The sequence below is a fragment of the Bactrocera oleae genome, chromosome 6, assembly GCF_042242935.1.
Source record: "Bactrocera oleae isolate idBacOlea1 chromosome 6, idBacOlea1, whole genome shotgun sequence".
Taxonomy (NCBI): Eukaryota; Metazoa; Arthropoda; class Insecta; order Diptera; family Tephritidae; genus Bactrocera; species Bactrocera oleae.
In genome coordinates this window covers 17,035,566-17,612,281 of record NC_091540.1, presented here as the reverse complement: position 1 = coordinate 17,612,281, position 576,716 = coordinate 17,035,566, and the positions used below count along the sequence as shown (strand labels likewise).

General features: G+C 34.6%; 20 protein-coding genes, 3 long non-coding RNA genes, 10 other non-coding genes and 1 pseudogene across 49 annotated transcripts in view; 17 read left to right on the top strand and 17 right to left on the bottom strand.

The window, feature by feature from the left end:
- Positions 1–1,010, top strand: part of LOC106616389 (putative odorant receptor 69a) — a 4,374-nt gene extending 3,364 nt beyond the window's left edge. The window contains exons 4-5 of the mRNA XM_014233038.3: positions 699–854; positions 909–1,010. Of these exons, the coding sequence (XP_014088513.2) occupies positions 699–854; positions 909–959 (207 nt within the window). The 3' untranslated portion in view covers positions 960–1,010. The remainder of the gene's footprint in view (positions 1–698; positions 855–908) is intronic.
- Positions 1,011–2,332: 1,322 nt separating this feature from the next.
- LOC106616404 (putative odorant receptor 69a) lies at positions 2,333–6,134 on the top strand. The gene is made up of 5 exons (XM_014233053.3): positions 2,333–2,786; positions 2,892–3,321; positions 3,383–3,581; positions 4,827–4,982; positions 5,062–6,134. Exons 1-5 carry the CDS (start codon positions 2,381–2,383, stop codon positions 5,113–5,115), a joined length of 1,245 nt encoding a protein of 414 aa, XP_014088528.2. The 5' UTR covers positions 2,333–2,380; the 3' UTR covers positions 5,116–6,134.
- Positions 6,135–81,525: 75,391 nt separating this feature from the next.
- LOC106616400 (probable pseudouridine-5'-phosphatase) lies at positions 81,526–82,447 on the top strand. The gene has a single exon (XM_014233050.3). It carries the CDS (start codon positions 81,657–81,659, stop codon positions 82,365–82,367), a length of 711 nt encoding a protein of 236 aa, XP_014088525.1. The 5' UTR covers positions 81,526–81,656; the 3' UTR covers positions 82,368–82,447.
- Positions 82,448–98,205: 15,758 nt separating this feature from the next.
- Positions 98,206–98,634, bottom strand: LOC106616407 (histone H3-like). Its single transcript, XM_070111152.1, is given in 2 exon segments — positions 98,206–98,598; positions 98,601–98,634. Coding segments are annotated over 2 exon segments (408 nt in total). The 3' UTR covers positions 98,206–98,224.
- Positions 98,635–118,262: 19,628 nt separating this feature from the next.
- Ir87a (Ionotropic receptor 87a) lies at positions 118,263–121,559 on the top strand. Of its 3 annotated transcripts, XM_036360490.2 has the most exons (4): positions 118,269–119,731; positions 119,837–120,252; positions 120,314–120,836; positions 120,897–121,559. In XM_036360490.2, the coding sequence occupies exons 1-4, from the start codon at positions 118,310–118,312 to the stop codon at positions 121,407–121,409; spliced, it is 2,874 nt and encodes a 957-aa protein (XP_036216383.2). In that variant the 5' UTR covers positions 118,269–118,309; the 3' UTR covers positions 121,410–121,559. The 3 variants fall into 3 exon arrangements, with proteins under 3 accessions (XP_036216384.2, XP_036216383.2, XP_036216382.2); XM_036360491.2 differs by having other exon boundaries at positions 118,263–120,252; positions 120,314–120,831; positions 120,897–121,061; XM_036360489.2 differs by having other exon boundaries at positions 118,270–120,252.
- Positions 121,560–129,364: 7,805 nt separating this feature from the next.
- LOC106616393 (protein Exd1 homolog) lies at positions 129,365–132,926 on the top strand. The gene is made up of 2 exons (XM_014233042.3): positions 129,365–130,404; positions 130,467–132,926. The coding sequence occupies exons 1-2, from the start codon at positions 129,577–129,579 to the stop codon at positions 130,740–130,742; spliced, it is 1,104 nt and encodes a 367-aa protein (XP_014088517.1). The 5' UTR covers positions 129,365–129,576; the 3' UTR covers positions 130,743–132,926.
- On the bottom strand, positions 132,060–133,698 carry LOC118680530 (uncharacterized). Its single transcript, XR_004976106.2, has 2 exons — positions 133,377–133,698; positions 132,060–133,305 (listed from the first exon to the last, which is right to left on the bottom strand). It is a non-coding gene; the product is annotated as an uncharacterized lncRNA (long non-coding RNA).
- Positions 133,699–134,521: 823 nt separating this feature from the next.
- On the top strand, positions 134,522–135,467 carry LOC106616402 (matrix-remodeling-associated protein 7). Of its 2 annotated transcripts, XM_014233051.3 has the most exons (4): positions 134,522–134,656; positions 134,718–134,856; positions 134,910–135,112; positions 135,170–135,467. In XM_014233051.3, exons 2-4 carry the CDS (start codon positions 134,728–134,730, stop codon positions 135,285–135,287), a joined length of 450 nt encoding a protein of 149 aa, XP_014088526.1. In that variant the 5' UTR covers positions 134,522–134,656; positions 134,718–134,727; the 3' UTR covers positions 135,288–135,467. The 2 variants fall into 2 exon arrangements, with proteins under 2 accessions (XP_014088526.1, XP_036216439.1); XM_036360546.2 differs by having other exon boundaries at positions 134,586–134,856.
- l(3)76BDm (trafficking protein particle complex subunit 8 homolog l(3)76BDm) lies at positions 135,455–141,710 on the bottom strand. The gene is made up of 17 exons (XM_014233061.3): positions 141,395–141,710; positions 141,157–141,318; positions 140,765–141,056; positions 140,560–140,701; positions 140,318–140,491; positions 140,046–140,255; positions 139,885–139,985; positions 139,741–139,825; positions 139,505–139,668; positions 138,981–139,443; positions 137,875–138,018; positions 137,660–137,810; positions 137,439–137,585; positions 136,913–137,377; positions 136,413–136,847; positions 136,306–136,344; positions 135,455–136,213 (listed from the first exon to the last, which is right to left on the bottom strand). Exons 1-17 carry the CDS (start codon positions 141,558–141,560, stop codon positions 135,558–135,560), a joined length of 3,996 nt encoding a protein of 1,331 aa, XP_014088536.2. The 5' UTR covers positions 141,561–141,710; the 3' UTR covers positions 135,455–135,557.
- A 539-nt stretch (positions 141,711–142,249) lies between these two features.
- Positions 142,250–143,457, top strand: asf1 (histone chaperone asf1). Its single transcript, XM_014233044.3, has one exon. The coding sequence runs from the start codon at positions 142,447–142,449 to the stop codon at positions 143,167–143,169; it is 723 nt and encodes a 240-aa protein (XP_014088519.1). The 5' UTR covers positions 142,250–142,446; the 3' UTR covers positions 143,170–143,457.
- A 2,098-nt stretch (positions 143,458–145,555) lies between these two features.
- Positions 145,556–149,009, top strand: ms(3)76Cc (male sterile (3) 76Cc). Its single transcript, XM_014233065.3, has 3 exons — positions 145,556–145,774; positions 145,839–145,957; positions 146,021–149,009. Exons 1-3 carry the CDS (start codon positions 145,683–145,685, stop codon positions 148,864–148,866), a joined length of 3,057 nt encoding a protein of 1,018 aa, XP_014088540.2. The 5' UTR covers positions 145,556–145,682; the 3' UTR covers positions 148,867–149,009.
- A 1,508-nt stretch (positions 149,010–150,517) lies between these two features.
- Positions 150,518–183,235, bottom strand: wnd (Mitogen-activated protein kinase kinase kinase 13 wallenda). 2 transcript variants are annotated; one of them, XM_014233059.3, is made up of 8 exons: positions 181,858–183,235; positions 180,432–180,644; positions 160,817–161,266; positions 160,546–160,746; positions 159,827–160,480; positions 159,598–159,760; positions 158,368–159,347; positions 150,518–157,455 (listed from the first exon to the last, which is right to left on the bottom strand). In XM_014233059.3, the coding sequence occupies exons 2-8, from the start codon at positions 180,584–180,586 to the stop codon at positions 156,915–156,917; spliced, it is 3,144 nt and encodes a 1,047-aa protein (XP_014088534.2). In that variant the 5' UTR covers positions 180,587–180,644; positions 181,858–183,235; the 3' UTR covers positions 150,518–156,914. The 2 variants fall into 2 exon arrangements, with proteins under 2 accessions (XP_014088534.2, XP_014088535.2); XM_014233060.3 differs by lacking the exons at positions 180,432–180,644; positions 181,858–183,235 and adding an exon at positions 172,452–174,168.
- A 5,613-nt stretch (positions 183,236–188,848) lies between these two features.
- Positions 188,849–193,152, top strand: LOC106616399 (protein I'm not dead yet). 2 transcript variants are annotated; one of them, XM_014233048.3, is made up of 13 exons: positions 188,856–189,276; positions 189,332–189,449; positions 189,512–189,628; positions 189,707–189,855; positions 189,924–190,038; positions 190,099–190,145; positions 190,208–190,333; positions 190,557–190,892; positions 191,623–191,717; positions 191,790–191,876; positions 192,021–192,214; positions 192,674–192,811; positions 192,887–193,152. In XM_014233048.3, the coding sequence occupies exons 1-13, from the start codon at positions 189,266–189,268 to the stop codon at positions 193,013–193,015; spliced, it is 1,662 nt and encodes a 553-aa protein (XP_014088523.1). In that variant the 5' UTR covers positions 188,856–189,265; the 3' UTR covers positions 193,016–193,152. The 2 variants fall into 2 exon arrangements, with proteins under 2 accessions (XP_014088524.1, XP_014088523.1); XM_014233049.3 differs by lacking the exon at positions 192,674–192,811 and having other exon boundaries at positions 188,849–189,276.
- Positions 193,153–196,999: 3,847 nt separating this feature from the next.
- Rnf146 (Ring finger protein 146) lies at positions 197,000–205,912 on the bottom strand. 3 transcript variants are annotated; one of them, XR_004976101.2, is made up of 5 exons: positions 205,120–205,900; positions 202,890–203,043; positions 201,891–202,457; positions 198,134–198,317; positions 197,000–197,156 (listed from the first exon to the last, which is right to left on the bottom strand). XR_004976101.2 is itself a non-coding variant. In XM_036360524.2 (4 exons), exons 1-4 carry the CDS (start codon positions 205,564–205,566, stop codon positions 198,199–198,201), a joined length of 1,287 nt encoding a protein of 428 aa, XP_036216417.1. In that variant the 5' UTR covers positions 205,567–205,900; the 3' UTR covers positions 197,647–198,198. The 3 variants fall into 3 exon arrangements, 2 of the variants coding, with proteins under 2 accessions (XP_036216417.1, XP_014088539.1); XM_036360524.2 differs by lacking the exon at positions 197,000–197,156 and having other exon boundaries at positions 197,647–198,317; XM_014233064.3 differs by lacking the exon at positions 197,000–197,156 and having other exon boundaries at positions 197,647–202,457; positions 205,120–205,912.
- Positions 205,913–206,138: 226 nt separating this feature from the next.
- Positions 206,139–211,928, bottom strand: LOC138857733 (uncharacterized; annotated as a pseudogene).
- ftz-f1 (ftz transcription factor 1) lies at positions 207,098–303,720 on the top strand. 4 transcript variants are annotated; one of them, XM_070112202.1, is made up of 10 exons: positions 207,119–208,504; positions 214,949–216,694; positions 281,995–282,477; positions 297,101–297,321; positions 297,425–297,714; positions 299,503–299,559; positions 299,640–299,838; positions 302,893–303,151; positions 303,256–303,356; positions 303,438–303,720. In XM_070112202.1, exons 2-10 carry the CDS (start codon positions 215,044–215,046, stop codon positions 303,585–303,587), a joined length of 3,411 nt encoding a protein of 1,136 aa, XP_069968303.1. In that variant the 5' UTR covers positions 207,119–208,504; positions 214,949–215,043; the 3' UTR covers positions 303,588–303,720. The 4 variants fall into 4 exon arrangements, with proteins under 4 accessions (XP_069968304.1, XP_069968303.1, XP_036216375.1 ...); XM_036360482.2 differs by having other exon boundaries at positions 207,122–208,504; positions 297,425–297,717; XM_070112204.1 differs by lacking the exons at positions 207,119–208,504; positions 214,949–216,694 and having other exon boundaries at positions 277,507–282,477; positions 297,425–297,717.
- Positions 303,721–311,165: 7,445 nt separating this feature from the next.
- Positions 311,166–320,866, bottom strand: Cyp305a1 (Cytochrome P450 305a1). Its single transcript, XM_014233043.3, has 2 exons — positions 320,342–320,866; positions 311,166–312,785 (listed from the first exon to the last, which is right to left on the bottom strand). Exons 1-2 carry the CDS (start codon positions 320,433–320,435, stop codon positions 311,380–311,382), a joined length of 1,500 nt encoding a protein of 499 aa, XP_014088518.1. The 5' UTR covers positions 320,436–320,866; the 3' UTR covers positions 311,166–311,379.
- A 51-nt stretch (positions 320,867–320,917) lies between these two features.
- Positions 320,918–322,596, top strand: LOC138857645 (uncharacterized). Its single transcript, XR_011396825.1, has 2 exons — positions 320,918–321,164; positions 321,225–322,596. It is a non-coding gene; the product is annotated as an uncharacterized lncRNA (long non-coding RNA).
- LOC106616398 (uncharacterized) lies at positions 322,312–324,494 on the bottom strand. Of its 2 annotated transcripts, none has more exons than XM_070110929.1 (4): positions 324,262–324,494; positions 323,367–323,521; positions 323,147–323,303; positions 322,312–323,080 (listed from the first exon to the last, which is right to left on the bottom strand). In XM_070110929.1, the coding sequence occupies exons 2-4, from the start codon at positions 323,494–323,496 to the stop codon at positions 322,585–322,587; spliced, it is 783 nt and encodes a 260-aa protein (XP_069967030.1). In that variant the 5' UTR covers positions 323,497–323,521; positions 324,262–324,494; the 3' UTR covers positions 322,312–322,584. The 2 variants fall into 2 exon arrangements, with proteins under 2 accessions (XP_069967030.1, XP_014088521.2); XM_014233046.3 differs by lacking the exon at positions 324,262–324,494 and adding an exon at positions 323,819–323,932.
- Positions 324,495–324,640: 146 nt separating this feature from the next.
- On the bottom strand, positions 324,641–327,191 carry cyc (basic helix-loop-helix ARNT-like protein cyc). 2 transcript variants are annotated; one of them, XM_036360527.2, is made up of 6 exons: positions 326,775–327,191; positions 326,371–326,670; positions 326,152–326,285; positions 325,780–326,094; positions 325,276–325,702; positions 324,641–325,208 (listed from the first exon to the last, which is right to left on the bottom strand). In XM_036360527.2, exons 2-6 carry the CDS (start codon positions 326,436–326,438, stop codon positions 324,947–324,949), a joined length of 1,206 nt encoding a protein of 401 aa, XP_036216420.2. In that variant the 5' UTR covers positions 326,439–326,670; positions 326,775–327,191; the 3' UTR covers positions 324,641–324,946. The 2 variants fall into 2 exon arrangements, with proteins under 2 accessions (XP_036216420.2, XP_036216421.2); XM_036360528.2 differs by having other exon boundaries at positions 326,809–327,191.
- A 1,301-nt stretch (positions 327,192–328,492) lies between these two features.
- On the bottom strand, positions 328,493–330,379 carry Fibp (acidic fibroblast growth factor intracellular-binding protein). The gene is made up of 8 exons (XM_014233045.3): positions 330,204–330,379; positions 329,944–330,142; positions 329,771–329,890; positions 329,603–329,710; positions 329,282–329,515; positions 329,153–329,221; positions 328,902–329,087; positions 328,493–328,827 (listed from the first exon to the last, which is right to left on the bottom strand). Exons 1-8 carry the CDS (start codon positions 330,286–330,288, stop codon positions 328,749–328,751), a joined length of 1,080 nt encoding a protein of 359 aa, XP_014088520.1. The 5' UTR covers positions 330,289–330,379; the 3' UTR covers positions 328,493–328,748.
- A 6,021-nt stretch (positions 330,380–336,400) lies between these two features.
- Positions 336,401–447,316, top strand: LOC106616408 (speract receptor). 2 transcript variants are annotated; one of them, XM_036360479.2, is made up of 20 exons: positions 336,401–336,511; positions 363,903–364,003; positions 375,988–376,060; positions 411,937–413,098; positions 413,947–414,185; positions 414,248–414,370; positions 414,447–414,633; positions 429,858–430,108; positions 432,962–433,033; positions 433,230–433,375; positions 434,012–434,159; positions 436,584–436,677; positions 436,778–436,965; positions 439,173–439,352; positions 442,263–442,367; positions 443,943–444,014; positions 444,165–444,339; positions 444,410–445,110; positions 445,857–446,491; positions 446,556–447,316. In XM_036360479.2, exons 4-20 carry the CDS (start codon positions 412,861–412,863, stop codon positions 446,755–446,757), a joined length of 3,756 nt encoding a protein of 1,251 aa, XP_036216372.2. In that variant the 5' UTR covers positions 336,401–336,511; positions 363,903–364,003; positions 375,988–376,060; positions 411,937–412,860; the 3' UTR covers positions 446,758–447,316. The 2 variants fall into 2 exon arrangements, with proteins under 2 accessions (XP_036216372.2, XP_036216373.2); XM_036360480.2 differs by lacking the exon at positions 375,988–376,060.
- LOC118680595 (U2 spliceosomal RNA) lies at positions 406,502–406,699 on the top strand. The gene has a single exon (XR_004976177.2). It is a non-coding gene; the product is annotated as a U2 spliceosomal RNA (small nuclear RNA).
- Positions 416,207–416,440, top strand: LOC118680596 (U2 spliceosomal RNA). The gene has a single exon (XR_011397219.1). It is a non-coding gene; the product is annotated as a U2 spliceosomal RNA (small nuclear RNA).
- On the top strand, positions 422,870–423,797 carry LOC138857925 (uncharacterized). The gene is made up of 2 exons (XR_011397139.1): positions 422,870–423,101; positions 423,156–423,797. It is a non-coding gene; the product is annotated as an uncharacterized lncRNA (long non-coding RNA).
- On the bottom strand, positions 423,911–424,141 carry LOC118680597 (U2 spliceosomal RNA). The gene has a single exon (XR_004976178.2). It is a non-coding gene; the product is annotated as a U2 spliceosomal RNA (small nuclear RNA).
- Positions 426,323–426,442, top strand: LOC118680601 (U5 spliceosomal RNA). Its single transcript, XR_004976182.2, has one exon. It is a non-coding gene; the product is annotated as a U5 spliceosomal RNA (small nuclear RNA).
- A 9,052-nt stretch (positions 447,317–456,368) lies between the features above and the next one.
- On the bottom strand, positions 456,369–541,601 carry LOC106616411 (tyrosine-protein phosphatase vhp-1). Of its 4 annotated transcripts, XM_036360514.2 has the most exons (8): positions 541,075–541,601; positions 540,864–540,998; positions 503,738–503,835; positions 459,940–460,060; positions 459,247–459,363; positions 458,736–459,186; positions 457,127–458,081; positions 456,376–457,069 (listed from the first exon to the last, which is right to left on the bottom strand). In XM_036360514.2, exons 4-8 carry the CDS (start codon positions 459,958–459,960, stop codon positions 457,033–457,035), a joined length of 1,581 nt encoding a protein of 526 aa, XP_036216407.2. In that variant the 5' UTR covers positions 459,961–460,060; positions 503,738–503,835; positions 540,864–540,998; positions 541,075–541,601; the 3' UTR covers positions 456,376–457,032. The 4 variants fall into 4 exon arrangements, with proteins under 4 accessions (XP_069967372.1, XP_036216407.2, XP_069967371.1 ...); XM_070111270.1 differs by lacking the exons at positions 503,738–503,835; positions 540,864–540,998; positions 541,075–541,601 and adding an exon at positions 460,123–460,196; XM_070111271.1 differs by lacking the exons at positions 459,940–460,060; positions 503,738–503,835; positions 540,864–540,998; positions 541,075–541,601 and adding an exon at positions 459,567–459,678 and having other exon boundaries at positions 456,369–457,069.
- Positions 474,233–474,438, bottom strand: LOC118680609 (U2 spliceosomal RNA). Its single transcript, XR_004976189.2, has one exon. It is a non-coding gene; the product is annotated as a U2 spliceosomal RNA (small nuclear RNA).
- On the top strand, positions 496,324–496,405 carry TRNAS-AGA (transfer RNA serine (anticodon AGA)). Its single transcript has one exon. It is a non-coding gene; the product is annotated as a tRNA-Ser (tRNA).
- TRNAS-AGA (transfer RNA serine (anticodon AGA)) lies at positions 507,850–507,931 on the bottom strand. The gene has a single exon. It is a non-coding gene; the product is annotated as a tRNA-Ser (tRNA).
- Positions 509,421–509,502, bottom strand: TRNAS-AGA (transfer RNA serine (anticodon AGA)). The gene has a single exon. It is a non-coding gene; the product is annotated as a tRNA-Ser (tRNA).
- A 5,159-nt stretch (positions 541,602–546,760) lies between the features above and the next one.
- LOC118680608 (U2 spliceosomal RNA) lies at positions 546,761–546,957 on the bottom strand. Its single transcript, XR_004976188.2, has one exon. It is a non-coding gene; the product is annotated as a U2 spliceosomal RNA (small nuclear RNA).
- A 9,305-nt stretch (positions 546,958–556,262) lies between these two features.
- LOC118680607 (U2 spliceosomal RNA) lies at positions 556,263–556,459 on the bottom strand. Its single transcript, XR_004976187.2, has one exon. It is a non-coding gene; the product is annotated as a U2 spliceosomal RNA (small nuclear RNA).
- Between the last annotated feature and the right edge of the window lie 20,257 nt (positions 556,460–576,716).

The following is a 576,716-nucleotide window of genomic DNA, read 5'->3' as shown; positions in this document are numbered from 1 at the left end:
AATAAGGTTAGTATAATTTTCGCTGTCGCGAAGTAAAATATAATAATAATAATAAGTGAGTGAAGGTCATATCGTAATAAATGGCTTGAAAATAATTTCTCAAGTATACCTGAGCAAAGTCAAAAATTAATGCAATCAGCCCTTCCATTTCTCTGTCCCCAATAATGTTAGTATAATTTTCGCTGTCGCGAAGTAAAATATAATAATAATAATAAGTGAGTGAAGGTCATATCGTAATAAATGGCTTGAAAATAATTTCTCAAGTATACCTGAGCAAAGTCAAAAATTAATGCAATCAGCCCTTCCATTTCTCTGTCCCCAATAATGTTAGTATAATTTTCGCTGTCGCGAAGTAAAATATAATAATAATACTAAGTGAGTGAAGGTCATATCGTAATAAGTTGATATTATTCCAAATTTGATGATGTAATCCATTCACCACTTCGTCGAACAATGAAGTTGAACCTTTTCGCTACATTTTTTTATATAAACCGTTTCGAACATCTGAAGGTATTTAGCCGGCTTTAATCCTTGCAAGTCGGAAGAGTATGAAATGTTCGGTTACACCCGAACTTAGCTCTTCCCTATTTGTTTTCTTAAGTCTTTGTTACCAGGTGTTGACTACTTTCGAACTCCTCTCTCTTTACATTACGTAACACTTGATTTTCAACGCTAAATCTCATCTATCTTGACCGAAGACCAGGAAGATAAGTCCAGCAATTTTCTATAGCAATTGGTATGAGGGTTCCTACGAATATCGTCGACTGATTATCTTCTTCATAATGCGCACCAAAACACCTTGCGAATACCAAGCCTACGGTTATGCGCCACTTTCAATGGAAACTTATATGAAGGTAAGACGTATGCTGAAAAAATATTTTAACACAAAATAAGTAAGTTATTTATAGATTTTGAAGCTATCTTATCAGCTCTTCACATCTTTTCGAGCCATTGAGTAGTGGAATATTGGAAAGAAATTATTTGCTTTGAAAGGAGAGGTACAATTTATATATTAGATATACTCACATCGTGTCAGCAAATAAATACATTTATTATTGTTATTTGAAAAACATTGTTCTGATCATTGTTTTTTTGTTTTTTATACCCTGAGCAGGGTATATTAAGTTTGCCACGAAGTTTGGAACACTCAGAAAAAAGCGATATAATCTCCGTAGAAATTTTTGAAATCGCATTACTATAGTATATAGCTTCTATAGAAATTTAACTATCAAAATCAAGCTCGTGTATGGATATTGGTGAAGGGTATTATTGCTTCGGCAGCTGAAGTAAACGACTTTTCTTGTTTTTAATAAAGGTAGTAAAGGTAGAAATATTAAAGAATAGACGGCAGAATAAAACCCAACCTAGTTATAAATGATGATGAAACTTCTATTAAAGAATTTAGTAGGCTCAAAAGTTTTTAACCAGCTTTATGTGAACTTAATCGCTTTCACGTTTTGAAGGAAGGTAATATGGACCAACCTGGAGATCTAAAAATTCAGATCAGAAAGTCTCCAAAAACTTTTATGACTATTCGAGTTAATACTTCTATATTATATTGTATTTTTTTTTCTAGAATGATCAAGAGTATATGCAACCTTTTGAATTCTCAAGATATATATATACATGATACTAGGTAGCAATGATGCTATAGATTTCAAACCGAAAATGGGTGGTAAAAACAAATTAAAGATAAAGAAGCGAAACAAACTCCGACAAATAGTTGAACTACAGAATAAGCGATTGATTATGTGATCAACATGTAAGAAAAGATTTTGACGAAGGTTATCACCGATTATACCCTCGTATGTAAGCGCTTCCAGGCAGCCTAGTTGAGCCTTATTATTAAGCAGTGGGATCACAGTTTGGAATTCAGAGTATAATCAAATTATAGAAATATCTTTTGCGATCATCCAGCTTATTTCTCTCAATAAACGATTCATAAAGAGATAAGTCATTAAGAGAAGGCTTAATATTTGTAGAATCCTCCAAATTTCAGGAAAGATCAAAACATAGTGTAGGTAAGAAACTAGCAAAGGTATAAGTATTTCGCGCTCGAATATAACCTTACCTTAGTTATTATCATATGTATGTATATGTAATCAGCAGTAAAAAACATATTAAGGAAAATTGAACAGAATAATTTCCTCATTAGTTAGGCTAATGCGATGTAACAAAGAGAATACTTAACAAAGACTTGCTACGCAATTGAATTTCTCTATCAGAAAATTACTCAATTAATTCACTAAAAGTAAAGATAGCAACAAGCGAAACCAAAATGTGGTATATAAAGAATATTCTACTGACATGTTGTCATGTGTTCTGAAAGCATTTCTAGCGCCTTTCTTTCCGGAAAATAAAACGTGTAATATAAAACGAAATGTCGGAAATCTTCACGATAAAGCACTGTTTGAAATATCCTTATTTCACTTTGGATCTGGCTTCAACGGAACCCTTCACTTGGAGTGGAGCACGCACGTATAGCTATCGTAGGCTCTGGTTCAGGCGCATGCTCTTCACTCTCGGTGCTATAAATTTGGTTTATCAAAATATTGGTATGCTCATTTATCTCTTCATGCCACACGAGAGTAGCGCCCAGTCTACGATCGTACAGGTAACCGAAACCGGTGGCATTATGGGGCTGACCTTGGTCGGAACATCGAATATGCTCGTCATGTTTTGGTATGGAGACCGCATAGCGATGCTCTTGGAGAATTTTCAGCAATTATTCCCGACGGAGCGCGTCCAAATAAAAGCGAAATCTACAAAACGACGACTAAGAGGTGGTAAGTATGTGGCTACAAGTATAATAAGTAGATGTGTTTGATGAATGGCAAAGAAATAAAATTTTTTGTATAATTTTCTACTATGCTTTAAATTCAAATCTACAGTGGAATTTCCACATCGCATTGAGCATTTTGCATTGAAGTCCAATAAGCTGATGAGGCTCGCTACCATACTTTACTTGTTCGCATTTGCTTATTACAATTTCTTGCCGATAGTCGAGTTTTTGTATGAGTGGTGGACACCGGGCGTCGTATGGAAATATCGTTACCAATCAAATACATGGTATCCTTGGCAAAATGAGCGTAATGCCAAATCGTTTGTGTCATTTGTGGTCGCTTATCTTTGTCAAGTGCAGTCATCGCTGACCGGTGTCGCCTTCATTATGGCCGCAGAGTTTATGCTCTGCTTCTTTACGACCCAATTGCAAATACATTTCGATTACTTGGCCAATGCCCTGGAGACAATCGATGCCGCTGGCGCAAATGCTAACGAAGAGTTGAAATATTTACTAAACTACCACAGTCAGTTGCTGAGGTGAGCTTGTGTGTGGTGAAAGTGTTTCTACAATTATTCTTAATTTATTCATTATACGCAGTTACTCAAAGGAGACTAATGCTATTTTCAACGTATCGTTTATGGTGAATCTCTGCACCTCTGCCATAGCGATCTGCTTGATGGGCTTCTCTATGGTGATGATCAGTTTGGCTCATGCCTGCAAGTATTCGATCGGTTTGACTTCATTCATAGTATTTACGTTTTTCATATGTTACACAGGCAAGGAACTAACTGAAACTGTGAGTACAATGCGGTGATCGGGAAAAATTATAGTATGAAACGTAGAAATCCTCCCTCGTAGTTCTTTATTGATTATCAGTTAACCACAAAAAATAAAGTAAAGTAGAATAGAAAACTGCTTACATTTTAGAGTTAGATTTTTGTCGGTAATGCCAATCAGCTAACTACAACAAAGAACTAGAAATCACTTTAGAAGGATGATCAATAGAAATACCTTAGTATAAAGAGATTATGAAAAATAGTAAATAGGTTAAATAGCAGAAGAGGAAAAAATAGAAAATGAGCAGATCAAGGCAAAGTGTGGCAACAAAAAGAAATCCTTATTATCGAAACCGAGTTCAAAACTTATGGCCTACTAGTATAATGTATCTGTTTTAAATAAAGTCGAGTAAACATAGCAATATTCGAAGGGGACTATCACCAAGTTAGTTAAATTTAGTCACAAAGAGAGATCTTCTGAGCCGTTCGTTCTATATTGCCATTTCGTTAGTTTAGACTGCGCTTTTACTGACCTTGATAAAGCAATACTTATCTTAACCAAGCTAACTGTACGTTGAAGGTTAGTTAGGTTGGCCTTAGCCCCATTATTAATAACTACGAGCTACTTCTTAAAAAGCCTTGTATCGGTAAATGCTCTTACAATACATGATACTCTCAGCTTAATATCAAGTTTGAAGTGAGTCGGTGTTCTACCGTAATCACTAGGTTGTCCGGATTCGAATGAGCTCGAGGAGCCCTGGTCGACCTTTCATCTTACGCTGTTGAGGAAAGGTTGTTGGTCCGGAGTAAATCGCAAACAGTCCGTTAAACTATTTTCTCTCAGCAAGAAGCTCTTACGCGAGTTGTAAAAATTCAAATAGATCATTGCCCAATGGACGTGTATACCAAGAGGTAACAGTTCTACTTGTATAGGACGCCAATTTTCCAAGTGGTTTAGAAAGAAGCGTGGTAGGCTCATACTTGACCGGCTTTAGAAAAATTAAGGTTTAAACATCATGGATCTCTTGGTTTTAGCAATATGGCTGAAATAGCTAGAATTGAAATTATTTCAAAAAAAGTCTCTAGACGCTTTGTCGATACGCAATAACATTGTTCTTTTTTTAGATTTCATTGAACTATTCTTTAATATTTGGGCAAACAGAGACCTACATCGTTTCTAATCAAACTTGAAAAGTTTTCTGAATTAACTCTCTTTCAATTATTGCTTCTAAAGTGATAATGTTTTATTTTCTTACTCTCACTAGAGCGACAAACTTTTGAACGCCGCTTTTTATGGCAACTGGTATGATGGAAATTTGGCTTACCGAAAAATGATACTCTTCTTTATTATGCGCTGCCGCATACCAACTGAATTGAGAGCATACAAATTCGCCACAGTTTCAATGCCCACCTTTACCGCAGTGAGTTTATAGAAAATACTATTTAACAAACTTGTGTTTTTACCCTATTTTGATTTAAGTAAATTGTGTAAATTTTCAGATTTTAAGATCGTCATATAGCTTGTTCACATTTTTCCAAGCTATGGGCCAATAATAAGGTTAGATTCGATATGTTATGGAGAGCGAATATAAAATTTGGATATAACCATTTCTCATTATTCAACAACAGAAAAACGTTTTAATACCGGTATGCAAAAACTTATAAAATATTTCTAGCTGCAATAAAATGTGCTTCACCATGTTTCCCTGATCGACACGGTAATTCCCAAAGTAGAGGTTATTGTTTTTCTTCTATTTCTCTTTTCGTATTTATGATATGTTTTACTGGATACTCAGTCAAAATGTTGCCTACAATTAGCATTAAAAGTCATTTAATTGTCTAATCAGCGAAGTCGCACATGATTTAGCTTAAATCGTTAGTCTTTAAGATTTACAGAAATTAAAAATAAGCAAATATGTAAGAATTATAAAAATAATTCCAGTCAGGACAGATATGTTATTTTGTTTGGCAACATAATTTCCGAATATATTTTAATTTAAGTTCATTTATACAACATACGTTGGGGATGATACCATTTCACCAGCATTTACCGACTCATTATTTTTTCAAATATTAATATTTGTTCCGTTATAAATTTTGTTTAATTTGATCACTGAATTTTCCACAATGCCACATATTTCCAAATTACATGCTTTCATATAAATTATCTGTTTATTCAGATTCATCTCATTAATTAAGTTTGTAATTTCCTTATCTGAAATAAATAAATAAATGTGTATTTATCGGTGAGAGAAAGGAAAATTTATTTGCGGTAAAATTAGCGTAGCATTCATCATAGTTTTTGCGCGACTCTATTATAATTTATAACTGTATATAAGTATTTATGAAATCACAGTGCATAAAATCAATTTTTTTGTTGCATAATTTGAATGTTAATTGGAAAAAATGACTGGACTAAATGCAAAGCTTTCCAAAACTTTTCATACATACTAATACATACAATCAACAATATGACAATGCTTAAGTTCAATTGAGCTTGATTAATATCACGATGACTCTGGTTAATTAGCTGAAGCAAATAAGATGTAAATTTATAGTATTAAACTAACTTAATATAGCTACAACAATTACTAATCGAAATTTGTTTAAAAAATGTTAGGAGCTTATTATAAAATTTCTGAAGAAATTAAAAAAAGTTTTGAACATTTTTATTCAACATAATTGAGACTCATTATGAAGGTGAAAAGAATGACAGATTGTTAAATATTCTAAACTTAAAAGGAGCTAAAGCCTTAATCCTTCTCTCATTACAACAGTATTCTGACAGTAGATATGTTTTTTCATTGTCGCTATTTTGATTAATTCTTAGTTGCAAACTGGACAGATCTTTAACTACTATTATTTTCTAACAAAGAGCTCTGAATTCTAAAACATTATTTAAGTTATAGGTATATATGTATAAGGGATATAAAGCAGGCATTAAATGCCGTGCGGCGTGCACGGCCTTTTATACTACTACGGATTGACCATTGGCTTGACACGGACATGGCTTGGACTCTTAGGATTGGTTAGAGCCCTGGGCTGGTGGTCGTAGTATTCTCGAACCTGAGTATTCAGAGGTCACACCCTGCAGAAATGACTGGCGGGTTAATGCCTGCGTCCCGTTAAACCCTGGCAAGCCCCGGAGTACGTTCCCCTCCACTCACCATTACATTAATATGGTAGGTGTAAGTTGATATGACTCCTTCTTTGCGCTGGTCGGCTCTGAACGTATTGCTACATAACGACGTGCGTCCACCCTCGTCTTGGCCTCGTAACTGAGATAACCTTGAGACCATATAAGGCGACTACCTTTCCGGGAGGTGGATAGCGGCTCTGAGTAGGGACCCAAAAAACGAATGACCTAAATAATAACAAAAGCAATAATTTAAATGAATACAAGGGAGAAAGTAGGTGGAACCGACCGTGATAAAATTGGACGGTCTATCAAAAGAGACCATCACCTAGAGAGAAAAAAGCCGTTCACCGAAAAGAGTGTAGAGTGCTTCCCCGGGCATGGCTTACCGTCGCTGAGGCGGTGAGTTTAGGGGAGTCGGTAGGAAACTGCTAACAGAAACCAAAGTAAGGGCGGAAGTATGAGACGGAATCGCAAGAACTAGTACAGGAACTAGCGCTAAGGTGGCAAGCATGCTGATCAAACGAGAAGAAAGCGGGGCTAAACGAGCCAGCTTAGTAGAGCTTGGTGTGTACGAAGCTATGTACTTCATCATCAAATTCGTTTCATTGCCTGGTCACAGCGGAGTCGCTGACAACTGTAAGGACGATGAGCTAGCCAGAGGGTGCCCCTTGCCCGCTTCATATCGGAATGGGACCGAGTTGGATGCAACGCATAACATAGCCTCAATTCAAGAAACTCGATGAGGTATCAAAATTCCAGACGTTCGGTTATTCTCATATTTGTTGTCGGGATATAAGATGCATCTGTAGAAACAGTATACCATAATTGTGAGTGTAATAGATCAAGAAGTATATGTAAAAGCCAAATCTCAGTAATTGCCGTTGTAAATAAATACAAGTTTTCTACCTACTTCGTAAGTCGCGCATCGTTGACTAAAAGTTAAACGATTTGTGTTGGACAACCATAAAAATGCTGCAGGTGTTTATTCAAATGCAAATTTTTAAAGTTCTCTTTTTCAAAGTTTTAACTTTTCTCATTTTAGAAACTCTTCAAGGTCGGCGCACTCAACATTAATTATTTGGCTGCCCACTTCCGGCTTCGCCGACGAATTTCGCTTTGGCTTTTTTTAATATGCTTAATCACCATTTTCTGTGTTTTTTTTCCCAAGTGTCAACTTCGACTGACTGTTGTTCACAGCGATTATCACCGTTAAAACTTTCGACGTAAATAAACTTGACATTTTATATAGCTCACCTTAATTGCTTACCTGCTAACCTACCTACAATACCAGTATGGTTGTTGTTTTGGGTGCTTTTGTTTTCTAACATCTGAAAACTTCGTTATATTCAAAATTTAACTAAATATTTACGAAATTCCGGAACACTTTGGTATTTCAATATTTTGGTCCTTTCGATTTTTGGCTTTTCAGCAACAACAACACAATGACTGCATTCATCTCAACCGTCTAGTTTGATGGTTTCATCATGGCACGTGACGTCGGTGAAGTGGAAAGCAGTGCGTAGGGCAATGGCTTGTGGTGTTAAGATTGTGATTTTAGTTGTCACGTTCGCTGGCGACAAAATAGTCAGGTAAGTGGATACAAAAGGACTATTGTGGAAGCAAAATCCGTGAAGTGTTTTGAGCAAAAATCCCATTACCTCACCTCTGGAGCTGTTCGCCATATAAAGAAGGTGGAATTAACTGGCAGAAAATTAAGAAATTTAATTTGAAACTGTAACGGAAATTCAATTTACTGGGTGATAGTTGTGTAAAAATAGGGACAGCTGCAGGAAATGCTTAGAAATATTTGGAGTATAGTGTTATATACTTTACGTTTATTTAGAATTTTTCAGAGATTATTTATACTTTTAGATTAAAAATCAATTTTCATAAAATTTATCTCGAATCTATTTAAAAAAGACAAATATTTTGAGATCTACTGAGCTATACCTGATACTGTGGGTTTCATTCCAGCTTCATTTCGTAAAAATGGTCTAAGCATGGTCATCTACCTATATACCAAACTCAATTAAATAGTATAGAAGAAATACGTTGTAAATATTTTGACACAATCCAATACCTTACGGCTACTCAAATATAAAGATTTTAGTCTATCTTGAGAGACATTTAAATATATTTTTTAGGTTATATTTGCTCCATTTAGGATACGAATGTTTTCATATCTGGGATATACAGTTTCAACAAAACTGGACAATGGCTCGACGAGAACACAAGACGTAAATATACTTATATATGGTCGCAATTTAAGAACTTAATATTGGATTCTTCGTATCGAATCTAATTCGAAATGGCGTTCACCAGTGGCTTTTTCAGGTTTAGAAATAAAGAGAAATAAAACATTGCGGTGCAAAGGGAAAGTCGTTATTTGACAAATTTTGTCTTAGTTCGGCTTAATAACTTAATAACGACATAGTAGAGCCCTGCGACCATTTTGCGCTTCTGCAGGTAGGCAATATAGATTACACTTTGTAAATCCCAGAAAACGGGAGCACACCATTCCGACCGGTAGAACAGACTTCGATATTTATACCCTAAACAGGGTATATTGAGTTTGCCAAGATGTTTGTAACACCCAAAAGGAAACGTCAGGGACAATATAATATATATGCATAAATGATCAGCGTGACGAGTTGAGTCGATTGAGTCGATTTAGCCGTCTGTCTGCATATATGCGAACTAGTCCCTCAGTTTATAAGATATCGAATTCAAATTTTGCACCAATCGTTTTATCACCAAGAAGTTGCTCATTTGTCGGAATGGTCGATATCGGAGCACTGTATCGTATAGCTACCATACAAACTGAACGGTCCGAATTAAGTGCTTGCAATCTCCAAAGAAACTGTTCAGATCGGATAGATGCCATGCAAACTGACCGATCAAAGTTCTGGTATGAAATATTTTGTATTATTATAGTTTCGGTGCAACCGAAGTTAACGTTGTTTCTTGTTTCGAGTACATTTGCCGGTTGTTGAGCACTTTTTGTATCCAATATTTCAAGCAAGATGTAAGCCATGTAGTCTTAAGGTATGCCTTAAATCAAAGCTGTCTCAAGTACCTTCAATTGGTGGTTGAACCGCAGTTGTAATTGCCGCCATAGAAGAGGAAATGTCACCTTAAAATCTTCGGCGAAGTTGTGGAACATATCCGTCATTGCTGTAATTGTAGCTCTTTTCCTTTCTTTGTTATACTGGATCCAATGGCATAGATGAAAAGGCTAGTATTAGTCCATTGCCAAGGATTTAATTCCGCAGCTAAAACTTTACCAGTGTTAGACAAAAAAATTTTCTTCACCCACTCTAGTCATATAACCGACTAGGGCTAATTTTTTACTCAACCTCTAACCCATTAGAGAAGAGTTTTTGAAATCAACGATAACGAGCACAACCTTTCACATTCCGCCTGACACAATGTGTTTCAATCGAAAATAAAAATCTGCAAGATTCTATTTGCATGCAATTGTAATACTATAATAACCTCAATAAATTTTTTCGATCATTTCGAAATTACCTGAAAAAGCTGATACAACTTTACACTTCAATTCGACAGATTAAATTCTAGCGCTTTCGTTTTTGTCAGCTGAAAATAGCATTTAATTATTTGCCGAAAGTGAATATTCATTTCCCTAAAGCCTGCCTAGTCTCGATAATAATTTTCCCATGCTAAACAAAAATGGCAACCGCAAGCTAAATCCACCCTCTCAACTTGATGGATGAAAGAAATGTCACTGAACCGCAAAACAATGTCAATGGAAAAGTGAAAAGTGAAAAAAACAATAACAATAACAACAGGAGAGGGTGAGTGAAAAACATGGAGGGAAGTGAAAATTATTTTTTTTAGGGATAAAAAACTGGAACAGGCTTATGACAAGAAAAGGTACGCCAGATGTCCCCATAAATCCCCCATAATTACAGTTAATTATTTTAGTGAGAAATAAAGGTAGAAAGAGTTTTGTGGAGCAGAAAATTTTCTAACTTTGCATAAAAAATATTCATTGTCTGTAAGAGAAAATTCCTGATCACTTTAGTAAAAAAAAGACACGTGAATATTTAAAGCGTTTATTAACCTTTCTTCTCTACGGACTTTGTAAGTGCCTTGCGTGCTTGTCGCCGCATTGCCCCACTTTTTGCACCCTTCAGCACCTGCCGCCTTTCGTTCACTCATTAGCATTAGGCGACGCAGTCACTGTGAAGGTGACAACCTAATTAATTGACAAACAATGAGATGGGCTATTTCAATTGCCGGCGGGGGAAGGGAGAGAAAGAAAGGGGGACAGAGAAAGGTGGAGAAGAGTATGTAAATTACATTGATAGCGTGAGTAAAGTGGATTTTTTACTCGGTCGCATTTAAATTGATGTCTATCGCATGAAAAAGTTTTACAAAATGCAGTAGAAAAAACTAATAAAATAAACAGTTTTTTGTTGAAAGAATGTGGAAATGAGAGAGCAAATCAAAGTGGAGCAAAAAATGTTAAGAATCAATAACAAGCAATAAAGCACATGCGCATATACCATAAATTAAAAGACTCTTAACAGACTTTCTACACATCAAGTGTCAATAGAATTCTGTAGACAATTTATTGAACAAAAAAAATCGCAAAATATGCCTTCGGTGGCGTCTACTTTATTATTTAGGGTAGAGATGAATAGTTAAAATGCCCATATTTTTACTGCTACAGATGTTTTCTACTCTAAAAATATTTGGCACTACCACCTCTGTAGGCAGGAAGCCCCTTCTTTCTACATCACTTAAGATTCATGAGATTAACTAAGAATTTTACGTGAAGCATTTTAACATAATGCCAGAGACCCACGCGGAGATTCGGTATGATTTATCTAAATATAATACATAATTTTGATTTTTTTTTTAAATCCGGAAATTAAAGCAGTTTGATTTTTACTTTATGTTCCCAACTCAGTTTTACGAATACCGCAAAGAGTCGCTATGGTTGTAAGAACCAAGAGATAGACTGGCGAAGCACTAACATACGACTAAAGCTTTTTTGGGTAGGTCTAACATTAAAGCAGCTATTAATAAAGGATATTAATACATAATATTAGAAGACACATTACGAAGTTAAAGAGTTACAGGCATTAAGAATGAAAGTGAAATGAATATGTTACATATATATAGAAACTTGTAACCCTTAAGAACAATATCATGATATGAACTTAAAACCGTCAGAAAGTCTAAATATTCACGATCTTATCTAAGAGTAAGCTAAACTTGGAATTAATTAGCAGCAAACATGTGTACAGCTAATATTCAAAACTTAATCTACAACTAAATTTTTTATTCGTATCTAATCAGAACGTCGTCATTATAAAGAATTGGTAGGTTTTAGAAGTGAAACTTTTTTAATTTTTAAATTTAATGTCTTTGACGTATTTATTTATTGAGTTATCGCGCTTTTAGTAGTTGTTAACGGAACCGTTATATAAGAAGTGGGCGGGGTGATCACCAGATTTCATCCATTTTTACAGTGTCGGAGGGGCGTTTAAGGGATTTGCCCTGAGAAATTTTGGTTCTTTTACCTTGAGGGATTTAGAAGATATGTACATTAAACTTCTTAAGGTGCTGGTCCACGCCCATGATTTCAAAATTTTTACTGCACGCTTGTTACTTCGATTCCCTTGCCAATTAAAGTCTTATATCATAATGTCGTGCTTAGTTATAGCACTTTATATGTTTTCGATTAATGGGGTTTTGAGGACGTGTCAGTAGCCCGATTACTCATACCTACGAACTCGCCATCAATTTTGTTCAATGAAATGTAGTAATGAAACTTAGTGTGTCTACGACTTACAATATACCATACATAAGCTAATAACACACCGAATTTGATTGTAATCCAATCCGCCTTTAATCTTATCAGATTGCTTTTTACAATGAAGAGTAGTAATATTTTCATATTTTTCTTAAAACTAAATACAATGGTTCAAAATAAATGGCGTTTTCAATATATTTAGTTTTAACTCTGGAGTCTAAAACAGTCGTAAAAGATATAAGAACAAACTTAAACAAAAATTCTAAATTGTCAATTTCTTTCAAAAATTAATGTGTTACATCAAAAACACATTGAAACCTCTCATCCAGCAACTGAAACTGCCATCTAAAAATAGCAACAACAGTGGCAGCAAATACAAGCATTTGCTAATTAAAAAATTGTAGCACTACGCGCCTCGTCTGACACGAAAATGTCGCAACAACGAAGAATTTATTTCGCGCGCTAACTTGTAGACGGTCTAGTGTTGTCACTCTTTTGCGCAAACCAACAAAAAACACGAAAAACGGAAATCGAAAAAATAAAATAACGGCGCATAGGAGCAAAAACTAATTGGACAACGACGTACGACCTCAAATGGAAACAGCAATTATTGCGGCGCGTAACACTCGAGTAACATTTGCTTATGGCACTACAGCAACGGACGACAACAAGGACACCAACGAGTGAACACTAACGAAGAAGTAATAACGGTATTCGTCAAAATGCGCCAGTTAAAGCAAAAGGCAGGAAGAATGAAATTAGAAACGCCGACGACAACACGCAAATTTCCAAACGAACGCAGTCAAACAAAGCGACGGTCGGCAGACGATTCGTTCGCGAACTGGTACTGGAAGAGCTGGTGGACAAGCAGCCAAGTGGAGAGAGCAGCGTGGCAACGCTAAATACAATTTAAGGTGACTATGGCAGACTAGTGCGTAGTACGAAGGAAGAGAGGAGTGAAAAGGAGAGTCAAGTAGTGACTAGCGGTAAGAAAAACGAAAAAACGACAGGGGTCGGAAGTACGCAAACTGAAGTTGTAAAAACAGCTCAGCTCGTTTTTTCCCTCGCCTAATTTTTTCGGCATTTCACTGCAGTTGTGATTGTTTTACTTCGCCGCCAAAGTCAGTGTGCCATTGTGCCAGTGTGTCATTAGTGGCAACACCTCTTCCCCCCGACATCACTCTACAGCACACGCTACTTGTGTGCTGTTGACTGCCGCAGCTGGTGGTCTCGTATTCGCCGTTTTACCGCGTTCACTTTCGCATTTCGCAATTTATGATTTGATTGATGGCTTTGTGCTCATTTGAATTTTCAATGAGTGCGAGCACTCCTTCTACTTCGCGGCACCACTTTTTAGACTAGGATGAAAGTATTCTTTAGTACTCTCAAATTTATGTGAATTTCGCTTTTTATTAGTATTTAATGAAGGGGAAAATTTTTGGTGAAATCTTAAATCTTTTAACAAATTTGCAGGTAAACCGTGATTACCGCCATTTTCATTGAATATTATTGATCACTAGATAATTTATGGAGATTGCTTAATATTAATTGAAGGAAAAGCAATCCAAGACGGAGTATTTGTAATCACAATTTTAATTACCATTAAACACTAAAATAGTGATAATTGGTTAAAGATTTTAAACCACAAATTCTTTTTTAAAATTAATTTGAAATAATAATAACTTGTACAAGAATATGACGCTGAACAGTCGTTATAATACAAAAATTAAAATCTTGAAATGGCAACCAAGAATAAATAAGATGGGGTATGTAATTATAATATATTAAATTCCAATTATGGATAACTACCTATATGCACATATTTCGTGAAAAAATAAGAACAAAAAAGTTTGTTCAAAAAATAATATTAAGTTATATTTAGATTTCGTGATTTTAGCAAACAGAGACTCAAATTAATACAAAATTTTTACAGGAAAAATCTAAGTCATGGACGCTGCTTGTTCAGTGCTGTCACTTTATTGGAACAACTGGCATAATGTACTCGATTCGCAACTATCTATCCATTGGCGAATCAAAAGCCACTGTAATACCGATTCCCAAGCCATTTTCTTGAAAGGGCCCGTATTTTCTAAAAAATTAGGTGAATAGTTAATAATTATAATGCTTTTGATAAGTGATTATTCGAACATTTATTTAAACGTTGTGATTACCGATAAAGGAAAGTTTACTTGCTTCTGTAGATTGTAACGAAAAAACCGACAAAGCTAGTGTTGCTTTAATTTGCAAAACATTGGAAAACTACAACATTCTTTTGGAAGATTGCCGTGGACAAGGCTACGATAATGGTAGTAATATGAAGGATTCCAAAACGTAAAAATAAGAATGCAGTTCTTTCGCGCTATAATACTCACGCTCTGAATTTGGTGAATTTCAAAAATACGCCATTTGTGAAAAATCTTCCCGCATTGATAAACGCCTCGAAAGAAGTTAAAAATTCAACCTAACGCCAAACTCGTCGGAACGTTGATAGAATGTTGAAATATATGAGCAAAATTCATATCGTTTTGATGGCCTCCATATGGTTTAAAATCCTTCAGTCAATCAATGAAGAAACTTGGTTCTTCAAGAGATCAATGCCACCATCAACGCTGAAGTTATAAATATAGAAAGCCTTCTTGTGGATTTGCAATTTCTGCGTGACCAGTGGAAAGCAACTGATAATGAATGCAAAATTGTTGCAGAGTGGTTGAAAATTGCAATAAAGAAAAAATTTAATTCAAGAGAAATCGTACCCATTTCTATGGCTGTTCCATGATATGAAAGAAGAAAAACTCAACGCAACTGCAAAAAATTTTGCAAAAAAGTATTGTGTTGATGTACTTGTATCTGATAAGTTGTCCAATGAAACTACTCAACTCTGAATTTCGAAACCCGTCTTGCCATCAATTCACAAAAATTAGTAAGACTTTTCCCAAATATTTGCATCGCTCTGAGAATTCTTTGCACTTTACCCCTTTTATATTATAAGTAACCGTTCGTTTAGTGCTTTAGCAAAGATCAAAAATTTTAATCGATCATGCTCGTCACAAGGCAGGATTTTCAGGACTTGCTACACTGTACCGAGAGACAGAATTAGCCAAAAAGTCCAGACCATTATCGACGCATTCGCTATCGCGAAAGCTCGAAAAGCTCACTTGTAAGTACAAAAATTTTAAATTGTACGATTTTAAACTGCATGTTCAAAAACTTAATCATGATAGTCAACAGATTTCAAAAGAACCGTTTTTTCATTAAGCAATCCAAAAAATTTAACTTCATTGGAATATTCTGGACTGCTGCTTCTGTGGGATGGTTGACTACCTCATCCTGCCTTGTAGCTGTGTCAACCGATTTGTACGTAAACAACTCTCCTGGAAGAATATTCTGAATTGTCGCATTTAGATCATCGACAATTTGTTTTTCGCGACAATATTTTACGATCACTCAGCCAAATATGGTTATCACATTGTTGAATAAGCTTTCTTCTCCACTTTGTGAAGTGACAGAAATCTGAGGAAAATGTAATTAATCTGGTCGAGGTGCAAACTGGGACCATACCATTTCCAATATCTAGCAACTACTTCGAACACTCATTATTTGGAGTTTGTTTACGTACCGCCACAAATTACATGATTTTTGAAATGCGTTTAGTTCATCAGCAACTGTTGATCGAGGAATAACTAAAAAAGTCTGGCGAAAATCACCTGACAACAGAATCTCGGCTGCACAAAAAATGTTTTGGTTGTCTCGTAAATATTCTAAAGTCCCGTCTAATGCCTCCAGCAACCTCTTGTGTTCCATTGTCCATTCATCTCAAATTATCATATTGTATATCTGGAGAAGTTTTGCCACTGCGCCGTTTTTGGTAATGTTGCAAATTGGCTTATCAGAATTCGCATTTCGTTAAGAAAGTTTTCAAGCTCCCCATCAAGGAAGTAAATTCCACCAGATCCTTTGTTCACAGCTTGTATCAAATTATCGTACGCTATCCATTTTTGTGCATCCACTTGCGAAACATTTAAACGAACTGTTTTGCTCAATATTTCAATATCGTACTGTTGTTCTCTTTGTGACAGCGATTAGGTGTTGTCAATCACGACAATATCACTACTTTATTTTCTCCTAATAAACATATACATAGGTATGTACGAGTATCGTCTATCATGATCGAAGTATCAATGTAAATTTCTGCAGTAGTGTAGGAAAGTTTGACAACACATACGATGTAACACCAGAGAACGTAAATAACGTTCTTCTAAGTTATCTGGTAACACAACCTCAGACATGTCACCCCTATATTTCATCCACAAATCTTCCGGATCAGAGCGGAAAAATATCGATATTACATTTAAAACATTGTTTAAATTTAATGCGGCGATGAAGACAGAATGAATTCCGGATGTATTGATGGCGTCGGCTTTTGTCGGCTCGCTAATTCGATCACCTCCACCCATGTTTGACAATAAAAGCTAATTTGCATAGCAGAGATAAAGAGCGCAATTGCTAAACGTCAAAACCTCCTGAGCTCAGGCGACTGTCAAAGTTTAGTAGGTCTGACGTTTAGCAATTGGAAAAAGAGGGAGAGCCATATTGAAATCCTAAAGAAAAATATGTGAACAGAGAGATTTGTTCCTACTGTTGACGATCATTAACAAAAATTGGAAAACAATGAAAATGAAAGAAACCCAAAAATTGAAAGGTATGTGATCAAATATTTTGTGATGCTATGCTTGGTAGTATTAATTTTCAATAGAAAATTATAAAAGGCATTTATTAATTAAGCGCTAATACATTTATTCTTTTGATTACATATTGAAAGTTAAAAAATCAATTTTTTTAATGTATTACAAAATTACAAAAAAGGTTTGAATAGTATCTGCATATGTTTAACGAATACATGTATAATAATATTTAATCTTAATAAATGTTGGCAATTTAATTTAAATTCCCAAAAATTTTAATTTTGTTCCGGTCAGGCTACAATGGAAAATGTCATGAAACACGCTAATTTTGAGGCGCTTCCACGCTGGAATAAGTTGGGCATCCCTTTATCCCTGTTGCATAGTGACAATTGAAAGATGAAATAAAAATATTCTTAATGTAATTAAACGACGAGAATACCAAATCAGTTTGTATGGGAAGATAAAATTGTTCGTTTTTAGTATTTTCTTCGCAATTTTTCCGTTTTTACTCACTGTTTTAACCTTCCCTGGGCTTTAACGAACAGTAATTCATTTTTATATAAAGATATATGTAGATTAGAAAAATTCATTTAGGGAGTGGTCTCCACCATTTTACCTCCAGGCCCGGTTTTTCTTTCGGCCCTGTTTATAACCCACTAAATCTAATCTAACGCAAGACTATAATTCGGAATACCTATATTAAAATAAAATAAAAATATTACAGAAAACATGTAAGGAAGTTCTTATTTCATATTTATTTGATAAACTGGATATTCGTATATATTTTATTTAAAATTACGAAGTAGTGCATCAATTATATATAATCATAGATAAGAAGTTACACTATTATTACAAAAAGATTCTTTCGGAATTTCATGAAGATTTCTAACATCTTGACCGACAGATGCGGTATAAATTCAACCGGAAGTTCGAAAATATGGTATTTATATTAAGTATATGGGTTAAGGGAAGTATTGGCCCGATTTTACCCATTTTTGTCCTAAGGGCATGCTGTTATCACAAAAATATTCTCCTTGAATTTCAATACTAGAATTCATAAACTAACCCATATATTCGATAAAACACCAACCACATGCACTGGTGTCTACAAATTTGCTGTCTGGGTCCTTGAAAATTTATAATCCGATTTCGACAATTTTTGGGCGTTATATAAAATCCTTTGAGGACACTATTTGTGCAAAGTTTTAGTCTAATACTTGAATTGATGTTTGATTTGTACACCGTTAAGTGAATGAATCAGATAGAATTTATATGGGAAGTAGGTGTGGTTATCAACCGATTTCGCCCATTTTCGCAGTGTATGATAGAAATGATTGGGTTACACATACTAAATTTGGTTGGAAATGGTTTAGTAGTTAATAGTATAAGATTTCACCTAAAAGTGCGCGGTGCCACGCCCATTATACAATTTTTACACCGGCTGCCATAAAGCCTTTCCTTGTCATCCTGTCTGGGCAATTTAATGTTTGCGGCTCTTTTATTCAGTGAGTTATCACTCTTTTAGTAATTTTCAACATAACCGTTATATGGGGAGTGCACGTGGTTATTATCTGATTATCCGCATTACAGTGTAGAAGAACTGCTAAAAGAACTACTTCTCAATAAGTTTGGTTGAGATAGCTTTAGTGGTTTGGAAGATATGTACATTTAACCATTTAAAGTGCGGGGCCACGCCCATTTTTTTTAATGTTTAGTCCACAAGTGCCTCTTACCACTGCAATCCTTGCAAATTACAGTTTTGTATCTTAATTTAATGCATAGTTATGACACCTTATAGGATTTCTTTTGGGCGTAGCAGTAGTCCAATTAGGCTCATCAGCAATACCAACCCTTCTTGACTTCCGAGGAATACGTGTACCAATCATTTCATCAAGATATCTCAGTTTTTACTCAAGTTACCGCTTGCAAGCACAGATAGTCACTCGGATTTCAAATCTTTTTGTCACCCTGATCATTTATATATATATATAACTTCATATCTATCTCGATTAGTTTTAGTTAATAAAACTATTATACTCTGTGCAACATGTTGCGCGAGTATAAATATATTATTTTCGCTTCAAAATGTTGACGAAGTTGAATTTTAAAAAGGTATATATACATAAATTTGCCTAACCGCAAGAGCCAAAAATATACGCTTTTACAAAAACATGTTTTCTATGCACCACACTTTGGTGTCGCCGGGAAGCTGTCAACAAAAATGATTGTGCTCTTGCGGGCATCGAACCGCGTCTAACCACGACCGCCCACACACCGGGCGCGCAAGTGTACGCTTGCCATTGATCGCCATTATATCTGCTGCAATTGACAATTTCCATTATAACATAACAAAAGCAAGGCTGTAACCCCAAACCATGGTGTACGGTTTCGTGCCCAAATTCTGTTAAAATATTCCGCGTTCAAGTGGTCATCAGCGCGGCACAACAAAAGCGGCGGGAAGCCACCGCAAAAATTGGCCACCAAAATCGTTTAACTGCAACACGACCATATGGCAGCGCTGACATGTGGCGCGAAACAACAAAAACACTGAAAACTTTACACTTTACTATACAAAAGCAAAAGAGTGTGCATGCCCGCTTAGACACCACGGCCTATGAGTGACAACAATTAACAGCACGCTGGTGCATATTTGAAATTTCTGCTTAATTATAGGCGCAACAATGTCATACATTCATTTCTTGGTGAGCATGGGCGTGCTTGTTAGGTTTTTATACCCTGAACAGAGTATATTAAGTTTGCCACGCTGTTTCTAACGCCCTGAAGGTAACATCCGAGACCTATAAAATATATACAGGTACATACATAAATGATCAGCATGAGAAGCGGAGTTGATTTAGCCATGTCCGTCCGTCTGTATATATGCAAACTAGTTACTCAGTTTTTAAGCTAGCGACCTGAAATTTTGCACCTGTCCTTTCCTCACTAAGAAGCTGCTCATTTCATCGGAATCAAGTTCTTGTAACGAAACTTTGTATGTATTGGTGAAGGGTATTATAGCTTCGGTGCAAGCGAAGTTAAGGTTTTTCTTGCTTATTTTGTTTTTGTTGTTTTCAGTTTTTAACTTCAATTTGTATGGAGAGCCTTTTCGGTGGTCAACCCACAACAAGTTCGTACAGTCGGTTTTAATTAAATCATGTAAATCGAATATTTTACAAACATATCACTAGTGACACAAAATTGACTCACACACACACGCACATCGCTCAATAACCAATGACATTAAGCTACAATTTGTTGCGCATTCGATTGAGTTGTTGCTGGCTGTCCGTGTTTTTCGCTATGCAAATAATGTATTTTTCACAGTTTTCATCAAACGCAATTATGTATTGTCATGCTGTTTACAGTATGCGTACATATTTACTTTATACGTTTATTAAAATACAGTAATAAAGCGGTGATGATGAAAGTATTGCTTATCGAAAATATTGCAGGTTAAATAGTGGGTTTTTCACTACAAAATTCTTAAAAAAAATGGTAATATAATTGACATCAACTTACTTGGAAATTTGTGTACAACACATTATGTATCAAAAAAGTTCTTAAGGTCATATTGTTTGAATAAAAGCGGATTTTTTCGAAAATTCAATCTTCAAGCTTTCCAAAACAACTTTTATAGTATAGTACTATTTGTATTTATATTGCTTCAAAAAATGACGATTAGTCGGTTATTTTCTACTTAGAGAGCATTCTCTCGAAAAAAAGAGAGAAATGAAGCCACTCTTTAGAATCAGCAGCATTTTTTTACCATCAAAATTAATTAAGGCTCAAAACTACTTGTTTCTCGCTTTTCAGAAACTTCAAAACTTTCGTGGCTGAAAATGCAGTATCTGATAATGCCATTTGTCTGAGAGTTGTGAAAGTTATACACGTGCATTTAAAAGTCAGGTCTAACCAAAAAACGTATAATATATATATGGAAACATTTTTTACCCTGCCTGACATCTGCGAACTAGAACTTACATATTCTTTTTCCCATCTACGGCAATGACGTCTGTTGTTCTGTTGTTATCCTCTTCTACTAATTTATTGCTTACAGTTCTATATAAAGATCCATTTAATTTGATATAAAACTTTCTTTTAATTCATTCAAAAATTATTTAATCTTAGTCACGCCTCTCATTACCAGATAAATTGCTATTTCTGGGGTTCTCTGAAACATGGAATTCACATTGTCCATAGTCTTGAGTGATCGGTTTAAAGAGATTCTTACCCGTTTACAAAAAAATAAATAGATCTCGTACAATAATGAAACACTTCGTTGTAAAATTTTGGAACCATTTTTACCCTTTGCTGCAGGGTAGCGGGAAATTCGCAAAAAATACATTGCGTTGGTAAAAATTTAACTCCTCGCTCCTCCTTTCACTTCTCTATCAAGTCTTCAAATCTAAGAGAAATATTCTATACAAAACCATATAACCATAAATTTAAAAGTATAAGCTTCGGCACAACTTAAAATTATTTTGGTAATGTTTTATGCGGCTACAACAACAAAGTAAGCAAGAATGCTGATTTCTATAATTTAGTTTGTGAAAACATAAAATCAATCTCAATTTCCTGACCGCAGCCTTTGTTAACCCACCAAACCGTAGTAATAAATATATTTCACTGTTTGTTTAAGCGATTTTATACGCACTTGATAGACGATTTAATTGACAAATCGAACTCAACAACAACTTGCGCAATGACACGCTGCACCTCGTCGCCACCCGCACACTCAAGCCTCTATCACTTGCCAGCTCATTACGCGCTCGGCTCATACGTTTAAATTGCTTCATTTGCATTACAATTATTTTGCACGGACACGCCCACTTCACAGTACATGCAACGAGTAGGAAAATATGTCGAACCAGTGCTGACATGTTGCACGTACCATGTGGCATGTTGTCATTGTTGCCACTCAGCGCTTGTACGAGTGTGTTGTAAATATTTTAATTTTTGCTGAAATTCCGTTGATTTTTTTTTCGTTTTCATTTGTGTTTTTGCTTTTTGATATTACTTTATTATATTGAGCGTGTTAAAGCTGCGTTTTTGTTTTTACTCCTTTTTTACAATTCAATTTACTTAATTTTTAATTTCAATGGAACACTGTGGTCAGAATGATTATTACGTTGCATATACATACTTATATATATAATATAAATATATATATTTGGTTCAATCACTTTGTCGTTTATTCATTACGCTCTTCTACTTCGCATTCCATCTTATTAACTTTAATTAATGCGCGAATTAATTTTCTGCCGTAGTGATTAAAATTTTATTTCGTATTACAAGCGTCACATTTTCAATTACTTTATATATTATTCATATGTTTGTCGCACTACTTAATTTACACTTCGGTTTTCGATAAGAGTCCCGATGCCAATAATCACCATTTACCATTTAAAATTCACGACAAAAATTCAAACAAAACCAACAACAACTGGTTCATGAAAAATTAATTTCGTAAAACAGATATTTGCGGCGTATGTAACACGCTGCAAATGTACTTGAAAATGCGGCTTAAGCTTTAAGACTTTATTGATTGCTATCAGTGATAGACATGTATGTATGAGCATAAATATATTTGAGTTAAAACTGTACATTAGGCCAGTGGAGAAGCTTTTGAAAATGGTAAAAAGTGAGAAAAATTATAGTAGTAGTAGGATTATAGTTGAAACCCATTGGAAAATATAGATAAAATAACAACAAGTAACGAAGGGCTAGATTCGGGTGTAACAGAACATTTCATATTTATTATATTTATAGTTTTATAACTGTATTTTACTTTCTGTCAGCGAAAATTATATTAAAAACGTCATCCAATGAGATATATAGTTCATCGTTCAGTTTGTATGGCAGCTATATGCTATAGTGATCTGATCTGAAATATTTCTTCGAAGATTACATTTTTGCTTTGAATATTAATATATGTCTAATTTCGGGAAGATATCTCGTTAAATGAAAAAGTTTCCCATCCAAGAACTTGATTCCGATCGTTCAGTTTGTATGGCAGCTATATATAGAAGTCTTTTATCAGCGGTTCCGACAAATGAGCAGCTTCTTAGGGAGAAAAGGACGTGAACAAAACTTCAAATCGATATCTCAAAAACTGAGAGACTAGTTCACCTAAACAAGAGGCTACCAACAGGAACGACGCGATGTTAAAATGAAACACTCAAATTTGGTCTAAATATGTTCTATTTTTTTTTTTTTTTTGTTGTGCAGATAACTTAATGCCATTTATGGTTTAAACAAAATTTCGGTCAAAAATTATCGGCAAAGCTTATATAAATGCAGAGCCAAATCAAACCCGCCATGTTTTCATCGATGAAAGACCGAACTGGGCAGAACGACGGTGAACCTGAGAACTGTCCTGAACGGCAGCGATATTTCCTTCACTAATTTCGAATTTTGTGTGGAATAGCGTACTCAGAAGGAGCATTATAACGATCGTGTTTTGTGCGAAGAGGTCTTACAGTTGGCACCAGAGAATGTGAATTTATGTAATAATCTTGGACTATTTTCTAGCGTTGTACCAAAGTGAAAAGTGAACTGATGAAATGTAAAATCTTACTGAGCACACTGACAAAATTTGACACAAACCCGTAAACATATACGGCCGCCACGCGTTGTCAAAATCACGTCATCACTATTGGTAGACACTATATAAACAGACAGGCGGATAGACGGACATCTCTAAATCGGTTCAGCTCGTCATGCTGATAATTTATATATATGTATATATTTAATAAAGCCTTCGACTTTTTTGCTGGGTGTTGAAAACTTCGTGGCAAGCTTTGTATACCCTATGCAGCGTATAATAATTTACAGGCGATCTCAAGTCGCGGTGATGTAGAGAAATTCAAAATAAAGATGAAACTGTTGAATTAGGTAATAAGCAGTGCCAAATTTCGTGAAAATATCTGTCAAATAAAAGAATGTTCCATACAAGAATTTGATTCCGATCGTTTAGTTTGTATTGCAGCTATATGCTATAGTGTGCTTTAGTGGTCCGATATAGGCGAAGTGTGAACAAAATTTCAGAGTTACAAGTATATCACAAAAACTGAAGGGCGAATTCGCGTATATACAGACAGATCGACAGACGGACATGTCTAAATAAACTCACATTGTCATGTTGATAATTTATATATATGTGTATTTTATAGAGCCCCGGCATTTCCTTTTGGGCAAACTTAATATACCATGTTTAGGGTATATAAATTACCGTGCGTTTGGGTAATAAAAGGGTAAATTCATACCACATTTTGTAAAAGAAAACAACTTTTTGGAAAGGATAACTATAAAAAACCCAAAAACTTGGGTATTTAAATATAAATTTTGAGGTGTTTCTTCTCATTAACTTACAAAGTACTGTTTATTAGCACAGGTGATTCTTAACAAAATTTTAATATCGACATATATTTTGGTCCTTGTATGCTACCTTAGATGAGGTCATCCAGCTTGTACTACTTATTTATAGTAAAAACGATATTTCATACTATACTGATCGTGTATACCTCGTTTTTTCATTTAGTTTAAATAAAAATAATAGTATTCTTTAAAATTTGTGATGTGAGTTTAGCAGTAGTAAAAAGCCGAAAACCTTAACAACTAATATCTATATTAACTCATATAGAAAATGTCACCGAACCTTCAAACATTCTCAATTTTAACCGCATCGGACATTTAAATATTGAATAGTGCTCTGCTGAACGGTTAACGGATCCCCTAAGAGACAAAAACTCAAAACCTATAAATGCTGCACTAACCAACTGAGAGTGCGGAAAGATCCATTTTTGAACTTTTGTATACTAATGGAACTATGTGATCATGGTTTAAAGATCGTCATATAACAGCTGCTTGTTTTACATCGGCTCCTTTCCCACAGCGCAAAGCTTCACCGTTAAATTTTTCCCCAATGCGGCAACAGCGAGTTACAGAAGTTACTAAAGCCAGCTATTGTAAATAATGGATTACTATACCATATGGCTATATAAATATATTGATGAGGTTAGAACTTCAGATTCAAATAAATATTTACCCCAAATATTCCTTGCAATCAGTTGAAGAGTCAGTTGAAAAGTTTTCTTGCTGCCATGATACTTGATTTAATTGAACTTATTTTGGTTTTTGTTGTTGTATAACAATATATCCAACTTTAATTGAATCAACACGAGATATAATTTTTTACAGCCAACAGAATTGCTTAACAAAATAATAACACAAGTATTTAATTTCATGCAAAAAATTATTCAATTTAATCCTTCATTTACATTTTGTTTGCACTCATCTTTATCATTTGTTAAACGTGTGTCTTTTTGCATAGTTTCTGTTGTTGTTGTTTGTTTTTGCACTGTGCAACTATTTAAAAATGCGTTATCCAATTGTTACCATATTTTTAATTTACGCTTTATAACACGTCAATCCACTCCCTCACCCACGCACCTGGTGGCCTTGCCACCCTTTTGCAGTTTTTACGTTTTCCATTTATTTACGCACTGCAGTTAACATTAAATTGGCAATTTAACTCGCGGTTGCACAATGTCGTACGCTTAGCAATTCACTCATGCACTCATTTATTTGCACAATATTCTATTTTATTGTTTTCGGTTTTTTTTTCGTAATTGGTGTGAATTGCGCAATCATCAAAAAAAAGTCGCCTGTACAAATTCCAATTTTGCGTAAATCATTGCACCGTAAATTACTCTCCTATCCCTTGTTATTAATCTGATGGGTGTGCAAACCAGTGTTCGCACATTTTTTGACAGTCCCGCAGTTCATCCGCTAAAAAGTCGAACTTTTTCACAAAGTATCCGATGTTGAAATTGTTATGTCATGTGCCATTTTAACCATGTATTTTAAGCTTGTAAAAGGCGTCGAATTGCTGATTGGGCTTTCTGATAAAAAATTTACACGATTTTTTTTATTACCCAGTATTTCAGACGTTTTAGATCTTTCCCAAAAGTCTCTCGCTGTTGCCCAATACGCGTCATAAATGTTTCGTTATAATTAAATAATTAAATCGCTGAAATAAGTTTTCAATTCAAAAACATATCTAAGTATATATAATATATATAATATTATACAGCGGCAACTCTTTCGCCCCATTGTCTTAAGTAGAGAAAAGCTTCGATTGGTATTTTGGTTTGTATTAAATAATAATCTGATACATCTTGATTTCATAATTCGTAGCTACCAATTTCAGTGTACAACCTAAAATATATAACAAGCTTTATCTAGCTTAAGCTGATCAAAATTAACCAAATAGTTGTCATATCCTTATTCAACTTAAACTGATTTAATACATACTAAAAAGTTCACCTGACCATGCTAGAAAATTAACGGACAGTTGAAGAGGGGGTTTACATATATCAGCTGTCTCATTTTTACGAAACCTAGCAAATTCTTATCATTTATTATTCGTTCGATAGTATTTAACTAAATGGATAATATAAGGACTTGACCAAACTTTACTTATATGTTATTTAGCCTTTCATCTGCTTAGCTAATTTTAAACTCATACATTAGAAAGAAGAAAGAAACATTAAAAAACCGTTAATTTCGGTTGCACCGAAGCCTTAATACGCTGCACAAACACAAATGATTCCTTACGAGAACTTTGTTTTTAACCGGTTAGTGTGTATGACAACTGTATGGTATAGTGATCCGATCTGAACAATTTCTTTGGAGATTGTACCATTGCCTTAGGCAATAATCCTTCGGGCCGAATATAATCGAAACCAGAGATTTGATTACCGATTACTTTTTTTATCGGATTTCTTTTTCTTTATCAGATGTAAGTCCTGCTATAAATTGGTTCAACGCTTTCAGAAACTTAGTCAGAACTTGTTACGAAGCATTCATTTGCTTCCAATTGGTCTGATTTGAACTCAAAAGAATTCGAATGATATAATTTGAAGCTAAAGCACTTCCTTGTAGCAATTTTTCGAAAGTCCTTTTGTGTGGTAGTTCTATCTAGAATTTATCAATATATGGTCTCATAATTAGCCTCAACATCAGGCTCCAGCGTTTAGAGAGGGACTATCTTTAGCAACAGAAGGCAATCGTTCCATTATCTCATGGACAAAATAAGTCCGTGCGCGCTGTGATGTCCAATCACATTAAGGTCACATTTATTTTTCCGTACAACTATGGATGCACCATCAGCATGATGATTACTTAGTACACTCCGACCTTTAGTCCCAACAAAAAATAATTATCTAGGACTAATCCCTGCCACAAGCAGTTCTTTTTATACTTTATTTTAATTTTTCTTTAGTCACTCAGCCTCGAAACTTTTACGAACAAGTGTTTCTGTCGATATGATCTGTATGAGTAGATTCTCATTTTTCTTTTACATATTTCATACTTTAGAAGCAGATCAGTAAGGAATTCCAGGAATATTCAAATTGCTGAAAGGTGAATGGAATGTCGAAATGAGATTTGGGGAATATATTACCGTTATTATTGTCGTGGTATGTGCTCATTCGACTATTAGCTCAGAAGTTAATTAATGAAAGCTTCGAAGCTTTAGTATGAAGATTCTAAAAGAAATCAAACAATGCAATAAATGAAAATTTTTTCCTTTTATTACCAATTTTAATACAAATATTTTTAATTTTTGTTATATAATATATATATACATTTTATATAAGGAAGATACAATTTGATGCACTCTAACATAAATTCTACTAACTTAATTATTTTCATTTGACCTAAAGCTACACAAACGCTTCATTACAGTTATTTGATATTTATTACATTCATTTATTTATATTTTTCATTCGCATAAAAATTATTCAAAATATAAATGAAAGCCTCGCAAAAGCTGCCAAAAGCTATAAATGTAACAAAAAATCCAAATATAAAAGCTTACAGGAAAATAATGAATTAATTCGCATGCAAACTATTTGCTAATTCCAATAGTAAAGTAAAATACAATTTGCGATATAAAAAACAATATACTGAAACAAAAATCCACACAATGGACGATAAAATTGGTAATTCATATGCACATTTGTTGTATTTTTTCGCCTTTTTTGCATTTGAAAACTCACAGAACGCAAATAGTGAGTTGTTAGTAGAAAATGCTGCAATCGAAATTACATAAGCAACATTGTAAAAAAAAGCTAAGCAGCCGCGAAGCTTTCGAGTTGTTAAAATAACAACTGAACGTTGACATTGGCGGAGCACTTTTATCCGATTAGCCATTGCGCACTTCCATTTATAAATACTAAATTTGTGTAGCATTGTCAAAAAACACAACAAAATCGACACTAAAGTAAAAATAACGAAAGTGTAAGTTAAAACGAGTAAGGAAGGGCTAAGTTCGGGTGTAACCGAATATTTTATATTCTTGCAACTTGCAAGAATATTATATGTCATACACACACCTAGTTTTATTACTATATTTTAATTCGCTTAAGCCAAATTATATTAAAATCCTCTTCAAATGAGATAAAGGAATTATATAAACTTAACCGAAGAGGCTATATTTAAAATATTGAGTTGATGTGGAAAACGTCAACCAGAGAATCGAAATTCTTTATATTAGGGATATGAGGTTTATACCAAGGTTTCGAATAATTTCATTCATATTCAGTGGTACACCACATAATTTTTAAAAAAACTTGTTCATTTAATTTCATTAAAATACCATACAGTTTGACCAAGCTGCATGGTTTCAAGTCAGGTGGAAAGTCGGAAATCATGATATATTGGGGCAGAGCGAGAGAAAGAGAGATTGCATCAATTTGGTCATTGCTCAGGTATGCATATACCTAACATATTTTCAAGCAATTTTGTAAATACAAGTATATATAACTCACACACTGAACGACATAATATTAGTTATATGGGGGCTAGGACAAGTAAACCGGAAGTTCTAAAGTATTTGTATTAGGTATATGGCGGCAAAGAGAAGCTTTAATCCGATTCAACTTGTTTTTGACATACAGTCATAATGCTAACCGAAGTTCACATATTCGGTAGGCTTAAACAGTTGTAGTGCGATTTTCAAAATTGTTGGTCATTAAATGGCCAACTTTAAGAACACTATTGGGGCAAAATTTTATCCCGATACATTCATCGGTGCTTGATTCGCATATTAGTGTGTCGTAAATCAAATGAAATTTAAAGTTGTGTTATATGGGAAGTAGAAGTGCTTGTAGGCTGACGATATCTCAATTTGTACTCAAGTTTCAGCTTGCACAGATAGACAGACGAATTTTAACTCGTCTCGTCATCCTCATCATTTATATATGTATATGTATACAACCCTATATCTATCTCGACTGGGTGATACAAACAACCGCTAGGTGAACAAAACTATTATACTATGTAGCAACATGTTGCAAGGGTATAAAAACAAAATACAAAATTAAATTAAATGAAATAAAACTTAGAGAGTATTGACATAAACACCGGAACCGAAGCAATGGGTTTAATATACTAGTAACCACTGCATAAATATCGATTTATAGAGTAAATTAAAAGATAGCAAACAGGAAGAGCAAAATTCGGTAGCAACCAAAACGTTCAAGATTTGTTTGTTGTGATTGGCGGCGAATCATCTACTATGAGCTGCTACCCTGTATCTTCTGCCAACACCAGGCCACACACATCGATAGTGATTCGCCCGAAGCGCCGGGAGCTTAATTGAGAAGTTTTTCTGCATCCAATTTATAGTCGGAAAATGCCACTAATTACTAAATGTGCCTGTCTTGGAAAGCAGGAAAGCCCAGGAAAAGCCTTCGAAAATCGGCTGTCCCAGTGTTTTGTCAATAGCGACGAGGATTTCTATGATTGTGGCATTATGAAATTATGGCAACCAGTTATATTTTTGAAATATAGAATTGTATCAAAAACTATGTCAACCAGTTTATAGAATAGTATAGAAGGAAGTTTCTTAGCAAATGAATTTTACGAATCTTCCCGTTCTATCCCATTCTTTGGTGATACTATGGATACGGGCATTAAAGTGACCCCTAATCAGTGAATGTAAAGTTTTTTTTTGCAGTTCCTATAGTGGCTCGATCTGAACAATTTTTTCAGTGATTGCACCTTTGCCTTAGAAAATAACCCATGCTAAATTTCTTGAAGATATTTTGAAAAGAATTTGATTCCAATCGTTGAGTTTGTATATTATATGCTATAATATCCGATATCTGCGATTCCGATAAACGTCCAGTTTCTGGCAGAGAAAAGAACGTGGGCAAAATTCCAGATCGATATTTCAAACACTAAGGGGCTGCCAGACAGACAGACATGTCTGAATCGACTCAGCTCGTCATGATGATCAATATTATATGTACAATATATCTTATAGGGTCCCGACATTTCCTTCTAGGTATTACAACCTTCGTGGCAAACTTAACATACCCTGTTAAGGGCATAGTTATTTTCCCAATTCTTGGACCGCCCTAATATACATCCATTTTTTAGTTTCCTATGAATATTTTTGGTGCAGTATAAATTCCAACTGAAGTGCATGTGGAGCAATTTGCTAAGCATTTTGTGTACTCAGCTGAGGTTGTGGTTATTTAGTTTGAATATTTTGGCTAATCAAAATCTATATACGTATGTGTGTGTATTTATATAAAAGAGATACCCTAATTTCATAAATCAAAAGCTAATTAAGTGGTTAGTTGAACTATATGAATGTTATTAAAATAAAACAAATATCCTGCTCTTAAATGTACTAGTTTCAAATTAGTTTTATAAAGATTGATCACATAGTTTTAAAGCTAATTCAGTATTAAAGAAAGAGTATATCCGACTAAATATAGAAAATACTCGAATAATTGGTAGATTTTACAAACTTGTTGACCCGATTCTACGGCAAAAATCAAAACAGTTTAAATTGCTAAGTCGAAAATTTGCGTTTACGTCAGTAAAAAAAATCACTGTTGGGAAATTTGCCGCAGTCGAGCGTTTAGATAGTGGTATATGAGCGCTTTCATTTTCACCGCAGAATTGTGTGTTCTCCCTCGCTCTTCTGGAAGGGCAACCAGCTGAAAATTTTTTTGAGATAAAACGAAAACAAATCAATAGCAACACTGATACTAAATGAGCCGGAATTAGTCAACATAAAGTAATATCCGACTTAGTGCAGAGTAATCATTACTTGAAAGCGACTACTTTTACCCGAGTTTCAGAGCTAAACATTGTCCTCCGGAGATCAGATTTTTCTTTAATCATTAACTTTACCCAATGTGTTACATTTATGTATATTCTCAAATCAAATTAAGATGGACACAGAGAATAATAACTTCTTCTATAAATAAAGATTAAGTTACAAAAGCTATATCATCTGCTTTTTTAGATATAGCGTCTTATTTGTTTATTGAAAAATAAAATTGTCAAGCTAGCTACCTAGGTTGAATTATAATAAAATTTTGCGGCTCCTTAAACTTATAACTACTACTTCTCTTTTAATTAAAAAACTTTTTATGCAATTAATATTTTATTAAAATACCATTATTATAACTGTTAGGGTTACCGCATGTCACAATTCCATCTCTTAGCGGCTGCGATGCTCTATTTGCTAACTAATTCGATGATATTTTGAGTACTTACTCGTAAAAACTAAGCACCCATTCCATTCTACTCTTGTAACCAGTGTTTAAGAAATTTCAAAACTCATATTCTGCAGTGCACATTGTCAAGCAACAACAAGAAAATACAACAAACATATTTATGACTGCGTGTTTGTCATTTAGCGCTTTCCGATAACATCCAACCAAGTATTTCATTTGTGGTTAATTATGGGCGCGGCGAAGCGCATATAGTATGCCTACTAATGTCTCTGTGGTTTCCTTCAAATACCTTGGAGTAAAGTTTTTTCGACAATTTGTGTGTTCAGCAATTGATTAAGTTTCACTAATTGATTTCACGAATGAGTTATTCCGTCGGACCTAAAACATGTTTGAGTTGCGTATGTTGAGGGCAATTAATCTATGTATGTGGCAAGGTCTTCTTTCGTGGAGGCGTGTATGAGTGGAATACGAAATTCGAAACCACAAATATGCTCTCCAACCACATTGTCGCAAATTATCAGTTAAATGTATTTGTGGATGACTTTGTTTATTAATTTGCATTAAATCACTATAGAAGTGTATTTTACATAAAAAGTGCTTAATAAATTGAAGTATATGGAGGATAATGAAAAATTCAACGATATTCTTGTAATTCGTATTCTAGTATATCAAACGAGTTGTAACAAAAAAGTGTAAAGAAACTGGTAAATAAATCCATGATACCAATTTAGCTCATTTTAAATGCAGCTACAATTTTACGACTTGTTCAAAAGCATATTAAAGGAGTTAGGCTCGTTAACAATTCACTTATTGTTCGTTCGTCAATGCAAGCTTACACTATTTTAGGAAGAGCCATAATAAGTTATAAAATTATTTAATTAATTCATGATTTATGTTAAGTAATAATGAGGATCATAACAGCTTTAAATTAAATAAATATATTTGAGGAAAGCTAATATAACTACTTTTTAAGCTTTTGCTTAGCTTTTATCGCGAGTTTTGAGCGCGGTGACCGAATCAAAAAATTCCGTAACGAAAATAAACCTAACATGATCACAAAGTATGCGCAAATGTTTGTATACGTTTAGGCGTATTTTCGCATATTTCAAGCGGAACAAATCAATTGAAGAGCAGGGTGATTCAAAAATAATATTTTGTTTTTCAATCGGATTATCAATGTTAATAAAATTCCACTTATCTAGGCTGGCGATTTCAACCTCAACTTTGCTGCTTAAATATTAGAGCGGTAGCAACTTTTCTTATGGAAAATTTGAATTTGATAATGAATAATAATCCACAAGAATCCACAACAATGGGACCACTATTGACGCGAAATTTTCCAGATATTTAGAGGATATCAAGTCTCAAACTTATGCTTCTTGTTTCAGTTACCATAAACATATAGTCCCAATGATAAAAATTCCTGAATAACATACATGTATTGTAAGATAATAAAAATATTTCAAACAATATTAACTTCTCATTTATTCAATAAAAGAAAACAATTTGCTTTCTTATCGGTCACCACGTTCAAAAAGTGTAACTTGAATTAATATCAAAGAAAAAAAAATACTGCATAAAAAATTAATAAATAATTATAAATACATAAGTTGATATAAAATGCTATGCGATAGCTTTACCGCGGCAGTCCCCGAGTGCCACACGTATTTTTTTTTTGTTTTGTTTTGTGGATCGCATGAGCTATAGGGTTATGTTATTTAGTAATGTAGTATTTATTAGTGTGATATTAGTAGTGAACGAAGCAAAACAAAAAATTCGTTTCAAATAGAATACACATAGCAACAAGGAGAGTCCCTAGTTATTCCTTCTCTACTCTATATTATTCTTCGCTTGACCCAAAAGGCTTTTGATAGAGTTTTAGGGACTCTAATACCCTAAAACCTTTACCTTTACTACGCTTGAGACGAATTACATTTCTGTTCTTCGTATCGCTACAGTGTCTTGTACGTTACCCTCTCAGATAGAAATGGTTTCTTATAAAGATCGACTGACAGACCTTTGCGCCGAAACTTAGATAGGGTTTTTTAAAAAGGTCCAATTGACCAATTGTTTCCATTCATTTTCATATGTTCAGGTCCTCAGAAAGATCAGATGACAGAATTTGCCAAAAATCTATCTGTTGACACTGAAAGTCTGCAAATGAGTACGCATTCTCATTCGCTTCACTTTTTCAAGTTTGGAAAAAAAAAGAAATCGAACGGGTCAAATCTATAAAATTGGTAAATGGGGCAGCAGTGCGTAATATAATTAGACCCATTTCACGATGGAGATAGCAGAAGTGTGAACCGGTGCGTTATTATGGTAGAAGAACACTGTTTCATCCAATAAAGAGCAGGTTTTTTCTGCAATTCCGTGTAGAACTGGATTTCCAAGTAATACGTAAAACGTTGACGGTGAAGAAATAACACAGAAACTCCAATATTCGCTTGTTCTAGGATAATCATTAATTATAGGCAAAAAAAAAAACAGGGGATTCTCTGCTTCCTTACAAAGTAATTGTTTCACAGATGAGCTAAAACACCTCTGTCTTTTCATTCTCACGTATTCAGAAATTATTTTTAAATTAAAAATTGGTTATTAACTCTGGATTAGCGAAACTGCTATTAGTATGAGAGACCGCAGACGAAAAGTCAAAGCTCTCAGAGACAGCGCATACACATGCACTTTAAAATTTTTCATGACTGCCAATACAGATGACTTCATATTGAGCTCACTCTATTAAGGACGAAAATAGTGCTATAATTACAACGAATCGTGACCAATTGGCTACATGGTTCAGACATTTTTCTGGAGTTCTTATCCCTCCGGATACAGAGTTAACCACCACAAGTATTAAACTTTCAACATCTGTCAGCTATTGTTAATCAATATCATTTTCTCCACCCAACGTGAAAAAAATAGATGCTGATACTAAACAACTCAAACCAGGAAAAGCATCAGGTGATGACATGCTTCCTTGCGAAGTCGCGAATCGGGACAGGACTAATGGTGAAGGTCTCCAAAAAAGACGAGCTATCCGTATGGCAGGCCCATATTGAACTCACAATAAACAAATTTTCTCCATTAAACACCATCTGCCTGTAAATCTTGCCTTGAAAGACATAGTACTGGAATAGTCTTTCGTAACTCGCAAAAACTCGGAAGGACTTTAAGGCCTTTATTTTGGCCCTACGCTCAAGCCGGAGTCAAAGGAAATACTATATATACTTACATATGTATATGTATAATTATCTCCACAATACACAACTTTTAGTTGCAATATGTGGCAACACTGTTTCAAAACAATTTATTTTCATGATGAAATTTAATTATGCTGTCAGTGTGGACTATGCGATAAAATCAACTCTGTTGACCTCTAAAAATAACTGCAGCTCTTTGCAAACTTTTTATTTACCCCGTTTCAATGTTTGCTTTTTAAATTTATTATACACGTCATTTTGCTGCATATTGCTTTCACGCACAATTCATCATTTAAACGCTTCATAAATTTTAATTGAATTATTGCCACAAAATTAACTATTATTATTATTATTATTGTAAAGGTTGTAAAGTAAACCGATAAGTAAAATTTAATCAAGCATATGAAAATAAATATGCTCTACTCACGCATATTTATATACTGTTATATAAATTCACAAATAAATATATATGATTAAGTGACTATGGGATTAAGGGAATATTGAAATGTCAGCTAACGAAGTAAATATTAAAAATGAAATAAATTGCAAAATATTGTTATGCGGATCAGAAGCGTGAATAACTAACGAATAAAGTTGTGTAAATTTAAGTATAGGCTTTGAAATCGAATGCTCTTCTACAAGGACTACTTCGCCACACTACATGAGGTGTTTTCTCTTTTACACCCTACTACCTCAGTCCGAATTTCAAAACATTGATGTACTGCTCAAAAAAACATTCTAAGGGCGGACAAAACTTTTAAATCTGCATAGACTCATAAACAGCCCAACTGAAAATATCTGTTTAATTTTATTTAAAAGAAATATATATAGCTTTATACTTTTAAAGAAAGGTCTGGGATCAATAGACTGTGACAACTCTGATGCCAGGCTAAGATATATATAATTATTACCAATTTCGATACCTAATTCAAAGTTGGCATTTCTGATTAATAACATATATTAAAGCATACACCGTTTTTAAATGATATTTTTATCTTTTTTATATTTGCTAGTGTACGGTTGAATGTTGTAATTGAGGATTCTTTCTAATAATGAGCGATTTGATACAATCTCAAATTGTAGCTATCTCAACATAAGCAAAAATTAAAGAAAGCGCAAAAAAATTACTTCTCATTGATTGCACAAATATCTCCTCTTGCAATCTATTAAAAACGAAATCCGTTTCCAGAACTCAGTGGATCTCTTTTATAACACTTTTTTTAACCAGTATGATTAGTATCCGCGTCTGCGAGCCCTTCTCGCCCAGAGTGAAACATAAGAGGTTCTCTAAAGGAAGACAAGATGGACTCATCTAGGAACTTTTTCTTCTACTATACAGTGAGACTGAGATTGAAATATCTTAGTAGACACATCTTCGACAAACCTAGCGATGTGGCTGCGATTATTATCAACCGCCTTAATAAGCTCAAAACGCTTCGTCGATCTTTGATGACCTGGTGAACCATTTTTAAGAGTTTTGAGTTTCCCAAAGGATAAGCGATCACAGCTGACCAACACCAAAAGAAGAAAAGGGAAGGCGGAAACCTTATTAGAAAAGAGAGAGAAATAGAAAGAGTTAATTGGAAATTGTACGATAGCTAAGAAAATGAAGGGAGATGGAAGAGCGAGTTGAGAAATAGAGAGAAAAATAAAAAAAAGAGTTAATAGGAGAGGAAAGTAGAAGAATAGGAAGAGAAAACTGAATGAAAGAAACAATATAGCTATAAAAAGAGAAAATAAGATAATGGGAATTATGGAATAATAATGGGTAAAAAAGAAAGAGGTAAAAAAAAATGAGGCAGAGGAAATAATAAAGAGGAAAACAAAGAAATAAGAGAAGTAAAAGGAAGAAAATAAAGAAGGAGAAAAATAACATTGTAGGGAGATCTAGAAAAAGAGAAGCAAAAAAAGTAGAAGAGCACACTTAGGAGATATTTTTAAGGTAGGGGGAAGCATCGAAAGCCGAAGTGCGGACTTTAATCCGCTAAACCTAACCTACTTCCATCTCATATCTCTCCCACGGAACCACCGGATTAAGTATTACTTCATGTGAGAGAAAAGGACTCTCCTAATCTGTTGTAAGTATCTCAGTTTTGTCATAATTAAAGCTGACGCTTCGCTGACAGCTTTCCATTTATCAGAGGACTGACACATATGTGCTGTCAAGGTTTCCACCGTTAGACTACCGAGTGTAGATTATAACTTTTCCCTAATATTCAAAAAACGGGGGCACTGAAAAAATACGTGTTCAGAGCACTATGCACTCTGTACACGTCGGACAAAACGGACTAACATCATGATGAAATTGGAATAGATACTTTCTAAAGCACCCATGTTCACTTAGTATTTGGGTTAGGTGGAAATTTAGATCCCCGTGTCGTCTGTCTATCCACGAATGAATGTCCGGAGTTAGTCTGTGGGTCCATCGTCCTTTAGATGAGGTTTGCCACCGTTGCTGCATATAATATCTCCGAACTCATTGCTTTTGCTATTAAAAACCGCCGGCTGGAGCGCACGCAGCCTCTATTGGCCATCATTCTCGATAGAGCATTATAGATTTTATTCGCTTTACCGGAAGCATTTGATCCTGAGATCATCTAAATGTTTAGCCACTGCTACCACTATGGGATCATCCGCATACGCTATTGTTTTCACGTTTTTTGGTTGATGTATTCTTAGTACCCCTTCGTACATCAAGTTCCATTCTTAACGTCCAGAGTAATTGGCGCGCAATAATTTTTTGTGCCACTTTTCCATCTTTTGCCACTTACTGCACATTTCGCAGTATCAACGACTTCTCTTAGTGCGTCAATAGTGGACCTCTTTTTTGTAAAGCCGTATTGTCTTTCTGATAATCCGCCGGCTTTTTGGATTACTAGCTCTGATCGGTTTCTTACAATGCTTTCGTACACTTTACCAATCGTGTCGATCATGCACAATGGTCGATAAGATGAAGGTTCTTCCGGTAACTTTTTTGGCTTTGGGAGCAGTACCAAACGTTGTATCTTCCAGGGGTCGGAAAACATCTCTTCTATTATACACGCATTGTACATTTTTACAAACAAACTGGGATTTATGGTCATGGTTTCCCTTAGGGCTCTGTTGGGTATGCCATCTATTCCAGGCGCTTTGTTGGTTTTTATTCTTTTAGCTATGGTCAATATTTCATCTTCAGTGACCAACAGTGGTGGCTCCTAGAGAACAGAACTTTAGCAATTATAGCCGAGTGATCGCTATTTGTGTAGATATCTGACACTTCCCACTTAATGCGTCTGCTCAATGTGTCATTTGTAAACATTAGGTCTATTATGGAACCTTTATTTCCTTTTTGGTAAGTATTTTTCGTACCGTTATTCATTAACGTGAGGTTAGTTGGGCTCAGGAATTCTAAAATAAGACGCCCACGATGGTTTGTTCTTTTGCTACCCCAAGCAGTTGACCATGCATTAAAGTCGCCCGCTATTATTATTGGCGATTTGCCTCTGGTTTCCAGGGACAGTTCCAGGAGAAGAAATCTTTAATGGATGCGCTGGGGTGGGCATAGCAGCTTACAAAATATATGTCTTTTATTTTTGCCCAAGTGAAACCACTGTGAGCTTGCCTGGAATGCGACATAAAAGGTTTCCCTTTACAAGACCATATTGCTGCCTTGCCAGTACTGTATGTGATTCAAGTGCTTTCCGAACGCTGGCAGTATTGTTCGCTTAATAATGCGATATTAATATTTTTGTCTATAATCGTTTGTTTGAGCAGGTCTTGTGCTGCAACACAGTGATTTAAATTTAGTGACGTCATCATCTCCAGATATTTCGGGCACTTCGTACTCAAGATTGAGTGATCCCCTTTACATAGCATGCACTTTGGAGCGTTTGTGCATATCTTTGCAACGTGTCCTCCAGTTCCACAACGCGTGCAAAGAGACGACCTGTCAGTCGGGTTGCAACATTTTCGTGTCAAGTGTCCCAGGTTGAAACACCCAAAACAGCGCGGAATAGACGAATATACCCGGATGCGACAGATCGACCACCCTATCCTAATTTTGCCCAGTTTTAGTGCAGCCTTGGCCTCCTGAGCACGCAGGCATACAAGAGCAATTTGGAGTGCAAGGGAAAAGATATGCTAATTTACGTCTATTGCAAAACCTAGACAAATGCGACAACCAAAACAAGGTATGATTTGATCAGTGGAATATAAGAATTTCAAGGACTTTAATATACCAAATTTACTTTCACTGCTAGTAACACTAAAACAAGAACTTGAAAATTGTTAAATCAACAAAAACAAAGACAATTTTAATTTCAACACCTTAAGCTCAATGACTTAATAACTTATGGGAATAAACTTGCACGACGAAGTATATATTTACTTGCAAGAGCGTCACTGAAATCTATATTTGTATGCGCGCAGAACAAGTTGGGGCGCCACTGCACTTTAAAACACAAAAAGTCATTAGCAACTGAGAGGGATCTACCGTAAATGAGGCAACAAAACGCAGGCAAATTGCAGCAACAGGTGAAACTAAATCGCGATGAGCATATGTATGTATGTAAGGAAGTTGCACGCTGCAGACGCTTGGGTATTCCGCTGGCAAGAACTTCCAGCAAACGGAGCGCAAAATTTAATGAAAATTATCATAATATGCAGCGAAATGTTGGCGCTAAATGAAAACGGTGTTTATGCCTTTTATGGTCGATGTGGTGCGCATGATAAGCGCTGCAAGTGTGCCGTTATGCAGACACCCACGCGCATACATACGCACATGGTGGATGGTGTATGCTGAAGTGAGGAGAGCAAAAAAAACAAACAAGTAAACAACAAATGCATATTCAAGTGAGTTACACATGACATGTTACACACACATGAGCGCAGATTTGTGGGCGCTTAAGAGAGAGTTTGAAGTGCAGGCGACTATAAAACCGTTAGAGAATTGCTAAGCTTAATGCCGCAAATGTAATTTATGCACATGTAAAATCTGCATATATGCATTTAAATGCAAATAAACCGAAATGAATATGTGAAACGCAACATATAAACATACATGACTTTATTTGTCATGTGTGTGCGTGTATGTATTAGTGCATATTTTATAAGCATAAAATATTTCATACATTTGCTATGATTCATTGCGCTGGCAAAGCAAGTGAATGGCAAAGCAATGAATACCAGCGGCGCATATTAGGCAAAATAAACAACAACAAAAACAATCACAGCAAAAACATTAATAGCACAAACAACACCCACTCACTTAATAAAGCTGCAAGGACGTGGGTGTATTTTCAGTTGCGCTTGTTGTTTGTTTTCAGCTCGTTAATACTTATGCACATGTGCATTTGAAGGCACACACAAACACAACACATGCACACACACATACAAATACTTGCACAAAAAGGCAACATTTGCTGTGCAGCTCTTTCGGCTGCTTGTTTGCTCATCGCTTGTTGCTGGTTGACTGTCATGTTGTTGACAATATTTCAACTGCTTCTAAATAATTCAGCCATATAGTTGTCATTTTTGTTGTTGCTTTTATTATTTTCATCAATTCCAACGGCAGTTGTCACCAACTCATATTTTGTTGCTTTCAAATGAATATGTTGTTTATTTCGGTTACAGCCCGCCTTCGTGTTGCCGCTCTTTGTTGTGTGCATATGCTGATCACATTATGCATAATGATTCTTTGCATGGCGTATGAGTAACATGCATTTTATTAATATGTTTATATTGTGCCTACTGTATGTGTATGCAACTGAATTTGTGTGTTTTACGCACATGTATTGGTAAATTGCGTACGTGGCAGGCAGCAATATAAATCAATGCTTACTGTAATAACTTATAGTAGTGCTTGTGCAACGCAATGTGAGGTTGTGTTACAGGCCGCTAGAGTGGAAACTGCAATATAATGCAATTTTACATGGTAAATGAATAACACAATTTTTTTTTTTTTAATTCAAGTTGTTTTTTATTGTATTGTATATTATGAGACAAGATATTATTAGCTAAGATTAAGGTGTCAAAACTCGATAGCTAAGCTTGAAATAACGAAAACACCCTAATCTGAGAAAGTACCAAACTTTTACAACCTCAATTTCAAGTTGAGATGAGAATGGGAGAAAATGATCTTCTTTTTTATTGCCGTTCATATGAAATGTTCTTCTTCTCAGTAACTTACAAAGTACTGTTTATTAGCAAGAGTGGTTCTACACAAAATTTTAATATCGACATATTTTTTGGTCCTTGTATACAACCAGATGAGGTCATCTAAAACGTTGAAATTACGACTCACAGCAAAGCCAGAAGGCCAGGACTACTTATTTATGATAAAAACGTTATTTCATACTTGATTGATCGTGTGTACCTCGTTTTTCGATTTAGTTTAAATAAAAATATTAATGTTCTTTAAAATTTGTTATGTGAGTTTAGCAGTAGAAAAAGCCGAAAACCTTAACAACTAATATCTATACAAACTCATATAGAAAATTTCACCGAACCTTCAAACTTTCTCAATTTTAAGGACCATGTGATCGTGGTTTTAAGATACGCATGGGCTTTATTTTTTAAGAAGCAAATCGATGAAACTGGTCGTCATATAACAGCTGCTTGTTGCAAATCGGCTCCTATCCCACAGCACGAAGCTTCATCGTTAAATTTTTCCCCAATGCGGCAACAGCTGACTGTTCAATGCATTTGAAAACAAGTCTTTGAAGGCAATTAGACGAAGTGGTATAGACTGTAGCTTAATATTTTAGTTGATGGTATATAAATTCTGACTTCGAACGACCCCACTATATTGGAAGTCACCTGCGATAGTCTGAATTTACTCGAACCACGTATGGTCACATGGAACTGGTTGGACTCAACCGAAGAAGCTTCACAATTGCCAGAATACCGCACTTTTGGCAACGACAGAATATTTCATGACGCGTCTGTCATTACCCCTACATAGTGAGGACTGCGGTCTTCCAATTAGAATTTATAGCGATCTCCTCTATTTTCAGATGGTTTCGTCAAACCTATCCCAGCAACCAGCTGGTAGAAGTGGAACCTCATTCCAAGAACATCGAGCAGATTTTCTTTCCTACAATACGTCGACACGGTTGCATTCCTCCAAATATAAGGTCAACTAAAAATATAACCCGCATAAGCTTAGCTATCGGCTCTCGTTTGTAGCGTCCCTCGTCATCTGTTGCCCGGTCTCATGGGTAGGTGTTCCCTCGAGGCAGCCCCTTTGGGGTTGTGAATGCTTATTTCGAGGCGGCATCTACTCGTCAGCGGAAATTCATAGGATGTTTTAGGTCTTTTAAGCCGAGCCCCCCTCTGCTGCCGCTCTTGGTCAGGGTATATTCGCAACTAACCTAAGAACTTAGGCCGTCAACAGTTCGCCAAACTGCAGCCCTTGTTGACGTGACCTCAGATCAGCTGGGGTTTTTTTCCTTGTGTGTTTTCTTTTTATCGAAGAAAAACTGTAAAATATGGCGTATTATATCTTTGCTGATGACCCTGTTTGCCTGTCAAGTAATGAACTTATACAGCAAGAGATACAGATTACTAAACCTAGCTAGTGGACATAATGGATTTCTGTTTGCTAGACGATTTTTATATATAAATATATAGATTAGGCTAGAACTAGCAGGGCTTGAGTAAAGATTTAATCAAATATTTTTAAATTCAAATACAAAATTACCTCAAATATTCCTTGCAACCAGCAGAAGGGATATTTTAAAAGTTTTCTTGCTGCCATAATATTTGATTTAATTGAACTTATGTTGGTTTTTGTCGTTGCATAACAATACATCCTTCTTTAATGGAATTAACACGAACTATAATTTTCACAGCTAACAGAATTGCTTAACAAAATAATAACACAAGTATTTAATTTCATGCAAAAAATTATTCAATTTAATCCTTCATTTACATTTTGTTTGCACTCAACTGTATCATTTGTTAAGCGTGTGTTTTAATACTCTTGCACTATGTTGCTACAGAGTATAATAGTTTTATTCACCTAACGGCTGTATGTATCACCCAAAACTAATCGAGATAGATATAGGGTTATATATACATACATATATAAATGACCAGGATGAAGAGACGAGTTGAATTTTGACTGACTGCCTGTCTGTCTGTCCGTCCGTAAAACAAAAATAATCGAAATCTTATAAATTGTCATATTTACGTTGCCCCTAATAGATCAATGACCCAAGTTTGCACTGGGCAAATCTACGACAGTGTGAAAATGGTTGAAATCGGATGATAACCCCGCCCACTCCCCATATAACGGTTTGGTTGAAAACTACTAAAAATGCGATAAATCTTCGCCAGAGAATTACATATTTACGAAACTGCTCGAACAATTCCAACCAAATTTGGTAAAAAACACTATTGTAATGTTTCAATGGTACAGTATAAAAATATGCGAAATCAGATCAGAACCACTCCTACTTCTCATAAAGCACAATTTTAAACTTCATTTGATTCTTTAACTTTCCAGTATACAAGTTAAGAATCAAGGAATATATCGGGACAAAATATGTCAGAATCGGATCAAAACTGCTCAAGCCCCCTGTTACCGAATATAGAGACCCCACCTATGGTACTAACTTTTCACCGGAAATAACGGTCAATCTGTGAGATATATTATTGCAATTCAAAGATAACCACTTTCTGGTAACAGTATGCCTATATGTCAAAAATGGATTGAATCGTTTTCATATCAACTCACCATAATAAATCTATCTTCGAGAGTTGAGTTTTTATCACATATATCTCATTTAAGGAAGATTTTAATATAATTTTCGCTGACGGAAAGTAAAATAGGGTGATAAACCTAAGTGAGTCTATGATCTTCAAAATGAGTTAATATGATACCAAATTTGATTGTAATACAATCACCATTTCGTCGAACAGCCCTTTCGCTACATTTTTTAATATCCCCGGCTTTGATCCTTGCAAGCTGCAGGAATATAAAATGTACGGTTGCACCCAAACTTAGCTCTTACTTACGTGTTTTGCTTGGTTTTTGTTTTTGTTGTTTGCAACTATTTAAAAATGCGTTATCCAATTGTTACCATATTTTTAATTTACGCTTTATAACACGCCAACCCACTTCCTCACTCACACACTTGGCGGCCTTGCCACCCATTTGCAGTTTTTACGTTTTCCATTTATTTACGCACGGCAGCTAACATTAAATTGGCAATTTAACTCACGGTTGCACAATTTTAATGTCGTACGCTTGGCAATTCACTCATTTGTTTTATTGTTTTCGGACTTTTATAATATTAAATATTATTATATAATTAGAGTGGATTGAGCAGTCATCAAAAAAGTCGCCTGTGCAAATTCCAATTTTACATAAATCATTGCGTCGTAAGTTACTCTCCTATCCCTTGTTATTAATCTGATGGCTGTGCAAACCTGTGCTTCCACATTTTTTGACAGTCCCGCAGTTCATCCGCTAAAAAGTCGAACTTTTTCACAAAGTATCCGATGTTGAAATTATTATGTCATGTGCTATTTTAACCATGTATTTTAAGCTTGTAAAAGGCGCCAAATTGCTGATTGCGTTTTCTGAGAAAATTTTTTTTCCTCTTGGCCGTTTTAGATATCTCCCAAAAGTCCTACGCTGTTGCCCAATACGCGTCACAAATGTTCCGTTATAATTAATTAATTGAATCGCTGAAAAAAGTTTTCAATTCAAAAAAATAAGACGAGGAAAACTTCGATTGGCATGTAGTAATAATCTGATAAATCTTAATTTGTTTATAATTCGTAGTCTTTTCTAGCTTCAGCTGATCAAAATTACCCAGATAGTTGTCATATCCTTATTCAACTTAAACTGTATTTATGCATATCAAAAAGTTTACCTGACTACATTAGAAAATTAGCTGACAGCTGACGAGGAGGAACTATATCAGCCATCTCATTTTTACGAAACCTAGTAGTTAGGTAGGTAGGCTGACGACGACTGTAGCTGTCTGACGACGCACATAAGCCACAAGCCCTAGGCTTGTTGTGAAACCACAGGGACTAAAATCACCTCACTCTATTGTCTTCTCTCTGAACCACCCCGTGCTTCTGCTGAAGTTCATCAGTTCAAAATTGTATTGTCTGTGCAAGCTCTGAAATAGCGTCAACCGATGGTTCCGATCATTTTCAAATACAGAGCTTTACATAAGCATAGATGATGGATTATAGTCTCCTCTTCTTCCACCTCCTGACAGCTTCTAATATAGTCGTTATATGGCATTCTTAATCTGCTGGCATGTCTTCGAATGAGACAGTGACCTGTTAAAACTCCTAATAGAGTTCTTATGTCGTTCCTTTGGAATTTTAACAGTCGGCATGTGCGGCTCATATTCCATTCATGCCACGATTGCGCTTGTTTAACAAGTTAAAAATTGCTTCTAGCGAGACTACAGTATATTTACAACATGTTTGTCATTAAATATCTACAAGTAGCCAGAGGCATATAAATTCCTTTTTTTCCGGAGTCTAATTGTAGGGTAATGCCTGTTTTGGCTAATTCATCATGATCGGCCTTACAACTGCTGTGAGTTACCCGAAGTGTTAATCACCATTTGGGCCCCACCGTCCGTTTATAGGTGTAAAGTACTGTAGCTATTTCTTTACCCTGCGCCTAAAGTTTTCAAGAAAGCTTCCTTTCTAAAATTAGTGCCAAGTAGCTTGCCCTAAGTCCTATTATAAGCCTGGTACCATTTAATAATGGTAGCATAACTTCTGGAGTTCTGTATTTCCTAGTGAACAATATCAGCTCTGTCTTGCTAGCGTTTAAGTTTAGACCGCTGGATACGGCCCATCGATTTATGTCATTCAATATTGTTTGCATAAGATTTGCAAGAATATTTGAGTACTCATGTACCTTCAACTAAAACCGGCACATCATCAGATATGCACATTAAACTCCCAGCGTTGAAATGATTGAATTGCCCTTGAGCATCTGTTCAACCAATTTCCCAAGAAGTTCAAAAATGGTCAAATTTTTGAACAAACAACTGACAATGGTCAAATTTTTGACCCTAAACTGGATGTTACTGAAGGCGCCTTCTATGTCTAGGAAGGCTACGATGATGTATTCTTTTATCTTCATAGATTTTTTCATCTTTTGGTATATACCATACATATACTACTTTGACTCTCCTCCATAACGAGGGAATATACTTGTAGTTCAATTGCAGCGCTCCCTGAATAACGGTAGCATTTTATGTAGTTCTGGGACTGCTATAATTGAGCCGGGAATAAATAATCAGGTCTTGTCGATTTAAAGTGCTTAAAACTGCTTATCGCCCAATATACATTGCCTTCTGACACTACTCGTATGTCTACAGGAATGGAATATATCACTACTCCACTGTCTGGTGTACACTTATCAGTATGGTTTTCAGAGATGCTTGTGAAGAGTGTATCCATTAGTAGGCCTAAAAACTCTTCACTAGATACCTTCCAGCTGTGGTCTGGCTTAACCCTACCTTCGCAATTAGCTATGTACCTATAACTTGTATTTCGGTGTCCTCGGTCCAAAAATGCGTCCCCCATTAATCCTTGACTCCAGATTGAGGACAAAATCAGGCTGTTTTATTGCCACGCGGTTAATTAGCTACTGAAGCTAATTTGCGGTAATGCAGATTAATTTGTAGAAGATGCATTAACAATTGTTTTATCTGCCTCTTCCTGAGAGTCACACAAGAGCTCTCTCTCAGTGTAAAGTTTTGAGAGTTTGTCTGCAAGCTCCCCGGGGAACACTCACCTTGCTCTTTGCTTTCCTCATCACTCGAGAACTCCATAGGATCTTCCTCGACTTCACCCTAGGTGGTCTGCAGCGTCGGGGTCCGATTTGTATCCATAGTTGATCTCTCCGTCACTTTTCGCCAGCAGTTCGTTGGATTTCTTTATTAGCAACAGCAGGATCTTTCCCAGTTTAGCTCTGGAATATACCTCCCCTACCTTGTGGCTATGGCGACTTCATGCAATCATTTTCTTACCAAAACTTGATTTTGATCCGTCAGTTGGTAAGACAGCTATATGCTATAGTGATCCGATATCGACGGATTCAACAAATGAGCAGATATTTGGAAAGAAAAGGAAACTAGTTCCCGTATAAAAAGACTAACGGACATGGTTAAATCGACTCAACTTGTCCTGCTGATTATTTAAATATATTTTATATTGTCTCTGACATTTCTTCTATGTCTTGCAAACTTAATATACCCTCTTCAGTGTAGAGTTTAAAGATGAACTGAGCTGCTACTTTTAAAAGGCTGTAAGTCAAAATCGATTTGAAATATTGATTTAAAATTTGTATCCTATCCAATTAAAAAACACTAACACACTAAAAATGTTCAATTATAATAAGCCTAAGGGTAAATATTACTCAAACATTGAAATTTATTAAGAATTTCAATTCATTTTACACATATAAAGATGACGTTAGCATTAACTAAAAATTATTATATAATATAAATATATATAAATTATTATACTATATAATAATTTTGGCTTTCACCAACTCATTTCCCCATATATTAAACAACAATAAATGCAGCAACAACAACATTGATATTCGCTTAGAAATTATATATATTAATATATTGTATATTGCTAAAACATAGTCTCACGTTTCACGTACACTACCAGTTTCATCGAATTTCAGCATCGAATCAGCTAAGGGATCATATTCTAATTAAAATGTTACTCATACGCTGTGGCAACGCAGTTATATACTGAAGCTAAAATGCTTTTTCGTATAAAGTATCAAATTTCTGTTACTGAAATAAATGAGGAACAGCAGATAACAAATTTCTAAAATTTGCTGCTTAGATTTACAGATATATATTTATACATACGATATACATACTAACATAACTGTAAAATAACTTACATAAGTACTAATATATATTTTGAAAACGTATGTTTTTATTCAGAAACACCAAAGACTCCTCCAATTTACTTTAGGTTCTAGAAATTTTGCTACGGATTACTATTCTGTAAACGTTTTTATGATTTTCATACTACATATGGTCATTACCATACTCATAAAAATGTAAAGTTTCAAGGTTTTTATTAAGTAAAACTTTCAATTCATGAGAGTACAAAAAGTCCGAGTTTTGTACAAAAGTATAAGCCGATGTGAAACCTTAACCCTTTTGGCCCAGTATTCTTTTTTTGTTTGTGAATGCTTTGGTTATAGTTTCAAGAGTCTATATTACGCTGCGGATATATAAAAGTATTAAAATTAGGTTTTGCAATTTTTTTATTATTTTGTGTTGTTAGTAGTTTAGGCTGAATATTTATTTTAGCTTCTTGGGTGTTAAAATATCAGATCGTTATCTCAAAAGCTGAGTGCATACAGACCTACATGGCTTAATAAATTCAGCTCATCCCGTTGATCATTTATATATACTCTTTATAGGATCTCCCACGTTTTCTGCTGGGTGTAACAAACTTTGTGACAAACTTATATTTCCTGCTCGGGGTATAAAAGTTGAAATAAATATAGCAAGTTATGCATTATTATAATTGGAAACGGATGGTTCGACTGAAATTCATTATAGGATCCAGCAAACTTCTGGCACCAGGTAATAAATATAAATTCTTCCTAAAATATTCCTTCCATCGAAGCCACTCCAAGTTTGTACTAGCGCATTCTGAAGTTTTTCTCTTGATTGTATTTCGTTCATCAATAGTTCATATATATGGTCGCGGAGAGCAATTGGTAATTCTCTTCAGTAAAAAAGTCATTTATCAATCTTAGTATGAGTATGAGATTGTCACTGCCGCCACTTTAGGGTATCGGAACTTTCAAAATTTCACCTTCTCAAATTTTAATAGCGATGATGTAAAATAATGTTACTCATACGCCACGCAACGCTGCAATTATAATCCATTATATGAAAAATTTAATTTAATGTGGCAGTTGCTATTGACGCCGCATAGCGACGAAGAAAAATATCATGTTTAGTATTTTTCTTTATATTTTGTATTTTCTACAACTACTAAGTTTCACCACATACGCGTATTTAGATGCTACTCAAATAAATGTTAATCATACGCCATGCCCCCATTATATTTAATCATATATTTTAACTTAATAATGCTTGACTAAAACATTATTTAATAGCAAATTTAAATTCATGTGCGTTGGTACGTGACTACCACATCATGATTTCCATTCCCAACAGAAGATGTTCGTTTCCAAATACAAACTATTTACACCACTGTAAACTTATAAATGTATTTGAATATTAATAACTTAGACATCTACCAACATCTGTCTACCAACCAGAAGAATCTGCTCATTTTCGTGGGAATCCAAGTAAATTTTGAATGATGTAAAAAAGTATTATATGAAATAGCTTCCAAACCCATGCACATTGTCAAAAATATACTAAAATTGCATAAGCACCATGAAGAGATTATTGAAACTGACAACTTGTTTTCACCAGAGTAAGTGAAGTCATCAAATTTCACTAACGAAAACGTATAAGAATTGAAAAGCGCTAGTTATTGAGACCTTACTGTCAAGCCTGTCATATGCTGTCGTGCTTATTGCCACTCCAGCGACGAGTTTTGGAACGATTTTTCAACAAAACTCTACTGCATATCGCTAAAACATAACGGCAATAATACACACACTCCCACTGGATTGTTGAAGTTGTATGTACAAAAAATCCGGCAACAACGAAAAATTGGCATCACTTGCATTTCAAATGTCACCAGTACCCATAGAATTAAAACAACAAAAGCATATACGTTATGCAACAAATGATGACAGCGGGCGCAAGTGAATGCGTTACCCAAGAGTACACGTACACCGATAGTTATACATGAATATATATTGCATTCGTTTGAAAAACAAGAGCAATTGTCATAAAATTCGAGAATTGTGCCACTGCATATAAATAGAAATGGAAATTTATTCCGAAAGGCAACGCCGAAAACAAAGCATTGTGTCAAAATAGTGTGAAGGTAGTGTGCACTCGGATATTACTTATTTTTATTGAAGCGGAGAAAGGTCGATTGCTGTCAAAATCGATATTTTTGAATATGAAACACAAGGATTTTATTATTGTTTTCTAAGATCCTTGAGCTCTTCACAGGTAACTCAATGCTATAGATACTCATATGCTGATTTTGTCTTTGTTGACCAATTTTTTGAATACTTTTCTTTACGTTTGATCTGAATGCCTCGCTCTCTGCACCAATAGCGCACTCAGAACAACTTAGAGAGTTGAATAAGACGATATTAGGTTCATTTTTTGAACATATATATTAGTTTACCATCAATGTGCCTTCAAAAATAGGTATTTCTGGTGGGATGTACAACTACTTGCCCAATTTCAACTAAATTTAGTGTGTGAGACAGACTGAGAAATTTCTATTATACAGTGTGAAAATGGGAGAAATTCCATCTGATTTTTTCACTCTATGTACAAATCAAATATCAATGAAGTTATAAGCAATAAATTTTTCACAAATAAAGCCCTCAAGGTATTACATTTCACGCGCGAATATTATTGAAATCGGACTATAAATTTTTAAAGACCTAGACCCTAAATAGGAGGACCTCAATGCATACGGATGATTTTTTACAGAACATATCGGTCAATCTGTCAAGTATAGTAAAAAAATACGGTAAGAATATTTGGCGTAATATGAGTAAAACCATGTCAATACTTAACTTAGCCCCCATACACCTAATATAAATATTTTTGAATTTTCGGTTCATTATATACCACATCTTAATGAAATTCAGAAACAATCCATTTCTACTAACAGTGTCTTGCCTAAAATGGATGAAGGGCAGTGCTTCCTCTTGTCCCTGTATACATATACGTCTAGAGTAATACGGACTTTCAAACATAATTTTCACTTCATACCTTATACAATATATTAGTCACTATGTGAGGTTTCTTTATCAAATTCAGAAAGCCTCTATTTCTGGTAATATATGTCGTTCTACCAAAATTAGATAAATGCGAGTTAACATATTCCCTAACCATATATAAGATGGTTGATAAGAAATATATAAGTATAAGAATTTTAAACTTCCGTTTATCTTTATACAGTAAATATTATTAAATATGTCACAAAATACCACGGCTTCCATTCACTACATATAATAATTAGTCCAGAATGAAATACGGATTTCCCAACCTTTGGTTGATATTTTCTCATTTACCCCACATGATTATAATACTTTCGTGGAACAATGACATGCTGGGCTTTTCATACCCTGCTTTGGTAAAACAATATGAAATTTATGATTGCTACCGATAGCAATGAGACAAATATCGTATTTTGTAAAAAGATTGATCATCTTATGTTTCTGATGCTAGGTCCTCAGTCCATCACTGATAAAATAAACAGTTTTTCTGTGAGCACTTTTGGAAAGTGAATTCAAAAATTTTACCCACATATAATGTGGGCTACGATGGCTGCTGGTTCGTATCTAAATGACTCTGATAACGTAGCAAAGACTTGAGAATGACCAGAAGTATAAAACATTCTTGAATGAAGTGTACACTGAGCTCTGCTTGCACCAAAATGCAGTGAATCAACTTCGATTCTATATTTGCACGTATAATTTTCGTTGAACTTGACGAGTACAATTCATTCTTCACATGAAACATTCCTAATCAGCTTTTCCAGGTAAAACTTTTGGTGTACACGTCAATATTCGGAACCCATGAAATTTTCGTTTCTTCATTCAGATTTAAATTGCTTTTTCTGTACTACAAGTAATCTTCTTTTAGGTTGTTAACTTTACAGAAGTAGGATTTGGCCACTTTTCACAGCGAATTGTTTGCTTAACTGAACTGAACTTCGTTTTCATTGTATGTACAACAGGTTATGCCAAGATAAGATTTCTCTACGAAAAATTATTGAATTTTGCTTATCATAAACAAGCGAGAGGAATTTCGTCTTCTACAATATGCCAAATATTTTTTAGAATACTAAATAGGTGCAATATGGTTTTTGATAAATATGATTTGGCGATATTTTTTAGGAGTTTCCCGCAAAGAATTTTGCATAATATTTGTTAATTTTTGCAACCGTTTTAATTACGATAAGATTCTTCCAATGGCTAGATGAGTATATATGATATTAATCTTTGTTTCACATCAGGTCGTAAACGTACGTGTCGGCCATTCAGAAATTTTCTGACTGCTGATTGGAGAACTGTCATGTTATTTCATCGTCTAGATCAAGATCAATTCTTTTTGACAGATTTCACAAATTTTTTATTTCTCAGTGAGTTTAGCGGTGATTTTTTGCATAATGTTTTCTTTTTCTCGGCTGTTGTTGCATATGGCTATCGCGAGATTTTCTTTCATCATTCCTTGATCATGTATCTGTATTTCTTTAAATCGCGATTTCAATAGTTAATTGGTATTGATAAGTGTCAATAAAAAATGAGCGATCCCAAGCAATAAATATTTATTCAATAAGTATCCCGCAGAAATTCCACAAATAATTATTTTTTTTCAAAATATGAAATAAATTTGGTTTTTTTTTATTAGTAAGCACATCTCTCAAAACATTGAACAAGTGAATCTAGTGAGCACTCATAATATAGAAAATGTATGGAGTGGAGTATGTTTTTCACCACAAGCCGACAAGCCACTTGTCGAATTTGTTCGAAAGGTAGTCAATTAGACGAACCGAAATGCCGCCGTAAGCCAATTAAATTGTATATATACATGTATGGAAAATTACTTTCGATACTCGAAAACGTGAAATATTGCCAAGCGAATACATAAATAAACGTAGATACATAAATAGGTGTGGAAATATATTTGTTGATACAGTGTGCGACATATTATTCTTTGAATTTAAAATACTTGTAAATTTTTGAATCTTAAATAGTTTGGACAATGTACTAGATCGAAAAAATGCAACGAAATTGTACAACGTAACAATATGTAGTCGTGGCATCCACCTTAATGAAGGCTGAACTGGCTTGAGTATTGTTTTTTGGATTATTCACCATTATACCCGGTTGTTTGGTACAACAAATATAGGGTTGCCACTTGTAAAAAATTATTGGTATAAAGAAACCATACACGTACAAACTGAAGATTTTATTCAAGCGTGCAGTTCAAAAAGTTATTTGGAGGGTTGCCACATTTTGTGAAATTTAATCTTATTAAATTATTAAGATAAACAAAGTTTTACAATTTTAGCAATAAACTAAAGAGCTTTAAAAAGGTTTACGTGTAAAAATACTTTGCGACGGGTTACCAACTGCTTAAAATTGTTCATTTAAAATTTTAACTTAGCCAAGTTAGTAGATATAATTAATTTAAATTTTTAATGCAATATTAATAATAGAAGAAACTTTTAAAGACATCATTGACGAAATATTTAAAAAAAAAGTTGTTGTAATGGCTCTAAACAATTCCGGGAAAGAGCAAGATCGGGTAAGTAGCATCTTAAAAAAAAGATACGTGCAGATATAGGAATTGTAGGATCTTTCAAATAACTTTAGGTCAGAATGTATGGTCGTTTGTTTTCCCAAAGCAATTTTTAGCAATTTATTGTCTAACATGATTAATATTTTAACCCTTCGGAGATGTTTTAGCCAGCCCTTGTTCTTTGTTGCTGCTGGTTTCATTTCTTTAGCTGACTGAAATATTTCATTGTAGTTCAAAAGCTGGGATTCTATTTATGAAGTATAAATTGTTTTGATAGTATAATTTGTGCTTCTTTACAACTACCGCATCGGACTTGTATTAAATGTTTTGTTTGGAAAGCAAACAGTGTTGGCTGAATTAGATAATTTTCGACAAATATGTAAACCACTATTTCTAATGACCTAAGAAGGAGTGACAAATTTAAGAAAAACCAAAATACAATCAAAATAGCCCCCCCTGTATGTTGCACGTTTGAGAATATATATATATAAATATATATGCTACAAGTATATATTATATAATATATGCTTCTATTACTTCCGCTATTAGAGGTCTCTTCTCTGAAATTGTTAAATTTCTACTTGCGGCGTTCGAAAGGAAGTGTTCAAGGTGAGTTTTGTAAGCAATAAGAGCTGTGTTGTTGTGTTGACATATTTATGAGTAAAAGCATATTTTATAATAAATTCGCACTGTTTTGTGACTATGTGAGCAAATTGTTATCAATAAACAAATACAAATACACAAACACATGCAGGGGCTAATAAATTTTGCACATGTTTTAATAATAGAAATGAAAATAAATTATAAATGGCAATATGTATGGAAACACAAGTGAAAGAGGAGAAATAAACAAAGGAATAGTAAATGTACTTCAAAGTCAGCACACAGGTGTGCATATGGGTATATGTGTCATACGAGCTTTACTATTATACATACAATACATATAAGCATATATTATATATATGCCATAAATATGTATACATACATATATGAGGCCATGTAAACCCTGTGTGAAATTTTAGAGGAAATTCATGAAACTTTCCTTTTTTTACTCACCTTGAGCGTTACAGAAAATATCGAACTGAACGCTCTTGGTTCAGTTATGATCTTTACGCTCTCTTTCGTAATTCATTCGCTCATAATTGTGTTTTGAGCTTTTATTATCCTAATGAGTTATTTTGCCAGTTAAAGCCCACTTACATCCAATTTCATTATTGACTTCTAGATTTCAGGATTAAAACATAAGCATAGCCTTACTGAAATCCTAACGAACGTTGCAATCAGAGAGTTAAAATGAAGAGTTTAGAGCTTGGCACTACGGATATCCATATTTAGCATCCTTGAGACTACAAGTATACTTTGAGCCTTCAAAAACCCCTCACATCGATATTGACGTAGAATAAGATGCAGCAAAATTTATTTATACCCTGAACAGGATGTATTAAGTTTGCCACGAAGTTTGTAAGAGAAAAAAACGTTGGAGACTGTATAAAATATTTATATAAATGATCAGCCTGTCGAGCCTCTACTTGCCTACCCAAGAAGCTGCTCATTTATCGGATCCGCCGATATGGCAAGGTTGTAATAGATAATTGTCCAAGATCTCAGTACATATTGTTCAGATCAAATATTTTAATTTCTGAGCAGTCGAAGTTAACATTTTTTCTTGTCTTGTTTCTCTTTGCATTCATTTAAAATTTTATATTTTTTAGAAATTCCTGCAGGGTGCACTTTCACGTTACTCATGTCACCCCTGTATCATGCGCTGTAAAATTATTATTATTGTTTCCGCTTTACTTGTGCCGTATACTAACTAGGTCGTTAAGTGTTTACATCGATGTCTATCGATATCGTTCCAAGAAAATTGATTTAAGCAATTTAAAATGGCTCAGTGGTGAGTGAAATGCTTGGTTGATGAGCGCTCTCACGCAGTTAAATTATTTTAAACACGCGAAAATTAAGAAAAAATACTCTAGCGTTTACTCAGAAAAACATTGGATAGAGCGCAGTAATCATATGTACATAGATATGAAAACACGTCTCCAAGGATGAGTTCATGGGACGGTGTAGGCTTTAAACTTAATGAGAAAGTTAATGGATTAGGATATTGGAACTCTATTAATTAACAAATAAAAATGTGTGTACATGACGACTCAGCCGTGAATAGTTTGTCAGCATAGACCATTGACTTAACATTAGCCCATAAAGAGTCGTATCGGTAAAAGATCTAAGCCCAAGGCACAGGTGTACAGCTAAGAAGCCCGTTACTTGATATAACTCAGTCCCCACAAATTCGTGCCAATAAAGTTAGGATATCATGTGTCATATGGCTTCTTGGACCGTCCTGATAAATTGCCATATTTATTAATATAATTTGATGACTAGCACGTATGTAGGTAGTGCTTATTAATACTTTTATTTTTAATAAGATAACTTGAACAGGACGAAGAAGACTGTGGCCTACGAGTATAATATTTCTTATATCACTGTGACGAAAGAGTTTCCACTTTAAAGACCAATATGTTACCTACTATCTTAGAAACCGTTATAAGCAGCTTGATGGACAGTTTTTAATACCCGAAATAATAAAGACTATCTATGTAGAACCAATGCTGGGTCGAAATGGAAGATGACATCTACCTTACATCTTGATGGAAAAAATAAGTTAATAAATAGTAGATCATAAACAGGTATGGCCAAATAGATATCTTATAAGACACCTTATATATTTTCTTTTAAAAGGACATATTTCGCCTATAGCTAATGAATACAAGTGTTTTCAGTCTGCTGGTTTCCACCAACCAAGTCATGGAGTCATCTGAGTTCATAAAAATGTCTACCCTTCAAAGATGGAGAAGGTGTAATTTACCTTAGTAATAGATTAGATTAAACGGTGTTTTAGTTGATAGCTTAGTGCCACTCACTTGCTTTATACATTGTATATGTGACCTGAACATTATTAAAGCATGACTTGCAACTTAAAGTTACACGGAAGAAGCTGCAAGGGATCGCTTATTGCCTGCGATGAACACAATGTACCTACTGCAATTTCCTTTGTCGAGATTGGGGTTGAGACAAATTGAAATAGTTCAAGACTTATCTTGAAAAACTGTGGCTAAATTGTCTCATGCTACAAAAAGTTCTTCTCACTAATTCATATTTTCCGTACCATTATCTAAGGTCGAAAAACTAGTTTTAAGAAACAGACGTTTAATGAAAATTTGATGGCGCTGATTGAACTGATCGGCTACACCGTAACTCAAAAGTTATTCGAGATATTGATATAAAATTTTTAAATATTATTTTAATAGGAAGTTTTTAATACCCAAAAGGAAATTTCGGGGAGTTTAATATATATTTCTGTTTATATATACGCAAACTAGTCCCTCAGTTTATGAGACAGCGATTTGAAAATATTAATATTTGTGGCAACCGCAACCTGCCATACGAACTGACCGATCACAATCAAGTTCTTATATGGAATTTTTTCTATATGTGAAGGGTATTGTTTTTTTATTTCACACTGTGTGCGTCATGATCACAAAATGTTGCACAACTTACCTAATGTCACATAACGATTGTTTATAATACAAAAACTCAAAACTAATCGAGATAGATATAGCGTGACATATATAAATTATAAGGATGACGAGGAGAATTGATTGACGATTAAATATAGATCATCACAGGCAAAGGCTGATGTGGTTAAATTTTGTTTTGAAAACGATCTAATAGGTTTTATGCACAGGAGATAGCTACCAAAGTTATATCTACCACAGAGTATTTCATTTTAAATTGTTCGATGTATCACACCATGTGAACACGGTCGAGATCAGATAACAATATCGCCTACTTCCCTCTTAACGCTGTTTTAGTTCACTTTACAATAGAAAAATTAGGCATCAAAGTTGTGTAGTCATAACATTTATGACACAATAACGTAAATTGTAATTTGATGCTGAAAATGGGTGAAATCGCTCCATGAATTACCCCGAACGCTACATACTATGAGTGTAGAATTGTTGCTACAGCGAGTCATACAATTCACATACCACTGTTCATTATTTAAATAATGGCTTTCCGAAAGGTTTTAGTAGTAATCAATGCTTTTTTTTTTTTTTTTTTAAATTATTCAGCTAACTCCTATAACATTACATAATTGACAATATTTATACACAAGTGTTTAAATCTCACTAGTGACCGATTGTCGTTACTAATCACAAGCGCGGATTTAATTAAATTCCAAATACCAGGCGCTTTTTAAACTTATTTTTACACTCAGTGATAGCACCAAGCTTCACTGTCTGCATAGTCTTTTTCATTATTTCGCTCTACACACATATATTTATGCCTTTCTCATTGCTTTTTACAACTACAAGCATACTTTTATTATGCGAGTCTGCTTTTGAATATAGTCGAACTTTTCCCATTTTCGGTGCATTTGCAACGAACTCTTTTATTGCACATCTTTGTAATGAAATTTTGACGCAATGCCAATAATTTGCAGCGCACATTTGCTCTGCACTCGAGCGTTATGCCTGCCTGCCAGCCGCCAACCGCTATTTGCCACTTTCCTCTGCCACACTGTACGGCTGTACGAGTCGCACTAAAACTTTATATTAGCAATTATTATAATGTAGATGTGTGTGCGGATGTGCGAACAATTCTTTGTTAAGTATGTTATGGGTACTCTTGCATATAAATATATGTATATTGTTCCAATCCCTTGTATTTGTATATGCTATATGTATACTAAGGTGAATAAAAAACACGGTTTTTTTTTGCGCTTGTGTGAATAGATTCTTAAACACTTCTACGAAAATCTGTGCAAGTATGAACTCTTAATTGTAACGGGATGGTCCTCCTCCTAACAGTTTTTTAGATTTTTCTTATCACCAGATATCTCGTTTCCAACTACTAAAATATATTTAACCCACCCTAATGTATATAGTATATATATGTAACATATGGTACGTACACGTAGTTGTTCATTTCTACAACAAACTTTTTCGGCATTTGTATTTGTAATTAAACTCTGACCAACTATTTTATTATGAAACGGCTGTTGTTCATCGGTCTGGCAACCTCCTCGACATACTTCCCCAGTTATTTGTGGTGTCTGCTCATTATCTTTATGAATTTTGCGGCAAAAGGCGATAAACATACAGGCTGCCAGCAGTACGACACAATCGTAAATGTCACTTAGGTCATTAAATTTTTTATTCGCTGTTAAAATTTATCTCAATTACCATTTTAATGAGATGCTAAATTTTCGGATCAGTTAATGTTCTTGATCTAATGAGCCGTATTTTTGCAATAAAGCGCGAATTTTGATATTTAATTTTTTAAAAGTAGTGTTATTTATAATCTTCCGATTAAATAGAAAGCTGTTCATAGACTTAACACTGAATCCAATAAAGCAATAAAATTAAATGCAATTGAGAGGTAAATTAAATTGATTTCAACAACATCTCTAAATAACATTTTAAATAGGAGCAACCTTTCTCAAAAACATATCTCACAGAATTTGTTTTGACACAGTTATTACAAAATGTAAGCAAATAAAAATTGTGAACTGTTAAACTGTAAATATTCTAAAACTTATCAATATAATATCCGATAATTTCGATATAGTTTCTTTTTTATAATTTTTCAAATTCAACAGATTGCAAGAAGAGAAGAGAAAGAGAAGAGAAGAGAAGAGAAGAGAAGAGAAGAGAAGAGAAGAGAAGAGAAGAGAAGAGAAGAGAAGAGAAGAGAAGAGAAGAGAAGAGAAGAGAAGAGAAGAGAAGAGAAGAGAAGAGAAGAGAAGAGAAGAGAAGAGAAGAGAAGAGAAGAGAAGAGAAGAGAAGAGAAGAGAAGAGAAGAGAAGAGAAGAGAAGAGAAGAGAAGAGAAGAGAAGAGAAGAGAAGAGAAGAGAAGAGAAGAGAAGAGAAGAGAAGAGAAGAGAAGAGAAGAGAAGAGAAGAGAAGAGAAGAGAAGAGAAGAGAAGAGAAGAGAAGAGAAGAGAAGAGAGAAGAGAAGAGAAGAGAAGAGAAGAGAAGAGAAGAGAAGAGAAGAGAAGAGAAGAGAAGAGAAGAGAAGAAAAGAGAAAAAAAGAGAAGAGAAGAGAAAAGAGAAGATCTTCCAGAAGCCCATATGGTTTTAGATATTATAATTTTGGCAAATTTAATTAAACTGTACGTGAGTATGTGTAACTCTGTATTAATGCAAACATACACCATTCAATTTAGACAATATAAGTAGGGAAGGGCTAAGTTCGGGTATATTCGAACTCTTGTAAGAATCAAAGTCATAAAAATCTTCAAGTATTGACAAAATTTTATAACAAAAAATGTTGTAAACGAATTAATCATTACTTTTTCGGCGAAATCTTGAAAAGATTACAATCAAATTTGGCGTTTTATTAATTTATATAATAGATCATGACTCACTCAGTTTAATTGCTATATTTTACTTCGAGTCAGCTAAAGTTATATTAAAGTCATCATATTTCATTGATGGGCCAAACGTCAAACATAAGATCGGAATTGATTAAATTAGCGATATGCGGTTTGGACGAAGGAATTCCATTCATATTTAGCGCTGAACCACATAATTTTTAAGACAGCTTGTTCACTGGTCGAGGCTGATTGCATTAACTTTTGACATGTTTTCAAGCATTTTATAAGTATATAATTCACACACTGACGACATATTCGACATAAGGTTTGTTAGAATAACGAACATCATTATACTTACAGCTGTGTTCACAAAAATAGCAGTGCGAGAAATGCAACCAAGTAATGTTATTTTTTTTCAAGTTCCGTTACGATTATTCCAACGTCTACGCATTGTTGTTGTAGAATGGAATGTGTATAAGGAAGAAACGAAAAAATCCCGTTAGATTTTCGAGAATTAAACAAATGAACAACGCTTTTTGCTAGAAGCACCAGTCTTTGTCTGTTCATTAAAATAGCACTGCGTATCTTGATAAGCCAAAAAAATGTTGTTAAGACATTTAATTGATAAAAAGTAAGTGGTTTTGTGTTAGTGACTATTATTAACATTAGAAAACAGTAAAATAAATTTATAGTTTTTAACTTAGTGGGCAGGGGCAAACATTATACTCCTGAAAAAAGAAATATTATAGTGCAACTAAGAAACCTGGGAAAAACATATAAAGACATCCAAGAAATATGTGGTTGTTCTGCTAAAATGATTCATAATGCTTTAAACTTTAAAGAAATGCCCGAAAATCGTGGTATCCAACGTGAAACCACACCTCATGAGGACCGATCTATTGTGCGATATAGCAGGGCGCAGCCTTTTGCATCGGCCAGCAAGATAAAAAATGACTTAAGCTTGAATGTTAGTGGCGTTACTATTCGGCGACGTCTTAAAGAACAAAATCTCAAAGCGTGCCATCCACGAAAAATTCCACTGTTAGCCACCAGACATGTCAAAGCACGTTTGGAGTTCGCCAAAAGTCACCTTAATTGGCCCATTACAAAGTGGCGAAATATTTTATGGAGTGACGAAAGTAAAATTGTGTTATTTGGTTAAAAGGGCTCCAGACAATATGTCAGACGTCAACATAACACAGAGTACGATCCTAGGTACACTTTGCAGACAGTTAAACACGGCGGATTGAGTATTATGGTATGGGCATGTTTTTCTTACAGTGGAGTGGGCCCTATATTCATGATTGATGGGATCATGGATCGATCTGTATATGTTAACATATTAGAAAATGTTATGTTTCCTTATGCCAATTGGGAAATGCCACTAAATAGACGTTTTAACAAGATAACGACCCCAAACATACAAGCAAACTGGTCAAAAGCTGGATGGCATCAAAGCGGATCGATCTTATGTCATGGCCTGCGCAGTCTCCGGATTTAAATCCAATTGAAAACCTATGGGGAGATGTTAAACGATATGTTGCAAATGCAAATCCAACATCTCGATCACAGCATTGGGAAGTTGTTCAAAAATCATGGGAGCGGATCCCTGTCAAGCGCTGCCAGGACTTGGTGGATGCTATGCCTCGCAGTTGCCAGGCCGTAATAGAAAATAATGGGTACACGACTAAGTACTAACCCAAGCAAACAAATTAAAATAGTTTTTTGGAGTTCAACGATGTTTTTTTCTACTAATTCCACTATTTTCATTACTCACTGCTATTTTTATGAACAGCTGTAAACAGCACTTTTTTGTTTAAATTAATAATGTGAAAAAAATTAACAACATTTTGAATAATAAATTGATTTGTTTTTGTTTAAAATAATCACAAAGTTAAAACAAAATTAAATTTGTGAACATTCATTTACTTTTTGATATATAAAATTAAGTTTAAAGTTGCAGCTCATGAGCACTGCTATTTTTATGAACACAGCTGTATGTAGGACTATTACATACATTAGGGAAATAGGGGTAGTATTGATCTGATTTTATTTTGGCCATTACAACATACTATTAATAGAATAGAGAATAGAAAAGATGCTCTTTGGGTTTCATTAAGGTACATCAGATGCCATCTCCAATATACGAGTATAAGGAGTAAGGTCAGCCGGATGCTTGGAAATCTTGATCTAACTTATAACATATGGGGGCAAAAGCATGGTTTACCTCGATTTTATTCAAGTTATGCACAAAGACGCACCATTACTAGAGAAATACGCTCACTCGATTTTATTAAGATAACTCACTTATGTATATAGAAGAGAATATGCAGACAACCACTCGGAATTCAGCTCGTCTCTTCATCCTTATTAGTGATATACATATATACCATTTTACTTCGTATGTATCAAGATTAGTTTTAGATGATACAAACAACCGTTAGGTGAACAAAACTACTATACTCTGTAGCAACATGTTCCAAGAGTAAAAAAATACAGTTGGTCAACAATATTTTCAAAACTAACAACAACAAAACCTAAAATATGCGGATAAATATTTGCGCTTGTATGTATGTGCGTACAAGCATGCAAAATATTGCCTCGTATTTAAATGCAAAAGCAAATTTGTGTTTCATTACTGTTATTTTTGGCAATTCATATGAAGATTCACTTATATTTTAACAAATGTCACGCATGTTTATATTGCCCAAGCATACATGTCATGCAATTGCCTATTAATACGCATATGCATACAAACATTTATTTATGCACACATATACACACAATTATAATATATGCATGTGTGATCACATTTGGGATTTGGTATTGTCTGCACATATTTTCGAAAATTAATTGTATCGATTTAAATTTTAATCTAAAATCTTGTACAAATTTTCCACACTAAACAACAACCAAAAACAAAAACAAGACTAATGACAAATCTGCGCCTAGTAATCGCACAAAAGCAAACAATCTAACAACGATAATAACAACAATCACGTAATCACATTGCAAACAAATCCATACATGGTGTTTATATGTATATACTATATAATACATGCTTCATTGTATATATATACGAGTATATATACATATGTATATGTAGTTGTGCGTAAAAAGCCATTACATCAAAAATCAATGCTAAATTCGAAAAACATACAGAATTTGATAAAAAAAATAACCAGCCAAGTGATTTTGCCTTCCACAGGGCTTGAAGCACGCAATCAAATCGAAACGCCCTGTAAGAAAATTGCAGCGCGTGTGAAATTGTGCTTTTCAAAATATTTAAAAATATTTTTGGACAAGGTTAGCATATATATTTTTTTGCAATATAATTTTGCTTTAAAAAGTAAAATATATATTTTTAAATAAAAACGTTAGCAAGTGGCCATAAGTTTGAAAATTTTAAATGAAATAAATATAGTCCTAATCTCTTATAATTGTTGCATGCATTTTGAAGAAAAATGCAAAAAAAACTTATTTTGAGCAGGGTTGCCGCCTTTCTGAAAAAAATTAAATTAATATTAAAAAATTTAATTGCAATCCAACTAAATTTAAGGAAGGTGAAAAGCTTTTTACAAGAGTTGCCACTTGTTTGAACTTTTATTAAATTGAATTACTAATTGTGTTTATAAATGGCTGATATACTACATGAACCATCGCCAGTTCCTAACTACAAATATTGACTGCCTAGAAAACTGCACTGACAATTATACTAATTTGCAAATACTTTTCGTTATTAAAAATTTTGATTTTGGTACACAATATGAACCTTCTAACTTCATACTAACTAATACATACCAAGAAAGGTCTGGAGTTGAATTAATACAAGAAAGAGATCGTCGCATTTTCAACACTTTCGATTTGAAATTTCTCTAACTAAGTGGTTTTCTCAGAACTCTGAAAAGAGAACTTAATTCACTATGCCAAGAGACCACACAAAACAATTGTAATATTCAAAGCATCTATACAGCAACTTAGTAGATCTGCACACATATGGCAAAACGAAAAGTAGAGAGTTCCACAGAGGTCGAAGAGCAAATATATACGAGTATGCTGCAATAAACTGACAGGGGTGTAGAACATTAGTTGTTTAGAGAACAAGCTGTGCATATTTTGTAATCCAATCACAGGAAATGAAGCTCAAGTATTTATAGCATTATATTTTTCCAAAATTGCTCTCAACCTTCATGGACAAATTTTTACCACCCATTAAATATTTGTCAGGAATTCGTAAACCCTAATAAAACACTCCTGAAAGTAGAAAATTGAGGTTACAATATTGTTTTTTATGCTTAATCCCACATAAGCTAACTTTTTTCAGTATCTTATGCACTAATGAGGGGTTCTCGAGCCCCCTATAACTTCCCCAAACACGCTGTATTTTATTTATTTCTATAGATGGACACATAAACATATTTATATTTAATCGGTTGTGTGGCAATGTAAGCCGTTCTTCGCTTAAATGTGACAAATTCGTCATGTCTGCCAGAACGTGTGTTTTTCGCATTTCGAATTTTTCGTCTGCGTTTGCATTTCTATTATTTGTTATCTATTTGTAAACAAACAAAGCATCGGGGAATACGCAAGTCATCAGACGGGTAGGCTCGATATAACAGATATATACATATATGATATACTATACTATACAACAAATGAAATGAAATGGAGCTGCCAGTGATCCATGTGAATCGCGGGTGAAAAAAAAATGCACGAAACGTAGAGGCTTAATTCGAATGATTTGTCCTGAATGAATTTCACAATTCACTGTCATGCGAGAAATAAAAATTTAATGTTACTTTTCAAACGTCTCAAGAAGGTGGAGCCTTGGCGTATAAATGAGCTGCCGGCATGTAGCAAATAAGTGAGGAACGTTACATTCTTTAAATTTGTTTGCGAGCAAATTAATTTGAAAGGCTTATTTAATCGTACGTGCACCTAAGTCAGCATGGCAATAAAATAAATGATGCGATGAAATTTAAAATGATTGAAAATTTTTAGGGTAGGCAGTATTGTTTAATTGTGCGTTTTATAGCGTTTGGATAGGCAATTTTATTCATTTGAAATTATTGCTTTTTTCGCAGCGAAATCTGTATTAAAGGTAGCTTTAAGGATGTTGCATAGAAACGTTTTAGGAAAGCTTTTTGAACCTGTGCTTGAAAAATAAAGTACAGAATTGATGTGGAGAGGGTGATGCCAAAGACAGGGTACTCAGGCTTGATTTCCTAATCACGTGACACATATTTATATCTTTTTCACGACACCGTTTATCCGACCGGGATTTCCAAATTAGGTATTGGTCGATTGAGAACCATTAACCGCTGCCCACTTCTATATGCATAATATTATAATAGCTAAATGGCACACTATGATCTACTTGATTCCGGTTTTTCAGAGCATCAGAGCAAAAATGAAGATAAAGAGAATGCATACAATTATTGATAAGCGCTAATAGAATGTAATATGGGAATTACATACCTATATGGCTACATAATCTAACCATCCTATAGATTGCACAACAGTTTTCAGTAGAATGTACGAATAAAAAAAAATAACTAAAAGTGCCATAAATCAATAATTAAATGCGTCAAAGACAATATATTTTATGATGATATGTGAAAATATCGGCCAATGTGTGAGATATGTTACCGAAATCCGGTGAGAATCATTTCCTTATAATAGTACGTCTGAATGTCAAAAATGGGTTGAATCGGGCCAATACTTCCCTTAGCCCCTTATACCTCATATGCATATTTTCAAACATCCGGCAGACTTTATACTGCATACATATATCGGTCAATATGAAAGAAACTTTAATGAAATTTAGAAAGAATCTCTTACTGATAACAGTGCGTCCTATTGCCTAAAATGGATGAATTCAGGGCAATCCTTCCCTTAATCCTCATATACCTAATACACGGAGTTTCAAACATCCGCTTAAGTTTATACCTTATATATTGGTCAATTTGTGAGGTTCCTTAATGAAATTCAGAGAGCTTCTATTACTAACAATGGCATATCGTATTACCAAAACTAGGTAAAATCGTGTCAAAATATTATCTAGCTTAAAAATATGGAAAAGAATTATATGATAAGGGTATTTAGACCAACTTTGTTTACTTGCATTTTGTTTTTGTAAAATTAACGGACTATCGTTCTACTGAGTAACGAAGTACCAACCTGGCAAACTTGATCATTTTTTCGTTACTTGGTAACTTCAAATCAGCTGTTTATTTTTGTCATTGCCTAAAAAGTTCATTTGATTCATTGCGAAAAAATACATTTTCTGCTCGCTACGAAATAAGTTTAGACAAATTTTCCCAACATAAGTATTAAATAAAATTGAATCAGCTGTTTTAGAGCTGCTGAGGTAAAGCAAAAAGTTAATAGTGAACATTAAGTGTTTTAATGAAAGATCAACTAAAGAATAACCAAATTACTATGCTCAGTCTAAAATACCGCACATAATTTCAAACCTCGGGTTGACTTTATATCGTATATTGGTCAATATATACGATATCTTAACGAAATTAAGAGAAAGTATTATATTGGATATACAATGGTTTAATGCCAAAAATGTGCAATATCGATCCACGAATTGCCCCAGCTTCCATATATTACGTATAATAATTTTCATTGGTCCAGTCCAAAATTGGGATTTCCGATCCCTTGGTTGATGTTTTCCTTATATAGCCCATTAAAATGAACCCCTTTGATTAAGTTTATATCTCACTTTAGCTAATTAGATTTACCTTAAAATTCCGGACTTGCAAAATGTAGTAATGAAACTAACTAATCCTTTCACGATTTCGTCAAACTATGAATATGGAATTCTTTCGTGTCTATGAATGTGGAATTTTCCAAATTCAAGCGCCTAAATACCGAATATGTGGGCCACAGTTCTCATAGCGAATTTATTATCAAAAATATCAGTTAATCTGTGAGTCTTATTAAAAAAAATCGGCAGCGAAGCCTTTTCAAAATGAGTTGAATCGGGTCACTAATTCGCTTAGCCCTCAAATACATATTAGCAAGATTTTCGAACTTCCGCCTGACTTTATATCGCATATATCGGCAAATATGTGAGTTCTCTAAATAAAATTGAGTGAGCGTGTTTTTCTGATGATGGTGCATCTTTGTACCTAAAATTAATAAAATTGGTTGAAAACTGGTTCTAAACCCCATATAACTAATGTCAGCGTTTTCAAGCATCTAGTTGACTTTACTCCTTATATTATATATTGTTGATGGTATGTGAGGTACCCTAATGAAGCTCAGAGAGCATTTTTTTCTGTTGATAATATATATATAGTAATGCCAAAATTAGCTAAAATCGAGTCAATAACACCACTATATCCCATATACCTAATACTATAAGATTTTCAAACATCCTGTTGGTCTAATACCATATATATCAGTCAATATGCAAGATATCTTAACAAAATTAACTGAAGGTATAATATTTGATGTACTATAGTTTAATACCGAAAATAGTTTATACATTTATAAAATTGATTTTGAAAATATGTTCTCTCTCTGTGTAGTGATTTCCGACTTCCCACCTATCTTTAAAGCATTTAGGTTGGTCAACATGTGTGATATTTTATTGAAGTGCACAAGTTGTCTTTAAAACCATGTGGTTTAGCGTTTAATATGAATAAAATTGGTTTAGATCTTGATCCAAACCATGAGGTTGTTAATGAATTCCGATCCTCTGGTTGACATTTTGCACATCAACTCAATATTTAACATCTTCGGTTGAGTTTATATCACACTGACAGGAAGTGAAATATAGTTATACAACTAATTTAGTCTATGATATAATAGTATAAGTTAATAAGATACAAATTTGATTGCAATTCATTCACAATTTTGTCGAACAATTAATGTTGAATTCTTTCGCAACATTTTTAAAGGTTTGCCAACACCTTAAGGTATTTCCTCGGCTTTGAACGCTTACAAGGTACAAGAGTATACAATTTTCGGTTACGCCCGAATTTTACCCTTCCTTACTTGTTAATATAAGGTCTTGCAGCACCTGAAAGTATATCCCTGCCTTTGTTTTCTTATCAAATTGCGAGAGTAAAATTCGGATTCACCCGAACCTAGCGCTTCCTTACTTGTTTATAATTTTATGTTTTATTAAAGTCATAATCCAAGCCCAAAACAGACATTGTGGAGCCACTGCACATTTTCACTTCTTCTAGTGTCAACAATAAAGATCGAGTACAATGCCAACAAAAGCGGTATTGTGCCCATTTGAAAAATCAATATCTAATCGTATGAATTATGTATATTTCACACATATCTGTTGGTGGTTTAAGTTTCGATCTCACAGGAAATTTGTCTCTGATTTCATTTATTTATTTCTGTTAGAACACCCTGCAAATCAATTTCACCGAACACACACACACAACGTTTTCCGTTTTTCCCATGTGTTGCTCCTGCAATTGATTTATTTTTTATTTTTGGAAAATTTTCTTTGATTTCACGCATTGCAATCATCTGATTGTAAGCAAATTGAAAGCAAAGAGATACAAGAAAGCATTTGTTAGCAGCACAAAAGCAAGGACATATGCCACATATGCATATTTACGTTATATATACAGGTTGGTTGAAACGTTTCTGCTCTCACCAAGAAATAACACTACTAACTCCAAGTTCTTATTTCTCAAGTTGGTACATCTGTCGTAAGAACGTGCGAAGTTACAAGTCATTCTGTCAATTAATTCTATGTTTACAAACCATTTGAAGTTGACGTGTGAGAGTAATTTTTTTAATATGAAAAAAAGAAAATATTGCGCACTGATTAGATTCTTTGTTTTAAAAGATTTAAAAGCAAAGGAATTTATAAACAATTGTTAGAAGTGTATAAGGAGTCCTTACCTTCAAAACACACCGTTAAATTTTGGGCTGGTGAATTTAAACGTGGTCGTACTAGGCTTGAAGACGATCCACGCGAAGGACGACCAAAAACCGCATCCACACCAGGAATCATTGAGCAAGTTCATAATACTGTGAGTGAAGATCCAAGTTTGCCCAAGCGTGAAATTATTAATGCCATAGGCATCTCAGACGAACGAGTACTTCATATTTCACATTGAGAATTACAAATGGAAAAGCTGTTTGGAAAGTTAGTACCGCACACGTTAACGATTCAACAAAAACTGAATTGAAAACAAATTTATGTAGTTACGGCATCAGTTTTTTGGAATGCAAAAGGAATTTTGTTGATTGATGAAAAAGTTCGTAAAAAAAGACATGTTTTGCAGCACAAAAAAATCATTTTTCATCAAGACAATGCACCTGCCCACAAAGGTGTTTTAACAATGACATAATTCAACGAATTAAAGTACGAATTGCTGAGCATACACCGTATTCACCAGATTTGGCTCCCAGCGACTAGTACCGTTTCAGGAACCTGTAGCCTCGGGTATTTTGCAGAGCTTCCGGAAAGTCATTATAGGGACGGCATAAAGTTATTGAACAATCATTGGAATAAGTGTATTGAAATTAAGGGAGACTATATTAAAAAAACATATATTTCGTACAAAAAAAGGTATTTTTTCATTTCGAGCGCAGAAATTTTTCAACCAGCCTGTATGTGCTTTTGTATGAATGTCCATATTATTTGATGCTGCGAATAAATAAAATTTGAAAGATTGGTGTGGCAAGCAGTGTAAAGTGGGAAGTGAAAGAGGAGGAGTGCGTTTAATACGCTTATAAAAAGCAGCTGATTGCAGACATAAACACATATCCTAGTATCATTTATATATTAATATTTTTCACTATAAGCCGTTGTGTAGCTGAAAGCATGCTCATATGTTACAACCTCGTGCCTCTTGCCCAGAAGTACACGAGTCTATTTATATACTTATTTTTTAAATATTTTGTTTAGTCACAATATTTGCGTACTCTGTCTGCCTCTTACTCTCTTAACACTTTGCACTCATATGGTTGCAACTTCATAATGTTTTGTGCTCATACCAGAGTTACCACTAATTAATAATTATTTACATAATACCGGAATAGACATCAAAATGTTTTGATAGTAAACAATTCCCTTCTACTAAAGTGAGAGATAAGTTGAAAGAGGGATAGAGATAAAAAGGTAATGTGGGAAAGAGAATGAAAGACTGAGAGAGAAAAAAAGAAATATTATTTCACATTAAATAGCAGATCTACATTAAACCGACAATTATTTCTCTCTCCAGCGAAATAGAGTTGTAGAAAGGTATAGCGTACCCTATTTAATGGGGAGCACACACCACTGTTTCCAGGTTAACACCTCCTTCATTTTAAAATAAAAGTCCGCATCTCAACCATCCACGACTCTCACAAAATAACATTGCGTTGGTGCATTTACAGTGTGACAAAACGAATCAGCTGGTCTATGCCGGACTGAATATGTGCACGTGCCAATGAATACATCAAAATTAATATTATTATATTTCAGGTTGAGTGGCAATTAGATTATACTTAGTGGGATAGTTTGGCATTTAAAAATGGGGATATATAAAATGGTATTGAGTAATAATCAGTTTAATTGCATACCTAAAATATGGACCTCCGCACCAACCCGTTCAGTCAACTGCTGCTTGCAGACCGACTCTATCGTCGCTTTGTCCGTTTTACGCTCTTCGTTTGTACATTTTAGTGACAATACGTGTGTGTACGTAAAAGATCACTTACGCTCTTTTAGCCGGCTTAAGCTGAATAACAGGAAACTCTCTTTCAGATTTAATACATGCACCATTCCTAAAAAAACTGGCTGACTGTACATACCCATTAGAAAATATCGCATAGAAATGTGGCAGCTCTGGTGTCGGTGCATTGAAGAAATGTTGTACTTCTGCACTTGACTTTGTTGTAGTCAAAGAAGATTAAAGGAAATACGAGCTGACAATTTGCTGACTGGCAGGAAAAGTCACAAAAGTGTGCATACCCCGACCGCAATAAAGCTCCGCTGGAAAAATACCAGCAAACACACATCAAAGGCAAGGCAACAAGAAGCTAAAGAGGCAGCAGCAACAGCGCCAAGAGTTGTGGTTCAATGTTTGCCAACAACACGTGTTATGGTGGAACCAGTAACCGCCACCAGCTGCCAATTTCTCGTGCACCAACAGCAACAACAACCCTAAAGCAAAGGCAATGAAACCACATGAATCAGCGCGATAAATGTCGATGTATTAGTGCTTTCACATATCCCACTTCCCCTCTTCGTTTAATGCCCCCTGCTTTGGTGGTGTATTTTCCTTTTGCACGCGTTAGGCACATTTAACGCATTGAAGGCGGGAATATTGAGATAGGAAGTAAATTAATTGAAAGTAGCATAAGAGGAGCAATGTTACAGTTAACGAGAATGGAAAGAAATTTATTCGTACAATTTGTTTTTTGAATTGCAAGGGTGGATCTTAAATTATCAAATAATATTGATATTTTGCTGGAGAAATCTTTCTATTTTTGTTATAGTTTATGTTACCTTCTGGAAAATTATGCCTTTTATCTTTATATAATAGCGTGAGGGTTCGAAACTTTACGAATGTAGAAGTTAAAAGAATAACCACGATATGGTAAAGAGATACATAGAAAAAGAGAAAGTAGAAGAACAACAAAATTTCATATAACATTTATAAACAATGTTAAATGAGAGATAAAGACGAAGAAAGCGGGAGAAAGAGAGATAAGACAAGAAAAAAACATAATCTTAACATTTAGAGTCAAAAATCTTGTACTAAAGAAACTTTTTTCATTCCGATATGATTTTTCATGATTAAATTGAAATTTCTAAAAAAAACTTTGCATCCATTGTCAGCTTCATGAGTTTTTCTCTCTGAATCAATGCTCTTTAAAATATCAGCTCGCAGTAACAATTTCAAAGACTCTTCAAATTTTTTACTAATGATGCTACCGTAGACTACCTTTTATAATTGTTTGAAGTAACGCTAGTAAAGATTTGGTGTAAAATGATATGACCGTGAAATTAATTGTTCCAAAATAATTTGTAATTATTTGATAAAATCAAAGTTTTTCCACCATATATTTTCACTTTTTGAAATTTATTATATATTTTCTTAAGGTATCTTGAAACAGTTACTAGATATTACACTGCCCATTAAGGGGCATAACTAGTATGAAATTTCACAAAATCGATTTCATAATTCGTTAATTTGTACCTTTAAAAATAACATACAAAAATTTCAAATAGATATCTCAAAGAGTTGTTGAGTTACAGCCATTTAATCAGTAAACCCTTAGTTCAATCAGCTTAATTCGATCGAATCACTATAGCACATAGCTGCCATACAAACTGAACGATCAGAATTAGGTGATGGTATGAAATATTTTTTTTAATATTGTTGAAACGTATTATAGCTTCTGTGCAACAAAAATTAACGTATTTTTCTGTGCTTCACACTGAAGCAGACCAAGATCAATACTTACACATCTCTTAAGAATTTGCATAGTGGAAAGTGAAAGAATCAGATGGAATTTAAAATAGTGCTATATGGGAAATAGGCGTGGTTGTAATCCGATTTCTTCGCCCATTTTCGCACTTTAACATAGAAATATGAGAATAATGTTATGTACCGAATTTAGTTGAAATCGGTTAAGCATATCTCAAGATATGGGTTTTCACCTGAAAGTGGGTAGGATCACGCCCAGTTTTTACAAAAATTTTTAACTGCAGATGCCCCTCAATAATGTGATAAATAATTAATAAAATGAAATATTTAATTAGCTATATGGGAGATAGGTGTACTATTGACTCGATTTTATTGATTTTTGGCATTACTATATATAACAGATAACTTACATGTTGGGCGATATATGGGGTATAAAATCAGTCGGAAATTGGAAAGTCTTTCTATTGGGTATATGGTGACTAAGGGATTTATTCATTCGATTCAATCCATTTATGACATACAGGCATACTATTATCAGGAAAAGAGTATCTAGGAATTTGATTGACCGAAACATGTGTACCAAGTTTCATCAAGACATCCCAATTTTTACTCAAGTTACAGCTTGCACAGATGGACGAATGGACGGACGGTCACCCGAATTTTAATTTAGATTAGAAAAGATGAGGCTTTTTAACGGTGAGGGATGTATACCTATAATGGAATGTGATGGGACTATGCAAACTGCTCGGAATAGAAATTTGATCTGCGGGCATTTTGATATTAATTTCTGTTACCACTTCGACTCTATAGCTCTTAAAGCGGAGATTCTCTGAATAAAGAAGGAAAATGTATCAACCTTCCAACAACATAACTGCAGTATGAATTTAATTTTAATCTCATATTTCACAATAAAATTTTTCTTCATAAAAAGTCGAAGTAATTTCTAAAACGCTTTATTACAAACATAATCAGAAACAAATAATTTTGACAACAATACTGATAGGATGACTCATTGTTTTACTTTCCGACAAAAGCAATTAATTGAATCGAAAATAATTCCAAGAAAGCTCTTAATTTTTTCCATTCAATGAATTGCTTGAAATCCCTCAGTTCCACGAACTGCATAATATAATTGCTAGTGATTATATCCAACAATATTTTTAGACTACGTGGCGTATGATTGACATTCATTGTAACAAGCACCTGCGGCTGCTTGTGAGTCAATCAATTTAATCCACACTGGTTTAGGGCGTTTTCACTCATTTCTCTCAACTGCCAGCCACAGTCGAAAATTACATAAAACTGGTTTGAGCATTTCACATTCACTCCCTCGCCCATTGCAATATTTGCTTTTTTTATTTATTTCTTTTTTTTTTTTTGTTCCTTTAGCTTCAGCTTTTCATTTCATTTGTTTGCTGTGGCTTCAAAACCAGCCATTATAAGTATGGGGTCGTTGTAATCCAAACCCAATTCATATCTCTACATGGCTGCTGTGCTTTTTATTATTTGTCATTTTTGTTGTGGATTTGCAAATGTTCATTTCGTGTAAAATTTTATTTTATTCGATTTCATTACTTTTTATGGTTTTTTTTATTCATTTTCTATTTATTTAACTTTCTATGCATATTATATTTTGCCATGACTTGTCCATATTTTGTGTGCCCACAATGGCAATTTGTTCAAAATGCTCTGATTGCTATGTTTACAGGTGTACATAAGTACCAGAGTAAATATTATATTTGACACAGATAGTATAGGTCAGATGAATGGACAGATTTTGATGAGTTAATATTTGCTTGGATATGTATTTGAAGTGCAAAATATAATTTTATTTGTAATATTATGTTTGTTGGTCTGTTAATATGTTCAATACGTAGGGAAGGGCTAAATTTAAAAACACCTTTTAGTCTTGTTCTTCTAACGCGATCTTTTCGAAGCTCTGCAAAGCCCTAATAGATTTTGGTTGCCTAATAGATTTTGGTTCAAATCACCAAGTGAAGCGTGAGAGAAATTGATATTTCCAAAGACTATGACTTTTCCCGTGACCTCGCCTCATAAGACTTAGGACAGTCACGAGAAGGGAAGCTTTTTGCGCACCAGCATTTGTGCATTACTTGTTCAACACTGCGTACCATACGTAACTAATAGAATTTGACATTTAAAACATATAGCAGTATGATAAATTTGATCAATCTAAAAGACCTCATCAACTCTAATTAAGTTCCACTCATTCCGACTTATATGTGATTAGGTCGATAAAGGTGAAAGCAGGAAGTATCCCATAAGCGCTATATACTACGAATGTGATCAGAAAATCAAATTGGTTTAGAATATTTCAATGTCTAAAGGTTTCAAAACGTCCGTTGATTCTAACTTTGTCGTCTTTCTGAACTCTTTCTTACTTTGTAGTGCAACATGTGCAACAACAAAAGGTCGACCGTGCTTTTAAAACCAAAAAATTATCGTCGAAATAAGATAGCATGTTGATAACACTAGGCTTGATATTCCTTTGTGATCAGTCTTAGATAGCAAATAACTCAAATAGATGCTTTTCAATCCCAGCATTTAAGATTTAGAACCTTCGGTCTTGTGATCATTTCGTTTCTGCTCTATGAAATGAAACTAATTTTGTTCATTACCAAAAGAATATTTACTAAAGGCAGAATTTTCTAACCACGAAATTGCGAAATGTGTAGTTTCAGCTTTGGATCAAAGCGAACAGTTCGTCTACCCACGAAGTAGTACTTGGCAACTAGGTCTTTCTTCTTCTAAAACCCACACCATCGACAAAAAATGTGTGTTCTTTTCGATTTTCAATTAGTAGACGCTATTAACTATATCTTAGAGCTTTCGCCTTACATAGCTCAAACAGTCACCGACATTCCACCACCGCATCTGCCGTCCGCTTCTACAGACCGTACGGTAGGATATCCGCGAAAATTAGATATTTCCCGTAGAAACGAGTAAGCTGAGAGTGAGAGAGCAATCTTATTATAATTATAAAATAAATTTGAATATATTTGAAATATTCTTAAAATAACTCAAAATCACAGTCGAATACATTTATATATAAAAGGGTAAACTATTTAATAGTTGGATTTTAGTTTTGAGCTCTTACATTATGAAAATTTATAACTGAAAAACTAAATGTGTAAAAAATTGTGTATACAAGTAGAACAATTACAACATTGGTGAAATGAAAACAAAACAGAAAGATTTCTGCGTTGCAACTACGGGCAAAACTTTTGACAAAATTTGGTTTGATACGGGCGGTAAGTACGGAAAGGAGAAATGTCGGTGACTGTTCGAGCAATAACTATGTGAACAAATTCCCATGCATACCTTTTAAAACTTAAAGCAGTGATTGTAATTAAACCGAGAAAAAAAGTTAACTTCGTCTGCAACGATACCCTTCACAGGTGCTTTTTTTATAGCCTATAAGTGTATACAAAATTGTATCTTAATTTTGAACGGTCAGTTTAAATGGCAGCCATAATATACCATAGTTGCCCGAATATGTTTGGATATTAAAGCGATGCCCTTAATAAAAATCAATGTAAAATATCGTGAAGATATCTTGTCACATAAAAAAGCTTTCAATGCCGATATATGTAACGATATCAAAACTGAGGGAGTAGTTAACGTATGCGCAGACGGACGGACAGATAGACGAACATGGTTAAATCAACTCAGCTCGTCAAGCTGATCTTTTACATACTTATATATGTTCGAAAGGGTTTTTCAAAATATCCAATGGTGAAGGGGTAAAGGTATGCATGGGAATTAAAGATGAATGAACAAGAAGCTTCAAAACTCTTTCTAAGGTGTCAAGGTGAATTGATTAAACGGTTAAATAGGTTGAGTTATAGGTCCTGAAAGACGTAATTCTGGCTCTTCAAAATATGAAGTATGTTTGTATATATGTAATTTTCAGAGACACTGTCTCGACAAACACGAGTAAATATACATTTTCCCAGCTAGAAGCTCAGTACTTTTGAGCTCCCGCAATCACTTCCATTAAAAGCACATACATACATATATAGATATATAAACAACTCAAGGTTAGGGCGTCTTCAACAATCAGCTAAAAGTGTTCTTTAAAGTGAGAGCAGCGCCTATAAAGTTCTACAAAATAGTATACACGCACACACACATATCAAAGTATGCGCGAATGTATGTTTTGCCTGCAGCCACATTCGTATGTTTTGTTGCCTGTATCCATATTTGCAGCAGAAATCATTGTTGTTCGCAAACAAATAAATTTGAGACGTGCCTAAAATGTTTATACCTCGCACCAGTGTATGTCTGCATACTTTAAGACGTACAAGCCATTACGAAGGCATTGAAAGACCGTTTGTAGTCGGCTTCGCCACCACATGCTGTCGCACGTACGCGACTATATGCACGTACATGCATTTATAAAACTCGTCAAATTTATAAACAAAGACCCGCAACAGGCTTGCTACGTAACGTCACTCAATGTGCACCAACGACAAGCATCTTATGTAATTGGTTTATTTGTCGAATACAGAAAGTCGAAAAAGAAATTCAAATAAATGAGCGAGGAGAGGACGCTTTGAATTTAAAACATTAAGCCGCAAAGGCCACTAAACATATTGACTTGAAAACATACATACATACATGCACATAAATTAGCGACCTCCTATTAACTAGGGGGAAAAATATTTTAACATACTTTTAAGCGCCCTCGCAATTTCAGCTTGTTCTACATGCTCTTGTATACACTTGAACCAAATATTTGCCCTGCCAACATACATATTATATATTTCCCGAATAAAAAAATCGTGTTTACTTATTGTAATCAAAATTGTGCAAATATTTTTTGTGGTAAGTTCGCAAAAATATTCGCAAATATTATGCAATACACAAAGCAGTTATACGCTAGAGATCGGCAAAAACAATATTAATGCGACCACAGGCGTAGTTAAATAATGTCGCAATTTGCCAAATTAAAAACCGAGTTTTTATATTTATTTTTCACGTAATTTATTATTGAGGAATTGATATCGAAAAATGTTGCTTTGTAAATTTGGTAGTGAATGGCATTAAAGGTCGTTAAAATGCCTCATTTCCATAAAAATCACAACTTGACATTTAAAGCTTTTCTTATTCAAGGAATCAATAGTATGTTTACAGGGTGTGGTACAATATCGGCATGAGAAATAACACACCCCGTATATGAAATATACCACCACACGATGGCTTAAGTTAGGATAGCTTGCTGCAATATTTATGAAGAAATTTTTCAGATCGAGTCTGATCTAACAAGCTACTCGATCAAAATCAACTCCTTGTAAGGAATTCTTTGTATTTGTGAAGATATCGAAGTTAAATTTTTTTCTTGTTTTAATGGCTATCGTCTTTCCTAGAGAAATGACATAACAACCAGGTGAAAACACTTATCATTTACATAGCTTGGCTTTAGTGTTTATCAATCTGCGTAGTTCAAATCAAACAGAAATACCTTGTAAAGGCTCGAAAGCGTTTTAGGGGTCTAATTTATCAACAACGCAAGTGTTTGAGTGAGTTTAAGGTAAATCAAACCAAAAACTTTTTTTTATTTTTTTCGAAAGCTTTTATAAGGCGGATCCAATCAAGTCACAAGAACATAATAATTAAAAAGAGTGTACCAAATGGGACGATATTTAAAGGAGTTCATTTATGGCTTTAGCACATAAATTCGTTATAAATGAAAATTTTGAACTTTACCTAAAAACAAAACGCTAACCATGATGCCAATTTCAATATTTTCGAATGGGAAAATATTTTTCACCTTAAATATTTCCATTTAGTACTTTCGAGTCTCTTTGTAATTGTTTGTTTACAAGTAATATGTTCATCTCTACAAAAATCTAGATCTGACCTGTCAGATATAAAATGTCGAATTTTTAATAAGAAAAAGTCAGCTAACTAACAACCGCATACCAATATTCATGTTTGTTTTGGCATTCGGCGCCTTATTCAGCCATACATACTTTTAAGGGGTTACATGGGTTTCACGGCTTCAAAAAGCAAAAAAAAAAACATTTTATTGTCTTATTTAATTCTATACATTTTTTATAATATTGTCCTAATTTCTCAAGCTGATCCCAGTAATAGTTTTGGAGGTACAGCTTACGTGCTCGAGGTTAGGTATACGGTCACTTAAAACTTTAAACGCGTTTTTCTTGAAACTGTGTTGTCAAAGCCGGTTGTCAAGATTTCGTCTTAGTTCAAATACCTTTTTTTTACTTTTGATGATCCTGCTGTCAACGTGGAAGCATCGGTTTTCCGGAAATATCCTTGTAATAACCGAGTTTTGGATATTTTCCTTTGAAATTTTCACAAAATCTTTATCAAATATGTATCTTTAGAATAATAAAAATCTTGAATAAAATATTTTATTTTTATATGGAAAAAAAATTATTGAAAATAGGGCAATTAGGGAATAAGTTTACATTTCTTCAAATGACGGTTCTTTTAATCTCTCGAGAGACTTTTACTTATAGAACACGATTTCTCATGCTTGAATTTTTATTTAAAGTATCTAATTTTAGAATTTGAATACCTTTCCCTGCTATTATTTTGAACGTTAAATAAATATAAAACAAACAACCCTATATTAACAATCATATGGCAACTCCACAAGTGAATGCAAAGTGCCGTTTCAGACAGGGATTCAAAAGAGTCTGAGTTTTTTCAAATTTTCTTTTGGTGTCGCTCTGGGCATTCACACGGTCAAAAAGAGTCCAGCAACTCGAGTCTAGTTTTTCTGCATTCCTTTTTACAAAATTTTCGTAAATATTTGTGCCTTTCGACTGCGCAACACCGCGCAACACTGCGTGCTGCGTATTTCATTTGTATGTTGAGATGATGGTCACACATTTTGCTTGCAATGAATTACCATGAATATGGTAGAACAATATGCATAATACAAGTACCTACCCGCTAAATAGTTTCAAAGAAATACCAAAGACGGGAATTCCCTAATCCACAATAATGTATTGAATATCCGCTACTAATATTTTCAAGGCCAAATTTATAATAGGAATTTCCTAATCTTTAAGTATTAGAAACTCATAATTTCTTTACTCCGTATTAAAAATTCATAATTTTTTTACTCCATAATCTATATCTTAATTTTCTCCTTATTTACAATTTGTCATAAAATTTCTATTATTCTATGCATACGTATTTGCATATTACATACAAAAATAAATAACAGAACTCAAATTTGCAATCGAATTCATTTGAAACCGAGCGCTCTTGCAACCATTCAAAGGATTGGAAAGTGAAAAGGAATGCTGAAAAGGGTAGCAGCGAGCTGTTACGAACAAGAACACAAAGCGTGCCACCCGAGCACGAGTGGCACGGTCCCTTCGTCTTTCCTCGTCGTCCCCTCGCCCACAATAAACTGGTATGAGACTCTTTTGAATCCCTGTGTGAAACGGCACAAACAAAGCGTTCATTGACATTGCTTAATAAAGATTTAATATGTGACAACTCTGAACCATTTGCAAATATTGTTTTTGTTTTTGTAACGAACGTTAGGAGGCAATAAAAAATGTGTCAAAGCAAAGAACAGGCGAGCAATTTTGATAACAAAAACTACATTGTTTGATTAGAGTGGATTGCGAGTGATCTTTCAATATTAAAATGTACCCTGTGAACTTCATCAAGGGCCTTATATGGAAGTCAAATAACTAAAAAAAAGTAGAAGTTTCAGCTTATGTATAAATGTGTGTTGGTTCAATGTGACGACAAAGAAACAGATAATAGAGAAATTTTTAAACTGCTGTATGTGAAAACCCACAGTCGGAAGCCCGAGACGTTTGACACCTTCGAAGAGAATATTCAGCGCATTATTGCTAACAAACGGCTCCAATTGCTACAAAAAGTGATCGATAATTGGACCCCTCGGCTGGAATTTATACGAGCCGTCACTTACCCGAAATCATTTTTAAAAGATAATGACAAAATATTTCTAAATCTTTTTAATAAAGCTTAATTCTTGCTTTATTTTTTCATTTGACGAGATATGTTCACGAAATTTAGCATGGTCTATTGTGCAATGATGCAATCTCCGAAAAATCGTTCAGATCGAGTCGCTATTGCATATATGTGTTATAGAAACTGACCGATCGGAATTTTTGTAAGAAATCGTTTGTAATTTCGGTCCAACTGAAGTTAAAGCTTTTTCTTGTTTTCAAACGTTTTTACTACTTGTCAGATTTTTCCAATTCAATAAACAACTACAATACAATCAAATTTAAACTGCTTGCCCAAACAAATCGATACACTTTTTTTCTCCTAGATTGGTACAACCTTTTTTATGTTCGTAGTTTTTTCGCATTAGTAATCAATTGCTGTGGTGTTTGGCAGCTTTTTGTTTACGACGTGTTTACGAGTCAATGGAATCATGACGCGTTCCCCGGCGCGGATATTTCAGTTTTGAAAAGAAAAAAAGTCACAGGGTGTCAAATCTGACAACTATGGTGGCTGTTCAGATTTCCGAACAATTGTAGCCATTAGCAATTTAAGATATGTCAACGTTAGATGGCAATACGGCAGATGACGAACGGTGTATCAAGGCAGACAAGGAGTAGTCAGTTGAAACCCTTATACCAAACGAGGCAACGAGTGAAGACAGGCAACGCAAGCGCGAGTTGCAATTATTATACAATTTTTATTACAAAACTTTTATAAACAAAATCAAACAAGGCTATCTGTATTCAATTCATTTACAGATAGTATTACTCGTATTTTAACTATACTTAAACAGCTATCAAATGCAAATATTTATGTGTCTTATTGCGAACAACTACAAATGTCTTCTTAAGTATGGAAATGTACCATATTTATTGAATACCCACTCCTATCAACACTTGAAACTAATATTCATTTTGTATAGATTGAATAGAGCTTACTTATTGCATGCATATATTGTAAATGATCACACATGATCCTAAACTAACAAAACGAAAAAAGCCATTGAGATCCGTTATGTTTAAGGTATGTGTAAATATTGCTGTTATGTAAAGTATATTCGTATTAAGATATACATATATATTAATAACACAACTATGTATGTATTATGTATATGAATTTGGGGATAAGGGATTAATTTATGTAAACAAATGTGCTCTGGGCAAGCAGAGCTGAGTTCGATTCCTAATTTAATTTAATATTTCTTCATTTAGCTCCATACTCATGCCTCTAAAATTAAGTTTTTGCTCTTTTTCGGCAAATTTTAGTTGCTTGTGCATTTCTTATAAAAAAAATATGTTAAGTAAAATAATAAACAATTTTCGTACCTGTATACCAATTTAACTGGGTTTGTTTGAAACTTTAATTTTCACTTTTTGTGTTTTTTTTTTTGAGATGTCAATAGTATTTCAATCGTTATATAATTTTATTTCAATCAAAAAGGCAGTAAAATTTTTGATACAAAATTGAGGTTTTTGCTAATATTTAACAAAATTTAGCACATACTATAGATATTGATAGTTTAGTAAAGACTGGTGCAATATGTGTAGTAAATTTAAGAATGTTACGCATTGCATATTTGATTTGGATGGTTTATTACTAGATACTGAAGTGGTTTATGAAGAAATTGTAAGGCAAATAGCTGGTTCTTTTAACAAGTCTTACCCACGTGATGTGCGGATAAAATTGCTTGGCACAACCGAGCAAAAATCGGCTGAAATTGCTGTCAATGAACTAGAATTGCCCATAACTGTCGAGGAATACCTGAAAATATTTTCAAATAAGTGTAAAGAAATGTTGGGGAATTCACCGTTGATGCAAGGTGCAGAGCGATTACTGAGGCATCTCGATGCTAATAAGATTCCCTTAGCATTGGCTACTAGTTCTGGCGAGCATATGGTTGAAATAAAAATTAATCATCATCGCGACGTGTTCAAACTTTTTCATCATCGTGTTTGCGGGTCTACTGACCCAGAAGTTAAGGCAGGCAAACCTTCTCCTGACATATTTCTTTTAGCTGCTTCGCGTTTCTCGGACAAACCTTGCCCCTCAAACTGTCTTGTTTTTGAAGACGCCCCAAATGGCGTTCAGGCAGCCTTAAGTGCAGGCATGCAAGTTGTGATGGTACCAGATGAACTAGTAACGAAGGAGCTGCGCAAGGGAGCAACTCAAGTATTAAAGTCTTTAGAAGATTTTCGTCCCGAAGATTTTGGCTTACCGCCTTTACCAAAAATGTGCCAAGTTACAATTTAAGACTGTAAAATTATATTGTTTATCTAAAACAAGAGCTTAAAAATAAATAAAATTCAAATTATATGTGTGAAATCAAAAAAGGTAGGAGTGCAATCATTTGTTAAAATAAACCATTGATGTTGTAAGTTGAAATCGGACTCAGCTCTGGTGACCTAAAGCCTATTTATATATATTAATTCCTTATTCTAATTCATGTATATAACACATACATAGTTGTGTTATACATATACATATCTTACTCCGAATCTAACGGCATTATGAACACATACATTAATCATAAATGTTCTTACCGACTGCTTGTCGTTTTATTCCTTTATGATGACGTGTGATCCTTTACAACAGATTTTTTAAGCACTGTTTCCTTAACTTTTTCGATGTCGTCATTGACAAAGATGGATAGAACACTCGCATAAGGCACGTTTTCGCTGATTTACGATCTTCATCTTGATCTGTGCCGCTGAAATACTTTTGCCCGTGATAAAGTACAGAATTTCTTTAAAGGTAGCTCTCATTAATACGAGAAGAGAGAATCTCAGGTATCCTACTTAACTAATATCCTCTCTCTAACAAAGAATGTGGTGCTATACAACTTTTTATCTTTGACACTATAGATGGCACAATGGTTATTCAGGGAACACAGCTGCTGCTGCGGTTTGTACTGTAATGTTAACTGCACGAACTATTTTCCGGCAATAATAATGGCAGAAGCAATAAGCCTGAAGTAATTGAAGTTGAGCTTTCATCCTCCGACAATCAAAGTGTACTAGCCGCCATTCTCCGTTTCCAAACCTTCTCGTCTCCGTATTACTCTTTCAATAGCCGAATTGTTCCTCAGCGTTTATGTTACAAGCCGCAAATCAGACAACAGCCGAAATTCGGTTAGAACCCAATCAATCATTTCGTCGAATAACAGTCGGAATTGCTTAAATTAGGCGCTTGCAAACACACACACCTACACTGACCTATATTTACCCAAAATATAACCAATTCAACCGAAATAGATGCTTGCACATACACACAAATCACCTCGGTGGCTCCGTTGATGATCTCCACCAACAGAGTCGATGAGTCAAACAAACACATGCGAACCCGCTGGTACCCGAGATCTACATAAATACTCGCATGCAGACAACCAGCATAAGTGAGTGAACTGAAGCATCCGCAGTGCCAAGCAATTGAACCATGCACTAATGCATTGTGGCCGCTGTGGTTTGATTAACAACAGACGCAAACGCCGAGGTCTCGACAGTGCCGGCTCCACACAAACAGACCTTTACTATATCTCTCTGTGTAGGTACATTCAGAGGCAGCAAGCATGTGACAATGGCATATGTAATTCGGTAGAAGTTGCTAATTTACTGTGCCAGCGGGCAGATTTTCCGCCTCAACCCACACAAATTGGAACACGACTAAGCATAGATGCATACGAGACGTGTGGGATAATTACTTTATCTACAGAAGAAAACGAACAATTCGATACAATTCACCCAACGATATTTCATTTGCAAAATAGACGTAGAAACTTCGTTCGCTTAAACCTTGTCAAAAGTGGTCTCACGGTTGCTCTTGTTTTCTAGAGTAAGAAATCGCGGCACTCATTGATGCGATAGCTTTCTCATGCAATATATTTCGTATAGAATAAGAACCCTGCAGTTTTTTGAGATGCCTAGTGTCATAGCCATCTCGCACACCTTCAATCAGTCGACTGACGGTACGAGATCGTGAACTTGGTAGCTGTTTTCAAGGCACCTGGTCGTTGCCCATCAAAAACCGACATGTGAACACGTTTAAACTCGTTCAACCAAATTTTTACGGCCCATCGTACCGCCCTCGTATATAACTGTCTAAGATTGCACGCGCGTATGTGTAGGTACTACTCAAGGTGGCGCAAACTGTCAAACCGAAAATTATGTGGGACCCTCTATTGGAAATTTTGCGTACTTAAACGTTCAGGCACTAGCTGTTTTTCACCGCTTGCCCCTACCATCTTGCTAACCATACCAGTTACGTATGCAAACGCTCGATTCGTAGTACTAGCTCTACCACCAACTACCAATCATCACCGCAATATCCAAAGCTTTGTGTTTGTTGAATTATGCGCAATCTAAAAGTGGCAAAATGTTCGGCAAATACAATCGTCCAGCAACAATAGTGCCGGTTAATATGACGTAGATTGTGCAGTTTGTTGAGCCTACACGGGCGGCACTTGACCACAACTGCGCATAAATCAACTGAGGGCGTTGCTAACAAACTTATTCTGGTGAAGGAGGTGATCACGCATATGCATAAAGTAGCGTGAATCCATGTTGGTAATCAGATTTTCCATAAAACAGCAGGCTAGAAATTTGTTTTTGCAGTGTATTTCTTCAACCCATCGTTTCACGCTAACATGTTTTAAGCGTTGAAGTTCGTAGATACGATAAAAATTTAAAATGTTGTGAAAGAACTTGAGAAAATGAATGTAGACACGTAAATCATTTATGCGAGTACTATGGATCAGTTTAATTTAGTTTTGGTTGTAAATATATGATTTTGTAAATACGTGATCTAACTTAACTTCTTGGAATACAATCTCCGCACAAATTGTTCAGATGGGAACACTACAGCATATAGCTATATTTATATCATAGTTGCTATAAGAAACGCCCAAGTTAACACTTTTCCGATAGGTTTCAGTTTGGTTGTCGTCAAGGGCATCTAACGGGAGACCCAGAAAACAAGCTGTTTCGACGGGGTCGGACCATAGGGAGAAGGGTGTTAGATGAGTGGGGTTCGTTGGGCATGCAAACGGGTGGTTAGTGTCATGCGAAGACTCATTGCATGCTGGACATATATTCGGTATGTCGGAGTCGTTTCTGGATAGGTAGGAGTTTAAAATGCTACAGTATCCAGAACGAGGGTCACTCTAGATTCTCGTGGCAATTCGAGCTCTTCGTCTGCGATGGGTGGTGGTTTGACAGTAAGTGGAAAAACAAATCGAGATAGACATTGATTTATATATATATACATAAATGATTAGGATGGTAAGACGAGTTGAATTCCGAGTGACTGTCTGTCCATCTGTCCATGCAAGCGGTAACTTGAGTAAAAAATTTAGATATCCTGATGATTTCCTAGCACCCGAGGGTTTTGGTATTCCAGACGGCCAATTGCCATGCCGTTATGCAAAAACATGTTAAGGTATATAACAGTTATTTGGTACAACGCATGGCATTAGGTAGGTCCCGCCCTTTAATAAGTTTAATATGAATATCTTTCAAACTTTTAAAGCTAAATCAGCCAACTACGCTCTGGATAAAAATTTATGATATACAGTATACTCCGACAGTGTTAAATGGGGTGAAAGCGGATACCTCGTCACCCACATACATATATGGGAACGGTTATGCTGAAAACTACTAAAAGTGCGGAACGGCAGCCGATATCAAATTTGGACAATGGGTGTGGCACCGATCACCTTTAGGAAAAATCTCATACCTTAGGACCTACGCGACTGATTTCAACCAAAGTTGGTACTTAAAATTATTCTTCTATTCCAGTGAGATCCGACTACAACCACGCCTACTTGCCATATAACACAATTCCAAATTCCTCAAAACTCTTCAACTTCAAACAACAAACAATATATTTTGATAAGACTTTGCACAAATAGTGACTTTTTGATATGGTATCTGAAGTCTAAAATTGGGCAGATACAGAATTAGTAGATCTCAGTGCCTATGGCTGACTTTTTACAGAAAATATCGGTCAATCTGTGATATATATTAATGAAATTCAAAATATTAAATTTTGCTTTGCTTGAGTTTATATCAAATATATGTCATTTGATATTGGGTTTATCTTAATATTTCGGACATGCAAAATGTGGTAATGAAACTAAGAGAGTCTACAACTATACATAAGTTAATAAGATAGTCAATTTTATTGTAATCGCTATTTCTTTGAACAATGAATGTTTAATTCTTTCGCAACAGTTTTTTACAAAAAGTTTTAGGAACACCTGAAGGTATTTCCACGGCTATGATCCAGCATGTTGAGAGAGTGTAATATGTGTGGTCACACCCGAACTTAGTCCTTCCCTACTTATTTTCAACTAAATTTATATCTAATGCTATGGGAGACTAATTTACCATTTTTTATAAAAAATATATGTTTTAATATATCACGGCCTTGATTAGGGAAAGCCATTTAATATATAAAAATTGCTGGAAGAACTCGAGTCTGAGCATTGTTATATTTTATAAAAGAGAGTTACTTTAAAGAAGTTTTGGTGGTCTGAATCGCCACTAGAAAAACGGCCTAGAAAATTGATTTAATAGAGGAAGGCGAATTGGCTACAATTATTTTTTGATAGTCACAGAAACCGAAACTGAGAAAATACCTTATATTGACACTCTTAAGTAAAATTCTCCGTATTGTTTCAATACCTCTGTGAGAGTCGCATGCTCAAATCTTGATCGAGATACTTGAATACGGCGTAATACCTGAGACGACAAAGACTGAATAAATATTATTGTTCGTGAAATTAAAGTTCGTGATGCGAGACTGAGAAAACTGACATAAATTTATAATGCTTCGGTACTCAGAATTTAACTACATTTATGTATACATATCTCAAATATACTTATACCATTTATGTACAATAGGTATATACGTGATCTAACTTAACTTCTTGGAATACAATCTCCGCACAAATTGTTCAGATGGGAACACTACAGCATATAGCTATATTTATATCATAGTTGCTATAAGAAACGCCCAAGTTAACACTTTTCCGATAGGTTTCAGTTTGGTTGTCGTCAAGGGCATCTAACGGGAGACCCAGAAAACAAGCTGTTTCGACGGGGTCGGACCATAGGGAGAAGGGTGTTAGATGAGTGGGGTTCGTTGGGCATGCAAACGGGTGGTTAGTGTCATGCGAAGACTCATTGCATGCTGGACATATATTCGGTATGTCGGAGTCGTTTCTGGATAGGTAGGAGTTTAAAATGCTACAGTATCCAGAACGAGGGTCACTCTAGATTCTCGTGGCAATTCGAGCTCTTCGTCTGCGATGGGTGGTGGTTTGACAGTAAGTGGAAAAACAAATCGAGATAGACATTGATTTATATATATATACATAAATGATTAGGATGGTAAGACGAGTTGAATTCCGAGTGACTGTCTGTCCATCTGTCCATGCAAGCGGTAACTTGAGTAAAAAATTTAGATATCCTGATGATTTCCTAGCACCCGAGGGTTTTGGTATTCCAGACGGCCAATTGCCATGCCGTTATGCAAAAACATGTTAAGGTATATAACAGTTATTTGGTACAACGCATGGCATTAGGTAGGTCCCGCCCTTTAATAAGTTTAATATGAATATCTTTCAAACTTTTAAAGCTAAATCAGCCAACTACGCTCTGGATAAAAATTTATGATATACAGTATACTCCGACAGTGTTAAATGGGGTGAAAGCGGATACCTCGTCACCCACATACATATATGGGAACGGTTATGCTGAAAACTACTAAAAGTGCGGAACGGCAGCCGATATCAAATTTGGACAATGGGTGTGGCACCGATCACCTTTAGGAAAAATCTCATACCTTAGGACCTACGCGACTGATTTCAACCAAAGTTGGTACTTAAAATTATTCTTCTATTCCAGTGAGATCCGACTACAACCACGCCTACTTGCCATATAACACAATTCCAAATTCCTCAAAACTCTTCAACTTCAAACAACAAACAATATATTTTGATAAGACTTTGCACAAATAGTGACTTTTTGATATGGTATCTGAAGTCTAAAATTGGGCAGATACAGAATTAGTAGATCTCAGTGCCTATGGCTGACTTTTTACAGAAAATATCGGTCAATCTGTGATATATATTAATGAAATTCAAAATATTAAATTTTGCTTTGCTTGAGTTTATATCAAATATATGTCATTTGATATTGGGTTTATCTTAATATTTCGGACATGCAAAATGTGGTAATGAAACTAAGAGAGTCTACAACTATACATAAGTTAATAAGATAGTCAATTTTATTGTAATCGCTATTTCTTTGAACAATGAATGTTTAATTCTTTCGCAACAGTTTTTTACAAAAAGTTTTAGGAACACCTGAAGGTATTTCCACGGCTATGATCCAGCATGTTGAGAGAGTGTAATATGTGTGGTCACACCCGAACTTAGTCCTTCCCTACTTATTTTCAACTAAATTTATATCTAATGCTATGGGAGACTAATTTACCATTTTTTATAAAAAATATATGTTTTAATATATCACGGCCTTGATTAGGGAAAGCCATTTAATATATAAAAATTGCTGGAAGAACTCGAGTCTGAGCATTGTTATATTTTATAAAAGAGAGTTACTTTAAAGAAGTTTTGGTGGTCAGAATCGCCACTAGAAAAACGGCCTAGAAAATTGATTTAATAGAGGAAGGCGAATTGGCTACAATTATTTTTTGATAGTCACAGAAACCGAAACTGAGAAAATACCTTATATTGACACTCTTAAGTAAAATTCTCCGTATTGTTTCAATACCTCTGTGAGAGTCGCATGCTCAAATCTTGATCGAGATACTTGAATACGGCGTAATACCTGAGACGACAAAGACTGAATAAATATTATTGTTCGTGAAATTAAAGTTCGTGATGCGAGACTGAGAAAACTGACATAAATTTATAATGCTTCGGTACTCAGAATTTAACTACATTTATGTATACATATCTCAAATATACTTATACCATTTATGTACAATAGGTATATCATGTATAACTCAAATCTTCATTTTTTGCTCAACCTCTAGGCACATTCTTCGTCTTGTCTTTGTTATTTTAAGCCTCACATGTTTTTATACCAGAACTTTTCTCTTTTACAGCAGACTTTGGTTATTGTAACGCAGTTTATTGTCAGAACGTGACTGGAAAAATAACAGTAATCGCACAAAGCCAAAAGGAAACAACGGTTTAGCAGTGTGGAAAACTTTTAAGCCACAACAACAAATGCGACAGCTGTCTTCTCCTTAAATTTTTTGTCGTCACTAGTATAAAACGGAACGGAAATACTTAAAAAATGCACAAAAGCCTAATACACGTTTTAAACTAGACCCTGCTATTATGTGCATGTGTAGGACATATTTATATACTAACAATACAAAAACGGTACATGTTGCGCTGTTGCAACGAGGCGAGCAAAGCTCATGTTGTAGACGTGCGAGTTCCTTAGGAAGCACAGTGGTTTAGCTCAAAACATATTGTAAATACAAGAAAAAACGTTAACTGCGGCTGAACCGTAGCTAAAAACCCCTTCTCAGGACCATTTTGCATAGCTTTAAAGGGTATAAAAATATCTTTATTCTGATTTTGATCGGTCAGTTTGAATGGCAGCTAAAGCTAGGGGTCTGATCTGAACAACATGTTCGGTGATGTAGCGCTGTTTTGGATAATAAGCTATGTCAAATTTCGTAAATATACCTTATAAAAAAAAGTTTTCCCTACAAGGACTTGAGTTTTATCGGTCAATTGTATGGCAGCTATATATGCTGCAGTGTCCGATATCGGCAATTCGGACAAATGAGCAGCTTCTTGGTGAGAAAAGGACTTGTGCAAAATTTCAGATCGTCGGATAAACAGACGAACAGACCGCACATGGCCAAATAGACTCAGCTCGTCACGCTGATCGTTTAAATAAATACTTTACATATTAGCAAACTTAGACGTAGTAAAATTAAAAAAAAAGATATATATCTAAGCAAGCGTTTAAAATAGGTATAATCTCATTTTAGCAAGAGAAACATATGCAGAGTCAACCTCAAAAAAACTTTGAGAACGCCATATCAATTACACCGTTGTCAACAATGTGTGAACGTTTAAGAATTTTTGAAAAACGATTTAAAATCGAAGCACAGCCACGACCACCTTTTATGAAACTAATTTTTCTATATAACAAGATTTTTAATTTGAAAATGAATTTCAATGGATTTGCTCTTTTTAACTTATTATGGTCAATTTCGAGGTTCAAGAGAAGTTAGGTAAGTCAACTTCTGACTAGAGACCTCGCAAATTTACACATTCGGTACGTTAAAGTGCTCTCAATCAGAGGACGCAATTTCTTATAAATTTTGTCTACCAAATTGAACACGTCATTATTTCTCAGCAACCATTCAAACTATATTGTATCAAATAAAGAGAGATCCGCCACAAAGTTCAACTCCAAAGTAACTATTTATGTTTCAAAAAATTCCTCTTTTGACATTCCCGTCCCTTTTCAAAGCATCTGTGAAGAAGTTGAATGTTTTCAAGTAATTTTGAGAAATCTGAGTTGATAGTCCATTGACAGATCCGTGTGCGTCCCGGTTAGATTTTGTATGAGGTTTGCATCGTTACCACGACCCCACTGCCGACGAAGCAGTCGGAAAGATCCATTTTTATAAGTTATTCCTGAAGCCTGGATAAAGTAACAAAAGTATCTTATAACATCTATTATAAAACTTATATACAATAAAATAAAATGTCGAAAAGTTTTTAAACGTTATATCCAAATGCTCAATTTAAAATGTTGTGATCCTTTGAACCCAGTTGGTGTCAGTAAAGACAATTTGTTGCACAAATTACAACCGATTAGGTTATTTTGTTCAGAAAGATATATCATGCAATTAACTCGTATAAAAAAAATACCCGTCCAAAAAGGGATTGGGTTAGCTTAGATTTTTGTAGAAAATTATCGAAAAAAAATCACTTTGAAACAAATTCGGTCATGTCTTCGCTGATAGCATAAATCATGTCACTTGCATCAACCTAAGCTGAGTTCCGGTTACTTGAGCAAGTATGACACTAGACACCTTGTATTTCTATGCGACCAAAATTATCCTGCCTGCATTACTTGATGAACAACATCTAGGTTAGATCTTTATAAGAGTTGGCACTGACTTTGTAATCATTTTCTGTCACCTAATATCCAGGCGGTTTATTCTACTACCAACAGATAAGTTCTACTCTCAGTAGTAGCAAGAAATATTCCCTTGTCAAGTGATCCCATTTATATGTATTTCCACAGAATATTCAGAGTCCGAATTTAAATATTATGATATTTTGTTACTTATATTTATTAACCCTTAGTTTGGCATACAGGATGAAGGACACATCTGGTTAAAGATAAATGTATTTACCCCTCTTTCTAGCGGTTAAAAAAAAACGGTCAGCTTAACAAACTTCACTCTCGATTTTTGACCCCTTTTTGTCTATTAAGGGTTAAACAGTTTAGTCATTTGCGCTAGCTTTCTCGACATACAATAAATTATTAAATATTTCATTGAATTTCTTTGCCTTATAAAGCTGAACCATTGAAATAAAGTAATTGAAAACATCGCCCAAACTCCCACAGTGCATTGGATACCCACACGTACTAGAAAGTATTAGTTCATCTATGTATGTGTGACATAGTTTGTTTTGTTTATGATTTGTGTCATTGTCTGGTCATTCGTTGACATTGGCTCAACGCCAGCAAATTTGCAGGGCACATATGCACTCAGCCTGCAAATGCGCTCATAATGTTCGTACACATTATACACTTCTACATGCCTATGTACATACCTGCATATATGCTTACACACTTATATGAATTTATGTAAAGACAGGTGCAAGTGTACAGGTGCTCCATTTACGCTCAATACCAAAGACTTCAAACACTGGACTTTCACTTTCCACCTCTTTTGTGTGCTCGCACACGCACATATTCGCTGTGGACATTTTATGACACTGTGACATATTTCATATTTTTTTGTCTCTTTTGCTATTTGTTTGAGGCCACCACATCAACTTGACAGCAAAATGTTCAGATATGGGACAATTTAATATACGTAAGAACTTTTGGTGCAATTTGTGTGGGTGTGTGTGTGTATGTGTGCAAATGACTGGCAGTGTCCCAGATGTTAACCATTTTTTCATGTTTTTATCCCTCGCCTCTTCTCTTTCTACAAATTCGCTTCATTCTTATCACTCACAACGTCTATAGAGTTTCCTGTTGTGCCATATCTGTGTACTTTTCTCACTTTTTTTATTGCTGTTACTTTTCCCTTGCTTTAAAGACAGCCGGCACTTCAATCACTGCCTGCCGTGTCTCATACGCCCTGCACCATCATCACACGGCTCATCTCAGCTTTTTTTGTACTGTACTTTTACCATTTTATGGCATTTTTATGAGTGAAACGAAATGTTGTTGTATTTGTTGTTGCTTTTTGTGGCTGCTGTGACAAGCCAAAAGGTGTTGTGATGTGTTTGTCTTTGCGCTTTTTATACTCTTGCAACATGTTGCTACAGAGTATTAAAGTTTTGTTCACCTAACGGTTGTTTGTATCACCTAAAACTAATCGAGCAAGATATAGAGTTATATATATAGGTATATAAATGATCAGGTTGACGAGACGTGTTGAAACTTTGGTAACTGTCTGTCCGTCCGTCCGTCTGTCTGTCTGACGCAGCTGTAACTTGAGAAAAAGTTGAGATATTGTAATGCAACTTGGTACACGTGTGCCTTGACAAAACAAGGAGGACAAGTTTGTAGTTGGGCCAAGCCCACAAAACACCATTAATCGAAAACCTATAAAATGCCATAACTAAGAACTAACATAAATGAAGATATATAAATGAAATTTGGTACAGTGGGTTGCATTAACAAGGGGAACCTGTGGCTCCATTCTCTTAGAGGTTTTATGCACACATCTTCTAAGCCACTAGAGCTACAATAATTAAATTCACTTAGAACAGATTCTTTTAGAGCTCCTACCGACAGTGTGAAAATAAATTAATTCGGATTATAACCCCTCCCACTCAACACAGAGCGGTTTTGTTAAAAACTACACAACACGCGATAAATCAATAACTAAATGCTTCAGAGACATAATACTTTACATCCGAGATGTTACAAGTGAACTTTTTTGGAATCGGTGTAAAATTTCGACAGTGGGTGTTGCACAGCCCACATTTTGGAAAAAATCGATATCTTACACCTACTCGACCGATTTCAACTGGATTCGCTATGTAATATTATCTTAACATTCCTTCATTACAATGTTAAACTGGGCGAAATCAGACAAAACCCACCATATATCCAGAACCAATCCATGTATCCTGATAACACTCTACAAAAATATTGCAATCAAGGTATTTCATTTGACACTCAAAAATTGTCGAAATCGCACAATAACTTTTAAAAAACTCAGACTCCAAATATGTGGACCCCAGTGCGTATGGCTGACTTATCGGTCAATCTGTGAAATATATTGTATTATAGAAATGCGGATCAATATTTCATTTAGCCCCTATGTACCTAATACAAAGATTTTCGAACTTCCAATTGACTTTATACTACATAAGTATATTAGCCAATGGTCTAGTTATTTTAATTAAATTGAGAAAGCGTGTTTTTTCAATAATTGTGCATCTTTGTGCTTAAATTGAGAAAATCGGCCGAAAACTTTCAATATAATTGATATAAACGTTTCTGGAACGTCCGGCTGACTTAACTCTTTATAAATGTAAATATTTATATGTCTATAAAATTGCTTGAAAATAAGTACTCAAGTATACCTGAGCAAAGTCAAAAATAAATGCAATTAGCCCTATAATTTCTATGATCCCAATGATTTTAGTATAATTTTCGCTAATTTTCGTCATTAAACTAAGTGAGTATATGACCTTCAAAATAAGTAAATATGAAATCAAAAATGATTGAATGAAGAATGATCCATTCCCCACTTCGTCGAACAATGAAGTTGAACCTTGTCGCTACAGTTTTGAATGCATTTGCAAGTTGAAAGAGTACAAAATGTTCGGTTACATCCGAACTTAAGCTTTCCTTACTTTTTTTACTTCATTTGTTTTTTTTTTTTGTGTTTGTTGTTGATGTTATTTTTTTGTTTTTTTGACAACACTTTGTTGTTGTCCCTCGCCTTTGCTTAAGCTAACCCAGCCCCTTCAATTTTCAAATGTTTTAAAAATATTTAATGTCTTTATTCTATGCTGTAGTGATTATATTTTGCCGCAAGCGAAACGAGGCAGAAGGGAAGCACTGGGAGAGCTGGAGCAGCTGGCAACTTTTGTGTGGTCGATATGTTGATAGAGTCATAAAACTCAGTGCACACACAAATGCATTTGGCGTTGTGGTGGAGCGGAGGTGAAAGTTTGGGCCACCCACGTAGGCAATCATTGAGCGGAGTTGACTGCTACCGGCTTGTATTTAATGTTTTATTTAATTTTTCTTTATATCTTCATGGCTTCCTTCCTAAGAAATTGATGATAAAATTTAAAATGTTTTCGATATCAGAAAAATTCAATGGAATGGAGTTAAAGAAATTAATTTACATGACTTTGAGGTTTGTTAACTTTTGAAGAAACAAATCAAACTTAAATATGTATATAGTATAACAAGTAAGCTGAGAATTTTATCCACATGATTTGTAACCCTCAAAAGACACGTCTATAAATCATTGACTTAAAGCAATTTGTTCATTCGATGTTAGTTTTTGAAAATATGTATGTATATTTGAAAATATGTTCCGAAAATTTTACGTTTTAATTTAATTTTTATAATGTAGTATAAGCTGCTCCCAAATCACGACTTTCTCCGAAAACTATTTTCATATGATCGACTTGAGAATTTCACGCGACCTTCTTATAAATATTTGCCAGGTAATGATCAAAGAAATAAGAATTTTGATAATAAATTCCATTTTCAAACCACTCGGAAGTGTAAATTTTTTCACAAAACGACTTTCATTTGACTTATTTATGACAATTTGTCTAAAATTCAAATTTGGCTAGTCCTTCAACCACTACCTGTATTCATCTATAGTTTTCTTGGCTTTTGGATTTACGATAATTTTAAGCATAAAAATTGTATTCACCATCAGAGACCTTTTTTTGAAGGTCCTCCTGTAGGCCGGCTCGGAATAAAGGAATTTAAAATGTTTCCGATTATTAAAGTAAATTAAATTCTGTAAATGTACATTTTTTATTCAAACAAATGCGTTGAAAGTTGAAAGTGGATATAACCCCTTAAAAGAAGTGAACTGATATGCGAGGCAAAGCAACAATTTGATAGTGGTTTGTTTAATTACCTGCGTGGCATGAAAGTTATTTGACACTCTAGACATCTCGTCAATATTTGCATTGTACAAAGTTAGTGTGAAAATACGCTACAGTCAGAAGGCATTGAAATCAAATAATTTAATAACCCGTTAACAGCTGCTATTATATATGACGGACAAACAGCCCAAAAAAAGAGTAAACTTGTACTGTTTCATCAAGAACATACACCACGTTTTAAAAACCTTGTCAATGAAACTACGTAGCCAATAGAACTTTCGACACTTAATTACTTGGTTAATACAAAGTTACTAATTAGAGCAGTAATAGCAGTAGAAAAAAAAGTTATGTAGAGTGCCACCCTGCATTTACTCCGTCTTGAGCGCCAAAACAAATTTGCTTAGGTGTTTAATTTGTGTTTCAGCCTAGATCTCGCCAACACGGGACAATTAAGTAGGAAGGGTAGAGATGCGCATACAGCTTTTACAGCTGGCATCCGGTAAGATACTCAAAATAACACCGATAGGTCAATGTCCTGTTAGTACGCCAACTACACTACTACTACACAACTAGGGAGACGCTAGACTTACTGACGCAAGATGGTAGCCAGGGCTGACCAAGATCTCGCGAAGCCCAGAGAGCGGAGCAACGATCCGTTTCTATTCTACTGATAGCTAGAATGCCTTTCCTTACCAGCTTGTTAGTTTTGCAGTTACCTGCGATTCCGTTGTGGCACCCGTACTAGTCTTAACACAAAGTGATTCGATGCCATTGATAACAAGGTCAGGCATTCCTTAGCCACTCTGATATCAAAATGGATAGTCACTTCTCTAAAGGAGGGTGCACTTCGGAGTAATAAATCTAGCACTACCTTAATGGCAGTAATCTCGGGTAATGCTACAGTATTCAGGAAGTCTGAAGTTGAAGTTGAAACAGAGTGCATGACAATATATTTGATAGTAAGTCGGAACGTGTGATTTTTGGTATATTATGACACACAGTTTGCCTGCACACATCTGCTGCCTGTGGCTCACTAATCTACATTTAAGCGCAATGCACGCATTAGCCATTTGTATGCAAGCTTCATCAATCTGCAATTTCGTTTAACCCATTTCACGCCCGGCTTTTTGTACGACCACTCAATATTTTACTATTTGCCACCAATTAGAGTGAGTATTTAAATATTACGCCGTGCAACAATGTGGGTTGGTAGGGTTACCGGCTTCCGTTTCCCCATAAATTAAAAGCTGCGCCCCGAACGAAGTACATTTGGTAGAACAAAACACATACTAAAATAGGTTTTGGTGCTTTTTTTTCTCCCGCTTTCATGCCTTTTGTTTTTTGCTGAAGGGGTACATAATTGGGTTTCATTAGCGTGCGACGCTCAATGCTAATTAGAAATGGTCGAATAACTGCGATTAACTTCATTGCACAAGCTGCGCGAATATTGCTTGATACGTAATACATCCTTTCGCCCCGCGCAGCAATTGGTCTTCCCGAAACATCAAATGAATGTAGCCGCGCCATTTCAACAAAATGAGGATGTGAGGTAGCTTTTAATTCATGCGCCCGTGTGTGTGACCCGTTAACCCACACGCTCACACCCAAGCATATGCGCCGCCGGTTTTGACATACTTTATAGGCCCACGCAGAAACTATTTGCTGGGTAATCAAGAGTGAGCCACGAAAATGAACAATTAGTGCCACACCTCGTCCACACACGCACACACACAAACATATGCTTCTACACAACATGTGAATCGCAAACGCCAGTAAAAGCAGAAATTTGCTATAATTAACTACAATGGAAGGAGCGTAAATGAATTTTTGCAAACGCTTTCATTTAAATATTATGACTACTCATACGCCATGGCGTCAAATTATTTCACATAACATTTACGTCGACATTTGTGAAAAGAGGAAATTTAAGGCAACAGCCGTAACAAATATTCTACTTTTAGTGAAGGTACAACCCTTACTGTCCACATTTCTATTTTTCACAACTTGCTAATACAAAAGTGTCGGTTCCTAACAATTTTTCAGAACTACTTCATGTATTCATAATTATGAACAACAAAAAATGTAAACTTCGGTTGCACCGAAGCTATAATACCCTTCACAAAGACCATTGATTCCGATCGTTCAGTTTATATGGCCGCTATATGCTATAGTTGCCTGATGTGAGCAGTTCCGACAAATGAGCAGCTTCTTGGAGAGAAAAGAATATGTGCAATATCTCAAAAACTGGGGGACTAGTTCGCGTATATACAGACGTACAGACAAGCGGATATAGCTAATTCAAAGGAGTTTTGATATATTAAACACGCTTTGTCGTTATATAAATGTTTTGATCCATCTTTCAAATTTTTAATTTAACTCAAAGGCCCGGACTAAAATAGCCCAAATTATTTGGGCTCCTGAGCATAGCAAGATCTCAAGTAGAATCTAACAAGCAAGGGAATTCAACCATCTCGTAAGCTAACAGCGACCCATTTCATCCCTGATCTAAAAGCAAAATTGAAGAATTTCCATTTTCCAGCTCTTTGCGCTTTTGGGCTGCCTTCAGATTCAACGAAGTTAACTAACATTTTTATTGCGAAAATATACATTTTATACCCGATGGGTGAGTGGCTTGAAGCTGGTCAAGAATATATAAAGTTGTAAAGAAACCACTTACGGAGTGCCTATTAAAAAATATTATCAACATCACATGAGAGACCATGTTATATAGATTTGGAGAAAAATAAAATTTGGATATTTATCTTCTTCAATTCTTTTAAGCACGTTCTCCGCGAATACGTCTGGCTAATTGAATATCTTTAGGCATAATTGTGACACGCTTTGCGTGAATGGCGCACAAATTTGTATCCTCAAACAAACCGACCAAATATGCCTCACTTGCTTCTTGGAGAGCCATAACAGCAGAATTTTGGAAACGTAAATCTGTTTTGAAATCTTGAGCGATTTCTCGTACTAAACGTTGAAATAGTAATTTGCGGATTAATAGTTCAGTACTTTTTTGGTAACAACAAATTTCACGTAATGCCACTGTACCAGGACGATATCGATGCGGTTTCTTAACGCTACCAGTTGCCGGAGCACTTTTACGAGCTACTTTGGTTGCCAATTGTTTACGTGGGGCTTTACCACGGTCGATTTACGGGCTGTTTGTTTTGTACGAGCCATTTTTTTTTTATTACACTTTTTTTAATCTTCACTTTAATCAAACACTCACTGCACTAATATATTTATAAGAGAGAGGCGTCTAGTGCGTTGTTAGGTTCAAGCGGAGCTAAACAGAGCTTCTAAATAATGAACTAGAAGTTTTAATGAAATGTGACGAAAATTGAGAGTGAGGTTAAGTTTCTGAATCAGTAGACTCATAAAAAAGTTTCTATTTTTAAATAGGTTATCGTGTTTCTTCCTTTCATTTTCCTACGGATATATCTGTCGAACGTTTTTATACTCTCGCATCTCGCTCGATGTTGCAACGAGTATAATAGTTTTTTCACTTAACGGTTGTTTGTATCACCTAAAACTAACCAAGATAGATATGGATCATTATATTGTAAATGATCAGGGTGACGAGACAAGTTGAAGTCCGGGTGACTGTGGCAAGCGATAATTTAAGTAAAAACTAAAATGCTTTGATGAAACTTCGTACATAAAGGAACACGTGGCACCCAAAGAGGGTTGATATTGGAGTTGGGCATAATCGTACCATTGCCACACCCACAAAACGCCAAAAACGAAAACCTATAAATTACCACAACTGAGCCCTTAAATAAAATTCTAAGCTGTAATTTGGTTCCGAGGATTCCAGTAGCGAGAGACCTCATTGGGCTAAAGTTTTCTTTTCAAATTGGGTGTGACCCCGCCCCCTATATAGTTGAATGTACATATCTTCCAAACCGTAAACGCTAAATAAACTTGCTAAAAAGAAGCTCTTCTACCAGTTCTTTATACGCCGTGAAAAAAAACTGTCATCAAGTGATAACCACGCCCCCTCCCCATATAACTAATGTGTGAAAACTGCTAAAACTGCGATAAATCACTGAATAAATGCGCCAAAACCATTAAATTTCACAACCAAGACGGTAGAGAAGGGTTTTATAGGAGCCCGTGTAAAAATTATACTGTTGGCGTAGCTCCGCCCAACTTTAAGTGAAATCCTATATCTCATGAAGTACTGAACCAATTGCAATCAAATTTAGTATGTGAAGTTATACTAACATTCCTATCATAGACTGATTAAATGGCCGAAATCTGGTGACAACCACGCCTACTACCCACCTAACAAACTTTTAAATTCCATCTGATTATTTGACTTTATAGCATACAAATCGAACATCAATGAAGTTATCAAATAGTGCTTTCAAAATATTTCACCATACATCTAAAAATTGTCAAAATCGGAATATATCTGTTCAAAGACCCAAACATCAAACATGTGAATACTAAGGCATATAGCTAATTTTTTGCGAACATATCGAACAATCTGTTGGGTCTAGTATTAAAATTCAGAGAGAATATTTTTGCGATGACAGCATGCTCTTGTATCATGAATGGTTAAAATCGGTTCAATATTTCTTTTATTCCCGGTTGACTTTATATCATATTTACAGGCAAATATTTAGGAAAGCTTGATTTCATAGAGAATCTTTCTCTAATAACAGTGTATCCTCTTGCCAAAAAGTAAGTTAAGCACTTATAATATACATATTAACGCTAATGAGATACCAAATTTCATTGTAATCCTTTCTCGGTTTCGTCGCACAATTAATTATGAATTCTTTCGCAACAGTTTTGAGTATAAAGTTTTGGAAACACTTAAACGTATTTCTCCGCCTTTAATCCTTGACAGTTGCAAAAGTATAAAATGTTACGTTAAACCCCAGCTTAGCCCTCTTTACTTGCTTTTTTTATTGTGGTCAATCATAGTAGGGGTCTTTATACAATATAAATGTACAATAATAACCATAATTCTAAAGTTCCATCCAATTGGAAAAATCTATTTGCTACAACAATTTCTCTAATATGAACCTTTACACGCCACCATTTGTAAACCATTGTTCAAATAAAATGAAGTTAAATACAATTTCGCGAACATATTGTTAAATGTATAATTCAAATTACATATCTGTAGGTTAAATGAAAATAGGGTCATTTAGTGCATTTTATATGTGCGCTTTCTCATTTACCGTACAGGTACCGCTCCCCTTCCGCTACATATGTACTATGTACTATGGTATATTTATATTTGGCAATTTAATTTCACACGCGAATAAGCCACAGCTTTGCACGGCATAGTGACGACTCGGCGATGAGTGTTTGCACATAGCGGTTAATTGTAAATGGATCAATTAAAATGGCGGTGTTGTGCAATAAGTGGCGAATTAATTAGCAAACGCATACGAATGTGTGAAGTACAGTGGTCCCTGTATGTAATATATATATATATATATACACACAACCATATATATGACCTGGTAAAAATTGTACACATAATATATACACTACAATAGGTGACTATTTGACCATTTGCACTCTCCAGCATTCATTCCATATGAGTACGCACCTCCAAATATATATATGTATATATGTGGGTGTGTATTTCATTGCACTTGCCCTGGCTTATTTAATTACATTCATTAGATTTAATTGGATTTTCTTGTTGGCCACAATGGTAGTTTTAAACACGCAATATTACTCCATTTAGTTGGAAAATTTGTAAATTATATACATGTTTGAGTTCATTAATTGGTAAGTTTTGATTTGTTAAATACGTACTGAAAACTTTGGCTTCTAGTAATTACTAATATTTTTTTATGTCTGGGTTAGTTAAAATATAAATTCGCAGAACATGGAAATTTTCTGCGCTTCATTTGTTTCAGCGAGATTTTCTTTCAATAAACTACATAGCGCTTGATTGCTTATAGTAGACACTTATTGATGAATTCTTGTAGTCACTCAGTGATGAAGTTCGTGACCAGCCATGAGCAGTTTCATCATGGTCTTTGGTTTGCGAGGCTTATCTCAAGTCTGAAAGTATGTGCCAGCTTGCCTAAGCTGTTGACCTCCTCTTGCATGTCGAATAGTTTGTACGCCTTTAGACAAATGTCATCTGCAAATTTCCAAACCTCAAGTTACCATCTTTACTTAGTCAACACAGCTTCGATGTGGGCGAAATCCCGCATGTTCAAAGAAATTTCTAAGATTCAGCTGTATCCTCTAAATATTCCATTTGTTTTTAGTTGGACAGTCATATCTTATCGGAAGCCTGATTCTGCTTATTTTCCATTTAACACCAGAAAGTTTTTAATACCATTTACTTCACAGCATACAATAACAAACCTCCAAGTTTATTACTGCTGTAGAAAAGTTTTGCATGAAATCAATTAGCCTCACAATAATAATAAAAACTTTTCTGAATCAGCTTTTGATTTCTTTTACTGTACTTTTATATACTCGGATGTCGAGTGGCTGCTAGTAGATGCTACTAGTTGTAGTGGCAAAATTATTCCATTACTAATTTTGAAGAATGCTACCGATTTGACAATCCCCCACACAAATTTGGGTCCATTCCAACTACTTAGACCCAACAGGCATACCCGCTTTTAAAGATGTATATTTTTATGATTATATATTTTTAGTCATATTCGGAGAAAATTATAGGCGATAATTATCGCGTGGCAGTATTTTTTTCTAGTCACGTTTAAGGTGGTTTTAGATCTAGCGACGTTATTGCTTTTATCAGAATTTGGATTCATAATGAATGTAGAATTCGACGCAATCTTTTTTTACATCTTCGTTTATCTTACATCTCAAATTTTTCTACTCATTTATGTTGCGCGACTTAATCGTAGCCAACAATAAAAGAATGGTAGAAATTAACCACAATTTCTTTCCGTTACTATTTGTTGGACTTCATGAACACAAGACCCCTCCTTGCTTTGTGGTTCTACCTACAAGGTCAAAAGTTCCAGGACTTTTTAAACAACGCGGCTTCTAGTGGCGCCATCTGTCTGAAATTGTTATCCCTCAATTGTGTATTCTTCAGTGTTGTCGTATAAAATTTATATAACAGCTGACTTGTATAACAGCTGAGATATCGCGCTACATGTGACATTACATTTGTAGTGTCGGTCGGAAAATGAGCATCGGACAAAGAGCCAACATTAAGTTTTGTTTTAAACTTGGTAATACTTTTACCAAAACTCATCAAATGATGAAACAAGTTTATGGCGATGATTGTCTATCCCGTAGCCGTATTCACGAGTGGTTTAAACGTTTTCAAGAGGGACGGGAGGACTTGGAAGACGATGAACGTTCGGGCCGGCCAAAAGATGTTGTGAACGAAAAAAACAAGGAAATTGTGCGTGAATTCATTAAATTCATTAAAAAAGAGCCGAAATCATCGCTTAAATATATGGAATCGGAATTATCAATATCCGCAGGGTCGATTTTTCGTATTTTGACAGAAAATTTGGGCACAAGAAAGGTTTGTGCTCGATTTGTCCCGCACACTTTGAAACAACACGAAAAAGACCTCAGAATGAGACAGATTTTTTGACCAAAAATCGCATTCCTATCATCAACCATTCACCCTATTCGCCTGATATGGCACCCTGCGATTTTTATTTGTTCGGAAAACTACATTTGGCCATGAAAGGAAACCGCTATGCTGACGTTGATGCCATCCTCAACGCTATACCGACAAATGACCTAAAAAAGTCATTCGATAACCTTCTTGAACGTGCAAAACGTTGTATTCAGGATGAAGGAGACTATTTTCAAGGCGACCAACAAATTTTTCAAAAAAAAAATAATAATATTCGTTTTTTAATAAAAGTCCTGAAACTTTTGAATTGCACCTTGTATGAACATACAAGTCGACAGTTATATGCTGATTTGGTTTTTATTTAAAAAGTTACTTATTAAAGACTTTTTGGTACAGTAGTTCTCTACCCAGTAAGACACAGCCTGAATGGTTTGTAGAAATTTTTCTGTGTCTGTTATTACATTGATACAAAATTGGTATTAAATGCGAAGATATGTTTTCAACTGTTTTATGAGGAGATAGAGTAGACGACCGAAACCAATTTATATATTATAGATTTTAAATTTTTTTATGCTTAGCGAAGCTTTTTATTTAGCGTTAAATGCAGCATTTTTACTTATATTCATGAAGGACTCACAGACACTGTCAGATAAACCTAAGGTGGCTAATATAAATTTTTATACTCGATCTCTCACCATCAGAAATTCATTTTTAATTTATCTGCTGTATCCAGGTGCTAAGTTTAATTTCAATGTTGTTGTTGTAGCGGCGGAGTTCTGCCGAGTTGACAGTCCTTGGCCGGATAAAAAAATAAAATAATTATGGTTGATATTCATCAAGTTGTTCATCAAATATGATATAATTTCGTATTTTAAAAGCTTCTTACTTCTTTGTAGAGCTTTTTTTCAAAGAGTCCTATTCCACCTCTCGAATGTTCTTAAATTTCTTAACCATCCTCTAAATTTATCCTTAATAAAAATTTTGTATAAAACTTTACGGCTTTGCCATCATTCTTCAAGAAAAAATCGTTTAATACAAAATTCGATACAGTCTTTATTGGTTCTGCACATTATTTCGTTCTTCAGCATAGAAATGATATATGTATGTATTCTTCAGCAAATCCTAAACTTATTTAGCGAAGATTTTGCTTGTGGCTCACTTCTTATTGCTGCTTTACGCTGGCATGCATACATACATTAAGTCTTGCTTCCTCAAATAAGCTTTTCAATGTCGAGACTTGCAAGAAGCGATTTGAGTTTCAAAACATCGAATTAAATAATATTCACATGGTCTATCGAAATCGCGCTGCTCATACAATAGTTGAACCATAGTTTAGTTATTTATATAAAGTCTCATTTACAAGCTAAAAGCTTTTTGATAAAAAAATTTCGCTCGCTTAACACTCACCTTCAAGCACGCTCGTTCCTTCACACAATTCAAAAGCCACAATAAAAAGTAAGAAATTGCAAGCAGCTACCTTGATCTATGGTATTCACCAGATAAAATTGGAGCATAAAATGCAGCCGTGAGAACAACAGCAAGAACCAATAACGTCAACAAACTAACAATGCCTGCATGCAATTACATACATCTAAAATGAAGTAGATAAACAAAGGAAATTACGAAAGCCACATAAACTGTAAGTTCAGAATGAGCAACGAATAAAATATGCAAAGCATAAGTACAAAAGAAATGTTTTGCGAATTTAAAAATTGTCAACATTGTTGTAATTTATTGTCAACAAGCGTACACATCTCATGTGGTGAACACAGGTGTTTCAGCCCAGTAGGAATCATAGAACCCTGGTTGTCAGGAGGTGTGACTAACCTTCGTTGAAAGGTATCTTCAAATGCTGAGAGAATTTAATCGGCAATTAGTGTTCTAGACTTTTTATGAGTTCTCTGACATGACCTTTAAAGCATTAGAAATCATACTAGTTCTTTTCTAATATTTTGTCTAAGCTTAGATTATATACGGACAGCTATTTGAATGAACCACCTTCCAGTCACATCCGGTATTTACTCGCTTATAGTGACCGAAATTAAAAAAAAGAAGAACTGAGGAGGTTTCAAATTATTTCCGTTTCAGCTACTCTCAAAGAGACAGACCGAAATGTGTGAGGGCTCGATAAAATGTACAATGGTTTATTAAATACTTAAATTGGTGATCTCAGTAAATACATTCCTAAGGGTATAATCCTTACCTTGCACTTACGAATACAAAATATTAAGTGGGTCCTTGTGTCACTATTTCTCCCCTCCGTCGTTAGGTTTTACATTGCTTTTAATAAAATTTGCATTTTATGCACTTTCACTGCACATTTGTGGTTGTTGTTATTATTATTATTTGTGTACGCTTGTATATATTGTAGGTATAACCTCCGAATTATTATGATGCTCTTGTGTTCTTTGCTGGGGCATAAAGACACTCGCTTGCTGTCTGGCGAAAGTCAAGTCACAGAAAGCGAAGGAAATGCCAGCGTTGCCACTGTATTGGAGCGTCGTGTGCAAGGAAATAAAACAATACCTGCTTACAGCTGTGAAATAATAAATTAAGAGCCAACAACAATAAAAAAATGTGCACCACAAAAGAATAATGGCTAGCTTAGCGACCAGGCCACTCATATGCCTGTACATAATTGTGTTGCCACATGTACATGTATGTGTGCAAAAGGATGTGCGTTTTTAAATGTTTGCACAAAAAGTGGCGCAAATGCGCGAAAATACCAATAACCTCACTTGCACGTATTTAACCTCACTTTTTGCGGTGGTGCTTTGCCCTTTTCGCGCTTGCTCTTTTCAGTTTTTGAATTCAAATTTTTTGCCTGTTTTTACTTTCGACCTTTTTTTTCGCCGTAGAAGCTTTAGATTCTGTATATAAACGCGTTTTACGTTCCACATAAAATACCTCTGCGTCGCACTGCTGAACTGTCGACCAACTTGTTGGAAATAAAATAGCTGCGCTGTGACAAAGGACATAAGCTTCTTACTGTCATAAACTATTTGCTTTTATACGTATATAGGTATATAGGTATATTACACTACATAAATGTTTGAGGTTTCAATGTTCTTCGGACGTAAAAACAAAAATATTTGGATTTTCATAGCAAAAATTATATTTCTGCAACATTCCGACCTTAAAGTAAAAACCCGGCCGAAGTCGTTTATTTTCTTATCCGTTCAAGATAAACCGAAGGTATAGTTCCAGTTTGCCAAATTCTACTTACAATGTCAAATACTTAAATTACAATGCTCTACTCAAATTTCCTGCACAAACTTGACAAAAAACTATGCAAAATTGCAAGATATCTCTTGTTGAACCGGAACAACAACATTTGACTCTAAAGATTTAAAGCTCTTACGTCACTTACAGCAGGTAAGATTAATACTAGAATCCAAAAGCGTGTAATAGTTCTCATAATCACATTAGGTGCTTTTATCCAAGTGAAATTCCATATGATTCGCACAAAAGATCAACTAATATAATATTATGGGTTAATGGCAAATTCAGTAAATTGGAGTCCAATAGTTTCTTTCTTAATTTTTTAGCTGTATAGAAGCGTTAAATACACCGTATAAGCTAATTTTTTATTATCACTCTTCTCCACTCATCTAATCAAATTAGAAATAATTTAATTTAAGTCGCTGTGCTTGAGATGTTGGGTTGGAAATATAATATAATAGGCTTGAAAATCGGCGTCGGAAAGTCATCTCAGAATGATCGCTGCATGGCCACCAAATGACGGTGGATATACAAGTACCAAATTGGCATACAAAAAAATTAGCGGTCGCCGCTATTAAAGAATACGACGGTCCGCGTAGTTGGTGTTCATATAGTAATCGGACAAAGGTTTAATCAAAGGGCCGACCAAAATGAGCGGATAGAGAGCTTTCGACATGTTTCGTTTCGTGAATCTCGTAAAATTTCAAGCCATTCAGCATTGGTTCTAAACTTCTTTCCTTTATTTAGAAATTTGGCACCTAGCTGTAAGCGCTGTGTGCAAAATTTAAGTGATATTGATCGTACCATTACTTACTTGGTAAACGATCGGACCAAGAAAGTGTAACCAAGATATTTATGTTATTGGATATGTTATTACACCGGATCCAAGTGATAACAAAAGCAACAATAGTATACGCCTTACAACACTAGATATAGGATTAATTATAGACTTTACAGAAGAACCACGAGAATATTTTTCCTTTTAGAGATCATCATTATCTTGCTCATTTAATGATGCGGATTTATCAGGTTTTATTTTACCGTGAACAGGGTAAATTAAGTTTGCCACGAAGCTTGTAATACGCATAAGGAAACGTCGAAGACCTTATAAAATACACATAAATGATCAGTATGATGATACAAACTAGTCCCTCAGTTTTCAGGCTATCGATCTATCGAAATTATGCACCTGTCCTTCTCTCACTAAGAAGCTGCTCAATGCTGCACTATACCATATAGCTGCCATACAAACTGAACAATCGGAAGCAAGTGCTTGTATTGAAAACTTTTTCATTTGACGAGGTATCTACACGAAATTATGCATGAGTTATTGTTTAAAGCAACAACGTAATCTTCAAAAAAATTGTATAGATCGGATGACTATAGTATATAGCTGCCATATAAGCTGAACAATCGGAATTAAGTTCTTGTAAGGAGCCTTTGTATTTGTATGGCATTATAGCTTCGGTGCAACCGAAATTAACGTTTTTTCTTGTTTTTTAATATGTAATATGTATGTTGTAATGTTTCGTAGTTGCTACACATTTATAGCATCTCATCAGGGTTGATTCATATAAAACACTATACTCGGAGCTTAGACATTGCTTAACTTGGCGCCGACGTAGTTTCTCCATGGATTTGAGTTATATGAGTTATATAATATTGAACTCAGCCCATACGCAGTTTCAGATAACCTAACTTAATATTGACCCAAATTCAATATTTAATTATAGTTACTTGTATTAAAATGTTAAACTCTTTATATTTAATAAAAATTGAAAAATGTAATTTTATCACCTCCATCCATCAATTTCCCATCATTTAATAAATATAACGGAAGTGTGAATGAAAATTAAATTGATTTCGCACGCGGAAGCAGAGGAAATGAAAGAACACTGCCGGAAGTTGACAGATCGGTGATGTTGCATTAACGTCTGCAAAATCTGATACAATTAATCATATGTACAGGCCAATATACCAAATTTGCGCACGCAAAATGACATGTGATCAAAAAAGTGCGGAAAATTGGTTAAAAATATTTTCAACCAACAGCAACACACATAAATCCACACATTCACACGACGAAATCAATTAACCTGACGAACACGTGTGTGAAATCGCAATAAATCATATTCCAACACAAATGTCACAAAGTCAGCGTGTAAATGGCGTGAAAATACAAACATAAAAAAATATTATAAAATATAATTTAAAATTTTTATTAGGTCAGTACGGCGGGAAAAAATTAATAGGAGTCGAATTAAACTGCCATCGACAGCTGTCAGTTACATGATTTGCAGAAAAACTGTTTGCAGGGGAGAGTTTAATTGTAATGAATGTAAAAATTCAAAACTATAAAAATTATCATAAATTCACACGATGCTGTAAATTATAAATTTAAGTAAACAGTTTATAAGATGAGGTTTTTAACTTTCCGCCATTTAAAATTTTATTTTACACCTTTAACCGTGAATGAAGTTCGATATAAATCCATCAAAATCTCTTCTATTTATGTTCCAACAGTTGTCCCTCACGTGGAGTTTCTAGATTGGTATTAATACAACGGATAGTGATCAAACAAAGACGTAATGCATCAACCCAGTAATATTTTGAAACCTCCTTGGTAGGACGATTCAACAATCTTAATGATTACTAGCACCGATTTTAGGAAATCACCCCTTCAGATAATTAACTATTCTTGCAGACGTGTTTTATAAGGAACTCACCTTTATCTACTTATTATTTCGTTTATCAAACTCGGCCCACATCTTTCCAGGGCCTGTACGACATTAATGAATAACATTGAAAAGAAACAGGAAAGATAATTTAGTCGAACGGCCAGATTACGTTATTAGACTTGACAACAATAATTACACCGGTTAGCACGATTTTTGGGTCTAACTTCTGCATGTTGAATATCAGTTTCACCTACACAAAAATAAGGGAAACAAAATTTTTTTTAATTTAAGTTGCTTTTTGTAAAAACAAGAGTAATTTTTCAATATTTTGGCCAAAGTATATGTTTTTCATATTTTTTTTTATAATTTTTTACAATCTTTTTATACTTTTGCAACATGTTGCTACAGAGTATTAAAGTTTTGTTCACCTAACGGCTGTTTGTATCGCCTAAAACTAATCGAGATATATAATATATGGAGTTATGTATATATAAATGATTAAGATGATGAGACGAGTTGAAATCCGGATGTCTGTCTGTCCATCCATCCGTCCCGCAGTCTGTGCAAGCTGCAAGTTGATTAAATATAATATTAAGATATCGTAACGAAACGTGTACACGTGCTTCTTGGCAGAAAAGGGAGGACGAGTTCGTAAATGGGCGTAACCCATATTGCCATGGTTAAGCTGCAAATTACAAAACTGTAACTTGCTTCAACGAACGGTAACTTGCTTTAACGAATCGCAATAATAATAGGTTTAATGTATATATCTCCTTAATCATTCAAGCTATATCACCCAGATTTGCACAGGACAAATAATTTCGACACATCTTCCGACAGCGTGAAAATATGTGAAATCGGATGATAATCACGTTCACTCCCCATATAACGGTTTTATTAAAAATACTAAAAATGCCATAAATATATGCTCCAGAGACATAAAATTTTACGCCCGAGATGATAAGAGAGAGCCCACATTTAGGTGAAATTGCATACCTTGTCATCCAATTTCAAGCAAATTTTGTACATAAAATTATTTTAACATTTCCATGCTACAGTGCGAAAATCGGACTTCAACCTTGCCCACTTCCCATATAACACCACTTTAAATTTCATCGAATTTTATCACTTCCCAGTATACAAATCCAGCACCAATTAATAATATATGACATCTCAGGTCTAAAAATTGTCAAAATCGGACCATAACTATTCAAGTCCCCAGATACCGGAATTATGGACCCCAGATGCTATGGTTCTTTATCGAAAATATCGGTCAATGTGTGAGATATATTATTGAATTCCTTTCCTCATATTAATATTTTCGTATGTCAAAAATTGAGTGAGATCCTAACGTTGCATCTCTGTACCTAAAATGGATAAAATCGGGTGAAAACTTGCACTAGTTTATAACTAATATTAGGATTTTAAAATATCCGGTCGACTTTACTCCTTATATATTGTTGATCGTATATGATGTACATTAATGAAACTCAGAGGGCATCTGTTTCTGTTAATAATATGCAGTAAAGCCAAAAATATATCAGATCGGGTCAATACCACACCCATCCCCCAATTGGCCTTATACCGTATATAGCGGTCAATATGTAAGATATCTTAGTAAAAATTAACTGAACGTATAAAATTGAATACACATTAGTTTAATGTGAAATAATAAATGTAATAATTTTCTTTATTCTAACAAACCTTATTATATTAATAGTTCATAGCTTTGTTGAATTCTTTCGCAACATTTCTTAATATGATGTTTTGCCAACACCTGATAGTATTTCTACGACTTTGATCCTTGCAAGTTGCAAGAGTTTGGTTACAGCCGAACTTAGCCCTTCCTACTTCTTTATTTAATATTTGTTATAACTAATAGCATATAAATTTAAAATACCAGGAAATTAATGTTTAAAAGTGAATATTTTTCGTATTTCTTTAATGTTCATAGAGGCAAATCAGGCACATTCGTATCACGTAAAAGAGCTAAAAATACAATATACAAATGTTTTTCTATGTCTAGAATCAGAATTTGGGCTTAAGCACAGAAACCCAAAAAAAAGTATTTTGTTGACCGCTGTTATAAATTCCAATGTTAATATTAAAACAAGAAAAAACGTTTACTTCGGTTGCACCGAAGCTATATTACCAGTTCAGTTTGTATGGCAGCTATATGATATAGTGATCCGATCTATACAATTTATTCGGAGATTGCATTATTGCCTTAGAAAATAACTCGTGTCTAATTTTGTGAACATATTACGTCAATTAAAAAAGTTTCCCGTACAAGTACTTGATTCCGATTGTTCAGTTTGTGCTATACGCAATAGTGGTCCGATATCGGCCGTTCCGACAAATGAGGAGCTTCTTAGTGAGAAAAGGACAGGTGCAAGATTCAGATCAAAAGCTTAAAAACTGAGAGACTAGTTTATAAATATACAGAGAGACGGACAGACAGACGGACATGGCTAAATCAACTCAGCTCATCATGCTGATCATTTATGTGTATTTTATAGGGTCTCCGACGTTTCCTTCTAGGCGTTACAAACTTCGTGACAAACTTAATATACCCTGTTCAGGATATAATGAAGGTGATACTAAGCTCTCTATTCGAACAAGTTAATACCTCCATTATGGTAATTCCTGTCATAGGTACACTAATAGTAATGGATGGCGACTTGGGCGGACTAGAAATTCTGAAGCAGAGACTATACAATGTCCATTAGGAGCAGTCTTCAACTTTTCTGGCAATTAGAATATGCTATCACAATTTCTCTTAAAGCGAGAATTATGTCGGAATATCACCACTTACAAGGTCGCGGCAATAATAAAACGCACATATTAATAAATTGGACATCAATTAAACGTGCTTCTACGAGTATGAGAAGCACAGTTTCAAGAGAATTGAATGAAAATTTTTACAAGACATACCAAGGGGATTTCACTGTTTTCGTAACAGATAATCAAAGTCCTTAATTACCCTACAGAACAATAAACTAGTTTGAAACAATCTTATAACTAGTTGATAGAAAATAACCACTCATACTTTTTATATTCACATATTCTATGGGATGTGTTTCCTAAGCATCGCACAGAAATACATCAGCTTCTAAATAGTTTAAATAAATATTAATTATCTGTAAGGTACGATAGAACTCAGAACCGAAACCTTGGTAACAATTTAAATTTTAAGCAGCTTTTCGTTTTGTTCTATCAATGTACAATTAAGTATTTTGTGAACTACTTCATTTTCTATTCAAACATCTTTAGTTGTTCACTAGTAGTATTTGGACTAGTGAGATTTCAGGCAGGAGCTTTTAGTCTTAAATTAGTATTGTTCGTTTCCTGTTTCTAGTTCGATGTTTCACTGAATGGTTCCTACACACACATACTCATTAGCATATATTTCTATCAGTTGAATGATGAAGTGTGTGTTTGGCTGTTCTTTCAGCGAGTAGTGCACATTACTTGAAATGACACCCTGTCAACTGACAGTTGTGTTAATATTTAATTACCCACTTTTCGCTCTAATGCATGTATGCAAGTGGCAGCTTGAAAATTATATGCAGGCAATTACACACACGCATATGTGATTGTCCGTAGAGAGAAAGGAAGTGGGAGAACCTTAAAATATATATGTTAATTTTTAGGAAATTTCACTATTAAAATGTATGCACTAAATAATATACATATGAGAGTGGGTCAAAAAAAAAACGAATGTTATTTTTAGCTTGGTACTCTGAAAAACTAGTTGATAGACACCTCTAAAAAAGTCTCTCCGAGTATGAGCTCTTAATTGTAACGAGAAAGTCTTCCGCTTTGCAGTTTTTTATTTTTTTCTTATTATGAGATAGAAAATTCATATCTCTCTTCTAACTACTTGAAGATTTTGTAGGAATTGAATGGTCTTTAAAAAAGGTTTACTAAGATTTTTTCGTAAACCTGACCGTTTAAAAGATATTAACGGTTGAAGTTTGACTATTTTAGAGCAAATTTGTTTTTATAACTTATTATTATATTTTTATAAATTGCAAATTTCATTTTCATTTTAAATTCTATAATATTGTATAAAATTTACTGCTGTACAAAAATGGTCTGTAGAAATTTTCGATTAACTGAAGCGTTTACGAGTTGTTCATCGTCAAACAGCAATGCATATCAAGAAAAAGAAAGAGACCACAATGAAGTCCAAATGTCATCAAAATTTCCCGAAAACTTGTGCTTTTGATATGTTTTTACGCTTTTAGTATATGGAATCTTTGTAATATCGATTTTTTTGCTTTTTTATGACGGTCACCAAACCACTTTGATTGGTATAATGAGATTCGTCGGCCCGTTGATATCTGGTAGATATTGGTTTGCTTCACTAGAAAATGGTCAGATTTGTGCGCATTAAGAAGAGGTTAAGATTCGGGATTATAAACAGCTAGTACTACAAATAAATGTCCTAGTTTCCTAACTATATTATCATAGTTCCTAATTAGAAAATAGTAGCAAAGTTGGCTTACTGAGGCTTTCTATATGAAGCGACGATTCTGGAAGTTTAGAATGCATTCACGCTTGGTATATTTTATCTTTATTAGTTCTTAAGCTTTATGTTATTGACAATTTGAAAAAAATTCGGCACACGCATGTCCTCTTATGGAGAACATCATGTCGGTCTAAAAAGTAAACAAATGGGAGTACAATTAAAGTCACATGACATCGCTGAACTATTGGGAGACTTTTTTCATGATATGATTCGGTCTCCAAATGTTCTTATTAAAATGATGATTTCAGGCGGTCATTGAATGTGACTTTGATTTTATGAAAAGTGTGGAAAAATAATGCTTTGATCATCCAAGTAGCAACTCATTGCTGAAAATGATTTGATGAAATGAAAATTTACCGAACTGTAGTGCAGTAACCTCCAGGCAGAAGTTTTTGCAGTCAGGAAAGCTACTGAGATAGCTAACAGTGCAGGAACCGACATAAAGAATAACAATATATACGCCGAAAGCCAAGCGGCAATTATAGCAAAAATCTTACATCGCATTGTGTCAGAGAATGTCCTTAGAAGCAGGGAGGCAGTAGATGTAGCGAAAAGCGGATGCATATATAATAGTGAAGTTCCAGGCCACAAGAGCGTTCCGAAAAACGAAACAGCTGGTGAGATTGCCAAAAGTGCCATCCGTTGGACTACCAAACCTATTCAGAAAATACGCAAGTCACTGAAAACGATAAACAACGAAATTTCCAAAAGGGCTTATAAACGGATCAGGGTGAGAAGGACTGCCTTAAGAGCCTGCAGTATCGCTAAGATCATGTGAAAGGGAGCGGAAGAAAAACACACAAGCTTTCTACTCACACGGTCTCGAAAAGACTGCAGGAGGGAAGTAGGCATGAGAGAGACGCTGGAACACCTCCACTGCTTATGTCCGGCCTTATCTAAAACTCCGCTTAGATATCTAAGAGCTTCGCAATTCAAGAGGTTGGATGAAGTTTCAGAAGTAGATATCAAGTCTCTATTAAACTTGATAAAAATTAAAGTTCAGGTCGTATTAATAATGAACCTCCGTCTGGCATTACAAAGAACCCGTAGGTCTATGGCGTGACGGCCAGCCAATGTGACCTAACCTATTCTAACCTACCGTACAGAACTTATGAAGTATATAGATTTTCATGACTTTTAATTGCTTATAAGTCGTGAAAGTTCCGGTATAAATCTTTGAATGGTAATTTGGTAAAGTTACGGAACCTTAATGTCCAACTTATATATCAACTTTAACAATTTTATACCGCAACAAAAAACACCCAATATATCTTGGTAGCTGTTTGTGCTGATTACAAATTATTAGACACAAAAATCTGCGACAACTTTTGACAACGCCAAGTTCATCACTCCCATGCAGATTTCGATATACAAAAGAATTTGGGTTAGGCCATTCTAATATCAATGCTTATCACCTCTACGTACTCATTTTCTTCCATAAAACCAAAAAGTAAGCAATCAGATATCACAGAGAAATACCGCTGGGCAGAATTAAAAGCAGGAAGCGAAAAGCTAGTTATCTCTGCGCCATTTTATTTTTAGTAAATACTAACTTCATCTCTTTCATGCTAATGACATTCGCTAATACTTGTCATTTATGTCCTTTATAATGAGATATAAACATGTCTCCGGTAACATGTATATTTGCTTATTCCGTGCGACCCACAACCATACTTCCTAGTTCTTTCAGTATAATATGTAAATATAGATACATAATATATACTCATTTATAACTATATGTATATGTGGGTTGTGCATTACAGTAAATGACATGTGGTGCATAATAATGCAATTAACAGAAACACGTAACTGTCCCACAACCTTCATCACTGATACATATGTACATAGTATGTTACCCTACAAGAACAGTAACAGTCATCTAACCGGTCATAGCTGAAAAATTTCTTAAGAGCCTTGTGCAAAAACTGATGCAAACAAACGTATATATGTAACTTAATAATAACTTACTTATATTATATTGGAAAACCCCTCCGATATTTATTTATTTTTTTAACACAAAAAGAGTAATTGTACAGGAGTACGCAACACTTTTGGCTTATCGCACAGAATATTTCCCAAATTCTCGAAACTTCTATGGTAATGTATGCATCTCTTTTCGACGTATACAAAATTTGCTTTAGAAAAATCGTAAACATTGACAGTAATTTTACTGTTGATTTGCATGTCAGTGGTGACAGTGCTTTATAATGCAGCTATTTCATTCTTACACATGTATGCAGTATAAATCGAAGATGTCTCTGTTTAACAATAACACGTCAGTTGACAAGTAATCTGTCCGTCACGACTGACATAAAAAACGTCAGAGTATTGCTGAGCCATCAGCAGTTTCTTGTAGGGTACGTACTAGTATATACAAGTGTCAATGCAGTCGCCGCCTCCCCATTAATAGCAGCATTGTTGGCATAATTGTAATTTAATATTTTAATTACATAATTTGTTAACATACGCGCATGTATTCATAAACTAGCAAAAGCAAACACTAATATGTGTGTGTGTTTTTGAGATAATAGCAACATTTGTTTACTTAATTTAATATACCGCGATGGACAAATGGAACAGACATTAAATACTTGGCTTTCAATAATGCAAATTATTTTTTGGAAATTTCTGAGTTTTATGAGCACGATTATAACATTCATAGAAGCACATTTTTTCACCAAATTCCGTATGCTTCTTCCAGTATTTCTTTAATTAACCCCTTTCAACGCGTGACATTTCTCCCAATTACTCAGCAACCTTCAGCAGAAGACGTGAAAAATAGACTTATGAGCACTTAAATTTGATAGAAGCTCAAAATTGTATGACCAACGGCATAGTCTTCTGAAGGCATTAGTCTACATATCAATCTAATATTCATCCACAGAATAATACCTTGCAAGCAATCCCCGGAATATTGATAAGACCCTTCAAATCTTTATCGGCCACTTTCGACTTAGGTAATTAAAATGTATACACATATACTATTAAGGTTGTTGAGAATTAACCAGTGTTTACAAAAAACTCACAGAACTCAATAGATGTCTAAAATCGACGCGCTGTATACTCAAAGCATAAACTGACTCTATCTACCTATTAGAGATATCGAGAGCCTCTTTTAATATATTAATGCCAATAATAACATTGCCCTAATATTTCCGAAGTTATCGCCTTTAACCAAAGTGAATAAACGAGTGTTAACAAAATGCATTATTTGCATTATTTGACTCAAATACTTGCATTCCCAACAAAGTGGACTCTCCAAAACAGCCTTGTAAATATCTTTTTTAAAAATATCATTGCAGGAATCTACGAAAAGAACAAAATTTTATTCATTCGTAAGATCTCACTCAGCTTGCATACAACTATCAATGGGCTTTTTCCATTGAGAGAGAACAGTAAAATCAACTTAACAACATATTTTCCATATACAAGTATATAAAACCAGAAAAAGCGTTTACTTCGGTTGCACCAAAACTGTAATACCCTTCACCAATAAAATAGTTTTCGATACAAAAACTTGATTTTGATAGGACAGTTTGTATGAAAGCTATATGATATATTGGTCGGATTTGAAAAATTTCTTCGAAAATCAAAATATTGTCTTATACAATAATCCATACCAGATTTCTTGATGATATCACGTCAAATGAAAAAGATGTGTTCTTGGTGAGAACAGGACATATGCAAAATTTCAGATCGATATCTTAAAAAATTAGAGATTAGTTGGCATATATACATGTATGTATGTATTTTATTAAGATGAGGTTTGTGTAAGTCGCAGTCGTACCAGTACCGTAGTTTCCTAAGGGTTAATATTTTTATCATATAGTCGATTAGAATCATATTTTTTGTCGCGTTTATCGATCTTAAACTTATTAGTCAAACGTATACTAACAACATGGTCCAATGTCGACAAACTTGAGGAATACAACTAATTTTAATTATTTTCTAAAAAAATTCGGAAAATAACGTCACAAAGCTTAATTTTGTTTAAAAAATTCTCCATCAAATAATTTTTGCTCTCGATTTAACATTTATAAAAATAACTTTGTCCATGATCAAAAAATACATTTTAGTCATTTTTCTCTCTACACAATTTAACTGTTTTCATTCGATGTGCACCGTGAACGAAACAATTTATATTGAATTCGGATAATATTGGAAGACCGATAACTCGTTCTTGGTTACGGTTAAGTTTGATTGCTTGCTTCGTCATTTAGTATAAAGTGCGCACTGTTGCATTTTTCTAAAATCTCTAATTCTTGAAAATTCTATTTATGTCCTATCGCCACATTTTTCTACAAAACTACCTTAGTTGTTAGGCTTTATTTAATTAAATTCGCGAAATTTAGATGGGAACCAAACTATATCAAAGAACCAAATCGGAAAAAGATCTGCGCTTTCCCAGATTTTTCGGTTACGGTTTAAAATCGCGCTTTTTTGATGATACTGTTTCCAAATTAGTGATATCCGGTTCGATTACACTATAGTATTAAATTTGGTAAAAGCTTTAATATACGTCGGCTATGTGTCAAGTAACAATCCAAACGATTACTGGTTAAAGAATTCACATATAAAGTATGTCGTCATTCGTAGATTTAAAAGTCAATAGAACGCAATTATATGATGATAATCTCCTAATTTTGTGTACTCGCCATTAGTTTTGCGGTAATTTTGTTTCAATTTGGCGATATCAAATGTGGTTTTTCGTATCATATTTTATGGTATTTTTCCCAAAGGAATATAACGTAAACAAAGCAAAACCCCACTAAAGTCATTGGATACTCTCTGGTTTTATCAACAGCTTTCATTTGGTAACTGCCTTACTCGCGTGCTGTCTGAAACACTATCTTAGCTCCGAAAACAATGTTACTAAAACTGGTTTTCTGCTTGATACCGTTATTGTTAAGTTTTCCGCTTGTTGTACATGGTTTCGGCATACACCTCATGGAGATTTCTGCCACGGATCATTCAAAAATCGTCTGTACACTCGCACTGCTGCAAAAATATTTTCAATATGGTGAACCACTCACTGGTTCGGTAATTTCTATCAGTTTTACATCAGCCTCGATTCAAATACAGCAAGATTTACTGAACGCTATGCACACCCAGGTTGCCATACCATGGACAGTTGTGGTAAGGAATCTACGTCAAGCACCGAATAACCTGAGATCTCCTATGATTTTGCATGAGAAGCCGCAGTGCTACTTCATTGCTATTGAGAATTTAGAAGATGGCGATTTGGAGGATGTTTTCGATGATTGGAAAACGAGTATAAATTGGAATCCACTGGCACAATTCGTTGTGTATTTGGCTTCACTCGAGGAAACCGATGATGTGATGACTGAGTTAATGATTGAAATACTACTCAGTTTCATGAATAAGAAAATTTACAATGTCAATGTAATTGGCAAAAACGAAGAGAATGACTTTTACTACGGAAAGACAGTGTTTCCATATCATCCAGACAATAATTGTGGAAATCGGGTAATTGCTATAGAAACCTTGGATATGTGTGGTTATCAAGATTCAAATAAACCAAAGGACGAGTATAATTTTGATGAGGAAGACAATGGAGAGAAAATCGATTACGATGGCGAAGATGATGACGGCGGTGAACAAGATGACGATGACAATAAAAGTAATAAAGATGGAGAATTTGATAAAGGAGATAGAGATCAGCATAAAAGGGGAAATGGTGACGAGAGTGGAGATTCGGACAGAAAAGAAAAGGATGTTAGAATTACAAATGGAGAGGAAAATGATTATGGGAATAGAAATTGTGGCAGGGAAAGAGATGGAAATACTGATCAAGATACAGACGGTAGAGTTGCTGCTGGCGCTGAAATGGATACAATTAATGATAAAGAAAGCGATGTGGTTGAAAACGAAAGCAGCAATGTGGACGGAAGTGAAAGCTTAGAAGAAGAAAGCTATAAGAAACGAAATAAAGAAAGAAATATAAAAATTAATAGGTGCCAGATTGAAAACGAGTTTATTAATGAAAAAGGAAGTGAAGGTAAATATGACAATAAAAATGAAAGAGAACAAAGAGTTGTTAGTAAAAACAGTGAAGAAATGGAGGTAAACGTAGTAAAAGATGACAATATAATGGATCATGATAATGTGGGTGAGGTAAACGGTGCATTCATAAAAAAGAAGGAACTGAGCTGGAATTATGGACATGTTGGACATGGAAGCAAATCGAATTTTAAAACTGCTACACAAACCCGAGCAAACAGCACTTCGCATACTAGGGAGAGGATGCAACAGAAACAAAATTTAAAGGTTACAAAGAAAAATGAAAATCTATTTTTACCAAAACATCAAAGACTCACCGACTACAGTCAAGAGAACACAAATGATTTGCACACGCAGACAATCTACTTACAGGAACTATATCGAGTATCGTTTCTTGATAAGTTCCCAAAGGATCTTAGCGGTTGTCCTGTTGTGGCCGCTTTTCGTCCCTGGGAACCATATATATTTAAAGAAACCGGCGAGTACGAGAAAAAAATAAACAGCAACCCTGGAGCTGATGAAAGCAATGAAAATTTAGCCACCGATGCGGCAGTGTATGACTTAGAAAATAAGGAAGATGTTGTTAACAATACTTATGACTATGCTGATGCTGACGCAGAGACAGAGAATTCCTACGATGATACAGATCTGAGCGATGAACCAGCGTTGCAGTTAGATGGCATCGAGTACCAGTTGGTGCAGACAGTCGGCGAGCGTCTACATATAACTATAGACTTACAGTTGGAGAATAGCAATCTATATCATCTCTTTCAGCAACTTATTGATGGGTAGGTGTTAAATTGTTGAATAAAATGTTAGATTACTTGCTTATAACTCATTTATTTACAGAGATATCGAAATGATTTTAGGTGGCATCGATGAAGACCCCGGCATCAGTCAGTTCGTCTCCAGCAGCATTGCCTATCATCAGGACGACCTTACATGGTGCGTGGCGAGAGCTAAACGCAAATATGATCTCTTAAATTTCCTGCAGAGCTTTCACATTAGCACTTGGCTCTTTACATTGGCTTTCATTCTCATATCTTCATTGAATATATACATTGTACAAAAACTGCTGAATATACGGTTGACCTATTTCGGTGGTTTCTTTGCCACTGTTGTACGCATGCTCGGCATTATACTCAGCCAGTCTACACAACTCACACGTTTACCCAATTCGCTGTATATAACCTTCGGCAGCACTTTCTTCTTGGCTATAATGTTTGTGAATGTCTATCAAAGTTTTCTGGTTAGCACCTTAACAACGCCGAAATCATCCTATCAAATCAGTCATTTGGAGGAAATTTACCGCAATCGCATGACAGTGACGGGGAGTGTGGAGAATGTGCGTCATCTTAATAAGGATGGTGAGGTCAGTGCAAGTCAAAATTCCAGCATACTTATTTATTCCCAATATATTCACTATCAATAGATTTTCAAGTATATCCGCGAGAAGTTTCAGATGTGCTACAACATCGAGGAGTGCCTCAATCGTGCAGCGACTGATGAAAGTCTCGCAGTCGCCGTTTCCCGTCAACATTCCTTTTACAATCCACAAATTAAACGCGACCAGCTTTACTGCTTCGATCGCAATGAGAATATCTATGTGTACTTGGTTACCTTGCTATTACCGAAAAAGTATCATTTACTACCCAAAATCAACCCTGTCATACAGCATATCATTGAATCGGGTCATATGCAGAAATGGGCGCGCGAACTCGATTTGAAACGTAGAATTCGCGAGGAAATACAGCGTGCGCAAAAAGTGCTCGTCAAGAGTTTAACAATCAAACAGATAGGTGGCAGTTTTGCTCTTCATGGTATGCTGTCCGCAGTGGCACTGCTAATATTTATCCTTGAATGTTGGATCTATTGGATGGTGGTAAAACGGCGCACTCGTTTAAGATTGGTTAAATTTTTAAACCGTAAATTTTGTTCGAGGTGAAACCAAAACCTTTTTGCAAGTTTTCTCTTAGAACTACTGGATGTTATATTACCCACAAACAGATTAACAACCATTTAATTTTAGGGCACGCCTAAGGTGACAGCCTAGAAAAAGTGATTTTCGGAATTAAACAAAAAATTACTATTTCAATTGTTTTAAAGTTTTAAGCGTATATTTTATAATTATTTTAAGAATACATAGAAAATTTTGTTTAGCTAAAATACTAGGTTCTCCACAGCTCCAGTGATTCCGGCCTTCTGTCTTAAATAATGATCCATGCCAAATTTCGTGAAGATACCTCGTCAACTGAACGAGTTTTCCATACAGGCACTTGATTCCGATCGTTCAGTTTGTATGGCAGCTATATGCTATAGTCATCCAATCTATACAATTTCTTCGGAAATTACATTGTTGCCTTAGAAAATAACTCACCAATTTTCGTGAAGATATTACATAAAATAAAAAAGTTTCTCATACAAATACTTGCTTCCGATTGTTCCAACAAATAAGCAGCTTCTTAGTGAGAAAAGGACAGGTGCAAATTTTCAGATCGTTAGCTTAAAAACTGAGGGACTAGTTTATATATATGAGTATAGACAGACGGACATGGCTAAATCAACTCAGCTCATCATGCTGATCATTTATGTATATATTTTATAGGATCTACGACGTTTCTTGCTGGGTGTTACAAACTTCGTGGCAAACTTAATATAGCCTGTTCAGGGTATAAAAAATCTATTAGAAGATATTGTCCATACAATATCAATACTTTATAGGCTTCAAACATCTATAAAGGCCTAATAGATTTCATAACTATTTGAGGTTATATAAAACTTTATTCATGGGCAGCCTCTTGTTTCCAATTGAAGAAAGGGGACGTCAATTGGTGATTTTGATCACACCGTTTTAAGTGACACAAAGAATGATCATTAATAAGGGTATTCAGACTCAACATGTTGATCTGGTAATTCGTTAGTTGATACTTCGTTAAAACACGTTACTGTGAAAATTCTTCTTGCTCTATCTCATTCGTGTGGTAAATTGTGTTTAAAACCGTTGATTATTAAATACTTACTTTTGAAAAATGTGTCTAAAATTATTTATTAGCGAGCAGCATATGTATTTATTCGTTGGTAATGAATCAAATGAACTTTTTAGACTAACATGACATATGACGCAAAACGAACAGCTAATTTGATGTTACCAAGTAACGAAAAAGTTATCAAGTTTGTCACACGGATACTTTGTTACTCGGTAGAACGCTAATCTGTGAATTTTACAAATCAAAATACACGTAAAAAACTACCGAATAAGGACTTACGAATTAACAAAGCTGGTGCGAATACCCCAAATAATTGTACACGCGAACGGAATGCAATACTGAATGCAGATCCATGTTTTACTCAAAAAGACTGTGCTCCATATAAAACGTTACCAAACTATCCACTTAATTTTTAGTGAAATTAATTAGTATTACATTTAAAGCCAAGAGGTCTATGAGTACTACGGCAGTTAAAACTTCTATAAAAGAAAATTTTGAAAAGTTCATACCGTTTTAAACACAGTTCTTGGCGAAATTCGATTTTAGCATTCAACAAATGTAACATGCGAAAGAAATTCAAAGCCCAATTCTTACACACTTAGCATCAATTGATTGATCTAACATAGTGAATCGGTCGAATTTGTGCTTATTCCACTTTGCAGAAAGGGTATGCGAAACCCAAATTAACTGATATATTTATTGTATCTGCTATCAACTTAATTTTGTTGTCAATCAAACATTGTGTGAGTTTTTGGAAGTTTTCACCCGTAGCAGCTGCTTTTGAACACACATATGGTTTCTTCTATAAGTCATATAGCACTTATCAAGCCTTTTTCTGACGTCGGCAACTTTTTCTCATAAAAAATAGTGTTTCATTCACACACGAAATTTCATTTTATTCGGTCTTTTTTTTTTTAAATTAGACATCACGTCACACAAGGTGCTATATCTCTCGAACCAATTATTGAACAGCTGTGAAATTTATTCAAGTATCTTTGCAAGGTTAGGCCTAGCTATAAAATACATGCATTAAATTACACTGGGTCTTTCTTATAGAAACGATACGATTTTTTCAGGCTGCTTGGTAATAAAGGTGTAAGCTCTATCTTATGAATGTATGAAATATACTAAGTACAAAACGTATGTATGGCTGACTTTGAGAACACACCCATTATTTCTTTATTGACATTGCTTTATTTATTTATTTCAATTTCGCTCGAAATTCTATTAGCAAACATTTTTTCACACAATACTAGCATATTAATATCAATAAATTTTCAAAGCTTTAGAATGTTTTAGCATAACTGGAGCGAATATTTGTTACTGTTTTTTTTTTCAAATTGCCTTCAAAACACCTCACTTTAGTTTCCCCGGCGCTGCCCCGTACTGCATCCTCATTCATTCATCATTGTACGCACATGCCGATAACATTCACAACCACGTTATGGCATTTGCATTCGAGTATCTACTCGCACCGATCCCCACCTACCCCACCAGCAATTCCGGTATACGAAACAACTGTCAGAATGCTTGGACAGCTCCATGCGTTGTCCTTACATGCTTCCTTAGCATCCTTTGCTATCGCTCACAACTCGTAAATCTTCCAAGCAAAATGGGTAACGATGACAAAAATTTACAACAACAAGCGCAGCAATAAAGCATTTATAGTCATATACAAGTACATAGTTATGTATGGAAGTATGTCCTCAGTAATGCTGTAAGGAGGACAATGACGACATTACGCGAACGAGAACGAGAACGACACAAGGAGCAATGGAGCCATAAATACATGTGTACTCTTATATGTAAGTATATACTCGTACAAATATGCGAATGTTGTTGTGAGCCATTTTGCCGCTAGTTCCATTAATACTCGCAAAACACATAACGGCGCAATTTTCCTGCGCATACCCGCACTATATCTTCCATTCCGGTAGCGTAAAATGCGTGAAAAGGTAGATTTCAACTCCATTGTACATTTTTTAAGTCGATCAAGAGCAGAGAGCCTTTGGTATATGTGTGCATTTATGGACGCTATTTCCCTATCGCCGGAAGCTATAAGCTTGCTTTTTTCTTTTCTCTCCTTTTATCACTTTCTCTTATCACAAGTTTCGTCACAGTTTCGACAAATCTTGTAATTCACGCATTATTTTTAATGGTGGACGTAGTATTTGTAGTGCTGACAGGTGTTAGTCTGGTCTTATATTAAGAGGCACAACTATTGTGAAATTTTTGAAAAAATCAATTTTTTCATATTTTGATGTTTATACCTTTAAAAATAACCTACTAAAATTTCAAATCTATATCTTAAATATTTTTTGAGCTACAGTTATTTGAAGGATAGTCGCCCAGTTCAAAAAACTCCATCAGTTTATCTTTAAACGCGTTTTTATACCCTGAAAATTTCAAAACAATCGATACAGTAGTTTTTTTTTAATTCCCAAAAATCGACGTTTTTTAATGAAATAAATCATATTTATAATGCTGACAGCTTGCCCGGCTTCATCTCAAATTCATAAGCTTTCTTTTTAGTTTTGCTCCCCTATTCGTTTTTCATAACATAAGCTACTCCAATGGTAAACTTAAACCAGCTTGTCTATCTCCCACACCGCAACTACATACAACATAACATTCTCCAGCACTGCAGTATTTCTTGTTCACTTCGAACTCATGACTCAACCAGAAAAGCTGTCAGAAGAGGATTTCGGTAAAAAAGATGAGGCCTTTCGATAAGTTCTTAGCCCACAAATAGCATATCAGAAGTTGTGATTTATTGCTCAACACAGCCTTCTTTTATCTCGAGACCATTAACCTATTTTAATCGAAAATACATTTTCTGGACGACTCCAATATAGGCATCTCTGGTGGTGATAATCGTTAAATTTGGAAACAAAATTAAAGAGCACGGGACTAAATCTAGTAAATTTGATGGATGGGACTGCAGTTCGTAACCTAATTCGAGCAATATTGATGTAATGATGGCAGAGGAACAAGCCGATGCGTTGGATGATAGAACATTTTTTTTCTTCAAAAAATGCTCCAAGTGAAACCATGTTGAAACTCATTTAAGCTATTTTTGACGGTCGCCATCGAAGGAAAAGAGTCACCGTATACAGCATCCTAGTGATTTTTTATTTACTGCAAGATTACTTCCCCAAAAACAAAAATCGAATCATTGACTGATATTGCTCTTTGTTCATTTACTAAAATCCGCATGTACGCCCCGCATCCACATGCGGTTAAAACAAAACTTTGATTATAATTTTACAGGCCAGGAAATTCCTGTTGAGATAGTGACGTCATTATCCGAGATCTTGTAATAATATTTTTGCTTGACATGCTCGGCAGATCTTTCGAAGAAAGATATCTGTTAAATAAAATGGGCAAGGGGCTTACCGCTGTCGACATATTTAACACAAAGTAAGTAATTAAGATTTCTAATTTGTGGCGTTTAACTTTAATTCGCCTATTCTGCTACCACCCCCCTTACGGAAAGTGAAATGCACGTAAAGTGACAAACCTCACACGCAGTTGTTCAAATGCAGCAACGACTGCTAAATAGACCAGCGAATTGTTGATGAATGAGAATGTAATAAAGCATAAAAGCGGAGTGGTACCGGAAGTGTTAGCTACGGGTGGCAGCACCGGCGATACATACCCGCTTATGCAGGTGTTCACTGTCGTATGCGTGGGTGTATGTATGGGTGTAGCTACGAGTGTCTCGCATAAGCAATGACAGTGCACTTCGGATTAACGTCGTAGTCCACCCCGACGGAAACGTCAGCGGAAACAGACACGCTTGTGGACACTAAAGTGCGATACTCGTTTTAAGTGGCAGAAAAAAGTAAACCGCAACAGCTACCGGCTGTTGGTTGTCAGCAGTGAAATGCAATGAAATTTTATTTTGCTAATGGATGGCGTGATTTCGCCTTTCAACGTTAAGTGGGTATATTTCACTCTTTCTTTTTTCGATTAGAGAGGAACTTTCTACTCTTTCGTTGTTTGAGATACCTAAAGCATCAAGATCCTTCTTTTAGTTTAAATACAACTGTGACACCTACTTTTTAAAATATTTATTATGATACATATTACAAGAACAAACATGCTTACCTTTCAACTGAATACTTTCAAAGCTGAAGCTTTTAGTTCTATTCTCATAATGATCTCCAATGACATGTATGATAAATATGAGAATTTTTAAGAATATTTAAGTCTTGAAAACCCTCCAGGTCACGAACTTTAAAGAACTTCTTTTATCCGAGTGTCGTAGGAGCGAGACTTGACCTCGTTAATATGAACAAACCCCTTAAGCCTTCGCATATTTGCTATCAGCAGAATTGTTTTTAAAACAAAAAAAAGACTGTCAAAAAAGTTCAATTTATTTAAAGCAGTTGCTAAAGAGGGACTGCCTAGGAGCATATCGACCAACCAAAGATTATAAAACTTTCAAATACAGGGTAACTAACGAATAGTGCTACAAAACAAACCGTATTAACTTTTTTTCTGTGTGAGTAAGCAACCTACCTACAATTCAGGCAAGTTCAAGAGTTTTGAATCGCAACTGGAAGTTAGCAGACGGTCATTACAACGGATAATTCATGATGACTTAAACCTGTTTCCGTACAAAGTTCAAATAACAAGCCGGTTAAACCCTCTAGATTTGACTATACGCCTGGAATTTTGTCTGATGATATGTCACGCAGTTTCATCCTGGTGTATTGTCGAGCCATATTTTATATAATATATATGTATACTAATAATACGGGGTAACAGTAACTATCAATCGGCACTAAAGATGTTAATTGAGTTTTTCTACCCAGAACTGCGCCGAAGACAAATCCCTTTCAATAGTGTTTGGCTCTAGCAAGATGGAGCAAGTGCACACATAGCCAGACCATTTATTGCGAAGCTCTAACGAAAATTTGAGAAAAAATTAATTCAAATAATTTCAAGAAACTCCACTTTCCGCTGACCCCAAAGGTCACCTGACCCGACTGCACCAGACTTTTTTTATGGGTTTATGTCAATCAAGAAAATTCAGAAATCCGACTGAACTGAAGTAGTCCATTAATTCGATAATTGAGGCAATCCCGAGTTCAGGCCGTGGCTGAACATGGAGGTCATTTACGGATCATAATTTTAAAAAGTAATTAATAATATAAAATAAAATACAATTTTCTATACAATAAAAAAAATTCAATGTAATGAATTGATTAAAAAAAAACTTATTGCGATTTGTTTTTGTTGCACGATTCGTGAGCCACCCTATAATTATATAGTACAAGTATAGTATAGTTTTCAATAATTACCGGAATGATTGCAACTAATCTCAGCTCTAATAGTGGGTCGTCTTAGACTGACTATCTTCCTTGTGTAAAAAGTAAATAAATCCATACAACAAATACACATAAAATGTATATTTTCAGAACTTAAGGACTCCTTACTTATTCTCTACACGTGCCACGATTTTTGCGTTTAAGCTATACTTCAATTTCATTATATTTCATAAAATATCAATTAATTAGGCTCCTGCTAGGTATGTATGTCTGAAGTTTCCAATAACGGAATTTAATTATGTATACATACATATGTATATTCTTTTGTTAAGTTGCGCTCGCTGTTATGATTGGCGCAAAGATTTCACCAGCTGAGTCTGCAAAAACCACCGCCTGTTGCCTCACCACAAACGATAACAGAAAATCCGATGCTTATTTCTCCACTCCTCACGCCATTCGCGAGCATTTACGCATTCTCACTTGCATTTCACATATTGTTTGATATCTCAACTGCGGATTTTCACTGATTTAAGCATTTATGTATACGAAAGCAGAGGCCATTTAAAATTTTCCATTTCCCGCTGAACATCCTTCGCGGTATTTATGGGCGGCTTATTTGTGTTGTGCTTCAGTAATTGTACCTGATTCACTTTATTTGCTTGCTATTTATTGGAGACTTTATAATGGTGTAAATTTTAAATATTTCGTGATGTCTGCAGAGAAAATTATATGGGCTCTTTTCGGTAAAAAATATTTAAGACCTTGAATTCAAAGCAACAACGCCGTTCATTAAAAATATACAAGTACATATGTATGTATGAATACCTTCCGAGCTCTTATCACGTCGTAAGGTTAGCATAGGTTGTCAGGTTGTGATATTTATGAGACAAACACTAGCGATGGCAATACCAGGCAAGATATTACATGTGCACTTAATTCTGGTGGGGGATTTACAATTCATTGTGTAAAATCTCGTATCGTATACCTGCTCAGACAGCTCCATCCCCCAGTGATCATTTCACAGGCTAGAATGTCAGATATCGGTTTTCGACACAAAAAAGCGAACCTTGTGTGGTATATTTCTAGCTAGACATTGCCTGACCGGACAGCTATGTCTGGCATTCCAGGCTAGTATCCCTGCGGATACCATGATTTTGCACAGTGTTGTACAGAATGAAAACTAGATCTAAACCCATCCATCTCACACGCCTTTTTGTAACACGTTGAAACCTGCGCAACTCAGAAAATCTAAACGGTCTTTTACCTAGACTAGAATCATGATGCCTAGTGAAGCCCCTGAGGACCGCTGAAGTTTTTTGTTGGTCACTCATTGCGAGCGGATTGTGGATGAGGGGCCGTCGTAGATCTCCAAAATGACAGCTATCGTAGAACCAGTTGTGATGAGAATTATCCTAATTAAAGTTCGGCAATAGCCATTGAACAAATTGGCCTCAATAAGGCAAACTTTGTTTTAGATTTTATTATAATTTCTACTTCAACATTGAAAATATTAAACTCAATTTAGAAAACTATGAAAAGTAGTACATTTTTCATAAAAACTTTTTGAATATAGTAACATTGAAACGCAACCCTGATTTTGACATTTGCAGTTTAGTTCCTTATTTTAGTTTTGCTTATTTTACTCGTCAAATTTGTTTTCATCATATTTTTTTGCCTTACAACGTTTCAATGAACAATTATTAACTTGCTGTCATTTTCAGAAAAAGTTATAATAAATAAATGTATTTTACATATACATAAATGTTTTAAGTCAAATATAAGGTTCACATCGTTCTTTTCATCCCAGCCAGCGCTAACAAATTTGTTAACTGTAATTATTACAAAAAAAATGGAGACTTTGGACATCACGTTACAATTGGGACAGATGCTGTTGGTGCAAACAGCCAGTGAATTATTAACTGGCACATTAAATTTTGTTGATCCAAAGCGCAGGATAATTGAATTGGAGAATCCTTATGACCAGCGCTCGAATTGTCAATATAACTCGCCACAAATTTTGTCGTTTCCTCAAATTAAAAAGTTGCAGATCGTAAGAGAAGATGAACCTTCGAGTAACTCAAATAGCTGCAGTGATACGGGTACGTCACCAACGACATCAGAAAGTCACACAAGCTACAATACTGCGGCAGCGAGGACACCATCTTCATCACCAGAAAGTAAACTTGTTGCGTCCGAAGAAAGTGATATTACGCTTAGTACAACCGAGCTAGAGTTGATACATGAGCAACTAAATTCGGTGGTATGCATCACGCAGACAGATCAAAAATACCACAAAGCACTAGCTGACATTCGTGTACAACCAGTTGTTGCACTTATTATAGAGCCGGTGGACTATGGTCGCACACATCGTACATCCGTGATGGTATTAGCCACGTATCAAACCGTCTACATATTCGATATTATCGCTATGGGTAGTATCTTTCGGGAAATGAAGCAGCTACTTGAGGCGGAACGACCACGCAAAGTGGTACATTATAGTCATAAATTAGTTGATCACCTGAAAAATCGACATGGCGTTAAATTAGGTGGAATATTCGATACATTTGTAGCAGTATCTATCGTGAGAGGGATCAAAGAACCAATGACTTTAATAGAAGCTGTTGAGAAGATATTGAATATTAATCAAATATTCTTTCATTCTGAGGCAGAAGACCCGGTAATATGAAATTTGAAAATTTCTCTCTTTAATAGTAAATTTATTTAGTATAATTTTTTCAGCTACACAGTGACATATACAAACGACCGCTGATCTTAGTAATGCGTCTACTACTGGCAAAGAAAGCAATATTACAACTAAAATTACATGAACATTTACTCCATAAGCACATGCTGAAGAATTTCTACAGTCAATGTGAGATATTTTCCCAAACATTTTGTGAAAGTGAAGATGCCACCACGCCTTTGGAAATGCAACGTAAGGGTCGTGCTGGCTTTCAGCATATAAAACGTAGTGCAAAAGAATTTGAATTCAAATTCAATCAATTGGCGGAATGAAAGCGAAAACCTTTACTTGGTGTTCACTCTTTTGTATATTCGGTGTAAATACAAATTTAAGTTTGGGCGATGAACACGGTATATAACTAATTCACCATAACTAAAATTATTACATTAAAGTCGTTCACAATTTATGATTATTGGCTGTGCAAAGAAGCTTTGAAGCATTTTAATCTCAAATCTGCAATGATGCAAAATGCAAACAAAGTGCAACTAATTTATTTTATTTATAGTTGTTTACAATTAACATCTAGAACCTTATAATAACAGTCATTAAATGAAGAAATGTCAACATATAAACAAATGAACTTAATTAAAACACCATAATTAGTATAATAATATAAATTCTTAAGGTACTTATATATTAACACCACCGCAGCAAAAATTTAACGGTTAACAGGGCTACCAACATCCCGGTTTTGGACCGTCCTGAGTGTTTTTTTTTTTTTTTTTTAACACGGCCGAAAGCCTCCAATGAAGAAAGCTGTGCTAAGCGAAAAAAACTGAGGACATCCCACTTAATTTTTGCTGCAGTCACGTTAATACTAAGTACCATTATTATTTATAAAATATTACTTCATTACCGATAGATTTCATATTGAAATCATAACTTATTTACCTTAGTACAAACTTATATTATTTAGCATGTGCATTCCTTTCTTTTTTTCTGTTAATTTTAAGTTTAAAAATTGCAAGTATAATATGACTATGTTTTGATATAAATTGTAATTTGATGCTCCAAAGGTTAAACTTTGAATTTATTTTATTACATAATTAATTCTTTTCTGTTCTTTTAAACCTTCATAAATCATATTTGCTCTATATAAAAGGATACATTTATAAGAAAAGTCATCATTTTGAATTCAGTGGATTTTCCAAGTTAAGGGCAATATACTAACAGCAACCATTTTCTGATGATAATATATTTGCAAACCATTACAAATTAATAATTTTTTCAATAATAGCTGATAGATTGGAATACATCACTTCTAAAAAAAATTCAAATAGCATCCCGCGACAGTCGCATCTACGTAACTGGAAAGGACGCAGATTTTTATCCGGTCAAGAATTGTCAACTCGGCAGCATTCCTCCAAATTACTTCAGGGATGTTTCTTGATGCTATAACAACAATATAAATATAATAAATATATATATACTTATGTTACCTAAAAAATTCCTATTGGATTTTCAAAACTCTAAAAAACAGTTTGTATTATTTTTTCTCAAGACCCGAAATAAGTTTTCCAAAATACCGGCCAAGGCGATTTTGAGCTTTGCCAACAGAAAAACTCTTTTTATCCGCGAGAACTCAACTGTTTTTTTTTTTTAATCTTTGACATTTACTGGTCTATTTTAAAACTCGCTTGAGTTTATCCGAGCCCTGTCTGTATAATTAATGTCTTGGGACAACAACCATTCCCTAAATACTAAAATTAATGACCTCCAGTCAACATCAGATATAACCGGCATGCGGGGCTGCAAATAATACATTAAAAAACTAAAATCGAGTTAAGATTTAATTAATTTTGTATTTTTTGTTTTGTTTTGTAATCTCGAAAATATTAAAGATAATTTTCAAATTTCTTATCTCAAACACCGAATTCAAAAATATAAAAAAATTAAATCCTAAGTATTTAATTAAAAATTGGCAAAACAAAATTTCGTGTTCTACGATTTTCAACCGAGTAGAGTCATCATCTTCAATAGTCTAGAACAGTGATTGGCAAACACAAAAATACACATTTAAACGATTTATGTTTTATCAATTTTTAATTCTGATCTTGGGATAAAAAATTCAAAATTGTATTTTTAATTGCAAAGTCGGATTGAATTGAAATTAAGAACTAAGTTTTTAATTTAAATTGAAAATTAAATTTTTAATTTCAATCCCTGATCTTTAAATTGAATGTTAGAATATCTACTAATTTGTTAAAAAGGAGTTTAGTTAACCACAAAGTACAAATAAATTAAATTTAAGTACAAATTTGTTTATATGAAATCATTAATGTATTTGATTTTTAAAATATGGAATATATTATATTCATGTCATTCGAATGAAGAATATTTGAGTTGAAGTTACATTATAATTACGCATATAACTGAAAATATGTAAATAAAAATTATACATTTTTCCACAATTGAACCCTGTTTGAATTAAATAAATTTTGTAACGTAATCGCAAATGTTTGAGTTTTTTTTTTTGGTCTTTTTGCCGGAGGATACCATCAGCATTTCAGCTTACTTCCTTCTCTCAATGCAGCGTCTTAATAAATCAAAAGTTTTTGATACATTTTATAACTTCAAGAAATAATTGGGAATATATGCATATATATGTATATACATATATCTATACGAGTATATGTATACACATATATGTATTGTATTTCCTTTAACTACGGTTGAAGCGTAGGGCCAATTGGGAATATACACATTTAAAACACAATTTAATCCAAGATCCAACTGTCTTTGGGGAATTGATTACTTAATTCAGTATTTTTATAATACATTGGTGTTGGCCGGATATAGACACATCAGTTTATAAAACCGGATCTAGATTTATACCTATGTGTATGTAACATATATAAGTTTCGGAAACAATTTTAGTGCTAAGCAAACAGCATGAGATATCTTACCTATAACTAATTACTTATGAATGTTCAATAGAGAAAATAATTCCTTGCTGATTACTCTAACTGCAACTAATGGAATAATTGATCAATTATTGATGATTATTGCAGGTTTAAATAATGGAGATCGATTAAACTAATCATTTTTGATTTTTCGTAAAGCAGTAAACATATTATATATTAATAAACGTTGTACTTCGGCAATCTACATTCTTAATACAAATATGTTTCTAAAAATTACATTTTGACTTTCTTATAACATTTAAATCAATTCAAACTATGAAACTTTTAATAGGTATACAATAGCCACTGAAGGTGGCATGTCAGATATTTGAGCCAAAAACAGTACTGAGTAGCTTATTTATGACATGCTATGCAACCCTTTTTAATTTTTATACTTTCGCAACATTTCGCTACAGAGTATAATAGTTTTGTTAGCCTAACTGTTGTTTGTATTACCTAAAACTAGACGAAATAGGTATGGAGATATATATAGTATATAAATTATAAGGATGACGAGACGAGTTGAATTCCGTGTTACAGTCTTACTTTCCATATATAAAAAACTTACTTTCCATATGAATAAAAGAACAAGATCATGAACATCTTCTGAGGTATGCCATTCACGTACAAAAAGAGTCGGAATTGAATTATAGCACATGTCAGTGTCTAAAGCTGATTTGATACCGAAAATATCGGTAAAACTCTTGGATATATTATTGAAATTCAGAGAAAATCTTTTCTGACATAGTGTGCCCTTGAGTCTAATAAGGGTAAACTATGGTCAATACTTACATAAGCCCCCATGTACCTAATATTAAAATGTTTCTATATTGTTAATATACGCACTCAAATTATATCCACCCATTTTCCCTTTCCATTTGACTTTCAATCGTTTAAGTTGGTCAAAATGTAATATTTTTATGAAATTAAGTGGATTTCTTTAATATAAATATTTCGAACAAACAAAATGTAGTTATGAAATTAATAAGTCTACGACCTATAATATACAGAAGTTAATAAGATACCAAATTTGATTGTAATTCATTCGGATTTTTCGGATAAAGCATATTCAACTCTAACGCAACATTTTAAATACGAAGTCACGCAACAACTGAAAATATTTCTTCCCTTTGCACTTGGTAAATTGCGAAAGTATAAGATGTTCGGTTACACCCGAGCTTAACGCCTCATTACTTCTTGGCAAATGTTTTTATGCAATTCCTCTATTGATAGGATTTCGTGTTTGTTTATTTACCTTTATCGCCGGAATTATTTTTCCAAAGGTGATTGAATTAAAGCATAGTTGTGTTTGTTTAAACATATAATATTTTTTGTGCATTCAAGAGCCAAGAATATGAATGGACTACTTGGCATTACAGAAATTTTCGATTCATTGGATAATGTTTATCTGCTGAGCACTGTGACGATGCTAGCTGCCGTTATACTAGCATTTTACTTTTCCAATTTGGTGAAGGACATTGGGGTGATTATTATTACGCATACTTTTATTGGAAATTAACTTATTCAATGAAATAGTTGTATGGCGCACGGTCGGATCGTGAAGTGGAAGAGCAACCGAATTTGCTGGCAGCTGATAGCGACTTATATGAGTGTAGTGACGAAGAAGAAGTGGACACCGATAATCCGTTGGGTGATGGTTTGGTGGGTAAAATCAAATCAGCGCGCCTCAAAGAGTTGGAAGCACAATTGACACATGACCAGTTGGAGGAAGAACGCAAGTGAGTGTTTTAATAAGTAAACCGATAATTGATGGTTATAAGAACATAATATTGTAGAATCGAACGAGAACAACTTACGGCGATTTTTGAACTATTAAAAAAGCAGGAGGCCGATCTAAATACGAAAGAAATCGATGAGCGAGAATTAGTTGCTCAACTCAATTTGTATCGCTGATGCAAAAACGAAATTTCGCCGTTTTTAGACAGCACCTTGTACCTACTGTCAAGGGTGAGCAGCAATAAATAAATAAAAGCAGTGTTTATCTAGTCTAATGTTCGTTAAATGACATTGTGTTTAGTATAATTGTATGGTAAAATTGGCAACTTTGAATAAAAATAAGATTTAATTACTTTATATATATTTTTTAAATTTATTTTATTGCACCGTGGCATTTATAGAAACTATGCTTTAGTAATTACAGGGTAAATAACTAAGCTAAACATTTTATATTGAAGCTTTCACAGCAAGCGTAAAACTTTCATCCAGCAGTAAGCAACGCTTTCCCACATAATCTGTGTTCACCTCCCAAAATGACGCGTTGTCATCAGCCACCTCAATGTCATCTTCGTCGTCCACCCAACGCTGCTCATCGGCGAACACAGCAAACGGCTGCGCATCTGTTTCAATCAACGCGAACTCGGCAATGCTGCGGACCTGTTGTGGCTTCGCTATAATGTCGACAAAAGCGTGTTGTGCTGCCTGCACTCCCAGACATGTGGAACTTTCATAAAGATTTCGTAATTGTATGAAGTGTTGGCCGGCCACCAAACGTTGCGTCTCGTCTTGGCCGAAGAGTTTGACTTGTGCGGCCCAATTCAATACGACTGTGGTGTGTGGATCTGTATTCATTATAGTGCTGTTGAATTCATCTGTATTGATGTTGGTGTTGAAGTATAAAGTCTCATGTTTTGCCAAAAAGCCGTACATTTCGTGAACAGAGGGAATGTGTGTGTGTGCTTTATCAGCATGAATAGAGGGTATAACATTGACAAATGAAACGCGTTCATAAAGCAATTTAGCGGGTGAAGACGTGAATTTGTTTTTGTTGCGTTCAAGGCGGCATTGGAAATTCATTGACTTGCCCATCGGTAGAAAGCGTGCTGAAATGACAAAATAACAATAACTGTAAATCAAGAAGTTTTCCATAGAAGATCGTTTAGTTTGTATGATAGCTCTGGGCTAACCAACTTACCGCCATCGCTGCCAGTAGAAATGCCCATTTGATTGGTAACTATAATTAAAATTTTACACATCTATTAACATCGTACTTTCGAAACAAATGATAACTGTGCAACTTACTAAAGAGCTTATTGCTGTTCATATTATGGTCCGCGCTATAGACTCCAATCGAGCTAATATACATATCGCTTGCAGCAAAGCTCTTTGCGCTACTCTCATTCTTGACCGCAACATCAAGACCCAGCTCGCCCGACAACGTGTTGCTTATCACACATGTCACTGCAGCGTGTAGACAGTCATGCACGTGAAACTGCCAATTGTGACGCACCAGACGATATTTAATGGACCCGCTAGTGCCGTCAGGCAAACTATAGAAGAAGAGTAGACGCAATGTGAAATCGCCCTTCTGGTAAGGCGCCTGTATGTGCATCGGCACAGTTGTGCACTCTTGTGGTTTCAAACTAACGGAATTTTCATTTTTCAGCAAGCGGAATACACGTTGACGTCGCAGCTCACGATCTTTCGATAACTTTTCGTTCGAGAGGTCTTTAACAGCTGTAAGGTATTAATTATAGTAATTAAAATTATTACTAAAATTAAATCAAGTGTAGAAGCGTTACATTTCAATATAGATAACGGTACTTCCGTATCCACATCTGTCAAAGTCAGCCAGCGCGGTTGATCACAACAAAGGAAAACATCTTCGATCGGCACAATGCCGGAGTTTCGCAGGCTCACCACTACAGGCAGTATCTCACCGGCTATTAGATTTGTTGGCAGCTGCGTGAAGCTAACCGATATGGCAGGCACAGCCGGTGTCACTTTAATGCTCATTTTATTATCCATTAGCATTTGTGTGGTTTGTTTGCCTTTCACCTTGACTTGTGGCGTTTCGAATTTTAGCATGCCTTGCAAACAGGCAGTGGGCTCCGCTGTGAGCACCACCTCGCCCACTACGCCAATTATATTCAAAAGTCCCGTTAATTTCGGTGTAATTTTAAAGTAAATCGTATGTTCGCAACGCTCATCCAACACCACGGAGGGTACGCAATTGGTTTTGATTGCGGCGCTCACAGCAGCTTTACCTAAGGTGAAAGAAAATACAGTTATCAAGAGCTATTCACAAATATTTAAAAGCTTAATTACTCGAACTCTCCTCATTGTGTGTGTATAGCGATTCATTCGAAAGCATTTCACCATTATCTAGCTGCAGTTGCCAGAGCAAGTCGATGCCATTTAAGGTGATGTTGCATTTCACAGTGTTAAATACCGTTACAGATAACTCAATCGGTTCTGGAATACAAAAAGAAAAAAGAAAATTTAAAATACAACTAATTTAAAACACATCACAGCTCTATATTGCTCACCGCCTTGCACCGCCAGTGGATTTTCCAAAGCTGGACACTCTTTAGAGAAAAGAAATCGTGTTGGTTTGAAGACCAAAGCTTTTTTAGGATCCACTGTGGTCACAAGCATCTCTTCCATTTTATGCCAAATCGGTTCATCGGCAAAATTTGACTGCAACATACAAATATGTAACTTTAAAATTATATATTCTAGCAATAGTGTCTGCGGATCAAACCTTTATGTCGATACCGCTGGCGGCTACATATTGCCCGCTAACCATAGTGCTGGGTGAGGAAAGTAATACGCGTACGGAGCTTTGAGCCACCTGAGGGAGCGCCAGCGCAAGTAGACCCAATTCCGAATTCCGCTTGATGAGTTCCTAGGAAGTAGGTAAATCTTAAAATAAGTGAGAAAGAGCTAAACAGGTGGAACTTTTTTAAATGCTTATTTGTAAGAGATTGCGCATATATTGACAGATAGCTGCAAGGGCACGAATCTTCGTTAGCCATTTAAAATACTAGCATTTTATAACATATATACAACTCTGATGGTAGGTAGAAGACGATCGGAGTATTTGGTATATGAGTGCTGGGAGAAGCCAAACTTTTACTCAAAAATTACAGACCGCTTAAAATTATCACCTAATTTCAAACTCAGTTATTGAATGACATATCTGGCAATAATAATAACAATGTAACGGATATTATACCATTTTTTTAAGAGCCTAGGATTTGTTGTCATTCACAATCCGTTAGGAGTGACATTTTCACTTAATTTCTTTAAGATAACTTAGATATCAACCGCTTTATGTGGTTTGAAGTCAACGAGGGGACAGGAGTTGATCCATTGGGTATATGGGACCTAGAAAGGTATAGATGGATTTCATCCAAGTTAGTTATCACACGTCTTCACGCTAAATGGAAGCTTTTGATTCAGTTACATATATTCAATAAACTGGTTTTGCCCAAAGGGAAAGTGAAGTTAAATTATTTGGTTTCATGGAGTACAGAAAGAGGTGATTAGTGTCATGCGGGGACTCATTGCATGCAGGGCATACGTTTTTTATGACAGGGCCTATTCTGGATAAGCAGAAATTTAACCTGTAAAAATACCCATGTTAATAGCTCTACTGTGAATGGCGACACGTTGGCGGCTTATGAGGCGCCTCCATTTATAATAGATTCGAACAATGCCGTTATTTGTAGATGCAACGAACCAAACAATTTTCTTCCGACATTTACGCTATTTTGCTGCACGTCACCTTAGCTCTCGTTTATTTTTCAGTTTTATTTTGCAAGGCCACAGAAATGTAAAAAATAAAATAATAAAAGGTCAGCCTACCGTGTGCATTTGTATGTACTCCTTGAGGAAAATAATTTGCTGTTGTGCGCTCTGCTGACTGGCTGGATGCAGCAAAAGCGAGTATGAGCTACTCGCCTCTTCAAGTCTCTTCAGTGCGCAAGCTTGTTTAGCCATTGTATATTGTATGTGATCTTCAGCCAAACTCCAGCCGCGACTCTCGAACACTTGGTACGCCTGCTGATAGCAGCGATGTGCATGCTTTCTTTGACCAGCACGTGAGTAGCGATTGCCCGAGAGCACAATGTTGAAAGCATACTTCCGATACATGGAGGGATGCGATGCCAAATAACAGTATGAAGCTTGCTCCAAAAGCAAAGCTGAACGTAAGTCGGCGTCTTCACTAGTCATGCGTATAAGCTGATTGGCCGCTTCACCGTACATGCGCGATGTGCGTAGACATTCCATGCTCAGCAATGTGGCGCGCGTAGCAAATTGCTGCAATCTTTTGGGTGTAAATATTACACATTAATTTCATTTATATAAAGAAATGTTTGAGTGTTTACTTGCAAACATTTAGATAGGTTTTAATGGCTTCCTCCATGTAGTCAAAAGTTTTGCGATACGCTGTGCCCAGCATAAACGCGGAAACGGCAGCCATTTCCAGCGCACCTGCATAATATTGCCAAGCGGAATCAGCGTCGAAATCACGTTTAGCCTGGTGGTAAGCCTATGAAGAAAATTTAATTACGCAGTGTGTAGTTACAAAACTGATTACTAAGTTATTGCAAGAAGTACTCACCTGAAACGCGAGGTTATAGTGCCCGAACATGAAGTAGAGATCGCCAAGTTTACGCGTTTGCAATTCCGACGATTCGTGAGTATAGCTGTGGAAAATTATAAAATAAAAAATAACTACACTGACACACACACGGTTCATACTCACATGACAGCGTTTTGATTAGTAGCATTCGTTGCCGGTTTGCTGCTAAATAAACGTTTGGTAGCACTTAGTAAGGACTTGCTAACACCTTTTTTGTTTGTAATCTAAAAAGTTACATTAAAAATTAAAAAATATATACACAATATTTATCTAAACAATGTTACCGCTTCTGCGAGTACAGCCACCATTTGCTCGGCGTAAGGTATTAAGGCGCGTACCGTATAATCCTGTACGAAATGACGTAAATTCTCAACATCCATAGCATTCAAACAGCCACCATGTCCTGTTTCGTCGCCGTCTGGTTCAGTCGTCCAAACATTAGCGTTTATGTTCTGCGAAGCTATGCTTTCGCTACTGACGGAAAACTTCGAGCTCTGACGGCAAATAGAAATATAGAAAAAATTAATATAAAAACAAAAAAAAACTACAAACTCACAATAGCTTCAGTGGCATTTTCTTGCACCGGACTCAAGGGATGTATAATGGCTATATCACTGCTGCTGTCAGTGGTGGACATTGCATCGCTGAGCATTTGAATGTTTGGCATTGAGATCATGGACATAGTATCTTGTGGCGTTTTAGAACCACTTATTTGATCGACTTGTAACTCCTACACAATTTTAGAGGTGAGAAATAATGTTAAGGCATTTATTAGTTAATTGTTGTGTGATGGCTTACATTTCTTGGTTGCCGTTTAATATAAGTTGACCAATAGTCGGGCACCTCGCCAGGAACGGTGGCATCTAATGAGTTAATCTGTACCAGAAAACATTTATTATCGCCGAATGTGGACTTTAGCAGTTCATAGCCTTGTTGAGCTCTGCAAATAAGTTGAACAAAATGTAATGATAATACTAAATTGATCTAAATATTTTCAACGCACTTAGATATATCTCCTTGTGAACCCTCGTGCAGCACTACGTAACTATTAAGCACGTTAGTGGGGTTAAACCACTTGGGTAACTTTTGTGGAGTGACACTTTGCATTTGATGAACGCGTTGCGTAAGTTTTTGTGCACTCTCCACAATGTTGGGATCACTACTGCTCAGTACGATAAGGCAAGTTAGAAAATGACGCGTAAACTCGTGGTCAGCGGGAAATTGTACAGTTAAAAAGGTTTCACGCCATTGCTCGAACCAAGGCTCTGAAGTTGGTAGCTTTAATTTCAGGTCTCCTAAATTAAAAAAAATATATATATGAATAAATATTCGGCTACAATTATCTTATTAATATGAATATATAAATATCTACAATTATTTAATAATATGATTTACCTATAATTACTGATTTCGTTTCGTCATTATGCGCATTTGTTACTGCTTCATTGAGCATTTTACGCGCCAGCACGGTTTGCGGTGGACGCCAATCGACATCGCAGAAATTCAAACGTAAGCCTTTAATGGAAACACTTGTATCCGACACGTCACGAAACTGGGCTGTGAAAAAAAATATATATCCCTCAAATTTTGTTTATTTGCAGCTTAGGTTTTCAGTAAAGCAAACATTTTTTACCATCGTTTAACAATTTGGAAAATGGTTGCAACATTTCCACAAAGGACAAGTTGTTGCGGGCACAAACTTCGTTGGCTAGTGGACTACAAATCACACCCACTAGTGGAGAGAACATGTTTTGTATAATCTCTCGGGCATTATACTTGTGCCCTGTTAAGTGAATCATTGTCACTTTACAAACAATAAACAATAGTTTTCAATGTATTTATCTGCGATTTGCTCAAAAATACACAAAAATTAACAGAAACTATTTTTGATGAATACAATTGGCAATTGGTCAGCTGTTTTATCTCAGCAATACCTATATCATATAATTAATACGTTCTCTGCTTAAAGTAGCAACATCATTATTGAAAACACTTCAAGCCACAAGGTACCACGCATAAAATGAAACCCGTTTAATTTAACACATTTGGCGATCTTGAAAAAACGATGACCACGTAAATGACAGAGAACGTATATTATCGAAAAATACGTACCGTAAAGAGTTGAATTTTTCAAAACAAAAATATCTCGAAAACTATAAGTTATTTATACATTTCCCTAATATGGAGAACATCCTTGATCCGCCCATACTCATTTAATCCATGAAACAAATGATATTTCAAACCGACCTCTTTGTTGATACACAATTGGTACGATGGATTTTTAAATTGTTTTGATATCCAAGTATTGTAATTGTTATCTTTTTAAACGTTTTCATTCAATTAAATTATACAATGTATTTCCCTGAATGCTTTAACGTACAAACCTTTTGCCAAATATCAGCTGTTAAGGAATTCAGTTTTCTTAAGAAAAACTAAATAGTGGCAACGCGTGAGATGCCAAAACATTCCATTGGAATTTGTTTGGCGGGAAAGTCAGAGGCAATTGGAATTGTCATCGGTTATTGTGCTTGTTGAAAAATTTCGGCAGAGACAATTGCAAATTGAAGACAAGATAAAGAGCGTATAAAGCAAAAATAAGCATAAAAACATAATTTATAATCAAAAACTTATATTAAATAAGTGACATTTAGACGAGTTTGTTGTCACTGCGTCGCCTGCGATAACATGGCAAAAGTGCATATCACAAACGTGGTCGTTTTGGACAATCCAAGCAGCTTCTTTAATCCTTTTCAATTTGAGCTAACTTTCGAGTGTATTGAAGAACTGAAAGAAGATCTAGAATGGAAGATGATTTATGTTGGGTCAGCCGAGTCAGAAGAGTATGATCAAGTGCTGGACACGATATATGTAGGACCCGTTCCAGAAGGTCGTCACATATTTGTCTTTCAAGCAGATCCTCCCGATGTGACGAAAATTCCAGAACAAGATGCTGTTGGTGTAACAATTGTACTGCTTACTTGCTCATATCGCGGACAGGAATTTGTACGAGTTGGTTATTTCATTAATAATGATTACGCTGATCCAGAAATGCGTGAAAATCCGCCACCAAAGCCTTTGTTCGACAAACTAACGCGAAATATATTAGCAACAAAACCGCGTATTACCCGCTTCAAAATAAATTGGGATGACACACCGTCGAATGGTTTGTTAAACGGTAATGGTCAGTTACATACGCATGCTATGGGAAATATGGATGACTGTGCTTCAACTTCGACATCAGCAGGCTTGTTGGGAGCTAGTTCAAATGGAAATGGTTTCAATGGTACTGTTTGCGAGTCAATGGATACACCAGAAGCGGCATGCGATGATAACAGTCTGAATATGCCTATTGAAAATGGTGTTAATGCGCTAAATGAAAATTCAAATTCGCTTGCCATGGAATGCTAGGGTATTGTTTTTTTCAGTTAGCCCACACCAGCATCTACTTATCGCCCTCTGTATACAAGTATTTTTGTACCTACCACCTTAAACCGTGCATTCTACAAACAGAGCATATGCATCGGTCTGAAAATATCTCATTGTTCGTCTTTATTTCAGTTTTCTGCAATTTATAAGTTATGCTAATCATTTCGTATTTTTTTCTAGTACATTAATATTTTATTGAAGATGTTTAGTAATCTAATAAGATACTTTAATGAAAATTATTTATAAATATAGAAAAAAAATTATATATAAGAGTGTTTGTAATGATTTAAAAATTCCCGTTAATATGAGAAATTAGTGTTCTAACGAAAAATCAATGAGCATGTTTAAAAATGATATCAGTTTGTGCCGTTGACGTATGCCATTATATTTCCACAATTGTACCCGTCCAGTTCTGAAATTTTCATTTGACAAGGTAAAACACTGGGGATTGTTTTTGCCCTACAGGAACATTATTAAGCATTTTTTTATACATAAATTGGATAAGTTTGCCTCGAAATTTGTAACACCCATTTGTAATTGTAAACGTCGGAGACCGTTATGACGAGCTGAGTCGGTTTAGCCATGTCTGCTTGTCCGTCGGTCTATATAACCATGACCTAATGACTACATTTTTGATATATCTATTCAAGCAGCTGCTTATTTGTCGGAATCGCCGACAGGGGAGCAAGCAATATAGTATTATATATTATATATAGCTGCCATACAATCGAATCGGTACAAACGAAGTGAACGTTTTTTTCTTATTTTAGACTTCTATTTGAGAAATTAATTATTAGGGGTGGTTTCTGCGAAAACATCCCAGCAGAAACTGCTTGGAGAGGAGCTCGTTATGTTCCTTAACCGGAAGCATACGGGCCTCGCTATGTAGGTGTTCGATTGGGGACATCAAGAGGCACCCCGTGATAGTCCGGAGTGCAGTGTTCTGACAAGTCTGAAGCTTCTTATTCTGCGTGTCACTGCATCCAGGTGACCATATTGCGGCTGCATAATTGAGGACCGGCCGGCCGATTGCCTTGTATGTTGCCAACAACGTTTCTTTGTCTTTTCCGCAAGAGCTGCCGACAAGCGACTTGAGGATTTTGTTGTGGCTCTGTACTTTGGCAGTTATCGCGGTCGTGTGAGGAGTGAAAGAGCACAGACTGTCCAAAGTGACGCCTAAAATTTTAGGATTATTTACTGTCGGAATTTTTGTGCCATCGACTGAAATGTTCAGGTCCAGTCTGTACTCCTTCGTCCAATTGGTGAAGATGGTCGCTGTGGATTTAGTGGGGGAGAGTGTTAGGTTCCTTGCAGAAAAGAAGCGAGAAAGATCGGAGAGGTAGCCGTTTACTTTTGAACACATGCCATCGATTCCATTGCCCGACGTCAATATCGTACAGTCATCTGCGTACGAGGTCATTGAAATTCCTGCTGGTGGCTGGGGGAGTTTTGAAATGTAGAAATTAAACAGTAGCGGGGAGAGGACACCGCCCTGCGGAACCCCCTGTTTAATTTTCCTGAGTTTGGAGTTTTGACCTCGAAATAGTACGGATGAGTGTCGACCGCTCAGGTAGTTCATGGTCCACCGCTTCAGCCCTGGAGGGAGCGTTGATTGCTCCAGGTCCTCAAGTAGCGTTGCGTGATTGACTGTGTCAAAAGCTTTTGACAAGTCCAACGCTACGAGGATCGTCCTCTCGCAGGGTGGCTTCTGGTTCAGGCCATGAACTATCTGGGCGTTTATGACGCTAAGTGCTGTGGTGGTACTGTGCACTTTACGGAAGCCATGCTGATGGTCTGCTAGGCTCAGGTGGTGGGTGAATGACGGGAGTAACAAGGCCTCAAGTGTCTTCACTACTGGGGAAAGGAGAGTTATCGGGCGATAAGACTCCCCTTTGTTGTCGGGTTTCCCAGGTTTCAGCAGTGGGACCACTCTTCCGACTTTCCATACATCGGGTATTTGAAGAGTGGATATCGACAGGTTGAGGACCTTGGTGAGGTAGTTTACTCCCGTTGGGCCTAGATGTTTTAACATCAGCATGCTTATTCCGTCAGGGCCGATGGATTTAGACGATTTCGCCTTTTTGATGACACTCTGAACCTCCCCATCGGTGAAAGTAAGTGGTGCGCAGTCTTTTTGTTGTTGTTATTCAAATGCGGTATAGAAAGAGTTCCTTTGCAGGAACTGAATAAAAAATTAAAAAAAAGGTAAAGAAATATTTTAGATTATCCCTGTTGTTACTCGTGTGAGACCGATAACAATTCAACTTGAAATAATTAACGATACTGGCATTCATACATATACATATGTATGCATATGTATTTGTTAAAAAAAAAAAAGGCATTTAATATTTCAATTTTAACAACCCATTTCTAAGCTGTCAATCACTTAGACGAAAAATAAAAATTCTATAAAATTTCATATTATTATAAATAAATTATAATAAAAAAATCGCAAAATATTAAAAGCACAAAATTCTAAAACACTTGTAAATGAAATGAATCAGGATAACAAACTCGGAGGAAATGAGGGTGGTATTTGCTGTACACCGGTGTGCCCACCACTCGAACGCCAACCGATACCATCAATGTAAGCCAAATGTTGCATTCGTCTCTTGAATCTTATATTTAAATATTTATGTAACTGTCCTTAGTGCTAAGCCCTTTGAAGCACCTTGTACGTCGACCTGTCTTTGCATGCCGAAAACGTGTAGTATTTTCGGTGGACACGACTATAATGCACCCGGACCAGACCCCAAGGCTTGTAACCCTCGTAAGTTACTTCTACAGTCCTTGCTTTTGTCGAATTAATACACCTTTCGCTTTTATACACCAGGCAAGTCAAAAAATACAAATGTGAATACCTTGGGTGCACCAATCGGCGTCTTGCAAGCTACAATAGCAACGAAATCCAGCACACCCGATGTGCATCCTCATCGTTATGCTACGACGTTGGTGGCATTTATGAAAGTCTATACAACACCGGAAAGCCAGTGGACAGAAGAAACCCTGGATGGACTACTAAAAGAAGGTCAAGCTTTGCTGGTTAAGCCAGCTGATCCCGAGTATAATGTCGACTCACCATCGCATATCTATTCACCATTGGAGGCCAAAGTAAAGCGTTGGCATAAGGTGGATAATATTGCCTTCCAAGTGGAGTTGGGTGGGAAGTTCTATTCTAGCCCACCAGTTGGCCCTGAGGAAGGACCACCACCCGATATGACAATGGATAAATTTAGAGTAGCTATGAAAAAATTCTTCTCGAAATATCGTTTTTGCCTTATCAAGGTAGCCGGTACTTATAAAATGGTCTGGCGCTCACGTGGTGTTTATTTCGTGCTGGACTTATATGGACGTAAGCCCGAAGATTTAGAGACAGACAAAGAAAATGGCAGAGCTATGTTGATTTGTCTTAAAGCGTTGGATAATGTTATATATTTGGTAAATAATTTGTCCGGCATACAACCTACGGATCCTTTCAATTTGCGCGAAATGAAGGTGGTAAAGATGACCGGTACCGACGGTAAGACTATGAGTCGTGATTTCGGAAAGCGTGAGCATCAATATCAGGTGATTAGTGACGACTATGCCGTGTTGAAGGGGGAAACACATCTTTTACGCAACAGTCCCGACCCAATACGCACACGCAGTGCGCTACCGGTAGGCGTGGCCGCTTTGTTGGCTGCCAAGATTGATCATCCAGCTACATGGAACGAGAGAATGATCGAAAAGATCATTTGCTATGGCGTTAACGTGTGTGTCTGCTGTTGGGAGCAATGTGTGAAAGCAAAAGAACCGATCGATATTGAACGCTTTCCAAATCGTCTTAAGATTGCGCAGTTCAAAGCAAGATACACGCTCACACCGCGCAAGTTCATTGGCACCTGGAAGTGTGTGCCGAACTTCAAGCAAACTGAACTAGAAACCGCGCTGATTAGTAGTTTCGACTCTGGAGATAATAATTTGCTAGTGCAAATCGATCAAAATATTTATGCTATATTCAAAAAGAATAACTTCTTTTATCTGTTCGATCCCTACCGTCATCGCATTGAGGGCCTTCCCGTGGAGGAAGATAAAAAGGAAGTGGAAGTGAAAAGGAATGCAACTTTGAGAATGTTTCGCTCTTTAGAGATGCTTTTGAAGGTGTTTACGCAGATGCTTTTGGAGACGAATCGCACCACACAGTTTGCAGTGCACACACTCAAAATCAATAATATAGAATTTGCGGCGAATGAAGCGATTGGAGCGCCTGACGAACCAATATTGAATGAAGACATCGACGTGAAGTCGTTGAATGAGACACTTTGCTTCGAAGAAGACGAAACTAAGTGTAAACTCGATTTGGGTGGTGACGATGAGGATGAAGAAGATATCACATCTGGAATTGTGCAAATGGAAATGCCCGAGAGAAGTGAAACTGAGGAGTCTGAAGAAGAGTTGGAGGAAGAAGAGGGTGGATTGGAAGATCTGGGCGAATATGAATCATCTTCGAGCGGTGATGGTCATCGACATGGCAAGGGTAGAAGAAAGAAAAGCAAAGGTCGTAAGCATAAGGGTGGAGATGGCAGCGGCGGGAAGGGAAAGAAGAAAGGCGGCAAGGGCAAGGGGAAGAAAGGTAAAGGTAAGGCAAAAGGCGAAAAGACAGATAAACTTAAGAAGGATAAAAAAAAGCGTAAGGAGAAGGGTGATAAATCTGAAAAAGGCAAGAAAGGCAAGAAGGACAAGAAGGACAAAGATAAAGAAAACAAAGACAAGAAGAAAAAGGATATGAAAGAAAAGAATGATTCAGATAAGAGAAAGTCCGAAAAGGATAAAGACAAAGATAAACATAAAACTGATAAAGAAAAGTCGGACAAGGAAAAGGCTGAACAAGACCGAAAAGATAAGGAGAAGGCGGATAAAGATAAAGCGGATAAAGATAAAGCCGATAAGGATAAAGATAAGGACAAGGATAAAGACAAAGACAAAGATAAGGACAAAGATAAGGACAAGGATAAGGACAAAGACAAACGCACTGAGAGTGAAGTGAAGCGTGGTGACTCAACAAGAAAGGGTGATGAAGATGCGCGTAAGCAAGGTGATGGCAGTCGTGTCGGTGGAGATCAGGATAGTCGTTATGCTCGGGATGCACGAGACGGACGAGATGGACAAGATGGACAGGACGACCGTAGTAGTCGCGAGGCTCGTGATGTTCGTAGAAAACATGGTGACGATGATCGTTCGACTTATGGTCGCACCGATTCAAGTTGTGGGGACGATCGCAGATATGGAGATGATTACCCAGCACTCACGTGTAAACCCAACAGTTATCCAGGCTATTCATGCGTGGCTTACGATATGGCAGTTGTCGGCTCTGAGAGCGGAACTTATGAGAGTATCTGTAAACTTTTGCGCGCCGGCTTTAAATGCGCCGATCGTATACTCACAATGACACCATGGGGTAATTATGTAGTATTTCGTGGACGCGCTTGTTATGACAAAATCTATTTCCTGTTCGATGGTTGTACATGTAATGTGAATCGTTTCCGCCATTTAGATCTAAACTGTGGTACAGCTGGTTTGATATGCTTTGAGAATATGCACGATATTATTTGCTACATACTCGACTCTCAGAAGATACGCAGTAATCTGAAGAAGAGTCGAAAGAAATTGGTTGACGAAATTTGCCGGCAGTATTGCTGATTAAAAAATTCTAAAATATAGTAATTTACGAGAACCTGAACAAAAACATAACAAAAAATAACGGAAAATAAAAAAAACTATTAACTCTACAAGTTTTACGATAAAATATGTGTATATTTGTTTACTTTTCTATAAATGAAAATGTTTTGTATTAAAGAAAAAAAAGAAAATAGCTGACTGAAAATCAGTAAGAAAAAATGGTGTTTGTTTTGAGAGTCTGTATTTAATACTTGGGTCAGATATATAGAAAGACACTTGAGCATTCTATAAAGGTTCCGACTGTATATTTCTCTTCACCGCGCATTCTATTCTTAAATCTTATTAAAGATTGTCCAGAAGGATATGAAGTCTAATGGTTTGAAGTTTATCATCAAAGTATTGCATCTTAGACTAAGAACAGCAGATAAATAATACAGTCGCTAAGAGATGAGGTTAAAAGTTCCTAAAACTCAACAACTTTTTGAGAAATTGTAAGATGTACGTCTTTCGATACTTTTCACTTCTTTGTTTCTCATTGTACAGCAAGCGTGCAGACTCGATATATATATATTGACTAACCCGATAATAGAAATAAGCCCAGAAAGGTTTTTAAGTTTGCACTATGGTTGGTAAACCGTTGACAAATTCCTTTATGATCGATATATGCCTCCAATGGAGTATTCCGATTTTCTACACCCTTCATAAAGATCTTTGCCGATGTAACATTTAGTTCTTTCAACGGTTTTCTTTTGAAGGGAATTCGAGAAAGTTCAATAGCAACAAAATTATCATGTGGCGAGACGATAGATAGCCAAAATATTAGCTAAAGAACATTTTGTGGGACTACAAGAGATCTTGAAAGTATTTATTACCCTTCTAATGCTAAGACGAAGGGTTTCGAGTATAATTTTCTTCATATTTGTAGAGATTTGTAGAAAATACCATGTGATTAGCATAATTAGTCCATATTTGTATATTTTTCTTGATTATTAGGCCGTTTGTCCCAATCACCAGCAGGATTCGGCTCTTTTTATAACTCGTCGGCTCTTGATATGTAGAATTAGCTCCATCAGAAAGATTGACACCGTCTTGCAAGGTCAAATTCTATACTTCTGTTGCCGCCAATATAGATTCAGACAATGTCGTCCGCATCCCCAGTACTTTCTTCTCGTCGTCTAGCGAGAAACCTTCTTCAAGAGCGTCTATAAAGACCGATCATGGGAGCATATTAGCTGATTTACTGACTAAGGGAGAGACGGAGCTTCGGATACAATTTTAATCAGATTACTTCTGGTTCAAATAATGTGTTTGCTGAGCTTGCTGTACCTAAAATTGAGAATGATATTTTTTTGAGTAACTCCATAGTACACGATTGAAGTGTACCAGATTACCGCCTGTTTTCCAATTAAAAATCGGATTTTCCTACTGCAAAGTACTATCACTTTCGGATTTCGAAAGAGGCAAATTTGAAACCACCTACCAACGGCAAATAGCTTTTCAGAGAAAGATTTATTTTTAACTCAAAATACTCGTTGGATTATAAATGTCTGCCTAAGAGAGGCCACTTTTAGAAAAACTTTTAGATGCGATTTCGAAAACCGAAATCGAAATCGGGTACTACTGGCCTAGAGATACACCTATAACACAAATTATGGATAAAACTACTCCAAAATTATATTTTCGATGAACTCTTAGAGGTTTAATTTTTATTTCATAATATTTGTTTAAATACAAGTAAGTATTTATGCTCATACATATAAGTATATAGTACAATATATGTATAGTTTTGTATATATTTATGTGTGTATGTATATACGTGTTATATGTATGTGTGTGTTTGTATGTATGTATGTATACATAATTACCGTAAGTGAATACTTATATATGTACTTATGTATATGTAATAGGCTTTTATTTATTTTACATATGCACATAAATATGAATGTATGTATATGAGTATCTACTGTATGTATATATCTATGTTTTGTTTGTATGTATGAATTTATGCTCGTTGTAAACTACTAAAAAATATGTTCTTAAAAATAGCTAAACAGGCTTTTTTCAGTTTTTGCACAAATTCAATAGAAAATTACACATTTCATAGCACTTTCTGTGTGAGTTTTGTATTTGTTTTCAATTTTTTAATTTTTGTTCTCATCTTTTCAAGTTCCGTTTGTGTACTTTTGATTTTGCAACATAAATTTACATTTTTGTGTTTAAGGCACTGAAGCAAAAATTCGTGCAAAATTTCATTGCAACTTCAAAAGTGATGTACAACTTACTAAAAATATATATACACACATATTTATTTATATGTGTAAGTGTTTTTTTCGTTTTTTATTTTTATTACTAAAGATAATTTAGCAAATAATTTTCCCCTTGGCATTTTCATATATAATAGATAGACATACATAACTATTTCCAATAAAAAATCATTCATTTACTCATAGCAAAATTTTTCTTGTTTAATCAACTTCGCGTTTCATTCTAAACTAGCTTACACACTCTAGTTCTGGTTAGATATCTACTCACGGTTGTCTTTAAACGCTTGGAGACTTTTCTCAAATTGCGGTAAGTTGTACAATACATTTGTAACTGTTTTAGTTATTAGTATTTTCGCAAATGCAAAGTATATGTTTTTTTAAGCCAAATTTGCAGCAAAACTTTGAAAATGGCACGATATTAAATAATAAAGAAATATTAAAAGTTTAATTCCAAAAACTGTCAATATACACAATTTTTTTAATAAGGCTCTCAAAACACTTGTTTAGGGAAATATGAACTTATTATAGTTGTTCAGATCCGTTTTCTTGAAGCCACAGATGTACTAAATGTTGAATCTAATGGCGTGATACGAAGATCTATGTGGTAAGTTATTCTCTCTATCAACAGAAACAGTCTATGTCAGTACCATCATTTCTGCCGACTCCTTTCTGTGCTCTAACAAGGTTTAAAGACCGAGACAAATTAGATATAGAAAGAGGCCAACACCTATTTGTTAGATAATTGATCGCGTTTTTCCTGTGAGTCTAGATGTTGCTCAAGATATAGTTTTTAACCGCTTTTAAACGCTGTCAACCCAGTTCAAAAGAGAAACGAGACATAATTTTCGTATTTTTCTTTTTTTTTTTGGATTTGGGAGAGGTTTTTTAAGCAGTTTTTAAACTTTTTAGCATTTTTATCGTAAGTTTCGAATAATCATAGAGAGCCGTGAACTAACGAAAGATGTTCGCTAGACTACTGGGTTTGATGAGTTTTAAAAATATAACACTGTCGACAAAGAGCAGATTTTCCATCGAAGTCCTCTGAACTATTGTTTCCTTTTGAGTTACCCTCTTTTCCTTTTGGGAGCAGTTATTTTATTTGAAAACAATAATTCTCAATCGTTTGAAAATCTTGTTTTGAATAAAGCATATTAATCCTGCTTTTAAAACGCCACACTATACAATTTATATACGAGTATATATTCACTTCCTAAGCCCTGAGTACTTACAACTATTACATAAATGCTTAAAATACGCCTAAAATAAAGAAAATATTAACAAAATTGTTGTTGACTTTAAAGCAACGGCACAAATTACAATACGACGCAGTTATAATTCTAGAAAACAATACAAGTATGTCAAATAAGGAAGAATGAGTGTGAAAACAATAATTTCTCTACTTAAAACACTTAAGTAATTATGTGTGCACTTAACTTTATACAAACATATATACTTATAAGTATACATTTCTAAGTACAACATTTATATTCATTTTGAAGTTTTTTCATTATATTATATACCAAAATTGCAGAATAGTTAAGAAATAAAGGCTTGTCTTATATATTTATGAATATCTATATAAACATATATACATATGTACATATTTATAGACCACATTAGTGCCGTTAGATAAGTCAGACAGTTTTTGAGCTAATAATTGTGGACCAAATGTATTTCACCTTTAAACTCGTTTCATTGCTATTAATGTATATAGAGTTCTAAAAGCTTTAATCCTCCTCCGAACGGCGACCGTGTATATTAGTAGTATTGGTCGAAACCCGTACCAGAACCCAGCAGCCGCACAATACATTTACTGTAGCGATTTTTCAACATTTTTCTCTTTCAAGTACGAAAATAAAAATCTAAAAAATACTGCAATTCGCGCTTGTCTTACTGACAATATCTGCAAAGGACTGATTTTTAAATCTAGAAATGACTGCACTGAAGAAAATAATTTCTGAATCTGAAGCTTATGTGGAGTGCTCCAAATACTATGGGCTACAAACAGTTTGTCACCTCAACAATATTTCACAGAAGTAATTTTAATTATTTCACAACAACAATAATAAATATTAAAAAAAAAAAAATTAAGAGAAGAGGGATGTCCATCATAAGTTCACTAAGTCTCTTCTTCACCTTTGAAAGCAAGAAAGACACCCGGGGAATGCAATTTAAGAATCTGAGGAACGTTAAGTCGTGTCTATATATGTAAAGTTCTTCATTTATGTATGATGAATGATTGTCAGCTGACCAGGTTTGTCTTTTAATGCACAACAACAATTATTTTAGGCTAAAATATTACAGCGATACTATTTTATTCTGAAATGACATTGAAATAATTGTTTTAATGTAAGTTGCCTACCTTTTGGCTCAATCATATAAATTTATCAACCGTTATAGCATTACTAGTAAAAATGTTTGTACAGCCAGTTTTAACCTAAGTATTTTTTACTTAAAAAAAATGTTGCCCGCATTTAGAATTATCCTCTAAGTTCCCCCAAAAAGTGAAAAAGAAATAATATAAAATTCTCCAAGATTCACCAAATTATATGTTAAGTATACAAGTATTGCCCTGCTGGATGGATTGTGATTATAATTCGTGGATTTTGAAAGATAAATATAAATTTCAGATTTTGTGCAGATATTTCTTAGTTAGAAGGTCGAACATATTTGGCAAACAGTTGGGTGTGCCAAATTTACTTGGTTTTTCTCTCATATAACAGTATTTTTTAAATACGTGCAAAGTGTAATAATAGGTTCCGTCAATGAAATTACATAGCTAATATAGATCTTATATGAGAGAAAGAGAAACGGATTTCATTGGATTGGATTAAACTTATGATGAATCTAACAACTGACATAGAAATGGAGGTCAGTAACTTTTTTATATTTGATATGTACATATGTATACAAATGTATAAATATATTGAATGAATAAAACTAAATTATTTATGTGTATTTATTATTTTCTGAACTAAATTCAACAATATATTACTTACTACAAACAATAGCCAAACAAAAACTATTCTATTACTATATTTAAAATAAATTTATGAAATGTGTATGTATGTAGTTATGTATTTAAATTACATGAACACATAAAACAACTTAACTTAAATAAAATAATGGGTCGCACACATACATAAAATAATATGTATTTATATTAACACATCTGTACATATATATGATATATCTGTATACATATGTATCTATAAGTATGTATTCGTGGAATAGCAGGCACGGGCAAGCAATATCATCGCTTCCATTACAAAACTAAGTACATTTGTCATCAAATACAATTTAATGATTGAACTTTATACACAAAAAGCTTAAAGTAATTATACGAGTATATGGATAGTTTACATAAATTTATATTGATGTTTTTCTTTTAAACTATTCATTTCTTTTTTCAATTTTATATCTTTATAATTTAAATTAAATATTTATTTTTTAAGGTATGTAAATACATATCGAGCGCTCAACAAGTAATTTGGGGTCTTTATAAATGGCGAAACTCGAGATAAGTTTATAAGAATTTAAGAACATACATATGTATGTATATTTGGAATTGGAATAATTGTTGCATGAATGGTTGCACAAATCTCGTAATATATAAAGTTTATTTAACAAATAGAAAGTTTTAAAGTTTAATACAAGTTTGTACTGAATGAAAACTTAAAGAATTACATTTTTACGCATACTTTCACATATGTATAGTATATATATAAGTTATAGATGCATATTTGTAATCGACGTTAAAATTATTAGTTTTAAAATTATTCATTCACCTTATAATTCTTGTAGACTACGCTTTACGAGTATAGCCTAAATGTAAGCAATCTTGCAATGCAATTTTTTTATTTCTTTACGACCAAAGTATTTTAATCTTCACTGAAATTACAATATATTGGAACGGATATTTAATAAATAATAAGAAATATTTACTATATTTAGGCGCATAACTAGATCATAAAAAATTTACCAAATTTTATTCGTGTAAAAATCGTGATCAGATAGTTTTATCCTGAGTAATTTTTAAATAACGCGAATTCTTTGCCTACATTTAGGATTAAAATCAAAGAGATCCATAAATATAGAACAAATATTAAATTATTTATCTAGACATAGTACTATGAATTCTCATTAATGTTGGAGGATTTTTTTATCAAATGCATTTCAAAGAAAACCAACTTTTAGAGTGGTTTGCATATTCGTAGCACACATAAATTGCAAAATTTTATATATATTTTGTAGTTTGCAGCTTGAATATTCTTACTTAAAAGACAACTCATATGGAAGAGGAAAATATGAAATCGTTTTGAATAAAGATCGCCATTAGTAACCGTTTGGCAATCTCCTTATAGAGATTTACTGGATATGCTACAATTGCATGAAGCTATCTTGGAGAAATGCAGAATATAAATATCAAAAATACCACAACATTCTTTAAAAACATTTTTTTTTAGCTTTCATCTCTGCGTTCGGCGTTACGCCAAATATTTCTTATTCCAAGTAAGCTATCTAAAGCTTGAAAGTAATGTTATTTCTATTAATGATATTCATGAGAAGAATGATCGAAAAATCGATTGTCATTATTTCTCTGTTTTTTGTTATGCTTTTCTAGCTGAAAATGGGTTAAATATGATTTTGTACCTTTTTATAGATTTTTTCAAAAATCCAAAAAATAAACACACGTCCAGCGGATGATCATTTGTTTGCATCACTTTTTTCATATTATATTTAAAACAACTTTTTATAATCACAAAAAAAAAAAAATGCTCATCAGCTAACCATTTAATTTTTCACTTCCCGGAAATTTGCTGATGTGATTTGTTGATTACTCGGAAAGTATGTTAAAATATGGCAGACACAATATTTGAGATTATTTTATGATTGTACTGCTCTATTAAACAATACTTGTAGATTACAATTTGAATTTCCAGTTATTTAAAGTTTGATTTTCTTGATCCTGGTTTAATAAGTACGTAGAAGTATGACAAATTAATACAAATGATGTAAATTACACATTAATATCTTGAATGTTTTTGTTTTAGTGGAATGAAGTTTTAACGGAGCTTTATAACAATTTATTATTGAATATGATAGCATTGTTTAAATTTAAAAATTCTAAAATAATAGTAGGCATCTATTACTTTGAAGAAAGGTCGAAAATGTTTCGTCTAAACAAATCGTAAACAGTCGATCGAATGAGATTGGCAACCATGCCTTTCCGGCAAATTCAACATGCGATTACTTTAGAATATTAATGAAATACAAGTAGGTATTTGAAACATGTACATGTATATAGCATATATATATATATATATATGTATTTAAATAATGCGCACATACAATTTACTTGCTTATCGTGCAAACTAAATATTTTATAATAAACACTTAGTTACAATGTAATGAGTACTTAATTTAATGTAATCCTTTGTAAATATATGTAATTATGTAAGTAATTATACATATTATGACTAATTACTAAGTATGACAAGATGTCTGACTTGTTTGTTGTACACTTATCGTAACGGTTACTTAATAAACTGGTAGTTGTAATATTAAAGACAGGACATTAAAGTTTTTTTTCTGAGATACATGTGTATGTATTTGAACTAAAGCGAAATTGTTTTGCGTTCATAATTTGCTTTCCATTTCCTATAATATTTTTTTTTATTGTTTTTTATATTTTACTTTTTATGCGTTTAATGGAACTATAGGCTCATATAACATATAAGTAAATACATTTGTTATGTTCCTGAGCCTTTTTAGTACTTGTTTTATTGGTAGGCGTTCACAAGCTTAGACCATATCCACTGCGCCGTCCGCTTCGTAAGTGGGTATGGAGATGACATCGCTGCGTCTGGGCAAATTGGACAGGCCGACATTGCTTGACTCGGCAACAGGTATATTTATTGCTCTTGTTGTTGTTGCATATGTTTGTTGCATATGTTGTGCTTGCTGTTGTCGTTGTTCGCGTCTTTGTCGTTGTGTTGCTGTTGTTGCCGCTGATGTTGTTGTTGTAGTTGGTCTACGCTCATGCTGCGTTTCGAGATCGTCAGCATCTTCACTACTGCTACTCGACGAGACATCCTCCTCGGTGTCTGTAGTGGCGGTCGCAGCGTTCACCGCCTTCTTGTTCGCCTTCATTTGTTTGAGTACTTCATCAGGATTACTTTCGAGCGTCGAATGTTGACTGGACGGTGAGTGACTATACTCGGAGGTGTTCTCTTCATCCGACACGACGGTAACATTGCGTTTGTGTATGGGAATTTTCGGTATTATTGGTATTTTGTAACCACGGCGCGCACGCATGCCGCGTCCAATCGGTAGACGTCCAATACTGAGTAAGTAGATAGAAATTAATTTAAGTAAACTAGTTGATTATTGAATCACGAAATGAAACCGAACAAGAATAATAGTATTTGCGGTTTTTGGTGAAAGAGCCTCTCTGCCGAGGCCAAGTAGGCAACATAGTGAAGGGTCTTTCTTATGTATGAAACTTCCACCACAAATCTTCCATTGTAGTAGACGTCGATTTGATAACCTCGACTAAACGTATTCTCGAATTTCGAGAATCCTTTTACTTTTTTCAGACCGTAAAGCTTTGAACCAAATTGATCCCCTTATGATTAAGAATATTATTCTAATATTTTCTTAAAATGGCTAAAATCATTTTGTTGAATAGCATTTCCTGTCTCTGTACGAATCTTAAAAATCTGAAAACCCCTTGGTAGGACTAAAAATTATTGAGAGAACGAGTGACCAAAGCTCGTATGTATGTTAGACCAGAAGAGACCGGTCCGGAGCGTACTCATATTATGATATGATCAATCTCCCAACGAACGAAAGAGAGCTGTGAAAAATCGTGCAGAAGATGAAGATTCAGTACTCGACAGAGATGAAAGTATTTTCAAATAGTAATTTGGTAAGTCTCTGGGTTGACCGCCCCATTTACTATAATATCGATCTCACAACTACCCTGAAATCGGTCTTCGTAATATTACACAAAATATCGTTTCGATCTAATTAAATAGATGTTTGAAGAACATCGTAAATCATGAATTTATAGCGTTGAAAAGAAAGCTATAAAATGAAAGTTATGGTAATAGGCTTGGTCGTTCTTAGTCTACTATTAACTAGAATATATCGAACCAGATTCCTCATTGTATACTGGTCGAAAGTTTTAGCTTAACCCTCCGTTTAAGATGTATGCGATAAACAACAGTTTTATTTTACTTTTTGGTTCACTTACCTTCGTCGTCTAAGTCCATAATGGTAGTCGGTATCCTCACCCTCCTCATCCGACCAACTGTCATCGAATATGTCTTCATTGGATTCACCATTGGCATTATTGCACGCCGGCTCCTCCACAGCCGAGGGCTTGTCTAATGTGTGCTGGTATTTTCGTCGCACACTACTCGCTCTTGGCGTCATTCGTTCCAATGCAGCATCACGATTTAAATCGTGTCTGCTTTTGCTATTGCCATCGTTCGCATTCTCATTACCATTATCAGACGCTTGCAGACGAGCTGTCGCCAACTCACCTTGATTACTGATTGATGTTGTAGTCTGTATGCTCAGCCGATTTTCGTTGATAAACTTGATCACTTTTTCACCAAGACGATCGAGGTGCTCATTAGAACTACAGTAATCCGGTAAGTCAAGTCTTTCGTTGCTATTGATCACATCGTCGAGCAATTGGTCGGGACTAGAGCATGCATCTTGAAATGTCACATCCAACGGTGTTACGGAATTGCCATTCAGACTGGTTGGTGTAAGCGCTGCTGCCGTTGCATCTGTCTGCTGTTGTTGGTCATTTAGCTGATGTAATGGTTGTTGGGTACATTGCATAGCGGTCTGTGGTTGAGCCGATTGACGCTGCTTTATGCGATCTGTTGCATATAAAACTTCATAGGATGGCAAACCTGACTCAATGGCAAGTGTCATAGAGATATCGCGCATTGCACAGCAGGCGTTTGGACTTATATCCATTTCACTAATATCCATGGCATCGGTTTGAGTTTCAGTATCAACCAATTTGACATTCTTGCGATTTTCCGGTTCGCTTTGATATCGTCGGTCTCGACTTGGACTATATTTGGGTGCTGCGGCAAAACTACCCGAACCAACCCGCCGATGTCTGCTCTTCTTCGGCTTCTGCGTGGCCACACAGTAGGACTTTGTCTTATTCAAACTTATAACCTGTGCGTAGAGTGTTGCCTTCAGTGGACTCTGTAAATGAGTTTACACGCAAATGAATATATATATAAAGGGATATCGAAATGGTGAAAATGTTGATGCAGTGGAAATAAGTTAGTTTGAACACATGAAATGTTGCGACCATGAACGCACGTTAAAGGTTAGTAAATAATAATTAGCGCTTAACCTATCCTAAAAGAGAACGTTTCTCAGTCTTAGCTAAATAACTACAATTATGATTTCATACAAGTTAACTGTATTAAGTGAAAGCTACGTAATTTACCTCAGGCGTTGTTTCCGGATCAGGGGACGACGACTGTTGTTGTTTTTGAGCATTTCCTGGTATATTAATAGGTGGATTAAGTCGTCTACGATAATTTTGTATTTTTCGTAGCGTGCTGCCCAAGCGTCTCGAGGGCTTGTAGCCTGGCAGTTGCTTTTCGCGCCTAAAAGAGAAAAACATATAAGAGTTCCAGTTAATATTTCTCATAAAGTAAAGCTGTAAAACTTACATAGCAATCTCCTTTTCTTTTTCTTGTAATTGTGTCATGCATTCACTTAATTCTAAATACAGTCGATTTGTCTTCTCCAACTTATCCTCATAGACCAGCCGAATGTCCTGCGCATGCTGCCACTCGGCCGTGCGCCGTCTGATTAAATCCTGTTCATATTTATGTATGCTGGTGCCATTTTGTGAGATTTCTTTGAAATGCATACGCACTTCCTCATTCCAGGATTGCTGTGCTTCGAAGTACCCGTTGTCGGTTTTGCGTAAAAGCTCCGGACCGGCTATCTCCAAATGCGTTAATATTTGTCCGAACGAGGGACGATTTCGCGGTTTAGTATGCCAACATAAATTCACTAATAATTTGAAACCCTCTGGGCAACTGGACGGTATCGGTAGTTTCAATGAGTTATTGCCCACACCCCAAATTATGGCTGACGAGTCGACATCTTTGTAGGGTATTTCGCATGTTAACATCTCCCACAGCACAACGCCATACGACCAGATGTCGACCTTCTCCGAGCACGGCTCGTTACGTATCACCTCTGGTGCCATCCAAGCTACGGTGCCGGCAAAGCTCATTTTCGTGCTTTTCTCATTCCATTCTTTGCTTGTACCAAAATCACTGATCTTCACTATCTCCTGATGGCCAATCAGTATACTGCAGATAGAAATGAAGAAACTTAGTAAAGTCTAACAGATATTTTTAGAAACATTTATACGCACTTGGGACTCTTCAAATCACGATGTATGATTTTATGTGAGTGCAGATATTGCATGCCATGTGCAATTTGTTTCGACCACGAGACTAAACGTGATGGCAACATCACTTTCTTATTCCGCTGATCCTTCAGTATATTTTGTAGTGGACCATAGGGACAAAACTCCATGATTATACAAAATACAGGCGGTTGTGTGCAAACACCTCTGTAAAAAGATGACATCATATTATTAAAGAAACTAGCAAATAGAAATGAAAATAATTCCAATTACTCACTTGAACTTAATAATATTTTGGTGATCCAACTTTCTTAAATGCTTAATATCTGTTTCTTTCAGTTCTTTCACCTTCTTCACCGCAACAATTTCGTTGTTCAACTTTCCACTGAAGACCGCCCCTTGCGCGCCGCTGCCAAGCCACTCCAATCCTGTTATGCATTCAAAAGGTATTTCCCAAGCATAATCTTTCGGATCCTTAATCTCGATAACGCCAGTCTTGGTCATAAAGGAGAGTATCGGTTTCATACAACCAAGCAGGCTTGTCATCACACCGATTCCCTTATCATGGTATCCATTTGTGGGGGTCCATCGATGTTGACAGGTGTTGTCCGAACTGTCTGTGCCGTTATTTTGCGGCTGTGGTCGATGAAAGTCGATGTCTGTTGTGTAAGAAAGATTCGCGCCACCTATTCTCATATGTTCCAGTCCATCTTGAATGCAGGCCATGCTGAAAATATAAATATTTAAGAGTAAGAGTTTAGTATTTGGATTAACGGTAATATTAAAAATTTGTGAATAACATTATTTACTACTATGATGATGGTTACAACTGTTTGACGAAAGGGTGCTTAACAATGCATCGTTCATCACTTGATCGTCCTTAGACCCTAGAAAATAAAAAGTAATAAAGAATGTACGGGTACGAAACAGAAACTTTACGGGTTTTTCATAAAGTAAAGCCATTTCGATAAGGGTTGGCCAAACAATTTAACTCCGGAGCCTAACGACACAACATCAATAAAAATTACAACAGCATGGTTCTCAGAAAGAAAACAATACTTCGACTCAAAACTAATAACTATTGACTTAATAACAAAGTTGTTGCCAGACAAATGGAGCCAACTGATGTTTTTGGGTGCCAAACAGAGTAAAGTGATTTGTGTGTTGTATAAAGCGTTAACCGATCTCTTACAATCAAATTCGTTAATAGAGCTCATATTTTGATATTATCACCATACATAATAGGTAAATAAAAGAACCACTCTAATTGTGCTTACTGAATAGGAAGTAATTAAAAAGTATTCACGCCTCATTGGGAAAACCAAGCAACATAGATTTGTCTAAATACTGTATTTCCGGGAAAATCAGGATTTAGTAAACTTGATTTATGGAAACAGATAACAACAAAATGTGATATTATCTCTAATGTACTCTTACATTAGGATAAACAAAAATTCAGTCAACTAATTTAATTGGAACTCCGATGGCTTAATATTTAAGGTGTCACAATAGTGATGACTTTTTCATTATAAAGCCGCTTATCTATACTCGTATATATCGGTTAAATTAAAGAAATCTTATGAATTCCTACCTACCTACTCCCTAAAATATATTTTGTTTAATAACCAGAACTTCAAAAGTCAAGCGAACTAATAAAATTGAGAGAATTTGTATGAGGGGGCTAATGGAGGATGTTTTCTTTCAGTTTTCGGTAGCATGCACTACGACAATTAAATTTCCTTAAAATGTTCTCAACAGACGCGATTTTGGAAAAATGTTAAGCCGATTTTGCAACACGATGCCGAGAATTGTCATGATGGAAAAATCGGCAATCGCTTGCTTTAATTGGCAGAGTTGTCGTCGGTACCGTTCTCCATTAATGCTTTCACCCGCTTTTAGAAGCTAATAATACAGCACGCTCTTCTCTCCCACCATATACAGAGCATTATATTGGCGTCATCGCTGGTTGGCCAGGTATCACATATGATTTTTTGTGTTTAGGGTTGTTATAATTGATCAATCTGCTATATTTTCATCATCAGTCAGAAATCAATACAAACACAACGATGCATTTGTGACATGCAAAAACGTCTTTCAAATGCTCTTGGTTTTAATTCATACGGACCCAATTCTATTTCTGTTGAATGTATCCGACTGCTTTTAAAAAAATTTAAATAGTTGCTTCCGTGACTCTTAAAAATTTTACAAGCTCTTCTTGTATTTTACAACAATTTTCATTGAGGAACTTCTCATCTCCTAACTTTTTTGGCTGTTCAGAACGTTTTTCGTCTTCCAAACCAAATCACCAAATTTAAATCGTGCAAACGTTAAAGTTAGAGCGTGTTCACCATAAACATCCGCCAAAATAAAATTTTTCATGTTAATGTAATGAAGAAGAACTCCTTGCAAAAACACTTTTTCAGGCACAAAATTCGACTTATTTGAGTGAAAAAAAGTATTGTTATTTACACTTGAAATTAATGACATATACTAAAAAAGACACACAAGGACAGTAGCTTTCCAACGCATGTTCGGAATATTGGAAAAAATTGAGTAATAATAAAGTTACGCCATCTCATGGCAAACCGTACAAATATTATATAAGAATACAGATTATTTGTATGATTTATATCGGCACAACAATAACAACACGGGTAGTCTTGGTATACCACATGTTTGAGATCTAAATACTCACTTATTGCATGCCTTTTACAAGTCATCTAACAACCCTTTTTATGTAGTTTAACGAAAACAAGATTCTCCGAGTAACTATTAGATGACCTTGGGATCAAAACAAAAACAAAAACTCACTGCTATATAAGGCTAGTGGTTAAAACCCCATTCTCCCATCTACCGCGAGTTGATATCTTTAAAAACTACAAATCAAGTTATACGAGTATTTCAATGAAATATATGTAACCTCTAAAAATCTACACCCCAACTACTTGAAATGAACAGGGATATTGTAATATTAAATGTCATATTTACGTAAGTTATAACGTGCTGAAAAACTTCCTTATTAGTTTGACGCTAACTTTATATATATATATATTTTTTTTTTAAATCACGTTTTGCTTTGCTTGACTTATTGAACCTACGTGGAAAAAAATAATATCGAACGGAAGATCGAATAAATACTTGACACCGACTTTTTGTTTGCAGGTATTTCATTTTTTTTAGTTAATAAATTGGCACGTTTCTAATTAACAATAAGGTAGTACGGCTTCACAATACCTGAATATTGAAATATACAGCAATAGCGTATTATACTTGCAGACCCACGTTCAAATAAAAATACATTAGCTTGCCAGGCAATAAAATAAAAAATACTCATTTTAACAAAGCTTAGGATCTGGAGAGCCTCCTATTAGTCGTGTGAAATAACAACAACATCGCACTGGAACATTTCGAGAAGCTGGGCCCAGCCTAGTCATAGTGATATAAAAGTAAATTTTAATAGGATAACGTTATATATTAACCTTTCACACTTACAGTATGTACATATGTTTTTAAGTCATAAATGGTATCACACCTTATCTCAAGAGAAGAGATTCTTGCAAATTAATGGGGTGAGCAACTAGTTTGGAATTTTATCATCAAAACAAATAATAGTTGATAAATGCCGCCTTGCCATCGGAGTGGATTGTCACAGTCCTAAATGAAGCTTCGCTTCGAAGCAATAGATCTACTGCTATCTTAATGGCAACCACCTATGCATGAAAAATCTACAAGCCTGAAACTATAGCTGATGGTCAGTTCACCGTAACAGATTCCTGCACCAACTTTACCACTCGTCTCCTCTCCCCCTGCGGCTCCTTCCCACCCTCGAAGCTACGGGCGCAGAGAAAACACCGTCAGAGTTAAGCTTGGTGACGTTGTGATCTAAGTTATCCGAAATGAAGTCAAAGGGTGCGAGGATTTCGTTGATGAGTATTCTGCTGCTTCTCGCTTTAAAGTTTCTTACGCATCTATTAAATGATGATTATATTTACATACTTATATATTATAAGGTGTTTTTAGAAGTATAAAACATTTCAAATAAACCATAGAAAGTTTAATAAAATTATCCATTGCTTTATTATTTCGAAAATCCATTGAGTACTTTATTACGATTAGGTGCATATTGGTACCACGACTGAGTCTTAAGAAAATCACTCAATTCCAATTGATCAATTTTGCATGACTTTCCGGCATAACCAACTTCATCTCATTAATAAAGCGGCAAATTTGTTAGCTGAGCAGTTTTAGATGAATTATAAGCATAGAACAGTTACCCCCACAAAAAATAGTCGTACAGAGTCAAAGTACACTCCCTATGTGGTCAATTGTTTAATCGATTTCTTGATATGAAATGATCCCCTTAAGTTCGTCCTAATAGTTTTTTGTTGGAACCATTTACCACTAATATAAATATAATATTTCAGTATAAAAGTTCACAAAAACAAGAAGGAACTTTAACTTCGTTTGCACCGAAGCTATAATACCCTACACAAACGATTCCCTATAAGAACTTTGATCGGCCAGTTTGTATGGCAGCTATATGCTATAGTGACTCGATCTGAACAATTTCTTCGGAGATTGCACCGTTGCCTTGGATAATAACCTAGGCCTAGGTCCTTTTGTGTGTTACCAACATCATAGTAAACTTAATACACCCTGTTCAGGATATAAAAACATAATACCATAGCGCAATATCTGAATAAGCTCATGTACAAATATACTTATTTATAGAATACATTACTTACATACAAGTATGCGTTTAAAGTAACAGTACCAGTATTGTAAAAATCGCATATTTTTGCGATATAAAATATCTGAGCAACATAACAAGCATTTATACGGCCAAATTTATACATAACGTACTTACTTACATATGCGTATGAAGCACAATAATAAAGCCCAAATAATACTTTTCATTTTATTTTACTGATAAGAAATGAATGCGCAATTTCTAAAAAAAAACTATTCAAATGGGGAAGTACCTGAACAATAATACCTAAGTGTATGTATGTGTGCAGGAATGCAAATGTGTGATATAAATAAATATAATATCATGAATTTAAAAAAATCCCTTCCTTTCAGTGTATGTCTGTGTTGAAGCTTATCTATTTATCTCTATACTTACGTATGTACCATATATATAATATATACATAAATATTTAAGTTTTAAAGGGTGTCGTTTTAGAGGAGTCAAAGTTATAAATAATTAAAGAACGATCACAAGTTTTATGCATTTACAAGTATATTTAAGCAATAATATGAATATAGTGATAATGAGTACAGAATATAAAACTTCGAATATTTTTGCAGTTTGTAGTTTAAACGAGAAAGAACGTTAACTTCGGCTGCACCGAAGCTATAATACCCTTCTCAAATACAAACAGTTACTTACAAGAACTTGATTCCGATCATTCAGTTTGTATGGGAGCCAAGTGCTATAGTGATCCGATCTGCACACTTTTTCGGAGGTTGCATTTGATTACCGTAGACAATAACCCATGTCAAATGATTCGCGAAGATATCTCGTCAAATGAGAATCCAATCTTTCAGTTTGTATGGCAGCTATTTGCTGCTGTGGTCCGATATCGACGGTTCCGACAAATATGCAAGTTCATGGGGACTGAATGACGTGTCCAAAATGAGTATTTCAAAAATTAATGGACAGACAGACGGACATGGCTAAATCAATATTTTATAGGGTCTAAAACGTTTCCTTCTGGGTGTTACAAACTTCGTGGCAAACTTAATATACCCTGTTTAGGGTATAAAAGCATATGTATTTATAACTTACAACTGAATACGACGATTATATGTATATTTTGAGTGAAATTTAACGGAATTTTTATTTTAAGTAACAGTTATCGATTATTGATCGTAGTTAAAGTGTGGGGCACAGATTACGAAGGAAACAGTGCTAAATATTTATATTTATACTTTTTATTCAAAAAACTATTCCAATTTTTTTATCTTCAAAGTAATAGTCTTATTAAACATTTTGCGTTCTTAAAAAAACATTTCGATACGTTTATCAATTTTAATCAATAGACGGAGCAGTACCCATAGTATACCATGTCGTATGAGCAACACAGAATTTCTAAGGCTTTTGTATGAGTTTTGTATAAGAAATCATTTTTTAAAGTTGAAGATTTTCTTAAAAAATCTATTATAAACATGGGAAAAGAAACATGATTTGGGCACGGATTTTTGAGAGACGTCGTTTTAGATTTTCTATCGATCAAAATCGTGTAAAATACTGCTGCTGGGAGGGTTATCTTATGAGACTTGGGACAGACAATTCAATTTTTCTGGCATCTTTAGATAGAAGAAGATGTCGTCGACTGAATGGACTTCTTACCAGAATGTGTTAAGAGCATGTTTTATCTCAGAATTGGATTTAAGAGCTTTTCAAGAAGGCTTCACCTCAAGGGCAGCGTATTCTGAACTGTGTTCTACAATCCATTGCTCAGAAGGGAAGAGCTTCCGAACTGTCGACCATATACAAATTTAAGAATATTGTTTGGCGCTCTTCAAAACATTCGATTGCAAGTTGGAGAATCTCAATAATCAGCTCCGAAAACATTAAACACTACTAGACTTTGGAAAAAGAGGACTTGTATTAGTTCGGTCAGTGAGCATCCTTAGTAAACTTAAATATATTTTTTTACTCGAAAAAAGAGTGAGAGTGCGCCAAGAAGTCAAGGTCGCGATAAGATGTTTTGTGGTTGGTTTTGCGGCGGCATCATTGTGCCGTTATGTCGCGTTCATGCTCCATCATGTCACATACTCGCCAGACTAAAAATTCCGCCTACTATGGAATCAATGGATAAAAACTGTATTTCAACAATAATAAATAACAATTTTATTTGAAGTAATATACATACCTACACATATAACGGACGTTATCGCTCTCATAGTTAAAATATATACGAAGTTATGCGATTTCCATCGCATTTGAAAATAATAAATAAGTATTCAACAAATATAAAAATTACTCCGAAAAGCTACGCCAAATAAATAAACAAAACACACAAATTAAGTTTTTTTCATGGCGTGAACTAAATATTGTTTTTGCTATTTTTGCTCTTTGCATTGTTTTGAATGTGTGACAGAGTTGTGTCGCGATTTTGATTGTGAACACATGGTAACAAAAAGCAACAACAAAAATTTTTTGCGATAAGATAAGGTTGAGTGAATATTTATGTATGATAGTGTGTACATACATATATATGGCGGAATTTTACAATATTTGCACATCACACCACTCAGTAAGCGCGGTGAATAAAATAAAAAGAAACCACCTGAATTCTATATATGCATTATATGTAATTGGTTTATAGTATTTTATTGGTCCGATTTTTTATTCTTGTTATTTTGTTAGCGTGTTGTTAAGCTTACAGGTGCACATGTGTTACCTAAGCTAGATAGGAGCTTAAGCCCTTTAACGAGTTATTGCAGTCAACCGATGTAATTTTTAATAGTAAATATATGTATGAACTTTGGTATGGATATACAAGTATATATGTTATGTGGTATACATGTATATAACTATATTGCACATACACTGCGCGTCACCAGGTTAGCACACCTGCATCAGCCTTATACAATTACTTCTGATTTTTATACTCACGCAACATGTTGTATAATAATATTTAGCTAGCTTTATCCGGATAGTCGTAAGTTGTCGACTATTCGATTAACCGCTCATTTTCGATTATTCGAACAGTAAGCGTTCATTCAAAAAAACAAAAAGGGAAAAATCAAAGGCTGCTTGGATTTCAAACAATTTTCATTTATTCAAAAAATTTTAAGTGCCCTAATATGTATACAACCACTTTACAATTAACTCCTGAAAAAGAGGGAATTTTATGCCTCTGGCAACTTGCAAACAGTTAATCAGCGAACACGCTATAAATCTAGCTGAGTCTCGGTGGAGACAATCAATAACTTGCTCAACTAGCAGACTAACGTGGCAGGAATGGAGCGTGAGTCGCACAAATCGACTATTAAAATACTACGCAACTATCGGTCGAGGGTTCCTTGACAACGTATCAGAAGTTGCGAATATAAAACTATTTGTACTGATAAGCTCCATCAGAAGCACAGGTTGGTTCAGAGAGGAGACGATAGAGTGAGGGAACATTAGTCCCGTTGGTATCACGATGGGCCTCCTATAGGCCTAGGTGCGTCGTTAGACAGCCACTCTACCTACCTATAATATGTATACATGATCAGGATGACAAGATGAGTTGAAATCCGAAAGTCGGTCTGTCCGTCCGTTTATCTGTTCATGCAAGCTGCACCTTGAGTAAAAATTGAGGTAAGGACGAATTTGTAGATGAACGTAATCGGACCAATGCCACGCCCACAAAACGCCATTAATCGAAACCCCATAAAATGCCATAACTAAGCACTAAATTAAGATATCAAACTGTAATTTGGTGCAGGGGATTACAGTAGCAAAGGGCACCTGAGGGTAACGAATTTTGTAAAAGTGGATTTTAATAGGATTATTGTAAATACACCAAATTCTGTTTTTACACGGTAGATTGGTTCCAGAAAAAACTGTGTGAAAAAAGCGTGTAAAGAAAGACATTGTTTATTCCCCTGAATTTTTGCTATTTACAATTGCTCTGACCAGTAAAATTGCTTGTATCCACAAAAAGGGAAGTGAGTTACAAAAACCGAATTCGCTAAGAATAAATTCTATAAGAACCCCTATCGAGAACGTGAAAAAAGATGAAATCGGATTAGAACCGAGTGCTGTCCCCATATAACGGTTTTGTTTAAAGCTACTAAAAACGCCATATCAATAACTAAATGCGCCAAAGAAATTGAATTTTACATCATAAAAGGTACGAGAGGGCTCTATAGGAGCCGGGGTCAAAATAAGACGATATGAGTGGCACCATCCACATTTAGATGAAAGGTCATATCTCAGAACCTATTTGACCGATAACGGCCAAATTCATCACAGAAATAGAAATATACTATAATGCAACTTCTCACAACTTAATAAAATTAATATTATAATTCATACGACTTCCGGCAATGCTTGTCGCGTTGAATATAAGAACAGTTAGATAGTTTGCTGACTAAAAACCTTTAAGTGAAAAATGTAATGTAACTTCATACGTTTTTATTATACATACATACATATTCTCAAGTGTAAGATTTATTTGAACTATTTTAAATATAACTTCAATATATAACCCATTATTCCCTTCACCCCAAACGATTTTGTAGCTCACTTTAATTATCGCTCGTAAGTCAACTCTTAAATACTATTATTAACTTTTACAGGTTAATTATAAAAGCCATTAGACACAAGCTTTCTAAATATAGATATTGACATATTATTAATATAAATATTGAAAATAAAATCCAATGTTCATTTTGACCTTCGATTAATTCAATTAGAACAAAACAAAGTGCAAATTGATAATAATGAAGGGCTGATTAGATTTAAAAGTGTATAGAAAAAAATTAATAAATAAAATTAACGAAATAAATATAGCAAATATTCAGGAGATTTAACAACAGAGTTGGGGAAGGCCGGTCGATATTGAGGGTGCCCACAAATAATTCATATATAGTATACAGATGTATTATTGTATAAGATTGAAAACAGTCAGGTATATACATATGTATGTATAATTATAATCTCGCTATAGATTTAGTCACCAGATTGACGAGACGAATATAAGCGATAACTTCAGTAAAGATTGAGATACACTTATTAATTAAGCTTTCATTCATGCTATATCGTGATTAAGGAACGATCGTGTGATAACCACGCCAAATAACACACCAAATAAATAACAGTTATGTCAATTGAGAATTTCATAAAGAATAAGAATATTTAAATTATGACTTGAGTAATGTCAAATTCCTATATAAGGTTAGTACAGAGCCTAGTGTGTGAGATTCTGTTTAAAACTTAGACAACGTGCGTAGTTCCACCAACTGTTCGAAGAAATTTCTTATCTCAGCAATTACTTGATCGATTTAAATCAAATTTTATTTAAGCATTGATATAATTTCATTGTTTTGTTGTAAAATTCGATATTGGCAGAAATCGGGCCACATTATCGCCTAAACTCCATATACGCTACGTGATTACGTTTTTGGAAACTGGAAATGTGTAAAGGGCCTCTAACAAGCAAACAAGTAACTTTCTCTCACCTTTCAGTTAGATATTTTAAATTTGTTTGCAGCCATCAATAATTGCATTGAGTATTACTTAATAATTACAGTGGCATAGCGAAGCTTAGAAACAAACCAGAACCTATGTTCTGTCCTGATTCTAAATAAGGACCCAATTTTTATTAATGAAAGAAAGGTCTACAGTTAAATATTGTCGTAGAAGAACTTCGAAATCAATGTAATTATCAAAACAATACAATACAAATACTCGGTATTTTGATCACTCTTTATCTTTTGAAAAAAATTATTAGTATGCAAAATTAGGCGAATAACACGTATTGAAGTTAAAGAAGGTCGTATACAGCTTCGAGTTCAATAATTACAGAAAATGAAGCTGCTCCCGTCCATTCCATTTTATTCATTGAAACCTCCCACTACTTTTGCTAAATATAGGAAGTGCTTCTCTCTCTTGCTTAATTTCTCCACACTTTTTACTAACCAATTTCATCGTCTTATCGTATATAATTCCGTAGTTATGTAATAATATTCCGATTATGAACCAGATATGGTAAATAATACATTTTCTTTGACCAAACAAGTATACTAAACTTGATGATAAGATATTGTCATACTAAAGACTTTCTTAATTCAAACTCTAATGTTGGTGTTATTAACAGAATAACGCTGATTTGAGCCTTTGCCTTACGGACGAACGGAAATGGAGTAGGGAAATGCGAGTGAAATCGTCTTCAAAGGTCAAAGGTCAAGAATGTTGGAATGTGTTTATTGTCGAGGCAATTTTCACGAACGTGACGCGTGAAGTCAGTGAGACTTCATCAACCGCTGTATGTAGAGTTGAGGTTTATTTCTGTCATCATAAACATTTACAAGATAGTTATAAACATTCTGCTTGTTCGTACCGAAATAAACATATAAAAGACCTGTGTACAAGTATGTTATGCATATTCGTGGTAAATCCTTGGTACCGAGTCGTGACCTATGGCTTTTTAATGTCTATGAGTCGAAGAATAAAACCCGAGGGGATGAAATTCGCTTTCAACTATTTAACCTGAACTGTCAGGCTTGTGGCATTCAGGTCATTTACTGATAACAGCCATAATGTAGGTCAAAGGTTGTGGGATTTATATTTCTTTGGAGATGCCTCAACTTACTGTAACTCTACAAATGTAGGTCTAACACCGGAATCAGCTATCCACTAAAATCATAGAGAATTTTATCCTACCCAGAAATACACTTGCAGCAATTACCAAAATCACATGTACCACCCTAATGCGAAAAATACGCACGCGTTTATAATATCTACTATAAAAATCAAAACAAGTAAAAATAAATAATTCCGAGTTTAATTTAATGTTGTGGCGGACTTTGACCCTACAATAAATAAATATGTCGCAGACAAAAGTCGCAATACTTCTGCGGTCGTATGCTATTATTATTGTTGCTGTACTCAATTGAAGGTTGGGAAGTCTGGTTTTCGGGAATCTCTTTTAAGTGGCGAACAATTTATTTTTAACTGACATTACGTACTAATTTGCGACGCGGAGCTACATTACATACGTATGTATATACATTGACATACGAAGATTTATTTGCGAGTGTACGAATGAAAAATGTGTAATTATGTACACACATACCTATGTATATGTGCATGTTTGTACAATATTGTTTTTTCAATTTGCACTTCATTGAGGGTATTGACACAGGACTTTTGCTCTTACATGCTCCCACATTTAGGCGCTCCCACTCACCTCTTTTCATTGACCGTCGGCTTGTCGGGTGGCTCGGCCTTTTTGCCAAAAACCGATATGTAGAATACCATTTTCAGCACACGTTCACGTTGTTTGGGTCTCTTCCGTTATTAGAGTTGGTGATTTGAAGCTGCTTGTTGTTGCTGTATTTCAGCTATTGTTGTTGTTGTTGTTATTGTTTGTTTTACTATTGTTTTTATTTTTTGTTTTTAACATTTACTTTTCTGCTGAATTTGTTGTTTTTGCTGTTATTATTTGTATTTTACTTTATTGTTGTTGTTATTTTTTCTTTGTGGTTGTTGATTTTTAAATTTCGTTTTTGCAAATGTGTGTGAGAGATTATTTCAATTTTATTGTTTTATTTATTTATTTTTTTTTTCTTTTGTTTTTGCTCAGTCGTGGGTTTTAGCGCAGCTTTGTCTGGTCTAAGCTTTGCCTGTACATATGTTCATATGTATGTATTTATTAAATAAGCACACTATCGTGCATTGATTGTGTGCAAAAAAAAAATGTTGAATTTATGATAATGAGGTATTTTTGTGGCGTCAATCATTTTTTGTGGAGACGTTTTTGCGTTCTACAATTGATTTGTTTTATTTTTCCGAAATTTTATGCACAGATTTATAGCCTTTGGGGTTCACTGCAGCGATAAACGCGAGCAAACCGAAATTGATTTATTTTGACTGGTACAGCCGGGCTGATCGCGACTTACATGTGTGCTTGCGCTACTTATGTATGTACATACATATGTTTGTATGCAAGTTAGATGGATATATCTGCTTAAAATTATTTGTACTTTTTTGCTTGTGCACACTTTCGGAATTTTGTTGTTGTTGTTTGCGTACGCAAAATTTTAATTATTTATTTTTTAAACTTTTTATCAGCGTATTGCTGTTGTTGTCAATATTTTTATTTTAACCAAATTGATATATTTTTTCGCGAGCATTCTTTTTTCTTACATACACAAACACACATACATGTAGATATGAAAAATTTATTTGTTTGTATTTGCCTTTGTTTGGCGCACACACACGCTTGTTTTGCACAATTCCGCGCTGTAGCTGTGAATCGTTTGTTGTTTTTTTATTTTTTTTTTTAGCTTTTTGCCAACCACTTTGTTAACCGTGTCTCTGTGTTATGTTGTTGGTATCAGCGCCGTGTACCTTCTCCGCCACGCGTTGGGAGCCCGGGTTGTTGAGTTACTATCTAGACGTATCTAAGATATGTTTAGCGCTTCGGTTGAGCGGGAGAACGGCCAACACACAATCGTTACGTTGGCGACTGCTGGCTGGTTATAAAAAGAGCCGTGACGTCAAGGCAAAAAAATATACAAATGTATGCACATGTATTGGTATGCCGTTCACACAGGTGTGCTTATATACTGCACATCTATACATACATACATGTATATAGTGATATACATATATTCACTTATAAATTGGAATTAACTTCGGCACACACACGCGCACAGCTGGTTTTACTCCTGGCGTGCCAATTTTCGGTTTGATATTTTCGAATATTTGCAATTTTATGGGTAGCTCATGTTATCACTTAAAAAATATATACTATACATCAATTGGATTTCGATTTATTTCCTTTTCATTCGCGCTCACAGATAAGCCGCACGCGCAACTATTCCAACGACGGCGTTGGACGACATTCGCAGCAATTCAACTCCCCGTTACGATTGAAGTTCGTCAACTGATTTTCGTTGTGGAGATTCGGTGTTCGCAGCACCGTATGTGCGCACAGTACGAAATTTTTTTCTCACCGTTTTGCTGATTGTAGATGAATATGCGATAATGTTGTTATTGCTTTGTTGCTTGTTGTTTTGTTTTTGCGCTGGTGTTATTTTCATTTCTGTCGGCTTTGGTGTTGGTGTTGGCGTATATGAATTTCGCATTGAAGTTAACTCGTTGTCTGGTTGTGGTCTGATTTGAAGTAATGCGTATACAGGGTAGCTCTTTAGGTAGTTTAGTTTCCCCAATATGGATCCAGGCGTTAAACATTAAAGCATATGCCAAACAAATAAACACAGTGCACCGGCTGTCGGCACTAAGAGTAATCAGTGTTTTCTGAACGATATCCAGCGAGGCTGCTGAAGTAATAGCCAGTATGATGGCCATTGACATCCAGGATACTGAATTCGCGCGAGTATACAAGTTTTCAGAGTCGTCTATAGGAGCCAACAGAGCAGAGAGAGTCAAAAGCTTATCAATATGGCAGCAGCGGTGACAAACCTCAAAGGACGGTGGACCCACAGACATATATCGGGCATCCATCCGTGAATAGACAGACAACATGGGGACCTGGATTTCCACCTAACCCAAATACTAAGTGAACATGGGTGCTTTAGAAGCTAATTGTACAGATTCCATCATAACAATAGTCCGAACTGTCCGATGTATACAGAGTGCATAGAAGACTCTGAGCATTTTTTGCTGCCCTCACTTTTCAAGTACAAGGGAAAAATTTAAAACTTTATTCGGTGGTAGTTTTATGGTGGAAAACTTGACGACAAATCTGTGTCAGTCCACTGAGAATTCGAAAGCTGCCAGCGAAGCGGTAGCCTTAATCATGACAAAACTAAGACATATGGAACAGATTAGGCGTCTGTCAGTCCGTACCATGGAGGAGACTTAAATATCTTATCACTCCACGAAGTAATACTTAATCAGGTGGTTCCGTGGGAGAGACTTGAGTTGGGAATGGGTTAGGTGTAGGATTAAAGTCCCGCACTTCGGCTTTCGATGCTTCCCCCTATATACGCATGAAATATTTTCAGAAAAGAGTCTACATCCGTTGGACAAGAGACAGCCAGCTCTACTGCTGTGTTTAATTTTCTGTACCACAATTTTATCGTTATATAAGACGTACAGACTTTATCACTGCATCCTACATGATATTCAGTAATTCATAAATATTTTACTACAAGATATCTTCATCTTTTCTCGAATATGTTGCTATCGGAGCAAACTCGGTTTAGTGTTAAGTAATTAATAGCTATCATCGCTATCATATAACGGAAAGATCATGAACCGTTCTGCTCCATAATATTACAGAGAGCGGTTGATAGACTCACAAATTCTTAGTAATGTTCTTCGAGTAATTAATTCAATTATCCACTATCCCTACTCAGCGAAGTGTAGTCGTCAGGTCTTTGGTCCTTAACATGTATTAAATTAATAAGTAAAGTTTATCAGCTTTGTATACAGTGCCTTAGGTAATTTATTTTTTCAGTATTTATCATCTTACATAATATCAGGCCATGATTTTGTTAAGTACAAAGGATTTCTAAAGCAAGTTTCGACTTAAGTTAAATATTTTACCACAAACTACCCCGAATAGATGATGAGATTTTGAATTAATATTTATAAAACTAGAATTGTCAATCAGAATTTTGCATTTCCAAGAACGGAGTACTATCTCGTACCATTTCCTAGATGACGATGGGTTGGAAAGCCTACAAATATAAGTCTACTTTGTACAACTAAAGCAAAGCTTTTTTAGTAGAAACGCAATCGGAGGTTTGCCAGCCAAGTGGTTATATTTTTTTAAGTTATTCAAAAGCTGAGATCAAACGCTAATGGTAGTGCGCACCCCTAACCATACTACGAGAAAGTTTTATCAAAATATCATTAAAAATGTTAATGAAACACCCTGTATAAGAGTGCTTAAATACAATACATATAACTACTATGTCCATAAATACTGGTGTGTTGGGTAGAGAAACTGGCAGGTATTTTACCATTCTCCTGCACACTGCGCTCACCTAGCGTTGTGGTTATTTAGCTAACAGACGATCGATGCTCATTAAGATCGTGAAACCAGTTTTTGAAGCTGCTTGGCTTGAGAAGCAATTTACTATGTACTACAAGCATACACAGGCATTATTATGAATATGCATAAGTATGTGTGTATACTTGTATACAAGTAATATGCATTTTTGAGTGAATGGTGACTGTCACCGCATAGAACCATTTTTTCCACAACGAAGAAAATTCCAAACTGGTTCGGAATCGTTATCAATTAAGCACGTTAAAATTTCAAAAATTTTAGCTTAGTTGCTGTGATTTATTTTTCAAAATATTGAATGTATTTTTAGTAAAACTAGTTATTAACGATTTTACTGGTTTATTACCGTGATGTCGTCTTAGGTGTTAAATGTGTAGATCAACAATCACTCGTCAACAATCGCGATCGATAGTGTAATAACAAACGCAATCGACAGCAATAATAATAACCGTAAAGTTCCATTTGTCAGTCACATGGTGAACTCTATTATGCTCGTGACGAAAAATGCGCGCAAAATATATGCAATCAAACTGTAATCGTTCTATTCGTTGATTTGTATGGAGAAACTATTTGAATAGTATAAGTAGTTAACCCGAAAACATGAATTGTTATAAATTCATACTCCTAAGTCTCCTTTGTCATATCGGATTTTAAGGCACATGCTTTCTTTAATGGCTCTGTAACTAATGATATGTGATCGTGTTTTAATCTGCCGTAATTTTCATTGCACAACGCGAACAAGTCAACGTAAGCCGATAAAATATTGACCAGATGACCAGATGGGGCAGCAGTCAAAACTTCTTTATGTTAGATAGAAAGCCAAACAGGTTAGAGCTAAATATATATAAATGATCAGGATGACGAGGCGAGTGGAAATCCAATTGAATGTCTGTTCGACCGTACGTCTGTCTGTGCAAACTGTAACTTGAGTAAAAATTGAGATATGTACACGTGTTCCTTGGTCAAATTAGGAAGAGAAGTTCGTAGATGGATGTAATCGGACAACTGTCACGCCCACAAAACGCCATTAATCGAAAACATATAAAGTGTCATAACTAAACCGAAAATAAAGATACGAAACTGTAATTTGGTATAACGCATTTCATTAAGAAAGGATCACCTGTGGTTTGGAAATGTTTAGAAAGTGGGCGTGGACCTACCCCCTATAAGGTCTAATGTGCATATCTCCCAAACTATTCAAGATATAACACCCAAATTTGCGCATGACACATCATTTTAACGCCTCTTGCGACGACGGGAAAATAAGTGAATTCAGATTCTAACCACGCTGACTTTTCATATAACGGTTTTGTTAAAAACTACTAAAAGTATGATAAATCAATTTCTAAACGCACATTTAGGTGGAAACTCATATCTCAGGACCTACTCAACTGATATCGAAATTTGGTTTATAATATTATCTTCGAATTATTATATTCATATATAAGTATATATAAAATGAGCAAAATCAGACTGCAACCACGCCTACTTCACATATAGCACAACGTTAAATTGCATCTGTTTCTTCACTTTTCAGTGTACAAATCAAGCGTCAATTAATATTATATATCGGGATAAAATTTTGCACAAATAATTGGACCATAACTATGCAAGCCAACAGATACCGGAAATGTGGACTCCAGAGCTTATGGCTGACTTCTTACCGAAAATATCGATCAATGTGTGAGATATATAGTTGAAATAAGCAGAGAATAGCATCGGTTGAATCCGATCAATATTTCACACAGCTCTATATTCCTTATAGAAACATTTTCGAACTTTCGGCTGACTCTTTACCCCATATATTGGCCAATATGTAAGTTATATTAATTAAATTTAGTGAACGTGTTTTGCTCCTAACGTCGAACCTCTGTTCTTAAAATGAATAAAATCGGGTGAAAACTTGCTCTAGCCTCGATATAACTAATATTAGAATTTTCAAACATCCGGTTGACTTTACTCCTTATATATAGTATATGTACCTACATATTGTCGATGATATGTGAGGTACCTTAATGAAACTCAGAGAGCATCTGTGTCTGTTAATAATATGTAGTTATCCTAAAAGAGATAAAATCGGGTCAAAACTACACCTATCTCTCATATATGTACCTAGAAAAAGATTTTCTAACTTCCGGTTGGTCTTATCCCGTATGGGTCAATATATTTATAATATCAAAATTAACTGAAAGTATAATGTTAGATGTATTATGTATAGTTTAATGCCGAAAATATGAGACTTAAGTCTTCGAAATATCCCAACTCCCAAATACTATATATAACACAGCTTTACAAAAACAAAAATTTTTTTGTTGCCCTGGATATCTTACCAAATTTTATTGCTTTTAAGTGCCCGGATTACGACCTTATTCAGGAAAATATTGAATGTGCTATTGTTTTTATAGTAAAATAATTGCATGTCTAATATTTCGGTAATCATCGGCTTGTTATTAATAAAAATTTAGTCGTCCAGTCCTGATTAGGGTTCTGCGCACAGGGTTCTTACCGAAAATATGCGAAAAATTATGAGGAAAGCTTAAAGCTTCTAACAACACAAAGCTTTGAAATATCTAGAATTACAGTCTACCAAATGTCTTGTTTAACTCAATGAAAAATTCGCTTTCGCTTAAAAAGTAATTCGCATGGACTACCCAGAAGCAATGATGTCGCCAAATCAGTACAGTGTACCATTGGCTGTGAAGAAGGTGAAACATTTAACCAAAATAAATTTTTCAAAATGAACTCGGTGATTTATTACGTGATCGAGTAAGGAATGATAAAGCAGTTTGAGTATCAACTTAGACTATAACCGTAATGATCTGGATAAATTTTCGGATAATTTTGGAAATTATAGTAAGGAGCAGAGAGGGGTTCAACCAGGATCTAAAAGTGGTGGAAGGATGGTATCAAGGTTGTTGTTGGAAATAGAGATTTAAAAATAAACTAGAGTAAATCTTAAAATACATCGATAGTTTCATGAACTGTAGACACAAATATATCCAAAATCGATGTTATATCTAGGGCAACAAAACCATTGTAGACTAGTGTAATGAGCTTCGTTATTCTAACAAAAGTTATGCCGACCATTTCGTTCAGTGTGTGAGTTATATATTTATAAAATTGCTTGAAAATAAGTTCTAAAGTATACCTCAGCAATGTCAAAACTAATTCAATCAGCACATCCTGAATATGAATAAATTTGATCTAGACCTTAGTCTAAACCATATATGATTAATGTAATAAATTCCTATCCTCTTGTTGACGTTTTGCACATCACCTCAATATATAAAATTTAGCATCTTCTATTAAGTTTGTGTTAGATATATCTTATTTGATTTACTTTTCGCTGACGTGAAGTAAAATATAGAAATAAAACTAAATGAGTCTTGACCTAGAATATAACTTAATAAAATAGCAAATTTGATTGTAGTTCATTTACGATTTCATCGAACAATCAATACTAAATTCTTTGGCAACAATTTGAATATAAAGTTTTGCCAACCCCTAAAGGTATTTCTTCGGCTTTGATTCATGCAAGTTACAAGAGTGTAAAATGTTCGGTTACACCTGAACTTAGCCTTTTCTTACTTGTTCAATTGAAAGTTATTCCATGGAATTGACACCAACCCTATGTTATTATAAAGCGACCGAACCAACAAAACGGTGAAGCCATTTGAAAAGACCTTTTGTTATTTTAATGGACCTCACAACTCACGAGATTTTTCATCGTCGACTAATATCTGTCCTTAGATAAACTGTAGGTATCCCAATCAACATCCTTATGTTAAATTAAACAAGAGGGTGGCCAAGTCGATTTGTTTATCTAGAACAGCAGTCTCAAAGATGATAGTCACTAATGAAGAGTTCAAATTACAAAGTATGCGAATTTGAAAGTATCCCTAAATTGTTGCATAGTATTTGAGTTTTGTACTCGGAAGCTCCATCTATAATCGATCGCAAAGTTTCAGTAATTTAAAATAGACCACAACATAACTTACCAAATTTTGTACTAACTATACTATATACTCAAGTATATTTTTCTGACATAACTAAATTCGATGTTAGTGGAAGGAAAATTCATAGTTTCCCAATATAAATAATTAAAAATGCAAATTAAAAAAAAATATGTTTATACCTATATTAATAATATTTATACTTTATTAACCTAAATACTTTTCTAATTACCTTCTTCGAAAATCATCCGTTTGATCTTGATATATATTGGCAGCGCTGCCATGATGCGATCGTACTTGTGGTAAGACATTATGCGAAAGTGATAATTCTGTTGATTTTTTCAGATCCTGTCGGCTTCTACTTATTTGTTCACTAGACGGATGCATCGTATGAGAAGTTGGCGTTTATATAAATACATCTATACCACTCCTCAATAAATTATTGCTGGAATGAAAATAACAATACCGTTTTGAACAAAATGCTTCACTAGTAGTGAAAAATATCATTGTTATAGAAAATTAGGTTTATTATTAGTAAACATTTATGTTTAGTACTTGGTTTAGTATATAGTCGCCAATTTGAATCTAGTTTCTTTGTTAGTTATATGAAATTTGGTTCTCATCTCAAATTCTTTACAACAACATACAACAATTCGGCCAAAGATTTTCAACATAGCAGCATTCCTCTATATTATTTCGCTATAACAACAACAAGTTTGGATACATCGCTAAAGAACTAAATAAAAAACATTATCCTTAATGTCTAGTGTTCAGAGATAGAATTGTACTAGAGCCAGTAAAGAGGCAGACAAGAACGATAGAAATGAACCACTTTAACAATTAGTTTAAGTTAGCAAGCAAAGTGGAGATAATCTGATAGTTCTAACTACCTATAATGTCACTAGTTTGCAATCCTGTTGCGACTATTCTGTTAGAGGCTCTTGCTAATTTTGGGTTGATAAAACCGAAAATGATAGTAAAACGGGGTGTAGGGTTCAAACCACCACCATTTACCTAATTGACAAAAATAGCTATACGTGCTGGAAAATATTTGAACTGAAATTCGAAATCAGGACACCTCATACCCCCACATACCTCTTTGCACATCAGACGCAAATTTTTTCTTCAGATTTGTTGAGTAGTGTAATCAAAATTTAGTGTAGTTTACCACAATTATTTGAATGGCATAAAGCATTTAGTGAAGGTTGTGAAATCATCGAAAACTTGCCTCATTAGATTATTATAAAATTATTGTAATAAAAAAATTGGAAGTTTTTTCAAGAACGCTTACAAAATAAGGCGTTAGATTAAATTGAATTGGAAGTTGTATCCAACACTTTGAAAGTCCTTAACCTTCACCAATTTTCTGCAAATGAATAAAAATAGAAACATACACCTATATATACTACATACATATGTACATATGTATATGAGTATACAGGATTGAGTACATAAAATATTGAACTTGAATCCAATGCTCAAAAAATAATATTTTCCTTCTGAAAATTTTGTTATCTCAGTGTTTTTTGTTTTTTAGCTGTAACGCACACTAACATACATACGCACGTATGTATCTATGCGCCACATCTATGCCGCTGTGCATAAAAATAGAACGATTTCCGCGAATTCGAAATGAATAAGGAAGGATAACTACTCACCGTTGGCAAATTGACACTGATAGGAAACACTTTCAACACCAACACCACACTACAGCTGAGCGAAAAACACAAGCGCACAAACGCAAGCGCACCAACCACTGCGTTGAGTATGTTTGTGTGTACACTACTAGTATAACAATTTAGAATATTTTAAAATGCGGTTATGCGCTGTGGGTCCGGCATTAACACGGATTTCTATTTATTTAATTGCTTTTCGCAATAATTATGACTTTTATTTCACTTTTCTACAATTTTCATGCATTAAAAACACGCTTTCGATTTGCCACAGAATATTGATTATATAAATACACAAACAGGACTTTGCGCTGCGGCTCTCCACACAAGCAAAACGGCATCCAACAAAAAAATATAGGCAACACTGCGGGCCCAGAGCACGTTCTCCGGCTAAAATAAAGCACTTAACAACCTTCACTTCCAGGCTTTGCGCAACTTTTTTCAAAAATTTATGCTTTTTTGGAAAATTAATGTTTTGTTTTTTATTTAAAATTATCACTTTTTCGTATAGATATTGCAGAGATATATAATTTTTTTTGTTATAGCTGCTTGCAACTATGTTATGGATTTTACGATTTCTGGAATTTTAGCCAACAAACACAGCGAGTCGCCACTTTTTGTGTAGATATTGCCTTTACGTATGCCGTCGTATTCACCATGGCTTCCTTTACTCATTGCCGTTGGCTCTTTCTTTTGCTCCTGCTTATTCTGCTTCTTCTTTTGCTTCGTCGCTTGATTCTTTTACTGCCACTCTTACTGCCACTACCACTTTTAATTCGCTTTGCTGCTGCGGCTGCTTTACGCCAACATAAAATCAATATTGACCGCACAGCACATTTTTCAACTCACTTTTCCTGCACACCAAGCAAATTACACCAATTATTTTTTAAATGAATTATTTTCAAAAATATTATTTCGAAAAAAATATTCACAAAATTTCCATTCAAATGTTTTAGCGCTCCGAACCCGTTTATATACGTATATATGTTATATATGTATGTGTGTATATGTTTAACCGTTTAATCAGTAAGCGTTTATGTCGTGTATCCGCGTGCTCTCCGGCGCCAATCCAACTACTGAACCAAACGGCCAAAGTAACAAGCCATGTTGCTGCCTTCTCAGCCTGGCATCTCAAACAATGTTGTTGTTCACGTTGTTGTAGTTGTTCTTATTGTCATAAATGTTGGCTGTGCAGTGGTTAGCGCTTGGCCAAATCGATAGATTGCGCAGCGAGTGGTAAGATTGTGGAAACGAAACAAAACAAAGAAGTGGAAAGCAAAAAACCTCCGTGGAAAATTGTTTGCTTCTTGGTGGTGGCTTTTGCTTCCTGAGAGCGCCAGCAACCAGTTTTGTGCTGTACTAAGAGGCTGTTGCTCAAATCCAGTTTTGAGCGACACCTCACATGCAACATACATACACACACACACACCCATACACCTGCATACAATGGGAAACCAACAACAAAAGTTAGAATCATGCGCACTAACGTCATAACCCACGTTCAATAGCCAGCCAGTGGAGGAACCAAAAAAACTAAACAACAACAATGAATTGTAGATAGATAGGTAATTCTCTACACCCTCCGTTGCCATAGCGCGATGTGGTGGAAATATTTTTGGAAAATATGTTGTTGCTGTCAAAGCCACTGAGCTTCGGAGCGCCGAATTGGCGCTGAGCCGAGTTTGTACGCATACTATCGAAGATTCATATACACACATATTTACCAATACATTCACCAATAGACTCACCAAAACAACGGTAAGCAAATGCAGGTATCAGATCTACACCATTGAACTCCAATTAAATACCTCAAGCAGCAACAACAAACGAGAAATGCAAATGCAGCATGATTGTACAGGGGGCTTTTTTGGAAAAGTATTATATAGAATTTTTAAATGAAAATGTGTTGAAATTCGTCAACGATTGTTGGAAAAGGGAACATATTAATTTTTTTAACAGGACAAGTTTTATGTTAAATAGATTAAAATAGCTTTAGTCGATTTAAGCTTAGGTAGGTATTTTGACTTCTAGTGAAATTTCACCTACCTATTTTATGTAAATTTTATCCGAATTCGAAGCCACCAATTCAAATTTATTGTATTACTACTACAACTTTTGTTAAAAACCTAAGGTGGGACACTTAATATTTCATAACCTCTCTATTTCCTAACCTCTATTTGATGCAATTGATTAATATTCATAATATGTAAAAGCTTTACAATCCAATGCAATGCTAAGTCTCAAATAATTCACTTAGGATAACTTAAATTGTCCCTATTAACTTATGACATCTTGTATTAGTTCTACAAATGCCATCGGAGTCTTCAATAAGAAACAATCTATGTAATTTAACGCTTAATTCTAATCCCTAGTTACAAAATGTTAAAACATCAAAGCTGGGAATGTTAGCGGTGTTAGAAAGAGTACGTGCTTTCTGTTTGTTCAGCGAAGATCTTCAGTCTAAAGCTCCTTTTTCCGATTTTTGTAAGGTAGAACTAACGAATATGAGTTTGAGGTTATTAACATCAATAGATTGGGAAGCACCGACAATTGTATATTCTTGAAAAATAGTACAAGTAAGCTAAGAAAGATTTTCAAAGTCAAAATCGTATAAATCGTATACAGGTGCAAGTTATATCAACTTTATGTATAACAAAATTAATCGATCAACGGTTTGTATCCAACGGAAAACGTTTTACTACTTGTATGTAGTCTTTCCAGCCACGTTGTTCGATATAATCAACTTACTAGTCGAATTTAGGTTATTTAATAAGGCAAAACGAATTTTTCTGAAGATCTTTATCATGATTTTGATCGGTCAGCTTGTATGACATATTTATGCCTTAGTAGTCCGATCTATACAATATTTTTGGATACTGTAGCGCATAGGATAATAATTTATATAATAAAAAATATATATAATGATTCGATATCGGCGGTTTTGACAAATGAGCAGTTTTTTGAGGAGAAAAAGATTTCAGATCAATGTATCAAAAATTGAAAAACTAATAATTTATATTTATATTTATACTTTATAAAACCTCCGATGTTCCCTTCTAGGTGTTACAAACTTCGTGGCCAACTTAATATATCCATTTTAGAGTATACAAAATTTATTGGAAACTTGGTATTTTTCGAATAATTGCACAAAATTATTTATGTTATGGAATAATCCTATTTAATCCTACTTGAAAACTCAACTATACTCACTTAAATTATGATCGACAAGATAGATCACGCTATTTGAACTTGTATTAATTTTTTTTAGCTCGAGAGCAAATGCAATTATAGAACCTGCGGAAGCGTTTTGTTATATGAAGCACAAGTTTCAATCGAATTATTCGAAACCGTAGTTATGTCATTCGATTGTTCGTGGTTTTGAATTTCGACCTAGACAAAGCCTAAACTTATAAAAAAAACCTTTTACAACGCCCCTCGGATCATACAGCCGGCATTATAACAGGCTCCTCATGAGAATAAATTTGGGAATGGTTTTTACACCTCCAATAAGAATACATGTAAGAAAGACTATACTGAGACAGCTAAATACTTTCAGGACCTAATATTTACACTTTATAGAAAAAGGAAGTTCGACTAAAGCATCGAAATGTCGTAACAGTCTTGTTATTTCAATTTATTGCTTGGATATGCAGTACTTCAATTTAATTTAAGAATTCTTATCCCTAAAACGTATTCAACCACTGTAACCCCTTTTTCAAAAGAATGCACTTGATTTTTTGTACATACGTTTAGACATAAATATTGACATACTTATAAACATATAATTTCCATCATATTACCTGCAAATATGCTGACAGCGGTGCTCATGCATAAAAAGGTGTCCTCTCATATCTGCTTGTAAAAATACCATATGTATGTAGGCATGTCTACAAGTGTGTGTGCGCTCACACATGTTCTCTTTGTAGAATATACAATGTAGAGACATTCATCTGCATTTTACCAACATTTCAGTCTACTCACCACGATTTTTGCGCGTAACTCTAATTGTTTGGTAGTACCTGGCAGGTATGTATTAAGATAAGTGCATGAACCCAGCCACAAGTGGAACTCAAATATTTATTTGTATTTTTGGCCGCAAAGCCTAAGTTCGAAATTCATCTAAGTTATTTCATATGCATATAAGAATAATTCATTGATTTTCACATGATTTCCAAATAATGGCTTTTCTAAAAAACCTTAAAATCTGCGTTTTTTCAGCGAAGGCCAGAACTTAAAAAACATTTCATTCCAACGGTATCGGAAAGTATGAAACTATGCTTACATTGATGTTGTTTATAGTTACGCTTGAATGTGTTTAACTCAAGCTCCACCCAGAAAAGTAGTGGTTTTAATAGGTGATTGATCTCCAGTAAATTTTAATTGGCGTTTCTTTGGAGTGAGTGTATTGAGGATCCATGTATTGTTCAAAACTACAAATTCGTGCAAAAAGTCTTGGCGATTCCTTTCGACGCAGTTAATAGCCCATTGAAATATGTATATTCAAATTACAAAATAGTTCCCGATTTCCTTGCCGTAGCCAATGAAATATGTACATTTGTGCATCCGAAAAAATCTGTTAGAACTCTCGTTGAATTATCAAATTATAGTAGTCAGTAGTAGTTAAATTATTTTCCACCGATGTCTTTTAACATAATTTGGTGGCGTATCTACACTCACCGGGTTGAAAGGTGGAATATTTCAAGGTCCTCAAATACGGCAATTAATGAACGATACAAGTCAAGATTAAAACTGTTCCGGAAATTGAAGCTTGGAAAAGGTGTGTGTTGATAGTAGAAAATTTTCTAGGCAACCACTGAGTACCGAATTATGAAGAAATTGTGCAATATGCTTACAAACTGTCAGACTCTAGGAGCAAATTTGAGCATCAAGTTAGACCATCTCCGTAAAAATATGGATACATTTTCGGATAATTTTGGAAATAATAGTGAAGGTATCAATGTTGATGGGATCGTCACATGATGGCAGATTACTGATAGTTTTTAAAAAAGATTGTGGACTGGAAAATTATAAGAGAAAAGCCCATAAAAGACGTTTTATTAAAATATGACATACAGGTTGGCTAACATATAGCACTACTAGCTCCAAATTTTTTTTTCTCAAGTTGGTACATCTGTCGTGAGAACGTACAAAGTTGCAAGTCATTCTGTCAATTAATTCTTTACTTACAAGCCATTTGAAGTTGACGTGACAGAGTATTTTTTTAATATGAAAAAAAGAAAATATTGCGCAGTGATTAGATTCTTTGTTTTAAAAGGTTTAAAAGCAAAGGAAATTTATAAACAATTGTTAGAAGTGTATAAGGAGTGCTGACCTTCAAAACGCTCCGTTGAATTTTGGGCTGATGAATTTAAACGTGATCGTACTAGGCCTGAAGACGATCCACGCGAAGGACGACCAAAAACCGCAACCACACCAGAAATCATTGAGCAAGTTCATAATATTGTTAGTGAATATCCAAGTTTGACTAAGTGTGAAATTGCTAATGCCATAGGCATCTTAGACGAATGAGTACATCATATTTTATATGGAGAATTACATATGAAAGAGATGTTTGGAAAGTTTGTGCCTCACATGTTAACAATTCAACAAAAACTGGATTGAAAACAAATTTCTCAGCATAATTTGGAGCGTTTTAAGCAGAACAAAACCGATTTCTTGCGTCTTTTATAACTATAGAGGAGACTTGGAACTACCACCATGATCCTAAATTGAAACAAGAACGTTTACAGTGGACTGAAGTTGGTTGTTCAGCTCCAACGATCAGCAAAGAAGGTTATGGCATCAGTTTTTTGGGATGCAAAAAGAAATTTGTTGATGATTATCTGCAGATAGGTAAAATAAGCAACTCTGAAGATTATTGCAGCCTTTTGGGTCAGCTTTATGAAAAAATTTGTGACAAAAGATCTAGTTTGCAGCACAAAAAAATCATTTTTCATGAAGACAATGCACCTGCTCACAAACGTGTTTTAACAATGACACAATTCAACGAATTGAAGTACGAATTGCGTCAGCATTCGCCGTATTCACCAGGTTTGGCTCCCAGCGACTACTACCTTTTCAGAAACCTGATAAAATTCCTTCGCGTTTTTCGTCGAATGAAGTAGCTATTAGAGCCGTAGACAGGTATTAGGGATGGCGTAAAATTAGTGGAAGATAATTGGAATAAGTGTATTGAAGTTAAGGGAGACTATATTGAATAAAGAAATACAATTCGTACCAAAAACAATATTTTTTCATTTCGAGCGCAGAAATTTTTCAACCAACCTGTATGTTTTCGACATTTATCTCTCTGTTTACGATACCTCTTTATTTTTCACAAACTGATATTACAAAAATTTCAGTTATTTGTTTCATGTTTTCTGATTTTTGTAACGTAAAATGAAAAAAAGAGATATAAAAAATAGTTTCATGAACTTCAAAATTGAACTTATGTATATCTAGGGCAACAAAACCACTGTAGACCAGTGAAATTAATAATATCTTACAAACAACAATATTACATATTTTATAAAAGAATATACAAGCTTGTTAGGTGTTACCCACCGTTAATAATATTTTAATTCGTTATAATCAGTGGGACTTTAAACAAGGAGAATATATCAATGCCTGTTACTTGTGCTTCATCTTTTCAATATCCAAGGAAAGCACCTGCATTGATTGACAGAAAATCTTAATTGTCTGAACATTTATTCAAAGACCTAATGACATTAACTTACCATTAAAAAACCGAAGTGAATCATTGAATGACATTCATGAGAGCATGGTTGAAAATCACTAAATATTCCCAAATTTGACAATTAGATGTTTTTCGATGCGATGTAAGATGGTGTCAATTAATTTTTCGTTCTTAGTATAACAATTAAGAAGTGTCTTTGGATACCTGAAAGGACATGAATTTACATCAGATACAGCCGGCTCAAAAAAGTCAGCGACTGCGCTGTGTCGATTAAATACAATTGTCTATGTTATAAGAATTCTCCAAGCGATATTTTTTCACTTACTAAAAGTGTATGTATGTATGTAGAACAATTATATGAAAAAGATAAGGCAACGATCTCACGATTTTGTTGAACTTGTGAATCAAAACACGATGTACTTGTAGTTTAACAATCTTAAGCCACGAAAGGATCTACGAGATTGATACAAAAGTTAAGGAAGTACAGAGGTTTTCTAAAAACATAATGTTGGAAAATGTAGAATTAAAAAATATAAGTTTTGAAGCACTGTTTTCTACTTTACCAAAATGAAAAAAAACACAATGATTCTTTATCTTAGACTTTTATTAAATCAAAAAACTGAATCAAAAATAAAGAAAACGCTTATAATTCGTTAAATATTTCACGCAACTTCGTAATACGTCGGATTTTTAACCATGGAAGACGAGTAAGTGTTAAATCAGATTTTAAGCAGCATATGCGTAATCCTATGGTTCTTACAGAAAAGAAAACACTTGTCCACGAATGTATGGCCACCTGTGCAAATTCCATTGGCGCGGAATCGTACTACTTGTAACACCGTTTCTATTACTGCCACTTATAATACCAAGCTATGAAAGGGTATGCAATGCATTCATCACCGTGGTCCCATAATTTATATGTTTGAATTTTTATTTTTGTAGCACTTGCGTTGCCTATACATATTCTCTCTCATGTCCATCTATTGGCTAACAACTGCTGTACCGTTACAAGTGACCGGTTTATTGCCATTTGTATTGCTGCCATTTCTGGGCCTTATGGTAAGAACTCTCACAGTTATAGCCGCCCTTAGCTAACATATGGTACATAGATAAATATTTCGTTTTTAATATTTGAAGGATTCGACTCCGGCGTGTAAACAGTACTTTACGGTACCGTTAGTTATTTTCATAGGAGGCGTTATGGTGGGTCTAAGCATCGAATCCAGTAATTTGGGTAAACGTGTGGCGCTCGGTTTATTAACAATGCTGGGTGTTAGTCCAAAGCGGTAACTATATAAATATAGTTATATAAATTTATTACCTCCCGAAATTATATTTCCAATTTAATTCAAAGTGTCATCCTTGCTCTCATATTAACCACTGGTTTCATCTCCATGTGGATGCAGAACACAATGACTACGGCATTGATGTTACCCCTAGTGAAGGCAATACTCGACGAATTTGAGTCGGTAAGTTGGTCAAAAAAAACTTTGAGCTCTGCACGGTTTATGATTTAATACCGTTTCTAGGGCGGTCTAAGAATCAAAGAGGACAAAAAGCCTGAACAAGCCGAGGAGTGCGTAAAATGTTTTTATAAATTGGTTGATTATTTCTTGAAATTCAAAATTTTGTTTACAGAAATAGAGAGTCCTCACATATTGCCACCGGTTATTACTTGGCTGTATGTTATTCGGCAACGATTGGTGGCTGTGCAACTTTAATTGGTACTTCCACAAATATAGCAACAAAAGGTATATATGAAAAGTGAGTATTGCTTGAAGCCTTTGAATTAAAAAAAAGTAATATTCGTAAATTTTCGTAAGGAACCTCTGTGATCATTAGAGGGGTACAAAGAATTTTGATTACCGTGAGCGTATTCACCACTTATCTTGTTATCATTTTTTGTTGATTTTCTCCAACTTTTTTGCTTTGCATTGTTGATTGTAAATAAGATTTGTCTGGTTTAAATATTTACTTTTACTTTCAGTTTATTTGTGAATACCACGGACATCATAGACTTCCCCAAAGCGTTGGCATACAATGTTCCTTGGGTGCTAGTAGCCTTGGTGCTCTTGTACTTCACACTTTTAATGACACATTTCGGTCTTTTTCGTCCAAAAAGTGAAACCGGTGCAGCACTTTCTAGTTTCACAAAAAGTTCTAACGATATTGCGACTGCGGTTAAACAGAAATTCGAGGACATGGGTCCGATGAGCATTCATGAAATCCAAGTTGCTATAGTAACTGCACTCATGATATTTTTACTTACATTTCAATCACCTGGAATTATAACGGGATGGGCTGACCATATGAGTAAGGAAGGGTGAGTGAAGTTATTTTTAAATACAATTGTTTTTTAATATTTCGGATTTATTGTAGTTATGATAGATGTATTAGTATTATTATTACGTGTTGAAACACTTGTTCCATCTGTGTATCTTTGCCACATTTCCGATATTTTAGACAAGTCAGTAAGATTGGCAGCAAATGGTTGGGATAGATCATTACGACTTATCCGCGATCGAGATATAGCACTTGGATGATTTGGAGCCGCTCATATATTGTGAAAGCGTACAGAGCTCAACACAAATCTACCAGACTAAGCGACTAACTTTAATACCAAACAAGTCGCATGTTATCCAGGCAACTGTGACCGTTAAGACTGGACAATTTTTCCCTTTTCCTCATTTAAACTAAGGGCACACAATCTCTAACTAGTTTGAGCTCTGTGGCAATAACGCTTCGCTGCTATCGAAGTGAGCGCCTTCCTGAATAAGGCGACATTTGAAAGAAGTTCATTCACAGCATCCACATCTGCAATACTATAAAATACGGCAGGCTGGAACTACAATTGAAATATAGTTTCCGTTATGAGACACTCCAACTACATTCTCCATTGGTTTAGTAAAAACATTTATATATCTATATCTTCTATGAAGATGGGTATTGGATATATAAAAGTTCAAACTATTATCACGCCCAATCTAGGAAACTCTTCATTTTGAAATTTCTGCATTTGTTTCTTTTTATCCAGTTATTACATTTCGTTTCAGTTTTATTAAAGGAGCTACCCCAATGATTGCCGTGGTCGTGCTGCTCTTTTATTTTCCAGCAGGATATACATTCTTCAAATTCTGTTGTGGCAAAGGTAAATTAACGCCTATATTATACAAAATATTAAAAACTTTCTAATAGAACCTTTGTACATACTTTTTTTTAGGCCCTTTCCCACATAGCGCTGAGAAGCCTTTACTCTCATGGAAATACGTTAATAACAACTTTCCTTGGGGCATCGTTTTTGTCTTAGGTATATTCATAACCAAATATTATATATATGTATATACCTATATATATATGTATATGCATATAGATATGCTTGAAATTATATCTGATATATAATATGTGTAAGTATCGCAGGAACTTGGATACTCATGTCGTTTTACATTTCCAGGTGGCGGTTTCGCGTTGTCAAAAACATTTATTCAGTCAGGGTTATCTCTGTGGCTTGCTGATAAAGTGTCTGTATTTAACGGATTGCCACTTCCGATTTTACAGTTATTTTCTCTATTGGTTTCGGCATTTTTAACGACATTCACTTTGAACACGGGCGTGTGTAATATAGTGGTACCAATTATAGCCGAAATTGTAAGTAAAGCACAACATTGATGAGAATTACTATGATTATATGCTTATCATTGGCTCTAAATCTAAAACTATACTTTTGGACGTACACAGCTGTAATTAGATCTATCAAATTTCGGTTCACACTTTGTGCAAGCTTTTTGTGCTCACATATTTGATTCAAAGAGGCTTTCAGATCGAAGATGAGAATAGCAAAACCAACAATATGGTTATAGTGAGAGCTCTCACAAATGAATAGACAGCCAAACTCTATTCCCCCCGACATAGACTTCAATAAATACTTTCAAATAACGTTTTTATATAGAAAGCCATAGGGAAAAGCTAATGTAACAAGTAAGACTCAATCTAGACAGACGACTACAAAATGAGATGTACACATCCTCTGAGTAAATGAATATCTCTCACTCTCCTTTAAAGAGCTTACTGCTAGTATCCTAGTTTTAATATTTAGCTTAATTTCAGGCACGTAATGCTAAAACGCATCCACTAAATTTGGTATATCCAGCTGGCCTGGGTTGCTGTGTCGCTTTCCTTTTACCCATCAGTACGCCACCTAATGCTCTTGTAGCTGAACAAGCTAACATAAGTTGGAAGAAAATGGCACGTCCAAAACTTATCTATATAATTATTTTTCTTAGTTCTTCTGACCAATAATATCTCACTTTCTTTTTACAGTTTCTTGCCGGTCTAATCCCAACATTTACATCCATAATTCTCATCTATCTGAATTCTATATCTTGGCACTACATTGTATTTCCAGAAACTAAAGACTATCCTGCTTGGGCTGATCTTCAAAAGAAGTAAGGACAAACTTTCAACGGTTCTCATTTCAACGCATTTGAATAATTTATTTTTACGTCATCGCTCGTTTTCATGCTGTTATGTTAAATCACTTGTTAACTCTTATAAAACGAATAAATATACGACATTTCCTTCAGTATCCAAAATGTTTAGACCTTGTTATTTATTTTCCGATCCTGTCTAGAGGTATGTGATCTGTGTATTGTTGTTTCCAAGAAGCAAATTGTTAAGAAAGTCGAATGTAATGGGGAGCTAGAAGCCGTAGAACTAAGTTCAGATAAGTGAAAGGTTAGACTGTTGCTAATTCTGTTACGACAGACGAATTTGCTATCCGTTGAAGAACTATCAGCTTGACTATATTTCCCAATAGTTCTTTACCATAACAACAAAAACAACTGCTATTCATTAGTAATTTCAGAGGATTTGACTCTCAGGGATTCCGATGAAAATAAATAGTTGTGGCCTCTGTCCATATACCATTGTTGTAAATGGTCTCATACTTCTTCATCTGCAATCTGACATTTTGCTTCAAGTATAATGGTATCGCCTTGTTTATAACCGATCAATCTTTTGAGTTTTACGTTATCTAATATCTTTCTTTGTCTTTCGAAATCAAGATAAAAACCTACATTAAAGATCTTTTTATATTTAATATGTTAAGTAACCTTAAATCGTTTTAAAGACGTTTTATATCACACGACGTGGGTAAAAAAATAGCAAAACTATTTCCGTTGGATGCAAACCGTTGACCGGTTACAAGAAAGGTATTAAAGGCCGAAGTTAACGTTTTTTCTTGTCACGTAAATGTCTCATGGGATGCTAACAATGTATGTTCTTTGTAAAAAAAATAGTACCTTTCAATTCTTTGATAATTACTCCTTTTCTCATCAAAACTCAAAAAAGAGGTAAACTTAAAAAAATTCTCTTATTCTCAGTAGGGATCAAGCATCTCCACACATTTACCCATAAAACGCACAAATAAGAGTTTCTAGGCCATCATACCTTTGGAGGAAATTTATGTGAAAAAATAGATATAGGTACATACATACTGGTATATAAAAAAAATATTAAAATAATATCTCCCTTCGTCAATCACAATTATTTTAATTACTACTCTACAGGAAATTTGCTTAAATTAAATTATTTATGGAATATTACTAACCTGCAGGAAATTAGTAAAAAGAAATATTTTTCAAAGTATAGATAATTACTCTTTTCTCAGTATAAATAAAATATCAATTCAAAATAAGTATAACAAACTACTTATTAAGCTCTTAGCTATCCTGCAGGAAATTGGCAAAATAATATATTTTTTAAGCATAAAATAATGATTACTTTGCTCAACAAATCAAGCATCTACTCAAAATACGAATAAGGAATACAAACACAATGCAGGAAATTTGTATGAAACAAAAAATCTATTTTTAGAAATGTTGAAGAATCAGTATGAATAAAATATTAATTAAAATTTCCATAAATATATTCTGCAATCATTACCCTGCAGGAAATTTGTAAAATAATTATTTTTAGAAAAGTTAAATATTTACTTTTTACTTCAAAGACTTTTTACTTCAAAACCATTAGTAACCTGTAGGAAATTTGCAGAAAAAATTGTTTCTAGGCTAATTAGTAATACCTAGTGGGTCATTAACACTAGAACTACCAACCGGTCAATATGGCCGATTTCAAAAATTCTTCATAAGACTTTTATGTAAAACCTTACTAATTTTTTTTTGATGAGTTTTGTGTACATATTCATTAGCACCATATATTTTTTTATCCTCTTCCCCATATTCTTCAAACGCGTATGTAACATACCTAAATACACCAACCGGTCATATTGACCGGTAAAGAAATTTTCATATGAAACGTCAAATTTCAATATGATAGGATTACACAAAATGCTCACCAAAATTAGCATATTCTGCGTATATTTTGGGTTTGACTTTATGATAACATAATTTACTATTATTGTAAAGAGTTTAAATTACTTTTTATTACATTGTTATTGTGCTATGCTTTGAAGTAATGTACCTATACAGTGAAATACTTATTCCTTGTTGCTGATCTTTGTAGGTTGGAATAAATATTTTGATTACTTTGTATCGAAAAATATAAATATAAAAATATTAAGTATGTTCCTTTTTAGTTATAAGACTAGCCCTGAACAAAGCAACAAATTCAAAAAAAAAACCTAAAATATTGAAAGCCAATAAAATATTATAGAAGCGATTACCTATCCGATACAGAAGAAGATGGTTATAAGTTAGAGGATTGAAGAGGTAAACAAGTAAGCAGTAGTGATTCAGAACATCACAGTTTAGGAATATCATCATATTCTTATGGTATCATGATCACGAGCACTTTGCCGATGGCACAAATTGGATTGATATAAAAGTCCTGAAAGAATGTCCCTGAATACTAATTTAGTAAAGCTCGTGGACATATGTACATATATCGTATGCAAAAATATTATACAATATTTATTAGCATAACGTAAGTAGTAGAAGACTAAATGCACTAAACTTGAAGCTACCTGAGTCTTAGCTAGAAAAATAGGATCTATCCCAAGAAAATTTCTACATTTTTATTGCAATTTTATATGTACGTGGAGCATACTAAGCAATGAACCAAAAATTAACATCTCTATTGTCCGGAAAATGGGGCCAAATTTTAAGAAAGCTTTGAATTGAACTAATTTTACGAACATTTTACAATTGATTCGCTTCGATAAAAGAAAAGAAAGAAGTTAACGGTTGCAAACAAATAAATTTGTCTTGTTTTCTATCAACAACTCTCCTCTACTAAAGCGCGATGTAGATTCATACAGAAATATACATATTCATGCTAAATAAGACGAATAAATTTGGTATACAATTTTGTTTAGTTTGTGATAAAGCTAATTAATATGTTATAAATGGATATCCTTATTTGGGCAAGGACGAAATAAGACAGTTGAAAACGTCTTTGAGTGATGAAAGAAACGTAGCGATGAATAATTTTTTTACTAGCAAGTCATTATCTTTAAAATTATTAGAACAACGTACTTCTTTGGTTGGAACTATTGGGTAAAATAAAGAGTTGCACAGTGGCGGATTTTCATAGATTCTTCAAAAAGAAGCCTTAAAACCGTTCTGCTTCACAATGGCGGTTTCCATACTATCATACTTTTTGTACACTTTAAAGAAACCTACAAAAATTTGGAATTGAGTCTAAAATTACATTTTCTATATTTCCACCTCAACTGCTTTCCACAAAATTTGTGAGATATAAGTAAAGAACAATGTGAACGATTTCACCAAAATATTAAGGAGATGGAAAAGAGATACCAGGGAAGATGGAGAATTTCAATGATGGCGGACTACTGTTGGACGCGTCAGAGACCTTCCACATGCTTCCTACAAGCGAAAATGTATCAAAAGAAGTCTCACTATTTAATGTATGTATTTTAGAAAAAATAAAAAGTTTTGTTACGTCCATTTAAACTTTTTTAGTATTTTATGTTTTATTTTAAGTTAATAACTTGTTTAACATAGGTACCTACATTGTCATAAAACGTGACGTACTATGAATAAATGAAAATCATTTTCGGATTTAGCACACCCAAAAACATAGGAATTATGTAATAAATTCAAAACAGCTCTCAATTTTTTCTTTTGCAAACTTGTTATATTTTTTACAATGCTACAAAAAATTTATTGAAATATATTTAATATTGTGCGGTCACAAGTTATCCGGTTGACCGGCGGCCGGTAGTTATGGTGTTAATATCTAAATGGAAATTTTCATAATTTTTTTAGTGAAAAATTTTCAAAATATGAATAAAATATAGCTAGTGGGACAGGAAGTCACAATGCAAAAAATGCTCCTTTCCTCAACAAAAATCAATTATCTTCTCAACATACTCATAAAAAGTCTTTAGTAGACTATTACCACACTTTAAGAAATTTGCTTTGACAACTTACATATAAAATACTACTCATCAAATAAATTATCACACTATAATTTAGTATTTATTAAAGTTTTATAAACGAAATGTTTAATTGTTTCGAGGAGTACACCTTATATATGTATGTATATATATGTATTTGGCCGTCGGTTTCAAGCCTTTCGAACAAACCTTTGCTGTGTACTTGCTTTGACTCTGGAAAACAAGCAAATAAATGAATGGAAATATTGTCAAATCTATTTAAAGATAAATGAGCGTAAATACTTCACTGCAGAAGAGCAAAGTGTGTAAAATCTGTGCACTTTTCGAATTTTTGTTAAGAATGAAAGTTGACATGATGCTGACCACTGCACTACGCGGTGCTAAATGAGAGTTGCGCAATAGCATAGATATGAAGGAGCAGAATTTATCCAGTGTGCTTGATTAATAAGAGTTTTCCAAATAAGTTTTAGAAGCTTATCAGATATAGAACGCGCGCAGATGAACCCATGGAATGCGATAAGTTTGTAATAAATATAGAAAGTGGAGAGCTTGAAGAAAAGAAAATGCATTTTTTGTGTTTGTTGTGAAGTGTTTGAGACCACAAGCCGATAGATAGAATTTATTTTTGTTTTTGCTTTAGAAATATTGTAGTATATGGAAGTATGTTTGTGTATGTCTACAGTGGCTAATAAAAGTTCGTAAATTACATTTTTCGCGTTCGGCAATAACACAGAACATGTCATGAAGTAAACAAGTTAGCGGAAAACCTATGTAACATGCCAGTTAGGGTTTTTATTGCTACTTTTTTATTGCTTTAATATTTTTATAAAAATAATTTTCGCTTACATACTTATAATATTCAAAAAAATATAACATTAAATGAAATGTTATGCTTGCATTAATATGCTTTTTGAATAAACCGCAGAGTGTGTGTGTGTGTTGTTTTTTTAAATAGTAAATAATGTAAATGAAAATTTAGTAAATAAAATTATTTTCATGAATTGAGTACAATGAATTATTATAGGTTATAATTATGACTTTTTTCCATTAGAAAATTAGGCATCCTATATAAGTGAGCAAAATATTAACTTTTTTAATGATATGAATTGAATGACAATGCGCTTTTAGTTTGCCGTGCTCCTAACAATAAGGTTAAGAAATTTTTCAATAGAAAACCCAAAAAAACTTACGACTACAATATTTTATGTTTAACGCGTTTGCTTGTGCTGGCAAACAATTGGCTGACAATTTTGCTTTAATTATCTACACAGTAGTTGGGTATCAGTAGGGATTTGTAAAATTCCAATATACTGACGAGACAATCTTTGAGTATACATTGCACGGAAAGGAAAAGGTGGGAGGAGCGATTCACGCCTATGATCAGGAAATAAAAAAATAATAATATTAATGAATATAATTATTAGTACATTATTAAAATATAAGAATACATATAAATGAACAAACATTTTGCGAGAATACGCGGAATACATACATATAAGTAATGTTCTTTAGTCATATGTAGTAGAAGGTGTAAGTACAGCGCTTTAGGCCTAATTAAGTATACATCCTTGTTTCACTTAACACTTAGCATAATTATTACTGGTAGGCTCTAATATTATTTCTACTTGCTAAGCAATTGGCTATTACTACCATCACGTATTTATAGCTAACTAATATATGTACTGGTGTTCATTATATATATTATAACTGTATTTATAACTAATATTATAGTGTATATATTTGTAGTATGTTTGTATATATGTATGTATGTAGTTATATTTCTCAATAACGAGCGTAAGAGCGCTTACAGTTTTGAAGGAAGATCAAAAGATATTCATTAAATGAAATTTTGAAAATTTAATAAGAATTAAAACGCAACTTAAATCTAACGTTAACTTAAGAAATAACAAAAAAAATTGCAAAGTTTAATTATGCACTTTGGTTCATTTTATGATTTTTTTCTTTTAATGTTCCGCACAATTTTTGAATGTTAAAAAGCTACAATAATCGAACTTATATCGCTTTTTACTTGAAAAAATCGATATTATAAAAATAATAACAAAGCTATTTGCCGCCTTGAAAAGTCTTTTACTTTGCATCAGGGTTGCGAATTTTTTAATTCAAAATTTTTAGTCTCAATTTTGAAATTTAATTTTTTTACTCAAACAACTTGCATTACAAATTGGGAAAATATTTTCGAATTTAAAAATTGTAGTAACAGAATAAAAAAAATGTTTCAAATTAAAAGCTGATATGAAAAGGGATAAAAAAAAAGAAAAAATATTCACATATTTCTTGATGAAACGCTATAGTTAAAAGCAATTAAATATAAATAAGCCAAAAAGAGCAAAACTGTGTTGATATTTTATTAAAAATAGGCTTTTATTTTCAAAAGATAACCAAAATGGCGTAACACGAAGTATGTAAGCGCGAAAGTATGTAACTTCAAAAAATATGTTCTTTTTAATTTTTAATTATTAGAAAAGAGCAAAATTAAATTTTTTTATCGGTGTTTGAGACTAAGCATTTACAAATGATAAAATAAAAAAAATATTCCAATGTAATTTAAATTATTTTTTAATTCGTTGTTTGCAACCCCTCTGCATATAAGCAAAGAAGTCCTAAAATGCTTTAAGAGGCACACCTATTGTGAAATTTTGAACAAAATTGTTTATATCGATAGTTTATACCTTTAAAAATTACATACTAAAATTTCAAATCGATATCTCAAATAGTTTTTGAATTACAGCCTACTAAATTGGTACCGCTCGGTTCAATCAGCTCCATCAGTTTATCCAATAACGCATTTTTCTCATTATGTATTGTATTCTTGAAAATTGTAAATATGAATATAATATAACCTGAAAATTTCAAAACAATCGATAAATAGTTTTTTTTGTAATTTCCAAAAACGACGTTTTAATAAGCTGTCACGCTAGGTGTGCCCTTAATGAACTTTTCAACGCCTAAGTGCTCTATGACAGTCATTTCTAAGACACTGAAAGTCTAGTTACGTCCACAAAATTAGTCGTAAAATAACTTTTTACGCCATTATATAACAGAGTTAGGTCTATAAATTAAATTCTTTGATTATAAATTAAAGCAAATTTGGCTTTAAAATGTTCCAAATAATTGATTTTGACAATTTAGTCCTTAGAAAACTACAATATTGTTTATAAAATGTATGTTTGTATATATTGAATTATCATTTATGTTATATAATTGTCATTTATCGAATCATCGATGAAAAATAAGATTATTCACTGCTAATAGTCATTACACAATAAAATATCTTTTCAACCTTTTTGTAAAAAAAAAAATACTTCATTCATAGAAATTAAATTACTAACTTTGAGGTTATGACGCAAGTTTTAATTTTCAAAAACAAATAAATAACCAAAAGAAAGTTTAGCAACCAATTTGCTGTTTCCTTAATACGAAATAATTTATAAAATTTAAGGTTATGACGCAAGTTTCAATTTAAAAATAAAATAATAATAATGAAGTCAACAAATAAATTTGTTGTTTTCATTACTACAAATTCATTTATAAATTTTTAGATTAAGACGGAACTTTTAATTTAAACAAATAAATGAACAAAAGGAAACGAATTAATTTGCCGATTTTTCCAATTAGAATTAATTTCTAAAATTTGAGGTTATGGCGCAAGTTTTAAGTAAATAATATTAATAATAAAGTTTTTTACTACGAACTCATTTTTAAAATTTGAGGTTATGATGCAAATGGCTATTTAAAACAATATATTAAATAGCTGACTACGACTGCTACTAATACGAGCTTTTATTGTTAATTTTAGATATCACTTTATATGTAAGTTTTAAAAAATATATATCGGAAGCATTAATTCATAACAACTTAATTGGCGTTTTTTCTTATTCCCTTAACTAAACTATTTTCTACGTGTTTTAATATATGGTATATAGGATTATATTTAGTTCTTAGCTATATATTTAGAATATTTTTTATGAGCGTCTGAAGAGTTTTCCACACTTTTCTATTTGGCAAGTCACTTTTGAATATTTTGTAGTGCTTTTCATACCGATTTTGCATACCATTCATCTGTGAATTTCCCCAAAAATGAATAAGCCGACTTAAAAACTGTAGGCTTATATAGAATTTATAGATTTTCGTTTACCAGGTACATATCTTACAGTTTTTAATGTCGTCTCATTGCTGAACTCCATATCTATCTAATTCTTATGTTGCTACACTAACAATTATTTGCGCTTATTTATAATGAATGTATTATATTTTTGCTTTACATACTTTTCCAAACCTTAACTATTTAATTTAAGTTATTTTAAGCGATCTTCAAATTCTCGGTTTTCAAGTGATTGTAAGTATTAAATATACAGGCACATACATACATACAAACGTTGGTGTAACTATTATGCTTATATGTTGATTGCACACACTTCCGATATACTAGACGTGAGTACAACGCACGCTGCCGAATACTTTTAATGTAAATGCACACTTCCCTAAACAACAATGACAAACATATGAACATAAATTTGGTAATTATTTTGTTTGTGTGTGTATGTGTATTTGAGGGCGCTCAATTGCGTCCAACTCATTTCCCTGCGCACTTCTAGAAACGTATATGACGCTGCGCATAGCGGCCGTCCACGTCACCACCATTTTCCTCGTCACTGTCCGAGTCGATGATATTGCGTAATGTCAACGCATGGAAATCGTTCAATGTTTGCTCAAACAGATCGATTGTCTGCTGATCAGCTTCGGAGATGACATTCTGTGTCGCATCCAACAGATCTTCAGCTGCATCAAGCAACTCGCGACTACCATGCGCTACAAGCGCCGCAGCGGCAACACTGCCGCCGCTCGTCAAACTTGATGACGTGGATGTGCCAGCCGTGCCGTTACCCGTTGTTGCATAGCCGCCACTGTAATTCCCTGTATTCTCACCACTCATGCGTTGCACGATATTGGCATCGTCTGTATGCTGTTGGTTTTGTTGTTGTTGTGCGGAGGCTGCATTTGCTGCGGCTGTGTTGCGCGACAGTTCATCAGCATGCGCCAACGTTGAGCCAATTATATCGCTGGCTATGCGTATTGCGGCATCGGTGGCGGCAATAGTCGAGATGAAATCACTTGCATTGGCTGGGTGTCGCATGCTATAATAATTGAGTGGTAAACTGAGATCGGAAGAGGAATCGGTTGGCGTATTGGAAGCACCCAGACCAACAGTTATACTTTGTTGCTGTTGTTGCTGATAGATTTGTGAAGCGAAATTCGAATCGGTTATGACGGTGTTGCCCTCGATACGTAGGCCAGCTACACCTTTTTTGGGTATTGTAGCCAGATCACGCTTAACGCGTCGGCAACGACTCGGCTCATTTTGACGTTGTTGCACCATTGTTTCCAGATCGACTACGTAGACATAACCAGCTACTAATATGATGCAGGATTTTTCACCTTTCTTAAAAGCCTCTTCAATATCCTGACTGGTACGATCATCGTACTGCCACCAACCTGAACAATTTCACATAAAAAAGTTTGGTTAAATTTATTTTCAGCAAAATGGGTATGAGTATTTATACAAAAGATTAAATATATATATATAAGTATGTTATGTAAAGTAGTGTATTTGTTTTTGTGTTAGTATTTCAATATTCCAGCTACACCCTTGGTTGGCATATGCTTCGAGCGACAAATGTTGCGTTTACGCGTGGGATTTTGTACTGGATGTTGCACCATATCGCCAAAATCGATGGTGTATATTGCGCCGCAAATGAGTACTTCATGCCGACAATCCTCTTCCAGATCAATCAGACCAGTACCGAGCATGCGTGTCTGGTACGCATCTTCGATATCTTTGGAAGAGCGCGGATCATATGCCCACCAACCGCCTGCGGGAGTTTGTCTTAAGTTTGTGAGTGCAGGTGGTGTTTCAATGTCACTTACCATTACGTCCCTCATAGAACCACTGATAACCGTCTTCGGTGGATTTTGTTGCGCAAATATCATCGATGCCATTCACCAAATCGGGATGGTCTAAAAATTCAGGCGGTATTTCTCGTCTGCACATAGCACAACGTCGATTTTTGTAGGCCACGCCCTAGAAGAAAAAAAAAGGTTTAAAATTGTCTTTTGCTGCGATGACCTATTTAAATAAACGCAAATATCGCTATAACATAAATTAGTTAGAGTATAATATATATTGAATGAATTTTGCTGTAAGAAATATATATACAATTTCTGAACAATAACAAGATTATATAGGTGAAATATTTTTGTATTAGGGAGGATCTTTAGTCATGCCCAATTCCGGTACGACTTCACTGTCTTCAAATTATACTTTTATAATAAATCAGAAGATACAAAATAAGAGGTCCTTCCGCATAGTCTGCGCTTACAACTGGGCTTTTGCTTCAAGCTAAGTTGCATAAAATAATTAAATCATTGCAAAATTAGGTTTGTTAAGTTTGAGACGGAGTTCGTAACACCCAAACGGAAACGCCGGAGGCCATATGAACTATTTATGTAAATGATCAGCGTGATGAGCTAAACCGACTTAGCCATGTCCGTTTGCACATACGTGAACTAGTCCCTTAGTTCTTTAGATATCGATCTGAAATTTTGAAACGCCGAAATCGGACCACTATAACATAAAGCTGTCATACAAACTGAATGATCAAAATTAAGTTTTTGTACTTTTTATTTCTTCTTAAAGTTCTTTATTTTAACAAAATGCCTTCACGAAATTCAGGATGGGTTATTGTCCAAGGCAGCATTACAATTTCTCCAACAAATTTTGCGGGATCGGGCCACTATACTTATAGCTGCCATTCAAACTGAACGAACAAAATCAAGTTATTGTATCGAAACTTTTTTATTTGTGTAGGGTTTTATAACTTCGGTGCAACTTTATTTACACATAAATATGCAAGTATTTAATTAAATTCTTTTAAAGTAAAAGGTCAAAACAGGTAAATAAATTAACTAAAGTGCCTTTCATAATAAGACCTTAGTTTATAGTTAAATCGTATGTTCGGCTGCATATCTTCAATGTCAGCAACTTTATCAGCCTTAAAATGATGATCATTTATAAAGCAACACTAACGAAAATGATGAAGAAAGAGCAGAGATTAAAAAACCATTGATCCGACAAAAATTTTGTGTCTCTAATTTTCTTTAGTTAATCAGGAAATAGGAGCGGCAAAGGTAAAACTTGTATACCAAACCTTTCAACCTTCAAAACCGTTGTCTTCACATTTGACCTTCCATAATAAGCTAAAACGCCACTAACAAACATAGTAAAGTCTGTAAAATTAACAGCATAACCCGTCAAAGACATGACGGTCGCATTAATGAGTAATATGTGGACTATGACGTTGTGTGGACGTGCCCGTCAAAAGTTGAACTTCAAATAATGTTTAATGTGAACTGTGCATAATTAAAATTTCAAATTATTATTCCGAACGAAGCGTTAGGTTTACTTCCCTACACGTGCCAGCAATAGAAACGGCCCTCTTTTTACTAACTTTTGTGCATATTTTATGTTAATATTTATAAATCAAATAAAATCAAGAATAAAAGGTTAACTTCGGCTGACCCGAAACTATAATACCCTTAACAGGTGCATTTAGGGGAAGGGTATAAAAAGATCTTTACTTCGATTTTAATCGGTCAGTTTGTATGGCAGCTATATGTTATATTGGTCATCTCTGAACAACGAGGAGATTGTAGGAATGTAGCTTATCAAAATTGCGAGTCAGCCAAAAACTTTCGGTTGCCGATTTTTATCGAACAAGGAAGTACTAATTTGTATCAAAAATATTCGAAGATATTTTCGCTAAATTTATTGTAGTTAAATATTTTCAATATAGTTAACTTTTAATTGAACGCTTACAGAATTGTGCTGAACTTATAAATTCTTTTGAAGCTTCCGCATGGGTAGAGGAATAATGAAATTAAACACTTGCTGCTATCAAAGTTAAATTTACAATCAAAGCTATTCGCGTAAGCCGATCACGTATCACTCGAAGTTTTCTACAAGTCGTTCAATTAATTATGCATTCGTGCACTTACTATACCCCACTTGCCATACTATTGACGTAGCTACTAGTACGTTAGCAACAATGACAATGACATTTGTATATTTTCGAAAAAAAATAGCGATTTGTTTACTCACTTTCACGCATAGGAAACAAAAGATATGCCCACATGGCAGGCGCGCTGGATGTATACATGTTTGAAGGCAAATTGGGCACTCGATTACCGCTGAAGGTCCTGCAACATCTTCATCATTAGGCGATTGCTCCTCCGGACTGCTATCCACATTTATGACTGATGCAGCAGCAGCAGCAGCTGTCTTGGATGTAGAAGGGGTTGGGCTGGTATTGCATAGATCGATTACGGCATCAGCTGCAGTAGCGTTTTCAACCATTGTTGTTGTAGTTGCTGCTACACTTGATGTTACACACACTGACGTAGCAGGCAATTGCGAATTCGATTCAACCTCGAATGGTACAATTATTCCTGCATTTGCATCGTCGCGCATTGTCATCATTCTGGGTACAGACGCTATGACGTTGTTGCCGTGCTCCAAACTGTCGTTTAGTTCTTCACTTTGCTCCATTCATAAAATTTACACTCTCTTAAATAATATACAACTTTTCACTTTTTATTGCTAAACAATTGCGAAAACTTTTTAAACAATGTTGTTTTATTATGTGCACGTTTACTTATTATTGTTGCTATTCTTGGCTTCACTTCAATTCACTGCGTGTTCCATACAACACAACGTATTAAGTTTCCGACAAAAGGCAGACAGCAGAATTAATTTATCAGCAAATGTGAGGAAACAAAAATTATTTTGATGTTTTCATTTTTTACATATTCGCTTAGGTCTGTGCGATATTCGCCGTAAAATATTGCAAACAGGTGGAGTAGTGACGGATAAACCGACAGATGACGCTGGTGTTTGTTACTAACAATGTTGCCATATCGTTGTATGCTTCGTAATACAACATACATACAGAAAAAAAAGGCACTATAATTTCAAAAGGAATAATTGTTATATGAAAGAAAAAATATTACCATTTTACTTTATATGTATATTCGAGTATACGGAATTTGAAAACAAGTAATTTTTATATAGTTTAAGCCATTTATTATTTTTTTTCTTAAATATCGCAAACTTCCGGTTACTCAATCTGGAAACAGAAAACTATACATAAAATGTGGTGACACCAAGAGCCACCAAGGAGCGTCTGCTCTTAGTCGTAAATGATTTACCACCACTTTATAGGTCATATATTACTCATATAAAAGTTTTCAGTTAACTGACTGTATATACCCTGTCCGCCATAACAATTCACTTGAAGTCGGAAACGGAAGGAACCACTCACCACTTCCAGGCATTCAGCTTCTGACGTTTTGCTTATATATTCACTAACATACATACACACAAATAAACGAAGAGCACAGCGAAGAGGAAAGCTTATGAGCCTCTAATTGAATGTCAATAACAAAAACTTGAAATGACGCGCTTTTACTGCGTCTAGCTATTTTAAAAAAAGCTTTCGCTAAAGCTTGTGCCAAAGCTTTTCACGTTTAATGTTGCTGCTGATGCTTGATTAACGCGCACACGGCTGCTGCCGTCCTTGTTCTTCAAATGATTTTTTAAGGCCAAGTGCAAGTGACGAACCAAACTGCGCCTCGTCCGCAACGCGTTCACAACTGCAGCTGTTCGAAAAAATCAAAGTGGTTGTGCCTTAATGGCTATGAGTGCATGTGTGTATGCCATACATGGAAATGAGCACAAAAGAACGTGCAAAACTTTACTTAGTTTTTACACATTCCGCTTTGCGTTGATTTTCGTGAATCCAGAACATTTACGCTGCGCGCACTCCGCGACTCCAGCAGTTACACAGCGCGATAGCTTACCAGCATAACAGCCAAACAGCGCTCCATCACAGCAACAGAGACACCACAAGTATATCCTCATTGACAGTGCGACTGACTTAGTGCTCGTTTTTTATTCTTTTCCTTCTTGTTCTTCCCATATGTGTGTATGTATTTTTTGTCTTTATTTTTAGTATAACGTGAATGTGTGTGTGCCGTATATTCTTGTTTTGTCACTGTGTTTCTGTGTCGCTGCCATTGTTCGTCTGGTTGGTGTTGTTGGTGTATATTTCGTGCCCTGTCTTCTATCGCCTATCGCACATTGTGCGCTGTGTTCCTCTACATTCTCTGGCCTGTGTTCCCGTTCCGTTCGCATTCGTGTCAGTCGAGATTGAGAGTGCGAATTTGGCCTACAGACCTAATTTTCTGTCTGCAGCCAAAACAAACCCAATTAAATACCGAAAAATCGCGTTGAAATTTAAGTGAACTATTTAAATAAACTAATAAACAAGTGCTACGCAATGTGAGGCGACAATTCGATGAGCGCATACAATAAAAAATACGCAATTAAAAAGTAAGCAAGCGTTTTCTTCACCACTTCATTGGTGTGAATTGTGCGAATTGCACAATTGTAGCAAACTTTTTTTTACTGCCGCTTCCACTCTACACCAAAAAAAATAAAATAAAATAAAAGTACACAAATTAAAGTAGTGAAGTTGAGCAATGCCTGGTGTTTAGGTGGCGGAGTGCGGCGAAGTGTGTTAGTAAGGAATTATCGCGTACGCGTTCGGGAGCAACCGCGAGGTGCGCGCTACATACGTTTGGGAGCGTGTGTGTGTGTGTAGGTGCATGTAAAGTAGTTGGTGTTGCGAATAATGTGCATTGTTGTTATTGTGTCATAGGTCTCATATATGTACATATAGATATATAGCTGTATGTATGTATGTATGCACCCCTCCCACAGCCACTAGCGCATTCAGTGCTTCCAAGCTGCTGACATATGTATGTGCACAGCGCTGTGTGCGCGCTTGCAGCTGTGTGTATACGAGTCTCAGGCGGGCGGCGAAGTCAGACGACGAGTCGATAACTAGTTGTGACCGCTGCTGCTACAGCTGCAAGATATCTTTTGAATTGGACTGCAATTTGCAATGCCATTCTGGAGCTTTCGCAGCACTGCGAGATTAGTGTTCCTAGTAATTGTGCGCTAATAAATCGAAAAAGAAAAGCAATAATTAACGAAAATAAACGCATAACGCACATAGCAAAGCGGCCAGTGTACAGTGCGCTCATGATATTCATCCGCCGCGGTGTACCGCATGTGAAAAAAATGTACATAATTCAAATAAGAAAACGGTGTAAAGTGTATAAACTAATATAAGCTGTGCAAGAAAGCTTCAAGCAAGGCAAGAGTGCGTGAAAAACAGTGCAAGTTCATGTGCGAAACATACATACTACATACACATGATATATGAAGGAAGTGTATACAGCTAGAAGAACAGATGTGAATGCGCTGTAAGAGTATTCCTGCAGGCAGACAGTCGGTAAGGTGAACCCAAGTAACCAGCACGTTTGGTAGTGTTTTATATCGTGACGCAGAGGCAATGGTGGGGCCAACACAGCTAGCAACAACAACGGGATCCAAGTGAAAGGAAGAAACACCAATTTGATTGGTAGGTTAGCTGCTTGGTATGCTGGTACTAGCAACTGCTAGATGCTGTAGCACAGTGCATGAATATAGCCATAGTAGTGCGAAAATATTATAAGGAAGAGGAAGAGGCATACGCATTGCCAGCACATCCGTGTCCGTGTATATCGCTAAGTTGCTATGCATAGAGAACATTACGCAGGCGAAGAAGAAGCAGTCAGTAAATTCATACACACATGCATATAAATCAACGTGTGTTGGAAAATAGAGGGGTCAGTGCGGAAATACATGCACATACATACATACTAACACACAGACATACCACAAACCTACTGTGGTGATATATACATACTGACAAACGCGGTGTACTCGCACGGCGAGCTTTTGCAGCCAGCCAGCTCACAGGCGGAAACTGTTGCTTGAATAGAACGAAGCGTAAAGCAAAGCAAATAAATATTGTGGTTGGCAATAAGAAAATACGAACGGGGGTAACGGTGGTGTGCAGCGGACGTACAATACTAAAATCCACTAAGCACATGCATATATGCGCATACCGTAAGCATTGCAAAAGCTAGCAGCCAGTTAGTTAGCCAGTCAGCGTGTGCGAGCGAGACAGCGCGTTTGACGTGAGCGCCCAATGTAAGTGTGTGCGCGTGTGTGTGCGAAGCTGAAAGTGGAAGTAGAATTAGCCGTAGCGCAACTTGTAGTAGAGAACCAATTATTCATATATGTATGTATGTGTGTGTATTTGTCTGTTTCGCCTTTGTTGTTGCTACTGCCGGTAGTCGCGAATTCTATGTGAAATAGCGTCTGGCCCTCGCCACCGTGCGCTCCATTTGACGGCGGCACCTTACGTATTTGCTAAGCGGCAGCACGGCAGTCGTCATCATTCACTACCCTCACTATAACAGCGCTTTACATACATACATACGTATATATATATTTAATAGACCTCACATCGCATGCTTTAATTTCGATCTTGCTCACTGCTGTTTATTCAACAATTATTTTTCTACTCGTTTAGCACGATAATTATTATTATTTATTTGGCTTTTTGTAGCTAAACCTATGTATGTATGTGTATCTGTTTTGTGTGCATGTGTGAGTGAGCACGTCTACTTTTACTTTGCGCAAGTTTATCGTAGATTTTGCGTTCTTGCTGTGTTCGTGCAGCCTTCCATCGTTGTGCCAATTATAAACACTAACAACAACAACTACAACAACAAACCAACAATAATAACAACAACACCGAACAAGAAAAACTATAATAACAACAAGTCCAACAATCAGCAATTATTCCCATAACACAGATACTATTCTTGTTATTGTTGTTTTCGCTATTGCCCCTGTGTGTGTGCACGCATTCCTGTTTCCTCCTCAACATAATTCTTATTGACTTCATATACAAATTCGCATTGTGGTATTCTTGCGAAATATTCTGCTCATCCGCTTCCCACCTTATTCGCGTCGTTTGCACTCGTATTTATTCACAAACACACACCTAAGTCTATACATTGCCTCTGTGTTCCGCTGTCGCTTTGTGTGTAGAAACGTGTGAAAACAAAAAGTAGAAAACAACAACTTACCGAGCACTTTTGCTTTCGGTCTCAACTGGATTTCAGTAGCTTCTGCTTCTGCTTCTGCTGCTGCTTCTTCTTGTTCTGCTTCCTCTTCGTCTTCTTCCACCGCAACATCTTTGTTGTTATTGCATTCTATTTGAAGTTGCTATTCGTTTGTTGTTTTTGCTTATTGTGTACAATAGCTTTTGCTGTGCTAAAATCGCCATAAACGGCGCAAACAGTAATGTGTAGAACGCATGTGCAGCCGATATTGAATGCGAAGACAGTGCCGACTACAACAACAAAAACCGTCAGCTAGTGCTTTTTTAGTGAAACTCACATTATTAGGTAAGCGCCTTGTTTGCTTGACTCGTTAGCGAAGTTTCAACAAAGCGGGTTTTAACCCTTGTACGCCATTCGCTTTTAAAACGGTTAAAATGTTCTTTAAGAGGTTTCGTAAAATGAGATTACGAATTCGAAAGTGGATTTTGTAATTTTGAGACAGAAAAGGCGTAGTAATCGTATATATTCAAGAGTAAGGTGGGTCAAAAGTTTAAAAATGTTAACAATCCTTCAGATAATCGCTTAAGTTTTCATGACGAAAATCACAACTTATGTAAATATGATTATGAATTTTTGGCAAGTAATTGTAAAGGCTAAAGAAAATCCATTCCGTTCGGCTATGTTCCTTATAATGAGTGTCCTTTACAATAGATTCTATAAAATTTCTAGTGTCAGATGGGTTAGGTGCACAGGACACGTACTTCCGCAGGCTAATCATGTTTTGAGAATTGCAGAGACAAGCTGCTAAACCAATCATATAAGAGGTGGGATAGGGTGAACCGTGTGGCGCATATATTTATTGTTAGGACCAATGCTCGATGCAGGACGTTGCAATTAGTAACGGAGATGTTTTGATATAACACAAGTTATATCTTCCGATGATCTCACTCAATCAAAGTTTCTCTACTAGAGTGTAGAAAATATAACTTATGGCTATCTTTCGGTCTAACACCATGTTCCCACCAAAAACTTTAAGTGTTTATATTACATTTAATTTATCCTCTAATCTAGACCGTCCGTTGAAGATTTAGAAAACAGCTATTTTTGACTAGCCACAACTCTTGATGAAACTTGGTACACATGTTTTTCGGCACCATAAGAAGGTTGGTATTGTAGATGCGTGTAATCGGACCACTGTCACGCCCCCAAACCGCCATTAATCGAAAACCAATAAATTGGCATAACTAAGCTCCACAATACGATAGACTGTTTAGACTGTTCTTTGGTGATAATAATACTATGTCTGTATGTCAAAAATGGATTGAATAGGTCAGTACTTCTCTTAGCCCCCCTATAAAGGGTTTTCCAATAAGAAGGATATGATTAAAAAAAAATTGTTAATTAAATTCAAATGTTTTTTATTTAATGTGAAGTACAATCGTTACAATTAAGTTGTGAATATAACATCATTGAAATGGCATCCACGATCCACGCAGGAACGAAATCGATAAACCCAATTTTCGAGTACTTTTTCCAAAAAATCAAGGTATATGTCATGATTAGCACGTTCCATTTTGACTTTTAAAGCTTGAAGAGAGTCTGGTTTATTACTAAAGACTAATCACTTCAAATAACTTCACAAGAAGTAGTCTAATGGTGTTAAATCACAACTTGGAGGCCATTCAATGTCAGAATTTCTACAAATTATCGAATCTTCAAACTTATTTCGCAATATATCGGTTGTTGCACGTGCTGTGTGGTACGTAGCCCTGTCTTGTTGGAACTAGATGTTGTCAAGATCAACTTCTTCCAATTGCGGTCATAAAAAGTTGGTTATCATCGACCTATACCGCTTTCCATTGACAATAGCGGTGTCACCAGCTTCATTTCGAAAGAAGTACGGACCATCGTATCGAATCGACAGTTTTGTTTATTTAATCGATGAATAGCGAGCACAGATGGGCGATTATTATGACCATTAAATGGCAAAGGCGCACGAAAAGTTGCCATTGTTCTTGCGTACATCAATACAATGAAATAAAATTACAGATCATGACATATTAAAAATGGCCGAAAGGACACTTCGGTGTAATCATATCATCCATATTGGAAAACCCGATACCTAATAGATAGATTTCCGAATTTCCGGCTGGTTTTATAGCGCATATATCGGCCAATATGTGAGTTATCTTAATAACGGTGCATTTGTGTAAAATGCATAAAATCGGGTGAAAAATTGCCCTAGCCCCCATATAACTAATAGCAGGATTTTCAAACATTCGGTTGACTTTAGTCCTTATATATTGGGCATGGTATGTGAGGTACCCGAATTAAACTCAGAGTGCATTTTTTCATTAGCAATGCGTAGTAATGCCAAAAATAGTTCAATTCGGGTCCATACTACCCCTATCTCCATATGAAATGACTTTTGTTAACACTTTTTGTAACACTTTACCGAATATGTCATCAGTGTGTGAGTATTTATTTATAAAATTGCTTAAAAATATATTCTCTAGGATACCTTAACAATGTCAAAGATTAACGCAACAAGCTCCAGCTTACTATAAAACGCTTAGGTTGGTCAAAATGTGTGATATTTTAATGAAATTAAATGAACAAGTTTTCAAAAAACTATTAAATTATACTAGTGATTTAGCGCTGAATATGTAAGGATTTGGTGTAAACGTCATATCCCTAATATAATGAATTTCCATTCTCTGGTTGACGCTTTCCACATCATCTATATATATTCAATTGAGCCTCTTCGGTTGAGTTTATATATGGTATATGTGATAATCACATTTGAAGATGTTTTTAATATGATTTTAGCTGACGCAAAGTAAACTATAATTATAAAACTAAGTGGGTATATGATCTATAATATAACTAAATAAATTATAAAATTTGATTGTAATACATTCAGGATTTCGTTGAATAATTCTTTCACAATATTTTTTTTATTCTCACAAGTTACAAGAGTATAAATGTTTGTTATACCCGAACTTAGCTCTTACTTACTTGTTTAATACTATTTATCTTTTACTTATTTACTAGATATTACTTTAATTTTTATCCTTTTATTTTATTTGTTTGTTTAATTTTTTTTCACCTTGACAGTTTGTATTGTCTAAATCAGTTGCGATAATGTGATAAATTTCCCTGCTGACAAACAGATGGCGCTAAATCAGAGTCGCACAGGGTAATCTACTCGGTGACAACATCAACAACTGTCATTTTTGTATGTCGAAATCTTGCTAAATCTAGTAGATTAGTGAGATAATCTACTCAACAGCCTCAATCTCGTGATTAAGTGACGGTCAGGACATGTTTTAAACCTCTTTAATCAATCTATTCGAAGGGTTAAGAGAACTATTGTTTAAATTTTATAAAGATGTTTCGGATCGCTTCCACTATTTGGAAACCATGTTTGAATATATTTTCGAAATGGTGGATCTATATACTATATACGAGTACATACATTTTGTTACAAGTTCAGGCCATTATAACAAACTTAGTTTTACTTAATAATGCATATATTATATTAAACGAGCAATGTACAAAATTTTATGCGAAATGCTCATTTTTTGGTTTTACACGAGCGCTCTAATAATTAGGCCATTGATCAATAGCAGTACGCACAATTTTTACTGGTATTGTCGATGTTACTCGAACCAAAGATTTTTTGAGGCTCTCCAAATGGAAGATCCAATACTTTCTGCTTTACCACGCCTTCTAAAATATCGTTGTGCTACACTTTTGCCCATTTCTTCAGAAACGAAGAGGTGTAATGCCTTTACAGGAGACTCACCAATAGCAACTCCCCTTGGAATAACAATAATTTTCGCCTTTAAAAGTGTTTGAGTAGATTTCGTCGATTTTCTTATTAAAAACTTCTTCATGAGTGAACATTTTCTCAACTGTAAAAAATTGCTTTCATGGTCGTTGATCGCGTGCCACTGAAAAAGCCGCTTACATCTGTTGAGATTAATTTGCTTTAAGCGCGTTGTCAGAAGTTGACTCGTTGACCGGAGGTAGGCGTACATGTTTCATACCGTATGTAATAATTTTGTTATTCTAGCATACTTTGCATTGTGCATTGTGTCATTGTGTTGTCAAAAATTTATTCAATCGATAAATCTCTTGCCAGTCCCCAATAAAATGGTTATCGTATCTCTCAGACTACGTAATATCTTAATAAAATGGTGTGACATTTTGTCACCCAGCATTATGTGATTCCATATTATTTCCTACTCGTAATATGGTGAATATACCGATTTTTGTTAATCCGGTTGACTTTACGGTATATATGTGTATGGAAGATTTTGTAAGAAATTATAGTCTGAAGTTTAGTCCTTACATACTGTTGTTGTAATACTTGAAGTTAGCTGCAGCCCTGTGTGCCGGGAATGTAATATAATTGGCATCAAAGTCAGCTATCGGTAGGAGAAGGAAACGAGCTACCTCGTTGCAATTGGACCATAAGGAAAACGGTGTTAAATGAGTGGGTTTCACTCAATATGGAAAAGGGGGTTTATATTATGGGGGGACTATTATGTGCAAGACATTGCTCGGTAAGTCAGCGTCTAGTCTGGATAAGTAAGAGTTTAATCTGCAACAATATCGTTCCTTAATGGTTTTATGTTGTATCCCGCAAATTTCTGTGATTTCAGCAGACCTTGAATAGACATATGAATTAAGAGATCCAATATGTTTACTTAATTATTTTCTAAATACTTGGTACTTGCACTACATACATAGAGTAGTCATTGAGATAATATCAGTTCGTTAACGACCGTTCGACATACCTAACCTCAAATCATTTGAAATTTAAAATTTTGACCACAATTTCCTAAATAATAGTGTCAAATTAGTGCTAACAACCGATTTTTTTACCTTTCTTATTCCAGAACTTTTATGTACCTGCGACCCAACAAATTTACATGTAAAAACAAAGCTAAATTTTATAAACTCCATATAAGTGTTTTCAACGCTTCGTCCTGCAATGGACGGTTACAACGTTCCAATGTTGTCCGATAGTGGCTATAGTAGTAATAATAACAACAACATACAAACACATACCCATCATCACAAAGATCAAATGCTTAGCGCTGGCAGTGCCCCAGCCACACCCTTCCTATATGAAATGCCCGGCAGCCATAAGACCATCAGCCATCAACTAACGGGCAATCTGAAGACGACCAGCGACTATGCCGCCTTCACCAATTGCATACAACAATCAGCGCTGCTCGATCAGCGCACAGTGGATGCGTCCAATATCGATGCTGTGTCGCTGAGTAGCCTTTGTGACCTGAAATTCCCCAACTCACCGACGGCGGAAAGTAGTTTTAAGAATATCTCACTCATCAATATCGAGGCTAATCATGTATTGGTGCCAGCGAAAAGCATCGCTACGAACGATTTGATTAACGATGGCAATGGCGTTGAGGCGACCTTTTCGAATATTTTATATGCCAAGGACGATATAGTTATAGAGACGAAGGATATGCCGCGCAGCGACGCCGCGCAGGTGACCCACGTGACGCACTACTTACCCCTGAAACTCAACAACAACAATAACAACAGCGCTGTTGAGCAGAAATTTCCAAAGGCCACAGTCACGGTCACGGCTGTGGCTGCAACTGTGCCGACTGCTGGCACTACGACTGTTGCGCCAGCGATAGCGGTGAGTGTGCCCAATTCCAGTGCGATGACTGCAATGCCGTACAGTACGACGGTTGCTGGCGGTGCTGCTGGTGGGGGTAGTAGAAGTAGGAGCACTAGAGGCGGTCGGGGGACGAGAGGACATGCCAATAATAGAAATGGTCGTACAACTACAAATCGCCTGCATCAGCAACAACCACAACAACAACAGCAGTTGCAGTCCCAGCCAGCAGAAGCTCTTGGCAGCCCCGGTGTTGCGTCAGCGAGCACCGACTATTTGACTACGAATGCTGGAAATAATTTCAATGTTACGGTAGTTAATAATCAGGTCAACAGTAATCATCACAACCACTCAACAGATAATCAAATCACAACAACAACAACAACGTCCACAAATGTAGACACTGCCAACAGTAAAGTCATCACACACGGCATAAATAATTTCATCAGCAACAACAATCACAGCCAGAATTCTAGCGCCAGTGGTAGTAATGGTACTGGTATTGGTAATGTTATCGGTACTGCTATTGGTAATCCAAGTAATAGCAGCAACAGCAATAATAACAGCAACAGTAACAACCATAACAACAATAGTTGTAGCAACAATGTACAAAATATTAACAGTATTGCAACAATGAGCCAAAACCGGGCCACGGTTTTGCAAAGTGTTGAAGGGGTGACGCTGGCCAATTCACCCACTCAACGGCCTGGTGCAGTAATTGTATCCACATGTGTTCCCGAAGGCAGCTGCAATAGCAATAGTAGTAGTGTCAATATAAATCTAAATAATACCAACAACAACAATAAGACTGTTGGCAGTAGTACAATGTCACCAAGTTCCATGGAGTTATTAAAAGAGCCTGAGCTTCAGCAATCACAACTACAACAACAGGAGCAACAACCACTATTGCACTCGTCAAGCGTTGATTGTGATTCATTATCCTCCATGGATGATCTGTTAGATGATCAGGAGATAAGTGAAGCCAGTTTCGGTGAGTAGTGCACTGTCAATATTAATTATTACTTAATTTTCTACTCAATTTGTTGGAAAGATCTATGTTGGCAATATTCTGTTGGTTTTCAGTGATTTTTCAGCTAAAATAAAATGATATAAAAAGACAGAGTACTAAAGGTGAAATACATATATATAGTTCAAAAAAACGAGACCTATTGCAATTTTATTCATTAAAAAATAGGTAAAATGTGGTAAAAAAACAAAAAATAATAATATTTAAAAAAAAATTTTTTTTAATTAAAAATACGTATTAAAAGGTTATAATGACGAATGAAAATAAAAAATAATTATACAAATAAAAAGAGGTAAAATAAACATAAATAAACCAAAAAATTATGCCACAAAGCACAAAAAAAAAGATAAAATAAATATATCACTAAAAACTGTTAACTCTATATGTAAGTGGAACAAAAGTGTTAAAAAAAATTTTTTTTTTAAATATGACGATTAAAAATTTAATATTTCCGGGTAACAAAAATGATAAATTTAAAACATAATCTGCTGGACGTGCTAAAAAAATTAAACGATTAAAAAATTGTATTTCATTTGCAAATTAATTGATGAACTAAACTAATAGTATAAATTTTACAATATTTCGAAAATAAAGAATCTTCGAAAAATAAATAAATTTTATTTGGAAATATTAAAAACGAAATAATAAAAATTCTAAAACCTAAATGTAAAGTAACAAAATATATTACAAATAAAAAATCAGTAAGTTAAAATCAAAATACAATATAATAATATATGAAAAATAAAAAATATTAAAATCAAAAAAACTTTAAATAAAAACTATAAGCAAGCATATGAAGTAACAAAAATTTACATTAACATTAAAATAGACTTAAATATTCATCAAAACACAACAGCAATTATTAATAACAATTCCGAATTATTAGGCGAAAGATGTTATGATTGTTAATATTATTATGAATTATTATTGTTTATGTTAAATCTAAAATGCTTAAGCGCTTAATTTGAAAATTGTATCCGAAACGAGATTAAATACCTGCATAACCCAACATTGACGTGTAGTTCTCAGGTGCAGAGTTGCATTTGTTACTTAGAAACCCAAAAAAATACTGAGGTTTATCCAATTCTTAAGCTCCAACAGCTTTGTTTCAACATAGGCTTCGACTACATACAACGCTTATAAAATCGTAAAAAACATGGGAAATTCTAAAGCTGTCAAGCTGTCTCTGGTACTTAAAGAGATCAACAATGAAGCGCAAATCATGATTTTTGCGAGGGTTCTACTCTTTCTTAATTTGCTGGCCTTGCTCGGAAAATAATGGGCCCTCAACTTTGAATTTGTAAACGTCGAAAGAGATTTCATAATAAGTTATTTTTGTTTACCATAATTAAATAGGACTGCGGGTCTTCTGCTACACCATACCAGAGGAAAATGTAAAAATAATCTTTGCAAAAGCTTTATAGCTATTCAGGAGTAACAAAAATTAAGAATTCTAAAAACTTAAGAATTTTCAATGTTAACCATTTTAACCATACATATTCAATATAACAGTTGATAATTGCATTTTCTTGCGGTATTTTCTCTTTAACAGCACCTTCAAGCGTGCACTTTAATTTCTTTGACCCAATTCAAAAAAAGAATTTAAAGCCTTTTCTCCTTGGAATGCTTGCAAAGCTGACCTTTCCTTTTGCTAACGTAAATAAATAACAACAATGAATTCTGCCTGCTAGACAAGGTCATCTACGAGTGCATAACTGCCGCTACCGCTGCCGCTGCGTATTATGTTTTGGTTTCAAATTCTATGCATTTATCCAATAATAATAGTCGCGCGTGGACCTTGCAACGAATACACTTGTAAACATTTTGTTGTCTTGTTGTATGAGCGCTCGAGCGCTGTGGCGTGTTGGCCCAATTCTACTTAGTGACGGCCTCGTAGCGTGTCTATGCGATTTGTTAGCGTTGACTTTGACCCATTTCCAGGTGTCGCTAACGACAGCGACGGCGGTCGCAGCATAGATGCGGACGAAAGCATGTTTGCTTTTTTGGCGCTACAAGCAGGTGTGGGCACTTGTGTGTGTGCATGTAATTGCGCTTGTAAGCGCTTATTTTGCGGCGACGCGTTGAAAGTGTGTCAATGTCAGGCGGCGGAGGCAATAAATGCAACTACTTCATAGTTGCAATGCGCTGCATTAGCAGCGTCGCCGCCACCGAGAAAGCGATAACGCCAGCGCTGACGACGACGACAGCAGAATAGCCGTAGTTGTGCATACGAAAGCGAAAGTTAGCTAAGCCAACCGACCGCATGCCTCCGCGCCCCAAAGTGCAACCACGTAGCGGACGAACCCCACTAGGCGCGTCGAGTTGCGGCACAGCGCGTTCTTCTGCTTGAATTTGATATTTTTAAATGCTCATTTGTTTTATGCGCTGCCATGTCTGTAAGTTTAGTATGATGAATGTGCAATAATATGCGTATGTTGGTGCATGTATATGTGTGTGCATACAAAATACTGAATGGCCTCCGTTGCAATGCATCCTTGTGTTCAATCTCCAATATTAGAAGCGCCGCATTGCACTTGACCTAAATTGAATGCGTCATGTTCCAATTACGATTCTGAGTGAGCGAGCGCGCCAGCCAGTGAGCGCATGAATGAGGGTGAGCGCGCGTGCTAGAGCAAGTGCATGAATGCAGTGACGTTGAGGCGCGCAACAATGTGATTGCACTAAAAACGAACGAAAAACTCTCATAGCCACAAACAAACTTGTTATGCGGCTAATAAAATAACAACAGAAACAACAAATATTATCGTAATAACAACAACAATAAGAAATAGTAAAGCAGTCAACGCGCGGCGGGTTGTGTGACGGAAGGTGCAAGCAGTTTCTGGCTAACCTTGTGCCATTTACGTATAGGCAACAACAACAAATGCGTGCTAAGGATAAATGTGCAGCGTGAGCACTCAGCAGTGACCGCGGCAGTGACAGTGGCAATGATAGTTGCAGCATTAGAGCATAAAAATAAAGCAATGAAAATGTTATGAAATACAAATTTATTGCAATTGCAGTCGTCCGCCATACAGTTGCTGCGTGACAGTCGCACAACAGCCTACGTACATAAATCCAAGTGTATATACTAAACTCATGCATATAAAAAGCAGCTGCGCCTCCTCAGCGCGCAGCCCAACTCCGACTTGGTACACCTCAAAGGGGCCTTTGCGGCTTGCGTTGACCCTGAATATAAACGCCAACTGTCTTTTTTCAGCAGCGCGCGCTGCCGTCGCCGCTAGTTCTTATCACATTTGATGTTTGCCGAAGGTCGCAACAATAACAACAAACACGCATTGAAGAAATTTTTTGTTTACTTTTGGTTTGAATTTTTTGTAATACGAGCTTGCTATCGTAACTCTAGTTGCTGCTGGATTTTTATGATTGCGCCGCGTGGCTGCTGCAAACGCAGGCGGTGTATGCAACTGGTGGGGGATAGATATGTATGTATGTGCCATGCATTACTAATTGACATTTGCAACATTGGCGGTCGCGCGCTCTCGCACACACACGCCCATAGCCATGCATGGACTGACGCGCGCACGCACTTAACTACAGCACACAGCAGCCACAATGCCACTGCGCGGCAGACATACTATAGACACAATTGATGGCACTGATGAATGTCACAGTGGCTGCACAGCCTATGTAATGGTGCAATCGCGGACGCAGTGTTTACAGTGTGTGGGCATATCAAAAATATTGGTAGGTGTGTATGTGTGTGTGCGAGGAAAATTCATTCAGTAGTTTGGCGTTGTAATTTAAATGGCAAATGGAAGTATTTAAATATTAAATTTAAATTCACCTAGAAGTTAATTAGTTTTAGTTACTAATATGAAATAAAATACTATTTTGAGACATAGAAAGGGAAGTTGTTCAAGGATTTCTTCCTCCACGCTGAATATTATTGAGTTTATTTAGTTGCAGCTTAATTTGGAATAGGTACCCGACAATCAGTACTGACTAGCTTTTTTCGATACGCGAAGAGTTGGAGAGTAGCTAATCGAACAAACTTTACGATTTGTTCAAACATACAGGCAGCACTTGTGGAGCAATCTTGCGCTAGCATGTCCTCTTACGCATCCGCAATTGTGCTACGTTTCTTTCTTGGTGTTTCCGTGTCAAAAATGGTTTTATTAACCCTTTCGTTTCGTTTTCTATAAACTATTAAAAATAATTTTTCATTAAAAATTAATTTTTTAAATCAATCATAAAAAGAAATTTGTATTTTCAATTGTCATTTGAGTGTCATTCACAATAGTAAAATGTATCTAAAATATGCAAAATAAAATTTAATAGCACTGAAGATAACGGCTATACCACTTTAATGAGGTATTCGCATACTCTCTTGTACGAATTCGATAACTTTGTTGTTACTTTTACATGAAATTTTTTTGGCAAGAGAACAGCGCGCAAAGATAACGAGCAGTGAAATGGTAAATCGAAGACAGCTATTGTTATCACAAACTTAAGAAAAAAGCATTAGAAAAATATGCGCTCTTAAACTTTTTACGTAAACTTAAGATATTATGCTAGTGTAGCACCCTAAAGGACCTAACTTTGACAATTAACTCAGGGAGTGAGGAAAAAGGAAACCAGGTTCATTCTTTTATACTGTAGTAAAAATATATTTCAGTTTATATTGATATTGATATGTTGCTGGGCCAATTTTCGGAATTATCTTTTTCAAGAAGACTTTTGGGTGTAGACGATTCTACGAACTCGTGCTATCTGAAATAAAATAAAAAACGAGATCTTAATCTACGTGAGACTTGCTAGTAAAGTACCAATGTTTTTAGCTTTGTATCAATTCTTCACAAAATTACCCTATTTTCGATGATAAGTGCGATCAAAATTGATAATTATTGTAGTATAATTCGCATGAGTCATTATTTTGGTGTAAAAAAGAGAAATACGTATGATTATGAAAATCGTACTATAACCACGCCTCAAATAAATAACTCAAGGGAAAATTCGCAATAGATCGATATCTCGAAAACTGAGTGACTAGTTCGCGTATATACGAACAGACGGGCGGACGTACAGACCGACATGGCTAAATCGACTCAGCTCGTCACGCTGATTGTTAGTAAACATATTTTACATGGTCTCCAACCTTTCCTTATGGATGTCGCAAACTTAGTGGCAAACTTCAGGGTATACTACAAATAAAAAAATTAAAAGCTCTTACCCAGAGTACAAGTATATCATGATATTAAACACTAAAAATAGGCCATAAATAATTTATCGCAAACATTCATTTAGATCCCGATCTCTTTTCCTACAAATACAGTTATCGTAGTACCATAACCAAAAATTATAGAGGTAAAGCTGGACAACTGTATAAAACAGGATCTTTTAATCTTTATAACAGTTAATGTGTGTATGGTAAATCATATTTATAAATTTTTAGGCTTGGGTACCACTTAAATATAAATAAACGTAAAATGGTAATAAATTTATCCAACAGTCTTTATGACACCTTGCTTTAATACTTTATTGCGAAAAATGAATAATATTAGTTTTTATTCATTACGGGTTTTCATTGCCTTAGAAACTTAAAGCATTTACTTGCATACATACATACATACATGCAAAATTACATACTTATATGGTACATACATACAATATAAACAGGCTTGAAGCCCTCTTTTTATTGCACACTTGGCTTCTCCGACTTCACCTTCGGTCGGCTTGTGTAATATTAATTGCTTTTTTAGCTAAACAAATTTAAGAAACATACATAAATAATATAAATTTGTAGCATAATTAAAGGTATGACATTGTAAGCGTCAGCAACTCTTGGTCAGCTGTCATGTCGCAACCGACAACCAAATGTTTGTTCTTTTTTTGGCGATTTGGTACAGATTTTTAGGTTTTTAGTACTACGCTGCATAAAAAATAGGTTTCTAAAAAATATGAATTTTTTAACTACTGCTTAAACTGTGATCACTTGTTGTATTATTTGGCCTTTACGTTTAAAATTCCTTTCTCTGCAAATTTGTAATGTGTGTTTGGCTATTAGGCGAAAAATGAATGGTCATGCAGAGATCGCACGGTTTACGAAGGACTAATAAATTCTTAAGACGAATGTTCATATCAGAAATAAATTATGAGTTTTTAGTTGTAGAAATGGCTTTAAATTCGTGACATATCGACTATTATTTAGGTTGAAAATTAATTGCAGACAAAACTACGGCTGTACTACATTCTAGCCATAGTTGAGACTAATTTAAACTCCTTACAATTTTAGCGTTGATAAAATTAAATTTACCATACAATCCTTCACACGACTGTAGACGGCGATTGAAAAATTCATCTAAAACTAGTAAACGAACGATGTGATCCACATATGTAAGTCAAAAGCAAATGAGATTCCGGAGTATTTGAAGTCAGCTCACCAATAATAATACTACTGAAAGGTGAGTGTCCGAATAGGCTCGCAGGATATTCCAGCCATCATAACAGGAATGTTGAATTTTTCGAAAATATCTTCCAACTGCTTAGCAGACTGTAATTATATACAGCTGCAAAATCATAGAAGCGGGTCGCAGCCTTGGGCCACCAGCGCCTGCTAATCTTAAATATAATTAACGCGCATTTTCAAAGGTAATGCAATGGGTCGGCATGTCAGTGGGGTGAAGTACATTAGTCGCAACATAACCACCGGCGTACATATTTATGTGTACAGCTAAACAGAGAAAATGAGAAAAAAATTAAAACAAACAAATGAATAAACAGAAATAATTGTGCACACAAGAAAAAATTATGAAAAATGCTTAAAAATCTAGAAAACTACAAAAGAAACAAGAGAAAACTAGTGAAGAATGCATTTCTGAAAATTTTTGCTGTCACATGTCTTCGTTGTTGTTGTTGTTGCAGTATTTCGTCGATTGCGACAGCTGTGTGTCTGCAACTGTGTCGCTTGATATTTTCTACTATTTACATAAATATATATATTTGTGCTTGTTGTTGTTGTTGTTAACCTTAGCTCAATGAAATTTGCCATTATGAAAAGTGTGCCATTGGGTCGCCACGTGACCCTGTGCTACTTTTGCGCGCTGCACATGCACCGCACTTCCACAACGCCACCCGAACGCAGCCGAGAGGGAGGAGGTCGGCTGCAGCAGTGTTGCGTTGCGTTGCGCTGGCAAGTAAAGCATTACGCGACTAGACAAATTTACAAAAACCGAAAAGTGCACACATACATACATATACGGCAGTTAAATGCGTGTGGGAGAGGTGGTGGGTGGTCGTTTCGCTGTCTTACGCGTTTGCATTCGCCGCCCGCTCGTCTTCAGCATGTCTAGTGCTGTCGCTTGATTTGCTTATTTACACACTCGGCGTCGTCTCTCACCTGCCACCCTCACCCACAAATTGCACTCAGAACCTCCGCTTCCTCTCACCGTCCATTTTCTCCACATTCTATATTTTTGCCGTTTTCATGTTTCCTTTGGCAGCTCTGCTACGACGCATTATCGTCAGCCATCAATGACGGCTGCCAACAGCAAAAACAAAAACAATTCGAGCAATTGCAATCGATTGCAATGTTTTGTAGATTTAGTTTTCACCGCTTTGCTGCATAGCTTCGTATTCGTATTTTGCCGACCGGCAATTACTTGTCCGATGGTCAAAGCGTGAGCTGCTTTTGTGTGTGTGCATGTACAGTGGCTGTCTAAATTCATGATCAATGGAAAAAATTATTTTAATGAATTTCTTAAACAAATTATTAATTTCAAAATCAATTATAATACTACCGCTGAACCATATGTATTAGCCCCGATTTCCATAACTCAGCTCCGTAGACTACAGAAACTAGAATTCCGGTAAATTCACAAGTAAGAAATCACTGTTTTTGTTGTAGCAGCGTACGACCTTGCTGAAATAGCGCGGTGCATACGATTGTCCTTATCTGAGAATGAGTCAGGCTCTTTATCGGCTCAGCAGGGTCGGCTGTATTAAAAAGAAGGCAGATTTCATCATCTTTTGGTTTCTTCGTCTACTTTTCTTAAGGATTTGTTCCGTTACATTGTAGATTTTGAAGGTTTACACAAAATTTAATCATACTAATCCGAGGCTTTATAAAGCCTTAAAATATTAGTTTATGTCCTTCAGTGAGCATGACTTTTTTGCTAACACAGACTTAGCGGATAATTTCGTAGACCATGTCTTGTCAAAGGGTTCAACGCTTAATAAGTATAGACATGTATTGTCTTCATTGAATAAGTAATGGAAGTTTTGATCTTTAACCTAAAGTTTTCTAAGAACAGAAATCGTATATACGAGATGCACTTCGTCTTATAAAAAATAAATTGCAAGAGTTTTGACGTTGTCTGAGACCTGTTCGTTTTCATTTTAATATGTCTTGAAAGTTCAATTGCTAGCAATTAGGGTAACTGCTTCCAAAATGAATAATGGCTTGAGCACTTCTAGAGAACTAAAAAAAGTCGCAGCAAGTGTTTTCTTAAAGCCTAGGTAATAAGAATGCTAATTCAAAGACTTCTGCACTAATAACACCTGAACTTTACAATTAAAGCTTAAAAAAGCTCGATTTGGGCAAAGATGTGTGCAAAATTCCAGAGCGATATCTCAGAAACTTAGGGACTAACTTAGTTCACGTATATACGGGCAAATAGATATGGCTCAGTTTACTATGCTAATCAATTATAGATACGAATTAAACAGAAATCGCGTTCATCGTTTCTACTTCAATACCCCACAGCTGTATACGTGCTTTATTTTGGTTGCTCACTTGCTACACTTATGCATCTGCTGCACACAGATACACACATGCTTGCGTTCGCCCGTTGAAACGCTGCACTAAAACGCGTCTGTTGTTGGTGGCAAAACGCCCACCGCGCCATTAGCACCCCCCAGTGCACCGGTTGCATTGCGGCTTTGTAGTGCAACGGAAATTTGTCGGCTCGCATAATCGTGCACCTCGTCACCAGTACCGCCACACTTCGTGCCCAACGGTTCGCGGCTGCACCCTGACCTGATTTCGTTCGTCGGCTTGTTCTTGTGCGCGTATTTGTGTTTACACACATTTATTATGGATTTATTATATTGAAATATTTATTATTTGCTCATTTTTGTTTTGAAATACTTGGCTTTTTTTTTTTTTGTTTTTTTTTTTTTTTGTTTTTGGCTTAAAAGCCAAATGCACCATATTCCAACGCATGTTTTTAAATAATTTTTGTTTTTTTGTTGTGAATTTCTTGCAAACAAACGGCTGATTGATTGGCTGTTAATTTGTTTGTTTTTATTTTTACGAACTAATTTATTTAATTAGCTAGTCATATGCGTTGCATAAAATTATTGAAATTAATTTGCAGCAAATTTTATGCGAAAATCCTTACCATATGTTCAAGTTTGCTATACCGTTCTGGCCAATTAAATGGCAAAATTATAGGTTACGATGAAATGTTAATTTAATCATTTGTGGTAAATATTATTCATGCACATATCTATATGTACATATGCATGTTTCCACATAAGTGCTTATATATGTTATATGTGCGTGTGGCAGGATAATGTGGTTATTAATTGGCACAAGGATATATCCGAGGGTTTTTTCAAATGCATTCAAGGTTATCGCCACACATATGTACATGGATTACCTTCGATTCAAGAACGCATATGAAATGTGTAAGAAATTATGCAACTTTTAATATTTCCAATAAAAATCTAATTCTCTACGTAAGCGGTTTGTAAGTTGGGACTAGACAATAGCCATAGAGGAAAAATATGTTAATAGTACTCAATTCTCAGATAATTTAATTTACCATTAAAAACAAATAAATAAATACTTTCACCGAACTTTGAACGGACTTATGTATGTATTACGGTAATACAATATATATCTAACAACGGTAACGCGGGTGGTTTTTTCACTACTCAACCAGTTTAAGAATATTTTTAAGGCCCAAAAGTGAAGTTTAAGCCAAAACACATCGGTTTTTTTAAACCTCGACTGGCCGACCCCCTTATATAACATCCGCATTTAGAGTGCATGATAGCAGCCTAGTCTCTTTTAGATCGAAACATTAAGCGCAATGTCAATGTCTGTTTACTGAAAGCTGCGTGAACGAAAAAGTAATTCTTCAAAGTTTCGTCATCCTACGCGCATGCTATGCATTCTAACGATTCTACCTCACTTATTATCTTTAGATGAGATCTTATGTGTTAAATGTCTTGTGATGACCCCAACTATGGTAGTGAGTTACCTTTTATTAAGTGTTTTGTATGTTCACCATCTTCACTGTCTTAAAGTAATTTTGTCTTCTTTTATAAAAATTATTAATTGACTGGTGTGATAATTTGCCGGATTTCAATGTTATTTATTACACTCTTGAGCATAGTGCTGAAAGATTCGCTGGGTCCCTCCGCTTGGTGTATGGACTGTAGTAATTCTTACCGTTTCTTGGTCTTCTCTCAGAATCTACGATAACTTTCCAAGTTCACTCATAATATACTAAAACTAACAAAGCCATAAAATTTGGTCGTAAGCTTCTCGTAAATACTGAAAAATACTTCAATAGGTTTTTTTCTCAATAGTTAGCCTGCTCTTAGAATTAATTCATATCGCCAAATTTTTTTTTTTACTTTAGTTGATTTTAATTTACTTATTTTGATCAAATGTATTTGGTTTTTTTTTTCGTTAATTTATTTAGTCTGAAATTATTTTATTTTATTAAATATATTTCATTCTTCTTATTTAGTTTATTTTAATTTAGTTATATTATATCTTATTTTTCTCTATTTTATTTTATGTTATATTTTCATTTTATTTTACTTTGTTTTATTTTATTTTACTTTACTTTTTTTTATTTTATTTCATTTATTGTACGTTTTTAATTTTATTCCATTTAACTTTTCGTTATTTTATTTTATTTTATTTTACTATAATTTTTTAATTTATTTTACTTTTTTTGATTTTACTTTTTTATTTTATTTTCTTTTATTTTAATTAATTAATTTTTTTATTTTATTTTACTTCATTTTATTTTATTTAAATTATATATAATTTTTAATTGGAATCCATTTTATTATATATTTTTTTGGAATATTTTATTTTACCTAATTTTATTTATTCTTATTAGACCATATTAAATCTGTTTTTTTTAACCGCTTTTATTTCTATATCTTAGTTTTTATTATTCTTTTCTTTTTGTAATTATTTTGACTACTAAATATGTATTTCAATTTAATAAGGGTTTTAATTTAATTTCATTATTTTAAGCATTAAACTTCAGTTTGGGGTTTCCTAATCTCAAAAGATTTCAAAAAGGTGGCAATGTTTTCTGACAGTAGTCCTTTCCAAACCTCATTCTAGTCTTATTAAAGTTGTATAAGAATTTAAAGCGCTGGCAATTTTTCTCAAATTTATTTTTAAGTGTTCTTTTCGTTATCTTTTAAATATATTTCTGGAAATTTTAAGATATTTATAATATTTCAAAGATAACAAAAACATATGCTTTGGAAGGAGGAGAGCTTTAAGCTCACATAAACGCAACTGTTCGAATAAGTTTGTAATCTGTGTACAGTCGTTTGGCAAACACAAACATATTCGCATGTTCATACATATATACATATATATTGTCCCTGCTAAAGTAGTTGTATATTAAAATCATATCAGCACTACTACTAATCCGTAGCAGTCAAACCTTCAGATATACAAACATATATGAAGAAAATCTGTAATATTACTGTAAGTTTGTGTCTTGCATTTAATGGGCGTTTACTGTACGCGCTTCTGTATGTATATGTGATTGTGTGTGTTTGAGGATTAGCGTTTCTCTTTTTTTGTTTGTACACTCCGACCTAAAAAACTATACAAGTATAACAAACAAAGCAAACAATTTGTGCCTACATTTACTATTGTTTATCTTCTTATTGTTGCTTCAATTACACACGCATATAACTTAGCATAAAAATATAAATGCTTATTTAATTATCGAGTTGTTTTCATTATTTTATTGAGCTTTTTTTATTCGCTCAGAGGCAGTAGATGGCATAGGAAGGGGGTTAATGGTGGAAGGGTTGGGCTATTTTTTTTTTATTACATATAATTGCTTGCCTCTCTTAATTCGTAAAAAAAAAAATATGTTGCACACGGCGTATACGTACCTTGTAAATATTTTGAAAAGAATAACCAAATATGTCCTTGAGCCACTTCGCAAAACTTACTGAAAGTTTGATAGTGATTTTAAGAAGAACTGAACTAGCAATTTAAATAGATACCGATATCTAAGAAAGTAAGTGATCAGGGCAAAAAATATAAATTGTTCTACTAGGAGAGTTCAAAAGCTGTTCGGAGCTTTGCCGATGCAACCCTTCACCATATATATTCCTACAAGCTACTGTAATGATATTATTAGTAATCGTATTTAATTTTTGTGGCGTTCTTCCATACATGAATTGAAATTAAAACTTGCACTAGTACGAAGTATCCGAAAATGTCATGGGTCTGAATTGAGGAATTTGTTAAAACAGTTTGTAGGATTGCTATACCCGTAATATTAACGAAAAGGTTGGGAGACACTGAGGAAACGGTAAGCATTTGAACAATTAAAGAATCTTTACTTAAGTTACTTAGCGGAAGTCAAGATGAAAATTCTACCCGCCCTAACTAACATATTGTTTAAGTCTTCGAATTCTCTATTATTGGTTATTGCTTCGGCTAGTTTTGAGACTATCCAACATATAGTTAATTTTAATAGCCACGTCTGAACGATGTATTGTTTATTTTGGTTAGTTTTTTCATCTCAAATAAATTTTCAATAAAATTTTTATGAAAAGATCATGTTAAAAGTAGAACACATTTTTCTTAAATTAACGATTTGTCGATAGTACAAATCCAAGTAATAGCCTAGTAACATTTCTAAATGTTCTTCCATGTAGAATACGTAAATCAGTGAGGTCTTTTCTGGATTAAAATCTCCTTGAGATGAGTGGAAAAATAGACATTGTTCGAATTAAATACTCGGTTGATTTGAAGCAGAATAGAGGTTAGAAGGTTGCCACCTATTTACGAATATTGAACTAAAAAATTTTAATATAACGAAATATTATAAATGGAGGAATTTTTAGAAAGACATACTAAATTATTTTGAGGGTTGCCACATCTTAAAACTATTTAACTGAATGAATTACAAATTTTTACCGATCTATTTTAAATATATTTCATCTGTTAAAAGGGCTAAAGGATATTGGGAAGCGTTGTCATCAGTTAAAAATATTTAATTGAGTAAAACATCTAATGCATATAAGTACATATGTATGCATGTATGGCTTAATGGGGAAAATATTTTGGAGAGTTTTGCCACTAGTTTTATTTTGTCTAACTTTAATTTATGAAAAAATTTAATATAATATCAGGTACATTAAACTAAGCTGGTTAAAAAAAAAATGCTGTCGGAATTATTTGAAATAGGTACCACCTGTTCTCGAAACATAGTATTAAATTTGGTTTATATTAGCTTTTATAGTGAATATCTCTCTTTTTTGTAAATTCAATTTTTGCCTTTTCAAAGATTTTTAGCACGTTCTGGTTACTTATTTTATCCACAGCAATAACGTTATGGCGCTCCGCAATTTTTTTATATTTTTAAGTTTTTTTTTTTATATTTTACTACTTTAATTATTTTCTGTGTACCGCCTTGCTATTGTTGCTTGTAATAAAAAGCTTGTGCTCTTGGCGTGTTTCGCAATGAGCGCGCGATTCTCTCGATTAATAACATGGCCAACAACAACAATGAATGCGCTGAATATAAAAAAATAGAAATTAACGATAAAAAACCATTAAGAGAGAAGGGTTGAGGGGCAAACAACGGAGTTAACTGCAATTGCTTATTCGTAGGCAGTCAAGAAACAATAGCAACAATAACAATACCAGCAGAAGCGTCGAAAAGCAATGCGTACAAAAGCGCGATAGCGTTTATAACAATGAACACAATATCAGTACAACAAAAACAGCAACGTAAAATTACAAAATATCAAAAGAGACATAAATAGAAGCAAAATTACTTACAATACTCGCCAAAAATAAAACCACAAACACAAAACAAAATAAATAAGTAAGACATTACAATAACAATGAAAGCTGCAGTCAAAAGTGGTCGCTCGCTATGATGTAACAATTTATGAGTGTCACCGCTGCTCTCCGCCGCCGTTGGCGCTTCACAGTGGCTCCGGCGGCGCGCAATCGACCGCATGGTTGCTTAGCGCTGCGCTCGCCGGTTGCTTACTCACGCGTCGTTTGCGCTTTGTTGGCGACGGGGAGTGGGGGTGGTTGGGGATCTTGATGTTTTTTTAATGAGTTCCCTCGGCCCACAATTGTTGTCAAAATTTTAATTATTTATTTTGTGCATAGTTAATTTTATTTTTTATTTCTATCATCTACATATTCAACGCATACAAATTTATGCATATTTACACATGTATATATGTTTGTATGCATTAAATAAATATATGTACATATATTACTTTGCTTGCTATTTGTGGCTAACAATATTCATTTTGTTTACATTGCTCGACTTTTCGTATAATTTAATTGTTTCAATTTTGTGCTTTTATTCTTGTTTATCACTTTTCATTTCATTAAATTACTAGTTGCTGCTTTGCTTGTGTTGCGAATAGCGAAAATGAAATTGCAACAACAATCACTCTGACATTAAAAAGCTCTAAAAACTGTGAGCGCCCAACGTCAGTGCCATACAGCTATGGTCATTGAAATAGCTACACATAGTTTATATGTAATGCAATTCACTTTATTACATACATACAAGTATGTATATGTTTTTGGATCTTAAGTAAAAGGCTAAAAGAGTGTACATTTTAGAACTTTTCATCACTGAAACACCATTAAACCCGTAAATATATGTAGGTCCAACAAGATTGTAAACTTTTAAATTATTTTATATATATTATTTCCAAAAAAATATTTTAAATCAAATTAAATATTTGTTTATAATTATTTCCAATGGGATTTCTGATTTAGCTAGAAGTGACTTAGGCCAAGACATACATATGTACTCGTATACGTATGTACCCCGAATAGAAATACCGAATTTCAATTTATTATTCATTGACAACAATTTCCGGAGTATACTTATTAGATCTCTCATAACAGTGCTCTACAGAGGTTTTGTTACCCAAGGTATAAACTCGATTTTGGATATATTTGTACTAACAATTAATGAGAATAATCAATGATTTTGTAAAATTTATTCTCGTTTATTTTAAAATTCTTATTTTCATTTTACATTACAAAAATCAGAAAACATTAAACAAAATATCAGATATATTAGTTTTGTTCTGAAAAATAAGGATGCATTCTTGTATCACTTTTAGATTTTAGTGGAACTGCCCTCTCCCTGTTTCTCACTATAATTTCTTAAATTATTCGAAAGTTTATCCAGATAGTTTAACTCGATACTCATATTTAATCTTAGAATCATAAACATTTTCACAATATTTTGTACAATTTCGTCTACCAACATTACCACACAATTTCGACTACCAACACAAAACAAATTGCAACAAGTATATCATTCCTAAATTGAACACGAATAAAATCCTTAGGTTCATTTTGAGAAAATAACTTTGGTGTAGATGTTTGATTTTTATTAAATCTTCCGCATAAATTTTTGCATTTTATCGGTAAAGGACCTAAGAGTTGGGATCACGTGATGTAAAAAGGGGTGCAGAACCCTAATCATGGCAGGAAAAATAAGTTTTATTACTAAATAGCCGCTTTATGATCAAAATATAAGAAATGCAAATATCATAAAAACAAGAACACATTCTAAACTGTTATGAATAAATTCGTAATCTGGACACTTGATACCATCAAAATTTGCTAAGTGGTCCCTGGCAACAAAAAAATAAATATTTTTTATAGAGCTGTGTAATCAAAGCCCATTATTTTCTTAGAGGTGGGTAAGGATTCTATGAAGAATTATACGAAGCCTCTCATTTCTGCGATAAAGTACCTTAGCTTGCTTTCCAATAATATCTACAAAGCTTCCACAATATTTTTTTTTACCTTTTGAGAATCGTTCGGTAGCAAATTATACATTTGGAAACTACGATTATGATTATAACCTAAAAAAACTCGATAGTTGTAACCATCTTTTTGAAGTAAAAGGCTGATATGCCGTCAATAGATAGTTCTCAGTTTTATAAATACAGTAGAACACCCCGCATTCGCGAGTTTGTATAGCAATGATCCAAATTAACCACGAAATATTGGATTAAAGAAATGTAAAGTTCTTACCAGCTTGTATACACAACGCCGAAGATTATTTGATCGTGAGAGGATCGTCGTTGATTTTTTGGTTTCAAAGAACTTTAGCAATAATTTATCAACATTTTTTATCAAATTAAAGATATATATTTGTGTATTAATCGTTACCTCGAATCCAATATAAAATTGAGTTTGGTGATATATTTTTATGCTTAAACTGGCCAAATCGACTCAGAATACACTTAATATAAAATTTATTCTTCATAGCGATTAGTTCACAAATTGTTGCATACCGATAAAATATGTACCGAAATATAAGTTTTTAGGTATCAAAAACGGTAAGGATATTTGTGATGATACTGAGTTCTAACTCCAACGGACTTAACGAAAGTAAAAATGTATGCTTAATTTAGTCTAGAAGTTACGGTGGCCTCTTCCTTGTGGCTTATAAACTTTATCAAGAAGTAATGTTAGGCTTCAATTACCACAGAAGTTAGAAGAAGGAAATTTTCTTTTGTCTTCAGTTGGGGTCTTGAAATGAAATTTTGATAAAATCTGTGCACCACAATAATATTTCAAGATAGAGGGGGTCTTTTATTGCTTTTCGTTGGGTTCAAAAAAATGAATCATTACTAGGCAAGGAATTATTTGAAACTAATATTTGGTGAAATAGGAGTACATAAAAAAACGATACTAACTTTTATGAAAAAAAAAGAAACCCATATGGTATTTTAAAGTTCACCTATACACTTTTACCTGTTTCAATGCCCATAAGCTTATAAAATATTATCAAATAAAACTAAAAATATAAAATTGAGCGCGCGCTCACAACCCGAAAGCAAAGCGAACGAGTAATCGTGCTCGTTATACTCATAGTGCCACAGCTGCTTCGTGTAATTACTAAATAGCTTTTGGACTTAATGTATGTATAGTATAAGTTAACACTACTCCATTGCTGCCATGCTCGATATTTCATACTCGCGTCGCTGCCGTCGCCGTCACTATCGTTCGGTCGTTCGTCATACATATTTTTGGAGCTCGCACTCGACACTAAGCTGCGCGGGACAGTGCGGCACGACGTGCTGGTAGTGACCTACTTTGCTATTTGCATGGCCTACTGCACTTGGCCAATTTTCTTGTTCGTTCATCGCTGAGACAGCACGATACAAGCTTTACTGATTGCTGGAAATACTACGAAAAAAAAAAATGAAAAAAATAAATAAAATTTCCGAATACGAGTGTCATAATCAAAAAATATGAATAATGCTAATTGTTGACAGAATTATTATTGTTGCTGTTTTAGTCGATTGTAGTGGCAGTAGTTGGTTCCGATTGTATACGTTTCCGATGTTGGCTTTTTAATTGTTTTAAAAATTTCGTTTTCGTTCAAAAGCAATTTTTTTATAATGGTTTATTTTTGCTGACTATTGATATTGTTGTTGCATTTTGGATTAAAATAGCTCTTTTTTTACCTGACAGCTACGTCGCTTTCTGTCCCCAACAAATATGAATACGACTCATTTGTAATACAACCGTACATATAGATATAAGTATATACATATATTTATATGAGGTGTTTCGTATTTTTGGCTTAAGGTATAGTTGGGCAATTACATTTACAGTTAAATAGGGAAAATCAAAAGAGTATGGGTGAATAACGAAGGAGTAAAACGGGGGAAATTTTAATTTGAATTAGCAGGAAAACTGTGGGGTATTAGTTAATATGGAAGCTTCTGGATATTGTGCTTCAGTTCGTGCTAACTTGTTACATACATACCGTATTGGACATAACTACAGCACCATCTACTTAGGGTTTTTATGCCTAAATCTTAGAAAACTATAACATAATGATATTAGTAGGACAATTAATATGGGTTAAATGCTTTTAACACGCGTATTAAACTTTTAAAGAACCGATTGAACTCATTCTTATTTCAAATCTATTTCATAATAAACTGAAATCTAAGCCTCCTCGAATTTCTATCGATTTGCCTAAAGACTACGATTGACAAACATTTTGTTAAGTTTTATCCCGTTTTACTTTTCCGATAACCCGATGGGAAAATTTTCTTAAATATTTTGATTCCCACACAAAAAACAATTAAATTTGCGCCTTCCTACATATTTTGCGGAAGGCTTTTTCAACTAATATTTGCTGAATTCAATATATATTCAATATATATGTATATTGATAAGTAGGTCAATATAGCCTAGATTATAGATCTGTAGATACATACATAAACACTAAGTTTCCAAGTTGCTCAGAAATTTTTATTTAATCTGTAAACACTTCGCTACTACTGAAGATGGGTCTTTAAGAGTCTAAGAATCAAATACACAACGATTATATAAAATTTATTTTGCCAGAAGAAATAGTTATTAATTAGAACAAGTAAAGAGGTAAGATCTCCGATATCATAAATATCTTATTTTATATGTAGCTATTAGATTCAGTCGTGAATTTTTTCAAAAAAAGGTCAACTATTAATGGAAGCTTATTCATAAGGATCATTACTACAGAAATGTGATATAAGTATTCAGAGAATTTTAATTATTTTGAAATTTAAAAAAACAAAAAAAAAAAACAGTTCTCTAACGCAGAATGAAATCAAACCGGAAATATTAGTTAAGGTCGACTGGAAAATTTTTTTCTTTATAGGAAATAAAAATACAAGTCGAACCGGACCTGTATTAGTGAAATATTCTGTTTAAACGATTATAAACTCCCCCTCCAACTACAACGCTTCATCGGAATAAATAATGACACACCCTAATACAACACACCACACCTTGGACTCGCACACACAACATACACGACCACACTGCACACGATCTAATATTAATAACAGAAGTTACCACCACACACGATGACACCCCACACAATCAACAATAAAAGAGGGATTGGATCTTCAATTCACCTCATTCGAAGTAATAGCGATCCTGCGCCCAACTCAACTTTCGATTCGACACTGCATTACGTGTAACATAAACTTGTTTAAAAAAAAAATGTTCGCATATTTAATATTTATTATAAATATTATGTATTTTCAATTGTAACATTAACCGCGAGTGTAAGTGATTCACAAAACCTTAAATATGTGCTTCCCATTAAAGTGGGCACCCAATTATTCATATTCTTAGAAATTTTTGTGATGTTTTACGGTGTCACGTAAATTGAAATTGTCAGCCTCTGTTAACGAGAATATGAAGTTAAAGTTAAGGCAAACATGCTTAAAATTGGTTGTGTTAAATTTGATTTCCTGTAACTTTTTCCTTTCATAGTAACTCAATTAGTCGAAATAAACTCAGTTAATGTCAGTTGAGGCTTGAGGTCATAAAATGAAAATATTTTAAGAAAATATTATTCACTGATATTCTCAATATTAATATTATCCAATTCGAAACCAAACTATAAGCAATTGTAGTTGAAAAAAATCGAGTTGCTTAGAGAGTAAACTATATTCCACCCTACGCACCATTTATACAAAATACGATCAGTCCTTAAAGTCGAGGCTTGATTTTAACAATCTGTTCATTTTTTTCTTCAAAACATCTAAAAACTCCTTCCTTTAATTGCTTCTTCTTCGCTCCAAACCAAGTATTCTGCAATAATACTACCAAGAACTATTTCTACGAAACAAGCAATAAAATATAAACAATTAATGAAAAAGGCCTTCCTTTAATATAAATAGAAACAACTGGATTCTTAGTCTACTTAGCTGGTGTGGTTTTCGTTACGTCACACTCAATACATATCATCCATTTAGGATTCATTTTTACAAAAGGCAGTTTAAAAAAGACTCGAAATATTTGAAAATGAACAGTTTTACTTTTCCTGTCATATACCGTAGAAGTTCCCTTTATTAACTCCCAAATACAGTTTCGCATTATGCTTTTAGTAACGTCTCTCAAATTCCATTATATCTTGATGGAAGCGTTCTCCTAGTTCCTCCGCATAAGCTCCATATTATCTCTAAATTTATCAAATGAGAATGTAACATGTGCATCTTTAGAGACATTGTCTTGTCAGTGTTTAGCTCGTCATAATTGTCAGCCAAACCAAAAACCAAACCAAAGTCAAGGAAACCATGCACTACTTTTTTTTCGCTGTGTGATATTGGAGCAGATGTCGATGACACATCAGGATAAAAAGTTTTCTATGGCCCCCTCTCTCCCCTCCCTCCAAATTATCGGCACTATAAACTTCATTTATCTCTTTTCACCGCGGTACCAGTTTACAATAAATCGTAACATATTATACTCTAAGTAATGTTATCGAAATAGTTAATAATTATTATAAAAAAGAGGAAATAAACTAACCACCCAGAATATATCTGCAAGAGTTACATGACACAGAACAGTTTTGTCCTGATTGTTAACAGGTATTTGAATAAATTCGCCACAAATATAGCAAAACAAGTCAACGTCTCGTTCACAACTTCTTGAAAACATTTTGTACTTGTTGTTACAGAGAACAAAATTATATTGTAAAACAAATTATTCTTCTGCAATGTACAAGCACATACGTAACACATGCAAGCAACACTATCTACCATGATCTTTTCTCTCTCTTTCGACGGCAACAGTGCGCAACAGACCGACATTATGAGGGCGCGAAAATCAAAAATGGTCAAATTGCTATAAGTGCTTAAAACGCAAATATTTTCAATTTGTAATCGTTCTTTCTCATACAAGGTGCGTTCCAAAGTAAACAGTATAAAAGTAACAAAGTAAACTCTAGTGGCGCCATCTATATGTCGACTAGTGCGTTAGAGTCTGCTATCCTTTATCGACTTCCAGTAAAAATTTCATGACATTTCATCTATTGGAAGTGAAGTTATTGCGTTTTAAGTGTCAGTATGTTTTTGTCATCGGTGCGAAAATGAGCTTCAAACAAAGAGCCAACATTAAATTTTGTTTTAAAATTGGTAAAACTTTTACCGAAACGTTTCAATTGCTGAAACAAGTTTGTGGCGATGATTGCCTATCCCGTAGCAGATGACGATGAACATGTGAGCCAACAAAAATCCGTGATTACCGAAAATTCCATCGAAACTGTGCGTGAATTCATAAAAAATCAGCCAAAATCATCATTGCAACTCAGGAAATAGAATTGAACATCTCCAAAACATCGATTTTTGATCGAACATTTGGGCTTAGAAAAGGTGTGTGCACGGTTTGTTCCGCACAAATTGACTGACGTCCAAAAGTCGCTCAGAATTCAACATTCGAAGGACATCTCATGCAGACGTGGAGGCCATTCAAAAGGCTTGCATGGGCATACTGGCGGCCATACCTGGCAACGAGCTAAAACACTCGTTCAACATGCTTTTGGACCGTGCAAAAAGCTGTATTAAAGCAGAAGGAGACTATTTTGAATAAAATTAATTGATTTTACCGATAAAACCATTTGTTCTGTCTGTTTTTTAAAAGTCCTGTTTACTCTGGAACACACCTTGTATATATTTGCATATGAGTAAAACGCATGCGTAAAAACAAAAAAAATTCTTCACCTGTGTTATAGAAATTTAATATTGAAGAAATTAGTTTTTCTTCACTTTCTGTAGCACCTATTTATGAATTGAACATTTTATTATTCATATGATATTCAAATAAGAATTAAAACCGACAGAACGGGAATTTGAGAGAGCGAGACTCAGTTCTAGATTAGATTTGATCTGTATATTTAGACTCAAGGGATAAACATGTGATCCATTCCAATAACATTTTGACTACAGCGCCATCTATCGACATTTTTTATTGCGTGGGAAAAATATATGACCAAACCAATTCGAACAAATCATGCTGTGAACAGTTGAAAAATTTAGTGTATTAACTGTATTGGCTTCTATAGAAAGCTAAGCTTGCTAGTCAAGTGTTTGATCATAACTCAGTGCTCTCTCTGAGCACTTTCTGAGGTTTGCTTGGTTGAGTAGTTCCGTTGTAAGCGCTCTTCCTTTGGTAAAGATTGTATTTACCAGCAAGTAATTACGCACAAATTTAAATGTGGACTCAACTTAAGACATCCTCGATTTTATACACCACGGCGTCACGCTATTTTTCTTAGTCTAGCTTATGCCCCCATTCAAATGAATGCCATGAGTGCTTGATAATTACGATGTAATATCTACTCTACATTTTTCATCATCATTTACAACAACAACAACCTGGCTTAATACAACGCACAATCCAGCGCAAATGCTTTTATGAAGACTCGCTGTAAACAAAAGTGTAAATATGTAAACATGCATGTGGATGTGTGTATGGATTTGTTTTGATGTGTGTATGTGTGAGAAAGTAATGGGTAGGTAGGTATAAGCACTTAGCGCACTTCCGCCTCTGGCGCGCATTTCTAGTGAAGTATACGTTTCCGTTTCCGCTGCCTGCTATTCACACATACACGCGAACGCGCCCATACATGCATAACGGTATACATTTCATTTGATATTTAAAGGACATTTATTGCATTTTCTTTTGCACCGCATGCGGACCACACTAGCTCTCAGGCGCTCGCTGCGTGAGTGTACTGCCATGGGATATTACTGATGGGATGTGTAGCACTCGAAGGGTGGAACGGGTTGTGTGCTACGCGGATAATATTCGTAATAACACGCATTGGAAAAGTAGGTCAACGCATGAAAAGTAGGTCACCTAGATGGCAAGATTGCAATGGCGGCGTTGACGACAACAACAATAACATTAAGAGCCTACAACAACAACAACAACATCAAGCAGATTGGTAGCAGCAGCAACAGTAAAAACATTGGCGAGGTGAAAATTATATAGCAGCAGCACTTATGAGTGCATATCACAGCGTACTTACGATTGGCTTCGCTGCCACTTGGTGCTTGCTGTTGCTGTTGCTGTTGCTGCTGCTGCCACTTCCATTACCGTTGTTGATGGCTGTCGTCACCAGTTGCTCAGCGAAATGCTTAAATATGAAATGCTCGTATCTATTGCACCTCGGAGAGATTGTGTTTTGCATGCACTTACTCACTTATTTATTGATTGAAGTGCATTCTAAATAATATAGGTGTGTGGACTTTGCATGCCTTTGTGCTAACATGCATTTATGCATGAGTTTCTGTGGGGGAATTTTATATTAATTGGTAGTGTATGTAAATTGGAACAAGAAATGCTGTTATGTGGAATTTTTCGTAAATAAACGGATGCTTATGACGAGAGGAGCAGTTAGACAAATATTTCGGTAGAAGTGAAGGCTGAGATAACTAAGTAGTGTAGGAGAAGAGTTAAAATAATGAGTACATTTCTAAAATAGATATATTCCTTTCTTTGTTCTCCTAGGGCTACTGATAATTTAAGGTTAATAGGTATTGGTTGTTTATAATACCTAGAATTAATCGAGATAGATTTAGAGTTATATATAGAAATATAATATATATAAACATATATCACACTGTCAAATCACTCCATTTGTCATCCCACTTGGGTGAAGAGGGCCTCATATAGACGAAGAGATATCAACAAAATTTTAATATAATTTATATTCAGTCACGCACATGACCGCTTCGTAGGAAGTCAACTGGGCGAGCGCGCCGCTTGCACTTTTTTACCTGACATTGACTCTCCTCCCATGACCCAATGACAACTACATCGCATATTATGTTGCAGCCTAGCGGTGCGGGTCGCCGCTCACCACGTGACTTTTTTCTAATACTTACATTCTTAAATTCGTGATATCTTTTGAATGGATGTGCGAAGAGAATAATTCAAAAAGTTATATAAAGGTACTAAATCAGTCTCGAATATGAAATAATTAATGTTCATAAGATAATTTATAATTTTTGAAATAAAATAACACTTATTGTGACGTAACATTTTTGTAGATAATTATATGCTCTTATAAGTCGTGGTACATTATTTTGTTCTGTAATCAATAGTTTTTGCAGTACACACTATTTTTTAGGCAATTTTTTACACATTTGATTACATTATTGGCGTTTTAATAAGGTTCCCTAACTCTTTTGAAAATATAATATACAAAAACAAACAAAATATAAAATTATTCTTCTTTATATTATTAAGTATAAATGATCAGTATAACGAGACGAGCTGAATTGCGAGACATCCGTCCTCCGTGTAGGCGACAACTTAGTAATAATTGAGATATGTATCTTGATAGAGCTTGACACACATATTCTTTGGTACTCTGAGGAAGTTAGTGCAGCAGATGACCCACAAAATGATATTAGTCAAAAACCTATTAAATGCTAAAACTAAGCCGCAAATTCAAATACAAAACTGTAATTTAGTATAGCGTTTAAAAGTTTTAAAAAAGTAGATATGCCCCAGTCCCTAACAGGCTTAATGTACACACATACACCACAAACCACTAAAACTATAACAACCAATATTGCTCAAAGCAAATCTTCTCAGTACATCTTCAGACAGTGTGAACATGGGTGAAGTCGGATGATAACCCCACCCACTTGAAAAGAGACGTTATCTATAACCACGCCTGCTTGCAGGGATCATAATTTTGAATTCCGTCTAAAAACTGTTGAAATCGGACCACAACTATCCAAGCCCCCAAATACCGAATAAATGGACCACAGTGCCCACGGTCACTTTTTGCCGAAAATTGAGTTCAATCTATGAGATATATTATTTAAATTCAAAGAGAATCTTTTCTCGATATTAATGCGGCAATGCGTTAAAAATGGGTAAACCGGGCCAATACTTCCCCTAGGGCCCATATGCCTAATATCAGAATTTCAAAATTTCCGAATACCGAATACGTCGATCAATATCTAAGATATCTTAGCAAAATTTAGTGAACTTATAATACTGTATATACTATAGTATTGTATATACTAGAGTATAAGCATAAGATGGTGAGGTAGTTCGCAAGTTTTACAGCACCAAGACCATGAAGAAAGTTGTATAAGGTACAAAACTTCGTAGGGTGCTTATTATGTATAGTCATTGTAATTGCGGTAACGCCTTATAATACGGACCAAATAGTTTTTAGAACCCTAAAGAGTTAATAGTCTTTGCTTAGACAAAAATCCTAAAATGAAGTGTTTTTATAACAAGCCGTATGTGTGCTCATACTAGAGCCTGGCAAATCTGCTTCAGATAGACCCAATATGTACTTAATGTTTATTTAAATTTTTGGTGAATATGTCCTTTAAATGTAGAAGTTTTTCCTAAAGTCGCTATCAAAGATATCAGTAATCAAAGGCAAGTGCTTATTCCTTACGGATAAAGATATCGAAAAAAATTTAGATATATGTAGATTAAAACCCCTAGATTTACAAGCAAAGCCTTCCGGTCTAAAATTATAAAAACTGAGATCAAGTTTTTCCACATTCTTATGTAATTGTATGACATTGGTATAGATCATGCACCAGTCACAATCAGATGAAGATCTCTGTAATAAAGAGCGGAGAGAGACGGGATCTACAACTGCTTCAATAATTGAAAATATTTAATAACATCAATTTATAAGAGAAGGCAGAAAGTTCATTTAATTAATTATTAATTTATTTATTACTGAAATCAGTAGCCAACTACCTCTAGGTGGAGCGTTTTGGAACTTGGTTGTAGCGCTTTAATACATAGAACCATTTATACCTAGTTGAATATTGTGGTGATATACATACATAATAAATATTTGTTATGGATGAATGTAAATTAAAGTTACTTCAATTGTGTAGAGTGATATGTGAACTCAAAACATGTAAGGACTCTATCAAGGGATCTCAGCACCATTGAGTGAAGATTTTGAATAAGTTTACATACCCGTAGTTAGTTTGTTGTACGAAGATCATACTTTAACATTCATTACACTATATGATAAAACGGCCTTTTTCTGGGTATTGGACCAAACCAAATTTTTTCGAGAGTTCAATTTCGTACTTCGTAGGCGTATTTTTTTTAAGTTTACCGATAATTTCACTTAACCTTAATAACGTTTTAGCTCAGACTTTAGAGCTTACCTAGTAAGTGTTGATTCAGCGTTGATGAGTTCTGTGACATGGGTCTTTTATTTTCTTCGTTACAGTGTTTGGCATGACAAGGTCATATTTGGGATTCATTGAGGTGTTTTGTTTTTCTGAAGCGCTTTTGATATGTTGGTAAAGTAAAGTATATACAAATCTACGCGAACACCCCTAGGCATAATAAAGTAAATATTTTTTATGCTACGTCAAACCCGGCTTAGCACCCACGCAATCCATCATTCCCACTACCCAATGTCAAATGTCTTAAATTTAAATTCAAAATTTAGTTTTTTTCAAGCCACAAATAAATCAATCGCATTTACTTACAGATATATGCACATACATAAATGCAGGTATATAATTGTACCAATGTATAGGTATAATACTCATCCATGTATCTCCGTCTTTACGTATGTAGGTATGTGCATCGCACTTTAATAAATTCATTGTAAATCGTCGGAAACTTTTCGATTTGATTATTGTGAAATTTACCAAAAGTAAAAAAGACCACAAACGAGTCTGAGAAATCCATGTACGCAACTCAGTTCCACACCAATTCGACTCACACTCGAAGGAAACACGTGTTGCGCCTCAATTGTTCATGGTTAGTTGTTAACCGTTTGATGCTTGCTGCCTGTGTCAAAGTGCGTCAGTCGTGACTTACGGTTGTGACTGACAGTCGTGTATACCCATTATTGGGCAACAAAGCCATTAAATTTTTGTTGCCCAAAGACCAGAAAGGGCCGTGTTGCTAAGAGGCCAAATGCAGTGCTCCAGCCACAACTTAGCGCCACGCAACGCCGCAACACAACAATTAACTGCAACAAAAAATTGCTCAGCAACGCTAACGAGCGTTATTGTGCTTGTTTGATGCGTAAATATGCGAAAGCGCTTATACGCGCACGCACAGCAACAACAATAGCGTATATTCTTTTTTGTTTCCATGTTTTTTCCTTTTTTATATTTCTGCTTTCGCACTCAAACGCCTCATAGGTACAAATTTCATGTTGGGCTAGGTTATAAACGTATTGCCGAAAATTGACGGCGGTGGCGCTCACCATGTGAACCTCACCAGAGCGCTGTAAGGAAAAGAGTAAGTAAGTGGTTCGTGCGCTCACGCACAATGTACTGCTGGTACAAGGGGCAACGCGTTGCGGGAGAAAGGCGCGCAGCGCGCCACGTTCATGCGTAGCGCGGTGCGTGCGCTTGTGTTTCGCAAACGTAGTGAGCTGTTCGCGCACATACAAATGTATTGGTAGATTTGTTTGTATCTCAGCGTTCCGGCGCGCTCATTATAGCACACAGCAGCGCGTTGCGCCTATCAGCAGCGGCGCGGCGCGCTATCTACCCGTTTGCTATTTTAAAACTCTTCAATCGTTTTTGAGTTTTTGAGCGCCTGCTGCGATTATGAAGTAGCACTGATAGACACGGCAGTTTTGAGATGCGGTGTTTGCGGGGAAACTCTTGCTTGTAGAGCGCCGTGCTCGCTACTCGACAATGTTCGCCGATTGCGTCGATTATTTCCACTTTGTTTATATAATAATAATAATCAAAAAAAAAAAACAAAAAAACAGCTCAACAGCACTTTTTCGTTGTTCAGCTTTTTTGAGCTTCGTACTTTTGTTTGTCTTCGTTGTTTTGTCTCGTGTTTTTTGTTACTCGTTTCGTATGGCAAAAGTAGGTTAGTGGGTCACCATATCTAACAGCAGCTACAGCAACAGCAACAGAACTAAAACTTGACGATTCACGCGCAATATGGCAACAAGCATGACAACAACAAAAGCGCTTATTTGCTTATACTTATATGTATGCAAAAAATAAATAAAAATTACAAAATTATTTATAACAAAAAATCGTATAACAATAATCATCACAACTGACTTAGCCTCATCGGTCGGTCTCAGCTTCAGTTTCAGCTTTAGCTTTAGCTTTAGCTTTGGCGTTGGCGTTCGTTTAAATTTCCAGCGCGTCAGCAAAACGGGTGCATAAATACAGACATACAGATGTATTAGCCGAAATTAGTTGGCACTTGTTTTAGTTATATATATTTACTTACATAAATATGTATTAGTTTTTGGTTAATGAAACCCACTAGAAATATAAAGATTTCCAATATCAGATATAAACATATATATACATATAAAATATATATTTATGTATATATTGGATGTCCATATGTACATACATACCATGTTTCCACATACATATCTAAACAGATTTCGTGATAAATTTAGTCACCTTAAATTCAAAATATCTGACATCAAAAGAACTGCAGCTATTGAGGTTATGAGGTGATGCGCGGTTGATTGTGCAGAGTTCGGCAAAGTGTGAAGCGTTAATGATGTTTGCATTTATTTTGCTTGTCCTACATTTATTTTACTTGTATCTTTATTGTATTAATTTCTACTAAGCAAAAACGGAAGTAGTATTATAATTAAAATTTTAGTTTCTCGAAAATGTTGAATGAACTACAGCGTTGCATATGGGAAGAGTACAAAAAATAACGGTAAACACAGCTTTTATTCGATAGCAAAAAAAAAATTTGTATGTTTTTATATAATTTTTTTAGTATTATTTTTCTTAAGTGTTTTAATAATAAAAGTAGGGGCATATTAGGGTGGATCGTAAATGTAGGAAAAATTATTAAAAGCAAATTTCAGTACAAAAATGACTAAAAAATTAGTTGCAAAAACCAATATTTCAAAAAAAAACAAAAAAAATACCAACAAAAAAATTTTATTTATAAAATTTAAAATTATTAAAAATAAAATAATTAAAAAAACTAATATTTAAAAACTTAAAAAAAATAAATTGAAAAAAATACAAAAAAAAATATTCATAAATAATAGTTTTAATTTAAAAATAACAATTAATTAAATGTGTATAACAGATAATTAAATACGTATATTATTTAATTATTGTGAGTCTTCAAAGCAAATTCTAAGCTTATATTATCTTGAAAGACATTATTTAAATGAAGGATAAAGTAAACTAACTAATACATTTTAGGCTTGACAAAAATATTTGTAACTTCTGTAAACCCTCGGAAGTTCTACCATATATTACCAGTTGAGGGGAGACCACCATGAAAAACTAAGGTGGCGATTGGGACTAGAAACTCTAACTTCGTATATCTCACTATCAATATTTGACATTTAAGAAATCGCCTCATCGATTTCATTGCGAAAGTCCCAGGATTTATCATTGCCATAATTATATTCGTAAATAACATTTTGATTGTAATTCTTATAATATTCCATTTAATTTATGAGATGTATCCGTTGTTTATCGAATGAATTACTGTTAAACGGCACATATATAATATTATTTTTGACTGCTCTGACCACTGTATTTTTTAATACTTGGAATAATGAATCCATTTACTTTGAAGCATATGCATCAATGAAATAGATAAAGTAAATACCATGAGTTAGCTAAAGCACCGAAGCTATAATACGCTTTATAGGTGCATTTGTGCAAAAGTGTATAAAAAATATCTTTGTCTATTCAGATCTGAAAAACCATCTTTTCAAATAAAAAATACTATAGTGGTTCGATATCGGCGATTCTGACAAATGATCCGCTTCTTAGGAGGAAAAGGACGGGTGCGAAATTTCAGAGCGATATCTCAAAAATTAAGTGACTAGTTCGCGTATATATAATATGTACAGACAAAGGACAGACGAACATGGCTAAATCGACGCAGCTGAAATCGTCCTGCTGACCATTTTTATATGTATATATTTTATAACTTAAATTCCACTATTCATGTTTGTTTGTCTGCCCAACGTGTGCAAAATAGACAAAAATTCATAATTCTATAAATTTCTTTTGCAATAGTTGGCGATGAGCTAATGAAATTATATTAAAAGCACTAAAGATATTCTGACTTTCACTTTTCATACGTAATTCAAACGTTTATTATATAATTATACTAAATATACACATGTGCGTAAATATCAAGCATTATATACAATACCTTAGCATTAGCAGATCTTACCGCCAGCAATTAGTTAGTTATTGCCGCTGCCTTAGCCACCAATCATTGCCAAGTGTGTAGACTTCAATGTCTTGTGCTGATTTGTTACAAAAAAAAAAAAATAATAATAAAAATATGTAAAAAAAAATGTGAAGAAAAAACAATGCAATTTGTAGAAGCGACCGCAAATGCAACGCAGCAGCGCACAGACAACTGCACAAATATATACATTTACATATATTATAATGGCATGTGTGTGTGCAATTGTATTGCTCATAAAAATAGCAACACATAGTATAGCGAATACTGCGCGTGCAGTTAGTTCTATGCCTAAAAATAAATCAAACAAAGTGTATAAGAAAATGAAATAGCAACAAAAACAAGAAAGAAAACAAAAAACCAACAACAATCCACATGCAAATTCTCAAGTATAAGGATGTATGCATGAGCGATGCAACCACGGTCGAGAGCGACCACTTTTCAGTGCCACCACCCAACATATATGCAACAACAATAATCTCATAGAAAATAGAAACAAAAATACGATAATAAACAAAACAATGCCGACAACTAGCCACGAGTAAGTGCAACTCACTTAAAACTTAATAATTTACTTACTTATATCAAGTGTATATATACCTACATACATATAAATATAATGTCAGCATATCTGTACATAAGTGCATATCACTTTCAAGCGCGTAAGCTAGATGAAGAATTATGGGTGATAAAAGTGATTTATTTCATGACCACAATGCTATCCCATGGTCGGTACTTGAATACACACACAAACATACATTAAATTTAAAGACTCACATTCTAAGACCGCTATGTAGCTTTTTTGTATTACAAAGTCGGGGAAAATCTTCTTGCTTCTCTTTGAAGAGTTTAAAGTCGTTGATTTGTGCTTCCAATTAATTTATGAAGCATTGATCAATATGTTGTTGTTGTAGCGCCGTAAGATATTTATACTCATGCAACATGTTGCTACAGCGTATAATAGTTTTGCCCATCTAACGGTTGTTTGTATCACCTAACTAATCGATATAAATATAGAGTTATGCATACATATATAAATGGTCTGAGTGACACGACGAGTTGAAATCCAATTGACTGTCTGTCCGTCCGTAAAAAATTAGGATATCTTTATGAAATTGAGTCACATATATGTTGGCACCATAAGAAGTTCTGCATTGTAGATGGACGTAATCGGCGGACATGGAGAGACACATGTGGTTTGAAAATCTTCAAAAAGTGGTCCGTCCACTCATAATTTTAGTGTACATACATGGGTCTTCCAAAATGTACCAATGTGATATAAAAAAGTTTTTTAGGATCCAGTATAGAAATTGCGGGTTAGGTGCTTCCCATATTTAGTTGAGAACACATACATGTATCGGGGCCTGCTCGACCCAGTTCCAACCAATTCGGTACATAACATTATATTGACATTCCCATGTTACTGTGCGCAACCGGACCTCCCATGTAACACTACTTTAAACTCCATCTGATTCTTTCAATTTACAAAATACAAATCAAGCACCACTGAATATATCGGTATAAAACTTTGCACAAATAATGACTTTAAGCGATGCCATCTCAATTTTAAAAATTGTCAAAATCGGATAATAACTTTTTAAGCTCTCAGATATTAGAAATGTGCAGCCCAGTGCCTATGACCGACTTTTTTCAAAAATATCGGTCAATGTGTGAGAAATATAATTTAAATATAACAATATTGGTTATTTAAATAAACCGGTCACTGTGTAACTTATATATTTATAAATTGCTTGAAAATATATTTTCGAGTATACCAGAGCACTGTCAAAATGCTCATACCTTTCTCTGCCCTCAATATACCCTATATAGTGATTTCCGATTTTCCAGCTGACTTTAAGCCGTTTAGATTGGTCAAAATGTGATATAATTAAATTAAATTAGGTGAATATGTTTCCTTAAAAATTATCAAAGTGTTTTAATGGTTTAGCGCTGAATATGTAAGGAGTTGGTGTAGACCTTGGTCAAAACCTCATATCTTTAATATTGTCAACTCAATATATTAAATTTAACCCCTTCGGTTGAGTTTATGTCACATACATTTATCTCATTTGAAGTTGATTTTAATGTATATTTAGCTGCCGCGAAGTAAAATAAATCAATAAAACTTAGTGAGTCTATGGCATTCAATATAACTTATTAAAATGCCAAATTTGATTGTAATCCATTCACGATTTCATCGAATAATGAATGTTGAATTCTTTCGCAACATATAGAAAATTTCCTCGATTCTCCTTCCACGCTACAACCAGCAATTACTGGAGTTCATAGGCAAGAATGGGCATGTCACATTTCTATTAGACCAAAATTTAATTAATTTCAATCTAGAAAGCTTAATTTCTTAGAGACGCTTTCAAGTTCATTGAGTTTCGGCAACAGTTACATTAGGAATAAGTGTTTGAAGAGGCAACAAATATTTGACACATATGTTTCTTTGCTAATGTCAAAAAAGCGTGCTGGTTTTTTCTCTTGAATCTAGCGCTACATATGGGTGCACGAAAAGTCGAATGTACATTTTTCAAAAAACAAAAAAATAATGAATAAAAATTGTTCCAAATTGAAACAAAAATATATTTTATATTATTACATTTATAAATAAAAATCTACCTTTTGTTTATAATAAAAATAGTCGAAAAAATTCAAGGTATACCATATCTCATTGGAAAGCTGAGAAAAAATTGTAAACAAAAGGCCGGCTAGTTATTTTTTTAATGAAATACTTTTCTTCGCATACGCAAATGTTTAAAAAAACTTTTTTGAATTTTGAAAATTCATAACTACAAAATTTTTCAAATTGTATTGAAATAAAAAAGTACGTGCCCAATTTTTTTGGATTGGATTTTGGATGAAATGACCCATAGACATATATAATATGTAAATCTAAGAAGGTCTTAAATTTTTTTCCATAAAACACTGCGAGAGACACTTTATGATAGTTATCACAGATATGGGATCATATATTTAAGGGATCCATAGAAACATTTTACATATTGGTAGACAGGTTTTAAGGATCTAATTGTATATAGGACTGCTCCTTTATTTATACCCTGAACTTAATATAAAGTTTGCCACAAAATTTGTAACACCCAGAAGGAAACGTCGGAGACTCCATAAAATATATACAAATGTATGTAAATGATCAGCATGATGAGCTGAGTTGATTTAGCCATGTCCGTCTGTATATACGCTAACTAGTTCCTCAGTGTTTTAGCTATCGGAACGGCCGATATCGGCATTTAGTTGTCATACAAACTGAATAATGGGAATAAAGTGCTTGTATGGAAAATTCTTTCATTTGACAAGGTATCTTCAAAAAAATTGGCATGGACTATTATTCCATCTCCGAAAAAATTGTATAGATCGATTGACTATAGCATATAGCTGTCATATTAACTCAACGATCGGTGTAAAGTGCTTGTATGGAAAACTTTTTTATTTTTTTTTTTTTACGAAATTAGATCGGAATCAAGTTATTGTAAAGAACATTTGTATCTGTGAAAGGTATTATAGCATCGGTGCAACCGAAGTTAACGGTTTTCTTGTTTTCCTATTCTTCCACCACACTGCTGAAATGTAAAAAGTTATGGGAATTGTTGAAATCCTAATTGTAAACTTTTAACCCTCGAGGGTTATTTTAGATTACGCAGCTGATTTACTAAAATAAAGTAAATTTAATATATTTTTTAATATAAAATACCTTTCCTTATCCTTCTTAATTAGGGTACTTCTTATTCATTCCCATACACTTGAAAGTTTTGAAACAGTGAGGAAATTTAAATAAAATTTGATTAAACTCAAATACAATGCTTACAAAAATTCAGGGCATTTTTATATAAAAAAAATAAAATTTCTGTTATCTACCTAAGAGCGTGACGAATTAAATTCAATTTTCTTTTATAAAAGAAAATTTTTTGAGTTTGATTCACAAATATGCATTTGCTTTTTTTAAAAGAGGATTTCGAGATTAAAGTAGAAAATTTATAGATATTATATAGTCAGGGAAGTTTTTATACCCTAAGCAAAATGTTTAACCCATAGAAAATTTTACTATCAGAGAGAACGGTAAATTTTCAATAACTCATACCCAAACAGTATATTGTATATATGAAACATTTTGCACATAGCCTTATAAGAAACATATTAATATACAATAGTTGAGGGAAATTTTGAAACCGAAACATGTTCAATAAGCAATGTTTACTACATTAAGGTATTTTACTATATACGCTTTTTTGTATGTACGTACACAGGAGTACACTGAATAAAAAATTTATTAATTTATTATTGAACTTTTAATAGGGGAAATTTTAAATAACCTACATCAACGTAGCGTGTTGTATAAAATGAACAGTTTAGGTGCAAAATTATGAGAAAATTAGAAAATTGAGTTGAAAAAAATTTTGATATCATAATGGATTTTTTTTAACAATCATAAAAAGCTTAAATATGTATTTTTGTTGAAAGTTGCGAAACATGTTTAATAAGCGAGCAGTTGTCCGGGGAAATTTTTACTAAATTAGGGTATTTTATTATATACGCTTAGTTATATGTGCATACAGATATAAGTATAGAGGTACATATATTCATATGTAGTTGTACAATGATCCACATAACTAAATATATACATATATGCACACGTGTGGCGACATAAAATACACACCGCAGTTGATTACAATTATTTTCATGCAATGACATTGAAAATATGTAAGCACTTAAAAATTATTTCGTAAAAGCTTAACTATGAAACCTAAATAATTTCGTCATTATTACATATTTTTTATTTATGTTTACATATCTCACCGTACTAGAAGCGCAATTAAATTAAATTAGTGATTGTGAAATTTCCACCGAGCTTATTTGTAACTTTTTATGCATATTGTTTCTTTTAAGTATTTTTGTTATTGCTTTATTTATGAAATGTCATGCAATAAAATATGTCACAATATGCTTTTGGTTAATATAAAACATAAATATATACAAACATATGCACATACAAATATGGTAAATGTAAGATTGTATGCAGATCGCATACAAATTTAACCCTTAGCTGCGCACTCGTGCCAAAAAGTGCCATTTTGCAATAAACGCTGACTGATAGTTTAGGCTGACTGACAGACTGTCTATTCGGATGAGTTTTAGCTGGGTAACTATTAGTATTTTGGTTAGTTGCTAGTACACAGTTGGTAGATCACAGCCGTGAGCGCCTGTGGTGCGTGTGGTGGGAAGTGTTGGCGAGTGGGGAGTCGTGGTGAGGTGTGGTGGGGAGTGTTGGGTTGGCGTAACGCTAAATGGGCGCACAGCTGTTCAATTACACACGTATAATGCCGACGAAATGAGGGTAGGGGGCTATAAAAATTACAAATTCATTCTCGAAACTAAACGGAACACTTGCTTATATACATACATACTTGTCTATATATATAAATATACATATTTATATCTATTTATAGTTGTTTGTATGTTTGTTTCGATACTGGCAGCACCGCAGTCAATCAGTCAGCAACTCGTTCAGAAATTCACCAAGCGATCGAACCTCTGTTCGCTTAATAGGCAGTCAGACAGATAGACAGCACGTCAATACATGCGTAAATATTTGTTTGCATTTATGTGTGTGTTTTTTTAAGCACATGCCATATATTATGCATACAGATAGTGACGGCGGGCGACGCGCGCGTTATTTCCGAAAAAACTCGAGCGCATTGTAATTGTATTTTTTTTTAGTTCAGCGTGCTGGTTTTTTTGTTGTGGCCTCGTGACCTACTTCTCGAATTGTATATACTAGTATTTTGCATTTAAAAAATTAAATATAAAAAAATATTAATTATATGTATGTATACAAAACAATAAAAAATTTTAAACTAAATTGAAAATTTAGCATAATTTGTATAAAAGAAAAATTATTTATTAATAGCAAAATCAAAAGCAGACGTCACAGATGCTATTTCGTAGCAAGCATCGCCGATATATTAAATTTAAATATTTTTATTAATATTTTAAATCAGTGGCCACATCAGCAAAGTGAAAATTATTAAGTTATACATACATTTGTATGTGCATTTATACGTGTATAATGTATTTATAGATTTATTTTGCATTTCGGTTTATAAATATGTGCTCGATTATTGATATACTTTTGCTTTAAATAGTGGCAAATGCAGCCCGCAAATCGTTTGGCGATCATATATTATACACGCATACATACAATTTTATACATACATATGTATATATGTACATTTAAATACCTACTTCGACACATATATTTATAAACAGCAACTAGTTATAGTCGTAAAAATTATCGAAACTTGTGTTGTTTACAAAGCTTTTGTTGTTTTGCCAGTTAACGCTGAATGCTAATTGATAAGCACTAACGTTGTGCCAATACTATTTGTTTTTATTTTATTTTTTTTTGTATATTTTTTAGCTTTACATGATTTACATTGCGAAATCGCCTAGGCCTCAGGCAAGGCTAGGCTAAAAGTATGCCTATGAAAATCAGATTATTTAAAGAGTGTTAAAATTGTTAAACACTTTGCGCTATAAAACCACATGTGGATTTCATATAAGATATAGTATAAATAGTAAAATACATGTTTATGTATATATGTCTTTGCCCACTAATTTATATACATAAGTTGCCTTTTATGTATCTTGATTTGGCAACTCTAGTGTTGCAATCTGACAACTCAAATGTAAAGTTTAACATTTTTGATGTTACACATACTCACAACGTTTTGACATACGAGCGCTATTTGCGTTGTTTACAGTAACTTCAAATATTCAACTCGGCCAAAAAATGGAATTAAATTCGCGAACATTTTCGCGCGATCATATTTTTACAACTCAGCAACAATGAATCGATGAACTTAATTCAATTTTTAGCGGTGGAGCTTCATGAAGGACCGGTGTTTTTCGATGGTATTGTGAATTCAATCCAGGTCGTAAATAACTGCAAGAAGGTCCTGAAGGTTCCTGAAGGTCGCCCAAAATCAGTTGTTGTTCTGGAAACTATTGATGCTGTGCGCAAACTGATATTGCACGATCGTCATGTGACCTTTTGTGAGATTGAGACAACTATAGGTATTAGTGGGACATACATTCAATATTGCCTGAATATTTGACTATAACAAAAATTTGTTGGATCCCACACAATTTTTCAATCGATCAAAAAAAGGATCGTGTCGATTGGTCGAGAGAAATGTTAAAAAAATACGATAGCGGTGCTTTGACATCATGACAGGTGATAAATCGTGGATTTACGCGTATAAGCCTGCAAGTAAATAGCAGTATGGGTGTTTCCAGTTCAGACGAATCCAACAAAAGTTGTTCGCGCACGAAGCACTTCCATGCAAATGGTTGCCTGTTTATTTAGGAAAAACTGCACATATCACATACAACGAAGAACCGCAGAACAATTTATTCGGAGTGGTACACAACCATTTGTTTGCCAGTTGTCATTCAAGAAATCAGTAAAACCAACCGACGAAGACGAACCACTCTTCACCACGACAATGAGAGCTCTCGCAGATCGGCCTAAACCACTGCATTTTTGGGCACTCAAAATCTCGATTTGATGAGTCATCCACCGTATAGTTCTGTCACCGAATGACTTTGTTTTATTCCCGTACGTAAAAAATAAACTAACGTTCAGAACGCGTTTTGGAGATACCTCAATCAGAGTGCAAAAGTGTATAGATTTTAATAGAGAATATTTTGAAAAAAAATAAATTGATTTTCGATGATTAATATTTGGTTTTGTCCTCTAATCCCGAAATATAACGAGTTGTAGCGAGTTTCCCTCTGACGCTATGATAACCTATTTAACGCATAGAATGGCTGGAAACTGCGGTTTTATGGATCAAATTGGGCAAGTAATAGATTTTAGTTGCATATAGATTTACAAATTCATCCAAACTTTGCATTTCTGAACACGCGTACTATTTATCATTAACACAGGGTTGCCGACTCCAAATTTAATTTGGGAAACTTTATAAATTTGTCACGATTCTTTTGAATTTTTTATGTACTCCATAATATGGCCAATAATGCAATATTGAAAATCAAAAATTGAAAGTATAAACATCTTTTGCCCAACCTAAGCTAGAATATTACTCCTGAGTGCCCCTAAAACCCACTGATCACCGTTCAACATCGTCTCTGAATATCTTGCAGATAACGGAGCTTATTTACATCCATCTTCATTTGCCAAACGGGTTGGCTTCCTGAGAGCATGACACTGTAAAAATACTTCATCGTTGTTGTTGTTTTTGCCGTCTTTGCTGTAGTGTCAGTCCTTGCTCTAGCTTAAAAGAGGAAACTATACTTATTGCCGCGAAAAAATTAACGGAAAATTAAAACTACTAATTGTCTGTAAATATTTTGGGATTAGCCTTACTATTGAACTTTAACAAGAAATTTTCTTAGAGCGCACTTTGTATAGCTCTTTAAACTGAGTATATTATCTAAATTTACCAAATACTTCGATATTCGGCAACCGCTTCTACATCAGAGTTGCCTGAAGATGATAATTCGAAATGAAGGTTCCTCCTGGTTAGTATCAATCCCTCATGGGGTAATTCAGAATCAAACGTAAATATATTCGTTTCTTTCGGTATTAGTTTTTATACCATTTACTTTTAATTCTATACATAGCATGAGTCTTAACTAAAAAACAAGCAGTAATCTGAAGTATTTTTATCATCAACCACCCAAAAATTTGACTTTGAATCAATATATTCTCAGTTCTTCTATGTGTTAAACATTCTTTGTATAATATAGTTGAATTAAGACACTTTCTTTCTCATACATCTTAAATTTGAGTTGTAAGGAGTATGTTTATTCCATTTCAAAGGATCTTTGGTTATCAGTTAATGACATCTCCAACCTCACAACGGTCAAATCTTCTGAAGTTAGTGTGACGTAATCAAGTTTCAATTACATCTGTGCGATTAGGCGTTACAGATGTTGAAGCTTATATGGCGCTGTGATCCCGTTAAGTTGCAATAGTCAATGACTTACGTCTCTTTGAGATCTGACTATGTTATTAGTTGTTTGTGAGCCACTTGCGGTGATTCTGAATTTTGTTTTCTTCTAGGATCAACACAACAAAAATTATTTTCTCGGAGCTGATAGCTCGTGTCCAAACAACAATGCACCTTTACAGTTAGTTTTCCTAAGCGGAAAATTATGGGTGGAAAACCCGCCTCGAATTGTCTGCAGTCCTGCTTTTCTTTATGCTCCTCATAAAGGTGTCAATTTTTCCAGCATAACCCATAAATGAGCTTTACGCTTAAGCGCAATATCTCTACTGTTTTCATTATTTTCTTTTTTATCACACCATTAAAAAATGCTAAAGAATGCAACTTTTATTGCTCATCTATAAAAAACGCATTCGTCGATGTGATCATGCGATAGGATGGCTAGTTGGCTGGCTGGCTGGCATAGCCACAGCCTACCTCCCTCGCTTCGGCTGTGCGCCTTAACTCCCCAAGGTGGGGGACACACTTATAGTCGCAAGGGGTGGCCCGAGATGCAGGCGGGCGGTAGCTTAAACGCAAACATTGAAACACAAAGCGACAAACAAGCGTTGCAATGCGCACGCTACGACGAGCAGCCAACAAGCGAGCGAGTACGACGAGCAACGACAACGACGACGAGTAAGCAAGCAAGCAAGCAACTAACCTCACATGAATTGCGGTCGGAACCGTCCCTGGGCTTGTTGTAGCGCGCAAAGTGTGTCAAGGTTTTCGTATAAGTATAATGTGCATAAGCAGCAATGACAGCAACAACGACGACGAGCAGCTATCGCGACGACTTCAACAAAAGCAACAACGACAAGCCCCAAACGTGGCACCCCACTGCGCCGCCCGCAATGCGCTGCCCCGAATGAGCGCGAGCTGGCGAACGAGTATGCGCGCGTCTTCATTGCTGCTGCTGTTGCAATTATTGTGCTTACTTGCATATACACTTTGCACGCGCCTATCTGTGTGTGTGTGTGCGTGCGGTGCGCTTTGTTGTTGCTTGTGCTGCTGTTCATGTGAGTGCGTTTTTATTGTGTTTCGCAGCAAATGAAAATGAAAACTACTGAATGCGCGTATAAAAGCATTTCTGTGCTTCTCCGCGGTCGGCGTCGCCGTAGCTGTAGCCGCTGATTGCTTACATTTTCTTTATTTGCTTGTGCCATTGTTATTGTTGCTGTTAGTGTTTTGTTTTGGTTATTTGTTGTTGCTGTTTTAATTTTTTGTTTTGGTTGTTGTTGTAATTATTGCATTGACGATAATTGTATTGCTGTCACTGCGCATTTCGTTGCCGCTGCCATAAGTGTCTGCTCGTTCTTAATTGTTATTGTTGTTCTTCTTTTCCAAGTGTGACTTTTTTTAATATTAAATAAAATGTGTACAATATACATATGTATATTCATTAAAACGGGGCTTAAAAAAATTGTACTGGTCTTTCGATTGGAATTCTGAAGGAAATTCAAAGTTTCATCACTCGCTGGTGAATAATGATCACCTGAGGCTTGTTTTCTTATATCAGTCGTCAGATCTACAGATCCTTAACTAACGCAATTATGGCCACCGGATCCCCGATTTTTATTTATCCAACTAGCCAAAACATGTGGTTTTGAAGTTTAGAACTGTTTGCTCTGAGTTTTTAAAGAATTAGTTTAAAAATCTCAGATTAATCAAACACGCTTTTATTATTCCGTTTATGCTTTTATATCCGATTGGTTAAAAACAAAATAATGTTAGAAGGTCTCATTAAAATTTTGAGTTAAAAAAAATATAAAACGTAGAGAAGCACTTCAAAGTAAAAAGATTGAGAGAATTTAAAATTTAGGTTGCCACATTTTCATAAAATTAATTCGATAATTTTAGTTCAAAAAAATGTATAACTTTAATAATAATTTTTAATACTTTAATACTTTAAATTGAACAGATTGAACAAATTTAAAAATATTTTTATACAATTACGGGGAATATTTTAGTTAAAAAATGTGTAGTGTAACTTAAAAAATACTTCAAACTGCAAAAATTGGAAGAATTTAAAAATATTTTTATAACTTTAAGATATACTTCAAACTTAAAAGAAGAAAATAAATGAATACCAGGGTTGCCACGTTTAAAGAAATAGTTCAATAAATTATGGAACTATGGGAGTCAAAGTAAACAGATTGCAGTAAAATTAGACTAAATCATAAAAATGTTTTTTGAATTTTTCGAAGTAATACTATGTTTAAAATAAAAAAATTTAGAAGATTTCCACCAGTTTAACTGAATAAAAAGTGGTGTACTAAATGAAATATAAAAATCAGGGTATCAAAGTAATTAGTTTTAAAAAAACTTAGATTTTAAAATGTTTTAAGAAAATATATATTCCAAATTTACAGATACAGTTACATACCTATATTTCTATTGTATTGGTCATGTAAAGAGAAAGAAATTATCAATAACATTCGTATTAGTCCCATCAACATTGATGCGTTTCTATCATCACTTTTATAATAATTTCTTAAATTATCAGAAAATCTTTCCGGATGATTGCGGAGATAACATATATTCATAGTTGCTCCTAGAGTCTGACAATTTGTCAGCAAATTTTTTGCAATATTTTCGTAAATAAGTTCGTAATCTGGACACTTGAAAGTCGCAACCAAGTGCACCTTAGATACCGAGGGGAACAAAAAAATTTTTTTTTTGTAGAGCTGTGTTAATGTACAATATTACAAATTGGGACCTAAAAATAAGACTTTTAACAAAGGTTTCCGAAAATTTCGCGGCACCTGAATTTGGTAACATTAAAAAAATATTTGAGATTCTTAAATAAAATTTTTTATTATTATGGGTTGATTAAATTATTCCAATTGATAATTTTTATAGTGAAGCAAGAGTATTTTTTTTTTAATAGAATAGATGTCCTTATACAAAAATGCGATGGAGACATTTTAGAGAAAAATATTGGAAAAGTTTCCGTAGATTGTAAACTATTAACTAATCTCTTATAGATGAGTAATACTTATCCACCCTACTTAATACGACCTATAGCATTATAATTCATCAGTCAGCAAAACTGGTGACCTTACTAGATTTATTTAAAAAAAAGTGTCACACTTGAAAGCTCGAGGGAAGTATTTTAAATTCAATTCCTAACCCGTGTTAGATGCGAACTGATTACTAAAGATTTTAAAAATGATACAGAATATTTGTAGGAAACGAGAGTTTGTTATTAAACTAGATATAGAATCATTCGTCGTGTTTCATGTCAGATACGAGTGATTTAACCACAGAAATATAAAAATAATAATAATTTGTATATTTTTTTTCGCCGTAATAATTGCCAATATCTCACTTCAACAAGCAAAATGTGGACATTGTAACTTTAGGAAAATGTACTAAATATGCGTATTCAATACGATGTTTGATGTGTGAACCTTACGGCGAAGATAAACATAAAAGAAATAAAACCGGATTATTTGATTCAGCTGATCAAATAAAAAGATAAGCAAAGTAAAATAGATCTCGCTATAAAATGTCGAACAAACATTTTTAAAGTTGTACTTTACTCTTTGGAAGCTATAAGGCTATAAGTGAACTTTCCGTAATCAAAATTTTGTTGAAAATTATTTTTTCACAAAACTCAGATGACCCTAAACCTAGCTTGAACAAAAAATATTCATAAAATTTAAGTTTTAGTTTACTCAGTGAGAATGCCGACAAAAGTGCCACTTATGTATGAACCACATTTAGGGTAGCTAAACTAAGATTACAAAAATAGGAATTTCATAAACAAATGATGACTTGCTATTTTGGACATGATTTTAGATTCCACTGCTGATCGTTGCATTTGAGTAAAGACGACATCAGTTTTTATCTGTACCTTAACTCTAGATTTTGGTCTCCGAATCCTTGTAGTGTATTTCAAGCTGAACTTACAACCAGATAAAACGTTAACTGCGGTTGCACCGAAGCTATGAAATCCTTCACAAAGGAAAATAGTTTTCCATACAAGAACTTGATTTTAATTGGTCAGTTTATATGGCAGCTTTATTCTATAATGGTCCGATCTGAAGAATTTCTCCGAAGATTGTACCGTTGGCTTGAAAAATTATTGATGTCAAATTTCTTGAAGGTCTCTTGTCAAATAAAAAAAGTTGTCGATACAAGGACTTGATTTTGATTGATCAGTTTACCAGGCGGTTCTAGTAAACGAGCTGCTTCTTGGGCATATTAAACATGCCAGTCAGATCGTTATTTCAAAAACTAAGAGACTAGTTCGCGTATATAATGACTAAAGGACGGACAGACAGACCGACAGGCGGACGTGGCTGAATGGACTCAGCTCGTCACGCCAATCCTTTCTATACATTTATATCTATATATATATATACATATATGTATATGTTACAAACTTAATATAGCTTATACAGGATATAATAAAAAAAGCCACTCAGAGTGATCCGTAGTTGCTTCGTGTAGACTTTGAGAGGTTTAGACTTTATCAGCTATCGAAGTCGGGTTGATGAAATTCGAGATCATATTATTCGTAGATTTGTTTAATTTAATATGTGAGGACAATTAGCTCACTTAATATACCTGGTAAAAATAGTTAATTAAACTCAGCACTAAACATGCACATATATACATACATATGTTTCAAAGAGTTTCAAATTTCCCAGCATTATCGCCTTAAAATCTCTGCTTACATTACACTTTCTATGAATGGAAACAGGAAGTATTTTCTCACCCCCGAACTCCTCACTCTGCTAAGCTGTTAATGATGGCATCTTAAACCACACACATACACACATACTTAAGGTGTATCTTAACCACCAACCAAATATCTATTGTACATGGGGTCCCTTACGTACTCTTCGGTGCTGAAAGATGTGTATGGTGGTGTTATGGTTTAGGTGATGACTACAACTGTAAACACCCACTAACCTACATTCCAAGCTAAAAACACAGCTGTAAATTTCCGTTAGCACGTGTACTAGCGGAGCTTCGTATGTATGTATATACATACGTATGTTTGGTTGCATTTATATCGCCCCCTTTATATACATACCTACATACTTATGAGTACAGTGCTTTACGACCACTGGACTTCCCGTTATGCGTGTACACCAACAACACCCGACACTCATATTTCATATATCCTACTCCCCCCTCGACACACTCCTTTGCGCGTTTTTCTTTTATTTTCCGGTTTTGCGTTGATTTTGTTGTTGTTGCAGCTACGCGGCTATGTTGTTAATCGCCAACTGCATTATAATCATACCCTACGCCCCATTTGAGAAAGCTTCCCATCATCTTAAAAGCCTTGCTTCTTCTTGCACTTCGGGTACCATGGCCTAAACCAACACAAACACACACATACATATGTGAGGACATACATACAAATATATATACAAATTCATATACTTATAAACAAACAAACTGTCCATATTGACGAACGTGAATCGCGTGTATTGGGCCAGCGGGGGTGTAGGCCACGTGAGGTGCGACACGCGCACGAATTGCCGAACGGCGAACTGAAACGAAAACGAAATTAATCTATCTAACATAGACCTGAATCTGTAGCGAAAAGTAGGTCAACACTACACTTTCACTTATTACATTATTCAATGATGATGTATTTGTTGTTGCCATATTCGTACGTCGTTTCGCGGTTGTGCTCTTAAGCATACGCGTGAACACACATACACACATGTATATGAGTAGCAGCGTTTCATTTAACTTCGCCCCAAATCCTCGCCTTACCTATAATTTATGCAACAAACTCAGCGCTTACGCTCAGCGTGAGAGCGTTAAGCAAGCGAGAGCGCCAACCGAGAGCCAATGATGCCGTAATAGTTTGCTTGTGTGCGTGTAAGTGGGGTAGGCCAGATTAATGTGGGGCAATGCGAGTGTAAGTGAAGTAGGACTAATGCGGGTTGCGTCGGGTGTGTTATATGGCGCTGCTCACTTTACAAAGCGTACTATTTGCATGCAACTGAGCGCAAATATAAATAGTGCCGCAAAGTAACCGAGAGAATCCACTATAAACAGTTGGCGCTCGGGTGGGTGTAAGATCGGCAAGTCAAACTACAAAAAGTATACTCAGTTATAGTTGTAAACGCAGGCAGCGCAGTCTCTGCCGCTGTTGATGCATGCCTGTGATTGTTGTTAGGTTCTCATTGCTAATTTCTTCACGTTCAGCGCGTTCATAGTCGGTGCCGACGTAAGCGATTGCTGCTACAACAAGCGCATCAACTGCGACGACAACTATTAGCAGCGAGCACAATTAACAACAACTACAAACATCAACTGCATTTCAAGCGAAGTGAGCGCGCGGCGTGAGACGACAAGTCGCGCAATGCTCAGCTATTATTTCATACCGAAAGCAAAAGTGAATTCTTTGGCTTTGGGTTTTTGGGTCGCCTCGTTTGCTATACACATATGTTTGTGTGTGCGTGTGTATGTGTGCCGATGCATGCACTTTGTGTGCGAGTATGTGTGAATGTGCTTGTTTTGACGCTTGCTGACGATGTGGTGTTGCTACAATAGAAGAGCTTTCGTTTTCAATAAAAATGTGCTCTCTATCGCCGTTGTGCATAGAGTTGCCAAGATTTTTAAAGCACTGAGTATTAGTATATTAAGTAGAAGGTATGTAGAAATTTAAACTTTTTAGTCAATTTGTGATATATATTTTTTTAATTTTCTCTTGAAAGTTGATTGGAGCAAACTCGATAGAGTGACGAGTTTACATAAATTCAAAACTACTGAACCAATCCTTTTGAAATTTTTAACACTATTTCTGTACATAATTTACGGGGTAACGGAGAGTTGTTTACAAATTTGGTAACAATTTTTTCGGGTTCCAAATAAACAAATAAACAAAAAATTTACATTTCGAAACATTATTTCAGCGTTACCTAGGGAAAACCGTTGTCTAACTAATGAACTTGTTGATTTCGGAAGTTACAAAGGACATCGCAACATCACGTTTTTCCGAGTTACTTTTGAATAGTTGCTCTCATTGGCATATTTTTTAATAATTCTTTGTGAAAATATTATTCAACATTCTTCAGATGTCATACTTTAATCTACAATTGGATTTAACAAAGAGATTTCAATTGTATCGTCACAAAAAAATAAGGCAAAATAAAGCGTTAGAGTGAATTTGTGACTTGAAAATTCTTTCATTAAATCCATTCCATTTACTCTATTACCTTTCGAATCTTACAAAGCTGCAAGCGGTAAATTCATACTTATGCTACTTAAAATTTCATTTATGTGAATCGGAGTTAGTTATTATTATTTACCTATATTATTTTAATATCAACTGGCCAGAACCTCAAACTAATAACCAATTACCATACTTTTGACTAAATTTCCTATTTACCTTCAAAGATGTAGTAAAGTTTAGAATATTCAAACAAAGCCTAACTTTGATACTTTATCATGGGGTTAAGGTAAAAGGAATCTGATCTCTCTCTTTAAGACTTCATTATCGTCCTTTTTATATTGCATTTTCATTCAAAATGGCTACTACTGGTTCAAGCTTCGGAATTACTATTTTCAAGTGCTCCTCCACAGGCGATGGTAATTTTAGGCAATTAGGACGTTATCTAAAACAAGATTAAAAATGGTTAATACATTTTTAATCAAACATACATTTTTCGCGAAATGCTTAACTTGTCGCAAATAAATTTAAATTTTTTACAGTATATTGGCAGTAAATTGCTTAAAAAATTACAATAATTACAAAAGAGTCTACATACATATATGAAACTAATGACAAGCAGTTTTCGAAAATGCAGTTTGGAGAAAAACGTGTTTAAAGTTTATGTGCTGAAGCTGACCGATCCAAACACTGCAATACTGGAAAGGATTCAACAAGCATTTTTTCACTATTCTACCAATGGAATATTGTTTTTAGAATCCTCAAGCGTATGCCAAAAAAACCGATTTTTTGAAAATGATAAACTGGTCTAAGCTATTAAAGCTGTTCATTTCAAATCGTTGAGTTTACTTTAAAATCCTTTATAGACACATTAAATATTTCCATTTTTGAAAAATTGCAAGTTTATAAATACTACAATATGTCAATATCATTACACACTAAAACTTTGAAAATGTATCCTATTTAACATAGGATATTGAGCTTAATGCAGTGTTTAGACTGCCCTACAACCAAATCTGATTTAGCACTTGCAATTGATAAATTAATCGAAATAATCATCATATTTTCTGTGTATATAATTCTCCATGTCATACCATTACCAAAATCACGGCAACCCTGCTTTACTCTTTCTCTTACCTCTGTCTCTACCTCTCTCTTTAGTCGACTGCAATATTTGTTTTGTGCATTTCATTTGCTCATTGACAACTTGAAGAGTCATCTCCACTGCCAACTTCGATTTGAAGATGCCATTTCAATGTAGTGGTGTTGTTGTAGGTTGTGTTCCGTCGCTTGCATTATAACTCGTTTGCTGGAGTTTTGTCTCTGCCATTGTTTTTAGCCTTCTTAGTATGTATGAGCTTGTTACTTTGTTGTTTTGGTTATGTTGCTGTAATGTGGATTGTTTTTGTTACCTTACGTTATTACGTATATGCTGTAATGTACATACGTATGACGGTTCGTATGTAAATTGTACTCGTTTTCTTGCCACACATTCTGCTTTGTAAGCACACACGTTCACACATACATACATACACACGCTTAATGACCAAACGACATCCATAAGGGGTTGGTAAGCAAATGAGCCTAAGGAGGCATACGTACATAGTATATGTAATATTATTGAGTGACGTTACTTACAACACACATACTTAAAACATGTACTTATATATATATACATATGTATATGCATATAGTTAGTGGCTAACATTGTCTGGCTGTGATACTGCGTCCGATGTTGAAAACCGGCATGACCAAGCCACCAGCTAAACAACAACAACAAAATATATACATATGTATGTGCTTGTTGGCGATGACAACGGCAGCAGCAGCAGCAACAACTACGGCGAAAACAAAAAACTAACAATAAAAACAAAAACAACGACAATTAAGTTAAGGCGAAACGGAAAAATGTTACAAGGTTTCGTTTCAGGTTGAGACGCTGTTTTCTTGTTGTTGGTTTTCTACAATTTTTTTATGTTTACTACAGCGTTTTTTTGTTGAATGTATGTATTTGTTGTCTTTTGGCTTGGCTTGGTTTTAATTTTGATTTTTTAAGTCATTCTTTTTAGTTCCTTCCTTCATCTTTTTGAGCTAGTTTTTTCCTTCTTGTTGCTTGATTGATGTTGCTTCTGCTGTTGCAATTTTATTTATCAACTTTTTTTATTTAAATTTGTATTGTTTCTTTTTTTTTTTGTTTTTTGGAAATTTCCACAGCATTGTTGTTTTTGTAAGCTGTAGATCTGCAATCTGTGGATGATTTGTTGTTTTCATTTTGCTTTTATTAAAATATACTGGATGCAATCGATTGCTTCGACTGCCGCACCAACAGTTGCCTATGATTTTAGCGGACTTCAGCGACTTGCGGCCGGAATGGTCAGTCAAGCTGTGGTTATGTAATCGCAATTAGCTAAATGGAGAAACGAAAAGCAGAAAAAATAATGAAAATATTAAGAAATATGTTAGAATATTGGTATATATGTCTCTTCTTCTCCTTTTTTGTATTCCTCTTCTACTACTTCTTCTTCAGATGACTATTTGCTGTTTTAAGCTATTCGTAACACATCAGCAACTTTTAGGAGTACAGCTTTGGGATTCAACCGGATGGTTAGTTTTAGTCTATATCAGGGCTGCCCAACCTCATTTACTTATAGAGCCAGTTAATGAGTTAAAAATATTGTATTAAAAGTGCTTGAATATTGTTCTTTAGAAAATAGTTAGATAAAGAAGATCTCTGGTTAAGAAGAGCTTATAGACAAGCTGTCTAGCTCGTCCTAATTTGGTATCCCTAATGCCCCCACAACCAAATCCATAATTAGCGACTTATAAAGTAAAAGAGAACCTTTTACTATAACCTGATCAATTGTCTTCCAAGTACATCCGATAATCTAACTAAAGTCTGAAGTCTTATTTGTTATGGGGCAAGTCGTGGAAGATTCTACCTAATTCTGATGAATATGCTTATAACGCATTCCAAAATGTTACAGAGGTATCAAAACTCCATAAAGAAACACATCAGTTCTTCTAGGGATTTCTAAAATTTGGTGTTAAAACCGGGAAAAACTCATATACTCTTTCAAACTCGGCTTTGACTGTCGTCTGTGATAGAGTCCATTTATTTTAATATCTATAATAAATAGTATTTCTACAGCATACTAGATTCCTTCTTCGAGATTTAATAGTTACAGCAGTTATGAAACACTAGGTCTCGATTTCAGCAACCGTTTTTTTTTCCTTGACCTATGATTTTTATACCCTGAACAGTGTATATCAAGTTTGCTAGAGACTAGTTCGCATAGAAGTTGTAAGTTGTATAAATAACTACATCTTCCAGAAATTTGGCATGGGTTATTGTTTAAGGAAATAGTGTAATCTCCGAAAAAATTGTTCAGATCGCATCACTATACCATATAGCTGCCATACAAACAAACTGAAAGATCGGAAGAAATTGTTCAGATCGAGTCACTATAGCATATAGCTGTCATCTCGAATCAAGCTGTCTCTCCATTGTCAATTAAAGAACTCATTGCCAAATAGCTTTAATGTCAGCCTGACCTCTAAGCCCCTGAATTACGTAATAAAAAAATGTACGTCACTAGCTGACCCTCTTAACACACTGCAAACAGTCACCTAACTTCACTTTTTTTTTAAGAGACTACTTTAAACATTAGAGTTCCCAGAATGGCGCAACTTCCTCACCATTGCACGTATACGGTATATAGCTGTACATACATATGAATGCAATTATATTTTAGTATTCATTACATTGCAGCTTTTATTGTTCGATGATATCGAGCAATTGCTGAGAATAATAAACCATTAAATACGAATACGTTTTAACGAAAGATTTTGCGATTCGTTACGCACTCAAGTATTACAAGTAGTTTTATAACCAATGGCAAAATCGTACACTTAAGTATGTTAGTCATCTAACGGTTGTTTGTAAGAACTTACAGGAGTGCAGTTGAATACATCTATGTTTATTGATTAGTTCTATATGAGGATTTAATGAAGTCTAAATAGAAATTCGACTCTCGGTTTTTGTCGCAGAAAACTTTGGATGTTTTCTCTCAGAGAGAAGTAGTTGTTATCCCCATGGATTTTTGGTTCTTGACAAGTACTAGCCGACAGCTGACTCTTTAGTGTCGGATGACATTCTGCATCATTAATTAGCCGTTTCGGTTTAAGATATCAGATATTTCGATTGTCTTTACCATATAGGTGCAACTGTAAGGGATACTACATATTATGGTATGTAGGAGTAGCAGTGCGTCAGTATCGTTGTAGCGACAACGCAAAAATATAAATTTCTATGGTTCAATTTGTTTTCCAATATCGGTTTCAAATGAAGAGAAAGTATAGAAGAAGTCTGTTGAATGTCACGTAGAATTCCTATGCTTATCATATAGTTCCACTTCTCTGAAACTCGAATACCTTCAAGGTCTCATATGACAGCGTAGCTCCACCAAAGCTGTGCCTTTAAACTGCGGCTCAACCAGAATTGCGAATTTTTTTAATTTAAAAATTTAAAATATTACTTTTTGATTTGAATGAACTCGAAAAAATGTTAATTCTAAAACAAATTTTTTTTTTAATTATTAACTATATGCTTAAGATTGAAATTTTTTTTAATCCGGTAGTTGGGATTAAATTTTTTAAATTTTTTTTTGTGGTCCCGTATTTGGGATTAAAAAATAAAAATAAACTTTAGTTCAAATGTTAATTAATTATTGTTTTAATTTATTATTTGCAACCCTGGGCTTAACGGCTCTCGCTTGGAGTTACTCGCTCATGAGTTCATGCCACAACTACGGTTACCCTCGCACTTAAGCCACCTTACAAGTTAATCGATGAATTTATTTTCGGTCACAAAGGCAAAAAACGGCAAGCGGTTGGTATTATCGGACAAACACGCTCGTCAGCGGGCCGAGAAAAAAGTTCAGATACAAAATTTTGCATTCTGGCCATGTCCGCGTTCAAAGTTACGAGCCACAAACTCAATGTTATGAAATTACAAAATCAGCAGCAGCAACAACTGTGTCTCTGTGTGCGTGGTGAGCACCGCCCCCACTACAGGGTCTACGCCTATGCGGCGGCTGCGTACCGCTCATTCATATACACTGTTTGTTGTGACTTAGCAAACAAAACAACAACAATATTAAAGGTTTTGTTGTTTAATAATGATTGCGCATGCGCAACACACACAACGGTGAAACAGTACACAAACGCACATGCGCTCGCTACATGACTGTAAATGTGTTGGTAAAACTGCAAAAAAGCGTTAGGGTCAGGGTGGCAGCGGCGCGCTGACTACATTCGTCGCTTGCTGTCTTTTGCTGCGCGCAAGGCTGCCTTACTGCCTTCTAGCAGTAAATGGAGTAGAAGAGTCGCAACTTTTGGTCTCAAAACCAACTATGTAGGTCTCAAAACTTGTTTCGCCAAACTTTTTCACACAGCAAGAGCGCCAGAAAGAGAGAGGGCGAAAGAGAGAGAGAGTGCGCGCGCGCACTATTAAAGTTTGCCGCTTTGGCGAACGAAAGATGCCGAAGCCGATGACGCCACTATTGCGCTGATGAAGATTTCGCAATCGTTCACTTTGCTATGACGTATTCGGTCCCAATATACATATGTGTGCATATGTGTGCAGAAGACAGCGCCAATATTACCAGTAACAGCATCATCCGGCCTGGTAACCGCATTGCTCGGCAGGGGCAAAGTCAATTGGCTGTGTGTGATCGAGTTTTCGTTTTCGTTTCGAAATTATTTTCTTTTTAATTGTATTTTTAGTTTCGATTTTGACTTCGATTTCTTCTGCCCACTTACTCTTACGTTGACCGTAAATTTATTTCATTAATTTTGTTTCACATTTTTCATCGCTCAAGTTGCTAAGTTATTTTTGGTTACTCGCTGTTTCTTTAATTTTGTATTTTTTGTTTTTGCTTTATGTATGGTATACCGTTTTTGATTTTTGCAGTACTGGCCCAATTTAAGCGTCTACGGATATTTAATAATTTTTGTTTTATGTTTACTTATTCGCTGGCTTACTAGCCGGCTTTCACTAAACACGCCCCACCGTCGTTGTTGGTGGCGCCGCATCATTTCAGCGCAACTCCATACTTCCATTTCCACTTCCACGCGCACTCTCACTTTCGTTGTTTCGTTGTTGGGATACGGTAAGACGCTTCCATTGTTGTTTTCTTGGGCAGGCAACAGCTTCGAATTGGCGATGTTTGATCGGGTGTTGAAAGAATCCGTTGAAAAAACCCAAAAAATGCCTGTTATTGTCTGGCTGCGTGTTGGATCCGAGCGCATGTACGCACACACAAACAAACATAACTGTTTGTATATATGTATGTGTGTGTATGTGCCTATCGAAAAATTGTTGAATAATCGCAAATAGCGGCGGCATACAAACAAACATCCAAAAGTTACATTTTCACGCCTTTTGCGGTCTCGCTGAGATTTCGTAACTTTACGCTTTTTCGCTTGTGTATATATGTATGTGTGTATACATCCATATTGATTTTGAAACTTGCGCTACATTATCGAAAGTGACGCATCAAGTATTGTACATTTTGTATAACACCGCTGCCAATACGCCATGGAAATGTTAATAAAACATTTAGGATTTTTTATTCGCATTCAGACTTTTTAACACTTTGGCAATTTCAACTGGAGAAGTGGGTAATATAATGCAGTGATTCAAAGAGAAATCGCTCGCATTGATCGTCGAGATAAAATTTTGCTTGTGAAAAAGCAAGGGAATAAAGTAACGGTTGTTGCGATCTCTATGTGGATTTTCCAAACGCTGGCAATGAGATCGTGCATGGATGACACACCACTCTGTTATAATTTTCCACATAACGGTACATAAAATGGTCATTTAATATACCTCAAAGGATTGTTCTTAAAGCAGCTAAGAAGTTCCTTTTTAGTTATAAAACAAAAAACCGAATTGGAATCTTTTTAGACATTCAGAGAAAACCGATCGAATGCAACGTAATTGTGTGGTGCAACAAATTTTCGTAACAATTGCTGTATAGCAACTTATTTTTTTGTAATTCTTGGATGGCTTAAAATTTAATAAAAAAGTATTGCTAAACACAAAAAGATTTTCACCTAGTTGGAATACGTGTATTCAAAAAGAATAAGCTATAGAAACACTACAAACTAAATTTATGAAAAAAATGAAATTTTACAAAATAAAAATTTTTTTAAGTGTTGCCACCTAATTGGATTTTTTTATTTGGACTTAATGATTTAATAAAGAATTCTGGATTACATATCATAAAAAAATGGTTGCCATCTATTTGAAAAAAAAATTAATTACTATAATTGCATTAATGATATCTTATCGCATACTAATCCAAATTAAATAAATATTAGCGCGGTTGCCAGCCGATTCGAATTGTCTGAATACGAATGTTTTTCATATATTATCAATCTTTTGAATATCTACAATAAATTATGCCATGAATTCTGCCTTTTATACCCCAAATTCAATCTTTGCGAAAATAGTTCTTTCACTCTATCTTTTCAATTTGCATGTTATTATAACTATTTTCAAAAATAGCGTGATGATCACTATATCATTCGTACGAACGTTTATGGAAGATTTGTTTGTCCTTTCACAAGAAATATGTCTTATATATAGGACCTAAGCAAAAAATACGAAGATCTTCGTTTATAAATCCTGCACTTAAGTCAGCTAAATTATTATTTATAGTATTTCTCGGGCAATTCGTTATAAGTTTAAAAGTTTCTCCGTAAAAAACGAAGGCATTCAAGATGCACTCAGTGCCTTCCACTTCAGTTAACAGTAAAGACGCTCAATCGGATTGTAGTTACTCCTAGTATGATAACAATTCACTATTTTGTATTCTGTATCATGAAACCGAGGTGTATTGCAGTGCTATTGGAAACATAATTTCCAAAACGTAGAGCGTAAAATTTAGTCTAATGCAGCTGTGAATATATTCCTCATAAGGGGTCAAATTTCACCAGTTTAAAACATTACTCCAGCATTAAGCTATTGCCATAAGACTCTAGATCACGGTGAAGAAACTATACACTACAAATAAAAATGATCGACGAGACGATTTAAGTCGATTTATCAATGTCCGTCTGTCTGCATATACGCGAACTAGTCCCGCAGTTTTTAAGATATCGATATGAAATTTTTTTAACTCCAAGCAGTTGCCGGAAATTTTGCGAAAAAATATACTAATCGATCAAAACCAAATCTTTTATCTTTGACAAGATATCTTCACAAAATTTGGCATATATTATTGTCCAAAGCAACACTACAATCTCCAAACAATTGGTTCAGATCGGACCATTTTAGTATTAGCCACCTTTCAACCGACCAAAATCAAGATGAAGATCTTCGTAGAAGATTATTTAACTTATTAAGTAAATTTAATTCGACTTGAAAGGGTTTTATATCAACCAACATCGCTAGAAAGAGCTAGCAAACGTCGTTACATCCTCAAAAGTCACTGTTTGGTAAGCCTTTTGTTTTCATATAGTTAAAGAAACAATCAATTGACGCCTTGGAAAAGAATATTGGGCGCGTTATTAATGACATACGGCCCCAATTGCTGCAAAAAGTGGTTGAAAAAGCACGTGGGCCACTTGCCTGAAATCATTTTTAAAACATAATGGCAACTCTTATTTTATTAATGGAACTAAATTCTTGGCCATAACTTTAAATTATATGCATTTTATTTCTTTTTAAAAACCACATGTCTAAAGCAAACACCCTTTACAAATAGTTGCTATAAGAAATGCTCCTGTATGAAGACTATTATAGCTTCGGTGCAGCCGAAATTAATGTTTTTTCTAGTTTAGTGTTCGTTTAAAGAAGAACTTTCTTTCCAAAATTCAATGAAGTGACCATGCATGTCGTTACACCAATTACGGTGATTTTTAACTTTTCGGCATTCATTTTGCCTTTGACTTTGCTTTGTTTATTTATTTTTAAAAACCATTCTTTTGAGACCTGAGAACTAGAAAAAGCTAGAATCAGATCTGGAGAATGAAGCGGGTTTAAAAGCAACTCCTAATCGATTTCTGTGCTTTGAGACACTGTGAACATACATATGTATGTTCCACATTTACTTTTGAACTGCCCTTCCAATACAGCTTTCGATATATAGCGATCAATATGTGGCCTAGGAGTTGTAATCAGATCAGTATTTGAAATATCTTTATAAATATCAAAATGCAATTTTCCGATACCATTTTTATAAGAATTTTTCTAGATATTGAGATATTTTTTTTTTGTTTCCCAAATTGTTTATTGTTAAAATTTTCAACTTCCATTTATAGTAATTTCCAACTTAACGGGTCAAAAACTCTATAATCGACGAAAACGTCTTCTCAAAATTTGTATAACCGTTTGTTGACGAGTGTTACCTTTTCGCCTAATGTCGCTGAGTTATTTCGGAAACAATTTAAAACAAACTCTTGATGGCTTTGTGTTTGTGCTGCGATATTTGCGTGTTTCGGTGCATTTCGCTACATAAAAAGGCCAAACAAAACGCCCCAAATGAAAGGCTTACTCTTCCTAGAAGTTCAAGAAAAACCAAAATGGGTTATTTATGTACACAAACACTTCCAAAGATATACATATATGGGTATGCACATTATTGTCAAATGAATTTCTCTAGGTACCGAACAACAAAAGAAATCTACAACAGCAAACTAAAAAGGTAAAAAGGTAGCGCTAACTCTTGCCTACCTACTCGTGATATTTAAAAGCCACTACTTTTGGTCGCATATTTAATTTGCTATCAAAGCCCGCCGTAAGAAGCGAACAAACAAGTCAACTCACAAATCCACTACTTCACTACTTAGTCAATCAGTCAGTTGATACATCAGTCCTAGAGGGTTTCCTCCGCTGATCAATGGTGCCTAGATTTGTGTGTGTATGTAGTGCAGGTAGTAGGGTGTGAGTTGAATAAAGAACGGTATCTAGCTATTGATTTAGGAGGATATCGATATGCAGCTTACAAAATTTGGGGCCAAACGATCGTTCGACACAAAGGACTAATATTAATACCTACATACACTCATACTCACATATATTATGTGCTCTTGGGTGTTTCTATAATTCAATATCAAAGCTACTTTTTTTATAAGGCACACCGCTCTGCTGATACATTGCACCTCGTTAGTTGCTGGCACTCCGATTCCAAAAGGTAAACAAAAAATACATTTTTAAATCCACTTTAACAACAGCTCGCTGTGTGTTGAGCGTACAACCAAGCAGCAAAGTCAAGTTAATCCGACTCAAGCTGGCTTCTAGACAACGATTACATATTTCACTTTCGCTTTCAATGAACTTTTTCGCAGAGAGCGCGAGAGCGTATTTCTATTTTCTTTATTCATTGTTGTGTTTTCATTATACCCTACAAATGGATTGCATAATTTTTTGAGAGCGAAGCACTTCATCAGATACGTCATTAAATATAAAATGGATTTAGTTTAAAAGTTTCAGATTATATCAAAAGTCTAAATATTTTTTTATTTATAAACTTAAAGAAAGATTGAATATTCATATACATATTTCCATTAGCTACAATATGATTTAAAAAAAAATACCACTTTAATTTGCAAAGTTTTAAATTAGATAAAAAATAAAAAAAATTTGAATTCATAAAAATTAAGAAATTATAGTTGAATCGCTTTATATTTCCCTTAACTATATTATAATTAAAACAAAGAGCGATGCGAATTTTTTATTACGCTTATATTGAAAATTGTAAAATGGAGTGCTTTAAATGTTTCGATTTATTTATTAGCGGCTGATAGATTTAATAAATAGACTTTATTTATTCCAAAATACAACCTTGCCATCATTTGGAATAAAAATAGATTACAAATTTTGTTTCCTCGTACCCGAAAACCTATCTAAAATCAGAGTACTCCCATTTATATAAATGTAAGCAATTTAAGTACTCCCTTCGATCACAAATTTCAACTTACAAAACAAAAAACACATAAAATATATTACTGAAAATCATTCATCAAAATGAATTATTATGAAAAAGCCTACTTGAATGGAACTATAAAATTAAATCGAATGATTAACAAAACCTCAATTTACTTTTCTTTATTCTATCCATGCACTCAAAAAAAATTAGATTCCCTATTTACCCAGGCGGCAACCGAGTAGAATTAGGTATCTTTGATATATTCAAAATCAAAATTAAATATGATAGTTTACAATTGACATTTCTGCTGTATTTTTTTGATTTAAAGATTGTAGTACTGTATTACTTTCTAATACTCCCCAGCATTATAAAAAAAATAGTTTTATAATAAAAAAACGTTCTATTTAAAAAAAAAAACATTTTCTCATGTTTAAGTTAATGTTAAGTAAGGATTTATACGGTAAAATGTTAAAAGTCAAGCATATATTGTATTTTAGACTAAATTATAAATAATACTTTTTTTGTAGGAAGCTTATAAAATTTTTATCTACGACATCCGATACAAATTTAATGACAGTTAATTGCAAACTATTAAAATCAGTACATAATTCAGATTACAAACATGAATTTTAGATTTTAAATTACTATATAGTAAATCAATTTATATTCTCCACCTAAGTAATTCAAAATCCATAATTCTTCAATTTTTCATATCTCCTAAGCGTATAGGGTATAGTGCTTGTAAGTTCCTCTCTTGTTTACCTTTGCTGTTAACTGGTTTCACTTCAGTGCGAAAGCGCACTCTTTGCTTTTTTGCTCAATTTTGTTGTTACGTTATACTTTAATTTTTTAGCAAATTTTTGTTCGTTTACTCATGCACTGACTCCGCATAGCCCTTAAATTGAGAGTGAATGTGTTTCAGATTCTATAGACTCCGGAAATTACACTGTGTTTCACAACAGTGGTTACAATTTTGGAGGAGTGTAAAAAATTAACAGCACAGTTCTTTCTGTAAATATTCTGTCATTTGTGATATACGAGTATGTGTGTGAGTATATAGGGATCACTATGTATGTCAGTAAGTAAGTAAATTTTTTTTTCCAAAAATTATATTGTTATTTGTTTGACTTTGAAATTTCTGAGATATTTATATAGTATGAATAGTTTTGGCAATCCTTTGACGTTTGATGTCCCAAGTTAGGAATACCTTAACATTTTTCAATGAAAATTTCTATTTCAGTGTTTTTTTTTGAATAAACTTTTTACTTTTATTTAATTTAGATGATTTCATTATCAATCTCAATTTATTTTCAAACCGAAACTTTGATGCATTAAATAAGCGCTTGTCTTTCGATTGTTTATGATGTCAAAATTTTCGGTATTGAATGTAGCTAAATTTAATAATCTCTATAATAAAGCAAAAAAGTTACGGGCATAGTATTATTATCTTCCTTCTCCTTTGTAGCTCTATGGTATAATCAGTAAGTCAGCGGTCAAAGCCCTGCCTGTAACAATTTTAATGCTTCTACATAGGTAGATTTTAGCGAAAAAAATACATTTTTGCCATCAGGCTTGACTTCTTTGCTTTACAAATTTTATTTTTGCTATAATGCCGCTTTTTAGAGTCAAACATTTTAAAATATATATTTTACCTAATAGAAAACCGAGTCCGCAGGACGGTTCAATCATATTGTTCAATTTTTGTAAAAGTTAATTTTTTGGATGTTAGTGTTTTTCCTACAAAAGTGTCGAAACTGTTTCTACCCACATAAACGCTCATCTCTCATATACTACAATATATATGGTAGATACTTGTACATGTATTCATGTGTGTATTAGGAATCGCTCATTGAAAATTCGTTAATGTTTGCTCGGCGCAGTTCCCTCAAAAGCTTTTCGCTCATATGACCAGCATGTGCGGTTGTGTGCGAGTGCCAATGGGGGCACGCTAGCACTTGCTGACATATATATATAGTATATGTGTATGTATGTAAACTTCCATAAATATCAATATGTGCATTTTATTATGGCACATTTTTGTACATTCGTGTAATTGCACGATTTATTTGGAGCACTGAGAGAGTAAGACTGCTCTCGCGAGCGCACATAACAGACAACAGTTTAGTTTGTTGGTGGGCAGGCGCGTTTCGAGCGCGAGGAATTGGACTTAAAAATCAAACTAGAGTTTTACAACAATTGCAATATGAACGCTGCCAAAAATTGCAATGCAAGCGCAGTGACAGCGCAGTTAGCCGTGATGCCTACACCCCGACAGCGCAGTCAGCGTATTGCATTCGAAATAACTATTGCAAGTAGTATGCGCGTGTGTACTTCAGCGAGTTGGCTAGTAGAAGCTTGGCGAGAGCAAAGTAATATGCTTGCTTTAGTTTAGCGCTTAGTGCAGTTGCTGGCAGCGGCGGCGACGACGCCACCGACGTTGTTAACGATGACGAAGACGCCGTTGATTGCGACAGCGCGCCAATGACGACTAGCGACGGCGCCGTCGAAGACTGTGGTGCTATGCGGTAGCGCTACGTACGGAGTACTGCGTGAATCCTAGCGTTTGCTTGGGTTTAGTCAATCGAGATTCGCGGTTGATGTTGGTCGTGTTTTCGGCAAAAATTTTCTGCTAAACTAAATACATACATAGTAAAGATAAATCATTTCAAGAGCCAACAATAGAAAATATTAATACAAAACAATAATAACAGTAACAATGAAACAGTGTCAGCGCTTCTTACCTGCCTCAACAAAAATATCCACAATTCTATATAAAACATAAAAGTATTTGAAACAAAAGTAAAAAAGGGAAAAAGCATTCAAAAAGTGTATGTAAAATATCGAAAAATATAGAATTGTATCAAATTAAAAGAGTATTCATGCGATAGTTATTGAATTAAATAACAAATAAATGCGTATACATTCAGTCGGTTAACTGTAACGGTAACAAATTAGTGAAGTTATTAGTGAAGAAAATCGAATTTTGAAGATTTAGAAGAGTGTTGCGTTTTTAGAAAGATTGAAATTTATGCGTGAAAAAATTAAATACAAAGTACCAGAAATTAAAGCAAAAATAACAAAATATATATTATTGAAAATTATAAAAAAAAAAATATTTTGAATATTAATATACATAAAGTATTTTGAAAACAATTTTTTTTAATTACAAAAAAAAAAATGTTAAAAAAATATACCAGAATGTGAATGTACCAGAAATTAAAGCAAAAATAACAAAATATATATTATTGAAAATTATAAAAAAAAAAATATTTTGAATATTAATATACATAAAGTATTTTGAAAACAATTTTTTTTAATTACAAAAAAAAAATGTTAAAAAAATATATTTAATATAATAATTTAAAAAATAAATTTTTCAAATTTTTTTGTTTACAACTAAATATTTGAAATATAAAACAAAGTTATATTTATGAGTTAAAAATAAATAAATTTTGTATATAAAATATATATGTTTGTTTACTGAAAAAAAAATTTAAAAAATGCAAATTATTATACCAATCTTAATAGCACATATATTAAAAAAAAAAGTAAAAAAAAATTCTATACGACTTCAATAACTTGATTGCCAAAAGTGTCGCCTCTGCTTGTACAAGAACAGCACCGTGGATTATGTTCCTTGTATAAGTGGTTGTGTGCACTTTCCTTAAACCAAGCTCAATAATAACAATAACAAAACAAAAATAAATACAAATTTAAAATTTACACAGTCAAAGGCCTGAAACAGTCAGAACTTGCATAGCAAATATTAGAAAATAACAACAAAAACTAATAGTGGTACTCCCTCCCCAAAAAACTAGCACTTGCAAAATTCTCAAAATAAATAAAAACAAAATCATAAACCACAGCGGAAGCAGTTAAGACCGTGGCACGGCCACCAGCAACCAAAGCAACAACAAGCGTATTATTCAAAAAATAAAAATTAAAAACAAGCAACTAATGCAACCAGCAACTAAACAAGCTTGCCAGCCAAACACGGACCAAGTAGCCAACTAAAACACACAGTGGTAACAGCAGTTAAACAGTTGGACGCGCGAGCGACCGACTGAGTCGTGGCATGTGCAATATTATTTGCAACGGTAACGGCTAAGCAACTCCAACTAGCTACAACGAACCGCGCGCCAGCATTGCGACAGCCATAGTTGGCGTTTAAAATTTAAAGAATAATAAAAATAAATTAACGAAAAAGATACAAGCAAAACAATAATACACACAAAACTTCTCAAAATTAATTTTTTCTGTATTTTTTTTTTTTTTTTTGTCAACGCTAGCAAATTGTGCAACAACAACACTTGGTGCAACGCGCAGCGCTGTGTCAAATACGAATGACGCGCATTTGTGTACTTTTATTGTTATTTGAACATATTTACGTTTTTAAGCTTGTTCATAAGCCAACGTGTGGACGTAAGCTACGTTTATATGTGCATATGTTGTGTTAAATTGCTTTCAGCAACAACAAAATGGCACAGAGTACTTTACTTAACAGAAACAGTGTCAATAAGTCAGCATTAGTTGTGCCACAAATAAACTATAAAATTTTAATAAAGCTATAAATTGTAACAAACCACAAAAACCAACAACAAAAACAAGTAAAATTACGTTAAATGTGTGTTTGTGAACTAAAAAATATTTAAAAACAAATTGTGCTAAGAAATTCAAATTGAATTGCCAAAAAGACAACAACTACAAGCAGTAGTGAAAAGGCGTACAAAATTTAAACAAACCTGCCTCCCTATCAACAATCCTCATGAAAACACTTTTACTCCAAATTAACTAAATAGCAAGTTAAAACAACTGAGTCATAACTTAACAAGTGCAACTTCAAAGTAAACCATTATAACCCTCATTACCAACAAAAGCAAGAAAAATAAAAAAAATAAATTACAAAAAGTGCAACTCTGCCTGTGCCTCTGCTGCAATTCAAGTGCAATCTCAACGCAAAACAAACACAAAAAGGCTAGCGAAGAAGGCGAAAAAGTGTAGCAAGCGCAACAACAGCAACCAAAACGGCAATAAAAAGTTTACATACAACAATTGCAAACAGTAGCGCAAAGAAGTGTGTAAAAAGTCATAAAAGCAACAACAATAAAAGGACGCGCTACGCTGTGTTTAGCAATAACAACAACGTACATGTATGTATGTGTGTGAAAAACTGCAGAAAGTGCGTAAAGAAAAGCCAAGTTCTGCTATAAGCCAACAACAACTCCCACCTGCAAATGTGCTAGCTAACAGCTTAGAGTTTATTGAAAAAACTCCAAGAAATTGCAACCAAAAAGCAAAAACACAAAAACAAGTAAAACAAGCAGTGAGAATTAGTGATGAAGAAATCGAAATACTAAAGTACCTGGATATAAATATATAGAGCATATATATGTATATAAGTATATTACTGTTGTTGTTTTAAGTGTTTATAAGCCAATAAGTGTATGTCTGTGTGCAAAACGCTAGCATAAATTAATAATATTAGCAGCAACTAAAAGTAATAAAAAATTACCCAATCCAATTTTGAAAAACAAAAATTAAAAAAATAATTATTGAGAAATAAAAAGTTTAAAAACACAAAATTTTGAAAAGCCACAATTTTGAGAAATAAAAAAATACAACTTTTGAAACGGTTTGCGCGAAAAAATAATATACAGCAAACCATATGCTTGCAAGATTTTGTGGCATACAACAGCATATTTCGTGCAAATAAAAGTCAAAAAGTTACAGCGCTCGCGTTTGAAGCTTAAAAAACGCGAAATATAAAATAACTATTATTTCGAAACCACAACACTTTAATAAATGAAGTGTTAAACGCAATTCATTACAACAAACATCAGCAATCAATCAACCAATACACCTCAGACGCACCACCAAAAGTTAAATAATAAAACATCTATATTTAGTTGATTCAAAATATTAAAAATTAATATACAAAACGAATTTAAAAATACAAGATTTACTATTTAATAAAAAATCTTCAAAATACTATTTAATAAAAAATCTTAAAAACACACAAGAAGCTAAAAATTTTACACGCAAACTGCAACGCGCTACATACCTTCATATAATCGTGTGACAAAGCAAATTTTGGTAAAAACGCCAAAACTCAGTTTTACAACGAAAAATATAGTAATATTTCTATTGTTGGTATTTAAATAGATAAATTGTAATATTCTTTTTTTTCCATACATTTTTTTTGTCGCTGTAAAGTGTGAAATCGCCACCTACAACAAGCACATAGTGTTACAACAACAATACAAAAAACGAAAAAGATCAACCATTTTTACACACAAAACATCAGAAAATAGTGACAACAAGAACAAACAATTGTGCGAGTCAAATCGTCTCAGCGCAAGCCAGCAAGCTAAGCGCAATTTAGGCGCAAATAAATAAATAAGGCATAAAGCAAGAAATCATATTGTATGCAAAACAAAAGCGCAGCGAAGGCATCCGCCATTTACAACCAAAGGCAACATTTACAACTACAGAAAAACGCAATAAAAACAAAACATCACACACGAAAATTCCCAGCGAAGTGTTTGTGTTTGTGCCGCGCCGCGTACGTAAATGTGTGTGTCAAAGAAGTGTTAATTTGTGCAGCGTAAATCATTTCGGTAACGTAGAACATCAAAATATTGTCACCAACAACAACAGCTGTGACACATAACAGCGCATAGCAGTTAGTCACACAGTCAGTCAGTTAGTCGCTGCAACGTGCGCGCACCTAAACACTCACTGTGTACCTTTTACGAGCCGACAACAACAGCAATAACAATAATAACGGCAGGAACACCTCGAGGCGTGTCGTTTTGTAACATCTACACTTATTATCCACGCCCTGCCTAAACAAAACAAATCCAGCAACATATATAGCATATAGCATAAGCGCACCTAAATTAGCTACCAATTACCTAAACGCTGTAAAAGTAGACCTCAACGTAAACTTAAACTACCTACGAACCTTTCTACCATAACTACCAAGCTACCTGTTAGTCCTAGCGCGCGCGCTTACTAAACTGCCTACGGATTTATAACGCGTGGAATTGTTGTCCGTCCAAACGCTTACAGCATAACACACGCACACATATATATATACATACATACCAAACAAACAGGAAGCGTTGTAAACGAATTAGTGCGAATTATTATTAATTGGTACTGAGTGCGCGGACACTGGACGCGCACCGCTTGCTTATACGTGAAGCGCTAACACTTAAATATAAGCGCGACATAGCTGACGATCAGCAGCAGGAGCGACAGCAGCTTCACGCATTTTGTCTTGTCACTACCTTTTTGTGTGTTGCCTACGTACCAATTCGCTACACATTCGTTTAGTATTTATATAAATGTTGTGTGCGCTGGACGCGTTCGACAGTGCAATTGTAGTAGTAGCAGTAGTAGACCGTGAAAAATGTTATTAGAAATGGAACAGCAGCAAGCAACGGCGTCGTTCATATCGTCGCTCAATATGTCACCGTTCACCATGCAACTGGATCCCCAACAGCCGTCCAGTCCCGCCTTGGGTGGCGCTGGCGGTCCCAATAATGGGCAGACGAACGCCAGTTCGGGCGCTGCCGCCAATCGCGGCAATACGGATGCGAATGCCTTGAGTGGCGGCGACGCGGATTATAGCAGCTATGCGCTGCACTTGAGCGCTGGCGGTGGCAGCAATGCGGGCGGTGGTAATAGTGATGGCAGTGGCGCCACAAATCCAGGCAGCGCACATCACCATCACCATCATCAACAGCAGCCACAACAACAACATCATCAGCAACAGCAGCAGCAACACTATCAAACACAACAGCAGCCGCAACAGCTGCAGCAGCAGCAACAACAACAGAATATTGCCAACAATCCCAACTTTTCATATTCGTACATTTATAATTTTGACTCACAATACGTATTCCCGACAGGTTATCAAGACAATACGTCTTCGCATTCGCAGCAGAGCGTTAGCGGTGGCGGTGGTGGCGCTGGTGGTGGCGGCGGCGGTGGTAGTAGTACCAGCAGCAATGCCACCAATGTTGTGCTGCTTAATGGCAGCAATCCGAATGCTACCGGCGGTTATATGACACTCCTGCCACCGGCCACGTCCAGTGGCCATATGGGCATGTCGTCGGGTGGCACTGGCGCTAGCGCTGGTGGCTCAGGTGAGGGTATCGATTTCAAGCATTTGTTTGAGGAATTGTGTCCCGTTTGTGGTGATAAAGTGAGCGGCTATCATTATGGTCTGCTTACGTGTGAGTCGTGTAAAGGTTTCTTCAAGCGCACCGTGCAGAATAAGAAGGTCTACACGTGCGTCGCCGAGCGTTCGTGTCACATCGACAAGACGCAACGTAAGCGCTGTCCCTACTGCAGATTCCAGAAGTGTTTGGAGGTTGGCATGAAACTTGAAGGTGAGTACAAACAATTTGCCTTTACTTATATTTATAGCGATTTATATGATTTTTTGTAAGCGTGCAAAATCAATGTATAAAGGTGTGTAATCTTTAAGAGTGGCCCTGATATTAGATTTATTCCATTACAACTACAACTAGGTTTACAAAACCTCTGGAATTCGACTGACTGACCGAATTTATTCAATGAATGTTTTGATATAAAGTTGTCCGCACTCATATCTTCGGTATACTTTCGAAATTGGCTTGCTAAGCCACTCCTGGAGAGATAGTAGTTTTATCTAGTACATACATATTTCCAAGAAACCCATGAACTTCTTCCAACTCTTTTGGTAAAAACCGCCAAACACCTCATTAAGATTATTAGTGGAAGTCTGTTTTAACAGAAAACAAAACTATATAAAGAGTAGCCAAAATCTGTGGAAACAATTCAACATATTGTTGTTGTATCATCGTAGGACATTCTCCAAATAATGTTGTTGAAGCAGCAAACGTGAGAACTTCGGTTAAAAACCGAGTCGTTCGTATTACTAAGGCTCAATTGTCTTGTGAACATAATCGTAACTTCGATTCATCTTGACAGCAATTAAAACTCTCATTAAGTTTGACTACACCATCTTCTTTAAATATAGTCATCCTTCAGATGAAATTTGTTATATTACAGAACTCTAATATTGATATTTCATGGGCATGAGATTGTGCGAGATCTAAATGAATTCAAATGTTCTCGATTACAGTTTTTTTTATAATTACATTCTAATCATCTAATTACTCTCTAATTATTTTCGTTAAGTTTGGTATGTGTCTTAGCACAACTCAAAATAAATTACATGTCCTACACATTTCAAAGAAGCTCTAGAAGGGAGGATCTTCATAAGTTGTTTTTTCACTTAAGAACTGTTAACGAAAGCTTATATGAGCAGCCAGAGGCGAAACATACACTTTTTTGTATTTTAAGATTTGGACTTTTTTCGACAGGTTTCAGCGAAAATTTGTTTACCTATTTAAATGCACTTGCTTAAGTGACTCTGCGCAGACTACTTACTACTATTGTTCAAATTAGAGCATAGAGAGGTCTAAGAGCAAATGCATACCAAATATTTTCCTTCCAACCATTCTAAATTGTTTGGAATTTTATTTTCTCTAATTATGAATCTTTATTTCCCTATTAAATATGCATATTAGCCCTAAAACATAAATCCTATCGGCGTTATTATGGAAGAGCCCACACGAGGACTTATGATTTCACTTAGTTGTTTACCGTTATGTGCTTTACACAGTTACAAAAGTGTGTCTACATGCATAAATAGCAGAATTTGATCGATATTTTTTGTTGGTACTCAGACGCGAGTCGCTCAGTGTTGGTCGTTTAAAAGCCAAACTATGAATCTGCGGCAGTATGACGAGGGTGGCGATTGCGGAAGGAATTCATATATAACTATGTGGTACGCTGGTGCACCAGTCGCAAGCACATACGAACAGTTACTAGCTAATCTAGCGAGGAATTTGAATTTGTGAGCGTATATGTATATCGTAGAGATTGGCATAAGGTGTTTAGCACGCCGCCATGACCAGTGGTTCGAGCTGGGTGGGAAACGAGTATGTATATATGCCAAACTTATCGATTCGCGCTCACGTTAGAGTTGAAAGCTGGTTGCTATTGGTTGAAGCGCTTTACTTTTCATGGAAAATAATAGTAATTTCACAAACAGCGCGCACTCGCTATTGACAGTCAGCGTGAAAAAGGACATGGCAGTTGGCTAGCAATAATAAGAAAGCGCACTAAAATATTACAAACATTTAATTTATGGTAACTTGGTGACTGCACTGTGCTACGTTTGAAAATGTGTTTAAATTTGTAATGGTCACTAAAAAGGCGAATCGTCCGCGCCATTCATACATATTTCCATTCTTGACACAAGTATTTCAAGCCTTGCACAATATTTTGAATATTGTGAATAAGAAATGAAAGCGCTGCGCTTTGTATAAATATAAAAATATCCAGCTGTGTATTTGTGTGCATGTATGCGCCTACCCCAAAAAATGAATATAAATGAATTTATATGTGATAATCGGTAAATATGCACTTTTCAAAATGCGCCACGAAAAGACAGGCCGAAAGTGTGTGTTGACAACGTCACTCGCGTCAGCGCGCCGCGATGACGAGCAAGTGAGCGAGCGCCGATTGCCGATTGCAGCAGCGCAGACCACAACACTGTGTGTTTAGAACCACAATAAGAGAAGGAAAATAGTAAATAAGACTTTGAGTAAAAAAAGCACACGCAAGTTCTTGGCAAGGGTGCGGTGTGGGCCACAAGGAATGCGAGGAGCCAGCAGAAAGCAAAAGTGAGCAGCAGCAATGACTCCAGCGCAGAGTATGCGGCTGACGGAGGGTGGTTGAATTCGGTGTATACGTTTATGTGGCATTGCGGAAGACAGCGGCACAACAGCAGCGCCCGACCTATCCCAAGTTTCAGGCAGAAAAAAAGCAAAAAAAATAAGAACAATATAGAAGGAATTGTAAGCGACGAAGCTCGGTGTCGCGTTGTGCCGCCTTATCGCAACTGGCTGGCGATGAGAATGCTTCGATTTTCATATATGTATGCACACATACATATGTAGTATAAATGGCTTTGCATGTTTCCATGCGGTTTTTGCCCCGCAAACGCGCTTACACAAAGCAAAATGCTTGTGACCCTCCAGCAGCGAGTAGCGCGACTGAGAGCAAAATGCTGTTTTTTTTCTTACTTGTTATTGTCGCTGTGTTTGTGGTTATTTTTGTTGTTTTGGGCCTTACTCGCAAGACCCTTTAACGGGCCGCGCAGCTCCACTGCGTATACTTCACACAAACTCAGGCAAACCTATACGCAGCTATTTATTATATGTATTTATGTATATATATATGTATATGTGTATGTAAATGTGTATATTTGCATTAGCTGCGTTTGTTGCGGTTTTGTGTTGCCAGTCTGACATTGTTAAGGTTTTTACATATTTTTGAATATTTCTGTTTGTTTGTATGCGTGTATGAACGTTTTTCGTGTTCAAATGAAACCACATATTAAACAATTATCATCGCTTGTTGCTGCTTTTTTGTGTTATATATAGGTGATTGTAATACATTGCTTTGATAGCAAGTTACGTCTCGTGACGATTTTATTTATTCCAATTTTTTATATTATTTTGCGTTTTTTTTCATTTGTATCTCTCCTTTATTAGCGCAGTGCTCGTTGTTTCATAATATTTCAGTTGCTGAGTTTTCCTAGCTGAATTATTTTGTTAATTTTTGGTGATGATTATTATAATTTTTATATGCTTACTTCAAAATATATACACTTTTTATACCCTGAACACGGTATATTAAGTTTGTCACGAAGTTTGTAGCATGCCATAGGATAATTCGGAGACCCTATAAAATATACATATATGTAAATGATCAGCACTATGAGTTTAGTCGATTTAGCCATGTCCGTATATACGCAAACTAATCCCTCAGTTTTGAAGATACCGATCTGAAATTTTGCACACGTTCTTTTCTCCTCAAGAAGCTGCTTAATTGTCGGAAATATAGACAACTTTTTCATTTAACGAGAAATCTTCGCGAAAATTGGCATGAGGTATTGTCCAAAAGAACAATTCAATCTTCGAAGAAATTGTTCCGTTCGGATCACTGAAGCATATAGCTGACATACGAATTGAACGTTCGAAATCAAGTTTTGTATAGAAAACTTTTGTATTTGACGATATATCTTTACGAAATTCGGCATGAGTTATTGTCCAATTCAAGGGTGCAATCTCCGAAGAATCGATGAAAATCAAGTCCCTGTAAGGAATAGTTTCTGTTTGTGAGGTGCTTTAAGCTTCGGTGCGACACATAGTTTACTTTTTTTTCTTGTTTGAAGTACAAAAATGACAGTTTGTCAGTTGACAATTGTCAATTAATAATAATTACATGTATAATACGATACAAGATAAATAAGCAACCTGTTTAGGTGACATTAAGGCGCCTCAGCCTTAAATATATTTCATTCGTATCTTTTCCGAGAAGAGATGTGAGATTCTGTTTCTTAAGTTCATTTCGTTCTGCTGCGGTAGCTGTGATAGATGATTGAGTGATTGGTAATCAAGGTTTAACCAACTGTAGAAAAAAAATTTAACATTCTCCGAGGTGTTGCAGGGAAACTGAGAACTTATATGCAGAAATTCGCCAGACATACACATAGGCTCTTCAAATTTTGAGAAACTGAGTACCTAATTTCGCTGTTATCACAACCTCTCAGCTTAGTCATATCCAACGTAGAGGGTATTTTAATTCCACAGTTCGTAAAGTACATTTCCAACTAACAATTTTCATTTTGTTGAAGTTATATATTCGAAAATATTGGTCAGATCTTGAAGCTTTGCTGAAGTATCCTGAACTAAACAATTAACTTTAAGAGATTATTAGAAAATGATATATCATATACTTTATTTATTCAGAAATATTCGTTCTTATTATTAAATATAATGATCATCTTCGTGGTGGTGGTGGTAACCAGAAAACAAATTTTGTCTAATTTACGCTTTCGATTAGGGATTTTCAAAAATGTTTTATAAGACTTGTAAGGCAAAGCTGTACAAGGGTACAAAGTGTAAATTTTGGAGACTTTTCTACCGAAAGCACGGTGGGATTTCAATGAAATCGAGAATGAGAGATATCCTCCTAAAGCACTTCTAGATTATGATATAGTTTTATGAAGATTGAGATAAAGCGCTTAAATAAACTTGCACAACATATAATCAGTAGATAATTAAATCTCTCTTATCTTCAGTTTTAAACTACCCACTTAGGATCAGTTACAACGCCAGTTGATAACCTCAACAAGGTATAACTAACTACATATATAATGATGCATATAACAGTTATTCGCGTATATATATGTATACCAATGTAATCGTTGAGGAACTAGTACTTCTTTAATAGCGTTTTCTTTGCTCACAAAAATGTTGCTTTTATTTTGATCTATGCACGAACTGTCAAAGTTTCGTGCTCTTTTCTCAGAAGGTTTTCTTCTAGTCCGAAAAAAGTGCAACATTTTCTGCTCTTTAATTTTTTTTTTTTCTATATTGATTTTTTTAATCAATTTTTTCTACTAATCATAATGAATCGATCAGTTTTGTTAAGCTCAATAATAAATATTGCAAATAAATTGGTAGGCATTTTGTTGTTCTTTTGTCATATAAATTTATTTTATATAATGTCATCATTTATATTATATAATGTTGTCGTATAATGAGGCAACATTTCATCGAGAAAAGAAAACGCAAAATGAACAGAGAGGAATACAAGGCTTACTGTCCTCACCCTGATTTTGCGCCCATTTTTAGGTTAGTGTGTTAACCACGTTTTTTGGATTCACCCATAAAGCCTTTATTATAGCATTTGAACTTGCCACTCATTGCATGTCCCTCATAAACACACACAGTAACAATACAATAAATGTATGTAAATAAATATTTATACTTATGTGTGTGTATTTGAAATCGAGACCGCAATCAGCATGCAGCGCTAATAATTTTACGACTACAATTCTAGTGTACATTTCGGTGTCAGTATTTGTTTTTTGCTGTTTTTTTATTTGTTCATGCAACAAACAAACGATTTTAACTATTTTTTTGTGGCCTGCGCTTCGGCCCCAAACATCCACAACGCCCAAAAGAGCTTAAGCGCTCCGCCACAGCTTGGCGGCGCATTTTGGCCTTATTGCATTTGTGATCGACACTCAGCTGTGCAAAGTCAAAATGAATATAAAATACATAAGCAAAAAAACTATATGTTCCTGTCAATTTTCGTTTTCATTTTAGCGCGTTTTTGTTGTTGCAGTTTTTCAACTTGAAATGAAAATGAAAACAGAATTCAAAACGAGTTATTATCGCCCGAATATGTACGTAATTTCGCTGTAACAGCGTCGCGTTGTCGTGCCGCTGCTATGTCGCAAACTAGCTGGCAACACAAAAACGAGTCGCTTATTTGCATTAAAAAGTGGCGCGGTGCGGCGCGGCATCAGCACTAACATCTAGCGCATACTTAAATACAGTGTGCTCAAAGCGCGCTCCATGATAGCGCACGCTGCCGAAATAATACCGCCACAAATTTGTTGGAGCGCCACATCTCGAAACTCAGTGCCGTGGTCGTGGCCGCTGTAGCGCTGCCGCATCTATAGCGCGCGGTGTGTACCGCAATGCTTACGCGTGCATACCTATATACATACATATAGCAATGCTTCGTGCGCGCTGTGTGTTTATGTGTGTATGAGTGTGCGCGCTTCTCATACCGCTGTCCCGTTTCCGCGTATGCGCACTTGGCCCATAGCGCCATCTCTTACGCTCATGACCCAGATTTCCTTATGTGTGTAATCAATGCAACATGTAGAGAGCTTTTTTTTTGTTAATTTATTATTATTTATGCTTTTTTTCTTGTTTTATTTCTTTATACGCTTCTTTCGCTGTTGCCTTCCGCTCCAATGTTCCGTTCGTATAAATTCATACATCGTATATATATAAGTATAGGGTATTTATAGCTTTTTTGAGATACAGTGTTATGTAGTAGGTATATATGTATGTATGTATGGATATAGATGTAGATGTACATTCGCCTATGTATTTGTTGTAATTATATGCCTATATACATACATACATTTATAGTTTCAAATACATAGATTTATATACACTTTTCTTATTCAGGTAATTCCAGTCAAATGACTCGTCATTGTTCACTCAGCTCGTCATTCAGCCATTTAGCTTTTATGTATCCCTATGACGAAATTCTATAACGTCGTCGTGATAAATATTATATATAAATTAACGTTTTTTTTCAGTTTTAAACTATTTTTTTTGTTATTAAATATCTCCAAAGTTTTGTATTGATATATGCTCGTTATCAGCTGGTGCTTAGCATGTATACATACTATATACATACATAGATATTTGCATACATGCCTGCGGTACAGTGAAGTGCTGGCCGCGAAGTGTTTGAAGTCACGTCACACTCTTCCTCGCTGATTTATTGCTTTTTATTGCTTGAATATGTTTGAAGTGAGCCGGTGCGACAGATATTAGTTACATACAAGTATATATATTCACAAACATGCATATATACTTTTATATGCACATATTACATATAGGTATGTATCATAATAATTATGTAATTATTTTCGCTTTGCAATCCATCTAAACAGTTCATGAAAAGCTTCTTCTCGGTTTAAAACGTCAGGCATCCATTATTCCTTCTTTAGCCTCAAGCTTGTAGAGGTAATAGGTTTAGAACTCAAATATAATAAACAAAAACTCTTTTCATTCTCTTTCTCTTAGACTTTTTGTCTTAACGAAACATAGAGAAATCCATTACATTTCATACCAATCGTATGAATCAACTTTGTTTGATGTTATCTAGAACTTCCAAACTAACGTTATGTATATATTTATTAGTTTTCGGCGGCGTGTGATACCGCGCTTCAATATTTTCAATTTATGGTAAAATTATATACGGTATATAGAAATACACAGTTTTCGATTAAGAGTGTTCCCAAAAGCGACTAAAGTTTTGTTAGTCGTATTTAAGATAGTTCTCCGATCTTCTTATGCTCTTGCACGCGTTTTATAACATTTTCTATTAAAACAGCAAGTGAATTTAAATCAATTGTTATTAGTTAATTTAAATAACAGTTCTTTAGAGCTTCTTATCTGACGCCATTCTACACATTTCATTAAACAATGTCGACTAAAATATCAGATGAACTACAGTTTACAGCCCTCTCGAATACTTCGAGTTCTTTCTCATCTCTATTTCTCATCGGCCATGCTTCTGCACGAACGGTAATGATAAGAGACTTACATAGCGTAATTTTTATTCGTCGAGAACGGGTTTGGAATCTCAATCACCTGTTGGTACGTGTTGTTCTGCGCTTGATCTCCAGGCCTATATTATTGGTGGTATTTCTGCAGGTCTCGATATAGACAAAGTTCTTCACTTTTTCAAATGTATAGCTGATAACAATGCGAGGTGTGATACGAGAATTTTCGTTTTTTTTGTTATATATTTATTCAGTTGTCTATATTAACCCAGATATTATTGAACAATTTTTTCTGCCAGATTCTAATAATTTTTTAGGGTCATATTTATTACTTGTTAAATGAAATAGGAAGAAAATATTGTTTTCGAATTTTTCACAACACTGACTGAAGGCGCGTATAATAGTAGTCTGTCGCACCGCATACAGAAAATAAATATAACGGTACGTTTATTCGATGATGTGTCATTTTATTGTCTGTTGTTTTCAAACTACAGTGCAACAAGTAAGTTAATGTTGACGTCTTCAAAAAATGAGCCTAGTCGATATTATGCAATTATACCAGCGTTTCTTTCAATCGTCGAAACACTTCTCAAACTCCTTTTACAAGTATGCTTGTAAAACGACGGTCCTTCAAGCTTTTCTTTGTTTTTGTAAATAGGAAAAAGCCATATCTAGTGAATATGGAGGCTGATGCATCGTTACAGTATTGTTTTTGGCCAAGAATTCACGGCTGCTACAGACAAAGAAAGCAATGAATACAGCTTAAAAATTTATTTGGACTCTACAAACTGACGAAATTTTAATTTGAAAATTCCCGTTATTTTTTGAACACACCTCGTATATGTTTAGTAGAAACAAAAATATTATAAAGCCTCTATTTCATATTTGACTGTTAACTCCACTTTATTGTGGAGATTATCATTTTCAAATTGCGAATTATGAAGATGAATATCGGATTATGCCACACTCATTCACAGAAGCTCTCAAAATTTACCTAAGCATGTACATAGATAGATCTGTCTATGCTATTCAATTTAAGTTATGTGCGTAAATACACAACACAAGAAAATCCACATTTAAATAGTTATCAAACAATTACCCAATTTACTTTGTTCTTTTCTGTCACAGCAATATTGATTGGTGGTGCCTGAATCACCGTTTTATCAACAATTGTTTGGTTGTACTTTTTCTATGTGATAAGTATTTTCAGGCCCTGCCTTTTTATTGTAGATATGTACAGTATCCCCCGCTTAATTTGTTTCCTCACATAAAATGTACCTTTAATTGCCGCTCATACATAAATATTGCACAGCATTTTGGCATCTTTGCAAAGCAGTTGAAAACATATGTTTATTAGTAAAGATATTTTGGATGGTGCTGATGTTGCGGAGCAAGAAAAAGAAGATGTCCCTCCAATGCCTCCGCCAGCTATCGAAGTTTTAAAACATACTCGTACAAGAGCTTCAAATATATTTTTAATCAGAAAACTAGTTTCTGTGTGAAAAGCTTATTCCCTATTTCACACAAAAATCGCATGTTATTTCGCTTAGATTGAACAATATCCAAAACAAAATACAGACTTTTTCGCTTAAGTTCTTAAAAATGTAAGCAACTCATATTTCTTCCATTTGAAGTTACAAATGTTATGTAAATATTATTCCTAAAAACTAAATAAATTCTTAAAGAGCACATATGATTTTCTTTTTTAAATAGACTAATGAATCATTTCAATGATCCATTATTCCATTACAATATTGGTTTAATGGTATTTGACAAAATATTTTGCACTTAGGGTTTCTCATTTTATATGAGAATTATATTTTAATTTTGTGCAAAAAAAAAATGGTTAAAATTAAAAAATTATTAGATAAACGTTAAAAAAAGTTTTAAAAGGCTTTTAATATCAGTGGCATAATCGCAGTTTTGACAATATTCGAATATCTTCAATTTTTCAGTGAATTTTCAAAATTCATTTCAACTACAATTCATTTAATTGGAACTCCATAGATTTACTAATATTTTTGGTATAGTGTGATATAGAGAATACTTATCTCTGAGCACCTTCACTATCGAAAAAGTTGTTAAGTGTAATCGACAGAATAAAGATTGTGCGTTGATGTTTTCGAAATTTTGGAGTACCTCTGTAAATCTTTAGACAATTTTAACGGAATCCACGGCTCCCAATGTTGCATAGAAAAAGAAAACAGAATATAATTTATTTTCAGATTCATTTGGGAGCTTAATAAGCTGGTTCTTAAACTGTCGATGGATGAGTTCTACAGTGACCACTGCGTTAATTGTAATGCATGAATGAATCATATGAAAATTATTTGCAATTCAAAATTGTGAAAAATGTTGCCATCTAGTTTTCTTATTTTATTTATTTATTATAATATATATATATATATAATAAATAAGTAAATATATATTTATATATCTTCTGACCTTTCGCTATATTTTTCGACCACTAAACTCTATTAGAATCTTTTTTAACTCATAAATAATTTTATAAACAAAAATTTATTTCATAAGGACACGGTTATGAAACTATACCCTTTTGAAAGAGTTTTAGGGATCACCACTGTATTTATGTTCTTATGCAGACACTCTAATCTAATTTATATAACAGTCATTACATTTCTAACAGAAATAAATCAATTCCTTATTTATATATACATTCCCATTTACCGGTGCGCACAATCCTGAAATCCATTTTACATATTTACTCACTTATTTATTATACATAGACGCGCCATGTTATGAGACTGACCTAATTAAATATTCTGGCATGAAGATTTCCGATTTTCACCGGTACCATGACCTATGTATCTGACACATATATACACACACATATTGCGCCTGCCACACACGGATACAGAAAATCCAACAGCAACCTCCAAAAATCACAACAACTATACCCGGCGCCAACACTCCTCCCCCTACAAACTCGCCTACTCCGCGCACTACGAAGTCAGCATTCACCCCGTTTTGAAAATTGGCGGCACAATTCAAATTGGATTATCCGATATAAGCATGCCAAATGTGTACACACCGCAAACACTCACACACACATATCTACAAACATGCAAGAGGATGAGCGGCGAATGCCGAATGCCGAACAACGAATGCCAATGAAAGTATGGTCATGTGGTACAATGTGCAATCATATTGCTATTGCTGTTGGTTTCTGTTGTTGTTTTTATTGCTGTTGTTGATACTGAAAGTGATAGTGACAGTGGTGTTGGTATTAGCTAATAATTGCGCTGCCTACTGTGGGCACTCAGGCGGCAAACGCGCTAAGCTCCCCATACCCGCAGCGCTTTCCAATGCTTTCGTTGCCACACACATAAACACACACGCTCACCCATAAATGCATATAGTTGTCGCTGCTGTAACATGTTGGCGCACTGGTGTGACGATGAGACGACAACGATGCGGCATTAGATGTTGCTTGTGGTGTGGTGCATTTACGTCTATGTGGTGGTGTCCCAGTTTCCATACTGTCCTTGACCTACTCCACTCGAAAGCGAAAACACGCTACACAGCAACGCTTCGTAATAGCGCAATCGTGTAATCGCATTCGCTGCATGCTTTTTGCTGCGCTCACCAGAGCCGGAAAGTTGTGGTCGCTCATCGCTCAACACTCATCGCTGTTGCTGTTGGCGTTACGCGTTGCTATTGCTGTTGAAAGTAAAATCCAAAAGCCAACACTTAAAGAAGTCTTCGTTTACAAGTAATGGTTGAGAGCGCTTAACAATTTTGCTTGTATAGTGCTGCAATGTTGGCGCGTGACTTTGCTCTTCAGAGGCGCGGAGCGGTCGCACTGCAAAAGAGTCAGCTGTAAGCAATGCGCGCGCAAGCCACTACACACACACACACACACATTAATAGCTTCATATTGCAACATCGCTGAAGATTGGACACAGTTTTTGTTTTCTTCAACGCTTTTCGTGGAGCGCGTGAATGCCATTAGAAAAGCTTTGAGCGCCGCGCACTCTCAAATTCTGGAGTCATATGCGCTCTCACTGCTTTATGCCTCACTTGACCGCGCAGCCGGCTGTAGCGCCAACGTCCATACAATTGGCGCTTACCGCGCACTCATACTCAGAAACACATGGTTTTGTCAGCTCAGCTTTTTATTTCACATGCCGCCTAGCTCACACACACACGCGCATTTCCGTTATACCTATTAAACTGGCTCGGCGTTATGTGTGTTTGTTTCGTTTTCGCTTTCAATGGTTTATCACACATATATTTTTGTGTGCGCGCGTGTGTGCGCGCAAAGCATATACATATACGTTGAATATTTGTAAACAATATGCTTGACCTAAATTACAGTTTCTTGTTTGAGTGCAAAAGAAATACGAAATATATACGAACGTCGACAGCAAAAAACGACCAACCGAAATGAGTAGAAATAAAAAGCTTTAGTTTTTTCAACGATTTTCTTTTATTTCACGAAATCCAGTGTTGATGGTGTGCTGGCTGGTTGGCTGATAGGCCATCTCCCTCCCAACAACCGCTAAGTGCAGTTTAGAATGCAGTACCTTTTGCATCATCATGGAATGGTGTCACCTACACTTTACTCAACAGACCCCCCCACCCCACCTCGCTGCTGTAATAGTGCATTTGGACGCCTGATTATATTTTATTTGTTTGTAGTCTTGTCCTTATTTCGTGAAAGGGGCGCAAATGCATTTAAAATAGGAAAAATATATTGCAAAGCACATTTATACAGTATTCAAATAGGTTCTTATAAATAAATACATACTTACACACATACATACATGTGTAACTGATAGAAAGACTTAAAAGTATTTTATAAGCTTATAAGCTATTCTTTCGCATACTTTTTTGAAAACTCAAATTAAAAATCAATATTTCTTATATTCTGCTTACATATACTGCATATTTACAGGCGCATAACAAGTTCTCATTGAGAACCATAACCTAATTTACTAAAAGCAACTACTTGAGATAATAGATATATGAGAAAGGTCGGATATATTGTATATTTTAAAACACAAATAAAAATATGAGACTAATTTCCTTGATTTTTACGCATTTTATAAAAAAATACACAATTTATACTTTATTATAAAAAGTAATTAAAAAAAATCAAAATATATTTTAAAAGTAATAAACATTTTGTGGGAATTTATATTTTTTAATAAATAACATAACAAACTTAAAAAATATATATCAAGCACAATATTAGCAATTTAAGCAATAATATTGCCACCTAATTAACAATATAAAACAATTAAAAATTTACCAAAATAATTTTTGAAAATTTTAACTCAATTAAATGACAAAATATTTTGCAATTTCAGAAATGAAGTTGCCACCTAATTATATAAAATTTAACAATCAATAACTTTTGCAAATTTGAGTATTTAAGCTATAAAAATTTTTAAAATATGTACAATATAAGAAATAAATCTGCCAATTATCATATAAAATTGAAAAATATAAACACTTAATTTTGTGGAATTAAACTCAAAAAACTTATTTTGAAATTACAAAGCATAAAAATATCAATAAAAACAACAAAAACCTTAACTTCAGTTGCACTGAAGGTATAATACCCTTAGCAAACACAAAAGTGTCTTTACAAGAACTTGATTCCGATCGTTCAGTTTCTATGGCAGAAGAAATTACGTAAAGATATATCGTCAAATGCAAAAGTTTTATATGGCATATTCCATTTTATGTGTATTATCAAACAACTAGCCTTATTTAGAAGCCATAATAAAAACTATTGTATTTCGAAGAATTTTGCTTAAAGCAACATCCCCACTATTCAAACTCATTAATTTCGATCTAGGCTATCGGAACGAACCTAAATGCTTATTCGGACAAGGTCTGTTAACTGTTTACTAAGTTTTCCACTGCTGTGACAACAACAACCATTTGAACAAATACCGAATTCTTGGAACAAAAAAAATCAAAATTATCACAGCCGGCATTAATACGAGTTTTCAACACCTGGTTTACATTTTTTAATTTAAACAAAGAGTAGAAAATTTTAGAAATTTAGGCCAACTTTTTTCGACATCTGTCTATAGCTTGAATAGGGTCTATTAAGCTTGCCACGAAGTTTGTAAAACCCAGACGCAAACGCCAAAGACCCTATAAGGTATACATAAAAATGATCAGTGTTACGAGCTAAGTCTGTATATACGCGAACTAGGCCCTCAAATTTTGGGATATCGCTCTGAATTTTGCACACGTTCTTTTCTCCTCAAAAAACTGCACATTTGTTGTTGGAGTTGCCGATAGCGAACCACTATAGCTGCATATAGCTGCCGTACAAACTGACCGATCAAAATTAAGTTTTTGTATGGAAAACTTTTCTTTGACAAGATATGCTTACGAAATTTGACGTATATTATTATCCAAGGCATCGCTACATTCTCCCAAGAAATCAATCAGATCGAACAACTATAACATACAAACCAACCGATCTAGATCATGATAAAGATCTTTTCATACCCTTTCATACGTTATAAAAAAGACACCTGGCGTTTTTACTTGTTTTTAATGATCTTTTGTCGGGCGGATCTCCGTGTGGCATTTATTGAACACTCCTGATAGAGGCTACATTTTTGAAAGGACTAATTGATTATTAATTATTGATTACATAAGAAAATTTAATACATTATATCTAAGAATTATGTGTGTGAAAGAGAGTATGAATACGAATATAATCTCTAATTATAACCTTAAAACTTTTTACACAAGTACCAAATTATTAACTCTCTTGTGTCATTTGCTTATTTATTTCTTAGCTGTGCGAGCGGATCGGATGCGTGGTGGACGCAATAAATTCGGACCTATGTACAAACGTGATCGGGCGCGAAAACTGCAAGTCATGCGGCAGCGGCAACTCGCCCTCCAAGCGCTGCGCACATCCATTGGTTCGGTTGAGATGAAGTCGTCACCACTCTCGCCAGGATACCAACAACAATATCCGAACATGAATATAAAGCAAGAAATTCAAATACCTCAGGTAAAAGTCGACTACAAAAACAACAAAAAACAAACAATATATATATTTTTTTTTATTTGAATTAAAACTTATAATAACAATAATTGTCGTCGCCTCGGAACAGGTGTCCTCACTCACACAGTCACCGGATTCATCGCCCAGTCCCATCGCCATTGCGCTCGGACAGGTCAACACGAGCGGTGGTGTGATATCGACGCCCATGAATGGCGGCAATGGCAGCAGCAGCGGCGGTGGTGGTGGAGGCGCTGTTGGTGGCGGTGGCAGCGGCAATGGCGGCAACACCGGCACCAATAACAGCAACAACACCAGCAGCGATGGACTCAACCGCAGTGGCAGCGGCAATTGTCATGACACTGGAACTGGATCTCTGCAGAATGCGTCCGAATCGAAAATGTGGTATATGCTTTACTGTCTTACCAAATGTTATTTTTATTACCACAAACTATTGTTGCATGCATTCACAACCATACCAGCAAACGTGCGTGTATGTGTCGTCTTTTATGATTAAATCTCATGACTTCATATCTTCTTATCTCCATATATGTGTGTACTTGCTTCGATTGAGCGGTGCTGCGCCTGTGTTGTTCTTGAAAATAAAATTTTACATGCACAAAATCGTAAGCAGTTCAAATGTTAAGGAGAGGTACCGCCAGGGTGGGTTAGACTGACACTTTTATGGCGTGAAGCTCATTTAGAATTAGTTTTGCTAGCGAATTCGGGGTTTTTAAATATTTTTCTGATACAAGTTTTCTACAGTACTACTTTTGGAAGTTTACTAACGATATATATTTAATTTCTTAGTTGTATTATCATGCAATTTATTTTTAGAACTTGCATTCATTTTTTTCTTAATTTTTTGCTGAAAATCATTGAACAATATTTTCGTAATACGTGTAAAAGTTATTAGCAATTTTTTTTTATTCTTACTTGAAAAAATAATAACATAAAGTTTTTCATATTCAAAGATAGTCGATTTTTCTTTAGTATTTTGCTTAGTATGTTTAATAAGAATAAAATTAAAGATATTTAAAATTTATTAATAATAATTCTTTATTTCAAAAATTATAAAAGAATATTATTTTCGTATAAATTTTTATTAAGGATTAAATGAAAAATAAAATAATTTAATGCTTACTTTTTTAAGAAGTAAAAGCGTATGCTTCTTCTATGATAATATTGAAAATAATTTTTTTACTGAAACATTTTTTTATTGTATCTTTTCATATACAATATTTTATTTAAAAAAAAAGGAGAATCGATTTTATTTTAAATTTTATACTTTTGTTTATTTATTTTATTTAAAGCTTGTTTTGTGAAAGCAATTTGGGTAAAAACTTATTAGAAATATGTTTATATATAAAATTAAATCAAGACTTTTGTAATTTTAGAATCATGTTTTCAAGCATTTAGCATATTTTTTAGTAAAAAAATTTAAACAATATTTATTTTTTTAACGAAAATATTTATTTATGAAAATTTGAAATATTTAGTTAACTTTTTTTTAAATTTGTATTGTCTACAACTTGTTTAAAAAAAATAAGTTCAAGAGTTATTGAATTTTTTTTTATAAAAATCTAAAATTTTAACTACAAAAATTCTATTAAATATTAAATTAAATATTTTTAAATATATTTATTAAAATCGGCAGCGAAAGAAAAGAAATGAAATAAAAGTTTACTGAAAAGTTATTTGTAATAATAAAATCAAGCAGATTGTTTACTGGTTTTTGACAGTTGTTTTGAAATAACTAAATTTTTAATTTCATTGTTATTACTATAGTTTTTTTAATATATATATATTTATGTTCTCCTAATCAGTAATACCAGTTGAAAATTTTTAAAATCAGCTAAAAAAGAGTATATTAAATTATGTAAATGTTGCAGTTAAAAAACTATAAAAAAATTTTTTTTTTTTTTTGAAAAATCAACACAAATTTTAACAAAAAGAAGTTGCGCATAAAGACTAAACTCAACTCAGTTTACTTTGTTATATACAATAAAATGCTGAGATTATGCATTGCCTTAAAAAAAAATTTTTAAAACTTAAATCAGATATTTGTAAAACGGCACCTCTCCCTTGATTTGATATGAATGATCATTAACAAGCATACTATACTTATCGCTCTCAAATTAATCTAAATGATTACCCCGACACTAATATTTTTTTTTATTGTTGTTACAGTTTCGACTCTGGCACGCATCCTTCAAGCACAGCCGACTCCATCATCGAGCCGCTCAGGTGGGTGTTTACAATTTACTTATAAAAAAGTTATTTTAATGCAAATCTCTTTCTATCTCTCTCTCTTATTGCAAACGCAGGGTGTCACCGATGATACGTGATTTCGTGCAATCGATAGACGATCGAGAATGGCAGACCCAGCTCTTTGCGCTGCTACAAAAACAAACCTACAATCAAGTGGAAGTTGATCTCTTCGAGCTGATGTGCAAAGTATTGGATCAGAATCTGTTCTCACAAGTGGATTGGGCTAGAAACACAGTCTTCTTCAAGGATCTTAAGGTGAGTGCGCACTAACGGTGCGACAGACAAAACTAACGCATTGGCAAAAAGAAGCACAAAAACCCTAAAACATGTAAAAAAAAAGCTTAAAATTAAAAATTCCAAATTGTGGCATAAAAGAAACGTCATGAAGTGCCCAGCTCAAGCGCCGAGAGCTCATACGTAATCCACGGTCAATTTGTTGTTGTTGGTGCTCCGCACATAATATTGTATTTTTTTGCATATGGATGCATGTATAATTTCATATATTTCGTTTTTATTTTTTACTTAGCTGATTTTGTTGTTGTTGTTGCTGATTTTGTTTGTTGTTGCTTGCGTCTGTGATTTTATACGCGTACGCCGTAACGATTATGTAAACGCACAAGCACAGGTCAGAGGCTGAGGGCAGCGGGTGATGGTGCTGGTGTTGTAAGGGACGTTAGGCGACAATAACAACAACAACAACAACAACAAGAGCGTTAGCAACATAAAAGCAGCTAAAAAGGTAGTAACAACAACAACAACAACAACAAATATATTCAAGCCTGAATTAAGTTTCGATTTCGTTTGCTTGCTCATGCTGGCTGCCATGTTTGTTGCTGTTGTTTTGCTAGCTTTTGTTGCTGCTGGTGCTGTTGCTTGTTGCTTGACTCGCTCGCTGACTGACTGATTGCTTGGCTGACCTACTTACCAACCAAAGCTGAACGAAGTGAACTGAACGTGCACACGCACACATACACATCCAGCAACAACAAAACATATACATGCATGTACACACAACCACACAGTCATCAGTCAATTCATGCTCATGACGCAACAACACATTGCAATAAGGTTCCACCAATACAGCCGCAGCGCATCGACCGAGTCATTTTGCGCTCGATTATCGCTTTTTTGCATGTGCGTGTGTGTGTGCGTATGCGCTTTATTTTTTTTATACCCACACACATACGTATATGTATATTTTTTTTCATGAAAAACGCTTGTTTCTGTTGGTGAGCGCGCGCGCACATTCACGGACAAACGCAACAAAATGCGTCCGCCGCCGCTGATGCCAGTTATTGCATTGAAGATGGCGCTGCGTTGACGAGACGTTGCTGCGCGCTGCATGAAACTTGTTTCCAAATCTGGAGCCGCATGTAAACCGCGATTTGCGGCAGCGCGCTCGCGCTCTTCTCGTGCTGTTGCACGTTTCATGAGCGCGTTGTCATTGCTAAAGCTTTCAGCTGAGTACTTAAAGCACCGCTTTACGCGAAGCACACATTAAAGTTGTGGTCAAATCAAGTAAATAAAATTTAGGAGAAGAGTTTGAGATATTTATAGCCAGAAGTTAACGCGTTATGGGTCATACTGTTTCAGCCCCGAAAATAATATCTTTGCGCTTTAGTTGTGTCAGGATTATCAAATTTGTTTTGTGCATTCACCTTCGTAAAGAATGTGGATTATCTTAACTCCACCCGATGAGGTAATTTTTATGCTCGTATTCTATATCTCTTCTACTACCTCCTTCACTTTGATTCCTCGAATTTAAGGATAGGAAAGTAATGACAGTTCGTGCGCAGAGTTCCCTAAGAATAAAATTTCTCTTTCCTTTTTACGTGCTTCTTGCAAAGCGTAATATTCTATAGGCATGTCTAACTGGTCAAAAGAATATTATTTAAGCTTGCTTGGATAGAAATAGATAGAGGTCCCATTTTATTATATGAGTTTGAAATTCGCCTTCCATATATACCTCCAAAAACTGATCTTAAAAACTCGAGAGTCATATTGCCGAGCAACGCTCTATTTATTAGAAGAGGGTTGTTTGAAAGTATAGAGTGATATATGTTATTTTTTAACATAACTCTTACTTTTCCAAACTACAATATGTCTCTCCAAATACCTCAACCTAATCTAATCGGTAGAGGTTTCAATAATCAATTATTTTCTCAGTTATATCAAACATGACAGTTTCTTTATTGGTAATTTATATAACTAAGCAATTTATAATTATTTTTTAACTAAAGCGCATTCAATCTAACCTGAAAAACAGTGTTTGGAATTTCAAAACTCAATAGCTTACTTTTTTAAATATAGCATATTTTTAGGCGTTAGAAATTAGTTTCAAGATTTTCAAATAAATTCGCTGAAAATCTAAAAAATATATTTAACGGAGTGTTAAGAGCAGAAACTTAAAGCGAACATTATCATGATAGAAAATTATTGTCCTATGTCTAGTCGCGAATTCCGGGCGTTGTTCGGCAATGGTTCGCTTCAAGTTGAGGAGTTGTTATCGAGAGCGTTCCCCATTAATCTTTTCACTCCTTTTTAAAAGCTCATAATACAGCACGCACTTCTAAGCCCACCAAATACAGAACATTACCTTGGCATTATGGATATTCAGTTGATTTGTCTGGTTGGCCAGATTACACCAGTCACAATCCGATGCCAAAGCAACTTATTTTGTAGCATTCAAGCAGCACTTCTGACAAAATCTTCTTTCACCGTCTCCCGGTCTGAATTCATATGGCACCCAATGTGTCTCCCAAGATTCTGAGAGCTATTATCGTGTGTGGCAATAATCTTCATCGAGGAATACTTCCAGTTCCTCATCTTCAAACTCTTTTCATCGCCCGTACCACTTTTGACACGTTCACTTAACTAGAGCATGTTCATCAGAAGCTCCCACCAAAACACCATGACTCTCGGCTGAAGGTTTTTCATATTCAAATAATAAAAAAAACTCTCCGCAAAAATACTTTTTCAGGCACGTTCGATATGCATACAAATTTGAGTATAATGTATAATGATTGTTGCTTACGCTTCAAATGAATAACATGTACTAAAAAAGACGCAGAGGGACCGTAGTTTTCCAACACATGTTTGGAATATTGGAACAATGAAAGAGTAATCAAGTTACGCCATCTCTTGGCAAACAGCATGGTTATAGTTATAGACCGAATACTTTCAAAACCGTATACAAATTAAGATGTTTTGCAAATATATTTTTCTAAACATACTTTTTAGGCATTTGTAACTCAAATTAAAAATATTAAAACTATTTAACATCATCAAATCATTTCCCGTTTGCCACAGGTTGATGACCAAATGAAATTGCTGCAGCATTCCTGGTCCGATATGCTTGTGCTCGATCATTTGCATCAACGAATACACAATGGTCTACCCGATGAGACGCAATTGAATAACGGTCAAGTGTTCAATCTACTGTGGTTGGGCCTGCTCGGTGTACCGCAATTGGCTGACTATTTCAATGAGCTGCAAAATCGTCTGCAAGACCTCAAATTCGACATGGGCGATTATGTGTGTATGAAATTCCTAATACTACTCAATCCAGGTGGGTAAAAACAGAAACATAAAATATTTAATTAAAAAAATAATAATAAAAAATTAAAATAAAAATGTGTAATATAAAATATACTAATTTGGCCTCTAATTTAGATGTGCGTGGTATTGTCAATAAGAAGACGGTCTTGGAGGGTCAAGAGAATGTACAAGCTGCGCTACTGGACTACACGCTGACCTGTTATCCATCAGTGACGGTAATTAAAAGAAGATTTGTTAGAGCTGATATCGAAACTTATAATTTTTTCTAATTAATTTTTCACAATTTTTTCGGTCAGGATAAATTCCGGCGGCTACTCAGCATACTGCCTGACATCCATGCGATGGCTTCGCGAGGCGAAGATCATCTCTATTCGAAACACTGCGCCGGTAGTGCGCCCACACAGACGCTACTCATGGAAATGTTGCATGCAAAACGGAAAGTATAAATCCGCTGGGCCTACTTATAAATGTACACATGTAAAGGAAGGATTGTTCAACATAGATATATATGTATATGTATGTATGTATGTAAGAGGACGACGAAAGCGCTTCAAATGCGGCAGGCGGCAATTTCGGAGGGTTGTCGAATGACGCGGAATAAAATCCAGGGTTGGTTTTTAGTTTTAAATCATAAGAAATAAAGTTAAAATATAAAACAAAAACATTTAACAGTAAACAAAAACACAAAAAAAAACAACAATTGGTATGTTAAGCTACAAACACATATACGATAGAGCTGCATATATATATATATATATTTACATGCCTAGAGAGTAATTTATTAGCACTTGGAACTTACGTTATTCCCATTCACCAATGCAATTCAACTGCAGAATGTAAAAACAAAAACAAAAAATACAAAAAAAAAAGAAACAGAAACAGATGAAACGTAGAACGAATGAGCGAGCAGCGCGTAGATGTATGTATGTTTACAGTTAAGGCAGAGAAAGATAAATAATATATTTTTCAAATGGATATATATGTATATTGATATAGCTTAAGCGTTTATTCATATTAAAATATTAAATGATATATAGATATATATATACACATATGTATGTATATGTGTAAATGTATGTAATTGTATTATAAGCAAAAGTAACGGAGAAGCAACACAGCAAACAATGTGTTCGAAAAACCTTTTAAATTGTTAAGCATTCAAATCGTAAACTTCTATGCCTAAATTTAGTACAACAAAAACAAGTAATGTATCTGTAAACAAACCACTTATTCATAATTACTAGAAAACTAAGCAAAAAATTGCAGAAAAATGCTAAAAGCAAACTAAAAATCGCATCGCAAATCAATGCTGAACGAAGGACGAAAGCTGTGCGTGTATTGTGTGTGTATGTGTGTACATAGATAATAATTATTTTATAATATTTTTTGGAAGCAACAAATACCCGAGGAGACCCAAAAAGCTTTTTGACGAAGAATGATTAATTTTTAAAATTTGTACCTGACCTCAGAGTAAAGTTTGTATTTAAAGAAAGAAAATTGTATAGAAAAATCTTCCAGAAATTGCTAAATATTACGGTGGTTATGCAAAGTGCAACAGCTGTTGTTCAATTAGAAGAGAAAGCTAGCAGAAACATTTTTGAGGTTAGAATGCAAAAAAAAAACAATAAAAACAGAATTTGTATATTTTAATTAATTTCAATTCAATTTAATAAGAAAATATTGACACATTTTAATTAATTTCACAGGAACAGGGCAGGAACATTTGTTGTGGTTATAGCGTGTAAAATTCAATATAAATATTTGTTTGCTTTGATTTATTTCGTAAATGAGAGTTTTTTTTTCGAGCGAAAAACATGCAAAAGGTCAGAACAAAACGTTTGTTTGTTTCTATGTTTTAATGTTGAGTGCAACAGGCTGTAATGAAAAAATTTAAATCATGCAATATTGTAAATATTAAAAAGAATAAATGGCTTCACTATTTTTTTCACCATTTGTTCAAAATTTATAATTTTTCTATAATTTTTTTAATTTACGATTTTATAGCATTTGTTTTCAATGTTTTTTTTTAACTTTATCGATTTTTAGTTTTTAACATGGTTTTTCTGATTTTTAATGTAACTTTTTACGTCTTTGTTTTTTTTTTGTTTTTTAATTTATCAGAAAGCTGTTTATTAGTTAATTAATTAATTTTTTATTTTGTTAGCTCTGTTTTATTTTAAATTTTGAAAGATTTTGAATCAAGTATTATTTTTTGTCATATATATTTAGTTTTTTTAAGACTTTAAATTGAACTGTTCAGTGCTTATAAACAATATTCACATTTTAAAACTTTTTATTATTGACAAAAGATTGGCATAGAAATTACAAAAAATGTGTATAAAGCTCGCAGTAAATAAAAAAAGGGAATTAAAAAATATTTTTACAAAATTCGTTTATATGGTATTTTGAAAAGTTTTATCTAAAATATCATTTATTACGTTTTGGCGGGAACTTTTTGGGACACAATTTTTTTAAATCTATTTTTCATTTTGTTATTATTTTAATTTTTTTATTTAATTTTATTATTATTATTTTTTTGATTACTAATTATTATTATTTTATTTTGCTTGCCAATTTCTTGAAAATATTCTATGTTCGTTTCAAAGAAAAATAATTATTTCAAAATTTAAACTTAAAAAAATAATTAAACTTACTATACACCAACATACATATACATATAACCCAACTCCGTGCTTTTTATTAGGGCAACCTTTTGACAAAGATTTTTAAATTATTACTTGCTTCTTTTATTTTTTAAAAGAAATGTGTGAAAAAAAGCAGCCAGATGCATAGCTTTGAAACCGTGCAGTAAATATGAAGCAGGAAATAAAAAGTAGGGTTAAGAGTTGCCATGTTTCAAAGTTTCTAGTTCAATAATTTAAACGAAAATGGTTTAAAAAAATTTGTATTTTCACGCTTTTAGACAATTTTCACAGTCACTTGGTTTAAAGCACTTGTCTGGTTAACGAGATTCAGACAATAATTGTCCTTACGGCCTCTACTTCATCACATATTTTTCCGCCAATTTTATTTTAATTTAAAAAATTATTTATTTTTACATCAAAAACTTTAAATTTTTTATTTTATATGTATGTACATATATTAACGTTTTTTATATGCTTTTCAAGATTAAAATTTTTTTTATTTGCATTTTAGATTTTTTTTTTCAATCAAAAATGTATATATGTATGTATGTACATACACAAACGCGCAGCTTTCGTAAAAAGAGTAAAAAGTGATTGAAAACAAAAAAATTATATACAAAAATCCAAAAAAAGTAAAGAATTATAAAAACTTTTGCTGCTTATAAATGTGTAAATAAAGTTAACTACCTGATTTTTTCGAAAAATTTAAGCTAAAAAATATAAAAAATAATGTATACAATAAAAAAGCTGTACACAAAATTATAGATATATGCATATATGTAAAAAGTACTAAAACAAAACACGAACGAAAAAAGTAAAGAAAAAATCCAAATACATATATACAACCACACTTGCATATATATATAATTATTTACTAAATTTGTTGACGATTGTATGATTAATGTTAAATAGTGTTCTAATGTTATTAATTGTTATAATTAGTGTATTATATATAATGTACATTTACATACATACAATATACGTATATACTATATATGTATGTATGTAGTAGATATATATGTAATTAGGGCTTTATTGGTTTAAGTAGTTTTTTACTCGCAAATTTTTGAAAAGTTCATGAAAAACGTTTTGTTGTTGTTGTTTTTTTTCTTTCACTATTTTTTTATATATATATACATAATTACACACACAAACAAATACAATTGATGCTCTTTTAAGCGATTTTGTGTCTTTTTCTTATTTCAAAAAATCATTCTATAAATATTATTATTACTATTATTATAAATATATGTGTATGTTTGTATATTAACTTTAAGGTTTATAATAGTATAGGTGTACAAAATAAATAATGACGAATAAAGCAAAAATTATTTGAAAATAATGCAAAACAAAATTTTAGCTAGAAACCTTTGCTCCCGACAAAACAAAAACAACTAAATTACAAAAACAACGCAATTAACAGTAATTTATTTCAAAGTGTCCTAAGCGTTGTTGTTGTAGTTGCAGTGCGCTTATAAAATAAGAGCAATGCATTTGCAGCAACACAAATTCACACATACTCGTACACACCACACACACTTACATATATGTATACATACTGTCAAATGCCTAACTGTTTTGTATGCTTACTAAATTGTTTATATTCAAAAGCCAATATGCGTGTATGTTTGTTTGTAAGTATGTATGTGCAAAAGTATTATTTTTTTCTATCATTAACCTTTGTGTTCAACGAATAATTGTTCAGCTGCAATTATGGGCATGCATACCATGCAAAAAAATTCAAATGAGGTGATTAATAAAAGGTTTGAAACTAAAGTAAAAAATTAAAAATTAAGAAAATAATAATAAATAAAAATAAATCAAGTAAAAATTTAAAAAAAAATAAATTACAAAAAATTAAGATTAATATAAATTTAAAAAATAAAATTCAAAATTAAAATTTTTAAAATACAAAAGTGCATATTTAAAGTATATACAAATATACATACATATGTACATACACGGAAGCAACTAGTTTTTATTGAAATATAACACAAACACTCCCCACTGCTATTACTTACTGGCTAAAGTGTAGTTTTCTCAGCTATAACATTATGTTAAATAAATATATGTATATACATACATACATACATATATGCAAACATGCATATTAAAGTTAAAAAAGAAAATTAATGTAAGTGAAGCGCGTACCTTATAATTACATCAAGTGATCAAGTTATGTTTATACATATATACATATGTATGTTGAATTCAAAAGGTAATGAGAAAATGGAGGGTAATGCAAAAAAGCAACAACACATTGGCAGAATCTACGCTAGTGGAAAAAAATTTTAAAAAAATGTTTTATAAACGGTTTTTATTTAATTATTAAATTTTTCTTGACTTTTTAAATTTTTTTTTAGAAAATATAAAAAAACAAAACATTGACGCAATACATACGTCAACATTATTGGAAAAAAATTTAAATACCAAAAATTTTGAAATTAATTTTTAATTTTTCTTGGTATTTTAAATTTTTTTAGGTAAATGCAAAAACAGCAGTATATATGCACATTGCTAAGAAAAATATTATTGGAAAAAATTTAAACCCAAAATGTTGTTTCTTTTTTGAAAAAAAATTATTTATTTTTAATTTTTACATTGTTGATTTTTGTTAAGTTATTGCAAAAAAACAACAGATTGGCGGAACAGATGTTGAAATGTTTTTAGAAAAAATTAAATAAGTATTTTGCAAAAGCAAAGCAGTTGGTTGGGCATAGCAAATAAGGCAGTTGTAGAGAAACAGCAGATAAATATAAAATGACAAGAAAATAGCATGACATAAATAAAAATAAGTGTCATGTAATTGAAACTAAAAATTTCGCAATACAAAAACCAATAAAAATGTCAAAGCAAAGATTTCAGTTTAAAAAAATGTCATGTAATACAAAATGAAAATATCATGAAATAAAAAAACATATGTCAAGGGAAAAAAGTTTGGGCATAACGCACTAGTAGGCATGTGCGGAAGCTCAAAGCGCCCACCAAAAAACACACACTCGCATATGTTTACATGGGCAAGTGTGAAGAAAGCAAATACACATGTGTCTTTTGTATGCGAGTGAGTGTGTACAACAGTGATACTACTAGTGCAGTTCTGCCAGTTTGTATATGTGTATGTATGTTTGGCAAAGCGTGTCAGAGTGTTATGTACATATGTATGTATGCATGCATGTATGTAAGTCCTTTGCTGTAGTTGTGCATAAAAATTTAACTGTTATATTATTTAAGAATAACTGTACGATTAAGAAAAAATTGAAAAAAAGAAAAACTAGAACAAAAGCAACATATACATACTTGTATGTATGTATGTAGTAAACATGTGTATATTAAAAAAAAAACAAGAAACCAAGAGCAGAAAAATTATATTAAAAACAACAAAAAAAAAAACAAATATACATATACATATATATTAGAACAAATTAAGAATATAATATAGTTTATTAAATTTAAAGTAAAAAAAAAACAACTACAAAATAGGCATTGTTGAACACCGTGTAACGAAATGAAAAATGTGAACCTGTTAAAAAAGTGATTTTAAATATAAGCAAAAGAAAAAAATCTTTAAAGTTTTAAGTTTTAATTGTTATAAAATACTTACAAGCAAAACAAAGCAAATGAAATGAGAAATGCAAAAATAAAAAGCAAAAGCAAAACAAAACGTTGATACACACACACACACACAGATAGTTCATAAATATAACTACTAATTAATTCTGCTGTTATTATTATTATTATTAATATAACAATTATCATTTTCATCTCAGAGATGTGTTTCAAACAAAAACAACAAAAAAATATTAAAACATTTTGTAATAAACTTCTATTACACTCCTGACTCATTTAAACTCGCATGTCGTATGTTTTGTTGTAATTGTTGTTGCTAAATGCAAATGTTAACGAAATTCATTTATCGATTATATTTATTAATCGAAGCAGTATCGATCATAGGGTAATTGGTTTTTATTGTTGTTGTTATTGTACTATTAGCAACAAATTGAATGCAAGCTATAATCCACTTGCCGAGCTTAAGTGTCAGAAATCTTCAGCTTTCCCGGCTTTGAGCAAAAGGGAGTTTTGTTTCAGGTGATTTGAATGCCTCAAAAAGTTGAAGAGTCTTTCCCACTCTTCCCAGTACACCGAAGTTTTGACTTCCAAGATGTCCAAATGTTTCTACCTCGCCTTTCCCCAGACAACTTTGACAAATGGCAAGAAGTTTAGCCACAATGCATGCCTGACAGACCGCTTCACGGGCTGCCCCACTTTAACCTTGTGTTTGATAGGCACGAAGAAATGCCATAGGCGCCAGCACGTGTCCTAAGTTTCATAATGTTATGAAACCAATCGAACTAATTTCTCCGTGGCTTCTATATATCTGATCTAATATAATGATTTTCGAACGCCCGGTTAACCGGTTCGTATATATCGGTCAATATGTAAGATATCTCAACAAAATCAAGAAAACAAAGCTTTATACGAGTATTATTGTGTTCGTAATGGGCGAAATCGATCCATTAATTGTACTAGTTCCTATATGCAGTATACATGTATTGATTTTCGTCGTTCTAATTTAAAATACAATTCTGCAGACACTTGTGAATATTTTCCTGCCTTTGATCCCTGCAAATTCCATGGGTATATAATATTCGGCAGCGGCCGAACTTAGTCTTCTTAATGTCATAAAATGTTTCGCCTATCTCTAATATAACAGACAGGTGCACATAACACCCAGCAAAATTTTAGGTTTGACTGTATTTAGAAATTTGTGTATATTCCCTTGTCGAAATTTGAAGATGGCGGTGACCTTAGTTCTGAGAAGATCAAATTTACAGGTTGTATACATTTGCCTTTGCCTAAATATAGTAGTTTTCGACATAAGAAGGTATACGTACTCATTCAGCAAGATGTCAAATAACTCGTTATGCGCCCAAGTCAAAACGCAAATAAGCACCTTTCAGTAACTCGAACTCGTTAGATTTGATGAAACTCCTGAGCTATTTCTACAATAGTTGCTAAATTTCTTTTAAAGTTAAACATTGCGGTACCATGAAATGTATCCCATCTGAACCCACTTAAGGCAGGAATTCGCAAAGGTAATTGCGTAAGATTGCTCGAATCTCTGCACATACACTACATTCTGCCAAATCAATCCATCTTACCTACGAATTGTAGAACCCTATCATGTTTTCCTTTCACTCAAAAGTTTTAGATTGTTCCCAGTTTACCTATATCTAGTCAAGTCTGGAGGCAAAATCGTTAAGTGTGGTGTGGTTCTTATGACCGGCGAACTCTAACTCAATACTTGGCTCTCGCCCGTTCTATTGAGTTATAGCTCCAGTGTACAGAAAACAAATTTTTTACAACATTACAAATATAACATTGAGTTCTCTACTAAATTTTATATTTCGATATAAATAAAGATTACATAAAATATTCTACAATGGTAAGTATACATATAGTCTTCTAAGCAATGTATGTATATTATGCCGATCAAGCAAGTCCAATTCGTTTAACGAATATGTTTGTAAAAAGTCAAAGATCCTTTTAAAAATTCGGGAATGCTGTAATCCATTTGTCGATCAGCCATCGAAGTTCACTGTCGATTTACAAATCGTACTTTGTATGGCTTTGGTGTCAGCGTAATGCCCGGTTGTAGCACCACAGATGGCATTGCCTCTTCGCACAACTCGATACGGAAACGATGGACAATTTTGGTGAGGAACGAAAACAGGCATGCACGAGCTAAAGCATCGCCCAGGCAACGACGACGACCCTGACCGAATGGCATAAAGTACTCATCGCGAAAGATCTTACCCTCAGCATCGAGGAAACGTTCTGGTCGAAAGACTTCCGGATCACCCCAATGCGTTTTGTCCATATGTACCACACGCAGACCAATCAGCACAGTTGTATCTTTAGGCACATTATAACCGCCGAGTGTAGTATTGCGCAGGGCACGTCGCGGCCCGGTAATTGGTGTTATATGGAAGTAGCGTTGCACTTCCATAATAAAGGCGCTCGTATATGGAAAGTATTCACGATTACAAAGATTAACGGGAATTTTATGTTTCTCCAAATTATCGGTGATTTCATCATAAACACGCTGTTGAACATCACGATTAAGGGCAAGCATCATTAACGCCAAATCGGTGGTATTGCTGGTGGTTTGTGAGCCGGCAATGAAGAAGTCCAAAATAGTCATTGTCAATTGGGTTTCACTGAAAGTGGTGTTCTCTGATTCATCACTATGTTCGTTCATCTCCCGTATGTAAGCATAGATTAGATCACTTTCGGCATTCTCTTTCGTAATGCTAGCGCGATGTTCGTTAATCGCTTCCAAGAAGAATGCATGCATCTCTTGATTCATTTGGCAGATCAGATTGTAGCCGGTCCAGTTGGGCGCGACATAACGCAACCAAGGAATTTGTGATAATACGCCACCACAGATGTCGAAAACCTTCGAGCGCCGATTCAATAATTCCAATAGTTTTTGCAAACGCTTATCGCCCCGTCCAATACCCTTACCGGCCGTCAAAGTCCAGAGCACATTGAGTACACTCGGCGCCAGAAACGAACCCGGCCAGGTAGGTTCTCCCTCCAGCTCATCGATATATGAGAGCAAGCTGTCTGCTTCCTTTTCGATGTACTGCTCCATCTCTGTGCGTCCGTAGCCGACATGCCGCATTTGTCGCATAGCGAAACTGCGATGCTCCTGCCAAAGTTGACCATCGGTGCAGGTAATGCCTTTGCGTGTACCCATTGTGCGCAGGCGTAGAAAGAAATTATCGGGACGTCCATCAAACACTTCGCTTGTGTGCACCTCGTGCACTAATGGATACGAAAGTGCAACCACGACGTATTCGCTACCCAATTTAAGACCTAAAATATCGCTGTTGTACTTTTTGGACCACTTCTCAAACACCAAATGTTGGCCACCGCTGGCACGTGCCTCTTTGCGCAGTTGAATGGTGTTGCCCATCCATGGTATAAAGTCGGGACCTGTAATTGTACAAAAATAAACATGTGGTTATTACATGAAAGTGTGGTGAGTAAATGTAAATATGGTAGGAAGATCGAAAACTAGCCTGCAGTTAAACCGATAAGGTGGATAGCGACTTTGGAGATCCGCTATGATAGAGAAGCATTTTCCGTAACTCTCCGGGATCCATATCAGTAATTAATATTTTTATTGTGTTCGCAAAGCCAAAGAAATTTTGGCGAATTCAAATTTGAGATGAAAATTATTCAGACGTAGAAGTGATTGATTACTTAAAAAAAAATGTAAACCTACAAAAAAAAATCTTCCTTTAACCTTATCTAATTTCAGAGAACAGAGCTCAAACGCAAAAAGCAGAGAAGGAATTATTAATGCGCCCTGCGAAAAACTATTTTTAAATTCTTAGCTTCCTTAGAAAGCAGTCAAAAAAAGTTTGAAGTTTGTGAAGATAAGGCTCTAAGTAGTAGATAGCCCACCAAATCAATGTTAAACAAATACCTATCGTCCAAAACTAGCTATCAGTAGTTTGGTGTACCAAAATACCATATCAGTGGTAGGTTTTTTTTTTTTTGATATATTCGATAATTACGTACATTTCCTTGTTAAGTTGATTTATAGCTCACAATCGATTTCAGTTCGTAGTAACACGGTATTGAACTACGGTATTGAACTTCTGTGATTAGTTGACAAAAATAGATGTGCCAGCGATATACTTGTAGAATACACGAGAATGTGGAATTGAAAACAAACTGAATCCGATGGAATAAAAAAATATATAAGAGGGCTTTACAACTGGAGAGTATTTTTTTTGAAATGAGCATAATCTCACAGAGTTAAGACGTGTCCTTGTGAGCAATGAAACATTCAATGAGTGGCTGGATTTTGAAACTAAATCTCTAAATCGAGTAATTTCTTTTCCTGTAGAACCATACCAATTCGTTAAAGGTTCTATTTAGAGCATATTTCAGTTAGTGATGCACATTATTTCAAATTTCGTCGTGGATCATCGTGGTTGGAAATGATTCTGTAGGTATACATATATGTATATAAGAATATAATCTCACCACGATCTTATGGAAAGATAATTACTTTTTTTTCTTAGAGGCGAGTTTTCTTGAAGGTATAAATTCACAAAATCACAATTACTCTGCTATAACTCATACACGATTACATCGAAGAAATGTACTACAACAGTTCTACGCGGAAGATTTTTCTTATACCGAATGCCTGCTTTTCAATTGTTGTTTTGAAAAAGGTCAAACTTTCGAAAGGATATAACGACTAGCATGTTAATATCTACCTTAGATTTAGAAACCATCAAACGAGCACTATAAATGAAAACTTTTAAGAAAATTGAGCTTTAAACACAATGTTTATAATGTTACAATATGTATTAATAATCGCTTTCCTAGATACTTTAAGGAGCTACTCTGTCATGAAATTATTGACCAATTCAATCGAGCTTTCGATATTCGCAATCACGACACATCAAGAAGTGAGCTTGGACTCGACAAATGAACGTTAAGTTTTCTACCTTTTCTACAAACTTACATTTTACAAAAAAACAAAAAACAATAAGAAAAATTAAGGAAGGCCTGAGTTCGTATGTAACCGAACATTTTATACTTTTGCAACTTATAAGGATCAAAGCCGGCTAAATACCTTCAGGTGTTGTCTATATTAAAAAATGTCTCGAAATGGTTCAACTTCATTGTTCGATAAAATCTTAAATGGATTACAATCAAATTTGGTATCATATTAATTTATTTTGAAAGTCATAGACTGCCTTAGTTTTATTACTATAAGTATATTAAAATCATCCTCAAATGAGATACATATACTGATGTGATATAAACTCAACCCAAGCAGCTAAATCAAATATACTGAGTTGATGTGAAAAACGTCAAGCAAAGATTCGGAATTATTATATTATTATTCATACAGTTCATTTATATTGAGCGGTAAACCATTAATATAATATAATCTTATAACGATTAAGAAAACATGTCCACTTAATTTCATTAAAATATCACACATTTTGACCAACCTGTACGGTATAAAGTCAGGTGGGAATTCGGAAATCATTATACAGGATATATTAAGGGCTTAGAAAAGGAAGGGCTGATTGCATTAATTTTTTAAATTGCTCAGGTATACTTGAGAACTTTTTTTCAAGCAATTTCATAAATAACTCCCACATTGGCCGATATACTCAACTGAAAGTTCGAAAATCTTTATATTAGGTATATGGAGGCTAAGGGAAGTATTGACCCGATTCAACCCATTTTTGCGAATTTCAATAATATATCTCACTGATTGACCGATATACTCGGCATAAAGTCAGTCATACGCACTGGAGTCCACATATTTGGCGTCTGGGTTCTTCAAAAGTTAAGGTCCGATTTTGACAATTTTTGGGCGTAAGATAAAATATCTTGAGGGAACTATTTGTGCAAACTTTTATCCGGATACATCGATTAGCTCTTGATTTGTATACTGGAGAGCGAAAGAATCAGATGCCATTTAAACTCCTGCTACATGGGAAGTAGGCGTGGTTTTTGTCTGCTTTTACCCATTTCCACACTGTAATGTAGGAATGTAAGAATGAAATCACATACCGAAGATTGATATCGGTCTGGTAGGTCCTTAGATATGGGTTTTCACCTAAATATGGGCGATGCCACGCCCATCGTCCAATTTTGATACCGGCTTCTATAAAGACTTCTTGTACCATCTTGGTTGTAAACTGAAGCATATAGTTATTGATTTATCGCGCTTTTAGTACCGTTTAACAAAACCGTTACATGAGGAGAGGGTGGGGTTAAAATCCGATTTTATCCATTTTTGTACTGTCGGTTTTTGATGGATTTACCTCAAGGGAATTTGGTTGTTATTGCTTTATTGGTCTAGGAGATATGTATATAGGCAAATTTTTTAAAAATGTTTACTCCTCATTTGTCCCCTGCTACTGCAATCCCTTGTACGTAATTACAGTCTTATATCTTAATTTATTACTTAGTTATGGCAATTTATATGTTTTCGATTAATGGCGTTTTGTGGGCGTGGCAGTGGTCCCATTACGCCCATCTATGAATTCGTTCTTACTTCTTTGCCAAGAAACTCGTATACAAAACCTCATTACGATATCTTAATTTTTACTCAAGTTACAGCTTGCACAGGCAGAAGGACGGACGGACAGGCAGACACTCACGCGGATTTCAACTCGTCTCGTCATCATGATCGTTTATAAATATGTAACCCTATATCTAACTCGATTAGTTTTATGTGATACAAACAACCGTTAAGTGCACAAGACTATTATACTCTGTAGAAACATGTTGCAAGAGTATAAAAATAGAATAACCTTACACTTCTCAGAACACACATATTTATAATTTCTGTAAGTTAGACGTGAAACCCTGTAACTTATCATAGGAAACCCATACCCCAATCGAACGGAAATCTATTGGAGCGCTACGTGTATTTTATACATAATGTTAAAAGTATGTAAATGCAAATATGTATGTGCATATATATTAGCTAAATCGACACCTGGCAACCGCAACAACCCGTCACCACAAATGGTTGCACGTCCTCAGACGGGCCTCTGGTTGATGATAATTGACAGCCTTTGCCGTGACTTGTTTTTTCGAGCGTGCGTCGAATCGAAGTATGGCTAATAGATTACTAACACCCATCAGTTTATATAACAATAACAACAGCAAAGCAATATACATAAGTAATCAGAACACTACGAACTGAATGTTTATTTTTGTTGTCATTTTCGAACTTTGGACTAATAAAGCAGATACTTTTATAATTCAAACTTCTTTCGTACAATCACAAAGGTAAGTATGTGTTATGTATGTCAGATAAATAAAGAGGAAGTTGCTATTTATAAACACCGCGTCTTAATACATACATACACATATGACACGAGGCCATTAAGGTACTTCGAATGGGTTTTCCGCTTTTTCTCAAAGGATAACTGAACAAATTATTGGCTGCACGCGTACATAATTTCTTATTGGACTTTTTGCTTTTTATTTGAATACGAAGAATAGTGGGACGTAATATAGTTAATTAGCTTTTAAAAGCATTCGTACATATTACACGAGTAAATGCAGTTTAATGACACACGAACCTGTTTAAAAAGTGTGCGATTTTTCTTTCGAAATTTTAATATTTTTTTGTGCACACCGGTATATACATACATATATTACATGTATATGTGTCAACTATGGAATTATATTCAGCTGCTTACCTTAAATAATGAATTAAAATAATTAATTTTTTACATTTTATTGTGGAGTAGAATGTGGAGCAAATGCTTTATCGCGAAATAGTTAGCAGTATTTAAAAACCGAGTACACCTAATTCTCCTTTTACACGGTGGATTTGTTTAAGGAAAAACCATAAAAAAACGTATTTATCAAAAATGAAATCGTGTAAAAATTTTATTTTCAAACCGTGTAAAAACATAATTAGGAGTACATTGTGTACAGTGTGCCCACGTCCACGCTAAATTATATACTTGTATATACAATATTATGTAAGTTTTCTCATATAGCGATCGTGGTCCGACATTTAATGTCTGACAAGAAAAAAAAACTAATCAGCTGAACTCTGTCACTCAGCTAGCATCAAAGCTTCAGCCACAAAAAGCAGAAGCAGCTCAATAGTTTTATTAGAGTTACTTCGACGCATAGCCTGTTTACGACGACAGCCACGTTATAATTCGTAGGTTTGTTGATTACTATTATATAGCACATGGGCTCGATGGCAACTTCCGTCGTCAGGATATGGCAAACCTTTAAGTATCTCTTGAAATGTAAACGACATTAGCTTCACCAACAATAAAGCGAATATAATATTGCAAAATATGACGTCATTACCTCGACCTCAACCATATGTCATTCTATGGATCTATCATAGTATCTAATTAAAAACAAAATATTCCAACACGTTACATCATAAACAAAATGAAATATCAAACTTTCATATTAATTGTAAACAAATCTTATCTTGTTCATGATGTCGCGAACCAATATATTTTCTGTCTAACACTCTCCAAAAAAAAACAATAAAACCGATAAAAGATAGTCTCTATTTCTGTCAATTTTTATTTAAGTGAAGTTATTCACTACAGCATTTTTGGTTATTAATTTGCAATGTACTGGATCAGGTCCTTCAAATATTTTTTAAAATTAATTTTGAATAAAGTACAACTTTTTCTAAAAATCAATGCTTTTGAATGAAAAAGGTGTAAACTTATCGTCTGGTGAGTTGTAACACAATCGCTACCAAAAAATCATAAAATAATATGAATTTTCCAAATTAAATTGTACAAAATTGTTTTTAAAATACCCCCGCATAATTAATATAATCAAAAGTTGTTCGGCTTGAATAAATTAATCAGTTTCCAGTTGTTTGCTTTCATTTCGAAACGTGCCTACAAAACAAATAATAAAAGGAAAATTCACACTTTATTGAATGCATTGTTTTCAGACGACCCCATTTATATAACAAGCGATGCTAAAATGAAAAAAAATTCATATCACATTTAGTTAAATTAAAATTTAGGCCATTTTATTTCAATTATTTAGTTGAAAAATGGTTGTGGATATATGTAGGTGGGCTATATCACTTGGTTCAAACTGTTCTGATCAGGGTTGCAAATAATGCATTAAAAATGTGAATAAATTAACATTCAAATAAAATTTTTGTTTATATTTTGTAATCTCGAACATCTTAATTAAAAATAGGTTTCGAATTGCTAATACCAAATATCTGATTAAAACGCTAAAAATTAGTTTTTATTACCAAAAATTGAATTAAAAATTAAAAATGAAAACTTTAGATTAAAATACCGGATTTAAAGAGTAAAAAATGTTATATCCAAGTTTGTAATTAAAAACTAAAAAAAATATCTTTTTGAACTTAAAAATATTTCCCGCTTACGTACTATCCATCTGTTCTACCATTTTGGTTATATTGAAAACGTATTCTACCCTGAACAGGGTGTTTGTAACACCCAACAAGAAACGTCGGAGAGAGTATATACATACATAATTGATCAGCGTGACAAGCTGAGTCGATTTAGCCACGTCCGTCTGTCTGTCCGTCTGTATATACGCGAACTAGTCTCTCAGTTTTTGAGATATTGGTATGAAATTCATTTGTCGGAACCCCCGATATCGGACAAATGTAACATACTTGTATAGCTGCCATACAAACTTAATGATCGGAACCAAGTGCTTGTATTAAAAACTTTATCATTTGACGAGTTCTCTTCAAGAAATATGGATGAGAGCATTACCAAGTCATCGCTACAATCTCCGAGAAAATTCGAGACACCGACACTATAGCATATAGCTGCCATACAACTGACTGATCAAACTAAAGTCCTTGTACGAAAAATCTTTTATTTGTTTAAGTATCTTCACGAAGTTAACGTTTTTTCTTGTTTTTCGGCTACAGACAAGAGAAGGAGAGTTAAAAGCCTTGAATACTACTACAAACATCAGGTAATGATCTTAACTTTGTAAAACTAATAGGATCATCTATACCATACAGTCATACGATATCTAGCATTCGTGACCATCTCGCAGCAGTAATGACGAATTGCAAACTGACTGCCAGTTGTTGAGGTACATACGAGTATGTATAGATTTTTTTTCTCATAGTTCCTTGATAGAACATAAGGCCTTAATTTTTGAGAAAGTAGGTAAACAATTTATATATGTTTTTCATAGTTTTCAATAGCGACTTTCTCTCAATCTCATAGAAGCTCGGAAATATATCTCAGCGATATGCAACAAACTGTCCAACTTTTATTATGAGTAATGTGGAGACTTTGAGTCACCTATGCAATTGAATATAATTACACTCCATACAGAAGAATGTCCCATTCGGAGTACAGAATAGATGAACGCAGAGATGGACAGTGAGGTTATATTTTAAGAAGCTCATTATCAAGTTCTGAAACTGGACGACTAACTTCCAAGTCAATTGAATATGTTGGTTGAATCTAGGCTAATCGTTAGATCGAGCTTCACTTTCTATTAATGATGTGCGACTTGACACTATTTGAACAATGTCAGACTAAACTTTTTTACTCTTACTATAAATGTCAATGGGTTTTTGAGCAGGTTTTAAGTCGCAAGCTTCATTTCGCAAGCCGAGAGTGCGATACATAAGCAGCTTCGTGAATTTAAATCCAGCAGTTCACCACTGTTTTGAAAGATTTCAGTTTCATGGACTACCAAGCGGAAATGCCGACACCTCAGCCTAACGAATTTGCTAAAGTAAAATTGAATTAAGTTCACAAGGAAATACAATTAACACTAGTTATAAACCCTACATACAAATTTACTGATATATCAGCTAGTACAGTTTTCGGGAAGTAATTTGCCTTTATAGAGATTACGCGCGCATTACAATTATTAGATTTCGCAAAGTTCGCATACATTTTCAGCCTGTATTTATTGTATAAACATCGAATGAAATTTGAGATAATTTAGAGTTTTTATTTACATCTTCAATCGTCTCTTCTTACCTGGTGGAAAATTTGGTGGACGTTTCACTGACTGGATCAATGAGTAGAGCACATAACCCACGATAGTGGCGATCAGGAAGAGTACAACACTCATATCTAAAGTTTAAAATTGCGCAGCTGCTGTGAAAGACTCGTCAGTTTTTTGTTCTAATATTCCTTCACGATCCGATAACACGCGCGCGTTACGTGAAACGATGCGATCAACAATTTAATTTATTACCATAAATCACTGTTTTAATTTATAATATCAAGTTGTTTTAACTACTAGTTTTGGTTTTTTGATTGTATTTGTAGGTCCTTTAAAACGTTACGTCGATTGTAGCGACCAAATTATTATAAAACGTCTTCTCGCGCCGATAACTCAGCGAAAACTGATCGTCGGCGTCTGGCTCTTGCGGCCTATCAAGCGCTGGCGTTTAACGAACAATTCATTAATTTCTTAATTCCGTCGCTTTTTCTCATATTTTTTTTTTGATATTACTGTTCGTTTGTATTTGCATTGTGTTTCATTTATTTATTTATCTTTTGTCAGCGCGGCCAACTACCGGCGATTTTCTGTATGCCGACCGCATGCATTAGACGCTGCACGCTCTCCCGATTACGATTTGATTAGCAAGCTTGCATATTGTTGCTGTAATTTTTAGAGGGTACACGTATTGTGCTTAGAATATATGATGCGTGTAAATAGTATTAGAAAAATACATAAGTAGATTAAGACGGGCTACTATTTTGGGATAGGTGTTAGATGGATCAGAGAAGACATGGCCGTACCGACATGAGGTAAAGGGGAAAGAGAGAGAGAAATAGACAGATAAAGTAAAAGGTAATAACTTTCAATTAGAATAATTCACAACTTGATTATACCATACTTTTGCTAATACAGATATCTAACGGAGAATACATCCCACAGAATGGCTCATTCGGGTATACATTGTTCTAAAGTAGTAGTAGTGGTTTGTCGATGTTTGGGCAAGCTTTTCATTTGGTTCTGAGTTGGAATATCAAAGTGTTTAATAGTTTTGTGTCAAAAATTCTAACCGGCTTGAATAGAAGGCAACGTTAGAGTTGAGTTGGCGTCTAGACTATTCTCTATTGTGAAAGTAATCAAGATAAAATATACTTTCTTTTTAAACCAAATGTGTAAAACACTGTGAAATTCAAACTTTATAATTCCCTTCGGTTTTAAGAATAATTGAACGTTTACTGATTTACAAACTTAAAACTTTGCTCGCACTTCTTGATAGTTCAAATTGTAACATCGAAGTGAGGTGAATATAGGTTAAGTCAAAATGAACGCTTTGAGTTTTTGTGCTTCTCTCTGACATTAAATATTTCGTATTTTATTTTCATCTCAAGAGATTTATTAAACTAAGCTTCAAAAATACATTTCCAACCAATTCAAATTGTGGTTATATACATGTATTTTAATGTAGAAGTTCTAAAAACTCCATTTTTGTTATTTATTTTCAAAGCTTAACCTTTCAAGAATACTATGCTCTGAACCGGATTAGACCAAATTTTCTTTTTCCGGAGGTCGAAACAACTTTTTTCAAACAGTTTCACATGATTTATCATGTCCCACTTAACTTATTTACTTGACATTTGATGTGAGTCTTTTCTATATATGTATGTTTCTATCGTACTAACTATGATTTATAACAAATTATAAAGTTTTACAATTAAAAAAAATTCAGAAAATCAAATATAGTAAAAATAATTTTATATTTTCGAACATCCGCAAATTGGCAAAAAAAATGTTGAGTTAGTGCAATAGCAGCGTCTATGTACAATCGATAAATAATATTCTAAATTATTTTTTTTTTGTCTGAACATTTGAATGATTGCAATCGTGGCATACTTGATAAATTTTTGTTGAATTTTAAGTTTTTACTGTCAACAACAAATACATATGTGGTGACAGGAAGTTGGAACACCGCTGACAAGACTTGGCCAAATGAAGGCAAACAATGTTCAAAAAGTGCGTTCGCCTTGAGGGATAATCTCAAGAGTTATTTTTATTAGTCACCACTTTAGACCAATTGAATTTCATAAATTTTTTTAAATTTATTGTGTTTATGTATTATATTAAATAATTTTTATGGATATATTAATGTGTTACTATTTTTGTAATTTACATATATGAACCTTATATATATACAATATAGACTTATGTACGAATATATTAATATTTCACATATCTAAAAATATTTATTACATAAAGGAAATACATATATAAAAAATTATTAAGAATTATATACATGGTTTAGAATTTCCATTTTCAACTTCTCCTGCAGTTCATCTGATTTCTTCTGCAGAAGTTCGTCCAGCATCGCTAAAAATGCTCTATTTCTTGACTCCTTTTTTGCTGAAAACACCGTCTCAAGACTGCCGCAAAGATAGTTGGCACGTTCATTTGTATTATTCCTGCTTTCCTGCACTTGTTCGGATTTTTTCTGCAGAAGTTCGTCAAGCATGACTGAAAATACCTTATTTTTGCGCTTCACCTTAGCAGGCTGACTGCAAGGTTCCTGCGCCTCTTCGCTCAGCCGCTGGCGTTTTGATCCTTTTTTTGATTTAGGTGACTTATTGCTGCTTTGGCTATCATTTAACACACTCCTGTCCTGCAGAAATTCTATCCAATCGCAGTCGGTTGTTTGACATGAGTCGCTCTGTGTTATTGCAGGTGAGTAAATGGAGATTGGCTCGTCATCGATGCACGCTTGTGTATATGATTTCATTCTATAAATAAGAGTTAAATATCATTAACGTATTAAAAGTTAAATTACAAATAAATTTGTTACTAACTTTCTAGGTTTAAGGTGTTTTTTTAAAAAACGCATTAACTCGAAGTAGCACCACTCATTCTTTTCCTCCGCAGTAGTCTCCGACTTCGATTGCTGCGACGCCACTTCCCGCACAAATCTATCGCGTAGTGATTTCCATCGCTGCTTGCACTGTTCCACTATTTAAGTAACGGAAAGTGAATAATTATTTTACTGGCACTGGAAAAATAACAAACACAAACCTGAGGCTCCTGTTGAAATCGCTACTGCCTCCCATGCTTCCTCCTTCAACATTTGGTTGCGAAAGTCTGTCGAGCTCCTATCATACAGGCACGGATGGACTTTAACGGCCTCAATTAACTTCACCTCCATTGTTTTCTCCGTAAATACTTAAACACTATTGTACATCACATTTATTGTTAGCGTGTTTTATTTACCTTTAAAGCTAGTAAATACAATTGGGGCTTCGCTTTGCTTCAGACTTTTGCCTTTCCAAATAAATTCGCTGTACGAGTACGTTCAAACAAAACATTTTCAAATCGAAGCAAAGCGAAGCGAAACAAAATGTTGGGCAACTCTCATCTTTTACGCTGTGAACATCAGCTGTTGCTATTTTTATTATTTATCTTTTTTTATATCTGTCCATTTTTCAATTGGACCGAAATAAATCTTTGAAATACTTATGTTAGTTTACTGAATCCATAAATATTAAAAGTATTAAAATACGAATTATTAAATAGTGTCCCTTCTGACTTATCCCATGTTTACTTCGCTGCAGTTATGGATAACGTTAAAATTTTGATATGTATAAATATAAGACATGAAACTCTTGGGGACTACTACAGGGTCAATATATTTTGAGCGCGATATTTATTGAACGCGCAGCATGCAACATATTTCCATATAAAAATCGTGGATCGCGGACCGTGGATCGCCCGATCCACAACATCATGTATGTAAATTCGCAATACGACGGAACAAACATTTAAAATAATAAAAAACGTGCGATTTTTAATATAGATTTATTAGTTAATTATATCTATGTATATAAAATATTTATAATTTTCAAAGATCCGGTGAATTCTTTACAATTGTTGCTAGTATTTTTTTGATCAAATGCTTCCTTTGAATTTTTACCTTCAAAATCATAGAAACTTTTCTTCAGCTTAATTTCGACATTTTATAAAAAAAAAGCAACCGAACAAATAATAAAGCAAATCATATTTGTTTCTAAAATCGATTAATTTCGAATAAATGCCAGCTCGTAATTATTCACTCGCGAATTATCTATCATCGATATGGATCACGATTCAAATACCACAATATATATTGAACGTTGTCAAAATGCTCATTGTTTGCAATAACTGACGGTGGTGCCACTGTGGGAAAAAATAAGTGTTGGGTTTTTTTGCGTATATTTCGGGGAACCCACTCATGCATGATAGACCTCGATAACAACTGATTTACCTCTCTTCCAATTAAACAACCGTTAAAACAGTATTTATAATAACAAACATTTTGTCCTTTTATACACAAAACTATGTGTATTGATGAATATGTATTTGTGAATCATGATATTTTTCCGTATGTGTGTAAAATGTTTATGTGACAAACTTATTCCTACAGAAATATATGAAAACTCATACGATTAGCACAAATAGTACAATTATAGTATGTTAAGTCATATGAAAGAAATACACATATGTATGTATTGTATACATACGTGGCACAAGTCCGCTTGAGTGCACTCGAATATACTTATTTGTATGTAAAAATCTGATGAATATGCTTATTTGTATCTAAAAATCTGATGAATACGAATTCAAAGGAAAACCGTATTTTTCGCTATAATATACTCAATATCAGTGGTCCATGGATTTTTAAATGCTTTCCATTCGCTTTGCAGTTGTATAAACGTATTATCCTTGCAACGAAAACGATAGACTTGAGTTGTCACCTTCTCCGGCACCTGTATAACCATTTTATGTGACTCGGCCAAAGCGGGAATGTCTTCATGATGGAAATAATCGTAAAAGCTGGTGCCGAGCATTTCCTGCGGCAAGAAACCGATGACCAGTGTAGCTCTAAGTGAAGTTTTTGGTAATAAAATTAGTAAATAAAATGGATAAAGTGACTCATTAGGAGACATACCTTTGATCTATGAAGAGGAATTTACCATCTACGGAATGTCTTGAGATGAATAGCACATGCCTTATATTGGGATGGTTGTCCAAAGACGGCGGCACATTGGATTCCAAAACATTTGGGGGTATTCTGCCAATAGCCACTAAACTGGAATGATTTGTTAAATTATCTTCACTTTCGCTATCTTGTTCTTCGTTTTTAATCGGTGTCCATGACTTCAAATAACCAGTACATTGTATAACGCGATATTTATGGTCGACGCTCAGCTTGGACTTTCGCTTTGTGGAGCTACGCGAGCTGGAGGATGTATCGGATTCCTCTTTAATTTGGTTATTATTTGATTTGAGTTTCATGCGGCAGAAGAATGAGCGACGCGCACCCGGACAAAGGCGGCATAAACTCTGTGGAATGTCGGTTTTGACGGGTAACATAGCTAGAAAGAAAAATTCACAAATTTAACCTTTTTGTTTTTGTAAATATAAGTAGGTGGGTCTATAATGGTTTACTTACTTTTTGCATCAATCAGCCGATCGCGCGGGCACGGATCTAACGAAGAAAGCTGTTCTTTAACTTTAGCCACATCCTTCGGATGCAATATGTCAAACCAACTCTGTCCGAGCAGATCCATTTGCGAGCAATTCAGCACTTGTGACACCGATTCTGAAACATATAAAATGCGTCCACGATCACAATCCACTACAAAAAGAAACCCCTCAGACGCCTGCAGTATCAGCATTTTAAGCTCCTGATCCGAGAGAAACGATGGCTTGTAATCTCCACCACTGTAGGGATGCACGCTACCACGTATGCTGCGCAGGTGCTGCACTGTGACATAAAAAAAATTCAAATTTTCTACAGATAGTCGACTAGACTATATTAAACCTGTATATTTAAGTACGGTTAGTTTATCTAATTTGCGTGGTACCACATAGCACATCGGTATCATGGACGAGAGCTCATTTATGTAGGTGTTCATTTTGTCACGGCGTCGCTTCTCGATTTCACTGTGATTTTGCCTGTAAATAAATACAATAATTGACATAAAAAAAACAATAACACATATTTTTAATTATCATAAATAAAGAGTTGATTTATGCTTACTTGCGATTCTCATCTGAAGTGCGCGCCGATTTGGCATCATCGAAAGTCTCATCGTCCACCTCGTCCATTGCAGCGCTGTAAACACTAATTTTGACCTCTTTGAGTACTCTACTATGACTTTCTTATTTCTAAACTTAATTTATTCGACTACAAATATAGTATTTTGATGGATTGTAGTTTTTCCGGCTTCTTTACTTATAAGAAAAAACCATATGGTTCAATTATGCCACACACACTGCGCCCACTTGTGGCGCCTCCTTGCCTTTTTATAATCACTGTTATTCTTACACGCTTATAAACCTTTAAAGAAATAAATACATATATGTGTTACTCTTTGGTCATCTAAAATATTTTCACTGAAAATTGCACTATTTTATCTGCTCTACTGTCCTATTAGTATAGACTTTGTAGAAAAAAACTCAATACAGCATAACGCACAGTTTCAATCATTACAAGTAATGGAAAAATGCATTTGACAAATGGAAACGACAGCTTTGAACTTTTGCACAAGCGCTAGCGGGTGGTTGGCGCGTTACGGAGGGTGGCAACTGAGATATCTCTATGCATTTGCATTGTGAATAACTTGCTGGTCTTTCACCCCTCTGCTTTGTTTACATCCATGACAACCCATAAACTAGTAATGATTGATTCTTGCAAAAGCTCTACGCTCGCTGGAATCAGCGTTTGGCATGCATCAGAGGGTTTCGCACATTACTAGGTAAGTGATTGCGGAAGAGCTTTTTGAAGCGGGCATTTTAGCAGTTGTTAATAAACCGACAGTTGTATTATTAATGCATAAAAAATACAAAACTGCATTCAAATTCAAGAAAATAACTAGGAATAAAGTTGAGGTAATAAATTTAAATAATATGTAGATTAGACAAACTTTAAATAACATAAATTAAAGGAAATTATACAAGTGAATATTATAGTAAAATAACTGTCTTTGCTGTAATAATTCAAAATATCTAATTAGAGACACTGCAACGATATATTTGAAAGGGAATGCTATACAAGTTTGTGCTTTCAAGCGATCAATAAGTACAAAAAAAATTTACGTTTAGAAAATTTAAATTTTAAATAATGACAAAAATGATAATAATATGTATGCATGTGTTATAAAATTAATAAAAATAAAATTCAATATTTAATTTAATTAAATGTGCACCTTAAATTATACAAAGAATGAAAAATTAAAATAAAAATTGAAAGTAATTTAAATTTAAGTAATTATAAATAATATGTAAATTCCAACAAAGTTATATGGAAATCTTGAACTAAAATCTAAAAAGTAAAATACTACTAAAATATATCAAAATTTAATGAAACAAAAACAAAACAGCAAAAAAATATATTACATTGAAGTCAATAATCAAATATTTAGTAAAGTGTGTTAAAAAATAAGACAAAATAAAATAATGTGAAATTAAATAAACCAAAATAAAGAGAAAAAGTAAAAATTTTTGAAATTGAAATTTTTTCAAAACACGTTTAAGACGAACTTAAACATTATTAATAATATATAATTTCTTTCACATTAATTTGTATGTACATATGTATGGTATGTATGTATATTATTAATTTGTTTTGTGTAAAAAAGATTTACAACTTGTTGATTAAGTTTAATTTAAGTTAAAAGTCGCGAATTTTTAATTCAAAAATATTGGACTAAATATTTAATTTTGATTTTGAGATTGAATATTTCAATTTTATTTAATAGTTAAATTCAAAATTTTAATTTTAAGCCCATAATCAGAATTAAAAATTGATAAAATATAAGTGTACTACAGTATTGAAGATGATCGCTGTAGTTTAAAATGGTAGAACACGAAGTAAAACAATTTTTTTAATAATAAATAATACCTCATTGAGAGTTAAATTTTTTCTTTTAAATAAGTAATAGTTTTCGAAAAATTAAGCTCAAATATGGATGTGAAATTCCAAAATTATTTTTACAGAAATCTTTACAAAAAGATAAAGGTATAATTTTTATTCCTACAAACAGTCTAATTATAAATAATGAAAATATCAATAATTTTAAACTAATGAAATAATTTGTTGCACTACTTTTAGTTTTTAAAATAATAATCATATAATATTTTAAATTACAAAAAAATTGTCATACTCAGTAATACATTAATATGTATATTATATTTAATTTTATTTTCACATTGGGTATATAGTGTTTTTATAAATTAAAATACAATTTAATAAATGTCATAATACTGCGCTTAAATTTTTTTTAAACGAGTAAATTGCACTTTTTAGCTCAATCCACATACTTTGAGCAAATAAATCGCATACGAACTTTTTGCTTTCCTAATCATTAGAAGGACAACATATTTTAAATAACATACAAATGCTGAACATTATTTTCCCTAAATATGATACATGTGTTCCAAACAAATACTTATGACTTGCATGTAACGATCCCACAAACAACGCGTCTCTTGATCGCTGCAAATAATTGATGTGATTGAATATTAAATTTATATAAAATATTTAATGCTTTTATTGAGTTTGTAACTTACCGCGAAATTTCTAAATCCAACACGCTTTGTGTTATGGCTGACAAAAATTTATTTACTTGCTCCTTACTCCAGCCATTTTGGCGCCATGGTTCTATCAATTTTTCACACAAGTCCAAAAACAAATCACGCAATTCACGATTACGATGCAAATTACAAGCTATGGTAATAAATGCACGCCAATAGGAGCTGCAATGAAATATTTCCGGTAAAAACGAAAGTTTTAAACAAAATTTATAAAAACAAATAGTTACCGGAAATTCGTATCCAGCTCAAAGTAAGCACGTTCCAATAGCACTGGCTTCAAGCGCAGGCAAACAAGACTGCAGAACAAATATTACTATGCAACACATTTTATTATTTGCCAATTATAAAGTACTCACTGTTTAATTTCCTTCTCCTTGTCGAGCAAACAACGCAACTCACGCAAATCTAGCAAGAATTCTTTGTCCATTTCGGTATCGTAATATTCGGGACCTGAATGTTGATAGGTATAGGTCCAGTAGATCATAATAGCTTGTGAGCAAGCAAACAAGTCGGAGAAAGTCAAAAATTGCAGCTTCTTTTTTGAAGTTTCAAAACGTAGGCAGGCAAGAAAAACAATTGAGGCGTATTTTCTAAATAATACGAGATTAAAAATAAAAAATAGTTAGTAATTATGCCGCTGGTGACGATTAATAACTAAGAATATTTATTAAACTCACTTTGCTAACTCATCTGACACTGAAAATAGTTGCTTAATATTGTTTGTGATATTGCCTGGTAATTCTTCTACAGCTTTGAAAATGCGTTTGACATTGTCAAATTGACGCCTGCAATTAAAAATCGAATATCAATACACACAACTTTCTGTTACGAAATTTGCCACCAACCTGCATGACTTCAATTTAACACAAGTCTTTTCCGACACTTCATCCAAATCTTTCCTATAACGACTTGACAATTTTTTGCCCAGAATTTCACGCGCAACTAAGTCGTCGATGGAGTAATACCTGAAATCATTGCACAATTAATTACAAATTATACTGTTGAAATTATTTGTTACTTTTCAATAATCAAATCACGCGTTTGTGGCTCCAACTGAAAACAGGACTGTTCCAGCAATTTAGTTGGTGCATGCAGCAGACGCTCTATCAGAGAGTAGGTGCGATAATGGTCCAGCACGTCAGAGGCGATAAGATCAATTGGCGCTCCAAAATTGCTGCCGAATCCCTTCTGTTTCAGGTAGCAGACGGCCTCGCTTGCTAAAATAGGGAACACAAGGAAATGCAATAACTTATACAAGTAGTTTCTTTTAATTCTTACACGAAAATCCTTCTATCCATAATTGGTATATTTCTGGGTCCACTAGTGTATAGTTGGATATGAATACATCTACGTCCGCTAGCATACTTCAGCACAAAATAAAATGCCTAAAAACACAATAATTAAAATACTGCTGTTCTTATCAATTGAAAAACTTTTGGCATTTGCTTTTTCTCATTTGTTGACAGCTGTTTGTCATATTTTGTTTTGCTCAAGGTTTTCTTTGTTCGCGCACCAGAGTTGCTTAAGTTCGTTATAGTAGTTTTGAAGCATTTTACGTTGAGAGATTTTAGTGGTGCGTTTCACTATATCTAAATAGGGGGGGTCTAATATAAAATATTATTTGAAAGAATATAATAGAAATTAAGACGAGTATGTTTATTGACATTTTTCAAAAAAATTAATAAAAGATATCAATTTGGTAGTGGACTGAATTGGTATTTATTTGATATAATATTAGGCATGCTGCTAAGATGATATATGTACTATTTAGCTTTTGGCTGGATAAAATGCGGATAAATTCCGGTAACATAGAACCATCTGTTGTGGGAATTGAAATAAACCTGATCTACTTCGATTTTTGGACACACTGTTGTTTTGCTTTTGAGGCCACAGAAGCAAAGGTAGATGAGACGACGAAGTGTGAACGAAGGAAAAGTACTATCAGTTCCTTCTTGTCATATGAATTATTAGTTGATTGTTTGAACCGGAAACGTTTCCTAAGTAAATCTAAATTCCCGCAATACCCAGACGATGCACAACTTGTGATACTTCGGAATCGATTAATTTCAACAAACAGTAAACGCCTTCCTCGACTCCCTACCAGCGGATGGCGACTTGGGAGTTAAATCAGCGCATATTGCAGATGAAATGTTCAAGCTAAAACCAAAGTGGTCCTTGCGCAAATTAATAGTTTTAACTTCACCTATCTATACCCAACCTTGACATACACAACATAAGTATATGTTTTATGCAATAGAATCGCGTGATACTAAACTGGCTCAATAATTTTTTACTCCAACACACTATTTTTAACGGTATCTCATTTAACCTCCTTTAACCCTCCCTTCGGTTCTTACGTATCGGAGCTTTTGGGATAACGGTTTATTATTATATTACAGCACTTTACAACACTATCCACCACACTAAACGGAAAAGGGGTTTGCGCGCGCATGAAACTCTTACTATAAATATAGAAAAAAGTAACAACAACAAATGTCAACAAAGTGTAATCATGAATGAATGCAACGACGAAGCTTCGTGCCAATTCAACATACACCGCACCAACGAAGTTTGCACTGGTGGGGTAGTGACTTTACATGCGTTTGTACTCGCTTGTTTTGCCGGCTATAAAGCGCGCCAAAGCATGCCGAGTGTCGGCATCGGAAGTGTGCGTGTAGTGGCGATGATGTTGGTGGTGAGCTGTGAGGGTGGGCCCCTTCGGGTGGCACATGCCGACGCACAGTTACAATGCAACAACGCAGTCCACATACGCACCGTAGGCCGTGAGTTGGGTGCCGATGAGCAGGTTGATACACACACACATACAATTATACGTGCGCCACAAACTGACTACCAAGCGGGCTTTGGTGTATGTGCTTTGGCTGGCTAAATGCTTGTTGGACGCGCTTTGCTCGGTGTCGCCGCATTCAGTTGCGTTTTGTCGTTCATCGGCAGCGGTTCTGCGTTATTCAATTGAAGTTTTTTCGGTGATTTTAGTGTCGTGTTGTCTGGTACGTGCCGCTGCGCCAGTGTTAACGGTTTAAAGCGGAATGCATATAAGTTAAAAAGAAAACAACAAATGCAAATTTGTTGTTGCTAATAAAAGTGAAAAGTATTAAGCTGAAATAAAAGGCAAATATATAGTACTTATAATATGTGTGCTTGTAATAAATAAATTTAATGCAAAAATGCAGTGAAGCGCCTATACTCACACATACACACTCACATACAAGCACATGACGTGCATATATATAATGGAATTTAAATAATGTGTGTTTCTTTGCTTTTGACTTTTATGAAAAATAAGTTGTATTGTTGTTGTGTGTCCCTGTGTTGTTTTTGGTAAAGTAAATAAATTACAATAACAAATATAAATTAAACATGGTGCTGCAATTTTGTTTCGCGCTCATAAGTGTACTTGTTCTTGTTGTTGTACTTTTTTGTGTGCCTTGCAAATTTTCTTGCATTTTTCTAGCGCGTTCAACAGGTGCTTTGCCAGCCAGCAAGACAAGGCCAGCAATTTTTTTTGGATGTTTTTATTTTTATTGTTGCTTCTGCGTTCTTTGTTTATTTTAGTGCTATAAAATGTTGCTTATTGTTGTTTTTTTGTTGTTTAATTTTGTGTTGCCGAAGTTTCGGCCTGTTTGCTTATGTTCTTGTTTGCGCAATTTCTGACTGCATTTGCTTTGGTTGACAATTTGCGGAGCGGAAAAAAACTTTGTTTGAAAAAGTGGAAATATACCTTATTAGTGTATGAGTGTGTATAAATTTTTATAAGAGTATCGCAAAATTATTCTTGTTTGCCAGTTATCTGAAAAATATCGTTTTTTTTCGATATAGCAAGCAAATGCAACGATAGGCACGATAAAATTCAAGAAAAAACCTTTTATTAATAAATTCAAAATTAAAAAAAAATTAATTAAGTATACAAATTTTCTAAATACATACATAAATGTATTATACATACCTACTTATACAGTTTTGCTCTAAAAAAAGGCAACAACATTTTGAGTTTTGAAATTTATTTTATTTTTTCTTTCGCTTTCTTTTTTCTTTTCAATTATATTCAATCACACTTTTTTGTTATTTGATTTTTGCAAAATTTTTGAATGTCACACCCGTTTCATCATTTACATATTTAAGCGAGAGAAATAGAAAAGAACCATTATTTTGCATAATTTCGTGATGTACTTTAATTCTGAAATGGCAGATTGGCAATAACAATAACAATTAAGAATAAAAATAATAACTTAAGGAATTAAGTGCATACACGTTTATGCAAAAATATAGAATGACGTCAGGCAATTTGATTTTTTTGATTTATAAAAAATATTCAATTTGATTTTAGTTTTTTAATTTATAAAAAAACTCAAGGCTTATTTAAGCTAAGTCAGCACTTTTACTTACTCAGGTACGCTTTTTTCCAATTCTTTGTAGTTGGTATTATAAGGAAATAATTCGTGCTGAAATTTTTTAGAGAACTGGTCCACGCTAGTTGAGAAACACTTTCTATGAAGTGATATTAGGACGTCCTAAATCAAATTTATAACTCGTCCTGTGTCGATACATCCATTATACCGAACTTCAAACTTTTCGATAACATTTTGAAAAACAATCTTTCTTTTGCTTCAAAAAACAATATACGGGGGTATTACCTCTTCATTGTTCGTAAATTTCTTTCTAGATAGCATATTCTTGAGTTGTTGAGACAGTAAATTGACGCTATTGCCGGATCCTGACGCTACGAAGCAATTTGAAATCTGTCATCTTTTTAATTGATTTGCGGGTTACAATTTTTGCATTATTTGACAATATAAGTTTCATTGACTATATCCACCTTATGAGAGGTTTACTTTATGGCAAATATATTCTGAATTTCACTTTAGGGACTATATTTTTACGCGTCTTCAATTTACTACTTCTCTGTGCACTCTCTTGGCAAAAATAAATGCATATTTTCTAACTTTTAATAAAATTAATTATTTGGTGTTTCAGAAAACAAGCCACATTTTTTCTATAATATTGCGTCTATAATTATATTCGTCCAGGTGTTTTAGAAATATGAAATTATTATTTAAGAAAAACATGTACAATAATATTATTCAAAGTATTGTCCATCTGAAGCTGTAACATTTTCCCGATTTGTGGATTCCATCCCAAAAGAACTACGCCGACTTGGCGGCCAAATCATCAAATCTTTGATATGAACCATAAACCAGTGAGAGCGTCTGCATCGACCGGAACAAATGGTAGTCAGAAGGTGCAAGGTCTGGGCTATAAGGTGAGTGTGGCAAAACTTTCCGATGCAAAAATGTAGCGTTCAAGCAGCATTTCTGACATGCAAAATTGTCTTTCAACGTCTCGTGAGTTTAATTAATATGACAAACAATTTGCTTGACTTTTAATGTATCCGCCATTTTTAAATGGCTGCTTGAGTGACTCGCAAATATTCTGCGTACTCTTTCTGTGTTTAACAACAATCTTTATAGAGTAATGGTTCCAGTTCTACATTCTGCATATATTGATTGAGTTATAAATTCAATCAAAAAGTCTAAAATCACTATATTAGGTACATTTGGGCTAGGGGAAGTTTTGGACTAATTGCGTTTACCTTTGGCATTGAAGTAAATACTAAAGTAAAGTGACATATAATATCACTATCACCTAATTTTTTAAACCCTGAACAGGGTATAATAATTTTAGCACGAAGTTTGTAACAGCAAGAAAGAAACGTCGGAGGTCATATAAAATACATAGTACAAGTATATACCAGTAAATGATCAGCATGATGAGCTGAGTCGATCAGGTCCATCAGTCTGTATATACGCGAAGTAGTATCTCAGTTCGATCTGAAATTTTGTCCACGTCCTTTTCTTCCCAAGAAGCTATTCATTTGTCGTAATCGCTGATATCGAACCACTATAGCATATAGCTGTCATACAAATTGAACGATCGGTTTCAAATGTTTGTATGGAAAACTTTTTCATTTCACGAGATATCTTCACAAAATTTGGCATGGATTTTTGTCGAAGACAACGATGCAATCTCCGTTGAAATTGTTCAGATCGGTTCACTGTAGCATATAGCTGCCATACAAACTGGCCAATCAAAATCAAATTCTTGCAACATATGGAACCTTTTTGTATTTGTGAAAGATATTAATATCTTTTTTCTACAGAAAATGTGAATTTCTTTCTCATAAAGTAGTTTTCATTACTTTTTATTGCGTTTCTAGGAATTTCTTAATTTGGAATCGCCTGAATATTTATGTACCTACGTCTCTACCCAAGTGCAAAATAACAAAGAAAACAATATATGTTATGGTATTAATAATAAATAATAAAACGGTAAAAAATGCTAACGATTTGTCTGCAAAGGCTTCCAGTCGTGACGTGCGCCACCTTTATTACTGTTTGCGTTTTCAATTTTTCCCAGCCCATTTAACATATTAAATGAAAAAATTTCGTTTAGCAAGCAAATAAAATGAAATTAATAAAGTTTGTTTCTGAGCTTGCGCAACCCGGCGATTCTCAATCAGTCGCATTTACATATGGATAAGTGTGTCTAATATCAATTCTCAACTAATATCACTTTAAATACTGGTAATTTGTGCACAGATAAACAGCTAATATGAAATAGACACGTTATCATGACTAAAAATAAAAACACAACAACAATAAAGATAATAAAAAAGAAATAAAAAAGTTAAAAATTAAAAAGTTTAAAATTAAAAATTCAAAAAAAAGCGTGAGTCTCCCCAAATTTGACTAACTAACTACTCAATATGATCAGTATGAGTGCGTGTGCTTTCGAGTGCGCGTTCACACACCCCGTTCCACCTTCACTTTGATTATTTGCCATTTTTAGACTTTTAATGTCTTCGCAGATACGTGACAACAATTTTAATCGCCTAATTTTTTGTGCAGTTTTCCGTTTTTATGCGCAGTTTGCCTCCATGTTGAACTAATTTCTTTACCATGTGTTTATTGTCTTTGTTACAAATTTCATTAAAATGTTTATATTTTATGCGCGATTGTGCGTGTGTGGCTTTTTGTTTTTGGATGTGAAAAATTAAAATTTCGTTGGTTACATGATTTCATTTCGCAGGCACAAAAGTTGTCTGCAAAAAACTCAGATGAAAGTGAATACGAATAAAAGAGATTGTGTGAGAGAAACAATATTTGCCAAGAAATTAGGCAAGTGCCATTAAATTTATAATAATAAAAATATATTTTCTTTTAGCGCGATTTCGGAGATTTTCTTCTGACTCAAATTCGCAAGTGAGATTTTGTAGTGAAATTAAAAATGTCTATTTGCATATAAATATACATATATATATAAATATATATAAACATATATATTTATAAATAATATATATTCATAAAAAATGTGTTCAGTAAATGTATAATATTATTTATTAAAGTGTAATAAAATTGCGAATATTAAACTAAATATTTGACTAGACAAAATTGAAAAAAAACATATTTTAAGTGAATTGTCAATAATGACAGATCAAATTGAATATAAATATTATACACACATACATATGTACGCATAAAAGGAAAATATTTGCTTGATATACAAAGGTATGTATGTATTGAAACCTATATTTATTTTTTTTTATTCAATATGCGATTTTATTTAAAATCTGAAATAACTTAATTTGTTGAAAACACAAATAACTCATAAGGCAGGGCTGAGTTCAGTGCAGCCGAACAATTAGTCATTATTCTAGTGGAAGGTGGAACTAATTTTTACTACCGAATTTGATAATGCTAACCAAAATATTCTCGCTTAATTTTTTGGAGATATCTTGTTATTACTCCAATATGTGCCAATTATAGGATGAAATTAATTTGATAAGAAGCTGAAGAATTTTCGACACCAAATCATATTATGATATTGGGGTTAGGGGAACGAATTACTATGGACTGATTGAATTACTTTTGGCATTAAACTAAACTTTGCTCGATAAAATGTTTTCACGAAATTTTATGAATATATATAACCCAGACACTGACTAATTTATTCGGTATAAAGTCCGCTTATATAACGAAATTCAGTCCATATAGTATGTGAAGGCAAGGGTAATTCATGAACAGTTTTTACCCATTTTCGCCATCAAACTATAATATATTCCAGATTGTATGTTCACTTAATTTTACTAAGATATATAATATATTGACCGATATATTCGGTATACAGTAAACAGGAAATTTGAAAATCTTTAGGCTTATTAGGTATATGGGAGCTGGAAAAAAGTACTGAACCCTTTTTATAAATTTGTGTACTCTGAACAGTGTAATACCCAGAAGACGTAATATTCAAACGTCGTATAACATATGACTCAGCAATAGATTTAGCCATGTTCGTCCGGCTGTGTGTTATATACGCCAACTAGTCCTTTAGCTTTTAAGATATCGATCTGAAATTGTGCACACATCCTTTTCTCCTCAAAAAGCTGCTCATTTGTCGGTTGCCATATAAACTGAATGATCACAATCGAATTATTGTATGATAAACTTTTTTATTAGATTAGATATCTTCATGGAATTTGGCGTGGATTTTAATCTAAAGCAACCAAATATTCTCCAAATAAACCATACAAATCGGACTACTATCGTTATGTAATTAAAAGGAAATATATTTAAAATAAATAAATAGTTGAACATAAGTGAAGGTGTGAAGGATCATCAGGCAAAAGAATCATTAAGGGATAATTGAACCATTTGAATAAGGCTGAACACGAAAAGAAGTTCGAAGTATATATAAGTAAGAGTAAATATGTATATAACAACAAATAAAAAACTCATTAATCAAATTTATCTCTCCGAATAGCTGTTGAATGGCAGCAAACTCGATCTACATTAGTATTTCGAAATAACGAATATTCGTTTTACCGAAAACCGCTTATAACAAACAGGCTAATTTTTTACATTGAGTACCTTAAAAAACGAACAACGAGGAGTTATCAGTACTCTGTTTAACAAACAACGTGAAGACATATGTACAAAGAGTTGAAAATAACCGAACCGCACCGAAATGCTATTAGTTTAGTAAAACTCCATTTTAAGATTTTGTTAAGTATTTTGTCGAGACTATTTGCAGATAAGGTGAAAAATGTGATAGCTTTTTTGAAGGCCTTTACGCTTTATGACAGCATTGTTTTTGGGATGGAAGTCTATCTCTTACGCAACTTTTAGCAAATGCTGGAATAAGCTACTTAAAGAATATGGTTATTGAGAGGATGATCTTCCTTCTTCGTTATTCTTAAGGAAAGATGAGAATAATTTGGCAATGGGGAATGGAATAATGGAGACATTTTCAGTTTCAAATTCAATGTTTTGAATTCATGGGTTGAACAAATTTTTATAAAAGATTCCGATGAAGTTGATGATCAGGTGGTGGTAATGACCAAATTGAAAATATAAATCCAAAAATTAAACTTGAAGTTGCAGAAAAATTGCGAACAATGTTTCCAGTGGGCAAAGCTTAACATAAAACGTATTGTATTGACTGAACTTCAGGAAGAAGCCATTAAATGAAATCTTCGTATTCCAGTGAAGCAAATGACGATTAATCAATTTTTCAAATAGCTATAAAACTTATATTACTGATATACAAATATTTTGATCTGATGCATCTACTATTTAAGCATATTATTTCCTTTAAGGTAAGATGCATATGCGCCTTGAATTATTTCTGTTTTTTTTTCATTTTTACAAATACTTCAATAAAACAATATATAAACTGCAATTTTCGGATATTTTACTCATTTTAATCTGAATCTGAAGGAAGCAATTGCCAAGAAGTGGCCAGCTTTGGTCAACAGGAGGAGAATTGTGTTTCAGAAACACCAGAAGCTCCGAAAGCTAAATCAGGTGTTCTTATGAGTTTACCTTATAGTTCGGACCTGGCACAAAGTGATTATTACCTGTTCCTGTCTATGCCGGATGATTTTGGTATGGAAAAATTTACCTCAAGGTGCTTACGAAAATCAAGTGTCCCTGTTGTGCCGCAATAAGGAGGAGGGTTTCAATGGCATTATGAAATTAGCTTCAAAGTGGCAACAAATTATCAACCAAATATTTGACCTAAATCGGATAATTTTAATTATGCTAAATAAAATCTTTATTCACCTAATGAAATGTAGTACAGGTTATGTTTAAGCGTCGTCAATCTTGACATTGGTAATACAAATATATAAATATATGTATGTTATACGTTAGGGGCCGGTATATGCAAATATGTACATATATCAGAAGTGTTGGGGAGTGTCGAGTAAATTTTACTTTGTGCTGAATTACTAATTCAAAACATAGCTAGACAACAGATAGACAATGTGTTATCTATATTTTCGGCGATACTACAAGTATATTTCATGGTTTAATTTTGTATGACTCACGTCAAACTTTACATAGTAATTTTCGGCCCTGCTTTGTATTGCTCTTCATCATTGCGTCAGCAAAAAACTGACACATTTGCCGTTTGTGTTTAAATGTTCATATACGAGTGCACCAAAATTATATGCAATACTTAAGTCTCCTCCTTTGGGTGATGTTTCTTGATGCAATTGACATATGCCAACTGCTTTTAAGATAAAATTAAATTTTAAAAGCGACGAAAAATCGAAAATATCCATGAATACGGCGCCAAAAACATTTATCAATGAAGAAAGAATGCGAGTGACTGAAATAAAAATTATTTTGGGCCATATGCAAACACATACCTATACCTAGTATATGAATATGTGAAATATTTTGTTTTAACGTAACTACAAGTATATAACGTCGTTCTCTTTTAAGCGAGTCGAAATAGAATACTCGTTACAGTAAAAAAAAGCTTGTAAACTACACGAGCGCGGGTTTTTTCCGAGTTAAACGAAGTTGATTATTAAAAAAGCGATGTTAAATGTGTTTAAACTATGTATATACTATATCAGATAATTTTCAAAAAATCGCTTCCGAAGCCCCTAAAAACACCAAGCACAAATAAAATGCAGCATGTATTCCATACCTGAGATGTTACCAGCTTTAAGTATAAAATATGATCAAGGAAATTTTATCCGAGTACATGTCGAGAACATATAGTATATATAATTCATTGCATTTAAAATCTAATAGGAGACACTGCTTATAGTCATCTTCGAACTTTGCTATATGATTTTCGTAATACGATTTTTCTTTGGCCTTAAAATCACTGAGAATACGATGGATGCGTATCTTATAAGAAGGGACATGGTGAGCTCAATCAACATCCACTTCGCCAAGAGCTTTCGCATAACAAAATTGTCATGAAAGTTATGTACAATATGTTGCAATAATCTTTTGAGGGCGATATATGGTATTTCAACCAACTTGTTTAGATGACCGCTATATCTAAACACATTTAGATATTCAACAAGCCATTTTTTGTTATCAGCAGCTTTTTTTCTGACCAACAGCTGTGGAATATATATATATTACTAGCTTTTGAAAATTAGATCTAACTACAAAACATTTGAATTCAATTCTAAAGGACCTTCTCATACAAACGATACAAACTCTTCAGCCTATGCGGTAGGCTTAAAATTTTAAAATTCAATTTACCAAGTTTGAATTAACCTAAAAAATAGATCATGGGTTTGAAAATTCGCTAAAAAAAATGTCGAGATTACACAAATTTTTTCCATGTTTAAGAAATATGTAACCTGAAGTATTCATAAATATATGACTATTGACATGTAACACCATAGTAACCATTGATTACCAGCTGTCACCTGCATCAACAATATATATTTCCTTACGCAGTAAATTTCTTTAAATATTTATTTATATTACTCATATATGTATATTATATAATATAACAAGTAAGGAATTGCTAAGTTCAGGTTTAACCGAACATTTTATACTCTCGAAATTTGAAAATATTAAAGGCGGCGAAATACTTTCAGGAACTGTTATCAGAAAGAGATTATTTCTGAATTTCATTAAAATGGCTATATATTGACCGATAGATGCGGTATAAAGTCAAACGGTAGTTCGAATATATTAATGTTAGGAATAGGGGGGCTAAGGGAAGTATTTACCCAATTTTACCCATTTTTCGCACAAGGAATGCTGTCATCACAAAATATTCTCCCTGAATTTTAATACTATTTGGATATACATTACAGATTAACTAATATGTTCGGTAAAATATTAACCATAGTGCTTAGTTATGACACTTTATAGGTTTTCGTTAGCTGGCGTTTTTTGGGCGTGGCAGTGGCAGTCGATTATGCCGTGGTAAGTTTTAATAAGACATCTTCAGACTTTTTACTCAAGTCACAGCTTGCACAGACAAACAGACGGGCGGACAGACAGTCAACCGGGTTTCAACTCCTCTCGTTATCCGGATCATTTATATATACATAATTGTATATCTATCTCGATTAGTATAAGGTGATACAAACAACCGTTAAGTGAACAAAACTATTATACTCTGTAGCAACATGTTGCGAGAGTATAAAAATTAATAATTGTGTCAACGGTTACAAATTTATGTACTCGTCACACTCCTATACCTTAAATAGTGCACATATTTTCATTTGCAACCAGCCTCTTTATCTTCTCCAAAGCACAGCCATGTGAGCTGCTACCTACATATATTATATATAATATTAAGTAAATATTATATAATATGCATTGGTTTGTTGCAAGGCGATCGGCATGCCTGTATCAATCAGCTATACACCACAACAGAAATCCATACGAAATATGGAAAACCACAACAAAATATTGACACATTTCACATACATATGTGTGGAATAAATGCATTTTAATAAATTCGATTGCATATTTGCATCTTCCACTTATGGCATTGGAAAAACGTCAATTTGACTGTAAGTTCCCCCAGCTGACTGTTAGACAAGTCATTGCCTCATATCCAACAAACGAAGTTCATGTAATACTCATACATTGTTAAAATAATGGATCACCCATTAAGAGCACTTTTTTGCTGTAGAAAGTCTTATGCAATTCTTGTTTATAGTTTGTACTTAACTTCTATTCGAAGTACGTATGACTTAAGTTGTTGAATCAAAGCTGGCTTAGGAGGGCGCATGCTTTATTCCTCCACTTTCTTTATCGCCTCAAAAAGCTTCACAACTCTATCAATTATCTTTCCAGAAATATCTGTCCATTGCCCGAACTTCTAAAATGCTTTCTCAGTCGAACGTGGCACTGTATGGAATTCCCAGATAGACGAATTTGTCTTATACCTTGACAAATCAAAAGCTCCAGAGCTTTCCTGAATTGCCGGGTATATTTCCTGAATTGCCCACCATTAAAAAAAAGTGATTAAAGATTTAGTTGTGTGACTTAATTAATCCAGGTTTAAAAGTTGGTAACTGTTCTAAGGCTCTTCTAGGATTTTGCTGAGCATTAAGTGATACTCCAGCTTACAAAGCCGTATAAGTTTTTTTCGGAGGTAAAAAATTAAGACCTTACACTGCAAAATCGATTAATAGTAAATATGTGTTAATATATTTATCTTCTTTCCTCCTGCGCAATTGAAGGATGGTCTGTAAGTAAGTTACCAACACTTTTTTCTGTGATCTTATCGGAGATTATTGCTGTAGGGAATTATACAGTTTTTAAGACAACTGCGAGTCTTGCTAGTTTTGGAGGAAATTCTCGGTATCTATTTTAAAACTCCAATCTGAATTATTTTGAATACATTCATAATTTTTAGTTTTAGGGATATTCTAAATTCAAATTCACTTATTTTGGTATTCTCTTTGATCCACAGAAACCTTTGTTCTCGTTTTTAGGCTTTGAATTAATGTCCTCTAAGGGACGAACAGTAATGGAGGAGTGAAAGCAAAAACATTTATATGGAAACGACAAGTTATCGATTTATTGATGTAATGAGATTAGAGTTAAGGTGTAAATGTTTAAAAGAGATGTTTCTCCGTTCAGTCAGGCGTCTCATTTGAGAACTCATATATTATACAATACTTGCGGTGATTAGGATGGCTAGTACAGTATATACATATGAATCTGTATAAGACTTTAAGTTTTTTAAAACTACAATAATTTATAAATTCTTAGTACTTTGCTGCGGAGAACTCTCTACCCTGCTTATACTACCTAAATATGTATTTAGAGTATATCTAATATGCTCATTCAAACACAGTTTGTGACTACTGTTGGCCTCCATTTCTACAATAGTAGAAATCAGCGAGGGTACGATCAGATGGACTCAGCTATGAAATACATTTTAAAACAAATTTGATCTAAATCCCTAAAAGTTGAAAATTTTCCATGTGGTAACCTGTTAAAGCACCCTTCATCCAAACACACACACACATCCCTGTACTCAATTGTAATTGTGTGCGCAAACGTTGACAGCTCATTTGAGTTGCGCGCACTTGTCGGTCCCCAAAACTTGTCGGCGGAGTGTTGAGGTTGACGTCAGTGGCAGTGGGTCAATCGGCAATTTCATTATTGCTATTGGTGCTGTTGCTTTTATGCACATACACCCCCTCTTTTGTTGTAATATCAGCATACAATGTACGACGAGCATTTTATTATAATTACTTTGAATTTGTTTTGTTTGTCGCTTGCTTTTGCAGTTTGTTGTTGTTGCTTTTGTTTTTGAAAATAAATGCGATAATTTAACTCGAATGCAGTTGATATTTCTGTTGTGGTGTTAATATTTTACTCGTTTGTTTTACTTCTCATTCATTTAAATGAAAAATTCCCGCGCTCATTTGGGTTCATGTGATAATATGCATTATAAATAAGCACATGTATGTGTATAAATATTATTATATATATACATATATGAGTACATACTTATGTATGGGACATGTGTATGAATAAATTTATATTGATGAATGCGTTTTTTTACAAATAATGAAAAAACACGCTTACGCATGCCTCGGCGCTCGGTGCCCGGTCCGCACTGACCACACACAACCAAAATTATTTGTTGTTTTCTATTTTTGTCTTGCTCCGAAGCATTCATGATTAATGGGCTCGGCATTTGATTCTGTCGCTGCAAAGCTTTGATAGCTTTGATAGCGATTTGGGGACGTTTGATGGCATTTATGTAGAAAAATAACTAAAAAGTGATTGAAATTAGAATCACTGAAGCAATAACTGTTGTCTAACTGTAAATTAGTTCATAAATGCTTATTTATTTTCAATTGGAAGCCGCAGAACGTTATGTTTAGAGCTACCATGAGTCCTAGGCGTGCGAAATATTTTAAAGTGTCTGAAAAACGTTTTTGTGCTCACTTAATTTTATTTTTGTGTCTTGATATTCTAAAGATAAATTGTAAAATTTACGTGATTAATGTACATATGCATATACTGAATATGCTAATGCTGTATACGGTATAAAGTCGGAAGGACGGTGGCTCTACTTGACTTTCTAATAGAAAAAGTACTAGCTATACTATAATTACTTATATAATATAATACTATAACTATATAAGGCTATAACTGGCAGTAAATTGCTACATACGTAGCGGTCCCGGAGCAAGGGAAGACATTTCCTTACATGGTGCGAAGACATTTTTAAACCTTCTTATTGTCAAACAAAATATGTATATGTATCTGTTGTAAAATAAGATATGGTAAGGGAATTAAAAGTGGCTTTGTAAAGTAACTGGGAGCGTGTTTGTTATCAAAATGCTAGCTCCAAAATGTTTCATAAGTGGACAAATGAATTTTAGAACAAACATTTATTTTAACAAATTTGATATGAAGACGACCTTACTTAATTATCATAATTGATAATTAATAAATAAACAGTGCTTTCAAGCCACTTATGTAAATATCAAAATTTTTCCACATATTTCTTACCATTGTCGGGGAGTCTAGGAAGAAACCAGAGTCCATTCGGTTTTAAGAATTAACATGGATTCTTTTCCATCTTACGAACTAACTAATACCTATCAAATAGAACAAAATAGATAAAGATTTTATTACTCGTTCCTCGTTCCAACCTGCCGCCCTCTTTACGAGGAAGGAGTCATCAAAAACTTATCTTCAATCGTATTCCGTTTAAGAGTTTTCATACTGGAAAAATTTTTCCTTGAAGTATTCTTATTGGGACGCTTATGCTGATTTTCATTGAACTTTAGGGGTCAGAAATCTGAACTAATCGTTCTATATACCTTACTATGGTCGTATGGGCTGATGGTCGAATTTGAATGTCAACTACAAGTATATATTGTATTATATTTATGTGTTTGAGAACTTTTCCTGACCTCAACATAATCTTTTCTTATATATTCAACATCTTGAGTTTCGATGATAAAGACGATAAAGTAAAACTCTTTTGTAGAATAATAAAAAATGACCAAAATCTTCGTATTCTATTATATTATGATATCAGAGTTCAACAATGCACTATAATAAATACCCTATGTCACTCGTCCTTCCGTTTATGGGTTTTCCCTCGTCATAATTTAACTAAACAGCAATATTTTATATTTGTATATGCCATAAATATTCAAAACTGGGTGTCACATGCTCCCATTTAAGATAGCTACTGTTGAAATCCACCTTAAGCCGCACCCGAAAATAGTGTGTGTTGTAAATTTTGTTTTAAATTTTTTTATTTCTTCAACCTTGGCCAATTACCGAACGCCTTGTTTTAACGGTGGACCAAATATTTTATATTTATGCAAAAAAATCATAAAAATTAAACAATTTTATAAGTTCCACGAGCCATCCCTAGTAAACTAAAACTATTACATCAAATTCAATAAGGAAGAAATTTTAAAGACTTGTATTAAATAAATATTTTCACAATCTCTATTTTTTTTTGTAATAATAAGTGTCCTATGTTCTTACTAATACCATTAGGAATATGTGTGCAAAGTTTAATGAAGATCGGTTAAACGGTTTCAACGTGAAAGTGTAACAAACAAACTTACATTTTTTAAACACGCCGCAACCCGTTACGAAATAGATCCTAAAGAAATCTTTATTACGCCTTTTCAGTTTGATGTAATGTTTTATTGAAACAGGTGGCAACTTTACAGCAAAACTTTGTTCAACTATCTATGGGTCCATTTTATAATCCACACCATAATTTAATAAGTTGTCCAGTGTCGGCTAGCCCCAGGGATGTTACAGACTCTCGCATATCCCCAAAAGAGGTAATTTGGTTGATTTATAAGTACCCATTTGATCATTTACTCCTTTAACCAAAGTAATACTTAGACTGTTCATGTAGCTGACTCTCTTATAGAGCAGAGCAATAGCTCCATATGTTTATTTTACGTAGATCAATATCCTTTTATGAATAATACGTATGCCATATTAGATAGGCATAGTCATATCAAAATCCTGTTTTGTCGTAATTATTTTTCACAATAATATCGCGAGTTAGATTTGGATAACGTTTTATTGACTACAAAGTCTCGAGTTTTTATGCATAGAAAGTTATAATACGCCGTTGTACATAGTACCTTGTATCATGAGTTTATTTTAGAATAGCGGCTATGTCACAGCAGGTAATGTTTTTTCTTTATGTATATATAAGAAAGTTTATATAATCTATCAGAAAATCGCAAGTTTCTTAAGACTGGTTGGAAATTTTAGAAAAGAAAGACTTGGCCAAGCATTTAGAAATAGGCAATGCCATATGTACTTATACATGAGTGATGAAAAAAAGTGATGCATAAAGTATCACCGACATTTTCTAGCCACCTCTGATATTAACTTCCACCCGTGAAAGTGAGTTTCATAGAATTTAAAATCTACCACTTCTTTTTTATAATTCTCTTCACAAAAACACTGCAACGATTAATTTACTTAAACACTGTCAAAAACGTCAGAGATATTTTTCAAATATACCCCTTACTAAAATAAAATCAGTATTTGCGGCAGGTGTCAGATTATTTTGCAAAATGAAAATTTCACTATGATTGATGAGCTCAGAAGAAACAACTCATACAAAGCAAAACCTTTGAATTTTCCGAAACTATTCGCAAACAGAATGCATAATGATGTGCACACAATAGAACTGGGTGTCTTTTGTGTTACGCCATTCTATCATTGTAAAACGTTTACATTTAGGTATGACACAATCCAGTGTGAATCAAGAAAATTTTATTGGAAACTATTTAGCTTTTACTTGTAATAAAAATTTCGAAATGAAAGGCGCCTTTGAAAAAACAATTAGAAAATCTTCACTCTTTATTATAATTAGTTTGCACCAAATTAAAAAATTAAGAACCTAATCTAAAGAGACCAGCGTGTAGAAATTACTAGTGACGGTAACCTAGTATATTTATATTTGAATTACAGAATGTTATAAGCACTTCGCACTTCCTAGACGAGAACCACAAGTTTATTTTAGGCACCTCTAATATTGGTTTTATCTTAAAGGTAATTTCTATAATCCCATCTAGGAATTATTTTATCGGCTCAGAATTACAAAAGAAATATTAACACATTTTTAGACTGGCAGTTACTAGAAATTATTAAGTATTGTTCTTGTACGATTATTCAGTATTGGATAGCGTATAATCCAAGCTAAACTATTGTAATTTCGCTAAGTTCTAATCTATCGCAATTAAAGGCTAGCTAGTTAAATTCGCTAAAACAAAAAAACCGTGACTCAGTATTCCTTAAAAAATATTTTTCGCAGTATTTCTCAAAATATTGTGTACCTCAATCAAGAAATCAGGGGAGAGGATTGTTTGCTTATCAAAGTTCTCCACTGGGAGGAAAATAGCGGTAAAATAAGTGTGCAGAAATCAGGAGATCAATTCAAATCTGGATAGCACAGATCATATCTGTACTTACCGAAGATTATGCCATAGACTCTTGTTCGAAATTCATATGAATAGATTTCAACTTCGGGCTAGCAATTTGTCTTCTGTTTTTCGTTTTCAAAAATTTGGAGAAATTTTATAGTGCTAGAAATTTTTAATTCAGTGTAGAAAGTTATTGGCAAACCCCTTTTAGTTAATCAGGGAAAATATATAATAAATGGTGTAGGTTGTTCAAAAATCGATAAAAAAAACTTTACTAAAATGGTATTGAGTAAAAAGGGGATTATCTCGGGTTGAGAAACAACGATAAAAAAGTAGCAAATCAATCCAGCTGCACTCGTTGAGATGCTTATGTGAATTACTTGTACAATGCTAGCTTCTGTTTCAGCTATTAAAACACACGATTATACGTTTGCCAAAGTTTTACCACATACCTCGCAGACAAACGAGTGCCCAACTCCGCACGCCGTGTTGCCGAAAAATCGGTCACTTAACGGTGTGTTTTGCGGTTCGATAAGCGCTCGTAAAGGTGGTGTGGGTGGAATACTTGGTATTTACTTTTATCGCTGTAGTTGCCAAGTGCTGGTGCACGTCTGCCGCTAAGTGCCACTTTGGTATCGAGAGTCTGTGGCATACGTGATTTCGTCGAACAAAAAACTCGGCCTATTAACTTGAAATTTTTGCGTTTCTTTTTAAACATTTCTCAAATGCAGTTAAACGCGCACTCTCACAAATACCACACTCTCGATGCGAAGATAAATGTGGGGAGCTCGAATGTTGGTTTTCATTTTTGTAGAAGACGTATTTTGTTTGTTGGTTTTGAGGTGATGAAAGTCACTTATGTGCACCCGCCTGTTTGAAAATATTTTCAAAGCTGTAAGTTAAAAGATTAAATAAGTAAGGTGATGATATCTGTATCGCTTCGTAAGTTTATTGATAGATAATGTGAACTTTCATTTCTGACTATAGGAGTGATTTCATTATAGGGTAACCCATATTTTCCTGAATCTCCCAACTATTCATGAGCAACTCATCCATTCAGGGCAAATAAATGTTTTTCGACATTACTCTCGATGACCAAACTCAAGCTTAAATATGTACATATATAAGAGCAGACTTTCTTCAACGTAATGGTAATATAAGGTTGTCAAATATCTCCTTTCCGAGCTCCCGTAGCTTCTGACGAGTCATCAACGAAGTGTGTGGTCTGGCGTTGTCCTGGTGGAACACTACACCCTTCCTGTTGGCCAATTCTGGACGCTTCTGGTCGATCGCCTGCTTCAAGCGGTCCAGTTGTTCGCAGTAGATGGTAGAATTAAGCGTCTGGCCATATGGGAGCAGCTCATAGTGGATGATTCCCTTTCAATCCCACCAAACACACAGCAAAACCTTCCTGGCCGTCAATCCCGGCTTGGCCACTGTTTGGGACGATTCACCGGCCTTCGACCACGACCGTTTTCGCTTGATATTGTCGTATGTGATCCATTTTTCGTCGCCAGTCACCATCCGCTTCAAGAATGGGACGAGTTCGTTCCGTTTCAGCAGCATATCGCAGGCGTTGATTCGGTCCAGAAGGTTTTTTTGCGTCAAATTATGCGGCACCCAAACATCAAACTTTTTTTTGTATCCAGCCTTCTGCAGATGGTTCAAAATGGTTTGGTGACTAACTCCCATCTCCTGGGCGATGTCACGAGATGCCATATGCCGGTCTAACTCGATGTATTCCATGATTTGATCGGTATTTGTCGTCACAGGTCTTCCGCCGGCTGGCTTATCCATGGTGTCGTTTTCACCGGCTCTGAATCGTCGAAACCATTCCTCCGCGATTCGAAGTGATAGAGTACCATCCCCCAAAACACCATTAATCTCACGGAACGTTTCTCTAGCGGATTTGCCTTTAACGAAGGAAAACTTTAAAATAGCGCGAAATTCGGCGTTAGTGAACTCCATGTTTACACGTCTATAACTGTTGAACGCAATATCCAAACTAATCATGCATAGCGTTGTTTTGTAGGTTATGTCAAGACCTTTCAAATTATGTATAGTGTTGCCAGATACGAGCTCTGTAGCGCTTTGTACATAGCCGCGAAATTCAAAAGACAAAAAAGCGGGAGAGAGATATTTGACAACCTTATATGTACCGCTAAACAGCACATTAAAGCGGCTATCAATAACTGGTTGGAGACCTATACAAATATAGTCTTGACAATGGCCAGATGTTACGTTACCACGAACCCCCATATAGTTTGATGCTACTAGGCCCAGTCTTTCATTTCCTAACTAATCTGAAGGTACTTTGAGTGTTGACTAATACTTCTATTATATTCTGACTATCATTAAAGACATTTAAACCCCCACTTTCAACTATTATCAATCATATGTATAACTCATTTTCTGTAAGCGGGTAACAAAAGATTGCTCAACACTGATGAAATTGCCCTGAAAGTGTATGGTATGATTGAGAGAGTTTAACCAAATGACTACAAAATGAGTACTTCGTAGTGCTAGAGTTTATTTTATCAAGATATCTATTTGTAGTGAGATTCTTAAGTGTGTCTCATCATAGTTTTGTATCTCGTATCTTGTATCTCTGTTAACGACATCAAATAGAGGCTCTTAACATATTATTAGAATTAACTAAAAAAAATTTGATTGATGTTTTGGCATTATAACTTAAACACAATACAGGCGACGAAGAATTTTCGTCGTACTCGGCGACGCCGTCGGACGAGTTTTCGCCGAGTGTTGCCGCCGTGTAAAACACAATACGGACGATTTTGTATTCATGTGTTCATCTTCGTATACAATCTTGCTTTCTAATCACCGAAGGCGTCGCCGAGTACGACGAATATTCGACGTCGCCCTTATTGTGCTTAAGCTATTTTTCTCAACGTTGGTTAGAATCACTAAAAAAATGATTGTCAGCGGATTACAAACAAATATTTGTATTCAGACTCACTCAGTTGGCTAGGTCTGGCTCTCTGTAGCTTTTCCAATTTACAGTACTCAAATATAACTTAACGGAAAAAAGCCATGGGTTTATTCTGATCAAAAGGTATCCACTGAAGAATCTATCATGCCGCAGGTCTTTAAAAAGTCTATAAATACATATATTAATCATCGGTATGCTCGTTTGACCCAAAAACAGTTTATTTTGGTAGCGATAATAATGACTTGAAAAAAATATACAAAAATGTTGTGTCAATTCATTTTTTTTTTTTGTAAATACTATTAGTTTTTATTGTGAAGCATAATATTTTTGTTTTCAATTCATGAAAAAATGAGCTCTTCGGCAAAGTAAGCCGATGTAGGTTAAAAATTTACTGCCACAACCTCCCAACAGTGTTGTCAATTAAGTGTGAACGGTGACCCGCTGAGCTGCGTTGCAACACCTGCTGACGCCAACAGAATCGTCATATCCATCTACCAGCGTGCCACTCGCGTTCTTATCGCTTTATTTCTCTATTTTTATGCCCTTTGTTTTGTTTATTATTTTCCCCACCCGCGTTGTTGACAATACGCGCCAAATGTCAGCAGTGCTACTATTTTATTTTATTTTAATTTTATTTCATTTTCTAGCGGACACAATCAGCGTCGGAAAGTGTGTTTATGACTTTTTTATTGCAGTTCCTATTATTTACGTGGGTTGTTGTGTTTATTTTAACTTTAGCTGGTTTTTATTTATTTAACTTTCTTATTGTTATTATTTTTTTATACCGCGAATTATATGCTTTGCAAAGAGATCAAAATGCAGGTATGCCTTTATGGGTTGCACTGAAAAGTGAATTTCGTAAAATTCCCAAATCTAATTGTTTTTGTTGTCAATTGCAGAAGAAGTTACGATCTATTTTATACCATTAACATTGCATGAGCTATGACGTATATTAACTAAATATTCCTACTAAAAGACCAATGTCCCATACTGGTTAACCTCAGCCTTCTTTGTGATCTATCCAAAAATTTAATTATTTTTGACTCATAAAAGCCGAGATAGATTATTTCAAGTGCTAGTAGCTTTTAACACAGTCAATCACATATCTGTACTAGAAGATGTTGAAAACTCTACGCTTCCTAGAGGGCTGAAGAGATTGACTATGAATTTCCTAAAAAGTCATCAATCACCCATATTATTTCGATGTGAAAATTCTTAGTTGCGTTTTGAAATTCTCTAAATCCCCAGAGGGGATTTTTCATTACCTCAATTGCCTATTATTATTTGCCTATCTTCTCGACCTTTCTCGCTCCTTCACTGCAAGCAGCTTAAAACTCTCCCTTGCCAAATCCACAGCAACCATATTTACAAACTAGTGATCACAACATCTTGGTGGCCAATTCATAGGTGGCCAATTCATAGGTCCAAAACGTGAAATTAGGCGGTCACCAAACGTGTTTTTCAATAAATCGATTGTGGCACGAGCTATGTGACATGTTGCGCCGTCTTGTTGGAACCACAGTGCCTGGACATCATGTTTGTTCAATTCAGGAATGAAAAAGTTAGTAATCATGGCTCTATACCGATGACCAATGACTGTAACGTTCTGGCCATTATCGTTTTTGAAGAAGTACGGACCAATGATTCCACCAGCCCATAAACGCACCAAATAGACAGTTTTTCTGGATGTAACGGTGTTTCGACATACACTTGAGGATTAGCTTCACTTCAAATGCGGCAGTTTTGTTTGTTGACGTAGCCATTCAACCAGAAGTGCGTTTCTTGTGTCGACGATAAGATGAACGTAGTGCGCGATACGTATTCCGCACAGAACAATTATTTTCGAAATAAAATTTCGCTGTTTGCAAGCATTGTTCACGCATGATTCTATTCATGATGAATTGCCAAAACCAACTGTGAATAAATCACTTGACAGCTGTTAAATCGTTCGCCATCTTGAACAGTAATGCCAACTTAAAGTTCTATACTTCGAAAAAAACACCCGTTACAAAGCCAGCAGCACCTCGAACAAGAACAAAGAAACGTTGCTGGTCACTTATAAGGTCGGTAATTAATTACGTAGCACCAGCTCGCTCTCTTGATGTCTCCGAAACAGCCTGTTTGACAGTTGATTTGAGCTTACCTCCAAACCGAGCTTAGCTCCTCGCTATAACAGCAACAACACTCAGCACTGACACAGCTCAGTTCTCTTACAGCTCAGATGTGGGAACAAAATAACAGGAACTACGGTATAATTTTAAAATAAATAGTTTTGTTTTTAATTGAGTTATATGTAGCATCTAGTATGCCTCGGGCTAAACCATTTAGTTCTATTTAATCCAAATCCAATCCATTCTTCCAAAACTTTAAAGGTGAACATTGAATACATAGAGTCACTATGCATCTGTCTGTCCGTCCGTCTGTATATGTATATGCGATCTAGTCCCTCAGTTTTTTAGATATCGATCTAAAATTTTTTACTCGTCCTTTTTTCAGCAAAAATATGCTCGAAACAGCCTTTTTCGAGATTTTTACACGAAATTTGGAATGGGTTATTGTCCAACGCAACGGGACAATCTCCAAAGAAATTGTTGAGTTCGAGTCACTATAGCATATAACGGTCATACAAACTGAACTATCGAAGTTCTTGTAAGGAATATATTTATTTGTGAATCGTATTACAGTTCCGATGCAATTAAAGTTAACGTTTTCTCTTGTTTCCGTTGCCGTAACTAAAATATCTGGTCCCGGAAATGAGCGTGGAGACGATTGAGTCCTTCAAGGTAAATTCGGTGTCCTTTTTGTAAAAATTTGGGTTAAATTTGAGTGGAATTTATACATATGACAGGAATATTGCAATTTATCTACGAATGCAAATACCGATATATACATTGCAATATTTTTATAAACTCATAACAATAAGCTAGCCTAAAAGTGTTTAATGCTATATGCATTAGGGTGGTTAAAAAAAACTAATATAATATATAACTCTTAGAATTTTTTTGTAAACTTAACCATTTAAAAGGTATAAACGGTTGATGTTTGATTATTTTTTTTTTCGTATGAATTTTATAACTCAATGAAAAATAATATTTTTAAAATGCAAACCTTAAATACATACATACATAAACATATATACTAGGGCTCTTAAAATTATTCGAATAACGTCAAAACCGATTGTTCGAATATACGGTTTGTAACCGTTCGTATGAATACTAACCGATTAATACTATTCGAATAGTTGTTCTGCTGCGAGTATTGGAAAAAATAAAATTGTTTGAAATCCAAGCAGCCTTTCATTTTTGACGTTTTTTTTGTTTTTTTTTTAGTGAACGCTTACTATTGGAACGAACTATTAACCGATAGTCGACCATTTACGCCTATCGGGATACTGCAAACCGAATATTATTATTCGAATAATGCGCTATCCGGTTAGTCGATTAGTCGAATATGTAGAGCTCTAATATATACGTACATATCAACTTTTAACTAGTCTATCTTCCAATTGCGGGATTACATACATATGTATACGTACATATATACATATATATTTACAGCCGTAGTAAGGCCATTCTCGCAAACATAATGCGAATCACAGCTCGTCTAATTCAAACGCATTTATTTCAGCAGTTAAAATCATCATTTAATTAATGTTGCTGATAAGAAAGCAATACCAAAGCCAGCGGTTGTGGGTAGCATTACTTGCTGCGCACGGCTGGGTTATCCATGGGATACACATACACTCACATAAAAGTGTACATGCATGCCCCAAAGGCCCGGACCGCTCGCTTTGAATGTCACGCCGTGGCTTTATTACGCACGCACACACAACTAGTGTAACATGGCATATAGACATAGCGATATGCAAGTCAAAGTTAAGTGTGCGCTCTGTGGGCGCACCCATCGCTCGACTCGATTGAAAAGCGATTTTTCACACTTTACCAGCGAGCCAGCAGAAATTTAATTAAATTCCTGTTATATGCGCACAAATTTCAAGTACACAATGCTTTTATATGCTGTTGTTGTTTTTGTATTTCGCCGTTTATTTATTGCATTGCAAATTAGGGTGTGCGATAGTTGCACAGGTGTGTGCGTGCAACGGTGATAAGAAAGCTGCGTAGCGCAATTACATACATGCATATGTATACGTTATATATTATATTTACATACATATATTTATGCATATAGTATACATGGTATACAACAACTACGCGTATGACAACAATGACATGAGCAATAACCATGAGAAACATAAAATAGTGACCCCAATTCAAATGTTTCCCTGTAATTTTGTTGCCGTCATTGTAAACTTTTTCGCACATCGCCATTAAATTTGTGCGTCCAACGCTTGTTTTTGTTTTAAATATATAATACATACGAAATATTATGTGTGGAAAAGTGTTTTATAGCTTTTGATGCTATCTGTGGCGGTAAACAAAAATATTTTACATTTTACTGAAATTAAAAAGTAAACCGTTAAAAATTAAAATCTGAAATCTTCAAACGAAACCCCTGCATTATGTAAACAGTTATAATATTTGTATACTCCGTCTCCCCTACCATGTTGTAGAGAGTCTAAAAGATTTATTCAGCACACATTCTTTAGTACATCATAAAATAATGGATATAGCAATTAAGTCATATCAAAATAATATATAGAGATGCACACGGCTGGTTTTGCGTTCGTCTGAGATAAAAAAGTTTTTTGGCGCCCTTAGGAAGTTGACTTTAGTAATGGGCTAAGTTGAAATATTTTGACGCCTGATATTAAAAAAAAAAAGAACAAATAAAACAAGTAAGGAAGGGCTAAGTTCGGATGTAACCGAACATTTTATACTCTCGCAAAGTCAAATGGTATACTCGTTTGAGATTTCTTTGTGGATTGACTGATATTTTCGGTAGAAGGTCAACTATAGGCTCTGGGGTCCACATATTTAGTACTTAGGGGTTTGAACAGTTTTGGTTCGATTTAGACAATTTTTGGCCGCAAGGTGGCATACTTTAATTGCATTATTCGCGCAATGTTTTACCCCGATATAATCTTTGTTACCTGATTTGCATAGTGGAAAGTGAAAGAATCAGATGGAATTTAAAATGGTGTTACATGGGAAGTAAGCGTCGTTGTAGTCTGATTTCGGCCATTTTCGCACTATGACATAGAAACATAAAAAGAACGTTATGCACCGAATTTGGTTAAAATCGGTTTAGCAGATCTCAAGATATGGGTTTTCACCTAAAAGTGGGCTGTGCCACGCCCACTGTCTAATTTTGAACGCGGTTCCTATAAAGTCATCTTATACCATCTCAGAGATAAAATTTAATGTCTCTGGCGTGTTTAGTGCTTGATTTATCGCGCTTTTAGTAGTTTAATATATACGTCAATAGAAGTGCTAAAAACATTTGCTTCTAGTGAATTTTGTTATTATAGCATTAGCGGTTTAGGAGATATGCACATTAAACCTATTAGAGGCGGGACCACGCCCACTTTTTAAAAAAAAGTTATGGCAAGTTATTTGTTTTTGATTAATGGCGTTTTGTGGGCGTGGCAGTGGTCCGATTACGCCCATCTGCAATACCAACCGTCTCACGGTACCAAGAAACATGTCTACCAAGTTTCATAAAGATATCTCAATTTTTACTCAAGTTAGAGCTTGCACGGACGGACGGACGGACGGACAGACAGTCACCCGGATTTCAACTCGTCTCTTCATCCTGATCATTTATATATATATAACCCTATATCTAACTCGATTAGTTTTAGGTGATACAAACAACCGTTAGGTGAACAAAACTATTATACTCTGTAGCAACAGGTTGCGAGAGTATAAAAACGTCAACTTCGGTTGCACCGAAGCTATTGTACCCTTTACAAATACAAAATATTCCTTACAAGAACTCAGAATTCAGATCGTTCAGTTTATATGATGCTATATGCTATAGTGGGAAAACTTTTTTGTTTCAAAAGATATCTTCACGAAATTTGACATGAATTATGATCTACGGTAACGGCATAATCTCTTAATACTGTGTACCGATCGGAACACTATAGCATATAGCTGATGTACAAACTGCCCGATAAAAAAGAGGTGCACAATATGAAATGGAAATATTTAAACGGCCCTCTTGTGAGCAGAAGTATCTCTGTCTCGCGTATAGTTTTCGCATACCCAAAGTTGAGTATATTTCGGCAGATATTAAATCACTTTCCCTCAACGACTTTCAGTGCCAGGCTGGGCATTCGCAAAGGTAATGCTCTAGCGTCTCGTCATGCTCTTTTACTAAGTTCTCCCTTCCCTATAAGTAAAACTTCTTTAGTCTGTCCACCATCAACATTAAAGTTCCTTTGTGGTATGCCCTATGTTGCTAGTGTTCCAAAACCTGAGGTATTCCTCTAGGGTCCATTGCTTCAAGCAAGCTTTGAAGGGAATTATGTTCCTAGCGGTCCGAGCGAGTCAACTCGTCTGTTGGCCCTTTCGTTTCTTTCTCTTCCTATATCACTGGTTACCCACATGATATTTACAGAGTTTCCCACTGAGAATCTTGTTATTGCCTTCCTGATAATCTAACGCAGTGGGACTTAGTAGAGCGCGACGGATAGCTTTAATTGCCACTTGGGTGTCCACTAGAAGGTTTATGAACTTGCTGGTTTGAGCGGAAGTTCACTTGGCGTCTCAGCTATACCAACAATTTCGCCCTGAAAGGTGGTATTGTAATCATTTTGTTTAGAGATACCTTTTGTGTATAGATTACTACAGAAGTGGCCCGCTTCTGTCACTAATTTATCTATTCATCCCTCGGTGAATATGTGGATTTCGGGAATGAAAACATTGTTATTAATCCCTAATGGATCTGCTTTTCTTGATCGCATTGCCAATTTAGCCCGAGTTCATATTTAAAATATTTATCATATTATATAAGAATAAAAATATAACTCAGAAATACTGTTTCTAAACATCTCAAAAACGTTTGTCCAAGAATTTCATTAAATTTGTCACTCAGACTAATTCCACGTTCAAACAAGTCAATAAACTGCAAATTCCATTTAGCTTAAACAATTAGTAGTTGCCAATGATTTAAAAAAGTGTTTTAGTTTTGTTAGTATAAAAATATGTTTACTGAATAAATAATAAAAATAGTGTAAAAAATTAAACTCTCTTCAACTCCACTCCTTCTGTAATAAGGACTTTTTTTGCCATTAATTAATTAAATACAATTAAATTGTAATGCATCGTAAATTGAGGAGGATTAACGATAAAATTGTTATATTTGTGAATTTCCAAATTTAAAATTTGGATTTTAGAAGAGTGAGAATATAGAAATATCACAAAATTTAAAACTAGGACTGACGTGTTCATTATACCCTGAGATAATTTAACCATCTGTCCGTCTGCCTGTCTGTATATACGCGAAATAGTTCCTCAGTTTTTGAGATACCGGTCTGAAATTTTTCATACGCTCTTTTTTCTCCAATGAGCTGCTCTTTTGCCGGAACTGATATCATACCAATATAGCATATAGCTGCCGTACAAACTAAACGATCGGGATCAAGTGGTTGTATGGAAAACTTCTTCATTTGATATATCTTTATGAAATTTGGCATGGACTGAAAGGGGTCTATTACGTCTATAATTTTCTAGTTTTAACAGAGCTATATACAAAGAAATTAATTTATACATAACTTTATAGTCTTCCATTGCTCTAAAAGCAAGGGATTATAATGAAAACACTTTATTTCTTCACAATCTGAGTAAATAATTTTTTTATATTTACCAACTAACGGGTTCTCGAGCTCATAATAATAACCAACTCTTCTGTAAACTTTTTAAAATGTCTACGTATGAACTCGTTGCATTTTTAATTAAACATTTGTATATCACTGCAACGCTGTACGACAACATCGATGACCAATTCGCCGGCCTCTCGCTCCATTAAGTCCAGGTGATAATCAAATTTACTGCTGAAAGCCCAGCAATCAAAGTGACAGCAGAATAGCTGCTCAATGCAGTAGAATAAACAAAATTGAAAAGCTATCAGCGACACTTCAACGCGGATCAACGAAAATTACCACAACAAAAAAGTTTTTGATTACAACAAAAGCACTTTTTTACACACAAAAAATGTGAATGCTAAAACTTTTTCAATTTTTGCTGCATGCCACATATTGCTGCAACAACAGGCGGATGGCAGCGGTAACTGCAGAAAAGAAATGCTTTTATATAAAGTGAAACTTTGTGCGGTAAAAACGAGAAAACAGGAAAATATATTAAATGTTAAGTCAACGAGTTTTACAAATGCTGCAAGCCACAACGGCACATTACACTGCATGCAACATGAAGCAATTTGTATGCAACTGGCAGTTGGCAGCCGTCAGCAGACAACACTCGTGACGTTGTGTCGAGCTCGCCCCTGCCTTTGTAGTGGGTGGCATGTTGCAACTTAAACTCACCACCCACCACACCCTGCGACCAATGGCTGAAAGTGTTGCTCTTGGCGCCGACTTAAACCACTTTGTGCGCGCCACAAGTGCACTTGATAAATTTTATTGCTTGCAATCGGCACGCAATGTCTGTTTTGTGGCAAAGTCAAAGCCGCCTGCCCCACGTGGATGCACACACCTCGGTCTGTAGCAGTACTAGATAGTGGCGAATTAGTAGTCTCCACCCAAAGCATGCACTCAGAGGTGGGCGTGCCGCACAAGCTTGTTACAACAACTGTCTTGTAGTTCGCCAACAGCTGTGTGTGGTTTCTGCTACAATGACGTTCCGTTTATCCGACTATCCGTCTCTCAGCTTTGTGTGGCAGACAAGTCCTGTATGTGCCTCAACACCCAACTAACCAACACTTTGACTGACCAAATTGTCAGCCTGCAATCTCTGCCTTTTCCACTCCCTCTCTCTCTCTCCCCGAGTGACACTCGAATTTATGTAGTTTGCTGATTTGCGGACGGCAGTTAAAAGTTCGTTTGGCTATCAAGGGTTAAGCTGAAAATTCAACTTTTCCTCTTAATGCACACATTTGTTAGTTTTGCAAAATCGTAACATCTAAGTGCTGCTACTGTCTGTTCATTGAGGATGGGTGCCACACTTAAGCCACAGATAATGTCTGCTTAATTTACTGTGTCGGTGTAATCAATTTCGTGCAGCTGGACCCAGAGCAGTTGTAGTGGCTTATAATAACTCGAAGTTAGCTGTAACATAGTGTGTTGAAGAAGTTATTTTATGAATGTGAATATTAAAGTATGAATGGCTAAAATTGTGTACTGCAAGGTACCAAGCGCAATGAAGAGTCTGAAACATGGAAAAAAATCTACGTTTGTATCTTAGCAGTGTAAAGATTATATACCATAGATCTGAGACTGATTCCTTGATATACCATAAAAGCTTTAGTCGATTGACGTTTGGTTGAAAAAGTTCTGTCAGAATAAGAATGGATCTTCAAATGGAAAGAATACATTCTCGAATAAATCGAAAAATAACCACGAACGAACACAGTTCGAGTGGCAGAACAGGAAAACTGAAAATGAAAGTCTTAGAACGAGTCTATAGGGCTTAGGGGGACTACAGGATGTGCTGCAAAGGAGTTTTCGAAATAAAGTTTTGTAAAAGAAAAGAGGGAAAGTAAACCTTTTTTGGTAAAAGAGCAAAAGCATAACTAGTGGAAAGCTAAACAGAAATGAACAAGAGGTCACACTGAAAAGCAAATTCATTAAAAAAGACTCGATTAGATATTTCACTGCACCTAACGATATAGGGTATAATATATAAATGACACTAATTCCTACGAACTAGAAACCGAAATCATCGAAAGTAAATTTTGCATTTGCAAAGGAAAGTATTTTTGCATCGGAATAATGAAATGTTGCTAGAGTGTTATATATAGTTAGTGACACTTTGCAGGAGCTAAATTTAATTCCAAAATTAAAAACTGTTTTTCTTAATATCGAACTCTCATCTGCAGTAAGTTTCTGACTTTATAGATATGCAAATAGAATATAATTAACCCTTCTTCAAAGATGTCGTTATTAATTTGCCGAGCTCGGCAGATGTGGAAATTGATCACAAACGGAGTTCGTTAAACTGAAGCTCTATTTTAAAACAAAAAAAAAAGGCACTAGGCACCCAGTTACGAGTGGCACTGAAACCGAAATAATTTATAACTCTTTGATTCATTACATTTTGAAATTCCTTTTAGAAGTATAGACATTTCTTTTCTCAAAAAAAATGTCTTCACAAAGAGCTTAGAGATACAGAGATCGTCAAAATTAGTGGGCTGAGATTTTAATAGCATATTCATATGTTCTCAAACCATCAGATGACTATGATGTGGCAATCAAAACCAATTATTCGTATGTAAAAATGTAGCTAAAAATAACATAAATCGGTAGTGACTGTTATCCATATCTTTTTTGTGATTTTTCCTCCGTCTTCTATAGAGTTATCAATATCTTCGATCATCGTTAGCACAACTTTGTCAGCTTTGCGTATCATTTGTCTTAATCACTTGTAGCAGATGGGTATTTATATTTAAGAGTAATTTTTTACACACATTTGCGCCGCTGTGGCGATTCAATTTGAGATTGAACGCATAAAAACGATGGCGTTGAAGAAGATATAAAACGCAAGAGAATACGCAAAAAAATATTTCATCAAACTACGCCATCAAGGATGCTGTCGGTCAAAAAGCTTATGTGAAAAAAACCATAAAAACACAGAACTGAAGGCATACTTTTAGTCGCGCAGCAAAAACACTAATAAACTGCGTCCAAACTATCAAATTTCACTAAGCTCACTAGAGTAAAAACATTTTCATAGCATTTTCTTCACACTCCCCCACATTAGTTGGGTTCCTTTGGTATGCAATACCGGCTAAACTTTTATTTCGGAGTTGTCATTTGTCTTTCTATACTTTGCTGCAATTTTCGCTTCGTCGCGCTTGTGCGCCTTGCCGCATTCTGCCGCTTTGCCACCTTCACCCGCTTTGGCGTCGCATCACATTGATTCTATTTCGCCGGTTTGTTTACTTAGCTTTCATTCTTTTTAGTAAACCATTGTTTTATGCTGCTCATTTCCATTTTTTTCATTACTTCATTTTATCTGTTTGTATATGCTCTATAATCCAACGTAATAACTTCATAATAACTGTAATATGCACTTCCGCTTTAGCTTAGCGGAGCACCATTGTGATTGCTTACGAGCTTACTTTGTATGAAAGTCGTATTATTTTTATCTGCGCTACAGTTGTGATGTTGTATCTATTGAAATCTGTTATTTAATACTTGCTGAAGATTTTTCCTGATCAATTTATTTATTTAGATTTTTTTTGTCCGAAATGTTAAAGTAGATAAAGCGAATGTAGTTATTAAAAATAAAAATTCGCGATAAAAACAATAGAAAACTTGGCTCTTTTTTTTCATCGGATTCATTCATTACAATGCTGCCAAAAGTTTCAGTTTTCGCTTCTACAAAGATTAAATAATAGATAAAGGTATAATCAGCTTTATTTTAGCTAATTTTTCAGATTATACCTCGCATTAATCTATAAAACGAAGCGGGATATGAACTTTTATATCCCATAATAAGAAAAAAATATATAACTGTAAGGCGGAGGACCATCTCGTTGCAATTAAGAGCTCATATTAGAAGAGACTTTCTTAGATGTATCTACCAACCAACTTTGCAGGTTTTTGCCAAGCGAAAAAAAATATTCCTTTTTTTACACTACCTAATACCATATATACATATGTATATTTGTATATCTTAAATATCAGTAAGCACCAACAATTATGCAAATTAGTAAAGACCCTAAAATCGGGTGAAACTGGCCAAATATCAACCACGCCCTCTCCCCATATAACGGCTATATTGACATTATTGCGATAACTCAATTAAGAAAAATGCTAAAAGCATAAAAATTTATCGTAAAGATGGTATTGAAAGACTGCGTTTGAATCGGTATAAATAATGGAGAATGGCCGTTGCACCGCCCACAGCTTTGTGATATCTCGTTAACTAACCGAACAATTTCAATCAAATTTGGTGCATAATGTTGCTTTCAAGCTGTAATCAAATGATTGAAATGGTATAACCATGCCTATTTGCGTATAAAACAAAATTCCACCTTATTGTTCATTTTACAGTTAATACAGTGCTTTCAAGGTATGGCATTTCTGGTCTAAAAACGAAAATAGCAGTCAATATACGGAATATCTTAGTGAATTTCAGAGGAGGCCTTACTGATAATAAAGTGCTCGGGTGCTAAAAGTTAATAAAAACAGCTCACTATTTCTTCAACTCACCATACACCTAATAAAAGTATTTTTAAAATTTCCGATATTAATCCACAAGGCATTGTTGAGATGCCGCTACATTCTCAAAAAGTCTCTTTTTGGTGTGCTCTATAAGCAGAGAGAATTATTGGTATATACAATGGAGTACACTATAGAGCCATAGTTAATGACTTTTTCGTGCCTGAATTGACGAATGTTGATGTGGACGACATATGGTTCCAACAAGATGGCGCTATATGCCATACGTTATGGGCCTGTGGCGTCTCCTCCTTGTCCGATTTAATACCGCTGGCGTTTGACATACGGCACCAATTGCTGCAAAACTTGGTCGAAAATTGGGCCGCTTGGCTGGAATTTATTTGAGTCAGCCGCGGCGGTAACCAGCACCAAATCATTTTTAAAACATAAAAGCAAACAATTTTTTTTATAATAAAGCTAAACACTTGACCATAACATTAAATAAAAATGCGTTTTATTTCTTCTTGAAAACCACATGTCTACAAAAACACTTTTTACAATAATTTTCTTTATTTTAGGCTTTAGCTGAGATTAAAAAAAACAGATAACGTTGACTGACCTAAATGCCGCTACATTAGGCCAATAATAATCAATTTTTTTTGTTCAAAAACCTAAACTGGTTAAGCTTTTATTGCACAAGTGTTGTGTGAACAACGTATTACTCATACGCCCCGGCAGTGCACTCAGGTATCGTGTCAATGTTAACTCGTGTGTCTATTCAAAATATTTTAGTTGATAAAACTGCACTAATTTTGTTTATTTTGCTTTATGTTGTTATAAAGAAGCTTTAGGTTGGCAAAATTGTTCAGTATATGCATCCTATGCAATAATTTCAATTCTAGCAGCATCTTTATGACCTAAATATAAAATTATTTCATTAGCATTTATCGTTTCACTATAATTATTAAACGCTCATCTAAAATTTTGTAAATTCAAATTATATTCTGTCAGTAAATAAAAACAACTTTCTGTCAATTTCAGGAATTGCTGCTTTTAATTAACAGAATTATCAACAAATTAAATTAATAGCCAAAGTGAAGTGAGCTCAGGCGTTTGTGAGCATATCTCGACGGCATAAACAAGTAAGTAAAAACATTTACAAGCATTTCATTTAAAAGCAATTCAGAGATGATTAGTTACACTACTAAATAAAATAACTTCAAAAACCATACAAACATACGCAGACTCACAAAACAACCACAACAGCAATAACAACTCACAACTGGAAACAATAGAGTTTAAATACAGCAAATGAAAGCATTCGCATCGAAAAGCGTTTTGTTTGCTAAATGAAAACAATTTGTGCGTGCAGAAAACTTTAGCAATCTAAATTGGCATGATATGTAAATATGTAATAATGTGTTGTGAAATTTTCAGTTCCGGTGTGCGGTTGTGCGCAAATTAAAAATATTATGCTGATACTGCCAGCTGGATGTCTCCTTTGCTACTGAAGCACATGCACATATGTAGATGCACACACATACACACTTTCAAATTTGTATAAGGCAGCATATGCGGGCGAAACCACATGTATTTTCACATAGTAGATATTTTAGATGCAAGCATGTGGGCTGGAGTACACGAGAGAAACCTTAGTCGATAAGATTTGTGGGCCGATAATATAGTTGGTTACTTTAATTCTAAGAAAACATGAGTAAAGTACAAATTTATAATAGGAAACTACTTTTTGGGCCTTCAAAAGCTATCCACGAAGTATCATAACAGTGCTGCGGGGGTTTAATTAATTTTTAAAAAATAATAAAAAAAACAAGTAAGGAAGAGCTAAGTTCGGATGTAACCGAACATTTTATACTCTCGCAAAGTCAAATGGTATACTCGTTTGAGATTTCTTTGTGGATTGACTGATATTTTGGGTAGAAGGTCAACTATAGGCACTGGGGTCCACATATTTAGTACTTAGGGGCTTGAACAGTTTTGGTTCGATTTAGACAATTTTTCGTCACAGGGTGGCATACATTAAACGTATTATTCACGCAAAGTTTTACCCCGATATAATCATTGTTACCTGATTTGCATAGTGGAAAGTGAAAGAATCAGATGGAATTGAAAATGGTGTTACATGGGAAGTAAGCGTGGTTGTAGTCCGATTTCGCCCATTTTCGCACTATGACATAGAAACATGAAAAGAACGTTATGCACCGAATTTGGTTGAAATCGGTTGAGCAGATCTCAAGATATGGGTTTTCACCTAAAAGTGGGCTGTGCCACGCCCACTGACTAATTTTGAACGCAGTTCCTATTAAGTCATCTCATACCATCCCAGAGATAAAATTTAATGTCCCTGGCGTGTTTAGTGATTGGTTTATCGCGCTTATAGTATTTTTTAACAGTACCTTTATATGGGGAGTGGGCTTGTCACCCGATTTCACCCATTTTCACACCGTCAATAGAGGTGCTAAAAACATTTGCTCCCAGTGAATTTTGTTATTATAGCTTTAGCTTTTTAACTACAGATGCCCCTCCCTAATGTGATCCTGTGTACCAAATAACAGTCTTGCATCTTATTGTGGAGCTTAGTTATGGCAATTTATTTGTGTTTGATTAATGGCGTTTTGTGGGCGTGGCAGTGGTCCGATTACGCCCATCTGCAATACCAACCGTCTCACGGCACCAAGAAACATGTCTACCAAGTTTCATAAAGAGATCTCAATTTTTACTCAAGTTACAGCTTGCACGGACGGACAGACGGACGGACCATTTTCCATTTTCAATTCAAATCAGGCAACAATGACTGTATCGGGATAAAACTTTGCGTGAGTAATGCGATTAAAGTATGCCAAAAATTGTCTAAATCGAACCAGAACTTTTCAAGCTCCTAAGTACTAAATATGTGGACCCCAGTGCCTATAGTTGACCTTCTACCGAAAATATCAGTCAATCCACAAAGAAATCTCAAACGAGTATACCATTTGACTCTGCGAGAGTATAAAATGTTCGGTTACATCCGAACTTAGCCCTTCCTTACTTGTTTAATATAAAGTTTTCCTAAGACCTGAACTTAGCCCTTCCTTACTTGTTTTGATTAAATTTAACGGACTTTAAACGAAATATATTTAAAAATGACTTGCAGTTCATATTATTTTTAGGGGAGTATTGCTACATGTTTAAATTTTTGTTCTCGATACAGTTTATAAGGTAAACAAATTATTATCATTAGAAAGCTTTAAGAGGGCCGTTCCCACGACAGTCGGGTCTACGTAACCGGAACGGACCCGGATTTATTCCGGCCAAGGACTGTCAACTCGGTAGAATTCTGCCGCTACAACAACAACAACAACAGGGCCTACAGTTGAAAATATTGCTCGATCGGGGTTGTCACCTGTTTAGAGTTTCGAGTTCAATAAAATTTATATGAATAAAAAATTTATAAAAATGGACCTCAAAATAAAGAGACTTACAATGGGAATTTTTTTTTTAGAAGTGTTGCCACTTGGTTTCAAAATGCAGAGGTTTACAAGTGGAAATATTTTTAAATACGATTGCTAGCTTCATTGATCTGATAACATGACTAAACAGGTTTAAGAAAGCTTTCTGTCAGAAATATTTGCAAGAAGGAGTTCAATTTCATGTCGACTCGACTGTAATTGAAAAATTAAAAGTATTCAATTTCAATTTCTTTTTACTAATTTAGAGCTCCACAAGCTTTATACCATCTCAGAACTCTGACGCATGTTGGTATGGAAAGAAACTTAAGAAGGACCACGGCCTACCAAGAAAGAATAAAACCGTTATCAAGTCAAATTTAAACTCCTTTGGAATCAGATCACCTTCTGCTCGGTGTATTCCATCAATTTTTTTAATTTTTAATACATTTCTGGTACTTGTGTGGGCATAGTTTGGAAGTATACGCTCCTTTGTTAGTTTTACTGATCAAAAGTATTGTTGCGCTCTAAGCTGCAGTACATATTTTATCTGCATCAATAAACATTAGATATGTTTTAGTAAGAGAATATTTAAATTATATACTAACTGGAACGGTATCTAATTTAATTCAATTTACAAATCTGGCTTTCATTGTCAGCCATTACTGGGATGATCGTTAGTAAATACGAACTAGTCACTTAGGTTCTGAGATATCAATCTGACACACTTCAGTTTCTCCCCAAGGAACTGCACATTTGTTAGAACCGCTAATATCGGACAACTATAAGATATAGCTGATCGATCAAAATCAAGTTAACTTTGTTACTTATAAGATATATTTACAAGATTTACAGATTTTATATTATTGTACAAGGCAACGGTACAATCTCCGAACAAAATGTTCAAATCGGACCGCTATAGTATTTAACTGACTATTTAACTATTTTTTATTTAACAAGGTATCGTCACGAAATTTGGCATAGATAATTACCTAAGGCTGTAGCGGTGTCTGGTATATATTGATCGGACCACAATAACATATAGCTGCCACTTAAACAGACCGATCGAAATTAAAAGAAAAATCTTTTTTTTACCGCTTTATGCAGCCGAGGCTAACGTTTCTTCTTGTTTTTAATGTACCTGGAACTAATATAATTTTATCACATCGAACACTTTTGAATTTTCTAACGGGGTGCTTTACTTAAGTACCCTCATATATTGGGTTTTGTTGTGAACTAAACTGTCAGCTGCATGTATTTACATATTTTGTGCTGCTCACAGTGTTTTTGTACGCTCGGCTGCTGCATTTGCGCCCGCTTCCAGTTTAAATGCCAAAAAGTTTGCTAAATTCACCGTTGACCTAATTCGAGTGCGGGCAAGTGTCGGCACAAATAACATTTAAGTACTTCACGCATACACACACACATATATGCACACATAGATAGGTTGAAGCATGTGGATCATAACCAGTGAACTGTAAATTTGTACACTAATTCGCTCACATTGGGAGTGTATGTATGTGAGTATACATATATGTGTGTATTATATATATTCGTACATATTTATATGTTACCGTTTAAAAATTTACTTTTAATTTGCTATTGAAAGTCAGCGTTTGCCAATTTGTAACGGTATTGTCGTGGCTGCTGCTCGCATCTTACTCCACCCTCAAAACTTTGCATGTGTGTGTGCGCGTTGCGCATTTCGATGTGGCAAAGTTGCAAGACGATGACACTTATTATTAAATTTTCGCATCTCTCTCATTAAAAACCCTGGCATCTTAATGAGCATCATTAGCAGTAAATTTCCGTTACAAACTTTGCGAACAAACAAAAGATTTGCACGAGGCGATGATTGGAAAAGTATTTTAAGTATGGAAAATAAAGCGAAAACATGTCATTCATTGATATTGTGCAAAGAAAATTGCGAATTCAAGGCAAAGTTAACGTTGCAACTCGGAGAGCCCGAAAGGTGCAGTGGAAGAATTAAAAATTTTTTTATTAAACAGAAAGTATGTTTTATAAAAGTTTATATGTGCGAAAATCCATTCATGGCTTATTAAAATGACAAATAATTAAATGGTTAAAAAATTAAAATAAATAAAAATTTTTGAGAAAACTTGTCAAATATACTACGATTACACAATTTTTTGTTTTATTAAAAAAAAAAAAAACAATCTGGCCACATGTTAAATAACTAATAGTATATGACATTGAAATTGAACAAAATTATATAACATATATCCAAACTAGAAAAAATAATAATTTATTAATTTCGAAGGGAAATTTACAACACAGAGTAAAGGTAACAATTTAAATTTAATCAAAGGCTAAACATAAATGTGATTGGAAATAGAGTTGTCACTAACTACTATTAATCAATCATCAAATTCCAAAAATGTGGCATAAATTTAAATGAACGATATTTAATATAGTGTTATTTCCAAAAAGGTCGTCTTTACAACGGCGTCAACCAATTTGGAACATGAAAACTGTCTCAAGAAATAAATGACTCAGCTTTTTTGTTTCTTAAAGATAGTGTTAGTTTAAACTTGTAATCTTACTACCAGCTGAATTTGCAAGCATAAATTACTGGACGTTTTTTCGTTAGCACTGCCTTTTTACAAGGCTTATTGATCTGCATGGGAATCCGAAAATCTAATAACAGTAAACCTACTTAACAATTTCTACAAAAGGAATAATACCAAAATTTAGTAAAATTTCATTGAAGATCGCGTATATAAAAATACTTAAAGAATAGAAAGGAGAAGAACCAAAAATTAGCTATGCAGTCCCCGGTCTCTCTAACTAAATCTAAATATTTAATCTTAATGTGCTCTGTTGCCGAAGTATAATTAAATAACTTTTTATTAAAAAATATTTTCGAATATACTGAACTTTATTCAACAACAGAGCCATTGTTCAGATAGCCTTGATAGCAATTTTTAGCAAAATTATTACCTCCCCCAAATGACCCAGATAATTTACCTGTAAAACCAAGACTTCATCGCTAAATAGCAGTCAGAAATCTATTGGAAACGTGGGCACTCAAGGGGAAATAACATTATTTCTTTTCTAAATAAATTGTATATTATTTAAAATCAATGTATGTATATATGTTCTACAGATATTCAAAAGTTATGTTACGCTTTTTATGGTAAACGAATGGTAACACCTCTACAAAATGGTCACATTCTTTCACTTTCATCAAGTTAATATAAGACAGCAGAACATATCCTAAATAGTGATTATATTATATTTATGATTCGTAATATTATAAGGGATACTACTCGTCGTATAGGCTTCCTTAGCTTCTTTTTCACGCAAACTAACAATAACATTCAATTATAGCTAATACTCAAATAAACTAAAAAGAAAAAGTACCTTGTCCAACATCTTATTAAGAAGTAAAACATAAAAGACAAAGCCTCAGTAAAAATATGGTAATTAAGGGTAAGTCGAAAATGTTATCTACAGTTATGTTGTACATATGTATTTTACGTTGTTACGTCTGAAGTCTGCCTGTAAACATTTCACTTCGCTTGTAAGCTGCTTACGAGTAAAAGTTGCCAGGGTGCTTAAAGGTTATTTTGTGGTTGGCAAAAAGTGCGGGAATAACTGTATTGTGTTAATAGTATCAAAAGGTTTTGCCAAACGTTTCTTTCTGAAATTTAAATAGCTTACAAGTAAATATATATTAATGAACTTAAAAAAAGTTTTAAACTTACAAAAGTAACCTATGTGTGTATTTTAATTCGGTAGAGAGGACCATTTAAATTATAATATTATTTCTCCATAGAATATAACTGCAAACTTTCTTAATAATTATAAACAACGTCCTCCCCTTCTTTCGTTCAAGCCGTCACAGATAATATAAGCTTATACAGTATGTACAAGTTTAACTTTACATAAATCTTTCGAAAAATGGCGAAGTTGTCAAAACGTATTAAAGTTTTGACTGACTTTAACGCTACGACACTATAGCGGATTAGACTGATAAGAAAATAATCATTATTATTCCATGCTGTATTGTACTTTTGAGAAACTAAAAAGCACTTTAAGCAAAAAACAAATCCTCGACTATTTGCCAAACCCCAAATCATAGGCTTCCTTAGTTTTTTACTTTTATTACTATGTTTAACTTTCCGTCAGCGAAAATTATACTTAAATCATCCGAAAATGAGATATACTTATGTGATATATGTTATTGGCTAAAAATTAGCCTAGTAGGCTATAATAAGAATTTTTATTAAAATACGCAAAAATGTAGTAAATGTAAGAACTTGTGAATAAAGATTTGTGGGATATATGTATATTTGGAAAAAAGATGCATGGAACTATTTATATGACTGGCGAATCTACTTGGATACAGTTAAAAAGCAGAATTAATTGCTTAAAAAATCGAAATTTTTTTATTCCAATCGGTAGTAATTTTCATGTTTCTTTCCGGCTACAATTGCCACTGCAACTACAACTAATACTCCTTATAAACATAAAAACAACAAATATGTGCAGCCACGCAAGCAAAATAAACAAAACAAATCTCTTCGGAAGCATTAATGCAAACATTTTAGAGCGAAAGTGTGTGAAGGGGAGAAGAAGCCGGAAGCAAAATTGCAAAAGTATGATCGCGCACAATCGTTTATGTATATGCATGTATATATTCGCGGGTATGTATGCATGTGTTTGTTTCCGTTTATGTTCTTGAGGCACACTCCGACAATCCCGTCAACAACAGATGCAACAATTTCTAAAATATTTAAAAGAGCTTCGAGTTCCTCTCAGTTGCTTCAATTGCACTCGATAGTGGTGGAGAGGATTGTTAGAGGGTGTGTACATACCGTTACTTGATTTGCAAGTAGAGCAATTAGATTTTAAAGGCAACAATCCTGCATTATTTCACTTGCTAACGAGAAGGCGCTCGTCAGTTGTGAGAACAGACTTTTTTCTCATGGAAACAGGGAATAACTTTATGTAAGGTGGTAGCTAAAAGAACTATGTTTGTTGTATGCAAATAAGAAAGTTGTGAAAATATGTAGTACACATACTCTTATTGCAATTAGTTGCACAGATTTTCTTCGGATTTCTTGTGGAAATGAAATTTATTCAACTTTTGAGTTACACAAACAGTAATCGAAAATAAAAATGGATAAAATGGTGTCGTATTAATAAAAAAAGGGGGAGGGAGAAATATAAGTTTTTTAAAAAGCAAAAAAAACATCATCGCTAACATCAGAAATAAATTTCCATATAAGAACTTGAGTTTAATCCGTCAATTTATATGGCAGGTTTATGGTTTCTTGAAAGGACGCGTGAGATACTAATTCGGGAAAAAATGAAAATTAGTTCGTGACGCTGATTATTTGTGTATGCTTGTATACTTTGTATAGTCTCCGACGATTTCTTCTGGGTTCATTATCTGGTCAGACTGAAATTGGTTTTTTTCAGGGGCGTACGCAAAGACCTCGTGTCGAACGAATTACATACTTACATGCTAGCGCTGATAGGAAACTATCGCAAAGTCGTACAATCACGGAATAAGGTAATTAACGCTCTCTTTTTGATTCGAACCGTACTTTGATTGTACAGCAGTATTTTAACAGAAACCCCCCTTGAAATTTGTTTTTGCGTACACCGCTGGGTTGCTTCTTAATAAGAAGTAATCTAAGATGGGGATCTACGTGCGTCGTCATGTCTTCGAAACACTTCAATTATTTTCCAACATATACAGATGCTCTGCATAATTACATAATACATATGTATATACGTGCTGTTATGAACCAATTTCAGGCATTATTCCATACCATTATATGTCATCTGAATGTATATGGTGTATTTTTAGCGGTAGAGAACTTTATATATGGTTAACTGTCAAATCAGCTGTCGAAAATTGGGGCATTATTTTTGAAACATAAATTTTTTTTTTCGAAGATCCGACTTGGTTCGCTTATAGCATATATCACAAAAGCACGATCAAAATATTATACATCGTTGACATAAGAAAAAAAGGAGGTGCTGTCAATATTTTTTCAAGAACTAATATATTAAACCATAATTATTAATGATTTTTTCAATAAGCCCAATTTCGAACTTCGAAGGCAAATATTTCCATGTTGGACGCTAACCTTTTAAAACGGACTTTTTTCTTTACGACTCAGCATACGACTCAATCTCTCGAAAAGTAGTGATTTGGTCCAATGCATAATTTTCAAAAACTAAAGATAGATATGTACTGTATGGAAATAATTCGAGGTTTTTGGCACACTACGTCAATATCAATCATCTAGCTGATACCAAACATTTTTTTTGGCAGAACGGCGCAATATGGACAAGGCACATAACCATAGTTTTTCGGGGCGAATCATATCAATAAACGCGTCTTCTATCACCTAGGTAATCTGATTTGAGTCTGTTAGACTAGAATTTTAATATTTGGTCTACGATGATACACCAACTACGACTGAACAGAACAAAATCAATTAATCTGTGCGCCGAATACTATTATTGGAAACCCTGTATAATTTAATTATATTTTAAATAAAAGTAATGTACTTAAAAAAAAACAGCCCTTTATCAACCCACCGATGCTATCGATATATTGTAATTCGATTATCGACTTATTGTAATTCTGAAGATTACCCTTATATTGAAAGTGAAACAGTTATCGTCATACATTTTGTGCGTAAGAATCTTATATAAAAATAGGCGTGGAATTTACCTTGTGCAATGCTTTATTTTCAGAAAATATGATTATTCAGAAACCCTCAAACACTTTTTATTGACGACTGAGTTTATTTTCCAGAAGTCCAGAGTTTCAAGAAATTCTCTTTCCACTCGTGGTATGCATCTTAAAGGTACTACGAAGTAGCAGAAGCTGCGCCATGTTTAAAATCTTCCTCGATTGGCTGGATGCCGAGTTTACGCCAAACCTTTTCCTACTAAAAATAGGATAGGTTGTTTGAAATCAATTCAAACAATTATTTTTAAATTACTTACTTAGCTTTAAATATCGTCTATAGTATTAGAGTGCAAGCACACTTTAATTCTCTTTTCCAGTGTTTCGCAGCTAATTCGCAACAATTGTTTAGCACTTTTACAAAGTAAATTTTGCCGCACAGATGTTGTCATTCTCTTTTGTTCGTGTGTTCTTTGCCACTCTATATAGTCAGTGCAAATTGAGTTTCAATTTACTGAGCGCCAGCAAAGCGGTATGGAAGTGAATGCTTGCAAATGCCATTGATTGACTTAGTTGCCAGCGCAAGAGGCTTAATTACATAGTTGCATCTTTGTGCGTGCAAAGGATATCAAAGTAAAAGCACGAAGTAAATTGCAAAAAAATATCGCTATTGCCGTTAATGAACTGAAAATTGGCGAGAGGAATGATACCAATTGTTGTTAGAGAATTTATTTCCGGTTTCAATTTAAAAGCTAAATAATTGGATTAATCAGTGGTTTAGGTCCCGATATGTAAATAAACAAGTAAGGAAGGGCTAAGTTCGGATGTAACACTTTATACTCTCGCAAAGTCAAATGGTATACTCGTTTGAGATTTCTTTGTGGATTGACTGATATTTTCGGTAGAAGGTCAACTATAGGCACTGGGGTCCACATATTTAGTAGTTAGGGGCTTGAACACTTTTGGTTCGATTTTGACAATTTTTGGTCACAAGGTGGCATACTTTAAGCGTATTATTCACGCAAAGTTTTACCCCGGTATAATCATTGTTATTTTGATATGCATAGTGGAAAGTGAAAGAATCAGATGAAATTGAAAATGGTGTTATATGGGAAATAGGCGTGTTTCGCGGTGCCACGCCCACTGACTAATTTTGAACGCAGTTCCTATTAAGTCATCTCATACCATCCCAGAGATAAAATTTAATGTCTCTGGCGTGTTTAGTGATTGGTTTATCGCGCTTATAGTATTTTTTAACAGTACCTTTATATGGGGAGTGGGCTTGTCACCCGATTTCACCCATTTTCACACCGTCAATAGAGGTGCTAAAAACATTTGCTCCCAGTGAATTTTGTTATTATAGCTTTAGCTTTTTACCTGCAGATGCCCCTCCCTAATGTGATCCTGTGTACCAAATAACAGTCTTGCATCTTATTGTGGAGCTTAGTTATGGCAATTTATTTGTTTTTGATTAATCGCGTTTTGTGGGCGTGGCAGTGGTCCGATAACGCCCATCTGCAATACCAACCGTCTCACCAAGAAACAAGTCTACCAAGTTTTATAAAGATATCTCAATTTTTACTCAAGTTAGAGCTTGCACGGACGGACGGACGGACAGACAGTCACCCGGATTTCAACTCGTCTCTTCATCCTGATCATTTATATATACATAACCCTATATCTAACTCGATTAGTTTTAGGTGATACAAACAACCGTTAGGTGAACAAAACTATTATAATCTGTAGCAACAGGTTGCGAGAGTATAAAAATAGTGGGTTTAAAACTACTAGTTTGGAGTTTTAAATTATATTTTAAGACTTCGGAGGGAAATTTACGCGGTTAAAAGGAGTTAGAATAAAACCCTTCGATTTAGAGAGTGGCGAATAGAACACACAACTGGAATAAATCATATACAGTGGCATAATCAAAGACAAATAAAATAAAAACAAGAAAAAAAGTTAACATCGGTTGCGCCGAAGCTATAATACCCTTCACAAATACAAAGGCCCCTTACAAGAACATGATTCCAAACGTTCAATTTGTATGGCAGTTATATAATATACCTAGTGATCTGATCTGACTAATTTCTGTGGAGAATAATTTGTTGCCTTAAGCAATAACTCGTGCCTAATTTCGTGAAGATACCTCGTCAAATAAAAAAAAATTCCATTCAAGCACTTTACTCCGATCGTTCAGTTAATATGGCAGCTATATGCTATAGTCGTCCGATCTATACACAGTTTTCCATACAAACACTTGATTCCGATTGTTGAGTTTGTATGACAGCTATATGCTATAGTGGTACGATATCGGCCGTTCCGACAAATGAGCAGCTTCTTTGTTAGAAAAGGACAGGTGCAAAATTTCAGATCGATATCTCAAAAACTGAGGGACTAGTTCGCGTATATACAGACGGACAGACGGACGGACAGACAGACGGGCATGGCTAAATCAACTCAGCTCGTCACGGTGATCATTTATATATATACTTTATAGGGTCTAAAACGTTTCCTTCTGTGTGTTACAAACTTCGTGGCAAAATTAATATGCCCTGTTCAGGGTATAAATATTTACATAACTTGATAACAGCGCTGAAATGGGCAAAGAAGTGCCGTGTCGAAAACAGCTAGTATATATTTGGTATTCACAACAGCGCAACTTACCAACTCATTAAGAAATTTCACGCAACTGTGAAACTCTGGCACTTCATTAATATTTAATTGGTAAATATTGTACAAGTAGTTCATATGTACATACAAGTACATCTGTATGAGTGCTTCCTCATTCGTATGTCTATCTGTTTGTCATAATTTTTCGGTTGAGATCGCTATCCTCTTTGTCTTATTTTATATAAACAGAAAATCTTTTGTCCTCACACTCAAAGAATAATAAACAATTGAGATTATTCAGCACTTTCTACGAACTTATGAGTGACATACATACAAATATTTGAACATAACTGTAATTACTAATTAACATAATTGTTTTCATATTCTTCCCTTTCAGAAAAATGTTGAATAGTTCTTCATTAATTACCTCGTCAATAAAGAGGTAACACGAAACCGCAATTACGGTAAATGTAAGTGATATTGCTTTGTCTTGATTAATATTAATTACTTATAATATAATATGAACACATTTATATTTACAATTACAAAGAATATATGTATGTATGTGTGTATAATATCATCGTCTTCGGTTGAGTATTTGGGCCGTTTTTACGACACACGTTTAAGAACGATCTCCACAGAAGCCTGAGAGCGCTTTTCGGAAACGATGGATTTGAAAAAAAATGTCATTGGAATCTCAAGCAAACTCTTAATCACGATTCTATCATATAAGGTTGTGTCTATAGCCTAAAAACCACAATTCGACCAAAAATATGCGATATAAATCTTTAAAATCGAATAACCGTTTTGAAGATCCAGAGCCAAAATTAAATGAAAGTCTTTTCCGAACGAAATTGGTATAAATTGCTTATAGTCTCAGAGAAGACAATCCCGATATGAGAAAAATTCTGTTGTTTTCATTATTAATCTACAGATATAATAATGTTTTCAAACTCAATGCTCAATCTGAATTGTGTGCAATTTAAGGCCTTAGAAAGCAACGTATCTAACATATCATTGGTATAAAGGAAAGCAACTGGCATAATGAGAGACCACTCTGAAAAAATATCTATTATTCTATTGAATAGAATAAGAGTGAGCTGTTCTGCCAATCCCAAAGGTGGAATGCTTTAAATGCTAAATTGATATTTCTTATTTATATATACTTGTACAATACATAAATTTGTCCAGTCGATTCATAAGGAAAAAGTATCTAACCTGTTCCATAAATTACTTTATAATTTAAGCAAACTCTTTTCCCAGTTCAACTTATCACATGTTAAGCTAATTGTAACGGTATATTCACTAGCATATTACAACCTTTAGGTGTCTTAAAGTCTCAATACAACCGATACTCGTTCCACATGTGAGTCTCATTCTTACTTTTAACAAATTCAATTTATTTGATACATCTACAAGTATTTCCTGACTTCCAACGAATTTTTTATAAATTTTGTGCCGAGATTTAAATAAACTCCAAATCTAAATGACACATGTGTGAATAGGCGCTGAACGTGACTGAAATAATAATGCAAATTTTGCAAGCGAGAAAACAAAAGTTTTTGCAAGCGAAAACATATTACGAAAATGAGTAGCCAAATAAAGCAAACCTTTTGGTAAAGAACAAATAAATAAATCTGCTAAAATATAAGCTAATCTAAATTCGGTCGGAAAGTGTTGTGAATGCATGAATTTACGCCTACAAATTTGGTTTGGCTTAAAACAGGGTTCAGAGTAATTTGTTGTTGCCATTACATTTACAAAGTTAGCTAGTGCTTTGCGAGCTACAGATGTTCACACAAGCATATTTACATGCTCACTTTCACTTCTGTTTATTTATGCATGGCCTCAATGTCAATGACATGGGAACAATATTTGCTAAATTCGCATTAAAAAAGTTTCCGAAAAAATTCCCAAAAAAGTTTCAAATTTAGAAGGAAACAACATCATTATTTGAAATCACAAAGTTTACCGCAACATAAACCAAAGAAATGGAATATACAAATTTGCTTGGGTACTTGTAAATAAGAAGGAATGTTAGGTGCAGAGGTTCTTGAACTCCGATACGAGTTTTTCATAGTTTCCTTTCACGTTTTGAGAGCGAAAAGTTTTTGTTTTAATATTATATTAAGGGTTTTACTTTCACGCATTTTTCTTTATTTTTGCAGCAGTTCCATCGAATAACTGTTTGTTTAGCTTTAATCCTAAATTGAGAAAATTGATACGAAGCTCCACACAAACATTAGCCATTAAAATCAATAGAGCGAGGGTGTTCCACTCAAACGTTTGGCAGAAGAGGGAGAATTTGAAGCGCTGTACGTATGGCGTGTCTCGACGCGCATTACTAAACGTCAATAATAGCTTTTGGGTTTTTTTGTGAAAAGTGAATGCTATTTTCGTGCTGAAATATTTTGGGGTTCTCCACAAAGGATTGCAGTTTTAGCGACGTTGCATAGCTTTTAGTCGTACGAGCATACATACCGTTATTGTTGTTGTTAGATTGTAAGTGGTATAGGATTGCTGCAGAGGAAGCTGCGGTTGCATATATATTTATGTTCACATGCGTTACTATTAAGCCCAGTATAAATGAAAGTTGCGCCAGCAATCACTGAACTAGTTAGATTCGGTCTAATACAAGTTCACCAATGTTGTCATTCAAAGACTTATATCGCCATAAAAAGTGGAAGTAATTTCAGTGAAAGCTTACCCGAAAGCTCACCCAGAAGCTTCCAATTATTGAAAACTGGTGCTTATAAATTTTTTCTATTTTATTTGCCAAGTTTCTTCTTACATTTAATTCGTCTTGAAGTTGGCTTTTATAAGCAGGTATTTCATGACCGAAACACATACATGTATTATGAAGCGGCTATGAATACTGCTTAGTACTACATCAATATATACAACCTATACTAATTTTATGGAGAGGAAATATTTGATTGTTTGTTTGTTTGAATTGAATGGGCTACAAAACAACTTGACGGGTTTTAAAATTTCTTTTACATTTGGGAAGCTACACTCTCTTCAGTGAACATAGGCCATATATTTAATTTTCGAAAAACGAAGTTAGCAATCCTTACTAAAACGCCAATAAAGTAATGTTTTTATCTACAAAACGTGACAGCATTCATCTTACTGTTATAGTTACGTCACAATAAGTGTTCTTTTATTTTCGAGACTGATTCAGTAACTTTATTTAACTTTTTGAATTATTCTCTTCGCACATTCCATTCGAAAGATATCACGAAGATGAAGATGTATTACTTTGTTGATTTGTGGAAATTGAGCTTTGAACACAAAGGCGACTACGCGACACGACTGCTCGACAGCGGAATCTTCTTATCTGCAAATTTCGCCTGCTTCATGAATATTTTGAAGACGGCAGCGACATATCAAACAGCTGATGTACACAATTTCGTTGTTGCCGTACTAAAACCTTTCACTTCCACGATATTTAAATATTTGGTTCAAAATAAAGTTTTTTGTGGAAATTTATTTGTTGATTTATTTATTATTAATTATAAATTGTTGTTACAAATGATATATCAGTGCTATTTTATGATTCTGTTGGTAAAATAGGGTTAGACTTGTTAGAGTTTGAATAATTTAATATTTCACATATTAGTGACAACACTACAGCTGCCCATTGTCGTCGGCAAAATTAGAAATGATTTTAATGTAAGTCTTGCTGTTGTCTAAATAACTGTGGCCAGAAGAAGGTGTGTATTTTAATATTTGACAGATGCTGCCTGTCGCTTGTTGTCTTCTATGTGTTTAATTCTTGAAGATTAGGTTCGGAGCCAAGTAGTTTGTCGGGAACTTTCGTTAAGTTTATACTGTTGTATTGTCTAATAACATTTAATGCAAACAATTATTTCTTAAATTATGATGCTGGAGGTTTGAAAACATCTACTTTGACAGCGACTAGCAGTTAAAGATTCTAAGCACTTACCTTCCTGACCAAAATAGGGTGATTATTACCAAACTACCCTATAACTTTTAAATTATTCAATATGGACATAATTGAAATGTCAAAGCCTACAACAGTTAGATCGGGTGCGGTTCGTAACTGCTTAGATGACCCCTATATCTCTTCTTTCAATTTTTTGTCGATCTCTTGAGGAAAATTCTTTCATATGGGACATATTGAAAATAACTAGTGTATCCTACTACCTGGTACTGTGAAAATAGGGCTTTGTGCGTCTCAACAATTGAGGGGTAAAGAGAAATTGAAGCTGTTTGTTTGCTTTGGAATCGTAATTAAACCCGTATTTTTTATTCATGGATAGAATAAATGCAAATAAACAGAAGTCAAAAAACTTTGGAAGTCATTTAATACTTTTACTCAGAACAAACGAGAAACAAAAACAAAAAAATTTGTCAGACTCAACTTCTAAAAATGAGACTAATCTAAAATTTATAAATAACTCTGTTTGGAAGCATAATCTATAATCTCTTTAATGCTAATACTCTATCTGGCAGCAAATGTGGGTAAAGTCGATTCGATCAGATTGGTATTCACTCACATAAATTTTGGACTCTATGATTATGATTAGTTCTTCCAAACTTGGATGCCTTCCTTCTCTTTTCTGAATATAACATCAGTGAGGCGGTACTAAAACTAAATAGTAAAATATTGAATATACCATATATTAGTAAGCTGTTTTAGGGTTCTGTACTTATACATACCATTTGGCATGGTGGTAATCTGTCTCTCTAGAGAAAAAGCTTTCTCTCTATAAATGAAATAAATAATTCAAATTTTTCCAAACATATACTGGTACACTCTTCACCATCTTATAAGTTATTACAGCTAGTCAAATCAGTAACTAGTAAGTTCCTATATGAGGGTTGCCGGATTTCTACAGCTGGGCGTACATTCATTCCGTTCTTTTAAGTGCACAAACACTATATATATTCTATATATGGTAGTATTTACATATTTACATAAAAGTGCTTTTAAGGGAGTACAAAAATTCGTTGTGGTTGATGATCCAGAATGCTGTGTATCGGTAATTGACACTAACGGTACGCGCCGGGGTGTATTGACATGAAATAAAACGATAAATGTGAGGAAACGGTTGAAATAGTCTGGGAAATTTTAGTGCAAGAGGGAATACTTTACCAAATAAGTTTGTTGGCGTCTAGGCCATAGTTAGAAGAGAGTTTCGCCTTTTAATTTGTTTTCATTTGTGCCATTTGACCTATGAGACTGACTCAACTCAAACATAAACTTCAACAAATATGTTATCATACTTCTGGTTATGTTTAACTGATTTCAGTGTTTCTAAAACAGCTCAATGAGAACATTAACTCAATGTCAGTTCTTCCATTGTCGATTAGTTGAAATAAGAAATCGAGAGGATAGCTGTTCGCTAGAACTTAAGCTTGTTTAGTAGCCCGTAATAAGTTCGTAGTGCAACGGCAACTAATTTTTTAGAGCTTTCCTACTAAAAAGAAATTTTCTTTAAACTAAACTACAAAAGGCCGTTTTAAACTTTTTAACTGCTCGGTTTTCAACTTCTTGAGTTTTAACAATTCCAAATTCGTATTCTGGGAAAGACATACCTATAGAAAATAAGTTGCAGTATTTTATAGTTGCTGTCGGCAGAGTGATCGGGAGACTCTACTTCAATTTTTATCTGTGAAAATATTAACTGATTCTAAACGCGGACTCGATTAGAAGCAAATATCGCCTGCAACATTTTGGTTATGCTCAATGGGATATTTCTGAGAATGGTTCTCTGTTGGGGAGCATCCACTTTGCAATGTTTAGTCGTCTCTACTAAATCTTGTAGGTGATTATGGTAAAAGCCTTTGTTTTGTATAATATAAACTTATAGGTAGTATGATATTGACAAATCTGAAAATCAAAACGAATTTGGTTTAGAACAACTTAATAATCTATAGTTTAGATATATGTTTGACAATTAATTACACAGGTTATGTCATATGAGCAATCACTGAGAAAAAGAGAATTTAAACAGCGTTAGAAAAGCTGAATTTATGATAACATACTAGAAGAGGGTTAGGTTAGGGTTATGGGTAGTACGGTTGAACCAAAATCGATGGATCTCACTTGGATATACATTTGTCCTTTGTGATACGCAAAAACTCCTTTAAGTGACTCAACTCATAGATAGACAAAGCGTTGGAACTCACCAGCTTCGCCTTCTCCAAAGGTGTGTCTACCGATATATTGCAATCTCAGTCTGACATAAGACGGACAATAGAGGAGAAAATGCCAAATATTTCCACCTCGCCTTCCTACATACAGCTTTGGCAAAAACCGTCCGACAAAATATTGTATATATAATATTATATTATATAGTCATATTGCGTGTATACCTAGAGGACAGTGTTCAGTCATAATACCTAAAATTGCGGCGATTTTTTAAGTGCAAGTAGTTCGGAGGACCTCTTATGGTTCACTTTAGGCCAAAAGGATCTCGTAGTCGCACAAGCTCTGTTTGTTGACCAGCGCCTGTCAAGCGCTAGACCCTAAGAGGACATCAGACAACCGATTCGCTTCCAATCTGGTGAAATTGAACTATAAGAACGTTTGGAGCTCAAAATTGATTTATCGGTTAAAATTGTTATAAAAAAGGTGTTGGAAGGTTTTAGAGGAAGATTAATAAGAATATTTGTAGTCACCGCTCAGAGGGCTTTAGGGGACTTCTCCCTTATCCAGAAGTAGAAAACAAGAGAAATTGTTCTTTTTATCAAGAACTCTCTTGAGCTTTTTATAAAGAGTTGATAATTCCAGAGTCGATTAAAGCTTTAGGACCCAAGCTGTTACGTATTGCAACTAAACATATTTTAATAATGTATAAATATATTTATACTATATTTGTAATTTCGCTTTCCGGTTCCTAGTATATTTGACGTATTCAAATTTATTAAGGATAAGCGAAAAACATTTAAATAGTTAATTATAACCGCAAAAGCTCAGCACACAATAAAAAACTGGATTATGTCTGTCATAAAAGAGCTTATTAATCTGTTTGAAAAAACTGGTATATGAAATATTAACTCAAACATATTAATTAAAGCTGAATAGATTTTAATGATTCACACACTTTGGATTTTATCGCATTTTAAAAATGTTTGCTGCGTTCGCTTGTTGGCGTCATTAACGGTGATTAATAGCGCTTGTGGATAATTGTGTATGGGCGAATAAAAAAGCAATCAAGTGGCGATAATTAAATGCGGTAAATTGAATAAACTCGATAAAATATGAATTGGCTTATTAACTTTTTAATGTGTTTCTGTGTGTGTAATTTTATTTGAGTAATTGGAAGTGTGAGTAATGATAAAAATAAATTAATATTTAAATTGTAGATTTAATTTTTATTAATAAACATTTTAAAATTATATCTCGATACCAAGGAAACATTAATAACACAGCTCTACAAAAAAAACTATATTTTTTTGTTGCCCAGATTACGAAATTATTTATTAAAATATTGAATGAGCTCCTGTTTGTATGATAAGTGCATATCCTATATTTTAATCAATTTTCGGAATATTAGTAATAAAATTTATTTTCCGAGTTTTGATAAGAGTTCTGCTCACCCTTTTCGCCTATACAAAATCACTTTCACTCATAAGCAAAGCGTTGGACATGGAAAGATATGGTTCTAATGATGTACATTTGTAGCAAATTTCCAAATCTTCGTATGGCAAAGTTGAAAGGTGCAATATTTGTTGGACCCCAAATATGGTTATTCATGAAAGACGCAGATTTTATCAAAGTTATGACTGTTTCAGAAACTAAAGTTTGAAGGAAAAGTTTAGTTTTGATAGTCGAAAATTTTAAATTGTATTAGTAATTACAAAGCACCAAATTATAAAATAATTGTGCAAACTTTTCTTTCAGACTCTCGTCAGATCGTCACATGATGGCAGATTACTTTTGGTTCTTTAAAAAAGATTGTCAACTGAAAATCTATAAAAGAAATGTTCATAAAATGTTTTATTGAAATATAACATATATTTTCGATGTATATCTCTATGCTCATCGGTGACTTAACCGCAACGTCTATCAGCAGCTGATTTAGCATCGGCATTGGCCGAGTGTTCTCGAATCTGTGTATTATTTATAAAGTTTTAGTAAAATAAATGGAATGACCAGTCAAAATATAAGAAATTGTTATTATATCGGATTCGTTTAACTTCACGCTATGGTATTTATTCTTGCGTTACGATGTGTTAGGAAAATCGTGTGACATTTTTGGCTTTGGCTGATTTCTTCAGATTAAACGACTTCTTAATTAAATTTTTATATTTTAATTCTAAAATGATATTTGTCTTTCTCACAGCTATAACACTCGTAAAGTTTCTTTATTGAAGAGAATATTGCTTGCTTATCAGGTGGAACCATAGTTTTGTGACCACAGGAGTATTGGAATAAAAAAAGTATACAAATAACAATTATAATTTGCAGACAATCCGATCTGGAAACCTTTTTTCTCGCACTTAGCTCGAAGAAACGAAATTACCTAATTGATAAAAATTAGAATATCATTGTATACTCGTACTCACTTTTCCTTCCTCATTATAAAAAAATAAAATTTAATAAATTACACTGGTTTACAATGATTTTGTTGACCTAGATGTAAGATCGATTTTATTTTTGCTCACAGTTTATAACAGTATCAATGACTTTGTAATATTTGCTCTCAAAATCAGATAGCATGAATCAAAATAACATATATACATATTTAAACATAATATATATGGGTCATACCATTGAAAATTTACATTCAAAATTTTTTTTCGTACAAAACATTTTTTAATAATCTTTGAGGTAAAATATTGGACACGTACCTTTAAACATTTGCATTAACGAGTAAACGTATTTCATTTTATATATACTTGTACAAATAATTTTACAACCTATTTTTTACAATTTTTTCTCAGTTTAAATGGCTTTCTACAATAATTAACTGTTAATCGATAAAATAATTAATTGCCTTAAGCTATCAAAGTTCAAAATGATCGATCAAATAGTTAATCGATTATATCGGAAAAGAAAAATTCCAGGTGCTTAACAGTTTTAACGTCTTTTGAGAAAAATTAATCGTTAATAGATAAGCCAATTGAGATTTCTTTAAATAGTTATCGATAAAATAATTAATTGATTATATTGAGTAGAAAAAATACTTAGCAAAAAAGAATATGCATTAGATAAATGTTATTAGATAGGACAATAAACTGTCCTCAAAACAAAACCCGATAAAATAAAGAAACAATAATACCAATGCGTCCAGCCAGATATATTCGCTACAAATAAATCCGATAGCGTCAGAAACTCACTTAAAGTTAGTTACTTAAAGTAAAAATTATATATGTAAGTGCTGCTTCACATTTACTGAGGTAGCGTATTTCTACTAACAAATAGAAACTCAAAAATATATCATTGAGCTAAATAGTAAGTTCGATTAACCTAACCTAACCTATAAGAGGTGTGTTCAAAAGAAAAGCTGAACTTGGATTTTTCACGGGCTGTGTCCATTCGATTATCGATATTTTGGTTTTGTTATAATCGGAGACATATGTTTATCAAGCGCTTTGGATCCAATTTCGATTAGTAGTTTGTTTTTGACAGCAGAAAAGGTTAGTCACGTTTTTGTGTGCTCTTCGTTTTTTGATTTTTTTTTGCAAATAATTGAGCAAAAGCAACATCGCATTAGTATCAGTACTCAGGAGTTATTTAATGACGTCAACAACGATACGGGTTTGCTCAAACGGGTCATAACTGGTGTCGAAACGTTGAAACCAAGTCCCAATCACCCCAATGGAAGCTGCAAAATGAACCAAGATCCAAAAATACACACCAACTTCGATCAGATGTGAAGGTTTTGATTACAATAATGTAGTGCATCATGAGTTCCTGCCAAAAGGTTGTACAGTTAATAAAAAATTCCAACGTTTGCGTGAAACAATACGGCTCAAACGATCGGAATTGTGAAGAAACACATAAATGCTTTTTCGTGATTTTTTGGTCAAAAACAAAACCGTAATCATGCCTCAGTCACTGTATTCGCCAGATTTGTCTCCCTGAGACCTTTTCTTATTGCCAAAATAGATGAAACTAATAAAGGAAAGCGTTTTGTGCTTTTCAGAAGGGCTTCGGTATTAAAAAAAGCATTGCCACAAGTGTCTTTTATCCGAGGGGGATTACTTTGAAGGGAACAAAATAGTTATTGATGAATAAAAAGGTAATCTTCAAAAAATCAAAATTTACTTTTTCTTTTGAACACACCTCGTATACAAACAAATAAGTGAAAAAAATGTATTTGATATAAAATGCATTGAGTGCAGGCGCAGCATTATAAATCAAGTCTATAGTATATTTCGATTTCATGTGAACCCGCCATTTGTATTTATAAAATACTAAACTCTTCAATGGGATTTTTCAATGCTGTCTATTCGAGCTTTTAAATAATACAAAAATCCAATTCGTTTGCAATTCACACTCCCCATTGTGCCAAATCAGCGCGCTGATATGTCATTCAAAGCTAAAACTAAGGCTGTATGCAAAAAAATTAACAAAAACAAAAACAAAGGCGAATGTTACAATTTTATAAAATTTAATCGCATTAAAAAGGAGCCAAAACATTTCAAAGAATTTCGTGCAATAAAATGCGACAACAGTGCAATCCTACCTGTGCAGGTATTTACACATATATGTACATACATATTTGTAAGAATGTAAGTGAATTAAAGCGCGCCTGCATTAAAATGCAACACTGCACTTTGACTGATTAATTTGACAAATTACCGCCAACGCCAAGCGGCTTTATCGCCATTTAAATGCAAGTGTGGCGCGGCATACTTATAAATACGAGTGCAATATATGTATATGTAGGTGTGCCGTGCAGTTACTAAACGATTATATGAGCGTGCATGTGGTTGCCAGCCGCACGCAATTGGCAACTTTGCACGTATTCCACAAGCATCGGCAATAAATTCCAATTTGTGTCACTTGCAGTGCCTGTTTTACAAGTACAAAGATAATGCAGACAATGCCGAATGAAAAAAGTTGCAACAACTATAGCAAACAAATGACAGTTTCATGTGAAATTCGCACTTGATTTTAAAAATTCAGTTTCGTTTTACATATGACGAGTTAAAATGTTACCAATCCATTAATCTAAATAAATAAAATTTATAGCTTTGGCCGCATATGTTAACGGTAGTTTACACGAGTTGAAATTAGTGAGATCTTCGCATGCGAACATGCATAACTGTTAAATTAGCTGAAGTCGACTTAACTTATAAGCCTAAATTGAGTTTTTTTTACCAATTTAAAAAATTCAAAGTTTATTGTTTTGAATACTACCTTGGTATCTTTAGATTCAAGCCAAGACAAAAGCGTGGCCAAAGTTTGATCCAAATGTTTTATAGAAAACAAAATATATTATATATTTATATAGCTTAAGTCGATTTAAGCGGTTTTAATATATTGCTACGAGTATTTTAACTTGTTACAAAAGTAGAATTAGATGAGTGAATGCACAGAATCGTTAATTAGACACACCCCTTTATTTACATATTATAACGGCACTTGAAAAGTGATGTGAAACTTGAAAGTATTGGACGAAGAACGCAAAAATGAGAAGAAAATACAAGAAGAATATATATTTCAATAAAAACATTTAGAAGCGTAATCTCGACCTGTTCTGAGAGAAATAAGATAACAACATATTGATGGGGGTCACAACTATTGCTGGCAACTCAGAAACCACTTCGTCAAAATTTCGAATAATAACATTTTACAATGGTAGATAAATGGAGATACTTTTCGTAGCATCAATCAAATTTCTCCCTCTTAACGAGGGCTTTCTGGAAGAATTTTAACTTGATCTGCTATCAACGATTGATATCTTTAAAAATATATTTAATTGAAAGAGCACCTTGCCTAATTATTGTTTCAAACGAATAATCTGATAGCTGGATCACTGGGTTGTACTTTGAGAATCAACAAACTAATATACTAAGGAGAAATATAGAGTCATTCCCATGAATGTCTTGTATACGTAACTTGAACGGACCCGCATTTACATTTGGTCCCCGACGGTAATTGTAACAACTGTCCATTCCTGAAAACTTTTTGGGGTATATGTACATATTGTTACATCAACAATAACGGGAAAAATATATTTTATTGTGACATAAGTTGGTGGTGACAATAGAGGCACCAGCTGATATTAATATAATGATTTGAAACTTGATAGAGTTCCGGTCGTAAACAATTTAAAAACTATTCTTGTGAATCCTATGTGAGTCAGAAGAATATGCTGCACAACTACTAATCAGAAAAAATCTATGAAGAACTTGAATATAGAATCTTACAAATTTATAGCAAAAAGAATAACTTTGTGAGGTCTACTGAGTAGTTGTAACAGATACTACCTTGATGGAGCTTCATCCTTTAGCTTCTACACATAAGTTCTGGAAAAAACCCAACGGATAACCAGATTTCTTTAAATAAATCGTTTCAAGAGCGTACATAGGCTTCTTGGAACAGAAATTTATTCTTTTAGTCTGTTTAATAAAAAATTATTTACACAAAGTAATTTGGAGTTAGTTTTGATGTAATACTAATTGTAAGCGACGCTTTTCAGTTTTAACCAAGAGACATTTAACAAAAATTTAGTTAGTATTTTGGGTGTTCTGAAATCACGCTGTTCTGAGATTACACTCTCTTATATTTTATATGTATGAACTTTTAAAGAAAATCATAGCAATTCAATGCGTTGTGTCACCTCTTTTTGACCTTCTCAAACATCTATGTGTATAGTTTTGTATTGTAGTACAAGGTGTGTTAGAAGGTAAAGGTGAATTTTGAATTTTTTTGAAAATTACTTATTTATTCATCAATATCTATTTTATCCCCTTCAAAGTAATCCCCCTATCCTCGAAGTACTTCTGAACTGCGCTTTTAGGTATGGCCATCAGCTCTTTCTTCGATTCTGACTTGATCTAGGAATAGGAAAAAATCGCAGGGAGCCAAATCTGGTGAATACGGTAGTAGAGGATCGTTGTTGACATCATTCAAGAACTCCTGAGCAATACTAATGCGACATTGCTTTTGCTTAAAATTTATCAGTTTTGGAACAAACTTCGCTGCCACACGTTTCATGCCCAAACTATTTGAAAAGATTTAATGGCCGATGGATATGCCAACATTCTCTGCAACTTTCCTAACAGTGATTCGACGATTTTCAAGAAAAATTATTTTTACTGTTTCAATGTTTTCTTCGCATGTTGACGTGGTCGCCCCTCCAGGATGCTCTTCGTCATCAACTCGGCCTACTGTAAAGCGCAAAATATCGATAATCGAATGTACACAGAGCGCGAAAAATCAAAATTCACTTTTTCCTTTGAACATACCTAACAACTGCGCATAAATTCATATCACTTAATTGCCTTCGGAAATACTTTACACACCCATTTAACATTTCCGCTTCGTTGAATGGAACATTTCACCTTAATCTCGAGTTGTAGATTTGCACTTCCATTTCATTTTTATTCAAATATTTCGTTTTGTGTTTGAAGTTTACATTTTCATTTTAAAAATGTTGTTAACTTGCTTCTTCCGCACGCTTTTCTATTCCTAATTTCCTCAAAGATAACACTTCGGCTGGCATTTAAGAAATAAACTCGCTAAGAAGGCAACTTCATTTTCTTGCCGTTTTTGTGTTGTGGCAGAAGTATATTTGTAGTCATTAATTTTGAGTCAAAAGTAATCTCAGAATAAATTGCAATGCACAAGCAAACCCAGAAGGAATCTGAACGCACCTTCAACTATATGTGTAGAAGATGTTTACTCAATATTTTCAATAAATATTACCAAAACGAATTGATGACTATATCTCATTTTAGTTTGATAAACCCAGTACTTATCCGTTTTATTTTTTTATCAGCGCGAATTCATGAGTGGACTTTAGAAATATTTTTTACACAAACTTAAGCGATTTGGACGACATCTGTCGTGCAATAAGCGCTACAATTAAGATGCGGAATACTTTTGGTGTCGTCTTGCCAGACTTTTTCTTTTGAAGGTTTCTGGACCAGTTTTAAGTTATAAACCATTATATTTTCTGGGCTAAGTTTATGCTGTCTAATTTTTTTTAATGCGCATTTTGTATTAAGTCCCATCCAAAGAATTTTCAAATCAATATAAACGAAGCAAAGCCTGGAAATTAGCTCTCACAATTTGAAAAATTTAATTATTGAACGGGATTGAATGGGGATTTCTAATTTCAGATTATATAAATAAAATTCGTAGAGGGTGTGTACCAGGTGTTTTTATTATGTAAGCACTAGCAGCGCACGTGGCCTTGAAGACCGTCAGACATCTTTAATTATCTTTGATTTTATTTTTGACAAACAAAGAAAAGTTTGCACAAGAAAAGATGAAGCCGCAATCTGCTTCTAAATTAATTAACCTTACAGGGTAAGGGTGCTCATAAAACTTATTTATATACATATATATTTTTTTCATTTTTACGAAAACATTTTCTGCGGTGTACCCTTAAATTAATATCTATCAACAGTATTTCTACATAAATGCGAGATCCTAATTTATCACACGCCTTCCTATATCTTCTCTTGGGCCTGTCACACGCTCGAGTTGTTTATAATTAGGTCATGGGTAAGAACAGGCGTTTAACAAATCCCTTAACAAATAAGCGCAAATTGGTTAAAATTATGCTATAATGCACACTTAATGGATTTTCCATTCAATTCAAAGCGACGGCAACCCTTGTCAAGGCTTATCTGCTTCCGATGACACACTTCCTGTGAGTAGTCGAGGTCCGCAAGCGTTCTTTCGCTGGCTAATACAACTTTAATTATGTATTTTTGAGTACGTGTCGCTTAAGTCATCTCTCACTGACATACACACACACACACACATAGTAATACGCAAGAGTTTCAACAGAAAACAACACTTATGCAAATGAGAACTCCTTCGCCGTTTGCTTATGGATTTTAAGTGACAGCGGCGGTATTTTGTATGACAAGCACTTTGTTATTGTTGTTGTTTATTTTTTCATCCATTCTTTTCTGCCACATTGCCATTTCGTATTTTGGTGATTGCGCATGTTGAGTGACTTACGCGCGCCCTAATTTGTGGGAGATGCTAAATTTCTGTTATTGGCAGCCAACACCCCTCAACTTATGCTACTAATTTGCATACTTCCACAAATGCTGGGGTGTGTGCTGGTATGTGTCGAGTATTGTTAGCTATCTCTGCTCGTTTGCTGCAAATAAGAAGTTGTCCATTAACGAAGAAAAAGCGCAAGACGTGTAAAGAACGCACGTGCGACACGTGTCCGTTGCCGGCACTGAGATGAACGCTTGGCGATAAATTTGCTGCCGCAATTTCTTGTTTACTTCTTTATACATTTTTTACTTGCTTACGAATTTTCTAGCTTTTGCCGGCTAAATGATATGAAATTCCGGTATGTGTGTGCGTTTTAATGTAGTATAAGCATAAGCAATAAATTTACAATGCTGCTTGTTTGGCATAAATCTTGGCAATTTAAAGGCATACTGCCAGCTGTGCACACTTTTTGTTAGTAAAAACGCAAAGCAAACAGAAACAATTAAACTAATGGTGCCATATTTTGATTAAAATACCAAAACAATGCGTATATTAATTAAGAAATTGCTACTTTCATATATTGAGATATATATTAAAAAGTAAGCAAAAAAATAAAGAAAATAGAAAAAGATATGCAAATATTTTAGTGGAAAATTTAAGAATTTACATAATCAGGTGAAAAGTAATTGGCAATCGCCTTGCTTCAGTGCTTTGCCTGAAAAATTAATGGCTTTTCACTATCGTGTTTACCTAAAACTCATTCATTTACAGAAAATTTATTGAAGCTACAAAGCGAAGTGTCAGTGACCTCAATATAAAATTGATGAAAATAGAGTGGAACATTGTGCTTGTATATCTGAGATATCTGAATTTAAATTGATTAAGAGAATAGACGAGATCAAATAATTACAAATCTATCTACGATTTTATGCCACAATAAACACAACCGATTTTTCCTCTGTTGGATATCTAATGAAGTATAAAACATATTTCTGCTTTTGTTATTAAAATATAAAAATTAAAGTTTAGATTGGCCAATTTTTATAAACAAATTCACAACAAATTTAGGTGTTATAGTGATAAAATTGATTCTAATGGTTTTCAATATTAGTTTTGTTGAAAATTTAGAAAAGCCATAAAAAACTATAAAATCAATAAAACCCACACCGAAGCTATAAAACGCTTCACAAATATAAAAGTTTCCATACAAGAATTTGCTTTTAATCGTTCAGTTTGCATAGCAGCTATTTGGTATAATGGTCTGATATCAGCAATTCCGACAAATGACTAGACTCTTGGGAAGAAAAAGATTTGTGAAAGATTGCTTAACGATATGTCAAAAGTGAGTGATGCATGGACAGACGGGCATGGTTAAATCAGCATGTCACGCTTGTCATCTATATACAGGGATGGGCAAAACCTTACCGTGTGCTAAAATACCTTAAGTGATCGTATACGTATAGACACACACAAACGAAGAGCGTAAAACGAGCACTTAGTGTCCAAACAGTCAACGACATTCCTCCTTACTTACCGCCCGTATCAAACCAAATTTGTCAAAAGTTATGCCCGTAGTTGCAACGCGGAAATCTTTCTGTTTTGTTTTTATTTCACTAATGTTGCCATTGTTCTATTTGTATACACGATTTTTCACACATTTAGCTTTTTAGTTATAATTTTTTATAATGCAAAAGCTTACAATTCAAGATTCAAGTTCATTTTTTATTACTATAAAATATTGAGATTGACAACCCTGCGTTGCAAGAGATAGCTCTCTCACTTTCAGCTCACTCGTTTCTACGGAAAAATCAAATTTTTGCGGATATCCTATCGTACGGTCTGTTAAAGCGGACGATCTCTCCCTGCGGGTAGGGGTAAGAATTTACCCGCGGTAAGGCATGCCTGTCGTAAAAGGCGACTAAAAGCCAAATGCAATATGACTGTTATTTTATTTTGCCCAGAAATATCAGCATAGTAAATATTGTCAGAAATAGTGCTATAATACTCAGCTTGAACTGATATTAAAGACTATAAATGAGATTGCAAATAAAAAGGCATTTGAAGTTCAAGCGACAAATGTCACCTGAATTTGACTTAATGAAAACCCACCATTATAAAGTAACTGTACCAATGAGTAACAATCAATAAAGAAACGTATATAATTTTGTCATTAATCTTTAAATTTCGGTATATATTACAACATTCCGTTGAATCTGTTGTAATATAAAATTTAGACTTTAAAATTGACAGAATTGTACTACCACTGCGATAAATATTCGACATTCTTAAACGAATATCGTTATAACTAAGCGGCTATTTGTTCTACAAGTATTTATATATTTTTTCTATTTTTTTGCTTCAAAGAAGACTAAAATAGATAATCGTCAAAAATAATAACAAACTTTTCGATTGGAGCTTATTAAATTAGTAAATTTTCGGTTTAGTATAAAGTAGAGAAACTCTATTCTTATTTCTAGAATTCAATATATTATACTCACACCTAAACATTTTGTGTCCTTGTGTGATTGGCATGAGTATATGTGCCTCCCATAATAGCGGAATTAATTCGTTCTCTGGTTCTAAACTTCTATAGGAAGTGACGAACAAACGTTGAAGACGACAAAAACTTTTATACAATGAGTGAAGGGATGCGAGATAATAACATAAGTAAATTTATTTTCGATATATTACTGAATTAATTATGAAACCCTTGTTTTGTGTACCTCGGTTAATTTTACAGTAGCTTACTCTCTGGACTGCTTTCATTGGTTTTGGCTTCCGACCTATCTAATAAACCGTTTACGCGATATTTGAATGGCCCAGATAATTTTCGGCTCTTCAAGACAACCCACAGACTAGTTTAACGTTGAGAAATGTTATTTAGTGTGATAGATTCCACTTGCCTTATGGATAATTTATCGTGCAAAAATAATCGATTGTCGAAATTCATGAGTCCATTAAACCTTACAAATACTTACCCAAATATGTTTTGGTCTTTCAAATAAGTTATTTCTGCTACAATATGTTAGAATCCAAAATATGTTAAACAAGTAAACAAAGGCTAGGAAGTACGAGTGTAACCGAACTTTTTATACTCTTGAACCTTCAAGAAAATATCTTCAGATTTTGACAAAATTTTGTATTAAACCAGGGGAAGTGCTCTCATTTGATCTATTTTAAGCAAGAGCAATTTTAAGATTCGGAACTGCGGTGTAAAGTCATCCGGAAGCTCGAATTTATTTATATTAATTATATGGGGCTATGGAAAGTATTGACCCAATTTTATCCAATTTTTGGCACAAGGGCTGCTCTTAACATATCACAAAAAAAATTCAGCCCGAATTTCAATATAGACCTCAAATATTGACCGATATTTTCCGTAAAAGTTATCCATATGCACTAGGGTTCACATATTTGGTCTCTGGGTCCTTGAAAAGTTGTAGGCCGATTTTCACAATTTTCGGGCATAAGATGAAATAGACTGAAGACTATTTATGCAAAGTTTTATTCTAACAACTTCATTGATGCTTGATTTGCATTCTGAAAAGTGAAGAAGTTTGTTATATGGGTAGTAGGCGTGGCTGTCATCCGATTTCGACTATTTTTACAGCATATGATAGGACTGTTTGGATAACCTCACACACCAAATTGGTCAATTAGTTCCTGAGATATAAGATTTCACTTAAAGGGGGGTGGTGCCAGGCCCATGTCTAAATTTTATTACGGAACCTATAAAGCGCTCCCCTACCATCTTGGTGTTGAAATTAATTGCTTGTGACGTATTTATTTAATAAGTTACTGCACTTTTAGTAGTTTTCAGCATTACCGATATATGTCTAACGGCACGGACAGACAATCACCCGGATTTCAACTAGTCTCTTCATCCTGAGGATTTATATATATAACCCCATATCCTATTTCGATTAGCTTCATGTCATACCAACAACCGATAGGGGTACAAAACAATTATACTCTGTAGCAACATCTTGCAACAGTATAAAAATTACTTACGCTATTACGTATCTGTATTTAATTCAAGTTTGTCGCAAAACTTTCTTGTAATTGAAACTGATACTGATAACTTAACTAATAATTTAAAGTTTGTATGACTACGTAGTGTTCCACTCCAAGACGTCTGTAGCGTGTGATTGTTTAACTATGATGAATTGTAGAAAAAATAGCAGTGCTTGGAAAAATCTAGCTTGGAATAATTGTAAGAATTTAACAGCTGCGGTAGAATATTCCCTCGAATGCTAATGCGAAAAAAAAACGAAAAATAATATCAAAGAAACTGTGCTGCCGAATGTGTTGGGTTCCCATAATATTTATATCAAGAACAGGTAAAATTAAGTTTACTATAACACTCAGAAGGAAACGTCGGAGACCCTATAAAATAGTTATATAAATGATAAGCGTAATGAGCTGATTTAGTCATATCAGCCTGTCTGTTTGTCTGTATATACGAGAACTAGTGCCTCAGTTTTTTAGGAATTGCTCTGTTGTTTTGCACACGTCCTTTTCTCCTCAAGCTGCGTGGTAAACCTTTTATTTGACAAGATATCTTCACGAAATTTAGCATACACATAGAATTATCAAAGGCGACGCTATAAACTCCGAACATATTGTTTAGGTCAGACAGATAGCATATACACAGCTACATTCATAGCATAGGCTTTACATAATACAATTTTTATGAGACCTGATATTTGGTAGCTGAACACCTTTCGTACTAAAATTTTATTGTATTGAATACACTCTATCTTCTTGAGGTTCTTTGTTTCACCCAGGAACTGTGGGAGAATATATATATAAATATACTCTACATACAGCGAATTTATAGACCTAACAGAGGATATCTTGGGCACTAAGTCAAATATATTAATCACCAAAATATATTTTACATTCTTCTTATGCCGTAAGATTGCCTTTATTTAAATCGGCTTACATTTTCCTTTTCTATTATCATTTGTTAAGCATTTTTCAACTTGCCTTAATGCAAAAGAGACTTAAGGGCTCAATATACTCGTATTATAGACAAATAAACGTGCTATAATCTACAAAACGACTTTTCTTGCCATTGACTATCTGCAAAACTGTCAGCTTTTACAATTTATTGCCCACTCACTAATACATAAACATACACATATGCATATATACGAGTCCACGAGGAGATTTATATATACGAGTACGTACGTACACATATATGTACATGCATACACACATTATATATGTATACTTTTCGATAAAAGCAATTTGGCATAATCGAAGAAAGCAAATCAACGATGTGTGTTTAAGCTGCGAAAGTGCGACAACTTTAAGAATCTGCCAAACACGCTTCGCCACTCAAATGTCAAACACACACCTATACACATATACACACTCAAATAAATGTGCCCGCAGACACTTAGCGACGTACATATGTACATGTATGGAGAATATCTTTGTTGCATCCAACGAAATTAAATAAACATAAATAATTGGATTGCCATTTTCAATTGATTGCACTCAGCGTGGAGAATGCTGCAGATAATTTCCACGGCGAACACGCGCTGATGAAAAATGTGCAAAGCGTGCAAAGTATGCCATTTGAAATTGATTTTCCAACTGTCAGCGACTGAATGACAATAATAATAGTATTAAATAACTTGAAGATGCAGACGGCAAAAGCTAAAGTAAGCAAAACTAGAAAGCTGTAGCAGTTTGCTTGTGTTTGTGACGTCTCTGGCATTATCGGCATGTTACGTATACGCAGTGCAGCACACCGACTTTGTGTGGCGTTTAGAGCGTAAGCGATAGCAGTCAAACAGTATTGAATTACTTGGCAAACATATAGCTCAAAATAGCACACAAAGCAACACACACGCACATATATACTGCAACGACTTATAAAATATACTTAGATAAATGTGCAACAAGGAAAGAAAGGCCAACAGGATGTGGACAACTCATTGCGCACAGCTTTTATTGCGTATGATGTCTGCTTCTTGTGGTTACTGTTGGTGTTGCTTTTCGTTTATTGTAGCTGGCACTCGAATGTGGTTAGCGTAAATGGCAATATTCAACGCAACGAGGCGTATCTGTGCGCTGACAGATAACATTCTACGAGTTCACCAAGTATGCAACATAAAGTTTATGTGGCATGCAATGTGGCAATAATATGGAAAAGTAAAAAAAACGTAACGCTCAATGGCAGCCAATGTGTCTGCACAAACTTTCCCAGGCTTTAATATTCGCCACTGGGCTTTTTTCTCTTGCTTGAGTCTGCCTAAAAGTAGGCTATACATGCGGCAAACTCTTCAACAGCTGTCATATTGAGGCAAAGTAAATGCCAATATTTTAGGATATCTGCTTGCCTACTGGAATAGTACTTTAAGCAAATGCGGAGTTTTTTGAAGGAATCTTTTTGGTAATTTTCTTTTCAAAATTCAATTTGTAACGCATATTGTAAGTACATATAAACAGTACAGTGGTGGCTTAAGTGTAATCAAAATTTGTTTAGCCCCGAAAAATTTTAAATGGCGACATCAAAATATCAGCGAGTTAAAATATAATGCATTTAAATCGTTATTAACTTTTCATAGATTAGTCTATACCATAGCTATGTTAAGATCCTTAAAGCTTTACTACACTTGTCTTACACACCGTTCACACTCGAACGTTCACAAAAACTACTTTAGCCAATAAACTCCTGTAAATCAACTGGGCCCAGTCTCAGGGCTATAACAGACATGACATTATTAGTTTATATATTGCAGAAACAACCCAGATCCTGAAATATCTAATCCCAAATAATATCTAATACGAATCTGCAAGCTAATCTCCTTAATACTTAAACATTTTTGAGTAGAATCAAGACTTTCCAGGACTTCAAGGCATCAGGAACTCACACTGCTGATCTTCAGCCTATATACAATACATTCCTCTGTTTCGAATATTGAATAATCTTAAGAGTCCTCATAAAAATTTTTTGTTGACGCCCTTAACCTTAAGTAATTTTTCCAGCTTTAAACCATCAGAGGATTAATATTGTTTTATAAATTTATACAATTAATTGCCAGTGTTAAACAGATTGTTCGTTTACATATTTCAAAGCATACTTTTTGGCATGAAATGGATTAGCTCGCTGGCAAATACCAGCGCTTAAATGTATGCTATTATTTTATGCTTGAGGCAAAAACAAACTATTTTTTTAATACCAACAAATTACTCAGCGCAACGCTGAGCACGTAGCAGCCAGCTGAAGCACTGCTTTAATTTCGCTGCATATCAAGTATCATCACTTTTTTAATGCACTCTGCAGGGCGCCCAATCCTCAGCGTTCACTCTGCACTCCTCACTACTCACCACTCTCGACTAACTGTTTGCTATTCACTTTTCATTTTTGCACTTTCATAAACATTTCCACAGCTGTTCACTAGCTATTCGCCTCACTTAAAGCTTTACTCACTCGCTGGCGTTGGCGATGGTGTGTTTTCTCAGGCTTCCGCATTTATAACGCCATACAGTTTCAAACAATACTTTGGCAGCTCGTCTCTTGACTTTATGCACAGCAATAAAAAGGGGTTTCATGGCCTTGTAAGCGATTATGCGTTCATTTTTTATTACTCTCTCCGCAGTGTTACGAGGAATTAAAAACAAATCAGTGCAATAAAATAGCGGCGACATACTATTTAACACGCGCAGCTTTAAATCTGTTTGATTTAAAATGAAGTCTTCACGATGTCTTGTTGAAGATAAATGAAACTTACTTTGTTTATGAATGTGACCATTGTGGACCTGAAAAACTCATTTATCTCATTTAAAAAAAGAATGTGTAAAATTTTTTCTCTTTTCTATAAAGCTCGAATTAAGTAAGTTGTGATATTTTTTCTTCAAAACGAGGCGGTTTATTTATTCTAAATTTAGCTATCTTCACCAGAAATTAAAGAAAGAAACTGTAAAGCTTCACCAAAACTTAGAGAGTAGTGAATCGAACATACAACTGGTATAATTCAAATAGATTGACATAAACAATTAAAACGATTACTAAACGATTTATCACTTCAATGAGGTTTCTTCATATTAATTTTATTGGATTTAAGTAGAAAATTTTTACTGCTTACATATGTATGTGAGTAAATTTTATCCTCAAACTTGTGGAGGAGTGGGTAAATAACGTGGAAAGCACATAGAAGTATATAGGATACACTCGTATACAGTGAACAAAAAAAAACTTGTACAGAGAGATTCTTTGACTTTGAAGAGACTTTTCTCTTAAACTATGTCCGCTTTAAAGCTGCAACCAAGAGTAACAATATAAATCATATGTATTTTTGTATTTTTATAAATAACCAATTTTTGAGCAGCCAAAAAAAACATGTACACTTACGTTGGCAGCACTCTAAATGCAGTTATCAAGTAGGTACCGTGATTTTTGTCTGGTATTATTTGCGTATGGTCAAAATTTACTTTAAAAAAAATGTGTAGCATTCAATGAATAAAAGACTGCAAACCATGATACATGGCAAGGGTCATATTATTTTTGATTTTTTTTAATTTGTGGGTGAAAACTGGATTACCAAAAATAAATTTCAATTACATTATGGTATTCATCGAGCAGGCGTTGAAAACGATAGCAATTTTTTTCTCATGCTTATACAAATTTGTGGAAATAAAAAATCAATAAATTTGAGAAAAAATGTTTTTGAAAAGATATTTAAAATCAATTTAAAATGCACACTGGCATTAATTGTCTGTGCTTGGCAAATATATTATATGTATATATATATACTATATTAGTGAGAGTGAGAGTAAGTATTGACAATAAACCTACCTGAATAATATTGCAAAATGAATGCATGGACCTAGAGTAAGAAACGTATATAATGTTAAAAGCAGAATAACTAAGCTGCCATTATCAATGTTTTTGTTGTTTTGGAGCTAAGTGCCAATTAAAAGGAAATTTATGAGTTTAGATGCACTAAGTCCAAAGACACTTTAGCCACATGTGTACATTGCTTACAAAATCACACAGTGAATACCAGCAACTCGGTCAAAAACTCGGCTAAAACAAACCAGTTTTTGCAAAGACTGGAGGAGAGAGAAAAGTTATAGACCAAAAAATCTTCCTTAGCTTAGGTAATGGGTTACCTAAATCATAAATAACAATGAGACAAATAACAGCACTGAGCAGACTTATTCTTTTGTATTAAAAGGTAATGTCGCAAATGAACAAAATGACATGAATAAACAAAATACAATGAAAAAAATTAAACAGCTACAAGCAAAACAAATAGAATTAACAAATGCACTACTTAACATGATATCTCTACTTATGAACAAGCTAAGCAAGTGAACTGAAGATTAGCAATATGGAATGCCAATGGCTTATACCCTCCGACACGAGGAATTGAAATATTTTTAAATCAAAATTATATTGACATAATGTTAATATCAGAAACACACTTCACAAGTAAATCATATTTACAAATAAAAATGATGATATAGTCGCCTCTAATCTTCCCAGTAACATTGCTCGTGCTGGCTGTGCTGTCTTCATAAAATATTGTATCAACAACATATTGTAGATCGTCCATTTAGGAATTAATTAGAAAATATGTATTTAAATATATTACTTCGATATTAAATGTATTTTTAAATTTGTTTATATAAACACCAAACAAAACCACGAGTTCATGAGCTACTGAACAGATGACAAGCAAAACAATGAACTACCATTAAATGTCCCGCAGAAATAAATTGCGAAATTAGTGGGTAATTTGTGAGATCAGATTTTTTGGTGACTTTTACGTATATTTCTAATATTTATTTAAAGAGTTTTAATATAATTTTGTTTTTAAGAAAGAGCGGGTATTTTGTCGTAGAGTATTGTTTTGCTTAGCAGTACCAATTGTCAACGTATATACATATTTTGGTTAGAATTCCCAGCAAATGTTATGTAAACTTTGACTTCCTAATAAATTATCGAAAGATATTTGTTTATTCAGTATATAAAAACTAAGTAATGTTCATGGTTGGCTTATTTAAAACTTGTAACTGTTTTGAAATATTAAAATATTTTGTTAAAATTAGTTTTAAAAGTTAATTTAGAAAATCTTTTTTGATTAAAATATACACGTACATATATTTAGAAGTCTAGCTTGTTAAACTAATTTTAATTATGTAGATTTTTCTGTAAATGGAAACCGAAAAATACCCAAGAAATACATTAAAAAATCTCAAAAAGTATTTTTTTCACTAGTGGCACCATTGTCAAATGTTATAAAAAATGTGTACTTTGACAACGCTCTCTCGAATCAATGAGTTCGGATAATTTTATCTTTGATTTTGAGAACTAATTATTTAGCGCTATCTCATCATGTTATATGAAGATAAGTACGTTATGTATATCGCTCACTATCCGAACTTAATATGTTTATACTCTGAACAGGGTATATTAAGTTTACCACGAAGTTTGTAAAACCCAGAAGGAAACGTCAGAGACCTTACAAAGCCTGTCTATCTGTATATACACGAACTAGTCCCTCAGTTTTTGAGATTTTTCGTACACTTCCCTTTCTTCCCAAGATGCTGCTCATTTCTCGGAGACGCCGATGTCGGACTATAGCATATAGCTGTCATACAAACTGATGGATTAAAATCAAGTTCTTGAATGGAACACTTTTTTATTTAAGAAATTATTTTCACAAAATTCGGCATAGACTATGTCCAAGGCAACACTACAATCTCAGAACATATTGTTTAGATCGGACCACTATAGCGTATGGCTGACTAATCAAAACCAAAGTAATGCTCATTTTATATATTTTTATGTTATAATAAATACACCTGTGAAGGGTTTGGAAGCTGCCGTGCAGCCCAAGCTATGTTAGTTCATAGGTCGGACTTAAATTATTCCATTTTATGTTATAAGAGTTGTGGACATATAATTGAAGCAATCTTTCCCAATTTTATTTAGAATATGGTATATCGGTTGTCATTTTCCTATTCCATTTCGCTGAGAAGCATTAGGATTGAGAGCTATGGGAAATGGGTGTGATTATGCTCTGATTTCTCTGAATCGTTTGCCGTACCATATATCAGTACTCAACTTGTACAAATTTTTGTTTCGATAAAATCAAAAAAGCTAACAGGATTCAAATTACACTGTAGGGGTTGATTTTATGTCGAACTTGTCTGAGATTGTTCATTAAAACATTTTTGATCCAATTTATTCGATAGAAGGTTGTTTAACTTGTTGGTTAAAAGATGTTTCAACACCCGTGTACTATTCTGAAGAAGCGCATTCTGATTATAAATTAAATCCTCGAAATTCTTAAAAATCTAACAATGAAGTAAAATTCAAGAGAAAGTGTATATGTAATTTTTTTCGAAAAAATTTGACGGAAAAATAAATTGGTTAATGGACGTCACAAACTAAAGTTTGACAGCTCGTTTCATTTATGACGCAACGTATGGCAATCTTGTCTCTGGTCCAGTCAATTTTAGTGGCAGTTATGCACTCTCAAAAGATCTTCTACTAAGTTTAAGCTACTTTTTAGAAAAGAAACATTAAAAATTGACATTAAGAAAAAATTAATTTTCCTTTGAGGAAATTGAAAGCTATTGTCAGCTATTGTATATGTTAATATTATAGTGATACTTTATATCAAACAAATATCTCATTTATCTGGTGCAAGAGTTTCTTACTTTATATACTTATCCATACGGCAACCTAAGCATTAGTTTAGACAGTTCACTCACTCTTGTGCGGAAATCTATTGGAAAGTTCATTGAAAAAATTTTTACTCACGCATTTCCAAGTTCCCAAAACAGCTGTCTAAATTTATTACATTTTAAATTCCTTTTCATTTAATTACATAAACATTTATGGGGCAACATCTCGTTAACATCGTAATTAAATTTGACGAAAAACATAATTTATGTACCGAGACAACAAATTAATAAATTTTTACAACAACAAAAATACTTCATACTGAGTAACGAGCAATAAAAGTGGAAATTTATGAAGTCAAGAAGGGATTTATGTGTTGTAACTTTTGTCATATTGAAAGTAATTAGATTGTGTAAAAAAGAAGTTAATGAACTACAAAATATGTTGTTAGAAACATTTTGAATTCATAATATAAATATTTATATATATAATTTATTATGCAAATTCCGTTAAATGATATTAGAATTTTAAATTTTACATAAAACGCCTTTAATAAGAGAAAACTCTTACGCCCGAGTAAAAGTATTTACTATACTCGCAAATATATTGTATATGTTTATATGTATGTGCTATAAAGTAACTGGATTACCGTTAAGGTGCTAAAAAGCTTATTGTCAGATTTGATTTGCTACCTTGCTATTCTGTCCGAGAATATTTAAATGTACGTATATATAAATACACATACATATATCCGGGGATGGGCACGACCCCTACCAAACGACTCTCACAAAATGACATTGTGTTCTTGCTTTTACAGTGTGACATAGCAAATCAACGGGTCTATGCCGAACTGAATTTGTACACGTTCAAATGAATGCATCAACATTAATATTATTTCCGGTTGAGTGGCGATTAGATTACCATATAGATGGACAATTTGGCATTTAAAAAAGGGACTTTATGATATTTTATCATAAATCATGATCGAGTAAGAATTAGTTCAATATCATACGTAAAATATAGACCTCCGTCAGCACAAAAGCGTTCAGTCAACTGCTGATTGCAGACTTACTTTATCGTTGCTTTGTCCCATCGTAATGGCCATATTACATAAAACTTTTGCTTCGCTTAGCGGCAGACATTTTTTTGTTGCTGGCTTTCTTACTGTTTTATATAGTGTTAAGAATTGTGGACGTTGCTCAGGATTTCTGTTTTCAACCTTTCCTGCACCTCTTCTGAGTTTTTTTGTAAAAGTTATATTTTTACTGTTTTTGTTAATTTGTGTTGCATTTATTTTAGGTTTTGGCTTTATCATTATTGTCATTTAGTGAAATGAGTTTCTGTCATTAGATTTAAGTTTTATTGCTACTGCATTGTATAAGTAATAAAATAAAAAATTCTCTGTATCACAACAAAGGTATTGTATGATCATTATCTCCAATTTAATTTAATTTAAAAATTATTAAATAATTTAAAGTGGGTTCGAATAAATAAAGGCTTGAGACTATCCCTCAAGGCGAACGCAATATTTGGATCTTAGCAGTGATGTTACAACTTCTTGCCGCCATAGACTATTGATTATGGTATCACCTTGTTATTGGTCAACATAATCAAGAGGACAGTAACTGCCATCATGTATTTTTACGAAATTATGCAGTAAAACTGTTGATTTGAATGTTGGATGCATATGCAAAGGAGACAACAAAATTCTCCAAGTGTTGTCATAATCCCAAAGGCATTTTCAAGTAATCGTTTGTTTAAAACTTCTTTATCTTGTGGTAGAAGCGTACCTAAATTAAAATGAATTGTTAATAATAAGTAAAGGCATAATGCATATTGTAAATTCACACCTGGATATGACCGCATTAAACAATTTTTTTAAGGGAATGCTACATATCCAACAATAAATTAAGGAAACTTCATTTCAATGTGGTGTAAAAAATCATCTTCAGGCAAACCCATTGGGTCGTTCATTAAGTAATTTCGTTTTTTTTAATGCAATTTAAACACGATTTTTTTTTATTGTGTAACGTGACGATCGGCTTCGACATATTTAATCTTCTCTTTTGACAATCCCTGTGCCCTTTTAGCACATGCTAAGGTTTTGCCCATCCGTACACATATCTCACCTTTGGCACGCACTCTCTTTCAAAAATTAGGAGCAGAAAAATTAATGTCCTGTAATTTACTGTGATTCTTCGCACTCTCAACTTTGCTTCTTTCGCCTGCCAGATTTTTCGTTAGCTTATGCGTGAAGTGTGATAAAATTTTACACATTATAAAATATTTGTGCCATGACAGAAATGAAAAATCATTGTCATTAGTCAGCAACCGACAAAGAGAGGCAAGGAAATTACTCCCGCTTCCAGCTTTGAAGTGTGATGAGTGATTGCTGATGATTTCGATATTTAGTGCCTCAACGAAGGTAATTGAAAAGAAAAATGTTGTAAAAATAGACTGGATGTCATGAAGTTCTTTTCATAGCTTGGCAGAGAGTAATTTGATTGTGTTTGAATGTATACCCACTTTAATTGAATGCTTATATGTCACAGACCACTGCACTGAATATAGCAATAAAGAAACGCACTTTTAACTTTGAATTGAATGCTGCTTTGGAGAATAATCCATGTCAAATTTCGTGAAGATATCTTGCCAAAGAAAACAATTTTCACACAAGGACTTAATTCCGAGCATTCAATTTGTATGGCAGCTATGTATATTATATGCTATATTAGTCCGATATCGGCGGTTCCGCTAAATGAGCTCCTTCTTTGGAAGAAAAGAACACGTGCAAAATATCAAATCGACATCTCAAAAACTGATTGACTAGTTCGCGTACATACAGACAGACGGACATGATTAAAACGACTCAGCTCGCAGCTTACTGATCAATTACATATGTATACATTTTTTAGGGTCTCCGACGATTCCGTCTGGGTATTACAAACTTTGAAGCAATACACTAGAAATAAAATTTGTATCAATAAGTTCCCAAAAGAGAAAACTTTGATCAGTTTTGAATGATTTCTTTGGAAAGAAAAAAGTTTTCCATAAAGGGGTCTAAATGACACCTGTGCAAACATATCTATGTGGTTATGTATGTATATCTAGCCTCGGTCCATCGATTGAAATTCTAACCTAATTATTACTGAAGATTGACGATTTTACTTTACTTTAGGCACAAGGGCATGCTGTCGTCATAAAAATATTTTTGCCGAATTTCAATACTAGACCTCACAGATTGACCGATATGTATGTATGTGCGGTAAAAAATTTGCCATATGCACTGAGGTCCACTGAGGTTTTATTCTGATAACTTCATTGATGTTTAATTTGTATACTTTAAATTCAAAGACTCAGATGAAATTTGAAAGTTTGTTATAAAGGAAGTAGGCGTGGTTGTCATCCGATTTCGCCCGTTTTGTAGTGTGTGATAGAAATATTAAGATAACCTCACAAACCAAATTTTGGAATTGGTCAAGTAGTTTCTGAGATATAGGATCTCATCTAAATGTGGACGGTGCCACTCCCTTTGTCAAATTTTTACACCCGAGCCTAAAAAACCCATCTGTACCATCTTGGTTGCAAAAAAATTTGTTATTGCACTTTTAGTGGTTTTCAACAAAACCGTTATATGGGGGAGTGGGCATGCTTATTATCAGATTTTAATCAATTTCAGAGTGTATGAAGAATAGACACTCGGAATTAAACTCGTTTTGTGATTCTGATCTTTGATATATACATAACTCCATATCTATCTCGATTAGTTTTAGGTGATACAAACAACCGTTAGGTGAACAAAACTATTATACTCTGTAGCAACATGTTGTAAGAGTATAAAAACGTATGTATAGTACATACATACATACATACGTTTTTATTTTACATATAGTATTACGAATAAAAAACGAAACACATTTACATGAAGAAATATTCAATACACATGAAAGCAACAATTATTCATAAGGGTGCATTACCTGCATATAAAGGTAAGCGGCCTTTTCCTTCCATTCTTCACTTTTTGGGTACACGTACGCAGTGTACGATTTCTTAGCATTTCTTTGGCCTTTTGTAGTTTCTTTAATTCTCACACACTTTAGATGCATTTTTGCAGAAATAGTTTAATTTTGACGTGATATAGTTATCGCTTCTCGGCCTCAAGGCTAAGATCAAAGTGTAGTATCTGTTCTTATCAGCTTAACATCTGATAGATCCTCCATCGGAGGACAACAAATGTTAAACTGATTTTTGGAAATCGACGGAGTGTTTTAGGGGCTTGCTCCACCTCCGTTACGGGTTGTCCCGGTATTGCAGTACCACCGGGAATTCAGCCCAAATTATTGAATACATATCAAAAGGTTAAAAAATTGTGTAGAATCGCTAACATGATAATTATTCGTACAGGAAACAATTTCATAAAAATATATAAACATTCAACTAATAACGTTTCTGCGTTTTCAATTGGTTCTTTTTAATTGATTATATTTCATTAATATTTGGAAAATTTCACTAACAATAAAATTGGTCAAACAAGTGCTGTATTGGTTCTTTAGGAAAAAAGAAAAATGTTAGGAAGGAAAGTAAACAAATTGCACAATATTTATAAAGGTTTTGATCTTATATCGGGTACATTTTACCTAAAATTTAGTTTATAGCTAGAGTTTGAGCGATTTTCAAGATTCCAATATAGAAAATTTCTAATAAAGTTATTTCTTTCACCTACATGTGGTGCATATCAAAATATGTAATAACAACATATGTTCTTGATATACATTTGCCCCTATAAGTACGAGTATTTATTTCCCCATGCCAGTTTATTATTTCTATTTATTTGCCATAAAATCCGTAGCAAAATTGTCAGTTCCAGCAGCTGAGTAGAAAATGAAGAAAAACTATGCAAAAGACAGGTGTGAATGTTGTGTGATAGTTTTTTTTGCTGGTTTCCAATATTTCGCTCGTGGCTTATTTGAATATTTTCAAATGCCATAAAACTGGCACAACGAGAGACACAAATCGGACACAGCTGTTGTTGTTGTGCACTTAAAATGCCAAGTTTTATTGGTTTTCTGCATAAAAATACAAAAATTTCAATAAAACTATGGTATTGCATCGAAGAAGAAAATATTTATGAAATATATACTTATGTATGTATGTTTATATAGTATATATACAAGTGTGTTTCCAATTTGTTAAAGACAATAAATAGTTCTAAATAAAATTTTAGCTACAATATAAATTTTATTTACAATAAGCCTTAAGGCAATTATTTGTGCTTCGTAAGTCACAACATATGTATGTAGGTATATGTATATGATATATGTATGTATAAAAGATGCGTGCATACCTTGTTGTCCTACCAAAATATTAAATCATATCAGCATTGAAAAATGGTAGACATAATGTTGCACAATGAGAACCATGGAAGTTTTACACAGTGGAGGCATTATGTGTCTGAAATTTTATTGTGATATATTGCCTTGGCTCTTTTATAGGCCCGAAATTGATTTGATAAAACAACTGTTTCATGACAAGGGAGAGATAAGGACTCACCTCGATAGATCTTATGAATCAAAGATTTTAAACAAATTCTCAACAAGGGAAGACCTGTATATAGAATTATAGAAACTCACAAAGCTGCTCGCGAGATGAAAAATTATTTATCTGAAAAGTACGAAAAACTAGCTAAATCAGTCCATAACCAAGGGAGAATTTTTAGCTAAACCTTAAAAAATAAACTAAACTAAATAAACGGAAACCGTTTATCTGTATCTGTATTTGCAATTTTTGATTTGTGTGCGGACTTCTCGTTTACTACTGCTTTTCTTCGTGTCGCAAAACCCGAGCAAAAGATATGATAGGAATATAGAACATGATAATATGAGAGCTTAATATAATGTAATATATATATTATATAATAATCGAAAATTTAGCAAACTTAAAGAAACCGAAAAAAAAGTGACACTGCATTGATTTTAGTCATAAAACGAACTAATGCTTTTTAATTAAAATATATTCGACGGTTCTTCTTGTTTCCAACACACAATGACAAAACAAGATAGACGACAATCCAATCACAACATTGAAAAAGAAGAGATTCCAGAGATCGTATCGATTCGTACTCTATTTAAAAGAAAGTATTGTAGTTTAAGCACTCAAATGATCTGTGCTATCCGGAGAAGAGTGCTGATACGACATACATGATATTTGTAGTAAAACTGAATCTTCAGAATGTACCAAGATTTCCCTATTTCCCTTGTTGTCAAAGAAAAGCGTTAAGCTTAACAGAAATAGAAAATGTATAAGGTACTTCATTTTCAAGCTTCAGGAAAATTTGGTATGGTTGCACTACAAAAGGGCAATAGCCACATAGCTTGTAAGTGTTAATGGTGGTTAGAAACACGAGAAAGATCTACATTTTTTTTAAGAAGCTTTCCTCTAAAAATCCCTCAATCGGCTCGTATTTAAAAAAACATTACTAAAATAATACTCGACTTTAACTAGAGTTCGATTGAGCCGAAGAACTTGCAATCACATTTACCTCTCCTCACCAAGTACACTTTTTAAACTGCATAGTTTTATACATCCCCCAACATCCTCTCACTCGCTTTTCCTCTGCACACCCAACTATAAAAACAATTTATGCAGACAGCATAAAATATGTGAAATTAAATTATGCTTGGCATGGAGAGTAGCACACAACAATAACAACAACAATAACAGATGCGGTCACGTCTTAACAGGCGCACACAACAAGCGTCTGCAGCGTATTGAAGCGAAGAGATTGGTTGGGAAGTAAGGAATACAGCTCATATTACAACTTCCCGAAGGATATTGCATCCTTTGTTGTTAATTTAAGAACTTAAGTGAAAGTAAATAGAGTCAAAGGGGACGGACATTAAAGTAAATGATGACACTGCTCGCTATCTCAGGCAAATAAGCCGAACGACACGGATACGCTCGTAATGCTGGATGTTAATACTTTTTGTAACGAAGATATTCAAATGGCTTGCAAACTTGGATTGGTAATTCTGTTTCAAAAAACAGATTGCAATAAAAAAGATTTTGTGGGGGCATATGTAAACTTCAATCAGAAGGCATCATTCTAGGGGTGCTTTCCATACATTGGGTATTTTTTTTTATTGTTTATAATACTGAGTATTTTTCGATTATGTTAACGTTCATAGAATACAAAGTTATGACAACCTTGACGTCATTGAGCCAATACTTACAGTGAGGCGAATTAAAAAAATTTTATTAAATATTTATATTGGTTTTTTTGCGCTTTTATTCAAACAATTATCTAATATTATATATCTCCATTAAGAGATCTAATTTAAAAATACATTCGAAATCAAAAAAACAACCGCTTCATTTTGTCACTGCATTCTGGTAATTACCATTTTCCAAATTTGTTTTATATTAAAATGGTTTACCCATTTATATTGTTAAATATTTGTTTACATTGGGACATCATCTACATTATTATTTTAGTTGGTTTCACCATCCTGCCCTCGCTTACGTGATTAACCCACGTATGTAACCCTTTCAGTTGTTAAATTTGTATCCAATAATTTGTTATCAGTACTCTGTTCCTCAGGAACTTTGTATACCTAGGTGAAATGAAGTCATAAATACATATTTACTATATAACTACATAACTGAAGCTTATATACACCAGTAAGAGGTAACTGTGTCCCTTCTAAATCGGATGTATCATCGGATTCAACATTGCTGCAATCGGTTAAAACCGCTGTTTTGTTTAAATGCAAAACCATTTCATAACTTCTTTGATACAAATTCTTATCAATTGCTAGCAAGAAAAATACCATTTAATAGCTTTTATAATCAATATATTAGACTATTTCAAAAATAATAAAATAACACAAACATATTAAAAGACTATGGCAACCAACCAATTAGAACCAACTTCGTCATCAAAATATGATTTCAAAGTTGTCGTGAACTTGTACTCTATGAACGTTGATATACATATGTATATATGTATTGTTTTTTAATAATAAGAGACTGGTTTTGTACAGATGAAAGTTTCCTACAAACTATGAGTTTTCCGATTTATATTGATTTTTATTTCATTGAGTTATAAAATAATAAGAACAAAAAATTTGCCTTAAAATAATTAAATTTCAACCTTTAATATCTTTTAAACGGTTAGGTTCCCGAACAAATCGTACGAGACCCTTTTGTAGATCATTTAATTTCCTACAAAATCTTCGAAATGAGATATTTTTCAAGTAGTTGGAAGTGAACAAACGAAAGATAAGGCCTTAGTCTTTAACCCTAAGAAATTGGCAATTCCTTTTGTTTGTGGCGTAGCGTGTCGCAGTCTTATCCCTAAGGTTCCTGACTGTCTACCTATTTCCGTCATCATTAAAGATCTTCAGTAATACACACATATTTATAGCATAGTTAACCACCGATGTTGAATGTCACTTACTATGATAAACTCGTTGGATCACAATGTAAATTAAAACCCACCGTCGGAGAACCTTTCCCTAGCTAAGTTTCGATATATAAATCCATTATTCCATTCTCACCTAAATAAAAATCACCGTATCTACAGTTCTGTTGATACCTTTTCAAAGCATAAATTAATAATCATTTGGTCAACATAAATGGGTCTGCATTTAATAGCGGATCAGATAGAACTAGAAGTTTCGAAAGGAAATGGAGAAAGGCAGCGCCAAGTGTACTTGAGCTCATATTTTTTGGCTTATAGCTTTCTGTAACTACATTTAGACAAATATTGATATAGATACACTAAAATATAAGAAGAAAGTCAATATCTTGGGTCTACGTGAGGCCTTTCTCATGTTTCATTAATATTTAAGCTTTTTTTTGTATTATATTTTTGATCATCTCGGGTGGTATAACGATGAATTTGATTTCGTTTGATACGCATAGCGACAGGGCGTGTAATTTTGTCGAAACCGGTAACCTATCAGTAAGATACCGGAATCAGTAAAATTTTTTTCATAAAGTTAGACCAATGATTCGACATCTTGTCAGCCTCCATAAATAAATAATTCGACTTCAACTTACTAGAAATAAATCTCTCGTCTCATGTATGTAGGTATATTCCTGTTGTCGGTCACTCCGACCAGAGAAAGAAGTTAAAATATATTGCCATTAAATTGAAAAACATCTGTATTTTTACCATTTCAGAGTTCTTAATTGGCCAGATGATATGGAAAGCGTATCTTCTATATTGATCTACTCAATGAAAAAAGCATGAAAACAAACCTAACCTATAGGATCATAAAGTTGAGATAAATAAAATATTGAGATGAAAAAAAGTAAAATCATTTAATATTGCCAGGAAAGTTTTCCCCTATAAAATAGATGTTTCATGACAGCTCGTTTGGTAAACACATAGCGATTTAAAGATGAAGAGGGGTAGAATAAATTTGGTATTCGTGATGATATATCTTTCAGAATATAAAATATTTATATTTATTACTATATAAGTATACAGATAAATATATATTTTTTTTTTATAACCCCTTAAAGCTACTGTATGCTCGTAATGCCCAACTAAGTTTAATATTCTTTATTTTTAGCTAAACTGTTGGCGGTTTACGAGTATATAAATACATTTCTCTCATCGTAGACAAGCGCCAGTAAGACATTCGACGTCCTAAAAGTGGAATGAGCAGACCCCGAAACCAAAACAAATGAAAGCCAAATAAATGATGTAGTAAAGATACAAGTGGGGCGTGCAAATGGAAATTCTGTTATTACATACACACCTACAAACATATTACTGTGGAAATATTCAAATATCTTTGGAGAGAAGCAGTAAGTGGGCATTAAGTAGTAATATTAGAGACTAAAATCAAGAGTCAAGAGCCACAAAGCAAATTACTTAATCAAGAAAGTCACATATGCATTTACCCCAGCGTCGCAGCGAAGCTAAATGACCGTTACGAATAGCGTGAAATTAATAAAATATTACTAAAGTGAATAAGCAAAATGTCTCTAGAAAGCGCACAAGGCAAAAAAGGACATTTAATACTTACCAGACGCGACCGAATGGAGGGAGGAGGCTGGACAAATATTATTAAAATAAAGTAGAAAACAGAAAGTTAAAGAAAAATGATAACAAGTAGCAAAGCAAAGTGGTGGAAACAACAACAACAACAAGTGAAGTACTTAAAATGAAAAAAACTACAAATAAAAAAAAATAAAATACTTTAGAAAATATATATCGCAATGCTGAATTTGTTGCAGCGTAAGTTTCTTTACTGCTCAGCAAGCAACAAACACTGCCAACAAATCGTATACTTCATGCCAAATTTACTTAAATTTACAAAAACACTTAAAGAGAAATTTATTTAAGGCTTAAAATTTAGGTGGTAGCATTTTACGCAAATTCACCACACCTAAATATATACACACCACACTTAAATAAATAAACTATATACATACTTTTATAAAATACTGTCAACGTAGCAATTTTGGCGCACAATTGTTGTTGTCACGTAATGAAGACATTCCCCTGCACGTCAACGACGCTTTTACTATCGTTATCGTTATCGCGATCATTATTTGTAGTTATCCTTTTATTATTAATTGGTGATTTTAATTTAAGCATCTTGCTATTGCCAACAAATACAAATATCAAACATAACTGTATCGGCAAAGCAGCAGCGGAAGTATTTACTTTGGGTTATTTAACCGGCTCACAACGAAGTCCCGGTAATTTGGATTATCAGCGACCAGGTGAGTGGAAGAATATTTGTAATTAAACTATGGAGAATTTGGTTAAGCCATTTAAAATCTTAAGCCATTTAAAATCTACTAAGTAGACTGAATACCTTCGTTTTTCATTTATCATTTTTTAAAGAAGCTTTAAACAAGTCTACTAAACCAAAAACACTTTTTTCGCGCTTTATTTTAGTCTACTGATATGCACTTCATCAACAATTTTTTGATCTGCCGTCGATTAATTTGGGATGCGTCCGGAGCTGAGGTATATTAACGCCGTGTTGATATCACAGACCTTAGTGGGGTCCATCTGATTTGCGCAGAATCATATACCGCAAGATTTTAGCGTTGAACTGTTGAAACTTTCTCCCTATGATCATATTTATATAACCATCAATATACGATGGCTATAAATCGTTATATCTGGTTCCCATTACCAGAAAGGCATTAAAACTCGTTATCGTCCAAATTGGTCCATTGGTCCCAAATATTGGAGTTTATTGACTTATTTTGTTAATAACATCGCATTTAGACTGTTGCAAAGAGCCTTTTTTTTCTAATTTTAAAACGTGGTTCTGAAAAGTATGATAAGATTCGAACTCTAATTCTATTATATGATGGGGTGATATAATTTTTATTACTAATCTATGTATGATGAACTAGTCTAACGTCTTGAAAACTTATGATTGAGTCTCAACTATTAAAACAGTTTCTAGAAATCAGAGCTCCATCGCCCAATGTTAATCAGAAAGACACAATATCTGTACATCTTTAAACAGTTTTCAGGACTGTAAATACATACATATGTATAAGAATACGATTATTCCTGTCGATGACTCAAATATCTAATTTACACTTATCAGGCATTACCATCTCAGGCGCCATCACGCTCGCCGTCTCACAGGTGAATGCTGGCAAACTAAAAGAGCTCGGTCATTCACTGGAATTCATTGTGGCGGAAACATATGGTGATGAAGTGGCGAGCATACGACAAACAGCCTCGTTGTGGACACGACAAGTAGCTGGCTATATTGGACCGCAAGAGACGTGTGTACATGAGGGACGCATGGCAGCCGCTTTTAATTTGCCAATGATTTCTTACGTAAGCTCGGACAACTTACTAAATGTAATATTTTTGAAAATTTAATAATTTTATTATTTCAGTACTGCATACATCGCGACACTTCCAACAAACAGGACTTTCCGACCTTTGCACGCACACGTCCACCCGATACGCAAATCTCCAAATCCGTGGTCTCGCTGCTATTAGCTTTTAACTGGACGCAGGTGAGTGGATTTTATCAAACATTTTGATGTTTCCATTAAATTACTTTCTTCTTCAACTCTAATTTTTAAACGGCAGGTCTCCTTTCTGTACCTGGACGGTCCACACAGTCCTTACCACCCGGTCGCAGAGACCATACAAAATATTTTACACAACGCAGGTGTCAATATACGCGACGTGGAAACATGGAATACAATATACCATCACGGTTTCATGGCGAATCCTTTCGATGACTTGGTTGAGCGGACCTACAAAAATACGCGCAGTAAGTAAAATTTTTTTTTGTAATGTGTATTATAAATTGTTTTTCAATGAAAGGAAACGGGAGCCTACATTTTAACTTCAAAATACAAAGACAAAATTAGCTAATGTGACCTACGCATTGCTTTCTGCCTGAAAAATCCACCACCTTTTTGCAAGACATATTCTACATATTCATATGTATACGCGTATGTATTACCTGTCCTTTTCTTAATCCTCTTTTGTCGTTATCCTGCTGCATAAATTCTCAAACGTTTTATTTGCATTTTTGCAGAAATAGTTAAATTTTGGCGTGGTATAGTTATCGCTTCTCGGCCTTATGGCTAAGATCAAAGTTGTAGCAGGCTGGTGAAAGTTGCTGCCCGTAATCCCGGAACCATATCCGTCAACCAAGTGATCCCAGAAGCTGAAGGCGCGGCAGCTGCCCTAAGACCGGACATCGTCATTAGGGATGAAGACAGTCCGCCGAGTAACTATTATCGACGTATGTATTCCACTCAAGAGCTCTCGAAACTGTCAGGAGAGAGAAAATAACAAAATATCAGCTCCTTGTGGACGCTCTCACTGGCAAGGGATACAACGTACGATTGGGCGCCTTCGTGGTGGGATCGCTTGGAGGATGGGATGGCCAGAATGAGGCGGTGCTTAACCATCTCCGCATCCGCTCCTGGTATTCCGGGATGATGCGGATTTAATGATCAGCGATGTTATTCGCTGGTCAACCTCCTGCTCAAATATAAACGAGACTTTATCCATAACTCGACAAGGACATGACATATGGCCATACTTTTTTTTGCTTAGGTTGGCAGGACTGTTATATGATTACATGTCAAATTTGAGCGCGATCTCTCCCATAGTTTTTTTTTACGGCACTATAAACAAGTCAACCTCGAGTGTGTTTTTCGAATTTTACTATGGAAATTAACGTTGAGCAAAAAGTGTTTGTTTGAAATTTTGTTATTCCAATGGAATAAGTGCGACGGACGCAATGAAAATGTTGCAGAAGGCATAGCTAGTGAGCTCAACATATCAAATGGATCCGCTCATAGCATTATTCACGATGTTTTGGGCATGAGACGTGTGTCTGCTCGACTTGTTCCAAAATCCAGCTCATACGTCTCGTCTTGTACGCGATTATTTGACCAAAAACAACGTAAATATTGTTCCGCAAGCACCGTATTCACCCGACATGGCACCGTGTGACTTTTTTCTTTTCCCTAAACTCAAATTGCCGCTTCGTGGAAAGCATTTTCAGTCGATTGAAGTCATAAAAGAGAATTCGAAGAAGGAACTGAAAGCCATACCTAAAGCGGCCTACCAGAAGTGTTAGGAAGATTGGAAAAAAAGGTGGCATATGTGTATCGCCTCTAATGGTGACTATTTTGAAGGGGATAAAATAAATGTTGAAGAATAATTAACCGTTTTTGTTTTATTGAGCCAGTCTCGTTTATATTTGAGCAGGAGGTATATGCGAAGCATATGTCGGGGATCCGGATGTACCCGCCTGAGGACGAGTAATAAATTTATGTGATGTATCGTTCCTAGTAGCGAATTGAGGTCGACTTTATAAAATAAGCATTGCTTTAGCAAAGCACCGTGTTTTGACTCCGTTTTACGAGTAATGCATGAAAATATACATAAATTTGTATCTGTTCTTATCAGCTTAACATCTGATAGATTCTCCATCGGAGGACAACAAATGTTAAACTGATTTTTGGAAATCGACGGAGTGTTTTAGGAGCTTTTTTCACCTCCATCATGGGTTGGCCCGGTCGGTATTGCAGTACCACCGGGAATTCGGCCCAAATTACTGAATACATTACAAATATTAATATGAATAAATAAAACTGATGCTAAGCGTTATTCTGTTAACATCCAGGAACCACAGTTGATTATGGAAACATTTTTAGGGAGTGCTGTGCACATTATGCCCAGGCTGATGGCTGTTCCCGATACTGGATCGCGCTTTTACTGTTATGATCAGTCCTTTGTAAAGCCGTATAGGCACTAAGCTGTCAGCTTAACTGGTTGTCTGAAAGTGTGCATTCCGAGGAGTTTTAGCCTTGATCTCTGCTTGGCTTCGCGTCGAAAACTTTTAATTGTGAACATACTCAATTTCAAAACAAATGTCTGAAATAAAGCGAAGCCAAAGTTGTATGTGAATTGGGCATTAGAATTCCCTCAATTAACGAAAATCTAACCTTGCCGACCCCGAAAAGCCTGTGAGTCCTAGTATTTTCACTCAACTATCAGAAAGGATAGTCATTTCCTGGAAGGACTGCGCTCCGAAGTAGAAGACTGCTATTTTAATGGTATTAATGGCTTGAAAAACGTTACAATAATAAGGAAACCTGAAACTGGTATTAATAAATGATATCTGACAGTAGACACCTACACCAGTCTTCCCTCAAAGAGAAGTGTACTGTCCCTCTTCTGATTTCCTCTACTTCTTCTGGCATGTCTGTAAAGTCAGCCGGATGTTTGAAAATCCTAATATTAGTTATATGAGAGCTAGGGCAAGTTTTCACCCGATTTTATCCGTTTTAGGCACAAAGATGCATACAAGAAAAACGCGCTCACTCAATTTAATTAAAATAACTCACACATAGGCCGATATATGGGGTATAAAGTCAGTCGGAAGTTCGAAGGGAAATATTCACCGGATTCAACCCATTTTTGACATATAGACATACTATTATCAGGAAAACAGATTGACCCATATTTACGCCAAAAAGTCAGCCATACGCACTAGGGTCCACGTATTTGGCGTCTGTGTTCTTGAAAAGTTATAGTCTGATTTCGACAATTTTGAGGGCTCTATTAGTGCAAAGTTTTATCTGGATACATTTATTGATTCTTGATTTTTATACTGGAAAGTGAAAGAATCAGATAGAATTTCAAAGTAAAGAAATTAAATTTTCACATTGTAATGTATGCATGTCAAAGTTATATTATATATAGAATTTAATTGAAATCGGTAGAGCAGGTCCTGATGTATGAATTCTCACCTAAGTGTGGGCGCTGACGGTCATCGCCCAATTCCGACAACTGTTTCTTTAAAGCCCTCTTATGTAATTCTGGATTTTATTTTTAGTTATTGATTTATTGAATTTTTAGTAGTTTTTAACAGAACCGTTATATACCTATTTTCACGCTGTCGAAAGAGGTATCAAACTGATTTGTCCTGTGCAAATTTAAGTGATATAAGGACTGAATGGTTGAAAAGATATATAAATTAAGCGTATTAGGGGGCCACGTTCACTTTAAACAAATTTTCTAACCATAGGTGCCTCTCGTAATTGTGATCAGTTGTACCAAATTACAATTTTGTATCTTAATTTGCGGCTTAGTTATGGCAAATTTATTTGTTTTCGATCGATGGCATTTTGTTGGAGTGGCAGTTGTTCAATCAGAGAACTTAAAACAAGTTCATTTAAGTTCTCTGGTTCAATTACGCTTATATACAATATCAACTTTCTGCTGGCGCCAAGAAACATGAGTACCAAGGTTCATCAAAATACCTCAATTTTGCTCCAGTTACAGCTTGCACAGACAGTCACCCGGTCATATATATGTACATATATGTATGTATATATCTAACTCGATTAGTTTTAGGTGATACAAACAACCATTTGGTGAACAAAACTATTATACTCTGTTGCAAGAGTATAAAAATGAGGACCGCTACACCGTGATCAAAAACAAGAAAAAGGCATATGTGTAACAGCTGTATTCGCTTCGCTAAGCCTTTGTTTGGTAAGCAAAAAAAACAAGGAAGAACACTTTTTTTTTTTTTTTTTATAGTAGGGGGAAGCATCAAAAGCCGAAGTGCGGAACTTTAATCCGCTAAACCTAACCTACTCCCATCTTATATCTCTCCCACGGAACCACCGGATTAAGTATTACTTCATGGGAGAGAAAAGGACATTTAAGTCTCCTCTACGGCACGGACTGACTGACTCCTAATCTGTTGCACGTATCTCAGTTTTGTCATAATTAGAGCTGCCGCTTCGCTGACAGCTTTCCATTTTTCAGAACACTGACACATATGTGTTGTCAGAGTTTCCACCGTTACACTACCGCCGAGAGTAGATTTTAACTTTTCCCTAATATTTAAAAAGCGGGGGCACTGAAAAAATACGTGTTCAGAGTCTTCTATGCACTCTGTACACGTCGGACAATACGGGCTAACATCATGATTTATTTGGAATAGATACTTTCTAAAGCATCCGTGCCCACTCAGTATTTGGGTAAGGTGGAAATTCAGGTCCCCATGTCGTCTGTCTATCCACGAATGAATGTCCGGAATCAGTCTATGAGTCCATCGTCCTTTAGATGAGGTTTGCCACCGTTGCTGCCACATTGTTAGGCTCTTGGTTCTCTCCTCTTTTTTTTACTCCTGAAGACAACGCTGACAGCTGGTACAGTCGCGCGAATTCGTCCCCCTGGATGTCAATAGGCGGCATGCTGGCTAGTACTTCAGCAGCATCACTTGATATCGTTCGGAAAGCACTTATTACTCGGATTGCAGAAAGCCTATGTACTGCGCTTATTTGTCTAGCATATGATTTTATGTCTAGCGCTTGTATCCATATTGGTGCTGCATACAATATTACTGAACTCATTGCTTTTGATATTAAAAACCGCCGGCTGGAGCGCACGCAGCCTCTATTGGCCATCATTCTAGATAGCGCATTATACATTTTGTTTGCTTTGCCGGAAGTATACACCAGGTGTTCTTTAAATTTTAATTTGGAGTCTAGTATTACTCCCAGATACTTCAGCTGCGGCTGTGAAGTAATCTCGCACCCCCCTATGGTGAGTGATAACCTTTCTTCCACCTTCCTTGTGCTTATGAGCAAGACTTCCGTTTTCTGCTCAGCCAGCTCTAAGCTTATGGTAGCAAACCATTGGCGCAGACCGTTTATGCAATCGTTGCATTTGAGCCTGAGGTCATCTAGGTGTTTAGCCACTGCTACCACTATGAGATCATCCGCATACGCTATTGTTTTCACGCTTTTTGGTTGATGTATTCTTAGTACCCCGTCGTACATCAAGTTCCATAGTAGAGGACCTAAGACCGAGCCTTGCGGTACTCTACTCGAGATAGCGTAGCTCTGGGTGCCCTCGTCAGAGTCGAATAACAATATGCGATTTTTAAGATAGCTCATTATAATATTTACAAGATATTGGGGAGCGCGTATTTCGTATAGAGCTTTGATTATATTAGCCCACTTTGCGGAGTTGAACGCATTCTTCACGTCCAGTGTAACTAGCGCGCAATACTTTTTTGTGCCACCTTTCCATCTTTTGCCACTTACTGCACATTTCGCAGTATCAACGACCTCTCTTAGTGCGTCAATAGCGGACCTCTTTTTTATAAAGCCGTATTGTCTTTCTGATAATCCGCCGGCTTTTTGGATTGCTAACTCCAAGCGGTTTCTTACAATGCTTTCGTACACTTTACCAATCGTGTCGAGCATGCACAATGGTCGATAAGATGAAGGTTCGTCCGGTGGCTTTTTAGGTTTTGGAAGTAGAACCAAATGCTGCACCTTCCACGGGTCGGGAAACACGCCTTCCAATATACACGCATTGTACATTTTAGCGAACAAACTGGGTCTCAGAGTCATGGCTTCTTTTAGGGCTCTATTTGGTATACCGTCTATTCCAGGCGCTTTGGAGTTTTTAATTTTTTTCGCGATAGCCAATATTTCTTCTTCTGTGACTAATAGAGGGGGCTCTGTAACCTCGTTTCGCATAGTATAGGAAGTGGTCTCGTGTGTTGGAAATAATGCGTCGACGATTTTCCTCATAAATGATGCGTTCTTAGGTTGCTGCGACATATTTTTAAATTTTGACATACATACTTTGTACGCGGTTCCCCAGGGGTCTATGTTTGCTTCTTCACAGAGCTTTTCGAAACAGCCTTTTTTGCTACGCATGATTGCTGACTTCAGGAGTTTTTTTTTGTGTTTAAATGCCTCTCTGAGGCGATTTTCATTCTCGCCTCCCTGGTTGCGCTGTAAGCGACGTCTAGCTGAGTGACAGAGCTTCCTCAGCGTGGCGATTTCTTCGTTCCACCAGTATACTGGTTTTCGCTTGTTGTTGTATCTCGTCCTGCGCATAGTTGCGTCGCATGCTGCAACTAGTTCCTTTTGCACAGCGGATACCAAGTGGGCGGCGTCGTCGCCTGGTGCCTTTGCTGCCCTCCAGACGCTTTCGAAAACGTCAGGATCGAACTCCTTTTGTCGCCAACCTCGTTTTCGAGAGGTGTTTCTACTGAGGGGTTCCCTTTCTCTTGGGAACAAAACTTCAGCAATTATGGCCATGTGGTCACTATTTGTGTAAATGTCTGACACCACCCACTTAATGTGCCTGCTAAGCGCGTCGTTAGCAAACATTAGGTCTATTACGGAACCTTTATTGCCCTTTTGATAGGTATTTTGCGTGCCACTGTTTATTATTGTAAGGTTCGTTTGGCTCAAGAATTCTAGTATAAGACGTCCACGATGATTCGTGCGTCTGCTACCCCAAGAAGTAGACCATGCATTAAAATCTCCCGCTATTATTATCGGAGATTTGCTTCTCGTCTCTAGAGACAGCTCAAGGAGAAAGTCTTCGAATTCATTTACTGACGCGCTTGGACGAGCATAGCAGCTTACAACATATATTCCCTGTATATTCGCCCATGTGAAGCCGTTTTGGGCTCGTTTGGAGCACGATGTGAAAGCTTGTCCTTTGCATGACCATATTGCTGCCTTGCCACTTATATCTTTAATCCAAGTGCTTTCCGAACGCTGAGTATATTGCTCGCTTAGCAGAGCGACATCTATGTTATGTTCTAGCACCGACTGTTTTAGCAGGTCTTGTGCTGCAGCACAATGGTTAAGATTTAATTGTAATACCTTCATTTTTCCTTTATGTTTTTCATCTCTAGATACTTCGGACAGGCCGTGCTCAAGACAGAGTGTTTCTCTTTACAAAGCATACAGCTTGGGGCATTAGTGCATACTTTTGCGACGTGTCCTGAGGTTCCGCAGCGTGTACAGAGGGAAGACCTGTCAATGGGGTTGCGACATTTATGGGCTATATGCCCCACTTCGAAACACCTAAAGCAGCGAGTGATAGATGAGTATTCACGGAGGCGACAAATAGACCACCCGATCTTTACTTTTCCTTGCTTAAGTACGGTCTTGGCATCTTCGGCACGCAGGCATATAAGGGCTATTTGTGTGCCGCTTCGGGGTTTTCGCATACTTTTGACATTCTCTTTCGCTAGATTTTGAATCCCACACTCCTTTTTTAATGCGTCGCATATTTCTTCGGGTGTGGTTATCTCGTCTAGGTCTTTGCACATAATGGTAACATTATGTGTTTTTGGCTGTATTACCGCCATCTCACCAATTACTCCTTCTAGGGCACTCTCAAACATGTCGGCTCTCTTGTCTGCTTGGTTTTTTAATTCTATTAGCAGATCTCCTTTGAGGGTTTTTCTAATGTACCTTACGTTAGAGCCCAATTCCTCAAGGCCGCTATCACATTTAATTTTCCTTATAATATCCGCATACGACGCTCCTTCTTTCTTTTTTAGAATAATAGCGTCTGGTTTCGATCTGATTCTGTCGATCGGCTTCCTCTTTTTTACCACGTCCACCCATTTCTCGCCTGCGGGCTTATCTCCTGAGCTGTCTTTCTGCATTACTTTTGTAACCTCACTATATAAAGCCTGCGCTTTATCATCTCCGTTTTTAGGCTTTTTTGTTGGTGGTAAATAGCCTGATACCTCCCGAAGTCTTTTTGGGGTGTTTCTATCTTTATGAATAGAAGATACTTGCGACGCTTTCTCTACCATAACTCTTTTCTCTCGATTCTCTTGTTTTTCAGCTTCGTCATAGAGGCATGTTATGCTGCTTACAAGGTCGCGCATAGCTTGATTTATGTGTCTCTGACCAGACATCATACTTTCAAGTTCCTTTATTTTTATGCCCAATTTGCTTAAAATATTGGCAGTTTCACTATTCTGCTCTTGCTCAATTTTGCCGCTTTCGATCGTTTGGGCGGCATTTTCACAAATTTTTGTTGGTCTAGCAGCGGTGGATTCCTCATTTTTCCCTTTTGGAGGTGTTCTCAAAATTTTAGAATTCCTCCGAAAAGGATTCTCTGGTGTACATCCCACTCTATTTTCAGAGGCCATACCTCTGCTAGAGAATAATTGGGAACACCTGTCAGTGGGTATGTTCAGTCCTTCGTCCTAAAAAACCTTACTTGTCTTTTTTGTTGATTGGCAATGCCGTAACTAAAAGCAAAACGAAAAGGAGAAGCAAAGAAGGAGAAACGAAAGCGCAGAAACAGCTGATATATAAAAACAAAACGGCAGATTACAATTGAGTGCACTTTTTAATACGCTGTTACTTGGGGAAATTATAACTTATTTTATATTTTAACAAATTTACCGCGAAAAAGGGGCAGGTAAGTGCAAATGAATTTTATTTAAATCAGATTTGTACTTATCTATATCTTTAGGTTTAGTATCCTCTTAAATGGTCCAGTCTCCCGGTAAGTCTCTACGTACAAACTATATTGCTGTCACTACTAAAAACTAGGAGTATATAGTAAATATTCCAAGAGCTCTTAGAAACACATCCACTTCACTCAGACACAAACTATCAAGTCAAGAACACTCAAAAAGAACATTTGTTAGACGACCACACAATGTCAATTGGAAATGACAAAACAAAAAAACATTTTCAATTGAGAGTTGGTACATTTTTTCACTCTTTAAGTATTAAAAGTTCAAAAATCAATTGTTTTAATATATCACAAAATCACAAAAATGGATTTACATAGTTTTTCCATATGTTTAATAGATACATGTATAACAATATTTAATCTTAATAAATATTAATTATTATTTTTAAAATTAATAATTATTATATATAAATGTAACGGCCCATAGTATCCTCTATAAAAACCACAAACCATTATGCTACCGCCCCCATGTTCGACTGTTTATTCTTCCCATCAAGCGTAATATTTGGTTTCTTCCAAACTCGAGATCAGCCATCATCTTAGCGTTGACGATTTGGTCCGGATCGGACTAAATTTACCAGCATTTTAAATAATTCCAGCAACCGACTCCAAATCAGTTTCCTGTGTTTTTCTGATCGGGCTTACTATGTTATGATTTCTGATTGTCTTAAAACTACATATGTACGTCTCGCATCTCTAGATTACAAATTAATTTTCCTTCTGTTGCAAATGTGCTTAAAATGTATTTAATTATTTGGGCCGAATTCCCGGTGGTACTGCAATACCGGGCCAACCCGTGATGGAGGTGGAGCAAGCCCCTAAAACACTCCGTCCATTTCCAAAAATCAGTTTAACATTTGTTGTCCTCCGATGGAGGATCTATCAGATGTTAAGCTGATAAGAACAGATAACATATATATTTTTTATTTTAACATACTACTCCTAGAACGGAGTCACAACAAACACTTTGCTAAAGCAATGCCTATTTTGTAGGGTCGACTTCTCCTCGCTATTGGGAGATTGATACACTTTGATCTTAGCCTTGAGGCCGAGAAGCGATAAATTTTCGTAGCATATGGGAAAGTATTTTAGTTCAAGTATAAATTAAGAGAGTGAGAATTGAAAGCGAATATCAAACACCAATTTCAACACGAATGAAAAACATTACAAACCAAACTTGGCGCGAAGCTATTTTTAAACACAGCGAGCAATTTGTCATCTACCTGATATCAACGGCACATTTGCTACTTTTACGGCTGCCGCATATAACATATATGCATAGTACGTATTCACTTTATTTTCAATTCTATTCGGTATTCGCTTCGTTCGTTTGCCGTCGTGGTTATCGCAGTCTGCTGTAGACTGCATAAATTAGTATGTAAGTACATACATAGCTGTGTATTAGGTATCTAAATAATTTATATGTATAGTATATTCTTAGTAGCGCGCTAGAACTGCTAGAGATTAACTTATAGCGATAATGCCAGATAATATAAAGGTGTCGTTCGGAAATGTTTAGCGTTATTTTTTTCAACCTTTACAGGTTCATTATTATAATTAGAATCCCAGGTTTCATACTTTAAAAGCGAAGCGAAGAAAGCAAAGGGTTTTCCAGAATGAACGCTCCGTACTTCTCTTTAATAAAAATGGCGACTGTTATTTGGCAAAGTGTAAAAAGATAAGAGTTGCCCAACATTTTGTTTCACTTTGCTTTGCCTCGCCTATACAAAAGCATACATTAACTTTTCTGTCAAGTAAATGTCTGAAGCAAAGCGAAACAAAAATTCTGAATCGGACATAAGTAACCTCAAATTCTTACTTAAATTCTAACAAAATCAAAAGTAAAACGAATTAATTTATTAATAATACTTACATCAATTTGCACAAGCATTAAACAACGCTAGTCAAAAATTTTTGAAAAAAGTTACAATTTCTTCGTTTTCTGCAGCCAACTTTACTTCTTAACGCGCTGTCAAAATCAAATTTTTTATGTATGCGCCATACAAAATCGATGGGCATGAGGAATTTTTTTACAGCAATTTGCCGTTCCCGCTTTTATTTAAGGACGGCAGTAAAGCAGAATAAAGTGAAATAAGAAAAGTCACCTCGCGTTATGTCTATGTATAAAGTTTTACTAATTCTCTGCTAAGATCATTATAACTTACAAAAATCAACAACAACCGCTGATAACAACTTTTTTTTAGCCGCTTATCATCTTTGTAGAACATATGTTCTAGTCTTTTCAATAATTAGGTAATATACTAATCATAAATCTAAACGAAAACCCAATCATATTCTCTTTCTCTTTGATTTACTCAGTTTGGCAAGAGCAAACTTTTAATAATCGAATAGAACTGTAGTTTGCACGAATAAAGTTACGTGTACAACACCAAGTAGGAGAAATAAAATGCGACAGACAGCCATTGTCTTAAGGGGTTATTCAAATCTAGGGTTTTGAAAACAAATCATGCAATAAAGCGAACTAGTTCAATACAAATACCGTTTTTTTTTTAACATCTATAATCCAAGATCCCATGAACTAACGATATCTCCCTCCGCAAAATTTTAAAACGAGTTCTTAACTGATTTGATAGCTCAGAAATTAAGTTAAAAATAAACAATTTCTATCCTGTATACAAGATGTTAGTGGCAAACTAGTGTTGCTGCTCAGTTCTATAAGTACCTACATAAGTATGTATGTATAAATTAATGTGTCATTCAAGAATAACAGATGTAAAATTTGCAACAGGTAACATCACAAATGAAGCTTTCTCCTCATTCTGGTCCGGATTTATATTTGAATTTGAACTTTCAATTCGGTATCATTCTTTTTATTTTATCGGAATCAAAATATCAAGTGATAAGTTCTGGCAACGTTTTTTATGTGACATGAAGTTTGAAGTATACAACTGGCGCTTTACTACCCTACATGGTTCACACTACGTAACTATGTACATAAGTGTATGTCTGTAGGTAGCGTATACAATGCTTAAATGCCCTTAACATAATGGAAAAGTTGCTATCTACCTGAGCTACGGAGAGAAACGTTTAAAATATCGTGATTCATCCCCTTTATTGACTCAGTTTTTGTTTATGCCTTATACTTTTCATACGGTTCATAGTATGTTTGACATAAGTAGCTGAGTCATTTGTATGTGAAATTACTCTGGCTTCTCTTCAGTTGTCGAATAAATCTTTCGCCTTTTACTAAAGATTTCCGTGGAGAGGAGCACTCTAATGAGTCTATAAGAATTTTTGAAAGGTTTGCGACTATTTGTTGTGAACCGATAGTTAATACATACATTAGACTTTATAAGTATATGTGCGTAACCACATGTTCCGTAGAAAAAGGCATTGCGTGGAAAAAGACCTTGTGATTAGTTTAATAGGCTGAGTGATAAGCGGTAGAAACAGTAAAATTTACAAATGAGTCGAAGGTTTTGTCGATAGCCCAAAAACAACAATTTGTCAAAAGTTGAATTTGCACTTATAAAAGATACTTTTTTTATAAGTGCAAATTCTGTTAATAAACTAGCTTTGGTGATTTATAAAAAAACAATTTAAAATAGAAAACATATTATTTTTAGTATTTTGAAATTGTGGATTCTTTCTTGTCCTTAAAAAAAATTTGAAGGTTTCCGTGTTAAAAATTGTGTTATATCATTGCAATTTAATATAGAGTTCCTTTGCTTTTATGGTATTTAATTGTTTTATATTAAAAAATGTTCTTCATGTAAAAAATAGTCGTTTTTGCAACATTAGAAATATCAAGTTTTATACTCATTTCCACTTTTCGTGCTAAAAACTAAAAAAAATTAAATCAAAATAATATTATATATAAACAAAATCCTCTCTGGTGTTAAATGTCAGGTCCTTATTACTTGCTTAAAAAAAAAGGAATATAATATGAATATTATATTAAAAAGATTTACCACATATTAGCTTACTTACTAGTGTGTATGTGTGTGTGCCGTCATAAAAATCCTTTCTGACTTAGGAAGAAGATCTTGGCGCCACTTCAAGGGTTTTCCATAAGCTCCGATTTATTGACCTCATAACCGGCGGCATGTTGAATTTGTTAAATACTGGCTGCTTTCACGACTTCAAAAGTCCTCTAGGCATCACCTCTTGCACACGTTTCGTAGGTTGTTTTTTCATATTCCCATAATATATTTGTGCGTACTGTTATTGTTTATTATTAGCGGTTTTTTATAGTTAAGGTTAGGATGCGCTATTTTATAAAAATTTACATATTAACAACTATTTTACACAGTTTTTATAAACTTAAAGTCAGCGTTGCGTTAATAGGTTCATTCGTTATGAATGCATCAATTCACTAAGTATAAAATATTAAAAATACGTTGGATGTTTGTGTTATGATACATATAACTAGGAAATACTACATAATATAAGTTACATTAATCACTTCCACTTCATGAAATTATAAATACATACATACATATGTAAGAATATTTAAATTTTGCTATTAGTACAAATTACTATTTTAATTAAGTTTTTTAAGCACACTTCGATTATAAAAATTTAAGTCGAAGCATTTTCTAACGTTTCTTTTCATATTTTTCATACATACAGCATGCGTACAGCAAGTACATGATGCACTCATTGCTTTCTGGCAATGTAACACATTGCCTTGCCTGTCAAGCATCAAAACAGAGTACGTACTGTATGCTTTATTGAGAGAATCGAACAAGTGATGTTTGTTTGTGTCTTTTGCCTTCGTTGCTATTTAAGTTCACCACTTACATTGCTGTAAATGATATCAAACAATGTTAATACAATAGGTCCCTATATTCTTCGGTGATATCAACTGCATTTGTGCAGCAGTCTTATGTACATATGTATATGTATATAAAAATATTTAGTGTTTGTTAGTCTCGCTAAAACTCGAGAACGGCTGAACCGATTTGGCTAATTTTAGTAGTGGAATATTCGTGACCAGTTAAGGTTTATACCAAGAATGATAGAATACAAGATTATGACAAGAATTTAACGTTATCTTTTTCGGTTCAATCTGCGACATTTGTTACAAAAACAAAGTGCAATATGACGCCATCTTATGGGGTAATTCGTTTGACTTGAGAAGAAGTAGCATAGAACAGCATGTAAATCGTAAACCAAAAAGTAAACACCTTTCTTAATTCGTGAAATAAATTTAATATATTCGTTTTTATTATTTATTAATATATAAATACATATATTGGTGTATAATAAAAAAAAAATACTGCTGGAATACATCGTAATTATAACCCTTTTAATAATTCACTTAATTGGCAATTATGTTGTTAGATAAAAGTATTAATTAACAAGTAAGGAAGTTATAAGTTCGGGTGTAACCGAACATTTTATACTCTCGCAACGTGCAAGGATCAAAGCCCGGGAAGTTACTTCAGGTGTTGACAAAATTTTATATTAAAGGATTCCGATTCAATCCATTTTTGACACAAAGACATACTATTATCTAGAGTATCATTTATATATTTTATTATATGAATTTATATTATATATATAACACATTGACCGATATTTTCGGTAAAAAGTCAACTATATGCACTGCGGTCCACATATTCAGTACGGTTCAGCGGTTCCACGCCCACTGTCTAATTTTGAACGCGGTTCCTATTAAGTCATCTCATACCATCCCAGAGATAAAATTTAATGTCTCTGACGTGTTTAGTGCTTCATTTATCGCGCTTTTAGTAGGAGGGCGGGGTTGTCACCTGGTCTCACCCAGTTTCACACTGTCCAAAGAAGTGCTAAAAACGCTTGCTCTCAGTGAATTCTTTTATCGTAGGGGGCGAAACCACGCCTACTTAAAAAAATTAAGCTGCAGATGCCTCACCCTAATGTGATCCTGTATACGAAATGACAGTCTTGCATCTTATTGTGGAGCTCTATCATTCTATCATTCTTGGTTTAAACGGTGACAAAATACGAAAAAATTGCCCCATAGGTTCGGTATTTTTGAAAACATCTTCTATAAATATAAAAATCAATTGTTAAAACTCGAGAAAGGTTCAATCGATATAGCTGATTTTGTGTTTGAAATGTTTATCGTAGTCCAAGTTTAAAAAGTAAAAACATTTTATTTGAGATGGCAACATAAATCCCAAAAAAAATATATATATATTTTGAAAGTTGTTATTACTGTTAAGACATTTTTGTCATTGTATTCTAATGTAAAAAATGAGTTTTTCAAAGATTTCAACCCAGTAATATGTGTTATTTGACTGAAAACTGAATACGAATAGATAGTAAATCAAACAAAAAAAGGGGTTCAATCAAATCCAGAAAACTACCTTACGAAATTTATAAATATCCCCTTATGATCACTGAAGAGTCTTCACCGAGTCCGAAAGTTTTAAATTTGACTATTATTCGCATGATAATGTAGAAACGCACATGATTGGATTCCAAAATTGCAAGTTCACAAGTTTCTTTTTTACTAACTTTGATTTCGCAACTCAACAACCTTTAAATATACTTAGAAATGATACCCTAACCAAACCTACTTCTCTACCATATGAAATATATGTATGTATATGTTATAGTATGTAACGCTTTGTATGTTTTCAATATTGACGAGTTAAATGTAGTTGATTCCGAACATTCTATTCATTTTATCTTCCTTATACACAATTCACTTATTATATTTCTTTCAATATTTTTTCTCTCTAGTTTATTTAATACTGGGTCATTATTACGAGCATGTCGGTCTGATGGTCAGTTTAGAGCGCAAAGGCTTATTAGCTAAAGGTGAATACTTTGTTGTTGGCATCGACATCGAGCAATATGATCCATCTAATCCGGATAAGTACCTGCGCGGTTTGCTCTTGGAGAAAATCGACTTAAGCGCCGAAGTGGCTTTCCAATCGTACGTGGGGATTTTTCCAACAGCGACCGTCTCATTCGCTAAGTTTGCCAAGGAGGTGAGAGTCGAATGTTTGTATATATGTACATATGTATGTAGAATCATATTAAATAGCATTAACACAAAAAATAATTATTCATCCTCTCAATGGCTTATTGCCAAATGAGCGTTTGTGATTCACTGTCGTTCGTTATCAGTTTAATCCAAAGCTTAACTTTTATTTTAATTACTGTAATATTTTATACGAGTACATATCTATTACCCTATATGTAAATATCAGCTTTTGCACTCGTCATCAATGGATTACAAGGTTTTGCTTTCTGTCAAACATGTTGACAAATATTCCATGTAGTCTGTAAATTTATCTGTATGATTGTATGATTGTAAGCCAAGTTCATATGTGTTGAATGAAAAAATGCATTTCATGTAAAATCAACAGAAATATATTCGCACAATCGAAATATTGATTTAAATAAAGCTCATCTAAAATGTAAAGATCAGATTATATATATATGCTATGTGCAGCCATAAACTTTTTTATTTGACGACATATCTACTATCTATCGACGTCTAGGACAATGATGTAATCTCCGAAGAAATTGTTCAGATCGGATCACTATAGCATATAGCTGCCATACATACTGAACGATCGGAATAAAGTGCTTGTGTGGAAAACTTTTTAATTTGACTAGATATCTTTACCAACTTTAGCATGTTTACATGGTAATAAGTGCCCAAAACTCAGATAACTTACTATAGCAAAGCTACCATACAAACTGACCGGTCAATCTCAAGTTCTTATAAGGAATCGTTTGTATTTGTGAAGGGTATTTGGTGCAACCGAAGTTAACGTTTTTTCTTGTTTTCTATGATTTTAGTTTTATAGACTTACACTTATCTTATCAGAATTTGGATCCTATGCGCCAGAACATAATAACCAGATAAAGACATAACCGTAAATAACCTACCCGATTTTGAATGTGGATTGAAGGTTTAAAGTCTCGCAACTGATAAATAGCAACGACCAACTTGAAATCCTAAAACAGTATTGTAATAGAGTAATTTTTAACGGTAGTCTTTACTACGATAACTCATCCATGTACCAAGACTAGAAATAATCTTAGCGATTCTGAAGCGACACTTTCTTACAACCACCTGATTTATATGCGTCATATCTATGTTGCTTTGTTTATGTCCACTCTACACGGATTGAAATCAGTCGCTGCAAAATTAATACCAATCATTGGTCTATAAAATCAGAGAGAAACTTATGATGGCTTAAAGAAAATAGCTATAGATCCTAGTAGCAAGGTCTAGATTATATTTATAATTCCTCTCCAGCTATAAAAATAAGAGAATGGAACATCTAATCTACTTGTACTTCCAAAAGATAATCGTGGAAATTGTGATGCTCTCTCGTTATGAAGGCCAAAATCATTTTATAGTGAAATAAACGTTTCTAATATATATAAATCGCGATTTTTTGTAATAAGCAGTTTTATATAATTCTTTATATCAGGTATTATTCGGAACTATGTGAGTATTATAGACTATGATAATAATAGTGGTAATCACGCCACCCTACAATTGAAGATTGAATAAGGCGAATTTTAATTTGCACAAATTAGTCACAAGAATGTCTAAACTACTACTTATAAGCAACTACACTTATAACTAGCTAAAAATTTAATTATTTAATTATATCTTATTAGTTTAATTATATAATATTTATACTAATTGAATAATGTATTTATGCTTCTATAGTGTATTTCAGGCTCTTAATTATGAAGTTTGGAAATATTAAAGTTTTTATGATATTTATTTGTATTCGCATAAGTGTTCAACACTCTCAGTAACATTATTTCGCTTTCTACTTAAAGTCTAAAATCTGTTTAATTAAATTCTGCTAAAATGTCTAAAATCGATTTATTGACTGCGTTGTATGGAGATTATGACATGAAAAAATCACCGAAATTAAAGTGCTAACTGTAGTAAAAACTAACTTCGGTGATTTGTACATACCATATATACAAATACAAGTATACAATATATATCGAGTCCCAAAATACCTTTTAATCCAAGTGATAATTATTGAGTGCGAAAATGGGATGGGCTGATGCCAGTAGTGGCAATTACACCCGTTGACAACTTATTAGAACTCTTGAGAAAGAAATGTTTATTATCTTTTAAAATTAGCACAATTTTAGTGCTCCCGTGAGTTAGTTTGTTCAATAATAGATTCCTTTGCTAAATGAAAACTCACAGAAAGCTAATATTGTGGAAAGTACGTACAGCCATTTGTATTAGCTGGATCAAAGTGGTGGCTGTCGCAAATATGTGAACATTAAGCGTTTCTTTTAGAGAATTTATGTGTACTTTTAACCTAAATGGTCAGCCTTAAAGCGAAGAGAAAGGCAAAATTATACATTTTCGGCCGCACCTATCCTAAATACAAATTTTTACTTTTACTGTGGGTGTTTCTAAAATAAATTGCTTACCATCTCAAATTTATATCTTTCAATTACTTATTTTCCATTCGTTTTTCAAAGCAATTGGGATTCACCCATTAAGTTTCAACACTTTTTTTAGCTCTTGTGGTGTTTTGTTTCTGAGAGCAACATAAACCTAATTTTAGTTCTCGTAAAAATAACGGTATTATCCTATGTGTTCCAAGCACAGAAAATATATAAGATATAAGTTTATTTCTTGTTTGATGAAGGAAACATCTACGTAAACAATGTTCTGTTTCCAATTAGTTGCCAACTGGTGTATTTGTGTGTACCGAGTAGTGAAGGGTGTGTCAAGTGTGTAGATGTGCGTGAAATATTTAATGCTCAAAGTAATCTCCATGAACAAATCGGTTTGTCCATTAACACATTTTTGTCTCCATCTCTTTCTCTTTTGGCCTTAGGTGAACAAATATATGGAATTGCCACCCTTCAATTTTCCCAATCCTTTAGGCTATTTTGGCGGCGCAAAGCAAGTGAGTAAATAAGCTATTTAATTACTATTCCTCGTAGTGATTTAACGGTTGTTAAAGCATAAAATTCAAGAGCGAAATCACTAAATTCCTACGCAAAAAAAATCTAGGAATTTGTAACATTTCGCCATTTCATTTTGCTTTTATTCAATACTCTGTTTCATTATAATATATTTGCTAAATGTTTCTTTTGCTTTAGATTAGCGCCGAGGCTGCGTATCTCTATGACGCCGTTCATTTGTATGCAAATGCGCTAATAAAAGTTTTGAAAGCAGGTGGCAAGCCGAAAAATGGCACCGCACTCATTGCGGCCATAAAAGGTTCCAAATACCTGAGCGCCATGGGGTGAGTTGAAAACAAAATATTAATTTTTTTTATTGTATTTACATAAGGTAACTGTTTGGTATACATTGACGTTTAAAATAATAGCATTAGGATTATGTAGCTTCGAATGTTATATAAATATATAAAGTTTCTTTATCGGTATATATAACTTTGGAATAAATATGTTAGCAAAAAAAAAATAAGAAAAATCTAAGAACTTTAATTAAAATGGAATAAAATCACAATTGCTTATATAATAGTTTAAGGCATCCCCTACTTCAAATGTAACTTATTATTATTAATATTTTCCGAAACAATTCAAGTGAATGGAAAATAATTACTGAATTTTAGTTTTTATATTTTCACTGCTATTATTTTTAACTTAAAGGTACATGCTCGAACTACTGTAGTTATGCATATATTTGTATTCATATAAATTTGTTAGTGTTTGTACAAATTTATGCGATTACATAGAACGAAATGAATGTTTTAACTTTTGTTTGTGAAGTGTAAAATATTTTCATGTCGTCATCGTCAAACCCAAATGACAAGAACACTTTGGTACAGAAAACTAAATCCCCTTTCATAGAATTCACCTTTTAATTACATTCGGGTAATGGTTTTTGCATTTAATAACTGTTTATTTCTTTTATGCAGCTATCATGTCTATATCGATGAGAATGGTGATGCCGCTGGCAATTATACAGTATTAGCGCGTGGCTATGCGCGCAATAGTAGAAATATGACAGTTCCTGGCCTGGTGCCGGTGGGGACATTTAGTCAGACACAAAGTGATAAATTACCTGTGAGTATCTAGTATGAAGAATTTTTAAATTTTGATTACGAATAAGATGTACAGTTAAAAAATTTAAATGAAAAAAAAATATGTGTATTTAAATATCTATTTATTTAAAACATACTTAGATGCTTTATATATATGGATGCATTAAAATAAGTTTTTGGAATCAATTATTTATTTTAAAATAATTATTTTAATTATATAATTTTCTTCATGTTTAATTATATATATATTTATAAAAAAAAATTATAGTATACAGTACATATGTATATTGATAATATATAATTTATACCATACTATAGCTAGTTTTTGCTATAACATTTTTTTTAATCAATTATTGGAAAGGCCTTTTTGTCAATTTCTGAACCAAAATTCAGTTTTATCATAGAAATAATTGCGTCCAAAAATTTTAATATATGCTCTATTTATTACTTACATTCGGAAAATAGTAAAAAATTTAAAGTTTAAGGTTAAAGTCTCCAATTTAAACCAAGTGAAGCAGGCGAAACTCTTAGATAGTATTCCAAAGTGTTGGTATAAAACTTTGGCTTTCATATGGAAATAAATAAATGCTTTGAAAGTTTTTTGTAACCTAAATTTTTAACAATTCATTCTAATGGGTTATAAGTGAAACCAGTCAATATTAAAATATAATAGAAAGGGTTTTAAGATTAATACTAAACAAGTCAAGATATTGATTCGTGAAATACTAATTGTTGTGATAGGGGATCCAGTATAAACAGTACCTATACCTGTACTATTGTATTTCCACATACTATTCTTTCTTCTGCAATATATCTTCGTGAGTAAATATTCGACTCCAGTATTAATTGAATACCATGTTTTCGTCGGAATAAATAATAATAATGCGTTTGACCCTTGGCGATCTTGTCTCTGATGTCAGACACAAATAGTTTCAGTGATATTTTTGCTCTTAGACAAGCTTCGGAGTCACATACGTAGAATTCGAGTAATATTTTGTAAACTTGCGCTTCGCAAGGTGTAGGGTTGTAGGGGTAAAAAAATTTCAACAAAAAACTACCTAAACAAAGAAACTATGAAATTGAGCTCAGCGATGACACTTGTATTGACCTTTAAACACTGATTTTCAAATAGAAAGTGCCAATGGTTTTTCCGAAAATATTGTATATGGAATATTTATTTGTGTTGTGTACTTTCAATGCAATATAATGCGATTTCCTTCAGTGCCTTGTAAGCGAATTTTTGATTTTCCGGGTTTGGCTTATTTTGAGAACTGCCAGCGCCCCAATGCCTCTTAAGTTAGAGCATAGGGAGCCGTGAAATATATCCCGTCTCATCTGACTGTAGGCTGGGCATCCTACGAATTTTTTTTCCAATTTTCTTAAATGTAGGTGCCATGTGATGACCCTTACAGTATTACTTACTTCCCTTTTGCCCCGTATGCCCCGTGTTCCTAGTACTCCAAGACCTGAGGTGCTCCTCTAAAGACCATTGATTCAAACAACCCTTGAAGGAGCTGAATGGTCTAGGGTAGTTTAGGGGATTTCTGTTTCTGCCTTATCATTTTCTTCTATTCCTAAATAACCGGGAACCAGGTTAGACCAGAAGCCCATTTGGCACCTTCTGTTGTGCCCACAATAGAACGAGACTTAGATGACATTTTTATTGAAGAGATCGAAATAGAAAGAATATATGTGCTAGTACGAAAGACCTCGTTGGACTTATTTCTCTATACTATATATTAAGTTTTTTTAATATTATTTATATTTTATGTTATTTCTTGTTCCTTTTAAATTGTTATGGTACATTTTTTTGTTAATATGCTCATATACTTTGTGCTAAAAAGACAAAAGAGCTTAAGTCAAGTTTAAATTTCAACTGATTAGGATTTATCGATTAACATAACCTCATTCTATGACAAAAAAAATTGGTTTTATGCACCAAAAACTCAAAACGGATTTTTGAAAAATTCTTAATTTCAACTTAAGCCTTATTTCTTGTTAACACAAACGTAAAAACTTCTAGCGCTAAATATACACGCCAACTAAATAATAACATACTCAAAACTAATATTTTTTATGTCAAAATATTTATATACTAACAATTTGCGCACTTGTTGCACAAAACCCTGTACATTTTTCATATCGTACTGAAATCTCTGCCCACTGTATTTTGTAATTTGCTAATAACTAATTTTATATAATTTCTCATTAAACAAATGCTTTGAATAACAAAAAAAATGTATAATTCCAAAAGAGTTTTCTACAGGTGAGTGCTCGCTTTCCTCACTTCAATTCTGTTACTTTCCGAACTCATTAATTGCTTTTTACCACGCGCATTTTACCTCCAATTTAATTGAAAAAATATTTTTTAACATTTATTAAAATATAAATAAATTAACGCACTTTAATTGCCATTTAATTATTAAAAATCACAATCAACAAACAGGATCTCAATTTATACGGTAAAATCCATTGGGTGAACGCGAACGGGCGGCCGGCGGCGGAGCCGAAATGTGGTTTTGCGGGCGAGAAATGCATCAGTGAGTAATCGTGGCCGAGCGGTGGCGTCGGTCAACATGTCGCATGGCGTGCGCCCATTTCATTTTGCTCCATTAAATTGATTTCGTTTATTATTTACAGGTTATACCGGTGAGATATCGGCGAGCATTGCCGGTGGCGCGCTGGTGCTGCTCGGGATTGTCTCGTTGGTGTTGTATCGCAATTGGCGCTACGAGCAGGAGTTGGATAGTTTGTTGTGGAAAATTGATTTTCGCGAAGTTCAAATGCACGAAAGCGAGAAGGAGCAATCTAGTCAAAAGCAAACAAGGGTGAGTGCAAACTCTTTTTTATTTATGTGAATATGGACTTGTGAAACAGATCAAAATTTAAATGAATGGAATAAAAGAGTTTTAGGAGAAGTATATATGCATACATTGTATGTACATATATCTCTCTATTATATATAAAAGTTTTCTGCTGCTGTCGAGAATCAACTAACATAAGAGCGAGCTAGCTCGCGCTCGGCGGGGGGCGGACGTAGGCGAGCGAGCGAAGCGAGCGTCCCGGAGCGCAGCGGAGGGCGCCTAGTAATACTATATACAAATGTAGAAATAACCTTAGCTTAGCGCTTTTAAATATTAGGACCATCTAAATCATAGACTTTATCGAGGTCCTTAAAATATTGGTTGGTAAAGATCTTGTTATTCGATACCGACAACTCGTCTTTTTGAAAGAGAAAATAGCAGCATGTTTATTGGACCAGTTATAGTTTTTTTAAATAAGATGGCCTGTTGTGTCAACGTTTCTGGCCAAGTCTAGGAAATACCAATACTCATCAAGTGGATAACTCTTTCTTCTACACACATATACTAATGTAAAAGGTGCTCAGTTCGCTTGTTTGAAATGTTTTAGTTACTTTTCCTTTATTCATTAGTCTATCATTTAAAAGACATATTTAAGATAAATAACTTTAGCTAACAAAATCATTCAGTACATTAAGCCGCACTACCTAAGTTATTTCTCTCAAGTACACGGTATCTTATGGATCGATATAAAATGCAGATTTTCTTCGAGATTTATTCCGTTATACACAATTTTAGTAAAAAGTCAGTATGGATAGTTTTTTAAGTTCTATTTTCCGGATATAGTGAGATGGTCGTTATTATATCCGTGAATCTCGGAGACCACTCGCCGGGTTTCTCGAGAAAGTCATGTACCGGAAGGAAATAAGAGCAATTATTCACTTTAACCTCCAAAGATGATCAAATTTATGTCCGATGAGATTCTCTTTTCATTTGTAGTGTGTCAAAGTTCGAAAATTGGAAAGATCAAAAAGTTTTCAGCTATGTAAGTGAATCTTTTAAGAAACTTTTTCATTTTACATAGACGATATTTAAGAATCACAAATAGTTTGAAGTTAACCTGCCCACAAAATAGCGAATGTCGTGTGTTTCGGGAGCTTTTTGACATGTATTTGAAAGAGGAATAATTGTCAAAAGAAAAGCACAGGGATAAAAATATCTTAATCCGCTTTGTCCCTTGCTAACAAAAGTACGAATAACATGTTTGGGGAAACTTCAGTTTTATTATCTGAAGGGCAGTTAGGGAGTAGTATTTGCTTTTCAGTAAAGCTGAACTCAGTTAGAAATTCGATGTCGAGATGGAATTAATTTAAGCCGCTAAGCGTGTCTGGGTATTGTTAAAGGAACTTACAACAAATTCCCATTTTTACTTTAAGTGACGCATATATGTACACATATTTATAAAAGCAACTTCACATATATTATAGCAACAACAACAACTACAACAAACAATACTGGCGATGACTGCTTAGCGTATATCACAATGAAATGCCAACTTGGGAGCAAACAGACACTCGAATAACAAACGATAAGAGCAATAACCAGTCAGTCCACCCACACAGTTATGTAACCTGACGGCTTCCTGTGTTGATGTCCTGTTGAATAGGGACTAAAGCAACTTGACAACATTTAGCATAATGACGCTCTGCCATTGCTGACAAATGTTTACGTGCTTACTGATTGTTTTTGTTGTTGTCGTTGTTGTGGTGACTGCTGCAACACTTGCGTGTTGCATATAACAAACATCCGACTGCGCTTGACAGTATTTTGCTTACAATGGGTAGTAGTTACAAACTGTGGTTGTTATTTATCTACGCACAAAAATGTTTATATGCATACATATGTATATAAAGGAAGCATTTATATTAAAACAACACAAGCATATTTCTTTACAAATTTAAAACTTTCGTGCCAATCGTTAAATGCTTTAATAAATGGTATTATATTCATTATAGGGTCAGTTTACAGTGATTTTTTTTTATTTCGAAATATAAAAACTTTTTCAATATTAAATATTTTAAAATTACAATTTTTTTTTCAGGCTATATTAGTTTATCAAATTTTTATATATAAAATATTTGTAAATTCTTCTAATAAAGGTTTTTTTTTGTAGTTTCTTCAGTCTATAAAATTTATTTAAATATTTAATAATATACTTTTTTTTATTATTTTAGTCTACTCATCCACTTATACGCACCAGCCAAGTAAGCCTAAGCTCAAATCCGGATGCTGATTTCCGTTATACGACAATATTTACGCCTATCGGCCTCTATAAGAATCAACTTTATGCAATTAAGAAAGTACGAAAAAAATCTGTGGATATAACTCGTGAAATGAAGAAGGAATTGAAATTGGTAAGTGCTTTATAAAACATAATTGTGGGTTATTTCATTTTATATATTTATGTATATTTTTAGTAAAATCCCGGAGATTAAGTTCGTATATCTTTCTGCTGTCCTTTACTTCCTTCTTTCCCATGGGAATACCAAAATCTTTGTGAATATTTTCATTTCAAATGTACCATGGTGAACTTATTATCGTTCTGAGAATTTTTGATTGGAACCTCTGTATTATATCTATGTTAGTTACACAGGTCGTACCCTACAATTGTTTACCATATATCCAAATCGGTTTATTACTGCATTGTATAGCAGAACTTTGTTGGCAAGGCTAAGTTTTGAATTTTTTATTTAAAAGCAATTTTAAATTTGCTGCTCTTATTTTCATGCTAATTATTTTGCTGGATGTATGTTTTCTCCATGTGAGCCTTCCTGTTTAGCTAAATACCTAGATTAATTACATAATTTGCTTGTGGTACTAAGGCATTATTAATTTTAATCGGCTGACACATTTTTGGTTTTAGTGAAACAACACTTTTGTTCATTTACATTTATTCCCCAGTTGGCTAGTCATTCTTCGACCAAAGAAGGGACATTTATTACGACATATTAGGGCTGTGTCATCTGCAAATGTCGATGCCAATACTTTATAACTAGTTGAAATTTATTCTGTATATAAGATATATAGAGTACTAGGCCCAACTCTACCACACTCCTGAGGTACACCAGCAGTTCTGCCATATCTGCGGATTTTTCCGCATTATATTTATATTTATTATATGTATTTTATTAAAACGGGTTTTGCCGGATTTTAAAAGCTTCATGATCTATTTTCTTTATTTATATAATATGAATTCGGAAGAAAAAGTATATCGGGTTTTCGTTTCAAAAAGCGAATATAGAAAAAAACACATTCTTTGCTCAGTCAATCAAGATAACTGAACGAATTCGGACTCTGACCTCTCTTATTTTCACTTGCTTCTATTTCTCCTATTTTTCTCGGACTCTTCTGCACTCTTGCAATGGTTCTGCATATACGGCATTGCTGAATTCGATGTTTGATTAACAGAAATTTCCAATCTGCAAAACTGAAAAGCAATATCTCGAAAATTTGAAAATCAATCAATACTTAAGAAGCTGTAAGTATTCTTATGTTTTCTGCTAAGCATATATTATAGTCGAATGGAAGGCATGTTCAAAAAAGTAACTTCCTGCTATTTAAAAGAAGATTATGTCGACAAAACCGATGGAAAGTTTACAGAATTAGACAAAATGACAAAAGATAATCAATTGAATTGGGAGCCTTTCGAGATGGAGACATTGGCCCAAAAGTAACTGTAGAGTTAAATCAATTCCTAATTCAATGTGATAAATCAAGACAACGATTCCTTCCGTGAAAAATGCAGACAATTTTACATAACTTTGGCTACAAAAATCCACAAGCGGTTCCCATTTGCTGAAAAAGATGTTCAGTTGCTGCATACCCCTTGCTTTTTTAGTCCAAATAACTTGCCGCAAATACCGATTTTTTCAGATTCGATCTAGAGGAAACTCACAGCGAATTCAGAGCAGTAAAAATATTGTTTGAGAACGGGGCAAACCGTCCTGAATTTCTGGTAGAGTTTCCACTAGTTTCGAAATTAGTTGACAAAATTCGAGTACTTCCACATTCCGCTAATTGCGAGAGAATTTTATCCGAAATCATTTTAAATAAACTAAAAAGCGCAATGATTTGTCAACAGTCTTCACAGTAAAGTTGTGTAAAGAGTATTAACCGGTTTTCGATGTAGACGATGCAAAGTTCCACAAAGCCATATTAAAATAATTGTAACAATTGTAGACCTCATTGGTATATAGCCGTCAGAATCGATATCTAACTAACACTACTGTTCCACTATGCGCCCTAAATCCCGGTATAAAGAAATTGTTCTCGTTTCTTAGATGAGTTTCTGATGATAGCCTTACATCTATATTTTTTTTATTTAGAAATCTAATGCTCTCCAATTTATGTTAACACCGTTGGTATTCCATATTGTAAACATGAAATGTGTCCCACGTACATTGAGGAAGGTTTAGAATCATACATTCAATGCAAACAACCACCATATAATGTAATATAATTAAAACGAATAATTTATTATATATTCTTTATTCAATACTAAATTAATATAATTTTTTTCTTTTACTTTATATGTTTTATATTATGTATTTATTTTATACTAGTATTTTAATTGATTTTTCTTAATTAAATTTTTTAATTTTTACTCATTTCATTTTATTCTATTTTACAATATAATATTTTATTTTATCTTATTTTATCTTATTTCCATTTATTTTATTTCAATATTTTTTATAATTTATTTATTTAATTCATTTTAATATCTTTATTATTTCATTTAATTTTTTAATGATATTATTTTGTTTTCCTGTTTTGTATTTAATATAACATTATTTTATTTTAATTTTATTGTATATTAATTTTTATTTTTTTTTAATTTTACTTAATTTATTTAGTATAATTATAATTTGATAAAATGTTTTAGTAGTTATTATTATTTTCCGTTATAAATATTTTTTTCTTTTCAATTTTCCCATTTATATTTATTTCTATTTGTACTTTCTTATTGTATTTCTGAACTAACACTAATACTCTTTCCATACCTTGACTTTCCGCATTTCTGATTGCAGTTGACATTCAAGTAATGCACATAATATTTCAAATGTTTTTTATTTCTCTCTTTGCTTTTTTGCGTCATTCCAACTTCATTCGTTTGCTGCAACATGCCATCGCTACAACTCAATATTACTATGGGATTTGTGCGCTGCGTTGTCCAATACACTCGTCGCCATCCGCCCTTTTTGTGAAAATTCTGCAACAACAATACACTTCCGTTAACCGTTACGCGTGTATGCGCCCCTACACAGCTTCGCGATACACGTCACGACAATATATGCGCCTTCATTGGTGCCTGCACGGATCCACCAAACATATGCATCATCACAGAGTATTGCACGAGGGGAAGCTTGAAGGTAAGTCCTAAATCATCTCAGCTCAACACTCTTTAAGCGCACGGCAGTTAGTACAAATTGTTCTGGCGTGGAAACTCGCTACCGTGAAAGAGTAAAGTCTCAAGAGAGGATAAAGAGGAGATGAAGTCAAAAGTGAAAAGTATGATAAGCAACTTGAATGCAAATCTGCGTTTTCAATTCATTTTTCGCGTAGAGGTTCAAAATATTTTTTATATGTAGGCCAATGCGTATGCTTGATGGTATGAGTTTATATAAACGATATTTTAAGGAAGAATTATTCTGAGTTGATAAAAGAAAAGATGGGAGGATTTACAAATGATATTTTTCAACAAGAGGGAGTATTTTGCGGGCCACATATCACATTTGAAGAATCGTCCCACAAAATACTTTGAAAACTGAGGCCATTCTGATACTGATATGTGCTCACAACAAAGCAAATACGTTCTAAAACGAGTTAGAAACATCCCCAAGCCTAATTAGTTTCAAGAAAAAAGATCATTACTTGATTACTAGTAATTGAAAAATATCGGAAAGTTCAGTGTTCAATATTTTGATCCCATGAAACAGCCGCTGTAAACTTCTTACGCTGAGCTCCATACTTCTAATAGGGTCGTGGTTTATCTTTTGTATACATAAATGCATAATGAATTCGAACTTAGGAATATCTTAGACAATATCATTTAATATAATATTAATGGGCGATCAATTGTTATGAACTAATTTCGGCCTAGTTGGTTATGACAATGTACACTTCCTGACAACAATAAATTACATATTTTCTCAGAAGACTCGCAACAATTATATTCTAGATTGCCATATTTCCGGAGAACATTGCAAGTAACAAAGGAAAACGGTTCAGCTTGGCAAGTAAAACCTAAAATTGGAGTATCCTCCGTCCGATCATCGATAGAGGCTCAAAATATATCCTGAATAGCTTTTTTCCTTTGTTGTCAAAGCTTTCCCAAAGTTTCAAGTATCAATCACAAGTATTTCTTCACTTTCATTGGTATTCGCCAGAAAGGGATTTAAAGCGTGTTATATTTACATTCTATTAGACTGTGTATGCTAAGACTCAGAAGATCCGAACGTTTTCCTTTGAATCGTGATCTTTAACGAATTGGGATAAAAAATCTTAAAGAGCTTTCAGGAGATAAGAAATTAGTTATATTATATATTATATATATATCAGCTTTCATCCAGTGGGAAATTTTTGGCAAAATGTAATTGCGTCGAATAGATTACAGATTGATTATGGACCGAAACTGTATGGTTCATTGATTCTATTATAATTTTTATTATTTTATAGTTAAACTTCAGTGAGAAGAGGGTAATACCCTTGTTAGATATGTAAAGAAAGCTCTTCCACTCGTTTCGATTGCCCCACAAGTTAATTTAAAGTACACCCTAAGTTTTCACTTTGCCTAGCAAAGGTGGACTTGATTATTACTTATCTTACGAATAAGCTTTATATGGTCATCTTAAATTTCTACTCAACTTTAACTCGCTAATCTGTGCCATTTATTTACTCTTTCTGCTACCATTCGTCGCACCAATATACACGCAATGCGCTCAAAGGATATACTGGAGAATGAGGACGTCAAGCTGGACAATATGTTTATTGCTTCAATGGTCGCCGACATCATACGCGTAAGTTCAATACCGCAATAAGCTTCCTTAAACTCCATGCACACCCGCTGGGTAAAAAGCTTTCGTAGCATTTGTCAAACGTTTATACAAAATACTAAACATTTCCTTAATACTTTTCTTACATTTTTCTCCCTTTTGATCACACGACAGGGTGTCATCTACTTACATGAATCGCCCATTCGCTTTCACGGTTCGTTGTGCACCTCCAACTGCCTGGTCGACTCACGCTGGGTGGTTAAACTGACCGATTTCGGGCTGTTCGCATTCAAGAAGGGCATGGAGGACAACTCAACGGAGGTGCCGAACATGACGGTTAAGTGTACAAGTATGTGCCGACATTAAAGCGGTGTTTTATAAGTTTTACTCTAATTGTTTCCATTTTGGCTACTTCACAGAGTTACTCTATCGAGCACCCGAACTGCTGCGTCTCGGGGCGGCATCGCTTGTACAAGGCACACAAAAGGGCGATTCGTATTCCTTCGGTATTGTGCTCTATGAAATTCACGTACGACACGGTCCGTTCGGCGAGACTGGTCTTACACCCATGCAATGTTTGCAGAAAGTACTTCAACCGCAAGATCATCTATATCCCTATCGTCCCTCGCTGCAACCTCTGGAAACCTCTTTCGATTGCGTACGTGAAATTCTGCGTGAATGTTGGTCCGAACGTCCAGAAGAACGTCCTGACTTTAAAACGATACGCGCTAAATTGCGTCCTCTACGTAAAGGTATGAAACCGAATATATTCGACAATATGATGGCTATGATGGAGAAGTATGCTAATAATTTGGAGGCGCTGGTTGATGAGCGCACCGATCAATTGCAAGAGGAAAAGAAGAAGACTGATGCGTTGTTATTGGAGATGTTACCGCGCCCCGTGGCGGAACAGTTAAAAAAAGGCAATAAAGTGGATCCGGAGAGTTATGAGCAAGTATCAATATATTTCAGTGATATTGTGGGCTTTACGGCGATGTCGGCGGAGAGCACGCCATTGCAGGTGGTAGACTTTCTGAATGATTTATATACCTGCTTTGATTCTATCATCGGACACTATGATGTCTACAAAGTCGAGACGATTGGAGATGCATATATGGTGGTGAGTAAAAGGAGGATAGCGATTCAATGTTTTAAATTAAGGTTAGGCAGATTTCTCTTTTGGGGAATTTACCCAGATTTGCCTTTCTTTAAGGGACTTTAAGTCACAACAGTACCTGAAAATGAGAAATTTTTTTTATTAGTTGATAAGGTCCGCATTTTTTGCGCGACATCGGATATAATGTCAGAATTTGTATTTTAAGATCGGGAGTTCGAACGTTGCCTAACCTCATTGAAATCTTAATGACAGAAGATTTATCTGGGCGTCTGCTCTCATTGAAAAAGTTAATCATATCTGCTTGTATAGCCAATTACAATTGGGATACAATAATTTTTTTGTTCTAATCAATCAATAAACCAAAGAGTATTTTTCATAATTAAGGAAGCTCAACAGATAATAGAAACCCCCAAATTCTATTTAAGAAAATCTTTCTATAGAACAAGAGAACAGTTTGAATAACTTTGGAAATGAGTGAGTGACCGATTCCTTCGCTTTCTCGAAATGGTATTAAACTTCCGTAACATATACAAATGACGGAAAGAGCTGTAAAAATTCCAAGATCTCACTTTGGCCTCTATTGGCCGAAGCTCATTCTGTTTGGGAGAATGGGGAAATATCTGACCATAGCCCATCACAATTACCCACTTAAATCACTGAGATTTCAAGTTTATTTGGATATAATTTATCGTATATATATTTTGACGTTTTAATGACATCGTAAGCCATTTTTCACATTCATTCCTTAGGTCTCAGGTCTACCGATCCGCAACGGCGATCTGCACGCCGCCGAAATCGCTTCGATGTCCCTCCACCTGCTCAGCGCGGTCTCGGAGTTCAAAATCCGTCACCGACCTACCAATAAACTGCTACTACGCATAGGCATACACACGGGACCAGTGTGCGCCGGTGTTGTGGGTTTGAAAATGCCGCGTTACTGCCTCTTTGGCGATACCGTAAACACCGCCTCACGTATGGAATCGAGCGGTGTACCGCTTAAGATACATTGCAGTCAGCAATGTCGTGAGTTGCTCGAGAAATTAGGTGGCTATCACTATCAGGAGCGTGGCGTCATATCGATGAAAGGCAAAGGTGATCAACGTACTTATTGGCTGCTCGGCGAGGACGAAGATGCGCGCAACAAACGCAACTACGAACGTTCACAGCGGCGTGGTTCGCGTGCGCTCAACAAATTCATACAGGGCACCATAAAGCAGAACAACCAGCAGCAGATCACCTCTGCTGTAGTGGATTATGGCATACGTTCGTCACTGAAGAATAAGGGTATTCCGCGCAATTCGTTGACGCGTTCCTCCAGCCTCGAGTCGCCGAAGAAGCTGCGCTTCGCCACCGGCAGTCTGCTCGAGCATCATCGCTATCATAGGTTTGTGGCGTTATATTCTGACTTTGTGTAGCTTTTTTTTAATCAAAAATCTAATTTTTTACAGCGATGAGGCGCTCTTAGAGGTGATCACGGACTCCTACAGTGGTGTGCGTCGGCCTTCGGGCGGATCGACGCATTCACGCTACGAGGAATCGACACTTTCATGCGGCAGCAATGAGGAGCTCACTAGTTGGCAGCGTCAGCGTCGACCCTCCTCATACCCCACAGCTAATACGCCGCTGCTGCTCAATCATGTGGAGACCTGACAGTGTATGCCGGAGAAGTAAGCCAGTGTAGCCACTTCTGCCGAAGTGTGTGAAAAATCAAATACAGGAATCTAGTAGACTATTTTGACAATTACTTAGTGTATTCAAACAAGAAGTTAACAAAACGTAGTTAATTAATTTAATTTTCTCGCATTTCACTGAAGCAAAACTCTTCAAAATGTGTGTTTATAACTAATTAAATTTAATTATTGAATTAAGTAATAAACAATCTGTATGTTTGTATGTATTGTACTTAGAAACTTAGGCTTTATGCTGCATAGTTTCGAAAACGTAACGCTTCTGTCGCGTCAAATGAATTAAAATTAGTTTAGAATTGAGTTTAAAAAAAAATTTTGTTCACTGATAAATATCTATGAGCTATAGTATAATATAATATATAAGTAATCTAAAATCAAAGATGTTTTTAAAATTCATAAAAAACGTTACAATAATATTGCATGTTGGTGATTGCCAAATTCTAGTCGTTCATTAAGTGTAAAAGTTGTATGTAATTAAATTATAGTTAAGCCAATAAAAGTGTAGTAAAAAAGTTGTGAAACAGATTTGTGTATCTATATTATATCAAAATTATCTTAAAATCTCCCAGTGTATGTTATTGTTGTATTCGAAGTAACATTAAAAAAGAAAATTCATTATCATGGAGGGACTGTGGCCTTTACCAGGACCTAAGAAGCATGTTAGTAACATATTCATAAAATTTTATATTTCTGTAATATATATATACAATACATATATGAATATAGTCACTCCAACCTTAACTTAACACCAGTTGGAGCGTAGAGACAAATTAAAAGCAATAAAGTATTTCAGTCAGTATGACAGGCTTTCAAATCTACCATACGTCGCCATGAAATTTTCCGTTATTCACAATTCCTGGAAGCTTGTGCGTTCCCATAAGGAGCAGCTTTGCAAACCTCAACAGTATTTTTGCGTAGTGTATGCCTTAGCCAACCAAATCGTCTACGTTTGATTGTTAGCTCAATAGGCATTTCGTTGGTTTTTTTTCAGTAGATCTTGATTGGAGATGATACAAGATCACCAGACCCTTAGATTTTTCGCAAACATGAGTTTGCAAAATACTGCAGTTTCCGTATCAACGTCATTGTTTAAAACCTGGAATCGCAACAGCATAAGAGTACTGTTTTCACGCTGATATACGAAGTTTTGTGTTGACTAAGATCGATTTAGGGGATCATATGATGACACACGCCCTATTTTTTAGATTCCTCTGCAAGTCTGATTTTTTACTGATGTTCTAGAAAGTTCTAGGGCACACGTGCTTGCCCTTTAACACTTTGTTCAGTACATCTTCCAAAAGAATAAGAAATAGCAGCGGTGACATAAGGCAGTCGTGTTCTACACCAGTTTACGGATAACTTGGTTCTGATAGCTGTTTGTTGTGTAAGCCAACGTAATATTCTGTAAAGCAATGTAACGAATTCGACCGAACGACTTTTCCCAGTCCTCAGGTCGTAGCAATATGCTCGCTGAAAAAAAATTACCAACAATGAAGAGTTAATAATCGAGACTGAGGTCTATTTTGAAGCAAAAGATAAATTGTACTACAAATGTGGTACTGAATATCGTTTTGCTAAAAAATTTGTTTTCTATTAAAACTATACGAACTTGCAGCCACTCTGTTATAAATGGACGTTACACTTTGATATACTTAACTGCTGCAGTTTTATATATTTATATATTTTATAGAGTCTCCGATGTTTCCTTCTGGGTATTACAAACTTTAAAGCAAGCTGGATATTCTGGAAATGTACTTACGTTTAATAAGTGTTCCTTGTTGTTGTGTGATAGAGTGGGTACACAATGTAGACATTTTTAAAGCGCCAAAAATTAATAAAAGTGTATGACGTCCTGGTTAAATAGAAGTCTTGATATAGCTGATTCGGATAGGAAAGGGTACTCGTGATGAACATCGGAATTTCCATTTCCAACACTTGGCGTCTCTAAGCAATTGCAATAGTTCTAGATTTATATCCCGTTCGCACTCGACTTAATCTAGATGGGTTTTCATAAACAGGGAGAATAATTTTTTTCTTTAACTATCAAACAATCGATTTGGAATGCTAAACCTTCGCGAATATTTCTGAAATAAAAGTTTCTTACAGAATCCCGCTTTCTTGCTTTTGAATTCAAAGAAATAAAAAAATTATAATTTCAATAAAATTAGATTTAAATTAATTACATTTTTAGAAACTCAACTTTATCACTAGCGCCTAAAGTAAAACAATTCAAATGTTAATATTTTCTTTAAATTTATATTTCAGTTTCAAATTTTCCAAGTTGATTTGCAAACAATAGTTACTCCCGTCATTAATGGGTTTTCGAAAACACACGTGTATATATGTGTGAATGTGTACATACTATGGTGTAGGATGTTTCGAAATGTACAGTTGTAATTTCATTTGCAGGCTAAGCGTAAGCTTTCTTTACATTGCATGGCTTAGCTTTTTTACATACAAATATTATATAACATGTTTTTAATTTCTTTTTATTTCATTAGTTAACAGTTTCATATATGCGATTTAAATCTCTTTAACTATGTTAGCGGTTTCTTTAACAGTTATTTAATTTTAAATTTGTTTTTATGTAACTTTTTGTTGCTCAGGTCATCATATCTTTGTCAGCGATATGTCTATATATATATTTTATTCAATTTTACTTTCTCACACGATTTTATTGCTTGATTTGTATACAAAGAATTTTTTCTAATATACAGTTAGTTAATTAAATTTTTAATTATTAAGTATTAATTATAGTTTTAAAGCTTTAAGGTGCATTAGTTTGATTATACAGTTAGGTTTATAGCGGAAAAAGTGATTCGCTTTTTTATAACGAGCATAAACTTCAACATTTTCACATTTACCATAAAGGCAATAAATTATTTAATATTAAAATAAAATGGAAAAACCAAAAACGAAATTGATCGCTTCGAACAAATTTTGATTTATATCCTTAGCGAAACTTTTATAATGATAAAGTTAACAAAATCTAACGGTAACTAAGCAGGTTAGGTAAAGTTAGGTTAGATGGCTGATAGTAGTTGACCACTGCTTCCCGAGCTGGTCTGAGGCCCAGCAGTTCAGTAGTAAACTACAAGAAGGCAACGGAGCACCTACCTCCTCCCATTTAGCAGTTACTGAGACTGAAATACCTGTCCTAGAAAGCTCATCAGCCTTACAGTTTCCTGCGATACCGTTGTGGCTAGGCACCCAAACGAGTTGAATCATAAAATAGCTCGATGCTAGATATCAGTCTAGGCATCTTTTCCCTAGCCAAGCTCGGCGAACTGGTAATCCAATTTTTTTGGAATGAAATCAAAGTATGCGAGGAATTCAGACTGCTCAGGCTCGCGGTCAAGTAAGTAGGTAAGAATACATTTTTTTCAGACTCTTAGACCTAAAGTAAGATTGTTTCAACTTTTTGAGAAATTAAATCTATGAAATTGAAATTAATTGGAGAATATTTGAACCTGAAAGCTTTGAAGGGATGATTTTAACTTTGAATTTTACGAGGTTTCTATATTGTTCAACCTTTGAACAGAACCTACTCGTACACCTTTTAATTATGATATTAATACAGTATGTTCCATATACATAAGTATAGTCGCAGATAAGGTTTACTGTTTTCTGGGTAATCTGATTCGTATGTTCTTTACCATACCAAAAGCAACAGGGAAGACTGAAGAAGCTTTTCTAAAGTCTCAAGGTCAACATAGATTAAAATGCTCCCAGATTTTTTTAGTGGTATTTTCTGGTTCCTTAAGATTTGACTCCAGTGCCAATGTAAATATATTATGTAATGACTGCTCTTATGTTGTCAAATATACTCAGTAGTAAATTTTCTCCTATGCCTTCGTTAAGTAACATAGGTCTATGTAATCTTACAAATAGGAACTATATTTCTATCATAAGCTGTGCTTAAATTTCAGAATCTATAACTTTATATTGTCACTTTGAAGACTTTAAAAAGAGACCTCGATTCAACTAGCCCATTAACATTTTCATCACCAGAAAGTTTATGTGTTTGGGAACATGAATACTTATGTTATCGAAAATTGTACTTGAGCGGTTTTTAGTTTAACAGGCTCGACGAAAGCTCCATCTAAATTCAAGTGTATAGCTATTTGTAAGTCCTATTCATTATAGCCTATTTTTTCTCTCTATCTCTACTACTACTTTTAAATGTTAAATCAACAACTTTGTCTCTGAAATATTATATTGGAGCATGCAAATTGTCGAAACATGCGTTCAATACTTGTGAGGCGTTGATAACTGAGAGGAGTCGATTGCAAAGGCATTTCAAATGGCAAATACCTTACATTGAGGTCCTAAAAAAGCAGGATTGTTTGAAAAAAACCCGTTGCCTCATCATCAAAATTCTTTATTACTTTTACTTTAGAACAAACTTACTTCTTCGCTAAAAACCATGTTTGGAAATAGGAGAATTATGGGAATGTTGGGAGCTCGAGATTGAGGATCACGCTGAAATCAGTATAAATCCTCAAATATTTTGAAATTATCTGCTGGAGTAACTAACTTTCCTACGAACAAAACATAATTGCAAATACAAAATGTATTCGAATCTTTCTCGCTCCAATATTTTGGATAAAACAGTTAAAGTACCGTTAGGTCAGTAAGGTCTGCATGTATTCAAATGAATATTTTATCTTAAAAGTATTGGGTTTTTAACCTATGATCTGTCAATATTTAGGGGCAAGAGATCGTGAAAAAGTTGTTGTAAATGGAAAGCATAAACTTTAAAAAAATATGCTTAAATAAAAGATTAATGTAATTAAAAAAAGTGATTGTGTTGCCAGCACACATTAACGTTTGAGTAAAGTTTCTTTCTTCACAATTTATATATTTAATACATTTTAATCAAATATATGATTATATTTTGTATATTTAATAGTCACGCAAAATTAGCAACAGTCCCTTTTAATTAACAATTTTATTATAATTTAATTTTTTACCGCTTTATACTTTTTACTTGAAACCAAATGCAAAATTTTTCTCTTTGCTTCAGTTAATCCTTTCTACTTATTTACATAGGGTATATTTATGTATGTGGTTATGTACATACAAATTTTCCACTTTGGTAAAAATGTGCTAATTTTTAATTTTTTTTCGCTTTATTGTGGCTCTCAATATAAAAAACTACGCTGCATATATTTATAAATAATTGCATTCTCTTCCATCTGGCTAAAACATTTTTACATATGATTTATGCATATATGTACGCAAATAAATTACTGAGCACATGCTATATAGTACATGCATATGCATATTTATACAAAAACATACGTTTATTTTTTAAATTTCCCATGTTTAGAGAGAACAATTTCTTACAAAAAGCTTAAATTTTGATATTTAATTGGTCTTACATACATACTAACGTTTTTAATGCAATCGTGGTGATCTTACGAATTTTCACAATTCCGTTTTATATAATTTTTTTTAGTACCATATATTGTACAAGTATGTTAATTTCGCAAAAAATGTTTATCAACGAAGTAGTGCTGAAATTTACTTATTTATATGATACACTGGTGTGCGTTATAATAGAAACATTAATAGCAAAATTGCTCAACTTTTATATCCTTTACGATTAAAAAAATGTTTTTCAACGAAGTGGTCTGCAACTTTTTTGAATATACAGTGATGTGCGTTAAATTAGAAATAGTTAGCGATTTTTTTAGAATACTAACAGTTAATTTTAAGTTGACACGAAAGCCTAACGGTGTCTTTTGTGCAGAAAATTCTATAACTCAAATGTATTTTAACCAAAGTAAATCTATTTTAGTATTTGATATATTTTAAGAGTGACGCCAAGGAATATTAATGGCAAATATTATATATATTTAATATAACTAATTTATTAAAACAACATGAAACAGATCTGTATCTATATTAATGATACCAATGTAGACCAAAAAAATATAAAATAAGTTATAATATCAGTGGAAAGGTGAAATACACTTAATGGTGAATTATGCTGTCAAAACAGTTGAGCGCGAACAGATATTGAGTTAGAAGTACCAAAGCAACTTACTTCGTAAAAAGGGACTCCAAGATAAACTCCATCACCTTTTTTTCTTAAAATAACTGTACTAAAGTATTTCACCACTCTTAAACCAGGTAAATAAAAATTCAATTTCATATATATATGTACCTCTAGGATGCTCTTACAGCTCAAAATCTCTAAAAACAACATATGTCTACTATCTAAAATGCACTTATAGTATATAGTGTGGTAAATAACGCTCGCCGTATGCACTTTTGGTATACATTATTGGAATTTTGAAATATCTTCTTTAAACATGTTTCATCCCAGCAAGTCTATTTTAACGCGTGACACTGTAGACTTGATACTTTTTGCTTTACAACATTTCCTTACAAATACAAGCTAAAATTGTCGCTTAAGTAAATCTAGACCGAACTGTTAGCGATAAGTGCTGTTTTCTACCATTTTGTTGACAGGAACAGGCATAAGATAAAGCAATGATGGGCTGACTTTGATTGCGTTCAATTGAGGTACTTAATCTCGATTGTAGTTAAAAGTAATACATTCAATTCTCACTGGACTAAAATTGCACCACTTAAATTCATTCGAAATGTCATTATCTCATCTTGATTGAAGCAGTTAAGAGATTAATAAATCAAAAAATTTTATTTACAATATTTAAAAAGTTTATAGGGACTTAAATATTGAAAATTCATTTTTGAAACCTTTTAGAAAATTCAAGATGAAATATTTAAAATTTTTTTCTAAATTCACTCTTCTTTTTACAAGGAAAAATATTTAGAATCGAATACGAAATAGGATGTATTATTTTTCTCGGGAAATTTTTTTTTTTGTTGCAGTGAATTTTCTAACGTAACAAATCACGCTTTTTGAGGGTTTTGAAATTATGGCTGAATAGCCGGAGTTCACATTTATTGATCAGATATTTGTTAATGTTATTGTTGTTTTAAAGTTATAAAATACTCCCCATTAGTTTTGGAGAAAGTTGTGATCACACTGTAGTCAGAAGAAAATCGCGGCTCCGTTCAGCTGTCATGAGAACGACATATATTAGAACACTTCCCCACGGTCGGGTCTAAGTGACCGGAACGGACCCTGATTTTTATCCGGCCAATCACAGTCAACATGGCAACATTTCTCGAAATTACAACAACAACATTTTATCGAAATTTTTAGGTTAAGTCGTACTAGTCGGTTAGTTTGTAAGGCAGGTTTTGCCCTTTCTTGTGCTCAAATACTTTGATTGCCAATTTTTTTTTTTCAATTAATGCATTGCTTTCAATTAACTTTAACAAATACATAGGCGATTTTAATGCACACATACAAGTATATAATACATTTTATAAATCTGTGTGTACACATTTTTTTTAGCAACTTTGTGCTACAATTATGTTTATATACTTTTAGGTATAAAAACTTTTTAACAATTTTTAACAACTAAGCTAACAACATTTAACGGTTTGTGTAAACATACATACAAATGGAAAATGACAGTATATGATTGCTTGAACCTTTATATATATTTACTTATATGGATCTTTTTTGCTGTTCTTACATAATATATACTAAACCCAGCACATTTAATGGTCTTTCGTTATTACAACAAATGTTGCGCGAAATGTTCATAACGTAATACATACATATATATAACTGTAAAATATTTATTTCGCGTCTGTAATGCACTTCGTTTCGAGCACTATAGTTTTTTTATGCTTTTATTTAGTTTTATTTTTATAAACTTAAGAAACACGTAATTAGACTTATGCTCTTTTAATGTACATACTTGTAACACATTTACTTCAAATTAATTTAGTGTTATGCAAAGTTCGTGGAAATTCATATGTATGTATTTTCGAGTAATTGTTGGACCCTTTGAAATTATTTTAAAATTTTGTAGTGACGGTAGCGGTTTCGGGTATAAGGCAGTCATATTTTAAAGATTGAAGGTAGCCACCTTGGAATGCACACGAAAGCAATAATATTGTTGCCTTTTTGCTCAATATTATCCAACCCCTTTTAGAGTATTATATATAAATATATTATGAGTTATAATTTTTAAACTTTTTACTTTATTTTACTCTGCTTTAAAATAATAAAAAAAATTTTGTTAATTTTTTTTTACGTTTCGAAGAGTATTTTCGGGAAATAAAAAATATTTTGTAAAATAAAAAAATATTGTTTTCTTTAAAGTGACGGTAATTTACTATAGCGGTTTAAATGTATTACCTTCGTAGGTACAGACGGTGAGTTACAGGTCACTAAGAAAGGTGGTAATGAACAACTATTGTTAGAGTTTTCACTAAAATATACATTTTTTACAGTGTATTTGTCTTAATTGCGCTCTTTGGTTTTGTAAATATTTCGAACAGTTTTTTTTTTTCTATTTAATTATATTTTGTTTGGTTTTGGCTTGTATAATATATTTTTTTATTTTATTAGTTTGGTACATTAATTTATGTATATAAATTTTTATTTTTGTTTGGTGTTTAATACATTTTATGCAACTTAATTTAAATGATGTGTTTTGTTGTTTAATTTTTTGTATCATATTTTTATGTATTCCAACAACCAACTAACGAAATAGTATATATAAATTCAATACATTTTTATTTTTTTATATTATACATTGGAAAATATTTCAATAATTTTGTTTATTTTTTCGATATTAAATTTTTATTTAGTTAATTTCAATTATTCTTTAGTTCATTTTTGAAATAAAAAAATGAAAATTCAAAAAAAGTAATGAATAATTAAATAAAGAATAAAAATATGTTGAAACAATTGTTGTATTCAAAACATGAACTTAAATTGTACTGTTTTTCTTTGTTGAGTATCAAAGTTTTTCTTCAGGGTTACGAATTTTTAAATCAAATTTTTATTTAAGCTAATTTAATATATTTAATTTCATTTTATTAATTTTCATTTTTTTCAACTATTTTATTTGTTATTACTTTACGTTTTGTCTTTTACTTTAGGATAATATGTTGTAATTTCTTAATTATTTTATATTCTTGTTCATTTATTTTAGTTATTTCGCATTTTATTTTTTCTTCGTAACTTTATTTGTTTTTTGTACCACTTGAATTAATGTCGGAGTATAATTCTTATTTTGTATATTATTTATCACATAATTTGGTAACTTCTTAGTAAATTTAATTTTTTTAAACATTTTATTTGACAATTTTATTTTATATTATTTTATATTCAATTACAGTTTAACTACAGTTTATTTTGATAAAATCGAGTTTTTATAAAGTTTATTTAATTATATTGTGTTGTTGTTGTAATATAGTATATTTTGTATTTCACTTTTATATTTCATTTGATTGATTGTGTTACCTAATCCATTTTTTTATATAGTAATATAAAAATAGTTATTTGATCAAATTTCACATTAAAATTAATATTATTATAAATACATTTTTTATATGATTTATTTCTCAAGTTTATTAATTTTTCCAATTAAATTACATATACTTAATTTTTTTTTTTTTTTAATTTTATGGTTTTTTCTTTATTTTATATAATTTTTTTTACATTATTTTTAGTTTTTATTTGCCCTCTTTAATTTTTTTTCTAAGCTTGAATTTTTTTATCACATAAAATATTTAAATTTCGTCTTTAATCGGTTTGTATTTAAGCATATTTTAATTTTTCTTTACCGGTACACTAAATGAAATGCATTATACCATACTTTTTTTGTTTTTATAAATTTCACAGTTTTGCAAGCTTTTATTTTAATATATACCATACGACTGTGTGTAGCATATACGTATGTACATCTAAGCAACAATAATTTAATTTGTAGTTTAGTATTGTAAAAAAAACTAATTTTACTAAATTCTTATGTCAATAGTACTATGTAAGTAATTGCTTTGAGTTTTTGAAAATTCTATGCTATATGTAAGCTAAGCGCGGGGAAATTCTCTTGGTTACCCTAGCAATTGTCAATTTCGTGTGTTTTGAATATTTGACAATTTGACAATTTAGAAACAATGATCTTAAACTGTTTACCAAATTTATTGGAACCTATACAAAGAGAGTTAGCTTGTTTTGCGGTTTTAAAGCCGCAATTAGTACGCAACAAATTAACAAAAGTAGCTCTTGAGAACTCGCTTTTGATCGTTTCATTTCTGCTATCGAAAGGTAGAGCATTTTGATTGCTTCAGCTATGATCATTGCGACGGGCCATTATCAGGCTTTGCAGTTGTTTCACCTTTGCTGTTGCTTTTTTACCACAGTAGCAGCCCTAAAAGAGAGTGAAATAACAATAAAAGGTGCACCGGATTTAGTATTATTATTATACCTTCTCATGCCGTGCCTCGGACTCACTGGCGGGGTACGCACCGGCGACGGTGGCGCCGAACTGCCCGAAGAGGTGCGCGAAGACAGCGAGAGTGTCGAATTGCGTGGCGCCGAGCAACCCAAATAAATTGCCGAACCCTTATCCGGGTCGCGCAGATCTACGCGCGAGCCATGGACGGACGATGGCACCGAACCAGGCACTTTGCCTGTGTACGCATGTAAACCCGCCGGACTGCTGTACGGCCGCACCGATAGACCGCTCACAGTGCTGGCGCTGCGTTGCAGTTGCGTTTGTCCATTGCTACCACTCACGCCAACTCCACCATTTTTAGCTGTGGAGCACTTAACCATTTCATCCTGCTGCTGCTGGGCTGCCACTGTAGCAGATGCGGCGGCACGCGCCTTTGCTGAGCCGCTAGTCAGACGACTGCCAGCGCTGTTTACACGCGGATTGCGCATGCGTGCAGCAGGAGGCGACTTATGTAATGCCTCACGTTCACGTTTCGCATCGTTGATGGCGGCCGCGTATTCAGCCGCCTCTTTTGAACTGCTTGCTGTCGCTATGAGCGGCGACAACGCGGCGGTGGTGGGTGTGGTAGTAGTATTCGTGTTTGACGTGGTGGTCGTGTTACTGTTGTTGGTGGTCGTCGTGGTTGTGTTGTTTATTTGCGCTATTGTTGTTGTAGTTGTCGTTTGTGTGGGTGGGTTTAGCGCCTCCTCATCTTCGGGTATTTTTTGTGGGCCTAGCGAACGACGTGTGGTCGACGAATGACTTGGTGAAGTCGGACATGATTGCGCCACATTGGTGGCAATTACGTTTGTGAGGCCAGCTGCGGAAATCGAAGGCAATGCTGAAGCACTCGAAGTGGATGGTTGACCGCGAAGTCGTGAACGCGTCGACGCGGTAGAGGGACGACGACGGAAGAGACCTTTCGAAGGATCCATATTGCAGACACCTGCATTAGAGAAAGGTAAAGGGAAAGAGTATAGAAACAACTTATAAAAGAAGAATAAGCATGCTTAAAATTCAGAAAAATGGGTTTGTTGACTTCGTACCATCGCGTTCTACAAAGCTGGTTAGAGTATAATTTATTTAATTTAAAAATTTTGATTTTTCACATTTTTTCAATTTTTAATTTATATATCAATAGCACTGTTATTTTGTGCGTTTTCAATTGCGCCTAAATTAGTGGTATCGGGTAACGTCTCTTCAACGAATGTCGGTGGAACAATCGGTATTTTATTCTCCTCTATTGGGTGAAAATACAAAACATTTTCCATTAACTGTTGGCCCAGTTGGTTATCTTCAAAGCATATCTCATTCGAATCATCATCATCGCTCTCTTTGCTAACAGTTTCTTCAGGCTCCTTTACGGACGCCTCTTTCAGTTGCAAGTTTTCTGATTGTTTGACCTCATCTTCATCATCATCTTCGTTGCCGCCTTTTTTCAAACCACTGTTATCTACAGCTAGCATTTCCCACTTCTCCGCCGCAAATAATATCATATAGGCTACATTTATATTTGCAGTTACTTCGCTGCCACTTGCAGCTTCTTGTCCCTCATTTAAATCACTAATTTCCCCACTCAATGGTAATACCATCATCGCACCTGTTGGACATTTTTCACCACGTGTACAATTTCCCTCACAAATATCACGATTCTGCAAGAGCTCCTGATAGTTGTCCAACGCTGCTGAACACTTCGAACGATCCAATTGTTCCAGCGCTGTTGAGGGAAAACGCTCACGCAAACGTCTGCGTTCCTCCATTAACCGATACATTTCGAATTCTTGCAGCTGTGTCTGGAAACCGATATTCGGATTGGCAACGGCGCGTCCAGTGCGCACGACCTTTAACGCTTCCTTCCAGCTCAAATTGGTGGCGGTCATTATGTACGCCACCGCCACAGTAACAGAGCGTGACATGCCGGCCAGGCAATGTATCAGCACATTGCCTTCACGGAGACGCGCTGCATGTATGAAATCATTGCAAACTGAAAAATACTGCGACAGATTCTGATCCGGTGTGTCAGCGGCCATCACGCACAAATAATGTTTGTCCTGAAGTAGGAGACGATTAATTACTGAATGTGTAAAATTAACAGTTTTTGATTAACTCACCGGCAGCAAACGCCTTGGACTATCGTGTATGGCTATTATGTGTGTAATTTGATGTTTGTCCAACTGCTGCTGATCCTTCGAGTCGCGATAATTGCCAACATAGAGTCCGGGCAACACCTGAAAACAAAAAAGTCAATTGGTGTAGTGGTAATTTATAGCAGCTAGTTTTTTTTGCAGCGAGTATATTTGCTTGCCAAATTCATATGCCAATCCATGTTGTCTTAAGGCTGCGTCAAGTAATCGAAATTAACATTTTAAATACACTTTATTTCTGAACACTTTCTGAATTGTTTACTAGAAGTTTTGCACTTGCTATTTACTATTTGTTGTTGCTTGTTGCCTTAACAACTGCAGTTGGCTTGCAGAAGAACAGCTGAGTTTTGTTTACATATGCCCTGTGTTGAGCTTAGTTAAGATGTTTTAGTGAAACAAAGTTGCACAAACGTTCTGTGTTGAGTTAGTAAGAACGTACGTTCTTTGCAGTTTTGGTATGCATTTGATAGATGGCGCTAAGTCCACAAGAAAAAAGTAATTGCAGAACAAAACAAACTTGCAATATCCGTGTGCACTTGTCAGCTAAGTTGCAAGCTTGTTTTTAGTACAACAACAAACAAATTGCAACAAATCAGCCAGTCAGTCGAATCATTTGCACAATTGAAGCAATTAAAAGTTTTATTCACAGCACAAACTCACCTTGTTCATACCATTTCCCATGTTGCCTCATTTAATTATTGTCCACCAATCAATCGCGTTGCAATTACAATAGATTTTATTGTGTCCAAAATTTATTGCTCAGTGTAGAAAGTACGCCAAGCTGCAAGAAAGATCAATTTGAGGAAAAATAAATTTATTGTTTTGAAATTTTTTTCGGCTTACAAATTTTGATCAATTAGAAGTAAAATTTGAATAATTAATAATAAAAACAGCAAAAAGTGTTGTGAAAGGATATATAATATTTTGGGAATAGTATATTTCAATTCATAACATTAAATTTTATGTTTGAATATGCATACCAGATAAGTAGTCAACCAAAAATTAGGCTACAATTATTCACCACATTCTCCAGATTGGGCCCTGCGCGACTTCTTTTTATTTCCAAACTTGAAAATAACATTCACTGGTTAGGAATTTTGTTGTTGTTGTAACGGTTACCTAGTCCCCGTTTGGGTGATAAATTCCAGATTCGTTGTCGTCGAAGTCGTCGAACGGGAGGCCCAGGAAACGAGCTGTTTCGACGGGGTCGGACCATAGGGAGAAGGGTGTTAGATGAGTGGGGTTTGTTGGGCATGCAAGGAGGTGGTTAGTGTCATGCGTTTAGTATGTCGGGGTCTATTCTGGATAAGTAGGAGTTTAACCTGCTACAGTATCCGGAACGAAGTTGCGCGAGGGTCACTCTGGTTTCGCAAGGCAACTCGAGCTCTATGTCTGCTATGGGTGGTGGTTTGACTCCTATTACCCCAATCAACGAAAGACCTCTTGATGTTCCTAGGAGGCGGCTCCGCTAAAGTCAGGCGACTACAGGGGTGGTTTCTACGAAAACACCCCAGTAGAAACTGCTTGGAGAGGAGTTCGTTGTGTTCCTTAACCGGAAGCATACGGGCCTCACTATGTAGGTGTTCGATTGGAAACATCCAGAGGCATCCCGTGATAGTCCGGAGTGCAGTGTTCTGACAGGTCTGAAGCTTCTTCTTCTGCGTGTCACTGCATCCAGGCGACCATATTGGGGCTGCGTAATTTAGGACCGGTCGGCCGATTACCTTGTATGTTGCCAACAACGTTTCTTTGTCTTTTCCCCAAGAGCTGCCGGCAAGCGACTGGAGGATTTTGTTGCGGCTCTGTACTTTGGCAGTTATCGCGGTCGTGTGAGGAGTAAAAGAGCACAGACTGTCCAAAGTGACGCCTAAAATTTTAGGATTATTTATTGTCGGAATTTTTGTGCCATCGACTGAAATGTTCGGGTCCAGTCTGTACTCCTTCGTCCAATTTGTGAAGATAGTTGCTGTGGATTTAGTGGAAGAGAGTGTTAGGTTCCTTGCAGAGAAGAAGCGAGAAATATCGGAGAGGTAGCTGTTTACTTTTGAACACATGCCATCGATTCCATTTCCCGACGTCAATATCGTACAGTCATCAGCGTACGAGGTCACTGAAATTCCCGCTGGTGGCTGGGGGAGTTTCGAAATATAAAAATTAAACAGTAGTGGGGAGAGGACACCGCCCTGCGGAACCCCCTGTTTAATTTTCCTAAGTTTGGAGTTTTGACCTCGAAACAGTACGGATGAGTGTCGACCGCTCAGGTAGTTCATAGTCCACCGCTTCAGCCCTGGAGGGAGCGTTGATTGTTCTAGGTCCTCAAGTAGCGTTGTGTGATTGACTGTGTCAAAAGCTTTTGACAAGTCCAACGCTACGAGGATCGTCCTCTCGCAGGGTGGCTTCTGGTTCAGGCCATGAACTATCTGGGCATTTATGACGCCAAGTGCTGTGGTGGTACTATGCACTTTACGGAAGCCATGCTAAAGATCTGCTAGGCTCAGGTGGTGAGTGAATGACGGGAGTAACAAGGCCTCAAGTGTCTTCACTACTGCGGAAAGGAGAGTTATCGGGCGATAAGACTCCCCTTTGTTGGCGGGTTTCCCAGGTTTCAGTAATGCGACCACTCTTCCGACTTTCCACACATCGGGTATTTGAAGAGTGGATATCGACAGGTTGAGGACCTTGGTGAGATAATTTACTCCCGTTGGACCTAGGTATTTTAGCATCAGCATGCTTATTCCGTCAGGGCCAATGGATTTAGACGATTTCGCCTTTTTGATGACACTCTGAACCTCCCCATCGGTGAAAGTAAGTGGTGCGTAGTCTTTTGGCATTTTGCGCAGCCGTCGGGTAACACGTCGTTTGACCTTGTCAGTCGAAGGGTGCAGTGTAAATTGTCGGCTGAAATAGCTCGCGCACTTCTTCGGGTCCGAGGAGGCATGACCATCGAATTGAATTTCAACCCGATCATCATGTCTTCTCGGATTTGACAGGACCTTGACAGTAGTCCAAAGCTTACTCACACCGTTGGAGAGGTTGCAGGACTTCAGGTGCTCTATCCAGTTTGTCCGCTTATGATGATTTACCATTTGCCGAATCTCCAAATTGAGATCCCTTATTCGGGGATCACAGGGATCGGCATGGCGTAAGGTGTCGCGCTCGTTTGCTAATACAGCTGCTTCGGCTGGGAAATTAGGGCGGAGTTCCGCGATTCTTCCAGCCGGTATGAAGCGAGCAGTAGCAGCAGCGATCACCTTGCGGAATTGACGCTCGCCAACGATGACGTCCGTAGGAATGGATAATGCGTTGAAGGTGCTCTCAGTAAATTCTGTGAAGCCGACCCAGTTAGCTTTGTTAAAGTTAACATAAGTGCGGTTGTCCACAGAAATAAAGTCAGGAGGTTTCTCCATCGAGATAATTATGGGCAGATGGTCTGATGCGAGAGTTAGCATAGGTCGCCAAGTTATACTATTTATCAGACCACCGCTAGCGATGGTAATATCTGGTGAGCTATTACAGGTGCCCATAATTCTGGTGGGGGCTTCGTCATTCATTGTGCAGAATGTCGAATCGTCTATCTGTTCCGCCAGCTCCATCCCCCTACGATCGTTTGACAGGCAGGAATGCCAAAGATCGTGATGCGCGTTAAAGTCGCCTAGCACCAAACGGTTTTCACCACGAAGTAGCGCATCTATGTTCGGGTGATATCCTGTTGGGCAACATGTAACTGGGGGGATGTATATGTTAAATATTTCGAGCTCGACATCGCCTGACCGGACAGCTATACCCTGACATTCTAGGGTAGTGTCCCTACGGTCGATGTCAACATCGATAAGACGATATTGCACGGTGTTGTGCAATATGAAGGCTAGGCCTCCACCATTATCTCGCTCGCGATCCTTACGTAAGACGTTGAAACCTGCACAACTCAGAAGATCTGAGCGGCTGTTTAGCTTGGTTTCTTGGACCGCAGCTATCGTTACGCGCTCCCGGCTCATGAATGCAACTATCTCCTCGATCTTACTCTGGGAGTCATGCTGTCTGTGTGAGCTCCTTAGGTCCTATCTTGGCCACTCGACTGGAGACAGGTTGCACAGCCGTTGAGGCAGATGTCGCATTATTGCGTTGACAGCATGGGGCCACGTAACTTGTGGTCCACTCCCTGTGTGTCTTAAGGCCTGAACAGGTCTTAAGATGGATCCAACCATTGCATGTATTGCACCTAACCAAGGTGTAGTTTGGATGGAGCCTTTTAGCGCAAACGCAGCAGTAAAATTCCTCGGGGCCCGGGTTGGACTCGATGCCAGCACGGGTCAGGAGAATACGGAGCAACCCTGCTGCTAGGCGTTGCTCCAATGACGACAAACTTAATCTAAAACTCACCGATCCAAACAGGGTTAGATCGCCGAAATAGCAACCGGCTGTTGTGGGAATTGTCGAATGAGGAAGTGAGGACAGGAGGGGTTTTCAGAAGGGTTAAAGCAGCTCGAGCATCGCTGGATTAGGTGTATCGCCCAGACAGCCCATCATCATACCGGCCTCTCTGCATGCTTGACACAGCTGCACCCATGGACAGAAGAAGCAACTACTGGGGTAGGTGGCTTATTACCCAAACAATACGGTTTCGGACCTAGAAGATCAAAATGGGGACAATTGAGAATATCATGAGGAGTGTGAAAGATTCGCACCGAGTATGTAACAAACTTAGATGAATACCTTCAACAGCACTCAATTTAAAATAAGGTTGAGGTATAAGGAGAAGGTATTTAAAATACCACCATATATCAGCCTAAGGGTAAGAAGCAATTTGAAAGACAGTATCTTGCTGTATAAAACTTCTGAGGGACCACGACATTTAAAGCGTCAGAAGCTGTGCAGGGATCAATCTTCAGCTCAGAACTCTGGATCGTCAGTTACGACGACATATTATTATATTATAGTCTCAATTTACCCGACGCTACTAGTTGGCTACGTAGATGACATCGTCGCGATAGTCATTACGAGGGACGCTGAAGATGCGCGCAGGAAGTTAAACCAGGTGATGATCAGAGCTCAATTGTGGCAGGAAAGGGGTCTAAAATCGGAGGACCGACACAGGAGACGCGGAAGCTCCTAATATCGAGCACATTGAATGTCTTGCTTTTTGGGGCAGAGTTATTGACAGACTCATTGAGGAAAAGTAACCGACATAAAGCCCTAGAAAAAGTGTATCGCACAGCTGCTCTAAAAGTAGTATCCGCGTGCCACACAGTTTTAAGCATTTTTCACTTTTCGCTCTTGGAAATTACATCTGCTGGTTCTAAAAGCTTGTTGTCGAAATGCAAGCTTTGAAAAATCTCGCCCTTTAAGGCTATCTTACCCATTCCGTTGTTCGGCGACAAGGAACTCCATGAAGAACCATGCCCATGCAAATATATGCTAATGCTATTCTAATACCGTAATAAAAGTTGTGCGCCATAAAGTATGCAAATTTTTAGTATGTACCTTTGTATTTTAAATTTTCGTCATAAAAAAGCCAAGTTGTGTCTAAATTTGTAGCCTCAAAGTGTCACATATATTTATTAATTCCCTATTTTCAAATTTTTCCTAACGAGTGACGGACACATAAATTTAAAAGCCTACATATTGGCGCCAAGGGCGCGGAAATCAAAGGCTAAATGGTCGAAGAGACACTCAGGTCACACGTGAGGCGAGTGTAAAGCAAAGTACAATTTGCACTGTTGTTTGAGTTTTGTAAATTTCTTTTTTCTTTGTTTTTGGAAAATAAAAAAAACAATGTATTTTATGTCAAACCACATACGAGTATACCCGGCAGCGCCAAAATTATGCACACTTTATGTGATTGCCACTAGAATGTCACTTGAATTTATTGAAATTGCTCGTGTTGTGTGCGCTCGCTCGTCGCTTAACTGCCATGTTCTTCGTTACGATGACGTCATTGTGCCACAATGTAGTGTTGAGCCGTTGCGCTTGCCCGCCTGCCTCACCTTGAAAATGCAGCACTACAACTTGTTATGGCGCAATCGCCCGAAAATATGCAATCACAAAATAATTTGGCAACAGTTAAATGAAATATGTACAAGGGGCCTGGTATGGCCGGTACCAGCGCTATGAAATCAACGAGAATTGTACGCGAGCGGGCAATGTCTGGCTGTGCCAGCACAGTTTTGCAACAAAAAAGAAAGGAATAACAAGTGAAAGTCGTACAATAAAATTGCAAGTCTAACAGAACTTGGCAAGCCGCCGGTTCTTTTTCGGCATATTATACTTATGGAAGTGCAAAGGCCACAGACAATGCCGCTGAAAGGTAGAGTAAGCCAGGCAGGAGCTCATATGCGCTCACATTAATTTTTTTGTGGTGTATTTATTTACTTTTCATATGCATATATTTATTGTCTTTAGGTTTAGTTCCATTATTACCAAGTGCCTGGTAAGCAGGATTGCTTGCTCTGCGATGCACATAAACAAAAGGCCAAACAGTAGCCTACATTACGGCGCCCACTTCCGCTTACATTATGCACATTATAGATAAACGTATAATAAGCCCAAGTATTCATGTGTGCCGGCTGAGCTGACTCAACAGTTTGTTGACAGTTTCGCTTAGAGCCAACATAACCTTGCTTTCTTAGTGGCATAGTTGCAAGCGCTGACACAAGCTGCTGCAACGCCTCTACACAGTGAAGGGATTTTGGCTCGTTTACACTTGTGTGGATGTTTGTGCGGCTAATTTAGAGGTCAACATGTGTGCCAAAATAGGGGACGACCACTGCATTGTACGGTTGACACTACCCTTATGAGCGACCACGGAGACAACTAACTGTCTTAGCTGCTAGGAAATGTTAAATGACGAGGGTACCAACGAAAATTCGTCTCACATTAAACCTTCGAGGGTGTTTTTTTAGGAAAGTGGTTCTGATAAAATTCTTAATAATTCTAGTAAGTCGAAATTTGTAGTTCCATACATTTAAAATCAAGGCACAAATAACAAATGAATGCAGAGGATCAGTCCGGCAACATGCAGCGGTGAAGGAGTAAGAAATATCTTATATACTAATGCTATGATGAAAAAGTAAGGTTAGAAAATGTAAATTCTTTATTTATTCTTCCAAATCAATTTCATCCACTTCAAAGTAATCACCGTCCAATAAAACGCACTTTTGCCAACGCTTTTTCAGTCGTCGAAACAGTCGGAATAGTCTTTTTCCGATGTAGCCTTCAAGACCTTCTTCTATTCGGTTTATATCTATTGAATCGTGTCGTTTATTTGCTGAATAGCCCGAAGTCGCACGGAGCCAAATTTGGTGAATACAGTGGTTGCGGAACGAAATGAGTAGAGTTTTTAGCAAAAAAAAGTAGTGATGAACCAATGCAGTATTACATGGTAATTGTCAATCGATGATTTTTAAGCACCAATTTTTAGAGGTTGATAGTTTTCCAGAGCGTGGTTCGTCCTTAGCACGTTCTCGGCCCACTTTGAACTTGTTATACCGCTTATAAATAATAAATGCTTTTTGTGCCATAGTTTGATCATCAAAGCCTTTCGCAACATGTGTCCGCAAAAGTATATTTGTTCATCAAAGTCAACCATTGTAAAAATCGTAAAATTCATTTGTGGTTGTTTACAAAAAATTGGGTAACTCGAAGATAATTATGGTAAACCTATTGACAAATTTATTGTTTATTTACAATAATATTGTTGATCATAATAGTAAGTCACCTAGGGGTTAGCTTGGGTATTAAAGCTGACATGAAACCGAGAACTTTGATATTTAAAAATAAAAAAAATTCTGTATATGGGTTGTTTTTTCATTTATCGACATTTGAGTTTATCACAACCATAACAAGGCGATTGCTTTGATTTTCTGCTCGTTATCTTTCGTGACTAAAGCAGTAAACTCCAAATGTTGATCTAAGTCTTGCGAATGTGAAACAGTAAACAAATTAGGTCTAAAATAAAAACAGGGTTCATTCCCCACACAAACTATGTAGTCCAGCCATAAGTTCTGTTTTTTTTAATAATATATTATATATATTAAATGGATGATGTACAAAATTTTACTTATTTAAAATTGCTGTGGGGTATTGGACAGGCCATGTTCTTCACATCAGCCAATCATCTGCATCTGTTAAACCAGGAATATTGCTTTCAAGCCACTGCTGGCTGGTTTTTGCCTTGTGTATTGGAGCAGAAGCTTGCTTGAAGATCCAATGCTTTCTATCGAAGAGAGTATTGCTTAAATGCTTTACCACGTCTTCTAAAACATGCTGGGAGTACACTTTTGCCCCAGCTTTAACTTCTTTTTTCACAGAAGTGAACAGGTGTAACGGCTTTACAGAAGAATGTCCACCAACCCATTACATTTTCGAGAAGCTTGAAATAACAATTTTTTCTGACTTTGGAAGTTTAAATTAGATTAGGTAGATTTTCTCGTTTTGCTTAAACTTCTTCAATAGAGAAAATTCTTCGATCCGTAAAAAGGATACTTTCATGGCCGTTGACCGCATACCACTGGAGGCGCCGCTTGCATCTGTTGAGTCCAATTTGGTTAGTAAAGCAATCACCACAATACGATTTTCTTTACTCACCACTCCATTGTTTAAAAGCGAAAACAAGCACAGAACTGATTATTACATACTTGTACTTGTATAACCAGTTACTGCATACAAATTATTATATATTAAACAAGAAAAAACATTAACTTCGGCTGACCGAAGCTATAATACCCTTCTGAAATGCATTTGAATTGAATAAAAGGGTATAGAAAGATCTTTATTCCGGTTTTAAGCGGTCTGCTTGGATGTTTTATTTCCGAGAACTCCTTCATTTCAATCTAACCTAACCGCATATGAGGGCTCGGCAGCAGGTGCGTAACTAACTCCGACCAACTTTCACACCTGGAAAAGAGCTCACACGTCGGGATATGATCGGATGATTTAGTAGTCGGAATATATAACAGAATTTAGCATCGACAACAATTTCGAAGCGTCGACAGCGAACTTCAAATTTTCAATCTGGACTCATGGTAGCCAACTTTTGTGAGGAGCTTCGATACTATTTCGAGTGATTCAGCTGCAACTCGATCTTCAAATGATGCCAAAAGCTCTGACTGGTAACACCGCTTAATAAGATAGAAGGGGGAAGTTTTTTCTGTATTGAAGATTGCAAGTGTAGCTGGACTTAACTTCAGTTAGTGCTTCAAATTTACAACCTCTGACTGATGAACTTTGGTTAACTCGGCTTTCGTTTGCTAATTTATGAAAAAAAAACTGAGAAGCTCCTATGAAACAAAGATGCTAATAAACAGAATATGATATTCTATTTTAAGTAAGCGAACTTTGGTAAGACCCTTCCTATATATGTATGGTTGCCTTCGTTTGCACATCGTCTATAATGTGTGCTGCCAAGCATCTGAGCTTGTTTACATATATATATTTGTATATGAAAAAAAACCGGACCGAGTAGGCACATTTGAACTTGACATTCGTCTAAGCGGCAGAGCGTTATACCGAGGCACAGTTTGTAGCGAGCGAGCGCTTGTAAGGCCACGGTGACCCATTTGCTTCGCTGCCTTATTTGATGATTTCTTGCCTGTTTTGTTGTTGCAAGTCATTTTATACGCTTACATGCTGTTGTTGTTGCCTTGACTGACTTGCCTTTCATTGTCCTGGAGGCAGGTTTGTCATGCAGCTTCCGTCGTCGTCACTAACACAAGCATTGATTGTCTGTATGCGTGTGTGCAAAATTATCTCGTAAATCTGTTGTTGACCTGCAGCGAGGCACTTATGAACACATACATATATACTTGTACACACATATTAATTGTATGTAGTGCTGAGCTTTGAAATTTACGCCTCTCTTCAATGTCACGCACAAAAGTGTTCTGGCAGCAGGTTTATGGTGTTTGTTAAAGGATTAGCCAAAAGTAATTATGCGTTGAGCTTTTGTAGTAGTGTGTGGTAAAAATTGCAAAGAGTTTAGTTATTTTGATATGCACATATTGGTCCATTTGAATGTTAAGCTTTTAATAAGCTTTCATTTAACCGCGTAAGCTTTAGTAAGCGTGAAAGCTTTCTGCTAAAAGTAAAAGCTGTAAATAATATGATGCTTGAGTGTGCAGTGAATGAGGCTTACTTAATTATATACAGTTACCAAAGAAAGCCACCAAAAACCTTTTTAGACACTTTTGTTTAAACTTTGATGTTTCTTTCACCACGAGCTTTCTTTTCTTGGTCGGCGATATCATGATAGAAGATGCAAGCAGTTAAACACAAAAGAGTGTGAGTTTACACTTCGCTTGAGCTTAGAGCTTTCATCTATTTTGAGCTTTCAATCGAAAACCTCTGAAATTTATTTCGTTACGAGCTTTCTTTTTAGTAATTTTGGCCGACAGTTTATGATCGAAAATGAAAGTGGTAAAACAAGAATAAGTTTACGACTAATAGGGAGCCATAGCCTTCTACTATAGCTAACACGACCTTGAATGTTGAAGAGATATATGATTAATATACAAAATATAAAAATTGCAATACCATTCCGAGTATACATTGCTAAGCAACTTCTGTTAGCGAACACCTTTTTAGTGAAAGCTTCAAATGTAAGAATAACTACAATAAAATTTCTAGGAATTTAAAGTGAAAATCTGTCAACATTTGTTATATGAAAAAAAAACCAAATTTGTAATGCAAAGTAAAATAATGTTGCGTATACGCCATGTCAACACAACGAGTGAACATTTTAGAGTTTGAAAAGGAAATGCAAAAAAAGACGAAAGGGGCTAAAGAGAAAGCGCATTCGAGAAACATAAATGCTGTAAAACAAAAACAACAATGAACACACATACATGCATTTTGCCATCGACTTACAGAGTCGCACTTTCTGCACACTCACTGCAACAGCGCCCACTCGGCCTTTGTATCTAAGCTAAGGAATTTCTCTGCCACGCACTTCAGTTCAATTACCAAACGTAAAACACACTCGAGAGCGTAATGCCAGCGCATATGGAAGCATAAATTTCCGTCTGTGTGCTTGCGTATGGAAATTTTAGTATGTGGCAATGAGCGTGGATTAATATGGATGTATTTGTGTGTATGGATGACTAGGGGTTCTAAGAATCGTCACAGTTATCATCGTCAACCACTTGAAGTGTTGCACTTCAGAACAATGCATAATCGTTGAGCGAGACATTACCCACTTTTAAGTGAAAATACATATCTCGGCATCTGCACGCCCGATTTCAACCAAGTTCGGTAGGTAATATCATCTTACATTCCTACGTTACAATGCGAAATTCAGACGAAAAAGACGCCTGCTTCCCATATAACAAAACTTTTAATTCCATCTGATTCTTTCATTTTTCAGTATACAAATCAAAAACCAGTCATTGTTTCCGGATAAAACTTTGCACGAATAGTGCGTTTGCCAAAACTATTCAATTTCCTAGATACCGAATATGCGCATGCCAGTTGGTATTGCGAGCTTTTTACCGAAAATATCGGTCAACATGTCAGTTATATTATTGAAATTCGAAAAAAATGTTTCCCGGCTTTGACCTTTGCAAGTTCCGAGAGTATAAAATGTTCGGTTACACCCGAACTTAGCGCTTCCTTACTTCTTTAACTTAGGTAAAATCTCCTTAAATACTGCAGATATATATTAAAGAACCACTGTTTTTTGATACTTAAAACGAGTGGATGTCCAAACAAAAGCGCCGCTGTAACTTAGATATACTACTTTTGAACACACCCTCGTAGGCGAAAACTTTGAATGTGTGCGCCGAATGCAAATTTCGTCACCTGTAAACGGCGAAAAAAAGGGAATCCATGCACAACTGACAAGCAACTGGTTGACGAAAAGCTGCGACTTTTAAAAAATGATGTTATACTCACAGTGAACTGTACATGTATGCATATAACTGCTAGTATCTGTGTGCCGCATAAATTCTCTTCCGCTTTTTTGATGAATGAATGTGAATAGGCGAGACTTTTGTTTTTGATTTTGTTATTCTTGTGTCTATTGATGCGAAAAACTGCTAGTCAAGGCGTGGTCGCTTCACATGTCCTTGCATCGTCACTCGCACTCAAACATTAATAAATGTTCGCCTACCTTCACGCACGCTTATGACCTACGCTTGCTTCCAAAAGCAATCATTCGCATGCGTTTGTGTTTGTGTATATGTGGGATGTGGGTCATGCGTGGCATTTTTTTCTCCTTAATTTTGGTTATTTTTCGCGAAATATAAGCTCCATACATTGCACAAGTGGTATAAAAGCACTCGTGAGTGCCCACGAGCTTAAGTGTTTGTTCGCGAATGTGCATAAGTAAGCTCACTGAATATACATATTTCGGTGAATCTATGGATTTTGTGATGAAATATGTTAACTTTAGTTTGTTATACTCGTAAATATTGAATCTGAGGACTGTAAATTCTACCTGAATTCATTGAAATAAATTTCAGTTATTAGAACATTTCTAAACTCTTTTCGATAAAATGATTTTGGATAACGGTAAATAAGGAGTGGAACCGAACAACTGATAATCTAAAAATATTAAAGGAATATATTGAACATATTGTTCTTCAGTACTTTGATCTCGTAAACTCTGTGGAAAATGAATCGTAACTAATCGGAATGAGAACGAAGTGATAATTCAGAGCCGAGAAGTGTTTGAAGCTGTTCAATGACAATAAAACCATTTTTTACCATAAAATATGTGACAACCGTTAAAACATGGCTTCAACATTTTACTCCAGAGTCCAATGAATACCGAGCAAATTGTACGCGATGAATCGAATCAAAGCGTCGAACGATACAACAATTAAAGTTAGATGAAGTTTTGGAGTCTATACTTTGGGCATAAAATTATACAATTTACGGTGACTACCTTGAAAAGGATCCCACTTTTTCACGTACTCAGTCCTCGAGAGAATGCTGACTGTAAAGAAATTTACGTTAAAGTAAAGATAATCTTCGAAACTGAGACCGGTTTTGTAAACCCTAATTTTAGTGTAAAATTGCAAATGAAACAAAGTTTGAGGTAATGCTACATATGATGATCAAACACTTCAACTTTGACCGACGTTCTTGAGCTTTTTCTAGACTTGTTTGAATTGATTTTTTTCATTCGTATTGCTGATCTTTGATTTGGATAAAGATAGCTGTAAAACCTTTCGGTTTGGATCATCATATTATCAAAAAGTATTTCCGTAAACTGTAGAACGGCGGATTGTCGTTTCTGCAGCTTTGCGAGAAAATCAGCATAGCATTTACTTTTGAATTGCTCGGCGCTTGCTGGAAGTAGAGCCATCGATTCTCTAAATACGAGAAAAGAGCAAATGACTTCTTTTGACCGCAGAATGTTAAAATTTAATTAGTTAAAACTTAAAATTTTTTAAAGTAATGTTGGATGAAGGACACTAAAAACAAACCTTACTTCCAACGACTTTGGCTTTAGATTAACAAAAGGAGGAACTACCCATACTTACTCATATATTGCGAATTGTGACTATTCTACTTTGAAATTGAATTGAAATGTTTGTAACTATGAAGAGCCCAATTAGTACTCATGAACGCAGCAAAAACTTTGACTATTCTAAAATTTATTTTCAGGTTACAAATGTACGCATAACTTTTATGCTTTTATAATACCTCTACGGCATATACATTCATCTCATGGCGCCAGGGAATGTAAAAGTCTTCTAGTTTTGAAAGCACTTTGTGTGAAATATTCAATATTTTAACCGCAAACTAAGATGTGTGTACGTGAAATGTTTTACCGCGTTCTTGGCGTACTTTTATTCATCAGTTTTTACGAAGTGCTACTCTGGTGGAAAGTTTTGAAAGTCAACAAGAGTTAGTTTGGTGGTGATGAAGGTTACCGGAGAAGTTTACTTCTTCACGTCTTTAACAAAAGTATACACAAACTAGATATGCCAAATAATAGTACTACGGAACTAAGGATATGCATATGTCTCTATGTACATATATATATATTGTATATCTGTGGATATGCATTCGGTTTGTTAACGGATTAATTAGGAAAGCAATGAGCTTTAGGAAAGCTTTTAACGTTCAATTTTCACGTCTTGTTACGGAAACAGACGGTTACGTTAAAATAAGCGATGTAATAAAGGACATATTTTGGACTACCTAAATGTGATCAGGTTACATAACATTCTCTCGTTCACAAAGTTTGTAACACTCAGAAGGAAACTCGGGACCCTATAAAATATATACATAAATGATCAGCGTGACGAGTTGAGTTGATTTAGCCTTGTCCGTTTGTCTGTCTGTCTGTATATACAATAACTAGTCTCACAGTTTTTGAGATATCGCCCCGAAATTTTGCGCATATCCTTTTTACCACAAGATGCTGTTTTTGTCGGAGTCTCTGATCACTCTAGTATATGGCTCCCATACAAACTGAACGGATGGAATCAAGTGCTTGTATGGATAACTTTTTATTTGACAAGATATCTTCACGAATTTTCGTGTGAATTATTATTAAAGACAATACCACAATATCCGAACAAATTGTTCGGATCAGATCGCTGTAGCATATACTACCTGCCATACAAACTGGCCGATAAAAATCAAGTGCTTCTATGGAAATTTTTTTATTTTTGAATGGTATTCTAACTTCGATGCAACCGAAGTTAACGGTTTTTCTTGTTTTATCATATTCTAATTCTTGGCATCAAGTGAAGCGAAAGCGATGATTAACAAATTATAACTATAAAGCTACAATAATACAATACATAGATATCATAAAAGTCATCAATCGCCTGGTGGGGACAAACTCTTCTTCTTAACTTAAATCGGCTAGAGAAGCCTTAAATACAAACTATACTTTTTTAGTATAAATTTAAATAAGTAAAGCAAAGTAACTGTCGTAGTTTTTGCTATTTTTATTGCTTTGAGTGAATAATCATACTTAGAAGAGTTATTTACAACATTTTAGGTAGCCTTAACTTATTCGTTCTTAAATTCAATGTATTAAATAATTTGAGCTGAATTCCCGGTGGTACTGCAATAGCCCCTAAAACACTCCATCGATTTCCAAAAATCAGTTTAACATTTGTTGTCCTTCGATGGAGGATCTATCAGATGTTAAGCTGATAAGAACAGATACTACATTTGATCTTAGCCATAAGGCCGAGAAGCGATAACTATTCAACGCCAAAAGTACACTACTTGTGTAGAAATAAATCTTAAGTGTATGAGAATTGAAGGACCTACAAAAGGTGAAAGAAATGCTGAAGAGCCGTACAGGTATGCAACCATCTGCGAAACATTGAAGGATGGAAGGCAACGTAAAAAAAAGCTGAATATCAAAAACCCCTCAAAGGTTGCTATTCCACATCAACCTACGCTGGCGTTCAGCGCTATATTCAGCTTTCATTAAAAGTCTGGTATGCTTTTTGGCTTTCAGGACTCATTCTACTTAAGAGAATGACTGCGCTGAATGACTGCGCTGAAGTTCCAGAGAAGCCTGATGTGGAATAGCAGCTTTTTTTTATAAGTTTAAGCATTTAAGTATTTAGATTTCTATTTTGTACTTTTGTATAAATCGTAGATCCTTTCACTAAATCTTAAGAAAAGACAGATTTTTTGGTATTCTAGGTTAAATTTAATAAAACTAGAACATTGTAGATTTCATAAAAAAGTTGTTAAGAGTTTATCTCTCACTATAATAAAATTATTGATAACGAAAAATTCAAATAGATTTTTCGCTTGAAGATTAGAACTCTAGATACGTATATCTTATATGATCTTTAATAAAAGAAACTCCCTATATAGACCTATCTTATATGGGAGAGCTACATATGCTCTGAGAGAGGAAAGAACAACCTGCTGAGCCTGTGGTTTCAAAGAGCGCTAACATTGTGGTAGAAAATCTTTAGGAAACTCATCTAAAACGACTTCTTCTTTCAAAGTCAGCAGCCTCAGAAATTATAATATTTTTACGAAGGTGTAAAGCTTTCCGTTCGCTGATGTTGATTGATAAAACTTTGAGAGGAAAACGCGCAACAATAGCTTTTTCTCTCTCCTTCATTGTTATATTGTCAAACCTATTTTAGTTTTTTTCTGTTTTCTAACCTTTTACCATTATCTTGCTATCTTTCTCGTTATTATATTTTCAAATTGCTACCATTTTTTTTTAAGTATTTGAACACATAATTTTACTTTTAAACTGGCCTTACAACTCGTTTCCGTTTCAATTAAAAAACTAAAACTAATTATTTCCAACCACGCACACATTTCCAAAGAGAAATATGATGATTTGCCAACAAAGCGCAAATTTTCCACATAATTGGCTTTGTGTTTCCACATGTTGCTAGGGAAATTAAAAATCAGTTTTGTGGCAATTCGCCCACCCTCTGGCAGGGATTATGGCGAAATGAGTGCAATTCCAGCAAAAATTATTGCAGTTTATAATGTGAACTCAAAAGCGAAATGGCGGGAATGAGTGCAAGCGAACAAAAAGATTTGAAAAGCTTTTTTTACTATAAACACATACACAATATGTATGTATAGGATTTTGAAATAATAGACTCTTGCTTTCATATGCATATACTTTTATACACAAGTATGTCGTATATAAATATATGACCTAAATGCTTTTGATTATTTTACGAGGAAATAAAAAGGTCTTTACAAGAGATGAAAATTTTTTCTTACTCAAAAGAAATTTTTATTTTTATTTTTCTGCAATAATCCAGAATTTCTAATGTATACATATTTATAAACAAACATAGATATTAATTTTTTTTTTTGGAAATAGAAATTCTTGGTTAGTAAATAAGATATTTTTTAGAAAAACTATTTATTGTTGTGATCTACAAAATTTACATGTGATTATAGTTAGTTCAAAATAGCTCTTACGAAATTTTGTTTTCACGCTCCAGTTCTGACATTTTGTAAGCGAGTGCGAAAATCATTTGAAACTAAATTCAAAATATTCGAAGTTTGGTAAGCAAAGCAAACTGGGCAGCTCCTTAGGTTCTTTGTTATGTATAGTTAATAAACTAAAATGCCCTCCTGGATGACTGCGCTGTGAAGGAATTCTTTATTCAGTTCGTATGGAGATTTTTGAGCGAAGCTTGCTGTTGTTTAAATATGCACTAAGTATACCTGGAAACCTCGAATTTTTAAGGAAACAATAATGAAAATACCATTTTTTAATAAACTTCTCTGAAATGGACATAATATTGGACTTTGCGATTTTAGTATTTACCATACTTTGCCATCTGCCTTTAAGAGGACAGGTTTAAAAGTAAATGCTTTTCTTCCAGCAGTATTCAACTGCTTCCTGTACGAACAAGGTGCGTTCCAAAGTAAACAGTAAACAAGTAACAAAGTAAACTCTAGTGGCGCCATCTATATGTCGACTAGTGCGTTAGAACCTGCTATCCTTTATCGACTTTCAGTAAAAATTTCATGACATTTCATCTATTGGAAGTGAAGTTATTGAGTTTTAAGTGTCAGTATGTTTTTGTCATCGGTGCGAAAATGAGCTTCGAACAAAGAGCCAACATTAAATTTTGTTTTAAAATTGGTAAAACTTTTACCGAAACGTTTCCATTGAAAAAGCAAAGTGCACGAGTGGTTTCAACGCTTTCAAAGTGGTCGTGAGGACATAAATGAGAAATGAGCCGAAACCCAAAAAATCGCGCCTGGAGAAGTCAAAAGTGAAGACAATGCTGATTTGTTTTTATGATTCCCAGGGTATTGTCCGAAAAGAATTTATTCCACCCGGCCAAAACGTTAATGCGGTATTCTACATTGGAGTTTTGAAGCGTTTGGTGAAGTTGGCGTTTGTTGCACGATAATGCGCCGTCTTATCGATCGACGCTTGTAGCCGATTATTTGATCAAAAATCACATTTTAACAATCAACCTCTCCCCGTATTAACCTGATATGGCAGCGTGCGACTTCTACCTTTTCGGAGAAATGCATTTGCCGATGAAAGGAAAGCGTTATGCAGACGTGGAGGCCATTCAAAAGGCTTGCACCGGCATACTGGCGGCCATACCTGGCAACGAGCCAAAACACTCCTTCGACATGCTTTTGGATGTATTAAAGCAGAAGGAGACTATTTTGAATAAAATTAATTGATTTTGCCGATAAAACCATTTGTTCTGTCTTTTTTTTTAAAGTCCTGTTTACTTTGGAACGCACCTTGTACATACATATATAATGGACGCATACTTGGTATACCCAAAACCCTCTATTCCTCTTCTCTTTCTCATATCGCAATTGCTTCTTCTTTCTCTCTACTATACAATTGTGTTCGAGTTCTCAGTATAGGGTAAGCTTAGATAAAAAACTAAATTGTTATCAAGCCAAAAATGAAATGTTCTGAGACTTGTTCGAAAAGATCGATATCGCCGCATTTCTCAACTTTTTATAAATTCTAATTTTAGCACCAGTAGAAGCTTTGGGCTGTTGGGTAGCAATTATTTACCCAGAATTTTAATTAAACGTACTCCAAAAGATTGGTGGAAAAATATGTTAACGAAAAAAAAAATCTGAAAATATCTTTGCTGTATAAGTAAACCCTTTTATATACCATAAACTCTATATATTCATCTTTATTGTAAACTTCGTGTGAATAATTCAATCCCGTGTACCACGTGTGAAATGTGTGAATTTCGATTATGCTATTGAGAACTTCGGGAATCTGTCACATAAGTTGTTGTTTTGAAATTCTCAAATGGATTTCGATGGTGGCCCCTTGCTATTGGAAGAATCATGTAACTTCATTCAAAATATTGTACCATGCACCAAAAACGTCACATGAAATATATTACGATAAGGTAAAATTTTTGCCATGTGAAGTTCATGATAAGAAAAACATGAAATATGATAATTTTTCCATTGAAAATGTCGTTTACACAAAGTGCACAACAAGGCTTATTACAGGCGAAATTAAATGTATTCTTTATTAATCTGAGATTGATTCAGGTGCTAACCATAGTAGCTGCCCTTTTTCGATCATTGTGGACGTCCGAGTAGTTAATTAAAAGTATAAAAACTCACAGATTCTGAAAAGCCGGAACGGTTAATTTGCAATACCCGGACGACCCGTGAGCCAAGTAAATTCATGCATTTTCTTAATAATGAATGTACAATACTTTAATGTTGATCGTTCTTCAATTAAAATTAAAAATTTCCAAAAAAAGGTTCTTAAAAGTTCGACAGTTTTTATGTTTCTATTAACACAGCATTCGATATGTTATGTCATATAGTGCTATATTTGAGAGTACCTATTAGACATTTTCCTAAAACTTTCCGACACCGTTCCGCACCACGAACAAGTGTGGTGGACCCCATAAAAAACTAATATACATTAGAAAGCATTTGCGACAGCTTGTTAATATTCTCCTGATGACAGAGATATTTATGGTTCAGATGATCATGTAATCATCATACAATCAGTATGTATAATATACGGTATACAGAACCATATTGATACAGGATCTTCTAGTGTTGAATTATTGTTAGAAAATGACATATTCATTTGAAATAGCCGTTGGTAAATTATAACAGTGCGGATTTCCAGAGTTAGTTTTCTCAGTGCGGAATTTTCAACAGCTTTAAGGCTTACGAGCATATCAACAGTATTAAGTATTACATCCAATCTTAAAACTAACCTAAGAAGCATTTTGGAGGTGGGCAATATTACAATATTTCGAGTGTTCTTTTAGCTTTTTGGAATATAATGAAAATGAATGATCTCATTTATTCATTTTTGAAATTAAAGGTAGTGGGACTAAGTTGTAAGTATTTAATTTGTTTTTATATCATCCACGAGATTATCACTCGATATTTACGAAAAGAGATACCTTCAACATAACCTCAATAACGAGTCCGAAATAAGTTGGTTTATAATACTTTTAGAATAGGAATTTCTTCGATTTTATTTTACATGAAGAAACTTTAAAGTGGATAAAAAAAAATACTTCGAATAGGTGTTTTGTTACTTCTCAACATGGTGCTTTAACGCCGATATTTTGGTGTTTCTGACGCTGATGTTCTCATTAGATAGAAATCTTTCTTTGCATTTGAATAAATTTTCACAACTTTCTAAAAAGCTAAAAGTTATATAAGCTAAGTATACATTTGTGAGTAGTTAATTAAAACTTTGTAGACACTAAATCTGATTAAAAGCTCAGAAGTACGAGCACTTCAATTCTTCCAAGTTCGCATTGCAGCAGAAGAAAATTGAAAAGAAAATAAAATTTGCGCTTTTCCTGATACCGAATAGTAGCATAACTACAAAAAAGCGCAAGGTTGGAAATTATGCAATGACACTTAACTGTAAATATATATATGTATGAAAATTGTACTTGCAGATGTATGTTCGTTTCACATACAAGTATGCTATATCGTTCTTGAGCAATTGTTGATCACAAATGCTCAACTGATAAGGAAGTATACGCTGACTGCAAAATTTGCATCAAGTTTTTTGTAATGCGCCTATAAATATGTAGTAGTCAAGCTAAGGTGGACCTCGTCGTCTTGTCTTCTTCAGCTGCTAGGAGAATTATCACCAGTATTCAACAATTTCGTCTTACTAAAGAAGAAAGCAGAAATCTAGTTTAGAGACTTTGAAGCCTCCCTGATAAACGCTTGACTTCAGATGGTTCAGGTTTGGATTTAAGTAATAATTTGCCAACTAGTTCCTAATATTACCATTATGATAACTACTTGTAATACAGATCCACTAAATGCACTTTTCCAAGTGTCTCAGCCGTTCGTATATGTATTTGTTAGCAAATATGTAAATATTGCACAGTGCTGATTAAATATGCTTTAATGTGCGCTGCCATTATTGCCACCCGTCAACGTTAAGGCAACATAAACGTAAAGTAAAATCAAGGGCTTGGCCCAGAACGATCTCGAGCATGCAAACATGCACGGGGGTGTCCTACTCTTTTATATGCATAAACAAATGCGCTAACTTATGGTAAATGTTAAAGTGTTGTGCAAAAATAAAGCAGCAAGCAGATGATCAAGTTCTTTATTCTTTATTTTTGCTTAACTTTAAATTTTTATGAAAAAAGATACTTCAATAACAAGACAATTTCTCAAAGTTATGACGATGATTTTTATTTAATTAATTTTTCATATTAAATTCGTTCAAGCAGTAGAGAAGTACAGGTGAAATACTGGGAACAGTCAGAAATGACCACATCTGTAGAATATTTAGTGTTAATGAGTTATTATACCCTGGACAGAATATATTGAGTTTGCCATGAAGTTTTTAACACCTATAAGAAAACGTCGGAAACCCTATAAAGCATGATGATGATAAAGTATATGATGATAAATGATCAGCATGATGAACTGAGTCGATTTAGTCATGTGCGTCTGTCAGTCTGTATATACGCAAACTGGTCCTTAGTTTTTGAGATATCGATATAAAATTTGCACACTTTTTTCTCACTAAGAAGCTGCACATTTGTCGGAGCTGCCGATATCGGACCACTGCTGTCATACAAATTGAACGATTGGAATCAAGTGCTTGTATGGACAACTTTTTCATTTGACAAGGTATTTTCACCAAATTCGGCAAAGAATATTTTCTGAAGCATCGCTACAATCTTCGAAGAAATTATTCCGATTAGACTACTACAGCATATAGTTGCCATACAAACTGAACGATCGGAATCATGTTTTTGTATTAAAAACTTTTTATTTGACGAGATGTCTTCAAGAAATTCAGCATGGCGTATTGTCTGAGGCAACGGTGCAATCTTCGAAGAAATTGTTCAGATCGGATCACTACAAATATAGCATATATCTGCCTTACAAACTGATTCAAAGTTATCGTTTTTTCACTTAGTTCATCTCTTTTCCTTCGACAAAAGTGGTGTTCTTGTTTTTTAGTGAGTCATGTTAAACTTATTAGACACACAAATTGAATATTTCTTGTTCCTTTTGTCTCTTTTAAATAAATGTTTGGTCTAACATCGCAAAACTGCTTAAAACTTATACGGAGAGCAGTTTACAATCATCAAGCATTCTTCTAAAATGCCCTCTAGGCTGTGAGTGGGAGTAATAAATTCTATACTCTCCAGCGGATATAATTATTTACCGATATTTTAAAATAAAATTTAATGTAAATACCAGCCCAAAAATGGACTCAGCAACTCTACGATTTTTTGTACCCTTCTATTTTATTGATAATATTCGCAGTGTCGAGTTTAAAAATTGTCTGTGACGCAGCAATCCTCTTTTTATATGTAATAGTAGCCAGTTGCAATTAAGTTTAAAAATTCTCAAAATCTCAAAATTATCAAACTATATTTATATATCTACAGCCATTTGTCATGCCTAACCAGGGGGGCTTAAAGTTCATTTGTATAAATTAAATTAAATTTTAAGTGTTGTGCTAATTTTCTCAACAACACTGTACTGTAAGTGTTTAGGGACTTGAAAGCAGTTAAAACTTGCGCCTGCATATTTACAACAATTGTTTTTGTTATCTTCCACATGCAAAATTGCATTTCTCATTCAAGCGCATAATTTCACTTCCACACTCCTCGCTTAAATTTAAATTTTTACTTTTATTTTATTCACATTTACCGTTTTCTTTGTTGCTAACTTTCTTGAATTGTTTTGTTGCGCCGCAATTTGCTTATAACGGACTGTTTGCTTTGTTTTTGCATAACTCGGCGTTGATTGCTCGTGAGCTTCTAAGCACTTATGGATGTATGGGGGTGTGTTTAGCTGTTGTGTGGGCGGGGCACATAATATTTACATACGTGTGTTACCTATGCAACTATGTTGGTAGTTGTTATTTTTCTTGTGTTTTCCGTTCCACAGTGTTTTTTGTTTTTGCTTTTGTTATCATACGCTTAACTGCTGTTGTGGCCTTGAATAAAAGGGAAATTGTTTAAAGAGTTGTAAAACTAGCAACATAAGCATACACTACGATTACTGTACAGTTATGTGGGTGTGTACAAAGCAGCAGAGAGAGGAGAGAAGTATATATTTTGCAGTAAGTTCCCCTGAGATTACGAAGGATTTATGAATTCGCAACGGAGGCGAAAATATTATGGTTTATAAGGTGTGTGTGCCTCAACTGTGGTACATTGAGCGCAATAACATAATTATGCTGAACAATTAACTGATTTAAAGCTTAGTTAAGAAAAAAGTGATTGACTCAGAAAGAAGGAGGAAGTCAGATGAGATACCAGGAGAAAACAATCTATAAAAGAGGGAGGAGAAGAGAGTATTTAAATAATGTAGGGCATATAGGGGATAAATCACAAAAGCAAATGAAGCTCATATATCCAACACAACACTACCACTTTAAACTTTAAGGTAGTTTGATGCCTAGAACTAAGGCCCAACTATCTTGTTTTCTCCTCACTTAAAGTCTGTCCCTAAACTTATATAGTAATAGAAAAAAGAACTAGAGTTTGGTGATACTACTCTTGCCTATTTGGAATTAATAGATTTTTCAATAGACGCCTTCAATGCACGAATGCCCTAAGTTTCATTAAAAGTTTTCGGCTTTTATACTGAAACTTACTTTAGCTAACTATTCCTGTATAATAACTCTCAGCAGATCCATGGACCGTACCCTTATCCTTTCCTGAACAAATCACCTCAATGTTAATCCGATGGCATTTTAATTACGTGTTAGGAAGGACACTTCGTTAGAAATGGGCATTTGATAAAAATTATCACGTTAACATCGTTTTTCGATTAGTCAGTTGGGAATCCATATTACCAATAAGATCTAGTTAAATCCCTGCCTGTGTAAAGCTTTAAAAACATTGCTTGAAGGATGTAGGTTTAGTCTTCCAGCAGTATTGGAAGAAGGGCTACTAGCTGAGAGAGCGGCAAATTGATATATCGATATTACATTATTTTTTGGCCTTACCCTAATGTATGTACTTATATATTGTGATATTGCACTTTGCATGCAAGCCTTTCAATTAATATGCAACACGCATACAATTACAACAATTACAAAACGAATTTGCATGTAAATAAATGACACCTGCGAATAAAACGGTGTCTGACACATCCTGTTGTCAGGGACGTCAGTTGACGCGAATTGCTGGCGAAAATAATCAATAGCCAATCGATTGTAATTTCATATGTAAATGTTGTGCAATGAAACCGCCTGCCAATGGCTAAACTGTCAATTATTTACGAACGTGTTTGTTGTTGGATAATGTGACAGTGCAAAGTGTTTGAATTACTTACTAAATTGCAAATACGCAAGTGGTGAAAATTGCTAGAAGCGTGTTTTTAATGGTTTCGTGACTGAAGAGGTGGTTCATAAAATTGGGTTGGTATATACCTCTAAAAAATTTAGGTAACACTTTTGTGGGATGATATTCAGTAATTAAATTTTCGAAGAAGCTAGTGAGTCTCTGCTCAGAATATTAAGCGGTTGTTTATTTAAAATGTAGTTTTAGAGAACTTAGACCATCGTTGAGGGCTTCAATAATTATGCCAATTATGTTTCTTTGATTTTACTTCCCTCTGTTTTCCTTTTCTCTTTGAACTGTCGGTAATGATAAGTCCATCTCGCTCCTTCATATTTCAAAATATAGAATAAATATTTTAGTCGACAAGTGTTCAAAAGCCGTTTCCTTGCTAAAGTACAATATATAACATCTTTGGGGGAGGAGTTTCAATACCGAAGTATAGAAATTGAAGCTAGGCATATTGAAAAGACGGCAAAGTAAGGTTAGGCAGCCAGTCGATACTCCATGTGATGCGGTAAGTAAGCTTTAGAGAGTTTGTAGCATTAAATTATTATATGGCTAAACTTAAGAACTCTAGGAGTTATACAATATAAAAATTATAGATGGAATAGATATTCCCCGAAATTTTATAAAGTATCTGTGTAAAAGCCAATAACACCAATTTCTGTAGGCATGACTAAGAGATCTACGATTTTTCTGAAGTGGACTTTAGTCGAAATATATTTCTTTAAGCTCATTGTTTTTAAAAATTGTTTGATTTGTTGGTAGATATAAAATATATTACTTGTATTATGTTCGGCGGTATTTTTTTCAACGCTGACGGAGTTGGGGAATTACTCAAGTTCATTTTTCATTCACATAAAAGTTTTAAGAAGAAACTAAAGCTTGAAGTAACTTACAAACAATGTCTTTTATGCTTTGGGATGAGATTATCAAAGAAATCAGAAATTTTCTTGACTTTTATATACTATAAGATTTAAGCCGTCATAAGCTTTAATCTCAAAGGATAGCAGAGACATCCACCACAATACGCACCAAACGGTAAATTTTTGGGGATGCAATTGCGTTTCCTGAACCACACGAGGATTTATCTCACCCAATTAGCGAAAATAATTTGTTTCTTGACGAAGCCATTAAGCCAGAAATGGGCCTTATCTGAGAAAATGTTTTTTCGATGAAACTCGCCGTTGTCTTCCATCATTTCCAGCGCCAAATCGGCAAAGCTACGGTGCTTTAAATATTCTGTCCGCTTCAGTTCTTGTGCCAACACAATCTTATACGGATGTAGAGTAAAATCCAACAGCAAAATTCGCCATGTTGTCATCGAGGTTGAACCGACTGATTCGGATTAACCTGAACGCCAGCGATATTTCCTTCCCTTTTTTGACGGGAACGTGGCACACTATTGTGGAGATTCATTTTAGAATTTTGCACTAATAAGCTGAGTAGCGCGCTCAGAAGAAACATTATGACGACCGTGTTTTGCGCGAAAAGCTCTTACCGCTTCCACGGGAGAGTGAGAATTTGCGTAATAAAATTGGACAATTTCCAAGCGTTGTACCAAAGTGACATGACATTATTAAATGGCAAGCTTTACTGAACACACTGACAAAATTTGACACATACTTTGTGGAACAAACATGGCTGTCATGGTTGGAACAAAATCGCGTCATCCGTATTGGTAGACACTGTATATGGAAATTTTTATATCATATTCCTGAGCTAAAGTAACTTCACAATAGCGAATGATTATAAAGTAGAGCTAATTGGAATTTTCTGTGGACTTTTTACTTATTCATATTCCCGCTTAACTCTTATTTCAGTAAGCGCGCGGAGCTGTAATAAAAATCTGATCGATACTAAATCGAAACTTTGCGAGTGAATGGGGGAATTTTAATGAATTACGTTGAACATTTTCTTTTAAAATATTCAATCAAATTATTTAAAAGTATTAGCGAAGCCCTTGGGCCCATGGGCCCACGTAATTTCATACAAACTGCATTTAGTATTCATTATGAGCTCGAACACTGAGCGTTTTCCAAATGCGCCCCAACAAAGCCGAAGCACTGTTCAACTACATCCTGTAACTGTAACGATTATTTCGGCTGGACTAGTGGCGTACGACGGCGTTAGCACTGCAATTTGCATTTAAAATGCCTTAAAGCGCTCAGAATGAATGAATAATAAAAATGAACAGTATTTGAAAAAAGACAAAACAGGCAAATGCTGACGGTCCGGTCCGTTGTTGGCTGCTGTCAGCCGCCAGCGAGGGAGGTTGTGGTGGTTGCGGTGGGCGCGTGGGCATGGTCGGAAATAGCGGCGCGAACAATGCATTGACTTTAACCCCTTGCTTTGTGTTGTTTCAGGGTATATGAAGAAGGAAGTGGATTGCTGGCAGTCAAATATCGCGCAAAGCTTTAAAATATGAAAATATAATAAAACTAAAAATAAACAAATGAAATGTGGAGAGAAGGGTAGCACGAGCCCATGATTTTGCATAATTAAAAAGCGGTGCTGGCGCTGCCATTGCAACTCGTGCTGTTGTAGAGTGCAAGCATGCGGGGTTGAGGATGGAAATGTATAATGTGCAGTCGTAGACAAGTTGATTGTGCAATCCAGTGCCAAAATGTGAGCTCATAACAATAGCGGAATTGTAGAAAAATACTCACCATACACAAACGAGCAAACTAAAGAATTTGGAGAATTGAAGACAAAAAGAAAAAATAAAAACAAATAATAAAAATTAGAATAATGCAAAGAATGTGTTTCAAAATAAAAGAAAAAAAAAAACAAAGCCGGGCTACTAAAATGCACAAAAACGCTGCTGCCATTTGCATAGCGCACAATCAGCGAAATCTTTGGCAGTTGAATTCCCCAGCACAGCAAGGCTATGCAATCGGCGCAAAGTAATCACTTGCAACTTTTGCCCTATATATAACATTTACAAATACATAAACATAGCGAGGCGATAAAATCGCGTTGATAATGCTGAAATTAAAAGGCGAAAAACTTGCACTAAAAATTAATGAGTAAATTCAATTAGGTGAGACCGACGTTGAAATGTTTGAATGAATTATTTAAATCTTTCGCTGATTGAATTACATTAAATTGAAAATTATTGAATTCGACAGCGCTGCTGACATGCTCGTTCAATTATTGCAATATTTTACCTAATTAAAGCGATTATAATGCAATTTAAGGCGTCTTCAAGTAATTTGGGTAGTGTCCAACCCATTGTTCTACACGGCGTATAAGTGACATTGCTACTATGGTTTTAAGCTACTTGTATTTTGTGCTGTGTGGGGAAATTGTGTTGAACGGCATCCAAACAGTAGTTTTTAGTGAGTGAAAAATTGCGATATTTAGAAATAACGTAAACTTCCATCGAAAAATACTTCTTATAAACAACGGTTTAACTTAAATTGGTGAGATACCGGCTACTTCCATAGGCTCAGCCTGTAAAGCAAATATAGACTTCATTTATCTCTATAACTATCTAAATATTGTAGTTAGTGTAGTGTTTTCCTCGCATGTATTAGCATTTGAGAAATTTCTTTTACTGAGTTCCAAGGTCTCCCTGTTTTACTTTCTTCTGATGATTCGTAATGAAATTATTAGTAGTTAAAGTTATTTAGTTTGGAAATAAAAAAAAATTCGCCGGAATCCCAAAATGATTAGATTAAAAAATCACACTCTTTCTTAGTAATCATAATTAAATATATATATTTGCAATTGATAGGGAAAAAATGTATTTCGCTAGGTGTCGCTATTGCCAAAACTAAAGCGATATAGTCCATATCATAACAATCCATTTAAAATTGTTAATCTTGTCTATGTAGAGAGTTACAATCTTTTCTCTGTTATTATTAAAGGAGTGAAATAGTTAAATAATGAGGGAAGAACGAGCAAAACGTGGAAGTACTTAAGTGAAATTTAGCAGGTAAGTTAGTGAACATGACTTAACTCATAGAGATAGTACTAAAAAATTCTTATTGAAAATTTTCTGGTACGGGAAGTCTATATGTGTTTATCATTTCTTCCTAATGACTCGAATATTTTGGCTTTTTTTTAATCTAGTCAGCATATCCAAGGAAATCTGATAAAAACTGATTATTATAATGAGTGTTTACTTGTTCTAAATTGGAGTGGAGTTTTTATCGATTGTGTTATAATTTATCGATACATTGGTCAAAGTTCATTAAACCTAAATTATATTTCTGATCTGACCAAAATCTTTTGTCTAATAGCCCATGAGGAACAATATAAATCATAACCTACCAAAATACATCAGACATTTGGAGATGGTGTAAAACTTGTAGGACCCTCGACGGTCGAATATCATTAAAGTGCAAGTTGAGGTGAAGCTTGACCAAGAATTGAGTAGAGGTTTAAATAGAAATCATATATGATATGCAAATCGTATACATACATATCATTTATATGCATCATATTTAGTACAAACAATCGGTTTTAAAAGAAAGTGAACTGATGTACCTTGAGTTGAATAACACTAGATTATATTAAACATATTTTCTAATTTGATGGATTGTAGAAAGTTAACAAAATGGTAAGAGATCCAAACGCTTTCCAAAAACCTCAGCTATCTTTGCACCGGATCACCAGCCCTGCAACATATATTATGGAAGATCTCACAGTGTTTACAAAATATGCCGGATAAGAGTTTAGGTTTTAAAATATATATATAAGTTATATTTATTTTTGTATGGTTCTGAAGAAAATTAAATTTTACTGTTTTTACCATCAGCATTTAGGCGCCTCAGCTACCGTATTACTATCTCTTATTAGTGCTTCTACATATGTGAATTCTACATATACTTTTAAAAGAGAACATCGCTAGTATAACAGGCAGTCGGCAACAAGCTTCGGCAGCTTTGATTTTTCCAGCGATTAGACACGTACTAAGGTGTGTAGACACGGAGGACGCGAAGAGATTGGGTGACAGCATTTATGAAATGCTATTTATGAAAAGTTCCATTAAAAAATTGACACTTCAAACAAGCACTTTGCAGCCTTCAGAGGCATACATATACATACTTACATACCTATTTTCATACACATGTCTACACCTATGTACTCGTATGTATATATGTATGTACAAACATAGGTGTGTTCGCTCTTACAAGCTTGCTATTTATAATTTCGCAATTCTGACACTGCAGTGCTCAATGAGGCGCACTTAAAAATGCCATTTTCATTACGCCAAGCGAAGAGATGTCCTGATGCTGCTCTTTTCCGCTTTTGTGGCAATTTCACTTTTGATGGCGTGACTTTTGTGGCGATTAAAGGGCTAATTGCTTGATATGTAGTGATTGAGAAGTGCGCCACTGGCAATATTGCATTCTGCGGATTTTAAAAAGATACAAGGACAATTGTTGTTAACCAGAATTCTTCTTTTTTTTAAAGCTATCAATTTCTTTCATTAATTATGGTTCTTGTATTCAAAGAATGTAATGTTTTGTAGGAAATTATCAGAATTGTGGAACAACATGTTTATCGCGAATGTGTAGTAGAAAACGCTTGCGGTACATATTTTTGATAAATACAACCACCTGACTTCTTTATAGAAGTATTTTGTCAAGAGAGTATGTTGTCAGAGTGAGAAATAATTTTTCTTTGGAAGATTTTTGTAATCTTGTTAATGATGGAACCATTTCTGCGTTTTATGTCATATTCAGTAGATCTGCGTTGACTTTGCATTGATTTGTTACCACTTAAGTATATGGACACAGGAAAAGAACGTCTACCTCTTTGAACAGGACATATAGTTAGATTGAAAAATTACGTTTTGAATCAAAAGTTATAGCTTAATGTTTGTACACTCACGGTGGATGGTAGTTAGATATAGTACTACAGGGATGACCAAAAAATTTAACTTTGGTACTCAGTGCAATGCATACTAATTTCAGACGAGCATATGGGAAAATTGATTGCAGCTGAAATTCTTAAAAGAGTTAAATCCCTCAGATCATGGTGCTCATAACTAGACTTAGAGAACAGACTTAGAGATTTCAGCTCTAGCGAATCTTCCTAGATACTTCTCTCTATTTTTTAGAACACTAAATAATACAAGTTTTCGAAATTTACTACGTTTTACGTTTCGAGCATTCGTTGGCGCTTTCCTAGTCCTTGCTTAACTAGATGTCTAGTGGGTAGTGCGAGTATCTCTATAACTCATTTGAGATTGGAAGTGTTGGCGAAAGTACAAGTTCAATATATACATGTATATAGTAAAGTTCTAGCTTAAGGAATCGAGTTTTGAGATAAATAGAGCTGAGAATAGTATTCGAATCACCTTTATTTACATATTTTCATTCGGTACTCATATTACCTAAACGGTGGTCTTCACAAACTTCAGCACAGAGATCAAGCGTAAACATAACTTAAGGTAAAAAAAATAACCGTCGGCAAAAAATGTCGGAAGGGTGTGCTGAAATCTCTGTGGATGAGCAATAACTGTGCAAGCTTGATGAAAGCTTAAACTTACTAACTTCTTGTAACTGAAAATGATAGTAGGCTTTATCAATATAACAGAAACTCCATATAACATAATCAAGGATTAGGTTTCTTCAAACAAATTTCATAAAAATTAAATACCTAATCAAGTCTTGTAATCTTGGTGGTAAGATCATTATCAAGCTACTTAATTCTCTTCTATTATTGCTGTTTTGTGGAAGCAATGCTTTTCTTCAAGCTCTTATATATGGTTGTCAAATATCTCCCTTTTTCCGCTTTTTTGCTCTTCATTCAATGCTTTATAAAAAGTGTTACAGTAATCGGATTTAGTTAAAATATGCGCCATTTTGTTCGATGATCTGTTTCCATCTAGACGGCAACTTCATAATACCTTCCTCGTAGAAGCCCTCCTCCTTATTTGCGAAGAATTCGGACAGCCACTTTTCACAAGCCTCTTTTGAGTTCAACTTCACACCACCAAGGGCATTCGCCATGGACAGGAACAGGTGGTAATCACTTGGCGCTACGTCCGGGCTATATGGTGGATGCGATAAAATCTCTCATCCGAGCTCCCGTAGCTTCTGACGAGTCATCAACGAAGTGTGTGGTCTGGCGTTGTCCTGGTGGAACACTACACCCTTCCTGTTGGCCAATTCTGGACGCTTCTGGTCGATCGCCTGCTTCAAGCGGTCCAGTTGTTCGCAGTAGATGGTAGAATTGAGCGTCTGGCGATATGGGAGCAGCTCATAGTGGATGATTCCCTTCCAATCCCACCAAACACACAGCAAAACCTTCCTGGCCGTCAATCCCGGCTTGGCCACTGTTTGGGACGATTCACCGGCCTTCGACCATGACCGTTTTCGCTTGATATTGTCGTATGTGATCCATTTTTCGTCGCCAGTCACCATCCGCTTCAAGAATGGGACGAGTTCGTTCCGTTTCAGCAGCATATCGCAGGCGTTGATTCGGTCCAGAAGGTTTTTTTGCGTCAAATTATGCGGCACCCAAACATCAAACTTTTTTTTGTATCCAGCCTTCTGCAGATGGTTCAAAATGGTTTGGTGACTAACTCCCATCTCCTGGGCGATGTCACGAGATGCCATATGCCGGTCTAACTAGATGTATTCCATGATTTGATCGGTATTTGTCGTCACAGGTTTTCCGCCGGCTGGCTTATCCATGGTGTCGTTTTCACCGGCTCTGAATCGTCGAAACCATTCCTCCGCGGTTCGAAGTGATAGAGTACCATCCCCAAAACACCATTAATCTCACGGAACGTTTCTCTAGCGGATTTGCCTTTAACGAAGGAAAACTTTAAAATAGCGCGAATTTCGGCGTTAGTGAACTCCATGTTTACACGTCTATAACTGTTGAACGCAATATCCAAACTAATCATGCATAGCGTTGTTTTGTAGGTTATGTCAAGACCTTTCAAATTATGTATAGTGTTGCCAGATACGAGCTCTGTAGCGCTTTGTACATAGCCGCGAAATTCAACTTATATACCTTATACTTTCAAATCGCAGAAAATAATATTTGGTCCCTTTTACGTCTGTTGCAACTTCCTCAACCAAATCATATCATTATTATTGTCTTTTTATTGCTCAATGAGGTAATAACTATTATTAGTTTATGAGTCATGAGAGTAAGAACAATAAAAATTGGTGCTTCCATTCTTTATAACAACATAACAAGCCGCTATATAATTATATATACATATATCCATGAAGTTGTATTAATGGACACTTAACTGACATTTTGTGTAATTTGACTTTTGCATTTGCAACTTTACACACTTTTGTTCTCGAATATTCCCATGACCCATACATGTTTCCGATTCGCCTAGGATTTATTTGCCTCCAGGTAAAAGTATGTCTCTACGTACATATTTTAGTCATCATCAGCCGTCTAATACACAGTTATAATTGCAGCTGTACGTGTTTATATGCAATTAATTGTCCGTTGACCAACACTTTTCCGCACGACACAGTCTGGCTGGACGAATGACCTACTATCCATGACAGACGACTGACTGACTGACAGATGGCTGACTTCGTAATTGCGGGTGGTCTTTTAACCATACTCATTTACCGCTTATTAATCCATTTAACTAAAACAATGATTAACATACAAAGCAATTGAACATGCAATATTGGGATTTCGCATGCCTCATTGCCATAGTTCAACATGTACTACAACGTAAGTATAAGATAATAAAACGAGAAAAAATATTACTTTCGGTTGCATCGAAGCTATAATACCCTTCACAATTACAAAACATGCGATCGTTCAGTTTGTATGGCAGCTATATGCTATAGTGATGCCGATGTCTTGTCTAAGTAACCGGACCGGACCCGGATTTTTATCCGGCCAAGGACTGCCAACGCGCCACCATTACTCGAAATTACTTCAGGAATGGTTTCAGCCGCTACAACAACAACAACAGACGAATAGACAGACGGACATGCCTAAATCGACTAATCTCGTCATGCTGATCATGTGTAAAAAAATCATCGAGGTTACCTGTTGAAGCTTTGGAACTTATTAAAATTGCAAAGAACATTGAAGTAGCATAAAGAATTGAGAGTAACATATAGATGGAAGATTTTTGTTGTTCTAACATACGGAACCCTGCTTCCCCAATTAGTTAGTTAGATAGTAGTTTCAACGGTCTTTGTTTATGGATGTCAAAGCGGTTAGAGTCATGCTAGGTTTCGTTAATAGTTCGTATGTTTAGTCTCTATTTTCAACGAAAATCGGTGGTTATATGATTCCGATTGCCCTAGTTAGTGCTACTGTTTATAAGGATCATTCTCTCTTCGTATCGTATGTTGTGAAATGGTTTCTGTACCAATAAAAATTGTCCATAGCAGTTCGTTGACTGTTTATTGTATACGATACCACTGCTACCTTACCAGTAACATTCTGATCTTTTAAGGAGCTCGTGGTTCGTACAATTTTGAACTTTTTGCCTTGGTCCTAATTGAAGTCTTATAAGAAGACTAAAAATTTTGACTGTCGAAGGTGATTTTCATAAGTAATTTTGGATATTGTCACATCGAGGCTTTAGTAATCCAACAATCTATACAAGGTATGAGAGCATTGATATTTAAATAATTCCGGGGAAGAGAATGAGTTATATTGGGCATATTCGAGCGTATATCTTTGCAGATTTACTCGTCATATTTAAAAATTTAAATTTCCATCATTCAACATTTAACTTTCGCTGGTAACCACATGTGAGTACTCAATACTTAATGCAACCAAATGGTGGCGGAACATGTTGACATCGAAAAGTACTCGTGTGAAATTAATATTTAACTAACAACAACAGATAGGACATGGAACATATGCAAATATTGTTGGCGACAGCCTACGTGTTTCCATGTCGAGCAAGGCCTGTGTAACCCTGTATGCACACCTATGCATTTAAATACATATGTATAGATAATTATATAAAAATATATACCCTACAAGAACAGTAATAGTCATCTGACCGGTAATATGACAGTCACAGCTGAGACAATTTTGTCAGCGTACAGAACAAAGTTTTTGTCATTTTCTTAAGAGCCTTGTGCAAAAACATATGTAACCAAACATATGTATGTGTGTTTGCATCTCTCATTAACACTGAAGATTGTCAGTTATGACTGAAAAGCATTGCTGCCATTTTCCAGGTATGACTGTAAGTCTATCACAAGTGAAAAACTCTTTTACGCAGTAGATAATATAATTTTTATTTCTTTAATAAATTCAAAACTTTTAATTAAAATTTGTTATAATAATATACGAGTACATAAATATAAAAAAGAAATGTAACAAAAATATAATTAAAAAATAAATTATGAAAAGAAATTTTCACTTAACTCCATGCTTGTTTCTCTCAGAAGCTCTGCTGTACGTGTTTCCCCAGTGTATGGACATTTCGGAACTTAAAAAAGCTTAAATAAAAATGAAAATTAACTAAAACTATACTTTTATTTGAAACTTAATAATAACTTACGTATATAATAACCTCTTCGTTATTATTTTTTTTTTTAACACAAAAAGAGTTATTGCATGGGAGCACGCAACACTTTTAGGTTATCGCACAGAATAACAGCTGCATTTGTATTTCTCAACTTCTCGCAACTCCTATGGAAATGTGTGTTGTCTCTTTTCGACGTGTACAAATCGTACATACTGACAGTCATTTTACTATTTTACTTGACTGTCAGTGGTGACAGTACTAAAGAATGCAGCTATTTCATTCTTACACATGTAAGCAATATAATTCGAAGATCAAATTACTTTGTTTAACAATAACAGTGACGGTCAGTTGATAAGTAAACTGTCCGTCACGACTGACAAACAAATGTGTGTGAATTGGTGAACCCATCAACAGTTTCTTGTTGGGTATATAGTAAAAGCGCAATATCGCCTGATGCCGAAAAGTTGTTTGTGCAAAATGCAGTAGAAAAAATATAATATAAGTAAGGGAAATACACAATTCTCTAAAGGTGGAAGGGCAACTTTTATGGAATGTATGTAGAAACTTTTGTAAATGTATAAGAAACAAGAAAAACGTTAACTTCATTTTCACTGAAGCTATAAAACCCTTCACAGGTGCAATTTTATATGATAAACAGGTCTTGATTTTAATCAATCCGATCGAAACAATTTGTTCGGAGATCGTAGCGATGCTTTTGAGAAAAGTCTTGATGAGAAAAGGATGTGTGCAAAATTTCGGATCGCTATCTCAAATACTAAGGGATTAGTTCGCGTATATACAGACGGACAGACGGACATGGCTAAATCGACTATCATTTAACATATATGAATATATACTTTATAGGGTGTTTCAAATTTCGTGGCAAACGTAATATAACCTGGTCAGGGTATAAACATGTTTATATATGTAAACCTTATGAAATTGCGTACATTAAAAGCTCATCAAGAATACATAAATTAATTATTAAGTAAAAAACACAGGTGGTACAGGTGGTCAGATGCCCAAATGTCTTCATTTGTTACCCACTTTCAACATTTGCTATTTAATGACAACAACAATGTAAACAATTTGAAACTAATTATTTTTTTGTTGAGGTTTAAGTAAATATTGAGATATCTTGATAAAACTTGCTACATATTTTCCTTGGCACTCAAGGAATGTCGGTATTGCAGTTGATCCCTGCCGCGCTCAGTTTGTTTGGCAGCTGTTTGCTATTTTGATCAGAAAAGGACGTGTGCAGAATTTCAGATCGATATCTCAAAAACTGAGCGATAAGTCGCGTATATAAATCGACTAATCGACTCAGCTCGTCATGCTGATCAGTTATATAAACATTTTAAAGGGTCTCTGAAGTTTACTTCTGGGTGTTACAAACTTCGTGGCAAACTTAATATAGCCAATTCAGAATATAAAAATAATTTATTGTGCTCTCTACTTCTTCCCTCACGAACTAAAATAATTACCTTAAATACCTTCCTGTCGTGAGTACGATCTATTTCAATGGCAATTTTCATATAAAATAGCTTTTTAACTTATCGAGCCCTCAACAACTACGTTCTTTCCTTGTTCGCCTTCGAATTTGATTAACTGCTTGCCACATCGATGCTTTATTGATCTATCACTTGACGTTAATCTGCAACACTCAATAAATCTGTACAGTCAGCCAACCTGCAGCTTTACAGCATTACTCTAAGCTGCGCTTGTTGTTGGTGTTGTTGTGCTGTAGGCTTTTAGCATAGAAATAGGATCAATATGGCATGGATAGGTCAATAAAATCGAAACAAACGTAAATAATTTCATTTATATGCTACATTTTTATTGCCGTAGTTGTTGTTTGTTCAACAATTTCGTTATTGTTGTTGCGTATCAAATTGAGCGTGCAGAATTGAAAACGTTTTGTGTTATCAATCAATTGGACGAAAATGCCAAAGTGGAACTTATTAGCAAACATTTATGCATGTAGGAGCTTATGAATGGAAGACTGTATTAGTGTATGTGTGCTTGCACTTGACATTTATTTGATGTCCGCAATTGATTACAGGTGCGTTTGCTAGCTAATCTTCATTAACGCCGGCAATGCAGCACCTGTCTAAACATAAGGGTACTCCGTTTAAGCTCTCAAGTGAAGTAATAAATACAAATTGTTATTAATTTGTACATACGTACATACATACATACATATGTATATGTATCTATAAATAACTTCGAACCTAAATATTAAGTTATCTATTCATTTAATTAAATTTAAATTATTTTTTATAATCAGCTCAAATTCTAGTTTCTGGCAAAAGCACGTGCTCTCTTGCGCACTCTCTGCTGGCTGCGACGCTATGTTGTAAATTTATGGTAGCAGTCGTGGCCGAGCGGTTAAGGCGTCTGACTAGAAATCAGATTCCCTCTGGGAGCGTAGGTTCGAATCCTACCGACTGCGAAGAGCACTAAACATTATTTTTATTATATTTTATTTCTAAAATTTCTTTTTGTTTTCAGACTTTCTTATTTCTAAATTTTACAAATTAATTTCTTCTATTTTTATTAATGTTTATATATTTTAAATTGTTTGTTTTTTTATGTTCGATTTTTGTTTTTTAATTCCAATTTCGTTTTTCTTTAGGTTTTTCAATTTTTTATTCTAAATGTTAAGCTCTTTTTAATTTTTTTTTTAAATCTTAAAATTTACAAATTTAATTCAAATTTATTTAAATTGAAACTTATTTCATTTCATTTTAAAACTATTTTGTTTCTATATCTTTTATATAATATTTTAAGTTTTTATTTTTTTTAATTCTTTAATGTTTTTTTATTTCTATATATTATTTTTTTGATTTTTATAACTTTATTATTTCTGCATTTTATTAATTCCTGTTATTTCTAATTTTTTTATTTCTTAATTCTTTAAATATTTTTGTTTATTTAAGATCTTTTCAATATTTTCAAAATCACAAAATATTTTAAATTCAATTTTGTTTAAGTTTTTATTTCTTTAATGTTAGGTAATTATATTTATTATTGCATAATGTTGCTACAGAGTATAATAGTTGTGTTCACCTAACGGTTCTTTGTATCACCTTAAACTAATCGAGATAGATCTAGGGTTTTACATACATATATATATAAATGATAAGGATGACGAGACGAGTTGAAATCCGGGCGACTGTCTGTGTTCGTCCGCTCCTTGGTGAAAGCTGTAACTTGAAGAAAAGTTTAGATATCGTAATGAAACTTTGTGCAAGTATTCCTGCAAAAAAGCGAGAACGAGTTCGACCTGCTAGACTGATTTCAACCAAATTCGGTAGGTAGCATTATTCTAACATTTCCATGACGCATGTTTACAACCACGCCTACCTCTCATATAACACAATTTTAAATTCCATCTGATTCTTTCATTTTCCAGTATACTAGTATAAAACTTTGTACAAATGCAGACTTTGAAGTGTGCCAACTTAGGATGGAAATTATCCAAATCATATCAGAACTGTTCACGCCCCTATGTACCGAATATATGGACATCAGTTCCTATTGCGAAAATTTTATTGAAAATATCGGTCAATCTGTGAGATATATCATAGAAATTCGCAGAGGATCCTTTACTGATAATAGTATGCCTGTACGGCAAAAATGGGTTGAATCGGATCAATAATTTCCTTAGCCCCCATATACTTAATAAAAAGATTTTCGAAATTCCGGCTGCCTTTATACCGCATATATCTGCATATATGTGATTTATCTTAACAAAACTAAAATAGCGTGTTTTTCTAATAACGGTGCATCTTTGTGCCTAAAATTAATAAAATTGGACGAAAACTTGCCCAAGACCCCATATAACTAATATCAGGATTTTCAAACATCTAGTGGACTTTACTCCTTATATATTAATGTTGGTGCATGAGGTATCTTAATAAAAATGAGAGAGCAACTTTTTCTGTTAATCGTATGTGGTATTGCCAAAAATATATAAAATAGGGTTAATACATAGACCTTGGTCTCAATCTCATTCTCCTATTATCATCAATTCCGATATTCTGGTTTACGTTTGGCACATCAACTGAAAGTATTAAATTTACTTGTAGTGTCTCCTATTAAGTTTGTGTTAGATATATCTTATTTGAAGATGATTAATATATAATATATACAAGTATAATTATAATTTTTACTGACGGGGAAGTAAAACATTTTTATAAACTAATAGAGCCTATGACCTCTAATATAACTGAATAAAATACCAAATGTTGAATTCTTTCGCATACCTATTTATTTGAATATTTAATTATAATTTTTAGTTTTTGTTTCTAACATAGTAAATACTCGACACATATGGTTATTTTCTTATTACTTATTTTCATCTAATTGATCCACAAAACCCGCCTCGTAGATCCTCTACTGATATACATGTAATATATAATATAACCAAAAAATATTTTTTTTGGTCTCCGTCCCCCTCTTTCTTCGGCTATTTTACTGTCCCATTTAACAATTTTGTTTTTTTCTGCTTTTTCTATTTTTTATACCCTGAACAGGGTATATTAAGTTTGCCACGAAGTTTGTAACACCCAGAAGGAAACGGCGGAGACCATATAAAGTATATATATAAATGATCACCGTGACGAGCTGAGTTAATTTAGCCATGTCCGTCTGTCCGTCCGTCCGTCCGTCTGTATATACGCGAACTAGTCCCTCAGTTTTTGAGATATCGATCTGAAATTTTGAACAAGTCTTTTTCTTACCAAGAAGCTGCTCATTTGTCGGAACGGCCGATATCGGATCACTATAGCATAAAGCTGTCATACAAACTGAACAATCGGAATCAAGTGTTTGTATGGAAAACTCTTTCATTTGACGAGGTATCTTTACGAAACTTGGCATGGATTATTATTTAAGGCATTCATCTAATCTCCGAAGAAGTTGTATAGATCGGATGACTATAGCATATAGCTGCCATACAAACTGAACAATCGGAATGAAGTGCTTGCATGGAAAAAAATTTTTTTTTGACGAGGTATCTTCACAAAATTAGGCACGAGTTATTGCTTAAGGCAACAAATTATTCTCCACAGAAATTGGTCAGATCAGATCACTATATCATATAGCTGCCATACAAATTGAACGTTCGGAAACAAGTTCTTGTAAGGGGCCTTTGTATTTGTGAAGGGTTTTATAGCTTCGGCGCAACCGAAGTTAACGTATTTTCTTGTTTGGATTTCTAGTTATACTCTCGCAATATGTTGCTACAGTGTATAATAGTTTTGTTTAACTAACGGTGTTTTTGTCACCTAAAACTAATCGAGCTAGATGTAAGGTTATATACTTCTATATATAAATGATCAGGATGACAAGACGAGTTGAAATCCGGGTGACTGTCTGTTCGTCCGCCCGTTCGTCTTTGCAAGCTGTAACTTAAGCAAAAATTGAGATACCTTTATGAAACTTGGTACACATGTTTCTTGGTACCGTAAGACGGTTGGTATTGCAGATAGGCGTAATCGGGCGCCCACAAAATGCCGATTCAAGTTTGTTATTTGGTATACAGGACCAAGTTAGGGAGGGGCATCTATAGTTAAAAATTTTTTAAAGTAGGCGTGGTCCCGCCCCTAATAAATTTAATGTGCATATCTTTTAAACCACTAAACTATAATAACAAAATTCACCGAGAACAAGTGTTTTTAGCACCTCCGTGTGTGAAAATGGGTGAAATCGGGTGACAACCTCGAATAACCGCGTTCAAAATTAGAACTGAGCGTGGCACCGCCCACTTTTAGGTGAAAACACATATCTTGCTGCTTAACCGATTTAAACCAAATTCGCCTATTTCTCATATGACACCATTTTAAATTCCACTTGGGTCTTTCACTTTCAACTATGTAAATCAAGCAACAATGATTGTATCGGGGTAAAACTTTGCGTGAATAATGCATTTAAAGTATGCCACCTTGTGACCAAAACTTGTATAAATCGAACCAAAACGGTTCAAGCCCCTAGGTATTGAATATGTGGACTCCAGTGCCTATAGCTGACTTTTTACTGAAAATATCGGTCAATGTGTATCAATAAAATTCTCGATAATAGTATGTTTTTGTGTGAAAAATGGGTTGAATCAAAATTTGAGTAAATTTAGTTTACAAAATTGCTCTAATTAATTTCACAGTAAAAGTAAATAACTGAGGCAACAGTTCCTACTTCTAATTATGAAAATATATAAAGAAATCTTAAACGAGTATACCATTTGACGTTGTGAGAGTATAAAATATACGGTTACATCCGAACTTAGCTCTTCCTTACTGGTTCTTTATTTCTTTTTTGTGTTCTGCTGTCGTTTGGCGTAGCAAAAAAGTAGCACGTGTAATATTAATAACTGTAGATTGCAGATTGAGAAATAACATTTACCCAACCATCGCTGCAAGGGATTCAATATTTTTATAAATTCATTGCGTGGAAATAACAGTTATGTATGGACTTGTATTTGTGCGTGTGTTGACAGCAATTGCTTTGTGGTTGAAAGTAATCTGTATAGTAAGGGTATAGCAAGTGGATTGATATTGAAAGCTAGCAACAAATCGGTAGGCAGATATACATACAAGTATGTATATATGTAAATATGTAGATATATAGATAGGTTGGTTGAAAAGTTTCAGCACTAGAAATGAAAAAATACCTTTTATTTGTACGAAATATATTTTTTTATTTAATATAACCTACATTAATTTCAATACACTTATTCCAATGATCGTGAAATAATTTTATGCCGTCCCTGTAATGACTTTCCGGAAACTCTGAAAAATACCCGTCTACGTTAAAACGCCTTTGTGAGCAGATGCATTGTCTTAATGAAAACTTATTTTTTTGTGCTGCAAACCAGGTCTTTTCTCACGAATTTTTTCATCCAGCTGATTCAAAAGGCTGCAATAATATTCGGAGTTGATTGTTTTATCTTTCTGAAGATAATCAATCCACAAAATTCCTTTTGCATCCCTAAAAACTTATGCCATAACCTTCTTTGCTGACCTGCTTTGGAGCTGAACAACCAGCTTCAGTCCACTGTAAATGTTCTTGTTTCAATTTAGGATCATGTTGGTAGATCCAAGTCTTATCCATAGTTAACAAATGACGCAAGAAATCGGTTTTATTCTGCTTAAAAACCTTCAAATTATGCTGAGTTTTTTGCTGATATATGTAATTCTCCATGTAAAATATGAAGTATTCGTTCGTTTGAGATGCCTATGGCATTAGCAATTTCACGCTTAGTCAAACTTGGATCTTCACTAACCATATTATGAACTTGCTCAATGATTTCTGGTGTGGATGTGGTTTTAAATCGTCCTTCGCGTGTACCGTCTTCAGGCATAGGCCACGTTTAAATTCACCAGTCCAAAATTCGGTGCGTTTTGAAGGTGAGGACTCCTTATGCACTTCTAACAACTGTTCATAACCTTTCAAAACAAAGAATCTAATCCCTGCGCGATATTCAATTTTTCCATATTAAAAAAATACTCTGACACGTCAACTTCAAATGGCTAGTGAACAAAGAAGTGATTGACAGAATGACTTGTAACTTTGCGTGTGTTCTCACGACAGATGTACCAACTTGAGAAAAAAAAATCTGGAGCTAGTAGTGCTATTTCTTAGTGAGCACTAATCAATTTTTCAACCAACCTGTATCAATAGATACAGGCATGCGCCAGACTTGATATCTGAGCACGAGCTAGCTATGGAGAACCATTATATCTGAGTAAGTATGTAGCTGATTGTTTACCACCAGCACTATATAAATACTCACACATTAGGTTGGTTTATTTCCTACATTTCCTAAGTTTCATTTAGTTATAAAATTCATTAAAAAAAAAAAAATTGCTTAAAATATTCAAACTTTAACCATGCATATATGTTACCATAAACGGTTAGGTTTACGAAGCAACCGTAAGAGACCATTTTGTAGATCACTAAATTTCTGCCAAAATCACTGAAACTAGATATTTTTCCAACTAGTTGGAAGTTGGAAGCGAGATATGAGTTTTTCTTTTTGATAAAAAGAAAAAAATAGGAAAATGTAAGGCAGAAGACCTTCCCGTTTCAATTAAGAGCTCATATTTGGAAATAATTTCTTAGAGTGTCTAAGAACCTATCAGATTAAAAAAATATTAGTTTTTTTACCCAACTTATACCCGTGTATGTACCATATACATGCATATATACTAGTATTACTGATAGATCGGAATATTTAAGGAAAAATATTCTTAAATGCATAAATAAACCAACAGATACACCATAAAGTCAACCAAAAAGACGAACATGAATAAATTGGCATATGAGGTCTAGTAGAACTTGTGGAACGATCTCATCAAGTTTGCTACCATATTACGGTATATGGGGTTAAATGGTGTTAAATGTGATTAAGAAGAAGATGTGAACCGATTTCGTTTATTTTTTTATATATTATTTTCCGTATGTTGTGAAAAGGTTCGATTTTTGGGCATGACAATCAATAAATATTTTATTTTATATTCATATTATATTCGTCGACAGTCATTAATTTTTCGTTGACTTTTAAGGTATAGAACAAAGTCTCACATTCGAAAAAAATTAATTAAAAAGAGGTGAGAAGCAGTTAGTGATCAACCATATCCATTATCTTATCCTCAGAACAAATTTACAATTTTAAATTCTTTTTTTTTGGCAAATCGTTGGTTTCAGGAGAGATCTTTTAAGGTTAGTTAATATAATATGCAGTAATATGAAATCCATAATTTTTTAATTATATTGAAAGTTTTACTTAGCATTGTTAGAATGCACAGGCGAATCGCTATCGATGTGTGTGACCAGCTTGTTTTGATGTTACACAGTGAGAGAGCGTCTTTTTCTAATAACAATGCATCTGTATGACGCTGAAATGGATAAAATCGGAGAAAAACTTGCTTCAGTAAGTCGGGCTGACTTTACTCCATATAAAAATGAATGGACTGCTTGCATTAATTTTTGACATTTCCACTTCTCCATCCCAAATATATCCCATATTTGTATAATGATTTTCGACTGTTCATCTGACTTTAAATCGTTTTGGTTGGTCAAAATGTGTGACATTTTAATAAAATTAAGTGGACACGTTTTCTTAAAAGTTATAAAACTATATCAATGATTTGGCTCTCAAATCAAATGAAATTGCTCATGGTCTAAACCTCATATTTCTAATATAATTAATTCCGATCCTTTGGTTGACGTTTTTCATATCACTCAAAATAGTAAATTAAGCCTCTTTGGTTGAGTATGTATCACATACATATATCTCATTTGAAGATGATTTTAGTATAATTTTCGTTGACGGTAAGTAAAATATTGTAATAAAACTAAGGGTAATATAAGTTAATGTGATATCAAATTTGATTGTAATCCATTCACTATATATAAAATTCTAATTTTTTTCGAGATCCAACTTTGAAATCTTCTATCAGCTACATACAAATAAGTTTGATCGAAAAATGTTATACACCATTGAAATAGGAGGAAAACGTATATAATGTTCATATTTTCTATGAATTTACTTTCTATAATTAAACTTGATTGATTTAATAGGCTCAATATCGAAACGGAAAAATTATTATTTTCCCCTACATTTCTATCTTTCTTTAAAAATTGTTTTGGTTCATAAAAAAGGTAATTTTGTCATATAATGTAAATATTGGTACAATAATGTTTCTAGGAGAGCATATGTTCTGCGGTTTGGGAATATAATGGGTCCTAAAAAAGTAAACAATGACAGCGTAATTTCACTCACCTTAACTCCTGCAGATGATCGCAGATGATCGCAGATATGCGCTTCGTGTGAAAAATGTTGTCAAAACTGTTGAGTATTTAGAATTGTACAGTTATCTCCTGAAATTAAAAAAAAATATACATGAAATAAAAAAAATTGTACTTAAAAGTATAGGCCGCATAATTTATAATAACGTATCGTAACTAAAGTTTTTTCCGATAAAGTGAATAAAACCAACTGACTTACATTAGTTTGCTTGTTGGAATTGTAAATCTGATGGTATTCTATAGAATATATACTTAAAAGTCTTTCTTAGTAATGAAGAATTTTTAAACGCACGTCAAAAGTTATGAATATCATTGGAACGGGAAGTAAGTGCCAATCAAACTATCGCCACAAGTACGCCACAATCCAAAACTATTTTTCCAGCGTAGGTAAAAACAGATATGTTTATTAATTCGTGAAAACCGTAGAAATTAAAGTCTCATATCCACTTTTCGTTGATAAGCGTTAAAATATTGCCGAAGCTTGTAAGCCACGTGTTGTCAGCACACAATTGTTTATACACTCCTGTATGGAGAGTTACAAAAAGTAGGCAAAGGACACACTTGATTGACTCCTCAAAGCCTCTAAGGCAGGTTAAGCTGATTGGCAGCGCACACAGGCACTTGAACTCGGTCAATAACAAAACACGGAGGATGTCAGTTGCCAGCATATTTATGAGTGAGTGCAAATTGGCACACATTCACGCCATAAATATCGATTTTTTGCAAAGTGTTTTCAGGCGATCCACCCGCTCAGCCGCAACAAGACAGGATACAGAGTAAACTATAAGAAAATGCATAAAAGTGTGAGAAAACACCGACACTGGGCAATTTTTGCAGGAAATTGCAAAAATAGACTATGAGACGAATATGTATGAAAACATAAAGTGCGTAAAAAAATATTAGCACTAATGACTGCACATACAAATGGAAATCCCCCGATAGACTGCTTTTAGGCGCAGACACGTACTTGCATGAGAATTGTGTGTCTAATTTCACACACACATTCAAATGTGCCTTGAAGGCAGACACTCACACAATTTGCTGTTTTGCATTTTAAGCCAACATACTCGTGTGATTATGAGCGTGAATGGGTGATAAAACTGCGTTGGAGCGCCTAAATGTATACCCTGCGGACGCGAAATACAAGTATGATCATGATTGCTGCTAAAGACCGGATAATGTAGATATCTAATATTATAATATACTATAAGTATGTAATATTGTCAATATAGTTTAACAGCTCAAGTATACTTTAAGAGGTGTTGAAGATATTACGATCGGAATGTTGTTCTCCGCTCAAATATATATATGTAGTTAAAGATTGTGGGGACCCAATGACCTATGCCTTAGAATAAATAATAAGAGTAAGAATACGACATATACATATCTATTGTGCCTCCGGTGCACTCGATCTTTTGTAACCACACATTTGGTGCTGCCAAATCTAACATGTTTATTGAAAAAGTGTTGAATATTATGTTTTGAAATTTATGTTATTAAGATAATTCTTTCCATCAACTTTAACAAGATTTCGTAGTTTCATTTTTGTGTTCGCTTTCGCCTAATTCAGATTAGTTTTCTTCGAAAATTTTCTCGGAACAGCTCTCATTGATCTCAACGACTTTATCCCGTGTTTTTATTACTTCGTCTGGATTTAGGAATTATTGCTACCCAAAGGGGATAGGTAGACATACAAAAGTATTGTGATCTAGGTCCACTGTAAATGCAGCACTCACACTGCAAATTTTTTCTTACACTATTGAGGCGCAATTAAGAAAACGAATTGGAAACGGTGAACATATGGACCTTGTTTCACTCCTGTATTTCCTTCTGGATGAATAATGTGACGAACTAAAATATGAGGGTAAAGTCTTAGGAAAAAACAATGTATATAAATTGTTTATACGACATTTTTAGTTTACGATTCTGAAAGGTTAAAACCGAATAAATGATTGTTTCAGAGAGGCAGTCAAATACTTAACGATGCATTCGAGGTAACAAACAGAGCTCGATCAAAGACGGTCGAGAGATAATTATTTTGTTAAGGGAATACTCATAAGAGCAGTAAAACATTTTCTTGGATTAATGGTTAATCCGTTATTGAGATAGCATTTTACAACAGAAATAATTGGAAAGATATCCAAAAGTAAAGACTTGACCAAAAAGATATAATTTTGAACGTTCTTCAAGTAAACTCGAACTTTTGTGACAATCGGAATAATTATTTTACTGCTTTTAAGCAAAACAAAAGCTCAAATGAGAGCTTTGAATTATGTGGGATTTAATGGTATTCTATATATTTTGATCGTAGTAAAGCAAGTAGCAGATAATACTATATATATAACAGATTATGGATCATATGTTAAGGATTGAAGATTATATGTTACATATTTGAAATCATTTATTATAAATTATATGTTCTAGATCACAGCTAATACATTATATATTACAGATTACAAATTACAGACTATAGATTGTAGATTATATATTATGAATTATAGATTATAGATAATACATTATATATAATAGGCCGCATTTTTTAAATTTTAGTTTTAACTGTGATTTTCTATGACTCATACCACAGAAACAAAAGGATATAAGTATACTGAATTGATTTTACAGATTAATAATATTTAATAGCGTCATAAGTCTAAAGTGATTCTCAAGTCATACCTTGGGCTATTGTGAAAAATACTCCATTACATTATGAGATATCGATGTGAAATATTTCACCCATACTTTTCTCACCTTGAAGCTGCTCGTTAATCGGAACGGCCGATATCGGACGACTATAGCATACAGCTATAGTTCCAGCTGCCGTACAAACTGAACGATTGGTATCAAGTGCTGGTATAAAAATCTTTTTCACTTGAGGAGATATCTTCCTCAAATTTAGCATTGGTTATTATCCAAGGCAACGGTGAAAACTCCGAAGGAATTGTTTAGATCGAGGAATATTTTGCATTTGTCATCGTCTGGCGCTGAGTGCTTACACGTCTAAATAATTATATTGTGAGCTATGTCGTTCGGCCCATATGCAGGGAAGCGTTAAAAGAGTTAGGAAATGTTTGATAAGAGAAAATATTCGAAAATGGATGTCTTACATACATACATATGTGACTTCATATGCGTATGCAGCATATAATACCAACACATGCATATACGAATATAGCATGCAAGAAAGTTTCAAAGGCGCGTGTCTGGTGCTTTTCACTTAGCTATTTTAGTTAGTTTCTTTGTACACACATATACTTCACACATTCAATCTCAGTATTACGTTTACTTATGCTCGTCTTCTTTTTTTGCTAACGGAATTAAACTTTTTATTTTCGTATTTACCGCTATTTCAAGTAGACATGTTGGCAGACGAAATCATGGGCAACTGGCAGACGGTACTGCTTTTGCCGCTACAGCCACAGGCTCAAAGACATACTGCACAAACACAGTATCGCTTGAGTTAGGCTCATACTCGTACAAATAAGAGTGTTTGTAAATAAATAATAAAATGTGGAGAATACCCCGTGGAAGAAAGGAAGAAGTGAGTTGAAAGTTTGATGACTGCTTTGCGTGATAAAAATTGTTAAATTTGCTTACTGAAGTTGACATTGATGATGCTATTGAAATTTTTGTTCCACGTCCTTTTGGGAATTATATTCACATATTTTGTTAAAAGTATACTAAATTATTATTTTTTGAGTATTTCCTATGTATTTAAGTAAATTTCACAATTTCATATAGAAAATAATATATGATCGCTCGGTCATGCTGAACAATTTTGTAGCCAGAAAGTAATGATAACATATAATATTTCGAAAAGTTTTATTTTTCAAAACCATTACATATATTTTCGAGCCAAATTATTAAAATATGCTACACGCATCCTAAATTAAACTACTCAAAAAGATAAGAGTAAAAGAAACCCGGTCATTCAGTCGTTCAAAATCTTACCTTCTTTCAATTATACTACTATATATATCTATAATACAACAAATTCTTCAATTCCAATATATTTTCGAAATTAAGTTTTTCTATTCTCAAAACTTTGCATAATTAATGATTTGACTTCAAACAAAAAACTTAAATCTTCGCAGTCGGTAGGATTCGAACCTACGCTCCCAGAGGGAATCTGATTTCTAGTCAGACGCCTTAACCGCTCGGCCACGACTGCCTGCAAATAATTTCAATCCACCAATTTAATAGTCAAATAACTTTTTTTTGCATTCTATAAATTTATCAAATTTTGTTTTTCTTTTAGCAAAAACTTTCGATTTAGTTAACTTGATTTATAGAAGCAGATAACAAAAAAATATGATAATATTATATTTATAAGTATATATTTCCTTACACAAAATTTTACTGAGCTGAGTTATTTGGAACTCTAATGGCGGCAGCAACTTACAAAAATAGATCGGTCAAATTTGAAAAATCCTATGCATCTCTACCTACCTACATCCTATCAAACGGGCTAGTGAAATTTAAAGTAATTATTTCAGGAGAGTGCTAATGGGGATGTTGACCAATTTCTTCAGAGCTTGGGTCTAATGCACCAAACTAGAAGAGACACTTTCTCACCTAATTTTCCTTGAGATATCTCACACACTGAGTAGAGTATGCATATAGTAGGAAGTCAACTATAAGTCGGACATTATGTATGTGGGGTCTAGAGGAAGATATTGACCACTGTCACATATGCCTGCCCTATGAGTATTCTATATCTTCTTGATACTTAAGTTATATAAATGTTATTACGTTAAATGTAGGCGTGGTCGTGGTTCGATTATACTCTTTTGACAACTTTGTAAAAGGGTGTTATGAGAAATTTAGTTAAATATATTATTAAATTTAGTTAAATATATTATTCTTAGGTTAGGTTTGTTTAATTTAGGTTAAGAGGTCGAACCTAAGAGGGATCGTACTTGGACATCCTAGAACGCAGGTCCGTTGTGTTACCTGAAACTCTTATATAATTGATCATAAGACAATTACAAATCAACCAAGCCCTGCGAGCCTATCAGACGGCCAATATCAGTTTCGGCTATGTCTCCTGGTTCGCCGAAGTTAAGACTGCCCAGATGTTTCATTCTCAGTCTTGCAAATGCTGGACAATGGAGGAGAAAGTATCTGGATTAGAGTAGCGTGTATGGAATGAAATTTTGTTATTCAATAATTGTACAAAAAATCAAGTATTTTAAGTAAATCTTTCTAATATTTCAAGAGTTGCTCCACTATTCCGAGCGTAGACGAATTTAATATGCTAGCGATTTCGTAAAATTTTGTTTTTTTATTAGACAGGGTTGCTTATAACCAGCTAATAGTGAATTCTACTGCATATGAGACATATTTCATTGTATTAAATAACAAGCCAAAAGGCGAAAAAAAGTTTTTAACTAAAATTCGTTTAGTAAAACTAGTTGTAAATGATTTGAATTCGAATCGACATACAAACCAAGATTTCAACGGCAGTATATGTAATACCTCACAAATTATTCAATACTATTAAATTTACTGAATTTTTAAATCTACTATTAACACATGATATATTATCACATAGATATCTTTTTATTAAAATTAGTAATAACATTTTTTTAACCGATTTTTAAAACTAATTCAATTTATTTTAATTAAATTATTAAAATGTTGCAGGGTCTAATATTTTTCGCAGTCGGTAGGATTCGAACCTACGCTCCCAGAGGGAATCTGATTTCTAGTCAGACGCCTTAACCGCTCGGCCACGACTGCACATAATATATTTATAATCAATTTTAGAACATTGTAATAACAAAATTATTTACGCTTTGAATTTAGTATAATATTATTTAATCGATTTCGTTTAAAATTAATCATTATTTATCTCTATGAATTCCGAATGTGTTGAATGGAATGTTTTCCCCATGGTCACATAATTTTATACATTTCTATATAAATTTATTTACATACATATATATTTCAACATGGAATCTCTCACAGTCTATTAAGCAAACTAATATATTTAGACCATGAAAGAGCTCTCAGTCGATTGATGAACATTCAACTGACAGTATTTTTTTCAGGTATAACATATTAGTTTTTGAAAATAATTAATTGTGAACTCGATAGATGGCGTCATAATCGAGGCTAGGTTTAATATATACAGAACTGCTGAAATAAATACTGTTTGTGGCGTGAGAAGATCCATACATAGTAGACTTACATTAGCTCACATCTGTGGAAATACAGGGTGGATCTCAAGTTGGTTTATGTTCGCCATATGTATAGTGGTCCGTTCGTAACAACTTCTTTGGAGATTGAATAATTGCCTTAGACAGCAAACCATGGCGAATTTCTTGAAGATATGTATGTCGTCAAATGAAAACGTTTTCCATGCAAGCGCTTGATTCTGATCGTTCTGTTTGTATGACAATAATATAAGCCAAGCGTTTAATGGCAAATATTTTCATATAAGGGAAAAAAATAATGGAATGATAGAACATTTTTGAACTCAACTTCGCAATCAGGACACCTCAAATACCCTCACAGACCTCTTAGCACATCAGTCGCAAATTTTTCCTTCAGATTTGTTGAGTAGTATTATTATGGCATAAATAATTATCCAGAATATCAGCTCCGATCGGACCACTGTAGCATATAGCTGCTATATAAAGAGACCGATAAAAATCAAGATAAAGATCTTTTTATACACTTTTATGTTATAAAAAATGCAGGCAATTACACTTGAATTCCGAAGTATTTCAGCCTTTTGACAAACTCTCTTGGATTATTTTATAACAAACTCAACTTCATATCATAGCTGGCCACGAAATTCCGGAATTAATAGAATAAATTAACTTTTGTTCCTTGAACTCCGATCATTCAGCAGCTTTCCACATTTACTACGCCCAAGTACCACTTTGGCACTCGAAAATATTTAGTAAAATTAACGTAAATCATTAGAATAATTGACTCACATTTGCGCACATACAAGTCCGGCGACCACAGACACTGTCAATTATGGAAATGTAAATATAAAGAGTTCTTGAGAAAAATAAACTGGCAGCCTTTACACCAGTCCGTTGACTGAATCTGCAAGCTGGAAGTTTGTCTGAAAGCGCTTTTTGTGTTGAAATTTAGTTGCAAATATATATGCGAATGTTTGTATGTGTAAAATATATAAACAGGTATTTATGTATAATTCGTTTATAAAGTTAATTTTATTTGAAATTACTCATACGCAGCGTCCGACAGCCATTTGCAGCATGTCCTGGCATGGGCTGCGTGCTACAGGCAAATGTGCCTTGCTTAAATGTAATTGCAATGTACTTAGACATACATATGTGTGCTTGTATGTGTGCCCGACTTTTATCACTTTCCCATGCTTGCGTCAACGTAATATTGTCACTTGTATTTAATAAATTTTGTTACTTGTTGGCCGGCAATTAAACAACATTCTCGTACAAATTTAATACGCTCACATACACATAAACATAAAAATGTACGTCTATTTGTATACATATGCGAACATTAAAATTAAGTACTACGGTGCGTCAGTGGCATTAAAATGCCTCGCAGACAGGTGTGTGACGCTTATAACTGCACGCAGGTTTGCGCGCCTTTCATTTGTTTTACTCGGTAAATAGCGCAAATTTATGTTTTCACGCAAATTTTTCTTTTTTTAGCCTTCTCATTTATATTTTAAATAACTTACGGTTGTTTCGAAAAAACTACTCCACTCTGTAAATCGAAATTTGAGCGAAAAGTGACAACTCTCAAATAAGAATACGTCAAAATTTTTTTTGCTCTGAGGCGAAATTTAAGAAATAAAAGTTTAAAATATATATTTTTTGAAACGTTTCAAAAGTTAATATTTCGTGAAAAGTTGGCGTGGTTATTAGCTGAATTTTATTTTGAAAATATATATTGTCCGTATTTGAGCAAATTTTCTATATGCATGGTTCATTATCAGATTTGTGATCGAACAATGAAAGTCAGTTAAAACAATATTACTTGCTGAGTTCAAGACCACCCATTGTAATATTATATGTATATCCAGGCAAGTTTGCAAGGTAACTATGTAAATATAGTCGTCGTCTTCATCTCGGCTTGTGTAAACTCACTGTAGACTTTCCGCTGAGCTTTAGACTCGGTCAGCAAATGCCAAGTGTGTATGTAATACTTGATTGGTAGCGAGGTGGCGTTCGTAATAAAGCATCAAGACGTTGAGGTGACGCAAGCTTTTTGAAGTTAAAGAAATCATACGTCTTTAGAAACTCTCAAATCTGCTTAGAGGCTGACGTAGGATAATCTTCGGATCATCAGCTTTAAAAATGCCCAGCTTTGGCAGAACTTTGGTTCAACTATAAATAATAAATAAATAAATAATAATATAGTCCATAGTCCATGGAAGCATATTTCTAAATTGTCTAAACTTATCTTTTCAAATTTACTTCGATTAAGTACTGTATATCTCAGTCTTTACTCTAACACTAATTATTGAAAGCGTTTTTTCCACCATTTTTTTCCGCCATTTTTTCTGAAAGCGGACATTTTAAATGACATTAACCAACATTATTACTTTCTACACAAGTTTTGTAATCGTATCTGCCGCCTTTTTCTTTCTCAAACAAATCTTTTAAACAAAGTAAACATCATTTGAGTCTCGTTAATACTATTAGTCTTACTCACAACCTCCTCACTCAGTTCCGGCAGGCGTACGCAGCAGTTGTTTATTACAGCGCACACCTTATTCAAATTTTGTATACTTCGCCGAGAACTTGGTGACAACAGCACCAAAAATAGCAACATGCAACATAGCGCTAAATGTGAGCCTGATGAGATGTGAGTAGAGAGTGAGCGATAAGTGTGGAATGATAAAAAGGCTTGTGAAAACATGGACATTCTTATTAATAACATTTTGTTTAACCACCGAAATACGTTTTAACTACGCGCAAGCGCAAAATTTTAGCAATTAACAATATTAATAAAAATTTTTTCTTAATTCTGCTGACAAATAACAAATATTTTATGTGAGTGTGCAATGCGCCTACTAATTAAAAGTTAAGCCCTTTATTCATTACTGCATTCTTGCATCACACATAAACAAACATATGTAAGTAATACTCCATGTCAGTTCTCATAATGCAGCTTGCTTTTGTAAATCCTCTGCTTAGCTTCCAATAAAACCCTCATGTCCACGATATAAAGCGCTTAAATGTATTTGTTGTCGGTGAAAGTTATAATTTGCTGTCCCTTCCCCATTTAGAGACATTGTGTGCGAAGTGTAGCCGAGCAGCCGTGCTAATGGCGTTTGTCGGTAAAATAAACACTTCCGTTTGTTGGCCTTGCTGGCCTAATGTAAACACTCGCATTATCCTTGTTGTTATCCTGCTGCTGGCTGCGTTCAACCTGTGATAATAGTTGAGCGCATATTTATTAGCACACACACACCTGCAACTGTATAGCCTACTTTGTATGGTGAAATATGAGTTGTTGTAATTTGTATGATTGCTGATTCCTGGAAATTGTCTCGGCATTGTGTTTACTTGGTTCATGACAGTTTCTGGAAAAACATTTTCGCTTTACATTTTCACTTTCGAAGAATGTCCACTTCTTCTGCTAATAACAGCTGTTGTCACATTGTACCACACCAGTGGCCACATAAACTTTACCACTGCGATTTTCAAATGAAATTATTAATAATAATAATTAATTGACAAATAAACTTAAACTTAAAATAAAGAGAACGGTTAGAAAAATGTGCGCTATATATAAGCAGTTGACTCGCGACCAAAAAGTGGTTCTTTTAACGTTGAAAAAAGAACAAGTTCCGGTTCGCGAGGTAGCAAGAAAAGTGGGATGCAGCCATCCAACAGTAATAAATTTACTGAAGAAAAAAAACCAGAACGATCTTTTGGAGCGCAAAACGGTAAAATTTCATAAGAAAGGAGTTAGCGCGGAAAGTTTATTCCTGAGGTTATATCTTCAAAAAGCTTATCCTTTTCAATCTTTAAAATATCCTACCTTTACTCTTTTTGTCTAAATCATTGTCTTATGATCAAATCCAACGGAAATCAGTTTGTTGGACGGAACGAAATCGATTCATTGTTGTTGTTGACACTTTTGTTTTGTGCACTCTGCTTTGTTGTTCTTGGTCGAATATAACTCCGGGTACGTTCCGATTACCAAATCCTTTACAACAGAGAACTTTGACGACGGCTTAAGTTCCGACGATTGCGCGGATTTTAGTTTTGAGAAATGCAATTTATATTTTTTTCCGTATCAGACACAAATTCGGATAAGTTTTAGTTTAGAAATTCCAATTTTTGAAAATATCGAACAAAATCGATCCATTGCTGAAACCGATGGTTACTGGTGATGAAAAGAGAATCACTTACGACAATGTCAATCCAAATCGTAATCGAATACCGATGAACCGGCGCAAACGGTAGGCAAGCCAGAATTGATAGTCAGGAAGGTTCAGCTACGTGTTTGGAAATATTGGTCTGTTGCTCGAACGTATGCTGTCAACGATTGGACCGTCTTTTTTTTTTAAAGAGACAAGCATTTCTATGAAAGCGGTGAGAGAGTGAAATTACCTTTAGTATGAGAAGAAATTATCAGCAAAACCAGTGCAAATTTCATCCAAGTCGGACAGCAAGACAGCAACAAGATATAGAAGGGTAAGTTAAGAAAATTTTCGAAAGCAATATCTGAATACTGCAACAACATGCAGAACTACTTGTATGTATTATAAGCGCTACTGCCTTTGAGTAGTTTTTTGTTGTGTTTGAGTGTGCGTATATGTGTGAGTTGGCACTGGGTGTTAATGATGTGGTTCGCATGTCGAAGGCAATATTGGTCTATGTAATTCGTGACTATTTGACTGCTCAATAACATTATCAATCGTTTGAGTATATATCTACCGAGTCAATAATATATCTTTAAAAATACACTGATCCGCCAAAAGCGAACACTCGGCCAGATATTGGCGAGATAAGGCCGATGGTATGCTTGAAAAAGTATAATAGTTTTGTTCACCTAACGGTTGTTTGCATCACTTAAAACTAATCGCGTTAGATATAGGGTTATGTATATATAAATGATCAGGATGAAGAGACGAGTTGAAATCCGGGTGACTGTCTGTCCGTCCGTCCGTGCAAGATCTAACTTGAGTAAAAATTGAGATATCTTTATGAAACTTGTTAGACATGTTTCTTGATACCGTGAGACGGCTGGTATTGCGGATGGGCGTAATCGGACCACTGCCACGCCCACAAAATGCCATTATTCAAAAACAAATAAATTGCCATAACTAAGCTCCACAACAAGAAACAAGACTCTTATTTGGTACACAGGATCACATTAGGGAGGGGCATATGCAGTTAAATTTTTTTAAAGTGGGCGTGGTCCCGCCCCTAATAGGTTTAATGTGCATATCTCCTAAACCGCTAATGCTATAATAATAAAATTCACTGAAAGAAAATGTTTTTAGAACCTCTACCTTCAGTGTGAAAATGGGTGAAATCGGGTGGCAACTCCGCCCACTCCCCATATAACGGTTCTGTTAAAAACTACTAAAAGCGCGATAAATCAAGCACTAAACACGCCAGAGTTATTAAATTTTATCTCTGGGATGGTATGAGATGACTTTATAGGAACCACGTTCAAAATTAGACAGCGGGCGTGGCTCAGCCCACTTTTAAGGGAAACCCCATATCTGGAGATCTGCTTAACCGATTTCAACCAAATTCGGTGCATAACGTTCTTTTCATATTTCTATGTCATAGTGCGAAAATGGGCGAAATTGGACTACAACCACGCCTACTTCCCATATAACACCATTTTAAATTCCATCTGATTCTTTCACTTTCCACTATGCAAATCACGCAACAATGACTGTATCGGGATAAAACTTTGCGTGAATAATGCGATTAAAGTATGCCACCTTGTGGCCAAAAATTGTCTAAATCGAACCAAAACTGTTCAAGCCCCTAAATACTAAATATGTGGACCCCAGTGCCTAAAGTTTACCTTCTACCGAAAATATCAGTCAATCCACAAAGAAATCTCAAACGAGTATACTATTTGACTTTGCGAGAGTATAAAATGTTCGGTTACATCCCTTCGTTACTTGTTTTTAGTAGAATTTGGAAAACATTTTGAATAAGGCTCAGTATGTACTTTACATGTCCCATATCATATTTTAGGCCATTAAAACTTTCATTGTACATTCTTATTCTTCTTGCTGCTATATACATAGCTGTGACAAGTGTTCAGTATGCTTTCTCACACCGAGTTTTTGCTGGCATCAGCATTCTTCGTTTTACATTGTGCTCTTCTATATCATCACAAACATCATTTATTGTCTGTTTACTTTTAGGTGTGAATGTATGCGTAAACACTAAATAAACACTCACACACATATATACAAACATTAGTAAATGTATGTGTTTAAACCCTTTTCTTTTTCTTTTGGAACTCATCGACTAATAACTCTTGTTGGCTGCCCTGTACCGCTTTTTCCGAATTCGCTGTCGTCTCTCCGATTGTCAGCTGCTGTTGTACACCGAGATTTGTGACACCGTTAAAAGGACATGTAAATATTTGTTGTACGATATTGTCATATTTTGTGAAATCTTTGGTTTGTTTTGTTATTGTTATTTTTTGTTGTTGTTTTGTGTTGAAGCGCTAAATATTCATTGAGTGCTGCTAGATTTTTGTTTGGTTAGCAGCTGCCAAATGGAATGGATATGTTGTTGTTTTGCCAGCTAAATTGGCTGCGTTGGCCCAGCCGGGGCGTATGAGTAGCATATTGTTTGAGCATACTGTACACTTACATATGTATATTAATAGGCCAAACACAAAAAGAGCACTTATAAAAGTATTAGGATAATATGAAACAATTGAGTTTCTGCAAGGTGAATTTGATCTACAAAATTAAAATATTCTTTTTTGTTATACCCTGAACATGATATATTAAATTTTCCACGAGGTTTATAACACCCAGAAGGGAACGTCGGAGACGCTACAAAAAATATATACAAATTTAGCGGTTTTTTTTTTGTTTTAAACTCGAGTGGTTCTAATTTAGGAATCATACCTGGTGTGCTAAAGATGTTCCTTTCAGAAGCCGGAAAAGTTCTGTAGTTGGCTCATATGTATCGAAAAAACACAGTAAACCTTGCACAAATATACCTAGACATTTTCTATTACTATTGCCGCTAGTTCACCAGCATGGATTTTCAGCCTTAATCTTGTGTTCTTCTTCCAAAAAACTTCCTACTGGCAACCATATCGCGTAGATGAGATTGGGCAATGATAATTTAAAAGATATGGAAACGCGTACCTTACTGAAACCGTGCCGAAGGTCTAGTGAGCTCCTCTTCTGATTTACTAAGGGTTAGAAGAGTCCTACGTATGTGACCGGACACTAGACTTATTTTGAAATAAGTTCTTGCCATTCATAGCGATTTTATACCTTAACCAGTTTTGAGCGCACGCTCAATGTGATCAAGACTAGTAGAAGACCGCGCATTCCTTTTAAATAAGAGTTGGAACAAAGTGATTCCGTATCGTACGATATTCCTCGAAGATTATGTTAGGGAGAAAAGATTGTACGGCAGATTAATGTTGCCCTTAGGAGGTATAGCATTTCGTGGTTCCCAGCTGTTAGGCGGGAAAAGAAGAGTGTGGAAGTAGTTGGCCTATACTTATATATATGCTTTTGTACTCTGTTGGGTAAAGATTCAATAAGAAGGTGCTAATATTAACGAGAGGAAGGCAATAAGGTTTTATAAGCTTGGTATACTGATCAAATTCCTTGTCCAGAGTAGGTTTGAGCTCTTGATACCGCTTTCGTTGTGATGGAATGTGAGTGTATGTGTTAGGTTAGCAACAGACTGGAACTGAGCAAGTATTATACCCTCGTGAATCTGAGGCGTTGTGCAGATAATTTGGGTCAGAAGCTATTGATGCTACATAGTATCAATGCTTTTTAAGAACTGTGCATGTTCTCATCCATTAGGTATGGAGATATGTTTGTCGAGTACTAACGCGGATTATGGCTTTAGGTTTACATCAACATCGGCTCATATTAATAGAAGATGAATATTTACTGATTCGATGGTTATGAAACCGATATTTAGGTAAGTAAGACATATGTTGTTTGACTAATTAGTACCGGGTCGAACTACTATACTAAATACCATGAGATCGGTTCTAAATAGTATGAAGTACTTATTTCAAATCAGTAAGATCAAATGATCCATTAGCACGATGTAAATATCACAATTTAAGGCAGATTTATAATCTAGCCATTACGAGCCTCTACGATCTCAAGGTAAGCAAAGTCATAATACTTAGTTTAACAGCTAAGCTTAAAGTTATCTAAATACTTTTAGTAGGAAGAGAGCCTGCAAGCTGTCGCAAAATATTTAGTATACTAAAAGAAATATAACACGCTTTCATTTAAGTAGAATCCAACAAAAGCCTGTATAAATTTCTAGCAAAGCTTTATACTCTAAAACGGTATATTATTTAGATTTTCTTATAAAGCTTACAACAACAAACGGCAACTAAAATATTTTAAAAAAATTTTCTTTCTAAGCTACTACAATTAATACCTTTTCCACTATTTACTGACTCTTTAAATTTGAATTTATGCACAGTAAGTACCCATAAATAAACACATGCATGCCCTAGCGCACTTTTGGGCGCTAAACACTATTTGCCGAAGTATTTCAATCAAAAGCAAGCTCTACTTCAAAAGTCGGTTAACTTGCGTACGTGACAAAGTAGCTAATTACCAGCTTGTTTGCCATCAAGTGGCCTTAATTAACATTTCTAATTATGCAAAAGGTACTTCGCACGTAAGAAAGTATGAAAATTGCATATTTATGAAACAATGAACACAGCAAGGCAACTAAGACGACAGCGAACATGGGAAACTATCAAACAACAATGCTCGAGGTGCAGAGTCAAAAGCCAAAGTGAATTCCAAACGACAGTTTATATTTTGCAAAGCAAATCACAAAATCCACCGAAGAAAGGTGTTCAATAAGGCAACTTGCCACACACACATACATGCAGGCATGAAATATGTACAAGCGTTAGCACAGACTTTGAATTTACCCAGTTTGCTGCATATTAATTAGTTTATGCATATTAAAGTGAGCGTGAAAAGTGAATTGTTCAGACGCGCCTGTGGATATGCAACGTTCCTTTCAAATACTATATATATTTTAGATATATGTGTGTATGTTTATATGGGAAACAAGCAGCGCTCTCATATCTCTGCACTTTCGCTATATTGTGTCAAGTTCATTAGTTTTGTAACGGCACACACACGATACGCACTTCCGTGCATCCTTCCTAATTGACTTTCTTCCCGCCATTGCTGCCACTCTCCACTGCATCCCACTCCATCGATTTGAGCTCAACTCGTTGAAGCTCAGTCTGCATGTGGCGCCGCCATTCTCAGGGTGTTCGTAATCGTGTTTGATGTGCGCCTTTTGCAATTTATGCTCGCCTGGGGAAATTTAAATAAATTAAATCTTTTTTGTGGTCTTCATTGACACTGACACTGATCAGTTATGCGGCACACTTTAACTCGTTACAAGGCCATTGTGGGTGGCCGGGAAGGCGTATTATTTGAAAGGTCAGTGATGGCGCATTATTTAACATATTTTTTTTGACCATTTTGTGGCTATAACTGTAAATTGACTATGGTTAACTGCTAACAATTCAAATTGTGTGAGTTTTGATGAATGCGATGGAGCGCTTAAATACCGAAAATCGGCATTAATAATAATTAATAAATAAAAACAAGAAGAAATGTTAACTTCGGTTGCACCGAAGCTATAATAGCCTTCACAAATACAAAGGCTCCTTACAAGAACTTGATACCGATATCAGTTATATGCTATAGTGATCTGATCCAAACAATTTCTTCGGAGATTACATTGTTGCCTTTAAAAACAACTTATGCCAAATTTCGTGAAGATATTAAGTCAAACAAAAAGTTTCCATACAAGGATTTGAATTTGATCGATTATTTTGAATGGCAGCTACCATACATCCCAAAAGGGTTCAATATCGGCGGATCCGACAAATGAGCAATTTCTTGAAAGTATGTGTCCAAAATTTCAGAATGATATCTCAAAAATGAGGGACTATTTCGCGTATATACAGACAAACGGACTCATAGGCGGATATGACTAAATCGACTCAGATCGTCACGCTGATTATTTATATACCATACAGGTGGGTTAAAAATTTTCTGCGCTCGAAATGAAAAAATACTGTTTTTGGTACGAAATATATTTTTTATATAATATGATCTCTCTTAACTTCAATATACTTATTTCAATGATCGTCCAATAATCTTATGCCATCCCTATAATGACTTTCCGGAAGCTCTGCAAAATACCCGTCTACGGGGAATCTTTCCACGAAGGAATTGTTTCAGGTTTCTGAAGAGGTAGCAGTCACTGGGAGCCAAATTTGGTGAATACGGTGGATTCTCAAGCAATTAGTACTCTAATTCGTTGAATTTTGTCATTGACCTTTGTAGGCAGGTGAATTGTCTTGATGAAAAATTATGTTTGTGTGCTGCAAACCAGGTCTTTTCTTAAAAATTTTTTCATTCAGCTGATTCAAAAGGTTGCAATAATATTCAGAGTAGATTGTTTTACTTTTCTGCAGATTATCAAACAAAAAAATTCTATTTCTAAAATGACTTGTAGCTTTGCATGTGTTCTCACGACAACGACGTACCAACTTGAAAAAAAAAATGTGGAGCTAGTAGTGATATTTCTTGGTGAGACCAACCAAGATTTATTATTTATAGGGGATCCTTTTCCTCTGGGCATTACAAATTTCATCGAAAACTCAATGTAATGTGTTACATCAAACAAGTAAGGAAAAGCTAAGTTCGGGTGCAACCGAGCACTTTATACTCTCGCAAGGATCAATGCTGAGGAAATACCTTCATATGCTGATGAAATTTATACTAAGGAATATTGCGAAAGAATTCAACATTCATTATTCGACGAAAGGGTAAAAGGTTTTCGATTGTGTTTGGTATATTTTTAAATTATATTATAGATCGTGAACGAACTTAGTTCATTACTATATTTTGCTTCATATTCGGGATATTGGTACCAAAATTAACCTACTTAACTCAAATGAGATATATGTGATATAAACAGTGAAACGGAAACCATTATATCAGGAATAAGGGGCTTAGACCACAGCCGATTTCATTTATATTCAGCTCAAGTTCATCAACACAAATAAAGCTTAAAGTCAGCTAGAAAGTTGAAAATCTTTATATCGGGTGTATTCTTGTTAGAAGAGGGTCTGGACTGACTCCGTTAACTAGTGACATTGGTCAAGTATATTCGGAAATATATTTCCATTCAATTTAAAGAAGGTAACACACACGCTGACATATATGGCATAAAATCTGCTAAAATAACGAAAGTCATTATTTGGAGTATATGGTAGCTGGTATAATTCGTTTAACAATTTTCATATTCATATTGACGAATATACCATATAGGGTATAAAAGCAACCGGAATTTTAAAATCCTTATATTGGGTATATGATAGCTAGGGCTATAATTGACTCGATTAATTTATTTTTGTCATTACAATATATTACTACCAGAAAAACATATTCCATAAATTTCGTTGAGAAATCTCGCAGATGGACCCCTCGGTCAACGATATACGGTAAAAATTCAACCTGAAGTTCGAAAACCTCCTTTTTCACACGAGAGTACAATATAATAAAGATAAAGAATCTCTCCGAATTTTAGTATTAAATATCATGCATTCACCGCTTTGGTGAAGAGTTGGCCATGGGCACTGAAGTTCACATATTCGGTAACTGAGGGCTTGACCAGTTATGCTTGGATTATGATCAATTTCAAACTTGAGATAGCATATCACTTGTGCAAAATTTTTTCAAACATATTTTTGATGCTTGCTATGTATACGGGAATGTGGAAGAATCATATGGAACTTAAAACTGTGTTAAATGGGAAGTAGGTGTGGTTGTAGACCTATTTCGCCCCATAACATAAGAATGTCACGGTTACCTTAAGTGGCGAATTTGGTTTATATCGTTTGAGCAGGTCCTGAGATACGGGATTTAACTTACATGGAGGCGGTGCCATGCCAATTTGAACCGGAAAGATTTAACTCAAAATGTTACGTAAGATGTCTAAAGATATAAAGCGTATAAGACCTTTTAGCTAGTATTTAAAACGTATTTAACGTATATAGCCAACGAGCGATAAAAATGAACATGAGGAGAATGTTAAAATAAATGGTAAAGAGTTTTAGAAATTCAAATATAGAAAACAAATTAAATGATTAATGTATTTACTGGAATAGGGTTGCACATATATAATATAAATTAAATTAAATACAAAACAAGTAAGGAAGGGCTAAGTTCGGATGTAACCGAACATTTTATACTCTCGCAAAGTCAAATGGTATACTCGTTTGAGATTTCTTTGTGGATTGACTGATATTTTCGGTAGAAGGTCAACTATAGGCAATGGGGTCCATATATTTAGTACTTAGGGGTTTGAACAGTTTTGGTTCGATTTAGACAATTTTTGGCCGCAAGGTGGCATACTTTAATTGCATTATTCATGCAAAGTTTTACCCCCATATAATCATTGTTACCTGATTTGCATAGTGGAAAGTGAAAGAATCAGATGGAATTGAAAATGGTGTTACATGCCATTTCGCCCATTTTCGCACTATGACATAGAAACATGAAAAGAACGTTATGCACCGAATTTGGTTGAAATCGGTTAAGCAGATCTCAAGATATGGGTTTTCACCTAAAAGTGGGCTGTGCCACGCCCACTGTCTAATTTTGAACGCGGTTCCTATAAAGTCATCTTATACCATCTCAGAGATAAAATTTAATGTCGCTGGCGTGTTTAGTGCTGGATTTATCGCGCTTTTAGTAGTTTTTAACAGTACCGTTATATGGGGAGTGGGCGAAGTTGCCACCCGATTTCAACTATTTTCACACCGTCAAGTAGAAGCTAAAAACATTTACTTCTAGTGAATTTTGTTATTATAGCATTAGCGGCTTAGGAGATATGCACATTAAACCTATTAAAGGCGGGACCACGCCCACTTTTTAAAAAAAAGTTTGAACTGCAGATGCCCCTCCCTAATGTGATCCTGTGTACCAAATAACAGTCTTGTATCTTATTGCGGAACTTAGTTATGGCAAGTTATTTGTTTTTGATTAATGGCGTTTTGTGGGCGTGGCAGTGGTCCGATTCGTCCAACCGTCTCATGGTACCAAGAAACATGTCTACCAAGTTTCATAAAGATATCTCAATTTTTACTCAAGTTAGAGCTTGCACGGACGGACGGACGGACGGACGGACGGACGGACAGACAGTCACGCGGATTTCAACTCGTCTCTTCATCCTGATCATTTATATATATATAACCCTATATCTAACTCGATTAGTTTAAGGTGATACAAACAACCGTTAGGTGAACAAAACTATTATACTCTGTAGCAACAGGTTGCGAGAGTATAAAAAATGTAAATATAAATCGTTTAGGAGATATTTCTAGCAAATAATAAAGAGATATTTAGAGTGGAAATTTTTCGAGTAGAGTTGCCATTGATCGCCGAAATGCAAAATTAAACAAATTATTAAAAAAACGTCAACGTAAAGAATTTAAAAAATATTTTAAGGGTGTCTTAAGTTTAAAGTTATTTTGGAATGGAGTTGCCACCTATTGAAAAAAGTAAAACTGAAAATATTAAAAAATTAAAGGCATTTAAGAAAATACGTGTTGATGACTGTGATGATCTATAAATATCTCAAAAGTGTGGGTGGCAATTGGTGCTCAAAATTAGTGCATAGGTGTTGGTACAATCATGGATATAATGTTGTGGAAATTCTGACCTCCTTCACGAAGTTGTGTTTGGATGGCAACACGGTACTACAATAAAGAGAGATTTTCCAAATACCAAAGGTGAGCGAAGGCAAGAATGATTTGTTCGGCGTTCGAAGTAGTTCAAAATGTAGAAGTTTCCAAAGTTAACATCAACTTTGTTGACTAATATTCAATTTCAAATAATGTTTAAAATGTGATTTAAACTTTAGAATTTTAAAACCATTACAAATCGTAACAAAAATTTTGGATATAGTTTTACATGCGAAATAACATTTATGTTGCAGTTTGTCACCTCTTGTCTGAATTTTTCAAATTAAAAAGTAAAAAATTAATAGAAGAGAGCAAAAAGAGAAAAAATTGTTGAGGGAAAATACTTTATTTGGACACGAATAGTAGAAGGTTATAGGAAATATTTTTCTCCATATCTACATTTTAGCCAATTAGCTCTCTCATCAAAGGTAAGCTTAAGTTGTTTTTTAAGAGAGAATGATAGGAACTCGAGAGTTCGTTAGAAAATTTAGTTGTTATCTATTAAATCGAAAGTTTAAGAAACAGAACTAGCATAAAAAGTTCAGTAAATGCTAACAAATGCGCCTTAGAGTAGGCAACGGTTTTTGGTATTTTCTATGTTCTGAGATTGTGTGAATGCTTGACGATCAATTTATGGATATATTTAATATGCGACGTTCAAAAGCTAATATCTTATGCAATAAGAACTGAAAGTCTTTAATAAATAAATAGTAAAAATAATTATATTTGAACAAAACTTTCGTGCATTAAAATTATTTTCAAAAAGTTATTATTTTAAAACCATCCAAGGAACAACAAAGCGTAAGCTTAATTTAACCTTTGTTCGCAGCCCAAAAAGGCTAAGGAGCACTTATGTATGTCCAAGCAACAATAACAACAAGTGCAATTATGTATTTTGTGCAACAGAGCAACTCAAACAACAGCGAGTCGTGCAACAGCCCTTTGTTTTGATGAAAACGCAGCAGCAGCGAAGCGGGCAGCGCTGTCAGCAGCAGTCACAATAGTTAGGCAACAACTACCGACCAACAGCCAAGAGTATTCAAGCAGTAAGCATCTACCAGCGACCAGCTTTTAGTGAGCGTAAACCGTGCAACAATAAAAGTGCGACAATCTAGGGCCAGAGGGGTGCTGGTCGCGCTGGGTTCTGGTCTATGCAAACAATGTTGGGCATTAAATGACACGAAAAGGATAAACACGGAGCACGCACACATATACACAGGCGAATATAGAAAGGAAAAGTTACAAATAATAATAAAAATGGCCACAAAACGGCTGTGTATATGTATTGTACATATACATTTTTATATAGTATATGTGTGAACCTGTCTGCATGTCGGTTTATTTACACTAAATGCGACCAGTAAAGGTTGTTTGTGAAAAGCGAATGAATTTATGAAATACCCGGTCAATAAAAACACTGGTAAAAAAATAGCTATAAAAACAGAGGGTTGTTTTCTTTTGGTGGCTGTTGGCATGTGGCAACATATTGTTGTGCTGTCACATATTTTATTGCTTCGACTACTGTTATTCGTGCGCCAAGAAATGTGTATCAATCAAAGTTGGTCAATGAACCGGAATGGCGTGTGCTTGAAAGTGAGCTACAAATGTGCTCGTGTGTGGGACGTGTGAGTATTTTTGAGTGTTGGAATATGACACGCTTACAAAGTTTTCGGTTCAATACAAAACTTTTAGGGATAGGTAGAGAAACTCATACTATGTTATTACAAAGAGTTTTATTTTGTTGCTGTACAGTTTTCTAGAAGCTTATTCACACCAAAAGACGTAGAAAAAGAATATGGTATATTACCGATTTGATTGTTTTTTCACTTTTTTACTTGCAATTTAAATCTTAATTTGAAAACGACCACTTTTATACATTGCTTTGAGTATAAGGCTCTAAATTCTAACTTTCTATTGTATATCTTTATATATCTTCGTATAACTAAATATTGCAACCGCCTGATATTTTCTTCTTCCAAGGATTTTTCCTTATACACATTTCAAATTCTATGTTAAACTATCAAGCTGTTAATTCTGGCTACCAAAATGCTTGTGACGTCGATGTCGAAACGCTCACTGTTTATTCAAATTCTAGCGACAAATTTTCTTATTCTCGTTATGAAACCATATAAAGTACGAGTATATCTAAGCAACGATGCGTTCGTTAACTGATAATAACTAATTGATCTCATTTTGAAATAAGAAATAAATATAATAATAATTATATCATAAAGTTCTGTCCTCTCTTTTTACTGGGTTGAATAATTTTTTATTTTTTTTATTTTTTTTTTTTTAATAATAAACCCAATGATTACCCTCCTCCCGCCCAACCGACGCGAGGGGCGCAATCCGCATACGTGCGGAATTAGCAGAGTCAGAAAAGGCAAGAAAGTTTTTTAAGTGTTGAGATCTAAAACTGCTCAGCTACAGAAACAAAAATTTCAACAGCTAAGATCTAAAGTTACAATATAATAAATTGTTACATTTTCATTTATTAAGAGAAAACAATAAAGTCTTTTTAATTTTGAAAAGTGAGTCAGATAAGTCAAATGTGCTGGAATGAGAATTAAAATCATAACATATACGGCGGAATGGCTCGTTTAGTTCAAAATTTGATCTACAGGATTTTAGCAGTAAAGGTCTAAACTTCCTCGAAAGGCGAACCGGGATATTAAATTTAATTTCAGACAGGAGAAAAGAACTGCAAACAGTTCCATTCAAAAGTTTCACTAAGAATATTATGCCAAGCATTTCCCTACGACTAGAAAGTGTAGGTAGATTAATAAGTTTTAAACGACTTGTGTATGGAGGTAGACTTACCCTAGCATCCCATCGGAAATCTAAGGCGAAAAGTAAAAATTGTTTTTGAACCGACTCTAACTTGTCAGAATGGATTTGGTAGCTAGGGTTCCATACCACAGAACCATATTCCAATATAGGTCTAACCAAAGTTATATAAAGTGTTTTAGTAATATACGGATCTCTAAATTCTTTAGACCAACGTTTAACAAAACTGGGGACAGCTTTTGCTTTCAAGACCATGGTATCAATATGAAGACTGAAATTAAGCTTAGGGTCCATATTAACTCCCAAATCAACATAGTTTAAAACTTGCTCTAGAATATGGTGTTTTATTACGTAAGAAGAGGGGTGCACAGATCTACGGGAAAAGCACATCGTCTTACATTTATTAAGATTCAATGGCAAATCATTTCTATCACACCATGCAACTAAATTGTTTAAGTCTGTTTGCAACAGACACCTTTCCTCAGTTGAAGTGTATGATTTAAAAAGCTTTACATCGTCAGCGTATAATAAAATTTTTGAGAATTCTATTACTGAAGAGATATCGTTAATAAACAACAAGAACAGAATCGGGCCAAGATGAATGCGTACAATAATTGCCTAGAAATTTAATTATACTTATTGATAGATCAGGATACTTATCAGTTACTCTTATTTTTTTCGCACCATACTATTAGTTTCAGCAACCTTCTCGCCTATTAGAATCTAAACTTTTTCCTTTCAGGAAAATTGTGACATAGACAAACTTTGTACTACGGCTTTACAGCTGAAGGAAAATCAGTTATTTGTTAACCAATTTAGTATATTTGAGTAATTTTAATTGATTTATTTTGAGGATTCGTTTGTTATTTGAATTTATTCTTGACTTCAAAATATTCGTTTGATGCTTAATACAATTCGGCTACTAACATATAGCATGTAGCTGCCATACGAACTTAACGATGGGAGTCAAGTTCTTTCTTGTTTGGAAAACTTTTTCATTTGACGAGATATCTTCACGAAATTTGGCATAGATTATTATTCAAGGTATTGTTATAATTTTTAAACATATTGTTCAGATCGGACCACTATAGCTTATAGCTTTTTATACTATGCACCTGTGAAGGGTAATATAGCTTCGGTGCTGACGAAGTTTAAGTTTTTTCTTGTGTATGTATATTATATGTATATAAATAGAATATTGATCGAACTATGTTAAATCTCACGGTATATTGCATGACATGCTTTTTTATTATTTCGCTTGTTTCGTTTCAAGCCATAAATGTAAATAGCAAGCCTAGGATCAATAAAACAGATGATGATAGATTAGAAAGAATTAGATATATGGTACAGAATATTATGAAGGAAATTTCTGTTTCTAGAGAGTTCGCTTTCAAAATGTATATTTTTAAACCATACAGTAATGCCATTATCAAATTAGTAAAATTTTGTATTTTTTTTTTCTTTGGTATTGCATTTTTAAGCTTTTTGTTTTAGCTAACAAATCTACTGAAACGCACACAAAATCTTTTTGTTACTGCGGAATCCTTAGTGGTTCGCTCGGTTTCAGTTTATAATGTAGTCACAGCTCATGATCTGACTTTGAACTATGAAATAATAAGCTCTCCTAAAAAGAAGAGAAAAAGAGTTTCGTGTCATATTATCTATCGTTTTCAACTTGTGGCAACGCTACAAAATTCAAATACCTGAATGCAAAAGTCATTTTCACTCAAATGACCTTTGTACAGCATTAAATTTGAAAGCTTCTTGAAGTGCTCCATATTAGTAATTGCGGGACCGAAAAATTTCCACATTAAATTATTGATATAGTTTTATATACACACATCACCTTACACTAGTTAATAGCTAATAATTTATTACATAGTAATATTTACTAATTCGTGTCATTTGTGACGCATTTTAACCCACCGCGTTGCGACTTTTCCTTAGGCACTCCAACCCCGGTTTAATTCATACAAGTCAATGAACACATAAATACGCGCAGCACTTAGTAATTGTATGGTAAATGTAAATCATTGCGTACGCTGAAAAACTAACAAATACCAGTGTCTTAAGACGCGAGAAAGAGAGACCCGTTTGGCTTTTTATAACTCCATGCAAATTCGAGTATGTGAACTTGCAGTGACCGCATACTATTCAAATGAGTGCACGACACTCACAAGCATACATATTTATAAATACTAAAGTAATAGTAATTCAAAATTTATTCTTACACTTCTGCGTGAGTTCCATTGACCTGCGGTACTTAGAGGCACCACAACCAACGGCGCAAATGCCACAGCAATATTTTTTTACTACAAAACTGCATTGAATGTGTAGACTCACGAACAATTTTGCTTAACGACACGTCATCAAAGTAATCGTTGAATATTTTAGTTAATCGCTAAAGTAATGCAATGGAGCAAGAAATCAAGTGATTGTGACCGTGTAATTAAAGAAAGTGTGTTGTTTTATTGACAATGCGTTATTTCAAGTTTTCTTTCACGAAACTTAGCCATAATGCTTGAGCTAATACTTACTCGGTAATTTTGAAGTGGTTCGATTCTGACTTTTGAATGTAAAAAATGGCTTTCAAGTTATGACTTAAAATTGAGGTTAGACTAATACAAACAACGCCGAACTGAGCTTCATCCAAGCTCAGATGTGCTAAAATATTTCTTTTCTACCAACGATGTTAAAAAATTACTATTTACTACAAAATTTTCCAATAATCGATTTTACATTTTTACTTTTACAATCATTGAATATGAACTCTGAATCGTTTGCCACAATTATGTATATTCTTGGGCGGAAATGCCCAAGAAAAATAAGTACAGCTTGAGAGGAGTTTCCAAAAATATTCTTTAGTTTTTCTCGTAATATGCACTAAGCAAATAGTTCATTGTAGTTAAGTCATGACTTCAAGTGCGGCAGTTAATAACACGTCTTTAGCCTAATACTTTTAGGCCATACATATACAAGGTGCGTTCCAAAGTAAACCGGACTTTTAAAAAAAAGACAGAACAAATGGTTTTATCGGCAAAATCAATTTATTTTGTTCAAAATTGTCTCCTTCTACTTTAATACAGCTTTTTGCACGGTCCAAAAGCATGTCGAACGCGTGTTTTAGCTCGTTGCCCGGTATGGCCGCCAGTATGCCGGTGCAGGTATAAGTCCCACGGTGCCATATAAGGTGAAAACGGGGAGTGGTTGATTGTTAAATTGTGATTTTTGGTCAAATAATCGGCCACAAGCGTCGATCGATGAGACGGCGCATTATCGTGCAACAAACGCCAACTTCGCGATATTCTGGCCGAACACGTCGAATACGGCGCACCAAATGCTTCAAAACTCCAATGTAGAATACCGCATTAACGTTTTGGCCGGGTGGAAGAAATTCTTTGTGGACAATACCCGTGGACACTTTTGACTTCTCCAGGCGCGATTTTTTGGGTTTCGGCTAATTTCTCATTTATGTCCTCACGACCACTTTGAAAACGTTGAAACCACTCGTGCACTCTGCTACGGGATAGGCAATCATCACCATAAACTTGTTCCATCAATGGAAACGTTTCGGTAAAAGTTTTACCAATTTTAAAACAAAATTTAATGTTGGCTCTTTGTTCGAAGCTCATTTTCGCACCGATGACAAACACATACTGACACTTAAAACGCAATAACTTCACTTCCAATAGATGAAATGTCATGAAATTTTTACTGAAAGTCGATAAAGGATAGCAAATTCTTACGCACTAGTCGACATATAGATGGCGCCACTAGAGTTTACTTTGTTACTTTTTTACTGTTTACTTTGGAATCCACCTTGTAGTTGACCTAATGACGATGGACACACAAAATTATCGAAAGCGAAGAAGTTCTGTAGTATGGCAATGTATCGCTTTGTGTAAAGGTAATGACCAATAATGGCAGCTGATTTGACTAACTAAAGCCTCTGAGCATTATCTTCGCTCGGCTACGATTTTTAAAATATTTAACTCTGTTCGAGTTTATAAAAGCGAGATAACATAGGTTTTACTTTATTTAAGAGGAAAAACTTAAGCTACAATATGTAAACTACTCTTAAGACTTTTAAGGGAAATATTTTTCCACCAAGAAATGAATTTGGAATTTTTGAACATATTTTCCAACAGGTGGTCCTGCAAAGCCCCTTGAATTAAATGACGGACAGAAAAATTCTGCAAAAGATAACAATCAAAGACCGTTCGCATATACTTATATTTACTGAAGAGCAATCACCATAGTGTAGTAATAAGAAATTCTACTGCTCGAGATTTAAAACCAATGCTAGCTGCCAAACCTCCAATTATATTTCCGATTCACCGAAGCTTCTCAAAAATCTATCAGCAGTTCGGAAGCAGCTTAAATCTTATACGAACCTGATTTTTTGGACATCAGCAAGTCTTTAGCTACTAAGAATTGCCGGTGACATTATTTTTAATGTTGAAAATATGTTTATGACCTCGTTAGAAATATGAATAGGGCACTTGGCGAAATCGGTAAGCTATTGCAAATAAAGTAAGCTGAATCTATTGGCTATAGCTTCCACAAAACTGAAAAAAAGAGCTCTTCGGTTTTGAAAGACTATTTAATAACTCCTAAAATCAATATAGTGTATGTCTTAATCAGATAGGTGATTGGCTCGAATTAGCGATGGTCCAAATTGATAAAGCTACTTAATTTTGAAATACATAATTCCTACCCTGGGTATCTGAATTTGCCACGGAATTTTTAACACTCAGAAAGAAACGTCGATTTAGCCATGTTCATCCGTCTGTCTGTATATCCTCGAAGTAGTCACTTAGCTTTTGAGATATCGAAAATTTTGTCATTTGTCGGAACCGCCGATATGGGATTACTATAAGATATTACTACCACAGAAACTGACCAATCAAAATCAAGATAAAGATTTTCATAAAAGATCTTTTTTCGTGGCTAGAAAACACTAGCAAAACGTCTTCCGTTTGAAGCAAATCGTTGACCCGTTATGTTCTGAGATTTAGTAATACATATAGTTGCTGTAAAAAAAGCACCTATAAATGGTGTTATAGCTCTGGTGCAGCTGAAGTTAACTGAAACATGGATTAGTTATATGAAATCGTATTTAACAAGCACTAATCACCTGCCTTTGAGTTTGAGGGTAGATTGACCGGGTTAGATGACAAGAAAATACATTTTTAACCCAATATTGCATAGAATTTTCATCTTAGTATATACTTAAGGTAATGTAACTGATAATGGTTTCGAGTTGAGTATCAGCTTGATAAATCAGCTTTCGTTATATTTCTCAGCCATTAATTTCAACAACCTTTAGCAATTAGCTAGATATTTTGAGGTTATAAGGACATTTAAAACCCAGTTAGCAGTTAACCCAGTAAAACTATGTATTAGACAAGATTTCAATTTTGCCTAAATACACCACAAAGAGTTCTTGTTGCATGCTACACGGCTATTCCTCTGTGGCCGCCACATGATTACCAACTCAAATGTTGCAAAAGTGCTTATATTTTTTGTTGCATTGAAAACTACTCGAGCGAGTAGTTTTGCCAACTGGCATATACAGATGAAATAAACTAATTTTGATTAGCGTTAAAATATGTGACAAACGTGTTGGGAATTCCGAGCGATGTGGCAAGTATGGCAGCAGCGTCCGAACACAAACAAAGCATGCAACGAATGAACACTATGTGACTGCCACGAAAAAACGGAGAATCGTACACATATTATTTACCAACACTGTTTACCTTTTATTTGCGCAAATGCCGTTACCTTTGTGGCAAGTTACCAGTGAATCGTAGCGTTTATTTGCCCTGAGCTGAACGACGGTGAAATGCTAACAAACCGCCACAAAAGGCCAAAGGAAGCGAGGAATTTTTGGTTGAACGAATTCGAGGCATCAACAGTAGTGCGCCACACAACACACACAAACACTCAGATATCGATATGGGTAAAATTTAAAATGCAGCAATGGTGCACATTCGTTCCGTTTGGAACTCGGATTTGTAGGAGTGTAAGTGTAAATGTGTGTGTGTGCCTGTACTCTCTTGTACTCAAGTCCAGCACATTTGGTAGCTACTATAAAATGCCCATTGCCGGCGTTGAAACTGAAACTGATCACGTTTAAATATTTTATCTTGAAGTGTGTGTTAGTGTGCGCAACTTCATAAATGGGAGTTTCTATGTATGTGTGTTCGTTTGTTAATAATAAATAAATGCACTTGAAATAAGCGAATTTATCGTACACATAGCGGCTTACAAAATGCTAATTAAGTTATTCAGACGTTGTGTCGCTCGAAAAGCAAATGGAGATTACTACAAACAGCAACCGGTTTAGGGAGTTTATGATTTTTTCGACTTAGACAGGAAATGCATCATGATATAAACCAGTTGAGAATTGCAAATTCGTAGATATGAAATTACTGTGTCGTTATAGTGAGCAATATAAGAGAATAGGCAAGGAAAAATCAGCAAGAACGGATTCGCTTAGGCAAAATTGACCACTTCAATTCACTATTACCATATTCGCTGTATTTCTCAATCTCTCATGTACATATGTATAGTAGCAACAACTAAGTTAGCCCCCAAATTCGATACCAAAAGGTATGCAGTTAAAATATTAGGCCAGTCTAGAGCCCTAAGAAAGGCCTGTTTTTGATAATTAATTTGTGAGAATAAGCAATGGAATCGAATTTCATACTTTTTGGCTTTATTAAACATATATTTGAGAATGTAAAAAGTTTTAGTTAGAATATTTTAATGTAAAATCGCGGACCTTGACGAGCGACAGTGATGCTAGGAACACGTGTTATCTGAAACCAAATAAAAAACGGGATCTTAATCTATATAAGACTTGCTAGTAAAATAAGTACACTTTTTCCGAAAAATGACGGAATTGAAAAAAAGGTAAAATTTTCGAACGAAAAAACTAGCAACTAATTTTAAATTAAAAAAATTAAAAATAACAAAACACAAAACGTTCATTGTTTACTAGACCATCTTACTGCGAGGCTATAGTTAAAATTTAAAAAGGATGCCTGAGTTAGTCTTCGATGCATAAATAGTCTTAGAGTGTGCGATTTACGTGTTGCAATTGTCTGAACCGGCATATAGCTGCCATACAAGGTAAATGATCGGAATCAAGTGTTTGTACTCAAAACTTTTTCATTTGAGAAGATATCTTTACGAAATTTGGCATGGGCTATTGCTTAAGGCAATTGTGTTATCTTTATAGAAATTGTTCAGATCGGATCACTATAGCTGTAGCTGCCACATAAACTGACCGAAATCAAGTTCTTGTAAAGAAACTTTTGTATTTGTGAAGTGTGTTATAGTTTCAGTGCGACCGAAGTTAATGTTTTATCTTGTTTTTTTTTTTGTTGTACTTAGAACTTAGTAAGAAATTAACATTAAGATCCATAACAAGATTTAAAAGTCTTGTTAAGAAAGCGAACCGAAATATTGGATGAAGACAGCATCATCTGATGCGAAGTGCTTTAGAAGCACTTGGGCACACATTTTTTATTACAAAACTTGTTGCTTTGGTTGAGGAGAGAATAGAAACGAAATTTAAAGAAGGACTAGACTTCATTGGGGATTTTTATTGAAGCAGAAAACTATGAATAAGTTGGATTTTCAATTCATATAAATTCGTTTGAATATACCAACCTTTTAACGCCAAAAGAAGTTATGCTTAGCCAGCTTTTCAAAACTTAAAGCTGAACAACTTTACCTCAATAGAATTTTTTTTGTGACGGCCTTAATATTTTGAAACAGAGTTGCCAACCAACAAAAATTAAGAGCTCGAATTTTTATCAGTAAATTTCAAGGCAATTCATGGTCTATATGTGTGTGTCCATATGAATATGAGGAGTGAAGAAAAATCGCAGTTTTATTAAATTTACCACAAGAGAATTTAGCTCGCTCACTCGCTTTCTTTGCAATTAAAATAATCTTTTCATAATAGTTCGCCAATTATTTTAGTAATTTCGTGCTCACAGACGGGAAATTGCAGCGTAACAAAGCGAATTTATGAAATTTAGTAGCGACTCAAAGTCTCCGCGCAGTAGTCATAATTATAAGCTTGAAGAACCAATTAAACGCTCTAAGAAACTCAACAATCACTTTGCGGCGGCCTGCAAAATACTGATTTCATGCAAAAACAACACCAACAACATTATAAAGTCATAAAATGGCGTAGTTTTATTGGAAAAAATTTCTTGCAACCCACTTCACCTCGGCGTCGACGTCGACGTCGGCTACGGCACTGGGTGTGAGTTACTTTTGGTCAAAGCAAGTGTGGGTATTGAAACCGGAGCCGCTAAAGCAGGAAAACAAAATAATCAAATTTCACCTCCGTCCTTCAAATCCGTTAATTTATTTAATGCGCTTTTAATACCCACCCGTATATATTAAATATATATGTATCTATAATGACCGAAACGTAGGCCAGACAAATTAACCACAAATTTGTTAACGTTTTTCTCATCAAATTCACTTCATCGTCAGCGAAAGCTAAGTGAATTAGGTGGACTGACTGAGGATAAGCAAAAACAGTAACTACCGGAAGTAAATTTGTGACATAATAGCGCTATAAAAGTCATTAGTTGTAAAGCGCTAAATATGATGAAATTAGCATGCGAATCAAGTGTATATGTTTTGCTATTGTGATACTCATGGTCAAAACAATATTGAACATTATACTCATATAAAAACCATATATGTACATGTATAAGAAAGCTCGAAAAAATGTTCGAAGTCTCTCAGAACCTCGTCGTTAGCTTTAGACGCAAGCACTCGATATTATTTCAAGTATTTATGTTTCTTTTCGTTCGATATACATATGTAACATATTTGTTACTGCGAAGACATCGGAAAAAAACTTGATAAAACTAGTGCCTTCAAAGTGGGTCTTTCTCATCTAAAAATGGTGGAAATTGTACCATAACTTTTCAAAACCCACTATATCTGTTATGATGACCTCAGTACCTATGGCTGACATTAATTAATCTATAGGATATCTCGATCAAATTCAGATGTAATCATTTCCTGATCGGGTGAATACTTCCTCTAGCCTCCATATGCCTAATATAAGGGTTTTTAAACATCAGGTTGGCCTTGTACCATATTCCATATGTCGGGCAATCTATGATATATCTTAATAAGAGAAAAGCATATATATACATGTTGTTTGGAGCGAAAAATTGTGGCAATCGGCTCATATGTTCCTCTCACACCCATTCTTCTGCTATATTTCTAACACTGTCAAAATTTATTAGACTTGTTTCAAGATCAGTCCACATTTAAGCAAGTCTGCAGCAGTCAATGCATGCAAATATTGTGAACGAATGAGTATTACACATATATACTTAACTATTTATTCATCCATGTGCAACAAATTCGAAAATATTTTGATTTTATTTTAAGTATTGTACTTAACTGTTGAAAACTGTAACTGTAATAATATAGCACAGCTCGATAACTTCCAATAAAAATTAGCACACACATATGTAAACTTGTAAACTTTTGTATATAAAAGAATTTTCCTGTTTATGCCAGTTTTATGAATTTATTTTTTCGCAGAATTCGCGATTTGCTTTGAATTAATGAAAAAAGGGCGCACACATGGCGCGTAAACAAATTACAATAAAGCTTAGCGTGGCTCAACGCAATGAAACACATGTTGCAGTTCAACATTAGCAATAGCAACAACAACAACAGCAACAAGAGCAAACACAGAAGCAGCTACCGCGCGTTGAGCTGTCAGGTTGCGTATACGCCGGGGTGGGAGCAACCAAATCGATAGCTTTGTAGGTGTGCATGTGTTCGTGTGTTTGATCTGTGAACATATATAGCGGCGGTGCGCTGTGTGGAGGAGCATTAATGGTAATCGGTGGATGACATCAGGCGATGATTTCGCCACAATGTCAATTTGAAATAAAGGAATAAAAATATGAGCGTATTTATAGCAAATGCTCACTGGCGATTTAATGAAAGCTTTTAGCGCCAATGCGCTCTAAGCAGGCTTAGCAATTTGTATTTTAAAATCACAGCTTGAAAAATCCAATGAATTACAAAGAATTTATATGAATCATTGGCCACATTGTACTACAAACTTTTATTGTGTGCGGCATATTTTGTGGTCGGCATAATTTTCGAATTTTCAATGTAAAAAATTGTGCTTTATTGCACTATTGTACTGTTTAGAGCTAAAAATCTTATATATCAGGGCTGCAAATTAGCTGATGATTACAAATTTTTCATTATTATAATAATTCATTATAAAACGAATCACAGATAATAACACTAATATGGCGAAAGAAATTTTATAAGCCAAAATTAATTGGAAAATAATTTTCAATCCTAATTGATGAGTTTGGTATTGGTTATTTTCGAAGGCAACAATGTAATCTCTGAAGAAATTGTTCAGATCAAATCACTATTGCATATAGCTATCATTTAAACTGAAGTAATCTTTTGTATTTGTGAAGGGTATTGGGGAGGGTGGAATAGAAAAACGAGCTCCCTTCTCTGTCCAATCCGCTGTAGCCAGGAAGCATTCGTGTTAATCAGCCTAAAAACCTAAAGGCGTTTTTCTCGAACCTCTCTCTTTGGGAAAAAATTATTACGAAGACTGTTCGCATAATTTTTTATACTCTCCAATATATGTTTAACTAAGCGTGAAAAAGATATATTCGATTCGTTTTTCCTTACTCCCTTTTGAAGACTTCAGACTAGTCTAGACCCTTAGGTCAGGTTAAGAGGTCGATCGTAACAGAGACTTGACTTGGACAGCTTAGAACGCCAGTCCATTGTATTACTTGAAAACTCCTATATAGTATACCCTTACAAATCGGGAAAGGGCTTTGGGCCTATCACAAATTTGTTGAGACGGCTAATATCAGACTCGGCTAAGTCACCTGGTTCGTGGAAGGTAAGTCTACCGCGATGTTTCAATCTCAGCCTTGCAAAGGCTGGACAATGGAGAAGAAAGTGTCTGGTTGTTTTTCACCTCGCCCTCCTCCATACAACTTGCGTCCATCAAGGTTTTTAGCTTAACCGCATAACGCCTATTGGACAATGACGTTTAAGCCCCGGCAAGATTAATTTTGCTAAGGGCAAGTAGTTCAGAAAATCTTCTGCGATCTGCTGTAAGCAAAAGGATATTGCAGTCGCATAGTAGCTGGTCCCGACCAGCGGGTCTAGACACTAAATGTCGCGAAAAAACTATTGCAGGTTAAAAAATAATAAACAGATTAGCGTAGATACATATATGTACGTACGTAACAAATAAATTCGAAATTTTTTTCAATTACGAAGGTAATAACCCGATCTAACGGTCTTCAGTCTTTTCGATATTACAATTTTAAGTCAGCTTCCTTGATGTCTGAGAGCAGGAAAACATGGCTCGGAACTAGTTCAAAAAAACGGTGAATGATGAATGAATTCTTGCATTTTGCCATCAAATACATAATTATATACATTTTAATGATTAAAACTACTTCAATATTCAGAAAACATTTAGAAAGATTCTAACACTGAACATCCTTCAATTTCAAAAAAATATTTGGAAAACCTAGTTTAACTTCTAACTATTGAAAAAAAGAGTCAGTGATCCAGAAGCTTTCATATTTCACTTATTGTTCATATTGCTTTTGCTTAGACTTAATGAATCGCATACCTATTATAGGATGAAGATATATAGTTCAAAATGACAGCTGAAGTTTGTTTTCAGTTAGAATTAATCTAATCTTTCAACTTAAAAGCCCAGATGTTTTAAGTTAAGACTAAAATTTTATTAGCAATTCGCACATAAAAGTTGACGTATTAACTCTTAGGGAAAAAATCCTTGAGGAAAACGGGCAGATAATTATTTCATTTGTCCCTTCGTGCGGAACAACTCGAACTTCATATATGTATATACAGTTCTGAAGATAGTATTTTAGTACCTTTCCTTCTGTACTTGCGACTTCCATATCTTTTTTCTATGCATACTTTTATTAAAAAATAAACAAATAATTCAAGGGGATACTGATTCAACACAGGAAATACCCGCGAATTCCTTGCACCACACATATGTATGTACAACAGGGCGAACCACACGAACCAAGCAGTTTGACTTAACATAACGGTTAAATTATTTATGTCAATTTTTGCAAAGGTTTGTCATATGCGGTTGCTACACCGCAAATATTATATTAAATCCTAACCTAACAAAATATGAGTAATCCTTTCAAATTCCAGTTTACCACCACAAAATCCTTTTTTTACACTTTGCTTTGCACTCACTTTCTCCTTTTTTTCACAACCACACGTGCGGAGGGAATTAAGCAACAATGAGCTAATATTTTGTACGAAAACAAAGCTGCCCGCCAACTTGCCACAAAGTCAATCGCCACCAGGTTGTCAGTCAACAGACTATTTTGCCTATAAACCCTAGTTATTTAATACTTTTTAATTCTCTTCGCTTCTGTGTGCTCTTGCATTTTCACTTTCTGCTGTTCTTTCACCGCTTAAGTAAACCACACACACAATCTTTGTTTCTGCAGCTAATGTCATGCAAAGGATCTGTTTTTGACTAATGGCAGTCCATGAAAGTGGTCTACTTACTTTTGTGCTGTTTCTCCGATTATTCTTTATACAGTCGTTGATTTTTAGGAACATGTTTAAATAAAACTCTATAAAAGTAAAAAAATTATGCTTTTGAAGACACGCTCGAGTATAAATCGCTCAGCATAAGGGGTTCACCGACCACTTGTGAACTAATCTTAGAATGAAGAGACATTTTTTTAATTTTCACCCAGTTTCACTGCTCAGGCTAACACTGTTCAGATTCTCGGAAGACAATAGCTTTCATGCATTTCTTTTCACTCGATCTACAAAACCAAGGCTACTCTTATCGCAAAACTCTCAGTCAGTATAGGTGCTTACACATTTAGTAGAAGTTTGGTCTGATGAAGCTCGATCCTATTTATTGTGTTCATCTTGTTTATAGTATCTGATCAAATTTGGGCCCCTTTATTATCGCCTTCAAAACATGTTTTAGCATGTCAACGCTTTATCCAATTTTTCATACACTTGTTATAAGATTCGGCTGGGATGGCCTTCAATGCCTTCAGCGAATTTCGGTTTTTTCGGTTTCAGTTAATTTTTAGAGCGACGCTTTCCACGTCGTATTCATAAACTCACATCTCATCATCAGTAAGGATGCGTTTGATAAATGTGGACCCATCAGCTACGTTGCAAAGCATTTCTTTTGTGGCTTCTACTCGTTTTTGCAAAAGATTCAGATCTTGCAAAATAAGAGTAGTCATAATCTGACTTTCTTTCGATCATTATAATTCATATGTCCATATAAACCTTGTAGACGATCAGCGAACTAAAGTGCTTGAGGTAGTTGAAACTGTAACGCATTATCAGGATTTTCAGAATTTTTGGCTGAATAAAGCACTGAATGGCAAAGTACTTGAAAACCTTTCTACGTTTTGTTTTTTGGTTTAAAGTTCAATGATTCTCACTAATTACCTAGATAACAGTTCCTTTAAAATTTCGACAAGAAGTTGCTTTCATGAAAAGAATGCTTCCTAAGCTTATACTAGCTTATACTTAATCAAACACTGATTGGCTTAGTATTGTCGTCTGTAGATATAAAGCAACAATAACTTTGATTTTTTATACCCTCAATATATATATTATGTTTGCAACGAAGTTTGTAACACCTAGTAGGAAACTTAGGAAACTTAGGATATGTATAGTCGATTTAGCTATGTCCTTCTGTCTGTATATACCCGAATCAGTTCCTCAGTTTTAGAGATTTCGATTTTAAATTTTGCTTACATCCTTTTCTCTCCAAGAATCTGCTCATTTGTCGGAATCGCCGATATCGGATCACTATAGCATAAAGCTATCATACAAACTGAACGATCGGAGTCAAGTGCGTAAAAAATTTAAAAAATGTTTAACTAAAAGACTTTAAAATATCACTCACAAATAGTTTTTTCGATTTATATGCATGCTTTATATATACTACATATGCACTAACCGCTCACGCATCCTTAGCTTTCTATTTTACCAAAGATAGTGTATATATTATATATATCTATCGAATGTCTGTAAACTTGCAAGTTTTTACAAATATTAAACTCAATTTGTTTAAGTGTCCTTTGACTTTCGCTCACATGGCTTTTTGCCACAAACACGCTACACAATGCCCGGCATTTAAAGGTCGCGAACGTCTTAAGCTATGCAAGGCAACACTAATTAGCCGCAATTCATTGCTAACTTGAATATTTGTCGAAATATTTGAATACAACGGTAACACAATATATATACTCGTGTGTAAGTGTACTTACCTTAATTTTTTACGCTTTTATTCTCAACGTGAGAGTTTTACATATAACGATCGAGCGTTGAACATAATTCTTTCATTTATTTAATGTGCTTATTCAAATAACGGCAAATGTGCTTTATCGCACCGCATAGCGGTTCTAAAAAAAATCACAATTTAACAACTACAGCAAACAGGCCACACGCAACAAAATGTGTGGAGGAAAAACTTTATACCGTTGTTATATCACCACACGCGACGCGCACGTTTCCACTTTCACCGTTTGCACCGTTTTCCGTGCGTTCTTCTGCTGCTGTTACAGCCGCTACTGCTATCGGCAGTACTTGTACACCGAAGTCCTTTGCGCTGCCTTCCACTGCTGGCGCGTCAAAGCAGTAGCGCCAACAACAAAAAGAATATAGCTACAACAACTGGTTAACAGCAGCTTGCAGCCAGCAGCGTGTAGTATTTTTACGCACACACACACAAAGGCGCACACCTGCACAAAGAAATCAAAAGTGACTTTATTAATTTTTTCTTGCACTTTTGTTGCTTTAAATTATGCTGCAAGCCATTTTGTTTTTATATTTTTTAAATTTTCGTTTCACTTCATTTATTTGTTGTATTTGTTTCTTTTTCGCTTTTTTGTTGCTGTACTTGGTCGCTGCTCGGTGTTGTTGTTTTGCCGTTTGAAAGTGAAATGTTTGAAATGTGAAAGTTTGCAACGAATTTAAAGCAAAGTTGGAAAACGACGTTCAAGCAAGCTGAGCTGAGTAAGACGAACTGAATTTTTTATGGTCAACATAGCAGACTTGTAGGCAGACATCCGCACGGCCAGCACACGAACGAAGGACTTGAGTGCAAGTGCACACGAACGGCATTGATTGAGTGGAAGGAGGAAGAGTGTAAATGAGTATGAGCCATTTTAATTGAGCTGGAAGCACAAAAGCATAGAAATTCTAGTAAGCAAACCTTTTAGAAAAGCATTCAGAAACTTTTATATTTTCGTGTAGATTGATCAATATCCTATTTTTAAGAATGCTCTAAGAAATATAAAAAATTCTCAGCTATTCATCCGACTTTACCTTTTCGAAACGTTATGTGAAGAGCAGACGGACAAAATATTTATAGTTGCATACATTTCTCCATGTTTACTTAATTTTTGCCCCTATAGCTTAGTCCTCGCACAAAATGTTAGCGATATGCGTTCGAGCAGTTAAGGAATGCTTAACCTCGCCATCAACGGCATCGAGCCACTTTATGATAAGGGCCAGGCCATAGCTGAATATAAATAAGGTGCCCATTATAAATAGAGTGAGAACAGATCGGAGAACCGCTTTCTTCATGTGTTCTACCACTGGACAGCTGAGCTTCGCGATGCTTAGCCAGTGCTGGGCTATCATTATTGTTTGTGCTGTCGCATTATCCTTTTGACCCAAAGTGGATCGGAAGAGGTTAATGAGTCTTCACCTTTAGTAAGGTGACTGGTCATTGAACTGACGGCAGCATTGATTCATTTCTATACCACCAAGCAAAAGGGTTAGACCTAGCCTTCAAAAGACTTTTGTATAATTTTCACATCTGTCGCAAACATTTTGAAAACATACGAGGGCGGTCCGTTAAGTCTATGCTTACAAAACTACGACGAAAATTTTGAAAATATTTCGATTTTTTAGTTAGCGTTGTCTCTTTTTAGCTTACCACACATGATCCAGCGATGCTCCAACTACGTCAAACCGACTCACTGCCTGGTATGATAACAGTATAGTTCTAGTTAGAACCAAATTCTGTGTAGAATCACCAAAAAGCCAAAATTGATAACAATTTTTGAGTGCCGTGTACCAAGCTAAGCTTAAAGCCTTTTTAATCGAAATAAATAAAAGTTACCTTAATGCTTTATTCGATAAACCTTTCAGCTGATAAGTTATGGTAAAAAGAATAAAACTGTTCCTATTACCAAAAAGAACTCCATACTAATCCCACTTTGAGTGTCATTGAGTCTCACTCAAAACATTTTCACTAAAAATGTGGCGCAAGCGTAAGAAGTTTCCACTCAAATTTTAATCTTTCAACCTGCTAAAGGCAGCACTTTCTCTTTCAACAAAGTCCTTTCAATTCACACTCATAACAAAAATATGAATGAATGAAAAACGCATATTTTCCGTATATTTATGTGAGAGTAAAGCAGCTGTGTGCATCTTTATTATGTATTTTAAATTATCTGCAAAGCCAAAACGCTCTAAAGTGTCTAGATATGGGTGTGTACTGGGTGTGAAAACAACGTCTTTCCGTTTAAATGAAAATATATTATATATACAAAACAACAATACAAACATTTGTTTACCAAATTCGCAGAAGAAAAGAAATGGTGGTAAAAGTGGGCGTGTAAGCGCTTAGCTGCAAGCGTTGTGGCGGAGTGGCAATCAATCTCAAAATTAAGCTCTAGTAAGTCGAAGATTAATACGCGTATACACACACACAGTTGCACATATGCAATTTTATTTCATACCACTTTAAAGTTGAAATTATGGAATAAATGAATGAAATAAATAAGCATTTAACGAGCTCTCGTGAGAGTGAGTGAGATGGAGAGAACGTAAACAAAAATGAATATGAGTTCATGGGATGGGCTCGACATAGTTAAGACTTAGATTTATATTCGTAAATACATAGGAAGTGGCATGCCCGAGTTTCATTGCTTTAAGTGCATACATATCGAATTGTAAACGCAATATTCTCCATATTGAGGTACAGACGTGTATATCCTTCGGAGTCTTATTAAAAAATGATTTTTTTAAATATTTTCTTCAAAAGCATGTTTCGAGCAGTTTGTAAGCAGAAATTCCAACTAGTCGGTCGCTATACGACACAGTTCGACCTAATGTAGCTTACCGAATGTATACTACTCTTCACAAATACAAAACTCCTTACAAGAACTGTGATTGGTCAGTTTGTAAGGCTATACTATAGTGGCTGGATCAGAACAATTTCGTCGGAGATTGCATTATTGCCTTAGACAATAATACATGTTAAATTTCGTGAATATACCTCGTCAAATAAAAGAGTTACACATGATTCCGATCGTATAGTTTTTATGGCAGATATACACTATAGTGGCCCGATATCGGCGATTCGGACAAGTGAGCAGCTTCTTCGTAAGAAAAATATGCATGCAAATTTTCTGGTCGATATCTACAAACTGAGGGACTAGTTCCATATATACAGACAGACACGACTGAATCAACTCAGCTCGTCACGCTAATCAGTTATATATTATATATATTTTGTAGGTTCTCCGCCGTTTCCTTTTAAGTGTTACAAACTTAGTGGCAATCTTATTATATCTTGTTCAGTATATAATGAATCTTTCTAAGCAACTACAGCATTTTTCAAGATTCAAAAGCAACATGCAGTCAATTTTTTTGAAAAGATCTTTAAAAAATTAAAAGACTAAAAACCTTATTCTACGAAATTATTTATAACTGAGATTTTACGGTTCTGTCTTAAAGGCTATATAATTAAAAACTATTTAGTTGAAAATTTAATATCAATAATTGCGTTCAAAAGATTTTATGAGTTTTTTTATGTTTTAAATCTTTATAAACTTTCCACCACAAAATTTACTCTTTTCACCCGAATGTAAGCAACAATTCATAGAAAGCATTGCAGTTTTACCCACAACCTACTTTTCTATCTCACGTTCCACAAGTTCATTTTGCTGACTTTGATTGGATTTGTTTGCAGTTGACATAAATTTAATACTTCCGGCGCTCTTTCACATTGATCACCTTGAAATTTAATTTGTAGTGACGCGTCGCGTGTCCTGCTGCATTTTCGGCAATTTTGCTTTCCCAGCATAAGGCCACGAGTCGCCCACAAAAAATAAGCTGCAAGCACTTTCTTTTTTATTTTTTGGCTACTTTTCTGTGGCATTTCGGAATGTAAACAATTTTTGGGTGGCTTTGACCATGTAACCTGCTGCGAAGCATTTTTTCGGCTAACAAAAAAAAAAAAAATTAACTAAATTTTCACTATCGAGTCAGTCAGCCAGTGCCACAATCGTTATTCGCCGTTATTCGCACTAAACTATGGTATTAACCTTGAACTCTTTAAAACTTACTTGTTTTTTGTTGTTAGGAATTTCCAGACTGCAATTGGCTGGTGTTGGAAATGTCATAAATTTCTATTAAACGTATTTGACAAAATTATTAGTACCATTTCTTTGCTTTAACGTATTTATTTAATGCGAAACTCGTGCCGCATGTTGCACATTGCAAGCAATTACAATTAGTCATTAAAAATAATTACTCTCATTTAGTGTTATAGCTAATAGCAATAATGTTAACGGTTTATTACTTCTTCTTTAAATTTTAAATCGATAGGTCAATGGCCTCATGAAAAGAGCGTTCTTGTTTACATTTTGAATACTCTTCACATAAAATTTGAAAGATTTTAAGTAGAAAATAAACTAAATCAACAGAATATGATATATCCTCAGCGAGAAGAATTTATGGTTAACTATATTTGGAAACATATCTTAAAGGTACTTTCAAGGACAGTAGAGAAGCAACAGAAACAACAATAGTCATTATAATAGGGCTATGGAAAGGATGGATTAATTTATTTATTTTTAGCAACAAGCTAAAGAATGTGTCAGGAAATATTGATAAGAGATAACTAGAATAACAAAACTCATTATAATATATATACTTGTATTGGAGCTGGGGTAGTTCAGTGAATGGTTTTATTCCCTTTCAGCAACAAACTAAGGTATTTCCAAAACAATACGTTCATTGGTTTAAGCCAACCAAGAGTTCGAAACTTAATATAATATATTAAATAGATGCATATATAACGAGTATTATTTTAGACATATGGTTTTCAATGAGGCAATACTTTTTAAAAAGTTAATCTTGTTAACAGCTGTTAATTGGTTTATACTCAGTTTCATACCGAACAGACTTACTCCGAAACAACGTTTCCAAATTATACTATGCTAATATATTATATTATATATAAGTATATTACCAAAACGAGATGGTCACCGATTTCGTTTTTCACAAGGAAATTCTGTTCAAAATTGAAGTTTACACTTGGTTTAATAAACAAACCAGCCAACGAAAAAATCAATTTATTGAAAGAAATTTTGGGGTGAGCGCATTATTTCGCGTCGTGAGCCTGTGGCGTGGCCTCCAAGATCATGCGATTTAAACCCGTTGGACTATTTTGGTTGGGTTATGTCAAATCGCTTGTCTGGGTTGATAAGCCCGATAGGATTGACACCTTTGAAGAGAATATTCGGCGAGTTGTTGTTGTAAAATAGGACTGAATAGTCGCGGCGATCATTGCCAAATTATTTTTAAAACATAATGGCAAACCCTTGTCTTTATAATAAAGCTACGTTTTTGGTCATACAATTATATTATATGGGGTTTATTTCTTATTGAAAAGGATATTGATTAGGATATCGAGAAGGCGTGGAAAGTTGTGGTCCGATCTGGACCATTTTTAGATGAGAGTTGGCACATTTTAAAATATTTACAAGTGTTGTATTATAATTTATATTTCCATACATTTATTGGTGCTTAATTTATCTATTGTAAAATGAAAAATATGCGAAGAATGTATGGTCTTCAAAATATCACATTGTAATAGCAGATGCCAAGTGGATATTATATAAATTTGATTGAAACTGGCGAGTAGTAGTGGCTCAGGTATATGATTTCACAGTCGGATGAATGAACGGGATTAAAAATTATTTTTAGATGACCAAAATTATTGTAATAACTTTTATGCAGGATCTTTTTGAAGCAGAATGAAATGCTCTATGCTCAGGATCATATATTTCTGGGCAAAATTGAAAGCCTAAATTGCAGCAACATAAATGTCCTTATTATATCTAAAATACTTGTTATTTATTTAATAATTTGGGCTGAATTCCCGATGGTACTGCAATACCGGAACAACCCGTGATGGAGGTGGAGCAAGCCCCTAAAACACTCCGTCGATTTCCAAAAATCAGTTTAACATTTGTTGTCCCCCGATGGAGGATCTATCAGATGTTAAGCTGATAAGAACAGATACTACACTTGATCTTAGCCTTGAGGCCGAGAAGCGATAACTAAATCACCTCAAAGAACAAACATTTGTGTTAAAATAAATCTAGAGTGTTTGAGAATTGAACGCACTATAAAAGGTGAAAGAAATGCTGTGTGATCGTACAGGTATGCAGCGATCTCCCAAGCAAGGAAGGGTGGAAAGTCACTAATTCTTACGCAGGTAACGAACCCTTATAAATTGTTTTTATCAGAAATCATATTGTTAGCACACTGATTATTCGTTCGGGTATACAGTAAATACGAGTACGTGTATTCTATTTTTGCATAGTTGTCATTAAAGATCGTGGCAAAACTTGTACATAAGTATATACATATGTATATGGCATATATTTATGTATGTATAATATTACATTGTATTGATTGCTTTTTTGTTTTAAATATTTTTTTCGATACTTCTTGATTGAGATGCCAAAGCTTACCCGATACTTGTTCTTCACTTAAATGTAAATAGAAGATATCAAGCTGTGTTCCAAAGATCATTAAAGTAAAACCTGTTGGTGTGTGTAGGAAATTGCATGCATAATATGGAAGTATGTTTTCTAGGTGTTTCTCGCTTTACCATTACCCTTCAAAAGTATTGTATCTTAACCTTTCAGAAAAATATAGCTACAAAGAAAATTTCGCCGTTTGATCCTTCTCAAGGCAAGCAGACATCGGCATTATATGAAAATGGGTAAAATATCATGTTACATACATACAGAAGCGCATACTCAAAAACAGTATATAGTAGATATCGCATCATAGTATCCAAAGTTATTTCTTAACTAGAAAGTCTCATATGTATATATTTCATATCCGAAGAGGAAAAAAACCCCGCTGTGAGCAAATTTTAGACAGAAGAACTCAGGTAGCGTCCGTCATCGTATAACGAGTCCATTATGCTAACTAGTCTCATTTAAGCTACGAACCTGTCATTTCTTCATTACAGCTTGATTGTCAATAGAGCGTTATAAGCTCATGTTTCTCCATCTGCTATTCCAAAATTTTTATTAGCGTTAATGTTATCGAATGTTTGTCTGAAAATGAAAGGTTTACTTCTTGGTCTGAAATGTCTTTGGTCTGATTGAGAGATCCCGCAACTTATATTTAGTATTAATTATTTACTAATCGTTCTCTACTTATTGGTCAAATACTGTATTTACTGAATTTCGACCGTACAACATTCCGATTTGGAAGAAAACAAGAGGGAGTAACGTCAGAAAAGATCGCGAAATGTCGTGAAATTTGTTGCGTGCGTTAGTTAAGCTCGTTTTTCAAATGTTGCTCTTTTATCAAGACAACGTTCCGGCTCATTCAGCATCTGTTACGGCCAAAATATTGAGGGAATGTGGCTATGAAGTAGCTCTTCACAAGCCGTATTCGCACGATTTGGTCTCCGGCAATATTTCCTTTTTTCCAGAATCAAAAAGTGGCTCGATTGAAAATAATTCCTTATTCGCATTATCGTACCGTTACTACTTAAAACCGTTAATACTCAAGATGATGGTGCTTTCCGTGATAATTCGTTCAACCAATGATTTCTGCTTTTTTAATGTTTTTTTTTTCTACTTTTCTTCTGAAATCACACCAACCCAATTTCACATTCGCTTTCAGCCTTCAGCGACAGCTGTTCGCAATTGATGAATTCCCACAACACTTAAGCTGTTAGAGGACACGTTGCCGCTAAACCGGATATCCAGGCAGCAAGGAAGTGAATCCATGCGTACATACATACACACATATATATAAATATACGTGTATAAATATTTTAGGAACAACTAAAAATATATGTGTCAATGAAAGCTTTTTCTTATCTAGCTTAACATGTTATTTACTTTTAAAGCGATGTATGACACTTAAGTGGCTTACCACGACTCGCATTGCCAATAAAAATATTCACAGGAATAGTAATAATTTAAAGAGTGCAAAACCAGGGTACCTCCAGTTTCTATCATGCTTTCGCACACACCACTTATTACTCGCTTTTTGAAATGTTATATTTGCTCTTAAGCGCTAAATTTGCGGTTTCACTCATTTCTGTGCGCGCTCACTTACTCTCTGAGTGCTAATAACGCTCTGTCTGGCAAGTGCAGTTATTTTGATTGTGTTACTAATGAAAAAGCCGGTTATATAACACTTATGCAGCAAGTGCAGGAGATTTTTTGCCACCCAACTTATGGATATGCTCAAAAATCTGATTTATGCGCTCATTAATTGAGCTAAAGAGATTGAGATTTGCACTCTTCGTCCAGCTAGTTCAATATTTCTTCTTTTTTTATACGTTATCCTGCTGAATTTAACAGGATTTATTTTACCAAATATCGTTAGTTATATCATACGATGAGCCAGCTTATTTTCGGACAGTCATATGTTGTCTATATAATACTGCAAGATATGTACATACATGCATACAAATTCATAGGCACGTATGTTTGGAAAGATTTTACACTTTCAGGAAATCATATTATTTATAAACTGCCTAAAAGAGTTTAGTTAGGTTAGGGTTGTTTTGTTCGGAAGATCCCACTCAGATAGTTTGAGTTAAATGTGATGCCTTAATCTCTGAAAACGAAATAAGCATTCAAAATAAAATTAATCTACGAAACTTCGTGAGTAATCTTGACTAATATCGACAGCAGATCGGTCCATGATTCACATGGTTGCAGAAATAAGAGCCAAGGTGCCTGGAACTTATTCTCACAAAAGCGGGACTTTCAGGAGGAAAGGTGAAATATGTTAACGATCTGAACTTCAATTTTGGTGTCCTAACAGAACATGTATGTATTGTATGTAAATGTATATGAGTATATGGAGCTGTTATAGTTGTAGCGGAGAGAAGAGTCCCAAATTAATTTTCAAAAATGTTGCCAAATTTATAGTACTTGACTTTGGATGTAGTTAGAATTTTGAGTATGCTCTTATTACATAGATCTCCCTTTCGGCGAAACAGACGTTAGTCGGAACTTGAAGATCAAACTGAATATAAACTTTAAATCTTTTTTATGGTGTTTAACAATTTCGATCTTATATGTTATGGTTATATATCTTAGAAAAATATAAAAGTACTTTGATAATATTTCGAACATATGGTTTTAAATTAAAGCCGAGTTTTTTTGAAGAGGCTTTAAGACATTATTTCGGACTATTAATCGGTGATTTAAATCCGGATAGTTATTGTCTTTCCCGTAATCCGGTTAATGATTTCCATAAAATTATGAGACAATTTCCAATAATATGTCCACTGATATTCATGCATTAGATGAGATTTTAAAGAGATCAATGGAATCCGTTCCATTTCATTTGACAAGTTAATGTTATAGCAGTTATCCAAACCTAAGATAGAATAAAGACAAAGAAGTTACAGTTAGTAAGTCAAGACTAACTAAAAATTCCGATATTAGACCTTTAAACAGGCACTCAACAGAAACTCTGTGTTCAACACTTTATTGAGTTAATCAGTAATTTATTGTAGACAAAGAGTCCAAACACATCCGTTATAGCGATCTTCCAACTTTTCGATACCATTATTGCAGTAGAAGACATTGTATTTGTCGCAGTCTTGTGGATTTGGAGTCTCGTCAAAGCAATGTTTTATGCATTTCAGGTACGGCACACGGTCTCGATTATGAGCACGCGCGTAACTATTCCCCCTTCCCTTTCTTTCAAGTTATGAAAACGTCACTTACGTCACTCAAAACATTATTTCCCGCGATTTAATGATCCCATAACCGTATACGGCTTATCTTATCTTTTTAGAGCATATGGATTCTATTCTAAGGGCGCCCTCCCAATAACTTTTCTGCCTGCTTGGTATGTGCCTATCTAACAACAAATCGTTCGCAAACCTACCGTGAGACAACGTCGATGACAATATCTGTTATTTTTCCAACAATCGTGTCTACGTAATTAGAACAAAACCAGTTTTTTTATACGTAGGTTGCCTTTTATATTTCGAGATTTGCAACCCTAGTGTGGCAACTCCAACTTTATCGTAAAATTTGACATTTTTAATGTTATATATACTCAGAAAATGTTGACGCACGAGCGCTATTTGCGTTGTTTACAGTAGCTTAAAATACTCGTTTCGGCCAAAAAACTGGAATTATATCACTAACATTTTCGCACGATTATTTTTTAAAACTTTCGACGAGGATTAACTCAGCAACAATACATCGGTGAACTTAATTCAATTTTTTGGCGATGAAGATCCATCAAGGACAGTGTTTATCGAGAGTATTGTGAATTCAATCGAGGTCGTATCTCACTCTAATACGATCGTAAAGGCCGTCCAAAATCAGTTGTTCCGTAAACTCCGGATGCTGAGCGCAAACTGAAACTGATATTGCAATATCGTCATGTGACCTATCGTGAGAATGCGACAACTATAGGCATTAGTGGGACCAGCATACTTTCAATAATGCATGAACATTTGACTTAAAAAAAAAATTTTGTTCACGTTGAATTCCACACAATTTATCAATCGCTATAAAAAAAGGCTCGATTGGTCGAGAGAATTGTTAAAAAATACCATAGCGGTGCTTCGAAACACGTCTATGACATGATGACTGGTGCTGATTCGTGGATTTACGCGTATGAGCCCGAAAGAAAATACCAGTCAACTGTATGGGTGTTTCCAGCGCACGAAGCTCTTCCAAGCAAATATTTGCCCGTTTTTTGAAAAAACCGGAGATGTCACAACCATACTACTAGAACAACGAGAACAGTAACTTTTGAGTGGTACAAAAACATTTGTTTTCTAGTTGTCTTTCAAAAAATAGGGAAAACCAACTGCCGAAAAGGGAACACTCTTCACCACGACAAAACGAGCTCACACACATCGACTTTTTATTTCCGTACGTAAAAAATAAATTAAGAGGTCTACGTTTTTCGATACCTGAAAGGCGGTTGATGCGTTCAGAACGCATGTTTTGAAGATACCTTAATGAAAGTGGCAAAAGTTTATTTTTGGCTCGCAACCAGATCCTAGTCTATATTAGTCGTAATATCTCCAGAAAAAAAATTAAGTCCACTTCAGTTATTTAAACAAATTTGATCTTTTGGGCTTTCCATAAGTTAATTACCATATGCCGTGGAATCTAAATTAAAACCAACTTAGTTCAAGACACTCAGCGTAATCTAAACACTCAGAAGCTCATAAATATTAACACTGATTACTCGCTGGCAATTATTAGAGCAATAAATGACAACATTTAATTTTTATATCTCTAAACAAACATGTCACTACGTGTTTATGTTTATGCTTATGTTGTGAATTTCTTTCTGTAATCGGTGACTGTATTGTTTCACATAAACGAATGCAAACGAACGAGTAAATACGCGAACACATTTACAGTAACTGTGAAAATATTGACTCGACGTCCTTGGAAGTTGATTGCACAGCTGGGCTTTGTTGGGTGTCGCTGATGTGCCATCACGGCCGATGTCCGTCTGTCGGCTGACTTGACAACTTGCCCACACTCCCTTCATCAATACGATTGTGCCACTATTGTTTTTGCTGTAATTGATGAAGTGTCTGTTGATATTCTTGATGGTGCTGCTGGCATAGTTGGTGTTGATCAATACTGATTTGCTTGTTGGGAAGCGTGAAGGGAAAAAAGCATTATGGCCTTCAAGTTCTGAGCAGTGAAGCGGGTATATGAGTTTGAACGTGAAAGTTTTCGTAAAGGCAATCACTAGCAATTATATACGACAAAGATGTAAAAAGTTATTTTGGACTTAATTACTGGACAATACGAAGGTGTGTTCAAAAAAATAAAAGTATTCTTGACTAGTAGAACTATTAATATTATTATGATATCTATAAATAATCATCAATTATTCATCTTCTTGATTGTAACGCGAGACAATCCTTTTTTTCTGTCGATATATAGCGCCAATTCGATATATCATATCATCCTTTTACACTTAATTTACCAGCTAGAACTGAAAATTTTTAGGACAGAAACCATAGGGGTATTTACCAGCTTCGCCACTTTACTTTTCATACTGCTACGAATGGCTAACTTCTTCAGGAGTTTCAAAGAAATGCCCCCCCTGAGACTCTTTGAATGCCGTGACATGTCGATTTTAGGGGCTTTAAGTCCAGGTTTGAATTTATACAAGCTACTAATCCACAGAACCCAGAGTTGATCTCAAATCTTTAGTCAATTAAATAATAATACCGCTCTTAACAGATAATGGCGAACCTCCGAGTGTACTTCTATTATGAATAATATTCATATAAAATATCTAAGACTATCGAAGTCAGCTTAAGATATTCAAGAAGTCTTTTCCATAAAACATTGTTTAGAATTTTAAGCATCTTTTCTATTTGCCAACTTTTAAAGAATATAGAAGCACTTTAACCTTGTTTACTTCAAAGTTTCTAATAAATTCAATTAGTGCTTCGAGGATAGTTAAAATTTTTAGGCCCATTTCTCAACTAATATTTATTCAGAATACACAGCACTATTCTGCTTTGCACTGTAGCTTTATACCATAGAATAACTCGTAAAAGGAAAGCAAAGTAATGCCTTTATAATATTATATTACAGCGTTTCTTCGAGGCGTAACCTCGCAACCCTGCGTTGCTTACAAGTTACAAGTGAGTAATTGTAATTAGTTGAGAAATGTTTTTAAAGAGACCACCCATTTTAAAATCAAGCACACAAATGTACACTCTTTCCAAAGCCTACACCATTTTCCAGCGAAATCGTTTGCAATATGAGCTTTCGCACAGCTTAAAAGCTTTCAACACGCACAAAAAACCCTTGAAACTTTGTGCACAATAAATATAATATTATATTAAAGAAAATTAATTTTATTTATGTCGACATAGATGAAGAACATTCCCATCTGTTTTAGATTGCGTTTAACTTTCACATTTGTCATTTCACTTTCGACTGGTCATTTCAGCATTATAATGACATTTGACGGGTGTTCTCTTTATTCTTTGCTTTCCTTCGATTTTCTTTTTATAAAAGAATATGTATGCAACAGTAATTCACGCTCATTAATCTTACTATTTCATTACAGTTACTAAAGTTTAAGGGCATAACCCTGTAGGGAAATCTAAGTTAATGATAAATAAGTTTGGTTGGGTAACGTATATCAAATAAGAGAATTCAATCTTGCAAGGGCTGGGTAATGGATGAGAAACTGCCTGGATGTTTCCACTTCACCCTCCTAAATACAACTTTGACAATTAGCGTTCAACAAGTTTTTTAGCCTTACCGCATCAATGCCTATTGGATAATGTTCAATAAGAACCTATACGATTGCGGTAAGATGAACTTTTCTAAGAGCAAATAGTTCAGTAGATCTTATGTGTTCTACTCCAGGCCAAAGGATTCCGCAATCGCACAGGAGTTGGTCGTCGACCAGCGATTGCTAAGCGCTCACGAGGTTATTGGTCAAGTGCTAGAAAATAGGACGGCAAGGGAGCGGAGCAAGGGTGCCCCCGTACCCAGATCATCAACTTTGCAGTTGCCAGCGATTACGCTATGACTAGACACTCAAACGAGTCTGATGATCAAGTAGCTTGATGCTATTTCTAGGGAGGACAGACACTCCATGATAAGCCTTGAACGCACAATTAGCGAGCTCAGCGCTAGTATTGCCGTTCTGCTGTCAGAGTGAATGCTCACCTCTCTGAAAGAACCTGCCCTTCGTAGCAGTACGGCTATCGCCAGCCGCTTCTACACTACAAACACTACAGTGGTCCAGAAGCCTAAAGCTAAGAGTGACGCAGAGCTCCTTACAGAAAACTCCCCTCCAAGCTTCGACCCATCCGGGAAAAGGCTCACTGCGCCTCTTTTTCATCCTCTCCATCCACATATACCTAGCCGGTATGTGAGCAGCGAAAAAGCCGCCACGAGTGGCCTCTGCGACGCAGTGAACTCCTTTATACACCCATCCCTGAGCCTAAGAGTGCAATTCGAAGCAATACACCTGCCGGTAATGTCCACGGGAAAGAAAGGATGTGCATGTTGCTAAATTTAACTAAACGCACATATTTGTACAAATGTAAAGTGAAACAGGTAAGGAAGGCTAAGTTCGGATGTAAACGAACATTGTATACTCTCGCAAAGTCAAATAGTATACTCGTTTGAGATTTCTTTGTGGATTGACTGATATTTTCGGTAGAAGGTCAACTATAGGCACTGGGGTTCACATATTTAGTACTTAGGGGATTGAAAAGTTTTGGTTCGATTTAGACAATTTTTGGCCACAAGGTGGCATACTTTACTTGCATTATTCATGCAAAGTTTTATCCCGATACAGTCATTGTTGCCTGATTTGCATAGTGGAAAGTGAAAGAATCAGATGGAATTTAAAATGGTGTTATATGGGAAGTAGGCGTGGTTGTAGTCCGATTTCGCCTATTGGCATAGATATATGAAAAGAACGTTATGCACCGAATTTGGTTGAAATCGGTTAAGCAGATCTCAAGATATGGGTTTTCACCTAAAAGTGGGCTGTGCCATGCCCACTGTCTAATTTTGAACACGGTTCCTATAAAGTCATCTCATACCATCCCAGATATAAAGTTTAATGTCTCTGGCGTGTTTATTGCTTGATTTATCGCGCTTTTAGTAGTTTTTAATAGTACCGTTATATGGGGAGTGGGCGGAGTTGCCACCCGATTTCACCCATTTTCACACTGTAGATAGAAGTTCTAAAAACAGTTCCAGTGAATTTTGTTATTATTGCATTGGCGGTTTAGGAGATATGCGCATTTAACCTATTAGGGGCGGGACCACGCTCACTTTAAAAAAATTTTTAACTGCAGATGCCCCTCCTATTGTGATCCTGTATACCAAATAAGAGTCTTGTATCTTGTTGTGGAACTTAGTTATGGCAATTTATTTGTTTTTGAATAGTGGCGTTTTGTGGGCGTGGCAGTGGCCCGATTACGCCCATCTGCAATACCAACCGTCTCACGGTATCAAGAAACATGTCCACCAAGTTTCATAAAGATATCTCAATTTTTACTCAAGTTAGAGCTTGCACGGACGGATGGACGGACAGACAGTCACCCGGATTTCAACTCGTCTCTTCATCCTGATCATTTATATATACATAACCCTATATCTAGCTCGATTAGTTTTAGATGATACAAACAACCGTTAGGTGAACAGAACTATTATACCCTGTAGCAACAGGTTGCGAAAGTATAAAAAGCATAATTTGACGATAAATAAAATTGATAGTTTCCCATCTGATTTGGTAAGCCTTTTGGTACCCAAAGGTTTTCTCAAGTGACACAAAACCACTAGAATATCTTTTTCTACTGTATAACTCTTAAAATATTTGTTATTTATTTATTAATTTGGGCTGAATTCCCGATAGTACTGCAATACCGAGACAACCCGTGATGGAGATGGAGCAAGCTCCTAAAATACTCCTTCGATTTCCAAAAATCAGTTTAACATTTGTTGTCCCCCGTTGGAGGATCTATCAGATGTTAAGCTGATAAGAACAGATACTACACTTGATCTTAGCCTTGAGGCCGAGAAGCGATAACTAAACCACATCAAAGGTAAACTATTTCAGTAGAAATGCATCTAAAGTGTTTGAGAATTGAAGGCACTATAAAGGGTGAAAGGAATGACCTTTAAAAAATGGAATGAAAAGGAAGCTAATCCTTAGGCAGGTAACGCACCCTTACGAATAGTTGTTGGTTACATTTGCATTTTTAGAGCAGTGTATATTCGTGTGAGTATCGGTGATGCTGTTGATAACTGAAGTATGACATTTATATGCAATATATATAATAATAAATATATGTGTATATATATATGTAGGGGTATCCCCAGCTTATGTAATTGACCCCCGGGTGATGGATTTTCCAGCTTATTTATATCACTTGCTCGATTCAAAATATATTGCATACAAAGTACGTGTAAATTTTCCCGCCTAATTGAAGAATTATCATGAAAAAGTAAAACTTTTGATGACATCGCCACAATTTAACGGATACCTTAGACATTCTTGAATTCTGAAGCATCTATAGTCGAATACTTAAGACCTGGCAAGGAGTCATCAATAATTCGAAATTGAAGCCAATAAAGCATTGACGCACTCAGTAATAATGCTAAATGACCGATGTTGATGCGTAGCTAATACAGTTTGTCACAAAAAAAAAAGATATGTATTTAAAGGTTCAGTATAAAAAATGATTGTTCGGAGAGTTTTTCCCATTTTTCATTAATATTTTTCAGCATGGAGTTTGATCAAACACCGATTTTCAACAATTTTCACTTTTCGAGGGTATTCAAATCGGGACTTGGAGTTGGTGGATCAACAGCTTTGTTGCACTTATATAAAACTTATTTCCTGTAACTCTCCAACCCCTTTGCAGGAGTTGCATTCCTGACAACTAAAACAAGCTTTAAAAATTTTACGGTAAATATATTACGAAGTGCAATGTTTGATGTACGATGATATAATAGAAGTAATGATTGAATTTAATAAAAAAAATTCTTAGAGGGACGTTTTTTTCCAATACACACAGAAGTAAGTAAGTAAATATGTATTGTATATATTTGGCTATATATGAGACGCCTTAGTATGTTTTGGTTAACAAACTATTGTTGTTTACTCATATATGTATGCATATAGTATATAGGTATATATGGTATGTACATGCAACACAATATTGAATTTCGACCCACCGTAATAGTTTCGCTACAGTTTTCAGCATTTTCCCAACGCCTTTTTGTTGTAATTGGCGCAATTGTTGGTTTTCGGTTTTGCAATTTACAAAATTTGTGGTGGCAAGCATTACGGACATTACAGTTAACGGAGGAACGAAAAGGGAAAGCACAAATTGCTTTTGCTATAAATTATTTGCCATGAAAATGAATACGCTTTGTGTGAATATAAAAACTATTCTGGATAAAGTGAGATTGTGTACAGCGGATAATGCAAGTATGTATTTTTTTTTTTCAAAATATTATATATAGTATGTATATGTATGTAAGTATAAGTAAAATACATACAGGTATATATTATATTTACATATATGTATATGTGCTTGTGTGAATAGTGATTATCGCATATTTTAAACTTTGCTATAAATTTTTATAATGCTATAAACAAACCTGAACAAAGCAGAAGACTAAATCGTGGCGTTTGCAACTGAATCTTTATGAAAACGTCGGAGGTCATTAAATTTTACATATTCTATAAATATGAAGGGGTGCAAAGCAATAAGCTATATGTTGTTTATGCTTTTCTCGAAATTTTCTGATTCTTGAATTCACAATCTTAAACCGGAATTCAACTGGAATCTATTAGGGGCACATTTTCAGCTTTATGAACAATTGAATCCTTAAAAAGAGACTTTTCTCATAAATTTTGAGATTATGTGAAAAAGGTGTCAAAAAGTTTTAGATCTTTTTATTACCTAAAACTTTGTTATATAACTTTTTTCTATACGACTCCTAGTTTTGTCGGATATTGAGTTGAACCATTTTTAACCCTTAAAACTTGTCCACGCCCTTCCGTTTCTTGACCGCAGATCGCCAGCAAATTATTTTGGCTTTAATTTTTGATATTTTACCTTTCGTTTCCCATGGGACTTGTCTCTTGCTTTCAACCCTAGAAAACCCTGCTAAGAAAATAATATTTTCTACCATCAGTTTTCAAACCCTTCAATTCTCAGAGCTTCTTTATTTAAAAATTTTTTCGACTTTTTAATAGCTAGTAACCTTCTAATTTCCTGTTTTTCTGCATGTGACCCTATCACATATGATTAGATGGTATATTTGACTCAGAACTTCGATAAATTAATCGTTTGTAGGTAAATTATTCTAGAAGCTGAAAGATTCACATAAAAATCATAATAGCAGTGTGAGTAGATCACAAGAAGACGTGTGGAGTCGAATGTAGATGTGGATCCGTTGCGATATAAAAAAGTGGGATCTCTCTAGAATTAAAAAAGTACAGCAAGATAGTACTTAGGATAGATAAAGTTGTTTCTACTAGGATTGTGATAAAAATTAGTATTTTTTCAGAAAACCATGAATTGGTTGATACCAAAAGAAATATGAGATTTCAGTTGTTCTTTGTGCATGTTTAAATCTTAATGGTGTGATTTTGGATGGGACACCGAGTCTTTGATTGTTTCAGCTGTGCTGAGTGCCTATGAATCATGGTACTGCTGACAAATGACAAATAAAGTGAATTGGTTATGAGTTGATGGTGCAAAAATAAAATCGATTAAAAATATCAAAACATTTGCACTCGCAATGTTTTGTTTTCTTTGGCGTTTTGTGTTTTGTTTTTCGTTTTCCTTGTCACTTTTTATAATTTTATGACCGATTTCACGGTACAAAAGTTGAACACAAAATGTGTTTTTATTTATGCTTTATTGAAAGAATCCACACACATATACTCACAATTTCATCGTAAAAATGCGTAACAGCTCGAATAATTTTGTATTTTGAAATCGATTCATCTGTTTTGGTATTTTGCTGTAAAGCATTTAAGCGATTAAGCTTTTCAGGTGCAGGCGACCAAATGTCCAAATTGCGAGTGACGCCTACGCAGTAACGTGACAAGCGCACTAACACTTGTGCCATAAATATTATGCCAAAACAACAATTTACATGAATTAGCAAGAAATTTGAAAAAGTAAACAAGCACAACGAAGCTTCAATATATTCGGTAATATCGAAAATCTGTTCTGGCATGTTCTATGATGATTTAGAATCTTTTACAGTTTGTAAACTGTATAATGATTTTTTTGCAATTTAGTGAATGAGTAAGAGACGATATCCGTGAATATTGTTGCATTTAATCATTAAGTATTTGTTCTTTGCCGCTTCTGAAGACAGTTCGACACCTTTAAGCTCACTCTCCCTTTCTCTGTCCTTAGGAAGGTTTCGTCGAGCAAAAAAAGTCCTATTTTCAATTATTTATATTTCATATAAAAAATGTAATATTTTATTCAAAATTTTTATTATGTCGTGATACATATTTGATAAAGATTTGGTGAAATTTTCAAATGAAAATATTCAAAACTCGGTCATTGCGACGTTATTTCCTGCAGTCCCTCCGAAAAAAGGTGCTTCCGCGTTGACAGCAGAACTTCTGACAGGATCATCAAAAGTAAATAGAAAAAATACGTGTTTGAACTAAGACCATTAACTAAATATTGCACAGAGAAATAAACCAATAACTTCGAGCGCGAAAATTTTCAAAGCTGTATCTGTAAAAATATTACTGGGGTCAACTTAAGAATTTGGGACAATATTCTAGATCCGTTAAACCCATGTAACATCTTAAAGAATCCCTCGTTTCTTACATGTATCGACCAGCTAATCTTATAATTAACAAGTTCTATGAACTTCAATAAAAAGTGACGCATTTCCTGTGAATTCATAGGCGAAGTTTTGAAACCAATTCCAAATAAGTTATTATGCAGAGAGTAAAGTTAGTTATTGTCTTGGGGATAATAAGCCAACAATAGATCGGTTGGTTGTTTGTGTGAAAACCGGCCGAAGTAAAATATGCATTTTGGAAACTAGACAAGTAGTGACATTTTCACTTAGAAAAACATGTTTTTGAAAACGTTATTTTGTTAAGTTTAAAGTAATGTTAAGATATGTTAAGAGATGTTTTGAGCGCGATCTTTGGTTAGGCCAACAGCTTTGAAGAACAAAATTAACAGTATGCACTACTTCGCATTAATTAAGTTTTAAGGTTTTGGAAATTTATTTTTCGTTTAGTCCTTTATTCTAAACTTCAAAAAAAATTACTATAATAAGAATTTCCAGATACTCCCGAAGTCAGCGTAGGCTGACCTTAAGCCTCTATTTGCATTTCCCTCAATTCCTTAGATCAATATTCCTTCAAACTCACACAACGGTCCTCCTTTCGAAACTATCAAACTTTAGGTGTTGCTCACAGAACCGTCCCCCGCTTTGTAGTATTGTAGTTGTGTATTTATAGAATTTATGTAATAAAGCGGTGTGTTATACAACAACTGGTTCTCACCTGTAATCAAGTCATGAACGTTTTCAAGTTCGCCCACTTCAACAAAAACAACAACAATCAGTCGTGTTTTTCTCATTCACCTGAATAAACGATAAACACTTACCTAAATGCACTTAAGTGGTGTCTACTGGTTTCCAGCGATCTCACCATATTTGGCAATAAACCATAAACAATCACAACAAGCAATAACAACAAAAACAAAAGCAATAAACGATTACAAGTCGCTTTAACGTCACAGCTTGAATGCAGTTCGCAGCTTGGATTTTGGAATTGGGAGCGTGTCACAAAGCGAGCAGTTGGCATTTTATGGCGAAAACTTATTTTCGCAAAGTTGTTGTAATTACAATTAAGTAAGTTCAACTTACATTTTGTACATATTCGTTCTGTACGGTGTTTGTTGTAACCGATAGTGGTGATTCATAAGCGCTAAATAATAAACGCCGCGCTGTGAAGAAGAAGAAGCCGCGCGACCAATGCAATGGCTTCCATATTTGGGCCGAAAAGTTGTTGTGTCACTGTTGAGCTACTGTTCGGCATGATTCAGGAGTTTGAAATGAAGGTGGGTTTCGTTTTTGTAAACCTGCTAATATTCCTAAGTATTTACTTCGATAGAAATATTTATTTATAAGTCTGGCAAGTATAGGTTACACGACATTTGGTGCCACAGAAATTAGCGACGCCATTTTTGGGTTATATTTGGGTTGTTTATACTCGAATTAGTTGATAGTAAACAAAATTAATAATATTATAACCTATCATTGAGACATAAAAAAACCAAAAATATTAATCAGGTGTAAAAATATATACAGATATACAGTCAAACCTGAGTAAGAGAGAACTGGGTATGCGAGAAAACTCTATAAGTGAGAATAATTCTCAGGTCCCGAACTTTGACCTCTCAAAAACCTCTATGAGTTAGAAACAAAAACCTCCATATGTGACCGTCGTTATAAGTACTCTTGGTAACGTTACCAGACAGTCATCATTTGTACAAATAAACCATGATCTATATAGACAATATTGAGAATGGTATTTAGAAATGTCACGTCACATAATTCTATAGATGATGCTGAAAATGTTACTTTTTTAATGTCCTTTAATACAAAAAAGATTTCCAGCCAGAATTAGTTCTCAAATAATCAGCAGATTGGATCTTCTAATTCCTTAAAATGACTAAATTCTGACCACTGATAGAAGCACTTGGCATATTGAAGTTGTGACGGCCGTAGGTTTGAAACATGTCGCTGTTCCAGAGTCAAAACCTCAGACTACAGATACTGCTTCAGCCAATCCTCAGAGCTCGGCGGCAAAAACTGATACCAAAGAATTCCTGTAAGAAAGAAAAGCTTTTTCTGAGGATCCAATTAAAGTGACGCAGATGACTAAGACCTTTCAAAAAACGCAGTATAAGAAAAGCATTCTAATTGAAACCGTATAATGACTACAAAGTACTTTTGACAAAGTTCAATTTCGAGAATCATAAAGAATAAATTCCGAAGTCGATTGCCGGTCAATATGCTCATGACATACAAATTGCTAAGACATGTCACGTATTCTACTAGTCTAGCCCATTTCGTCCACTTAAGGGGTTAGTGTCCTACATTCTCAAGTTGATCTGAGTAATAGTTTTGGAGATACAGCTTTGAAAAGTTGCGCACTGGAGGTCAGGTAAATATTTGTAGTCACTTAAAACTTTAAATGCCTCAACTCGGAGGCACCTTTGTTTCGAGGGACTGCCGGAAATTACCTTTAAAAATTTCACAAAACTTTTGTAAAATATGTATCTTTGGAGTAATAAAAAGCTTTAAAAAATATTTAACTTTTAGTTGGAAAAAATTTATTGAAAATATGCCGTTTTTTGCTCGGGGAAGCCCATGTAACCTCTTAAGTTTAAGGTGTGTTCAGAAAATAACGGTAATTTTAAAATTTAAACTTACGCGGACTTGGAGAGTCCGATCGTAAAAAGCTTTTATACCTTGACCAGGATATATTAAGTTTGCCACCATGACGAGCTCATTCGATTTAGCCATGTCTGTCTGTCCGTCGGTATATATGCGAACTAGTCCTTCAGTTTTTGAGATATTAACCACAAAATTTGCACACGTCCTTTTTTAACCAAGAAACTGCTAATTTGTCGGAACCGGATATCGAGTATCAGCTCACTATAGCATATAGCTACCATACAAACTGAACGAACGGAATCATGTATCTGTAAGGAAAACTTTTAAATCTGACGGAATATCAGCAAGAAATTTGGCAATGCATCCTATCTCCAAATAAATTATGCAGGTCGAACCATTATAGCATATAGCTGCCATTTAAATTGATCAATCAAAATCAAGAAAAATATCTTTTTATAACCAAACATTTTATACTTGCAAGGATCAAAGCAGAGAATATTCTTTCAGGTGTTAGGAAAACTTTCAACATTAATTATACGCCGATATTGTAAATGGATTAAAATCAAATTTGGTATTTTGTTAAGTTATAATATATCGCGTCAGCTAAAATTGTATTAAAATCATCTCCAAATAAGATATATGGGATATAAACTCAACTGAAGAAGCTAAATGTAATATAAAGAGTTGATGTGAAAAGTTGGAAATTAATATACTGGCTATATTGGGGACAGAGAAAGGAATGGGCTAATTGAGTTAATTTTGATGCTGAGGTATACTTCAGATCATATTTTCAAGCAATTTTATAAATATGCATACAACTCACACATTGAACGACATCACTATATGTATGTAGTAATTTGGGAGTTACTATCATTATGAAAAGTCCGAACTTCAATTATATACCTCACACATGGACCGATAATTTTGGTAAAAAAGTTAACTATCGGCACTGGGGTCCACACATTCGGTATCTAGAGGCTTGCACCGTTTTGGTTCGATTTGGACAATTTTTGGTCACAAGGTGGCACACTTCAGAGACACTATTCTTGCAAAGTTTTATCCCAATATATTAACTAGTGCTTTATTTGTGTACTGGAATGTGAAAGAATCAGATGGAATTTGTAATTGTGTTATATGGGAAGTAGACGTAGTTGTAGTCCGATTTCGCACTGTATACTATAAGAGAATTTGGTTGAAATCGGATCCCAAGATATGTGGATTCACCTAAAAGTGGGCGGTGCTACGACCACCTTCCAATTTAGATACCGGCTCCTAGAGTTGAAAATATTTGTCTTGGGCAAATTTGGGTGATATAGCTTTATTGGTTTGGGAGATATATACATTAAACTTATTAGAGGGCGAAACCACGCCAACTTTTTTCAAGATTTACCAGCAGGTAATGCCCTCTTTTATGTGATTCGTTTGAGTTCTGTATCTTAATTTACGGCTTAGTGATGGCATTTTATACGTTTTCGATTAATGGCGTTTTGTGGGCGTGGTAGTGGTCCGATTACGCCCATCTACGAACTCGCCTTTACTTTTTTGGCAAGGAGCATGTGTACCAAGTTTCATCAAGATATCTTAATATTTAATCAATTTACAGCTTGCAAAGACGGTCGGACGTACGGACAGACAGTCACCCAGATTCCAACTCCTCTCGTTATCCTGATCATTCATATATACATAACTCTATATCTATCTCGATTAGTTTTAAATGATACAAACAACCGTTAGGTGAACAAAACTATTATACTCTGTAGCAACATGTTACAAGAGTATAAAAATGCGCATGTAAAGGGTTTTATAATTTCGGTGTAGCCGAAGTTAACGTTTTTTCTTATTTTATGTTTTTTATTATGTTGATATCGTACCTCCGAAGTACTATAAAATTTTCCGGTGTATTCCTTGCTTACTTTGTCTGTAGCAGCCACTAAGGTTAGACGTGTTTTTATAAGCTTGGCGATTTTCGTTTGTTAAAATCTCAAGCTTCCTTGCTTGTTCGTGAATTCTTGGCTGTAACAATGTCCCAGCCTCTATACTTTCTAGACATGGCTTCATCTGACTTTTTCCTATTTTAAAAATGCTTTTTCAAAATAACATAGCTTGAAAGAGCTAAAAGAGCTAAAAGCTATCTCAAAAATCGAGTTTGAGAATTGTTTCGACGGTTGAAAGAAGCGTTGGTATAAGTGCATCACATCGAATGGGGACTATTTTGAAGGAAGGTGACTTAATATAGATATTTAATAATATATTAATGTAGATATTTTTATTTATATTTGCGTCAGTTTTTGAACACACCTCGTATATATTTACATATACTCCGAAATTCCAAAAAGTTTATAGCCACAAAAGGATAAAAAATTGTGAAATATAGAATATAAATAAATTTCGTTAATGAATAACTATTTTTGGTCAATGGAGAACAATGCATATAGCATGTACCATATATACATATAATATGTACATATATTGCTTGCACCATTCAAATATTTATGGGCATGATGATATGAATAAATCAAAAATTATTCTAAAATAAATAAATAATATTCTAAAATAATTTTTGATTTATTCATATCATCATGCCCATAAATATTTGACAACATGAAATTATTTTAGAATAATTTTTGACCAAATTTGTATAACTCAAAAATTTGGGAAAAGAAAACAAAATATTTATACATATTTATACCGAAGTAAATGTTTATATTCAATATTAAAATTTACTATAGTGCATGAATATATAATACCAATATACTTAATATATATGTATATATGTGCATATGTACATATGTATATAAAATCCCACTCATTAGAGTATAGGCATGAAATATATATATATATATAAGTTTGTGAAATTCAGCTGTCAACAGGCTTTCTAATTTTACATAGATGAATTCACTAGATCTAGCTTATCCCATGTTCATTCCATTCAACGCTATAAGGACGGCAATACAATATTCGCAAATGATGAGCGATCTCTAGCCAATATAGCGCGATCGCAAGCGATAATTGGCAATGCACGCTATTACCAGCGTCTGGCGTCTGCTGCCAGCTGCCGCTCGCAACTGCTTCCAATTCCACCGTACGGAAAGCGCCCACGCATTTGCTGTCAGGCGTTATAGGCTATTGTGTATGTATATATATATATATATATGTGTCAGATGATCGGTATGTATAATATATATGCACTCGTATATTAGGTATAAAATATACCTATCTATCGCAAACAAGCATATCTAAGACTCACATATACTATGTAAATATGTATATGCAAAATATGATTATTTACTTTTACTCGTTAGTCATTGTGCTTATTTCTGCAAAGCTTGAATTCTACGATAGCATGACGTTGAATCTAGGCAATAAACAATGCGGCAATAAATTTATATTACTAAACAAATATTATATTTGCAAAGCAATACCCACATGCCCGTACATACATCAGTACCTCATGTAAGTATATTAGTATATAATATTTATCGACCAGCATTGAGCATTGAGACACTTGTCTTATTACTGGTATTAACTAATAATGCTCTTAGAGGCGTCGAGTCTATTAGCAAGAAATATGTCCCACTCAGGTCACTAAGAATGAAGAGTAATTTCTCTGCAGAATATGTAGAACTTTTAGGTCTACTATCAGCAGGTTGACTAGATTTTTTCCTGTTCCTTAAAGGGTGGTTAAAAATCAAAGCAGCAGAGAATGTTCACTTTCCACTATGAACTGCAGCTTTAATTGTTAAACCTTATAAAAATATAGGTAAGCTAGACACTACCAAATTTCTGCAACGATTTGTGATGTAAACCTTTAATTTTAACGGCCAAATTGAGAACCCAACCGGGTTTATTTACACTTCTTTATTTCAGAAAAATGCTCAAAGGTATGATATTGCCAGCACGAACTCGAAGTTCAGCTACTATTAACTTTTGTATTAGCAATTTTACATTTCACCCAGTTCGTCTTTAAAGATTTGTCAATTGCATCAGACCAAACATCTGTCTAACTGATTACCCAAGTCATTGTTGTTGTATCATTATAAAACATACACTAAATAGTTCAGTGTAATCGAATAGCGATTGGGAGGTGTGTACACTGACTTTTTTCTTTCAATGTCAACCATGCAAAAACTGGTTAAAAGGTTTAGGTTTAGCAGCTCTCAAAAAAGGCCTAGCTTTGACAATTTATTCTGTGACTAAGGAAATAGATCTCGATTTTTATCTTTTACAGAATTTGTTGGGAACAAGTGTCACCTCCCTCAGAAGGGCCGCTACAAGTGACGGTGAACTGGTGGACGTGTAGAGAAGAGGTTTAATTTTTTTCCGAAAAGTTTAGCCGTAATTTGTTTGTACAAAAATTTAAAACATGAAATAGTCGCCGATTATTTATTTTAAAAAAAGTTTAAACTCAGCTTGACCTAACCGCTTAATGGAATAGTAGGCATGTCAAACCGCGTGAGTCGTCCAGCATGTAACGTGGGTATGAGAAAGCTGCCGGGGTGATGGGTGGAGCGTTCGCTCACAGAGGACAACAAACGGAAACACCACTTCACCAACAGTACTGTTTGACCCGGTTTAAAGGCAATCCGAAAGAGTTTCTGCTTTGCTTGATAACAATCAACGAAATTTGAATCCACTAGTACTCATCAGAGACTAAGGAACAGTCGAAGTAGTAAGCTTCCCCTTGCGAATCGATTCGAAAGAAAACGTAGATTGTCCTATAGGCCGAAGAGGTGATGGCCACCATTTACTTATGAAATCAGTTTCACCTTTTCCGAGTTTTAGACCGTTGAAACTTTTGTTCGCGTGATCGCATAAAATTTTTATTATACCTTGAAGAGGATTATAAAGTTTACCACGAAGTTTGCAAAACCCAGAATTAAACTTCGGTGACCCTATAAAATATTATATATAATATAAAGCATTGAATGAAGAGCAAAAAAGCGGAAGGGAGATATTATATATGAACGACCCAATGAACCCATGTTCGTCTGTCTGTATATATGCAGGCGCACTAGTTCCTCAGTTGTTGTGATATCGATCAGAAATTTATCACACGCCATTTTCTTTTCAGAAGCTGTTCATTTATCGGAATCGCCGATATCGGATTACTATACTATACTTTATTGCTATATAAACTAAATGATCAACATAAAATTTTTGTATGGATAACTTTCTTATCTTCACGAAATTTGGCATAAATTATTGTCCAAGACAAATTTGGCCGAAATGCTTTCTGTTTTTTTTATTATGCAGATAACTTTATGCCATTTATAATTCGACCAAAATGTCGGCCTAATGAGCACCACGCCTGAGTTTGCTTATCACCACCCGTTTACGCCAATTTTCGATGACCCAGTGTAGCATTCCGGCTGGAACTTCGGATATAGTGCGCTGAATGTTGTCTTCAAGTTTCTCGAGAGTTGCTGGTTGATTGGCTTTTGATTAAACATATCCCTAGAGAAAATATACTAGAAGCGTTAAATCGCATGATCTTGGCGGCCATGACTGGGCCATTTCTCGAAATTAACGTAATTGCATTTTCCGAACTAAACGACGACTTGACTTATCCCAAAAGCGACAATTTTGTTTGTTGGTAAAACCATTAAGCCAGAAATTGACCTTATCTGAGAAGATGATTTTTCATATTTCCAGATTTTCCGCAGAACGTGAATTTGCATTATAATCTTGGAGAATTTCCAAGCGTTGCACCAAAGAGAAACGTCACATGATGAAATCTTACTGAACACACTGACAAAATTTAACACCGTAATCCGTAAACAAACATGTCCCTCACAAGCTGTCAAAATCACGTCATCCCTATTGGTAGACGCTGTAGTTCACTTTAAGTGTTATAAACAACCATTACATAATGAACTATGCAAGGGAACTTTTATGCTGGTGAAAGCACGTTTTAAATGAATTAAATACTTCTGCCCAATATATCACACTTTTTATTAAAATATTTCACTTTCCTTTTTAGTAATAAGTGAAGTATTTTTCGTAATCATTTCGCAACGCTTCAATGGGTGCTTTTGTATGAATATACATATATATGTACATATATAATACTATATATGAGTGTTTGTATGTGTGTGCGTCTAAGTTTTACCGTTTACGACTTGTTAATTAATTATCATCACGCTTCGGTTTATAATTCATACAAAGTTTTATTGGAATATTTGTATGTATGTGTGTGTGTGTGTGCATTCAAGCCTTGTCAATTGAAATTGCATTGAGCAATATATGAATGAAATGAAATTTTATTAAGGAAAATTCGTCACAGTCGCATAACGCAAATTGGTATGCCAATCAAGTGGCTTATTAATGTGTTGAAAATAAAAAATTAAAAAAAGGATTAAAACGAAATTACAAAACGACTGGAGCCACCGATTTGGCATATCATGTCTTGTTTTGGCTCAGTAAATGTGTGTGTGTGTGTTTGTTGGTGAGTGCCAGTCGTAAAAGGTGCGCCGGTAATAACAAAGCCGCAGATGTATATGTTAGCCCAAGAAATACAAAACATAATAAAAAGAACAACAACTAGCGTATTAAAGTGTCCACGTTGTTGTGTCGTCATCGTCTTCAAAGCAAATAATAAATTGAATTCGATTATACACGCGCTCAATTACTCGTACATACATACACACATTTGCACACGTATTTCCCTCGAAGACTAACCAGTTGATTAGGTTTTACGCGCTGTCACCTCTTTGGACTCACTTCCTGCGCATTGAACTCACCATCAAGCGACAACACTCGATTTGCCGCGACGGTACTGCTCCGAAGCATGCAAATGCAAATGCGATATCATGCAAAAACAACAATATCAAACATCGGTAAAAGAAAATGTAAAACGTCAAGTGGGCTGAGTTAACCCGCATTTGCTTGCCGTGCTTAGTCCGGTTGCGCTGTTTGGCCTGGAGTTCGTTCACTTGGATGCCTCGGCGGTGCCCACGTACTCAAGCGTAGCTTTATTGTTGTTGTAACACAATAAAATATGTAATGAAGTGTTTATCGTTCGCCAAAATCGCAACGATCGAAATTGTGATTTTAATAAAAATTATAAATGTCATTTGCCAGCAGTGCGGCATATTTAATGAATATAATTTGATAATTTAAAAACTGTTAAAGGTTGAAGCAGCTTCAAGTCGGGATTTCTTCAATTGTATGGGTGTTTTATGAAGCGTGGTTTGAAGTTATAAAATAATAAATACAATAACTCAGAATTATATCAAAATTTCGTCTCAGCTCACAATCATTTTATTTGACGTCGTAAGCAAAATGTGGAGCCGATAATACCAACTAAAACTAATTTTACCATGGGGTAGATCTACGGCTAGATTACAAACGATGCCCCTCACCACTCTTTCTGAACCTGCTATTTTACCTTCGCGTGGTAGCACAGTTCACCTTGATTGAATATCGGGTACTCGACCGCTGTGAAACGGCATTCGAACTTGTCTCATATAACAATCCTTCGTCGTTTTCTGTACTTTCCTTCATAAAAGCTTGCTCTGGATCAGTTAAAGAGCTTTCTAATCAAATATTGGTATTCAATGATTAAATAACGTATTTGACGAATGTGATAAGGAGTTAATGAAGTAATGCCATAATAGTTGCTGTTGATACTGATTCCTAACCAGAAGAGAATACATATCTAGAACTTCAAAGTTCTGCGCTGCAAGCAAAGCGGTAGAATCTCAAGGACATCTTTTAGACATCAGCATTTGTAATTATTTGACTACCGAGAAAGAGAATAACATAAATTACTGGTATCTTCTATGCATTATCTTATATTATATAATGCCGTTTTCACTACTCTTCAGAGTAATTTTTAAATTACCCATTCCAAACAAGTAAATGAATAGTAGTATTTCATTTATTTCATTTTATCATCATTCGTCGAATATGTTGACTACCTTTTTACGAGAATGATCGGATAAATACTTAGACTACAAAATGAAAACGAATATTTGAAACATGGCGATTGACGCAGTAATACTCCAACTTCTTTAACTCGTCTGAAAAAATAAAATTTCTTGAGGTCAGCAAAGTAAGGAGTGGCGCGGGACCACCTCATTCTACTAACTTTTCTGACCGGCGAGTAACTTTTTCTAGTTTGGAAACAAAAATAAATTAAAACGATGCCAAATCTGGAGAATACGGTGGATGTGGCCAAATTCGTAATGCAATTCGGAGGTGAAAGAGCGCATTTTTCTTAGTCAAAGTCCACTCTTTTTTGACTGTTTCTTGGTCTGGGTCTTGGTCCTTTCGGATTGCGTTGAAACCACATCAAACATGACTGTGAAGTGGTCCCGCGGTAGCACATGCTATCCGGAGAGATCAACCGCAGCACTCAAAGCGCTGACAGCTTTATCATACCCACGATCTCATTAAGGATCTAATCCACGCGGCCCTTTATGCCTACTTAATATTTTAGCTTTTTCGCGCACGTTTAATTGGTGGTCTGCTAATACAAGATCATAGACTTTTGTCACTTTGTCACGTTATTCTCCGTTTTCGGGGCACCGGGGCACCGTCGTTGATCGACTACTTCAAATCTAGATTAATCAATTCGACAGTCGCTATTGAAGAAGAAAAGTCACTGTATACAGCAACGAAGCGTTCTTTGACCTAAAATCACATCACTGATCGACGGAAAAAGTCATAAACGTATTAGAACACTGCAATACTCATCATGTACATATACGTAATGTACAATGTAACTGTATTTTTATAGATTTGTACACAAAACTTATTGATCGTTTCGGTTACTAACGCATTTTCCGAAGATAAATTTAAATATCATCATCACCATGTTGTCGTCGTTGTTGCTGTGGTGACTTTCAAAGATTTATTTCACACAATATATTTAGATATACATATGTATGTATATATATACATATATTGTTGTTGTTATTTTTTTTTCTTACTTTAGATATACACAGCTGTATGTATGTAAGACCACATTTATTGTGGTTGTTGTCTTCAATTACGCCATTGAAGGCATTTGGTGGCCGATACGGAAATAGGAAAGCCACAACAGCAACACGTACAGCAACAATGCAATGTGAATAGATACTATAGCTATATATTGTTTTATGTGAGATTTTCTTTTTGCGGTTTTCAGTATTTTCCTTTCAGCACTTGATGGGCAGCAGACAGCCGGTGGGGGAATCTCGGAGATTGATGTGCCACAATGTGGACCATACAAATAGTAAGTAACGGTAGTACAGTGCCAATGAAGCATAATAGTCAACCAGCGTTGGGTTGAGTGCAAAGAAAGCGCATGTGGGAAATGAGAGAACTCCCTAATGCGAAGAGCACGTGAGCATGTTGAGCGCCGATTCTTTTTCTTCATATTGCAATTTATTTGAAGGGCGAGTGTTGTGGTTCACATGCAATACGGAAGTGCGCTCATGCGCCCATTCTAATATTACCACGTTCAATTCACACATTAAAACAACGGCACATTCCCGTTGCGCAATTAGACAATGACCTTTGTGGAATTTTTTGTGAGTCACTCGCCAAAACGGCGAAAAGTGGAAATATGGAAAGAAATCTAGTGTTTCGGCTTTTATTTTTCATTTTATATTTTATCGATTTATGGATTGTTTTTGGGCCTTAGTCCCGGTTTCATGTTTATGTTTCTTGTCTTCTATGCTTAATGGCTAATTAAAGTGAAATCTTATCTTTTAGTTATTATGCGATAAGTGTAAATCTTATCGGTAAAATAAAAGCTTGTGAAATGGTAATTTTTAAATCATTATTGTTCTTATTTATTGAGCTTAGATTTTATATGTCAATTTGATTTTTTATTGGCATTACAGAATTTTTTCAATGAACTTTGTAACTAGGAGACTCACCTTGGTTGTTTTTGGAGCACATCTACTAGAAGAAATCCGCTGAATCTCTTTCTTTCTCAAATTATGTTTTTCTCCAATAAGTACTTGTTAAGACACTTTAGTTTGACATATAAAGTAATGGCCTTTTTGAGTCTTAGATGTATGGAAGTAAAATTGATGGATGCTTACAAAAAAAAACAGAGGTTCCAAATTGACCGATCTAAAATCAGACGACCGAATCTACCAGAAACTTTCTATATATACTGCACAGAAGTAAGATTAATTGTCATTGAGCGTGGGTTTTATGAAGTTTTAATTACACGCCATGGTTTTAAAAAATGTGAATAGAATTTTAGATTAGTCCAGAAGCTAAAGACAGATTAATTTCAAAGATATCGATATAGATCATCCATTTTTACGAGGATTCATTACTATTTCCGATTAACATCTTAAGTAACCATCAAAGTGGAGCGTATTAAATGGCTGACTGTAACTGGGTAGTCCTGGCTCACTCAAAGTTACTCCCCGAAGTATTGTATTTCTCATTTGAGAAAGGTTTTTTTTAACAATCGTCAACTTTTTAGGCAGTCATCGTCAAGACACCCATCATAAACAAAAGGAGAAGCTCGGTACTAATCTCATACTTCTTTGAAACCATCAAGAGGCTGATCAACACTTTGTGAGCTTTACACCAATACCAGTTGAACACATTACTAAATATTTACAGTTCTCAGAGTCCTTGAGAGAAAGAAGTATTTCAAAGACGTTCAACATTTGAAACCCTCGTAGGTCAAATTTATGTCACTTGAGGCGGTCACTCTGAATCATAATAATTAAAAATGGACGGGGTTACAACAAAAAGTATTAGCAAGAGGTCCAATAAGTATTCATTCGGATATCAAAGTAGCAGTTAACCAAAAGTGCTTAACTAATGTAATTTTATCGCTGAGAACTGCGAGAATGATTAACTTGCAAGAAAGGGCTCTTCCCGCGCGTTATTCTGTACTGAGAACGCTTGTGAGTTTCGTTGTTTTTATGGTTTATTGTTGGTTAGCTGGGCCTCGTTTACGTAAGCCAAAAAATAGCATTTGACCAGTCATAATAGGCATCTTCACTGAAGTATGCTACAGACGGTAGTTTTGCGGTGGAAAACCTGACAGCACTCTTAGGTCGCCCTCTGCTAAAAAAAAAAGTAGTCAACAAAGCGTTAGATTACTCAGCAGTCAGTCTTTCGGCTCTCGATACTTCGCACTACTATAAAAAAAGGTATTTCTGATAGGAAGTTAATCGCAAGAAATTTAGTGCACTTCTGGCAATTCAATAGGGTTCGTCTCTCTTATTATAGAAATTACGACTATCTATTGCTCGATTGGCAAACATTCAAATTTTGAAAAACGATCGTCGAAATTATGTTAGCACTTTTCTCTTGACTGCCTCGTTTTTACGATACTATGGTTCAATGATCTTTACTCTCACACTATTAGCCAACCAGAGGAGCTGGTTGTATTTTTGATAGTTTCAAGACACTTCGTCGATTTAGTTTCGGAAGGTTTGATCCATCTTCATGAATTTAGTGGCATGACTATTATTTATATATTATGGCAAGTTGATCTGCCGAACACTTTACTTATTAGTTTGCTGGGACTGAACAAGATATTGTGAAAACGAGAATCGCAGTATATTCTAACCTAACCATATTGGAACACAATTTTTTGAAAAGTTCGTAAAATAATTGATAAATTCTATACAAATATGACGGTGGATCAAATATTGAGTTCTGTAGTAGTTCATATACCCCTTACTAGGTCTCTATACCTTTCCTGCAGTAAGTACATATTCACGGATTGAGATGTAATTTAAACCAAAGAATATAAAAATGTCTTAAATACCAGTGATCAATGATAAACAAAATTCCATTAAATAGTTGAGTACTATTTACATACATACATATGCACGTGTTTACTAAACATTCAATATGCGCACATCCAAACAACAAATTTCAATATTTTACAAGCAATGAAAGATCACTATCGCTCTTTTGACGCCTACTAAAATTGATGTCTTTATTTATACGGTGCGGTGCTTTTATTCGAGAATAATCTGTGAAAATGTCTGTATGTATGTTTGTTTTGTATTCAGTTTATGTAGCTTTGTAGTGCCAAAAATAAATTTTGGCTAGAGAGCGGTGAGCGCGTAGAATTTTTAGAAGTATGTAGCTCCTTTAATAGCTTTCATTATGGAATGCAATTTCTTTGCTCTAACTCAATTTTCGTGCGAGAAAACATTAAATATTATAAAAGCATTGTACTTTTTAATTAAATATCTCCGATTTGCTACGTTTATAGCACAACAAAACGAGCGGGCAGCCGATTTACTAAGCTTCATTAACTCACGCTCTTCACGCGCTCTCTCGTCATTCCACTCGATCGCGTGGCGCACTCTCAGCAGGAACGCACTTTTTTTTAGAAAACACAAAACGAACACCTTGCTTGCTCACTGAATCGAATTATTGTCCAATTTGTTGTTGTTTATTTTTAAAATTTTTTCTTTTGTTGTAAGTTTGTATATACCATATGTTCGTATATGTTCGTATGTGGACTTTCGTCGTTCGCCGTTTTTGCCAATTTGCCATTTGACGTTTAAATATTTACTCTGTCCGGCTTTCTTGTGTTGTGCTCTCATCGCCGTCTATCGGAACCCACGTTCGAATCTATTTATAAATCTGATGTGTGTAGCTTCGCTACGAGTAATGTGGTCAACATTTCAAATGCTTGCACTAATACAATTCACTACATACATACATATGTATATACAAATAATTTTAATGCGAAAACGTCAATTCAGTTGTTCTGTCCGTTTCAAGCTTCGACCGGCTGACGGAGATGCAGCTCTCATGTACTGGTTCCCACAGCAAACAACCGTTGCGCGATCTATTAGCAGAATGTGTCGGATATCGGCTGATGGGTAGCTAGCGGTTCGCTTAGTTTTAATTGTTTTTATGAAATATATCTACATATGACACAAATATGAAAGTAGATCCCAGCACAATAGTACAACAACGGCATTGTAATTCTTTTCGAAATAGTAAATTACTCCCTAAGTGAAGGTTATGGTTAAAGGTGAAGTTAGGTATTTACTACTGTCATTCGGCGATCAGTCCAGTCCTAGAGCCAGAGAATGAGCTATTTAGGTCTTAACAGCCCAGTTGAAAACTTTTTTTTCTACCTTTAGCTTCGTTTATTTCCTATATGGTCAGTAAAAATCCAAAATCTTAAAGAATACAGTAGTCCCCCCAACAATCTGATTGGAACAATAAATCTTCGACAAATGGTCAAAATCTTCGCATGTGACTCGAAGTTAAGTCTTCAAGTCGATATCTTGGTGTATATTTTTACTTCGCACTCTTTACGCTTAGGTATTTTTTAGCTACCTTCTGTAGGTATCGTATAACATTGCAAAACTCAAAGTTCGCTACCCTCTAACGCCAAGAGATTCGCGGAATTTTAATTAGCCTAATTACATAATAAAGTTCATAGTTCTAATATTACCATCTATTAAGGCACTCACTACCAGTGATAGCGCGAAATGTGATCCAAGTGATTGTGAGTATGATTCTCTCAGAGGAAAGCACCAGCAGTGCAAAGAACGCACCCTCTAGTAAGTTCTAGTGGGTGAATCTCTCTTCAATTCTCAATTATTGCATTTGAGATTGCAAATGCAAATGAACCCATACTGGTTTGTTTCATCATTTTCTCTCAGACGATCTGACCTGATGTACAGCCTTAAGGGAAAATTGTTTTAGAAAATCTACGTACAAAGTTTACTGGTTTGGTACTACTTGATTTCAATATTCGCCAGTTGTGGGGAAATGTTTTAAAACTTGTGGGGCAAACCAATTATAACATCTTTGGGTTTTATAAATTATGATCAAATAACGGTTGTTAACCTACAACAAGGTGAAGTTCCAACTCAAAATTCTATATGAAATCGGAGCCGAGAGGGTATGAAGAAACGTTTTTATGCCAAAAGC

Coding starts and splice junctions, on each gene's coding strand:
- Cyp305a1 (XM_014233043.3), bottom strand. CDS start 320,435: ATGAGTGTTGTACTCTTCCTGATCGCCACTATCGTGGGTTATGTGCTC. Junction 312,786..320,341: donor TCCACCAAATTTTCCACCAG/GTAAGAAGAGAC, acceptor GTACAATTACAG/GTCCCGACTTTATACCATGG.
- LOC106616400 (XM_014233050.3), top strand. CDS start 81,657: ATGTGTAGTAAATTTAAGAATGTTACGCATTGCATATTTGATTTGGAT.
- Rnf146 (XM_014233064.3), bottom strand. CDS start 205,566: ATGGAGCAAAGTGAAGAACTAAACGACAGTTTGGAGCACGGCAACAAC. Junction 203,044..205,119: donor TTTGTTTCCTATGCGTGAAA/GTGAGTAAACAA, acceptor TTTTTCTTCTAG/GGCGTGGCCTACAAAAATCG. Junction 202,458..202,889: donor GTTCTATGAGGGACGTAATG/GTAAGTGACATT, acceptor GAAATTGTTCAG/GTTGGTGGCAGTACGATGAT.
- Ir87a (XM_036360489.2), top strand. CDS start 118,310: ATGTTACTAAAACTGGTTTTCTGCTTGATACCGTTATTGTTAAGTTTT. Junction 120,253..120,313: donor TTTCAGCAACTTATTGATGG/GTAGGTGTTAAA, acceptor ATTTATTTACAG/AGATATCGAAATGATTTTAG. Junction 120,837..120,896: donor ATCTTAATAAGGATGGTGAG/GTCAGTGCAAGT, acceptor CACTATCAATAG/ATTTTCAAGTATATCCGCGA.
- LOC106616399 (XM_014233048.3), top strand. Junction 190,039..190,098: donor TACTCGACGAATTTGAGTCG/GTAAGTTGGTCA, acceptor TACCGTTTCTAG/GGCGGTCTAAGAATCAAAGA. Junction 190,893..191,622: donor GACCATATGAGTAAGGAAGG/GTGAGTGAAGTT, acceptor ATTTCGTTTCAG/TTTTATTAAAGGAGCTACCC.
- LOC106616411 (XM_036360514.2), bottom strand. CDS start 459,960: ATGGGAAATGGTATGAACAAG. Junction 458,082..458,735: donor TGGTGAAAAATGTCCAACAG/GTGCGATGATGG, acceptor TCTCTAATGCAG/GTGTCTGCAATATGGATCCT. Junction 457,070..457,126: donor CCGAGGCACGGCATGAGAAG/GTATAATAATAA, acceptor ACTCTCTTTTAG/GGCTGCTACTGTGGTAAAAA.
- Fibp (XM_014233045.3), bottom strand. CDS start 330,288: ATGCTAGCGGACGTAGATGTATTCATATCCAACTATACACTAGTGGAC. Junction 329,891..329,943: donor CGTGATTTGATTATTGAAAA/GTAACAAATAAT, acceptor CAATGATTTCAG/GTATTACTCCATCGACGACT. Junction 329,711..329,770: donor GTTAAATTGAAGTCATGCAG/GTTGGTGGCAAA, acceptor TTTTAATTGCAG/GCGTCAATTTGACAATGTCA.
- LOC106616393 (XM_014233042.3), top strand. CDS start 129,577: ATGGAGACTTTGGACATCACGTTACAATTGGGACAGATGCTGTTGGTG. Junction 130,405..130,466: donor ATTCTGAGGCAGAAGACCCG/GTAATATGAAAT, acceptor TAATTTTTTCAG/CTACACAGTGACATATACAA.
- LOC106616404 (XM_014233053.3), top strand. CDS start 2,381: ATGTCGGAAATCTTCACGATAAAGCACTGTTTGAAATATCCTTATTTC. Junction 2,787..2,891: donor AAAACGACGACTAAGAGGTG/GTAAGTATGTGG, acceptor TCAAATCTACAG/TGGAATTTCCACATCGCATT. Junction 3,322..3,382: donor TACCACAGTCAGTTGCTGAG/GTGAGCTTGTGT, acceptor CATTATACGCAG/TTACTCAAAGGAGACTAATG.
- asf1 (XM_014233044.3), top strand. CDS start 142,447: ATGGCAAAAGTGCATATCACAAACGTGGTCGTTTTGGACAATCCAAGC.
- LOC106616408 (XM_036360480.2), top strand. CDS start 412,861: ATGAAGACATTCCCCTGCACGTCAACGACGCTTTTACTATCGTTATCG. Junction 434,160..436,583: donor CACAAAGTGATAAATTACCT/GTGAGTATCTAG, acceptor ATCAACAAACAG/GATCTCAATTTATACGGTAA. Junction 442,368..443,942: donor GCACGAGGGGAAGCTTGAAG/GTAAGTCCTAAA, acceptor ATGCGCTCAAAG/GATATACTGGAGAATGAGGA.
- LOC106616402 (XM_014233051.3), top strand. CDS start 134,728: ATGAATGGACTACTTGGCATTACAGAAATTTTCGATTCATTGGATAAT. Junction 134,857..134,909: donor ATTTGGTGAAGGACATTGGG/GTGATTATTATT, acceptor TCAATGAAATAG/TTGTATGGCGCACGGTCGGA. Junction 135,113..135,169: donor CAGTTGGAGGAAGAACGCAA/GTGAGTGTTTTA, acceptor ATAATATTGTAG/AATCGAACGAGAACAACTTA.
- wnd (XM_014233059.3), bottom strand. CDS start 180,586: ATGCATCCGTCTAGTGAACAAATAAGTAGAAGCCGACAGGATCTGAAA. Junction 159,761..159,826: donor AAAGAAAAGGAGATTGCTAT/GTAAGTTTTACA, acceptor TTTCTCTTTTAG/GCGCGAAAAGCAACTGCCAG. Junction 159,348..159,597: donor ATCCGGAAACAACGCCTGAG/GTAAATTACGTA, acceptor ACTCATTTACAG/AGTCCACTGAAGGCAACACT.
- LOC106616398 (XM_070110929.1), bottom strand. CDS start 323,496: ATGGAGGTGAAGTTAATTGAGGCCGTTAAAGTCCATCCGTGCCTGTAT. Junction 323,304..323,366: donor GATTTCAACAGGAGCCTCAG/GTTTGTGTTTGT, acceptor TTACTTAAATAG/TGGAACAGTGCAAGCAGCGA. Junction 323,081..323,146: donor AAACACCTTAAACCTAGAAA/GTTAGTAACAAA, acceptor TCTTATTTATAG/AATGAAATCATATACACAAG.
- cyc (XM_036360527.2), bottom strand. CDS start 326,438: ATGGACGAGGTGGACGATGAGACTTTCGATGATGCCAAATCGGCGCGC. Junction 326,286..326,370: donor ACTTCAGATGAGAATCGCAA/GTAAGCATAAAT, acceptor ATTTATTTACAG/GCAAAATCACAGTGAAATCG. Junction 325,703..325,779: donor TCGGCTGATTGATGCAAAAA/GTAAGTAAACCA, acceptor TTTTCTTTCTAG/CTATGTTACCCGTCAAAACC.
- ftz-f1 (XM_036360482.2), top strand. CDS start 215,044: ATGGACGGTTACAACGTTCCAATGTTGTCCGATAGTGGCTATAGTAGT. Junction 282,478..297,100: donor GGTTGGCATGAAACTTGAAG/GTGAGTACAAAC, acceptor TTTATTTCTTAG/CTGTGCGAGCGGATCGGATG. Junction 297,718..299,502: donor GCGTCCGAATCGAAAATGTG/GTATATGCTTTA, acceptor TTGTTGTTACAG/TTTCGACTCTGGCACGCATC.